Raw genomic sequence first — 536,752 nt, 5'->3', positions numbered from 1 at the left:
TCCTCTCCCCGGACAAGGACCTGTGGACCAGGGGTCTGCTCAGCTGTCACCTCTTCTTGTGTGGCGCCTGTAACAGTCCACCAGCACCTTCTCTTCTGTCTGAAGGACTGGATTTGTCCTCAGCGGCCTGCTCTCCTGAGGCCTGTGTCCTCGACCCTGGCGAGGCCATGAGCTCTGCCCAGCGCCCTTTCCTCAGCCGCGAGCGGCCTTCCTGGCCTGAGGGGTCAGTTGGTGAGCGTGTCTGCAGTACCGTGACGGGCCAGTGAACATCTCTGCAGCTGAAATGCCTTTACGACCAACCTCATTATAAACCTTTACGGATGTCTTCACGTCGCGCTCAGAGCAGGAAGGGGAGGTCTGAGTCCCTTCCGTCTCCTTCAACACCCTCCCAGGCTCCCCTAGCCTCCCTGGCCTTAACCCCAAACCCAGGCCCCCCACTGACACCTGGGATGAATGTAGGCAAACGACCCGCGCAGGCCCGCTGTCTCCATCTCTAAAGTGGGTAGAAAAACTGCCCCCGTCCCTGTTGGGAGGGTTAAATGCTTGAGGCAGAGATCGAGCCCTGAGCGCCCTGCCCATGCTGCAGAGGCAGCCAGCGGATCTGTGTCAGTCGTGAGCTCTGCCTCCCCGCGACCCCTCCGCACCCTGCCATCCGCAGGCTCCTACCGAGGCCTGGTCCTCCTGACCCTGCACACCTCGTGGGGACCTCGTGGGGCCCCTCAGGCCTGGCCTTTGGAGGCCACCCCTGCTGGCGAGGCAGACGCTGCGGGGGACAGTCCCCCTCACCCTAGCGCACCCCTGAGCGCGCAGACCACCAGGCACCTAAGTGGGGGACAGGAGACGCGATGCCCCAGGTTCACCCCAGTGCAGCTCTCAGAGGTCTGTGGGCACCCTGGTTCTCAAACCTACACCAGCCCCCAAATGAGAATCACCCGGATCACTGAGAAACCACCGGTCAGGTGTCCATCGCTGGTGTGGGGCGGGCCGAGAATCTGCCTTTCCTAACAAGTTCCTGCGGTCGCTGACCCCGTGGTTCAGGGACCACCATCTGAGAACCGCGGCCCTGTTAGTGTCTACCTCTGAGGATGGTGCTGGGGACAAAAGGTGTCTGTCACAGGAGAGCATCTTTGCTAAACAACCTTCTCAGGCACCCCTGATTCAGCTTTCACCCGACTGAGAAAAACACCTGTCGCCCGGGCACTCACCCCCCGAGGTCCACCCTGCGTCTCCCCGCCTCTCATCACCACTGATTCACTTCCCAGGCAGGACCTTGACTCTTGTCCAGGCAGCTGGCGTGGGATGGGCACCTCCACTCCCTGCTCCCGGGGGACACAGACCCCCCCCCAGACGCAAGGGACTCGTTCAGAAATGGGTAGTGGGCCCCTGGACCTGACTGACCCTTCTCAGTCCCCAAGCTGTTTCCCAGGGAGGGAGACAAGGTCACAGTAATGTCAGCCTGACCCGAGTCCTTCCCCCAGACCTGGGAGAACAGCCTGGAAGGGGTAGCAGGTGCTGCAAATTGGGTGAGGAGGACCCAGGAAGGCGGACTTGGAGAAGGCCTGGCTGAGAGGGAAGTGAGTCTGCTTATAAAAGGCCTTGGCTAACCCCTGAGAAGCTGGGATACCACCTCTAAGCAATGGGATGTCCATGGGGTTTTCGGAGTTTGGGACGTTCTGAAACCGGCATTTCCTTTCAATCATTCGTTTATGTGAAGCACAATCATTAAGTGCCTGGTAGGTGCTGGGGGATGCGGCAGTGATTAAAGAGCCCCGCCTTTGAGCACTGCCAATTTACTTGGGGGGGGGGGCAGAGGAGGAGATGGCTCTTTCGACTGTGGAGGACGGATGGAGGGAGAGACTGTGGCCTGACTCAGGGCGGCTCCTGCTCCCCGCCCCACCTCGCACCGCCAGGGCCTTGCTTGCAAATGCATGTGGACAACCAGACGACACCTGGCACCCTACTAGCCCCAGGGGCATGAATACATGTGGGGCAGGCTTCTCTGGAGAGGACAGACCCAGGGAAAGGCCAGGACCAGGTAGGCCCCCCTCCAAGCCAGGCCCTCCTGGAGCTGAGCACTGAAGTCGCCCTCTGCCCTCAGGCTGCAGAGGTCCTTGTTGCTGTCACCAAATGAACACAGTACTGGGGATGGTCTTGTGTCCCTTCGAGAACTAATACACCGACTGCAACTTTATTTTCTCCACTCAGACAATGAAACTTCTGCCAGGCTGTGTGTTTCCATCTTTGCTTTAGCTGCCAGGATGCTCGGCACTAAGTTTAACCTTGAGTCATAGCAGTGTTATCACCTTCTTCCTCCTGCACGAGTTTCCAGCTTTCTATTTCCATCTTAGCAACCTTATTGTACTTCCATGTCTTTTATTGGAAGCAGCCTCAAACCCTTTTCAGAAGCTGACAGGGTGTAAGTTATAAAAATTAATACTGCTGAAATCTTCCCATTGTTGCTTTCTTATTTCTGGACTATCTGAAGGCCTGAGTTGGAGTTTGTGATAAATTCAACACAAGATGTCTTGTGGACTGACAAGTTCTAAAATTTTTATTTCTGTGAAAGACCCTGGGCTGCTATAATCCTGGGCTCACAACTGGGAACTTTTCAAGGGAAACTGGTTTGTAAGCATCATTACTTCCTGTAGTGACTGCTTGCAGTACCTCACCCAAATCTGAAATCAGGGGATTATTCTTAGTTAGCTGGAAATATTCCCTGTCTTCTCTAGGCCCTTTGCACTTGAAGTATTAATATCACGCCCTCCCTCAGCCACAGGTTCCTTCTGGCAGTGGCTCTCCTTATCCGTCCTGGTTGGGTCTCCTCCTCTCTGTGGCCTCCCCCCATGCCCACCTAGGCTCCCCTGGTGAGGTGGGACCTTCCTCATCTGGGGCACATAAGCAATCACTTGCCACTTGCAGGGGCAACAGTGATCCCAACTGTGGGTCAAACTCTGAGCTGAGAATAGCCTTCTTAAAAAGAATCTATAAAATAAAATTTATAAAGTCCTGGCAAAAGTCACAGCTGCACAAAAGTTGGCTACATGGCATGATTCTCACCATGAACAACGTCATCACAACTATTTACACACAAACATACTCATCTATTTATATGCAGTTCTTACTGGGTGCTGAGGTTCTTGTGATTTTGAAAATCTTTTTTACCCTCTCCAGCACTGTCTGATTTTTTCTTCCCAGTGACCGTGGATTACTCTTCTAACTAGCTAAAAAGTTGAGCTTTAAAAAAAGGTATTGAGAATAAAAAAACGTTGCCTGTGAACCTGTTCACAGGGCAGCAATGGAGACGCAGACCCAGAGAACAGACTTCATGGACCAGGGTGGGGGAGAGGAAGGAGACGGTGAGATGAATGGAGAAGGAGCATGGAAGCATATACACTACCATACGGAAAATAGACAGCCAGTAGGAACTTTCTGTATGACTCTGGGAACTTAAACCAGGGCTCTGCAACAACCTAGAGGCGTGGGAATGGGCGGGAGGTGGGAGGGAGGGGACATATATACACCTGTGGCTAATTCATGTTGATGTCTGGCAGAAATCAATATTGTAAAGCAATCATCAATTAAAAATAAATAGGTTGATCAAAACCCCCCGAAAGTCCTCTAGTCCAGTTCCCAGAAGGGGAAGCAGAAATGCCCTGATGCCCTTTCTAGAATCAGAGCCTCCACCTCACGCAGCCTGTCTTCAGGCCTGGCTCCTGCCTGCGCGGCACCTTTCAGATTAGATCAGATCATCAGATCTCCCCACATCCTCTCTGCCTCTGCAGTGCAGCCCAGGCTCCCTCCTGCCCGCCCCGATATGACCCATGTGGATGAATCACGTACAACGCCGGCTCCCAACGTATATCGAAGTCTTAACCCCAGTAGGCGTGAAGGTGACTTTGTTTGGAAACAGCAACTTTGTAGATAACTTTGTAGATAAAATCAAATATGTCCTTATAAGACGAGGAGAAGGAACACAGACATGTGGGGGAGACGGCCATGTGACCCGATTTTGGGGGGAGGGGCAGAGACTGGAGCCATGCCTCTACAAGTCAAGACGCCAAAGATTTCAGGGAACCCAGAGGCTACGAGACAGATTCTCCCCCGAAACCTTCAGAGGGGGCCTAGTGACCCTCCGGACACCTGGATTTTGAACTTCTGGCCTCCAGAATAAATTTCCTTTGCGAGAATAAATTTCCTTTGCGAGAATAAATTTCCTTTGTTTGAAGCTGACGCCGGAAACCGATACAAGGCCTGTATGCTCCGCACTGACACGCGTCCCATAGCCTGAAGCCCCATGAGCTACCGGCCCCGTCCCACCCGGCTGCTCCCGCCTCAGGCTTGCTGCCTGCCTGGCCGCATCTCAGGATGCGCCGGCTCCTCGGGGAGCCGGGCCCATGTCTGCTCCTCTGCCTCCCACGCCCTCCCTGCACCCAGCACGCTGCACATGTTGGACCAAACGTCCCCGTCTCAGGACATCTCAGCCTCTTCCGCTCTCCCCGAGGCACCACGAGGGCCATTCCTCCGAAGACCCGCCTACACCCCGTTTCCCAGTCTTGCCGCGTTTGTGTTCTCAGCGACTCCGCCGTAGATTGCAGGCTGGATGGGACCGTGGGGAGGGGGCCCGACCTGAGGCTGCACTTCACGCTTCTCCCAGCAGAGGGCGGCCGAGCCCCGGCCCCGCCGCCGCCGCCGCCGCGCGTCGAGGTCCGCTGGCGCGGGGACCGCCCGGCGCCGTCGGGGGCCCGGCCCGCGCGGGATGGGGCGGCGGACCTGAGACCCTCATCTCGGGACACGGTGACCAGGGCTCGGGTTTGTTCTACCTCGGGGGCGGGCACCAGCCCAGCTCGTGTCCCCCGGGCCTCCCTCACTTGCTCGGTCCCCGATCGCTGCTGCCTCCTCCCCTTCTGCCTCCACTCCCCGACCCTGGGCCATCGGGGCTCCGGGACTCAGGCGGCCCGGCTCAGACCCGCGCCCTAGACGCCTGGCTAGAGCCACGTGGTCACACGTGCCCCGCCCCCCATCCCCATTCCAGGCGGCTGCCAGTCCCTGAAGGCATTTCCTCAAAGTCGTGTAGGGTATGCGTCCCCAGGAACAGGCCTCCAACTGCACCCAAACCTGTGCACCCCTGCGCGCTCCCATTCCTATTTGCAGGCTGCCTCTGTACCGCCGCCCTACCCCCAAGCCTCCTTCTACCCTCTCTCCTCAAAAAAAGTCTTCATGACCTGGATAACCAGGATGCTGTGATCACTCTCCTAGAACCAGACATCCTGGGGTGTGAAGTCAAGTGGGCTTTAGGAAGCATTACTACGAACAAAGCTAGTAGAGGTGATGGAATTCCAGCTAAGCTATTTCAAATCCTAAAAGATGATGCTGTGAAAGCGCTGTACGCAGTACGCCAGCAAATTTGGAAAACTCAGCAGTGGCCACAGGACTGGAAAAGGTCAGTTTTCATTCCAATCACAAAGAAGGGCAATGCCACAGAATGTTCAAACTACTGTACAATTGAGCTCATTTCATATGCTAGTAAGGTAATGCTCAAAATCCTTCAAGCTAGGCTTCAACAGCACATGAACCAAGAAATTCCAGTGGTACAAGTTGGATTTAGAAAAGGCAGAGGAACTAGGGATCAAATTGCCAACATCTGTTGGATCACAGAAAAAGCAAGGGAATGCCAGAAAAACATCTACTTCTGCTTCACTGACTACACTAAAGCATTTGATTGTGTGGGTCACAACAAACTGTGGAAAATTCTTAAAGAGATGGGAATACCCGACCATCTTACCTGCCTCCTGTGAAAGCTGTATGCAGGTCAAGAAGCAACAGTTAGAATCTGATGTGGAACAAAACTGGGAAAGGAGTACATAAGGCTGTCTATTGTCACCCTGTTTATTTAACTTATATGCAGAGGACATGATGCGAAATGCCAGGCTGGATGAAGCACAAGCTGAAATCAAGATTGCTGGGAGAAATATCAGTAACCTCAGATATGCAGTGACATCACTCCTATGGCAGAAAGTGAAGAGGAACTAAATAGCCTCTTGATGAAAGTGAAAGAGGAGAGTGGAAAAGTCAGTTTAAAACTCAGCATTCAAAAATGAAGATCATGGCATCTGGTCCCATCACTTCATGGCAAATAGATGGGAAAAAATGGAAAAAGTGACAGATTTTATTTTCTTGGGCTCCAAAACTACTGTGGATGGTGACTGCAGCCATGAAATTAAGACATTTGCTCCTTGAAAAAAAAGCTATGACAAACCTAGACGGCGTATTAAAAAGCAGAGACATCACTTTACCGACAAAGGTCCATCTAGTCAAAGCTATGGTTTTTCCAGTAGCCGTGTATGGATGTGAGAGCTGGACCGTAAAGAAGGCTGAGCACTGAAGAACTGATGCTTTATAACTGTGGTGCTCGAGAAGACTCTTGAGAGTCCCTTGGACAGCAAGGAGATCAAACCAGTCAATTCTAAAGGATTGAAAGGACTATTCCTAAATATTCATTGGAAGTACTGATGCTGAAACTGAAACTCCAATACTTTGGCCACCTGATGCAAAGAGCTGACTCACTGGAAAAGACCCTGATGCTTGGAAAGATTGAGGGCAGTAGAAGGGGGCAACAGAGGACTAGATGGTTGGATGGCATCATCGACTGAATGAATGTGAGTTAGAGCAAACTCTGGGAGACAGTGAAGGACAGGGAAGCTTGGTGTGTTGCAATCCATGGGGTCGCAAAGAGTCAGACACAACTGAGTGAACAACAACTACGCTCCCCACCCCCATCATCGGAGTCACAGCTGGAGGTTGGCACATCTGCCCAGTCACTGCCTCTTTGAGATCCCAGCAGTGTGTCTGGCAGTTTGGGTTTAATGTAACTTTGCCCAAGTGTTTGCCTTTTCTCTACTTTTTTGAGTGACTTTTTTTCCCTTGCTTCCAGTAACTACAAGGTTCAAGGCAGAAAAGAGAGAAGCAAAGAAGTGAACGCCTGAAATCCCAACCTCTGTCAGTAACCATGTTAACATCTTGGTGGAGGTACTGCCACCATGTCATCTGTGTGTAGATACGTGTTCTTTTTCCCAAACAGGGATCACGCACTCATGGGACCTCTGTAACCTGCTCTTCCACTCAACGACCTTCAGAGCATCTTACTACCAAGGCTGCAGCTGAAAATGCAGCCGGGAGCCCCCAGGCCAGTGAGGGCTCCTTCTGGCAACCTCCGGGGAGCAGGAGTGGCCCAGGGCACCTGTCCCCCAGGCTGACACTGCCCATGCCCTGGGTGGATAAGGTTTCTACTAGGCTGCAGCTGCCTGGGGTCTGGTTCCACCTTTTGAAGGGCCTCCCATGCTTGCCCCCTTTTCTTCGGCCCTGCCTACCTCTGAGTAGAAACACTTCTGCCCTTCTCTCTCCTGTGACTAAGTTTGAGAAACAAAGTGAATCTGTATCCACACATGAAAAAACACCAGTCTCCTTTCTGCATCCAGGCTGGAAGGATGGGCCTCTAGAACAGTGGTTCTCCACGTGGGGAGGGGTGGTTGGAGGCGATTCTGACCCCAGGGACATTTGGCAACATCTGGAGACACCTCTGTCCTGACTTGGGGGGCTGCTACTGGCACCCAGTGGACAGAGGCCAGAGATGCTGAACAGCCCACAGCACAGGGCAGACCCAGATGTGAAGGGTTGGCCACCCCAGAGGCCGACAGGACCGAGCCCCGGACTCCTGCTCCTGCTCCTCAACACCCTCCTCGGGGCCCAAGAGCCTGGCGGCCTTGATTGGCCTGCAGTCCCACCCGAGGGGCCACAGCCGTGACTGGTCACTGCTAGGCCTATCCATTCAGCCAGGACATGAAAGGGCTGGTGACAAAGGTTGAACAGCAACTCAGCTGAGTGAGAGGATGGGGCAGACAGTGGTAGGCTGGGGGGGTTAACTTGGTAGCTGGCAGGCCCTGCTTTTCTCACCGTCAGGGATTCAGATGTTTCCTGAGCTGATGGGAAGAAATCATTTTCAAGGTGATTGGAGACCACCTGCAATCCACCCCTTTTGACTGCAGACTCCCAGGGTGTTAGAGCTCAAGGGAACCTGTTATTGTTCAGTTACTAAGTTGCGTCCGACTCTTTGCAACCCTATGGATGGCAGCACGCCAGGCCTCCCTGTCCCTCACTATCTCCTGGAGTTTGCCCAAGTTCATGTCCATTGAATCCGTGATGCCATCCCACCACCTCATCCTCTGTTGCCCCCTTCTCCTCCTGCCTTCAATCTTTCAGCATCAGGGTCTTTTCCAGTGAGTCGGCTTTTTGCATCAGGTGGCCAAAGGATTGGAGCTTCAGCTTCAGCATCAGTCCTTCTGATGAATATTCAGGGTTGATTTCCTTTAGGATTGACTGGTTGGATCTCCTTGCAGTCCAAGGGACTCTCAAGAGTCTTCTCCAACACGACCGTTCAAAAGCATCAAGTCTTCGGCGCTCAGCCTTCTTTATGGTCCAACTCTCATATCTGTACATGACTGCTAGATGAAGCATCGTTTTGACTAGACTTTGTCGTCAAAGTGATGTCTAATCTGACCGCCTCATTTTCCAGGTGGGACACGGCCCCCTCTAAGCTGCGCTGAAAGCCTGGTGCCTTGGTTTCTGAACTTACAGAGAGCAGCTTCTCCCCGCCAGGCCCCACCTGTCTCGGGCTCTTTCACTGCATCACTCTCGAGCCAGGGACAGAGGAGTTACCCCCTCGCAGGTGAGGACACGGAGGCTCTGACTCCAGGTGACTCACCTGAAGCCACACGGCAGGAGGGAAGGAGGACTTTGACCCAGGTTTCTCTCGGCCTAAAGCAGACCAGGCCGTGGGCTCTCAGACTTGACTGCTCATGGAATCACCGGGGCATCTGATCATGCTGTTGCCCAGGTCACCCCCCAGATCCCGATTTAGTTGGTCTGGGGGCCGTGTGGGCACCGAGACATTCAAACGCTCCCCAGGAGCATCCCCCACAGCGGTTAAGACAGCCCTTGGGGCCACATCCCCAGACCTGCACCCAGCCGCCCAGGTTAATGTCGGGGTGTGATGGCGTGGGGCAGGGGAGGAGGTGATTCAAGAAATCGTGAGCTCTTGGAATGTCTTCTTGGGAAAAGCCCATTTTTGGCGTCTGGAACCCTCAGGGTTGGCTTCAAATGGGCTCACTGGCCACTTGAACGCTGAGGTCGAGGTCAATTTTTGGTCAGATTTTGGCCTGTATTTTCTGGCTGCTTCTTTCTCCCTGGATGTTTGGAGAATCGAAAGAACAGCTAATCTGTACCTGCGGTCCACAGGGCGAGGTTCGCCAGCCAGCCCAGATCTGTGAGGGCACCAGGCGGGAGTAGGCCGAGGAGATGCCACCTGGGGTTTAAGGGCTTCAAGGGGGCCACTCCCAGGGATAGTTGCATTAGCAGAGACTCTGGAAAACGGAAAATCCTTTCGACTAACATGTCAGAAGGCAGCATTCTGGACACCAAGAGGCCGGAGGGGAGATGAGGGATGAGGGCAGTAGCTGCTGCTTCACTTCTGACCCTAGTCCTCCCCAGACTTCATCCAAACTTATCTGTTCACTTCTTTTTAAAAAACAAGTCTCAGGTCTGAGACGAGGAACAAACATATCATCAAGCTGTAAGCAGTCCCTTCTTCCCTGGAGCTGGACACAGGATCTGCACCTCTGTTACAGAGAACATGGGCATATAGACTCCCACAAAATCCTCCCAGCGATCCTGCCAAGCAGGTGTGATGACTGGCATCTTGTAGACGAGGCTGCTAGGACCACGGGGGCCTCAGCCAGAGCTGGTGGGCAGCAAGCAAGCTGCTGACTCGGGTCCTCGCCTCTCATGGCCCCAGCGGGCAGCCTCCTTCCCGGGGGTCTTCGTTGTGTCTGGAGACAGGCGCAGGCTGTACCACCGTGCCCCGGCTGCCACTGGAACTCCTTGGCCCCCTTATGGCCCCCTTTCCTGGAGCCAGGGCGCCTCTCTGTCCCTGGGCCTCTCTGCCCTGCTCCAAGGTCGTCTCAGTCACCTTTGACCTCCCTGTTTCAGCTGTTCCTGAATTGCTGGGCCGGCACCCCTCCCGCCCCCCACCTAGGGCAGGCGATGTTTCTTTTACCTTGAAACTTCGTATTTTCTACGTGAGTGCCCCCCATCCATATCTCTGGGCTGATCGCCTCACAACAATACTTTTCTCAGCTGGTCAAATGACCCTGGTGTGTCTTCAGCTCTCCATCGTATTTTAGTTTTATTGACGTTCTTCAAGCCCTACACAGGGCAGGAATTTCCACACAGAAAGGGCTGATGCATTCCGCAAGTGTTTGTGTGTGCAGATGTGTGTTTTCATCTACTGGACGGAGTCTCAAGGGTGGTTCCTGAACCGCAGCGGACGTGGCATCACTGGGAACTGGTGAGAACTGCAGATCACGGAGCCGCACCCCAGCGGCTGACTGGGAGACTCAGAGTCTATATATGAACAAACCTTCTGGGTGGTTCTCTTGCTTGATAAATTCTGAGAACCACTTATCTTCACAATCAATCAGTTTTTAAAAATCTGCTCCCTAAGAAACTTATGATTTTCTCTGTTAAGATGGAAACATGAATAAAAGCTTCGACACTGTCGCAGAGGGGTCAGTAGGCTTTCTTTTTTCAAATTTAACTGATAAGACATGTGTATGCATGTGCATGCATGCATACACACATGCCCCCACACACTCGTTTTCCAACCTTATCGTGCTGACCGAACCTCGGGTTTGGAAAAACCCGAACAAACCTCTTGGGCAGCTGATATTTTTAGAGCACTCCCCTTGCATCTGGCTCTTACTCCTGGGGACGTTCAGTCACTGAGAAAAGCAGGGCTGGGTCTCATTATTTCACACTAACATAATTCAAAGAGAATGGCTGAAGAAAGCAAATGATTAAGCCACAGGAATAAAGCTGTGATGGTGGAATTTTAGGCCTCTGGGTGAGGGGGTGGTAGTAATGGTGGAGGTGATGATGGTGACAGTAGTGGCAATGGAGGTGAAGGTGGTACTGGTTTTGATGGTGGAGGTGATGGAAGTGGAGGTGATGGTGACGATGGTGACGGTAACAGTGATGGAAGTGAAGGTGGCACTGGTTTTGATGGTGGAGGTGATGGTGACGATGGTGATAGAGGTGATGATGTTAGTGTTCTTGGGTTGGAGGGATGGCTGCTGCTCTTACTTCCAGTCTCTCAGATCATATTACCTGCCTCCCCTACTCCTCACCCAAGTCTCCCCTGCGTGTGCCGTGGTGTGCACCACGGTGTGTGTGTGCTTAGACTCGTGTGAGCACGTGTCTGGCCACTCTGGCTTTAGTGCCTCCAAAGTTTACAAGACCCCCTGAAGCTTTTAAAATAAAAAACAAGGGTTAAACCACTTGCATCCTCCAAATTAGAAAGAGTAAATGAACCACCCAGCTGCAGTTACAGGCAATTAATGGGACTCGGAGAGGGCTTCGCTGCAAGATAATGGAAAAGCTGACTATAAACGAGCCAGGAGGAGTGAGGGAGGTCAGAGCGGTCCCTGAGCTCTGGAGGAGCGCCGGCGCTCAGCTCGCCTCAGGCCTCCTTCCACACCTGCCTCCACGCCCGGCTGCCCCGCCCGGGGCCCCCCTGGGGCGGCTGGGGTAGAGGTCGCGGAGGGATGGGGCCTGGCCTATTTGCACAGCCCCGTCAGCCTCAGAAAGTGAAGGCGACTGTAAATAAACGCGGAGAAGGGCAAGGAATCGAGGGCAGGGAGGTGAGACAGCAGGAGGAAGGCTCCCCAGGAGAGCAGCCTGGAAGCAGGACTCCTGACCTAGAAAGACGGCAGCAGCGGAAGCAGGGAGTCTACACAGCACGTGCAGTCAGGAGGCGGCAAAGGGCCCCTTCCCGCTCCGCCCCGAGGAATCTCAGCACCCCATCTGCAGATCGCCCGTGGCCCCAAAGCCGGCTCACCCCTCAATCCCTTGCAACTTCACATTCTTGTCTTGATTTTAAAAAAATCATTATTCTGGGTCTTTTCCATATCTAGACGAAATGCTGTTTGCTTTCTTATATCCTGCCGCAATTCTTTTCTAAAAACAAGTTGGAGTGTGAAAGTACGGATGCACACAAGCCTGCCACACGTTACACCCTGAGCTCCTGTTGGGAGGTGACCAAGTTCACCAGGCAAGCGGGGCTTCCGGCTGTGAGCTGGCACAGTCTTCAAGCACAGGCTTTCTTCTTCAGAACCTGCAGCTGTGGTCGTGCCCTCTCTCAGGAGACCTGCCCTATGGTCAAAGGGAACTTTCAGTTTCTGTGTCCAGCCTGTGGACCTCCAGCTGTTGGGTCGGCCTGGAGGCAGCTCCCTGTCCACACGGGTTCTGCAGACACGTGAGGGATTCACCCTGTTTGTTCTTCAGACAGTTGGGCTACAGGAGCCCCCCTCCCTCCAAAGCCTGGGGGAGGCCTTCTGGGCTCCCTGAGTGAGTGAGTGAAAGTCACTCAGTCATGTCTGACTCTTTGCAACCCCATGGACTTTACAGTCCGTGGAATTCTCCAGGCCAGAATACTGGAGTGGGTAGCCTTTCCCTTCTCCAGCGGATCTTCCCAAACCAGGGATCGAACCCAGGTCTCCCGCATTGCAGGCAGATTCTTTATCAGCTGAGCCACAAGGGAAGCCCAAGAATACTGGAGTGGGTAGCCTATCCCCTCTCCAGGGGATCTTCCTGACCCAGGAATCGAACCAGGGTCTCCTGCATTGCAGGTGGATTCTTTACCAACTGAGCTATCAGGGAAGCCCCCTGGGCTCCCTAGTAGCCCCCCATCCTCCGGGGGACAGCTATGTCCTCTACAGACCTAGTCTCGTCACGCTGGACTTCAATGAGTCACTGGCCGCTGCCGTCTTTGGTAGCGTATGCGGCTGAGTGGGGAGTGAGTCTATGGGAACTCGCGTCCACAACTGTCAAGTGACAGCCGGGTGTGAGAGCAAATCCGGGCTCCTCCTCCCTGGCTGTGTGCCCGACTTGGCCTCTCTGCCTCTGTCCTCACCTGCGGGAATGGTAATAAGCCTCCCTCACCAGATGAGTGTATTTAGAGATCAGAGATTTCAGTGTATGGTTCAGCACCAGGCACAACCCAGATTACCACATGACCATTTATTATTATTTCCCCTGGGCAGCAGTCAGGCACTTGCCTAACAGTCTACGGGGAAGTTGCACCACTGGTATTTAGAGCGACATTCGAAGTGGTGCTGTTGTTGTCGTTCAGTCGCTAAGTCGTGTCTGACTCTTTGCGACCCCATGGACTGCAGCATGCCAGGCTTCCTTGTCCTTCACTATCTCCTGGAGCTTGCTCAAACTCATGTCCATTGAATCGATGATGCCATCCAACCATCTCATCCTCTGTTGCACCCCTTTCTCCTGGACCTGCCCTCAATCTTTCCCAGCATCAGAGTCTTTTCCAATGAACTGGCTCTTGGCATCAGGTGGCCAAAGTACTGGAGAGCTTCAGTTTCAAGCATCAGTCCTTCCAATGAATAGTCAGGGTTGATTTCCTTTAGGATTGACTAGTTGGATCTCCTTGCTGTCCAAGGGACTCTTGAGAGACTTCTCCAACACCCCAGTTTGAAAGCACTCAGCTCTCTTTATAGTCCGACTCTCACATCCATACATGACCACTGGAAAAACCATAGCTTTGACTATATGAACCTTTGTCGGCAGTGATGTCTCTGCTTAATATACTGTCTAGGTTTGTCAAAGCTTTCCTTCCAAGGAGCAAGTGTCTTTTAATTTCATGGCTACAGTCACCATCTGCAGTGATCTTGGAGCCCGAGAAAATTAAGTCTGTCACTGTTTCCACTGTCTCCCCATCTATTTGCCATGAAATGATGGGACTGGATGCCATGATCTTAGTTTTTTGAATGTTGAATTTTAAGCCAGCTTTTCACTTACCTCTTTCACCTTCATCAGGAGGCTCTTTAGTTTCTCTTTGCTTTCTGCCATTAGGGTGGAGTCCTCTGCATATCTGAGGCAAAGCCTGATTCAGGATGTCTGTCCTCTATGACCCCACCTCTGACCTCCAGGTCCCCAGAGGCTCTCTGCCTGCAGCTGTGCCTGCTTTCTGACACACCCCATAACCTGTCCCCCAGGCCCGCTACTCTCACCCCCGGCGGGGGGAACCATGCTACCACTGTCACAAAGACCAATGCCAAATGGGCCTGAGACAGAGAAACCAAGGCCTTGGCTTCCATTAGGAACTTTTCGAAGCCTCCGTTTATTTATTTACTCATTCATTCATTCCTATGCCAAGGTTCCCTGCAGCATACAGATGTCCCAGCCAAAGCCACCCGTCACCTTTCCAAGAACCTCCTGTCCTGAGGAAACCCCATGCTGGCAGTCCTGACTGCTCCACGCAGAAGCCGAGACGAGTTCCCAGCTCCCCCCTGCATCTGGATGCAGGCTCCAACCATCAGCAGGACCGGGCAGGGCCTCGGCTCAGAGCTGAGTGACATATGGCAGCTGGCTCAGTAGGGTGGGTGGGGGGCTTCCATTTTGCGGGCGCCTGAGAGGCAAATGCACCTGGTTTCAGGTGATGACTGCGAGGCGGGGGACAGGGGCCATCACGGAGCCGGGCTCCCCACAGCAGGGCGCGATGGGATGTGAGGCGCTGATCCTGGAAGACCAGCCTGCGTCCGTTTCTCCAGCCTTTCCCTGTTTCTGTGTGTTCACACCTCAGCCCACCCTCCTGGCCTAAACTAGCTGCGCACGTTCTGTGTTCACAACCGGCGTGGCTGCCCGGCGGCCACTGCCCACCTTGTACTTCCACGGAGCGCCTGCCTCGTGCAGGACTGCACTTTCCTGCCCGCTGAGCACGCACCGAATCCCCGCAGGAGGACAGGTGATGGCTGAGGACCGCGCTGCCTTGGGTCACTCTCAGGTCAGAGTGTCTGGGGCCAGGGACAGGCCTCCTCAGAGGAGACGGAGATTTTTCATAGTCTCAAATCGAGAATCTCTTCCAGACCTTTTCTAGAAGAGACAGAACATGGAGATGGGCGCTGCAGCTCACCCAGGACCCCAAGGTGTCTCTCAGGCCACCTGGGGCGAGCAGGCAGCCCCGGGCCAGCTGTATTCACTGCCTCCCTCTGAGCCTGGAGACTGTAGTTCTGGGGAGGAGGGCGCACCCACCCAGGCATGCCTACCACTGCCCTGGGAGCCCCTCAGAGTCGGGGGCTGAACCCCTCTCCCAGCTGCCCGCAGAACCTCGCAGCTGCTTTGAAGAGATGAACACTGCCTTATACTCCGTGTGTGTGTATATATGTATGGATACAGGTTATGTGTGTGCGTCTGTGTGTGTACATGTGTGGGTGTATATGAGGGTATGTGTGTATGTGTATGGGTGTGTTGTATATGCGTATATGGATACATGTGTCTGTGTACGGTCTGCATGTGTTGATGTGTGTGTCTCTGTATACATATGTATATGTGTATATACATATGATACATGTTGCATGTATGTATGTACATGTGTGAGTGTGTATATATGCATGGATACAGGTTATGTGTGTCTGTATGTGTATATATGTGTAGGTGTGTGTGTGTGTATAAGGATATGTGTGTATATGTATGGATGTGTGTATGCATATGCATATATGGGTATGTGTGTATATGTACAGGTCTGTATGTGTAAATACGTGTGTATCTCTCTACATATGTATGTGTGTGTATGTGTAGGTATGGGTGTGTATGGGTGTCTGTACATGTGTACGTGTAGGTGTGTGTGTGTGTAGGGATGTATGTGTGTAGGTATGTGACACTGTGTGTGTGCAGGTGTGTGTTTAAGGTGTTCTTCTAGGCACAGTCCCTTATTTCAGTTCCTAATTTTATTAAATCATCAGAGCCCTTCACTGACTGCAGAATATTCAATTAATTGCATCTCCGCAGAAGCCAGTGCTGGTCCCACCAAGGGGATGGCTGCACCCGCCTGCTCTCCTTCAGATGATCCCCAGTCCAAATCAAAGCCACCGAGCAGTTAACTCTTTCTGTGAGCAGCACTTACTAACTCCCGCGACCACCACTGTCAGGCCGCCAACAGAATCTAAGTTCTGGAACCGACAGCTTCTTTATGCTCTTCACTCCCTGGCTCAGCACGCGTGCACTGAGTGCTCACTCTGTGCCAGGCGCCATCTGAACCCTGTGGACCCTGGTGTGACGGGGCACGGTGACCCTGGAGTGCATCGGGGGTGGGGACAGGCGGTGGTGGAAAATGAGCAGGCGGGTGGGATGTCGGGGGAGGGGTCCCCTCTGAGAAGGCAGGGGCCCGGCCAAGAGCTGGGGAAACAGCCACGGCCCCCAGGGAAGAAAGAGGCAGCTCGGGTGTTGCCGGGACCAAGAGGGCTGGAGAGCGGCAGGAGGAAGTGAGGACTGGACATGATTTGCAGGAGCCAGTGCAGAATGAAGATGTGGGCCTCGTTCACAAAGTATTCAGAATTTCCAGATGGCGACCACAGGGGAAGACGCAAGGGGGACTCCGACGTGGTGCCCGTGAAGCCAGCCCCACGGGGGCCGCACCTGCGGGAGCCACCCAGCATCAGAAGAGATGGTCCCGCACACCCCAGGCCCCTGGGGAGAGATCCAAACTCAAAATTCAAAGTGTGGTCTCTACTGAGCGTGCATCACCTTCACACTATCATAAACTTGAAAAATCCTCAGTTCAACCACCCTAAGTCGGGGACCGTCTGTACCTGCAATGGAGGCTGCAAGAGGGACCAGGGTCCTGGGGGGGGTCTGCAGGAGGGACCCAGGAGGCCGGGCGGGCCTGGGGATGTAGAAGGGGAGATGTGGGGAGCGGGTGAGCCTTAGAGAGCTGATGGGCTGGCCTGCGGGCAGTGAGGGAACAGAAGTGCTGGAGTTCTGCCTGATGTTTGTGTTTGGAGAGGCCGTGAGTGACCCTGCGGGAGTGTGGACGGCGGGGCGGCTGTGCCTCTCCGAGCAGATGCCCTTCTCTCCCCTCACGCCAGTCTGAGCCCAGCTCACGGCCAGCGACAGCGCTTGCTCGAGACACCGCACAGTCGGAGGCCGTGCTGCCAGATGCTAAATCTGCCCCCTAAGAAATCCGAAGACAAAATGTGCAGCAGCCAACTGTCCAAAACCAATATGTACAAAACAGCACAGGGCCCGTCTGAGCAGCAGGTGTCACAGCGGTAAACACGGAGCCAAATGTGTTGGCCTTGGCAAGCGCTCATGTGCGTCTTGTCTTGGAAATGGAGTTTCTGGAAATTGGAACCCAGGAACCAACAGCTCGTCCAAGCTGCCCTCGCTGGCTGTCGTCCAGAGCACTGCTAGGAAGGCCAAGGTGACCGCTGCCCAAGTGCTGGCACGTGCAGGGGATGTTCAAATGTCCTGGGGCCGTTCCCGCGTGGCCTGACTCATGCTTCCCACAGTATGTGGAGTCAGTGGGGTTATCTGTGATTTTCAGGTGCTGACAAGGGGGCTCAGAGGAGCTGAGTAATTTGTTCAGGATCACACAATTAAATGAAGCCCAAATTTAAAACCAGGGGGGACAGACTCTGTGAGTGGCCAGCCCCCTTTTTTGTGCCAACGGTACCTGATTTTTATGGCAACTGGCCAGTCCAGGAGATGCGCTCTTGATGGGTCTTGGCCGGTCCCAGGAATCCTGTTCCCCTTTGCCACTGCTGGGACAGGGTGCGCACGGGACCTATTGTGGCCAGTGAGATGGGAAAGAAAGTGGTGGGAGCAGGAACTTCCGGCCAAGACGTTTCTTTCCTGATAGAAAGGAGAGAACAGTAAAAGGGCAGGTCCCCTTGGCATCCTCCTCCTCTCCTGCCTGCCTGTGGACATGTTGTGAGAGGGTAAGGTGTCTGCCTGGGGCAGCCTTTTTGGATGCAAGAGGTGATAAGGATAAAGCCAACTAGCTGAAGATGCACTGGAAGCTGGCACATGCCCAGGGCCAGGATGATACGGCTGGGCCGTCCAACCACTCTGAGGATCTCCTGCCTCCAGACTTCTTGTTGAGTGAGCAGCAAATGTCCAGATGATGGAAACCACTGTCAGTCGGGAATTTATTAGTTATCCTCAGTCGAACATCTCCTAATGTAAACCCTGGATTGGTCAAACTTCAAAGTCTGTGATCCTTTTCCTGTTACACTCTGATACTTACATGGGGTCCAGCTGCACCCAAGGTCCAGTGTCAGCCTAGTGCACCATAATTACAGAACTGATCAGACTTAGAAACTGTAAAGAAAGCGGCCAGCTTAAAGAAGGAGAGGGGGTCAGTTCAGCGAGATCAGAAATCTGGCTTCTGGCCTTGGCTGTTCTTGGCGTGGATCCTAGCATCATGGGACTTCCAAGCGGAACAGACCAAAACAATCACCTGGTCCCACCCTGTGTTCCAGAGGATGAAGCTGAGGCAGTGAGAGGCTAAGTGACTGAGGCCCCAGGGCAGCAATGGCTCTGAGATGGGAAATCAGTGCCCCGCTAGCCCCTCCCGCATGACAGCGCCTAGCTCCCGACCCAGGCTCTTCACTGACTTTGCCCCAAACTCCCATCGCCCAATCACCTTGGATTACATTCTGGTGGTGGGATAAACTCTGGTTTCTTTCATACATTTTTCCTGTTGGGTCAAGTTACCAGCCTGTTTCAACAAGCTCAGCAGCGCACCCCGCCCAGAACATAGAATCCGGAGACACTGGCGGGCAGGGGGGCCAAGTTCTCGGTTTTTCAGATTAAAATCGATTCTCAAATCCCATCACAGGGACAATCATCTTGAAAGCAAGTGCCGGGTGTTCAGCAGTCAAGAGGCTAAGCTTTGAAGGGATCTAGTCAGAAGCATTGCCCTAAAGATCACACTGGGGCTTCCCTGGTGGTCTGGTGGTAAAGAATCTGCCTGCCAACGCAGGAGACACAGGTTTGATCCCCGGTCCGGGAAGATCCTACATGATGTGGGGCAATGAAGGCCGCGAACCATGACTGAGCCTGTGCTCTAGAGCCTGGGGGCCACAACTACTGAAGCCCGCACGCCCTAGAGCCCGTGGTCTACCACAAGAGACGCCAGCGCGCCACAACTGGAGAGTAGCCCCTGCTCTCTACAACTAGAGAAAGCCCTCTGGCAGCAGCGAAGACCCAGCACAGTCAAAATTAAATTAATTTTTAAAAAACTTTAAAAATAAAAAAATAAACACCACACTGGGAGTCAGAGGACCACACCCCCCCTGAAGATGGCCCAGCCTGGGTGGAGGGGGCTTAGGTGTGGGAACGCCCTAGAAGGGGACTGGTGTCCAGGGAGAAGGGGCAGGGAGGACCACAGGGACACCAGACAGGATTGAGGAAGAGACGCCGATACTTCTCGAGGGAAATGAAGGGCCGGGACCAGATCACTAAGGCAGGATTTTGGAATCGGAGGACAGAGGGCCATCCCAGTGCACAGACAGAACGCCGGCCGCCGAGGACTGGGCAAGGAGAGGCAAGGTGCTTTCTGGGGGCAGCAGAAGAGAGGCTGGTTGACATCCTGAGTCTCTTCCAGCCCAGGGAGGTGGTGGAGGGGGGTCGTCCGCCTGGTGCCTCAGAAGGCAAGGCCACGGGCATCCCAGGGACCCCTGCAAGCCCGAGGCCATGCGGAACTGTGGCTACCCTGGTGGACCCCAATAGTGGATGGTTCTGGTCAGGGGATCTCATTAGGAAAGGACATCAACAGTGAAACACAACAGGAAGATGTCATATCTCTGCAAATGCCACTGCAAGTGGGGTGGATGCTTCCTCTAAATACCATCTCATATGACCATTCATGGCCACTAAAATGCAACATAACAAACAACACAAGCCTGAGTGGTGTACGGCTCAGGAGCGCGTGGTGTTCAGCTCACCTGAATCAGCCCTCTCGCGTGCCTGCAGTAGCTGTGGACGGGCTCGATCTCATTTCTGGGGCTGCTGGATCTAGGACAGCCTGGACCATGGCGGGATGAGCCAGGTCTGCTCCACGCGTCTCTCATCCATCTCTGAGGTCTGCAGACTAGGGTGGCCTCTCCTAGTGGCAGAGGGAAAGATCGAGAGTCTAATCATGCAAGTGCTTTTGTAGCCTCTAATTGCTTCTCATTTGCAACATCTCATTGGTGAAAGGAAGTCACACATTCAAGGTTGAAGTCAGAGTGCGAGGGCACTCCTGATACAGGGAGAGGGAAAACTGGGTCAGTCTTGTAACCCACCACACTCTGTAAGCCCCCAAGGGCCCAGTAGCGCCCCAAATGAGATGCTATCAAGAGAAAGGGGAAAACACTGATTCTAAAAAACCTATAGACAGCATATTAAAAACCAGAGACACCACTTTGCCAACAAAGGTCCATATAGTCATGTATGGATGTGAGAGCTAGCCATAAAGAAGGCTGAACACCAAAAAATTGATGCTTTCGAATTGTGGTGCTGGAGAAGATTCTTGCGAGTACCTTGGACAGCAAGGAGACCACTCCAGTCCATCCTAAAGGAAATCAACCCTGAATATCCTATTGGAAGGACTGATGTTGAAGCTCCAATATTCCAGCTGCTTGATGTGAAGAGCTGACTCACTGGAAAAGACCCTGATGCTAGGCAAGATTGAGGGCAGGAGAAGGGGGTGACAGAGGATGAGATGGTTGGATGGCACCACTGACTCAATGGACATAGTTTGAGCAAACTCTGGGAGATGGTGATGGACAGGGAAGCTTGGCGTGCTACAGTCCATGGGGTCACAAAGAGTCGGATACGACTTGGCAACTGAACAACAACAAGCACAAAATGGCTGCTGGATCATGAAACTGTCCATGTTTAACCTGTAATTTACCTAACTTAGGCTTTCTGCCATTTGAGGGAAACAGAACAGTGAAAGTGAAAGTCACTCAGTTGTGTCTGACTCTTTGTGCCCCCATGGACTATACAGTCCACGGAATTCTCCAGGCCAGAATACTGGAGTAAGGGAAATAGGATAAAAAATAAGCTTAATCGTAGAAAAATAAAGTTACAATTTTTGTTCCTGTGATTTGTGACTGTGATTTTTCCCATTACATTTTCTAAGCCAAAGATTCAAAATCACCAAAACGATCAGTGAGTCAGCCTTCAACACTATAGAAACCTGCTTTCTGAATGTCCTAACCAAACCAGGAAAAGATGGTCAAAGACAGTATGATTTTAACTTCCAAAATGCAAATAGAAAGGTGAGGGGATGTGTTAAAAATTCCAATCTGGCTTACAACTGTGGGTTCTGGGACAAAGTGTCCAGGAGCCTCTGACACTCTTCCTGGAGTATCACCTTCCTAATTCCAGCCAGTCCTGTGATCACAGCAATAATCGCTTCAAATGTAAAATACCACTTGACCCTTTCCGGGGCAAGGTAGAAAATACTATTCAATTGCTTGTTGTCAAATGAATAATGTTATCATCATTAAACCAGTTCTGGGATACAATCTGCTGAGTGACGGGGGGCTCAATTTAGGACCGACTGGAACACCAAACCCTAAAGACAACGTTTCCTGTTACTCCTCATACCAGAAGTTCTTTCTCAGTATTCACGGAGCTTGACAGAGTAAAAGAAGGGCCAGGCCCTCAGGGGACTGGGAGTAAAATCAGAAGGGACTCAAGTGCCACAGGACGGAGAAAGAGATTCCACGTGTGGGCTGTGCGCTCAGGTGTGTCCGACTCTTTTGGGGTCCCGTGGACTGTAGCCCGCCAGGCTCCTCTGTCCATGGGATTCTCCAGGGAAGAATACTGGAGTGGGGTTGTCATTTCCTTCTCCAGGGGATCTTCCCAACCCAGGGTCTGAACCCAAGTCTCCTGCATTGGCAGACAGATTCTTTACCACTGCGACACCCGGGAAGCCCAGGATTCCATAGGTCCGAGCAATTTACCTCTGAACAAGTATTTTACAAGGTTCTCTCTGATGGGATGGGGGTCTTCTCCCTTTTCACGACATAAGTTGCTACATTTGTCCGTGTCTCTGCCATGCCCTGTCAGTGTCCTGTGTGTATACGTGTGCTCTCCTACTCCGGGGCTTCAAAAGAGCTTTCAGAAATAAAATGTCTGGGTCTGTTTTAATTCAAAGAACTTTACTTTTTATGTAAGTTTCATGTGTATGTTATATTTGTACTCCTTACACCCTGCAGCGCGCTTGCCACCAAACATTTAGCTTCCACCCATGACCATACTCTTTACCCACTGTGCCCTTGGCATATTTCCCCTCTGGTAACCACCACTCTGTTCTCTGTATCAACGTATTGGTTTGGTTTGTTCATTTATTTTGTTTTTTATACTCCAACGTATGAGTGAAGTCACATGGTATCTATCTTTTCCATCTGACTTATTTCACTTAGCATAATATCCTCAAGATCCGTCCATGTTGTTATACGTAGCAAGATTTCATCTTTTTATGACTAAATAATATTCCATATACATATTTATATATATAGAGAGATCTTTATCCAGTCATTGGTGGGCATGTTGGTTGCTTCTATGTCTTGCCTCTTGTAAGAAATGCTGCTATGAACACTGGGTATGTACATTTTCATATTCTTTGGATAAACATCCAGAAATGGGATAACTGGATCATACAGTAGCGCTAGTGCTAATTTTTTGAGGGACTTCTGTACTGTTTTCCATGCTGGCTACACCAATCTACTTTCCACCAATCGTGTATGAGGGTTCCCTCTTCTCCACATTCCTTGTCAACATTTACTATTTGGTACCCTTTTGATGATGGCCATTCTAACCAGGGTGAAGTGGTCACTCACTGTTGTTTTAACTTGCATTTCCCTAATGATTAGTGATGTTGAACATTCTTCCATGTGCCTGCTGGCCATCTGTACATCTTCCTCTGAAAAATGCCTATACAACTCCTCTACCCAGCTTTAAATTGGATTGCCTGCTGTGTCCTTTTTATAAACCAGGGGTGCACGGCAGAGGAGAGAGGAGACAACTTGCTCAGGTCTTTCTGTCCTGTTATTTCCCGGTGACTTGAGGTCACAGGGATCCTGTGGGCCTGGTGGTCAGGGGTTTCACCAAAGCGGGATTCTTTGAAGGGCAAGGACTGCCCACACCATCCCATCAGAAGAAATGAAGTCAAAAGAGGGCCTAAAATGAGTTGTACACATACCATGGATGAATTGTATGGTATATAAATTAGATTTCAATTAAAAAAAATTTTAAAAGAGGGTCTGGAGTAATCGGGCTGGAGGTCTCTGGGGGCCTTGGAGAGTCTTTCATAGTGTCCTGAAAACCCCAGCCTAAGCCTCAGGGCCTGCCTTCTGCTAAAAAGACCCCAGTGCTCACCCCCATCAAGGGCTACTGGAAATGGTGTGGAAAGTCACCAGTGTCTGAGTGCACCTACTGATTCCAGCATTTCTGGGGGAATGTGTGTCCACGGGGGCTTCCCTGGTGGCTCAGCTGGTAAAGAATCTGCCTGTAACACGGGAGGCATAAGAAACGCCAAGTTTGATACCTGGGTCAGGAAGATCCCCTGGAGGAGGACATGGCAACCCACCTCCAGTCTTCTTGCCTAGAGAAGCCCATGGACAGGGGATCCTAGCAGGCTACAGTCTTATAAAGTTGCAACGAGTCGGACATGACTGAAGTGACTCAGCATGCTTTCCACGGTTGGTCAGTGGCACAGACCGGGTTTGTCCTTACCAGCTTACACGTGAACATAAGCACCAGGATTTCAGGCCCAGCTGAGCCGCTGGAGCCATGGGGTCTGAGGTCTGCCTTTCTCGGGCCCACCTCTGACGCCCAACCTCTCCAGTACCACACCCCCATCCCCCGACAGAAAGAACACCCCCTGGGGACAGAGGACCACAGCTCTGGGTTCAGGGCATTTAAGCCCTCGGTCTCCCTCCAGATTTCTGCCTTCATATCCTGGAAGCTCTCCCCCACGCCCGGAGCTGGAAATCCAATTGCACTAGCGACCCCGGGGGGCTTGGACTTGAACCCATGGGTAGGGAGCAGCCCATTCAGAATTTCCCCTCCCCCTCTGGCCCCAGGAAGATGGTGCCAAGGAAACCCAGCTCTCCCGGGGGGCCTCCTTCCTAAAGACTGGAAGAAGTGGTGGTGGAGGGGCAAGGCACCCGAGTTCTCAGGGATGCACAGTGGACGTCCCCCGCCGGTACAGCCATGCTGGTCCCAGGACCACCCTCCCCAGATGCCGGCCCCCACCAGGGAGTTGGCTGCCTGAACCCTCCTCCCCGCTTTTCCTATCCACTCCCCTCCCCCTGGGCCCACCGCCTACTCTTACCTGAGAGCCTGGTGCTAGGCCGCACGCGGAGGCATCTTCGCTTTTGGATCTTTTTGAGCGGCTTGTGTTGGGCCTCTAGTCCCTGCCTGCCTGGGACATCCTGTCGGCCGCCAACACAACCTCCAGGCTTTAGGCCTACACACTCACCGCATCAGGGTTCCCAGACCACACTCCAAGGTTCCTTCCTAAAAGACCTCTCCAGGGCCAGGGCTGAACCCTGATTGGTCCAAGGTCAACGGCATGCTAACATCCCCGGCAGTGATTGGTTAGGAGTGGGCACGTGACCCAGGTTTCCTGGCTTCTAATACAGAGACGCTGGGAGAGAGCCCCCTATCTCCAGAGACTGTGACTGGACGTGCAACCTGCGGGGTGCAGAGCCCCAACAGGACAAACCTGGTGCCACCCCACCTTCAAATACCCGGCGTGAAGTAACACAACGGCCCATCATCTCCTCCAGTTTCTGTTCGGCTTTTCTGGAAGGGGCCGGATTCCCCACATTAATGCCAAACACCTGTGCCTTTTCCAGGAATCAAGTCCTATTTGGGCTTTGCCTCTTCTCACCTGGGCGTTTCCTGCTCTTCCTCACTGACAAGCCCTTTGCTTGACCTTGTGTAGAGACCAGCTCTTAGGAAGACTCACAGCTGTTTACTCTTCCACCCCAGTCCCCCGCACTGCTCAAGAGAGCCAGAGTGTGAAGAGACAGCCATTTCCTGAGCCTCTGCCCTGTGTTAGGCCAGGGCTCACACATCCACGTGTGAGCTGGCATCCTCTTCTCCAGAACGGTTATTATCCTGATTTTACATACTTGGCACTGAAGCTGGGAGAGGTTAAGTGGCTTGCCAAAGATCACGGAGCTGGCAGTTGACAGAAACAGAAATTGGGCCTTTAGTAGACGAGTTCTTAGACAAGGGCCTCTCCACGTGGCTGCCTGTCTCCCTGCCCACCCTCAGCCCTCTCACTGACCTGGCTTCTCAGCAGAGGAGGGGAGCTTGGGGGCCCCCACCATGTGGAAGGAGAGGGTGTGCCCTGTTAGGTGGCTTCAGTCGTGTCCAATTCTTTGCACTCCACAGACTGTAGCCCGCCAGGCCCCTCTGTCCACAGGATTCTCCAGGCAAGAATACTGGAGTGGGTTGCCCTGCCCTCCTCCAGGGGGTCTTCCCGACCCAGGGACGGCCGCGTCTCTTACATCTCCTGCCCTGGCAGGCAGGTTCTTTATCACTAGCACCACCTGGGAAGGAAACGGAGGGCGTGTCAAGTATCATTAACACACTCAGTGTGTCACCAGCCACCACGTGTCCTCAGTGACGTTACAGTGACTCGCTTCAGTCAGTAGGCACCTGAGTGACGTGATGGTTCTTTGGAGACCCTGTCTGTTCCCATTTGATTACTCGCACTTTTGCCATTCCCGTGCGGGGAGGGTCATATGCGTTGTGTTTTCACCTATGCCTTCATAACTTGTGCTGGTTTGCTGCATCTGTGATCAAAGTGTTTTGGCCTCAGAGTGCTACTTCTGGACAAGCTTGTGGGTAAGGCACCTACTAGACGACCTGGTGGGTGTCCCAGGTGGCTTAGCTGGTAAAGAATCCACCTGCCAATGCAGGAGACCAGGGTCCGATCCCTGGGTCAGGAAGATCCCCTGGAGCAGGAAATGGCAACCCACTCCAGCATTCTTGCCTGGAGAATCCCCATGGACAGAGGAGTTTGGCGGGCTACAGTCCATGAGGTCACAAAGAGTCAGACACTTAGCGACTAACAACAACAAGAGGACCTGGTATACAGCAGACACTTGGTAAATGCAGAGATGATGACAGTGGTGCGGGTGGTGATGGTTTTAGGGGTGACGGTAGTTCTGTGAGGCACTAGGTAGAACCTTGGCTGCTCAGGGCCAACCCTAAGCTCCCTAGTCCTGTCCACAGAAGGTGAACTTCTTTCCAGAAAGAGCAGGGTGCTACCAAGAGCCTCAGGGTTTCAACCCACATAGCACCTCCTTATCTCAGTCCAGTTACACAGCACCTGGCCTAGGCCAGGGTGGCCCTCCCCAATGGTATGGACCTGCTCCTGGCATTTTGGCTGATAAACACAGAAGAAAATTCTTCAAAAAAAAATTTTAATGAGCTAATTGTAGAAAATAAATGATCGTCAATTAAGAAATCACAGAGAAATGAGGACTGAGAGAAGCTGAAATGGTGGACTTTTTCATCTTGTTATTTCCAGCAGGAGGCCACGACCTGACAAATAATGACACCAGGGCAAAAGAAAGCTGTCATCCTCTTTGACCCCCAGGCTTTCTGGGGGTGGGTTCAGGCCTCTCCCTTCTGTGGCCATGGGGTTTCCTGGTGTTTTAGGCCTGGGTTGGGGGTGCCGCTGCTGTCCCTAAAAGGGGGAGTGGGCCGCCAAGAGGAACAGGTGAGAACCAGATATACTCACTCACTTCACCAAGTGCCATGCCCCCAGGGGAGAGGGTGTCCGTTCTCACGAAGGTTACATTCAAGATGGAAAGACAGACCCCGCACAAATAAATGAAATGACCGCAGGTACAAACAAATGTGGGCACAGTGTTCCGAAGTGGGGGTCAGCCCGCCTCCAGCAGTGAAGCCGAAAGAGCATGGGGGCTGGCAGTGGGAAGTGTGGAAGCGGCCACAGGCCTTCGGCTGACATTCTAGAAGTCCTATGGCCGCACCTACCTGCCAGAGAGCCTGGCAAGTGCAGTCTGGTTGTTAGGCCAGGAGAGACTCACTCTGTGATCGGCCAGTGGCCTCTGTCATTCAGTGCAACGCGAGGAAGGTCCGCGAACCTGGGAGGATCCAAGATGCGCTTTGTTCTGACTCCAGGGGGTAGAAGCAGGGCTGTGGGTGAGTGGAAGCTCTCAGGGAGGCGGCAAGGGTGAGCAGCCATCTGGGACTGCCTGGTTGCAGTGCTGAAAGCCAGCCCACCTCACCTCCAGGGCCCTGGCCCCAACCCCCAGCTGACACAGGTGTGTCTGTCCTGTGACTTCTCTCCGGCAACCCTCTCTCCCCCAGCCCCCTGCTCTTTCAGATTTGAGTTATTGTGCTGTTGGCCATGAGCTCAATTTAATGAGTCAATAATACATATCAAATAAGATGCTTTTAAACAGAAATACCATAAAACAAGGTGATGTATTGACTATTTGACAAGACTGTGGTGGCCAGAGGCTCACAGAAACCCAACCCCGTATTTGCCCACCAGCAACGGTGCAGTTCTTTGGTAGTTCAGTGTTCATGGTGACTTTACAGAACACAACTACCAAAAACAACAAGAACTGGCTGGAGAGCTACACAATGGAGTACTTTCTCGGCCATAAAAAGAAATGAGTGCTGGAACAGCATGGATGAACTTTGAAAACATTATGCTAAATGAAAGGAGCTAGTCACAAAAGACCACCTATTATATGATTCAATTTTATGAAATGTCTAGAACAGGGAAATCTATAGGGATGGAACAATTCGACTTGAGACTGGGGGAGGCAGGGGAGGTGTTGAGTAGAGGAGTGAAACTTAAAGGTACAAGGTTTCTCTTTGGGTGTTGAAAATTATACAAAATTGATTCTGCTGATGACTGTATGTGTCTGTGAAAACACTAAAAAGACACAGGCTTGTACACTTTACATGGGTGAATTGTTACAGTGTATATGAATTATATTTCAATAAAAGTTTAAAGAATAACCCTCCAGAGTAACTCACAGGAGGGAGAAGCTGGGGGCAGGGCTCACCTCAGTGGCTGCCCCTTGGGCACCTCCTCCCTGCAGCCTTGCTCTGTGTTCCCTGCCCTTCACAGGCGGGCTCAGCCCCCACACCCCGCGTCTTGTTGGGGGAGCGGCCCGTGTGCTGGTCTGGCCTCTCCAACCTGTCTGCCTCTGAACTCTGGCAAACTGAATTCTCCCATCACGTCAGGAAGACTTTGCAGCAGAAGGGCTCAGGTGTAGCCTGGGAGATCTAGAAGGAAGCTGTTCCTCCTTTTCCTCATCTGATCATTCAAGCGCAGTTTGGAAGATCACTTCATGGAAATGACAGAGCGGGGGTCGGGGCCGCCCAGACGACGAAGACTGTAAGGTCTTTTCCAACCCAGACAGCCTTGTGTCTGTCAGAAACACTTTTTACCACAGATAACAAAACACCTGACACGCAGCAGCTAAGAATGAAGTAATGGTCTCCCGTGGCTGGAGGTCTGGAGGCCAGCAGGTCCGGGATGGGTGCGGGGGCTGGATGGCTTCCTAGGTCCCCTTCCCCCAACCTCAGCACCAGGCTGTCCATCCTAGTCCTGCCGCTCGCGGTCACAGGAAAGCCACAAGTATCCAAGAGCACACAAAATCGCTGCTTGCCCTGTGCCTCACTGGCCACCATGGGGTTGCGTGCCCAGTCCCAGAGCAGTCGTGGGGCTGCGTGATCCGCTGCGATCCACACAGTGTCTCTTGGGAGGCTGATGTCACTAGATCCCCAATCCCTCCCTCCACCAAACCCAGCTGCTCCTGAGGAGCAAAATAGGGAAAGAAAGAAGAGCTTCTGGGTGGGCCATGACAAGCCCGGGGTGAATATAATGGAAGGTGGAAGGAAGACCGACCGCATTCTCTTGCAGGAATACTATTGTGACATGTCGAGAACCACCAGAAGAAAAGGCTTCGATGCTTGCGATTATGAGTTCGAAATCTAACCAAGTTCCACCAGTCGGCTTACAGCAGTAGCACTACAAATCCCTAGGGCTTAAGAAAATGGGCCCTTGCCTGGATGGTAACCAGAAGGACAGCCTGTCTGTGCTGCCCTCCACGGGGCATTTCCTCGACCGTAGCAAGAGAAATTTCATAGTGCTACCAGGGGATCTTCCTGACCCAGGGATCGAACCCAGGTCTCCTGCATTGCAGGTGGACTTTTTTTCTTTTTTTAACTACTAGCGCCACCTGGGAAGCCCTGCAACTGGATATACAAGAGGGCTATCGCCTCTGCTTGTGATGCTTTGGGTGTGGAAAGCACTTTGAAAGTGATCGGCTTGTGTGGACACGGCCGAGTGATGGCTCATATCTGGAGCTGTGACGCATCTGTGACGGACAGCATCTTCCACGTGTGTGCGTCCACAGACACCCTACATGTGCCCAGCGTGTCTTGTGAATACAGAAGAACAGCTGCAACCTTCTAAAAATTAATGAGTTTCTGGATCATTTGCATTTTTTATGGTTTGCCAACAAAAGATAGGGAGAGGGGAGGGAATTTATTAATGTTTGAAGAAATTCTCCAAAAGGAGAAGAAGCGAGCTTTCTCAGCGCGAGACGGCGGCGGTCCGCGTCTCTCCCGGGCCGGGCCGCCCCCTCGGAGGGGAGAATCGATGCGCAGCTCGAACAGGAGACAGCTGCTGCGCCGCCAGGGAACCGCCCGGGGCTGACATCATTTTATTCGGGGCCTGCGTGACGGTTTGGTAACGGCCATTTTCAGAAAACAACCCGGGCAATTTCAGGATCTGCTGTCACAATAGGCACACTAAAAATAAAGTCAGCATAAATAGATTAAGAAATGGACAGCATAACAAGGCATAAAGAATTAGAATGAGCGCGCCGAGCTCCAGATGACAGCGCTGTGCGCGAGAGACGGGCGGAGAGGTGGGTGGCCCCGAGCTGAGGACGCGGGGGTTTGGGGACAGCTCGGTACCCGGCCTGGCAGTGCTGAATCGCATTGCACTTCAGTGGCAGCGGAGGCGCTAAACTAAGGCAGGAGCCGCGTTCCTGTAGCGATGCCATTTTTTTCGTGGCTGACACCTTCTAAAAGACAGAAGGGAAGTGTTCCACGGCTGACCCCCTCCTTCCCAAACTCGAGTTTCGAGAAGGATAGAGATGCAGTGCTGGAGAAAGTGAACTGGAAAAACGTTTTTAATTCAGTCATGACATTTGGGGAGGGGGGGCAGGAAATGAATTTCTTTGGAAAACTGGCATGAGAGGAAAGAAAAAAAGGCATGTGCTAAAAACTTGCTGTGCGAAGTCGGGGAGATGGGCTTCTGACCTAGGGGCCCCGGAGCAGTCTTAGTTAATGACCTGGCTGACTGCCAGGCTCTGCGGGGGCTTCTCCCCCAACCCCTATCCCATGTGGCTGGAAGACCTCTTTGTTTCCCTCTGCATCCCAAGCTGGGAATGCCAGAGCTCCCCAATTCCGCATCCTCTCACCCTTCACTGATTCTAAGAAGTGGGTTAAACAGAACAGAGCAACAGACACTGCTTTCATGGAAATATCTTACGCAATTTTCTTGGAACATCATTTCCCAACTGAGTTCCCTGGTGTTAATAAATACTATGTTTAAAACACAGAAGTGTTCTTAGCTTAAGTAAGTTTGGGAAATTTGCAGGTAAATTTAGTGCAGCAAGTGAATTTGCTGTGTCAGAACCTTCCAGAGTCTTACTATGATAAAGTGTGCTATGAATCTTACAGGAGGAATAAAGTAGACAGGTTTCTCAAATGAATTTTACCATCAAACCCCCCCCCCCCGCTTAAAAAATATTTTTTTGCAGAACGCCATGGTAGAACTCTCTGGGCATGTGTTTTATCCTAGCTGCAGACCACCTGCTTTTCAGTCAGTTGAATGTCCTAAAGCTGGTGGCATCCCATCCTTAAGACAGAGCTGGGGACGTTGAGGAAGGAACACAGCCCCCCCGCATTGCTTCCGAGCCAAGACAAGTTTGGTTTGAAAAAGGAAACATTTGGACTTCCCTGGTGGCACATTAGATAGGAATCTACCTGCCAGTGCAGATGCAATGGGTTCAATCCCTGGTCCAGGAAGATCCCACATGCCGAGAAGCAACTATGCCTGCACGCAGCAACTACTGAACCAGTGACCTGCAGCTCCTGAGGCCCGCGCCCTAGAGCCTGTGCTCCGCAACGAGAGAAGCCACCGCAGTGAGAAGCCCGAGCGCCTGCTTGCCTCAACTGGAGAAAGCCCTCTCGCAGTAAGGAGGAGAAAGCCCTCTCGCAGTAAGGAAAACCCAGCTAGCCAAAAATAAATAAATTAATTTTAAAAAGTGAAAGTTGCTCAGTCGTGTCTGACTCTTTGCGACCCCATAGACTATACAGTCCATGGAATTCTCCAGGCCAGAATACTGGAGTGGGTAGCCTTTTCCTTCTCCAGGGGATCTTCCCAATCCAGGGATCGAACCAAGGTCTCCCGCACTGGAGGCGGGTTCTTTACCACCTGAGTCACAAGGGAAGCCCAGTTTTAAAAAAGAACATCTTGAAAAAAGGAAGTGTTTTTATTGTTAGTTTTGCAGGTCAGTACCAATTCAGTGACCTACTGGGGACGTGGCTTGAAGAGTGGGGATGGCGGCTCTGGGCTCTCCAGCTTGGGGAAGAAGAAGGAAAGCACAAGGTCAGGTTAAACCTTGCCTGGTGGCAGACACTTTGCTTATGCCTTTCCGTGCTGTGCTAGTATTTTGGCAGACATTCATTAGAGGTCAATAAAAGTTAAATAAATGCACTGGGGCTCCGCTGTGGAGACATTTAATCATTTCATTAGCATACTATTGTGTCCAGGTGCTTTGCCAACTGTAGAGCCGGTTCTGGCTTCATCTGCTTCCTAACTGCTGGGGAAATGGGCGAGATTCTTCTGATATTCCCAATATTCCCTCCTCTCTGTGCAGCCTTCCCCAGGAGGATGGAGGTGGAGACGCGGCCGAGATGAGGCTGCCCGAGGGGTTAGCTTTCCGTGTTTCCAAACAACAGGTGGGATCCTTTAATTGACCTTTCTCTTGAGGGTTCTCCAGCCTGACTGGAGTTAAGGGGAGGTGGGGTACTGAGGCGGGTGGAAGTGAGGGGGCTCTGGGTTCCCCAGCTTGGTCAGGGTTGCAGAGTCCCTTGGGCATCTGGGTCTATGGGCCAGGGTGGGGAGTGTGCTTGTGTATACTACGCCTCCCAGAAAACACGGTTTGGGGGACCAGCCACCTCTGGGAGATTTGTGGGTTCATTTGCAGCCTTGCCCACGAGGGCAGGCTCCAGGACCTGAACGATGTAGAAGAGCAGTCCATGCAGGCTTTCCTGGGGACTCCACAGCGAGCAGTCTGAGATGTGTGTGGGGGGACAGGAGTCTGTCTGGAAATCAAGGGGAGGAGTTTCAAAGGGCTGAAGGCCAGAAGCAGAGAATTTCAGCACCGGATTGTGCAATGAAAATCAAGACTCTCTCCAGAAGAGACCCACACATAGATGGGTCAATTAATTTTCAACAAAGATGCAAAGGCAATTCAGTGGGGAAAAGATAATCTTTTCAACTGATGATGCTGGAACAAACATTCATTCATAATAAAAAAAAAATGAAGCTCCATCCAAATCTCACACCATATACAAAAATTAACTCCAAATGGATCATGAACCTCAATTCAAAGCTAAATTTATAACAATTCCAGAACAAAACACAGGAAAAAATTTTGTGACCTAGGTTTAGGCAAAGATATTTTAGCTACAATACCATACGCATGACTCATAAGAGAAAAAAAAAGTGACAAACTGGATTTTATCAAGATTATTTTTAGGTCATGGTTGATTTTTATTATTTATTATTTTAATTGTTATTGGAACATAGTTGATTTATAATGTAGACTTTATCAAGATTACAAATTTCAGCTCTTTAAAAGATGATGCTAAGAGAATGAAAAGACATGCAATAGACTTGGGGGAAATATTTGCAAAATACTTATTGATAAAGGACATGTACCAACAAAATGTTTTGAAAACTCTCAGAACTCAATAAAAAAGAAAATAACACAAAACCTAGATAGAAGATTTGAACAATTTGCCAGATTGTTAGATAATGCCGAAAAATATATGTTGCTGTTGTTGTTTGGTTGCTAAGCCGTGTCTGAGTCTTTGTGATGCCATAGACTTTAGCCTGCCAGGCTCCTCTGTCCATGAGGTTTCCCAGGCAAGAATCCTGGAGTGGGTTGCCATTTCCTACTCCAGGGGATCTGCCCAGCCCAGGGATCGAACCCACGTCTCCTGCATTGGTAGGCAGATTCTTTACTACTGAGCCACTTGGGAAGCCCAAAGAAGATACACATATGGCAAACAATCACATGAAGATGCTCAAAAACTTCATCACTAGAGAAATGCAAATTAAAACCACGGTGAGACACAGTTACATCCCTGTTAGAATGGCTAAGTTAAAAAGACTGATCTTGCCACATTCTGGCAAGGAGGCAGGCAATGGGATCTCAAATCTGAGTCAGAAATAATTTGGTTACTTCCTACAAAAAGTTATTTCAGGAGAGTGCAATATTGCAAAATAATGGTTAATTTGTTGCCAGGAACCTAAAGCTCAGTCGTCCTGGGTCAACAGTCCCAGGAAAGGGGGGCCCTTCTTGTCATCTCCATTTAATAGACAAGTACACTGAGACCTGGAGAGCCTGGATCACAAAACAAGTTAATGTTAAAGGTTCCATAGGAACTTCCCTGGCAGTCCAGTGGTTAAGAATCCGCCTTCCAATGCAGGGGATGGGGGTTCAATCCCTGGTCCGGGAACTAAGAGCCCACATACCTTGGAGCAAACTAACCCTAAGTGCTACAACTACAGAGCCCCACGCTCAGAGCCCCTGGGCCACAACTAGAGAGAAGCCGGGACTCTGCAACAAAGATGCTGCAGCTAAGCACATAACCAAATAACATAACCAGCCAAACATAAAATAAATAAATATATTTAAAAGTGTCAAAGGTTCCAGGCAGGCGGGTCAATTCCCCAGCCCATGGCTTAATGCCTGCATCACATCCGGCTCACACATGCTTCGTGGCAACATCATGAAGACCACAACAGCAAACATCGTGAGGGAGACATCCCCCCCCACCACGGACAGCTGTGTTGTTGTATCACTGGGTCCCTGCACAGAAATTTGGTGTAAAAGGAAACCTTGAGAAGTGTGGAGACATAAAGAGTATCTCTAAGAAGAAAAGTAGGGTTTGGCAGTGAATCTTTTTCTGTGCATAATTTAACTTCTTTCTTTGCTACGAACCAGAAGGGAATAAAGTTAAATATAGACCTTGAGATACTGCCAGACTTGTGCAAATAGACATTAGGAAGCGTGTTGAAAGTTGCAGAAAACTACAGAGTACAATTAAATTTTTGTCCATCAATCACTATTTGCTAGGTACTCTTACAGAAGTTTTGTGTGAGAAGGCTGTTTTATCTCTAAAGGAAGGTATTATTCACCAGCTTTTAGAGATGATGGCCTTCAGAGGGAGTAACTTGCCGGAAGTCACACAGCTGGAAAGAGGGTTGAAACCCAGGTTTGTCTGAGTTATCAGTGCCTGTCTTTTCCAACGTATTCATTGCCTCCACCAGGGGACTCACCTTTCGGAGAGACACATCCCAGGCTTCCTGGTGCACGTATGTGTCCAGCTACTAACCCATTTGTCTTTCATGCTTCATGTTTATGTGATGCTAAGAAGCACGTGTTTCTGGTTTGCTCTGAAAATTCAAATGGCTACCCTGTCTCTCCCTCCTCCCCGTCCACCTGGTAGTTAATAAGCACTACTTTCCAGGCAGGAATTACTCCTGCAGAATCATCCTTTCTCCCTCTGCCCTCTTCAGCAGCTTGGCCAGTGTCACTAAGCCCAGACAGAACTTCAAACATAGTCAGAGGGACTTCCCTGGTGGCCCAGAGGTTAAGAATCCATCTGCCAATGCAGGAGTGTGGGAACATAGGTTCGATCCCTGGTCCGGGAAGATCCCATGTGCTGCAGGGCAACGAAGTCCTTGTGCCGTACCTACTGGGGCCGTGTTCTAGAGCCCTGGAGCCACAACACCGAGGACTGTGTGCGCTGGAGTCCCTGCTCCACAACAAGAGAAGCAACCGCAATGAGAAGCATGTGCACTGCAGCTTGAAAGCAGCCCCCACTTGCTGCAACTTCAGAAAGCCCGGGTGCAGCAGCAAGGTCCCCGTGCAGCCAAAAAGAAAATAAATAGTTAAAAAAAAAAAAAGAGTGGCAACTCCAGCTCCAAAGGAGGAAACAGGTCCTGGCCCCACCCGCCTCTAGGCTCAAGGGTCCGTTAATATCACCTGGGAGAATCTCAAGACTTTTCAGTATCAGGAGGTGCTTCCAAACTCTGACCAGTGGAGGAAATGAGGCCACGTTGAACCAACAGCACTGTTTTCTGTCAACTGCAAACACACTTGGCAAGAAGGAAGACTTGGAACACGCGGGTGATGCTTTTTAATTGGATGGGCCTCTCGGCTGTAACAAAAAGCAATATATGGCTGGGGCAGCTGCGCACGCGTTGACGCGTCTGGGCCCCGTGCCTTGTGCCTGAGCCTGTGTTGGAGGCGCCCCCCGGGGCGGTGGGGGTCTGGGGGATCCGCAGGGGCCCCCCCTTACTGGGTCAGATGAGGGGGGGGCGGGTAAGGATGAGTGGGGGTGGGTGCGGGTGGGTGCGGGGCGCGGGGGCTGCGTGGAGGGGCCAGCCCACGGCCTCTGCTCCGAGGGTCTGACGTTTCGGGGCCAGAACAGACCCTGCCGCGCGGGCCCGCCGCTACATAGAGGGTGGCGAGCATCCCACGCAGGACAGGGCTGCAGCGGCGGTGGTGAGACGGGGAGCCTTCCAGTGCTTTTGTTCTTGCAGTCACCACCGTGCGATATAAAACGGAAAACAAGACAGCCTCCTGGATGTGTGTGAAAGCGCATCTCTTCTCCCGGCAGCTGTCTAGGGTCTTGGGGAGCTGGCACTGTTGGCTGCTCTTTGCTTGTTTTTGTGTTTTTGTTTTTCGCAGGAAGGGAGGGGGCATTGGCTCTGAGCAGAGAGGATGAGACAAGGATTCTGTGGAGCCATCAAATTTGTTTTTCCTTCCAAATGAGGCATTGAGGGAAGAGAAGAGTCACTGGGTACTCAGGCCATGAGGGAACCTTTGACCTGGTCTGGAGGTTTTTCTCAGGAACCCTTGAACGTGGCACGGCCTCTCTTGGTGTCCCTCCTGGGTGGGGGGCCTGGAGGGGACCCGGGCTTGAGAGCAGGTCTGGGAGCCTGGCGAGGCACCCCTGTCAGGAGCTGGGGACAGACAGCAGGAAACCACCGCGACGGTCAGAAAAGCGCTCACAGCTCCAAGCGCTGGGCACCCAGGGGCCCAGGGCGGGAGCAGCCACCACAGCCTGCGACGCGTCTTCTGAGGACTTCTGGAGCTGCTTCTAGATGTCTCCATGGCATGGAGGGGTGGGCACTGCCTGTGAACGGTACCAAGAGTCCATTCCACTCTTCCTAACTGAAAAAGTCCTCCTGTCATATTTGATAACGTCAAATATAATTTAAAATATGTTATGGCCAGCCTAGTTACAGTTTCTTTGTCCTGAGTGTTTAACACACACACACACACACGTGCACACACATCTGAAGAAGAAAGCTCAGCCTTGGGACTCCCCAGCCCCACCTGAGCCTGACTCTCTGGAAAACACCCTTGACCTACACGTGACAAGCCCGTGGAAGCCTTGCAGGCTGGCTGGGCTGCATTGTTTTCAACACCTCAGGTTTTCCCAGTCATATAAGCTATTCTCTCTCAAGGCATGACTTTTGTGTAGAAATTTATCATATTTTCTCATCAGTCCAGAAGTGAATTTTTTTTTTTTGAAATTGAAGAAAATCCTTTAAGCTGTCCTGGACTCACTCAAGCATGTAAAAAGGGTATTTTTCAACCATAGTTCAGATGCTGAGTATGTTCTCAGCCTGAATCATCTGAATTTAAAACTCTGCATTGGGCCTCTTAGCCCAATCGCTGAGCATCTTAAAAAGGGGCCATTTATGAAGAAAAATACGGTCGTGAAATAAAGGATATGGGGAGTTAGAGATCCTGCTGGTTACATTAATAGATTGAAAGTCATAAATCTTAGTTTCTATTCTTGGCTCCAGAAAGAATTTATGTGTTCACTGCATTTGGCACATGGAGGCAACAGGGAGAGAGACTCGAGAACTTGGATATGGAGGAAATAAAGTCTTCTTGTAAAAGTTAAATTATGAAACCTACATGCAAGACCAGAGCAAACATGTGCAAAGCCACCTTAAAGAAACACAACAGTTTACAAGTCAGATGCAGGTCAGCCAGGATTGCACGAGGCGGTCACAGAAGCAGCTCCTGGCAGCTCATATCTGAGCAAAGGGGAAGTGGGGGGGAGGTGTGAGGGCAGAGGGGAGTGGGGAGGGGGCACCGTACGTCTCGGTCTAGCCCTGGGGGACGCTGCTGGGTGGGAAGCAGTAGAGAGTACATGGCGACCGGGGTTTCAAATGCTTCTTGGCCATTTACTAGCTGTGTGATCTTGGGCTAGTTACTTAACCTCTCTGAGCCACCATAGCTTTACTTGGGGGAATGGAGATAACTGGGTGTATCCCCATGAGTTGAAGAGGGATGAAAAGATGAAATGCACGTAAATCACTTAGCAGAGGGGTGGTGGGGACTGTGGGGGTGATGGTGGACGTGATTATGCTGGGTATGGTGATGATGACTGTGGAGCAGCAAGCCGACCCTCAGCACAGTTGCCAGGTTGGGCTGGCAGGGCCTGATGCTGTTGGCAATGCCCAGTAGTCAAACAGACCAGGAACACACGGGCAGTTGATCAAAGCTGGGTTTCTTGATATTGGCCACCAGGGAGATGCTATCTTGTGGGGAACCTTGGAGAATCTGAGTAAGGGGACTGGAGGTGGTGGGGGGCTTCCTTTAGGATTTGGGCTTATTTGGGGCAATCGTTCTGGACTGGAACCCAGAACATTGAAACTGGGCATGACTGGGCACCACATTTTATGTGCGATTGTGAGTGGTAGAGAAATGGCTGTCATGCCAGGTGGGAAGGAGGGACGTGTGGTCACTTGGTGGCTTAAACAAGCCATGCTTATTTGTTTTTTGTCTGTGTTCAATCATGACTATAGAGTGGCCTTGTTTTCTCTCCATCCTGGTCACAGAGTGACCTTGTTCGATGTTGGTGTTCAGTGAAATTGTGTTTGTTCAACAAAAGAACACCACGGCTGAGCTGTGAGGGCCAGGCCAACTCCCAGCTGACAGCTGTCACGGCCTGCTTTTTTGTGTCTCATCGCCCCGCCCCACCTAGAAATCTCACTCCTGCTCATCATTCACCAAGTACCTCTTTGATTATAATTGGGCTTCCCACGTATGGGAGCTGCAGGGGACAACCGTGGCCACACGGGTCTGAGCATTCCAGATCCTCGAGCTGAGGTTACTGTTAAGCCTTATGATATTGCCACTCTTCTAGGTAGAAAGCATTTGAATACTGGCAACTTCACACAGTTGAGCCTAACTATTTCTCATTGTAGTTTGATAAACTGTCATTCTGGAGCCCTTCACTGTCTCCTGGGAGCCCATTGTGAGAGGAAGGACTCTGTCTCCAGGTATGAACGATTTGAGGAATCTGATCCTTTAAGGTTGAGAGCTCGATCTTAAACCACACTCAAAATGTGGAAGGACTGATGCAGAAGCTGAAGCTCCAACACTTTGGCCACCTGATGTGAAGAGCAGACTCACTGGAAAAGACTCTGATGCTGGGACAGATAGAGGGCAGGAGGAGAAGGGGCTGACAGAGGATGAGATGGTTGGGTGGTAACACTGACTCAGTGGACATGAGTTTGAGCAAGCTCCGGGAGACTGCGAAGGACTGGGAAGCCTGGCGTGCTGCAGTCCATGGGGTTGCAAGAGTTGGACACGACTGAGCGGCTGAACAGCAACAAGGCTGAGGTGCTGCCCGCTCTTCAGGGAAGGGGGTGGGTGCTTACAGGAAACAAGGGAGAAACCTCAGCAGACACTAGCTGGGCAGGAGCTGAGCGTCTACGCAGAGTTTGAGATGGTGGGGGTCTAGGCCAGGTGGCACCAGCTGCCAGATGCCAACCCACATGCCTGTATCACAGGTTCCTGTTACATGTCCCCAGGCCCACGTGTGACTTCTGTGAAATTCCAGTGGCAATTGAGGCTTTAATTGATGCTTTTCCCTGGCAGGAGCCGTGGAGCAGGTTAACAAACTAAGGCGTACAAAGCCACCTGCGCTTTGAACGGTTCTACTATAAGGGCGCTCGCTGGGGCCAAGAAAGGAGGGCAGGGGGGCTAGGTTTCTCCTGTGTTCTGCCACACTGGGCTGTCCCCACCAGTTTGGGCACTTCCAGCCAGAACCCAGAATGTAGAGGCGGCTACTGGAAGACCCAATGGCACGCACTTGATTTTCTGAGCCCGAGTTTGGGGAAGAGAAGTGCTTTAGTCTCTGTGGTTGCTGTTACTAATGACCACAACCCTGGTGGTTAAGACAACAGGAGTGTATTCTCTTGTGGTGTGCAGGCCAGAAGTCTGGAGTCAAGGCTGGGGGCAGCCAGTGGGGTGGGGGTCCTCTGGCCCACACCTCTCAGGTGGCGCCTGCAGCCCTGGGTGCCGCTTGGCTTGGAGTCACAACGCTCCACTCTCTGCCTCTGTGGCCACAGGGCCTCCAGGTCTCCTCTGAGCCCTGCACCTTCGGTCTCACCTCCCTCTGCCTCTCTCCTCTAAGGGCACGTGTCAGCATTTAGGGCCCACCCAGATAATTCAAGATGATCTCATGTCAAGATTTTCTTTCTCCAGGGACTTCTCTGGTGGTCCAGTGGTTAGGAAATCCGCCTGCCAAATGCAGGAGACACGGGTTCAATCCCTGGTCTGGGAAGATCTCACACACCGAGGGACAACCGAGCCTGTGACCTGGAGCCAGTGCTCCGCAGTAAGAGAAGCCCGATCATTGCAACAAAGACTCAGTGCAGCCAAAATATGAGTAACATTTTTTAAAAAAGATTCTTCTTCCAAATAAAGTCAGGTTCACAGGACATCAGGGCATGGGCATAGCTCCTGGGGCCCTCCACCGCAGAATCCACCCCCAGAAACACTGGCATGACCACCTTCGACACCTGGCTGCCTGGCCTCCGTGCCTCCAGCTCTTATACCCTGAATGGGCCTGATACGAGGGCTGGGGGTCCGAAGCAGAGGGACCCAGGCCACCCTCCGGGACCCACAGTCTATAGCAGCCAAAGGACAGACAGACCCCCACTGGCCCCCTCCACACCCTGGTGGCTCCCAGGTGCTCTGGCCCGGCATCCTGCCACAGACACATGCTCGGGATGCTGCCCGTCCTCCAGACGGGCTCCTGACTCCCCGGGGTGGTGACCAAGCGCCTTTTAGTCGCCGCTGCAGCCATTCATTTCGGTGCCGGCGCGGCCTGGGTGTCCTGTCCTCCTCGAGCGCCAAGGCTGTCCGCGAGGCCATTGATTTAAGAGACAATATCACTTGCTTTCAAAGTTTATGAGGCCATAAACAGCCCCCGCATATTAATGACGGCCGAGGTGTTTGCTCAGCACATTCGCTGTGCTGTGCATGCTTATTACGAGGGCCGTGCTTTAAAGCAAATGAAACTGCAACTGTTTTCATTTCCTTTGGAGGGGCTGTGTCCTTCCCCCAACAGCTGTCTTCATCTATTGGACCCCTGGTCCCTCTTCCTGACCCCGGGTTGCAGTCCTTACATGGACCATCTGAGACGCTCAAGCTGGGTAAACTCCCATCCCCATCCCTTTGGGTCTCAGGGAGCCTTGCAGGGCTAGCACTGCTAGGAGGGTCTTAGAACAGGAAGGGAAGCGAGGAGGCTCATTTTTCTGAGGGCCCCGTCCTTGAGGCCGTCTCTTGGGCCTTGTCTCTCCTCTCTGGGGAAGAGCACACGCGGTAATAAGAGAACCGAGCAAGCCGGCAGCATCCGCTCCTCTCGCAGCCTAACACACCAAATAAAATTCCTTTTCATCTTGAGAAGCTGAGATGCTGCAAGGCTGGGCCGCTAGTCCATAAAGATGAATCTTCAGAGCATTTACTGGCTAGAATGCCCCGGGAATCCAAACTGGTTTCTGTATAAAATATGACGAAGGTTCAGAGGAGGTGGCGAGGGTGGGTGGGGAGCGCATAGGAGAGATTGATTACAAACTTTGTGCCAACAGAGCAGTTCCGTGTGTGCCAAGCGGCGAGAACAACACTTGAAAAATGTATTAGATTATCCAGAATACAACGCTGATTTATAGGTGCAGTAATCCCCATCTTGCCATCCATTTTCGTAATAGAGAGAGATTAGGGCGATGGTGGAGCTTTGTTGGGATTGCCAGCTCCGTCCCCACCCCCGGCCACCCCCCAGTCCACCATGAATCACAGGGTAAAATGCAGAGTTAGCGCTTTTAACAAGATGTTCTGATGTAGAGGGTTTCGAGATTTGAAGCATTTCTGAATTTGGAATGAAAACTGACCGCATGAGGAATTAGTTTTTTTAAAAAAATCTAGTAATATTGATTGCTTATCGCAAGGGGCTTCCTTGTGAGCGAGATGAGGCAAGGAGTCCTCCAGGAGCTCTCAGGCTGGGTTCAAAACATGAGGTGCGTGTTGGGAGAGGCCATGTGACTCACCTCCAGGGGCACCTCACAGGGTAGCTATCAGCAGTCCCACCTGAACATAACTATGGCCTGGAGCACATGGCGTCTGAAGCCACCTGAGTTGGGAAGGAGCCTGCCCGGAGAAAATGACACGCACCCTCACCTTGGTCAACGAGCATTTGTCTATTCAGTACACAGTGAGCCAGCGCCTAGGATGGGCAAAGCACGGTGCTGGATTCATGCAAGATACCAAATACGGGGGTCCCCTCTGCTGTCTGCTAAGGGCTTTGTGAGACATCTGATGAAGCAAGTCTGGGGTCCTGCCCTCCGAATCCTTCCAATCCCTACTGACCTGGGGCTGAGCAAGCAGGAACCATATGAACGAGCAAATGTACAGAGCGAGTTCCCAAAGGGAGCACATAAGAACTAGCACATTGTCAAGTCAGGGGTGGGTGAGAGGGACCAAGGACTCCTGGGGCGGAGGGTGAAGTGTGCTCAAGGGGACTTTCCTTTCTGGGTAGCGGCTCCAGGGAAGCCCTGGAAACCGGAAGTGGTCTGGGTGGATTTGGTCCATCCCCAGGGCCTGCTCATCAATGTTTTCTGCCGCTCTGGAAGAACCACGACCCCTAAATCTGTCTTCCCAAACCCCTCTTCTAGGGAAATCTCATTCCCATATGTATTGTCCTAAGAAATAGTTCATCATTTTATCTCCTGCAAAGTCCCCTGTGACCAGGCAGGGCGGGAGAGCCCGCCTGCCTGTCCACACACCCACTGCATCAGCAGATGAATCTCTTAGGCCCCAGGAGGGGATGCTCTCAGGGTTGGAGGGATGGGGGCTATCCCACCACTCTGCAAGACTACAGAGCTGGGTGGGTGGTGGTTGATTCCTGCCCACTGGACTGGCCACGAGAGAGGAACAGGATGCCTGCCCTGGGAAACCATCATCAGTACAGCATGATGGGAGGAGACGGCCTGGGCACCAAAGCTCACAGCACAGGTCACAGGCACAGTCACCAGAAGGGCTGGGTGAGGAAACTGAGACCTGATGATCAAAGAGCTCGAGGGGTGTCTGCCCTCAGCGCCATCAGCACCATCATTATCCCTGCACATTCCATCACTAGCATCACTACTATCACTCAGTTCAGTTCAGTTCAGTCACTCAGTCGTGTCTGACTCTTTGAGACCCCATGGACTGCAGCAAGCCAGGCCTCCCTGTCCGTCGTCAACTCCTGGAGTTTACCCAAACCCATGTCCATTGTGTCGGTGATGCCATCCAACCATCTCATCCTGTCATCCCCTTCTCCTCCTGCCCTCAATCTTTCCCAGCATCAGGGTCTTTTCCAATGAGTCAGCTCTTCGCATCAGGTGGCCAAAGTACTGGAGTTTCAGCTTCAACATCAGTCCTTCCAATGAACACCCAGGACTGATCTCCTTTAGGATGGACTGGTTGGATCTCCTTGCAGTCCAAGGGACTCTCAAGAGTCTTCTCCAACACCACTGTTCAAAAGCATCAATTCTTCGGTGCTCAGCTTTCTTTATAGTCCAACTCTCATATCCATACATGACCACTGAAAAAACCATAGCCTTGACTATCACTAGAAGTACCATTTATTCCTTTCCTGGGGCCAGCTTGGAGGGTCTTAGCTCCCTGGCCAGGGATCGAACCTGCACTCTTGGCAGTGAAAGCACCGAGTCCTAGCCACTGGGCCACCAGAGAATTCCCACCGTTTATTCCTAAAGATGCCTGTGGGCCTGGCCTTTGCTAAGTGCTTCACACGTATCTGGATTAACCCTCACAACTACCAGTGATTAAGGGACCACCATGATCCTGCTTCATAGAGGGCCCTGAAGACTTACAGAGGTCACCCGGAGAAGAAGTAGCAGAGCAGGAATTCAAGCCCAGGTGGCCTGACTCTGAAGCCTGAGTTCACCGCATGGGGGAGGTGGGGGGAGGGGATGATGGGGTGGGGGTGATGGGGGGTTGGGGGGAGGGGGGTAGCCAGGGTAGCCTGCACCTGATGCCTCCTCTCCTCTTTCCATCATCCACCTGAATACACGTTACACATGCTTAAAACACGCACACAAGACAAAAACGCCAATCCATCCTGCCAAAGGCATTTTTCCCTTACATTTAAAACCCTGTGTAATATAAGGGATATGTAATTCATGCATCTGCATTGAAATCATCAAAGTGCTTTCAAAAGAGCTATTTGAAATCTTTGGAGCTTGATGAATCTTTCCAGTTCTTTCTTTGAAACATGGGAACCACATACTGCCAGGGATAGAGACAGTCTAATAGCAAAGGCTGGGGAGGGTTCCAAACTCTAAACCCGTGACGTTTCACTTCACAAAACTGAACTGCTCATCTCTAATAGCCACTTCCAAACAGGACCGCGCACCCACAAGGACCACTCACACCTGTGCTCGCCTGGCTAGCGCTTCCCCTCACTCCCCGCCGCCCGCACCGCGGGGAGGCTGCGCCCGGCTCGGCCATCCCCGCGCGGTCCGGCCACCCGGTGGGGCGGGATGTGCCGCCACAATGCACACCTGAGGCGGGTTTAAAGCGTGTGTCCCGGCCACTTGCCCAGAGTCGCTGAAAGACTGGACCGAATCTGCGTGTGAGCAGCGGCTCCCTCGCCGCGACCCCGCACACGTGTTGGCTGGGCCCGCTCGGGCCGGGGACCCCAACAGGCTCCGCGCCCTCCTTCCCCTGCGGCGTGGCCGGGTACCCAGCTGACCGCGCGGATGGAGGAGAGGCAGGCGCGGGGGAGCCCAGACTTCGACCTTGACGGAGGTGCGGGCAATCACCCTGCTGCGCTGTGTCCGGGGGTTGCGCTCCGAAGGCCCCCAGGCCTGCGGGGACCCCTCTCCCGTCCCTCCCCACCTACCTCCGGACCCGACCCCCGCCGAGGTCACCCCCGCCCCCGCCAGCGGGGCCCTCTGCCCCGCTGGCACTGGCCTGTAACCCCCGCCCAGGCGCTCAGGACGCTGGGGTTAAGGGTGACCCAGGAAGCCGTGCTGTCCGCAGTGTGGACTAGGCCTGAGACGTGGAGGGCAGCCGCCCAGGGACACACCCCTCGTCTTCCGTCCACCTCAGTCCTCGGCAGAACCTGATTTTCTTCTGGTTACTGAAGGCAGCTGGATGAGCGCCATCACCCCAGCTGCTCTACGGGCACGGCTCTGGACATCCCAGCTCTGCTCCAGGGCTCCTCCGCAAACCATCAGCTAGCGAATTGCAAGTGCTGAAGAATGCTGTTTTGGTTTGTTGTTTTAGTTGTTACAGTTGAGCAGTGGCATATGATTTTAAATCCTGGGGCTTCGGGTTCCCTTCCAGAGCAGTGAAGGAAGCTGGGGTTGATGTGTATTGTCTTGTATTGTGCTTAGTCCCCAGGTCATGTTCAACTGTTTGCAACCCCACCGACTATAGCCCACCAGACTCTTCTGTCCGTGGGGATTCTCCAGGCAGGAATACTGGAGTCGGTTGCCATGCCCTCCTCCAGGGGATCTTCCCCACCCAGGGACTGAACCCAGATCTTTTGCATTGCAGGTGGATTCCTTACCACCTGAGCCACCAGGGAAGCCCACGGTTGATGTGACCAGGTTAAAATTGCCAGGGGAGAGGGGCCTGACCCACGCCCACTTCCTGCTGGCCTCCCTTGCCCACTTGGCCTGCTTTTGCCACTCACCCCCACCCTCAACCTGACTTCCCCACCCTGTCTGTTTCCCCCTCTCTCCCAGGTCTGGCCACCAGCAACCTGAGTTACTTCCAGGTTCCCCACCCAGGCCTGGGTCTTCACGGAGTCCTCTCTGGGCGGCCCCAGGTGGTCTCCCATGAGTGTATCACTCACAGGGAAATTCACCTTGAAAGGAGGGCGATCATCTCCCCCTTCACCGACCCCCCCACACTTCCAATTTCCCCACAATCCGCAACCCCCAAGTCTCGGCCCCCAAGTACGCCAACATCAAACACACAAGACCTAGGTTGATATCTTTCTCTCTTGCTCTTTTCAATGCAAATCCAATCTGGCCCCAGTCCTGCCAAGTGTCTCCTTGAAATGTCGCTCAGATCCACAATAATGTTCAGTGAAGGTTGAGTCCTGAAGGTCAAGAGTGAGAGGAAGGGTGCTCCAGACAGGTAACAGCCTATACAAAGGCCAGGACGGTTGCAGCACCCCAGGGTGGGAGGCGACCAGCGGTCTGGAGGCCCTGCTGGACGGCTCACCAGGCCGCCTGACCTCTGCCTCCGTGGTGTGGGAACCAACACTGCCCTTCAAACACCTCCTCTCTCCCTGGTGCTCAGGTCTGCCCAAGAGCTCTTGGAGTCCAGCTCCATCTCCTGTCTCCAGCACTTCTTGGGGAGCAGCGAGCTTCAGAAGTGCCCTCCCCAGGTGTGAGCAGGACTTCCTGTGTGCACGCCAGAACACACTCTAGTTCCCCTCATTCGACACATGCCCGTGTCCCCTTTGCCTTTGAAGGCTGGGATCAGGCCGATGCCTCTCATGATGCAAGAGACCCAATCAACCTCTTCCACCTCGACCCCTCCTCAAACAGGCAGGTTTCCCGCCCCCTCCACAATCACCCCCACGTGACCCTGTTGTGGGACCAGACTCCTCGGAGATGGTGCTCCTGGAGTAGCAGGGTGTGACTCAGTTACTGGACAGGACGTGGGGAGGATCATCAGTGGACAGGAAAGCTCCCTCGGCCTGTTCGTGGAGAACGTTTGAGTTAGTGTCACGACCAGGAGCCAGTGGTCACGACCCACCCAGTACACGAACACCTCCCACCAGACGCAACTAAGCCTCTTCCTAGAGCCAGGCTGGGGGAAAGTCCTGGCCGGCGGGGTGTTTTCACCTCGGTTTGTGTTCGTGGGAAAGGGCGGCATCTTCCAATGCAAAAGGCTGCATATGGCCAACTTGAGACTGAACGACTCCCACAGCCCAGAACTTGTCACTATGTGCCCGTTCGTACACTTCCAGTTAAATGCAGAGGTTCTGGTAGCAGCCACCAGCCTCCCGACAAACTGCCCAGACAGGGAGAGATTGGGCCTGGGGCTTGGGTCCTCCCATCACCATGGAGACCGGTCATCACTGGGCAGGAGCAGAGATGGTCGTTGTCCGAGTGTTTGAAGGGGACGGTCCTGGTCAGGCTCACCCTGCCTGGCTCACTTTCTCCTTCCCCAGCCTGGAAGCTTCTGTCAGTTCTGCAGCGCTTTCTGAGGCTCCCTATGCGAGCTCCTCCCCCCAGCCCTGGGGTGGAGGGCCAAAGGGCTCAGAGGTCGACCCGCAGATGGGAACTTTCCTCCCACCCTTCGGTGGCTGTGTGATGTGGGACGAGTCCACCCTCTGAGCCTGTTCCTCACTGAAGCGAGGAACAACATCCAGGCCAACATCATCACAGGAGATAAGGCCCCTGAAAGTGATGGGTGAGTTACAGAGCGCTGTTAAATATCAATTATTATTGTGGTGCTTCACTGCCCAGCGGCCCCCAGAGACTGGAATAGGAACCCGTAACTCAGAGAATAACGGGAATAATGAACCATCATGAAGCGCTTACTGCTCTGAGGAACACCACTTCATGTGAAGTGCTTAATTCAACCCTCTCACGCATCCTGCGAGGAGCAGCGTCTCCACGGACAGGTGAGGAATGGAGGGGTCAGCGCTTGCCCTCATGGGAGCGTTAGGTCATTGGTCAGCCAGCATAGGCACGGTCACTGTTTACAGACTCTCCATCTTTCCAAGGCTTGCTCACACTAACACCTAGCATGTGTGTATGCGTGCGCACACACACACACACACACACAGTCACTGTTTACAGACTCCCCATCTTTCCAAGGCTTGCTCACACTAACACCTAGCATGTGTGCATGCACGCACACACGCGCGCGCACACACACACACACGGTCACTGTTTACAGACTCCCCATCTTTCCAAGGCTTGCTCACACTAACACTTAACATGTGTGCATGCGCGTGCGCGTGCACACACACACACACTTCACCTCCCACTGGGGCTCGCACTGGGCCAGGAGGTACTTCCCCAAAGTGTAGAGGCCCATCCTCTCCCAGAGCGCCGTGCTTGGAAGTCCTGCTCCATAACCTGGAGGCAAGGCCCGTCCCAGATGGCAGAGGGGACCCCTGGATGTCTCTCCATCAGGTGGCCTTTTGCCATTGACACAAATCGTCACCAGGGAGTCACTCTCCTCCCCACTTTCCTGCCCCGGCCTTGGAGTGCAGACTCTTGGGGTCCCACCCTGGCCAGAGCCGCCCCCCCACCCCCGCTGGGTTCCCAGTGCACCCCGGAGTTGACTGCTATCAAAGAGTGGGAGTGAGGGTTGTGGCAAATGGCGCGCCCACCCCCCGCCCTCCATCCAGTGGGGCGCTTGTCCGCACCGGCCAGCGGCTTACCCCAGGCTCCCGCGTCCTCCACCATCTCCTTGTCCTCTCCACGCTGCCCTCGGGTTCCTGTTCCAGATGCCAGCGTGGATGGTCCCCGCCCCTCTAGTCCGCACTCCTCTCCATTTAGAGGCAGCCCACCAATTTCTGGCACCAGTCACCGATTCCTCCTAGGCGGACCCCACAGACACTGCGCCAAGAACATTCTCCGTCAGAGGACATCCCAGCTCCGGGCTACGTTCCGAGGTAGAAAACTCTGACCAGAAGGTAGCCCCGGGAGGCACTTGTGTAGAGGGAGACATTTTTAAAAGAGAACTCACCTGACCCCTCCTGCAGCTGCTGAATCAGGCACAGGCCTGACATCCCCCGGGAGGAGGAGGGGCTGGGTTCCTGATGGCCACGCACTCACAGTGCGCTTTCCCAGCTGCATTCATTTTGGGAGCTAATTCTGGCTGCTGAATGTCTTCATTTAAAATACACACATACATGTATTTTGTTCAGTGTTTTAATTAGGCCCAAAGGAATGTACTTTCAAATTTTGGTGCACTTCATTTGTTATATTAATGAAAAGCCGCTTTAAATCAAGTTTCCTGTTGATATTTCATTATGTACGCTGTTCTTACACATCTCTAAAGGAGATTTACATTACAGGTAGTAACCACAAATACCGGCAGTGGACATGCTGTTAATTTAAAATGTAAAGTTTTCTTTTGAGGCACTGCAGAAATATAGGGTTGCTCTCTTCTCCAGGGCAGCTCACTTCCCTATGAGATGACCCACAGCTGTCGCCCCATCCAGAGGCCCAACCTACACACAGGGATCTGAAACTCACACCCAGGTTCACGGAAGACAGAACCCAGCACGGGGTCAGAGCACAAACGGGAGGGACGGGCAAGGACACAGCCCGCCAGGCGTCAGCAAAGGGGAGGGAAAGGACTCGGGGACTTTTGGGCCCGGCCTGGCTGTGTGTGGCCTGGATATGCTCCCTTGGTTGTGGCTTAGGCGATCTGCACACACGTGCCCACACGCGCGCACACGTCATGCTCGGCGATGGTGATGTTATGTGTGGCCCCTCAACCAACAACATGGGCAGCCTTGAAGGTGGCGCTGGCTTTGCCCTTGGCTGTTGCTGAATGTTTCCAGGTTCCGGCACTGCATCAAGCATGTCAGCCGTATGCCACCAGACTGAACCCAGCCCACCTTGCCGTGATGTAGACGGTCCACCCCGACCTCGTATGGCGGAGGAGAACGCCTACACATGGGGCTAATGGACTGTGGAGTTAAGATCTGAAGCCAGGCCCAGGGTCCCTGACCACTGAGTCCCACTGAGAGAGGCTCTGCTGGAGCCAGGCCTCCAGCCTCTAAGTTCTTGGGGTGCTGTGAGGTAAACCTGGCTTAGTAGCTAAAGACGACGGTGATCAGCATGGTCCTGTGCAAGGAGGGTCAGCACTGTCCACTGACTTTGGGCCGGCAGAAGTTAAGCTCCAGTCTAGACACGTGTAGCTGCACTAAACCTTACTTCAGCGCCCACACGGGTTGTTCAGTCCTATCTCCCCACCCCAGCAGGCCGAGAGCCCCCTGCACAGGAGCATGAAGGGGGAAGATGACTTCTCTGGACTACTCAGAATCCTTGGCCGTGTGATGTGACTCTGACTCTTTTCTCGCCTTTCAGGTGAGGGAGGCAACAGCTGGGATGACTGAGGCGCAACCAGTGGTCCGGCCACGCTTCCCCTGGTGGGCTTCAGGGCCTTACAAACACTGCCAGACGTTACTTCCGGGACCCTCACGAGGACCCTCTGCGTCAAGCTGTTATCATTACTCCTGTTTTACAGGTGAGCGAACTGGTTCTCAGAGAGGTCAAGTGACAAGCCCCACGTCACACAGCAGATGCGGGGTGTCAGGGGAGCATGAAGGGCCCAGCAGAAGCCCCAGGTCGCTAATGACTGACGCCCGTGTTTTATAATTTCTTAGTGTCACCGAGGTAGAGGGCGGGGAGTGTTATGGTTGACTCTTTTCCTGGTTGACTTTTTAACATCTTATGATGGAGAAAGGAATTTCAGACGGTATTCTGCAGCTTAATTTTTTTTTTAAAGAGAACTTTTAAGTGTAAGGCAAATATGTTGTTATGCCAGGTTGGATGGTACCATATGCATTGAAACTGCCTCTTTAGAGAAAGTTAAGATAAATATGGCAGTTAGGTGACTGAAAGACTGGTCCACCCCATATTTAGAATTCATATTTGACTGAATTTAAAAACCATAATGATTAATAAACACATAATAGCTACAATTCGTTGAGCACCTACTCTTTGTGGCCAGGTGTTGGTTGTGCAGTCGTGTCCAGCTCTTTGTGACCCCATGGACTGTAGCCCAGCAGGCTCCTCTGTCCATGGAATTCTTCAGGCAGGAATACTGGAGTGGGTTGTCATTTCCTCCTCCCGGGGATCTTCCTGACCCAGGGATTGAACCCAGGTCTCCTGCACTGCAAGCAGATTCTTTACTATCTGAGCCACTAGGGAAGCCCGTGGCCAGGTAGATCACATCATCGATTCAGTTGTACATACCCACCTGCCGGCCCCTCCATCCAGTCACGCTGGGTGTTGACTAAGGATCAGGTCAAACTCTTCCCCACTTCATGGCCTTTGCACTGGCTAGTTCATCTGCCTGGAATGCTCACCCCTGGGCTTTGCAACTAGAGGCTCCTTCCCAGGCTGCCAGACGCTGCCCATCTCTCACCATACCGTTGGTCCCTGAGATGCTCTCACAGAGCACTGGCTTCTCCTTCGCAGTACCCACCAGAATCCTGGGATTATGTTGTCTCTGTATTTACTTATTTGTCTTCTTTCTACCCCACTCAGGGTTGTCGGGCTTCCCAGGTGGCGCTAGTGGTAAAGAGCCTGCCTGCCAACGCAGGAGACTTAAGTGTTGCAGGTTCAATCCCTGGGTGGGGAAGATCCCCTAGAGGAGGGCATGGCAACCCACTCCAGTATTCTTGCCTGGAGAATCCCACGGACAGAGGAGCCTGGCGGGCTACGGCCCATAGAGTCGCAAAGAGTCGGGCATAATTGAAGTGGCTCAGCACACATGCCCGGGGTTGTCAGGTAAAATATGGGCTGGCCGGTTAAATTTGAATTTCAGATGAACAACAAATGCTGATATTTACACTAAAGAGAAATCACTTACCTGAAACTCAAATTTAACTGGACATTTTGTATATCTGTTTGCTAAACGTGGTGACCCTATTCCCACCAGCTCAAAGTCTACAAGAAGACAGAGACTATACAGTCCAAGGATGTGTTCCCAGGACCTGGACTGTGCCAGGTGCTCAGGAATTATTTACAGGACACACCTAACAAGCGGCTGCTTGGTGATTCCAACCCAACGACGCGCGCCCTTCCTGATGGTGCACAGAGCGGCATGAACCTTGCATCAGGTCGTAGCATTCACATCCTCCCCACGACATAGCAAGAGCCCTGGCCGTCTCCAACCCCTAGTCCCCACTGTCAAGAGATCAGGGTCCAGAGCAGATCGGCAAAGGTTCCGGTAAACCATCTCAGAGATACTTTACAACTGGGCAGAAAAGTAGAGATAGGAGGGAAGGGAGTTTTAGGAGATGAAACTCAACCAATGGTGTACCTGGATGATCTGGGGGAAGAGGAGGCTGCCAGTGAGATGGGGGTGTGTGCAGGCAGGCAGGTGACAAGAGGCAGGGGTATGACTTCGTAGGAACTGTGCATCCATTAGAGGTGCCCATAACCATGGAGACCAGACAAATGGGTGAGTTGGCCCAGGGAAGTGGGCAGAGAGGGCTGCCGTGGACGGATGTTCAAAGAGAGCCAGAGAATCGATTATGCCTAATGTTATCGAATGAAGACTCAGGGGTTGCAGATAACTGCCCACGCATCCAGAGGAGATGTGCTCGGGGGGAAGAAGGGGGGCTGTGACGTGGAAGGGTTGGGGGAGGGAAGGGAAGGACAAGGAGGAGGTCCTTGTCAGGTGGCATCTGAGCTGCACCTTCCTGAGGCAGGACCTCCTGGTAAACAGAACACTCTCTGGGGGCAAACGCCTGTTCCTCAGTTTGGGGGCAAAGCTCCAATCCTTTGGCCACCTGATATGAAGAGTCGACTCACTGGAAAAGACCCTGATGCTGGGAAAGATTGAAGGCAGGAGGAAAAGGGGATGACAGAGGATGAGAGAGTTGGATGGCATCACCAACTCAACAGACATGAGTTTGAGCAAACTCTGGGAGATAGTGGAGGACAGGGAGGCCTGGCGTGCTGCAGTCCCTGCGGTTGCAAAGAGTCAGACACGACCGAGCGACTGGACAACAACAACACAGAGACCCAGGCTATCAGTGCTGGCAGTGGGGACAGTCCCCAACATCACAGTCCTTGCAGCACCTCCTATTTCTAGTTCCCCCCTTGGGGAGTGTGATGAGAGAAGGACTTGTTAGAAAACGCTGGCAAACATCAAAGCACCTGCTCTTGGTCTTGGTGCACCCCGAGTCCCTGGGAGGAGAGACGCAGCCTTGTGTCGATGGAGGGGTGCAGGGTGGGGAGGTGCCCCCAGTCTCAGCACCAGTCTTTCAATCCTCGGTCCCCCGCTTGATGACAACCTCAGGGCCACCTTCCTCCTCTTCCAGGCTGGTCAAGTCCCACAGCCCCCATGCCCTCAGCCCCACCGCCAGCAGAGGCAGAAAGGGCCAGACACTCACTTTCCCAGAGGCGAAACCCACGGTGTGAAGGAAGCCTGCTGGAGACTCCTGGGAAAGCAAGTCTTCCCTGATCAGAGCAGAGATGTGCCCGGGGTGCCCTCCCCTGCAGCTCCTTGCGGCTTTGGGTCTCACCAGGCGCCCAGCTTGCAGCCCGAGGGTGGGGGGGTGGGAGGATGGAGGGGTCCAGCCCCCCTGAGTCGAGACCCTGCCCGGGGCCACGTCTCCAAGGGGACATAGCCTGTGAGGAGCCAGCCTGAGCCCTGGCAGGAACGTCTTGGGTTACCGGTGCCCACAGAGTGCCCCCTGCCCCCCGCATGCCCCTGCAGCTGGGGCAGCAGGAAGCCCCCAGGAGAGGAGCTCAGGCAGAGGGGGTTGGGGGTGAGAGTGAAGTGGGTACAAGGGTGCGTGGAGCTCAGGCCGGGCGGGCGGGAGCTGGGAAGGGCTTTCCTCTTGTCCTTACCCAGGCTTTCTCTGCAGACTCAGACAAAGCAAGCGGATTTGGAGCTGAAAGCCGGCAGGGCGGTGACTAGGGGCTCTTCCAGGCCACATGGCCTGGGCACAGGCCCTCACCTGGCAGCCCGGGACACTCTGGCTCCAGAGGGTGTGGGGACACGGCACCAATCCCCACCCACCCCGCCCCGCCCGCCCCCAGTGGTGGCGTGGGGCAAACACGGTGCCCTGCAGACGCTCTTGTAGTGGCCCTGGATGAAAGATCAGCTCCAAATAAAAACGGCAGACAAGCTGTGAAATGGAATTATTTCCTGCCATATCAGTAAATAGTGATGTCACAGTCATCAGCGATTGCAGCCACCAAGGATGGCGAGCCGGTGAGCCGGAGGAAGCTCAGGAAGGACAGCATACCTGTCATCAAGCAGCCGTCAGCCTGCAGCCACTCCCGATGGTGAGCCCCGAGGAAGCTCAGGGTGTGACCACGAGACACTGGCCCCGGATCGCTGAGGTGCCTGTCAGAGGAATGACTTCCATGAGCCCAGACATCTCCCCATACATACAAAAGCACTAAATTCCTTAACCTGAGACATTAAAGAAAACTTCTGAAGTTCAGACTACCTGCCCTCTGTTGCAAAACTTCTATACAACCTGACTCTTCCCCTCGCCTCCTCAGACCAGTTCTCTCAACAGTACTTGAGGTGCTGCCTTCTGGGCTCACGTCCCAAAACATTCCGCCAAATCAAACATAGCTCTCAGTTTTTCGGTTCGAGTATTTTCTGAGTCAACAAAGTGAATGTTCTCTGGTGCAGACCTCTGACTTCTTTGCCCTGAGACCTTGGTCTGGCTCCCCCCACGGCTGGCAGGTGCCTGAGAACAATGATGCTCTTCTCTGGGAGGCCAACGGCCTGTCCAGCCTCATTCTGGGCCCTTGGTCAGCTCTTACTTGTGGTCTCTGACTGCTGAACCCTGGCCCACACCCCCAGGGCTGCCTCACGTCTTGTCCTTGGACACCGTCCCCAACGCCCCGTCCTGGGAAAGGCTCCTCCTTGATGCCCCCACCTCCAGCCCCATCTTCCTCCACCTTCTTCAGCTCTCTCCTCAGGGCACTGTGATTCCTCCAAAGCCAGGGGGCCCCCTTTGTCCCCCTGTCCCTCACGTGTCCCATGGTGGTATCCTTTGGGCTTGACTTTATGTCACCTCCTCAGGGAGGCCCTCTCTGATACACCGACATGGGAACCTCCTTTCTCTTCCGTGTGTCACCTCAGTATCTTCTCTTCGTCGTATGCGCTCCCATCTGTGACTTTTTTTTTTTTTCACTTGTCTTCTTGTCCATTGTCTCCCCCCGCTTCACTGAGATGCCCTGAGGGCAGCATCCAAGTTGGTCTGTTCACACTATGAACACAGCTCCTGGTTCACAACAGACATCTTTCATCTGTCTGTCTGTCGTCTATCAAGTGTGTGTGTGCTCAGCTGCTCAGCCGTGTGTGACCCTTTGTGACCCCATGGGCTGTAGCCCGCCAGGCTCCTCTGCCCATGGGATTTTTCAGGCAAGAATGCTGGAGTGGGGTGCCATTTCTTACTCCAGGGGATCTTCCCAACCCAGGGATTGAATCAGCATCTTGTGCATCTCCTGCACTGGCAGGCGGATTCTTTACCACTAGCGCCACCTGGGAAGCACATCATCTATCATATTTCAGGCATATATGTATAATACGTAACAAATATAATATCAATACTTAGGTCATAAGTTTATTACTGATAACTGACTGACTCTCCTTCCTTGGACTCCCAGATCACTTTGCCTGTTAGTCTCTAATTTTGTCGTGATTATCATTATTTGACTATTTCTCATGGAACACACTCCTGCTAGACCAGGGGCTCATCTCCACTCCGTGTCACTGCCCGGGGCCACCATAGCAGGCACTCAGTCCTGCCCTGTTCACTGAACCTTGACTCTGGGTCCACTTAGGTTTTCCCTGGTTCTGATTTACGGGCATCAGGAGAAAGAGAGAGTGACGGCTTACCGAGCTCCTGCCATTCCGGGCACAAGAGCAAAGGACCCCGTGAACATCGCCCCATTTAATCTGAGATTCATATTCGAGTTCCCATTCACAAACATGCACGCTGGTTGTGAAAGTTTAATTTGCTGAGATCTTTCTGACTCCCCCACCTCCAATTATTGACATGTAAAACTGGAAAACTAGGACTTCTTAAATTTAAAGAATTATCAAAAAGGCCTCTCTCTGAGCCATCACATGAGTCCCAGGTGTTGACAGTTCTGAACCTTGATAGTGACACGTTTGTGAAACTACCTGTCACTGAAAAGACTCCAGACCTGGAGCCCCGGGCTCTCCCTGCTCCCCCAACCTGGCCTGCAGCTCTCTTCCCCAACTCTGGAGTTTGGGGGGCTGTCTCTTGGGGCCTGGAAGGGGCATTTTGTCTGCTATGACCCTGAGATGGACCCAAGGCATCCCCCCCAGGTCCTGCATGAAGGAGGCTTGTCTGGGGACCGAGGCCACAGGGCAGTGGCCTCCAGCCTGCGGGGGCTGGCCCTGAGCAGACCCGCACTTGTGAGCCCTGACTGGCTTACTTGTGTGTGTGCATGCTCAGTCGTGTCTGACTCTTTGCAACCCCGTGGTCTGTAGCTTGCCAGGCTCCTCTGTCCATGGAATCCTCCAGACAAAAATACTGGAGTGGGTTGCCATTTCCTTCTCCAGGGACTTCTTACTTACAAAGGTGCTTGATCCCCATGTCTTCAGCTGAAGGCAACCTGAAGCTAATGAAAGCTTACCAGTCTACTCCTGCACTTCTGGGCATGCAGGACAACAGGCAGCATTGCAGGAATGCCTAAATATTTTTTTCACTAGCGCCCCTCTCCTACTGGGCTGCAGCCTTGACTTTAGTTGTCACAACAATACAGCTGTTTTAGGTCCTTGGAAAACCAGCTTTGGAGAGGCAGAGAGAGACCCCAGGCCTGAGAGGTCGCCTTTGTCTGCCTCGAGAAGCATGCATATGCACACGTGTGCGTGAGGGTGGGGCGATTGTGCCAGGCAGGTAAATGGTGAATTCCTGGACCAGGTTTTCCTGTTGGCCTGGGAGCGTAATTTGAAAAGTAGAGCATTGAATTCTGTCCCCTGAGAATCCCTATTTCAGGAGGCTGTGGCACCGGGCCCAGAGACCCACAAAATACCAGTGGGAGAACGTTCTTTCTGAAGAAACCCCCTTCCATGTACAGGAGCCAGGCCTCTAAGTGCCAGCAAGGCCTGACAAGACTTGGCAGACAACGTAACAAGGTTCCACCCAGAGCAACCTGAAGCTGGTGACACATGGCCCCGGGGACGTGAGTTCAGCAGGCAGCTGCCCCGGGGTCCACGCATGGGCATTCAGTTCAGTTCAGTCACTCAGTTGTGTCTGACTCTGCGACCCCATGAACTGCAGCATTCCAGGCCTCCCTGTCCATCACTAACTCCCGGAGTTCACCCAAACTCATGTCCATTGAGTCGGTGATGCCATCCAGCCATCTCATCCTCTGTCATCCCCTTCTCTTCCTGCCTTCAACCTTTCCCAGCATCAGAGTCTTTTCAAATGAGTCAGCTCTCCGCATCGGGTGGCCGAAGTATTGGAGTTTCAGCTTCAACATAGGTCCTTCCAATGAACACCCAGGACTGATCTCCTTTAGGATGGACTGGCTGGATCTCCTTGCAGTCCAAGGGACTCTCAAGAGTCTTCTCCAACACCACAGTTCAAAAGCATCAAGTCTTCGGTGCTCAGCTTTCTTTATAGTCCAACTCTCACATCCATACATGACTACTGGAAAAACCATAGCCTTGACTAGACGGACCTTTGTTGGCAAAGTATGTCTCTGCTTTTTAATATGCTCTATAGGTTGGTCATAATTTTCCTTCCAAGGAGTAAGCGTCTTTTAATTTCATGGCTGCAATCACCATCTACAGTGATTTTGGAGCTCCCCAAAATAAAGTCAGCCACTGGTGTGGGCATTACCTTAAAGCAAAAGGGAAAGGAGCAGCCCTGCTCACTGATCAATATTCACATTCGTGTGGAAAAGCACAAATTATACGAACCAAGTGAAAACTGGTAACCCCACTTCCTAGTGATGGAAATTGTTAATACATTGCAGAATATGCTTCCAGGTGCCATTCTCTGAGTGCGCACGGAAGCACGTGTGCAAGGGCTTCCATTCTCCTGGAATCTGCTTTTCTTACCTAAAAATAAGTTCTTCCATGTCACAAGGTTTAAGTTTTTATGGATGTATCATCATTTCCCCACCTGATAAGGGGCGGAGGCTGGCACCCATTAGGCATTTCTGCAGCAGATAGAACTGCCCACACCCAGTGGAACTCAGAGACCTCAGCCTGGACCCTTTCCTTGGGGACAGACTGGCTTCCACTCAGAGCTGTGAGTCTGATCACCCACCTAACTTAAGAGTGAAACTCAACCCAGGCAGACATTTGAAATTCAAGTTTTCCTGGAGCTACATTGATAGGTTTAGAGACCCAGGCAGGCTGCTGTTGAGGGGAGGGTAACAGCAGAGAGGTAAGATCTGAGATCTTTGAAATGACCTTGGCGTCAAGAGGTCATTTGGTCCAAGCGATTCTTTTTGCGGATAAGGAGACTGAGGTCAGGAACAGTTTTATCAAAGAGTAATAATCTGGTGGAGAAATCAACAAAGGATACAGAGAGAAATTTTCAAAAGACAAAACATGAGTTAAGAATGTGTTTTAAAATATTCAATTGTGTTCACAAAGAAATGAAAACCAAACAATAAAAGGTCTTTTTTTGTCTATCAAATTAAGGGGGAAAAAGACAGAGCTGGCTGGGTTCAAGGAGCTGGACCCTTTGTATACCTGGGATTTTCAAAGATGTGATTTCCTCTGCATGTACCATGATAATGTGTCCAAATAGCTTTAAATATAGTCATCCCACTTGATACATTGTTTTTACAGGAATTTATACCAGGAATTTATCTTAATGAATTAATTAGAGATAGTCACAAAGATTTATCTTCTAGGATGTTCACTGCAGCATTTTTTATGGTGGTGAAAATTTGGAAACGACATAAATGTCCAACAATAGGGGATTGGTGAAATAAATGGAGCCCTAGGCAGCCACTAAGATTCAAATTTTAGAAAAATTAATGACACGAAAAGGCTCATGATATAATAAATTTTAAAATTTGCTTATAAAATTGAACACTTTTTTTCAAGTGCATATCTCTGAGTGCCAGAGTTACAGGTAATTTTTTTTCCAAAATTTTATCTCTATGCTCCCATGTTTTTCAAATTTCTACAATGGATGCGTTTGTTAACCTCCTAAGAAAAGGGCACCAGAGGAAGGTCAGATTATGGCGGGGAGGCTGCAGGAAGTGAGGAAGTGTTGTGAGATTACCTGCTAACTATGGCTTCTCGTTAGCCAGTAGCTTCGGGGTCAGGGGCAAGGTCAAGGCTGTCCTTCATGGCCTCTGGCACCCACGTGGTGGCTCCCGGCCCTGCACCCAGGAGTTCAGCCTGCCGGTAGACCCTGTAAAACAAGATGCTGCTGCTGAAGGCCAAGGGTAGCCTGCAGGTCTCAGTTGGCACCTGGTTTGTTAATAATCAGAACCTAGATGGATTCTGGTATGTGTGGGTGGTTTCTGGCACGCAGTACCCCTTCCACACTTACACAGGCTCTTATTCCTGGGACTACCTAAAGCTTTACTTTTCTGACATCCCAATTCCTGTCCCCGATTCAGACCAAGGAGAAGTGGGTGGGAAGTACTTTCTACCCGGCTTTCCTCCTCCCATTGCTGGGTGAGACTCACCCTCCCTTTCTGACACTGACCTGCCAGCTCCCAGTTTCCAGGGCCGCCCCACCAGGCTGCTTGGAAAAACCGACCAGGAGCTCTGAGCAAGGGCGGAGGACAGGGCTCACGGGGGGCAGTAGACGGGGACCCAGGACAAGGGCAGCAAGGAGGACCCGGGACAGAGGACCACAGAGCCCTGCATTGGTGTCACACACTCCCAGACCAACTGGGGCCACCCTCCTCTGAGCAGTGGGACAGGCGGCACCTGGCCGAGGGCAGGTGCAGACACAGCACCTTTGGGGTAAGGAAGTGACAGGGGCTGGCGTGTCCATGAGATTCCACCTGGCTGGCCGACCTGGGCGGTGGAGGAAGACCACACGGAGAAGGGCTAGAGAGGGAACCTTCAGGGGTCAGATTCTTCCTAAACCATCTGATGCTAAAAACAGGAGGCGGCAAGCTCCTCTGCTCTGTCAGAAGCGTGTCCCTCCAACCGACTTCTCCGGGGTAGTTCAGTAGGGACACCCTGTGGCAGGCGCCGCTGGGGCTCTGGACCAGGCGCCCGGCAGGCCCGTGCCCACCCTGGTGCAGCTCTGGAGCCAGTGAGTGACACAAATGCACACCTGGACCACGTGGGGAAGCTTCAGGGGCGAGTGCTGCGAGGAGTGTGGTCAGAGAGACAGAGGAGGGCTGTAAAGGGGCGGAAAGCCGTCAGGAGGAGGAGGCGGCGGTGGCCTGCAGCCCCGAGGGGAACCACTGCCTCTCTGGCTTTTGCTCGGGTCCAGGGGCGCCCACAGGAGGCCGTCTGAGGGCTCGGATCCCAACCAGGTTCCAGCACAGGGCCCCTGATGGCCCTCCAGAAGGCTCATTAGTTCCCGAATTGGCGCATTCACGTGGGGCTGCCTTCTGATGGCTTCTGGAAGGCTGCTCCACGCTTGATTGACAAAGGCTGTCTGTTCCCAGTGCGCGGGGTGCTGGCCTCTCCTCTGAGGTCTGTCTGTCCTTCACCTCTAAAACAGGCTCCTTATTGCTGTGGTCGCACATGTGAGGTTCTATCAGTCTCTGTTCTGAAATGGGAGGAAGCGCCAGTTTTAACACCTCAGGCCGTGGGCACCACCTGCCCGCTTGCCGAGCGAGCCCCTGCCCCGCAAAGATGCTGCACCCACTCCCTGGTGGGGGCGCCCTAAGCTGAAGGGACCGGAGACCTTGTAACCACTGGGCTGTGCACCGGGAGTCCCAAGGGCATCCCAGATGTCCCAGTTCAGTTCAGTCGCTCAGTTGTGTCTGACTCTTTGCGACCCCATGAACTGCAGCATGCCAGGCCTCCCTGTCCATCACCAATTTCCTGAGTCCACCCAAATCCAGGTCCATCGAGTTGGTGATGCCATCCAGCCATCTCATCCTCTGTTGTCCCCTTCTCCTCCTGCTCTCAATCTTTCCCAGCATCAGGGTCTTTTCCAATGAGTCAGCTCTTTGCATCAGGTGGCCAAAGGATTGGAGTTTCAGCTTCAACATCAGTCCTTCCAATGAACACCTAGGACTGATCTCCTTTAGGATGGACTGGTTGGATCTTCTTGCAGTCCAAGGGACTCTCAAGAGTCTTCTCCAACACCACAGTTCAAAAGCATCAATTCTTCAGTGCTCAGCTTTCTTCACCATCCAACTCGCACATCCATACATGACCACTGGAAAAACCATAGCCTTGACTAGACGGACCTTTGTTGGCAAAGTAATGTCTCTGCTTTTTAATATGCTCTCTAGGTTGGTCATAACTTTCCTTGCAAGGAGTAAGCGTCTTTTAATTTCATGGCTGCAGTCACCATCTGCAGTGATTTTGGAGCCCCAAAAAATAAAGTCAGCCACTGTTTCCACTGTTTCCCCATCTATCTGCCATGAAGTGATGGGACCAGATGCCATGATCTTAGTTTTCTAAATGTTGAGCTTTAAGCCAACTTTTTCACTCTCCTCCTTCACTTCCGTCAAGAGGCTCTTTAGTTCTTCTTCACTTTCTGCCATAAGGGTGGTGTCATCTGCATATCTGAGGTTATTGATATTTCTCCCAGCAATCTTGATTCCAGCTTGTGCTTCCTTCAGCCCAGCGTTTCTCATGATGTACTCTGCATATAAGTTAAATAAGCAGGGTGACAATATACAGCCTTGATGTACTCCTTTTTCTATTTGGAAATGTCCTAGATGTCCCAAGGGCTCTCCAGATATCCCAAGGGCTCCCCAGACTCATGGCAGTGGAAGGCCCAGATGGATCGCCACGACTCTGGCCTTGAACTTGAACTTAACAGCCAAACCACCTAGGCAGTGCACTGGCTGCGGGCCCAAGAGACCACCGGGGTCTCCACCAGATCCTGAGGGGGCCCCCCAGGACACCGGTGGGAGGGGCTTTTCCCGGTCTCCCGCATCCTTGCGGCCGGGGCCCCCGTCCTGGATTCCTCATCCCTCACAACCCCCACAGCCTGCACCCTCAGCACCTCCTCTGTCCTCCTCCTCTCCGGACTGGCCTTCTCCAGGCCATTCGGGAAAGTTCTAACTGCTTCGATGAGTCTTAGAGGCCCGCTGAAGAGCATAGCTCTCGTTTCTCAGTCTGTGGGCAGGGAAGGCCCACTGCAGGACCAGCTTGCTCTGAGGGGTAACAGTGGCAACGGACGACTGCCGGCTGGCAAAGCTGCAGGGAACTCAAGAGACGGGCCGGCACTGGGCTCTAACGACTGCCTGCTTGCTTTACTTTGTCAGCATCCTCGGCCGCACGACGCTGCCACACCTGTCTGTCCTACGTGTTCTTCAGAGCACGTCTTCACCTGCGGTCAGAGTTCTATTCTTCAGGAGTCCCACCCCGGGTCTTCCCTGAATCACTTGCTTTTCCCCTCTTACTGGGGGACCCTGTTTTTTCTGTCATCTCTGCACTCTGTGCTTCCCTGGTGGCTCAGATGATAAAGAATCAGCCTGCAATGCAGGAGACTCGGGTTCAATCTCTGGGTTGGGAAGATGCCCCAGAGAAGGGCATGGCAACCCACTCCAGTGTTCTTGCCTGGGGAATCCCATGGACAGGGGAGCCTGGCGAGCTACAGTCCACGGGATAGCAAAGAGTCGGACACGACTAAGCGACTGACACTTTCATTTTCATGCACTCTGTACCTACCTTGAGTCCTGAGCCCCATCCAGGGGCATCCTGAGCCCCCATTACAACCCACACCACCCTGCCAGGGAAGCACCAGTGCCCTTCGAAGCCTTGTCAGCCCGAGGCACTGTCTGGAGCATCAGCAGAGGAAGAATTCCTCGCACAATGTGTTCTCAAACCATCCACTGTCCTCCTGACCACGGGAGCCCTGCGGACAGGACAGCCACAGGATGTCAGAGGGTGTCACAGGGTGTCACAGGTGTCAGAGGAGGGCCACACGGAGGGGCGCACGGCGTTCACAGCCCACTCTGCCACGACGCAGCCTGTCCCCTGCCAGTGTCCCCTGACCGCCGAAGCCTTGGCACGAAGCTCTCTGGGTGGGGCCTGGCCCCCGCGCATGGCTGGTGTGTTCTCAGCTGCCACCTCCCTGTGGTCCCCGCCCTTCTGCTGAGCCTGGTTGTCTTTCTGTGGATTCTATGAGCCACTTGATATCCAGTATTCCCTGTTTCTGCTTGAATGAGTCCCTGGTTTCTGCCATTGGCAAGCAAGGATCCTGGTGGGCCACAGCTCCCTCCCAGGGCTGCTGGAAGCACTTCTGGCTGGAGGGGGGCGCTTGGGGCAGAGGACCCAAGGGTTTGGTTCGTTCGGTTTACTGCAGACTCACGAGTCACGGACACTGGGGAGACTCTACTGCACAGAGCTACACTGTCACCGCCCTCCGGAGTCAGAGAGGGCTGTTCACAGGCGCCTCCTCAGGAGGCCCGAGGCTGTTCAGCACCTGCAGTCACTCCAGACCGCCCCCCTCAAAAGGCGCCTCAACGCGTCAGCATCGCCCTCCATGGTCCTCCCCTGGTGGCCCCCGCCCTCCTCTGAGCAGGGCCGGGCAGGCAGACCCTGCTCGCTTCCAGGAGCTAAAGGGAGGCGTCTCTGTTCCGGGGGAAGCCAGGGAAAAGCCCAGCTCGCCAATGGCCATGTGACGCCTTTGAAGAAAGAGGGAAGGTTGCTTTTTTCCTCTGTAGCAGTAAGCTCAGTAAAGGAACGATAAGCTCATGAGACGGCATCCAGCTATGAGCGCGGGTCTCCCCCATCTCTTGTGCAAGGTCTCCCTGCAGGACCTTCCCGCTTCCTCCGAGGTACCGTTGATCCCCCAGGGACCAGACCCTGTGCGGGATGACTCCCAGCTCCCACCCTGGGGACTCAGGCCTGGGGATGGGTGCCAACATGGGCACCCTCGGGATACGGCATCCGCCGAGGCGAGGATGAGACGGGGGGACCCGGGGCTCCGGAGAGGCCTGCGTGACCCGGAGGAAGGCCAGGACCCAGCCCCTCTCAGTTTCCTGTTACTAAAGCCCTCGAACGGCCCGAGGGCATTTGTGAGGGAGGACCACAGGGGGAGGGAGCACCGTGAGGGAGCTCCAGGAGCTGGAGCCCTGGGGGCCCCGGCCCCCAAGCCTGGTCCCAGAGGGCGAGCGTGTGTGACGTGGAGGCTAAGAGCGAGCACAGGGAGCCGGCTCCGCTGACCAGCTGGTCACCCAGAGATCCAGGAGGCCTCCTCGCGCCCCTGCAGGGATGGAGGTTGGACACCGGCAGGGACCGAGGACCCTGGGGGCTAAGGGGGAAGGACCTAGGGGGAAATGGCCATTTTCATTACCTTTGAATATTTAGAAGTATGGCGTGAACACACACACACTGCACCAATGTCAGGGTCCTGGTTTTGATACTGAATATAGTTACTGAATATATATAGATACTGAATATAGTTAGCTAAGATGTCACCACTGGAGAAACCAAAGAAGGGGACACCTGTGGACCTCTGTGTATTATTTGTGTAACTTCCTGTAAGTCTATAGCTATTTAAAAATAAAAAGTTATTTTAAAAGATACAGGATACAATGTTTTCATAATGAAAACCTGGCCATGTCAGATCACAGAAGGAAGCTCCCCCAAATTCCAAAAGGAAAACCTAAGAGCTGGGACATAATTTTCTACCCCAGGCTGCTGGAGTAGAACCTGTGGTTTCCCGTGCCCTGTGCAGGGCTGGGAAAGACCTAGGAAACGTTGGCAGAGAGCCCCGACTTGGCCTCCATCCCCGGGCCTGACCTGCAAAGGACACTGAGATTAGTCAAATGGGGTATTTCCGTAAAGGCCTCTCATGGAGGTGGCGGCAGCAGTTAGAGAAGGCCTGTAAGGAACGCACACGGATACACTTACAGACACACCCCCCCACACCCCCCACACACTCACACCTACCTCCAGGGAGCTCCCTTCCTATTTCTTGTGACCCCTGCACCCCACCCACCCACCCACCCCAGTGTCGGGTGGGCAGAACAAGCCCACTACAGGACTTCCTTGGTGGTCGCGTGGTTAAGACTCTGCCTGCCAATGCAGGGGACACAAGTTCGATCCCTGGTCCGGGCAGATCCCACATGACGAGGGACAACTAAGCCCGAGCGTCACAACTACTGAAGCGCACGTGCCCCAGAGCTCGTGCTCCGCGACAAGAGAAGCCACCACAAGCAGAAACCCATGCGTCACAACTGGAGAGCAGCCCCCACTTGCCGCGACTAGAGAAAATTCCAGGCAGCAACGAAGACCCAGCACAGCCAAAAAGAAATAAATCAAATTTTTTAAAAGAGCAAATGTCCACAATCGGCCTCCAGAAGGCACCTAAGCACCACACTCAGAACATAGCGGACTTTGGTTGCTGTGCTCTTTCCAGTGTAACGTCAACCCTCTCCTTTGTGGCTCAGAGAACCTCTAGCGAAACAAAATTAAAACATAGAAACAGAAAACATAGTTTTCTCTTTACTCCTTTGTGTGAGACTGAAGTCTTTTAATACAGTTTCCAACAAAACTCATCTCAAATCCAATAAACTATGGAGAAAAATAGTTGAACATACAGAAAGATTCAGAAACCTACAAAGGGAGCTTACATGAACAAGTATTTTCCTGTGAAATTGATTTTCTCCAAGAAAGAAGAAAACTTTATATTCTCGAAGAGACTGGGAGGAAATTGCATCGATGAAAAGAGAACCATCTCAAATGTTTAACATATTGTTTTTAGAAGTAAAACATTAATTACGCATTGTTTCTTAGGTCCGCAGAAGCAGTGAACTATGTATTGAAGGTTGCAAAAAAACCAGCTTCCCAGGTGGCTCAGATGGCAAAGAATCTGCCTGCAATGCAGGAAACCTGGGTTCGATCCCTGGGTCAGGAAGATCCCCTGGAGAAGGGAATGGCAACCCACTTCTGTATTCTTGCCTGGAGAATTCCATGGACAAAGAAGGCTGACTGGCAATTCCATGGGATCGCAAAGAGTTGGACATGACCGAGTGACTAACACTGCACTGCAAACTAATTACCTGGAGAAATTCTCTGACTGCTTAGAAGAAGATGTAGGTGTGAAAAGAGTAAATAACACGAAAGATAAAAAGAGGAAGATCACAGAGTATCTGTTGGGGGAGATTTGCATAACAGGGCTTCCAAGAGGAAGTAAAGGAGCAGAGAAGAAGAAATAATAGAAGAAAAATGCTCAGATATAGAAATCATTAGAGATCATTAGAGACCATTAGCAAAGGGACGAAAGGGGGAAGGGTTGGGTAAAGGAGGGCCCGCCCGCCCCCCTAAAAAACCAACATCCACAGGGGAGGGAGGAAAAGAAAGAATCCTGATCCCGCAGCCACCAGAGCTGAGGACCTGTTCCAAGAAAATGGATAACCTGAATGCTTTACAAAATCAAACAGAAATGAAGTTACATATTCCAGTGAGCAAGTAAGAAAATGAACAAAATAACCCAGAAGGAAGAAAGGACTGAGATTTACGACGGAGCATTCAGCACAGGAGCCGCTCAGAGCCTGGCAGAGCAGCAAGGGGAGGTGGGCCTGGCGGCGCCCACGCGGTCAGGGAAGGGCAGGGGCAGCGGGGTCCTGAGGCCGCGAGGGGGAGGAGGTCAGACCTGGGAGGAGGCCACGCGGGGGAGGAGGCCACGCGGAGGGGAGGCCGGCCGGGGAAGGGGGAGGCTCTCGCGGGCCGGGAGCAGACAGAGGGGAGAGAGAAGGGCGGCCCCGCGGGTGGAGGGGCGCGCGGCCCCGGACCCTGCCGTCGGGAGCCGCCGTCCTCCACGCGGAGGCCGGCGGGCGGGCGGGCGGCGCGCGGCTGTCTGGAGCCCCGGGGTCGCCGGGCCGCGCTCGAGCGCCCTCCCGCGGTGGCGGGCGGCGCGCGGGAAGCGGGGCCGCGGGCCTCGGCGCTCCCTTGGGGCCGTCCCGGTAGCTTCGCAGGGCGGCCGGGAGGTGCCGAGGCCCGTGGCGGGGCCTGGAGAGGGCCGGGCCGGCAGGGAGCGCGACGCCTCCTCGCGCGCCTCGGATCCCGGCCGCGGTCGGGGCCGCCCGAGGTGCCTGCGGACCCCGCGGCCCGGGGGCGGGCGGCGCAGGGTCCCAGGTGCCCCAGCTTCCAGGGCCGTCCTCCGCCTCGAGACCGACGCCGGGCCGCTGGCCTCCACCCTGCGGGGCAGGCGGGTCTCCCTGCCCCGGGACGCGGACGCCGGCGCGGCTGGAGGACACGGCTTATCGGCCAGTGCGTCTCCTCGGTCCCGCCGTTTTCGAGGAGCGAGTAGAATTACCGTTGCCTGCTCGTAAGAGGCCGGGCTGCAGGTCAGGCAGGACTCCCCGCCTCGCCGACGGCCGCAAGCTGGGCCTCTCGAAGCTTCCGAGGAGCGTCTTAAAGGGGGCCCGACCCGGCCCTGGGGGCTCTCTTGGGGGTCTGGAGTGGGGCAGGACACGCCCTTGGCCGGCGGGAAACGACCGCCCCGTCGCCGGAGCCTGGACGCAGCATCTGCCGCTGATGCGCGGCCCGCACCGCACCGCCCGTGGCTCGCACGGCGCCCCTCCCCGTGTCCTCCGCCTCGGGGTCCTTCTCCTCCCGGGTTCTCCTCTCCCCGCCGCAGCTTCTCCCCTCCCCCAGCTCCCCCCCCCAGCTTCTCCTCTCCCCTCCCCCTCAGCTTCTCCCCTCCCCCCAGCTTCTCCTCCCCCCAGCTTCTCTCTCTCCCCCAGCTCCTCCTCCCCTCCGCAGCTTCTTCTCTCCCCTCCCCCCCAGCTTCTCCCCTCCCCCCAGCTTCTCCTCCCCCCAAGCTTCTCTCTCTCCTCCAGCTTCTTTCTCCCTCCAGCTCCTCCTCTCCCCTCCGCAGCTTCTCCTCTCCCCTCCCCCCAGCTTCTCCCCTCCCCCCAGCTTCTCCTCCCCCCTAGCTTCTCCCCCCCCCAGCTTCTCTCTCTCCCCCAGCTCCTCCTCTCCCCCCCCAGCTTCTCCTCTCCCCTCCCCCTCAGCTTCTCCCCTCCCCCCAGCTTCTCCCCCCCCAGCTTCTCCTCTTCCTCCCCAGCTTCTCCTCTCCCCTCCCCCCCAGCTTCTCTCCCCTCCCCCCAGCTTCTCCTCCCCCCCAGCTTCTCTCTCTCCCCCAGCTCCTCCTCTCCCCTCCGCAGCTTCTCCTCTCCCCTCCCCCCCAGCTTCTCCCCTCCCCCCAGCTTCTCCTCCCCCCAAGCTTCTCTCTCTCCTCCAGCTTCTTTCTCCCCCCAGCTCCTCCTCTCCCCCCCCAGCTTCTCCTCTCCCCTCCCCCCAGCTTCTCCCCTCCGCAGCTTCTCCTCTCCCCTCCCCCCAGCTTCTCCTCCCCCCCAGCTTCTCTCTCTCCCCCAGCTCCTCCTCTCCCCTCCGCAGCTTCTCCTCTCCCCTCCCCCCAGCTTCTCCTCCCCCCCAGCTTCTCTCTCTCCCCCAGCTCCTCCTCTCCCCTCCGCAGCTTCTCCTCTCCCCTCCCCCCAGCTTCTCCTCCCCCCCAGCTTCTCTCTCTCCCCCAGCTCCTCCTCTCCCCTCCGCAGCTTCTCCTCTCCCCTCCCCCCAGCTTCTCCTCCCCCCCAGCTTCTCTCTCTCCCCCAGCTCCTCCTCTCCCCTCCGCAGCTTCTCCTCTCCCCTCCCCCCAGCTTCTCCTCCCCCCCAGCTTCTCTCTCTCCCCCAGCTCCTCCTCTCCCCTCCGCAGCTTCTCCTCTCCCCTCCCCCCAGCTTCTCCTCCCCCCCAGCTTCTCTCTCTCCCCCAGCTCCTCCTCTCCCCTCCGCAGCTTCTCCTCTCCCCTCCCCCCAGCTTCTCCCCTCCCCCCAGCTTCTCCCCTTCCCCCAGCTTCTCCTCCCCCCAAGCTTCTCTTTCTCCTCCAGCTCCTCCTCTCCCCTCCGCAGCTTCTCCTCTCCCCTCCCCCCTAGCTTCTCCTCCCCCTCCAGCTCCTCCTCTCCCCTCCGCAGCTTCCCCTCTCCCCTCCCCCCAGCTTCTCCCCTTCCCCCAGCTTCTCCTCCCCCCTAGCTTCTCCTCCCCCTCCAGCTCCTCCTCTCCCCTCCGCAGCTTCCCCTCTCCCCTCCCCCCAGCTTCTCCCCTTCCCCCAGCTTCTCCTCCCCCCTAGCTTCTCCTCCCCCCCCAGCTTCTCCTCTCCCCTTCCCCCAGCTTCTCCTCCCCCCTAGCTTCTCCCCTTCCCCCAGCTTCTCCTCCCCCCAAGCTTCTCTTTCTCCTCCAGCTTCTTTCTCCCCCCAGCTTCTCCCCCCCCCCAGCTTCTCCTCTTCCTCCCCAGCTTCTCCCTTCAGTGCTCTCCTTCTGAGTCCCAAGCCAGGCCCTCACGTCTTCCCAGTGAGGACACTCCCCCAGGATCCACGCAGACCCCCTCTATGCACAGGACACCTAGATCTTCATCCCAGCCTCTACGCAGGCTCTGGATTCCATGCGCAATTGCCCAGTAACAACTAGCTACCCCAGGACATCCCGTAAGCACCACAAGGTCAAGAAGCCCCTGCGTTCGTTTCCTGTAGCTGCTCTCACCAGCCCTCAGCACTGCTCGCTGGAATACTATAAAACTGCTACGCTGAGCTCTAATTTCCCTAAGTCCTTCATACCCAGCTTTCTCAGGGGGATGCAGGGCTCTTGAAGTCCTGTACTCACCTCTCTAGTCCCATCCTTGGCATCCCCACCCCGTCCTCCTTCATGTCTCTTCAAAACCTGCCACTGAACAATTTTGGATTTCTTTTAGATCCCAGAATGCCCAGGCATCTTTCCTAACTTTATGATACGTCGAGCCATTTACCTGGGAAAGAACAAAATTTCTCCTTTTCTTAGCCCTACTCCAACTCAGGCAGCCTCCTACAGGAAGCCTTCTCAGGTTGCTCCCGCCAAGAGAGCTGGGTTCCTCCCCTGTATTCTCTGTTTATGAATGCAACACACATCACGCTGAATGGTTCTTACTTGCTGACTTGTGGCCCCCTTTAGGCATGTGATGGGATGAGAAAATGCTGTGATTAATAAATGCCTACTGTATGCAAGGGGCTTCCCTGGTGGCTCGTGGTTAAGAATCTGCCTGCCAATGCGGGAGACATAGGTTTGATCCATGGGTTGAGAAGATGCCCCGGAGTAGGAAATGGCCACCCACTCCAGTATTCTTGCCTGGGAAATCCCATGGACAGAGGAGCCTGGCGGGCTGCAGTCCATGGGGCGCACAGGGTGGGACGTGAGTGAGCGACTACACAACAACATCAGTGCATGCAAGATGGCAGGTTCAGGCTCTGCCACTACGTTACGCTGAAGGGATCGGCCGAGGCATGGAAGCAGGCGGGCTGAGGCCTTATGGGACTGGCTGGCTCCCCCGTGGCAGGTACTGGGGTTGGGTCATGCCCACCTCTGTGCCCTTGTAGGGTGGAAGGGTCAAAAGCCCTCTGTCCTGGAGGTGAGGAGGGCCAGAGGGCATGGGGGGCTCATTGGCAGGCAAGCTGGGAAGGCAGGCCTCTCCCAGGGATGGGGGAGCCATGGGAAATGCCACCAAAGCACCCTTTCCTGTGTGTTTTTGAGAGCAGTTCTCACCTCCACCTCCATACAGGAAGGCAGGTGGGAGGCTTTGAGGAGAGTGTTCTCCAAAAACCTAAGTTCAGTTCCCTGAGTGAGTGTGAGAACTGAAACACAATTTCCAGGCACTGAGGAATCTCACCATTTAACATCGGCCCCTACATAACTATTCTGGGTGGGAGATGCCGGTTTGTATCTGGACGTGATTGCCCAGCACTCTGAGCTCACAAACTAATACGAATTTAATTTCTGAAAACAAGGTCCACCAAGATGAAATTCCACTAACTAGAAAAACCCTTTTTTCCAGATGCATTCCAATCTATTACCCATGAAAGCAGACATTAGACATAAATGTGGGGAGAGGGGATTGCATGTCAAGAGTTGGCTGAGAGAGGCCTTCACTCCAGGCTCCCCTTTGGAATTGAAACTCATCTCGATAAATCACCGTGGCTCTTCGCCATCAGGAGTCTTCTCCCTTCAGATCTTATGGCCAAGAGAAGTACGGGCCATATGTTCACACCATTTGGTGAAAAATACACTGAACCAACAAAACAAGCATTGCACTTATGGGGAAATTTTTTATCAAGCTAAAAGTGTATTCATCCTAAATGTGTGGAAGATGTCATGTCATTTTTCCTCCCCATGGGAACAAATAAGTGCTCGTATTAGACCAGCATTTTTAAAGCAATGATCTAAATATAAGCAATGATCTAAATATAAGCAACTGGTGTCCTCCTCACATGTCCCTTTTTATCCCTCTTTTGGATCACAATGGGTGACTGAAAAGTGAAACTGGAAAGGAAAAAATATTACGGAATTAAACCCCTCAATGTTATTTGGCTGGGGCAACAAAAAAGTTGTTAATTGGTGGAAAACTCCAATAGCCCCCAAGTCAACCTAAGACTTGCCAGTTCCTTCTGGACAGGCCCATTCCCTAGATGATTTCAATTTAAAGGCTACCTGGGGTTTAGTTAATCCTAATTTCTCATCAAGTATCATTTATGAAAGCCCATGGGTCCAACAATACTTTTTTAGAAAGTTTACTTTCCATTCCAAGTCTTAGGGTGTATTGAAAACCTGACTTGGGATCTGGAGCATCTTGTGTCCAGTAGGGATGTAATAATGATTTTCTCACAGGTGTTCACACAACCCTTGGATGTAGAAGGGAGACCCCAGGCAGGTGTGGGGGGCTGAGACTTGTAACTTGGGCTGCTTATACCACTGAGTGGGTGATAATTTTATTTGTATCTCAACACAAAACATGCAGATGAAGCTCTTAAGGACTGTGAAGATGACAACAGTAAAGTGAGACTGTTGGAAGGACCTGTCATACAAGGACAGAACATTGCCCAGACTTGCCTGATTTTGGTTTAGTTTGGACTGTGTTCCCTTTAACAGAGGCACAGCTGCTAAGTGAGCATATGACATTATGTCTTGTCCTGAGACTTTGCAACACACTCCTACCTTGCCCCCCTCCCTCCTTCAGTCTGTGGCTAATATCCTTCATGGCTTCTGTTTTAAAAGTCCCTTCTCCTCTAGATTTTGCATAAAGCTGAAGACATTTCTAAGACAAATATACATTCTTGGAAAGGGGTGGTCTCAGTTTGTTTCCAGCTACTTTGCATGTCAGCCTATGATTCTGTTTTTGGAGAATGGATGTTATAATGTTCTATACTAAGGCTTGTATAAAGAACAACTAATAGCTGTGAAATTCTTTCAAGTGTAAAAAACATCCAAACGTGAAGTAATCACCACTTACCAGGAAGCAGTGTTATACCTGCTGCTGGTTCTGGCCTGGAGGAATTGCTTTCATTTGGGCAAGGATATCTTCAAGGGGCTGAATCCAAGTTTAGGTTCCGTGAGTCTTTTGGAAAATCTAGTTTGTCCAATGTACAGATCCAGGCCCAGCTAAATACCAAATTTCCGCAGAAGATCAAAGCGCAGGCTTTATTTATTTACCTGACCTTAAGCTTACACGGAAATGAAGAACATCCTGAATTCCACTTCTATAGCCCACAGAAGTATGGCCCATCTCCAGCTAAGTTTGAAGACTGCAGTCCTTTTTCTCTAGGGAAGCTCTCTGCTGTGTGCACCAGATGAAAGGAATAGCAAAGAAAACACTGTGATCAGCCCCCCTGCAGTCTTTGACCCCTGAAATGTTATAAGCCACTTTCCCTCCTCCCCAGAAGGACAGGACAGGGCAAGTTTACTGCACGACTGCACTGTGCTCCAGAGATATACACGTCTCTCCCCAGGCCTGTAGAATGAAAGGCGAGGACTCCTACCACCTCTGGATGTCCAACAGCCAAAACGAACACTCAGTAGAGAAGTTATGCCATCACCCTTGGCACTAAACAGCCAATCAACAGACTAAGTCTTTATGGCTTTTACAAGAAATCCCCAAACAACAATAAAAGTCACACAAAGTACGTGACTATGAAAATGGGAAGATTCTCTCTTAGACCAGATTTTTAAATTGTGTGAGGTACACTTTAGGGCACTCACCAAAGGGAAAGTGTATGCAATTAATACACAGTGATCACTTAGGTTATAAGACTTTTATACAGTTATCTAATTTAATCCTCACCAATCCTCGGGTAGGTGTTACACTGAATTACAGGTGACGAATTGAGGTTCAAAGAATTTAAGCAGCTCGTTCACTGAAGGTTGTGGAGACAGCAAGAGAGGATTCTGTGACATGTCCTTCAAGGACATCTCAATTTCAGTGGAAGAAATAAGAATACACTGAGGATAAGCAAGGCACATGGGTGTTTAGAAGTTAGGCACGATCCTCAGCTAATGCCATTATTTCCCCAAGCTTTGCCAGCATGTTTATATGGATTTTAAAAAACTTCCAAGGTTGATTAAGTCAGGAAATGCTTGGGATAAACAGGTTTCTTTTTTTGTAGGATTTCTCAAACTTTTTAAAGTGATATTGTGGATTATAGATGCCCAAGAGGAGAATATGTAAAGAGTGGGTTTTGTTTTGAGATCACTTCTGTTCCTTAGAATAAACTTTAGAAAAAGCTGGGGTAAAACTTTTAAGTCCTTGGAATCAGATTCAGGAAGAAAGAGGAGTCTCATACTTTGGGACACATTAGATGGTCTTCCCCCAACTTCCCCTCAGGGTTTCATATATTTAAACCCCGAAGTAAATTAACTTGACTTTGGCATTTGAGGGGATTGCATGACTCGGATTATCTTAAAACAAAAGTAGGACTGCAAATCCGCGGATAGAAGCATGAATCACGGTGACTGGAGATGGGCACGGGGACATGTGGAGGTCTGTGGGACTTAAGAACAAAAAAGCCTTAAATAAGGTCTCTTGTATAGCTTCAGTCAATTCCTGAACTTCCAAGGGTTGATCGTGTAAACTGGGATCACCAGGTGCCAGGCTACGACTCTGGGTTTTCCCCCTGCACTTGGGAACGCACAAGCACCCTCGTGTGCAGAGAAGCAGGAAGGGCACCAGGTGCCTTAGTCACACTCAGAGCTGGAAGGGGCCACAGACCAGCTGCCCAGTGCACGTTCTAGGCTCACAGCATGTGGGTCAGGCCACCTGGTGACGTGGCTGAGTTCTTTCAGTCCAGACCCCTTCTTACCAGACCCTGGTTCCCACAGCTAGAGCCTCACTTCATTTCTTAGTCAACAAAATATACATACTCACTGTTCTCAATGCATAAACACTGGATTTGGAAGATGAGTTTATTTCTATAATTATCTGACAAGAACGACCAGAACATAACTGAAGCAGGGTCTTTGCTCATGAATGACCCTTCAGCACCTGAACAGAGCTTGGCACACAGCACGTGCTCAATGCATTTCTGCTGAATTAATGAATAGTGAGACATCTTAGCAGGTTGTTTACTATCCCCGAAAATATGTATTGGCAGTTTTAAAAGCTCGTTTGACTCTGAGGGTCTCTGAGGGAGGTGATGGGGGTGGTGGAGCGCAGACCGATCAGGCAGCTACGCTCGGCGTCCCAGGTAAGAAAGTGAAACAAAACTCAGTGAGAAGAAAATGGACTATTTGATTGGTCACTTTGGCTCATTTATAATACTTTCTTTGCTTCCTTGCAGGTGAACAGATAATGGTAATTTGTACATGGTGTTTGATAAAAAATGAAGTATTTCCAACAGTTGGTAAATGAATGATTTCAGGGCAAAAGCCATCTTCTTTTCATAAAAGAGGTAGTTAATAGCTTACATTCTGCATCATCAAACTGTTCATAACCCCTTTAAAAAATCATTCTCTATTATAATTTTTAAAAAATCACCTAACTAGTTTTTGAATAGGCCACATTCACCAACAAAAACTGATTCTGTATCATTCGTGATCTTAAATAAAACAGTTGAGTAATTATTTCTGCACACATGCCACCCAGTAATATCCTCCGTGACATTAAAAAATTCAAATACCAACACATTCAACTTTATAGCACCATTCCAAAATACTAAACTTTCTTTGCACCTTTATTTTAATCTTTTTTTTTTTTTGTACACATTTAAAGTATGGGCATCCTGTAAATTTCTGAAAAGCCTCATAGGAAAAAAAACAACTGATTTTTAGGACAAAGCAATAACTCAGTTTGTAGGCAAGATGACGTCAGGCAGGCTGTAAGTTCTTCATGGGCTTCTGTAGTCTTCATTCTGGGGTGAGAATGTAGAAAGGATGCTAAAATCTTCCTGGATTATTCTAGAGATTACATCACGTATCAGTATGTAAAATCTTGTTGCTCGGTGGTCAGACTCTATATATTGATTACAACTCAAACCATGACAACAACAGTCTCTTGTAATATTTCACTCTTTTGATTGACAAACTTCAAAGTTTGTATACACCTTTTATTCATACTCTGTAAGAGAGGAATTAGAATAATATTGAATTCCCTCTTACAAATCTCCAAATTTGAAGCTTGGAGCACTAGAATCTGTTCTTAGCAAGCAGATAAATTTAAAGTAGAATTATAAATTGGTTTTAAATTCAACATAAATTTGGCTGCATTATTATATAAGAAGACTGACTAATGTGGGAGTTGACAGATGATGAGAATGCTTGCAGAAAAAAACCCTTTTCTTGTGACACGAGAGTCCCATTCCACCCTCTCACTGTAACCGAGTGCTCTCGTCTAACTCCTCCATGTATTACCGTGAGTAATGTGCGCCCAGACAACAGGTCTGGCGAATAAACTTGGAAGCTTTGAGTCTGCTGAGATTGGTAGGGTGGTGTGAAGAGGTAGAGTCAGAAGGGTGTCCGCTAACGGTTTAACTCGGCAGCAGTTTCAAAGAAATCGATTGTTACACAAGAACAGTCAATGACCCAGGAAGAAATTAAGTTTAAACTAGAAGTGACTAGTAATCAAAAGCTACTGTGCACCCGGATAGGAAGGAATATGAGAATATTAATATGCCCTGAAATAGAAATAATCACTTTGCACTATGTACACCACATACAATATAACATATTCTTTTTAACATTGCACAATATAAATATTATACAAGGTGGAGTAAACTAAATGCAAAATAACTTTGAGGCACACAGGAAAAACACGGAATAGATTGAACTCCGATCGAAATTAGGATGGGGTTAGAAAAAGGCAGGGTGTTACACTGTCAGGCCAGTGCTCTCACCCCACGGGCTGGCAGCCACCGCCCCGACACTGGAAATTCTCATACCGCCAGGTTGTTAAGAGTTGACTGCTTCAAACAAAGGCCAGTTATTTCAATCCTTTGAGAAAATCAAACTGTTGCTCCCCACTCTAAAGTAGGTAACCCTTAAAGGTCCCTCCCGACCTCAGGGTTTCATAACGAGGGGCTATGTTAGTACACGGTTATTTCCCCCCTTTTTCTTGTTACTTGGTTACTATGAAACCATTTTAAGGAAACTAGAACAGTATTCAAGAACACCCATCACAGTGCTTAACAAGATTTAATGTACATTTATTCTTAACATGTGGAACATATAAAGATTTTATACTGAATAAATGATATTCATTAAGCCAGAGGAAAAGGAGGAATTTACATCAAGTTTGTTTTTTTTTTAAACTACATTATCTTGAAATACAAATGTGGATTCTCGTCACTGAAAAATTTTTGAAGTTGTGTTTCTTCCTTTTAGTTGTATTTTTTTTTGTCTGTACTAGTAACCATTGTGTAAATCAATCCATATGCAACCATTTCCACACCTTGATTCATGAAGCAAATTGTGATCAGCTGCTCTCCCGAAATAGAGCATGACTTTATACATACAGAAACTTGTACATTACCCTCTTTTTTTTGTTTTTTTTTCTTGTTTGTTTTTGTTTTTTGTATTTTTTCTTTTTTTTGGAGATATGGCCCTAATGAAAAAATATATAAAATAAAAATAAAAAATTATTTAAATCTACCATCACTTCGTAGTTACCACATCATGAAAAAGAAACTAAAAACTTTTTACTAAAAAAAAAAAAAAGAAAAAAGAAAAAAATGAGGGTATGTTTAATGTACAACTTCTATATACATCACAGCCCAAAGGCAGTAAAAAAAATATTTAAAAAATGATTAAAGGAATTGTGAAGAACTGTCATGTGGAAGGTCAAACGACAGACAGCAGACATGACGGTAGTGGTGAGGAAGCAATTTCCGTTGATCGTTGTCAGGTATGTTTTCAATCTTAACTTAAAAAAACATTTTGCTCCTAGCCTAATGTAACCATCTTCCTGTGGAGAAACCAGTATCATTTCCTATTTCAACCACTGACTGACACACCTTCGTGAGCCCCTATACCTACATCTCTAGAAATTTCTATTGCACAGAGCTTTGGACGATGGGATACAGTTGCAATTTTTTCATTATTTGAAGAATAACACCGCTAGGAAATCGATAAGTTTTCGCCTTTTTGTCTCAGTGTGGTGAAATTTTCCCATCTTATAGTATCTTTTGCCGTTAACTTTTTTCTTTAAAGTCAATTTGCTTCCCAAAAAAATGCAATACGACATGGAAAAGAACATTAAAAAGAAAATCTGAAAAACAAAAAGTGACCTTTGAATGCACTAGACAGCAACTTTGGTTGGAAAAAAAAAAAACAAAATAAAAAAACCCCGAAAGGATGTACTTGTACACACAGACAGCAAATATTAATTTTATAACTGTTCGAATTAATTATCTCTTTAATTCCCAATTGGTAAATAGTGGATGGGGCAGAGGAGCAAAGATTTTCTTTCCTTCGTCCTACGCTGGAGAAACAAGAACAGAACACAGCCAGTTACACGGGAGCCTCTATAGTCTTCACTCACACAGGCTGCCTTCTCACTGATGTCATAACTGCCCGATCTGAAACAGTACATCGCAGATGACAGACGCCACCAGAGAGTTCAGAACGGCTGATATTGAGATATCCAGCAATCGGCCCTCGTGCAGAAGGAACTCGGAGCGGTTCTCGTCCACTCTGGCCATGGCCAGCAGAGCCTTGGCTGCCCTGCACATCATGTCCACACTAGGGGGCTCTAGGGGCGGGGGCTGCATGTGCATGAGGTTGTGCTGGCTCTGCTGATACTGGGCCATCGTGACCCCATCCTCCAAGAAGCTTATCAAGTTTCCGATGCTCCCTTTCTGCACAGCTATGGCCCTTGCAGCCAGCGCGTCCCCTTGGGCAAGGTTCGATAAAAGCGCCATGGACATTTCTCGACAGACTGGGTTTTTGCGATCCCCAACGTACCTAACTAACGTGGCATAGAATTTCTCCTGACGACTAAACGGAGGCGTGGCCAAGATCAGGTCCACATTGTTGTCCTGGATGCTGAGTTTACAGAGCGTCTCCAGCACGAGTCTCTGAGGCGACAGGACAGAGTTGGGTCCCACCGTGGGAAACGGGTCTTGTGCCTCCGCTGATGGGCACACCATCCAGTGCAGCAAGCCATCCAAAATTGGCAAGCAGATGCTTTCTGTGTAAGCGGACAAGTCTAGCTGCCCAGAAATGTTGGCCAAGGTGACCAACGTGTTATCCCTTAAGACCTCGAGGCAGTCCCACCACCACTCATCTTTGCTGCAGGCCACCCCTTTGTCCTCGTCTTCCTCCTTCTCGTAGGTCTGCGGCGCTCGTTTTCTCTCGGGATGCTCGTGGTGAAGAAGAATCAGCTTCCCCAGGATCAGCACCAAGCCTGGGTGTTTGGACATTTCCGCGTCATTCCCAGGCACAAAAGACAAGCTCCGGACGATATTGGACACGCAGATGCAGCGCTTGGCTAGCGAGTCCTGCCAGTGCGCGATGGTGCAGAGCGGGGCCTCGTCCCGGCTCCTCGGCTCGTCCTCCAGCAGCTTGATGTTGCGGTGACTTTTGGCTTGATGGATTCCGAAGGGAAACTTGCTGCTTTCGGTCTGGGTACCAGGGTTTGCGTCTTCGGGCAGCGCCCCTGGCCGCGCAGACAGGACATCATCGATGGTTGCGATGATGCTTTTCTCTTGGTGCTCGTCAGAATCCCCTTTGCCTCCCTGGTCTTTCTTTCTGCCTGTGGAGCTCAAAGTGGGCGGTGGCCGCCTGCGAGGAGGAATCTCCATCTTGCTCTCGAAGTGAGTCTGGATATGCTCGGTGGTGTCCCCTCCACCGAGCTGCCAGTGCAGAAGTCCACTGCTGAACTCCTGAACACGACCCAGCTTGTCAGAGCGGTCGACGACAAACAGGTTGTTCTTTTTGACTATCTTGATTGGCAGCTTGTCAAATTTACTGGCTTGCCTGGGCTTCTCCTTTGGGTCTGCGGTGGCGTCAGGGGAGGCCACAGCCATGCTGCTCCTGTCCTCTGTCTCCGCCCTCCCGCTGTCTTCCTCCTCCTCGTCCTCCTCGTCCTCCTCCTCCTCAATACATTCAGCATCTTCTTCCTCTCTCCCGGAATCGTCGGCCAAGGACTGGCTGTCATCTCTCTTAGCCGCATTGTGATCAAGTGCTTTTTGGCTGGGGTCTCCCACTTCATATTCCGTAAGAATTCCAAAAATGTCAATCAGGCATTTCCTGAAGTACTCTACTAAAAGTTCCAGAAATCCGGACAACTGGAGAGGATGAGAAAGAGAAGAGGTACAAGGTCATAACCTCTCCGGCGTGACTGAGAGGGTGAAAATCCTGCTAGGAGCCACGCATCTCTATGATTATTTTCACATTTGAATGTTTTTTTTTGGCTAGGCCAAGAAAAAGAAACCATGTATAAGAAAAAGAAACCATGTATAAATTAGAAGTATCTTCCTGAATTTTTCATTAATCAACACTTACTATCTTTCTTACTTTCTTACACCATCAACATGAAAACTTACTTGTTACTTTCCCATTTCTGATACTATCCCCGAGGGAGTGCTCTGCTGTTCCTTACCTTTGTTTCTGGTTCAGACACAGTACCATTCTTACTAGAAGAGTGGGAATGTGGATTTTATAGACTCATTCACCCAAAGTGAGTCTGTTTTCCTCTCTTATTTATCTGAAACTCTGCTTGCCTAGATTTTTATGGTTATTATTCTTAGGATTTTATGGTTATTTTTGTCTTAGGTGCCATAGGTTATTCTAATTTACATTCTCCATATATTTTGGGGAGAAGATAATTTCAGCAACGTAGTAGCTCATAAACACAGAAAATTAGAAACAAATCAATTTAGTCCCTGAGATAAATGAATGAGAATGTTTCACAGAATGCACTTTTACATTTCAGCTATTCCCAACTCCAGCCGAAAGACAAAAGCAACTCTGAGAACCAGCTTTGTTTCTTTTAAGCGGATGTCTATACCAAGAGAACCAACATACTCCCCTCCCTCAACACCACTGCTGCTGCATTTAGGGAGGATGAAGGATAAGTAAGTAAACAAGGATTTCTTAATGACAGGTGTTATGGAAATTGACTATAATTTCATTATCTGGCTGTAAGTTTCCTGCAAGGGGGTTTAAAACAATTATAAAGAAGTAAGGGGACACCCAAGTACCAACCAGGTAGAGCTTGCTTTTAGGGTATGAAGGCACAATTTTTTAAGTGGAGGTCTGGATGTCACCCCCTCCCACCTTCCCCCCAACGTAAAGCTTAGTTTTTTCCCAGGACAAGGGAAGAGGGAAAATTGATGAAGCAATGCTGGTTATGAAAAATTGTGCTCAATAGCAGCTCAGCTAGCATAAGGATGGAAATTTATTACTCTAGCAAAGGTAGTATATGTTCTTCTAATACTTATTTTCTATTAAAATGGACTTCATGCAATGTTTATGATCTTATTAATATACTTGGTATCAACTGAAAAACTGCCTTTCAGGGCTAAAATGAGTTAAAGGAGAGAGGAAAGAGGAAGATTCTGGTCCTAGTTCAACAGAAGGGAGGGAATTAGATGTTTTGGCTTTTTTCAACAAAAGCAGAGTTGTTCACACACAGTAGGGAAAATAACCTTTTCTGATTTTTGTTTCTAAATATTTCTTAAAAAAATCTGTAGTCCAGCTGGCTCTTGGGCCTTTTTCCTAATCCTTAGCTCCTTCTCTCTTCCAGCTATTATGCTAGAAGCTACTTCAAGCTTAGCGCAGATCAAAGCAGGGTTTTTAAAGGTAGGAGGCTTTTAAATAACTGCTTCAAAATAAACTAGAGGGGGGCAGAAATGGGAGGGAACACATCAAGAAACAAGTTTAACCATGACTTCATTACTACTGCAGTTGAACGATGGTACACAGGGGTTCATTAAACTGTTTTACTTCTTTCTATATATATTTTCTGTAATATAAACACTCTCTTTTAATTTTATACTTTTTTAATTAAAAGAAAGATGTTAGGTCCCCCTGAAAAACAGGGTAAGGTCTCACTGCAACTTACTGCATGGTGATGTCTCATCCAACAATGACTATAGCTGTAACTTTGTGTTACATTCAGATTAATTCTCACTGGCCTGCTGATGCTCATCCTAAACAACAGTTTGATTTTGCCACTATTGTCTATTCCATGCACACACATGCATGTGCACACAAGGTCACTGTTTTCTTATGAGAAATATACATGTGTATTTATACTAAAGACTGAAATAAATTATTGTTCCAGACAAAATTCTCAGACACTGATTGATGTTGGTTTATAGTTAACTGTAATGATAAAAAATTTTAGCTGGTGAGTCCTTACTGCTTTAGGCATTAGCTTAAGCATTATACATTACTTCGTTTTCTTATTCTAATTTGGTTCTCAGTTGGACTGGTGCTGGCTTACCTGGGAGAGATTGAAAGTAGCAACAGTGCTGTCGTCATATAGAAGAATATTAATAGTGTCCAAAGCCCAAGTACTTTCAGCCAAAAGACCTGACTTAAGGGACATCATCACACGCCAGGCCTCTGGAGTAACTAAAAATGGGTGGAAGAATAAGGACATGATTAATATTAACTTTACGCATGAGAGAATAGAAAATAACAAAAGAAGAAGAAAAAGCAGAATGTTAAGTTAAATACTGATTTAAACAAAGGTTCTGAGGGACAGTTAAACATGGTCATTTCAGGTGGAGGTTGACAACTGACTAAGAAACTTCTGTAGGTGAAGAGCTTTCTGCTTTGCAGGTTAAATAGAAGTGGGAATGATCCTTTCTGAATTTGTCTTCTTTGATTCTATTCACAAATGTCTTAGGTAGCATCTTCAGAAGGCTGGTGAGTATGCAAAATATAAGCAAAATTTAATTCCCAAACAGCATGCTCTCTGATAGAAAGCTTTCATTCTTCCATGCCGTCTTCTGTCTGAGCTCTGGACCGCAGAGCATGCTGTTGACAAGTACTAGCATTTTGACAGTTCTGGTTTTTTAGGAGCTTGGCCTGAGATGGAGGTCAAGAGGAACGATGAGAGGAAAGGTTTCTAAGATTTGTCACAAGACGGGGCTGGAGGGGAGGCCCATCGTGTGTCTGAAATTTTAAGGGAAGCTGTCTCAGAAAAGTGGTGGAAGCACATGGTGTGAGCAGCTGGAACTCCCCACAGCAGCAGCCATGCCAGATGCCAACTCCTGTGAGGGAGGGGCCGTGGGTGTCCCCCTTTATTTTAATTTCATCTAATTTTCAAATTTTCTAAGACAGGCACATAATACTTGTGTAATAGAAAGGCAAATTTTCATTTTAAAATAAGGAACATAAGTTTCTCTAGGCTGGTATAACATGCGCTAAGAATTTTTTTCAAATTTAAATGTATTTATTTACTTAAATTGGAGAAGGAGATGGCAGCTCACTCCAATATTCTTACCTGAAAAATCCCATGGACAGAGGAGCCTGTAGGCTATAGTCCATGGGGTCACAAAGAGTCAGACATGACTGAGTGACTAACACACACACACACACACACGTTTACTTAAATATCTATACACATACACAAATACATGCATATATTTTTACATATATATTACCATATGTAACACGGTGCCCAGGGTCTGTTTCTCTTTTGCTTCCAGCACGTCCTCTACGTAGAACTCCTTACTTCCCCCTACCCCCACCTCCTTAATGTCCAATGATTAAAAACATTGGTCATATCTTTAAAATACTTAATTTTCTAATCACTGCGAAGAACTTCAAGTCACGTGCTTTTGAGATTTTTTGGGGGAAAAGTTTGGATAAAACTGAACTCTGTTATTTCCTTAGCTGTGTTAAAAGTACTTCAAAAATAATGCAGAAGAAATGTGTGTACTCCCAGATTTTCCAAATCTCTAATCAGGATTCAGAAGATTCCACCCGGATGAATGCGTGACATCAGTGTTCACCTGAAAGAGTTCCCTGGTCCCATCAGCAGTGCTGCAGGGATCACCTAATTCTATCCACATGTGAAGGTCCATACAGCATATTATGTATCTGTCTACGCAGCAGTCAGTTTTCTGGTTTTGTTCCTGGGGGAACTCATTGTCTGTATGTCCTTACCACAATTATAGAGTGGCTTGCTGTCAAAGTTTCTCAGGCCACCCTCGTGTTCCATCAGCCTCGCAGCTGTTGTCTTAAGCACACATGGCAGAGATTATGTGTTTGGTAAAGATCAAATCTTTAAGTCCAAAATATAGTCCACAGTCACTGAGGAGTCCCTGTCTCTCACCTGGGGCTCTGCCCTCCCACACAAGTAACACTCACATGTAAGAAATCCATTTTAATTCTCCCTCTCTTCTGGAGCTTAATTCAGAGGCGTGCCTTCCAACTATTGTGCCTGCACAAAAACACGTCCTAATAGTCTGCAGTCACAGAATTTCATCCCTTTGAGGTTATCCAACTACATCTAACCCCAAATTAAAATTCTAGATGGCAAGAGGAAATCATGTCAGGAGCAGAGCCTTGGCAACGCTTACCGATATCTTTTGAGGTAATCTTCCGCCTTTGTTTCAGGACTGGCTGTGAGGCTTCCACGGAGCCAGGAGGGAAGGTGATCTCCCTTCTGATGGGGGGCGGCTGGGGAGGTGGCCCGGTGACCTGGGATGTGGGGACGGTGGGCATGACCTTCTGCATCTTCATGGAGGGGAGGAAGGGGGACTTGCTGGGAGACATGCGGCTCTCCAGGGAGCGCTGGAAGGAGGCGGGGCTGGGCGCCCTGGAGATGTGGTTTGGCAGTGAGGGCGGCGTCTGGTAGGACGACTGAGGCGGGCGCGTGATGGGCTGCATGGAGGCTGACGAGGACATGTAAGGCTGACGCTGGCTGACGTGGGAAGGCCACTGGCTCTCGTGGTTTATCCTCTGATCAGGGACCATCATGTCATCGGTGCGGTTCATGCCGGGGTAAGGCGGGGCCTGCGCAGGGCCGCCCGGGCCTTGCCTGTTCTGGTAGGGGTAAGGCATATCGTTGCGGGTCGCCCACATGCTCTGCTGAGGCCCTTCGCTGGAGGACGATTGCATCGGGCCCCCCATCATCTGCGGCGGGATGGCGTGCGGCTGTATCTGCCCTGGGCCCTGCATCCTCTCTCGGTTGTAGGGGTACGGATATTGTCCCTGCAGGGGCCTCCGGTCAGGGCCGGAGTAGGAGCTCCCATACTGGCTGTACATCTCCTGCTGCTGGCTGCCGTACTGCATGCTGTACATGTCTCCCTCGTGGCGTTTGGCTGGAGGCCCGTACATGCCATCCATATGGCGCTTGTAGTTCTGAAAATTCACAGAGACAGATCACACTGACGTGCTTTTACAGGTATAATCACGCACTTAAATTAGGTAAAATAGTTATTACCTGGTGGAACGTTCATTTCAAAGTGAATATGAGAAGCTCCCATGTCCACGGACTAACAATTTTTGTGTGATATTCAGTACTACACAAACCACTGCACTACTCTGAAGGAGCTTCCACAGTTTGTTTTCATGTGCTTCAAAACTTCCGTGGGAAAAAACCAACCTCCTCTCCTGGTATTCTCCAGGTGGATTTGGGAGAGCAAGGCGAGGGTGATCACCACACAGGCCGCAGGGAACTGGGGCTTGGAGATTACGGGGATGGCTTGGGGAGGCAGACGGAGTCCTCACCACAAATGACGGAGCACTCTGAGGGCCAGCCCGAAGGGCTCCGGGGCTAAACAGACTCCTTGGGCCTAACTTTACAGAAAAGCCTCCACACAGAGCTTGGCTCCTCGCACTGCCCTGTGCCCGACACCTGACGTTTCATGACGTTTCCAGCCTCCAGCCGGTCTGGGTCTCCTTCTCCAGGAGAACCTCTGAGGACAGGGCTAGTACAGCCTCACTGAGCTCCCCTCCCAGGAGGCCGGGGCTTCCACCACTGGATGGGGTGGGAAGCTCTTGATGAGAGCGCGGGACGGAAGCACACATATGGTGGAACACTGTTTAAGGTCAGCTGATTTGATGATACAATTCACTATACAAACATGCTCTGGTAAAATTAATGTTCAAAACCCCTTTTATTTTACAAGAGGTCTTAGACCTGAAACACTGTTTAGTGACAGCAAATTCCTGTGTCTGACAGGCGCTCCTCTGTGTTAGTTGTGGTAACCGCAAGGTTCTCTCACACACCTCGTGATCGCCGAGCTGCAGTGTGGTGTAAACAGCACGCACCAACACACCTCTCCTACACAGTCTAAATATGTGGGCATTAATACCTTATTCTTACAAATAGATCAGCTTTCACTGTTAGCATATAATATTTTAAGCTGTTCACCCTACATATTCCCTAAAATATACTGACAAATTTCTGTGCTAAAATGTCAATTGACGTGATAGTACATAGAACAGACATACGTCTAAAATATACTTGAATTTGGGCTTATTATTTACAAGGATGAATGTCCTTAACTTCCAATAACATATTTTCAAGAGCTACTTCTAACTTGCTGATTTCAAAATCCTAAGAATACTTCTTAGCATAAGCAAATATAACCTGATTGTTACATGTCATTTTGGTTATACTTCCTAAAACTCTTCAGAAGTATGTGAGCCTGAATTTTAAACAGAAAGCACAGAGATGCACGCCGCTTGCCAACTCACCGTCTGCTGTGGGTACAGGCTGGGCTGGTGTCCTCCATATGACGGCTGTCCTGAGGGAGGGCCTTGGCCTGGGTACTGCTGCCCATAAGGTTCATGCCTAGAATGAGGCATTCAAAGGAAACTTCACTGACCGTGGACCTCGGGCCAAGGGAGGGAGGAAGAGTCCAGTTCTGGACATTCCATGCTGTCTTTCCTCCACGGCACCCTCCCGACAGGCACTGTGAGCAGCGGCAGCAGCACTTCCACTCCCAGTGGAAGGAGGGCAGCACCCACTCTGGGAGCACTGCCAAGCTCTGGCTGGTGGGGCGAGGAGTCCCACTGGACAGGCTGGCACCCTCTGCCTTTGAGGAGGGGCCCCGCCCATCCACTGAGGGACCAGGGAGGGCATGACACACCCTGAAGTGAGGCATTAATGAGCGTAAGAAACAACAGAAGAACCTAAGAGTCAAAGCAGTATTTCTAGGAGCACCAGAATATTGACATATAAACATGGAGAATGTTTCTAACTTCCTCATCATGAGTATAAAATGTGCAAGTTTTTAAAGGAATCCTTCAAAATTAGTCCAAATGATACTAAGTTGGTATAGACATAACTACTCAAAATTTCAAAGTTCTATGACCCTAAAAGGCTACCAAAAAAAAAAAAGGATAACAGGGATGATTTAAATGTACTTCTATTAAATCTCAAAATGGGAATAAACATACATTTATTTCATATTGAAAAATTATAAGTACCATAAAAATACATGTTTAAAAGAACAACAGGATTTAAACTTTAGAAATTAAGCTGGTATAGTTAGTATACTGAATTTTGTAAGAAAGAATACTGGTCAAAGAATGAGAATAAGAAAGAAAATAAATGAAAATTTAGAACATCACATGTAAAACAGACAAGGGAAGTTTCTGCTAATGACACTGAAATCTGGAGGCAAGCTTAAAGTTAGGAAAAAAGAAATATAATTGATGTGGATGAAATTTAAGCTGAAGTAACATTTTTCAGAAGAGAAAACTTAATGAAGGAAATTCTAATGTTTGGTCGCTCAATTGTGTCCGACTCTTGTGTGACCCCATGGACTGTAGCCCGCCAGGCTCCTTTGTCCATAGAGATTCTCCAGGCAAGAATACTGGAGTGGGTAGCCATTTCCTTCTCCAGGGGATCGTCCCGACCTAGGGATTGAACTCATATCTCCTGCATTAGCAGGCAGATTCTTTACCACTGAGCTACCCGGGAAGCTCAAATCCTAATGTGATAAGGCCAAAATAACTTCTACACTTGGGCCATGCCACATTCCAGAAAGCATTCGAGAAGAAATAGAAAAAGTATATTTGCTCAGGTTCCCTTAAGAATATATGTCCCAGGACGACTGTTCTCCTTCTGATCTCATCAGCCTATCCCTTGCCTCTTCCCCCTCCAAAAGCTTTTCTGGACTCTCAGAAACAAACCAAATCTTAGTAAAAATCCTTGATCCGGTACATCAGACCTCACACAGCGGTTAAGTGACTAAGGCGGATTTCACAACTAAACCTTCACTAGGTCAGAATGAGAAGTCGAGATTCCCCAGTCACTGTTAGAAAGTGCAATGTAGCTCTGAGCATGCGATGCTGTGTAACTAAAAAACCAGGCTTGCAGGGAATGCTACAAAGAAACCTGATTTGGTAAAACAGTGATTTTTTCAAACCAAAATTTTCCTCTGTATTAAACCAGGGACACCTGACTGCTTAGCCAGACCTACAAAACCTAGCATGTGGACTGAGAGGGAGCAGTGTGGACCGAGGCCCCACCAAGGAAATGATGAAAACCACACCTGTCCTGAGGCCTGCCTAAGAGCAACAGTTAGAAAAAGAGCTCTACTTTACCTCCATTGGTTTTCTTTAAAAATGAAATATTCAGTTGAAGGCTTGGTTTCTAAGCAAGTTTCCATTAGGGAGGTAATGAACATGACAAACAAGGGATAGGTCGTCCATGGTAAGGACCAGGGTCAGGGGCCTTCTTCACAAAAGGAAGTCCACCCTAAGCCACTATTCGAGGAACAGCTTCCTCTCTCAGACATTTCAATGGCTTTCATTCTATCTTATTAAAATAATATGGGCCAGTAATGCACCCTTACTTGCCATTTTAATATCAAGGGGATGTCCTAGGAAAAGAAAAGCTGCCCTGGCTTTTATCAGAGATGTTTATTAAGGAGCAAATCATTCCCTCTCAGTTTAAAATGTTCGCAGGGCACAGTGGGAGCACCTGAAGAAACAACGCCTGGAAGACATTACCAAGAACCCACTGCTGCCCGAGCCTGCTGACAGCCCAGTGTCGCATCACTGCCCAGACCTCGGCCTGTGGGGAGGAAGGCAGGCACTGAGGTCACGGGAGGAGCCACACAGGGACGCTGGAGTGGCAGTCTCACTGTGGAGAGAGTGGCTGGGACAACCTTGGCTCTTGTGTTCTTAGGGAAAAGACTCGTACCCTGGCCAGCCCAGCCCTGGCATGTTTCCAATTTGTGCTTTTGGGCATTCGCTAATAAAAACACAGCTGTATTGGTGGCCTGGGGACAAGGTCCTTCTCCCCAGTTCCTGTTACAGTCATTGACTGAAGGCAGCCATCTGACACGTCCGGTCCTATTGAATTTCAGCAGGAAGCAGACATCGGCTACTAGGGCTCAGAGATGTGTGTGTGGAAAGCACAGTTTCAAATAAGTCATCTCTTCTTAGGAAATACTCACCTTCGGTCGTAACTGGCTCCGTAGGGAAACTGCTGCCGCGGCCCCATGCCCAGACTAGACATGGCTCCAGACGGACTCTGGTTGTACATATCCTGCATGCTGCTGGTGGGCATCTGTCCTTGCGTCATGAAAGGCTCGCTGCTTCCAGGCACTATTGTCAGTAACAGACAAAAAATTAAGCACTTTCAAATGCCAAAGGGCCCAAACATCCCTTTCTAGTCAGTGCTGTTATCCTTAATATGACAGATAACAATACCAATCAAAGAGCATAAGGTGTGAAGTTAAGATGGGCCCTGTTGAGGTAGGATTCTAAGTTGACCTCCCTTCATGTACACATCTTGTATGAGTCTCCCTGAGTGTGGGGAGAACCCATGGATGGGACAGGATGTCACTCCCAGGATTATCTACATTGCAGGGCAAAAGGGATTTCAGAGATGTAATTAAAGTCACCAATCAGCTCGCTGAGCTAACCAAAAGGGAGAACACCCACGTGGGCCCTTGACGTTGGCATGTAGAGGTAAGAGACACAGCAGGTCAGAGACACTCTCCTGCTGGCCTTGAAAAGCAGTGCCACGCAGTGCAGAGGCCCACGTGTTAGGAAGGATGGCAACCGCTAGAAGCAGAGAAGCCCCAGATGACAGTCAGCAAGAAAACAGGACTTCAGTCCAACAAGTGTGAGGAACCAAGTTCCACCAACAACTCCAACAAGCTCAGAGAAATGGAATCCAGGTCTCCAGCTTGACTTGTACTGTGACCCTGAGCTGAGAACCCACAAAAACTGGAGGGCATACCTGTATGTTGTGTTTTAAGCCATTTGTGGTAATTTGTTATGCAGTAATATAAGAAACAAACACAGGCCCAGATCCATACTTATTTGGGTTAAGTTGCTAAATCTCTAAGTTTAATTCCTTATCTATAAAATGAGGTTGGTAATATCATCTCATGAAGTGGTTTGACGGGAAGAGATATGTATACAGTTAGTTCCTTTCCCTTTTAGGAAAAAAAAAAAAAGTGAAAACCTTAACCACCCATGCCCTGACTTACTCTAAAATCAGGATGAAGAAAATCATGAGGGAGTAAGGACAGCTCAAGAAGGGATGAGATATTTCTAACAAGGGGTAGAGTGTCAATTAGGTCAAATATGCAAATTAGCATTCGCTCACAGCCTGAAGGAAATTGGGTCAAGCCCAGAAACTAGCCTGTAGGCAAATTAAACATTTTAATACAAATCTTAATTGATATACACTATTACCACCACCTGCCTTTATCCTATGAAGCTTTTATGTTCCATGAGATAAAAGCTGATTACAATTTTGTGAGCTGATAAAATTTGTCTGGTTGGTTGAGAGGTGCAAATAAAGAAGTCTGACACTGGTAGAATATATTTTGCTTTATAAGGTATACTTTCAAATACTTCATATCTTACATGCTCTTACATCAACCTCCAGTAGAACCAGTTTTGAAGTTACTTTCCATTTTGAAATTACTTTCCAGTTTCGAAGTTATTTTCCATTTATTGAAGAAAGTAGGGAAAACCACTAGGCCATTCAGGTTTGACCTAAATCAAATCCCTTACAATTATACAGTAGAAGTGACATAGATTCAAGGGATTAGATCTGATAGACAGAGTGCCTGATGAACTATGGACGGAGATTTGTGACACTGTACAGGAGACAGGGATCAAGACCATCCCCGAAAAAAAGAAACGCAAAAAGGCAAAATGGTTGTCTGAGGAGGCCTTACAAATAGCTGAGAAAAGAAGAGACGCGAAAGGCAAAGGAGAAAAGGGAAGATATACCCATTTGAAAGCAGAGTTTCAAAGAATAGCAAGGAGAGATAAGAAAGCCTTTCTCAGTGATCAATGCAAAGAAATAGAGGAAAACAATAGAATGGGAAAGACTAGAGATCTCTTCAAGAAAATTAGAGATACCAAGGGAACATTTCATGCAAAGATGGGCTCAATAAAGGACAGAAATGGTATGGACCTAACAGAAGCAGAAGATATTAAGAAGAGGTGGCAAGAATACACAGAAGAACTGTACAAAAAAGATCTTCACGACCCAGATAACCACGATGGTGTGATCACTCACCTAGAGCCAGACATCCTGGAATGTGAAGTCAAGTGGGCCTTAGGAAGCATCACTATGAACAAAGCTAGTGGAGGTGATGGAATTCCAGTTGAGCCATTTTGAATCCTAAAAGATGATGCTGTGAAAGTGCTGCACTCAATATGTCAGCAAATTTGGAAAACTCAGCAGTGGCCACAGGACTGGAAAAGGTCAGTTTTCATTCCAATCCCAAAGAAAGGCAATGCCAAAGAATGTTCAAACTACCGTACAATTGCACTCATCTCACACGCTAGTAAAGTAATGCTCAAAATTCCCCAAGCGAGGCTTCAACGGTACATGAACTGGGAACTTCCAGATGTTCAAGCTGGATTTAGAAAAAGCAGAGGAATGAGATCAAATTGCCAATATCCGTTGGATCATCGAAAAAGCAAGAGAGTACCAGAAAAACATCTACTTCTGCATTATTGACTATGCCAAAACCTTTGTGTGGATCACAACACACTGTGGAAAACTCTTAAAGAAATGGGGATTCCAGACCACCTGAACCTGCCTCTTGAGAAATCTGTATGCAGGTCAGGAAGCAACAGTTAGAACCGGACATGGAACAACAGACTGGTTCCAAATAGGGAAAGGAGTACATTAAGGCTGTATATTGTCACCGTGCTTATTTAACTTATATGCAGAGTACATCATGAGAAACGCTGGGCTGGATGAAGCACAAGCTGGAATCAAGATTGCCAGGAGAATAACCTGGCATAATCAATAATCTGAATAATCAATAACCTCAGATATGCAGATGACACCACACTATGGCAGAAAGCGAAGAAGAACTAAAGAGCCTCTTGATGACAATGAAAGAGGAGAGTAAAAAAGTTGGCTTAAAACTCAACATTCAGAAAATGAAGATCATGGCATCTGGTCCCATCACTTAATGGCAAATAGATGGGGAAACAGTGGAAACAGTGGCAGACTTTATTTTTTGGGCTCCAAAATCACTGCAGATGGTGATGGCAGCCATGAAATTAAAAGACACTTGCTCCTTGGAAGAAAAGTTATGACCAACCTAGACAGCATACTAAAAAGCAGACACTAGTTTGCCAACTAAGGTCCATCTAGTCAAAGCTATGGTTTTTCCAGTAGTCATGTGTGAATGTGAGAGTTGGACTATAAAGAAAGCTGAGCCCCGAAGAATTGATGCTTTTGAACTGTGGTGTTGGAGAAGACTCTTGAGAGTCCCGTGGACTACAAGAAGATCAAACCAGTCAATCCTAAAGAAAATCAGTCGTGAATATTCATTGGAAGGACTGATGCTGAAGCTGAAACTCCAATACTTTGGCCACCTGATGTAAAGAACTGACTCACTGGAAAAGACCCTGGTGCTGGGAAAAACTGAAGGCAGGAGGAGAAGGGGACGACAGAGGATGAAATAGTTGGATGGCATCACCGACTTGATGGACATGAGTTTGAGCAAGCTCCAGGAGTTGGTGACGGACAGGGAGGCCTGGCGCGCCGCAGTCCAAGGGGTCGCAAAGAGTCTGACACGACTGCACGACTGAACTGATATAAAAAGATGCATGACCTCAATCATAATTAATGAAATCCAAGTTGAGGCTTTCCCCCTCCTCTCCCCATCTAATTGGCAAAGATTAACATGATAATAATCATTCTTAGTCGGAGGGTCCACATGATCATGTTAAGAGTGTTAAATTGGTATAACTTTCACCAATACCTGCTATGGTAGGCTATATTTTGGTGACGCCCCCCCACCCCCTGCAAAGAAGGATATCTCTGGGTGCTCACAACCTGTGGAATCCCCATACACTGGGAGGCTGGGCTTGGTCACATGACCAGCTCTGACCACTGGGGCACTGGCAAATGTTACGCGGCAGAGGGCTATAAGCAACTACACGTGAGGCTGTGTTCCTTGAGTGCTCCTTCCTGGAGGCCATCTCTCATGGCACCAGGCACCCAAGAAGCTCCATGGAAAGGCCCCAGGAGGAGGCCCCTGCCAACAGCTCCAGCTCAGCTCCCAGCCAGCCTCCGGGTGACAGCGGCCATTCAGGTGACACCTGAGCTCAGCAGAGCTCTACATCAGGCTTCGGGTGACAGTCACCACCTCAGAGTCCCAGCTGAGGACACATGGAGTCAAGAGCCACCCCACCCACCACAGGGCTGTGAGATATAACTGATTGCTGTTGTTAAAGCTACTAAGTTTTGGGGTAGTCTGTTACAGTAGTACAAAGTAAACCGGAAAAAAAGTTTGTTACAAATAGTACTCAGTAAACAATAAAAGAATTCTTATTCTTTGATTCAGTTATTCTACTTCCAGGAATCTATTTCACAGAAACACTCTACAAGTGTGAAAAACAGCTAGCTGTACTTCAATAATCACTGCATCATTATTTATAATAACAAAATATTATGAAACAAACCATGAATTACTAGAGCATTAAAAAGAGTAAGTAGGATTGTATCTGCGGATACTAATAAATATTCAAAATATACACCGTTAAGTTAAACAGTATAAATACTCCCTTACTGTTTACTTAAAAGCAATGAATCCATCAATTCCTCAATCAGTGATGAATGAGTGAGTAGGTGGGGAAGGCAGGCAGGAGGACAGGCAGGGCCAAGGCTACTCAGGGCTTCTGGGTCTTAGAGGAGGCTCTTTTATCTACCATGCCACCACACTCCAGGTCAACCACAGGAGCAGCAGCACCAACAAGGTGCATGATATCCACTGATGCTGGTCATTAAATAAAAAATCAAAGCCCTACCAAGTTCACTGACAGAATATGGTGAACTGAGGAATGGAAAACTTGACTGTAACAGGGGTAGGGCTGTAAGAAAATCTGTTTCCTGTGGGCTTTCTGTTTACCTGCTTTAACTTGGTACTAAATATACCAGTATTGGAAGGTAGCAGGTAAGCTGAAATACATGGGGGAAATGTGAGACAGGGCTTCCCGCTGAGCCACTGTATCATTCACACAGTGGATGAAAACACACCATAGAGCTACCCGGTACCTAGAATGAGGTAATCCAGTCATCCCCTCTTTACCCCCATGCTTATTTTCATTAAAAATATAGGCATAAGGAGACAAAAGAAATAGAACTCTTGCTGTCAAATATAGCATAATAGATAGGATATTGGAATAGTTGTCAATAACTTTGAAACCGGGTTCCAAAACATAATTATTTTTCCATGTTATTGTCATATTTTCAGAGTCTAAAGGTATTATACAACCATCAACAGCACTAACAACACATTCTTTTTAGCATCTCATACCACTAAGGAAAACAGTTAACTCCAACATTCACAAAGCTCTTGAATTTCTGAGCTTATGGATTTATTGCATGTTTTGCAAAATCTTTACCTGAAATAAGCAGCTCAAAGTTTTTGAAAGGACAAACTATAGATTATCTTGTTTTGTATAACAGGTATATGAAATACATATGAAATATAATTTCACTTAATTAAATGGTAATGTGCCCAACATTTAAAATTTTGAGATTCTTTATTAATTTTTCATTGCTCCATAATACTTGTGAAAACCAACGCTTTAGGGCTTTATGCTTCTCTCTACTTACAACAATGTTATCAAGAAATCCATGCAAAAGCACTATTATTTAAGGGATCCCAGAATAAATACTTCCATAAAAATGTCATTCATTACTTTTTTGTATGTTTTTCAGAAATAGTCATCCCATGCCTCAATTTCACAGGACTCCGCTGCATTAGGAAGAGTGTCAACAGCACGCAGAGCTTGTGCGCCAGTGGAGAAGCTAGGGAGGGCAGTGGCTGAGATGGCTACGGTCTCAGGGCTGAGTGACCGCTGGGGACTGGTACACACAAGGGAAAAACCCAGCCTGGGTGATTGTTCATGTCAGTGAGAACTCGCGGGGATCTTGTCCATCCTACAGTTGTTGATACCATTTCTCTGCTTGGTTCTCCACGATTATCCCCAATAACAATGCTCTGCCAGCTCCAGACACACTGTCTACCCCTCACTGCTTTGACATCTACAGTGAACTCTGGTTTCCTTTTCTGTCTTGTTCATTCCCAGGTGTCCACACCACAGGCAGAAACAGCCACCCTCACTTCCCTCTCTTTCCCAACTGCCCACCTCTCAGTCACCATCGCTTGGTTCTTCTCCCTTAACCCCCACATTCAACATTCAATCCATCAGCACGTCCTGTTGCTTCTACCTGTCCCCTCCACACATATACTGAGTGGTTCCATTCTCTCTCCCTGCTGGGTCTCACCCTGACTCCTCACCTCTCTGAGGGCTCTGACAGTGGTCTCTCCAACCCTGCCCTCACTTCTCTCAAATACATTTTCCATAAATGTCCAGATAGTTACTCATTCATTTTTAACAACAACAACAAAACCCCAGTCACCTCACTTCCTGCATAAAAACCCCAAACTCGTCAGCACACGCAGAAGTGGAAAGGCTCTGGACCTGGAGGCCTGGACGTTTTCAGCATGGCCCTTGGCTCTTTGTGCCCAGGAGCCTCCCACCCCCTACACACACCAGCCTCACTCCAGCCTCAGCCTCCCCTCGCCTGCCCCTCGCCGCCTCGCTCCCGTCCCCCAGAGCCCCCCGCCTGCCCTCCCTCCCAAGGAGAGGCCCCTCCTCCCATGACTGCCCCCAGCCCCAACCATTGCTCTTTGTGTCCTTTCTTCCTGGTTGTTTCTTTTCTTCCGTCAAAAACCATCTTTAGTCACATATACATGGTTTACCTTACTTTTTATCTGTTGTTTGTAGCCCGTCAGCTCCACAAGGGCCTATCTGGTTTACCAACCTAGCACCCAGCCCATGCCCAGCACACGCCTTAAGACAAGCCTGATGCCAACTCGGGGCAGCACCAAGAGTACCTCTGCTGATGATACGTACCAGTCACTCTTCTAAGGCCTGTACTTATGTGCATTAACTCAGCTCCTCTTCATGACCCCATATTATCCTAACTTCCAGATGAAGAAACCGAGGCACAGAGATGCTAAGTACTTTCCTTAAGGCGGAAATTTAGTAGGCTGTGGAGCTGGGGCTCCAGTAAGTCTCAAATGGATCAGTGAATCAATCACAGGATGGCAGAAGAATGCCCTCTGTACCAACCCTGCACAGAGGGCCCTTGGCATTTACCTTTCCTCATCCCTCCAAAGGGGTCCTTGTTGGGCTCGTAGGGCATCCTGCCCATCACGTCTGGCATGCTCATGCCCTGCTGGTACGGTGTGCTCGGAGTCATGGAGTTGCGTTTGGGGAACGATGACTCACTCGCGTCTGAGAATGGGTCGTGCACACTGACGGTGCTGCTTCTGATGAGATGAGAGACATGAAAGCTTAACCACAGAGCATTAGTCACCTGCAAACGCTGATCCAGAAAATAAGCCAACCTTGAAATCTGTGTACATGGGAAAACCACCCAAAGTAAATTATATGACTGAAACTAGTGGTAGTCAATATTTAAAAACTCACTAGAGAACACCATTTTCTCTCTCTCTAAAGTCTGTTCCAGAAAACTAAAAGATAGACAAATCTAACTTTGTGTGGCTCATAGAGATCTTTTAACATACCTTCCACCTTGCATCGGGGTCATCTGTCCATGAGGGGTGGAGGCTGGAGTAGGTGGCTTCAGGTCACCTGGAACCTCTGCCATCGAATTACTGCCAGTTGACTGGGGGGTCTGTGGACCTTGCAAGGATCCTGAGTTAGCTGATAGTAGTGATAACCAAGAAAAAATGGGGGGAAAGCTAGAGGTTATCAAGTGAGCTCATCCTTGCTAGTTATTTTTTTAAAAAGGGAAAGAAAAATAGGACACCATCTCATGTAGAAAGATAACAATATCCATTGCTGGTAATGATGTAGTAAAATTAACTGCTCTTACATTGTTTATGGTGAAAATCAGTAAAAGCTTTTTTTTTCTAAACTATTTGGAAACGCACTTCAGATATGAGCTGTAAAATATATTTACACCTTTTGACTGGGTAAATGCTTTCCAGGGTATTTATCCCAAGAAAATCATCTAATATAAAGAAGGTTTTAGACAGAAGGCTTATTTTAGTGTTGTTTATAATGGAGATAATCTGAATGTCTAAGAATAAGGGAAAATGGGACAAAAAGTTTGTTTTATCAATTTGATGGGCTATTGTGATGTTTTAGAAAAACATTATAAAAATTATCGAGGTCTTAGGCAATGAGAAATGTTTACGTTGTAAAGAAATGGTACAAATTAATAATGAGCTTTGTATCATTTTTTCACATCTGGATGTGTCTATGCTGTCATTAACAGTAGTTTTTGGAGCTATGAAGTCATATTTGTTATTTACAAACACAAGTCATATTGGTTTAGAATTCTTTAATGTCATTATCAGAGTGACAAGACTTGGCTTTAACTATAATTACACTACAATAACAGAGCCCAGAATTGAACAGATCTTTTTAAAACTTAGGTGGGATTCATGAAAAAAATTAATCCCACCTTAAAACATAATATTTTAAGGGCTCTTGCTTTATCATTAATCATAGTCCTTAGCATGTTAGGTGTTGGATAGATATTGGTTTCACTTATTAATTAAACAAATACTAATTGAATGAATATTGTGTGCTGTTTCCTACCATTGGAATTTATCAAATTGACAGAAAAAGATAAAAATTCCTGCCCACATACATACAAACAATACTTTCAGAATTCTAACTGTAACAAATAGGATTGCTGATTGCTTATAAACAATAATCTGCATATATTATTATCTACAGTTAATGAACTGTACAATTACCAAACTTTACTTCAGGGGAAACTAAGTTACACAAGCCCTGGAGATCACAGAGTGCGCTATGAGGGAGTAAGAAATGGGGTCTATCACTTCTCCTCAGAGAGCCTCAGCTGAACCAACATTTCTGTGCCGTCGGGGCCTGGTTGGGAGTGAATACTGAGGACTGGCCAACAGACGGTGCTTTCCATAACACCTCCCCTGGGTGCCTAGGACTAGAGTGAATAAGGGAAGACTAGCTTTAACTATAGATACCTTCTTAGATGTAGATACCTTAAAATAAAAACTTATCAATTCATGCTTCTAAACCAAACCAGAGTTTTACCAAACTCAGTTTATTATATTTGCATACCAAGTATGCATTTCCAGAGTTTTACCAAAAAATGCATATTTAAAAAGTAGATATAATGAAAGAAATAAGTAGAGTCTTTTACAAATATATAAGGATAACCCTACCGACATGACTGCCCCACAGAACTGGCAGGGGAAATAACTGATTTCTTAAATTCAAGAAGCAGATTGTGCAAAGCCAGCACAGCTTCCTTGGAACAAGGCTCACAAGGCCGTTGAGTTCAGAATGGCCCTTATTTACAAGTATTCACATTTACAGCTAATAAAAAAAAAAAAAGGAAACATTCTTCCCTCTTGCCAGTGAGTTTTCCTTTCCTTTCAGGAAAAAAAAAAAATGAATGCAACCTCTGGAAGCTGCTAACAGAGGAGGCTGGCTCTCTAGGATATCCCTACCTTTTGCCAGAAGCTACAAATGTATACTGGAAAGTAAACAATGGAAAGGTTACTGAAGGTTAAGTACATTCACACACTTCAGACTGAATGGCCAGACTTCTAGCTGGGAAGATAATTTACACAGCATGGACCCGGTGCCCTAGTTCTGGCTGGGGTTGCAGGAAGGAAGGTGGGGAGATGAGGCACAGCTGATATGACCCGGGTCTAAGGCAACCAGAGGTCACCCAGAGGGCACCTCTGTTTATAACCCGAGCCCTTTCTCATTTATCTTCCACTGAGGATTCCCTAGTTGGATCCATGACAGGCTCTGTGACATCACCTGTCAGCTAATAATAGAAATTCAGTCAGCCACCTGCCAGCAAAGATGGATGGGTTTTTGGTTACAGACTTACTAATTGAAAATGGAGCTTCCTCCCACCCACCCCCATTCCTCCCGGCAGGGTCCCCTCCCCACCCTGACCCTACCCCACTCTAGCTTACGGGCAGCCCAGGCCCAGGATTCCTGTGGCTGTTCATTAGATCTTCACAAACTTTTACAGTCAGTTATAAGAGCCCTGCCAGCACCTCAGAGATGCAACTGCACCCCCAGGCCCTGCTCAGGTTTCATTCAGGAGGCTTCCTTTGGTCGACTTGCTCTGGACCCTGAAGACACAACCTGGATCTCTGGGGTGAGAAGCCACACAGCCACTTGACAGTGAAGATTGGGGTGAAGGCTCCAGGGCTAAGGGGCAACACCTTTCAGAGGCTGACAGGACTGAATTTCAAATCTTATCAGCCGCGTCACATCCGAACTGGAATACAGGGGGATGACCTTAAGTCATTAGCATTTAGGATTTAAGTTGGTTCAGAATGAACACTCGAAAAAAGAATCTAGAATGTTTCTGAGGAATCTTTTAGTTGTTTGCCTGAATATATCGGTAAGGAATAAGCTACAGTTAGGTTCTTATGGGAAAAAACCTGACTTAAAGAACACAAATTTTGGCTGAAAATTAGTTAAAAAATTTTTGTAGTATATGAGGCCCTGACATGCCAAAGGTTTGGGAATAATTTGTTTCCCTTCTCTGACAATAAAAATGTTTCAGAAACATTTTCCTTAATCATAGGTCTGGAATCAAAGAGGCCACTGATTCACGGATGCTGGAGGAAATGCCTGGCTTTTGGTTGAGAGGCTGACGTTCCTCGCTGCCCCACTGCCTGGTCCATGTTTCTGTCCTCTTGCTGAGTGGTGTGCAGAACACGTGAGCCACGCAGACTGGCCCAGTGTACCCTGCACTATACCCTCCAGGCTGTGCACTGGCTGAACGGCTAAATTCAGGAAGCTTTCCTCCCGTTTCCTGTTTCGCAGACTTGGGCTCCATTTGGACTACTGAGAAGAATGTATTATCAGAGGTGTGCCTGCAATCCGAGCTCTTTTGTGCAGTTAAAGCGATAATGTTGCCATAAAAATGGTAGTTTAAAATCAAGAGGGGGGAGAGCAAAGAGCTGCCTGTTCAGAGCACAGGCCCCATACTTTCTGAGGTGTCTATACCTCAGCAGGATTTCTTGTACTGAAGCTGATGCACACTGGGAGAGCTATTCTCCATACAGAAGTACAGACCATTCAGTGACATGAGTTCTTTCCTGGCAAATAAAATATACCTTTAGATCTTTGCAGACATCGCCACTTTGGTCCCTACACCCTACTGGGTTTTTATTTTGGAAAAATAGTTTCAGAGCTGTTCAGAGGCAGCTTGTTTTACTCTGTGAACTGAATGTAATGTTGTGAGATTTTCAAAATTAGATTTCACAGTTTTTAAAGTCCACCATAACTGGCAAAGGCTGTGGATCTTTAAGGACGCGGTGAGAGAGGAGAACTTCTCTACTTGTATTTAGAACCAACAGATCTATATTGAGGTGTGCTCATTACACTTGTACCCTGGGCCTTAAAAGTATTAATTTGAAATCTCTTGATTAGTGGCCTTAGATATTAGCATTGCCCTTCAGATATTAGCTAGAGGAAGTAATTAAAAGAGAAACAACTCCTTTCTTTGGGTCACAGGTACCACTTTCTGGTGTAAACACTTTACCTATTATAGCGCTGCTTTAAGCACAAAGTGTGGTAGGTACATCTGGCTCTCTAATGCTAGAGCCAGATGTCTGGGATTAAAGCCTGGTTCTCCCCCTCACTAGCAACAATAGGCCAGTTTGCTGAGATTTTATGTGCCTTGGTTTTCTCAGGGGTTTTAGAACAGTATCTGTATCACAGGGCTCATATGAAGATTAAATGGGAAAGCCCTGGCACACTGTAAGTGCTCAAGAAATACTGGCTATGATCATTTGAGTGCATAAGAAGCCTGTGTTGGGGGACATGGCAGGTACCATCAGCCCCACCTCATATGCAGGACAGTGTGAGCAAGTGTGACCAACACAGGGCTTGGACATGGCCAGAAACAGACCACAGAATGATCAAACTTAACTTCAGTGAGGTCACCCAGAACTAAGGATGCTGCAAATCTCTTCTCATCTTCAATACTGGATTTATCAGAATACAGTGATTCAGTAATCTCAAATCTGAAATGCTAACAGTAGAAGAGAAGCCAGCAGGAGAGCTGAAAGGACGGCAGGGTGTCCAACAGCTGAGTGGAGAGACAGCAGAGAAGGCAGGTGCCATTTGTATGATTTTGCTTCTGCGAATTCAAGTGAATCGCCATTATTCCCAAGCAGTATTTGCTTAGATTCCTGACCTCTAGCTCAAAGCTAATTTGGACTCCACTTTCGCAGAAACAGGGCTATACAGACCTTTATCATGAAAGTTTGTTGAATTCCCTACAAGCAAAAACTTGCTTGGCAGGGAACATTAAATACGAAGTCCAAATTTCATTTTGCTGTGTACAAATCTGACAGAGGCAGAGCTGGTGGAAGCTGGTTGTTAAATCTGCAGGGTGGCATTTCCGGTATGAGCCCAGGTTAATGGGGTGACATTTTGATAGTTAGATGGGATATTTAAAAATAACTGTATAAGGAATTAAGGTATATAACTCAGAACCTGAAGTCTACTTTGACTAGAAAAGGTAAAGCAAAAGATCGGCACCTTCAAAGTGCAGAGCAGAAACACAACATCCCCAGTTCATTCTTCCTTCCCTTAGGCACTGCTCACGGGGTCCAGTTAAACGAACAAAAGAAGACAGGATGCCCCTTCCTCTCTCTCGGACCCGTGTGTCCTCAGTTTGCTCTGCTCTGAGTGGCTGTCTCAGAGCCCGGGAGGGGCTCCCGGCTGCAGCGCCCCCACTTACCAGGAGATGGCGGCTGGAGCTTGGGCTGCTTCTTGGTGTCGCCCGTGCTGAAGACTTCCGGCGGGGGCTCCTCCCCGCGCTCGATCTTGCACTCAAAGGCAAACAGGTACTGAATATACTGCTTTTTCAGGGAGCTCGCTGCACTGCTCGAAGTGCCAACATTTAGGTTGGTTGCCAGCTCACGCCACTTCTTGTTTTTATTAACCTAGCCAAAAAAAAAAAAAAGCAGGATCACTGGTTTGCAGCAAAGTGGCTTGTTTAAAGCCAGGAAACAAAAAAAAGCACTTAATATCTTGGTTTACTTTTTTTTCTCATTTGCCTCTTTTAACTAATGCTCATTACTCCCACTCAGTAGTGCACAGACAGCATTTACAGTTATAAAACCATTAAGGAACCTGCTGATAGCTACATAAAAAGCATTGCTCGTGGAGATTCTTCTGCCTGGTGCATCTTCTAATGCCTCCGAGTCTGCCAGAGCGGGTGCTGCTCCGAGCCGGCGATTTATCTCTGAGCAAAGGTGCTCTCGCTCACCCCCATCCCACTCTTTTAAAAAGGGGTGTCTAAAAACTAGTTTAAAAAGCAATAACAGAATTATTTTGCAATTTAAGTATTTGAGCCTTAAGAAAAACAATGTCTCCTTCCAACAGCCACAAGCTCCCAGAAAGATGAGCCTGTAATTCCTGTCCATGCCCAGCCTTTCACATGAGGCTTTCTTGTGGTGTTGGGTGAAGGAGGCCCCAACCAAATGAACCCAACCTAATAGCTCAGCGGAAGTCATCAACCCTGTCTGAGCTGCGGAGCCACCAGCTAGCTGACATAGCAGCACCAGTGGGCTTGGGAAGGGGCACACACAGGACCATCCACTGTTCCCACTTACACTCAGGCTGGAAGGAATACAACTGCAAAAAGAGAAGAGAAGAAAGGAAGGGAATCCTTAAACGTTATATAAGATTTGAGGAATTGGTGTAACTTTTTGATTCCCGATGGGAACAGGTCACACAAGGCTGACACATGAAGGAAACATGAAGGCCTGCAAATACTTGGGGAATATTTTGCCTTTAGATGTGTCCTGTGTTAAGTAGCATGGGTTAAAGGGACAGTGAGTTTGAATGAAATGTTCAATTTTTGGATTCAAACTTCCTCACAAAGCTCTTTATGTCCATTTACTTAGTACTAAATGGTGCATGAGAAACCAGAGAATACTCTCGGGAACGCTTAGTGCCATTTTTGGTGCTGAATGCCAGGCTGCAATGGGGAGGCCTATGACTGCTTCTGAAACTGTAGGCAGAGTGCTGCCTAGGACACCCTGAAAAGCAAGGCTTTTAGCTGATCTCTCTGGGGCTGCAGCACCTGTTCCAACCACATCTGATGGCGTGTGAGTGACAATGTGGTCAAGGCCTCACCACTGGGAATCACTACTACATTCAAGCCACTTCATCAGCTAAGCCAGCAGCACCTTGCTCACAGACCCAACCTGGGAATCCACTTGGCTGAGTGAGGTGTCCTGATGGTTCCTTGCTTCTGTGAGCTGGGTGACACCCTTCACTGGCCACCCCTCACAGCTGGTCACACCTGGTCTGCGTCCTGTGATCCCATCTGATTACGCAGTCTGGAGTCAAGCTCTAATTGCTTCACTTGGAGGTCTCAGTCTCGGGTGGGAGGAGGCTCCTCAGGGAGGGCTGAGAACAAAAGCCTCTCCTGCACGCCCCCAGAGCTGTGCAGCTCGGAGACCAGGGTGGGTCCTCAGTGATATCTGTGCATCAGTTGACCTGCCTTTGGATAGTGAGGCCCGGACCACCTGAGGCCCGGAGCAGCTCCTTTCACTGGTCTGGGAGGGAGCCCAGGTACTGACAGGTTTTAAATGCTCCCAGGTGCTGCTAATGAACAGGTAGGTCTGAGGATAAAGGCCATGTGTTTTGCAATCAAACAAACCTGGCCCCACCACCTACCCTGAGAGTCCCTGGGCCACAACATTCTTGTACAGTCGGCCTTCCCTGTTTCTTGGTTCTGCATTTGTGAATTCAACCAATTGTGAATTGAAAGTATTGAAGGAAAAAAAAAAAGCCCCCCTCCCAAAAGAAAGTTCCAAACAGCAAAACTTGAACTTGTACCAGCAACTATTTACATAGCACTATACTGTATTGGGTATTATAAGTAACTGAGAGATGATCTGAAGTATATGGGAGGTGGTGTGTAGGTTCCAGAAATAAAGAGACTCGAGCTCACAGGGTTTAGTATTTGTGGGGATCCTGGAACCAGTGCTCCGTGGACCCCAGGGGATAACTGTACTTCAATCTGTTACATCTCTTCTTCAGGGCTGACGACTCTGCATTTCATGGGTGTTAAGAGAGAAGTGACAACAAAAAGGACGGTGCCCAGGATGCAGCAGGCACTTACCCCTGAGGGCCCTTGTCTCCATTCTACCTTGGGATATGGACACACAAACCCGCCCCAGTGCTAAACGCAGAGCTGAGACGAGGGAAAGGAGTGTGGCCCCTAGGGTACAGAATGAAGGGGGCAAGTGCAAGGGAGGCATCTGCACAACCCCAAAAGGAGTGCCTCTGGGCATTCTGCACCTGGGTGCCCCAGCCATGTGAAAGGGCAGCACTGCCCCTCCTGTCACTCAGGTACAGCGGACATGGTTGTAGAAGGATGACTTAGTTTTCTTGTTAACTTGCTCTGGATAAAGGGAAACAGTGAATTTGATTTATATCTGATCCAGACAATTTAGTCATTTGCAAAACATTTCTGTTATTCTAACACAGATTCCACAGAATTCTAGAGCTATTAGGGACCCTAAAGCAAAACCTAGCTCAAATGTCTCATATTTACAGTTGAGGATTGAGTCCATATAAATGACCCACTGAGGTCACTCTGCGAGTGGGTGGCAGATTGGGGTCCCTGACCCCAGTGCACCCCCCGCCCCCCACCTGCCACATATGAACATGGATCCAGTAAAGTGACCTTCCCAGAGGCTTAGCTTTTTCTTTGTGAGAAAAATTCAAGTTTGCATATTCAAAGCTCATCCATAACATCTCCTCATTCAGTTGTTCTCACCTGTGCCAAACCTCCGATCTCTTTGACGCAGACATAGAGTCGAAACAGGTCCAAGGGCTTCTTGCCCACTGCAGGCAGACTTGAGACCGGGGAGCCCCTCTCCTCCATGAAGGTGAGGTAGCGATCCACCCACAGCTTCCTCTCTGGCTCACTCCCCAGCTCATACACCTTTGTGATCTTTTCCCCAGTGGTAGTGGATGAGCTGGACTTCTAGAGCCCAGGGCAGCATTTGGAGATGGGGCATAAGCAGGCAGAGGGAAAGGGAAGAAGGTGAGAAAAAAGTAATGAGCTACCAAATACAAGAAGAGAAGAAATTTAAAAACTACTGCTATCACACAACAATCAGGAATGAAGGCTACTAGTTCAGGCACAAAGTATACATTTTCTTAATTAAGAATTTACTTTGACTTTAAATAAAGGGCCCAAACTCCCCCTTTTATATACTTGAAAAACAAAAACAGAAGAACAAAAATCTTTTTTACTTTATCAATATAAGCGTTGAATCCCAGAAGGCAAGGCTCCAATGACCTCTCACGTCGTTTTTTTTTTTTTAAAAAGGGTGCAAGTTCATTGGATGGTCACAATGAGTTTAAAATTTCAACTGTAACATTTTAGAGCCCCCTCCTCATTACATAGACTCCTACATTTCCTTGTCAAAATATGAATGACCAATGTATAGCTTTATCAAAACTAAATCATATGGAGGTAGAGCACATACATGATGTGTTGAAAAATATAAGGTAGGTCACATGTCATCGGACCCAGTGGTGTGTGCGCTTTACATTTGAGAGCATTCTAAATTAATGGCCAGTTACAGAGCTAGCATTCTCTCAGAATGACCCGCTTTCCTGACTTAAGATTTCTTGAACTTCTCTGTCAGGGTAAGGGACTATTTAGATAATTATTTTAATATATTTCTTAAGCAACCATGTGTTCACCACAAATTCATGTGCTATTTCATACTCCCAGCATATTTATGAATGTTTACTTTTACACACCCATTTGGTTTATACTGATGTTCTAATTCTTGATCTTTCATTCTTCTAATTATATATTTGATACTAAAATGTCAGAAGTGGCTGTTTCTGCACACCTGAAGCTCACCCTCTGGATATGTGATCTGGGAAGGTAATACTTTTTGCCCTGAACAGCCCAGCTGTATATTCTCCCTTTCTTTTATGTCTCTGTACTTGTAACAATATTTGTGTACTTGTAATATCTGCCACTCTGGGATTCTTGTGCAAAATCACTTGTAAATTCTCAAATAAATATTTCCTTGGAATAATAATATATTTCGTTTAGTCATGTTTATTTACTAGGTTATCATTTGCAATGTATAGCTATTATGTTAGATAAAGTTTTTTTAACTTTTTCGTTATATTTAGCTCAACATAATTTTAAACATGTGACCTGAAATGTGGATGGTGAGTTCAATAACATAACTGTCATTAAGGTTGGATGATATCTTGTTTGGCAAAGTGATTCCCAATAAACTAGGGCCTGAGAAAGGATGCTTGAGAATGAAACTAATCAAGCTGATGGGTGGCAGAAGTCCTTCCAATTAACATGTAATTTCCCAAGCTATTTTTGCTAAAATTTTAAGCCTTCAGCTTTAGAATTATTGAAACACAAAATCTTTACATAAAACATATAAAAATGGGTGATACTGCTGATGTAAATAAAAAATGTAGAGTGGCAGGATTGAAAAAAAACTGTGACCTTTGAGAATTTAAATTGATGAAGCCAAAGAGCAAGTCACTTAACAGTTACTTTAGATAAGAACTTAAAATGTATATACATATTCCTATATATGTCTTATAAATTCATGTATATACCAGAATATGGAACATATTCCATATCCAAGGAGTATCTGACTAGGGAAAGAAACTGTTCTAACACATCTTATACCACATTCTCATCCTGGGAACATTTCAGAAGCTTTGTCATCATTAATGAGGTAGTTATTAACAGGAGGTTTCTAAATCCTAGTGCTGAAAATGTTTTTATCTTTATTGGGAGGCACATTGAAAAAATGGACCCAATCTTTTAAAAAAATAAAAATCTGAAATAAGAATCAGAGGAAAAAAGCACTATCACCTAAAATCAATTAACATAACAACAAACCACCACCACCATGAACCTCCCCCTTGTATCTCATCTGTGAAAAATTGAGACGTAAAAATTTGAGATTCAATTTAAAAATAAGAGATATAAAATCAATCATTTCAATTTACAATTACTCTAAGTGCTCCACCAACATCCTGAATATAAAAACCAACTGCTATTTCTGGCCTGGTCCTCTCTAAACCCAAAATGTGGAAGGGCTCCAGGAGAACAGTTCGTCATGACCCAAGCAATGAGACTGTGTAGTGTTTGTTCCTATTTATGAAAGGACTGCATTCTCATAAACTGAAATGGGTCTAAAGGAATGATTTCACTTAGTTTGACTATCCATAGTTTAACTTTTCTTACCATTCTTTGTTAAATGAACTTAAGTTTAATTAACTTTTAATATCTCAATTTGTTCTCATAAAATGAGAAAACCTTAATGAAGATAATCGCTTTTAATAGTTTTATTTTTCATAGTTTTTAGATCTTTAAAAATGCACTTTATGGTGCCATAATGTAGGAAAAGGCATCTATATGAAAAGAAAGTGGTCAGGCCTCAGTTATGTGTTAGGTCCTAGAAGAGGCCTCCCCTGAGGCCAGCTCCCTGGTCTGAATGATCGCAAGTTTTATTCGTCCTTAGTGGCACCTGGCCTCACAGGGCATCGAGGTGTGTGTCCTGCGTGGGATCAGCTGTCTGCCCTCCACTCTTCTGACCAGACCTTAAGTTTCACAGGGCAGGACCTGTGTTGATTTTGAATCACTGACAGTGATAGCACACTGAAGGTACTCAGAAGGGATTTATTCTATGAGTGAATACTCAAATGAATGAGAAAGGTCTGAAAAGTCTGGCACCATCCAAGTAAGAATTAACGGCTGATTAAAACAGTCTATAAACAGGCTTTCAGTAAACGAGGTGCTAAGTGAACGTGGACACAGTCTAATAAGACTGAAAGCTGAGAAGGGATTGGTGGACAAGTAACATCTCCATTCCCAGTCTCCAGGGTGACACACCAACCCATTCCCAAAGTTAGTACCTGGGCATCCAAACAGAGAAAAATGACATTAAGAAAAACAAAAGCCCTAGGAAGTAAAGACTATACACTTTATCACTGATTAGGCTCAACATGCACTTTTTTTGTTGTCAGACATTAGTTTTGATGTGACCTTTGGATAAATGTCATTTACATTCTACTCATCAACAATGGGCAAAAAACCCCCCAAAAAAACCTAGCCCTGCAGGAAGATAGTTAACTTTTCCAGGCCACTAGAACACCTCATTTTGCTTTGATACTATAAAAACTGTATCTTACTGCATGAAACACTGTCATGGAGGCAAGAAAAAGAAACGAAGATTACTGAAAAATTACAGCAAGACATTATTATGGTGCCACAAAAGTTTTCCTTGCATAGAACTTAATTAAGTCTATAAGTAGACTTTTCCTCAAATCTTTGAGGCAGATTTACATTTCAGCAGTCTTTACCATATGCCTGGTAATATGTGTATATGCATGTGTATGTGCAAATGTTTATTTTTATTGTAGAATGTTTTGTAACAAAACTGTCGGTCCAAGGCATACTGTCAAAGCATAGAACATCTTTGTTATTTAGTCTATTTCAGGTCTGTTATTAGACAAGCTTTATTAGGAACACTGTGAGGGGCAATTTTAAGTACAATTTAAAGTTGTATCCCAGAAACAGAAGTTAAATACTCTTCAACATGTATCTGCAGTGATTTGACAGCAGAGATAATCTGAGGTCCTTCATAACCATCTCCTTTCGTTCCCTTCTTGAATGAGCATTTCATTTGAGGGTGGAGTTGTTTTCTCAATACAAAGCAATACCTAACACCTTCCACTACCTCAAATCACATCCTCTCTTGTTCTCTTTTTCTATGACTGGAGCCAGAAGTATGATCGTAAATTTTTAAGTAAAAAGTGGTTATTTACAGGGAGCAATAATGTATGTAGAACTATTTAGAAAAAAAGAGGACAGTAATATGTGATTTTAAGTATGATTATGTTATAGTTAGAAAATGAAATCAATAATTCAGTTTTTTTTTTTCCTCATATTTAAGTAGAAGGAAGGGTTTTGATAATAGTTTCCTACAGGACTTACTGGATACAGATAACATGACAATAACTTAAATATAATAAATATCTCAATCATTCTTTATTATCCAGAAATCAGCAAGATAGAAATTTCAAACATATAGTATGGGTCTATTAGAAGTCTTTAAGAAAAATTTTTTTTTTCTCCACTCATGTTTTATTGGTCATCTCTTATTTTCTAACATCAGTTCCCTACCCTACTTGAAATCCCTTCCTCTTCCTCTGAATTTCTCCCCTCTTCCCAACAGCAGACTTAATGCTAAATTCCTGTCCATTGTATCTTAAGGTTTTAAAGATATTCTCAACCTCGGAAAATTTCCCCTCTGAGCCAATAAAGAAATGTTTTTGAAAAGTTATACCTGGGGTTCTATTTGTTGACTTGAGAATATCACTGATTCAAAATGCTTTTTCTTTAATGAAAAGAAAAACCAGAGTAGATTATGGGACAACCCCCCACCCCATGTTGGCTGCCTTCTGAGACTCAAAGCAAATAACACAAAGATATCAGAATTAAGGAGCTGCACTCCCTCTTTCATTAGTTCTGCATAACCCATACTAGAAGCATTTTTTCATTTCATCTTGGTTGTTGAAAAAGCGAAACACATATCTAGAGAGGAGGTAACAGTGAATATTGCCCTTTCTTCCTCTGAAAAGGAAAATGCTGGTTATAGTAGAGCTCCACATGAATTTTACAAACATTTACTGGAACTACCAAATCTTCAAACCTTCAGCTCTATCTGTTTAAACCAGTGAATGGATAATTAATAGCAGCCTCCTTGTGGGGTTTTGACTAGATTGCCAGATTCTGCAGTTAGAGTCTTCTTCGCTCCAACTTGCTTTTCCTGAGCTGTGCTCTTCAATACATTGTCTTACAAAAATTAGCGTATTAATTAAGCCTTCTTGGCAAGTAATTGCATGTTCAGTTTTTTTTAAAGAGCTTTTGATTCCCTATATGAATGTAAAATAAAGGTTACTACAGCGCCATTCTTCTTCTTCTTTAATGGCACAGAATTAATTTCTTTAGTAGGAAAATAAAAGCCTAGTTCTACAGACAGAAGAATATTAAGGCAAAAAAAAATTCCCTTATATATACATTTCCATTTTTTAAAAATATCATATAAAATCAACAATTTTAAGATTCTCAGCATGCTTGCACAGGATGTAATTTTTCCATCTCAAATGATTCTAATGTAGGCACACATTAATCTATGAGTAGCATTCCAAATATTCCCATATGCTAACATTTCTACAAATTTTCTGTTATTTTCTGACAGCTAGATTGAAACAAAGTAGGGCTATAACATGCTGAACTGTGCCCAGAGTGTAGTATTTATATTTTCAAGATATAGGTAGTTTTGACATAAGATGTTTTAGACACAATAGCCCATGAAAGATTTAGTTCAAAGGCCAAACTTATCATTTACTCCATGGCTGCTATTAGTTACCATGTAAATGGACAGTTAATTCATTTTAAAGATCTTCCAGAAGCGCACAATGGATTAGACATTTAAACAAAGTCACTGTGTGAAGGAGTTTGGGCCCAGTAGCACAATCACATGCTTCTTATAGACGCTTCTTTATATCAGTGGTTTCATTACCAGCAATTAACTTACGTTATGATGCATACAAACTTTACTCATTTTGTTACTAGTATAATTATGAAGAAAATCCTTTCATGGATAAATTATGAAGAAAAATTCTTATAAAACAAATTAATAAGCAAGCATTAAAGTAGAATTAATTACCAAAAAAACCCCCAAAAACCAAAAAAACAAAACAAAGAAAAAACCAAAAAACAAAAAACCAGAGCCACTTACAGGGCTTGATGGAGTCTTTGGCCAGCCTGGGCTGCTAATGCTATCACTTTCATCTCCATGAAAGGAGGAGATGCTAGCAGAGCTGGGGGACATTGGGGAAGGGACTGGCAGGTTGCCGGGGGTTGGGGGCTGAGAAATACCCTGAGAGCTGTAGCTATCCTGTGGTAGAGGAATAAAAAAAAAAAAAAAATGACAAAAGTAGGGCAAACTTTATTTAAAATAACAAAAAGCACATCCAGTTTAACAGACTAATTTTTATATATAATAGATATATATATAAAGACATGTACAAACAAACACACAAAACCACACACATATAAAGGTATTAAAACAACATTCTTAATTAGTATAACTTGGTAAGTTTGCTGGATGCTGGATAAGACCACTAAGCCACCATGCTTATTCAAGCTTACATGGAATGCTAAGCATGGGTTACCCCTTATGAAAGAAAGAAAGGAAAAAAAAAAAAAGCTGTTCACCTTATTTATCAAATAAGGCAGGAAAGCAAAATATTAAGTATGCTGTTGTTGCTGAGGCGGCCAAAACAGGAAGCTATAAACTGAAGGCAGAGAAAATGGCTGCAAGTATCAAAACCAGGCAAGATCCCTTCCTTCTCCCCACCCCCGAGGCACTTCTCTGAGTGGGTCCTGCCCCTCCTCCCCCTCCCATGCCCACGAGTTAAATGCCATAAGAACTAGTAACTTTCAGATCCACACCATGAAGGGGGTGGGGAAAGAAGACTGCAAACGTGTTACACAAGATGGAGGCATGCAGAAGAGAAGAAACCAAATGAAAAAAAGGAGAGCACACGGCAGCTTCAGCGAGCAGGCCCCACACCACGTGCAGAGGAGAGAGGAGTACCTTCGACTTGCCCTCCGGCTGTGCACTGCCTTCTTCTTTACCATCAGCTTTGAGAGGCAGGGGCAGTTTGGATTCATTAGGAGACATCATATCTGCAAGACCCATAGATGCTAATCGAAAACAGGAGAGAGAGTTTAGGATTATACGTGTGACTTGTCAGGCTGTGCTCACTAACACAAGCTACCGAGTGATGGGGCACCTGAATTTCCCTCCCAGGAAGGAAAGAAAAAAAGGAGAAAGAAACTGTAACTCAGACAATGCTAATTTCTGCAATCTAAGTAGCAAGGGATTCTTGCAATCCTTTTTTATCTTGAGGGGGAGAAAAGCAATCATTTAACTCCAGACCTAATCCACCGAAAGTCAACTATTATCAATATTATGTTTTCAAAATTATTATGGTTTTAATCATGGAGGTGCAAATAGAAATATGCTCAACGACCAAATTGCTAATTAGGTGTTGGAAGCAAAAGCTGGGTGTGTGTATTTTCACTGGTTGAGTGGAAGACTTAACTGCTTTCTTAACTTCCTAAATTCACACAATCCATAGTTTGTAAAATCACTTACCACTTAATATTATTTCACTCAAAAGTCACATCTATTACATATGGCCTAGGCTACAAGGATGGAAGATGGCTGTAACAGATGATTTCAAAAGCAATCATCAAAAATCATTTGTGAAGGAGAGGATTTCTAATTACTTTGCAATGGGGCTGGTTTCCTTTCATTCTAGGGCAGGATGTACACAGATCAGTCCTCAGCTGCAGCTCAAAAGCCCAGGTTAGACACCCACACCAGCTCAAGTCAACCCTGTGATCCCAGGTAAGACTCTTCTTCTAGCTCCCGGCTCAGAAATTCAGTCAGGTTCATTTAGGCTACAGGATGAAAGGTTCCCAAAGGTCAACTGATTTACCTGCAATACTAGTAGACATTTTCAAGTTAAAAATACGGGTTTAGCTTTCTTTTTAAAGGAAGAACAAGGCTAGAGTAGGGAATCAGTGTAGCTATCCAGGGCATAACTGCTGAATTTCTATAGAACCCCACTGTGCAAACCATCTGCACGGCACTGGGCTGTGAGTGCCACACCACCCAGCTGTGTGAAGAGGCAGGGTGAGGAGAGGTGGAAGGAGAAAGTGAGAGGGGAGAGAATTACAAGCCTTATAAATGAGTGAAAACCAGAAAACATTCCCATTTCAAAAGAAAATAAAACTCGAGGTTTTATGAACAGGACCCACTTCACATTCTGCGAATCAAAGTGCTGGCTCAACCACTGCCATGCACATGCAGCATAATGTGCCAAAAAAAGAAAAAAAGCTTAAAAAAAAAAAAAAAGGCTCCACAGATTGCCCACTACAAAATGATTATTGCACATATTCATGTATTACTATGTTTTAGAAAATAATTAGTTTTAATTACAGCAGTGAGAGAGTGAGCAGGGCTCTGGCGAATTAGCTGGCAAGCTTGGTGGTGTTAATTTGCTAATATCGTTAGCATCACTGCAGGTTGAGATCGGAGGTCCTGCCAAAAAAGCCTACCCGGCCACGTGCCCGTGAGTTTACATCAGCACACTCAATGATGCACTCTGAAATGCCTGTATTTTCCATGGGCACATTGGCTTGTTTTTCAAAGCCCATTTGCAGCCCAGTCAGCCCTTGAAGTCATCACCACACACACAAATCATAATTGGGATGTTTTTCTTTCTTTTTTTCAAATTACTTTCAATACTTAGACTTTAAGAACTGAAACAAAAAGCTTTTTCAAGTGATGCAGCTGCAGAGAAAAATCTATTGGGATCAGCTAAAAATGTGGTTATTTTTGTGAATGTGTGAAACCTCAAAAAAGCAGCTGAGATATTACACCAAGACAGCCTTGTGCAAAGTAGCGGATGGCTTTCCTGCAGCTTTACCTCTTGGGTCTACCAGGATAGGAAATTGGGAACATCTTTACATGAAGAAACCCCCTTTTAAGGAGAAGAGAAGAGGAAAAAAAAGCAGGGCAAATGTGGAAAGCAGGGCTTCTTTACCAAAGTCCACATGTCCTTGGCTAGCTATTCCCAGAGTGGGCTCAAAGGAATGATAATCACACAATTCCAGGGAAAAGTGGCAAATCCACGGGCATGGGGTTTCTGTTAAGTCCTGCTCCTTCTAAGGTTATAATAGTTTGTCAGTATTAATAATAAATTACACCTGAATATGACTTTTCAAAAATAGGATTTAGTAATTTCTTAGTAGTTCCTTCTTCATGCATTAAATGTGTTAATGTACACAAAAGTAATTTTTTTTTAACATAGAGCATTAGGCCAATATTGAATTATGATAATTAATGACAATTTAGAGTGATTTAAAAATCACACTGAGATGAATATATAAGCATGTATATGGGTTTGAAATTCCCCAAATTTCTTCATTTTCTATTATATATTTTAAAATGGGCATTCAGGGTATGCAAACGTAAGTATTTTTAAAAAATTATTTTGAGAGAAACATAAGTACAAAATATAGAGCAACAGTTTTACTTTGTACTCCTGCCTTGAGTGAGTGTCATGTACTCAATTGTGTCTGACTCTTTACGACTCCTCTGTCCATGGAATTTTCAGGCAATAATACTGGACTGGGTTGCCATTTCCTCATCCAGGGGATCTTTCCTGGCCTGGGGATCAAACCTGCGTCTCCTGTGTTTTATTTTACCAAATGGATCATAAGGTCTTTCCCTACTGTGGCTTTTATTGTTCTTTTTGTTAAAAAGTTTATTTTTGACTTCTTACCAGAATTCTCAGTGAATCATTGCAAACAGCCATATGTCTCCCAGGGCACTATTTTTTTTCTCCTTTTCCAGAACAGAAAGACCCCCAGTATTATAAGGATGTGTTAAATCAAAGCACTGTTTCTCCTACTGACATCAGTAATCCCATATGCAAAGTTCAGACATGAAAAGGGGTAGTAAAGAACCTGTGACTGTAGAGAGAGCTGTGTGGGTACTGCATATACATCTCAAGTACTAGCTTCTGGCTTTACCATTGAAATTTAAGAGAAGAATGAGCTCTTAAAGTAAGTGTGGGTCAAGGTCCTAAGGCAGCTATCCCACCCTGGATTTAATATATTCAACAAGAACATAAAAAACATATGGTGTGAGTAAAAGTGAACTTAAACATTCATTCCTACCCTTCCAGCTTCCTTGACTTAGTCTCCCTTCACAGCTACAAAATTATTCCCAGAAGATGGTAAAACAGGACCAGAAATACACTAACAGTTCTTTTTCTTTTCATGGCAAATAAAATACTCTGTAAAATGTTTAACTTCTTGTTTTTGAAAACACAAAAGGGTCTATCCAAGTGCATACACTTGCAGATATTCACTATTTTTATATGTAGCAAATATATAGAGAATACAGTTAACACATACAAAGGGTATGAGAAAAGCTCAGGAGAAACACTTCTCTATGGCTGGGTCAGCAGAGCTTTGAAATAATCCCCTGAAACTTCCCTATGCTGACCTGCCTCCAAGGGGGCGGTGCCCGGCCACAGTGCCACAAGGCTGCTCATTTACTCTCCTAGGTTATTAGGATGGAAATGCTCTGAGACTTTGTGCAGTGACTTCTGCTGAGGTGAACTCAGAATCACAGATGGTAGATATATTTTCTAGAATTTAGATATCTTCTTTAAGGTGATGGTTTACATGTAGATAATTACATGACTAATGATATTATAAAATGAAACACGAATAAGTACAATGTAACTAACAGCACCAGTATTATATAAGGGTATATTTAACAAGGTTAAACTCGATTTGCAGTTTTTCCCATAGTAATACATAATTCTAATCTTTTAGTCCAAATATATATTTTAAAACAGCTTCTCTAGAGGGAAGCAAGCCCACTGCTCATCATCCCACTTCTCCCCACATCTGATGGAAGGAGAGAACTGCCACATTCACAGTCACACTGACTCTATTTAAATAATCACTTGCTCACTGATGCTTGTAACAATTTGTCACTACACAGGAGAACTTGTTTTTTGGCCTAGCACACTGTCTACAGCACAACTGTCAGAACTCAGCAAAGAACATGCTGGAATGCTGGTTGCATGAGCTGCTAACCGAGGTTCCTAAAACACCACTGGCCATCATTTGTATTATCAGTACTTTATCCAAAAGTGTCCATGGTTGGAGAAAATGTTTTGCTGTTATTACTGGTAACTTATCTCCATTGGCCCAAACCAGAAGACTGAGGTGGTGATGATCCAAGCCATTTCTGGCCCACCTCTCAGTTCAGTCGCTCAGTCGTGTCCGACTCTTGGCGACCCCATGGACAAGTCTAGACAAGCACAAATCTAGACAAGTCAAGCGTACACCTTCAGACCACAACTCCTGTCAGGAGCTGCACTGTAATTGTGGGCTCCTCTGTCATTCCCATGTCCCTCAGAGACTGTAAGGCAGTTAAGCAGATTCACCTGTATCCATCAATAGACACACAGTAAATGCTATATCATCAATATTCCTTGGATATGCTGGATGATTACTTTCTATCAGGTAGCACTTGACTTAATAAAGCCGAAATCAAATCATATAAATGGGTAGAGGAAAATTTGATAAATGCTTAAATTATTAAAAATTCAATATTTCAAAATGCACAATGCAATAAAAAATATACTACTGGCCCATACAAAAGACCATGAGGATAAATGGCCTTTCATTGAACATTTCCTCTGTACGAAATAACAAATAGCTGAATTATCTGAATAATAATAATAATAAAAAGAAATCCTCTCTGTGAATCTCCATTAAATTGGTTACCACTCAGGAATACATAAATTTTCTTAGGCAGGGCATCTATTTGTTGTTGGTTATTTTTGTGGCTCTAGGTCCAAAGGAAAAAAAGGGAAAAATGAGTGCTGCTAATAGTGGGGAAAATTTATTGTGCAGTTTCAATGCCCTAAAGTAATTTTATTTCAGCAAGCCAGACAAAACACACAATGTCATAACCCAAATACACCATTACCTCGGTTGGTGCTGGGAAGGAAAGGGAAAGCTTCTAGCTAACAGTTCAAGCTTTTCACCTTTCATCTTAAATGTAAAAACATCCACCTCGCCGGATGAATGACTGCTTAACATGAGGAAGGGCTATTTTATTTATTTATTTGAAAAGCTTCATTTTCACCAATAGTTTCCATTTTTTTCTCTTCCATAAACTTGTAAGGAGAAGTGATCAGGAATGGCACTATTAAATTAGGCCCTAGAAACTAACAACGCTAGACACTCAGTGGGATGCAAGCCCAGTCTCTAGCTGTCTGTCCTTCCTGATCAAGAGACAACAGCTCCTGGGGCGGCCTTTCAAAGATAGAGAGGTCAGAAAGGTGGCGGAAGGCAGAGGAAATGAAAAGAGGTTAACAAGTGGGAGCCCAGCCTCTGACTCCACGAGGTTTTCCTAACACATCATAAAGCACTGCAGGACACACAGCTGGCTATGCAAAGCTCCAGATTAACTACAGGAGGGAATCCTACCCAAAACGTAGGTGTCAGAAAAAGTTAACAGGTCAGGTGAAATACGTCAGCGTTTTCTCATTTAAAGAGCAGTGCTCATCATCTCTAGATACTTAGGTGGATTTTAAGGAGGTGGTTCAGGACCTGAGGGGTCTAAGAATGTGGAACATGTGCACAGTTTTAGACATTCCTGTTACTTCCACAAACTGCCAGAACACTCTTAGTCCACTAATCAGATGAGATTCGCTAAGAATGCAATTATTGAGATCATGGAGTATTCTGAAAAAATTAAGTATCATGAAAAATTTAAAACAAATTGTTAAAAAATGCATGATTTCTCAACAGAGTCTATAAATAGCACTTTAAAAACAACTATTTTCATATATACATTTAAAGGTGAGCTTCCCTAAATGCAAAAAAAAAAACCAAAAACAAAACCCTCTTTCAAATACCACCTTGTCCTACCCTTCAATCATTTCCTTTGAGATATGAATTTTAATGCTTATCTCCATCACCAGCAAACGGAGACGAGAGACTGTGGTGGGATCTTCCAATAATGCCCAAAGATAGAGCTTAGTGTATGTAAATGCTTTGCAAGCAATCTCCAACGACACTTGAAATACGTCCACGTATCATACAAACACAGAATGAATAAAATAATTTACATAAAATGTAATGTCCCTAAGACTTAATAGATGGAGCAAGTAATCAAGAGAAGTAGTATTTCCCCCATTTTCACCAAATGATCTGACTGCTCAGGTTGCTTCTACACTCTCAGTGGTGCAAACCAAAGAGGAGAAGAGGGGGGGGGGCAGCCCTCGGAAGCAGGGAGCTGCCAAGGTTACCTGTTGAGCTGTTCACCATATTGGGCGTCATGCTGTAGGGGGGCGCCTGGGTGTTCATTAGCCCAGAGCTGTTGTTCATGGGCTGGCTGTAGGGTGAGCTGGAAGCCATGAGTCCACTCTGATTCATGCCGGGAAAGCCGCCTTGCCTACATGAAGAGAAAGCACATGCATCCGTATACTGACCACGCACAGGAACCGCAGTTTACCCGGCAGTCATTTCTCACTGTGGCAGTCATTATGTAAGGGGTGGGGCCGTTATTCTTCTTCTTCCCTTAAAATAATTTATTTCCTGAAGCAAAAGGCTGAACTCTACTGCTAAGTAATTATTTAATGCACTATGTAAAAATTCCAAATAATGTAAGTTCCACAAATAATCATGTCAGGTATTCCAGGTTATAATTTATAGATAGGAATATGAACAGGAAAGGGGGAACTTGAAATAAGAACAGGAATTACAAAAGCAAGCAAAATTAATTTCTAACATTTAAAAAGATTTTACTCTTCATTAACATGACTGAAAACCCTTGCATCAAAAACCAAAAGTCAAGAAACAAAAAAGCAGATGGGCAGTGTGAAAATGCTGTTCAAAAACTTTTTTCTTTGACCTAAATTTTCTGACATAATGAATACTGGAGAAAGAAATTCCAAAACTCCCTTTAACACTGTGCAATTAGGTACTATTAAAAACACATCAATTTTCCTATATTAAAATTACACAGTAAACATCAGACTTACACTTCTTTTTATAGAACTTCAAGATTGCCAGGAGAAATATCAACAACCTCAGATATGCAGACGATATCACTCTAATGCAGAAAGTAAAGAGGAACTAAAGAGCCTCTTGATGAGGGTGAAAGAGGAGAGGCAAAAAGCTGGCTTAAAACTCAACATTCAAAAAACTAAGATCATGGCATCTGGTCCTATAATGGGTTTGAAAAAGTGGAAGCAGTGACAGCTTTTATTTTCGTGGACTTCAGAATCACTGCAGACGGTGACTGCAGCCATAATATTAAAAGACCCTTGCTCCTTGCAAGGAAAGTTATGACTAACCTAGACAGAGTATTAAAAAGCAGAGACATCACTTTGCCAACAAAGGTCTGTCTGTATAGTCAAAGCTATAGTTTTTCCAGTAGTCATGTATGGATGTAAGAGTTGAACCATAAAGAAGGCTGAGTGCTGAAGAACTGATGCTATTGAATTGTGGTGCTGGAGAAGACCCTTGAGAGTCCCTTGGACTGCAGGGAGATCAAACCAGTCAATCCTAAAGGAAATCAGTCCTGAATATTCATTGGAAGGACTGAAGCTGAAGCTCCAATACTCCGGTCACCTGAGGCAAAGAGCCAACTCACTGGAAAAGACCCTGATGCTGGGAAAGATTGAAGGCAGGAGGAGGAGGCAGCGACTGAGGATGAGACAGTTGGATGGCATCAATGACTTAATGGACATGGGTTTGAGCAAACTCTGGGAGATAGTGAAGGACAGGGAAGCCTGTCGTGCTGCAGAGTCCATGGGGTTGCAAAGAGTTAAACATGACATGTTGTGACTGAATAGCAACAAAGGAGAGTTTTTATACTGGAGATAAGTGACCCAACAGGCTCCCAGTCAACCCTCTCCCCACTGCTGTGCAGACTCATTTTTATAGTGACTTAGTTTTGTGCCTGGAGAAGGCAATGGCAACCCACTCCAGTACTCTTGCCTGGAAAATCCCATGGATGGAGGAGCCTGGTAGGCTGCAGTCCATGGGGTCGCAAAGAGTTGGACACGACTGAGTGACTTCACTTTCATGCACTGGAGAAGGAAATGGCAACCCACTCCAGTGTTCCTGCCCGGAGAATCCCAGGGACAGCGGAGCCTGGTGGGCTGCTGTCTATGGGTTCGCACAGAGTTGGACATGACTGAGGTGACTTAGCAGCAGCAGTTTTGTGCTTATGCTCTGAGAAAGACAAACTTCTCTTAAATCCTGCAAAGAGGAAAAGGGTATTCTTTGAACTGAAGGAGACAACCGTCACACAATGTCATTCCTCTAACTGCTGGTAATGAGACAGGGAAAGGTAGGGGGAGAGGTTTGAATAGCACGGTGGTTTAATTTTCCCAGGAAAATTATGATATAGAAAGAGAGATAACGGCAATACTGCAAAACCTTGCAAAGACTCCACTGTTGGTAGTCAAGCTTTTCTTATGTAAATAGTACACTTTAAGAAAAAAACTTATCAAAGTTTTGGCTACTAGCATTTACTCTTAGGAGTAAAGCTGATAGGAGGGCTAAAAATGCTGAGAATGAAAAAGCTGGCTTAAAACTCAACATTCAAAAAAACGAAGATCATGGCATCTGGTCCCATCACTTCATGGCAAAAGATGGGGAAACAATGGAAACAGTGACAGATTTTATTTTCTTGGGCTCTAAAATCACTGCAGATGGTGACTACAGCCATGAAATTAAAAGACGCTTGCTCCTTGGAAGAAAAGTTATGACCAACCTAGAAAGCATATTAAAAAGCAGAGGCATTACTTTGCCGACAAAGGCCCATATAGTCAAAGCTATGGTTTTTCCAGTAGTCATGCATGGATGTGGGAGTTGGACCATAAATAAAGTTGAGCACCAAAGAATTGATGCTTCTGAACCATAGTGTTGGAGAAGACTCTTGAAAATCCCTTGGACTGCAAGGAGATCCAACCAGTCCATCCTAAAGGAAATCAGTTCTGAATATTCATTGGAAGGAATGATGCTGAAGCTCCAACACTTCGGCCACCTGATGTGAAGAACTGACTCACTGGAAAAGACCCTGATGCTGGGAAAGATTGAAGGAAGGAGGAGAAGGGGACCATAGAGGATGAGATGGTTGGATGGCATCACCAACTCAATAGACATGAGTTTGAGCAAGCTCTGGGAGTTGGTGATGTACAGGGAGGCCTGGTGTGCTGCAGTCTATGGTGTCGCAGAGTCAGACATAACTGAGCGACTGAACTGAAGTGAAAAATGCAGACACCTGGCTTATCTGTTCCAAACTAAGTATGATTATAACCCCCTCCACCTCCACTAAACTGTCATTTGGTGGTTCTTAATGCGTAACAGTAAAAAAAATTTTTAAGAGATTACTTAAGAATTTAACATAGGTCATTAAAAAATACTATTCTTTAAGTGTAGCTATTTTCAGTGGATTCAACTTTCTGCTTGGTAGAAGTTCAAACTTGGTCTAGCTGAATATTCAAAGTATCAAGTGTTTGAGTGGTTTTTTCTTTATTTTAAATATTATACCAACCATTCAGAGAAATTCTACACAAACTAACACTTATGATGGCTTGGAAAGAATATTCTATAGGGCTGAAAGGCTAATGTGGGTGTGGCTCTGGGAGGAAGGAGTGTTATTTCTGCCTTGAATTCTCAGCTCACCTAAGCCCCCTCTGAATAACTGAAGATGGTAGGGATTAGACTGCAGGTCATTAGAATGTGTCTAAGACAACCTGATGGTTTCCAATTCATCTCTAAGTCGTCAGATACTTATAAATACACTGCTCAGAAGCTATGAACATACCCCTATACAGTTAGGGTTTTAAACATCAACGATGTAGACTACTGGTATTAACTTTAGTATCTTAGGTTCTCTTATGAGGTTTTTTCTTTCAGCATGACAATTTAGCATTTATATAACTGTTTTACAAGAAAACAAGTAGCACCTGTTGGGATCATTCTCTCTTAGCTGATAAACCACATGAAGAGCATCCTTGACTTATGAACAGGCTGTGTTTTCTAGAGACTACTTCCAAGTCAGTGACTGCTTTCAAGTTTCAGCCAACTTTCACCTGTCCTTCAAAATCTAGGTTTAGGCGTCACTTCCTCTACGAAGGCCCTCCTTATTCCCTGACCTGGAAGCTCTGCCTTCTTCAGACTCTGTGCCTTTTATAGCTTGATAGCTTCTGCACTTTCCTTTGTATATTAACATAATTTAGGTTCATGTCTTGGCTCTTCTAGTGTATGCCTCTTGAGAAGTACAAATAAGCACATCACAGCTACTAAAAAGTATTTGTTAAATAACTGAATTGATAGAAAACATTTTTTATCATTGTGTGAATGGGCATTTGGATAGACGACCACCTTTTCAAGCTTCCACCAAATTCAGTTTCACATTTGGTGAAACTAACATGTGTATGAAACTCACAGTTCGTAGGCACACTTGTTTACAACTGAGGTGGAAAAAAAGAATCAGAGTATAAAATCCACCAGGCAGATGGTTAAATTAAATAACCAAAAGACCCAATTCTAATCTATTATTTCTCCCCCAAGTCTGCATCTTTAATCACCATAAGATGATGAAAGTACACATAACAGGTTTTAAAAATAACAGAAAGTTCAAGATTTAAAGGTCCGTGCAGTGGATGTCAGCTGCTGGTTACAACGGCCCTCGATGAAACTATGCCTCTGGCTTTAAAAGCCAGACTGAAAAGCCAGGGCTCTTGACTCTGTCACTAGTGACACCATCCACTGTCGCTGGGATCCAGGAGGAAAGCTCTCAGCCCAGTTGTTACATATGAACATGGAGGAACTGATAATGATGATAAATAATAGTAATTTAATAAGTACTGACAAATATGCCCAGTATGATTTCTAGGTACTTTATACCTGTAATTTTTTAAGTTCCTGGAGGAAAGGAGGTAGCATTATGGTCACATACAGAGCAACAAAAGAAGGATCAGAGAGATTAAACAACTTGCCTGAAGACACACAGCTAGTAAGTGGCAGAAGGAGAAGTCCCTAAGCCTACTTGCAGACCAGTATACTATATATCCTCTCTCAGGGCCCCCTAGCATGGCAGACTCTCCATGGGACAAGGTAGCCTGCTGTGTACCTTCCTTGTGTCTACCACACTTCTCTTTTGTTGTATTGCTGCTGTTGTTATTCAGTCGCTCAGTAGTGTCCAATTCTTTGCGGCCCCATGGACTTGCAGGACCCCAGGCTTCCTTGTCCTTCCTTCACTATCTCCTGGAGTTTGCTTAAACTCATGTCCATTGAGTTGGTGATGCCATTTAACCATCTCATCCTCTGCCACCCTCTTTTGTTGTAGGAAGGGACAAACCAGAGCAGTGCTTTTCTCTGGGTTCCTGGAGGGCTCACTCGGTGAGGTGAACACAGTGAGAGGTGGTGGAAGTGGACAGATCAACCCCTGGACACTGACCTTAAGGAAGGCACTTATCCTGGGGGCTACAGGCCTCCTGGGTGGTATCCAAGCAGGAAGGAGCTGAGAGGGAAACGAGCCCTCCCAGGAGAGCAGGGCATTCGTGCTCACGAGCGCACACTTGGCCACCTGTCTAAGTGGGGGAGAGAGCCAGTCTGTCATCATCACAGAAGAAACCCTATTCATGACTGCTCTGGAAGCCATTGCCAAGACTACTGGTAATTTTGAACAAGCAAAATGGGCTTTATACTAAAAAAAAAAAGCTTTCAATGGCCTCTGTTGAATTTTGGAAATGGAGACAATTTGTTTTTTGGAAGGAAACAGAAGATGGTGGCCTCTCTGATTAGGCTGAGTGCTCCAACTACTGTGGAGCCGCCGACAAGAGCATTTCCAGGGCTCACGACAGAAAGCCGACGCGGCTGGGCTGACGACCGCTCCCAGGACCAGAGGCAGTGCTCACGGATTTCCAGCTCTTTCCGACACTGCAACATCTGGAGTGCTCCGAACAGAATTAGGAGCGCAAAGTAGTCACCAGACAGTTCCTTTTTTTCAAAAGGAAACAAGAGCAACAAAACAAAAACAGCGGAAAATACAAACTCACACAAGGGAAACATTTTCAACATAAAATGCTGCCAAAATGGAAGAGCAAAGGGCCCCACCTTGATCTTCAGGTCTGTGAACTGCTAGGCTGCGCCTTCTAGCGGGTCTACGGGCTCAAATGGTTTTTATCATGAACGACGCTCTCCCAATGCCACAGATCCCTTACCCACAATGGCTGTGGCAATGGAGGCCCAATAACATCTGAGGGGGGTGGGCTGATAAACACTTGAAAATAACTTTTTGTTGCTGTTATGCTGCTGAGGTGGCTACTGGACTGCGTCCTGTGAAAGTGACTGTTGGTGGCTCCACAAACCGCAAGGCACTTACTACACGGCCCTGTGCTAGTGGGGCCAGGGTACAGCCCGGCATGACCCCCCAGTCTGGAAGTGTCAAGATGTGATGTGTGGGGCTGTCACTTAGAAGTGTGGACTTGCAGAATGAACCAAAGGAACTTTAATCAGTCTTTAGCTGGGACTAGACCTAGATGTCTAAGATCTGTCATTTCATGACAAGAAGGAGGTCATCACAACGAGAATAATTCAGACACGGAGCCTGCCCATTTGCACTTCCATCCAGCACCGTTCCTCCCTGCTCCTCAGTCTACACACACACCAGCAGGTTTTCACAGATCCTCCTTTTATTCACGTGGGAGATTTCTCAGACATGACACATAAATCTGCCAATAATGGGCTGGCTCTGTGGGAAAAAACCCAGAAGCAAACACAGATTTTTAAAGTGACCATTTTCAATGGCTGACTGTGAAAACAGAAAGGAGAACACAGCTTCTCACCACTGTCTGAATTTACCAGGTGAAATATAAGTATGAAATCCAATAAAGAGTAACCACACATTTCTAAATATATTGTTTTAAAGTCAACTACAATAAAATGTAAAGTAAAATAAAGTCTGTAGATGATTCTGGTGTTTTAAAAGAATATTTAGGTCATATTGTTTTAGCATTCACTACTATTCTTTTAACAGGGATAGATTGGAACGTTTAAAATGTTCATTTTGAGAATGAAGTGATTTCTGATACAGCTCTTTGGAGAAGGGTAGGGGGAGACAGAGGGCTTCCTTTGTAGCTCAGTTGGTAAAGAATCTGCCTGTAATGCAGGAGACCTGGGTTCGATTCCTGGGTCACGAAGATTCCCCTGGAGAAGAGAATGGCAACCCACTCCAGTATTCTTGCCTGGAGAATCCCATGGATGGAGGAGCCCGGTGGGCTACAGTCCGTGGGGTCACAAAGAGTTGCACACGACTTAGTGACTAAAACACCAGAGGCAGACAGAAGTATGTTGGAAACAGACACCACATGAGTGAAGTCACTTTATAAAGCCCCAGTGGCAAAGACACATGGAGGGCGGCTCCACTCTGAAGGGTTCCAGCACTGGAGACATCATTCCTGAGTTACGCTCAAAAAGAGCATGCTTTACTGGAGAACGGCATGACCACCAAACACAGGTATTTTTCTCTATATGAACTGTCACCATGGAGATAGTTTAAGTTATGAAGCCAGAAACATAGTTTAACTTATAAAGCCAGAAAAGATTGCTTACTGACAAAATAAATGAGACTAACGCTGAAATTTAGGGCACTTTCTCACTTAAAACCCAAAGCTATCAGAACCAGGAACCTGAAACTCTGAAAAGCCCAATTTCAGCAGTTTATCCTTGGAGAGCTCCCACTACATACACAACATCACACAGGATGCCCTATTTCAATTGTTTTATAAACAAAAATTTTGCACGTATGTCTCTAGATCACTGGTGAAACAGACTTGCAACCTAAGTTACACAGCAGCTCTTCCAAAGCAATACCAAGAGGGACACACTGACTCAAGATTAGAGTAAGTCCTCTACATACGAACCTTTGAGTTACAAACTTTCAAAGATGTGAACGTGTATGCCATCAACATAAGGCATGAGTGAAACCACAGCTTGGACTTACAAACTTACTTTGTTGGATTTCTGAACCAACTGGACTTATGAACACCCTCTTGGAATGGAACTTGTTCATATGTAGTGGACTTACTGTATTCTAACTCTAATATCTGAAGAGTGAAAATCACTAGCTCTGCCCCCAAAGCAACAAAATCAGAAGGAAAGCAAAAGCTGTGTGAGCTGCAGCCCACTTTTGGTGTGGCTAATCCATGAATACACCTGTCATAACATACACAACTACAGTTCTAGGGGTGAAATCATGTTATAATCTCAACAAGCCAGTTGCTCTGGCTAGAAATCAACCCCGTGAAGGTTAAGTGGCACTGACACCATTAAACTTGAGACAAAGAACAAACCCGAGTGCCAATGACTTAAAAAACTGTAGGCTCCGGGGAAGATGCACAGCCACATGCTACTTTTAATAAAACTATCGCACCCTTTTCACTCAGGAAGACATGCTATTCATACAATAACAAAATGAATCAGAAATGCCCTCTGCATAGTTGACAGTTACAGTCATGTGTTCACGATGGTGTGGGAGGGGAAGGGAGGAAGACGTACACGGGGGGCCAGGACGAAGGCAAACGGAAGTCAGGCCACCAGAGCCGGGAGCGGCCAACGGTGAGCACAGCGGGTGGATCACGGGGGAGTGTGAACACTGGGGTGCTTACGCGGCTGCAGACAGTTTCACCGAGAGGTGAAGGTGAAAGGCGGGGAAGGCAGGAGGAGCGCCTTAGGCATCGACAGGCCCACCTGAGGAGGTCAGGGCACGTTCCCTGAGGAAGGGATACTGGGCCGAGCTGCTCCTCAGGTGAGATCTGAGGGATAGAATGGGACTTTATCAGGTGACGGGAGGACAGGAGAGGAGAGAAGAAAAGACAGATGAGGAGGAGGGAAGGGCCAGGTCACACGAGGCTTCGGTTCTGTGAGGTTTTGCCTGTACCCTAAGAGCAGCTGACAGAAGTTAGGGGTTTTAAGTGGGAGAAATGGCAGAAAAGGATGTGAATTTCAAAGGCACGGTCCTCTGAGGGCACACCTGAGGCAGGAGGAGTGAACACAGGGCAACAGGTGTGAGGCTCTCGTGAGAGTCCAGGTAAGAGAAGGCGGTGTGTGGAGCTGGCTGAGTAGGGAGCAACAGGAGGCTGAGCGCTAACTTAGAGGTAATCTGGCAGTACCTGGTGATGAGTCAGACACTGGGGGGAAATAAACGGTGGCTGGGATGTCTCCTGGCTGCACGAGGGGCAGGTGCAGGGCAGCTGCTGTGAGGGAAGATGTCAGGGGACAGGAGCCGGGCCCTGGACACATGGGGTCTGAGCTGCCCTGAGCCGCCTGAGGCAATGGCTAAGAGGCAGCTGGAGACACAAGTCTGGAAAGCTAAGGGTGAGTGCCTTCATGATTCATCCTTCCTCCCTAGGCAGGGACACCCTTTACAAGGCTTCTTGATCTGTTTTCTAAGGTCTTCCCTTGTTGTGAAAATTTTTCTCTTTCCAAGGCAGCCTGTTCCCTTAGAGACAACTGAAATGGGTATGATGCCAGCAACAAACTGGTTAGAGCAACAGTTGTTAGTCATTTCCCAGCTATGAATTAATAACCCCCCAAACCCTTTGGTAATTGATACATATAAGTTCTTTTCCTTTAAGGGTGGGCAAAGAGGAATGTAATAACATTCGACATCTCTATGAAGATGGCCCTTTCAGTAGAGGGGGTGATGACTGTTAGCCTGTTCTCCAGAACCGTCTTTTGTGAGTGCATGTTTGCAGATAACTCTTCCGAGCGGAACTTCTCCTACGCAGGTCTCTGCCATGGGCTTGTGTAACACTGCAGTGCCCACAGGGCCTGCCTGTGCCTGAAGCGTTCCTCCTGCTTGTCTCCACCTGTCTCCTTCACCCCGCATCTCAGTGAAGTTGTTACGACCAAGCACGGAGGGATTCCGCATATGCCATCCTGAACTTCCTAAAAGCCCACATCAGAAAGCTTGTTTCCCTCTTTGTTAACTACTCCATGCAGACTTCTCAGAGGGCTCCAACCTGTTATCAGTCCTGCTCCTGGCACTCACTCCACCAGTCGTGCAATTTCGAGATTTAGTACTTCCTTTTTGCCTCAGTGCAGGTAACTGGTTTCAGTTGTTCCTAAAGCCGCTGACTGGTCTTCACCTTGTTCTGCAAAGCATCCAGGAAAACAAATAGAGCTCCAGGCTTCTGAAGCGAGAGACTTCCTTGTCGGGGTGTGAAGAAATTGCAAAAACTCTCTGGCTGCCTGAAGTTTGGTAATTGATAATTAAGAATGTTCTCTTCATCTCAAAGTTGATTTTGGTTTGTTCAGCCCATTGTTCTGTTATTATGAAATGTTTACTGTCAATCATACAAAAATGACTAAAGGTCTCTCTTTTGAAGATGCTACATTCAGCGATTTTGACATCAATGCTTCTCTCAAGTGCAAGTGTGAGAGTTGGACTATAAAGAAAGCTGAACACCGAAGAATTGATGCTTTTGCCCTGTGGTGTTGGAGAAGACTCGAGAGTCCCTTAGACAGCAAGGAGATCCAACCAGCCCATTCTAAAGGAAATCAGTCCTGAATATTCATTGGAAGGACTGATGCTGAAGCTGAAACTCCAATACTTTTGCTACCTGATGTGAAGAACTAACTCATTTGAAAAGGCCCTGATGCTGGGAAAAATTGAAGGCGGGAGAAGAAGGGGATGACAGAGGATGAGATGGTTGGATGGCATCACCAACTCAATGGATGTGAGTTTGAGTAAGCTCCAGGAGTTGGTGATGGACAGGGAGGCCTGGCGTGTTGCAGTCCATGGGGTCGCAAAGAGTCTGACATGACTGAGCGACTGACCTGAATTGAACTGAAATGCAGGGTATGAAGAAAGCCACAGGGGGCAGCAATGGGCCCCAAACCTGTCCTTCCTGGAGCAAGAGGTGACCCTGGACCTTTGTGGATGCTGGCACCTGTGGCTTCCGACCAGCCTCTAACAAGCCGTAACTGGTGCACAGTTCCCTTGTCTGGTAAAAATGGGATCTGTTGAACCTTGTGAAAGAAAAAATAGAGTTGCCTCTGATGTCCCCCATAGAAAGAAAAAAGTGTCCTGTTCTAACTGCATGATATTCAAGACCTTTGTTTTAAGAAAGTTTATCTTGAGATCATAATACCATTTAAGATCTCCAATGACTTATAAAGGGGACTATTCTTTTTCAGTGACAGGAGTTCCCACCCTCATAGCAAGACACTCCCTGCATGTGTACAAGCCATAACAGAGAGAACTGACACAGGAATGGGTCTCCTTGGAGGTATAGGCACCTCGTACACAGGGAGCAAACCAGCATGACAGGCAATGAGGAGCCAATTAGTAGCTGGAAATGAGCTGACCTGTGTACTGTTTTGGGAGGGAACAACCAACAGGGCACAAATCTCATGCATATTCAGACTTTTTAGACCCCAATAGACCATTCTTAGACTTCTTACACTCTAGTGGACCATTCTTAGACTTCTTAGACTCTAGTGGACCAGTATGTTGGCTAAAAAATAAACAATTTGAGTCCTGAGATTTGCATTTCATATGCTTTATCACAGCAACACTCTAAAATTCTCTAATGAGGAATGCACTTGTACAGGGCTACAGTGTCAGGAAACATATCAATACTATACAGTTACTTAATCTGTTTTGGTGAAACACTATTCAAAATTAGGGTAAAAAATGTGGCAGGAAAGGCCTGACAGCTGAGCCAAACTATAGTTCTTTATGCCTGTCCCAGCTGCTCAGAGAAGCAAGAGGGGCAGGATCCAGCAAGTTCTTCCTGGTGGGTTTTTAACAGTCAAAACCATTCCAGTAAGAGTTAGCAAGGGACAAAATCTTATATGTGTGCTCAGTCATGTCTGACTCTTTGCGACTCCATGGACTGTAATCTGCTAGGCTCCTCTTGCCCATGGAATTTTTCAGGCAAGAATACTGGAGTGGGCTGCCATTTATATTCCAGGAGATCTTCCCAATCCAGGGACTGAACCCATGTCTCTTGCATCTACTGCATTGGGAGGCAGATTCTTTACCAATGGCACCACCTTATGGTTGGGTATTTTAATCTATGCAATAGAAATGGAGCTCAAAGTAAGAATGAAGGTCAAGATCAGGACAGCAGCAGGGAGTTGCTCCCACAGCCTCACTGCTACCACCTGAGAAGTGCTCTGAGCAGTCAGAGAATCCAGCGTCTTCTCCACCTGTGATCTTCTCACAGTCACCCGCGCCAACTCCCCTGCCCCAGACTGGATCACATCTTCTTCACCACTTATAAACTCTTCCTGTTGCTTTCAGGCTGGGAAGCACTTGACACTTCCGGGTTTCAGCCTGAGAGCTCTGCAGGTTGGGGCTGAGGCCAGCAGTACTACCTGACACATTCGTGATTGCTCAACAGCCGCACTTGAACAACTCTAAATAGCTGGGACTGACTGGGCTGCATTGCTGATTTTTTCACGGGTGGACTGCAATGCTGATTCCAGATATGCTAATCTGTTTGTCTGGTGTAAGTATGTGGTATGTGGAGGCAGAGATGTCACGAGGCCCATGAGGTGAGACATGAAGACAAGTGGCCTGGACGAGTGAAGAGGGGCATGCACTCCAGTGATGGGAGACCCATCTGGTTAATAAGAGCCCCAACCCAATACACATGTCACTGTGAACTCTCTTAGGCAGTAAGGATGGCACCCTGTAAGAGGCCCTGTAAGAGGTTCAGACTGGGACACGAATGGGAGACCTTTTGAGAAAGCAGGTCTAGGTATGGAGGGGAGCTTGGAATATCACAGAGTATCAGGAAGGTACTGTTATCTAAGAGGATACTCAGAGGTAGAAAATGAGACAAAAGATCACCTAAGCCTGAGTTAAGGTATCAGGTCTGCAGCAGCAGCAGCAGCTCTCCTAATTCTACTCAGTGTCCCCAGCTCTGGTAAAGTGTTGTCTTCAGCCAGTGTCTACCAGGTACAAAGTACAGGTCACCTGAGCTTGGGCTTGTCCTGCCTCCTCACTCTGTTTTTCATTAGGGCTCTTCAGCTGTAGGAATCCTTAACGCAGGCTGGGGTGAGGGTGTGTGTGTTTATTTAAAAATCTCTCTAGATAATATCCAGTCATTTAAGGAACTTCATAGACTCTAGTCTATTAAAAGGTTTGCTGTACATTTCATACTTTGATTCCTTGGATCTCATTAAACTTTTTTTTATTTTTTAAATAAATTTATTTATTTTAGTTGGGGGCTAATTACTTTACAATATCGTAGTAGTTTTTGCCATACACTGACATGAATCAGCCATGGGTTTACATGTGTTCCCCTTCCTGGACCCCCCTCCCACCTCCCTCCCCTCATTAAACTTTAAAAAACAATTTCTCCTAGTCTTTTAAAACCGCTGAAACTTGTGTTTTACTAATTTTCTTAAAAATTTTAAGACTAATAAATGTGGTTTATGGCTGCCATAGTAATTCTGAAACTGAAAGATTTGTTTGAAATCATAATCTTAAAATACCAACATAGTAATATTCATTCAAACTCTGAATTTTGAAAGAAAAAAGGAGCTAAAAATGAAAGCATAATGTTTAGATGTTAAAGTAAAGGCTTATATTTAATTGCAAAAATTAAAACTCTATTTAAGTCTTTGAAATCTTTTTGCTTTGTCTTTCAATAACATGGCTTTTCAGATCATAGCTATTATTTTAAAACCTAATTGGCCAAAATCCAAAGGGCTAAACTCTTAGTTAACACAAATCACTCAGAGTTCTTCAAGCCCAATACAGCTGAGGCCTGACACACATACGTTTCTTCCCCTTCTCTTTGACACATTAATGCACTATCTCCATTACTATGTTTCTACATCAGTGGCTCCTTGCCCATCAGCAGAACTGCGTCATAATGGCTTCAAGGAAATAATAGAGAAAAAGTGCCTTGCTGGCAAGCAGCAACAGGGAAAATGAATTATAAATACACCTCACTAAAGAATAGTTGCTGGAAGGTGTGTGCACGTGTGTGTGTGCACCCGCACATAAGACAGGCATAAGCGCCTATGGAGGCCCACGAGGACACACCAACCGGCCTGGATGTGTGCATGCCATTTCCAAGCAGAGAAACCACTGCTGAGATTCTCACAGAACAGTCAGCTGTGTCAACACCAATAGTTAGGTTGCTACTGATTCAGCTACCAAGACTTCATGAAATTTATTCACCTTGTTAAAGAGTGGCTAAGACTGAAAAACAGTATTAATTAAAATCTCTAATCTCCTACTTTACTAAAACAAAAACATTTAAATTTCAGTTATCTGATCTTTCAGTATGACATAAGAAAGAATTTAAATGTAGGTCTCCAGACTCAGGATTGTGATATTCAGAATAACAATTCCTTCTAGATAGGAGAAATGAGACTTTTCAAACTGACTCATTTTTGCTCCTTTTTTTTTTTTTTTAAACTAAGCAGTCTGAGAGTTTTCCTCCATCTGATATTCAGTTAGTCCACTGGGGAATTTCTCAGGGACAGAAAAGGATGACAGATATGGCCTGTAACAGCATCACGAAAATGTATGCATTTGTAAAAATGCCAACTTCTGTTTCTATTCTTGCACGGCTCAGAATTCTTACTTCAACAGCTACACTCCAGTCTCAAGAATAAATGCAAAATGTTAAAGCATAATTGGCAGGCAATCAAAGGGTGAAAAGGATAGAAATTCAAGCCCAACTGTGTGCCACCAAGTAAACTGTCACTACGTCTCATGAGGTGTGTGGCTCCAGAAACAAACTTCCTGTGATGCGCAGGGAGTCTGCGTTGGGAGCAACACAGCACCGCTTTCCTTCCAGGTGCAACAGAGCCTCCAATGAAGACAAGTAGTCCAGACCTTGACACATAAAGTTGGGTCACAAGTAAGACACTGATGAATATTTGCCTTCTAATAGTAGATCTGCCTTTGGATATGACAGAGAACTAAAATTAAGAGAGTTTTTTTTTAAAAAAGAAAATCTAAAGAGACAGCACTAAGCAGCTGGAAGAGCATTAGGCCCAGGAGACTGGCCCTGGGGTCTGCTTTGCCCCTCCTGTAACTAAATAACCAAGGGCAGTAACATTGTAGGTCTTGGTTTCCTTCATCATAAAACTGAGGGATAGGGATGGGATGACATCTAAAGTCCTTCCAGCTCTAAAATTCTATTACTGTACAAGTGGAACTCTACATCCTCTTGGAACTGATTCTGATGAAAATATTACTACTCTAAAGTTCTGTGCCAGGACTTTGACACAAACCATCTCAAGCCACTAGAGACTTGATTAAGGTTGAGCTACAGGAGGTGCTCGGGCTGGCTGACTTCAAGAAATCCAAATCTACCATGGCCTAAAGATCTAGGACATGCCAGGCCTTCTGTAAATTCACTGAAGTCATGCATATTCCTTGGAGCTCATTTCTAAGAAAAAAAAAATCTGGATAATGTTGAAATATCCAAATCCACACATAAGCTGTACTGAGCAAAAATATCAGTTGTTGGACAATACCAGGTGGGTGGCACCTAGAATGAATGAATGAAAGCAAAACACACTAAATGACTAAGGAAAATTGATTTCACATGTGTGTATATGTGTGTTAAGCACAGAGGTCAATCATTCAACAAATATGAAGGACTATGTTACAGCTTGGGATTCATGGAAATGCTCCTTTAGAAGCAGTAAGTCAACATCTTTCCGAAACTGCTGGCCAACTTTGGCTCGCCTGCGCTTCGACAATGTCTCAGAATTCTTCCAAAGTGATGCTACACACTGCCGTCAGAATTGGACTGAATATGAACGTCATCTGCCAACTCTGACTAGGCTTTTAGTATGACAACTCGTATTTCCCACTCTCTGCTTCCCACTTCTCATGGCTTCAAAAGAACAGAACATTATCTAGAAATGTTTTAAAACTGAATACGGCAAGGCATCTTCTGAGTAAAGAGTATATCAAGTGTGTATGGGGGGTGGGTAGCCTGGACAGGTATTACATACAAACTGTTCATTTCAATTTACTGGCTAGTATTATGCAGCTAATCTAGTAACTGAACAGTAAGATTCAAAACATCCTATTGTAAATTGTCTGAAAATCAAAATGAGGGAGTCCTTCACTCAAAAGGTGACAAAAATCGATTTACCCATATGTTCCTTAACTTATTCAAGGAAGTAGTTCTATGCTCAGCGTCACTCTTAAAAAAGGAATTAGTAAAACTAGTTAAATGTTTTTTTCCTCTAAACTATCTTACATCCAACTAGTTGAGAAACTTTGAAGCATAATTGCCATAATCCTTCATTTTTGCAGTTAGCTTTCTGTCTCTAAATGCAGGCGCGCACACACACACACTCTCTCTCTCTCACGCTCACTCCCTCCCTTCATCTCTAACCTTTCTCCGATTCCCTCACAGGCTCTAGCCCCTTCATGATTCTGACTTGAGGAAGAAGTCATTATAACAAATTCCGAATACTGTGTTTTTGAAACGTTTGAGCTACTTCTTCCCTAAAAACTGCTATTTAGTGAACTGCCTTTTCAAGTTGCCAACCTAACTTTAACCTCACAGAGCTATCCATGAAGAAAGAAAACAAAAGCAAAAACACAATTTGCTGTGAGGAGCTGTTAGGTAAAGCAAAAACGATGCTGAAAATCAAATTTCCTAACCACCAGCACTGAAACATGTACTACACATGTTTTCTCACATTCAAGCTTCTGCTTTTAAAAAAAAGGGGGGCACAACAGGTTATATATATTGCAAAGGAAGGAAGATTTAAAACAGAAATAAAACTTTCTTTCTTTTTCAGAAAGAATAGTGTAAACACAAACAGCAAAATTCAGAGCTAACAGGAATGGGGCTGCAAAGATGAGCCTTTGCCAAGTGGGTTTCATACAATTTACGGACTCATGCCAACATCTTTCTTTTCCTTATTTTTAATTAAGGAGGAGGTGTTGTATTCTGAGGAAGCTATCTGGATGCTGCTGGCTGAAATGTAGATCTGATCTTCTCGTGCTGGTTGGCGAACATTGATTTTCTGCCCCAGTGGAAGAGATTTTACTCTGATGCATGCCATTTAAATTCATTTTACACAGCTGCTTAATGTGGCTTGGCAAGGCCCAGCCAAACTAGCTTTGTGGGTCTAAATAGGACTCCTGAGTTGGTAAAGGACAGAGCCTATGGATTAGCAGCTGATGATAAATGCTTTTCTCCCCTCTTATCTTCCTACCAACTCAGGAAGTGACCTTGAACGTAGCCCAAGAAAGGAAAAAGACGAAAGGTAATTTCTCCAAAATAAGTATGTTTACCTCATTCCATACTTATTTCAATTTTAGGATTATGTTTATAGAATTATTTGTTGGGACAATTAGGACCGTGTTTACAGGAACTAGAACTCTCAATGGCAAAATTATCATTTGCACTTGTTGCCTAACTACGTGTATAGAATATAAAGCTATTAAAAAGCTGTGTCATACATTCATAACGAGTAGTGAAAACACAATTCTGTAAGTTCAGTCTTTAAACAAAGTTAGCTGATCGTTCCCTGTTTCTTATTTTACAAAACTGTTGTATCTTTCTACTGAAACCAGCTCCTGAACACAATTCAATCTACAGGAGATAATCTCATCATTACTATATGCTAAATAAGATCACTAACAATATTTTTGCTTAAACACTCAATAATAATATACTTTAAGATTATTTACTAACTGAAAGGCAGTGATAGCCTGATATTACAGTTTTGTAGTAGGAAAGAAGAGAGATACATTTTGTTGCTGTATGTAATTCCTGTGTTGAAACTGATAATAATATGGCAACACTGTGTTTGGGAAAAAAATTCCTGTGTTGGATTATTTGGTTGTATTTTCCCAGTGACTTCGATATTCTAATCCTCCTTGGAAGAAGGAAAGAATAGAAATCTTTGATACAGATGTTTGCTCAGTGTTTGCTCCCAAGTCCTATGAATAACCTCAGCCCTGCCTCCTGCGTGGGGCTCTCGTCAATGAGCCCGCTGTTCTCTGAATTCAGGGGGCGTGTGGGAGCAGGTCGCTGTTGTGGCAGGAATGACAGTAACACGGTCATGATAACGGTGCTGCACAACACAAGTCCTAGACAACACAACAACAACAGTGGGGGACATGACGCCGGAGTAGGTGACTTCATTACTTTTACGTGGATAAAAGTTTTCGTTTCCCTCTCAGGCACGAAGGAAAGAAGCCATGCCGAAGCCATGCAGAGACAGAATCTGGGGGGGCGACATGCAGGTCTCTACCAAACTACCACACTACTGCCAGGGAGGATGAAAAAATGAAACAGAACAAAACAAACAAAAACCCAAAACAAACAAAAATAAACAAAAGACAACCCCCTCTGAGATGGATTTTCTCTTAGGTCTTTCACGCTCCTGCTTTGGGTGTTCCTTTTGCAGCCAGATGGCATGTTCATTAACAGTTTAAACAAATGCCCAGGTCCCGCAGCAAGTCAGGGTATGTGGCTACCTACCCGTACTGGTCAGGCTGGTGCATCATGGGAGCCTGAGAGTTGCCATAGTTGGGGTGCTGGGAAGAAAACATGGGGCGTCCGCCAGCCCCAGACTGGCTGGGATAAGCAGGCGACCTAATGTATGGTGGCCTAAAGTAGAACAGAAGAACAGCTTCTTTGGATTTGTTCTGTAGACAAGTATGAATCCCCCTGTTCATTATGTTATCTCCACACCAAGGTGTGGTGGCTATAGAGGGTGGCCTGATACTCCGTATAAAAGCTCTGATGGGTGGAACGTGAAGGCAAGACTTTGGAATGGTCTATTGATTAGAAAAAGAAACTGAAAATGCTTGAATGTATACTTATACATTAATTTATATAAAATTATATATAAACTGATTCAGAAAGGGAACACAGCAAAGCTTTTTCATCAAACAACTATGCCTTAATCTCTACAGTTATCATTTTCCCAGCTCACTACTCAAGGCTTCATGTCAAATGCAATCAAATATTTTCTCCTTAAAAAGGAAATAACTTGTGTTTTTTTTTTTGAGTTGTGACAATGGACAATTCATTTAAACCTAAATTAGAACTTCAACTGGACGGGCCCAACCAGTCCTCACAGACAGGTATATTAAAACATTCTCTCTGCAGCCTGCGTAGGTTCAGTTCAGAGGTATAGTGCCAGGGTTCAGAAGATTCTAAGTCACTAACATGGATAAGAGCAAGAAAGGTGGGGGGAGGGGGTAAGAGAGAGAATCTGACTTTCATTTTGTTTCCTCAAAGGAAGTTTATTATTTTGTAGAGCAAATAGTGAGACTGGAAGGGTCCCTAACATTCTCAAATAGCAGCTTCAGAGGAAAAGTAACAAAAGGATACATTTACACATGCACACACACACATACACATACACACAAGCTCTTATTCCCCCTTGACAAAATCAAAATCTTCTATTTTTCCTCCTGAAGATATCGTATTGTTCAGTCGCTCAGTCATGTCTGACTCTTTGCGACCCCATGGACTGCATATCTTTCAGTGTCCTTTGTTTTAAACATCTTAACATATGTTAAATAAAATTCAAACATTTTTTCATGTGAGTCTTTTAAAACATAGTCACTTTGCCTCATGAATTTTTAATTCAATTATTTTAAAACAGGTCGAGTACAGGAGTAAAAACAAGTAAATAATTGAGGCTAAAGCCTTCCTCTATTAATTTAAACATTCAGAAATACAATTCTTGTTTTGCTAACTGCCTTTTGGTTTGGACAGAGACAGGCATATGCCTAGGAAGATAAAAATACAACATAAGAACATGAAGTAATAAATCTCACATGTATACATTTAGACAAACACACACAATACACATATGTGCACATACAAAGTTTCTATTTCATAAGGATTTCTATGGTGAGGTTAAAAACAAAAAAGGGAGGAGTTCATTTTGAATGTTTAGATTTGGGCCAATTCCTAGGCTTTACAGTCTCCTGCCTAAGCCTCGCTGTGTTTAATGGAGCCATAGATGTGCCCTGCACCGCTGGCTCTGGGTAGCTAGGGGCAGTGACTTTCTCAGCCGTTACAAATAACCTCGCATAACTGACTGATTCCTTCCTCCGTGTCTCGTAGAACACGGTCTATCCTTTACTTCTCTGGCCTTTCTGATAGAGAACAGATAACACAGAAGGGGTGGCCAAGCACAGTGGCCCTCTGCTGCTCTCCACCCCCATGTGACGGGATGATCGATGCTGGCTCCGCGCATGCGCACATGTCTGCGCAGACTGCCCGCCCGACGGCATACCTGCTTTGCGCCGAGTTGGCAGCGGCCTGCATCACTGCGGCAGCTGCCTCCTGTGCCTTACGGTTCACGGTTGGCATTGGTGGCCCCATTCCTGGCCCCCCCTGCTGAGACATGCCAGGAGAACTGGGGGTCATGCTGCTCATGTTTCCAGGAAATGGTCTGTTCTGCATGCCTGCGGATGGCACTCGTCCCAGGGGCATGGCGCCACACGTCTGGCTTGGCCCTTGTCCATGCATCTGGCTGTTGGCATTGACGCCCATGCCGGGCCCTGGGCCACTGTAGCTTGCACTGGGCACCCCACTGTATGTTGGGGGTCTGGAGTAGTTACCTAAACAAAAATCAAACACAAATTAGAGCCTTGTACTTAATATCTGAACTTGTGAAAACATTCACTGAAGTACTTTTGGTCCAACAATGTGATCAACACAGAATATTAGTCATTATCGTCATTAACCCTTCCCCATTGGTGCTGATGAGGTTGGCAGCCTCAAAACACACAATCTCTGTACATTCCAAGGCAAAGAGCCACACAGGACACTGAAACACGGAGGGAAACCCAGCCTGACCTCGGAAACCATCTCTGCACGGACACGGATGGAGTGCTGAGTGGTGCTTCAGCTCATTCGACACCTCATGTTCTTACCAAAATTCAACCAAAATATTTATTTTAGCCCTCAGTCCCTAGATGCACTCCAATCTGAGATTGCACCAGTACATCACTACCACGTGATAATAAAGTGTTCAGAAGGTGTAAGAAAACATGTACATATGGTCAAAATTACCCTTCAAAACCCCACAGAAGGGGTCATGTGTAAACCTGCAATTAGTCTAACCCAGTCGGCTTTTCGCTGGTGTCTAGAGACATTTTTTTTTTTTTTTTTTGCTTGAGCACCAGATAAAGTGGCTGGGCTATACCTGGCATCATGTCTTATGAAGTGAGTTTTAAGCACAAGCATGGCACTCAGCAAAGCAGGATGCTGGCACTACAGGAAGCAGGCAGGGTCTGAGACTGAGATAAGCAGCTGCAATCTCTCCCCACATCCCTGCTCACATGGGGCACACGCTTCTGAGTAGATGGCCTGGACTAGTTCAATAGTTTTGTTTTCTCTCTCCTTCCACACTTCTTATTTTGGTTGACGGTACATAAATTACAGTCAAGTAAATTGAAGGCATGTATAATGCCACTTCGATAACAGTAACTGCTGAACCACAAACACTATGTGTGAGATATCAGGTTAAGTGTTTTGCATCTATGATTTCATTCATTCCTCCAATAATTCTACGAAATATAGATACGACCATGACTGCATTGACAAATGAAGAAAATCAAGAGCTACTAGGTTAGGATTCAAGCTCAAGCAAAATGATTATGGAACCAATGTAATTAACCAATAAAATATGCTGCCTCTCAATAAGTGACTGTGGAAATGAAATATCTGTAAAAGGAGAAGGGTTTGGAGAGTATGGATTAGTGTTTCTCCATCAGTCCTTACCACTTCCTGGAAGAATCTCCTCATCTACATAATGTAACTGTTCTAGGCACAGGGGATGTAAGGTTAAATACAATGCAATTCCTATACTCAAGAAGTATAGGAATAGTATAGTACACACATTCACAACATGAGTGTGAATGTGTGTGTGTGTATATACAAGGTGAAGTAGCAGGCGAAAGACAAGAAAAAATACAAAAGCAAAAACAGAAAAGATAATGCACTGTAAAAAGTGTAAGAGAAAGAAGAGTTAAGTCCTTGTGGGGTAGGGATACAGGGGGTCATCCATGGTGGGGAAGCTGAGCGAAGGTCTTTGAAAAACCACCTTGGGTCTCGACCCAGGAATCTGTGTGGGGCAGGCTCTGGGATCTGGGAGAACTGGGGCTGAGTGAAAACTCTGTGAATATACCAACCATGTGACCTTATGTAAGTTGTTTTAATTTTTATTGGTTTCATTCTCTTCCCTTTGAAACAGAGAGGATCCTTTGTTCAAGTAGATCCTTTGGTCTACTTGAAGAGCTGCTGTTAGGATTAAATGATGTAATATGTTTAAAGTGTCTCAAATATGGGTGCAGAAATGGCCGGGGGTTACTGGTGGGATGAGCGTAACGCAGAAGAGGACAGAGGGCCCCTGTGGGTGGGGCCGTGAACAACAGCACTGACAGTGAGAGCCAACTTGAGAGCAAGGCACTGCTGAGCTGGTGTGGCTGTGAGAAGGGTGCAGAGGGAAGGGGCCCTTGCTCACCAGGCTTCCCAGCCTGGGGCGTATTCTGAAGGTGAGGAGGGGCTTCTCTAGGTCTTTCCAGCAGAAACTGGATTAGATCAGCAACAACAATAAAAGCCAGCAATTCATGTTTCCTGTGTGCTAACCTCAGCTCCAAGTTCTTTGCATTACCTCCTTTCATCCTTAGGTCAAGCTTAAGAGATCCCAGTCACTTGCGTCCTCACTTTAGGGAGGAAGAGCCTGAGGCGGTATGCAGAGTGACCTGACCCAAGGTCACGTGGCTAACAGGCCTCGGAGCTGTGGTTTGTACACCGTATTCCGCTAGCTGCACCCCTGACTGGCCTCTCAAATACTTAACGGAAAACCGCACTAACTTAACAGCATCGTCACAATCATGAAAGCAGGTTTTCTTAAGGGTACCTACAAATCTGTAAGAAGATCCGAGTTTTCAATAGTGACTGATGTCAACTTTTTGTTAGGTGCCGCTCGTGAACTCTCTCACATGGCTGTCCATGAAGTATATTACTCGCTGAAGAGTAAATATTTTAGGCTTTGTGGGCTAGATGATCTCTGTCAAAACTAAACCAGCACTGCTGCCTTGATGTGGCCAGAGGTGACACACACATAAATCGGAGCATCTGTGTTCCAATAAAACTTTATTTACAAACACAGTGGCCGGCCAGGGTTGGCCACAAGCCGCTGAGCCCTTTGACAGACCAGTCTTGGGACAAGCTCCTTAAGAAAGTGCTCCATCAGCACAGAAAGTGACCTGTTAAAGGCGGCAGCTACTTTCACCTGAGTATTCCTGCAAGTCCAAGGGCTGGAGAGGAACAACAGAGCAAGGCACTGGCCATCTGAGGAGCTGGAATGGACAGGAAAATGAAAGGGAAGAGAAGGGACAGCAGAAGTTCAATACAAATCACCTCAGGTGCCCATGAGTTGCATGCGAGTCAGTGTTTCATGCCAGCACCTCAACTATAAACCATGTTTTCAAGAAGATACCCTGCTATTGCAGAAATAATCAACCTGATATTGTTTGTAAGTAAACACTGGTGATTCAGATGGTAAAGAATCTGTCTGCAATGCTGGAGACCTGGGTTAGATCCCTGGGCTGGGAAAATCCCCTAGAGAACAGAATGGCAACCCACTCCAGTATTCTTGCCTGGAGAATTCCATGGAGAGAGGAGCCTGGTGGGTCCACGGGGTCGCAAAGAATCGGACATGACTGAGTGACTTACACAACACAACACAAAAGGTAAACATTCACTGTTTATCAATTTTGAAGTTCTTTATAAAAAGTTCTGAGGCTGCTCTGAATCTGCTAACCCATGGGACCACATAGAAGGTCCCTGTCTACTTTCCCATCGCACCATCTCAGAGGAAAGGACGCCTTATGCTCACACTGGATAGAGGGCGTCGCAGAGCAGTGGACAAGATGCTGTGTTCCCCTCTTCCTGTGCTTTCCCGGAGCACAGTCATCAGAACTCTGCTCTGTGGCAGGATGAAGGCTCACCCCTCCCCACCCCGTCTGCCTCTCAGCCCTTCCCTCCAGATTGTCAGATAACATCAGTGAGATACAGTGCTCCTCCTTGGCTCTTGCTTTTATTAAAAATAAACTCATTTGTAGCTTGAATGCAAATGAAATTAATCCACATATTCTTCCTGTTCCTCTGTAGCTAGTTTCCACTCTCCCTCCCTCAACACTTGGTAAGTGACTCATTTGGTAAGAAACTTTATTCAGTGAAAACATATGTACCCTTTGCTTTCGAAGGAAATGAAATGACACTTTAATCTTGTTTTAGAAAACAAGCATTTACATGGTTATTGCAGACTAAGCCCATAATGCACTTGATGTGAAAGGAAGGTCCTTGATTTTGCTAAATCTTGCTTATAGTTGAAGTAGAATGCTGCTCATATTTGGAACAGAGAAATATTGTCACTCTGGGTTCCTGCACCTTGGGTTTAACTGGCAGTCAGGGGCTGTATTTTAGTAACCACAAAGGAAAACAACTGAGATGTTCAGTACCCCTGTCCCCATCTTCTATCTTTCTCATTCATCTTATGTGATAAGAAGAGAAGAGCTCTGTTTCAATAGCGTTGCTCAGTTCCACAGCTGGTCTTCATTGCACAGCAGGAAGTGTTCTGAAATCGGGGAGAATATGCATCAGAGCACAACCACCATGCACACCCACACGCATGCGTGCACTCGTGCTTAGAAAGGCCCATTGAATGCTGGGCTCCCAGTCTTATTTTCCCTCAATCAGTTGGGCTGATTTCACAAACTGGCACTCAAAAGCACATGTCAAGGGAATATGTTCTAATTATAGAGGCCTCTATTTGGTGGACGAAATACAAAGCTCCCTTTTCTTCTCCTTGAAACTTTAAAAGACTTTCCTCATTAAACTCACATGGCAGGATAAAAATGGTTTCTAAAGGCTTTAAACGGCTTAAGAGGCAGCAACAGATAAAGCACAGGCTGTAGAAACTGGATTTGAATACTGGTTCTGACACTTTCTAGGGGCAGGACCTTGGACAACTTATTTAACCTCTTGGAACATGAGTTTTGACAGATAAAGTAACAATATTAATGGGCAATAGGCAGAAAGTGACTAGTACAGTGCCAAGCATAGAATTACCTAATAAATTATAGCTATCACCACGATCATCAACAATAATATTATCAATAATCACTAATACAATCTTTTTTCCATAATCTTTTAAAAATGTGTAGGAGTAAAAAATGATTCACACTCTCCTCACTTTGCCTACTCGATAACGTATCTTTCTCCCCAAAATAAATAAAAACCAAATATGTAAGCCAAGCAAAATATGAGAGGAAAAGCCAGGAATGAGGAGTGCAATCTTATTTCCATGTTTCTCTAATAGATTAGTAATTTGTTGGCACTGTCTCTGACAGAAAACAGATGGATCCAGCATTAAGCACAATGAAGGCAGCAGATGCTAGGCCAGCCCACCTCAGCTGGACGGGCCTTGCAGCCAAGTCCGAGAGCCCACAGTTTTCAAGTGGGTTCATCTTGGCACACCAGCTTTGGAAAATTGGTCACCAAATGAATTCAGATTTTAACTCACCGGGAGCTGTATTCAAGCACCAGATAGCGGAAGCAGGAGCTACACTCTATTCACATCACCAGCATTATTTTAGGAGGATCACAAATAATTCTGTACCTGACTCCGCAATTTTAAAATTTGCTAGTTAATATTAATATTCCAAGGTTACAGCTTCTATGGAATTATTCAATGTTTCCACTTATTTTGCTTCTCAGTTTCAACCATCCAACAATGACTTAGGAACAACTACTGCATGCAAGGTCCTATACTATTTTCCTTTGTTGTGGAGGGTAAAATGGTGCACAAATCATAGAATAGACACTTGAAAAAAAATGAACAATTAGCTATATATTATGACAAACACATATGTGAATTAGGTTTAAATCAGCACTTTTTATGGTCGTCTACTACACACATCTACTACTACATGTCATGTTTATTGAGGTAGAGTTTCTATGCATTAGCAAGCATACACGCCCATGACCACCAGCACAGTTAAGACATGGGGAGGGTATTTTTATTAGGACAAAGAGTTGCCATCTGGTGGTCAATCTCATCCCCAGCCCTGATAGCTGCTGGTCTGATTTCTGTTCCTACAGTGTTGCCTTCCCCAGGATGTCATGTAAAGTGACTCATACAGTACTGGGTCTGGCTCCTTTCACTCAGCATCATGCTTCTGAAATCCAACCATAATGCTGTGCATATCAGGAGTTTGCTCCCTTCTGCTGCCGAGCAGTATTCCATTTTCTGTGGACATATGGGCTGTCCCTGTTTCTGGAAATCATGACTAAAGCTGCTGACACTTGTACACAGGTCTCCCAGTAGATATGCTTCATCTCTCTTGGTAAACTCTAGGGATGACTGCTACGTTGTACATTAAGTGCATTTTTAACTTTGTAAGAAAATCTACTACAATACATATGAGAGTTCCAAGTGCTCTACTGCACATCCTTGATATTGCAAATTTTTAAAAAATATCAGCCATTCCAGTAGCTGTGTTGTGGATACTGTTGTGGCTTTAATTTTCATTTTCCTAATGACAAATGATTTTGAGAGCATTTTTCATGTAAATAAGATCCTTGCTGTGTAAAAAGTTGTATTTCAAAAACCTTCTTCCAATGCTACTTTTCTAATCGAATGATCACATAGTGCTATGCTTTCAGGCATAGATTTAGGAGAGAAACTGATTGAGTAGTTAAGAAGACCACAGATTCAAAATGAAAGCACACTTACCTCAAGCTGCAGTAAACCTTACTATTTGTGGAAATTGAGATAATTTATCTTTTGAACTGATACATGAGGCACCACATTTTTCCTAGGTCAACATGCATTTTAAAAAGTATTCAAAATGCAAAGCAATAATAATATTATATAAAGCTTGTAAAATAAATGGAAAGATTCATACCTTACAGTATGACTTTAATGTTTCACTTTTGGTAGCTTTTTCCCATTATGTTATAAAAATTAACTCCTTTAAAATGTAATTATACAGTTATGCAAGCTCAATACAGAAAATATAGAAGCACAGAGAGAAATAGACAACAATGATCCTTAGTGCCATCTCCCAAAGATAATTCTTAAGCATTGAGTAGTCAACCTAATAAGCATCAAGCATCAAAGCAGCATCAAGAAGGAGCACAAGTATCTCTGGAATACTCTGACTCCGTCCATTCAGGAAATAGTTTCTAAGAGCCTCTTTTGTGCCCGCTCTGTGCTCATTGCTGATGATACAGCAGTGAGCAAAGGCAGAGAGCTTCTGCCTCTTCCTTCCTGGTGGCAGGAGATAGGTCAATAGATTAACCTAGACCATGCCATGCAGTGCCAAGTGCTCTGATGGAAAACGGAGCAGGGAGAGCTTGGACAGAGTGGAGAGGGCAGGCACCCCTGAGAGGGTGACTGAGGAAAGCTGCCGCGGGGAGGGAGCTGTGTGCGTATGTCGGCGCCTCTCCACCACTGCCATCAAGGCTGACATACACACAGGCCTGGGAACATATGGGCAAGTCTGATGCTGGTTCTGACTTCAAAGCAAGGAGAGAAGAGAGGAGCACAGGATCTCAAGGAGCAGGGGCACAAATGTTTGCATGTGTGTGACCTTCACAAAGACACTGGTCACCACAATGTTCAGTTTCCTCATCTGGACAAAGGGTATAATATAAGACTATCTCCTGTGGTTGCTGTGGGGAAAAAATATTCACAGTAACTATTGTTGGATGGTAACAATGATTAGAATCTGTCAAGGAACAGACAGAAGCTGCTTCAATGTTAGTAAGATAACTTTCAATCAGCAAAATTCTTTTTACTGTATATTGTATCATAAGCCTCCTTTTACTTTCAACATGCACAGATATTCAAATCTATTTCAGAGTAAAGCATAAGAAAAGTAACTACTGCCCTAAAAAATTATAAAATTACATTATCTTAATTCAGTAGCCAAATTTGGCATAAAACAGTAAAATCCCTATGGTAAGGAAGGAAGGATTCTCAGAGTCACTGTTGTCACAGGAGCCTGAGCACCTGTGCCCTCCCTGGGCTCAAAGCTGCTGTGCCCTGCGCACACCCACGGATGGCGTGGGGACAGCGCCCCTTGCAGGGAGGGCTCTGATCTGCTTCATCTGATGGCAGGTGCAGGAAGCCTTCTGAAAGGACCAGTGGTGCCAATGCTTACAGAATTGAACACTAGTCATTTCTTTTAAAACAAGCAATTTAAAAAATGGCAGAGCTGTGAGCCTCAGGAAAAGGCAGCTTGCTAAGACATCAGTCAAGCAGCCTGTCCACATCCTGCATTTCTACACCGCCATCGACAACCGTCCTGATCCAGGCTGGCGGTACAAGTTCACAGGATGACCACGCCCCACGGGGTGCCGAGAGGGGAGGGGACATTGGCACCCCAGGTGCTGTTGATTTTAATGAGCAATGTGAAATAATTATCTTCACACTAGTAAAAATTCATGTTGCTGTTTGTTTTTTCTTTCTTACTGTGAAGTTGATTTGTACTTTAAATTTTCCTTACTTCTTTCCTAATTCCCAGGTTTTGACAAAGTCAGGATGATTATCAGTCTGCTAAGAAAAATTCAAGCTTAAACCTTATAACTTGAAGGCTAAATTTGAGCATCAAAAGATGATGCCATTAATCACCTTTGGCTATAATATGATCTGCTACAATTTGCTTTTTCCTACTATGAGCAATGTCACGAACCTCTGTCCATAGTTCATCAGGCACTCTGTCTATCAGATCTAGTCCCTTAAATCTATTTGTCACTTCCACTGTATAATCATAAGGGATTTGATTTAGGTCATACCTGAATGGTCTAGTGGTTTTCCCTACTTTCTTCAATTTAAGTCTGAATTTGGCAATAAGGAGTTCATGATCTGAGCCACAGTCACTGAACAAAGCCTTACAGACTATGGAATTAATACTTTTCCCTAGCACTGTCCATTTAACAAAAAAATCAAGTTAACCTAACAGGAAGAAGTAAACAGATCAAGAGCATTGCAACCTGTTTCAGGAGAGAAATGAGTGAAACTGAAGCAGGAGTGACCTGCACACAAACCAGCCTCTGGAAAGCCAGAGAACAAGATTTCCAATTAGCAGCACTGTCCACAGGGGAGGAGGTGGGGGTGGATGGGTGGATGGGTGGGTGTGGAATGAATCCATGTGGCAGACACACCTCACTTCTGTAGAAGAGAGGCTGAATTCAGCTTAATTTAAGAGCAAGAGTGGGGACTGAAATTGTGGGTCATGGTGACCCCAAGGCTGCCATGGCCTAGAAGGCTCTCTGGAGTAGCTTGTGGGCTGCCAACTGGTGACATTTATATGTTGTTCCTCTTGAACTGAAACACTTGTAAGATTATTAATGTGCAATTCACTATTTTGGAGCTGCATTCATTTCAACTAGGTATCATTTATTTAAAGTTTGCCATTGCTGACTTTTAATGAATGAAGGAGAAGGAAGAGTTCTGCTGGCATCTGATTTATTTTAGAGGGAAGCACTCTAAACCCTTCTGAAAAGCACCTCTGACCAAGTACTTCAGGAATAAAGGCTCATCAACTTTAGGAATAAAGGCTCATCAGACTCATCTCCTTATAAGCTCCCTGCTTCCTAAGACGACTATACAAATTAAGGCACAAAACCAAGGCTGAGTCCATGTGCAATGTCTATAGCTGTACATGGTGGCCCCAGACACTCACACAGGGAGTGACACCTGAAGGGGGGGAATTGCGGCTCAGAACTCCTATCAGTTGCCCAAGAAAATACTCCTAATTCCTTGCAAAACTAAGGCTAGGCCCTCACTTTTTGCAATTAGTGACAAATATGCAAAAAATATTTGTGGACAGTCTGTGACAGACACTGTTCTAGAGAACATACGAACAAGACAGTATCTGTCCTTAGGAAATAGAAAGGCTATGAAGATGAAATGGATTTCAGCTCCCTTTTCCACATACAAATTCATTTATTAATAATTAACATGGCAATTAAAGAATTCCTTTTTATTTATTAGTGCCAGGTCTCTCTGGCCCTCTCTACTTGCAAACACTTTGTAAAGGGAGTTATTTTATATGTGCTTGCTTGAAGGTAGAAAAGCACTATTTCATAAAATACACTGCAATTAAACACTTTTACACATTTAGACTGGCTTCATCCAATCTGTATATTTAATAATTCAGACTTTATAGTATTAATATACATTTTAAACATTTCCTCTTAATAGGAATCTTTTTCTTAATCTCTAGTATTTTTGGTGTATCTCAAGCCTATACTCCCCAAAGCTCCTTTAAGGCTCATAGTCTGTCTTCTGTCGCTCCAGCGGCTCACTGAAGGCACCAGCAGGGAGGAGAGTATCTAAGTCACGGGAAATGGCGCAGCAGGCACTCTGTGAGTGGCCTCTGAAGTCTTTCTCAGTTTGAACCCTGGCTCTGCACTGACCAGCTGTGGCATTGTGGGTAAATTACTTCACCTACTCATTTGCAAAATGGGATGACATTACAGGTTTCCTGTTAATGAAGAAAAATGGGAAAGTATACCTGAATTTGAATCCCAGCATGGCCACTGTGTACCCTGGGCAAAGGTGCTTATGAGGTGCATGCCTCAGTTTCTTCCTCTATCAAGTGGAGTAATAGTGGTACCTATAACATGGCATGTTGTGAGGATTAAATGAGTTAATATATGAAAAACACTAAGACCAGGACTCAGTAATAAATGTTGGCTGCTGTTACCAGTAATTTTGAAGAAGTGATTCCTGACAACAAAAAGGTTTAGCAAAAAGAGACTGCAAAGTATCTTCCCCCGAGATCTCTTAAAAACATTAACCCAGAAGAAAGCCATCTGGCTAGAAACAGAGAATATATGACAAACAACTCTGTGGATCTCTGCACAACTGATTCTGTCCAGACATCAAGACCTGTAACATAAAGATGGAAGCTGAACATTCTACTAATAATTTGAGTAGTTAATCAAGAGAAAGAAAAAAAATACTTCATTTGGGTCTCTGTTTAAAAGGATCAATCAAGAGAGAAAGGTAAAGGTAAGAATATTTCTTGATGTGAGTAATACAAGTCATAACTGTCATTTCCTGTCATTTGTTCGGTGAGGACAGGGGGATACAAGGAGGAAAGCAAACAATTCTGATGTGAACCGAGAGCACCAGAAATCGGATTTTCAGTCCACGCATCGGGAGCCAGTCAAGAAACCTGAGGGGGTGGAGGGGAGCACAGAATATGCCGGAGATGCCACACGGAAGGAGAACACTGCTGAGGGCACAAAGTTAAAACGTGCTATGTATGAAAACTGTCAGCCTTATTTTAAATTGTCCAACCTAAACTTAGTATTTATACCTTAAAAAAAAACCAAAACAACAACCTTCTTGACTATATATCCAAACTGTTATGCAGTGGATCCAGTGGGCCACATTAATGTAAAAAGGTGCTGGAGTCGAAGCAAAATTTAGACTCAGAACACTAGAATTAGAAGCAACTTCCAAGGTAACACAATCTAATTTTCTCATTTTCTATAGGAAAAGTAAACCCCAGAGAGTAAGCAATTTTCCAAAGGTATACAAGGTTGGGTGAGAACTCTCACAGGAGCAGTGCTATTAAATCAAGAATCTTAACATTCAAGATTCCAGAAAACTGAGGGTTTTTTCCAGAGGATAAACCCATTTTATGGAAATTACCTTTTGTGTTATTAGCTAACTCCTGAAGTATGAGCGCTTTATTAGCCATTCACACAAGACTCATCAGATAGTCCAAGGCTCTGCCTTCCCACATTCCCTTATTGGAGAGCAGCAGAGGGTGAGACTGCAAGAGTATTTCAGAGTAGAGTGGCCAGTTTTCAAGATTACATACATGAAACCCTTGGAGTGGCAGTAGATAAGTCCCAGGCTCTAGCCACCCCTAACTCTGAGAATAAGGCCCTGGCCTTGTCTCCAATTACATTCTGAGTAAAAGTCCACATTTTCTGTGCATGTCACAACTTATAAACTGCTTTCCCAATTTTCGTCAGACAGCCAAAGTCCCCCCCGTTTTGAAGACACTCACTGGGTGGCTCAGAGGGCAAGCAGGCACTCTTACAGCTGAGGGACACGTCCTGCCTTAGCTCAGCAACAAACTGCCACACGTCACAACTACCTTGGCTGATGGGGAACTAGGCAGACCCTGGCTGTCAACTGGGACCTTAAATTCCCAGAGCTTTTACAGGAATTAATAACACAGAAATCTACTGATGACACGCCATGAAGGGAATCAAGTCAAACCTACGTTTATACCACTCTGACTACATGCTCATGGACAGAGGCAGAAGGGGCCATGGGAAACATTTGTTTTGGGTGTTCTAATACAGTTTCCCAACAACGCAAATAGTTGGAATACAAAATAACAGAGGAACATAAGGTGAGGTGATGGTGCAACACTGATAGTACTGAGGGTGCTTAAAATCCTTCAGAAAGAGATCTTCAGAAAACAAGAGAATTTTCAAACTGTGAGGTAAGGAAAGCTTTCCTGAGAAATACCAGGTAAAAAGCTGAGAAGGCACCTGGCCTCCTCGAAGAATTGTCTGGCCTTGCAGGTACTTCTATGGCTGGGGAGGCTTGAAGGGCATCAGCACAGCACATTTTCCAGATGGACACTCTCAGAAATATTAAGGCTTGTCTATGGCCATACCACCCTGAACACATCTGATCTGGGAAGCTAAGCAGGGTCGGGCCTGGCTAGTACTTGGATGGGAGAAACACTACGGCTTTAGTAAGTCAGGGGATCTGGTTTGGCTGTGGAGGCAGGGTGAACATTGTACTAGTTTCCTAGAGGGCATTGTCTTCAGTTGGAACATTCCTGGTATTTTCAGAAGTGAGGAAACTCTGGGAATTGTGCCAGATTAGCTCATTCTCTCTAAATTATCCATTAATGTCTAATTTAAACAAACAAAATATAAAGAAGGTGCTAAATTCAAATGCCTATTGCTAGAAGTGACTTAGAAAAAAATATGTATCAGGTTAAAAACCTTGATGAAAGGATTCTGCACTTGTAAGACAAAACAGACATCAATGTCCAGGAAGGCAGAATGTAAATGGGGCATTTTGGGCATGGTTCCACTTATTTTTCTACTCATGTCTTATCTTCCTTTTTGAGTCCATTTCAGGCTTTGTCCTGTCTTCTAAGAGTAAAACTGGCAATGACTGTGAAAATCAGAACTACTATTTACCTGAGAGAGCACTTTGGGGACAGATTAGCAGGAAAAGTAATGGGATGCAATCCTTCTGAGTAGTGAGCACACTGTTACAAAGGTTAATTACAGAGAGGGAGGGGCAGAATCAGGACTCAACAGAATAATCTAAGTTTTGAATCAGACTTTTTGAGGTCAAGGCCTGTGTTGCTTTCTCAACAAGCATTCAGAGCTACATCACAGAAACAAGGGTTCACTCCTTCATTATTAATAACACATGTATGAAGAGCACTTACCAGAGTGTCTGATGCATGAATGCTTAATGAATAGTTGTTATAATTATTCTTCCCATCACTATGGGAAACTGAAGGGCTGTGGGTTTGCATTAACCTCACAGATCTGTCAGGTAACAACAGGATCTTAAGAGATGTTTATAACATTGAGGTCTTGAAAGGACTCGCAAATTAACAAAATTTCTACAACCTACTGAGTGCATTCTGGAGAAACTTTTCTTTACCTTGTGGTCCATACTGGCTCATCTGTGGACCGTAAGTCCCACTTGAGTTACTCTGCTGAAAGCTACTGATTCCAGGGTGCATCTGGCCTCCAGGAGAAGGATGAGGCGACATGGATGGTCCTGTCTGCTGAGGTCCATATTGAGACATCTGAGGGTTTCTTTGTGTGCCTGCCATAAAACCTAAGTGAGAAATAAATGGAAATACATAAATGCAGGTGACAAAAGAGGACATGAAATTGTGTGCAAGGTGTATGGGAGAAGATTGGGGTTGTAGGATTCCCCTATATAACATCAAAAGACATCTCAACCCAGTGTGGAAGATGCGAGAGGGCCCAGGGGGCTACCCGAGTCTCTCATTAGGGTTCCTAGGAACCCTAAAGATTTTATACTTAAACTGGGGAAAGGAGAAGAGGGATAACAGGCAAGTAATCTTAACCTCTCCTAACATCCATTCTTGCCAGGGTGGACATGCTATGTTCATCCCTCAGAGCCTTGGCTCAATTCTGTATCTCAGGGCTGCATGTGGCCATTCAAACACCCTAGCCCTCTCTCAAGCCCAGAAGAGCATCCAGCTCTCCCCTGCGTAGAACTCTTTCTCCTTTCTGACCTCCTGGAGCCACAACTGCTCACCTTGACTCCTGGAGTGATGAGACTTATCACCTGATTCACACTGTCCCCTAGGGGGTACTGCATACAGGTGGAGGGTCTGAAATGTACTCTGCTACTCCAAATACTCTTGCCTGGAAAATCCCACGGACGGAGGAGCCTGGTAGGCTACAGTCCATGGAGTCGCTAAGAGTCGGACACGACTGAGCGACTTCACTTTCACTTTTCCCTTTCATGCACTGGAGAAGGAAATGGCAACCCACTCCAGTGTTCTTGCCTGGAGAATCCCAGGGACAGCGGAGCCTGGTGGGCTGCCGTCTATGGGGTCACACAGAGTCGGACACAACTGAAGTGACTTAGCGACTCCAAATACACTCTGACTTCCTCCCGCAAAGTTCTGCCTATGGTGTCCCCATCGCCACTCACCCCAGCACAACACCCGTGACCCTTCCTCCCACCCCATGTCCTATGGTGCGATGGAGCCATCAGCACATTTGTTGCCTCTACTTCTGAAATGCATCTCGGGTCACTTCTCTTCTCCATTTCCGCATCTATAAAAGCTCCTGTCTTTCCCCCCACACCTTGTCTGGCTCACCCCTTCCAGTCCTATCCCATGTTTTGTGCCTTTTGGTTCACTTTCACAAAGCTGCCAGGTTTTCATGAATAAAAAAGGAAATTAGAGCATATCTTCTCTGCGTAACACCCCTGCCCCCAGGATTACTGGATCTGAAGTAAAATGACAGCATATGACTATGGTCTCTGGGACCTTGTATGGTCTGGGGTTGCTTTTCTCACTCTACCCCCACTTCCTATAGTTTTCTCTCCTCCTCACTACCCTGAAATCCACGGCCTTCTCATGCTTCCCAGAAGATAATGTCAAGCTCTTTCCCATGACAGAGCCTCTCTCTCTGGTCCCCTCTCTCAAGAACCTTCTACTACTGCTGGTTCCTTCCCATCCTCCAGGTCTGCCCTCCCTGATGATGCCTCCTTTTCTCACGGCAATTTTCCTAAACTGTAATCAGCTTACTCTATTTCTGACTCACTTAACCTCTCTCTTCCCCATGAGAACATAAGCCCCAGGAAGGCAGGGATCATGTTATGTGACCCCTGCTGCACCCTCAGGGCCCAGCTGGGTGTTTGTACATAGTAGGTGCAAAAACTATGTATTGAATGAATGAGTTTTAAATTCCTCTTGCACCCAGAGTGCTGAGCATGACATGGTAGGTGCTGAGCAGACAGCTGGCCAATGGATAACGAAAATCCATCTTTCAACTGAGAAAGACTAAAAAGTCAAGTTATGTCCCCATCCATCAGTAGTTCGGCCAAACATAAGCAAGTATTATACATAGAATGAACTGTGAATACACATTTAGACGAAGACTACCCCATGTCAAGATGTGTATCTAAGAAAAAGATAAATTATCAAACCAGCAAACTAACAAAGGGCAGTTTGCAAAACAACTCCCAGAACCTAGGGGTTAGAGCTGGTGAGAGTCCCCGCTTGTCAGCTGAAGGCTCCAGAACAGTGGCAAGTGCGGAGTGGGGTGGGTTCCATCTGCCCTGGAGGAGAACCAAGGGTAATAGCTTCCAGAGAGTCTCCTGAGGCAGCTGGAGGGAAAGATGGTGCCTGCATCCAAGACCAGCTTACATTTAGGAGGTTAAAGAGTAAGGCATTTACAAAGGCCACGGTTTACATTTCACTAAGAAAAAAAAAAATCTTCTAACACTGCTTCTGTCTAAAGAGACATAAAATACAAGGAAGTAGAGCTGTTCCTTATTATCCTATTTCATTTATTTATAAAGATAAGGCTTGTTAAATTGGGCTCAATTGGCAGCTCCCAGATATAAATCATCATAGAAAATGTTTGCTTTTTCAAATCTGAAAACAAACAGAAATCAGAGTGCTAAAATTACTATAAATGATTACATCTTCAGATGTAACATGAAATATTTATCTAAGCCTTACTACAAAATTCTCAAGAGTTTCATACAGAGTCCTGTTTAATAAAAAAACGTGTCTGAATTCCATATAGATTGTATAAGTTTTTCTTCCTTTCTCTCTTTGGAGAATGACTGTTTTCTTCTTCATTAGTTAAGGAAAATAATATGTGTCCTTTTTTTAGCATTAAATTTTACTTCACCCAAGAAGTGTCCATGCTGAAGGTTTCAGAACATGTGTAATACAGCACCTCCTTAAGTTATTGCTGCCTCTCAGATGCTTACTATAAGCTTAAGATTTGTTCAAGCAACTTCTAAGAATTCTTATCTGGCAAGTTATTTCATAATTTCTGACTCTTAATTCAGTCCTTAAAAATATGTACATATATGATGCCATGATCCAGTTGAGTCATCTCACTCATCACTGGAATTTTGCATAAAATAAGTTTGTGAAAATGGTCCTAAAGAGGTGAAATGTTCAAGTTAATCCAAATGGAATATGTGACAACATCAAATTCTACAACTTGGAGACAAGGTTCTATGGCGTATGGAATCCACCTCCTTCCATAGAAATTAAAATGAAAATAAAGAGAGAAAAAAAATTCCATTCTTTTCTCTGTATGCTTTTACAATGGCACTACTTACAAGAGGTTTCTAAAATTTTGTTTTATTTTTGGTGAGACTCATCCCTTTCCATGTAATTCCCAAGACAATGAAAGGAGGTGACATAATTTCCCTGACTCTTTTCTGAATTATAATCATCAAATGGCAGCTAACTGGGAACAGAAGGCCTAGATTATAGTTTTGCTTGTGTCGATAGCTCAGAATCTAGTAGGGTAGACAGATATTTATGTAAATAGGCTGCAGTGTGTGAACTGATCAAAACTAGCAGCGTGACCTTAGGTGAATCATAATTTACCTGAGGCTCAGTTTCCTCATCTTAAAATGTAGATGAGGTTGCTGTAAGATAACTGAAATGGCACATGAAAATGTTCTGTAATCTGAAATGTGATACACAAAAGTAAGAGATGATGATGATAATTTTCTGGTTTATAAATTGCTATGAGTATATTTTAACTTCTGAACACCCCACATATTCAGGTGCAGTTTCCAACCAGCATGAAGAAGCTAGTTTTTATTTCTTAGTTTTTTAAGTGTGTGGGATCCACATTACTCTAATACTTGTGTAACTGTCTACAAATTCCAAAAGGTTAAAAAAATACATACTCCTGTCTCCTACCACTTAGTCTCCCTGGCCAAAGGCAAGTGTTTTTTTAATGTATCCTTTCAGGGATACTTTATAATTTGTTTGTGTTAGACTGTGCATTTCCTTTATCATGAGTAAAGTTGAACATTTTGTTTTACAGCAGTTTCAACTCCTTTTCTAGAATTATTTATATCATTTGCCCATTTTCTGTTGGCCACTCTATGTCATGACTAGGAAGTATTTCATCTTGCAGATTCAGCTGTTATTACCAAATAGCTACATGGTTTACCAAAACTCTTGCATCTGCAATCCTATGAAAATTTGGCCCTTCAGTCTGGTTAACACTGGCAAAGGCCGTACACAGTCTTGGCAGGAAAACAGTGTGGTCTGACTTGCATTTTCAAAAGCTAATTCCACCATAATATGCAGCATGAAGAAAGGACTGAGGGAAAGTAAGGCTATAGGTTAGAAGACTAGTTAGGAGGTAGGGAAAGTGATACATAATATATCATTACGATTAAATGCCAGCACAAATCCTAATCCTACTAAAAAAGACTTCCACTATGGATTGCTGTTGTTTAGTTGCCACATGGGATCCAACCCATTGTGACCCTATGGACTGTAGTCTGCCATACTCCTTGGCCCATGGGATCTCCCAGGCAAGAATACTGGAATGGGTTACCATTTCCTTCTCCAGGGGATTTTCCCAACCCAGGGATGGAACCTCATCTCCTGCATTGGCAGACGGGTGGATTCTTTACTGGTGAACCACCAAGGAAGCCTCCATTATGGATATAGCCATATTTTTAAAAGGTTATTGAATGTAGTCATAATCTAAACAAACTAATAAAAAATTAGAAGGCAGAAGTTAACAAAAAAAGAAGTATTTCTACTTTTAATCCTGAATACAGAGACCTGCATGTCCATTATTTGTTTCCTCATCTATAAAATAGGGACAATTGTTATCTCTCTCATAAGGTTTAATCTCATTGGGATTAAATGAGATGATACATGCAAAAAATGTATAACAGTGCCTGGCACACACACACAGTGAGCTTTCAATAATCACTACCTGTTACTATTATTATATGCTCAAAAAAGGAAAGCAAGAGAGGTGGCTTGGTGTGACAGCAAGAACTAGGACATCAGTCGTGGGCCTACCATGTTCGCTGTGCAGAATACAGCAATTAACCTAGCCTTTCTGCCTCAGTTTCCCCACCTGTTAAATGCAGAGAGGGAAGACATACAGTATTTGTAGAGACACTTCTAGTTCTCCATGATTATGGCTTAAACATTTTAAAAAAATCTAATTCAGGTCTGTAATTTGTATGCATATTTACTTGGGGGACAGTCTTCATTTTGTTTTATTTTAACCTTTATTTTGAATGAAATAAATGTTAAAATGTTTCCAAAAACTAAATTTCAACCTAGAATTTTCTATTTATGGTGACACATTTGATTGTATTTTGCCTCCTTTAGAAAGTTATTATAAAATGGCAGGTTGTAGCACAGTTTATGAATAGAAAAACCGACGGTTGAAAGAATGAAGCCTTTTTTTTTTTTAAGTTGTATAATTTTTCTAGTTATTAACCATCTGAGTTTAGAAAACCAAACTAACTAGTAAGGAAAATTTAGGAAGTATAAAGTGAATTTCCTATATAGTATAATAGTTTGTTGAACTACTAGGTGTATTATAGAATTGGCAAATAATCAAACATGGAAAAATCAAACTTTGGAGAAAAGTACTAATTTAGATAACTACTAGTCATATTATATAAAAGAACTTATTGGGAAATCTTAGAAACTTTATATGAAAATATGGTTTACACATTTCATCCATAAAGTATATGCATAGAAGGTTTATATAAATGGATTTACTATTTTTGAGTCCTTCATTACATGTATATGTGACCACAAACATGTGTACGATCAAACTTGAAGAAGTGGAAGCTCTATTCTGAGAGGAAAGGTACTGCAGTAATAGGAAACACACATAAACACACACATGCATGTATGCCATCTGTTTGGAATCAGATGTGGGTTAAAGAAGCTGCCTCAACTATCCACTGTGTGGACCACAGGTTCTCTTGTATAAAACAGTGAATGCATTTCCTATCCTGGCTTACAAGACCATTCTGAGAATCAAATAAGAAAAACATATGTGGCTGTTCTTTTCTAAACCGAAAAACACCGTGAGAATGCCATACAAAGGCATTACTGTTGCCTTTTTAGTGATGCTACAAGCCATTCACTGCGTGAGTTCTGATCTAAGCTATCACACTGGTAACTCAGCCCACAATAACGACATAGAAATCTTCTACCAGCATGTCCCAATTTTACTCCGGCATTCATGGAACTGCAGTTAAGAAAAAAGAGGATTTTTTTTTTCAAGTAAAAGATGTGATCCTTGTCTTTGAAGAATTACAATTTAGTTGCTGCTACTGCTGCTGCTAAGTTGCTTCAGTCGTGTCCAACTCTGTGCGATCCCATAGATGGCAACCCACCAGGCTCCGCCGTCCCGGGGATTCTCCAGGCAAGAATACTGGAGTGGGTTGCCATTTCCTTCTCCAGGGCATGAAAGGGAAAAGTGAAAGTGAAGTTGCTCAGTCGTGTCCGACTCTTAGCGACCCCATGGACTGTAGCCTACCAGGCTCCTCCGTCCATGGGATTTTCCAGGCAGGAGTACTGGAGTGGGGTGCCATTGCCTTCTCCACAATTTAGTTGAGTAGACAATAAAACTTACCAACAGGGAAAAATGATAAAATCACAAAGTAACTGAGACAGATTCTGGGCAGTATGCTAGGTGTTGGGGATGTAAACAGTGAGCACTCAGGCTCTGCCCTGTGGACTTCACATTCTAATGACAGAGACAGCCACCAACAAACAACTAAGAGTAAGTATGAGCAAAAGAAAACAGAAGTACAGGTACTCTGAAGGTATAGGAGAAAGATCCAATTTGGACTGGGGACAAAGGAGGTTTCCCTGAAGAAGTCCTGTTTAAGTTGAGCCCTTAGCTGAAGGTAGCTGCTACTGCTGCTGCTAAGTCGCTTCAGTCGTGTCCGACTCTGTGCGACCCCATAGACGGCAGCTCACCAGGCTCCGCAGTCCCTAGGATTCTCCAGGCAAGAACACTGGAGTGGGTTGCCATTTCCTTCTCCAGTGCATGAAAGGGAAAAGTGAAAGTGAAGTCGCTCAGTCGTGTCCGACTCTTAGCGACCCCATGGACTATAGCATATCAGGCTCCTCCGTCCAGTAGGATGCAGGTAAATCTAACTAGATCTGAATAAGACTAAAAATAGGTCTGACTAGCGAAGTGGATGCCGCAATGTGTATTCCTGGAAGCCAAAGTTCGTGCATTCAGCTGAATCCCAGCGGTCAATGGGCACCCTTCTATTTGCTCTGGTCTTGTCTATGGGCTTCCCTCGTGGCTCAGATGGTAAAGTGTCTGCCTACAATGCAGGAGACCCGGGTTCGATCCGTGGGTTGGGAAGATCCCCTGGAGAAGGAAATGGCAACCCACTCCAGTACTCTTGCTTGGAAAATTCCATGGATGGAGGGGCCTGGTGGGATACAGTCCATGGGGTCGCAAAGGGTCGGACACGACTGAGAGACTTCACTTCACTTTGTCTATGGTTAGGTTAACATTTCCAATCCTTTTCTTGAAGCCTTCTGCTAGCCCTGCTGCTAAATGTAAAGAGACCACAGGAAAAGGCAGAGCCACCCCTAAGACAGCCTGCTCTCACCTATGTACCTCAACATCCCCCCGCCATGTCCTACCTTTATGGATTTTCCTCCTTTCAGAAGGAAATCTCTTCCTAGCATCCAAGGCAGGACCTCCACTTTATGCTATGAATTTTATCCTTTCTCATCTCTCCAGGGATATTCAAGTGTTTGTTCAAAAACTAGCCAATGACTCGACTGTTTAACGGATGAAGCCGAACAGTCCAGCAGTCAAGTCTCTTCAAATGTGACCTGACTATTTCTCCAGCCCCATCATGTCTACATGGTCATCATGGCACGCCCACTCTGATTTGATCACTCACTTTTACTTCCCTTGCCTTCTTCGTACATTGATCCACTTAACAAATATTTATGGACCATCTCTCATGTTCCTGGCAATGGACTATTCACTAGCCTAATAACAGTTGACATTTAATGAGCAGATATTATGTGCTAATGGCTTTGTTCATTATTCTTTGAAACTTCAAAACAGCTATGAAGACATTGAGGCTCACAGAGGTTAATTCACTGAAACCCCTTTCATGTATTTTTTTTTGTTTTACCACAATCCATACTTAAGAAATATATCTTCTACCAAGATTCAATGTGCATATGTGATACGTTTATATATTCACATTCAGTATTCACACATACACTGTATGCTTCATAAAAAAAGTTTCTACCCTGATTATGTGCAATGACCTCTGATATTTTATATATATTTTTTCAATGAAAAAACCCATGCTTGAGAGGCACAGTTCAAAAACAGACTGCTAGATTGTGTCCTCTGTTGAATACTGAGTGCCTAGAGGGTCATTCCGGAGAAGGCAATGGCACCCCACTCCAATACTCTTGCCTGGAAAATCCCATGGACGGAGGAGCCTGGTAGGCTACAGTCCATGGGGTTGCTAAGAGTCGGACACGACTGAGCGACTTCACTTTCACTTTTCCCTTTCATGCACTGGAGAAGGAAATGGCAACCCACTCCAGTGTTCTTGCCTGGAGAATCCCAGGGATGGGGGAGCCTGGTGGGCTGCCGTCTATGGGGTCGCACAGAGTCGGACACGACTGAAGCGACTTAGCAGCAGCAGCAGCAGAGGGTCATTCATCACCACGAGACTGACATGCTCCTGTCCTTCCTGGCTCCTCCTCCTGCTGCTTCCATGGCATTCCCTGGACTTCCAGAAAAAAAGACACTTTCCTATGCTGTATGTTAGCTGACAGAGAGCGGCTGTCACAATTTTATCATTATTTGTAGGGGTGACTCTCTTCCCCCAGACTGTGAGCACTGAGGCTTTAAACAAACACATTCTCTTTGCATCTGTCTCCTCTGGACCAAGCCAGGTGACTGGCACAGAACTGGAACCAAATAGTACAGGTTTTTTAATGAATAAGAAAACATCTTCATTCAGAATCCATTTACTTTTACTTTGGGAAAACAGTTTAATAAATGTGATGGTTTGGCTGCTCGTTCAGAGTATGTTCAAGTAATCATTTGTGGCAAAAAGAGGACAGCTATTCAAGGCAAGAACAATTGAAGGCTGATAGCCTAATGGGCCAGAAAGCACCATTATTTCTATCACCTAAATATCTGCCAAATGCATCCGCTCTGTCCATCTCCACTGTCACTGCAGATTCAAATTCTGGCCTTACCACTTATGGTTAGGACACTTCAGCAAGTTAATAGTCAAGCCTTAATTTTCTGCTCTGAGAAAGGTGGATGACTACTGAGTCTACCTCATAAGAGTAAATGTGAACATGCTTTGTAAAGCATATAGCTTAGTGCCTGTACACAGCAGAGGCTCAGTAAGTGACAGGTATTATTATTCATATTATTTTTAAATACAACCCACCATTTATTACCCATCTGAGTGACCCCAAGTTTTCAAACTAGCTTCCCTTGCCAGGCTCCCCTTCAAACCATGCACCATGGCAACGTTGGAAAGTGCTTCAAATCCCTGGATGGTGGTTAATTCTCCCAGTGGCCACACCCTGTGGTCCCCTGGCAAATGGTTTGATGCCCTTGCCCAAATGCACGCAGCTCTGTGTCACTGTGCTGGGCTGGCCGGCTCCATCCTCCACCAGAGCCAGTTATAGCTGCTGGGCAGCCTTCCTCACTCAGCTGACTATCCAGAAACCAGTGCCCTTTTCCTGATAGCTAGTTCCAGAAATAATTGGCTGGCCATGTTACTTGGCTCAGAAAAAAGAAGCCTGTCAGTTTCAGGCCACTCAATCAATAGCTACAGTAGTGATTAGCTCTGAGCGGTGTTAAGACTCAGTGTACATCCTTTCCAATCTTGCAGGGTCCCTAGAGTTTGCCTATTAAGACAGCGAGTGGGGGAGTGGAAAGAGAAGAGGGGGAGGAAGAGGAAGAGAAGAAAGCTAGATGGCGAGACAGATGTCAAGAGTCCTGTTAAGTGCCTGAACAAACTCTCAATGCAAAGAGGAAGGATCTTGATTTTTGTTTATTACTGGGTCACAAGCACCTATGTGAATCACTAGCTTGATAAACACTTATGTAATGGATAAATCAATCTATTAGGTTTTTTTTGAAAGGAGACTGGAGTCTGAAACAAGACTACTCTATTTCTAGTTATAAAGAAAACCCTCTAGACCTTGCCCCAGATAAGGGCATACCAGTCTTCAGCTGAGGGCTTGTTGAGGAACCTTGAACTTGTGTGATAAAGGCCCAATTTTGGCCTGACTTGTTCCTACCACCTAGTAAGGGGCTAACAACTTGTTCTAAAATTTATTCCAAAGGAACATGGGTTCATTTAGATATTTCAGTATAATCTGACAATTCTCTGAACACCATTTCCCATTTACCCAATAGCTGAAAGCAGGATTGGTGGTGGGGCTGCAGGACCCTATCTGGAGTCATTCAGTCTGCAGGTTTAGAATGATTCTCAACAGGGTCATCCTCCTATGGATATTCGTATCAGTGGAAAATTCCTAGACAATCTATTCTATTACATGGCAGTAGAAGTCATGTTAAGTCTAGGAAAATGTTATTAATACTTCAATCTTTATACAGAGGCCAGTATTAAAGACTAAGCTGAAGAGGCTTCTGTTTTCCTTAATGTGTTTTTAAGAAAACATATTACTATCTTGGAATCTTAGAAAACAGGCCTAACAGAGAATTAGCATTTCTAAAATGTCTATCCACATCATTATTAGATAAGTGAGTTTTCAAGACTTTTCAAATATTTTCTTCAACATGGTAGTATTTGTGGTTTATTAAGTGGGTATTTTTCCTGATTTTAGAAAAAAATGCTATATGATGCTCTTACTTGCAAAAAAGAAAATTCTTATAGAAAAGAAAAATCCACAGTGACTGTCTAAACCTTGGCAGATCAAAAAACAATTTTTTAAGGAACTGATTTATGTAGTCATTATAAACAAATCACATTTTCCACATAAGAGATGAAATGAATACAGAATATTTTTATGTGGTATGAATGAGGAAAAATCTTTCACTGGACAAGACAGAGATACAGCTTATCTTTAAGAATATTTAAAACAATTCTCAAGAATAGATGAAATTATACTTAGGCCTTAAAGCCTAAGGAGGAGTATCTGGAGGAGATACTCCATGGAAAAACAGAGAGGAAAGCTCCATGAATTCAACAGGCAGCGACAGGCTGTCACAACTCCAAAACAGTCACTGATGGGTTAAAGGCCTATCCACGGAAAATGCATCTCTAAGTTGAAGGGTGTTAGAAAACTGACTCAGAAAGAAAGTCAAATAAGTAATGGAGCAAATACAAGGAATTTCAGAAAGTTAAACTGGAAGGCATTTAAGTGTGGACCTAAGCCTCCAACTGTATATCCTTTCCTTCTTCAGGCAAGACAACAAATTCTGCAATGTAAGTAATGGAGACCTTAAATCCTGATGGAAAACACAGCGTTAAGCACAAGACCCAGATCACGGTTCACCCCATCCATGAAAGAGAACAGCAAACAGAGGGCACGAGTGCTCGGGCTCCTGCAGGGGAGCGGGCGAGCCCAGCACCAAGTCCACATGAGCATGGCGCCTTGTCAGGGGCCTCTTGAGCACGGTCAGGACACCCACAAAACACCCAAGGCTCCACAAGCCACCAAAAGGCAAGGCACCTTTTTCCTTTGGCACATGGATGGTTTATTTTCATGTTGGCATCTGTTAAATATTCACAGAAGAACTGCCTTGTTTCTTCAGGGCAGTTCAATAAAAGATGTTTCCCCACATGTGTGAAATCACGGTCAGACGCTGCACCACCTTAGCAGAGGCTCCGACTGTAAACACAGAACCATTTCTCATTGCAAATAGGTGTCAGATACCCATTTGGAGAGAAAAATAGATTTTAAAGAATATTCTTGTTACATTTTAATATCTTCAATGTTTAGTTGCCTGCCTGCTTCTCCTCACAACATGAACTGCTCCAAGGAAGACAGAAACTAATGACCCGTTCAAGGCTGTAACCCAGGCCCCCCAGTGTTCTCCCAGCTGTGCTTTCAGGTTAACTGGCACAATAACTCCCTCTCCCTTTCCTGTCACCACCGCACCCTCTATTCAGAGGCACAGACGACAGCATCTAAGTTCTCCCCACCCACCCGCACGAAGCCCTCTCAGCTATTGCCATCATCTATCATCAGGAAAATCAGAGTCAGGGGAGGGACCGGACTGACTACTCAGATGGCAGATGGGAGCAAAATATTTGGCCTTTCCTTATATAATTCTTTGGAGTTTAGCTGCAAAAGTCAACTTCAGTGCCGAGGGTGAAGCCAATTTTATGTGTCCCTACGTGCTGGAAGAAGCAAAGAAATCACTTTTTCAGGCTTTCAGCCCAGTCTCACCTCAGTCATCTATGCCTGATGCTTATGATTACTAGTATTTGCACAGTGCTTTGCAATAGATAACTTTTAGATACAAGGTTGCATTGGATCCATGCAACAAATCCATGGGACACTCTGATCCCCATTTTACAAATGAGGAAGAAGAAATTCAATTACTTGTCCAAGGTCACAAAACCAGTTAGTGGTAAATTTGCACCTAAACCCAGATTTTTGGTTCCAAATTCCCTGAAGATTAAGATGAGGAAAAGAATGTCTCTAAGACACTGGCCAAGGCCCCAAGGTCCTGGTCCTCACAGAGCTCTCCCTGGGGAGAAAGCTCCAGTGGTAACCCCTCCAGGGGTCCTGGGCACTGCCTGCCTGTGTGGGATGGTGCTGGCCTATCAGGTGATGCTTCCTTTTTTGTTCTGGCAGGAAACTCGGACTGGACTCAAAGACCTACTAGGTGTCAGGCTGTTTGGAGGATATGAAAGATTAGTAAAGATGGGCCAGGGGAGCCACAGGTCGGGGAGGGAGGGGGGTTGAGGAGTGCGTGGCAAAAGGGTTGGAAAGCAGCGCACACGAAGACCCCAGAAGACCATGGCTGGAGACCATGAGGCAGGAGAGTGATGAGAGCAAGACCAGAAAGGGAGGCTGGGTGGGTGAGATGGCGCCCTGTAACCAAGCACAGGAAGGCCTTTCTCCAAAGGCAGAGGCAAGTTCTCAAAGGTTTTTATGAAGGGAATGACATGGTGTTACCAGTCCTCTGGAGAGACCATTCTGGATGCAGCCTGGAAAGCGGAGTGGAGGGAGCAAAGCTGACAGAAAGAATGGCTGGGAGGTGTTGATGGAGCCTCTGTGGCCTGGGCTGGGATCGTGCCATTGAAAGCCAAGAAAAGGAGGATGTGAGAAACCACTGAGGGGTGGAGTCTGCAGAACAGGGTGACTAGTGTAGAGCTGATGGGAGAGAAAAAGACATCAAGGATGCCTTCTAGCTTTCTGGTTTGGGGAACAAAGCAGATGGCAGTCTTTCACTGAGGTACAGACCCATAAAGCACAGGAGAAAACATGTTGTTATAAATAAGTGCACACAATACACAATGTTGAATTTACCTAAGATCCAGATGTTCTCAAATACTTTCACGGAAGAATAATGAGCCAATTACAAATGAGTGTTAACTATTAAAAACAAGCTTTAATTGGCAATTCAAAAAAATTACTGCACATACAAAAGTAACAGAACTATGCTTCTTTTAAAATATTCTAAAATTCAGACTGATGATTCTACAACGAACACAAACTGATTTTTATTGTAGTGGTATTTATTTCCCCGAGCTCTTTGGTGAACTGATCTCTAGATAGCAGACTTAATAGGAATTCAACGCTAACCCTCATACTATTCCTATACTGCTATTCCCTTCATTACTGACTAGCTTTGGCTTGGTCCACAATCCAGCCCAGAGGCAGAGTTCTGGGGCTGAAGAAATTAGAAACAACTTCTTAGATAGTCTCTCTTGTACGGTACCTCCCATTTGAGTTTATTTTCATCTGCCACCGATTATAAAAACGGGATCCTCAATTAAGAGTAGAGGCTAAATTAATTGCATCTGGGGGTGAGGGTAGACTGTCATGAATGCCTTAACACGCTGATCTACTGTATTTACACAACAAGGCTTGAGGAAAGGAATCTAATTTCTCTTTTTGACGATACCCTTGTCCTGAAAGGCAGCATCATTTTACAGTTAGTATGCTCACAATGTAAGTGATAAGAACCTTTACATGCAAGAACAATTAGACAGGTCGACTGGGAGATCCTTCTCTGACAACCAGGGAGCCTATGAACCATCTCAGCATCTGCAGATTGACCATCACACTGAAAACTGAGAACCTCAGAGAAAGAGCAAAAAAATAATTTCTGTAGTTTGTACACACACACACACACACAAAATCCCATCTCCAACTCCTTAACCATTATCTCGGTGGTCTCTTCCATTTCTGTACTTATTGGTTAATCTGTTCTTGACAACCGAGTTAGGTCAATTAAGATGTACAAAAATAATTTTAAAAATTTCAAAACTGATTTTTGGTGTGGCTATCACTAGGAAATAAGCCAGCACCATTAATAACTTTTCCAAAGTTTTACTTATTTCCCTCTAAATATTCTGGGGTTGTAAAGAGCATGGTTGGCCTCTGGACAACGCACTTTACTGTGAGGCTCCAGGTGTGAGCATCTCATCTCAGACTGACACTGTGTCTGTATGATTGTAGAAATATTTCTGGAAGAATGGAAGACGGAAGTGGTAGCTTTAATCTGGTGCAAAAGAGAGAAACACTATGCTACAGCAAATGACTTACAATGGTAAAACTGAAGGAAGACATATCAATATGGTAAGCTTTCTTAATTTCAGAGCAAGAAACATTTTGTTCTTTGGTTGTTCTGTGCTCTGAATAGATCTGAAACTTCTGAATGGTTGTGAAGGCTGAATTATTTCCTGTCGTTCAACTCAATCTTTGTTGAGCACCTATTATATAGAAGGTGCTGCTGTAGCATAAGGATGCAGGGCATAAATAAGATTTGGTTCTGGCCCTCAAGAGTTCAGTCTAATCTACAGAAAGACATTGGATTTATTTTAAGAGATCTCTTTTCTGTCCTGTCCTTCCCATTAAAAAGGAAGAGAAAGATTTACCCTGTGCAAATAGAATGTGCTTAGAAATTTGATGAGGAATTCTATTCATATGCTGAAAAGAAGCTAACATACACCATTAAAGAGTGGGGATAAAACCATATCAAGGCAGTTAACATTTGGGATTAATAACAGAACAAAGACATATTCTATTCCTTCTACTTAAAATATGTAAGTTTGAAACCTTATATTTTGAGGTACACAGATTCTGAGTCACCTTCTTATGATAGCACACAAAAAGGACATCTAAATGCCTGCGCTCACCCCTCTGCTACACACTTTTTCTGGAAAATGGCACTATTTGTGTTTATAAAAATGGAGCTACTGATAAATATCACTGTGAATATCAGATTCCAAAGATGAGAATTTTGTGATTCATCTGACAGCCGTCAAGAACTGTTTGGCTGGATTAAATACTCAAGATATGTAAAACTGCAATATTTTGTTATTTTTTTCCTTGTCCTGAAACTACAGAGTAACTGCACAACTTGTCTAGCCTGTCTAATTTTGGCACCACTGACACAGTAAAAGACAATTCTCAATTAGGTACAGAAATACTGTAGACTTTAACTACAAACCTATTTAAACAGTTGAAAGAGGAAGAAAGGTTGTCCTGTAGCTGGACAAGAATGAAGGCTGGAGGTGGGGGAACCCGATAATTCTGGAAAATCTCACCCAGGACGCCCTCCATACGGTCACGGAATGGTGCCTACGTATTGCCTCCAGCAACAGAATATATTTTCTAGCACATCACAGTCCGGGAGCAGCATCAATTCTGCTTGCAAGCCATATCCAAAAGGGAAGGTTCTTAGTGGTTCTGCTTTCAGCATATCTCAAGGACTAATTAAATCCTCATTACTACCTTCTAATTATTCAAATACTATGGGATTACACTCAGGAAGTCCCTGCTGGCATACTAGATGAAAAGGGTTAAATAACCTATGTTGATTTTGAGAATCCAGATCTAGTTCAGACCTTCAGAAAACCACTAGCACTAACATGAATATTTAACTAGACACCACTGTGAAAATTAAAAGGGAATTCAATTAAAAGGTTTTCAAAAAATTAATTCTGAACCTCTCTACATCTGTCCAAATAAATAAGCCTTCTCAAAACGTTTTCACCTAATTGCTAATCCAATAAACTAGAAGGGCATTTGCTAGTTTCATTAAGCTTAACATTTTACAGAGGTTAAAAATGTGATGATTTTGATATTAATAATAATTATACTTATTTATCTAGTTAGATGGCTATCCTATATTCCCTGCTAGAAAACAGGACAATCTACTAGTAAGCCATTTCTTACTGCCTTTTTCAAATTTTAAGATATATATGTTAAAGATTAACAAATAAGGATAAAGCTAATCTAAACACGTTGGCTACAATTTTCTTGTAAAATATATTTCAGTATTTTAGGGTTATCTTAACTATTCTTCCAACTATTGTTCGTATAATTCATAGTATTTGATTTTTTGGGTGAGGGCATGTGGTTATATGAGGTCTAGAAAGAAAAGATTTGGTTTAAATAAAAACCAATGGCAATACTAAGCTGAAGTTTTGACATTTAAAAAAAACAAACATATCAGTAATGAAAAAGTTAATACCAAAGAATCTGAACTAATTTTTTTTTATTCATTTAGTAAGAAGCACCACATAATATGCAAACAGGAGAGTATAAATCAAGTATTATACTGGGAAGTACATAAAATGTAGAGGAGACAATACTAAATAAGGATAAAGAAGTCAATAGATCTCCAAAGTATCTTTCTCCTTTCTGTAAATTCTGATGGCCATATGCACATACACCTTTGTAGATGGAAAATAGAAAACTACAGAAACACTTATTTTTGCCTACACACAATGTGGGGAAATGAATTTGTGACTGCTGCCTTTTGATACACTCGACACCAGGACCACCAAGTAAAGAGGGGGTGGGCACTGCAGAGCTCCAGGTCTAGATGGAGCACGGACTCTGTGCTCAGTCTCGGGACAAGGAGATGGCCTTGCTGCTGCCATGATGGTTTGGACCCTAGGACAGACTCAGACTTGCAAAATTCTCAACAGGGTATGTAATTTATTAATGAATGTTCTTCCTGAATGGGAATACAAAGATCAAACCCCAGAAATGACAGCAGAGCAAGACAGCAGCTTCTTGAGCCTGAAGGGACTGAGAGCCAGGGTTGTAGGTCAACCCGGCTGACCCCCACAAGGAGAGAGGGAGGACCCAGAATATCGCACTCCGTGGGAAAGCAGGCTGCAGAGGCTCTTGTTTTGTGCAAGTGTCTCTGGACAAGTGTGTTTCTGGTTTCTCCGCCATTAAGGTAAATCTATTTCCTATGGGTATATAAAGAAAACGTGTGAAATTGTGGAATTTTACTCTTTTATAATCTTACTTGTTAAAACAAATAAGTGTAAAAGGAAGAGTTTAGCTTGGTTATTTTAGCACTCAGCAGTACAGAAGCTGTGTCTTATCTTGTCTCTCAGGGTCCATGGTTTCTGAGAAAGTACACATTTTTAAAAATAAGATGCTAACTCAGCAATATATTTTTTTTCCTCTTCTTTCATTACTTCCTTAAATAAGGGGAGAGGGTATATAAATTACAAAAGGATAAAGTAAGTTAAATTACATGGGGATCAATACTGGAGAATTTTACAGCAAGCGTTTTCTTAGATTTACTTTGCATTATATATATTGTTGGTACATACCAAATGATGGTAAAACAAACAAAAAATGCTTTTCATTATTGGATCAAATCATCAAAATGATTACATCATCTGCCATTAAAACACATTATCAAGTGTTATCAGGTAGGAGCTAACATATCTTCCTAGATTTTAACAAATCATTAAAAAAAAAAGTACTTGCTACCCAATTTTAGAGGAAATTTAACTCATACATGGCAAAGCACCAGCCAACGGATGCACGTGGTGCCTCCAGCACAGTCTCAGGGAAGTTAGAAGAACACATTCATAAAAATCAATTCAGATTTAGCAAATTATAAAAGTCATCTTTTACTATTTGACGGAAGTAGTCATTAAAACTAGCCAGGTTGTCAGTTATGTATCCACTACTAGTTACCGAAATCACACTATACATAAGAGGGGGGAAAACCCAAACATATCAACAAGTGGTTTCTATGCAGTGACACCAGAGGAACACCCTGGATTTTGTCTTGCAAATGTATTCATTTAGGTTAAAAGTTTGATTTAACTACATTTCCTGTTTCCAAGGCAAACCATTGAATATCATGGTAATCCAAGTCTACGCCCCAGCCAGTAATGCTGAAGAAGCTGAAGTTGATCCGTTCTATGAAGACCTACAAGACCTTTTAGAACTAACACCCAAAACAGATGTCCTTTTCATTATAGGGGACTGGAATGCAAAAGTAGGAAGTCAAGAAATACCTGGAGTAACAGGCAAATTTGGCCTTGGAGTACAGAATGAAGCAGGGCAAAGGCTAATAGAGTTTTGCCAAGAGAACACACTGGTCATAGTAAACACCCTCTTCCAACAACACAAGAGAAGACTCTACACATGGACATCACCAGATGGTCAACACTGAAATCAGACTGATTATATTCTTTGCAGCCAAAGATGGAAAAGCTCTATACAGGCAGCAAAAACAAGACCTGGAGCTGCCTGTGGCTCAGATCATGAACTCCTTATTGCCAAATTCAGACTTAAATTGAAGAAAGTGAGGAAAACCACTAGACCATTCAGGTATGACATAAATCAAATCCCTTACGATTATACAGTAGAAGTGAGAAATAGATTCAAGGGACTAGATCTGATAGACAGACTGCCTGATGAACTATGGTTAGAGGCCCGTGACATTGTACAGGAGACAGGGATCAAGACCATCCCCATGGAAACGAAATGCAAAAAAGCAAAATGGCTGTCTGAGGAGGCCTTACAGATAGCTGGGAAAAGAAGAGAAGCAAAAAGCAAAGGAGAAAAGGAAAGATAAACCCATTTGAAGGCAGAGTTCCAAAGAATAGCAAGAAGAGAAAAGAAAGCCTTTCTCAGCAATCAATGCAAAGAAATAGAGGAAAACAATAGAATAGGAAAGAACAGAGATCTGTTTAAGAAAATTAGAGATACCAAGGGAACATTTCATGCAAAGATGGGCTCAATAAGGAAAGAAATGGTATGGACCTAACAGAAGCAGAAGATATTAAGAAGAGGTGGCAAGAACACACAGAAGAACTATACAAAAAAGATCTTCACGACCCAGATAATCACGATGGTGTGATCACTCACCTAGAGCCAGACATCCTGGAATGTGAAGTCAAGTGGGCCTTAGGAAGCATCACTATGAACAAAGCTAGTGGAGGTGATGGAATTCCAGTTGAGCTATTTTGAATCCTAAAAGATGATGCTGTGAAAGCGCTGTACTCAATATGTCAGCAAATTTGGAAAACTCAGCAGCGGCCACAGGACTGGAAAAGGTCAGTTTTCATCCCAATCCCAAAGAAAGGCAATGCCAAAGAATGCTCAAACTACCACACAATTGCACTCATCTCACACGCTAGTAAAGTAATGCTCAAAATTCTCCAAGCCAGGCTTCAGCAATACGTGAACCGTGAACTTCTAGATGTTCAAGCTGGTTTTAGAAAAGGCAGAGGAACCAGAGATCAAATTGCCAACATCCGCTGGATCATTGAAAAAGCAAGATTTCCAAAAAACATCTATTTCTCATTCATTGACTATGCCAAAGCCTTTGACTGTGTGGATCACAATAAACTGTGGAAAATTCTGAAAGAGATGGGAATACTAGACCATCTGACCTGCCTCTTGAGAAACCTGTATGCAGGTGAGGAAGCAACAGTTAGAAGTGGATATGGAACAGACTGGTTCCAAATAGGGAAAGGAATACATCAAGGCTGTATATTGTCACCCTGCTTATTTAACGTATATGCAGAGTACATCATGAGAAATGCTGGGCTGGATGAAGCACAAGCTGGAATCAAGATTGCCAGGAAAAATATCAATAACCTCAGATAGGCAGATGACACTACCCTTAGGGCAGAAAGTGAAGAAGAACTAAAGAGCCTCTTGATGAAAGTAAAAGAGGAGAGTGGAAAAGTTGGCTTAAAGTTCAACATTCAGAAAACTAAGGTCATGGCATCTGTTCCCATCACTTCATGGCAAATAGATGGGGAAACAGTGGAAACTATTAATTTTTTTGGGCTCCAAAATCACTGTAGATAGTGATTGCAGCCATGAAATTAAAAGACGCTTACTCCTTGCAAGGAAAGTTATGACTAACCTAGAGAGCATATTAAAAAGCAGAGACATTACTTTGCCAACAAAGGTCTGTCTAGTCAAGGCTATGGTTTTTCCAGTGGTCATGTATGGATGTGAGAGTTGGACTATAAAGAAAGCTGAGTGCCAAAGAATTGATGCTTTTGCCCTGTATTGTTGGAGAAGACTCTTGAGAGTCCCTTGGACTGCAAAGAGATCTAGCTAGTTCATCCTAAAGGAGATCAGTTCTGGGTGTTCATTGGAAGGACTGATGTTGAAGCTGAAACTCCAATACTTTGGCCACCTGATGCGACGAGCTGACTCATTTGAAAAGACCCTGATGCTGGGAAATATTGAGGGCAGGAGGAGAAGGGGACGACAGAGGATGAGATGGATGGATGGCATCACCGACTCAATGGACATGGGTTTGGGTGGACTCTGGGAGTTGGTGATGGACAGGGAGGCCTGGTGTGCTACGGTTCATGGGGTCACAAAGAGTCAGACATGACTGAGAGACTGAACTGAACTGAACCTGTCATCTTGTCCTTCACATTTGGCATTCTACATTTTTAAACTTCTTAAATGTTCATCAGGTGGAAGGGGCTGAAAAGACACTGGAGAATGCAGAAGAGGGGTTCTTTTTCAGTTTGTAGCAATAAAGGTTTATTGTAGGATTTCCAAATAAAAGTACCTCTTATCTTCTGATGCTTACAAAATAAGCAGAATTCTCCCAGTAGTATGATGTTACAGGGTTATGGTGAAAATGAAACAACAAATATCTTCATTTTAGCTCTGGGTCTGGCCTGAGTGGGCTTTCAGTGCAGGATAATTTCCTCTATTCGTTTTTAATTCACTTCCTTGATCCGGTACCACAAGGTAGGTACAACACATAGCCACGAAAAGGGAGTCTGGGGAAACTCCCACTGGCTTGGCTCCAGTGCTCCTTCCAGAAGCGCCTGTCATGTCTCCCAGACAACAGAGCCAGAGGGGAGTTAACACAGAACAAGCGATTTATAGAGAGGATGTGACATACAAGACCAATTTATAGGAGGCCACAGTGAAAAGTTTAGAGAAACAAATATACACATCACACAATTATTAAAACACATTATAGTTCCTTATAAAGCAGTGGTTCTCAAGTATGGCCCTTACATCAGCAGCACTGAGGAACTGGTCAGAGATGCAGGTTTTCTGATGCAGAATAAGAAACCTGCAGTGTGGCCTAGCAATCCAGCTTAACAAGTTCTCCAGATGGTTCTCATGCACTCTAAAGCTTAAAAACCATTACTACTCCATTATTAAAACATATCGTAGTATTTTGATAAGGGAATTAAAGTATTAACTGCACATTAAATGATAATAAAAAGTTAAATATGTAAAGGTATTAGAAATTAAAATTTCATTTTATTCCTACTAAACATTCATTTTAACACAAATGATGTATAGATAAGGGTAATCCATCTTTTCACTGGTATTACTTTCTAAATAACACGTTACTGAGTTTTTAATACGTAAAATAACTGAAACTTCATCTAATTAGAAACAAATTGTCATCTTTACAACTCATACAGAAATAATTATAAACACTAGGGGTCAGGAGCCTTTAGATATTACCTACCAAGCCAGCAACTTTTGTCTTCCGCGCAGGTGAGAGAGGAAGGGGAGTGAAGGAAAGTGGCATCTCCACTGGCCAGGAGGTGGGGGGGTGGGGGCAGGCAGGCAACTCACGGGACAGTGGGAGGCGGTGATCAGGTACAGCGCTAGATGGTACAGCACACTTGTAAATCCTATCTACACGCATCTGGACTAAAATCACCATCTCCATCATCAGTGAGAGTCACTTTTCCTCCAAAAGGGGGAAATAAGACAGAAGCAAACAGATGAAGGCCTAAGGCCTCAGTCAAGGCAATAATATATGCGGGTCAACTTGTAGAACTGAGTAAAAGGTCCGAGTCTGCAGATGAGGAACAACCTGAATGCTCAGGAAAAGCTCACATTGCTTTTTCTGGCTCTGACACTAACTAGTCTCTGAGAATGAGAAGGTCATATAGAACTTCTATGGTCCTCAATTTCTTTATTCATAAATTGAGATGAATGGACTTAACAGTCTTCCAGGTCAGCTCCATTTCTAAGATCCTATAATTCCACAATATAAGGTTTTACTATGCGTTTAAAAATTTACTGTTAAATATCATGGGATAAATAATTGATCAAAACAGCTAAACAGATGCACTTTACCTCATTAGGACTAATATCAAAATTGAATCATTAATAGTCATTTTTCACAGCTAGATCAAACATCAGACTGTAGTCATGTTTAAACTATACTTCCTGGTTCAATGTGGACATGCAGATTCTCTGGAGCTTGAACTGGGATTTGGTAAAACCACCCAATCTACCAGAAACCATCCTTCTTTTCAGCATTTATTGTTACATGTAGGTTCTTAGGTATTTCTCTCATCTGATGAGAAAATATAATAGCATTTTAATAAATGTGTATAAGGAGGTACATAGGTAAGCAAACTCATTTAAACCTTATATACTCAAAACACAAAGGTATATAAGATATGAACTGCAGACCAACCTCTTTCCTGTGGCATTGGTGACTGGCTCAAGGCAGGATGAGAACTGGATTCTGACTGGCTCCCAGGTGGCTGAGGGGGCATCTGACTTCCTGTAAAAACACAGGAGAGGAAGTGGGGATAGGGAACCTTCTGCATTAATGTTGCAATTGCGCAAAACCAAGACACAGTTAAATGTATTTAATCTTCATGATCACAAAGGTATCGCTCCACAAAGAAAAACATACAGCTCAAAGAGAGTGATATTTTATACTTTTTTTTGTAAAACAAAGAGGAAACATGCATAAACATATTTATCAAATCACCTCCTGAAAAGTTCAATTTTCTACTGTATGAGTTCCCACATTCACAAATCAATCTACAAGCTCAAATCTCTTGACACACACTTCTACAATACATTTAACAAAATTCCAGACTGATGAAGTCAACTCAGACTCCCAAGTTTAAACTAGCTTCTAAGTGGGCAGTCAGCATAGTGGCCAACAATCTTTTATGAGTAATATTTACTTAATATAGCAATAACAACTGATTTCTAAAAAACTTCTAAGTCAATCAGAGATTCAACAAAAACTTAGAAGGAAAGCTCAATTAAAAGACACACAACTATAAAATATAGTGTACATTATCACTAAAGAAGAAACACTATTCTGCATCTTTTAATCTTTATTGCTAATAGAGCAATAGCATCTATTTACCAACTATTTGATTTCCATTTAATTTTTGCTTTTTGTCTTTTCAAGCTATAAGGTAAACGCCATGAGACAGGAATCAAGTCGTTTACTCCTTTAGTCCCTCCATCAGCATAACAAATAGTTAATAAATCTTTGTTATTTCATGGTCCTTAATCTGAGAATAGGAATTAAAGTAAAACACTTTAAACTTTATTAAAATAAAACAGAAAATTTTATTTTATTAACTAAAGGCAGTGAATTATATGAGATCTAGAGACAAGATTTTTAAATTTAAGAACAATCAGCTCACTTTCTGCCTCAGAAGTATAGATACATTTCTGAGAGTAAAAGTATTATAGAGTAACAAAGGCAGTTGAATTTAGCATAATCCTCAAAGCACTGTTTAACCATTCATTTACTCTTAAACATCTGCAGTAAATTAGTATTAGTACCAAATAAATAAAGCAAAAAAACTTACATTTTGGGTAAAAACAACTTCTGGGGTAAACACTGCCATCAACTCGGCTACAGATACACAAAAGTTGCTGTGTGTCGACTCAGGGTCATGTGCTTCCTATGAAATATCCTACGGCCCCTAAGCTCCAGTCCATTTAGAAATTTAAAGCAGCCAAATACTGACTTTTTAAAATGTCACTGGGGAATCATTTGCAGTAAGATAGTAAGTGCTTACATTATAATGATTGTTTCTACATGACAGACTGAATTCATAGACTCATGACAGTTAAAACACACACACACACACACACACACACACACACACAACAGTAATTCTATGTTAATACAGGACACCACTGCTTACACTATACATGTCCCAGGCACTGCTCTTATATACCATATTTCAAGTAAACATAAAAAAGGCTGTAAGAATGCTCATGAATTTATAAAATACTGCCATATCCAAGCAACAATAGTGGTTGTCTGGTGCATTTCTAAGAGATCTCTCTTTAAAGCGATGAGTTATCTACTCATTTACTAAATCTGTCCTTTAAAGAAACAAAGAGTCTTTTCATGGTAACGATAGACTTGCCCAAACTGTTTTAAATTCTCCATTTGCTTTCAATCCCTGTTTTTCCATCGGTAGTTTCATAGTTACTAAGAAATAACTTCATCTCCCATTAGCACAGCTATAAGCATAGTCACAGCATATGACTGTGACATGATCAGAAAACATGTTTGAGAAACATAATACAGATGATCCATTTCTGTCCACTCTCCATATAAAGAAGACAATTCAGAGGTTTTTGAACCAACTGAAATGACTAAACACCTCTTGAACCATAGATTTCTATATGTCAAATGTATGATCTTAAGTAAAACCTTTTAAACAAAGTGTGGTAACTATTTTAAAAGAGAATGTTTTCATATGTAGTAAATAAACCAAATTCATGAGAAGGCTTTAACAGTAAAACTCAGTGTTTAAAGAAAGTCTCAATTTCCCCCTAGTCTGTGTCTATGATGATGTAAGCACAATGTGGTGATGTAAGCACTATCTGTGAGGTAGAACAAATTTCACCATTTCACATAGGAGGTATTACTCTTAAATGGCTATGTACACAATACTGTCCAAAATTTTTGGTGCAACAAACTAAAAAATGAAACATCAGTAAGTGACTTTAATGTCTGCTTTTACCAACTTAAAATTCTAAGCACAAGTTTATATTAAAATTTTTTACAGAAGAGCTCTTATGTGTAATTAATTGAAGACTCAGAGTAAAGCTATAAAGCTAGTACAAGAGTGCTGTGCTCAGTCATGTCCGACTCTTTGCCAGACTCCTCTGTCCATGGGATTCTCCAGGCAAGATTACTGGAGTGGGTTCTTAGTTCCTGCCCCAGGGGATCTTCCCAACCCAGGGATTGAACCTGCATCTTTTACATTTCTTGCATTGGCAAGTGGATTCTTTATCACTAGCACCACCTGTATAAGGGGCTGTCATATATCCTTAGCCCACCTCTTCTAGTGATCACATCTTATAGAACCTTTATATAATTGTCAAGAGGAACTTAAAATGGTAAGAAATTACTAAAGATATTTGAATTTTACCAATTTTTCCAGTCAGGGTGCTTCTTTTTCCATTCTAGGGTCTCATATTGCATTTAGTTGTTATTTCTCCTTGGTCTCCTTCAGTCTAAATCTGTCTTTCCTTATATTTATGACCTTGATGCTCCTGAAGAGTTCAGATCAGTCGTTTCGTAGAATGTTCCTCAATTTGGCTTAGTCTGTTATTTTGTCAGGATTGAAACAAGGCAATGCATGTTGGGACATGTACAACAAAATTGTTGTGCCCTTTTCAGTTCATTCTACCAAGAGGTTAATGACAATGATGTTTCATTTGTGGTGACTTTTGCCTTGATTACTTGGCAAAGCTGTTGTCTACCAAGCTCCAATAAAAAGTTACTGCATTTTGCTCTTTGTAGTTGATGAATATCTTAGGGGAGGTATTTGAGACTCTGCAAATCCTGTGTCTCCTCAATCTTGCACCCACTAATTTTAGCATCCATTAGAGAATCCTGTCTGCAGCATTTATTATAGTTGTGCTTGCTAATGGTAATTCTTTATTTTCTTCTTTCCTTCCACATTTGTGAATGGGAATCTATTATGAGGAAGAATTAGCTCTTCTTCTCCACTTGTTTATGTATTTATTAGACTGCTTCTATCCATATGGACTTGATGTGGCAGACACATCACAGAATGACTTCCGCTGAGTCAAATTCTTATGTAATCTCCACCTTTTCATTGAGGGCAGAACCTGTGACTTGGCTTCTAATCCAAGAATATAACAGAAGTGATGGGATATCATTTCTAAAATTATTTTATATGGCAAAGTTAAAGGGATTTTATAGACGTAATTCAAGTCCATAATTGGTTGACTTTGAAATAATCAAAAGGGAAGTAACCCTGTGAGGGCCTGATGCCAAGAGAGGGCTTAGGCCTTCTTTGAGCTCAAGGATGCTCCCGATGGCCTTGACAAAGTAAGCTTCTATGATGGGAACTGAGCTGCATGGCAAGGAAAGGCAGCCTCTGGAACTTGAGGGCCTCACTTCTACAACCACTGGAAACAAATTCTTCCGAACATGGTGAATGAGACTGGAAGCAAAGTATCCCCAAGTTGAGCCTCCAGATGAATATGAGACAACCCAACACTTGGACCAGAGCCTTTTGACCCTGAGAAGAGGACCTAGTGAGGCTGTGACTAGACTCGTGACCAGGGAAAATGTGAGATTAATAAATGTGTGTTGTTTTATGCTGCTAAATTATGATAATTTGTCATACTGAACAGAAAACTCACACACTCATGGATTAAAATCCAATTGTGCCATTACTTTGTTGCTCAAATTGTTCAAGCTCAAATTGACCATTAGCTGCTGCTGCTGCTGCTAAGTCGCTTCAGTCGTGTCCAACTCTGTGTGACCCCATAGATGGCAGCCCACCAGGCTCCCCCGTCCCTGGGATTATCCAGGCAAGAATACTGGAGTGGGTTGCCATTTCCTTCTCCAATGCATGAAAGTGAAAAGTGAAAGTGAAGTTGCTCAGTCGTGTCCGACTCTTAGCGACCCCATGGACTGCAGCCTACCAGGCTCCTCCATCCATGGGATTTTCCAGGCAACAGTACTGGAGTGGGGTGCCATTGCCTTCTCTGTTGACCATTAGAAGCTCCTTCAAATCTTTATTTTTTAGAAGTCACAAGGTATTCCAGGCTCATCTTTTATATTCCTTGCCCCAGTCCTATAATCAATCACTTCTCAGAGCTCTGGTTTTTTTATTGGAGAATGGTGTTAAGAGACTAAAATCAGGGCATTGGGGCTGCTCATTATTTCTGGGGAGTTACTGCTTCTAGCCTCTCTCAGTGCAGAGAGTATGTACACCACTGTGTACATATATACTCTATACCTCAGTATTTGTGTGTATGTAAAATTATGAGGTTGGGGCTTCCCTAGCGGCTCACTGGTAAAGCAACCGCCTGCCAATGAAGGAGATGCAAGAGACCTTGGTTCAATCCCTGAGTTGGGAAGATCTCCTGGAAAAGGAAATGGCAATCCACTCCAGGGTTCTTGCCTGGAAAATTCCATGGACTGAGGAGCCTGGTGGGCTACGGTTCATGGGGTTGCAAAGAGTTGGACATGACTGACCAACTGAACACACATACACACACTATCGTATTTGGTTAGCTAGTATTTTCCTTAGAATTTTAACACTAGGAGAGGCTTTGAGGGAATTTTTCTAATTAAAAATAGCTTTTAAGAACTAAATCAAAATAATAATCCATTAAACGTTTGAAAGAACAAAACATTAGGATTTTAGTTTATAATAAAACTGAGAGAGACAGGCTAATAAGTATACTTTTGGTTAATTAGCACACATCTAGTAATGTATAACTTACAGTGGATGGCCTGAGACATGAATATATTACAGCCTGGTATACTTCATAGACCAAGATGGTGGGGCAGTCAGTACTCACAAGTTTAAGTTCTGTTCACTAGCCATAGTTCTTATCTTACTTCTCTGTATCATTTGTCCTATTCTCATCGGAACATAAATTCTATGAGTACTGAGAACTCTTTCCCTACTATATCCTTTGAACCAGGCATATAAGTAGGCATTCAATAAATATTTGTTAATTAAATAAATGTGTGGCTGATTACTCCAGAAACCAAGTGCAGACTAATAGTTAATTAGATCTTTATAAGTTATCAGTAATCATGTAGTTTTATCTTATTATTCCACAGTAGGAATAGGCAACCTTTTTCCTATAAACTGCCGGATAGTATATATTTTAGGTTTTGCAGGCCATATGTTCTCTGTCTCAACTATTCAACTCAGCTGTTGTAGTGCAAAAGAAGACACAGACAACATGTAAACAGAGCAGCATAAATAAAACTTTATTTACAAAAACAGGTGGTAAGCTAGATTTGGCCCAAAGGTGGTAGTTGCTGATCCCTATTCTAAACTACAATATCATTAAAGAAACATTCAGGAACACTTGCTCCGAAAGTCAGTAAATATCAAATGGCATTTATTAACAACAGTGATGACTTAGAAAGCCAGTACACTCTCCAAACTTAGTAAAGAGGCCTACATAAATAAATGCCAGTAAGAATTTTGTTTGTGAACTCTTCCAAATCAGATCTCGTACAGGGTGCCCTGGATTTCCCAGCACTTAATTCGAGTGCAGTTCTAAGACTTAAATGGCAAGTGCATTTAGCAGATATATTTTTAGAGAAGCAATTCCTTGCAGTTTTATGTTCCCAACTTTTTTTGGCCAGACTGAAACAAATAAATCAGAACTATTGATCAGATGCAATCATATTTAAGTTACACTCTACCACTGTTGTGTTGGGGCAGCAGAGAATAAACATGAGATAAATAGGATTTCTACATTAATCATTTATTGAGGCCAAAATTTCCCTGGGTTAATTCCTTTCTAAATTACTATAGCATACAACTATAGGAACTCAGTAAGAACAAGCACACTAACTCTAAACTACAACAGCCTCTGGCAAGCAAATCATTCACCCTTTTAAAAGTAATACCATGCTATCTCTAAATAAAACTAATAGACAAAGAAATACCCAGAAATCTCATTTTTCAAAAGTTGTAGTGGCCAGGAGAAAAGCATTTCTTCCCTTCACACTGTTGTCGCTTAAAAAAAAAAAAAAAAAAAAAATCAACCTAAGATGGATTTGGGCTTCCCTTGTGGCTCAGCTGGTAAAGAATCCACCTGCAATGTGGGAGACCTGGGTTTGATCCCTGGGTTGGGAAGATCCCCTGGAAAAGGGAAAGGCTACCGACTCCAGTATTCTGGCCTGGAGAATTCCATGGACTGTATAATCCATGGGATCACAAAGAGTTGGACACGACTGAGAGACTTCACTTTCACAAGATGGATTTAGTTAACCAAGATGGAATAATGATATAATTAATCAACAGGGTAAATCTGGAGTTTTAATGACAGATACTACCTGATCTCAACTTTCCTGCCTGGAATCCATTCTCCCTCTCCAATTTTACTACATTAACTGACACTTGGAAAAAGTGGATAAAGACAGAGTAACATCTGGAAAGCATATTTATTTGTCTTAATAATTTCTTATATAAATGGAGATAGTTTTACTTGAATGTAAAAAAATGACGTTAAAAAAAAACCACTCCGTACTTACTATATACAAGGCATTGTACTAAATGATATTTCACCATTAGTATTTCAAGAGGATTGGTTTCTTAAAATTAACATGAAATGACACATTGACTCATAGAGACCTTAACAATTTTGTTAGCCCATCTTGCTCAATAAGGATCTTTAGGGTGTGTGGGGATCATGAGGTGTTTAGTGACAAAAACTTGGATCCTATTCATAATTTATTTTTTGAAATTAATAAGGGTAAGACAGGCTTGTTAGGAAACATACGGTCTGCAAATTATGTGAATTAAATTGCCAGCTGTGGCTGTCGTTGAATATTGAGAAGAAATGAGGAATATTTCCATTTTGTGAATAATTCTACTATGACCACATTCTTACCCTGGAATGCTGTTACAAAAATCAATATATATTTTATAGTTTTGAGCAATTAGCAACTGAATTATTCTTCCACTTTTCAAGAAATCTTGGTAGTCAATAACTTCAGTGAGGAGTTGCTTTTTTTTTTTTTTTTAAAGCACACATTGTAGAAATTACTGCTACCAATTACCAGTACAACACAGTCATGATCAACTTTCATTTTGCACTGCCATTCATTATTCAATTCTGTGCATCCCAAACTAAGACACTAGGTTGCATTTTTCTAATACATCCTCATACTTCATGTTATGGAAATCAGCTCTGTCAAGCAGAACATGAGACTCCTCTGCCACAGTCTGACTTTATAGATTTTCTGGAGGATATAATTTCTTATATTTTGCAGCTACTTCCTTTCATTTCTAAAACACAAAGTACTTGTCGTTATTGTTCAGTCACTCAGTCGTGTCCAACTCTTTGTGACCCTGTGGACTGCAGTACATCAGGCTTCCCTGTCCTTCACCATCTCCCAGAGTTGCCCAAACTCATGTCCATTGAGTCAGTGATGCCATCCGACCGTCTCATCCCGTCATCCCCTTTTCCTCCCGCAGTCAATCTTTCCCAGCATCAGGGTCTTTTCCAATGAGTCAGCACTTCACATCAGTTCGCCAAAGCACTGGCGCTTTAGCTTCATCATCAGCCCTTCCAATGAATATTCAGGACTGATTTCCTTTAGGATTGACTGGTTTGATCTCCTTGTAGTCCAAGCAACTCTCAAGAGTCTTCTCCAACACCACAGTTCAAGAGCATCAGTTCACTGGCGCTCAGCATTCTTTAAGGTCCAACTCTCACATTCATACATGACTACTAGAAAATCATAGCTTTGATTAAACGGACCTTTGTTGGCAAAGTAATGTCTCTGCTTTTTAATATGCTGTCTAAGTTTGCCATAGGTTTTCTTCCAAGAAGCAAAGGTCTTTTAATTTCATGGCAGCAGTCACAGTCCACAGTGGTTTTAGAGCCCAAGAAAATAAAGTCTGTCACTATTTTTATTGTTTCCCCATCTATTTGCCATGAAGTGATGGGACCAGATGCCATGATATTAGATTTCTGAATGTTGAGTTTTAAGCCAGATTTTTCATTCATCTCTTTCACCTTCAAGAGGTTCTTTAGTTCCTCTTCGCTTTCTGCTATAGGGTGGTGTCATATGCATATCTGAGGTTATTGATATTTCTCCTGGCAATCTTGATTCCAGCTTGTGCTTCATCCAGCCCAGGATTTCGCATGATGTATTCTGCATATAAGCTAAGTAAGCATGGTGACAATATACAACCTTGATGTACCCCTTTTACAATTTGGAACCAGTCCGTTGTTCCATGTCTGTTTCTAACTGTTGCTTCTTGACTTTCACACTGGTTTCTCAGGAGGCAGGTAAGGTGGTCTGGTATTCCCATCTCTTTCAGAATTTTCCACAGTTTGTTGTGATCGACAAAGCCAAAGACTTTAGTGTAGTCAATGAAGCAGAAGTAGATGTTTTTCTGGAACTCTCTTGCTTTTTCTATGATCCAACGGATGTTGGAAACTTGATCTCTGGTGCCTTTTCTAAATCCAGCTTGAACATCTGGAAGATCTCAGTTCATGTACTGTTGAAGCCTAGCCTGGAGGATTTTGAGCATTACTTTGCTAGCATGTGAAGTGAGTGCAATTATGTGGTAGTTTGAACATTCTTTGGCATTGCCCTTCTTTGGGGCTGAAATGAAAACTGACCTTTTCTAGTCCTCTGGCCACTGCTGAGTTTTCCAAAATTGCTGGCATACTGAATGCAGCACTTTAACAGCATCATCTTTTAGGATTTGAAATAGCTCAGCAAGAATTCCATCACGTCTACTACCTCGTTCATAGTGATGCTTCCTAAGACCCACTTGACTTCGCATTCCAGGATGTCTGGTTCTAGGTGAGTGATCACATCATCGTGGTTATCTGGGTCATTAAGATCTTTTTTGTATAATTCTTCTGTGTATTCTTGACACCTCCTCTTAATATCTTCTGCTTCTGTTAGGTTCATACCATTTCTGTCCTTTATTATGCCCGTATTTGCATGAGATATTCCCTTGGTATCTCTAATTTTCTTGAAGAGATCTCTAGTCTTTCCCACTCTATTGTTTTCCTCTATTTCTTTGCAATGCTCACTTACAAAGGCTTTCCTATTTCTTCTTGCTATTTTTTGGAACTCTGCATTCAGATGGGTATATCTTTCCTTTTCTCCTTTGCCTTTTGTTGCTCTTCTTTTCTCAGCTATTTGTAAGGCCTCTTTACAAATAGCTGATCCTAACACAAAGTATTGGTTAGGATCTTTTCTTTGTTGTGATAAAGGACAAACATGATTTTATTTATAGACGGCAATGGTGGATAGCATGGTGGGCTCCATATCTACGGAGATCACCGAACATCTTATCTACAGTCATATCCAAATCAATGTGATTAGACAGTGCAGTTCTGTAATGCAAGCAGCAAAGACTTCCCTGGTCATCTGTATAGTACACTGAAATACCTGCATAACACCTAAGAGCAATGGTGTGAGTGAAAAACGAGCTTTCAATAATCCATAAATTCAATAAATGTCCTAGTCTTAGGCATTTATTTAGATGTTTTAGAAAATCCACAAATTATTTTGAGTACAGCATCTCTCTGTAGGTGTCTTCTGTTTAATCTGCTTCAATAAAGGGAAAATTTTTTTTCTTATTCAGATTCATGAAGCCAGCTACCCCAGTGTGCTCCAAAGCAGACATTTAAAATCTGGAGTCTGCTCAGGGTGCAGCTTAGTGCTTACAGTGAACAGTTTACTAAAGGACTTGACTATGGACTCCCAGTACTTCCTGATGTTTGGTGTGTTTTAAATAGTATCTCACTCTTACCAGGAGGTGCTATGTCAGGGTAAGGAAGGTGGAAAGGCAGCTGTGAACAGGCTGTCAACACAATACCTTAGTGTGAACCAACTCTATCTCAAACTAGAGTAGTATAAAATAGAAAGTAACACTTTACTCTACCTGTACCCTCCAAATGGGAACACAGAGCCATAGCAACCTGCTCCCCCAACTTCAAACAGGGAATATGAACCTCGGATGACAAACCTTTCTATGTCTTATGGTTCAAAAGTTCATTCAAAATAGGGTAAGATTTTCCCAAGTCCTTACCCAAGAAATTGCAAACTGTTGATGTGTCACTGGTTCCTGAAAATAAAAATTAGTACTGCAGAGGCATAACTTGTGTACTTCTAAGGCATGAAGGTAATGAAGAAATCCCCAAGAACATGACAAAACCCTTACAAGAACCATGTATCTTCACTCCAAACACGAAGTCAAATACTTGCTGTATTATGTTTCCAACTACTCCCTTCACTGTAGTCTCAGGGTTATGAGTCTCACTATTAACGTCACTGCTGAAGTCCAACACAGAGTAGCTGCAAAGGCCTATCAGGCATTCTACATAAAAATTATGCCCTCAAAGGGCTCTACTATAAACTCTCTGGGTTTTGTTTTTTGTAAGCTTGCATTATTATTTCACTCGGCCCACTGGATTCAAACCAGAAGTTTTCTAATTGCCCTCTGGTATTAAGTACTAAAGTTACCTAACGCCTTTCATGAGGAAGCCCACTGGATAAGCTCACTACCTGACACCCACTACAGTCCTTCTGAGCAGACGCTTTCTCACAGAGACCAGAGGTGAGAGACCGAAGGCCCTCTCACCAGGTGCGTGGTTGAGTCAGGTCAGGGAACGCGAGGGAAAACACACCCTTCAGTTCAGTTCAGCCGCTCAGTCGTGTTCGACTCTTTCTGACCCCATGGACTGCAGCACGCCAGGCCTCCCTGTCCATCACCAACTCCCGGAATTTACTCAAACTCACGTCCATTGAGTCGATGATGCCATCCAACCATCTCATCCTCTGTCGTCCCCTTCTCCTCCTGCCTTCAATCTTTCCCAGCATCGGGATCTTTTCAAATGAGTCAGTTCTTCGTATCAGGTGGCCAAAGTATTGGAGTTTCAGCTTTAACGTCAGTCCTTCCAATGAACACCCAGGACTGATCTCCTTTAGGATGGACTGGTTGGATCTCCTTGCAGTCCAAGGGACTCTCAAGAGTCTTCTCCAGCACCACAGGGCAAAACCATCAATTTTTCAGCACTCAGCCTTCTTTACAGTCCAACTCTCACATCCATACATGACCACTGGAAAAACCACAGCCTTGACTAGACGGACCTTTGTTGGCAAAGTAATGTCTCTGCTTTTTAATATGCTGTCTAGGTTGGTCATAACTTTCCTTCCAAGGAGTAAATGTCTTTTAATTTCATGGCTGCAGTCACCATCTGCAGTGATTTTGGAGCCCCCCAAAATAAAGCCTGTCACTGTTTCCACTGTTTCCCCATCTATTTGCCAGGAAGTGACGGGACCAGATGCCATGATCTTAGTTTTCTGAATGTTGAGCTTTAAGCCAACTTTTTCACTCTCCTCTTTCACTTTCATCAAGAGGCTCTTTAGTTCTTCTTCGCTTTCTGCCATAAGGGGGTGTCATCTGCATATCTGAGGTTATTGATATTTCTCCTGGCAATCTTGATTCCAGCTTGTGCTTCATCCAGCCCAGCGTTTCTCATGATGTACTCTGCATATAAGTTAAATAAGCAGGGTGACAATATACAGCCTTGATGTACTCCTTTCCCTATTTGGAACCAGCCTCTTGAGAAATCTGTATGCAGGTCAGGAAGCAACAGTTAGAACTGGACATGCAACAACAGACTGGTTCCAAAGCAGACTATTAGACTTTACTATTTCAATCTCTAAAATCTTTAACTCAAGATAAACCAGAGCCCTAAACACATACAGGAAATTCTTAGCACTAAAATGTAACATTCTTAGTCTGGACTATTCCTAAAAGACCTACAAGGTGTGAGAGAGGGGCAGTGTCTGATTTTACTGAGGCATGATTTTCAGTCCTGCGCTACAGCTGTTGAGGGACCTGAGCAATGTGGCTTAACCTGGGTGCTCACTTTGCTCCCAGTGCCATTCGGTTCAGATCTTTACTCCCCCAACAACTCTGGTCAAGTGATTAAAAACTGTTTCTTTGTGAGAAATGCCACTAAATAAAAGACAAAACCTTGAAAGTTTATCAACTTTAAGTGTGAAGATATGTTATGACCAAAGACTTAATTTGGTTGAAAGCAGGAGCCACTTCCATCTTTGTGATATTTGAGGATCTCAGGAGGTATCCCTTATGAACATCAGAGACACACTGAAATATACAAACTACCATGCTGAAAATCTGCTCAATGCTGTAATCAGCATCCTCATAAACATACATCCTTTCCAACAGCTTTAAAGCTCAGGTATACAAATACAATTTAAAAGTCTTTAAGGTGCAGAAAAATCTTTGAGGAAAGAGAAGATTTGTTTGGATATAACACAGCTGGCCTGTCCTCCACCTGGAAGTCTAGATCCATAGTACTCTGTCATCTATAAGAAAGAGGTACGTTCTGAACTTTACTCCTACAGAACACCAGACACAAAATGCAGAATAGCTACCAGCTAAATCTGTTCTAATCCTTGTTTTGATGTAAGGTAAGAGGCAGGGGAGGGGAAATCATAAAGCAGGCAAGTTTCTATTTCTCTCGAGAGGACAAATTAATAAAAATAAAACTTAATTTCCCCCTTCTCTTACCCATTCTTATTCCTCCCTCAATATTTTTCCTCTTTCTAGGATTCCTTTTTTCTTTGAGAAGCTTAATATTTGGCTGCCTTCTGAAGAAATGGGTATAGTGACAGATGAAAGACTTGTATTCATCGTATAATTCAGAATAAGGGAAAAAATCGACTGCTGTGCATTTAAGATTCTAACAACCTTGCAATTTTGTATAGTCGTTTCCCCCACCCGTTCTTTTGAAGAAATCTGCTTTTATTCTGTTAATAACTAACCACAGTTGCAGCAGCATGGATCCGATTAGCAGTTCTTATGGTACAAAGGGGAGAGGGAAAAAAAGCTGTGAACAGGGTTGCCAATTTGTCCACCTGGGCCCCCAGGAGAAAGATTAGATGAGGCGCCTGCCTGCTCCCTTTTTTCCACTTGATCTCTGCTCTATACTGCCTGATAGAGACAGGCCTTTTGAAAGCCAAGGAACTTTCTTTCTTTTAATAACAGTTTCACTTGCTTCCATCCCCTCTTGTCACAAATTTCTCATTCTGGGTCCCAATACCTCAGGACAACTCTCGAGTGTAAACGTAAGTAGCTATGGAAAGTACCCACACACTGATGCTCACCTGTGTCAAGATGTTTGGCATCTACCATAGAGATCCACAGAGGAGTCTACACACAGAGACCCTGCAGGGAGGGGGCCCACGCTTTCCAGACAGCAAGGTGGGACACATGGTCAGTCCACAGGCATTTTTGTGCTACTTCTGGATGAAAGATAAGGTAGGAAAAGATATACAGTCTGGGAGTTTACTGGGATTTGAGGAAAATGGCATAGTATATATAAATTTGGGACCGACAGTAAAAATACTGGCATTGCAGGTGACATGGTTTCTACGTATTTTCTATATAGATGTGTAATTAAGCGTTAATGCATGTACTAAAATACTATTTTCTCAAAGCGTTTAAAAATTCATTGCATTTATAATTACACTTAATAATGAGAGCTTACTGTCATGATAAAACTTCCTTAGTATAAAATAACGTTTAACAGCAAAAGTGAAAGCACTGTTGTATGCTGAAAAAGTTTAAAAAGAAACCCAAGGCTTCTGACTGAAATCTCTATGTTCTAAGCGGCACATTATTATTAATTAATATTATTATTAATTAGCTTATTAATAATAATAATCTATTATTTTTACTTAAAGGTACTGGGGTAGCGGGGGGGGGGCTGGATGGGCAGTGGTGATGTGCTCAGGGGTATGCCTCTTAGGAACAAAGGATGACTAGGCTGTGGGCAAAGCACCACTCTAGGGGCACCTGCAGAGGGGCCTGGTGGGCGAGCCCAGGTCAGCAGAGCCTCTGATACAGGGGCCGCTCCAAGAGTGCAGGATATTAACTGCTGCAGCACAAACAGGAAGGAGGACATTCTGGATCACATCCTCATGTGTTTTTTATCTACTCTTTTATTTCAGATTTTAAATAAACGTTCAGCAAGTATCCTTCTTTTTCATGAATACGTGTTTCTTACCTACCTCTGCTTGTCACTTTCACATATCTGGAGCCCGTTATTCATGTGTTGCTGAAACCTAAATTCCAGCCCTTAGCTAACATTTCGTGTTTACCTAGCCAGTGCTGACCATGGATACTTAGAAACGGGAATACTATCTGGGTAACGACAAAACCCTCCCCAGAGCCAATCTGTTTCTAATTGGCCATTTTCTTTGAAGATATGGTTAGTTACTAACAACAGATATTTATTAAAAAAAAGATGAGATAATGAAAAAAACTGGACGTTAGACAAGCCCAGAATTTTGCTACAGTACTTATGTGACACAATTTCTGTATATGATAGATTAGAAGCAGGCAGGGTCTACATATATAGAGGTCTGGTTTAAATTGACAGATTCTGGGACCACTATTTCAGGTTCTGTTTTTGAGAGGAAGAAAATAGAATAATCTTATCACAGTGGAATCTCTTTCCAGAGGGAAGGCAAATAGAATGATCCCATAAACTGTGAATTGTGGGCTTCCCAGGTGGCACTTGTAAAGAATTTGCCTCCCAAATCAGGAGACATAAGGTATGCAGCTTCAATCCCTGGGTCAGAAATATCCCCTGGAGGAGGGCATGGCAACCCGCTCCAGTATTCTTGCCTGGAAAATCCCATGGACAGAGAAGACTGGTAGGCTACAGTCCACAGGGTTGCAAAGAGTCAGATATGACTTAAAAGACTTAGCACATAAACACAGATACAGAAAGATGGCTTCCAGCCATAGGATGAAAGGTTATGTAAGTTATAAATTTTAGAACTTTCTTTTCTTGAATACATCTTTATTCTAAGAGAACTGAACTTTTTAATTGGGCCAACGTTTCTGGAGTGCCTTTTAGTTGTCAGGCACTGTTCTTGGCACCGAGGATAAAAAGGAAGCAATGATCACTGCCTTCAAGAGGCTTCTGGGCTAGGTAGACAACCCTGAACATCAGGATAGACAGTAGGACTCTCTTTGGTATGGAGGGATCGATATGACCTTGCAAAAGAAAAGACAATGGAGTTGGGTCTTGAAGGATAAGTAGGAGTTTGCCAGTTGGTAACGGGCAGGATGGATATTCCAAGCAAAAGGAATTCATTTCTGAAGAAGGAAAGATCTGACCCAAAGCCACTCTTAGTAGACCTGAAACAGGGAATACTAAACTAGTTTCCTCTGTCCACTTACAGTAAAAAGCAACATGTAACATAAACAAACAAAAAACTATGCGTCAGGGTTCAACTCTCTTAAAAATACATGTTTTTGCCTTTTTTGCAAGTAGAATTTAAATGACGTGATTCTTGGATTTTGTGTTAAACAGACTTAAAGGAACAACTGTGAAAATAAGGGATTCTATTACTAACTGAATTAGGCCTGAGACTATAACAATTATTTTATCATAAAGATTTTTTCCCATGACATTACAATTTCAACTCAATTAGAACCTAGCTATAGAAAGTCTTTTTTTTTTAAAGGTAATATGCTGCCCTAAAAAAATGAGCTATTTATCTCTAAGCTTTTCTATAACCCATACATACAAGATCATAACTGGGAGTACTAGCTTCCTTTTAAAACATGCCCTTGGAATATGTCAAGGGAAGTGTTAGGCTGAAATGGATACAGGTGGTCTCTTTCATATTCCACACAATCTCTCTCTGCACTGCTTCTAGAGCACCAGACTCTCCCTATTTTCCATTTCTGTCACTGGCTATTCTTTTTCCTCTTCATGGTCTGTTACATTTGGGAGTGCCCTAGGGTTCAGTCCTCAGAATTCTTCTCTCAATACCTCCAACCCTGGCTACATGTAATAATCACCTGGAGAGCATACCACAGAGTATTCCACTCAGACCCATTAAACTGGCATCTCTGGGGTCTGGCCTAGGATGTTTCATGTAACCAGAGTTGAGAACCACTAACCTCCACTCATTCCCCAGATCAGGAGCTCCCAGACGGCAACTTCAGCTTCAGCTAGGAACTTGCTGGAAATGCAAATTCTCCAGCTTCACCCAAACCTACTGAGTCAGAAACTAGGTGTGGGGTCTAGTCATCTGTGCTCTCACTGGCCCTCCAAGTGACTGTGGTGCAGGCCAGGTGTCTTAGGTGACAGCATCTAGATCCCTAATGACTCATAGGCTTTCTTCTCCAGCCTAGATCTCTACTAGGAATCCAGGGTCTTTGTATAACCAGCTGCCTATTCAAAAGTCGCCCTCTGGATGCCAAACAGGCTTCTCAAATGTTACATCTTCAAAACCAAACTCCAGATTCCTCTTTCAAAAATTTACTCCTTCCTTTGTCTTCCACTGGACAGAACCACTATTTACCACCAATCTCTCGGGCCAAAAACATCCTGTGCCCACTACTGCTACCCACACATCTAGCCATGACCAAGGCCCCCAGCCTCCCCCTGGCTACTGCAACAGCCCCCTAATGGGTCTCGCTGCTTCTGCCCTGCCCCCTCTATAGTCCACTCAGCAACCACAATGGCCCTGTTACAGTCTGCCCTGGATCATGCCCTTCTCTTGCCTTCTCCACCATCACACTTAAATTCCTCAATTCCAATCATAAGCTACAAAATCCTATAGAAGCTGATCTTGGGTTGCCCTCTAATCTAACTACCTATCTTGCTGTTCCATCTCCCCTTCCCCACTATGCTTCAGCTTCAAAGACTTCCTTCTGTGTCCCCTGCTCAGCACTCAAACACACCCCTGGTTCAGGGCCTTCATACTCGCTCTTTGCTCTGCCTGGATACCTCACTCCTAGACTTGCTTTTGACCCTCATTCACTGAGCCTCTTGTTTGAATATTAATTTCTTAGAGACACAGTCCCTAATTATTGCCATCTAAAGAAGCAATCTGATTCCCTTCCCCCAACAATAAGCTGTTTATTATTTGCATATTTCTTGTCTTTCTTATTGGAGAAGGCAATGGCACCCCACTCCAGTACTCTTGCCTGGAAAATCCCATGGATGGAGGAGCCTGGTAGGCTACAGTCTTTCTTATTAGAATTTAAGTTTCATGAGGACAGGTCCCTTTGCCATTTATATTCAGTGTATTTTCTTCAATTCTAGAAACATGCCCACAGCATAAGATGCATTGAGCACTTTGCTGAATTAATGACTGAAAGAAGAAAATGAGCAGTTGGGCTAGTGGGCTTTCCTCAGAACATCATCTGATTTTCCCAACAGCAAAAGTGCAACATGCTACTTAAAAAAAAAAAATTCAGTGAATTAATCCATTGGCATCCTCAGCAAGGTCACATTCTTGGCATTCAGCTATACACATTTAACGTAGTTTGCAAGTACAAACTCCTATGTCACTTTCTGTTTGGGAAAGAGAGTATCAACATTAACAATCTCTGGTTATATCATTTATAAACATGCAGATGTGGATTATTAAAGATTAATGCATTTTAGGACTGGTGTCGGCATTTGGTTTGTCTCTTGCCGAAACCAATTCTGTTCTTCATTAGTCAATGACAACCCATATCACCCTGTTATGGAAGAGAAATCAAAGGTGTAAGTGTGAATTGAGAGTCAGTGATGAAACTGATTAGTAAGAGACTTAACGGCTATAATCAATCAACACATCATAATAATCTTGGCTCCAGGGTTATCAGAAGATAGAGAAATAAACATGACACTCCATGTAAAACAGTTTTGTTCCTTCCATAACTACCATTTTTTTCCCTTTAGAAAGTAGAGTAACACATCAAAAGTTAGTGGAAATCAACTTCAGGAACATCTTGACTGGAAGAACTATTCACTTTATCACCATTTTCCAAAATATAGTTAAGTGACTTTTGAAACTTGTACTTTTAGGCTAAAATTAGCTCCTAAAAGCTTTTGTGCCCCTCCCTTCCAATTCCTCATTCCCAGTGAGGAAGAAAGTACAACAGGTCAATGCCAATAGCTTTAACACTGGCAGCGCACTGCTGGTTCAAGAAGCAACAGCAGTCAGTCAGCTAAGCACAAGATGAGAGCAGTGCCAGTCTACTCAGCTCAAGAAATGAGAACAAATGGCAAACAAGGCTCTGAAGTGCTTCTTCAGTGAACAATGTAAAAAAAAAAATAGGGGAGAAGTGGGAGTGGACTGCTGGATCTAGCACGTCAGCACTTTCGTCATCGCTGAGCTTACAGAGCTGGATGAGGCACAAAACAGCACCCTGGTGACATGGGCTTTCCTGTCTTTTCATATGTGGAAGATCAAAGAAAGGAAACGGAAAATGAGCGGAGAGTTTAAACTGAACTGCATGACTTAATTTTAACTAAGAACGGGGAGCAAAACCAAGTGGGACTGTGTATTTTGAGAAAATCCCACTGTTCTCATTTCTGAATGTGAGAGGAGGATAAAAGGCTTACTTTGAAATTTGTTGGGATGGAAGAACTGGAACGATTTCTGCTTTTGGAAAGGAGGAGAAAAAACTCATTACCCAATGATCAGAACACCTGACTTGGGTCAGGAGAGACCTCTAAAGGGCAGAGTAGCTAAGAACACTAGAGCAGCTGCTTCCAATGCAAGGGCCTGGCTGCAGGTCAGCAACAGGGAATCTGCCCTTTAGAAACAGCAGGAGACCTAGGTACAGCCAGGATTCTGGCTGCATTCTAAATTAGTACCTTAAAGGGGGAGGCTCTAATAACCAGTAACCATGCCACTGCAGCTCTCTAAAAGACAAAATACATTGTTGCTTTCTTAAGCATTGCTAAACATAATTTGGAAAGGATCTGAAATTACTGTTTTGTATAACACAAATATTTTACTTTGTAAGGGAAAAAAAATACTGGCTGAAGTTCTCTTTGGTTTGTAGAACTGCTGAATCGATGTTTTCTGGGCTGCCACAGATTAAAAACACGGATATATCAATGGCATTTTGTATTTAAGAATTTTTTTTCTCTGCACAGCTTGCCAATAAGCAGCATGCATCTTCCCTCAACAAGCTGTTGCAGGATTTCCACTTCACGAGAAGCCAAAAAAGAACACTTGATGGATGTTTCAAAATAAGATTACCAGGTAGGGTGACTGTGCAGACTTTCAATAAAAAATTCTAGCGATTCTAATGTTATCATGAAAGGAAACTGGTTTAGAAGCATTTATAGAAATTAACTCATAACTTTACCCTGAGTTTTATTAAACAAGGATAAATTAAAAAGTAGAAAAATTACTTATTTAGAATGGGTTGGGCTTGAGCCCTAAGAGTTCTAAAAATCCAAGGGGAGTGGATTAAAAAAGAGAGAGACTGATTTGCATCCTCCGGTGTTCATTTCATAGGTACTAATCTTGACAAATTAGACCAGAACTATCATTTCCTCTCACTAAAATCCTTCCTGTTCACTCCAGCCTATGACTAACTCCTAACTGCAATTCATTTTTCTCTTTCCCATTATAGCGTCCTTCCAGAATCTGGTTGTCTGAATGTCAAATTAAGCAAGAAAATTAGTTTTTTTTGACCAGAATATCATTTTGTTTGTATTTGCAACTATATGGGCTCCTACAGAGATCTACTTAGCTCTCATTTTTGAAGCAGAGGGTAAAGTGGGTGAACACTTATACAGAAGAACTCTAAATATACCTTAACGCTGCCCAAAGAGTTACCTTCCATATTTAATCTACTATGTGCCACCTTCTTCGGAATTCATTCTTTCAGCGTCTGAGATTTTCCTGAGGGGCACAAATTCATTATTGTTAGCTGGTACATGGATGCATCGCTCACGATCCGAGAACTGACATGATAAAGCTTCAAAGAATCAGGCTTAACCATAAAGTAACTGGTGCTTTATGGGAGCAGAAGGGCGATCTCTGGCAAAGCCATTTCTGCAGGCTCTTAAAACCCATGATCCTTTTCAAAGGACAGCCACTTATTTGGCAGGTATGAGTCTCTGTAAGGCAAGAGGGACAGAGCAGCTCCGCCCAGGGAGGCGCCTGTGCAGAGAAGCTCAGGAGGGAAAGGCTCCAGCTGGTTGCAGAGGAAACCAGGCAGGGGGTGGGAGGTGGGGTGGTGCACCACGAATGGAAAAAAGATCAGAGCAAGCTTGAGAGACTGATGAAAGATGACTCTCCCCTTGCCCTCCTTCCTCCTTTACAGCCTCTCAGCACTGAGGATGCCCTGACCCGGCCTCATGCTCTCTCCGGGCCAGTAGTCAATCTGGGGAAGGACAAGGTGGGAGGTGAGACACGGCAAAGAGCAAAAGCACATACGACTTAATGGAAGGGAGTTTTACGTTCATATTTCATGAAATTTTATTTTGTTTCTGTCTATGACAGCTAGGAAAATGTTGACTTTGATTGGTCTTCTCATAACAAACACCTAATACTATGCCAGAAAAAGAATGGTTTGAAATAAATGTCTCTTCATCATGACATTAATGAGAATACCTACTTTTCTATCTTTGGTCCTAGTCTATTATCGCCAACAGCCCTCTGTTGTCAGAAGAAAGTGATTAACCCTACCTAAAACTGGATTTGGTATAAATGCTTAAAAAAAAAAAAAAAAAGTGGTGAGGGGGCAGGAAATCTGTTCAGGAATTTACAGTTTTTATCCTTAGATCTTTAATAATAAAACCAATGAACTGTCCTCAACAGTCTGAACATTTAAAGTTTCTATAAACAAAAATGTCTATCAGGCTATGACAGTTAATATCTGCCTGCCTATCACCGTCCCCTACTGACGTTCACCCTTCTTAATATTTAAACACTGTTGCTGCTTACAGCACATGGAGAAAGAAGCTGACAAAAGCCTTTGTCCAATAAAATAAAAATTAAAAAGTTCGGCTTATTTACATTTTTGCTTTGTTAGTAAACTGTAATGGTTGGCTCTGGAGGCAAGACAAGTGAAATTAACATCCACTAAATCTTTTGGCAGCAGCAATGCATTCTGATGTTGTGCTGTGTCAGCTTCCACTATGCGTTAGGACGAATTAGGCCCAGTGTAAGACCTACACAATACATTCAAGACCCAATAGTTTATTCTCCTTAAATCAAGGTACATAACTTGATTCCTGGCTGTAACCCAGGAAGCAATGCAATGGGATCATTTATTAGAAGGAAAACAAAATGTTTACTACCATACATTTCAGAATCAACTGCACCTTACATTAGATTTGCTTTATTTAAATGTGTACATACACGCATACTAACAATTAGAAAGATGGGGAGATTTCTGTTTCTAAATATAAAAACATCAACCAGAAGAGGAATGAGAAATGAAACATTAAGTAAAAACCTAGAAAATGTATAATAGCACTGAGGGAACATATAACATATACATTTCTGTTTTCAAATGCTTGTTTGGATTAGACCACCAGGCTGAATCCTTTACCCTAACCACAGACAGCTGTGATGCTGGAGCCCAGTAATGTGCAGACAAAGGGAGAGAATCCATGTGGCTACTCAGCACAGAAAATCTCCATCCTGCTTTTCAAAAGAACGCAGGAAGGAAAAGCCCCACTGAGTTAGGGATGTGCCAGGGCTAATGTCGTGCCAGCGCATCACAGTACTTGTTCCCATGACACTCACAATGTTCGCGAGGCAGCATGACAGGAGGGCGAATTTGCAGTGGGTGGAGAAACGGTTTAACAGGCAAGAAACAGAGTCAGCCATTCGGGGTGCTTTCCTGGGCTTTTGTTTATCCACCTCTGTGATACTTATCATTAGCTGTCGATTTCATTTACCAGAGCAGAGATGGAGAAAAATGACTGCTCTTCTTCAACAAACCCAGGGAGAGCCATGCTAGGAAGACTCTCCCATAACATTCTGGCTTTACCTCACCCCAGCTATCAGCTACACAACAGCTGTGCATTTTAACAATGACTTGCTGGAGAGACAATGATTGAAAGAGCCAATCTGTGACACATGGAGAGGAGGCAGCAAGATATAGCAGAAGTTAATGAGAGAGAAGTAGGGTCAGGGAAAACCAGTCAGTGCTGGGAATGGGAGGAAGGGTGAGGGAGAAAAGAAAGCAAAAGGCTACAGACAGAAAAATACAGGGAAATTCCAAACAGATGTTTTCAAAAAGCAATCTGAGGATCATGCCCAGGGTGAGAAACCATGTCATCTCTGTCAGACATTTTTGTTTCATTGGTTCAGACTCAGAAGCAAATGTAGACAGACTAGAAATTATCTTAGAATCTAATGTGTATGTGTGTGTGTGCTCAGTCTCTCAGTTGTGTCCGGCTCTTCGCGACCCCAAGGACTGTAGCCCTCCAGGCTTCTCAGTGCATGGAATTTTCCAAGCAAGAATACTGGAGTGGGTTGCCATTTCCCACTCCAGGAGATTTTTCTGACCCAGGGATTGAGCCCAGATCTCTTGCATCTCCTGCACTGGCAGGTGGATTCTTCACTATCAGCCCCACCTGAGAAGCCTTAGAAGCTAACGTACAGGCCAACAAAACTTAACATGAGGGCTAGAGATGGGAAAAGGAAGCGAGACTACTAAATCAGCTCTTAAGGGCTCATTTATTCTCTAAGGAAGCATGCCTGCATTTAGTTAAATATAAACCCCAAATAATCAACTTTATGATCATCTCTAAAGTGTGGTTTTATTATTTATGACACAGTTCACAAAAGGATATTTTTAAAAAAAATTTAAGAAGGGCATATAGGCTAAAGGGACGGGAAGACCACATTTTTTTTTTCCCCAATGAAATATGGCATGATTTTTAAATGTCCCTGGGCGTGGCTAAGGAACAGAGTAGAGAAACAGGTGACATGTGGACTTCGGCCATGAGAATGACTACCAAGAGGCCCAGGACAAGAGTGCCGACAGCTCTGTGGCTCCTGTGTGTGAATCGTAAAAGGGCACCCTTTCCCCCTGGAGAGCTGCCGTAGTTCACTGCCACTTACTCCTCTGGCCCGCAACCCTGATCCAGCGAGCAACTTGCTCAAATGAGTGTGGCAGCCCTGGCTAGGAACAGGGAGAGGGTGGGACTGATGTTGTCTAAATATATGCAAAAAGTGTGAGAAATAACCCAGGATTCTGATCTGCATCTATTGGTAAATTTTATGCTAGACTGCCTGCCCATCACATCACATAGAAATCGATTTGCCAATGATCTGAGTGAAGCAAGAGTTTTAAAAAAAAATGCTTGCCTTCTGTCTCCTCTTAACCTTTTCAGACTCAAATTCCAGAAGAGCAACTACTGAGATACCTGTTTTTTTTTTCAAGTTAGGAGAAAAATGGATTCAACTTTGTGAAAATGCATTATGCTTTCATGGCTAGTTCTAGCAGTCCTACTGAATAATCTCAGTAAACTCAGCAAATCATCACTGGGAACTTTATATACATGTCCTCTGAATGGTACAAGAAAACCACTGGTGTAAGATTCAGACTTGTAGCCAAAATCCCCGGTGCTACTCTGGACAGTAATGATCATGGACAAGTCTCTACATCTCATTTTGAATAACAACAATAACCATAATCACATAACAATTAACATGCACTGAATGCTTACTGCAAGTTTGCTTTATATACATTAACACGTTTCATCTTTATAGTAACCCTATGAGATGTGGTTATTATCTTTATAGACACAGAAACTGAGGCACAAGGAGGCTTAGCAGCTTGGCAATAAAATGAGGAGGTACGATGAGATGATTAAGAAAGTTTCTACAGCTCAAATGTTACTTGTAATTCCATCTGAGAGAAAGGTAAATAGATGCCAAAACTGCTCGCCAGATTTTGTAAGCGGCTATTCCTTAGAATGACACTAATATTAAAGAAATGTTCTATTTTCCATGTTTTACATGATTCTATTACTATACAGCTTCACACTCAGCAAAGATAATTCTGGATTTACCTGGATATCATGCCTCTGAAAACAAGTGGAGCTTTTGCTGTGTAATTTCATCTGTGTACTAAATTTCGCTGAATAGTGTTATCGAGCATCATGTAGAGTAATACAGGCTGCACTATGATGAAATGAAATAAAGGCCCTGGCCTTGGGCAGTTAGAATTTCTGGCATAAGTTTACAAAACAAATAGCCTTAAACATAGTTTCCAAGAAAGCTGAAAATTTTCCATTGAAAACCCACTTTCCAAGAAGTTAACAGAGAAAAATCATATTCAGCTCCTCCCCTGAAGGTTCTGTGAAGGACAGGGCTCATAAGGCAAAAGGAGAAGAGGGCGGCAGAGGATGAGGTGGTTGGATGGCATCACCGACTCAATGGATATGAATTTGAGCAAACTCCTGGAGATGGTGGAGGACAGGGAAGCCTGGCATGCTGCAGTCCATGGGGTCGGAAAAAGTCAGACATGACTTAGCAACTGAACAATATATAATAGGTCATCAGAACCATAATTCACTGAACAACTTCATCCTATGCAAAAGACAACTGAGTACCAGACTCTTAGACCAACTACATCTACCTCCACTATAACATGTGATATCATGCCCTCCAAACCGAGTTCTTCTGTTGGGTTGTGTGTGTTTCATAGAGCATCAAAATCCAAACAGTGAAATAAAACTTTCAAAATCCCCATCTAGAATGCTAAATATATGTATGAAAAACATCAGATTGTGAACTACCCATATTAGGGATCTTAAATGAAAAACTAAAATATTTTTATATCTCAGAAAAGTTTTCATTTAGGTTATTAAGAAAAGTCTTTTTGATGCAATTCAGAAAAATGGAGTCAGTTCATTGACAAATATAGTATTTTACATATAACTTTCCAATGTTTAGGTAGGTAAGACCTCAAAAACCATCTCAATACCAAAGATTGTCTAAGGAATTCTGGAATACAGAGTATTCATGGCTTTAAAGACATTAAAAGCAGGTAAATCCAGGTTTTATTATTAAAACAACCATTATAAGCACAAGCAAATATTTTTGAAAGAAAATCAAGATGCCTTCAATAAAATATATTAAAATTATATGTAATTCAAAATATGGATCTTGGGAACATAACATTTAGTCAAAAAAGCTAAGTGGAAAAGAACTACATATAGTATTACATATGTGACTATACTTCATGATTTTCCCAGAATCTTCCTGGTTTATATGTCTTCTACTGCAATTATTATCAGCAACCCTTATAGGCTCAAGTCTCTCAACCTGGCTGATAAATTATATAGTCATTTTTAATATAATACATTTCTATAAAACTCAAAACTAAGTAAAAGTAACAATATATACTTCATTTATACTCTTTTAGAACCCAAAATAATCCAGAAAGAATGATTTAAAATACATTCAGAGGATATCTGAGGCAGAAGAGAGGTATAGAGCTGAAGACAGGAAGGAACACACAGGTAAAAACAACTCCAGCTCTTAAATTGGATGGTGAGCCATGAGCACTCATTTGATAGTTCTTTAATAATTAGCATTTTTCAAATGTTCTTGTATGTTTTTATATATATATATAAAACATTTATTTAAAATATAAAAAAAGCAAAATAATAAGATGGGGTAAAAACTACTATCCATGTTTTTAAGATAATAGAATAAACTATCAGAAAATTTATCAGCAATTTAATAGTAATTCTGACAGATGAGTAAAAAGTATCTTCTTGTAGCCACCTGCATCATGCTAGCAAAAGTTACACAGAAAGAAAATTACATCTATTTGATGGATAAAAGAAAGCTGGTTGCTTGGTGGGTTTGAATGAAAGATGGTTGATATAAGAAAGAAAGCTGGAATAGGATGAGGCAACTGACAAATAAATAAACAAATTAATAACCCCAAGTACATGACAAAGGAAGCAAAAGATACCAGAGCACGAGTACGGAAAGAGCTAATGCAAGAGGTTAATTGAACATGAACTTCTTATATCAAAACTAAAACGTAAGAGTTTGTATAAATAACAAGGCCGTGAATGTATGCTGGCAAATTAAGACAGTGATAAGCATGAACATTAAAAATATTGTAGAAAATAACTTCCACAGTAATCTCACCATAGTGTCACTTATCAATAGAGGATCTTATTTAACAAAATCACTACAAAACATATGCTAAGAGAATAAGTAATTTTTTGGTGCAAGTTAAGGTAAATGTGCAAACTGAAAGTAACTGGTGATTTTACTAATTTAGTGTTTATATTCACTAGTTGAGTATACTTAGGAACTAGGATGCTTGTATGCTTTGGTGATAATTCACAGTTATACTCCTAACTCCTAATGATGGTCCCATCGTTAGGTTTTTAAACAGTAAAAAAAAAATAATAATGGTGTGTACGGTTTTATTGATGAAAACTAGGTCTGTATTTATTACAGAGTAAAACAGTAATTATTAAGAAATGAATACCTGGAATACTTGCAGGAGAAATTGGGCCAGATCGTGACTGGTTGCTTCCTACAGGAGAGCCGACAGGAGAAGGTGATGGGCCCCCAGGGATGCTGGAGAGATGGGGAGATGCGTGCGGAGAGAAAGGCGACTGAGCTGGGTTGCTCTGATCTCCTTGGCTGCTCGTGGACCCAGATGCACTGACTGCTGAGCTCAAAGTTGCTTCCGTTCCCGTGGGGAGGTCATCAATGGAGCCAGACAGATCCTAAGAAGGAAAGAAATAGCATGCATTGATGGAGTAACACATATTTGGACCAATACCTATTCAAAACACTATTTGAAAATCTTAACCCTAACCTTTCAGAGTTTTTCTAGAGAACATCCCAAATTCAGAGCATGGCCACTTGTTATTAGAAGACTTTAATGGGGTCTTTTATAAGTTAAATCCATAGGATCTAGTCTATCGCTAAAAAGTAAGTTTGTACCTCTTTCATTAAGCTGTCCTACAGCTTTCTGTTAAGCTGTCAGCACCTAGTCCAACAAACCTGCCAAAGACTCAAAGGAAAAGCATGCTAGGTGGTGATGTACCATCTGAATGGAATGCCTGACTCATACACGATCACTTCAGTAAACTAAAAACTAAAGGCTTTGGATCCTCCTACTTAAAGATCAATATTGGAGGACTGTCTGAATTTCAAAATACGATCTTCTAATGTAATAGCAATCCGAACTGTAACCAAACCTTGTGGGGAGAAATTCTGATATTTTAGGTAATTAAAAAGTTCTCTTATAAATAGAAGAGTGATGTGTATTTTTATCTGATATGATGAAAATAAATCCCTTTGAAGTTACATTGGCAGAAATGAGTCCCAATGTTATAACTTACTATCTTTTTTTGAAACAGTCATTGTTTATTAACTCTAGAAAAACAAGAGGTACCATACCAGAAGGAAGTGCAACCAAAGTATATTATTTGGCCTAGCAGTGAATACTGAGTATTGGTATAGTATATGTTTGTATTTGTTGTTCTTTAGTTGCTAAGTCGTGTCCGACTCTTTTGCGACCCCATGGACTGTAGCTTGCCATGCTCCTCAGTCCATGGGATTTCCCAGGCAAGAATACTGGAGTGGGACGCCATTTCCTTCTCCAATAACTCACTTTTTATAACAGTTTTAAGCTAAACAATCTTTAAGGTCCTGTAATTTTACCATGATATCCTCTAAGGCAGGTATTACAATTCCCATTTGATACACATAGAAACCAAAGGTCAGAGAGTCAAGGTTACTGTTACCAGTTACACCACTGAGGACAGACAGCACCTGCCAAAGATTATGACAGGAGGACGAAAGAAGAGAACTGAGAAAACTGTCTTTTGAGACCTTATCAGAGTGAGAGGACAGAACCTTTACTCCAGTCTTCCTCACGGCTGGGCACAAAGATCCCAAATGGGGTTCCCACCAACAGGAGCTCTGTACACTAATGCAGGCCTGTGGCAATGGCGAGGCACCCACATCACTGACTCTGCAAACTCAGATGAGACCTGGAACTAGGTGCTGAATGAGCCCAAAAGGCTGAGAGGCAGGATAAAAGATATTTGTCTTGATAACTTAGGACTGAACACTGCAGAATGGGATCAGAAATACTAGGTTATGGTATTGTCTGTAAAGCAGATTCAACCCTAATTGACATCTTCCACTCACGCAATTTTATTGTTTAATTTTACCTCACTGCTTACTACTGGGACTGATAAAACTAGGGCTCTGGAAACTGATGGAGGAAGATGCTTAGGATCTGAAGAATGAATGTAGACCAGGAAGTACAAAGGCGGCCACTAAAGCAGAGCTGGTTAGAGCTCTTCAGGGTACCCCAAAATGTCACAACACAAACTCAGGATGAGGATCCAAGACTCCTGGAAAATTTATCTTTTCACCATCTGCTATACAATTAACTTCTCTCTTTTTAACAGCAAAATTGCCAATGATTAAAAACATTCTAAAGAATAGCTGATGAGATGAGAACCTCACAAAAAGATGCATATTATAGAAAAACAAAAATTTCGTATGCTAAGAAGAATAACATCTAAGTAAAACACCGTAATCTTCAATGACATATAATTGAGCGTATGAGTAAGAAACCTAATAGCAGCAAGTGACTGAAAATATCACCCCTAGAAAAAGTATCGTCAAAGCTCCAAAATAAAATGGGACAAACTGAATCACGTTTTCAGAATTCAGAGAAAAAAATATATTAATATAAATATCTCTACTTGGGGCACATGAGATGCATGATTTTGCATATATTCAGCAGATAAAACATTGTATTCAACTTGATGACTGGGTTCAACAACAGTTTAATTCAGACTTTCAGAACTTTTTCTGAAGCCAAGTAGAAACAGAGGAAGAATATTATGCAAGTAAGATGCTACATACAATGTAGAAAGTATTCACACTTCAGCATTAAGGCAATTATCTGAGTTCCTTCAAACAAAACTTAAGTACACACATGCAGAGGTGTGAGCTGCAGGCTGACAGGGACCACAGGACAGGATTCCACCCATTCCTCCTGCCCCAGGCTGAATACTGGCCTCTCTCCGGGTGTGGAAGATAGTTGGGTCCTGAATAATTCTTTAAGTACCTATCCCCAATGTATTCCCTTCCTAACCTGATATAGCCAGTTCACAAAAGTGCAAAGGGGCACACCTGTGGGCTCCACAAAGCAGGGCATGGCAAGCTATGTGGGGACTAAAACTAAATCCTACCTATTCTGGCTCCATCCATAAGCCACACATTTTTAAATGACTGAAAAAAAAAATCAGAAGAGTACTACTTTGTGATAGATGAAAAATATTTGAAATTCACATTTCAGGGTCCCATAACATCTTACTGGGACATCTTATAGTGACAGCCATTCCTCTGAAGTGCTGCCTATGGCTGCTTTGGGGCCACAATGGAGACCTGCATAGAGACTATGGCCCTCAAAGCCTATAATATTTACTATCTGGCCCTTAAAGAAAACGGTGCTGACCTGTGGTATCTAGTCTGGCCTCTCATGCCTTTACCTCTTCCATGGGGAAAACAGGAGGACAGGCAGGTCTCAGCTGAAATGTATGGCGACCTATGTGCATAAGGAATCATATAGGCTTCACCAAGAACAGGACTGACTCCATATTCATACCTGCCTGGAAAACACTGATTGGGCGCCAGATAGAATTTTCCTCTTTAATGGTATCATACTAACTCAGGGAGCCCCCACTTAAGAATGGGTGGCAGACTCTGTGTACAGATACCTATTACCTAACAAATGTGCATTATTCATAAACAAGGGCTCATCATGTAAAAATCATTTGGGAGGAAATATGCCTTTCATGATTTCTTTAAAGAAAAAAAAAACTGGTAGGTGACTAGATATAAAATCATTATTTTCTAATATATTACAATATGGAATTCAACAGAAAAGATGACACAGACTCAATTTTTAAAAAAAATCATTATTTGAAGTTAAATAATTTTATGCAAATCCTTTTTCATAAAAAACAAACTGTTACTTGGAAAATTTAAAAATCCTCTGCACGATCTATAAATTCCTTCCCTGTTCTCCCTTAAAATTCTGTTATGGTTGAAAAAGTGACATGGATGGGTGTTAAGAGAGCTTCATTCAAGCTGCAAAGGCATGAAAAACATTTCTGTTATTCAACAAGCTGATCAAAGAAATATCAAGAGAAAAATATAAAAACGGTGGCTTTCTTAGTGTTCACAAGTCATCAGAATTTCAGTGCTGACTACACCTCAGTGTAACAGAAGAGTAATAAAAAGATATAATTTCTATATTACTGTTATACACACACGTAACTTTTATATGTAAATTATAGGGAAATATTCCCGCCCTGCAGATACTTAGGGTACCATACGTATAGCTATCTTAAAACACGTTAATAAAAGAAGTTCAACAGTGGTTTAAACATTCAGCCTAGTTAACAAAGAAGCTCTGTAACAAATACCCCTCTAGAGGACAATTCAGTCAGCAGGGCACCAACTCTATTCTTCTTTTATAAGTACCATCAGATCTATGATGCCTGTAAAGAACAGAGAGACCTTACTGCATCTCATTCTAACCAAGGCACCTTCAAGCTACAGTGCTTCCATTTATCTTGCTGGAAAACTGGCAGGTAAGGTAATTGCAGGGAGGACTCTTTTAAGGGGTTGGAGTTCCCCCTGCCCCAGAGCATTCCTTACATCCTCCCTCTCTATTGATGGAGTGAAGGCTAAGGCATTGGCTTCATGGGCTCATGCATAGTAAATTCAGTATTTTGCCATGACTATCTGATTTGGTAAAGTCTTGCTATCAAGTTGGGTTTTCAATATCTGACATCACTCAGAATACCGAATACTTTCCAGTACACCCAAAATAATACAGTCCCTACTATCAATGGCTAGTTTATATTTAGAAAGTCAATGCTTTTTTGGGGAAAAGCTTGTTTTACTTTAAAATTTAATTTACATGAAAGTTCCCCACAAAGACTTGCCCCTCTGTAACCATCATCCTTCCACCTTCTGCCCACGTAAAATTTTCATTCTAACCTAAGTGACAAGTACAAGAGATTTCACCGTGCTTATAATGAAATGGCATCTGAGAGCAGTAACAATCCTATCAGACTCCGACAATAGAAACACTGATGAATTAACATAGAGCACAGATATGTTCTCATTCAACATGATGGGCCAGGGTGGGGCAGGGCAGTGACAGCGGAATGTATAGAACAAGGTGCCAGGAAGGAGCACAGGAGGAATTTTTAGAAATCTATAAATATATAAAATAGGTATACAACAGTAAGTATAAATATAAATACAAAGTGTACATGATCCTTCCTAGGAATATTTTACATTCATATATCATGACTTCACTACATCTAGAGACATCTTTGGTTTTGATGGTATTCAGTTTATGTAATAAGTCAGCTTGCTAAAGGATAAATTCAGTCAATGCTGGCGATGTCTTACTGTCCTGAAGTGGGAATAAGTTAGAAAATTTTACTCCCTTGTTTAATTAAATAAGTGGGTTTTTTAAAAAAAGCAGATCAACTCTAAAATACTCTCAGCTATGGTTCTCAATACAATTAGTTGACAGTATTATATCAGCCACTGGTAGAAAACTGTTAAGCCTCACATGAATTGGGCATCTCTTGCTCAGAAGAGCCCCAAGAGAGCATGAGGATAAACACTGAATTAGAAACAGAGAAGATATTTCAATCAATGAGACAAGTTCAGGTCTCTTGTTTAAGGATTTTAATAGGGTACAGTTAATGATTTCTCACTGTGACTTCCCATGGGTTTGAAGCACAGGTTAAAATGCCAGCTCAATGGTCTTTAAAAAGTCAGTTATCTTCAAAAGCAGAAATATTGTCTCTTCTCCTTTTTAGAATATTGAGTATGAAATCCTGGCATGTAGTTTTTCCTTCTCTCTCTCCAACTAGACCCTAACTTTCTTAAGGGCAATGCTGAAGAGAGGAGGATTTCACCGGTCACTGATGAATGTCACTGAATTTATAAGCTTTACAGTAAAGTACAGCTGCAAACACTATACAAAGTAAGCCAGCACATGCAAACATTTCTAAATATTTACCAAAAATGCTCTACTGAAAACGACTGAGATTGCCCTTAAAATTTAGCAATGAATTCTTGGCCCTCTGTTTCCAATTACCATCCCAGAGGCCAAGCATCCAGGCTCATTAGATGCTTAGCTCCTTGGAAACACATTGTAAAATCACTTCATATCCTCCAACCTTATTTCGTAACTATCATTTTGGACATGTGATACAAATACACCTTGAGGTTGATATTAGAATTGAGCCAATAATTTGACTGACATATATACACAAAAAGAATAACCTCACAGTGACTCTGTGTAATTTCCATGATATTTGTAAGCTTCTTTTCAGCACAAACCTACATAACAATGTACTTCAAGACACCCACCAAAGTCCCTGCTGCTTTCATTTGTCTAGACAGCAAATGAGTTAAAAGCTCAGACTTCCGGTCTAAAGGAATTAAAAATGGAAAGGCACAGAAAGAATCCATGAACAAAATCCTACCAAGCACTAGTTTTTAGACCTGCAAAGCATCTTCTTACAAAGTTATATAAATATGTATCTTACTTTCTACTTAAACATATCCAAATAACAAGTATTTATCTTTTCATTGTATGTGATGGTGGTTTAGTTGCTAAGGTATGTCTGACTCGTGCAATCCCATGGACTGTAGCCTGCCAGGCTCCTCTGGTCCATGGTATATACAATTCTTAGCCTTAATATGTATGATGTCAACTGGAAAAAAATATTTGATCCTAATTTAAAAATAGTCACAAGCTCAACAAATGACAAACTCATATCCAAAGCCAGGGATAACACAAGGAAAATTAATGCATCAGAATTCATTTTTAGAGAGGTAGCCAACAACCAGTTTTTGGGGAAATGACTTTCACCTGATTCATTTGCACCCTCCCTCAAGCAAAGATTCCTTTACGGGTAACTCTCATTTTAAAGGGATATTTACAGGATAAATAGTTGAACTGATACTTTGCAGAAACAGGATTTGGAATTAAGCATGCTATCATAAGCAAAAAGTTTTATAATGATTATATCTCCTTTGATTTTTAAAAACTTTGCACCTAAAATAAAAGCCATCCACAAAGTTCCTTCGGCTAAAACCCCTGATATCAAATTGCCACTCTAAATTTAGAAGCGGTAAACAATATAAGTATGAAATATGCATCATGTAAGGGAATTTTTTCCACTGCACAGGCCTCAAAGGGACACTAAATTATTCTCAGTTTTTGAAGTCGGCCCAGGGAGAGTCTCTGCTCTTCTGCTATTAATAGCAGACATTATGTAGAGTAGGAATAATGACAAATAGACCAAACAGTGTTTACCATATTGTGCAAACACAGTATAGACAGTCTTGAACTTAAAAATAACTTGGTAGGAAAATTTATTTTATAGTTATCTTTTAGTTGTATAGAATTTGGGAATAATTTTCATCTGTAAATAGCATTGCCCTTTGTGGTTACAATCCTGGGACTACTCTTTCAGGTGATGATCCTGATGACTTGACGCTCAAGATCATGATCTGATGATTTTCAGAGGTGACAACTATAACCACAATTCTCTATAGCAGAGATACTATGTGCATTTTCTTTCATGAGGAGCCTACAACATCTCGTTAGCTCTAGCCCATTGTTCCTACCAGTCAAAATGTTTTTTTAACTGATTTCACTGCTTAAAATAGCCAGGACCCTTCCTGCTGCTGCTGCTGCTGCTGCTACTGAGTCGCGGACCCTTCCTGACCTCAAGTCAAAGCCCCAAACAGTACTGAAAACACTAAAAAAGATTCACATGTGAATAACTGCTGGCCCTCTGTTATTTTAAGAACAATGGCATCTTAAAGAATATACTTACTACAAATGGAAGACTACTAGTGAAACTAAAGCTATATAATAAACTGAGAATACTAAATAATTTGAGGAGAGATATTTGTACTGTCTTAGGCACAGCCTTAGGCAGGCAGGCCTGCTCTAAGGTTTGCATAAGGTTTGGATGGGTAGGTGGGAGGAAGTAGGGGAAAAGGTAGACTGTTTTTTCATGTGGATGACATTTTACAATTAAACTGGCCTGCACAGGTGATCTTGAACACTTAGGCGTCCTTCTTTCATGGAGTCTCAATGGAGAGAAGAATAGCTAAGCAGGTTTAAGTCCTTAGACAAAGCAGAAATTCTGTGATGGACGGGGGACTTAACAGGTGTTGTGGAATCAAGAATGGTAGGTCTTCAGCCAGCTGACATCAGGCCAGGGGCTGCTGTCTGTCATGGGTCCAGGCGAGGGGTGATAAGTGGAGAACCATGGGTGCAGGCAAAAACTATGGGAGACCATGCCATGAGAGAAGGCGGAGGCTGGAAAAGCAGAATGAGAGAGGATGCAGCTGAAGAGGCCGCCCAGGGATAGTTGTGAATGACTTCACAGGCTCAGGCCAAGGAATATGGACTTACAATTTTAGGAATTAGGGAGCCAACAGAGGTCTAAGAGGTGAGTTCCAATATTAGCAAACAAGAAAAAAAAAATACAGTGTAGTGCCAAATGAGAAATGTTAAACATTTTAAAGCAAAAAAACAAAACAAAACAAAACCCTCATGTTTTCAAATGTTTATGAACATAGATTGCTTTAAACATGACTAAAATTGCAGGTACCATTCAAAAATAAATTTGTAAAATATTTTTTAAATATCTATTTTATAAAACTTAATATATAAATGAACAAAACCAAAAGTGCTTAAATAACTATAGTCCAGGTTAAATATTAGTGTGCTTTCTAATTGGAATAATTTCATGAGCCTACAGTCATCTTACTCCTTTCATTTATACTTAAGAATCACTGGCTAAAACGATTTTAAGGATACAGACTTTACCCTTAAAATGGCACAACAGTGTCTAAAGACTAATTATGAGTAACAATTTAACAGATTATATTCTTTAACTGCATATTCTATCCCAAAACCAAAATTCTGAAGACATCTAGTCTCAGTTCAGTTCAGTCACTCAGTCGTGTCTGACTCTTTGTGACGCCATGGACTGCAGCACACCAGGTTTCCCTGTCCATCACCAACTCCTGGAGCTTGCTTAAACTCATATCCATCGAGTTGGTGATGCCATCCAACCATCTCATCCTCTGTCATCCCCTTCTCCTCCTGCCTTCAATCTTTCCCAGCATCAGGGTCTTTTCTAAGGAGTCAGTTCTTCGCATCAGATGGCCAAAGTATTGGAGATTCAGCTTCAGCATCAGTCCTTCCAATGAATATGCAGGACTGATATCCTTTAGGACTGACTTATTTGATGTCCTTGCAGTCCAAGGGACCCTCAAGAGTCTTCTCCAACACCACAGTTCAAAAGCATCAATTCTTCGGCACTCAGCTTTCTTTATGAGAACCCCGTGAACAGTATGAAAAGACATCTTAGTTACACAGGAGGAAAATGAGCTCTTGCCACACAGGGGCAGGGATGTGGGTATGCGGGCTTATGGGTTGGTGCTTTACAAATATCAACACCAGGTATGAAACTGTAAGTATGAATGACCCATGTGCTTTGAAAGCAAACTGACAAACTAACAAGATCTGTAAATATGTAAGATTTAGAGTTTGTCTACTGATATGAGGTTTTATTACTGAAAGTATATCATAAATCTTTATAGCAGAAAAGCAATCAACATCATCTTTTGCATCTCTCATGGTAAAAAACAACTATTGTATATCTTAGAAGTACAATGCTTAGCACATAGAAATTCTGAAAATAAAAGTTAAAAACAAAACAGCATGAACCCTCAAGAGACCTCTATTTCTTCAGTATACAGCAATGAAATACTTCAATAAGACATATAGGAACTGCAAATAAATTAGCAGCTTGAAAAACAAAAACAGAAAAAAACACAGCTCACAAACTGTACCAGGTCTACATGGAATAAATGGAAGTTTTGTTGTAGAATTAATACTAAAACTTCATTTTTTGACATTTTCCCCAGTCACATGAGGCATATGAACATACATACTTATTCTACATCCTTCACTGAATTTTTAAAACCTTTTGTTTGAAATGACTTTAAACTTACCTGAAAGTGGCAAAGACAGTACTGAGTGTTCCTTCACTCAGTTTCCCTTAAGGTTGACATTTTACATAGTAACCAGGGCATGTTTATTAAAACTATGAACTTGAAATTGGTGTAATACTATTTATGAAACTACAGACTTCATTCAAATTTGCAGGCTTTATAGTAAAGTCTTCCTCCTATTCCAGGACCCAATCCAGGACACATATCACATTTATTCACCTTGTCTCCTTAGTCTCCTCTGATCAGTGACAATTTCTCAAATCCTTCCCTGTTTTCCACAACCATTTGAAGAGCACTCCTGAGGTATTTTGTAGAATGTTCTTCAATTTGTGTCTAGTGTTTTCTCATGGTTAGGCTGAGGTTACGGATTTGGGGGAAGAATACCACATAAGTGATTAGGTGATACTCCTGTCAACACTAAATGGCAGTTGTTGTTGTTGTTCAGTTGCTAAGTTGTGTTGATCTTTGTGACCCCATGGACTGCAGCATGCCAGGCTTCCCTGTCCTTCATTATCTCCTCAAATTTGCTCAAACTCATGTCCATTGAGTCGGCGATGTCATCCAACTATCTCATCCTCTGTCATCCCCTTCTCCTCCCGCCTTCAATCTTTCCCAGCATCAGGGTCTTTTCAAATGAGTCAGTTCTTCGTATTAGGTGGCCAAAGTATTGGAGCTTCAACTTCAGCATCAGTCCTTCCAATGAATATTCAGGACTGATTTCCTTTAGGATTGACTGGCTTGATCTTCCTGCAGTGCAAGGGACTCTCAAGAGTCCTCTCCAGCACCACAATTCAAAAGCATCAATTCTTCTTCCAATTGAGATTTCATGATCATAAAACATTGGAGAGAGAAAAATACACACGCTATGCTCTTCCAGACATAGCTAGAGGAATGTAACTTAGAATAACCACTTTGGACAAAAATTTATAAGCATTTTGTAAAGCTGAAGATGCATTTACCTTATGATCCAGGATGTCCACTCCTAGGTTTACACACTGGCACACACACATATGGAGACATACATAAGCATAGCAGCACTGCTTCAGTATTGTAATTGTTAAAAAAAAAAAAAAAGGAGACAATCTAATTTTCCAGTGATATAAAATCAAGAGATCTATTCAGAAAATGGGCTACTATACAGCAATGAAATTGAATGACCTAGAACTAAAAATGTTAATATAAATCTCACAAACAATACTGATAGAAAACTAACCAAAAATCTGAATGTAGCAGTATGTATCTAATACAGAAGAGAAGGTACAAAAGAAAGAAGTGGACTGTAAACCTGGTAGTGGAAATTCAGTCTAGAGCAGCAGCAGGAAGCCAAGATCAGAAGAGGTAATAAGAGAGGGAGCAGCACTGTCTGTGGATTAGAGGGGAGAAGCTGCTCTAACCCAAAAGGAGCCTTTGCACACAGTTCATTTGATTAAGCCCTACTTCCCTCTGAGAGTCTTCCCTTACCACTTGGTAAGGCCTCCCCGGACATTTACACCACCAGAATGAGCTGCACAGCCCCTTCCTCTATGAACCTACATCATACATATCTACTACAGAATTGCTTAGGCTGAGTTTTAATGAACTGTTAGCATTCGTTACAATTGCAAACTCTGAAGTAGGACCACTTACTTCCAGACTTCGGCTTTGACCACTTTGACATCAACCATGGGCAACATAATTAACCTTTTTGTGCTCATACTCCCCTCATCTATAAGATGGGGGAAATGCTAGTATCTGCCAACAAGAGTTGTTGTGAGAATTCAATGAGAAGTTATACGTAAAAGAATTAGTGTTGCAGCATCTCCGTAAGTGTGAGCTCTTATCACTGGTAACCATAGAGGAGAGGCAGTGGGTTAGAGAGCCTAAACGACTGAGTCACTGGGGATACAGGGCAAGACTGCAGCGTCACCAGAAGGAAATGGCTGCAGAGTGAAGAGGAGGCAGGGAAATGCACCCTCCTCCAGTTTCCTGATCCCAGTGGGCATTGACCCAGCTGTATCCAACATTCATAAGCTCTTTAATGAGTAAGATAGACTGCCTGCACTGTGTTTATGAAGACAGGTTTTCAACACTAATTCTATCAATGAAGTTATAACAAATAAAGTACTGGAAAGTGGTTAAGGAAAACACCCATAATGACTCACTATTTAAGATGAAGTTTTCACATTTCCATAGGAATCATTTTTAAGAATTCTGAGAGTTTTAGAAAAAAGTAGAGAATTCCAAAAAAATTTTTTAGCATAGTCAGCCTGACTAGATTACAGATGGAAATGTTGTGTAAAGGCTATTGGTGTCCTCTGACCACCTGTCGCGAAGAGCCAACTCATTGGAAAAGACCCTGATGCTGGGAAAGACTGAGGGTGGGAGGAGAAGGGGGCGACAGAGGATAAGATGGTTGGATGGCATCATCAACTCAATGGAAATGAGTTTGACCAAACTCCGGGGGATAGTGAAGGACAGGGAAGCCTGGCGTGCTGCAGTCCATAGGGTTGCAGAGACGGACATGACTGAGTAGCTGAACAACAACAATGAAATTCAGTACATGCAACACTCCCCTCAAACTTAAAAATATGAATGTTTCCTCATTTTCAGTTATGATTTACCGACTCAGTCAGATGAAAGGTTGTTTTCAACTTTGTACAGGGGCAGCTGATCACTCAATACCTCAAGTGCTAGCACTAAGGGGCATTTTACATAACAAATCTTCCTAAGAACATATAACCATTTTATAATGTATTACTTCAAAACTACTTCTCCAAAGGAGGTGGTTATAATCCTACTCAGAGTTTCAGACAGAAACTTCTAATATCAATAATAATAATGATGGTGATGGTGATGATGATGATCAATCGATAAGGGCCTGAGTTAGGTCTTGAATTCTAGCACGTTTCACATTTACCCACACTACCTCCCGACAGAGCCATCTGTATGCCAGGCAATGGTATTACTGTACCTCACACTTACAGGTAATTATCCTGTTGCTTGGAGCATATTCTCAGGTCACCAAGAAGAATAAAGAGTTTTCTCTGATGACCACTTTAGTCCACCTTAAGTGGTCTCAAAGACAGTGTAAACAAATTAAGAGACAGGATTCTGAAAGGCAGAATGGTAGAATTCACATTTCCTTTGCCTTCTAAACCCTTTGAACAAGGGAGAGACCTTAATAGCCTGACTCGCAAGACCATCACATTGCTGAATTCCTCTTTATCTCAGTAAATCATAAGTTTTGATATAAAATTGGACTTTAATGCTTCACCAACCTAAAGATCCCTGGAAAGTGCCATGACGCATCCTTCTGAATCTCTGCATCTTATTCCCCCCCTAATGACTGGCTTTTAAAACACATTTGTTAGATGTTAGTTTTGTTTTGAATATTTTTATTGTATTGGGGGTAGGAAGTTATGGGGAAGCTGGGCTCTGGGACCACACCCTCGCTGGACCCCAATCCCAGCTCCTCTCTCACTAACTCAGAGAACTTGGGCAAATGACTGAGCGCCATCAGCCACAACCTCTCATCTGTATGGAGCACAGGCACAACAGAAGTAATGACCTCCCGGTGTCTCAGGGCGAGTTCAGTGAGGTAAACGGTGTACATAAAGCACTAAGCATGAAACCTGGTGCCAGGTAACTGCTCGTTAAATATTTATTGTAATGTAGGTATATAGGAATAGTGTAGCAGTTAAAAGCATACATTCTGGAGTAAGAGCATTTTGAAATCAAGTCCCGGCTCCACCAACTTCCCCCAATCTTGGGCAAGTTGCTTAACTTCACTGAGCCTCAGGCTCACCATCTAAAATAGGGGAGAAATAATAATGCCATGGTGAGGACTCAATATAATTATGAAAACTAAGCATACAGTAAAAGTTCAATAAATAGCTACTATGTATATAAGTGCATACATACAAATGTCACCATACACACATTTTAAATACTTACACTTTTTTAAAAACTCTGTTTATAATGTAAAAATACATTTCCAATAAAGAATAAAGAATTTACAAGTGACTTCTAGAAAAATATCTCACTTATAAGCTTTCTGAGTATAACCAAATCTCATAAATAGTGAAAATATTAGTATTTTCAGAATAGATGTTAAAACTTAATACAAAAGTATATGGTAATGAAATAACAAGACAAAGTTGGACAAATAAAAATTATGCTCCTGTGCACAGTTTTCACATTTTATCAGGGTAAGATATTTTAACAAAAATTTCCTCATGGTCTTCATTAGCAAGTCTGCTTGTACATAGTCAGATGACCAAAAAAACTTTAAAAAATCAAATAGAACAAAGCAAAAATATAAATACTGATTTTAACAGTATGGCCTTATGATACAGCAGTCCCAGACCGATACTGCAACCCCTAAAACTGAACACTCAACACACACAGGCATGGGTGCTTTTAGTTAAATGGGTCTTGCAGAGCTGGTTCCCCAGGGAATCTCAGAGGAAACAGAAGTCACGTGCCTATCAGTATTTCAGAGAATCTAATACGACTATAAATCTGTCATTGTTGGCAACACTGAAGAAACAGGACCGGTAAATAAGAAACAACTAAATACCACCCTGCTTCAGGTTTCTCTGCCACCTATGGTCTAAGTAACTCCATACTGCCGTCAAGAGTCTTGTTGTAAGAGTTATGTGTTCAAAATTATTGATTTCCTTTTACTTCCAAAGAAAACTACAATTTTAAACACAATTCTCTTTGTGAATTGATGCTTTTAAATCTCCCTTTTCATTTGGAAATTATAAAAGAAAGCAAGCAAGCTAAACAGGATCTTAAAAGTACCAAAATAGAGTTTAAATAATAACTTGAGTATCATAAAATTATAACCAGAGGTAAATTTGTTATGCTAAGCTCACTTTAACTTGAGAATGAGTAACCACACGGGGCTGTTGAGGACTGACACTATGGTCCACCAGTTTGCAGAATGTGATATGACTTTCTATGATCTATCCTTGTGCTAACTACACCTGTCTCTTGTCTTTCTGTATTCCATTCTCTTCTGAATTATCCTCAACACTGCTACGTAGGTAAGACATCATGTTAAGGAAAAAATGGATTTTGGCTCTGAGAATAAAAGCAGTATATTTTTTAAAGCATGCATATAAAGATTAGTGAAAGCTACTTATGAATTAAGTAAAAGAGGAGTTAAGGAAAAATGTAAAACTACAACAAGCATAGCAATCTGTTATGAGCTGAATGAGTGCCAGTTTGTGGGCCCCGGGGCTCGGTAGGATTTCTCTGTACAGTGCCAAACTCCAACAATATTGTTATGGTTAGAAAGGAATTTCTCACAAGAGCTAACAAAGGCAGAAGGTCATAAATAAACCCAGCAGGACTGCCTTGTCAGTTCTCATTATTAGCGCTGCAGGCACTTGCTTTTCTATGGGCTTCTTACAGGTTCATTTAAGTGTGAAAGTTCCTCCTCGAAAATTCAGATACTCATAAATAAAATGGTTCTTAATCTACCAAAGAAAAATACTTGAAAAGTAAGTAAGAAAACAAGTGAGCAAATGAATAAATATAAAAAGGACAGAAGCACGGCCAGAGGCAGAGCTCAGCCAGGCGTTTCTGAGAACTGGAGCACCTCCACTCCTGGCCTTCGCAGCCCAGCAGTGAGTGACCAACAGGACGCTCTGCTTTCTCACCACAATAATAGTCTGCAGAATTCTATCTGGGCAGGAAATGAAGCTGAGCTCCTAAACTGATGCTGACATGTGTTATAAACTGAGGAAAGCACAGCTGTGTGATCATTATTGCAATTATGAAGTGACATCTACTGTTAACTTTATTTTACTGAGGACTTTTAACTAGTAACAAAAAAGGGGGTACAAATCTACTAATGATAGAGATGTTAATTTTTAGCAAGTAAAAATTAGGAACGTATTATTGGGTCTTTAAAGCTAAACATTACCTTTTGCGAAAGGCAAATCTACATCTTAAGAGCTCTAATCAGTGCTTCTCAATGAAACAGAAGATTTAGTTTTGTAATATTTAAAAAATGAGATGAATATCTCAATTCTCCCTTAATCCTATGTCCTTGTATTCTAAGAAGAGCTGAGAACATCAAACCTCCAATTATCTCAATACACATATTAATTCAAACGAGAAAAAAATCTGATAAACTTGATTTCATTTACTACTGACTCAAAACAAAAACAGACTTTACTTCAGTAACAGCAATAAAAATATACTATATAGTGTCATTTATTTTCTTTTAAAGGAAAAATAAGATGAATATCTTAAAAATAATATAAACAAATGAGAAATAAATCAGAAAACAAAAATCCTCAACAGTGCTGCTATTTAAGTTAACCAAATTATAACATTTTGCCATATTTCCTTCTAGTCTTTATTCTTAAGAATGGCAAAACAGTATACCTTTAAGCACAACATGTATGCAAAATTAAATAACACACCAACTGACCTACTTGTCACCCTCTATCAAGAAAATAAACGTTCCATTTCCCTGCTGATTTCCCCTTTTATAATTTGTGAATTTTTAATGCAGCTTTAAATTAAAAAAAAAATTCTAAGTATCCTACATCATCCCCTTTAAGAGAATTCAAGTTTCCAAGAAGAGAAAGTTGTTCTCAGAGGCTAGGGTGCTGGAAGACCATTGTGTGTAGTCAGTTAAGTTACAGAAACTGGGCTATTAGGCGCTGCTGCGTGTTACAAAGAAAGGTATGTTTGCAGAATTACTTTTCACTGGCTTGCAGCCTCTCATTACCTACTACTCATGATTATCAGTGTCAAGCTGATGTTGAATTCTTCACAGAGAAAATTCTCCATGTTTGCTTTAGATACTGGCAATTGGTCTATGTTCTCAGCATTCACGGAGGATTGCCCTTGACTCATAACATTACTGTTCCAAGGAACATGAATAAATGCTGAAAAGAGGGGAGTTTAAATGTCCAAGAGTGGTAAGAAACCGAGACAGGCCTTACTTTACACTGGTGGGGAAAAGTGGGCTTTTCTAGAGAATATTTCTGAAGGAGCTAAGTTACTGCATTAACTGTAGCCTATATAAGACATTTTGAGTTAAATTTGCAGTGGGCTGCAAACATCAGATTACATTTTTTGATTAGTAACTTTATAACCAAGTAGCCCATGGTTGACAATATTAGGCCATAAAGAGTCCTCAGGAACTTACAACTGAATATTCTATTAACAGTAATAACAAGATTCCCAAATCTGACCCCCTTAGGGCATGAGTAGTACATAAAAATTAAACGGACCTATTTCTAGACTTAAACAGCTAACACTTGCTAGTATTAACCAAACTAGACTTCATCAATTCTTAAGAGTTGTTGAGGCTCGTTATTTAATATTTCAGGTACAAATGTGTTAGGAGATAAGTAATAAAATGTGGGGATAGCAAAGTTTGACTCCTTTGGAAGAGAAACACTTAAGATGGACTGTCATGATCTGTACAGAATTTCCAGAAGTAAATGAAGCTTCAGTAAACATTTACTCCTATCTTGCATTTTTATTATACAATGTAAAACTGAGGTCCAGAGAGGCTAAATTAAATTATGCACAGGTTCTATAGACACAGACTACATTAGAATGCAGTTTTCGAGGTATATTCATTAAAACACAACTGCTGACATTGATACCTGAGGCTTCCCAGGTGGCTCAGGGTAAGGAATCCGCCTGCCAATGCAGGTAGACACAAGAGACACAGGTTCGATCCCTGGGGGGGAGAAGATTCCCTGGAGAAGGAAATGGCAACCCACTCCAGTATTCTTGCCTGGAAAATCCCATGTGTAGAGGAGTCTGGCGGGCTCCAGTCCATGAGTCGCAGAGAGTCAGAAAGGACAGAGTATGCACAATACTGATAACCTCATTTAAGATTTCAAAAGACAGAGTGTGTGTGTGTGTGTATGTGCGCGTGAGTGCATTACTCTTTATGAGACCACACATATATCTACTTGAGCACATTTTTTAATAGTTACTATTTCACATTATGTATCTAGGTACATGCCTCTATCTCAAAATCTCCTGTTTCACTGAGCAATAAAGATACGACTTTGTAAGTGATAAAAAGAACAACAGCATGCAAAACCATGTAGCAGAGATGTCCCAGGATGCACAAGAGTAGGACAGTTTAATAGGTTCTTTGGTGATTTAAAACAAATCTTTTATTTTCTAACTTCTATCTTTTGCTGAGCCTCACAGAATGTTTTCTCTAGTTCTCCAATTTTTTGTTTACTCAATCTCCTTGTGGGTGAATGACAATAGCTGACACACCCAAGTCCATAAACCAAGAGACCATAAAGTGGCAGCTCAGAGGGCAACCACCTCCCATGGCCACAGACAGAAAGCATAGACATGTCCTCTTACCTTGTGACCTAACCTGGGCAGGATGTCTGCCTCCAACACAGCAAAGGAATGCAGGACTACATTCAGAGGGAATCCAAGCAGTAATAAAACAAATGTTTGGGGCTTCCCTGGTGGTTCAGTGGTAAAGAATCTGCCTGCCAATGCAGGAGACTCAGGTTCGATCTCTGGATCAGGAAGATCCCCTGGAAGGAAATGGCAACCCACTTCATTTTGCCTGGGAAATCTAATGGACAGAGGTGCCTGGCGGGCTACAGTCCATGGGGTCACAGAGAGTCGGGAATGACTGAGCGAATAAACAACAACATTTTATCACACAAACTGATAAAGCATCTGATTTTTTTTCACTCTGGCTACTGATTACCCATAGGATTCACGAGCGTGAAATAGGAGAGGAGCAAATTGTGAAGACAGACTGTTTTGTGAAATCATAATCCATGAAGTATACCATCTGTGATCTAGCACAGTTCTCAACCTGCAATGGATCCCCAGTGCAATCTGATACGGTAAACAGTTTATTTTATAGAGTTCTGAGTTCTGAAGTATCTATAATTGTTTTAGGTCTTAAACATATGGGATACAGTACAAACTGAATTTAAATTCCTGAGAACAGTGAAATTAACTGAATTTATGGAAAAGCTGGCCACATATTACATCTAGTAGATGTAGAATTACATCTAGTAGAACAGAAAGACAGGAAGAAAAGGGGGAAGGTGAGAGCAAAAGACAATGAGAGAAAGTAATAAAGGACAGGAAAATAGAAAACACAGTGTAATATGAATACTAAGTGTTTAAGCAGTTTCTGGATGAACAAAATGCGTAGACCCATGACTGTATGTGCAAAATAGAGCAAACAAAGGAGAGAACCTTCGGGCAGACCTGGTAAATAATAAACACCATTTAAGATTTTAACCTTACGTTGGTAAGCTAAACATCCGGGAAAACCTGACATATACATTTGGACAGGAAGCATCTTTGTGAGAAGAAAAAAAAAATACCCTTCTGCACAGATGCAGCCCCTAGTCCACGGTGCCTCTGTGGAAGAAAACTGAGCCTCCTTCTCAGGACTTGGGAGGTGGGGTGGGGGGACTCTGTCTTAGCAGAGTGCATCAGCCTGATTCAACCTAATTATTTTAAAAGTACTTTTATCATTTAAAAAAGTATTTTTTACTTTTAAAAGTAGTTGCTGGGAAAAACCAGTAGTTAGAAGCTTGGGTTTTGTGGGCTGACCCTGGTTCACTTCTTATTTCATGCAAACAGGATGGTGTTCTGGTCATTAGAATTAAGACTTTCTTCATTTAGATATTTAGTGTTACATATTTTGAAATTAATATCTATTACTTAATGTCAGGAGACAATTTAAAACTCTTAGATCACATATAGTCCTCAGAAAATGTATATGTACAAGAAAATATAACATATATACATATATATATAAGAAAATACATACAGAGGAATAGTTAAAACAAAATTGAAAAGAACAACTATAATTTCCCTTTTTTCTGATATTCTTAGAGGGTAACTGGTGAACTACTGCTTTTCAATGCAAAGGAAAGAATACTCTCTCACATGACACCCATCATTTCTAAAATTTCTTTTAATAGTTACATGAAAAAGTAAAAACTGATGTTGATATAAACTCCTTGAATGAGGTATGTGTTCTCTTTGCACAAAACTTTTAACATTTTTAAGATTGTTTTCCGTAGTGAAACTAAATAAAGAATGGATTGCCCTTGGTGCCCACGGACTCTGAAATATCACTGATGTTCATTCAGGACAATGGTAATCCTGGGTGGGGACTGAGAGGTAAATGGAATGATGATGCAAAAGGGACAAAGAGTATTTCCAGTGCTCTGGTGGGGTTTTATGTACTGATTAATTGCATATTGATTACGTGTGTGTTCACTTTAGGACACACATTGAGCTGCAAACTTAAAATTTTTGCACTTTTTTGTACTTCTGCTATACTTTCACAATATTTACATTAAAAAAACGGACTTCGAGATAACAACTAGTCATTTGTTGTGACACTGGGGATAATAGCACCACCACCCACCACAAATCACCCATCTCTGGACTCAGGCCTGTCCTCTCTCTTCCTGATAGGTTAGCACTGACATGTGCCAAGCTCTTTTTTCAGCATTCTCCCTGAATATAGGACCTGCTTTCAGAAAAGCAAGAGTCCAATTTAAATGGAAGTTCCTATGGGTAGGTAATGGTTTGACCCTTGACCCTACCACCACAATTGTTTCACTTCTCTAATGATTTCCCTGCAGGGTTCATTTACCAGTTCTGGGTCAAAGACCAACATGCCCCATGAAGTCAAAGACTGACACAAGTGGTGCTTGATGTATCAGGAAATAACTACAACATAAAGGCACATTTCATCATTAAAGATGGCTTTCGAATTTAAATAAAAGGAAGTATAAACCCCAAATCAACCCTATTTACACTAGCCAATTCACAGGTATACAAGTAGTGAATGATACATCCCAATTAAGGTACAGAATCGGTAACACCCAAAGTCAAAGTAGTTCTAGCTTAAAAGAACTTTTTTTCCCCTTTATTACCTTTAGTATTATTGTATTTGAGAGCATTTTCCATTTGTCTCATATTTTGCTTTAATTTTCATTAATCTGAATTTCTTTTAACTTGATACACCACATGACTTTAACTAGCATGGTTACAATGGATTAGATAGCAACTTAGAGATACAAATTTCCCCAAATATGATAAAAGCTGCTTCATAATCTTTTTGCTTAAATACAACTTTATGTATTTCAGATATGAAAATAGAACTACTGGCAAATAACAATTTCTTTGTTAGTTTAAACAAACTACTTCAGTAGAGAATGTGTTAAAGTTGGTGCAAAAGCTATTGTTGGACTTGATGACACAGTAATTATTCAGAAGTGAATTCAGTTCTCAATAAAAAAAACAAAAGACATGTAATTCCTTCTAATGTTTATTTGTACAGAAAAGGAAAGAAAGGGAGAAGACACCAAAAAGGAGGGGTGGGTGAGAAAGAGGAGAGAGACCTCAAGGTCAAAGAGGAAGAAGAGAGGGAAAAAGAGAAAGACAAGGTTCTAGTGAAAGACTGGGGATTACACCGAAAAGGCAGAGACTTGACGAGAAATATCCCTTAAGTATGTTTCATTGGGATGAGTCAGGTGAGGATGTGGGGACAACGGGACATGACACTCTTCAGGCTAATGGTAGCTAAGGAAGCATTTGGAAGACTCTTCTATGAATCCAGCCAGCACTGAACATTTGCCACTTGACTAACTTTGAACTGGATTATAAGGACTCATGAAAGAGGAGGTCTGGAAGGGCAAAAATTAAAACAAAAGTCTGCACTGTGAACAACAATATATTCCAAACACAGAAGAAATGCTACAAAGAAGGTTTATACATAATTAGAAAAACAATATAGACTCTAAATGTTATCTTTTGCTCTTTAGTATTACAAGTGGACACTGCTAAACAAGCTTTCTTAAGAAATGGGCTTTAGATTCACAATGTTATAAATAGAAGAAAAACAGTTAATGCTGTTGAGCATATGTATGTAAAGTTACCTTAAAGAGCAAAGTAAATGCCCAGGCTTAGAGACACCTTCCTTTAATCACACAAGTTAAAGTGATCTACCTCAAGAAAAACTTTACTGATCAAATGAGGGGCTGACAAGCAGTAGAAGCACAGAAGAAGAAAAATCACAGAGGTTCTACAAAAAAAAGCTGACAATGGGAGAAGGAATCCAGGCCAACAGATACAGAAGATTATTGTATAATAATGGAGCATGGAGAACAACATGAAATACTTTTGTGGAAGTGGATGTGTCTGGCTATCTGATACTACAGAACCTTCACATTATTCAACCATCCCATACTGTGAGGCCATACTCACAAAGTGACCTCCTCCTGTGTAATCTGTAACCAGGAAGACCACTGCCTTGCCAACTAGTGTGGTCAGTGAGTCTTCTTCAGAGAGACAGTTCAACCATCTCTTGGTATCCTTCTGATAAAGTTGTTTTCTGCACCTTACAGAATAGAGAATCAGACCCTGGACTTAAGCACATTTGCTAAAATAGTGTCACCTTGTGATGAATCATGAAGAATTATAATTCTCTGGTAACACCCCGGTCATTTGAAAGTTCTACAAGGAAGCGGCTGTTAGGTCTGCCCACCACCATTAATCTCACACGTGTGTGCAGGTGAAGTTGCTTCAATCATGTCTGACGCTTTGTGACCCTATCGACCTTAGCCCGCCAGGCTCTCTGTCCATGGGATTCTCCAGGCAAGAATACTGGAGTGGGTTGCCATACCCTCCTCCAGGGGATCTTCCTGACCCAGGGATCAAACCCTCTTTTATCTCCTGCATTTACCACCAATGCAACCTGGGAAGTCCATACATAAACCACCATTATAATTAGGAAATTTGACTTAGAAGTACATTTAATGAGAGTTTCACATTTTATACACATTTTATTGTAACTCACGTTTAACTCACGAACACCTGGTAAGTTAATATATTGTTCTTCCACAGAATCACCTCTCACAGTAGTTAATACCGAATTCAATCCAGTTTGCATTAGGCCAATCACCAATAGCATACTCAACAAAAAAATCTCTGACAGAGAGCAAAATGGCCCTTAAAATAAGCATCTTGGTGGCACGGGAAAAGTAGTGGCTTTTTATTACTAACTACCTGTCCTCTGGTATCAGCTACCTAATCTCTGAGCTTATTTCTTCATTTGTAAAAGTGGCATTATACCACCTGCCTCTTATGTGCTGTAAAGTACTTTTCAAAGTATCTTGTATTTACTTGTTGTTAGTAAATGGTAGATACTCTGTCCTGAAGCATTTGAGTATAATCTGTTAAGATGGAAAACAGGGAGAGCTGCTATATGGCATATTCTCTATATCCTTCAAACCCTAGCGCAAGGATGATCTATTTGGTCCCATCCACTCTTGTTCTGAAATAAGACTTCTTTAAAAATATTTTTTAAAACACTATCAGAAATACAGAAGGAACAGGAAGACAAAGTCCTGACTAGACCACTGTTACAAATTTCCCTTGGTACCCCAACTTTACATACTTTCTATGAGAAGTTTTAAAAGCTCTGTAACCAAACTCACATCAACAGTAATTTACAACAATTCACAGAAGGAAAAACAGAAATGGAGGTAAGCACAATAGCAACAGAAAGTAAAAGCAATCACCCAATGCTGTAGTGCTGTACTTGGAAAAGGAGAGCCAGCTTATCACGACTGCTTTGTCAAACCTTTGGCTATCTCCAGAGAGTGGCAGTAAACAGGGCCTATTTTTAGCTCCTTCCATACTTACTGTCTTTCTCTTCTCACTGCAAACTCAGTGTTTATTAGCTGCTGGAAAAATTTACTATGATGTCTTTCTCATAAAAATATTTTTCTACCTACAACATGTTGCTGACTTGGCAAGACTATAGCATAGACACTTCAATTTAATTCTCCTTAATTGAGTGGTATGAAAAACAAATACAAATTTTCTATGTTATGAAAAAGTACAGAAAGGGTTTAGTCACCTATCTGTTAAATTTCTGGACCATCATTTAAGGACTGGGACAGAGATGACACTCTGAATAGATGAATTAGGGTCACCAGATAAGATACAGGAACCGAGTTAAATTCGTATTTCAGATAAAAAACAAATAATTTGTTAGTATTAAGTACATGCCATGGAATATTTGGGACATATTTATATGAAATACTAAAAGTTTATGCATTTAACTGGTGATCTATACTTATTTTTTAAATCTGGAAACCCTCAATAGATAGATGGAAAAAGTCGTAATTCATAAGCCCAGTGCCCAGCTCCACTATCAGCTGTCTGATGTTGAGCAGGTGACTTAGACCCTTGGCGCTTTTGTCTTACTCACTATGAAACAGACATACCCACCACAGCTCCCTTACAGAGAGCAGCAGCAGCAACAACAAACAGTGCTTCTATCTGCCAGGTACTACTGAAAGTGCCTTTCAAAACAAATTCACTCAATTTTCACAACTTTTGAGGTATATACTATTATAATTCCCATTTAACATTTTACTGCTATATATTTTATTACTCAAAGAGCTAACAATGTAAATTCAAATGCAGCCAGGCTCCAGAGTCTTGGCTCTTAATTTACCACTATAAAAATGAAAATGATAAAATGTATGCAAAAAGATACAAAACAGAAGATGTTCTTAATACTGTTAAATAATTAGAAGGAATTAAGCTGCGGTAGAAATAAATATGATCTATGCTGAGGAACAGCCTGAGTAAAGAGCTCTAGGAGGAGAGACGCAGCCCACCACCCTCTGCTGTCCAGAGGCTTGCCACGGCACAGAAGGCGGGGTTGCTCCCCTCTGTACCATTTTTCAAGAAGGCTAAAAATGAAAAAGACCAGCAGCTCCATGGGGAAGAAGCTGTAAAAGATCATTTATGAGTTAACTAACCATAGATGGACAAAATTAACCTTGGTGTGGACAAGGGATTTGTTGAGATGGAAAGGAAGGACATAGCTCAGAGAAGCCAAGAAGAGCAAATTAGCAGGGGGTTAAGGACTGAATCAAAAATGTGTAAAATAAGCCGTAATTAGATATTTATTACCATCTCAAGATTGTGACTCTGCTAAGGCAGCATGTGAGGACTCTTGAAAGTGATGAGAGAAATGGAAAAATACTTCAGATTTTGCTTTAAAGATAATAAAATGCTTTAAAAATAAATTTAAAATTGTATTTGTAATCAAGTTGAAACTTTCATTTGTGTGAATTTGTTTTTAATGAAAAGTGTTATTTAAGAAAAATTACTATTGAAGTCACTGAGTATTGGAAAATGACTTTTTTTCCTTTCAGTGACTATAGATCTTACGATTTTACATTTATTAATCAAAGTATGTAATATCTGAGTTCATATAGAGAGAGTATTCAATAAATAATTCACTTACTCTTGATACTTACCCACTCTTAAAAGATATACATATGCATACTATACATTAGTATAAAGCAAAAATTGAATCTTCTCTGCTTTAATGTTACATTTGTTTATGAATACAAAGCTGAGATGTACTATACATACTATACTTTAAGAACTGTTTTCATCATCTGATGGGCTGTCTTTACAGATGTGAACTTATCAGTGTTCTGTTTAGTGTTAGTATCTAGACAAGGAGTTGGCAGCAAAGTTCCTGTTTCTCTAATTACATTCCTTTCCAAAAGTTCACCCTGCCTGGGTGTCCAGGTAATTGCAATTAAGTCAGGAATCTGGTAATTAGAAATTCAAGTGCCCTGCCAGGAACAATACACATCCTCTTGACGTGCTGCCCACAAGACCTAATTCACTTGGAAAGGACAGACACTGATGTGAAGTGGCAGTGTAGATGTTGATTAAGCAACAAGCACTGAAATAAATTTCTCCTTTCACCACTCTCCCTCAAACCAAATGCATTATATCTCATTTAAACCCCTGCAAAGCATTTTGTGAATTTGGAAATATGTAGTCAGAATCACTAATACTCAAAAAAGTTCTCTCACAAAATCTGCCCAAGATAGGAAGCAGATTTCCAGGCTACCATTGCAGCCAGGCAGCAGTCAGGGAGACAAGAGTCACTTGCATTGCTCTTCAGTACACCCCAGGCTTTGCACAGAGCCCAGCCCACTGAGAACAATTCACAAATGTTGAGTGAATGAGTCTCCGAGCTCGCCAACACTCTAATCCCAACAAACTTTTTGTAAAATTCAAGAATAAAGATTTCTTTAACTTACCAACTGACTAATTTCCATTAATCGGACTCTATCTACAACAAATCTCATATTTTATAGTATACTCTTGAGCATTTGCAAACAAATTCACTACACAATGAAAGTTTCAGGCAATAAAGCAAAGAACAAATATGTAACTCAAACTATTTAAGAAGCAATGAACTGACTGAGCTGATTATTTTGTCAAACTATTTTCTAGCTAATGGAGTCATTTCACCAGTTTCTTTTATTTCTGACATGACGTAAATCTATTATATAACAAGCTGCTATAAATAATAATGTAAAACTTTCATTTATATATTAATTTACTCTTGTCCAAGCATTTTCATATTTTCTTATTTAATTCTAAAAAGTTGAAGCTATCCAACCAATCCATATATCTTCTCCAAATCCAGTCTTTCTTATGTCAAGAGATCCTGTTGACAAACGAATCTTTTTTTTTAAACCCGTTTCCAAGCTGTAGCGCCTCTGGTTACATCTCATCTTGCTATGAGTGACTAAGTACAGTATAGTACAGTACATCATGCTAAAACATGACGCAACATCGAGGCAAGTAAAGCCCTCCAACCTCTCACCTACAAAAGTCATTCACCCCAGCTAAATCTGTCTATTCATTCCTGTCTGTCTGTGATGCTTCGCCAATGGCCCCAAGTCAAATGTCCTTCAAGGCCATAGCATCCTCACCACATGGCACTTCCCTGCTCATGGTGCCCTGGTGTGTCATAACCAGTCAACACTTGTCATGGGCTTTACCGCCTCATTTCTCCAACTGCTTGGGGGAGTCAATGATGGCTAGAACAAGGTCTCACATCCTTAATGCCCAGCAATGAGTGAATGAAACAAGAACCCATGTGTAACAGCTGTCTCCTCTCTGATCATGAGGCGGGCTCTTATTAAATATGCCATCGAAAAAGGTGGCCTTCAGAGTGGTGGGAAATGAAAGCCAAGTCTAGCACAGAGAAAGCAGTGCAAAGAACAGATGCTGACAATACTTTAGAGAAAAGCCTGGTGTCATCCAAGGAGGCATCTGAATCTGTCTGAACTCCCTACTGGAAGGGTTGGTGTACAGGGAGCCCTGGCAGTAGCTGGAACAATCTTTGCCACTTTAGCTTGTCTGTAAGTAGTATTTGTCTTGTTATACTAGGCCCACTGCTTTTCTTAAGTGCTGTACAGCTCATCTTGTGGCTACACATATTTGCAAAAAGGTATGAATTTGTAAAATACTCCACTGAAACTCAAAAAGTTCTGCAAAAGGAGCAAAATCAATTAGCAAGTTTTATGCCAACATTAGTAATTCCTCTGTAATGTTAGAAAGTCATCCTATTCTAGTTATGATGGATGTTGTTGCCATCATCAACCCTATCTAAATATAACCCTCCTAACTTTTATTTGATTCTAGAAATAAGTGCAGTAAATATTTATTACTTTTTAATATTTATTGTTGGCTGCGCTGTGTCCTCATTGGTGCATGAAGGCCTTCTCTAGCTGTGGCAAGCAGAGGCTACTCTTCAGTTACAAGGTGTGGGCTTCTCACTGCGGTGGCTTATGCTGTGGAGCAGAGCTCTAGGGCATACAGGCTTAGCTGCCCTGTGGGCATGTGAGATCTCCCCAGACCAGTGATGGAACCCATGTCCCCTGCGTTGGCAAAGTAAAAGTGAAAAGTGAAACTGAAAGTCGCTCAGTCGCGTCCAACTCTTTGTGACCCCATGGACTATACAGTCCATGGAATTCTCCAGGCCAGAATACTGGAGTGGGTAGCCTTTCCCTTCTTCAGGGGATCTTCCCAACCCAGAGATCAAACTCGGGTCTCCTACATAGCAGGCAAATTCTTACCAACTGAGCCACCAAGGGAAGCCCAAGAGTACTGGAGTGGGCAGCCTATCCCTTCTCCAGGGGATCTTCCTGACCCAGGAATCGAACCGGGGTCTCTAGCACTGCAGACAGATTCTTTACCAGCTGAGCTACCAGGGTTGGTAGGTAGATTCTTAATCACTGGACCACCAGGGAAGTCCAATATTTATTGCTTTTTAAAACTAAAGTTTTTTGTCACATTTCCAAAGTAACTTTAAAACATCATTATATTTGCTTCATATATACCAGTTTAAATTTTTGGCTCAAGAGAATTCCTCTATCAAAAGGACTCAAATCAAGTGAATAGAAACCCTATTTAAAATATATTATTTTTTTCTAAAGGAATTTTGAAAGGAAGCAGGTATGGTCAAAGATAAATTCAAAATATCTTTATGTGGGTACACAATGTTAGTAGGATAAGTTAAGATTGATTTACAAAAAAGAAAAAAGGTAGTTTGTATTTTTTATGCATCATATCTGGGCCTGATCCATAGAATTCATAGGAGAAAATGCAATAATTTTTTAAAAATTAAAACTTGATCTTCATAAGCCAAAGTTTCTTATTTACTCTAAAAATGACTAGTCAAATTTGAATGTCAAAACATTTTTATTTAATAGTGAATAATTTTTTTTTCCTTCTTTAGTAGAGTTAGTGGTGCAAGTCTATAAAACTAACCAGAATCACCACACTTGGTTTTCTAAATCAGCACGCCTGTGGAAATCCTTGAGGTCATAACCAAGCATATCCACTGGAAGAAGAAATTGAAGTAATCAAAACCTTGCAACAGAAGCACTAGAAACAGCCATGCAGAGCATTCTCCACCTGCCTCAGAAGTACATCAACTGCACAGTAGGAGTCCACAGGAAGAAACTACTCCTGCTCTAGAGCAAAGCCTCAGGAGCTAATAATATGAGAAATAAAACTGCTGTTATGATGGATCACTCTGTTAAAGGTGCTCATCGTTTATTTTCAACATTGTCAGTCAAACATGTTCTATTATACCCCACTTTCCTTAGAACTGCATTTTTAAAAAAATTCACATTAAAGATACTTTGAGTACATGCAGACAAAACCTTCTCATCCCTAAATTCTGACAGCAAATGTGAATCCGTACCTGTGGTAGGCAGAATTCTAGGATGGCCCCTAAGATTCTTAATGCTTAGTGTAGGTACTCTGCATAACTCCCTCCCCTGGAGAGAGACTGTGAATGTGACCAATAACATTCCAGGCTATGCTACTTTACAGGGCAGAAGGGATTCTGCGGATGTAACTAAGGTCCCTAAGCAGTTGGCTCTGAATTATTAAAGATTATCTTCAGTGGGCCTGACTTAATCAGGCAACCCTTTAAGAGATGTGGGAAAGATCTGAAGCAACTCTCCTGGCAGCAAAATGTTGTGCAGAGGGCCATGTGATGGGGGAATGGTTCATGATTGACGTCCAGCAAGACAATGGGGACTTCAGATCCAGAGCCACAAGGAAGTGACTTCTGTCAACAATCAGTGAACCTGGAGGAAGACCTGTACCTTAGATGAGACCTCAGCCCCAGTAATACCTCAGGCTCAACCCTGTGAGATGCTGAGCAGAGCACCCCAGAATTGGATGGCTGGTCCATGGAAACTATGAGATAGTTAATGTGTGATCTTAAGCTGCTAAATCTATGGTAAGTTGTTAACTTGGCTGTAGAAAACTAACACATTACCAATTTTTCTTTCCTTTCAAATCTAACCAGAGGGTACCTGTAAGAATTTTTAAATTTTACTTTTTTAAAAAGTTTGTTTCCTATCCTCATCAAGAGTGTTATAATAAGTTTAAGAAAGACAAAAGATTACAAGGAGATATTACACTGGCACTAAAGCCTTGAAACTTAAGGTAATTATTTACATTAACGTTTCTGTCTCAAAGCAAAAATTTTTAACAATTATTTTCAAGGGTACTTTGTCTAAGTTCTACAGGTGAATTTACATGACAGAGACAAGGAAAAAAACAAACATTATCTTACTGGCAAGAAAAAAAAAATCAAGACCATAATATAAGATATGTAAACAAGCGAACTAACAATTATTCTCTAGTAAACTGATTAATGACCTCTTATCTTTTTAGTGGTGCATTATTGAGGACCTGGCTGGATGCAGAAGGAAAAGTAATTCTGTTCTTTCTCAAGGAAATGAACTAGTAGTTGTAAAAGAGACCTCAAAGGGAAAGCAGCGTCTGTCCTCAGGTCCACAGAGTAGAAACTCGAGGAGCTCACTGGATATACTAACAAAGCTTTCATTACCTCCTGACATCAGTGCAAAGTTGTAGAGGAGGAGGCTGCCCTCCAGCCTTTCTACCTATGCCTGTCGAGGTGCCTGCTTCCTAACAGTCGCTGTGTCTCCCCTAAGTGTGCTTATGCTACATGCTTCTCCAGTTGTCAAACTTAATGGAATATGGAACCAATTAATGCATGCAAGTGAAAAGAGGGGAGGCAGAAAAAACTCTACTAAAACTGAATAAATTGCTAAAAAATCACTGTAGAACTAGGTACGGCTGAGACAACTGTAAGATGTAAGATGGATGGAGAGAGAGGTCCATATAAATACATCTTGTGTTAAAATGAAATGTATTTTTCAATGATTTGTTTTAACCAACTTGAGCACTCACACCTGTACTAGTTACCTCTAGAAAGCAGGCATATGCGACGGTTCTTTACCCCTTCATGGATAACGTACACAACTCTTTTCCATATATCGTACTCATTATGCAGAAATTATCTCCACAGGCATAAAAGAAAAAGCCCCAGATTAGGAGCAAGGAGATACTAGGGCTAGTGGGTCTGATGTCCTCACATGAGTCTCATTTGCTACCTTTATAACACAAGAGAAATGAATTATATAATAATGTCCCCTGTGGCAATAATTCTATAATATTCTAAATTTTATAAAATAACACAATCACATTATTTAAAAAACATTATAATTCACCATCATTAAAAAAAAAAAAACACTTGAACTGGATGGTAAGAATATTAAAGGATGTTAAGGAAATTTAAGAAAGTTTATGTTCTCTCATGTTACAATTCTCAGTTAAGATAGAGCATTTCCATGGGGAAAAACTTAAATCTAAGGTAAAGAATGGTGACACGACAACTGTGTAAAAAAGAACAATTTCAAATTTACAGTGAGACACATTACATCAAATGAACAACAACAACAAAAGCCACAAACATGATTTTTTTCTCTGACCACATTAAACAAAGCAAAACCTTTCAAATGGAGAACTTTAAAGAATCACTTTCACATTCAAGTGATGATAATTATAGCCAAGATTCAAGCACAGGATTGAATAACTGCCTACCAGGAAGGAAAAACAATAAACTGCTAGTAATTTTTTTAAAAGAAGTACAAAATTAAATCAGTTTGTATACTACTCTTTTTATACTACTGACAAGAAAAAAAGTCAAGATACCACATCTCCAAAGTGCTGTTGCCATAATCCATTATTGAGTGAGATGAAGGTGATATTAAGTCAAACATGAAAATTTAAATTAGTGTACCTAAAGCTTGTAAACACTGCCCTTCAGTGCTGTTGTTTGTTCATAAGTTGCTGTGTTTGTTCCCACCTCTGTCCATTTAATTGCATCTTTTCCTTTGTAACTTCCACTAAGCCTTACAAGATGTTCTTAATCTTCAAAGCAATCCTTAATATTTTATCTGTCTCAAGAGTTAGATAGTTACAAGTCTACTTGGGAACTCCAATAAAGAGACTGAATAAAAACATCCATGAGGAAACTTCACTTTGTTTGGGAAGGAATGTGCAAAAGAGGTGTCAATTACATTGGGCAAAAGTGATCAGCTTCAACAAAACTTGAGTAACAGAGTGTAGCAACTGTCTGCAGTTGACATCCATTCCAATAGGTTGCTTTGTTCTAGACAGATCCATTACCATTCAATAACCTGGCTGAAAGCTGTTCCCTGATAAATTCTGCTCTACTAGCTGAGTCACACAGGCTCTGAGAAGCTGGACAGTCTGGAGATAATTCAACAGTATATAAGGTCATTTTTCTTTGTTTTACAAAAAGTACAACTTCAGCTATTAAACCTGTATTCTTGGTGCTTCATCTACAAGACAAAATAGCACAGTTGAGGACAACACTCTCTCACATCATGATCTGGTAAAGTAGAATATGTCTGAAAGCCTACAATGTGGGGAAGGCCTCAGACTTCAGCTTCCAACAGTTTTCACAAACTGCTGGTCTGCCTGCATTCTCAAAATAATTACCTACTTATTAAATGCACAAAGCTAAAATGAAGTATAACACTAAAAACAAATCATATAAATAACCATGCAGATTACAACGGAGCATTTTTAAATATTTTTGTGAAATAGAGATACAAGATTAGACATGGGTGTGACAAAAGGAAACGATACGAAAGGGAAAACACCGCTCTTTCATAAATTCTTTTTCCATAAAAATACCAATAACTAAGTGTACAGCAAGTAAAAAAATGTATCACTGGCTGCCTTCAATCCTGCCACTCAAGAAGTAGTCATACACTCTCTCTCATCAATTATATTACTACATTTTGCTAGTATTACAAACATTCTTTTTTGTTTGTTTGTTTTCTGTTCTTGCCTTCCTCCACTTGCATTTACTGAAAGATATGCAGAAACAAGAAATCTAGATACTTCTAAGCTAACATTCAAAAGATACAAAGCATGCAATTCAGAATAGCTGCATACTGCATTTTGGTATAATCTAAAATACAGTATGAATTTACAAGGTTACAAATCACAAATACTATCATCTCAAACAAAAACAATTTCTTTAACAAATGTTTTTGCTTAATATGAGCATCTATTGTAATATCTCCTTCCAATTATTATTTACTGAACTCTAAACTGCACCTTTCATTAATATTTAAATTGATAAAGCAAGCTGCCTGGATCTAGTTTCGTTGTGCTCATTTCTATCTGCTGCTTTAGTTTAAGGCACATTTTCCTTTATTTCACTTTTCCACAAGCCATAAAAAAACTCATTTCTAATTCATCCGTTCGTTCAGCTTAACCTCTCTTCTCAGCAATTAAAGCACTCTGCGCATCCCTCATCTATCACACAGCCAGCTAAATAATGCATTGCGTCCCCCGCTCATCTTTTATCATCCCAAATGACAGGTATTAGCATATCTCCCCAGTCAATTACAGTGCAGCAGAATAATCACAGCATAATTGGGCGAAAGCCACTCTAATCACCAGCCCTGCAAACTCGCAGAATAAAAACTGAGTGGCAGTTCAGACAGGCCTTGCTCTTGTCCATGACTCTAGCCAACAAGCCTGGCAGATCTCCATTTCCTTCCTTTTCAAACTTATCCTTTAGGGAGGTCAACTTCTCCACACATTCTGTGTTTGAAAAAAAAAAGAACGTACAAATACATGTGCATAAGCAGGAACTATTCACAAAACGCACATACACATCTTTATTAATACTTGTGATTCCACATGTTTGCACATACTGTTAAATAGCATATAATGAAAAGTTCCACTGTCATTCAAAAAACAGTCATTTTATGGATGATATCACTATTTGACTTCATGACTAACATAAGGTAAAACAAAATATTAAATTTTTTCTAAAGATACTTATTTACCATCAAAATTGAAACCCTTCCCATGTCTACATGGTGAAGATCTCTTCTGTACCCTAAAAAAATCAGGATTTTCCAAATTCTTTCCAAATTACTCATTTGTCACAGGAAATACTTTTAAATTGAGTATCTGTTATTATTCTTATATTGTAGTAATATATAATATTTTTAAAAATTATGACATTAAATACAGGTTAACACAGTATGATGAATAAAGAAAATACACTTACATCTCAATAAGGGAATTAAAAATCAAATAAGTAAAAAATAGGAATGTGAGAAACTGAGAAGAAAATTACAAATTTAAGATGCAATAAATAAACACACATATTTTTAAATTCTGACAAATGTTCAGGAAATTTGTTTGAATACTTTCTACAAGCTTATTGATTTTACCATGATATTTAATGTGTAATAGCCAATCTAGGCCTATATTTAGTTCTCATTCCATTCTTCACCTCTTCTCCCCCTCAATAAGTCACAAGAAAGTCATCCTGAAATGAAAATTTAATTTGAGAAGAGTAGAGGGAGTTTAAGAGGAATTTCTTTGAAAAATGTACGTGGTACCTTAGTAGGCAGCCAAATAAGGGCCTTAAGTTGTAATGTGTAGATAGAAATAAAAGAAATTTTCCGTGACTTGATTTGATCACACAGAGCATGAGACCTACAATTCCCTGTACATCTTTCGCTTCCTCACCTGAATCATTCCTTTTCACATTTCCACCTAAGACCAAAGGAGAGCCACACCTGAGGTATGCTCTGGCCTGGAGAGAAGGCTTCCCTGCTCAGCTGGAGGCCAGTGCCCACTCGCAGGCAAAGTGGGCAACAAGTCACAGCAGCAAGTCCTGTGACTTGGCATGTGGGGCCACACAATCACTGCACATTGCAAGGACACTTTGGCTGTGTGCAAATGAATAAATTATACATGGCAAAACCCTCTGCTTATTGATTCAGTGGTAGCCATGACACTAGCAGAATTCAGGAAAGTATTAAAATAGACCATTATTGCAATGAGGCAAATAAGATGTATTTTTGACTTTTATTATTTAGAATTTGTGAGATTTTCAACCACAATTCTGCCAGACAATTCGGCCCTTCAACGCACACAAAGACACTCAGGCAATAATACAATATCAAAAAGCCAACTGCAGAAAAACCAGAATAAAAGCAGAATTTAGACACAACAGCCTCCCAGACTTTTTCTTGTTTCCTAATCCTGTTATTTTAAAATTATAATATGAAATGTTTTATTTGCATTATTACTTCAAGAACTCTGCATGTATTTTCATTGGCGTATCTTTGTAAATGTACCCACAGGATAGATTACTTCAGTTGTAAAATGGTAATTTTATTGCTTATTGGGGAATATCTGTTACAAGTATTTATCAGTGATACATCTGGTATGCAAGTATTAATTCAACAGGTTTTTTTTTTTTCAAATCTGATTTTTAAAAATCATCTAACATATTCCTTAATTCATATAAATGTTCTACTTGGCTTTAAGCATCTTCCAACATATTGGCTCTTTCAACACCAGTCACTTTGACATTCTCAACTGACTTGCAAAAATTGACATGATTTGGGTAAAAGCCAGATTTAAGGGAAGAGGAGGGCTTTCACCATCTGAAGAAACAAAACTGGCTTTAAAATTTGGCATAGGAGAGAACGTAAAACACATGCAATCAAAATCACCCTCTATCTCCCCTGGAATAATTTCTTTGCTTCTTCCGAACAAAATCTTAAGCAGCTTGATGTTATTAATATGGTCACAGTAACTCTATGCTAAGGAATTTTCTAGGCAAGCCCAGAAACATGTCTCTAATCATTTGTACACATCCCAATGAACAGGTGTTTGAGGGTGGGGATAAGGAGAATATATGCACATTTTTATTATTACTAGAAAATTAAGTCCTCAAGAAATAGTGCCAAAGTAATGTCCCAGCAGAAAAACAGTCAATCAATGCCAGAATATGCAAGTAAATAAGCTTTCTTTCAAGCGTTAATTCCTCCCTCCCTTAAAAAGATCACTTTTGAGATCCACAGCATTTGAGGCCATGCTTAATTCCTAATATCTTTTCTTAAAAACCAATGCAAGCCTGACAAAAGCAGACATGAATTTTGCTTGCTTCCACTCAGTTTCTCATATTCACCACCTTTAGGGCAAACATCTTTGTACAAATACACTTAGTAGATCTAGTGACCCATGCCATACAGTCAGGAAGTCCATCCAAAGAGTCTGCCCGCTACCATCACCTGACAGAGCATTTGGTCTAGAAGAAATGGAACTCCTGTCACACTAAGAACCCCCTTGGCCATGATAAATATTTCTGATTTTGTATACAATATCAGAGTGTATTCTCCATAGGGCTATGTGGCTTAGCAAGTCCTATCATGACAATTAAACTCCACAAACACCTTGTGATCATGTGATATTTCAAACAGAGCGCATGGAAACATTCCAAATGGGATATCAACTTTTAAACAAAAATAGTGTTTTCACTACTAAAATGTAGATCTAAAATGTATAGGAGAACCCTAATACATTGGACTGAGCCACATGAAACTGCCAACACTGGACCATTTTTGAGCTGTAAAAATGTCAATTCTGTAAGATTCAATCTAATCTATAGTTCCAGTACTGGGAAGACTAAAAATAAGCATTGCTGTAATTTTGTATAAAGGGCACTGGCCTGGGAGGCAGAAGCTTGAATTTTTTCCTCTTTGCCACTAAAAAGGGCCTAAATACAGTCATGTTATCTCCCTCAGCCTTATTCAGTTTGAAAAGAAACAGATTAATATTTTGGATTACTTTTCCTCTTTGAGAAAACAAAGAACAAATAACTGACCCATGAATTTAAGGCTCTATAATTAGTTAAGGTGGCTTGAAAGGAAGTTAGGACAGAAGATTAACGATGGCAGAAAATCAAATCCCTATACTTTGTTTCTCTTTTAAAAATTTGGCCTGGCTGTATTTCATTGGTAAAATATGTTCTTGGACAAAATGTCTCATTTTCCCAAGACGATGACAAGAGCTTCAACTAGCAGACACAGGGAGAAATCAGAAGAATAAAAAATAAGGATAGAATTGAAGATTCGACCTAATGAATACAGAAGACCTGTAGCATTTTAGGGCTGAAAAGAACTTCGGTGATATCAAGAAATCAATTTTCCAATCTTACGCTATGACTTAAAAGTAAACTATAGGTGTCCTCACTTTAGATCAAGCAGTCTTAATTACAAAAGAGTCGGGCAAAGTTGCTGTTTCATAATTAATCCAAATTCAGAATTTAGAGAAGACACCGCCCACCAACAAATGTCAAGTAACTCCTCTTTGTGGCCCTCGAAATCTTTCACCAGTGAGTCTGTCTGTATCTCTTAGTAGTATAAGCTTTCGCCTTCAAAATGTTCTGTTTTTTTCTAAGTTTTATATTCACGTAAACCTCTAAAGATAGAGTTGAAAAAGAAGCTAAAATAGCTTTTAAAAAGATAATTAAACAAGTAAAATTACACCAAAATATTACAGATGAGTATAAAGAGAACATTTCCCCCAAATCTTTTCTAAATAAGAAAAAAGGACATTTATTTTAAAATCAAACATGTAAGTGTTTAAACCACCAGCAGATGGCAGAAGGAGAGGCTGGGAAATTCTCTAACAAAAGAAGGGAAGGAGTCAACATGGATTCCCAAATCCGGACTTGAGAACTGCTATGGAGTTGTTTTTCTTTTCTCCTCCTCCAGTCTTTTTTTTACGGAGAAACAGAAATTCTTTTGCTTTACCAATACATCTTCTCTCATTTTAAACTCAATAATTGAAACAGTAAAGAATAAGCTTGGTTTTTTATTCCTCTAAGGATTTCCATTCATAAAAAATTTTAAACGCAAAAATAAATTCTTCATATTATGAAAAGTAATATGAGTTGATAAGATTATGAACTTCAAAAGAAAATGTTTGCTGGTTTCATTTCACTGACATTGTTACCTGAAATATACTTTTTCACCTAAGCTTTATTCACACCCATCTTACAGAGTTAACCAAGTAAATTCACTAGAAAACTCACCCTGGTAAGAAGGTGGAAAGAGTTTAGAAGAACCAAAGTCAAATGGTTTCACAATTAAAAAAAAAATGTGTTTTTAAACAGAAGATTTATGTATGCTTTCATGTGGCTACATTAATAAAGAAAAGATATTTGAACAGGTAGAATCTCTTACCATGTAAAGTGAAATATTCTAAATCTGAAATACTAACTCATAGCCTGCCAGACATGACCCCAGGTAAACAAATGAATTAATGACCCACTTAAAAGAGTCACAACCAGAAGGATGCCTAATTTCATGACCCAGTTTAAAATCTTTCTGCTCTCAAAATCCAATGGGAAATGCCAACCTTACTGCATTTTTTACATATATTTTTTACCAAATAGAACATCCCCTCTGGTTTATGTTACTCTACTAGAACAGCAAATTCCTTCTGTTCTCTACTAATCTGCTTTAATCCTCAGGACATTTCTTTTTTAATCAATTAAAACATTTCTAATTGCAAAATGTGTTAACGTTACAATGTCTTACGTCGTGTGAATACTTGAAACTTTTTTTTCTAGATCAGTTCTGGCCAACAGAACTTTCTTTCAAGTTGGAAATGTTCTGTATATGCTTTCCACCAATATTGTAGCTACTAATGACACGTAGCTACTGAAATGTATCTATGTAGTGCAACTAAAGGAATAAATTTTAAATTTAATTTTAATTAATTTAAATAGCCACACATGGCTAGTAACTACTGTATTAGACAGCACAGTTCTAGATGACAGAATATGCAGTGAGAACTGATTAGGCAGAGTCCTGTAAGTTGGACTGATCAGAAAAGGAAAAATAGCAAGTGAACCTCCTCCCACTTTTCCCCAAGGTCACTTTTTTGGTTCTTTAGTAAAGGGAGCCTATTCATAGATGGGCTACAAAGGTTGTGTTCTGTTTCCCTCTTAGACCTTATAACAAGCAGTTAGATAGATAAAAATTGCATCATAACTTATACTTTTATATGAAGGAGGAAAACAGAGGATTTTCATAATGGTTAGATGTCAAAATAAAGGAATAAGTCTAAAGGTAACTGAAGTCACTGCCAAATATGACCCTCCACCTAGACAATATTCCATAATTAAAAGTAACTTCTTTTTAAAAAGATGAAATACGTTTCACTTTTATTTTGAAATTTTGTTTACAGATGACTATTGCCTTTGTCATTTGTAAGTTTTGAAGTTAAATTAGAATCCTATACCATTTTGTAGAATACAACAGACTCAATTAAAACAATTATACCATAGAGTAGCAGAACATTAAATACAAAAGGAGAATATAAATTTGTATCTCTTCTGGAATTTCTGCCTGGAATAAAATCATTCCAAAAGTTGTGTCAAGAATGTAAGGTCCATGGAAGCAAGGATTTATTATTCTTACCACTGCATTCCCAGCACATAACATGTATTTTCCACAAGTATTTGTTAAAATGAAAAGCATTAGAATGATAGAATGAATTCAATGAATTCATTAATATCTTTATTAACTTAAATATATTTAAATTAATAGTGAAATAAATTGCAACCAACAAGTTATCAGTGTCAACCAGAATCATTCAACAGGCATTAACAAAGAGTGTGTTTTTCTTCAGCTGAGCTCTATAGAGTTTCAATATAAAATGCCAAGCAAGGATATTAACCCAAATAATGGAAGAATCAGTGAAAAAAATTACAAAATGGGGGGGAAAGGCACAGTAATATGCTAATATCAGGTTTTTTTGCTCTTAATCATCACGATCGTTAAGCAAGCAACATAATGATACCTAGTCAGCAACACTTATTCACTGTGAACCAAATGCAAGTCACATGGAGAAAAAAGGATGAACAAAATGGAGTCTCCAAGCTTACAATCTTGCTGGGGCAAAAGGCCACGTAATGGAGCTGGGCCAGGTCAGACCATGCTGTCTCCGACATACAAAAGAAAAAAAAAAGAAAACCAAGTTGGCAGAAGAGAAATTCCAAATAAGCTGCAAAGGCAGTAAGTGCTGTATAGGCTCACAGGATGAGAACTCAGAAGTCTGTGATACCGAAGGAAGAAGTCACAGGCGAGGAAGGGTATAAGCTGAGTCTAGAAGGGAGAATACATGTGAAATACAACAAAGATGGAAAAGCGTTTGAGGGGAAGATGAGGCATGAGGTTAGGCTCTGCTGCTACTGCTAAGTCGCGGCAGTCGTGTCCGACTCTGTGCGACCCCACAGACGGCAGCCCACCAGGCTCCACCGTCCCTGGGATTCTCCAGGCAAGAATACTGGAGTGGGTTGCCATTTCCTCCTCCAGTGCATGAAAGTGATAAGTGAAAGTGAAGTCACTCAGTCGTGTCCGACTCTTCGCGATCCCATGGGCTGCAGCCTACCAGGCTCCTCCGTCCATGGGGTTTCCCAGGCAAGAGTACTGGAGTGGGGTGCCATTGCCTTCTCCAGAGGTTAGGCTCAGAGGGAGGTTAAGGATTCAGTACATCTGAGGCTTTGTTAGTTAGAGGTTAGAAGACTTGTTTCAACTTTGATGTCATGTTTTCCTAAGATACATAATCAACCAAGATGTAGATAAAAAGTAACATATAAGAGTAACGAATTTAGTATTAACACAATAAATTTTAAGTGTCTAAAATAAATACTAAAATATATTTTCAAGTGCTTGCATGCAACACCTAAAATATCCTGCATGCTGCAAGGAATATAGAAGATCCTGCATGCTGCAACTAAGATCCGGCGCAGCCAAATAAATGAAAATATTTTTTAAAAAGAAAACAATTAAAAATTATTGCCAGCCAAGAGAATAAAAAGGCAAGTAATATTAAATATTAAAATCTTGCTTCTTTATAATTCTTAACTTAATAATATCTACAACAAATGAGATAAAAGATTTATGGTCATGAAATGTTTAAGTTTAGATTTATTTAGATTTCTATAAATAACTTAAGAAATTTATGGAAAAGTCATATTTTTATTTTTCAATGACCCAGAGATATTTCACTCATTCTTCTTTTTCACTTCTCTATGATAAATTTCTTTGTAGAACCCATAAGCAACAAAGTGAAATTTTTAGCCTTTTTCTATGTTTAACAATTTTATATATATTTGCTTAGCTGATTTATCATCTCCCTGGTGGCTCAGATGGTAAAGTTTCTGCCTGCAAAGAGGGAGACCCGGGTTCAATCCCTGGGTTGGGAGGATCCCCTGGAGAAGGAAATGGCAACCCACTCCAGTACTCTTGCCTGGAAAATTCCATGGACTGAGGAGCCTGGTAGGCTACAGTCCATGGGGTCACAAAGAGTTGGACACGACTGAGCGACTTCACTAGGCACTAGACTAGGCATCTCATTATCACTACCAGCTTTACCTAGTATATTAATGACACAGAAGGCATACTTATCTTGTAAAAAGAACCAACCAATCTTGACTCTCCTTTAGATTCCTGATTTATTATTCTATAGAATTTAAAACTTTTTAATATATTCAGGTCTTAACCAGAGTTAAAGTCAAAATCAGCAGTCTACAGTTTGTAGAAATTTCCTTTCCACATATCTCTGCTCACTTTTTAATTCCGAAACATTTCTTCTGTTTACTGAAATTCTTGTTTGTATAAGTACACATAATTTTAAATTAACTAGGCATCTCACTAGACCTAGAAACAACCTCAAGGAAATCAGTTACCAAATTCAGAGAAAAAAAATCAGAACCACTAGGAACAGCTGAAGTGTTTAATATACTGTGAAACAGTAACCACTTCAAATTCTAAGTTACCATTGACCGAGATAAGCCTAACAAAACACTGAGTCAGGATTTGTGTGAAATTAAGAATTGTGAAGAAGAAGAAAGAGCACAGACATTTCCCATTAGATTAACTTTTAAAAAATTCATCTTAAAAGAGCCACAACAGGCACGACAGTTTTGAACGACTGCAAAACTGTTTCCCTGGCTTACAGTCTCCCCACATTCATAAGCAGAAATAGGTTCTTTGGGTCCCAATACGCTTAAGTCTTTTCTAGTGAGACCAACAAATTCATGCTTGCAGATATTAAGTTTTAGATTTTAGTTTGACTTGAGAAAAAGAGAAGCAAACAAGAAGCAAGTAATTAGATAGGGGCCATAAAAAGATAAAGAGATGAATGCCATGTTAAAGATCACTAAATGAATCAGGCACATGCATGGGACAGGCAGACACTCCTGAGGTCTACTCATCCACCAAGACGATGCCATTAACGTGTTACTAGTAAGTCAGATACTGGAGTTATTTTTCCCAGTGTCTATAAAGATAGGAAAAAAGGTCAGTTGAAAATAAGTGATCAATACTGAATATCTAGATCTTTTAAGAAACAAGATAAAAATATATTGCTGACTAACAGATAATGAAACAATAAAAATGTTCACATCTGTCATTTTTAGTTCTGTGTTTAAACACTTTGGAGTAGATACGCAACAGTGAAAAGAACCCAATTCTTTAAAAATCATTCAATTACTGGAAAAAACTTTCAAATTGTGTTCCTACAAATGGATTGAAGGCTACAAAAGCAATCTGCTAGTTTAGCTACAGAACAAATGCAAAGTCATTACGCAGTAGGGTAGGCCATGGGAGTTGCTGGGTATAATCATCTTCCACAAGCCTGCTGCACACTCAGTAAGTATGAGGGATTATGGAGATGAGTCCACAGGAACTGACCCTACATGCTTATTAAACATGCAATGAATATTCTGCATGCATGCTGGGTATTAAGCAAAAACAATGAAAAATTCAGAAGATGGCCATATGTTAAATACTGCAAATCATACCGAATAAGCTCTATTTATAGTTTAAGTTTTCTTTTAGTAGTTTTAGATATAGAGGCATAAAAAGCATTTTAAGGATATAAAACTTGTTACTTTACTAAATATTTATAAAGTGTTAATGTCTTTTACTTTTAGATTGTATTTATTCATAATGTAATAATACCTTGCACTAAGCTTATAACCCTGTAAACAGTTGTGATTTTGGTAGCATTACAATGTCATCCACCGGTACTTGCAGCTTAACTTGTACAACTTGTACAACTACTCAACTGCACTAACAAAACGTCAAGCATCTAGAACGGAAAGTGGAGGTCAAGTAAGAGTTGTCAAACCTTGTGCTCTCAAACTGCCATCAACTATCCTCTGAAACTTTGACTTTCAAAGTAACTGATGGCAACTATGTGGTCCTTCTATATAAAGTCTGGCTCCCTTAGTAAAAAGTCCTCACTAGTTTAGTTATCTGGTTTAAGAATTACTAGCAAATATGTACAAAAGGTAAGTAAATCTAATAAAAAGCTACAGATCTGGAAGACTGTAATTATAAAACTCTGTGACTTCTCCCTTCATGCTCTGTATTTCAGTGCAGCCAATCTACTCCTTATCCCACCCTCAGCTCCTCTGCCTTCCTCATCCTGCACATCTGTGATCATCAGGTCCCGCAGGCTTCCTGCTTCAGGATCTCTCTCCTCTTCCACCATGGCAGGTCAGGCCCAAATCATCTTTCACTTGACTCAGTCAATTGCCCGTCACTGGTCTCTGGCAAATCCATCCTCCGCAAAGCAGCCAAAATCATCTAAGTTGCAAATCTAACCCCTTCTTGACTTTAAAATTTTCAATAGCTTCACATTTTCTATAGGATAAAATTCAAATTTTCAACCTGAGATCTTGCCACAGGGGTGGAACTTAACTACTTTTAGTTCCCTCTGATTTTTTTTCACAGTCCTCCTCTGACCTGAAAACAGCTCTCCTTTGTCCCATCCTCTCTTGCCTAAATACAATCCAAGCCCTCAAGCTCTGCCCAGAGATCCAACCTCCCAGAATGTCTTCCTGCTCAGCTCACCCCACTCCCACAATCCTTGGTGTAATTCTAGCATGGGGACGATCGCCCACAGGATAATTTATCTGTTTACAGGTCAAAACCTACGAAGTGACTATGAGCAACTCAAGGGCAGGAGCTGAGATTTAATTTAGTTATGACTGGAACATAAGGGCTCAATAAATAGTAGGGATAGTGAATAAATGAATGGATGAAGCTCGAGTTATGAACCAAAAACAGCATTCTGATACCATTCAGTGGTTGAATTTCACGGCCCCCAAACTGGAGGGAATTTCAGTAAATTCTATTCCAGGGCTAATTCAAATTTAAAAGTCAGTTGCTACTAAATAAAACCCTAAGCTCCCTGTACTACTTCTCATATTCTCTACAACAAAGAAGAAAAAGGAAACACTGCCATAATCTAATTTAATCCCAATAAAAAAGAAATCTTAAATTTCGGGAAGATTTTAGGACCTCCCCATTTGATTAAAAAAAAGAAGTCCTCTCTGTTGAGCCTTCCAATCCCTTAGGGGAGCTGATGAAACCTATACAATAAGCTATATCAGACTACACACCTTGAGTCCAAAGGCAGTATCCTCCGAGGTCAAGACTTCAACCTGAAATCATAAGGAAAAAATAATTTAGGCACTATCAAACACCTTCTTTGAGTCTAGCCACAGACACCAGAGCACAGCCATGGCCTGGAACTAAGAGTTTTGAGAAAGCTGGTATTCGATTTACACCAGGTGTCAAGAGAGTGAGATCTGTGAGTCTCTTCAAGAGTAGGGTATAAATCCAGGTCACTGCCCTGGGTTCCAGTTTTATAACAGGCTGAGCACCTATCAAATTAATATATTCACCATCATGTTGAAGTGGTGGTATAAGTTCCTCAAAATGATTTTGGAGGTAGGAGAAATCATCCTTCTTACTTAAATCACGAGATGTTGCATACACTTTTTGATCTTTCACTGACAGTGATGGGAAAGTTATGCTCCGTAAAGCAATTCCATCATGCTTTGAAGCTGCTAGTCATTTCTTGTCTTGCTCACATCAGAGTGGGTAGTCCTGAATCTCGGGAATGCTGCAGAGCGAGAGTTCCTGAAAGCAACACTCAGGATAAGGCAGGCAGTGTCTAAGCAACAAGTTGTGAAATGATGGCAAAACTTCAAAACTGCCTATCAGTCTCACACACTAGAAGACAGAGCTCATTAACATGAATTTTAAGAGCTGCGTCTAAAATGTGTATTGATAATTACAGTTTTTTAAACATAATTATTCAGTCTGGTCTATAAAGCATTTGATGATTACAAAGTGCCAGTATATGGTGGAAAAGGGCAAGAAAAGAAAGCAACAGAACAAAGAAGAATATTTTCTTAAGTGTCTGGGGAAGACAGTGGGGGTGGAGCAATAATATTAGACTAGCTTGGCTTCACTGTTTTTTATTATTTTATTTATTTTTAACTGGAGGATAATTGCTTTACAATTGTGTCCTGGTTTCTGCCATACATCAACATGAATCAGCCATGGTTAGTTTTAAACATCTCAAAATTAGGCATTTTTGGTAGGCACTTAAGTAGAAGACATACAGGCCATCCAATATATCTTGCAATTAAAAAAAAATTTATGGTTTGTTCCAAAGCACTATGGTTTAAATACATGTGCACTTTAGTTCAGTATCCTTTATATTATGTTTCTATAAGTTCTCAATTGTAATACCTACAGAAAACAGCTGATTTTTAAAACACGAGATTAACCTTAATAAAAAAGAAAGATTAAATTTAAATAGATTTAATTTAATAATAATAATAATAATAAACCAAAGGTTTTCATGCTGTATCTAAAAGTATTTTTTACCTAAGTTGGAAGGAATCCCCCTCTAGTGGGAGTAAGGGAGTATTTCAGCCTTCACACGATTTTCAGGTGGCAGTAATTAAATTTCACTCTCAACAGAAATCAGCTAAGCTTTCTGGTTCTTTTATAATAAATTCCAATCGTGTAAAAACAAAAATAAGATAAGTATTTTCTGTTGCACAAGCCTAACACCTATAATTCCTATAAAAAGCCAGTAGTAGATTTGTGCTTGTATGATGGGAGTTAAGTTATTATACAACCATCATCAGCAAATCTATATTGGCTATAAAGTAGTCTCAGTTTTAAGTTAAAACAAGAATGTACAACTGAAAAAATCAGTACATTCTCAGTGTAAAGATTTAAGAATGTCGTGGGAGGACAGAGTGCTGACTGTCTGCATTTACCTTCCTCATTAACAAAGACTTTCTGGATATTTACTGCATGTTAGGCATGTACTCAGTACTGTATGAGATAAAAAGTGAGTTTCACTAAGATATTATTACCTGGATGAAATGTATTTAAACATTCACTTTAAAAATAAATTCAAATTCAGAAATGACTAGATGAGATCGCTCATGGTGTCATTTTTCTTTTTAATCTTCAGTTTAGGGAGACTTCTCTTGTGGCTCAGCTGGTTCAGAATCCACCTGCAATGCGGGAGACCTGGGTTCGATTCCCGGGTTGGGAAGGTTCCCCTGGAGAAGTGAAAGGTTACCCACTCCAGTATTCTGACCTGGAGAATTCCATGGACTGTATAGTCCATGGGGTCACAAAGAGTCGGACACGACTGAGCGACTTTCACTTAGGGAGACTTAAAACTGGCAGTATTATAAAATCATCAAGAAAAAAGGTCACAGGTTTATCTAAATTAAAATTAGGACGTGATACCCAATGTTCTCCCTCTCCACACAGATGCTGTAACAGGTGCAAAGATGACTCAATACCGTAACGAGAAGCATACGTGACATCACTGGGAGAGAGAACTTGTCAAGGGGGTCCTGAGGTATAAGGAATGAAGGGATCTGTGTGGGCTTCCCAGGTGGCACTAGTGGTAAAGAATCGGCCTGCCAATGCAGGAGACGTAAAAGACGAGGGTTCCATCCCTGGGTCTGGAAGATCCCCTGGAGAAGGAAATGGTAACCCATTCCAGTATTCTTGCCTGGAGAATCTCATGGACAGAGGAGCCTGGCGGGCTACAGTCCATGGGATCACAAAGAGTTGGACACGACTGAAGCGACTGAGCACGCACGTGTGGGCTGACAAAGCAGAGACTTCCTAAGTACAGGATGAGGCCCTTTCCATTAAACTATGCTTCTTTCAGATGATGCCACAATCAACACTTTATTACATGAGTGCCTAAAAGGATTCCATTTGTAGAGAATTCCTAAAATCACTGTGGAAATTCAATCTGCAAAGTTCAGAAGCAGCTACACCATTCACAGTTCTTTCATTCTAATCAAGCAAAAAGACTTCAATTGGCTTTTCTCTCTCCCAATTATTCTAACAAGTCCTCCCTCTGCCAAAATTAAAATAAAACACTTTAATTTCCAATCATTCTATTAAGAAAATTGGGAAAATGTGAATTCATGAATTTGGAAGTAGTAGTTGTATCTTACCCTTTCTTAATCACTTTCAAAGCCCTTTCTACACCTCTAAAGCAGAAAACACAAATATCTAGCAGCATTTTCATGTATACACTGCTATATTTAAGACAGATAACCAACAAGGACCTACTATACAGCACAAGGAAGTCTGTGCAGTATTCTGTAATAACCTAAATGGGAAAATAATTTGAAAAAGATACATATATATGTAAAAAAATAAAACTGCCCAAAACTATGTTCTGTTTTAAAAAAAAAAGAAAAGATTTTAAAATCAGGATCACACTATCACCAAAAGAAAGAGAACAAATGATGATGATTTATGGTCACACACAAAGATTCTTACTCATAATTAAAGGAATGCAAATTAAAACGTACATTATTCTATTTTCTCACCACAGATTACCGAAGATTAAAAACTTGGATGTTAGTAGTATTGACAATGATGTGAGAAATCACTCAGATCATGGTCTTGTGCTGATAATAACATATACTAAAATAAAGCTCAATTTAGCAACATCCATCAAAATGTGTATGCATGTGATTAGGTGTTAGCCCAACAATTCCAGGATATCCAAGCACAAAAATAAAGATACACAAAGTTGCTTACCAAAGTTATCTGTAACAGGAAAAAGCTGAATACAACCATCCACAAAATGTTTACCAATAAGGGGATTTAATAACTTCTCATGCAGCTAAGCCTAGAATATTATACTGCTGTTAAAAAGAGGTGAATCTATCTGTGTAGATAAGGAAAAATTTCCATGATGTCACATGAAGTGAAAAGAATCAGAACAGTGTACATTCTAAGATAACATCTGTGTTAAAAATAAAGTGAGATTCAGCTATATGCGTGATAGACTATTTTGAAAAGATATGCAAGAAATACTTTAGTGACTGCCTTAAGGAAGAGACTTTTTTTCCACTGTATATCATCTCACAATATAATAAGAATTTTTTTCACCAATACATGTGTTTTTCTCATTCAATTTAAAGGAATTAGTTAATAAAATATGCAAATGATAACATTAAAAAGCATTCAATAAATTATTCAATGTCAGTAATAACCGTAGAAATGTAAGTAAAAGTCTTATTCAATGCCTGTGTGTACAACCAGACCCCTCAACATCTGTGTGTGTGTGCTTGTGTGCTCAGTTGCTTCAGTCGTGTCCAACTCTTAGTGATTCTATGGACTGTAGCTCACCAGGCTCCTCTGTCCATGGGGATTCTCCAGGCAGGAATACTGGAGTGGGTTGTCGTGCCTTTCTCTAGGGGATCTTCCCAACCCAGGGATCGAACCCATGTCTTCTGCATTGCAGGCAGATTCTTTACCACTGAACCACTGGGAAGCCCCAACACCTGTGATGGGTAGGTAAATAAGACTAGCCTTCCCAGAATACAGTTTTCCATTATATATCAAAAGCCTCAAACATATTCACACCCATTTACCCAGCAATCTATCTGCTAGAGAAATCTTTGTGATCTGATTTATGATCAAGTGTTTATATATTAAGTATGTATAGTACATCTTTATTTAAAATAATGACAAATTAGAAAAAAGCACAAACAAAGGGAATGGTTAAAGTATGATATATTCATATGATAGACCATTATATAATCATGAATAATGCAGCTTTCAAGAAAGTTTATAAATGCTTTTAACATGCTAAAAATTAAAAATAGGATTAAAAACAGAAACTTAATATTATAAATATTCAAATCTATTCATCTGTTCCCTCCATGCCTTCTAGAATATGTGCCATGCTGGGAAATGTCCTGCCCATTCCAGACTTTATAATATTTCTTCATGCTTTCTTTTAATACATTCCACTTTATATTTTTTACATTTAAATATTTGATCTATCTATAATTTATTATGAAATAACAAGGGGAAGAGATGACTCAGCTTTAATTCTCCTTTAAATAACTGTGATGCAGAATAATCCATTATTTTCTCCAGTAATCATACATACCATAGCTTCGCCATAATTAAACATTAGTATAAATTTTGCCTGTAATTCCAGGTAGGGACGGGAAAAATAAAATTATCCACGACGTATTCAACCCAAAGGCAGGTGGAAGTGAAGAGGAGGGGAAGAATCTGATGCAATCTGCAATCACAGTATTTGTCCACAGGTAAATTACTAAGAATTCAGGTGCTTTAAAAAATAATTTTTGCCTAGATCGATGTTTAAAGGGTAAAAATACTACTGTAAAGAGTGCTGTGTCTCCTTTGATTTATTCAAAAAGACCAATATGCCAACTAGAACAATTACACACAGTTTTACCCAAAAGGAGGAGAAGCAGACATTAATAAACAAATTGATCTCCAAAACCATGCTGCAGGATTTATGACCATTTAGACTATAGGACTAGCCCTCTGTCCCCCACCTCTCCTTCTCCCTCTCACATAAGCACACAGACAGCTCACACTGTGTTGCAAAGGTTTAATTTTAGCAAGCAAAGAGTTTGTTTTGTCTTTTTAAATACTGTTATTATTATTACCACTATTATCATTATTATTTATTTTTTGTAGTCTATTTAAAAAATGAACACTTAAGACATGTAAAACCCTGGTAGCATTCTTCTCTTATTATTCTCCTCATTCTCCTTATTAGCATGTACAAGCCACATGACAGCTCAAGGACACAGCTTGCAGAAACTGTTGGGTGTTTGGTTAGCTGGTAATAGAACTCACAATGATGCCTTCTACTGTTAAGTGCTCTGAGTAGAACATCCATTCTCTGAATGCGTTTAAAATTAACTAAAAACTTATACCTGTATAGGAAACCAATAAATATTAATAACAATGATAAATTTCATCTATGCAACCAAAAATCATTTCTGTTCTACTTAATACAGTGTACTACAATTTCAAGGCAAATGATAGATATGTTATAATTATACTTTTCACTGCAAGTGTTCTGTTCACAGTGTCTTCTGTACTAGAATGTTAGCTGTATCTTCATATCCAGGCTGTTCAATTTAAAACAAAGATTGTGAACACTGTGGTCACACTCTCCTTTCTAGCTATGTTCTCTAACTGGGTGAGGATACCCTCACTTGAGTTCTCAAAGCAGTCACAAACTCATGATGTGGCTCAGAGAAAACAGACCTTGAGTACAGAACAGCGTGCAAAAATAGCCATCACTATGCAGGTGGAGTCAGTTTCTCAAATCCTTTAGTCTGGGCTGGATATGTGATTTGCCTGGATCAACAGAATACAGCAACAGAAAGCACAGTGTACCACTGCCAAGTCTAAGATTCAAGAGGCAATGCCTACTTTTAACCAACCTCTTGAAAGTCAACCAGCGCATGCTAGTTAGTCGGAGGATAAGAGACATATGGTTCTGTTACCACGTCACCCTAGCCATGAGCCAGTCAACTTCAAGAAGCAGAGAGAGCCATTTAGCAGATCAGTATAGCTAACAGAAGAGAGGAGAATGAGACCAGCAGAAACCAGGAGAACTACCCAGGCCAGACTGGCAAACTGAAGGATCACGAGCTAAAGAAGTGTTGGTTGCTCTGAGCACGAAGCTACCGGTTGGTCTGTTCCATAGCACAATTAACTAAGGCTCTCATGTGTCATATACCTTCTGGCTGAGTTCCAGGCTAGAACATTACAATATAACAGGCAGTTCTGAAGGTGCTTACAGTATCTACACACTCAAGTCCTTCCTCCATCTCCACTCTGTATTTGAAACTTCTCAAGACCATAAAACACTCAGTTCCTGACGGTGGTCCACAAGAAGCTCAAGAATGGTTCCTGCCTGCCTCTCTGATCCCCAGTCCCGACACTCTCCCTCTACACACAATGTTGCAGCTAAGCTGGCTTCCTTTCTGTTCTTCAAAATGGCCCTCTCTTACCTCAGAGCCTGTGCACTCGCTGTTCCTGCCTCCTGGAACACTGTGCTATCAGATCTTTCTATCCCTGTTCCCTTCACATCCTCACACCTCAGTTTAAAGATTCTCTCCTAAAAGAGCTCTTCTTCCTCTCTAGTGTCACCATCTGAAATTTGCTTGTTTATCCCTTTGCTGAAATGTAAACTGCACAAGAGTAGGGACCTTGCACATGTCATTCACTGTTGTAAGTTTTTTATTCAGAAAAAATGTCTGACATGGAGAAGCCGCCCCCGAAATAATTGTTGAGCAAATGAGTAGGTATGAATGAATGCATTGAGGATTGTAACACAATGAAAATATGAATACAGGTTTATATACCACAATTTGATATAGCTCCATGTCACAAGTGTAAGATCTATCAAGATTGAAAACATCCTCCGCCTTACATAAATACGGAAGTTGAAGTCTTATGTACCATCTAGGTGACAATATACATACTTGCATTACACACTAGTGTTATTAAAAATAAAAAGTCAAAATCCAGTTTTACTATATATACTAATGGTATGTAAGCATTTGATGCATTTGTCTCTCTGTATGTGAAGAGAAAGTGAAGGTTGCTTAGCTGTGTCTGACTCTCTGTGACCCCATGGATTATACAGTTCATGGAATTCTTCAGGCCAGAATACTGGAGTAGGTAGTCTTTCCCTTCTCCAGGGGAATCTTTCCAACCCAGGGATCGAACCCACGTCTTCCACACTGCAAGCGGATCCTTTACCAGCTGAGCCACAAGGGAAGCCCAAGAATACTGGAGTGGGTAGCCTATTCCTTCTCCAGATGATCTTCCTAACCCAGGAATTGAACTGGGGACTCCTGCATTGCAGGCGGATTCTTTACCAAATGAGCTCTCAGGGAAGCCCCTTGTCTCTCTGGTCAAGAGTAAATTTTAATCTCCTTTAAAAGGATTAACTTTTTAAAACTGATGGCAATAAAGGAATAACACTGCTCAAAGACAGATATTTTATCCCTATTTTTGAATTAAAATGTAATCATTCTTTTAGAATTGTATTGTACTGAGAAATGACTATGTAAATATTTCATAAAGAACACAGTTTACAATATTTTCAAATTTAATTTTTAAAAGTATAAGTTTCCGTAAAATTTGAGCTCTGCACTTAAGTGGGTTGACCACAACATAGCACATGGTAGGAATGCCCTACCTCATGTTGCAGGTCATCACTTGAAGGATACTGACACACATGTGTTCTATAGAAGAATAAGGTTTAAATGGTCCCAGGACCATGCTTATTCCATAGGGGGTCTCCTTGAGATCAAAGAGTACAATAGGTGCCCAAGTGTAACCCTACCAGTTACATGACAGATAGATTTGTAGATCTGGGGCTATACCAGGAGAAATCACATGATATAAAAGTTAATCATTTTTATACTCAGTGTTTATCAAGAAATATGGACTATGGAACTATAAAAGAATAGACCTATATATATATTCATGATTTCATTTGGCTTTTTATAATACAATAAGTGTATATAAATAATGTAAATTTGTAAACAAAACTTCTGGAAACAGATCATACTTTCAATAAAAGCAATGCTTTAATATTTACCTTTAGATCTTTCTGCAAAGTGTATTTTATTAATGTAGAAAATACAGCTACAGTAAAACACTATTCACATTATCATTTCTTTGTGATTGCTTTTCCTATATTCTTAAAGTTAACATCTTATCTTTGTTAAATAAGATTTTCTACACAATTGTCCTTAAGTTCTAGGAGATGTGATGAAGAAAAATACAAAACCTACAGGTATCCAGGCAGTTCAAGTGTTAGTTTATCTAGACTTTATAAAAATTGAAATAATACTACAATCTCATCTTACATTGCGTCATATTCCTTTTGCATTCTGTTACAATTCAATGCAGTTTTAAGCAATACTTCCCTGTTTAAATAAGTATCTACTCATTCATACATAAATTGATATAAAAAGTTTATCAGATTTACTACAGTCTGAGAATTTTAAATGCTCTAAAAACATAAGCCAAAAATATAAACTCTTTTCTTCATTTTGATTTCATAAAGAGGAAAATTAATTTTTAAAAAATGACTGAATAAATCTACTAAAATAAAAGTTAAAAATTTAGCAAAAGTACTGTTTGACCATACTTAACCCTCTCTCCCAGTCCTGCCCACCATTAATATCAAACTCAGAAAAGAAAGTTGAAAACTGTTATACAATCATTATGAAAAAGAGGTGCTGTAGACACATAGGCTGTGAGGACCCACAGATAAAGCATTTGTAAAAGTTAACCACTTTGCCTGGGATAACAGATGCAACAAAGATGATTTTAACTGATTAGATGAGAACGGAAAGGTATTTTCAAAACAAAAATATCTGAAGGTCAACAAATTAAACTTTTATTACTGCTTCCATACGGCTGCTTGTACATTATTAATTTGACTGCCAGCCACCAGCTTCTTTTTCTGCTGCCCTCTTTCCTGTCTGCATGTTACTAGCCCCCTAACTCCCTCACCAGGATCTGCATGTGCAAAAAATGAAATATGAAAACAAATCTGTTTACCCTAAAATACTTCTAAAAAGTAGACTGGTCTAAAAAATATTGGAATAGTGATTACAATCAGATTTCTATCACAGTGTATCTTTAAGGTCTTTCAAAATATGAACTGTTTAAGACTATCTTGATTATCAAATTGAAAGATAATTCAACCAAAGAGAGAAAAGAATATAAGGTTCATTATACTTAAATTGAGACACAAACCTCAACTTTTTACCTTAAAACTAATTCTTGTTTAGATGGGACTTACTTGAAAGAATCTACCTACTTAATTCGGTAAAACTAGTAACTGCATAACTAAGAAAGACGTCTTTAGAAAAGACATCACTTTTTAATTCTTTTCACCATTATCTAAAGTGCTATTAGTCCAAGATGAATTTGTCCACATCAGTCATGTCACCTCAATTGTTCTCTCACATAAACTGTTTAAGATATTCTTATGTGCAAAGGGCAACAATAGTAAAAAAAAAAATTAAGCAAAGAGTATAAGTATGTGAAGGAAACTGAGGTTAGTACAGGAAGTTCTGACAGAGGCAAATTGAGGGGGGTAAAAAAAAAAAAAGAGTTGAAGTTTTCAAGGCAAGCAACTAACAGCGTACCACTATTCCTGTCTGCCTGGTCTTTCTCTCTCCGAAACAAGAATATTGTCTAGAAAAACACTGCACAAGAAGAGGAAGTCTTCAAAGACAGGTATTAGTTGTGTGAAGAAACTTTGCTACCAAGTTTACTTTCATGCCTTTTTGAGTTCAAAACTGTTTAATATTAATCTTCTATAATAAAGGGCCATAAAGGCCTTGTCTCTAAAGAATCTTAGAGATTCTTTAATCTTAAAAAATGCTGGTAACTCAATACATGGGCATTTCAGTGCAGAAAAATGTCAGGGAGGAGATAATTACAAACCTTCATCTGCTCACTGAAGAGCTGAATGCCTAAGGACACAAGCTCAGGTTAGACTGGAAACAACCAACAGAAACATGAAAAGACACAGCTTCGATACAGACTGACCCAGAGGGGAAGGAAGATACCACACTTAGTGACACTCTCGTCGCTACTTCATGTCAGGGACACATCTTGATATAAATAATAAAGTCACTTTCTAAAATACTGGTGGCATATGATTACAGTACTCTCTGGAAGAATAAATTTGTTGTTTGCTGTTTTAGGCACTAAGTCATGTCCGACTCTTTCACGATCCCATGGACTATAGCCCACCAGGCTCCTCTGTCTATGGGATTTTCCAGACAAGAATACAGGAGTGGGTGGCCATTTCCTTCTCCAGGGGATCTTCCTGACCCAGGGGTTGAACTCGCGTATCCTGCATTGGCACGTGGATTCTTTACCACTGCCACACCAGGCAAGAATCAATTACCAAGGAGGAATCCTCTGGTTCTACCATAAACAGCAGTATCATATGGCAAAATATGAGCAATTTCTTTAAAATCATGGGATTCAACCATGAGAACTGATTTTTGAAAAGTAATCTACTGCAGCAAAATAATAAGGTAGTCTTACAACACGATCCAGAAATCCCACTTCTATGCATTTATTCGAGAGGTGAAAACATGTTCCCCTGAAGACCTGTATGAGAATATTCAGAGAAGCTTTACTCAAAACTGTCAAAAGCTGCAAACAATCCAAATATCTATCAACTGGTGGATGGATAAACGAAATTTCAGACTACATCCATACAATGGAAAACTACTCACCAATAAAAAGGAACTGATTACTGATATAAACAACAACACGGATGCGTCACAAATGTATTGGGCTAATACATAAAAGAAGCTAAAGCCAAACTCAAAAGGCTACCTACTGTATGCTTCCAATTCTATGACATTCTGGAAAAGGCGAAACTTGCAAGAAAGAAAACAGGTCAGTGATTGCCAGGAGCTGGGTGACCTGGGAGGAGCACAGCGGAACTTTTGGGGTGATGGAAAAGTTCCATTAAAAATGTTCTAAGGTTTTACTAGAGCACTATTCTTCACATATCATCATAGTAGTTAATGGTACTCAGAAAATGTTACCATTTCCAAATATGCAGATAAGAACTAAAATAATATTCCAGTAAGCCATCCTCAAAACACCTGTGATTTTCATTGTAGAGTGTGCCTTTTTTCTTTTTTGATAAAGTGTTCCAGATCATAAGACTGAAATTTTCAGGTGATAATTTCTAGAGATTTTTGCATGATCTGGAGTTAGCTAGATCTTCTTGTGGTAGGGGAAATCTGAGGTTTTTGAAATGTTCTGGTCAGGAAGAAATAACTTTAGGTTAGTTTTTTCAAACGAAAAAGGGATTGCGTTTCTAATGGAAATTTTTGATGTTTAATACAATTGCATATAAGTTTGAATTTCAACATGACAAGCAGCAAATCAACTTAAAATCAAAAGTACAACCAACACTGAAGTTAAAGTAGTATGTACAAGTTCAGGCAAGAACAGTATATAACTTCAGATATGAAGTATAATACTTAACCTCTTCATAACAGTACCTATAGCTCAGAAATTCTGAATTCAGCTTCTAAAATTCAGATCTTAAAAAAAACTAAAAACCTCTTAAAGGGCCACATGTTAATGCTTATTTTGTAATCCAGCTCCAGTAACTCTAGGAGATGTGTTGAGAAAATTCAGTGTTACTGAGCTTACACCATGAAACTACTTTCTACTTATAAAGTAGCCAAAAGCTTGAAATACAGTTCCAAGGGTGAAAAGCCTGATTTTTAATGTATGAAATGTTACTCTTGGTAGGCCCTTTCAACACCGTTAAATTAAGCAAGCTCAGTTTTATTCATACAAATTCTTCAGCTTTTTAAACAAAAATGAAATCTCTGAAATAAAAAATGTACAACCAAACTTAAAATTAATCAGTCAAACAAACAAATAGCTACTTGGCAACCAGGAAAAACTTTGCCCCCCTCCCTCCTAGTAAGTCCGGGGATATTTGACCATGTCTAGCAACATTTTTGGTCATCACAGTGGGGGTTAGGACGGGGTCTGCTCCTAGTAGCTGATGGTACTGCAATGAACAGGATAGTCCTTTTACACCAGTGAATTATCAGCCTGAAAATGCCAGTGGTACCAAGGTTAGAATTCCTGGTCTAGATGGGAAATCCCAGCTACTGATATTAAGGAGCATAAGCACAGGAGGAAACACCTTGATTCAAATCTTGATTTTATTAACAGGGATACAAACAGTGTTTGGAATGAAAGCCACTTCAATTGCTGAAACAGTTAAATTGCATTATTATCATCTTCATGACAGAGAGCTATAGAGCCAAGGTTTCCACAGAGCAGTGGTTTTAGTACTGCTGAAGTAAAACGCTGTAAAACAAATTTCTTCCAGAAAGAAGAACGCAAGCTCAGTGACAACTCTGCACAGGCGGAGAAACTTACTCATACAATATGTGAGTTCAATACCATGTTTCATTTAAAAAAAAAAAAAAAATGGAGAGTTGTTACCAATTAATACAAATTCACTTATTCTATAAAATGGGGAAATGGGTAAAAGTCAAAAGCAAAAATAAACTGAGATAGCTAAGGCCTGTTAACATATGTACATGCAGGTGTGTATACATTTACGTGTGTGTATATATCTTAGATCTAAAATCTAAATGCAAGATTTGTCAAATCAGACATTTGCTTGAACTCTCACTTAAATCTATTATTTGCTTTAAGACTCCCTTTGAAAAACCTGGAGGAGTGTAAGAATCTCATACTTATACTAGGAATGCAAAGTATAATTTCACAGTTTGCTATAAACCGGGCAAATGCTCAGAGCAAACAGAAACAAACTTGGAGAGAGTGGGCATGAATGATTATCCAAATAGGTATGTCTTTTGTGCTGATACTTAACTGTGTTAGGATTTTTGAAACCAAGACTTTATGATTAACAACAGAATGGTGACTTCTAAATAAAAGTTTGATGTATCTATAATTTGAGATGTATTTTTACTGATGGGATTAGGGGGTAATCCACCAAGGGATGCCTTTCTGTTGGGGCTTCCCTGATGGCTCAGATGGTAGACCCAGGTTGGATCCCTGGGTGGGAAGATCCCCTGGAGAAGGGAATGGCAACCCATTCCAGTATTCTTGCCTGGAGAATCCCATTGACAGAGGATACAGTCCATGGGGTCGCAAAGAATCAAGACAGGATTGAGCAACTAACACTTTCACTTTCATGTAACCATGGAATATGCTGCTGGGAGGATGTGAAAGAAGCAAAATTGTTTTTTATTCAATTTGTGTTATATCATTTTTAAATGCCATCAACTTATATGAAAGGGTTCATTTTGCTGTCTTTTGCAATTATGGATATCAGTTTTGAGATATATAGAAATTAAGCCTATCCATTAACTCAATATCCACAAAGTCAGAGAGTTAAAAAGCTTGTCAACTCAAAATTCATTTACCAGAACCAGTTTCACCACTATTACACAAGACTGTAGCTCAAAATCTAAAAAGAGCTGCTATCATGACCCACTGATGATCACCAATGAAGGCTTACCCTAACACTATAATGTGAGGAGGTGTTCAACAGCATACTCTAGTGTATTACTCATTCCTGTTAACAAAATACTTGAAAAATATTTGATCTTACTTAATTTAAAAGGGAACTGGAAAGTGTCATATGCAGGCAACTATGATCAAAGTTAGAAACATCTCTGCTAGGATTCTAACAGTTTTTACAAAATCTCGTTTGTATACACATTGCAAGGGAAAATATTATGCATATTCATCTGCCACAATAAACATAACAGTATAAGGCATAAAAGCAAATGGAAGGTTAATATTCAGAACTCCTATTCAAGGCCATTTCTCTTAAATTCTTCAAGACACATTTCTTTGATTTCACCTCTACATCAATAGTGATAAATTAACTCAAAACTACATTCCCATTATAGATCATCAAATTAAATTTCCAGAATTCCAAGATTAAGTTGACTTGCATATGACAGAGAGCAGACATACCAAATAGTAAACTATTTATTGTAAACAGCATCAATGAGTAAACAAGCTTTACAAATGACATATCCATAGTGTAGAATAAAAAAATTTAAAAACCAACTGGCCATAGTTGATTGCTATTGGTTGGATTAAAAGTATATTTTAATTAACCTACTATGCTGCTGCTGCTAAGTCGCGTCAGTCGTGTCCGACTCTGTGCGACCCCACAGACGGCAGCCCACCAGGCTCCTCCATCCCTGGGATTCTCCAAGCAAGAATACTGGAGTGGGTTGCCATTTCCTCCTCCAGTGCATGAAAGTGAAAAGTGAAAGTGAAGTCGCTCGGTCGTGTCCGCCTCTTCGCGACCCCATGGGCTGCAGCCTACCAGGCTCCTCCGTCCATGGGGTTTCCCAGGCAAGAGTACTGGAGTGGGGTGCCATTGCCTTCTCCGACTACTATAGTCTTACCTATAATGACATTTAGCTTACTTGAAAATGTCCAAGATCTCGAAATTGCAACATTCTACTTAAAACTCCTAGAGAAAGTGAGCAATAAGAACACTCAACCTAAGTCTTCACGAAAGAGAAAGGCTAAACAGCAGAAAGAGTATTTCAATAAACCTCTAGCACTTAATTATGAGCAGGAAAACACGTGCAGTAGCTAAAACTTCACAAGCTTAGACCTTTCACGGCTTTTAAATTTTTTTTTAATTGAAGCACAGCTGATTTACAATGTTAATTTTTGCTGTACAGCAAAGTGACTCAGTTACACACATATATACATTATTTTTTATATTCTTTTCCATCATGGTTTATCTCAGGATATTGAATATAGTTCCCTGTGCTGTACAGTACGATTCTATTGTTTACCCATTCTGTATGTAATAGTTTGCATCTACTAACCCCAAATTCCCAGTCCATCCCTCCTTCACCCCTCTCCCAGCTTTTAAAATGAGTTGGTTTTCCTGCCAAGGAAGGTGGATGAGCATGTACTTGGCTCCAAACAGCAGTTATGACACAAATGGAAACCAAGTGCCTGTCTAAGCAGCCCTAGCCTGGGTCAGCCTGACTCCTGGCAGCACTGAAGCAGCCAATGGTGGTGGTCACCCCGCCCCTCACCCGCCGGTCCAGCTGAGTTCTCATAGGCCTGGGCTTCAGGCTCCACCCGCCCTGTCCACAGGCACGGCCCCGCCCAATGTTTGGCAGCTCTACCCTCTGACCCCGCCCCTCGCCTGCCACCCCGCCCCTCGCCTGCCGCCCCGCCCTGTTTTTGTCAAGTGGGTTCTGAGTGCCGGCCCCGCCCTGTGTTTAGAGGCCTGGGCAGTGGCTCTGACCTTCCTTAGCTCCTTCAGTGCTTTTCCACTATCAGGCACTCAGTCTTAATCATGCAAAACGAGTTTCAACTTATCCAGCCCAAGAAGTTGGGTGGTGATGTTCCTTTTGGAGCGGAGGAGGAAGAGGGGTGAAAAGGGACGCACCAAAGGAAACGGAAAAAATTAAAGCACACAGCTTTTGGCAAGCCAAACTGGTGGAGGAGGAGGAGGAGGTTAGGGGGCAAATGAAGCAATTCTGAGTGGAACTGGGGCCCGAAGTGGCACAGGAAAAACGCTCTCTGCCTTCACCAATCCAGCTGGTGTGTTTCGTTTAAATGTTAAGCTGTGTCAGCAGAAACTTTACAGAACCACGTTCGACAAGGCACTTGCCACCTCCTGCCTAGATTGCCAATTTTCCGGCTCGCAGAAAGCTCCAAAGGAGGAACCGAGGGTTCCACCCCACCCCACCCCAAGGAAGGACCCAGGGTCCTGCCAGTCGCGGGGAAAATGGCCACGGAGGCAGTAGCCCAGGCTAGTCAGGCGGGAAGACACCCCCCTCCCCACTCCGCCCCCGCCCCGGCAGACGGCTCCCAGGCGGCGCGGGGAGGGGAGGGGAGGGGAGGCGGCGAGGGCGGGGCGGAGGCTGCCTGCCGGGAAACCTGGAGCGGTGGGCGGGGCGCGGGGCCTGCTGGGAGCTCCCTCCCCGAGCTTTGTTGCACAATCTCGCCCCAGCTGCCTTGCCCGCCCCCCCAGGCTCCTCCGCTGAGGCTCTGCCACCGCACCTCTGAGCACACACTCAGGATTCCTGGGGCTCCGCGCGGGCACCAAGGGAATTTCTGAACTTGCTTAAATCTTTCCTGTCCCCCGCCCCACCCCCACCCCCTTTCAGGTTTCCTTGTATCTTTTTCCTAAACATCGTCTGTTTTGTCCTGAGTGCCAAATCGAACCACTGGGTGTATTAATTGCTCAACATATCTTGGTTATGAAAACGAAAAGAACAAACGCAGAGTTGTTTTTAATGTATAGAAAAACGAAAATACTCCTATCAGGGCTAGTGGCAGGAAAGAGGTTCTCTTTCCTTCAAATATTCCATACTCTCCAAAGCCAGACTTTGGCAATGAATAAAAATAGATAAACTATTAGAGTGATGAATGATTAACTCCGAAGCTGACAGGCAAGTAAAAAGGAGAAGCAGGAGGCACCCTGGAGCCAAAGCCCGGGAGAGCCTCCGAGAAGGACCGGCGCTAGCGAGAAGGACTAGGGAGGGCCGCACAGGAAGCGACTCCAGCTGAGCACTTGCTAGCATCGCTGCATCTGAAAAATCACCCGTAATACGTTGTTTAGAGCAAATGTTTAAAGTTTTAGTTTTCCAAATGTATATTTAATTTAACTACCAAATTCTACAAACAAGCAGCATTCTGTCACTCATTGATGTTATACATAATTTATAACCTAGAATGCCGTATTATTTCTTTTTGGAAGAAAACGAAGAGATTACGAAAACAAAATATATACAGCATAAACTCACATATCATTAATGGGAAAAAATTACGGAGCTATAAACAAGAGTTATGTGGAGGGAGGTAACAATGGCTTGAGGAAACAAAAATTAGAGAGACAAGATTAGTTTTGAGGCAACTGTTTAAATAGAGTTTTAAATCATTAATGTGTAAGATTATGAATTTCAGTTTGAGTGAGAGAAATGGCTAAAATTAGGTTTCATAGTTGTTTATATGAAACCATTTCTCATTTAACCCTACCTAGGAACAGTAACAGAAAAACATTCATGGTGGCCTATAGCTAAGATCAAACACAAGCCCTTATTCAAATTTTAAAGTTTAGGGTAATAAAAAAAGATGATGCTCATTAAATTTATTTTGGATTTCATACCTATTTTTTGTCTCAATTTATAATTATATGATTATAACAACATTTTACCAACACAAAAGATTTGCCCACAAAGCTTTTATTTTTTAACTTCAAATTATATCCCTTATGAAGTGCTGAACTTTCATAAAGGTGTAAAAGAGTAACATATAAGTAGCATAAATGCTGCTATCTACAAAGAAGAAATACAAGAATTCAGAGAAGTACTGAAATCCATTTTAAGTAGATTCTTCATCAGAGAAGAAATGTTCAAAACAATTATACTCATTCTATTTATTTCTGAATGTCAATAATTTTCCTAAAACATACTTTGCACAAAATGGTTTTCAATTTTACTTTAAAGTTTTTTGAAACCATAAGTCACTGGCATTTCCTTAGTTACACATGCACTATTCCCTCCTTGCTGAAATTAGTCTCTCCCTCCTCCTGTTCCTCTCACAGCTACTTTTTGGTCTACAGTTTCTTTTCAGTTTTCCAAATTATGTCAGCTGGTTGGTAGGTAGGTACTTATGTATATATGTATTTCTGTTTCCATGCACACACATTAGAAGAAAAAGGAAGGGGGGAAAAAGTGCTTAAAGGGACCTAATGAGATTTTCAGAAAGTTCTAATGAGATAATGACTACTATGTGACAGTAGTCAAGATGACTTCCCAGTTTTCAGTTTGCTGGGCTGAATGATAGTAAGGTTATGTCATTAACTAGCAACTAATGAGTTTGGTTTGGGGCTGTTTACTTCCACATGCTTGTGGTACACCCCAAGGAGAAGACAGCCAGCCAGCTGGCAGCAGGAAGTACAGGTCAGGGTACCTTTTACTAAAGAATGTGAAGTCATGGGCAATTAGATGGTAGTTGAGTTCATGGGAATGGATGACTGAGCTTATTATATATAGAAAAGCATGTAGAATCAGAGAACAGAGCAGCCCAAAACAGAACCTTCCCGGGCATCCATCTGTAAAAGACAAGGTCCTCCCACTGCTGATGGAAGCAAAAGCCACGAGGCTAGGAATGTTAGAACCTGAGAACTGTTTTTTTCTTCCTATCGGAGGGATAAACAGAAATTGAGAGCTTGGGCTCAGGCAAGACTATCAGGGACTGACTGTAATTCCTCCAAGCACTGGCTTACATGTTTCTCAGCATCTCTGCCCCAGCTTCCTCATGTATAAAGTACAATGACAGGAAGTAGCACCTGCCTAAAAGTTAACTTTGCTCATCATCCAACCACTCCCCACATCCGGATTTGTTTTCAGATCCATCCTAGCCGCTAATTCCCGTTACCTGTGCCTTAAGTGAGTGCTGCATCTCCCCTTTAAAACCTAAAATACTGAAACAGGCTTCCTTGACTCCAGGCTTTTTCCCAACCATCATCTTGCACAGCGCCCCACTGCTGTCTTCAGCAAACACAGGTTTGAACATGTCACTCTGCTAAAAATCTTTCCTAATATCAAGAGAATTGGGTTCGAACTCCTCACTTTGGGGTAAGAACCCTGGGGAATCTGTTTCTAATCTGCCATTCAGTTTCATCTCCCTGTACTCACTCCTTTGGTGACTTGTATGCTGAACCTACTGTATTTTTTGGGGGGGGGGGTGGTGGCTGTATTCCTACAAAGCACTTCACTTTTCCTATAATTTTGCCCTTTTGAAATCTCCATGTTTTCTTCCAAGACGACCTTCTTGATCCCCTTCATTAGAATTATTGGACTTTGTACAGTACTGGATTGGATTGATATAATTTTATATGTAATCATACACATCTATTTTTCTCTTAGATCTCTGAAGGCAAGGTCCATCCACTGTGTATTTATGTATGTCCTCCTACCCATAAAACCCCTAGAAAGTGTGCTACATATAGTAGGTACTAAATTAAGCAAAAATTTTTAAAAAAGAGATAAATGCTAGGAATCAGACATTCTCGTAACTCGCGATACAACTCCTCAGATTAGTAAACAGGAGTAAGGTTGAGACCTGAGGGTTCTCTCTCTCATATGCAGACAGGCAATCATTAAATAACTGTAGTGGGGTAAGTATGTCCAGGAAGTAGGCAGTTTTCTTTATCTTCATAAAAGAGGTAATTTTTTAAATTTACAACTTACTTTTGAACATTTTGTTCCCTACTAATAAACCAAGTTTTCACTTTAGATATTTAGGCTACAGACATCAGCACCAAACAGATGGAGCTGGAGCTATGTTTACTTTCAGTTTCAAAGCATTATCTGAGAAGGTGAGACATTCCTAAATATGTGATCCTCTTCACCTATGGATTGTCCTCTGTAACAGAGTTCTGTTTCTAAGTGAATGACATCTGGTCTCAGGAGACAGACCATAAGAGGGATAAGCAGCCATCACCTAGAGGAACATGATTTTTTTTTTTTAATGGGGATCATTTTTAAAGTCTTTATTGAATTTGTTACAATATTGTTTCTGTTAATGTTTTATTTTTTTGGTTGCAAGGCATGTAGGATCTTAACTCCCTGACCAGGGATCAGACCTGCACTCCATCCACTGGAAGGCGAAGTCTTAAGCACTGGGCAGCCAGCGAAGTCCCATGAATTTTTATCTCACTGGAATTTCAGCTAGCATGAGAAATTCCTAAAGTAACAAATACTACTCTTGGATTCCTAATACAGTGTCAATCAATTACTTACATTATAAAATTGACTACTTAAAATCCCTTTTTGGAACAAAAAAGTAAAAAACGTGTTTTATAAAATCCAATAGTTATTCTCATAGAAATTACAGCCCATACAAACAAAAACAACTTCCTGTGGTCCTCAATAGACAGTTTCACTGATTGCAAGTATTACTTTTCAGTAGCTCAATACATTTAAATTATTTCCCCAATTTGCCCTTTGCAAAATTCTCTGTAATCAACAAAGGTGGTTTTAAAAATCATCAGAACTGTTGCTAGATTACCAAAGGCTTCCACTCTGGGCAGTGACATCAGAAACAAGAGCAATCAGTCACTAACAAGTCAACAAGCAGGAGCAATTCATTTGGGGTAAGTGCAGGGGAGTGAGGGTGTATTTGGTGTAGATTAGAGTCACGCTGTCCAATAGAAATATGTTGCAACCACATATGTAATTTAAAATTTTCGTGGAGACACATTAAGAAAAAAGGTGAAAGTAATTTAATAATATGTGTTATCTCACTCGATAAATCTGAAATATTGCCATTTCAATGTGTACTCAGTATAACAATAAATGAGATAGTTTACCTTTTGTATGCTGTCTTCAAAACCTGATGTATAATATATAGTTACAGCACATATTTTAGACTAGCCACAGTTCAAACGCTCAACAGCCATACTGGATAGGAATAGATATCTTGGAAAAATAACAAAACTATGTGGAACTGGATGACAGAGTTTAAATTTATAAAGTAATACTTGAGGTGTACGTCTTTTTAAAGCCATCACTGCATAAAGTGTATCAGCGATTCCTTTACTGATATGGAAATAAAGTACAAAACATTAAAGGAGGATCTATAAAGATTAACATCAAAATGTTTGTAATAATGTAAAAATAACAGCCAAGTGCTCAAGTATATAAATTAGTCAAATGTCTTCTGAGAGACAGAAATGAAGAAACCATTTCTCCTGACCCTTCCCTAAACCAAACTAGAAACATGTTTCCATCTGTGAGATGCTGTCCCCAGAGAGGCTCTGATCAGTCTGAAAGCATTTTTGCTGACTTAAGGACAATGAAGACGCAGGAATCCGGTCATAATCTGCCTCTCATTCTGAGGGGTAGGAAGAATGTGTGGTAGGACAGAGCTAATGCTATGACCGGCACAGTAAGGACAGTAGAGCATTTCCTACAATTTTACTATCATGCTAGGGATGAAAGTAGTGAAGGCAAGACAAAATGACAGCAAATGCAATGTCAGACAGGCAGCACTTGCTAAATTCTAAATCAAGAGGACCAAATGCTTCCAATAGAAACAGGCCATTGAGTGCCGGGTTCTAGCAAGGGTGGATGCCTTTTAAATAAATCTAACCAGCTCCAAAAATGTCAGTTTGAAAATCCTCTCTTCCTTACAGATCTATCATGGACATTCTTATCACTTATTCACCACCATGGCTTCTGACATCAAACATTTTGATGAATCTTAAATCATTATCTTTATTTCCTCTAGTTGAGGTCCAGGACTGACCAGAACTGCACTCTGAACAGTCTCATGAGAATGTCTCTCAAAATCCTTGAATTTAGCAAGTCAAAAACTAAACTAATTTTCTCTTATCATTCCACTGATCTCAAACCAACTTCTGTATTCTCTTTTTTCAGTTAATGATTAACTACCAGTTTGCCCGAGCTCAAAACTTTGTAATTTATCCATATCTCCTGATATGGCTCCAATCAGAAATCATACTGCCCTCTTTCACTTTAATTCAGGCTCTCATCGACTCTTTACTCTTCAGGGCATGTTTCAAACTTAATTCCACAAACACTGGGCCACATACGTAGAAAGTATTGTGTGAAATATTCTTTATATAAAAGATGCACATGACATCAAATATCATCTCTTCTTTCCCAATCTTATATCTCAGTCAGGTTAGCCAACTCCCTCTCAAAATACTGAACTATAATGATCTGATTACTTGTTTTCTACTTCAGCCTGCGAAAGTTCCTAGAAGATACAGAACAACAAATTTTACTCTTCATCTTTTTATTCCTGGCATAATAGAGAGACAGCAAAGTCTCTGTATTGACAGAAGGCAATCAATACATTTTGTTGAATAACAAATACATATTTGGTTTATCGCCCTTTAGTTTACAAAGGAGACTTAACTGTTCCATTTGTCATACCATCTATAGGTTCACACTGAACTAAAAGCTAGATAGATGATCACCCTTTTATCAAAAACTTGTTTAATGGAGCTGATAACATCATCCCACACTATATTGTATAAAGTAACTCGTCAGAAATCTAGAAGCTCTCATGTGAAGTTTTACATCTATAAAGCCTAGTAGCAGTAACTGGTAAGACAAAAAAATGCTAATATCCCATAACAATGTAATTACAAATAAGTTTTAATTAATGTAAGTATAGAAAGACCACCTCATCACTTATCTAGCAGAGCTCAAGTTACTAGTGATTCACAGCATACTTTCCCTTAGTTCAAAACTTCTATGGTAACTTGTATACAAACTATACTAATCAGAGTTCTTAAAAAGAAATGAAACTGAGTTTATCTAATTTATCCTATGAGGGAATTTCACAAAATAATATTAGGTTAGTTCACAAACTGGTTGTAGAGGACCAGGATTAGAAAAAAAGTTAAGAAACCAGGGAGATGGGTCAACAGAAATTAGTTGCCCAGAACATCACCACCAGCATTTACAATAATGGACACACAATGCTTCCAATATCGCTAGACTCTCAACTTCTGTATGGTTAAACCAAGCAAGGGCTTACAATTGGCCCAGCCTTAGTCACATGCTCTCTCAACAGTTGCTAAGCTCTGGTCTCCTCTGGATTCAGTAGTGAAAAATACAATGTTGCTTTTTACCAACTCTCATCCTTGGAGGACTAACCCTGCCAAAAGCCTTCAAAAACAAACAAAAACATACAGCAAATATTCAGTAACAGCATCAAACGTATCATGATGCCCAAAGGCTTTTTGTATGCGTATTAGCAATGCACAAAGTCAAAGCACTGATCTCAAGCAAGGTTTTGAGTATAAGATTCCTACAGTGCTGGCAGAGTTACTGAATATACCCATGTGGCTGGCTCCTTAATTGATTTTCACTTGTCACTTCTATTCTGTCCAGGTATGCCTCTGAGCTGCCTTTGTGCTGACATCTAATTTTGCTACAGTGCAATCAGTTTCTAGTAAACACAGAAAAAAATAAGTTCATGAAACTGTATGCAAGTACCTCTCAATCTCCAATTCATACTCACCCAAAAACTTCACATGGTATTTAATATGAGTGTTGGATATCAGGCTCACTTTGGGCAAAAAACACACGGAAATTCTTGCCTCATGACAGATCCTGTCTTCAGTGATCATTACATAATCTGGTAAATACCTTTTGCCCAACCAAATGAAGTAGATGTAAAGCAATCATAGTACTCCTAGAATTTATTTTTTATCGTTAGGTTCAACTGAGACCTATATTCAGGCTTCAGAAGTTTTGATACTGAATTCTTTCTTGGCTGCCACACAAAATGAATAACGCTGAGTTAACATACTTCAGAAAGTAAGGTATCTAAACGGTAGGGACTAGAGTTGCTAGTTCCTGGGTCATCTCAGAAGACAAGCATCTCAAGCTGAGATCGAGCTTGGGAGGCACCGACTACCTCTACAAGGTGCCGCAGGCAGTGTCAGACCCACGAGATGCCTAGCTCACAACCTTCACGTCCTATCTGAAAACACAATCTTTCTATCACACATGTTATTTGAGCACATTCATTGCTTTCCTTGGTAATTTCAGGGGTATTCATAGATATGAAAGAAATACTAGACACTGAGTACTTCTTACTTCATAGATGAGGCAGAGAAAGCGAAAGCCCAACAGGTTAAATGACTTGTCTAAGGCCACAAACATAGTTGTTTGAAAAAATCAAGACTAAACTGTACCATTCCGATAATGTCTTGTATAATATCTGTATTTGGTGTGACCCAGCTACAAACTGAAGAATCTTTAGGTTAGAGGCAACCAATGATTACCAAGGCCAGTTGTGTGTCAGCAGCATGACCATGCTGGTTGCCCTTAGCCTCCAAAATACCTTTCTATCTACCAAAATGTAGATTGTATTCCTATCACGTATTCTTCATCTAAGTGACTTTGTTCATGGTTTCTACTTCACTGTCTGCTGAGAATGGAGCCCTCCTAGTCTACCAGGAGGTGCCACTCTAGTATTCCCACAACTACCTGGTTAGGGTTCTTCAACCTGGATCAGCTCCCTCTGGGAATCAAGATATGACCACAAACTTCTGACAAGGAAAACCCCTGTCAATGGTCCTTGTACACACCACTACCTACCATGGAATCCCTCACATTCTTAAAAACTTACTTCCTGACACTTTTTTAGAGGCCAACTCTAAAGTAACTTAACTAGCCTCTTTCCAGTCCTTTCCTCTAGAACCTGCTTTATACAGAGTAATCTGAAACTCTACATCTTTCACAGCTTTTGCTTCTTAGAATTAAACATTCTCTCTTTCAAATATATTAATCCATACTCTATAGGATAGACAAGCAAGAAGAAATAAAGTTAAATTATAACACAAGGAACATAAGTTAAATATGAGAAAAACAGTAAGGATTGTTCAATTAATGAATATAACTAAAAGAGTCAAAAATTGATAAAAATTATTGAAAAAAAAGAAAGAAAATGGGGAGAAGGGTTCGTGGATTTATAGGAGCCTTTAAAAATCAGATGTTATGCTTTACTTATGATATCTGAGTTTTTCAGATATCATATTTTCAGAGATTCCACTGTTAAATGACTGGAGTGTGACCCAGGTTTGACGAGTTTTTAAAGCTTCCAGGTCATTCTAATTTTCAACTAAGGTGTGACAATCACGGCCAAAGATAAAGATATTGAGTTTGAAAATGTTATAGACCTGCACTATCCAATAGAAATATGAATAGCAACAAATATGATCCACATACACAATTTTTCTGGTAGCCATATTAAGAAGTTTTTTCTTAATTTGTAATCAATATAACAATATATTAACTGGATATTTTATATTCTTTTTTTCATACCAATGTGGTATCACCAGACCTGGGAGCTTTTACAAAATTAAACCTTTGCACATGCATGCAAAGCAGTGAAGAGAAACAAGTGGGCACAGAAAGTAGTTCATTCTGAGCAGAGGGTCTGGTTCCCTGGGCAACCACACGTCTCCAAAGGCTGTGGGGATAGTACACTGTGGTGTCCTCAGAATTAGCAAATTGGGATTATAGGAAGTTTTGATGTTTCAGATGTCACTGCGTTCCCTTCACCCCACATTCCAGCTCTTTGAGAATCAGGATTCTGATGAACAGTCTCCTCCTTCAAACAAAGCAACAGAATAGCTATACAGTCCCAACAGTTTTGTCCCCTAGATGGAAAACAAATCAGGGACATCTCATGTGGGCACTGATGGTACAGCTTAAAGGATGCAGAAGTAAAAGTGCATATCACAAATGCTTCAGGTCTGAACACAAGTGATGGTGACTCAAAGACACCCTGGGTCACATTTCTCTATGGCAAGGAAATATAACTGCTACCGGTTCTACTGGCCAGGGCTTTCAAGTCTCTGGAGTAGAGCTCTCTGGTTATTCTGCCATAAATACAGGATTGAAGAAATGGCTCTCCCGGAGCATACGTGAAGGTGTTCTAAGCATCTCTCCATACAGTCTCCCCTATTGCTCTTTTTAACAAAACAACTGCCTCTCAGAAAGAGAGACAATTTACAGGCTAACAAAAATAACAAAAAGAAAGCACTACCGGCATTTATTTCTTTAAAAACACTTGAAGATTTAGGGGAATCTGCTGTAGAAAGAGTATCAAGAGTATCAAGGCTTTAAAGTGAAGCCAACTTGGGTTTGGACTCTCCCTTGCCACTGGTCAGCTATGGAGCCCTGATCAGGGTAACCTCTTGCAACAACTAATTTCTAAAGTGTGAAATGGACAAAATGATACCTGTGTTTGCAGAGCTGTTGAAGAACTACAGATAATAAATAAGTAAAACAAGTAGCAAAGTGCCCAGACCAAAGTGGTGCTCAATAAATGAGAGCAATTATTAGATTCTGAAAGTAGGAGACAGAGATTAAACAAACAGAAAAACATGTGACAATTACTCAACACTAACATAATATATAAGCTACCTGCACTCCTATTTTCATCTAAGATACTCACTTCATAAGCTAAGCACCTAGCAATCCCATGAATGTCAACAATCTTTTTAGGACTCGTAATCACATCTCACACACAATAGTAAAGCCTCAGTAACTTCAGTTTCCATTACAGTAAACAAATTTAAGCTATTTAAGATTAAAAACATGACTTCACTGTTCACAGATTTTCATAATCAGGAACAGGGCTAATGATCTCAAAAGCCCTGAGATGCTCTAGTTGAGAATAGTTTATTTTGTTTTTGTAAGATTACCACCAGACTAGTAGAACTCCATCTTATTGTCTCCTCATCCCCTAGTTCACTGATATGAAATATTTTTCACTCTTTTTATTCTTTCAGTGGTTTCCCTTGACATTTTAAAACATATTTAACTAAACAAAGTCTCTTTACTTTCTGAACAGTAAAAGGACTTTAGTTGCAATCTCCCTCATCCCAGCGTACATTCTCTTGTTGAAAAACATACCAATTCTTGTACTTATAATTCCACAAATTAGATCACTATTGTTTTATATCATGCTTGTTTGCTTTATAATTGTGCCTTCTATCAGTTTATTATTCCATCTTACATTTCAGGCATTCCTCCTAGGATAATTTTTCTTTCTTTTGAATTACATCCTACGGAAGTTTCTTAGAGGAACTGTAGAGGTCTTTCAGTGATAAACTCCCTCAGTTGTTGTCTATCTCTAAATATTTTCATTACAATTCTTGAATGTCAGTTAAGATAATTTTTCTAAATTCACACTTTGCAGACATTTTCCTACTTCTGGATTCCACAGCACTACAGAAATTTGTTACCATTCTGTTTCTTTATAGGTGACCTGCTCTTTTTTTTCCAGTTGCTTTCAAGACATTTTCTTTGTCTTTGATGCTCTACTGTTCAGACAGGCATACAGTTCTTATTTAAACTTGGAAATAAACTGTTTTACGTAAATTCCTAATTTTCATAAATTCTGAGAAATAACTATGCCTTTTGAAATATGCAACACAGGTATCAACTGAGACAGAGTGATAGAGAAAGACAATAAATTTTTCAGTACTGATGTATTTAAATTCATTTGTAATAAAAGACAAATTCTTTGATAAGATCCACATTAACATCATTTACCATTCTGAAATAAAACCACTGTCTAGAAACTGCAGCTGTGTGCTAAAATCTTCTTCATGGAAGAGATAACAGCACGGGCTCCTCTTTAATCTATTACAAATATTATGCTGCTCTGAGAATTTTGAACAAATTAAAATATTTTTCATTCTGATTACAGATTTCTTATCAATACCTTTCAATGATAAAAAACTTGAAGATGTTTCTTAACAATTAATAACTGAAATAAATAAAAACTGTATTTGCTGGTAACTAGCTTATTTTCTAAGAATGCTGAGGCATATCCAAAGGACAGCTTAATCAGAACTGAAATTGATACTCCTTTCCAATGACACACTATCTCTGCACTACAGCAGTAATTTTATATAATAATATAAATTTGACCTTATGCTACAATTCCTTAAATATATTTTTTTCTGTTCAGAATGGTAACGTTACTTAATGCTGGGAGTGGGTATGGGGGCTAGGTGGAGAAGAGAGTATTAGACAGTAATCCACATCAGGCACATTACTTCGAGCTACTTTCCCGACCAGCATTTGTTTTAATAAAAGGGCCTGCAATACACGGAGATTCTGACATAACATTAATGAAATGATGATGTAAAACTGCACATCAATGGTAGAGTGGAGAGATGGTTCCAAATGGTCTTTAAATCAGGTCTCTGAGGTAAGAAACTTTCTTGAGGTAATGTGTGCTATGGATTTCTATAATGGTAACACAAGGCATCTGTGAACTTTTTAAGCCCAGGGGCAGATGACTCTCTTTTGTTTGGACTGGGGTGTGGGGGGTTGGTTGAGGCACAAGGGGAAGGGAGAGTGGAAGGAAAAGGAAGGTGGGGAAGACAAAGGACCAAAGAAGAGAAACTGTGAGTAAGCCTCTTAAAGCAACAGTGCAGCTACAGCGCTTACTTCCATGGCCTGAGAAACAAGGCTAGTGACCCAAAACAAGCCCAGAGCGCAATTCTTGGAATTAGGAGATAGCATAGAGACAATTTGGGAAGAGGTTGAAATGCTGGCCACACTTCGAAAAGCAATTAAAAAGATCGAAATTATGGCGACTCAGACAGTAAAGAATCTGCCTACGGTGTGGGAGATCTGGGCTTGATCCCTGGGTTGGGAAGATCCCCTGGAGAATGGAATGGCAACCCACTTCAGTATTCTTGCCTGGACAATCCCACAGACAGAGGAGCCTGGTGGGCTACAGTCCATGGGGTCCACAAAGACTAACACAACTCAGCGACTAACACTTTCACATGAACACAATACACAATACACACTGTGTTAAATTCATCTGCTCACAAAGTGTGGGTTGTAGGGATTTCATCTTTAGTTTAACTAATTATTGATTCTTCTGCAATTGGTGAAGTGGACTTTCTTAGAATCAACACCTTAAAATGCCGTTTTGGTGAAAACGAATCTTGTGTCAAAAATGCCCCTGAATTTTTAAAATATACAGGAAAATAGGTAAGGACAGATATTACTCTTCTATAGATAACTTCTCTCCTATTTTGAGAAACAATTACATTCTTTTTACATTCACTGATGAAGATTAACAAAATTAGTAAGCAATATACTACAAAAAGAACTGTACTACAAAAATCATTTTCCTTTGGGTTTACAGAAGAGACCATTTTTAACTTTTAAATTACAACTTATGTTTAAAAATTTAAAAATTCTTACTTGGTCTCAGTGTTCCATTGAGCCTTTATTTCAAGAAATTACACTTCACAAAGTCAAGCAAAATTACGGTATTTTATTAGTTAGATCTGTTTCTAATATTTAGTCACGAGAGAAACAAAAGGGCTTCACTTAACATTTTAGGAGTTGTAAAATGATTACACTTACTAAACACTTAGTAAACATATAATTTACAAAACAATATAAAGCTGAAGCTCTTTTTGGAGGGGTGGTATATATTTAGTTTTCCAACTTTGAGACATTTCAGTAAAAACCACCATGGTCATGCCCTTAGTTGAATGTGTACTAGAAAAGGCAGAGTGGAAGAAGAAGTTGCAAGGTTACTTAACAAAGCTGCCCTTGTCGCTCTGCACAGGAGGGGCAATTTCTTTTTGAAAAGGGGTAGAAACTATAAATAGGCCTTTACAAACTGTAAAAGTGCTCCTTTTCCTGCGTTGCCTTATCTGCTCAGATAAGCCAAGTCTGAAAACTGGGTGTCTTCCTCATTTGTCCCTCCTTCGCCTTCATAAGCAATTCATTCTAAGACGTGTGGCTCTTTTCCCTCAAGAACTCCTCATTCTGCTTTTCTTCAACTCTAAGGTCGCTGCCTAAACCCAGATCACCACAGTCTCAACTCCCAACGTCAACAACTTCTCCAGAGCTGTTGTGTTAACATTGCCGAGTTCTGCACTAAAAACAGAGGTTGAACAGTAACATCATGCTTCCTAAAAGTCAACGCTGTGTAACCTGTGAGGTCATGACGGCCATACACAGACAGTCCCTCTAATTCATGCTCTACACTGCGGTCAGAAGGATCTTTCTGAAATTCAAGTGTACTCAGTTTATGTCCTAGCTTAAGATATAATCTCCTGTCCATAGTTTCCCATGTTCTCTGGATCAAGGCTAAACTAATGTGAATTTAAAAGGCCCTTGTGGAGTTGCGCTAGTCGTACACTTCCTAGCTTCTTTCTCTAGTGGACACTGTATTACTTTAAATTCCTAGATTATTTCCTGCTTCCACTTACCTGATCTTAGCTGTTCCCTCTTCCTAGAGTTCCCTTCTCATTCTGGTGGCTCACTACTTATCCTTCAGTCCTGAGCTTACACACATGCCTTCCCTGATTTAATAACAGATTAACACCTTGTTTCTGTGTAATTCCACGTTTCTTCTTGATGCAACATTTTATCAGTTTGCATTTTACCTGCAAATTGTTCTGTCCCAGTAAAGTAACATGTAGGAAGTTCTGCTTCTTGTTCGTTACTCTAGTTTCTCTACTTAAAACAGGTGCAACAAAAATGGACTAGATGATCAAATGAATGTTTTCATGAAGACCAAATTGAAATACTTCAAACACTATTTCACAATTCTATCAAATGAGTTATTATATCTTAAAAGTATTTCCAAAAGACAAATTTAACACAACCATAAAAAGTATCAAGAATGAGGAGACCTCAGGAACCAGCAAATGCTTCTGGTGAGACAGCAATATGGTAGATTAATAGACTACATCTGTATCCTTCCTATAAATGCAAAAATTTGTTTGTTACAAGTGCCACCTTTGCATAATAAATTTAGCATATGAATATTTTTTAGCCCTTCTAGAGAGTAGGAGGTTTTAGAATCTAAGGTTAATGGAGAAGATTCTAAATAACTTCTTTTTAAGTAGCAGGAAGAAAGACTATAAAGATGCCTTTGGCTGAAGTTTCCTTCAAAATTAGACATATAGAAATCTTAAAAAGGAAACATAAAATACTAAAATTTCATAAAAAGTTACACATTTAACTTCTCAAAGTTAAACATTTGCCTCAAGGTATTAAGTGTGCTACAATTATGAAATCTATTTCTCATTTTGACTTGGCAATCTTAGAATAAAAGTGCAAAAGTAACTGTGAGTCAGCTGATGAAGGACAGTGGAATGGCCTGTTCACAGCTGGCATTTAGGTGCTCATAAACCTAGGTACATAATTACTTCTACATTCTCGGTTTGTTTGGGGGGTTTTTTGGTTAATCTAAATAAAATCTTAGTTTAGATATAGTACTGCATAAAATATCAAACAAAGCTTCCTGGCTTTGTTTACTACTCAAGATTATTAAATTGTTTTATACTCAAGAACACAAATTTCAATAACCTTCCTGGGCCTTCAAAAACTTAAAATAGGGACCATAAGTTACCTGGTTTTTATGGTCAGTCTCTTAGGCTACTCAAACCCAGAAAGAAGACCTCTTCTGTCTAGAGAAGCAGAAGCTACCTCAGATAAAATGAAATTTTAATGTGCAAAATAATCCAGAAACTCATAGCCATCTGTAGCTGGTTAAAAAATAATTCACACAAAATCTGCAGTACCTCTCAGTTATCCATGACAACTGGGAGGAACCCTGAACGCTGATTTCAAGTCCTGGCTCTGCTATCACGAAATGTATGAACAGGGCCCTAGGCCTCTAAGCAAGCAGTGGTTTCTTCACCTAAGAAGAGGAGACAATTTCAACCTGCTTTGCTGGGCTGCTGCAATGAGATCTTTTAAAAAATAATCTGGAATATAGTATGCTCAGCCAAGTTTTTAACCCCTACCCTCTGCTTCCTTGTTAGATGGCATTAAGAGAATACCCTTAGAAATTAAATGTGTACAAAGTTCTGAAGGACCATAAAGAAAGCTATAAAAATGTATTCTTCCCAATTTACAATGCCCTGGAATGGTGCTGTAACACTCATACCTAACCTGGCCATGCCTTATTAACAGTAGGTGTCTGGAAAGAGTGTAAATCCAACATAATTACTGGAGAAATCACCCTTCCCCTAATATGTTTACAGTGGTGGGAAATTTTTAAGACCATCATTCCACACCTATATAGAGCACTAAATACAAGCAAATAATCACATACAAAGGCAAAATTAGAAAAAAAAATTCTAAAATTATTTTACTATTCTATATTTTCAATGTGTATCTGGGTCCACAGTAATACTCATATGCCCATCACAAAGAGATAGAAAACATCTCCATTTGATAACTAAGTAAAATTTTCAGAGGCAAAGCTGCCCAATATTCTGGTTCACAGTGATTTTCCTGGAGTTCAATTATTTAGCAACATAACACAGAAAACCTCAAACGTGGACTCACTCTGTAAAAACCAGTTAAAGCACCTGACTCTGACCCTCTCTCCATCCCCTGTGACCTAAGTTCAGTTATGCCCCGCCCATTCCAGTGCCACAGCCTTTTCTTTAACTGCTTACTCCCTTTTCCTGGAATGCTGTCACTTCGGATCTTTGCAGAGCTGGCTCCTTGTCCTTCGGGTTTCTAGCTTGAAAGTTTATCTCCTCTGAGAGGTCTTCCCTGACCGTACGACATAAATTAGCCACCTGCTCACCCACTTTCACATGGTCACATCTAATTGTATGCACAGCAGTCATCATTCTCTGCCATTTTCTGTACATCTATTTGTTTACCAATCACCTTCTTCCACTAAAACAGGCTCCCTGAGAGCAACCGTGCTGGTCACTGCATGACTGTTCCTAGTATGGCACTGAAAAGCAGGTCCTAAACATCTGCTGAAAAGACAGGCCTCTGATGTGGCTCAGAGGCTTCTGTACGTGCACAACCTTGGACATCACAGCACCCAACACGTGAACATCGCCACCAAATGTCCTGCTGCCTGTTTGTTCCTTCAGTTTTTTGCTGCCAGCATCAGTGTGTGAAACCAATGGCAGAAACGAAAGACAGCAACAGCGTTCTGAATCCTCACAAGGGAGCAACTCTGTAGTATTTGTGATTGAGCCCACAGGGAAGATGATGCCAGTGATGAGAATGACAGTGTAACAAAACCTGACTGGGGTTCTCAGTTGCCAGCCTCAGATGCAGGATTCTCTGACACAAAAACTATGGTATGATTACCTTTATTCTACAGATGAGGAAATTATAACTTAGAGAGAGTGAGAGTCCTCTCCAACGTCACACGGCTCATTGGTTGCATGGTTTGGCTTTACCCGATTAAATGTCCCAAGGATACATGGATAAAATGAAGCCTTTGATGGCAACCCAAATGTACTGATCATGGCAGCAGCTTCCTACATTCAAAGAGCACACAGTACATGTAAACACAGAGTTCATCATGCATTCGGTCTCCGTACAACTACATACATTTTGGCTCCCCTGCACTGTCTCTATGGCCTCCTGGGTTAGAAGTTACTGGCCAGGAACACTGAATAGCCCACACAAGGTTGAGAGCATCACCGAAGACAGGACATACAAACATTCTTCCTTCTCCTACCCCAAATTCCTTCCAACTACTCTGTTGAAACACATGGAACATAATCTCACACCACTCAAACCTGCTGAGAGTGCATAGAAATATTTCCTGAAGAGCCCCATACAATCACAGTTGGGGGAAGAGAACGTCTCCTTTTCCTCTTTTTCAAGCAGACTGGCTTGGACTTAACAATTTTATCACAGCACCAGGGAAAACCCAGTGATTAATTTTTACCTTACTGTTACACAAACCAAGCTCTGAGGTGCACTGTTGCTTCTACTATGCTTCCTGACTGAGTAACAGAACTAGAAAGCAACCCCGTCTTCAGGATGAGGGATAACTGGGTATTAAAATACTGACTGTGGGGTTGGACAGCTCTGCACCCCTATCATTCCATACTCCTACAACCTCTTTGAACTTTTCCCACCTTCTTTCAAAAGAGAAAACAATTGGGAGAGTCAAAAGAGAAAAGCCAGGTCCAGCTAAATGACTTGTTCACATCACAAGCACATTCCAGGCTGCTTTCCGCCTACACCCAGAAGCAGAGTGCTAAGAATCACACCCCACTCCTCAGCACCCATAATCCATACTCTGTATTCTGAGAACAGCAGACTACCAAAGTGATAACCTAAAAGACGATACGGCTGCTTTAAGCATTAGAAAAAAGTAGGAACGTACCCCTAAATGTTTTCCCATATATGAATTTATTCATACCATCATACTAAAATTATGACCTTATGAGTACTCATTTTCAGACAAATGATTTCCTGGGATAATGTTGTTTTAGGCCAATAGTTTATTTTATATATTTCAGTTTTTTAAAACTTTTAGAATCAATATGTTTAAAATCAAATAACTTCAAATCAATTTTCAATAAGAGTCTTTAAAAATTAAAATTCATTTCTTTATGTTAAAGTAAACTTAAATGTACAGTTCTAAAAAAAATGGGGGGAGGGTCTTGTGGGAACAGTTGTTACCTTGGAAATAACAATAAAAAAAAAGTTACAATACTTGTGTTTAAATCTCAGCTCTTCCACTTACCATTTGAACTTTGTAATAAAATATTTTCTACACCTGTTACCTCTTATCTGGAATAAAGATAAAAATGCTTGCCATATTTACCTCTTCGTAACTGTAAATATTTAATAAGATAACAAAGAAAAACCTATAAATGCTATCCAAAGGTAAGAGTTAGTGACAATGACAACAATAAAGAATTGTATCATGTTGATGTATGGCAGAAACCAACACAGTATTGTAAAGCAATTATCCTCCAATTAGAAATAAATTTAAAAATAAAAATACACTACAAAAGTAAAGAAAAAAAATCTATCTTCATAACAAAGTTAAAGCCATGCCAAATGTATAATAACAATCCCCAACTGTATACAAAACAGGAAATAAGACTACAGTGTTGTAAGACAGATTGTAGGGCTCTTAAGACAGAATACCAGAGGAAACTGTAATACAAACATAAACCTCTATGCTTTTGAGATGTGTGTTAAACTCAACCCCTAAATTTTTTCAAAAAGGGAAAAAAAGTGTTTATATAAATGAATGGTGTAATATACATAGTCAATCACAACTTTTAAGAACATTAATTTTATACCTATTTTGGTGTTTTCTAAAGCACACATCAATTCATATGTGCTTGTGAAAACAACAGATTCAGAAATGATTCCTTGAAGATTTTGTTCAAAGTATCTTTAATATTAATTTCTCATTTTAATACTAATTTCTCATTTAAATTCTTTCTTCTCTGCAATCACCTGTGTTTTTTTCAGTCTAACTTTACTGAGGCTTTCGAAGGCTAAGTCAAAAATTTTTCTTGGTAAATGTCACACTGAACTTGAATATATGTGGGTTGTTTTCAAGTATCTTTTGATACGGATTTCTAACACAATTCTACAGTGATAACAGAACAAACTCTGTATGACTTCAGTAAATTTAGACCATGAAATTTTTGCACTTTGTTTTATGTCCCTGGATATATTCTAGTGTCTCCTAGTTTACAGTCTATGGAAACTTGAATAGAATTTGTATCCTACTGTTGTGTGAAAACAGCATAAATCTTAATTATGTTGAGTTGGTTCATAGTGTTTTTCAGGTCTACTATATCCTTCTACTTTTCTATTTGTTCTATTAATTTTTGAGAGTTTGATATTGAAACTCCAACTAAAAATCTTAATTTATCTACTGAAAAAATAATTGCAATATATATGGAACTATATGTAACCCTGTGCTGTATTTTCCAAGTCTTCTGTAATTGTGTTATCATACTTTCATAATCAACTCTACACATGGACATCACCAGATGGCCAACACCGAAATCAGATTGATTATATTCTCTTTACAGCCAAAGATGCGAAGCTCTATACAGTCAGCAACAACAAGACCGGGAGCTGACTGTGGCTCAGATCATGAACTCCTTATTGCCAAATTCAGACTTACATGGAAGAAAGTGGGGAAAACCACTAAACCATTCAGGTATGACCTAAATCAAATCCCTTATGATTATACCGCATAAGTGAGAAATAGATTTAAGGGACTAGATCTGACAGACAGAGTGCCTGATGAACTACAGACGGAGGTTCATGACATTGTACAGAAGACAGGGATCAAGACCATCCCCAAGAAAAAGAAATGCAAAAAAGCAAAATGGCTGTCTGAGGAGGCCTTACAAATAGCTGTGAAAAGAAGAGACGCAAAAAGCAAAGGAGAAAAGGAAAGATATAACCATTTGAATGCAGAGTTCCAAAGAATAGCAAGGAGAGATAAGAAAGCCTTCCTCAATCATCAGTGCAAAAAAATAGAGGAAAACAACAGAATGGGAAAGACTAGAGACTTCTTCGAGAAAATCAGAGATACCAAGGGAACATTTCATGCAAAGATGGGCTCAGTAAGGAAAGAAATGGTATGGACCTAATAGAAGCAGAAGATATTAAGAAGAGGTGGCAAGAATACACAGAAGAACTATACAAAAAAGATCTTCACGACCCAGATAATCACGATGGTGTGATCACTCACCTAGAGCCAGACATCCTGGAATGTGAAGTCAAGTGGGCCTTAGAAAGCATCACTACGAACAAAGCTAGTGGAGGTGATGGAATTCCAGTTGAGCTATTTCAAATCCTCAAAGATGATGCTGTGAAAGCGCTGCACTCAATATGCCAGCCAATTTGGAAAACTCAGCAGTGGCCACAGGACTGGAAAAGTCAGTTTTCATTCCAATCCCAAAGGAAGGCAATGCCAAAAAAAGCTCAAACTACCACACAATTGCACTCATCTCACACGCTAGTAAAGTAATGCTCAAGATTCTCCAAGCCAGGCTTCAGCAATACGTGAACCGTGAACTTCCAGATGTTCAAGCTGGTTTTAGAAAAGGCAGAGGAACCAGAGATCAAATTGCCAACATCCGCTGGATTGTCGAAAATGCAAGAGAGTTCCAGAAAAACATCTATTTTTGCTTTATTGACTATGCCAAAGCCTTTGACTGTGTGGATCACAATAAACTGGAAAATTCTGAAAGAGAAGGGAATACCAGACCACCTGACCTGTCTCTTGAGAAATTTGTATGCAGGTCAGGAAGCAACAGTTAGAACTGGACATGGAACAACAGACTGGTTCCAAATAGAAAAAGGAGTACGTCAGGCTGTATATCGTCACCCTGCTTATTTAACTTATATGCAGAGTACAACATGAGAAATGCTGGGCTGGAAGAAGCACAAGCTGGAATCAAGATTGTCAGGAGAAATATCAATAACCTCAGATATGCAGCTGACACCATGCGTATGGGCAGAAAGTGAAGAAGAACTAAAGAGCCTCTTGATGAAAGTGAAAGAGGAGAGTGAAAAAGTTGGCTTAAAGCTCAACATTCAGAAAACTAAGATCATGGCATCCAGTCCTATCACTTCATGGCAAATAGATAGAGAAACAGTGGCTGATCTTATTTTTTTGGGCTCCAAAATCACTGCAGATGGTGACTGCAGCCATGAAATTAAAAGACGCTTACTCCTTGGAAGGAAGTTATGATCAACAGCATATTAAAAAGCAGAGACATCACTTTGCCAACAAAGGTCTGTCGAGTCAAGGCTATGGTTTTTCCAGTAGTCATGTATGGATGCGCGAGTTGGACTATACAGAAAGCTGAGTGCCGAAGAATTGATGCTTTTGAACTGTGGTGTTGGAGAAGACTCTTGAGAGTCCCTTGGACTGTAAGAAGATCCAACCAGTTCATCCTAAAGGAGATCAGTCCTGGGTGTTCACTGGAAGGACTGATGGTGAAGGTGAAACTCCAATACTTTGGCCACCTGATGGGAAGAGTTGACTCATTGGAAAAGACCCTAATGCTGGGTAGGATTGGGGGCAGGAGGAGAAGGGGATGACAGAGGATGACATGGTTGGATGGCATCACCGACTCGATGGACATGAGTTTGGGTAAACTCCGGGAGTTGGTGATGGACAGGGAGGCCTGGCATGCTGCGGTCCATGGGGTCGCAAAGAGTCAGACACAACTGAGCAACTGAACTGAACAATTTTCATAATTTAAAAAATTAAAATATATAAAAAACCAAACTGTTCTTATTTTTAAAAAAGCCAACCTCTACAAAATCTATTAGCTTTAAACAAATATTATATAAAAACAAAAGATATTAGAGAAATTTTTTAAAAGATAATTCCCTAGAGACTGAGATTATTGAAAATTTATCTGTCATACATAATGCTAATGACCACGTCTGCTGGTCCAACTTCATCATATTGCATGCTCTCTATTAATGACACAATTCTTTCTGATGCCAACATCATATGTCATCATATTTTTACTGTGAAGCTGAAGTCCTTATAATACATAATCAGGATTAAATATTAACATGGCCACTTCAAGCAAAAGTGTAGATTTTTAAAAAACACACAGACATAAATCAGGAAGCCATTATGAAACCAACTCCAATTCACAAAATTTATTAACAATTATGCAGGAAAAAATCTAATTCAATACAAAGCATTGCTGAGGCTTAAAGCTCAGTTGGTAAAGAATCCACCTGCAATGTGGGAGACCTGGGTTCAATCCCTGGGTTGGGAAGATCTCCTCGAGAAGGGAACGACTACCCACTCCAGTATTCTGGCCTGGAGAATTCCATGGACGGTATAGTCCATGGGGTCACAAAGAGTCAGACACAACTGAGTGACTTTCACTTTCACCAGGAGCCTGGTGGTTACTTTGATTCCCCAAACAATCCTTTGAAGGCAGATACTATCCTCATTTTACAGTGGACAAGCTGAGGACCAGAGAAATAAAAAATTAAGTCCAGCTCTCAAAGTGAAGCCTTGAGCATTGGATCCAGAAGTTCATTCCTCTTTCATTCTGCCATCCTGTCTCTAACCAGGTACCAAGAAAGTGTCGGAGATCGGTTTATAAGATCCCCTTTTGGAGGCTTTGGGGAAATCTTAGAACACTCAGCCCCATTTGGTTGTCCCAGAATCTCATCAAGATACTCCTCACTGCAGGAAAAGAAATCTGCATCTGGGTTAGCGCTCGGCCATGCACATGTTCCTCATGGGTTTTGTACCACTAGTAAGAACAGTAAGGGCGTCCAGATGCTGGTCAGACTACTTCATCATCATCCAATCTTCAGGACAAAATTAATGAACATTAAAATTTCTGTCAATAAAAGATATTTCTATTATTTACATGATACTTGAATTTGACGCAGGGTTAAAGGATTTAACTGACCTTTGAAGAGCTTAAATATGCGGAGGAGCTAAAAATGAAGAATTCCAAAGATGTAGGGTCCCAAGGTTTCTGGCAGCTTATCTCATGGAAGAGAGGTCTCTTCTCATTGCCAAAGTGAATTCTTCTTCTACATGGGACTGTCAGACTTAACAGTATGTTCTGTGCAAAGTGTCCCATGCAATATATGGGACCTACTTACACTAAACAAATTATTCATTCATCGCTTGTCTGAAATCAAATTTGTCCTGTGTTTCATCTGGCAACTCCACTTCCACATCAACGACACAATAACACATTACTAGCAGGTTGTCCAGTTAACCTGGTGACAGCTTAATAGCAGCTAGTACAGCATTAACTACAATTTAATCCCCCAGCACACTGTCACTGAACACATCCTTCACAAGAACTATGCACTAGCCACATATATGAAAACTGAGTCTCCAAAAGGTTATAGAGCGCAGGTTTGAGGACCTAGTTCCAAGCTGTCTGTCTTAGAACAGCGCCCAGCATCGCCGGCTCAGCATAGAGCAGACACAGCACAGTACAGTACCATATATGACTTGCCAACAAATACCTCATCTTTGTAATGCCACCAGTGTGAAGAGATACCAAACCTCTGCTACTCATTTAAGACCCTCTCTGGTCCATAAAGCACCTCATCAGCAGGTTGCTCAATCCAGCTGTAAGATAGGGTCCAGATGAGCTACTGACACTCTCCTCTTGGCCCTTTTTGTACCTTTGCTGCAACAAGAGTTCTTTGTGGTAAGAAAAAAATCAAGGGAGAAAAAAGAATGAAATTAATTTTTTAGGAACTTGTGTGCAAAACATCTCAGCCTATCCTGGGAGGCACTGGCTTCCTATCCCCTCAGCAGACACCTGGTGCACCTGGAAGCCCAGGAGCACAGGGCACAGCCACGTCCTCCGGCACCGCTCGGCTTCTCTCTGCAGAGGGACTCCACTGAGAAGTTCAGCGACCTCCTGTTCACAAGCCTGCACAGAAGAGGGCAGTCCAGGGAGAACTCACTAAAGAGTCCTCGTGCCCCAACTTCTCTGCCCCTTGTTTCACCCATGCATGGCTGGGCAGGTGGGGGCTTGGAACTCAGGGTAAAGAACCTCTCCAAAGAGAGACAGAAACAGGGAGAGAGAAACCCAGAGCACAGAGAGGAGAGGGCAGCAGTGTCTTCCACCAAGAGGAGGTAGTAGACGACAAATCCTGGAAGCTGTCTTCGTACGTCAACAGCTACGTGGTGGGTCCTGGGTAGGTCAACTAAGTTCACTGAAGTCTGAGAGACTGGTGCAAGGGCTAGGGATAGAACAGGTAAGGTGACACGAAATAGCTGACAATGGTAATAGTTCTTGGAAAGACCAGGGCTTCCTGGGGGGTGCAGTGGTACAGGATCCGCCTGCCAGCACAGGAGACGCAGGTTCGATACCTGGGTTGGGAATATCCCCTGCAGGAGGCAATGACAACCCACTCCAGTACTCTTGCCTGAAATATTCCATGGACAGAGGAACCTGGTGGGCTGCAGCCAATGAGGTAACAAAGAGTTGGACACAGTTGACTGAGCGTGCGCGCGCACAGACACACATACACATTCATCCTTCTTAACGACTAAAAAATTTAAAAGGACAACAACAAAAGCTGCTTCTGACTATCCAAGTTTAAGAAGTGAGCTTTTACTAGGGAAAAGCATTTTATGAATATATTTTTGTTTGTATGTTTAAGTATTGTTCTCTCCTTTGTAAGGAGTAAATCAATAAATGTACCCCATAAACTCGTCTGCAGATATGTAAGCAACAAAAGGCATTCTTTGGAGTCAAACTGCTATTATCATACGTTTAAAGCCCACTGGTGCATTCTGCATTAAGACCACCTATCACTTACATGTAAGTCAACCTGTTATTAAAAGAGAAAGTGGACCAACATACATGATGAGCAGAGTTCCTGTCTTTACATTACTTTGAACAAAAGTAAAGGAGTGAGTCATTCAATTCCTTAAGTCAAATGAGTCATAAAGGGAAAAAAAAAATTAAAATAAGTCTCTACTTCCACTGTCACTGTGGCGAATATTCTCAAATAATAGTTTTAGAAAAAGCAAATACAGAAATCCATGAACGAAAGTTTCCTAACAGTGGAAATACAGAACTCTATTTCTACACACCAAACTTCATTCCTTTGTAATCAGTAGCCTTTTGTCAACCTAGGACATTTAATAAATATTGATTTTATAATTTGAATAAGTGTCATTCAATGATAATATTAGCTATTCAGTAAATAATTGGTACAGGAAACACAGAGAGATAATTTTTGAAATTTGAGCTTGATTTTTACAAATTTTAGAGTGTATTGTCTGTATGTTTATCAACAGAAATTCAAAAGCTAATCGTCACAAGTCAATAGATTGTTTTTAAAAAAACACACACTTTCTGTTTCTACTATTTATGAAACAGCAATGGTTCCAATCAAAGCTTGTCAGCAGAATAAATATTATTTCTATTGCACTCAGAAAATTTTTCAATGTTGGAAGAGTTGTACTGATACAAAAGCTGCCTTGGTACTGTCATTAGGTATACATAACTTCATTACAGCCACAAGGAAGAATCAATATTTTAGAGAAAAATTTAAAAATAGTAAGACCTTAAAGGTCTAAAATATTTTTATATCCAAACAACATATCTGTCTACAAACTAATATAAAATGAAGTAACACAAATGTCTCATAAAACAGGAAATGTTTGTGTTCCACATCACCATATTGTGTGTCTAAAATAATACTTCTGATAAAAGTCTGAGGATAGAAAGAAATCTCCCCCACCCTTTGTCACAATTAGAACACCCACCCCTGAGTAAATCTTAATTCTCTACAGGAGGCATTTGAATTTTAGACCTATTAATAAGGTGTCTTTTAGTTCACTGAGTCCTGTTTTCTCAATCATGGTTATTTTCTCTTTTTTTCTAATCTCATACATAAACTTGACCACCAGAAAAATAACTCTGAGTTGCGGTTCCCCATCATCCTTTCTGCAGTTGGTGGCTCATTCAAGACCTCTGCTGCTGCTGCTGCTACTGCTAAGTCGCTTCAGCTGTGTCCGACTCTGTGCGGCCCCACAGACGGCAGCCCACCAGGATCCCCCGTCCCTGGGATTCCCCAGGCAAGAATACTGGAGTGGGCTGCCATTTCCTTCTCCAATGCATGAAAGTGAAAAGGGAAAGTGAAGTTGCTCAGTCTGGTTTTAACCTTTGTACCACCACATCACTGTGGTGCCTAGCAGCCTAATGGGGCTTCTCTACAGCTAAGCCAACTCTCCAAAGCCAGTGGCCTCTCAGCAGAAACAGGCCATGTCTGGGGGGCCAAGACAGCTCCTGCAAGTTTTTATCAGTGAACAAGCCCAACAGATGGGAGCCCATGCTGAAAACCTCCCGCTCCAGAAGGCAAGGCCCTGGTGCTGGCCTTCTGTCCTTCTGTTCACTCGGCTCATTTTCTGATTAGGAAAACAAACAGAGGATGCACAAAGAGGCACACTAAAGTGGAAAACGTATTTAGAAGAAAGCTGGAGAATTGCTGAAAATAAACTAACCAGATTCTACATACTATGGTTGTGAAAATAAAACAAAAGTAATTGGCTTTTCATTTTTTAATTATGATCATAATTTTTAAATGATTTTGAACAAGTTGGAAGGAACATTTAAAACATGATATTAATACATAACATTTTTGTTCAGTCAGCTGTTTTTTTCTCTTGAATCTGCATACTTAAAAAGGAGAAAGAGAAACTGCCATGGGACCAAATGGCTTTCCCAAATGAAGGGTTACACAAACACAAGTACGCTTGGGTCTACATCTGTAATAACTGTTTACAGCTGAAAAATCATAAACCCAAAGCAAAAAGGTAAGCTTAGTGCAATTAACATTTATATATTATCTTGTATAGTTATTATATGTTAAAATATTACATATTATACTACCTAACAATATGAAATATTTCTATTTTGCAGAAAAATTAAGAAACTATGTTTTGGTTGTTGTTCATAACCAAAGGTATCTTTCTAACTTTGTTGATGACTCTTAAAATAATGCTTTGTTACTAAATTAGGATAACAACTTTGTTACAGATTTTTGGACAATTTTCAATATTAAGAACTTAAACATCTATACTTAAAAACATATCCATAAGGAGCAAATTAAGGTAAAAATAAAGAGCAGTTTACAATTACTGCATCCAATGTCAACAGAAGTTTTGAAGTACCAAAAATGTTTGTGGGAGGGGGAATCAGGACATTTAGAATAATTACTTTTTATGTTTATGAAAACATTAAGTTTCAATTATTCTTGATTAAGTTGAAAGCCAATATTCTGACACTGTATTCATGAAAGTTTCCTTTAAATTTTTGAAACTAAAGATGGATATAAGAAATATAGATGTCTCTAATTCTAAATTGCTGCAATATTGTCAACAATCCTAGATTAATATACAGGTGGACTCTCATTTTCTCATGAATATCACTACAGGCCAGCATAGTAGGTTCTGTGGGCCTACACTGCCAGGGTTCAAATGCTGACCCTGCCATTTATGTCTTGATGTGATGTGAAAGTGAAAGTCTCTCAGTCATGTCCGACTCTTCGTGACCTCACAGACTGCAGCCTGCCAGGCTTCTCTGTCCACGGAATTCTCCAGGCAAGAACACTGGAGTGGGTAGCTGTTCCTTTCTCCAGGGGATCCTGCCAACCCAGGGATCGAACCCAGGTCTCCCGCATTGCAGGTGGATTCTTTACTGTCTGAGCTGGAGTGGGTTAGCCTATCCCTCCTCCTCCTTACTGCTACTCAGAGCCTGAAAATAAAATAGGACTAATAACAGTCCTCACAGGAATGTCATGAAAATTAGAGTGAGCCAATACATGTAAAATGCTTGCAAAAGTGCCTGGCTCATAAGGAAACCTTCAATCACTGTTAGCTGTTGTTACCACTATTGGTGTAATTATTTATCATCTTGGCTGTAAAATATGATTAGACTAATTATGGTCAATAAGTTCAAAAGAGCAAAAACATAAAATAAATCAAAAAGTTAAGAAAATCTGCCTTGGCTCTCTATTCAGTTCACTGATTCTACAATTCACTAGACTAACTTCTCGAAGGGCCAAAGCCACATCCTGTTTGTGTTTGCACTCCAGAACGGTAAGCCCATTGCCTGGCAAGACAGCACATGCTCCTTAAGTGCTCACTGATTCAAAGTTAAAGAAATACTTTTTGTGTAAGAAATGTTACACTACTCACTGTAAAGTTAAAAAAAAAAAAAACAACAAATTAACTGTCAAGAATCATACCAATGGGATAAACTACAAGCTTAGATGTCTCTGATTACATATTAGATCGCTGTTTCTTAGTACTATACCCCACATGGCAGCAAGAGAAGGTTCTCAACATAATGCGAAATGACAAGAAATACTATTACGTCTACAGCTGTGACCACCACCTCTCTTGACTGAGCATCTTTTCTGTGTGCATACTAGTAAGAGAACGGCAGACATTATCTCACCACCTCCTCAGAGCAGCAGTGACATGGGCTATCATCTCCATTTTACAGCCAAAGTAGGTTTAGAGATGTTTAGAGATACTAAGTAAATTGGCCATAGTCACACAGCTGCTAAATGGGTGACCTGGGATTAAAACCCAAATGTGTGTGACTCAAGAGTTCTTACTAAATGACAATCCACCAGGAGAGTAAAACTTTAGAATTTCTTCAGTTTATGCACTGGCTCAGTGTAGTACAGCTATGACAACTTCCAACAACTTGTAGTCCCTGAAGATTAACATTCAGGAAATAGATAAATTTCTTAGCTGTTTCAACTATGTCTCTAGAATGGAAGAAAGCCAAGTATCCACCACCCCTTTTATATTTTCTAGTGTTTTTAAAATTACTTCCAGTGAGTAAACAGTTTGTGTGTGGGGAGGGGAGGGATGTTTGGTTTTGTTTTTTGGGTTTTTAAGGCTTGTGGAATCTTAAATTTCCCCAACCAGGGCTCGAACCCGGATCCTCAGTGGTGAAAGCGTAGTCTTAACTACAGAATTGCAAGGCAATTCACAACAGTTTGTGCTTTAATCTTGTTTAATCATTTTTACTACTGTTATGCTAACAGAAACCCTTCAAAAATGGTAGCTCCAGCTTTAAAAAAATAAAGTTGACTGCAGTCAGTGTAAAAGGATCCACGAGTCTTTAATAATAATAATAGTAACAGCAACAGCTAGTTAATTACTGAGTAACTGCTGTGTTGAGCAGTGCCTTACATGCTAATCTTAAACTAACATAAAGGTATTATTGTCCCATTTGACAGGCAACGAAACTGAAGCACAAAGAAATTAGACAATTTGCACAAGTGAGTGGCAGAGTCACATTAAAACCAAAGAGTCTAAACCTCCAGTCCTGGCTCACTCGTCTGTAGATAATGTTAGTTGGCAGAAGGTTTACACTTTGAATAATGCTTAGAAATAGTCAACCAAACTTGGAAATGTAAAAATCTTTTCATTAAACACAAATTAGAACTGAAACAAAAGTTTGTGTTTGATCAAATTCAGTCATAAACTTGTTTGAGAGAGAAAGGGAGTGTCTCCTAGTGAGTAGAAATGCAATGCCATCCCACACAGGTGTTGCTCACTTGACTAGTTGAAGGAGATGAGAGAAAGGTGAGGGTGGCTAACAAAATCCAGCCCTGAAACCATGACACCTGAGGGTAGAGGAGTAATTCAAGTTAACTTTGAAAGGAAGGGCTAGACAGCCTTCAGAGCTCTCCTCCCCGACCAGTGTGAATCTTGACACATCAAAGACAAAAGCCTCTCAAGCAAAGGAAATTTGGTAGAAGCTGATAAAAATTGAAAGAAAAATAGCAGGAGATAAGAATACTAGTACTGAAATTACCTTGTACAATGGGACATCTCCTCTCAAAATGAAAGCTGCAAAGGTTCTGTTTTGGCTTCGCTTTAGTGAGCAAATCAGTTTCTGGGGGCTGACCCAAGGTGAAAGGCAGGACACAAATTTCTCAGGATGATTGGGACAGTATCAGGACACTTTGGTGGGAGTTCTATTACACAATTAAGTTCTGCAGCATTGTGCAGATGTGTAAGTTTTATTATCAATATGGTTCATGTTCTCAGACTATATAAAAAGCATATGCAAAAGTTTTGATAATAAACAGAGCAAGATTCAAGACACAGTAGTTGTTTACATCTATAAAAAGAAAAACTTTTATGTCTATAGGAAGCTGAATACTAAAGTAAATTAACACAAAATAAACATGCAATGTAATATAAAAACAGGAGTTAACTGAGATCGTTAATGCTAGTTAAATGGTAAATGATCCATTACAAACCATGTTTAAACATGTGTCAATTAAATATGAGCAGACAGCCTTGCAATTCAGATTTAAAGATTTACTTCTTTCAGATTCATGTATTGTCTTTTGAACAGGAACATTCACTCTGAATTTAAAACCTTTCTTTACACTCTATATACAAACACTCTATATACACTCTATATACAAACACTAAATAAGATTTTGCCAGTTAAGCTTTATTACATTGATTTTAGAAAAGGACAATCCAAAAACTACTATCAATTTTGAATAATTTAAGCAATTTTTACAGAACCACACCACAATATTCTCACTCCTCTTTGCTCTTCTTTCCTTCAAAGACTGCTATCTATAAAATATGTTATGGGGTGCTCTTAACAGCAACAGCCTGAATCTCAAAATGTTTAAAAGACACTGACGCTTTCTTTCCATAAGAACTTTTTAAAAAAATAAAGCAGTGTTTAATAATAATCTACTGTGTTCATTTGGAAATGAAAGTCTTTCCTTGCAAAAAGGGTCAGTCTCTGAAATACACTCTCTTTATAAGCTAAATTTTCTGACTTCTTTTCAGATCTGTGCTGAAGCTTCACGCACAAGAGCTTCTCCCGAACACCTGCACCGCCTGCTGCTTCGCCTCCTGGAACTTTCTCCAAAGAATTCAGGGAGAGCTGCTTTTCCTCACTTTACTCTCCAGTAACATCCAATCATTATGACACACCCTAGAGAATTCCTAAAATGCCAGCAGACACCAAACAGGTCCAAAGAGATCCAAATCCCAATCTGGAAAATCATTGTTTTGAGCATTTTTCATTTATCCAGCACTCCCTTTCTTCCACAGTCCTGTTCAGGTACCTTTAAAAGTGCAGAGTAAGAGCCCTGTGGGACAAAAATAAGAATCTGAAAATTGTATTTTGAGAAAAGATTTAAGGGGAAATTTGAAAAGATACAAGAGAAGGTTGAGAAGAGACTGAGTTTCAGGATGATTAAGCTAAGGGGCCCATCTCCCATGGCTTCCTCCTAGTTCTGGAGCTAGGCTGCACTAATCCTGTAGCACAACCAGGCTACATGCTACACGTTTTCCTGTCTCTAAGCTTTTGCTCTGACACATCACAAAGAGACAGCCAGCCAACCGGCAGCTGCTCTCTGCTCTCCTCCCAAATCCAACCAATACCTTGTCTGAACCATATGAGAGATGCCTGGCCAAAACCTCTCACCCTTTCTGAATTCCTGACCCAAAGAAACAGTGAGAGATAATAAAACAACTGCTTTAATAAAATGAGGTTTTGGGGTGATCTGTTAATTGAAAGAATATTATATTACCAACAATACATGCCGATATGAAAGCAAAAGGACAAATGAGAAACAATTTAGAGAGAAAAGGAAGGCTGATCCTAAACGTCTGAGGGGCACAAGAAGTAGGCTATTAATAAAGAACAAGCCAGGATAGCCTGTACAACCTGGAAAAGTTGAGAACTGGGATCACCAGGCTAAAATCAAAGCAATTAACTGAAAGTCCATAAAACCAAAGCATCAAACCATTACACAGCATCCCCATTAGATAAGGGAGAGTGTCTGTAGACATGGAACCAGAAATGTTCAGGGCTCCCAGGAAGGAGACAGCCTAGGAGATGGCAACATGCCGGAATGAGATAAGTACTGAACACTGAGACCTGAACCCTTTCCCTAATCCAGCTCCAGAATGTCAGCATCCAAGTGTAAACATCACTCACCATCTCTCCAAGCAGAAGACTATAGGTACCTCCCCAGAAAAAATCAACTATGAACTATCAACTATGAACTCCAGGGAAAAAGACTTCCACACATGAACCTGAGAAGTCCCCAGTAAGAAAGTTGGCTGACAACAAGGTGGCCCAAAGCAACACCTGTCAGTCCACAAGTCCAGCTCACATGAGAGCTTCCCATTAGCAGTTCAAATATGAACACTATTGAGCAAAGCCTCTGGCATGAGACATTATAAAAAAATTAAAAGAATAATTCAGAAGAAACAGAGACAATACAAGGAATAGAAGAAACTTTTTTTTAAAAAAATAGCATTCTGTTTCAAAGAGGAAATTAAAAGATATTGCATCCATGAAATAAAGGATGCTATAAAAAGATACAAAGTATAAACACCTTGAAATATAAATATAAAAAGAAAAAATAATAATCAGGTTGTAAGTAAAGTCAGTTATCACTTAAAAAACAATAAAGAAATGGAAAAATCAGTAGAAGAAAGAAAAGATCAATCTAGTTTCCAAATCCAATGAATAGGAGTTTCAGAAACAGCTAAAGGGAGAGAAAGAAATCATCAAATAAATCTCATAATTGCCCAGAAATGAAGACTAGTAGAAACTCAGTGTCCAGCACAGTGAAGAAAAATAAAAATCCAAAGAAACACACTTTATTTTAGAACATGGGTGACAATCTTAATAGCGCCTAAAAGGTAAGGGGGAGTAGGTACACATTAAGAAAGGACCACTCATCAAAACAGCATCTAATTTCTCAATAGCAACACAAAACGTGTGAAGGCAAGAATATCAAAAGTTAGGTTTTATTTTTTTTTTATTCTTACAGAAAATTATTTCCATTCCTCGATTATTTTTGTCTAGCCTAGTCAAACAATTTAAATGTGAGGGTATACCAAAGGTAACTTAAAAAAACAAAGTCTAAAAGTTCTACCTCCCAGGCACACTTTCTCATGAAGCTACTGAAGACTGTGAACAATCAAATAAGTGATTCATGAAACAGAAGATCCATATATAAGAGGCTAAGAGAAGAGTCAAAAAAATAAAGAAGGGAAATCCCAGGAAACAGCTGTGTACATCTAAAAGTAACAACCACTCCAAACTGGGATAGGAGACTGAAAATTCTACGTCTCTTGGAAGGAAAACAAACGGCACTGCAAAAAAAGTATCTGGGACTATCTTGGTGGCACAGTGGATAAGAACTCACTTGCCAATGCAGGGGACACCGGTTTGATCCCTGGTTCAGGAAGATTCCACATGCCTCAGAGCAACTAAGCCTGTGGGCCACAACTATTGAAATCTGCTCACCCTAGAGCCTGTGCTCCACAGCAAGAGAAGCCACCACAATGAGAAGCCCATGCACCACCAAACAGTAGCCCCTGCTCACCACAACTAGAGAAAGCCTGTGCAAAAGCAACTAAGACCCAGTGCAATCAGAAATTTAAAAATAAATAAATAAATATTTTTTTAAAAAAGTATCTGACAGGTAAGACAGTATGGAAAACTGTCTTAGGGCTGAGCTGTTGGGAGTATGAGGAAAGATCTAGTTGAATGTTCAAAGAAAACAAACCATGAGGAAAAAATGAGGCAAATTTTAACTCCAGGCAAAACTAAAAGTTATCCAAGAAAGTGTAATTATAGTATAGAATACTACTTACCTTAATATGGGCAGTACTTTAAAAGATACAATAATGAAAACAGTAACATTAGCTTAACCAAAAGTCAAGATATAATTACATTGGGAGATGTGATGAAGAGTGCAAACAGAGGGTGTAAAGCAAGCTATAATCGTCATCTACTCAAAGGTCATTAAAAGATACCAAATTGAAGAATTTGAAAAATAACATATATTAACAATTGTATGAATATGCATTTAAGGATATACAGACATATATAAATTTTCTATAAAAAAGATAGTTTTGTTTGACTTCTTAATGTCATCCATGAGTTATACTTTTCTAAACTTTGTCTATTTTTGAAAACTGAAAAAGGAACAGATATGCGCCTTTAACTCAGTTTTCTCATTTTTTATTCTATACACTAGACCAAAAGCAGAGACATTACTTTGCCAACAAAGGTCTGTCTAGTCAAGGCTATGGTTTTCCCAGTGGTCATGTATGGATGTGAGCGTTGGATGGTGAAGAAAGCTGAGGGCCGCAGAATTGATGCTTTTGAACTGTGGTGTTGGAGAAGACTCTTGAGAGTCCCTTGGACCGCAAGGAGATCCAACCAGTCCATTCTAAAGGAGATCAGTCCTGGGTGTTCATTGGAAGGACTGATGTTGAAGCTGAAACTCCAATACTTTGGCCACCTCATGAGAAGAGTTGACTCATTGGAAAAGACCGTGATGCTAGGAAGAATTGGGGGCAGGAGAAGAAGGGGACGACAGAGGATGAGATGGTTGGATGGCATCTCTGACTCAATGGACATGGGTTTGGGTAAACTCCGGGAGTTGGTGATGGACAGGGAGGCCTGGCGTGCTGCGATTCATGGGGTCGCAAAGAGTCGGACACGACTGAGCGACTGAACTGAACTGAACTGAGACCTGAAGAAAGGCAGACACTGTCCATTTCCTAATTTCACTTAACTAGGCCATTAACTACCTCCCCTTCTCTACTTCTGTTTTTGTTCAGTCCCCCAGTCGTGTCTGACTCTTTGCGATCCACGGACTGCAACACGCAAGGCCTCCCTGTCCCTCACCATCTCCTGAAGTTTGCTCAAGCTCATGTCCATGGAGTTCCTGCTTTTACCACCCCTCAATAAAACCAAACTCAACCAAGACAAAATTCGCCTGCTCTGCACATTCATAGGTAAAGTGGGTGTCAGGATGATCTTAAAGAAAGAACCATATGGGTCCTTATCACAGTCCGGACAGCACAGGCGTCATACACAGGGTTACACAGGAGAGGATGCTTGCTAGAAGTCTCAAGATACCAGACACTTTTGATTTTTCTGCTGAATCATGAATTAAAAACAAGCACAGTGGCTTCACTCAACTGCCAGGATGACAGAGATCTATACCAAAATGCAAATATCAAGATAAATACTGAGTAGATTTACCATGAAATTGTTTCTTCCAGTGAATGAAAATGATTTAAATTCTGAGATCCTGCCTTAAAACATGAAAGGAATTTTCTCCAAAAACGTCAACCAAGATCTATGCACTACTTTACAAGTTGAAGGCTCTTCAGTGCTTCAAGCTAAAATCTTAGCTACTGGCATATGGAAAACGACTGCCTCCTCTGCCATGTGCGAGCTCCACACTGTGCGAGCTCCTGCACAGGGCAGGCCCTCTCCACCGTCTGAAAGGCCTTCCCTCAGCTGCACAGGAGCCTCAGACAACAGCACAGAGTTCATTCCACAGCACCACTGCAGGGAGTGCCTCTGCCACTCAGCTGGACGCCCCCTCAAGGGAAGGCACCATGAATTTCACCCCAATAATCAGTATTGTGCCTGGCACATAAAAAGGAGCTCAATTCTTTCCCAGATATACTAGTCAGATTACAACACTATAATTATGGATCTAAGTATTTTAAGACATTTTGATGAATGTTTAAAGAGAAATACAAAACTTTTACAGATAGTTTCTTTAGAGTCTTTTAACTTGGATGGTAAAAAAAAAAAAAAAAAGAAGAAGAAGAAAGAGAAGCCACATTGCATTCAGCATTTAAAAGGAAGAGCCAACTGACTAAAAATAATCCATGTGTGTATTTCATGCAAATTTCTAAAGTTCCTGGACCATTACCAAACTCAAATTCAGGTACAACAAGTAGCAATTTCTAATACCCTCAGCGGCAAAGCACACGGGGCAGCAGTGTCCTGTCCTCCCGGCCTCCCACACCTATCAGTGGGCTGGGTAGTTTCTCCCCGTGGCAGGACATGGAGAGTATACAGCTGAGTCAGTTAGTCTAACAGCATATTCTGCATAAGGGAAACAGGATTCATGGGAACTTGACCTAGAAAGGATGAAAGTTTTCCACTAGGCATTTCAGAGGGCTTCCCTTGTGGCTCAGCTAGGTAAAGAATCTGCCTGCAATGTGGGAGATCTGGGTTCGATCCCGGGTTTGGCAAGATCCCCTGGAGAAGAGAAAGGCTACCCACTACAGTATTCTGGCCTGGAAAATTCCATGGACTGCACAGTCCATGGGGTTGCAAAAAGTCAGACACAACTGAGCGACTTTCACTAATAGGCATTTCAGCAGTTACTTTAGATGGGCGTTTTATTATAACATGATACAATATATTATTATCTCTGATAAGTTGTGATCTCTTAATCAAGAATTTTCAAATGATACTCTAAGCAGATAAATATGGAAATAGTATTGACAGAGCTACAAAAGTAAAATTCTAAAATCACAATCAGGTAATATTATCAACACTACTAGCTTTCAGGATTATTCATTTTACAAACTGAGACATAAGCACTGAAGGCATTTAAATCTTCTTTCATTCATTAAGCAATTCAACAGCAAAAAAAAAAAGGTTTACTTTTAACTTAAAAATGTAAATGTACTATCATGTACATTTGAGTCAGCTGCCATCTGCATAAAAAATGGAGAGAGATTTGGAGAAAATAGAATAACAGTTTGATTCTGCTATTTTAAGAAAGTCTGAAAAAAATGTGTAGCTGGAAAAAATAATATATCACATTTAAATATATCCTACTGGAGGGTAGAACTTATGATTCTTCAAAGGAAATGGTTCTTTTCTAAACTAACAAAAGTCTCAAATTCTTTTTTGAATTATATTAATGAAGATACTCCTACCAAGGAACTAAATAGGATGTTAAGTAAAGATCCATCTAATAAAGTAGCACAGTGAAAATAACTTTTTACATAATGACACACAACAACCTTTAATATTTGTACTGCAGAAGAATGAAGATTTTTCATGGTGAAAAACTGGGTTCTATGCTATATAGTGGGACGTCAGTGTTTCTTTAAAAACAACACTAAAATGATGTCTAGCACAACTTTATTCAGTAAAACTCAAAGACAATAGCAAAATTTATGGAAGAAATAATATTCTCTCAGTATTAGTTTTGAGGGAGAAAATGGCTGAAAAGTTTCCAAATTTGATGAACTGTAAACACACAGATCCAAAACAGTCAATGAACTCCAAGCAAAAGACAAGTAAAACTACAGCCACACATACATATGACCACAGCCATACCGTGATCAAATCGCCTAAACCCAGCTGATGATCCTAAGGGGGTTGGTGGGTGGGGAAAAGACAGGGGACACCCTCCCCCCCCCACCCCCAAATGTTATGTAAACAACAAGACAGAAAGAAAACCAGAAGACAACAGAGGAACATCTTCAAAGTACTCAAAGAAAAATACTGTCAAACCAGAATTCTATATTCAGTGAAAATATCTATCAAAAATGAATCAATCATACACTTCACACATAAACTACAAGTGATTTTAAAAATGATAAACTGAACTTCAGTAAAATTAAAGACCTTGGGGGAGGGAGTCTTCAAAAGACACCTTTAAGAAAGTGAAAAGATAAACCAGACTGTCAGAAAATATCTGCTAGTTATATCTGATACAGATTATATATCTGATAGCCAGGATATATAAAGAATTAAAAAACTCAATAAGACAAAATAAATTCAATTTAAAAATGACAAAAGATTTGAATAGACACTTCCCTTAAAGAAGGTATACAAATGGTCAATGCCACATAAAAAGAGGTCCAATATCATTAGCAATTAGGGAAACACAAATTAAAACCTGTCACACCCACAAGAACAGCTACAAAGAAGAGAAAGCAAACACTTGTTGGTGACGATGTGAAGAAGAATGCTGCTGGCAGAAATGTAAAATGGTATATAGCTACTTTGGAAACCAGCTTAGCACTTTCTTAAATTGTTAAAACAGAAATTTACCACACGTCCTAGCAAAATTCCACTAGTAGGTAACTACCCAAGAGAAATGGATACATTATGTCTACAGAAAGACTCACACTGACTGTTCCTTGCAGAAGTATTCATAATAACCAAAAAGTGCTCCTCTGTCCATGGGGATTCTCCAGGCAAGAATACTGGAGTGGGTTGCCATGCCCTCCCTCCAGGGATCTTCCCAACCCAGGGATTGAACCCAGGTCTCCTGCATTGCAGGTGAATTCTTTACCATCTGAGCCACCAGGGAAGCCCAAATATCCACCACATGGAGGGTAAATAAAATGTTTAAGTAGGTAATTAAACCTATGACAATAGCACAAAGGCCTAAGGCGAGAAAACAGTACACTACTGCAAGGTTCTTACACTACCTGTGAAGTGGTATAATAAAAGTTGAAGATAGGCTGTGATAAGTAAAAATGTATATTTGAAACCCTGAGGCTGCAACTAAAACAACACAACAAATCACAGCCAATAAATTCTATGTTCCAGGTGAAGCTACCCACTGAGTTATAACAAACCTGCCAATATCTAACAAAAGGTAAACTAAAAGATAGAGGAGATTTTTATACATGCTTTCATTTGGCTTTTTAGTTATCTGAATTTCACTGACATAATATGTCTTGTGTGAAGATGGCAGAGAATAATATTGGAGGTCATTTTCTATTCTGTCTCTTTATGTTTTCAAGGAACAATTTAACCTTTGCCCTCTCCAATCTTAGACAAAATTGCAACACTTTGCACTCTACTGCCACATAATTAGCCTTCCATGCACATTAACCAAACAAGATTATTTGCTATAACACTATTTGATAACCATAATTCAACAAGGTTTAAAATAAGGTATGCTGCAGAAAGAAGAGTCAATAAAGCTTTCCTTGTGAGGAAATAAGAAAGTATAAGTAATGACTGTAGCACTCTTATGGCTTCGTTATTACAAGGTTTACAAAGCTAAAGCTCCTCGAAGTTTTACATGCTTTAAATCCCTGAACTGTAGTCAATCTGAACTTGTTTAGACTGCACATCTTAATTCAGAGTATTAAAAGTAAAACGTACATAGATACCTTCGAAATATACCCACAGTGAAAACTAAAAATTCAAAATTACATTACAGTTTTTACTTCACCACTCCCCATCCTCTCTGGGGTTTTTTGGTTCTCCTAAAATCTGGACATTGTCAGACCCTGAATGAATAAAATATTTTTTTCGAGTCAGGTGTCCTTTGGGAAATCACATCTAACTTAGTCAAACGAAATGTTGTAGAAAGATGTTCCAAAAGGAAAACTTTTGAGATAAAACAAAAATCTGTTTAAGCCATATAAAAACTAACCGGAATAGCCAAGAAGTTTGGGAGTTGGAAATAAAACAAAAGCACATAGACCATAGCAAATTTTCATCACAACCACAAATACATATCTCAATATTTTATTTTCTATTCATAATCACAGTAAAAAATTGTCACTAAATGGTCATGCAAGAATTTTAAAATAAATTTGATGTTATTTAACTATTGAGATAAATTAGTAAATCAAGCCAAACCAAAAATAAATGTGTTCACGGGGACAGCAGGCACATTCATTCAAGGAATGGTTTTGGAGAGTTAAAAATATAAATGGAATATTCTTTATTAATTTCATGTGCCTCTAACTTTTTTAGTTTAATAGTGGAATTCTGTGATGCTTAAAAAAAAACTTAAGTTCCTTTTAAATCAACAATAAAAACTGGTTTCAGTGCATAAAAGTAAAAATACATATTCAGGAAGATGAGCAACTTAAGACACTCATTAATAAAATAAGCCTACATATCCTATTAAAATGCATTTAAAGTAATTTATAGGAAACAATTAAAGCACAGAATTTGAGAACCAGAACGGATATTAAAACTCATTTAGTTGGCTCTTTATTACATGAACTTATAAACCACATTCACTTTCACCAGCACTGCTCAAAAGAACTTGCTGTGACAAGAGAAATGTTCTATACTCTGTGCTGTCCAATATGACAACCACTAACCACATGTACTTACTTAACTTTAAATTCATTAAATAAAGATTCAAATTCAGCTCCTCAGTTGTACTAGTCACACTTCAACTGCTCAACAGCCACACGTGCCCAAAGGCTACTTGCAGCACAGCACACCTGAGACTAACACTTCTCACTTATACAGTATATAATGCGAGACTACAATAACACGGTTTGAATAGGTGCCAACCAATAAACAATGACTTATTTCTACGATTTTTCCATTTATTTCCTTCAAAAGAATCAAAATACAAAAAAATTCCTGAATTTAAAGTGTCCTCTTAACAGATTTTTTTTTAACCAGAATTCCTAGGATAACCTTTTTTGGTGATTCTGTTAGAAGACCGTTTACTTCGAAGAGAAGTATCTCTGAACCACAGTCAATTCCATGTCTGAGTTCCATAGGTTCCTTTGGCAAGATCCAGTCCCATTATGAACATGAAGAGACTGCTGTAATTCAACTGCTCACCTGAGTCCTAAATGATTGCTAAAGAGAGAGCAAGGGTCTCCCTGAAAAGATGTGACAGACAGCCTCCTATGTTAACAAACAGTGGGTAAGCATCTCAGCCTAGGGGACTGATTTCAAACTACGGTACTCAAGTTTAGTCTCACCTGCTTACTAAATGTTCATCCTCCACTGTTACTAAGGAAACTAAGTTACTAAGATTACTAAGGAAAAATTCTTAATAATGTAGATCTGTACTCAGAGAGACAAAGGTGAGGGCAGCAGGTGAAATACACAGCTCACTGCCACCCCTCACTCACTGGGATGACACTGAGAAAACCACCAGGCTCCCAGGGGCCTTCAGTTGCCCCCATCCTGTGACCCCCATCTATGAAATAAAGTTATTTACCAGCCTAGGCCATTTACATCTTACTTTTGGTTGTCAGTCCCTCAGAGGTGCTAAGTGCTCAAGAAAATTTGAACTGCTATATTGACTACGTAGATATGAGCTAAAATTCCTTCTAGAATTTCCAATCTTATAATTTTCACTTAGGAGTTCTAAAGGAACTCACCTGTCAAGCAAATTTTTTAAAAAAAAAATTATCTTGGGCTTTTGAACTGTTACTCTTCAAAAATTGTTAAAACTTCAGAACTCTACAAACTAAGGACTGTACATCATTCCCAATCCACTCCTTTGCTGTGGTAGGTCCCCAAGATGCCCAGCCCCTGATGTATGTACCTTCAATAATCCTCTCTCCATCAGCACAGAAGGGGCCTGTGAATATGTTGGGATATTAAACCCATGAGTGTGGATCACAATAAACTGTGGAAAATTCTGAAAGACATGGGAATACCAGACCACCTGACCGGCCTCTTGAGAAATCTATATGCAGGTCAGGAAGCAACAGTTAGAACTGGACATGGAACAACAGACTGGTTCCAAATAGGAAAAGGAGTACGTCAAGGCTCTATATTGTCACCCTTCTTATTTAACTTATATGCAGAGTACATCATGAGAAACACTGGGCTGGAGGAAGCACAAACTGGAATCAAGATTGCTGGGAGAAATAGCAATAACCTCAGATAAGCAGATGACACTACCCTTATGGCAGAAAGTGAAGAAGAACTAAAGAGCATCTTGATGAAAGTGAAAGAGGAGAGTGAAAAAGTTGGCTTAAAGCTCAACATTCAGAAAACTAAGATCATGGCATCCGGTCCCATCACTTCATGGCAAATAGATGGGGGAACAGTGGAAACAGTGACAGGCTTTATTTTTGGGGGCTCCAAAATCACTGCAGATGGTGATTGCAGCCATGAAATTAAAAGATGCTTATTCCTTGGAAGGAAAGTTATGACCAACCTAGGGAGCATATTAAAAAGCAGAGACATTACTTTGCCAACAAAGGTCTGTCTAGTCAAGGCTATGGTTTTTCCAGTGGTCATGTATGGATGTTGAGAGTTGGACTGTGAAGAAAGCTGAGCGCAAAAGAATTGATGCTTTTGAACTGTGGTGTTGGAGAAGACTCTTGAGAGTCCCTTGGACTGCAAGGAGACCCAACCAGTCCATCCTAAAGGAGATCAGTCCTGGGTGTTCATTGGAAGGACTGATGTTGAAGCTGAAACTCCAATACTTTGGCCACCTGATGCGAAGAGCTGGCTCATTTGAAAAGACCCTGATGCTGGGAAAGATTGAAGGTAGGAGGGGAAGGGGACGACAGAGGATGAGATGGTTGGATGGCATCACCGACTCAACGGACATGGGTTTGGGTGGACTCTGGGAGTTGGTGATGGACAGGGAGGCCTGGCATGCTGCGGTTGATGGGGTCGCAGAGAGTCAGACACGACTGAGTGACTGAACTGAACTGACTCACATTATATAGCAAGGTCAGAAACTTTGCAGATGAAATTAAGGTTTCTATTCAACTGACTTTGAATTAATCAAAAGGGAGGTTATCTTGGGTGGGCCTGATTTAATCAGGGGAGCCCTTTTAACAGGGTCAGGTAGACTCCCTCCAGCTGGCCTTGAAAAATCTAGCTGCCATAAGTTTTACAGCTGTAAGGAAGATAAATTCTGCCAATAACCACAGGAGCTTAAAGGAGAACCCCATGCCTTAGATGATACCCTGGCCCTAACTGATGCCCTGAGCAGAGGACTCAGAGGTTTTCTCTGAATACACACTCACACTTTGCTCAGTAACTTTGTTACATGATGCTACATGTTACCATCCCCATTTTAAAGATGAGGAGCTTGAGGCTAAACGACATGGGAATAAAGTCCTAAAGTAAGAAGGACTCTGTTAGCTCTTTGCATTAAGTAGCTCATATAATCTTCTATCAATAAGTACAGGAGATTCATTTTACTGAAGATATGGCAGTTTCAAAGAAATTATAATTTTTTCAAGATCACAAGCAAGTAAAAGCAATCAAGAATGTCTGAATTCAATCTCTTTGAATCCGAAGCCCAAGGCCACCTCAAATTTGTTTTTACTCTATGATAATTATTCTTATTAATAATTAGAAATAAATTTCCAGGAATGTCATCTACAGTGAATTTTAGGACGCATGAGGGTGAATGAGAACACAGTAGTCTGTCGTTTGTATGTATGCCCGCATCAAAGCTTCCCTGGCTAAGGAAACCAGTAGCAAGAGAGGAAGATCAGCACCCAGAGAAAATTAGCCATTCACACTTCGACACAAGACACACACTAGGGCAAAATTATGTTTCTCCACTAGAGATTCAGGAATAGGCAGGACGGTCAATACAAGGCTGAGAGAGAACCAGGCCCAGCAACTGGCAGGCAGGCAGTATTGAGCAAGACACAAACACACTTCATAACACTCAGAGAACCAAAGCAAAATCTGAGGCAGCTGAAGGTAAAAGGTACCCAAATTGTTCTATCATGTCAGTGAGAACAGAGAGAAAATGAGAGAGCAGTACACAATACAGGAGGACTACAGGACATTAAATAATGTTTCCCCATTAGCTACAAGCAGTTGTTCTGTAACTAAGGATCTCTCTTTTCAATGTTGTTTACTAATCACAAAACTTTGGCAGTATTAATGAAATGGGATTAAAATAGTTTAGAACAAATTGCTAATATTTTAAAATTTAAAACATCACAGCAGACTTACTAAGCAATCTTGATTAAAATTGTAAAGTACATTTTGAATGTTAAAGAATGAAATGTCACACGTTTTTTAAAATGTAAAACCAAAAGTAATGTTCTAAAAATTCAGAGCCTTTATTCATAGTAATTAAATACGAAATTCTACATAATGTCTACAATCTATAGTTCACTAATTGACACTGAAAAGGTAAACATTAATTTTCCTTACAAAATCTGAATTGCTTTAACCTAGAATTGGTTTGTCTTGTACCAGCCAACTCACAAAACCATTATAGGATAAAAAGTAAGCAGGACAGAAAAAAACTAAATTGAGGTTATTGAGGCTTCTAAATTTTTAGACATTGTTTTCCTTAGAAAATCAGGATATAATAATGATGTATGCTTTTAGCTTCTATTTCAATAAATGTTCTAGTGTTCAAGTTGCTCTAGCCACATAAAGCTCACATATATTAATTCATATTTCTATACTTAAGAGATTAATAGCTATAAAACTAGTACCACTGGAGTAAGGTTGAATAATTCAGTTCCCTCGACTGGAGAATCTCATAGAGGAGACTGGCAGGCTACAGTTCATAGAGTCACAAAAAGTCGGACACAACTGAAGCAACTTAGTACGGCAGGTAGGCTGCAGTCCATGGGGTCGCTAAGGGTCGGACACGATTGAGCGACTTCACTTTCACTTTTCAGTTTCATGCACTGGAGAAGGAAATGGCAACCCACTCCAGTGTTCTTGCCTGGAGAATCCCAGGGACGGGGGAGCCTGGTAGGCTGCCGTCTATGGGGTCGCACAGAGTCAGACACGACTGAAGTGACTTAGCAGTACGGCAAGACACAAGGTTAATTAACTTGGCTTTTAGGTAACTATTGTCTTTTGGGTAACTATTATACATAAAGTAATTGTTGTACTATTAAGGGTCCTTAAATTTATTTACTGACATTCCTTTGCAATAAACGCAGAAAACTCTGGCTCACTGACTACCATGAAGTTCAATGGCTTAAACAAAATTAATTCAAACTACACTCCTTTCTCTAGCTGGTAAGTCTTAAAACATATACCAGCACTCGGAGTGAATGTACAGCACAATTCCAACCAGTCCAACAGTACAACTCTAACCATTATCCACTCTTGGGCTGGAATGGGATATAATTCTAGCCTAGACCAAGAAACTTATTCTGAATAGAGATTTGCATTCATATTGAATATTTTCCGGAAAATTTTGTTCCACACAAGCACAAATAAAATCAACTGAGATACTAATAGCAGGGCATGTTTTTACTTAGTGTCTGTTCTTGAAATAATTTACAAAAAAGTTACACTTTTCAAGTTCATCTCTAAGTCAAGTTCTTTGGAACCTAGAATGCATTTTCCAGAAACACACTAAATTGAAGTTAAATTTCTCAGCCCAAGAACAATTTTAACCAGTACCAATGTCACCAGAAGCTAACCATCCTTCACAACAGGGCTTCCCTCTGGAGCAAAAGTCATCCAACTGCAGCCTGAGGGCCCAGCCTTCATGTGTCTGGGTTCCATTCACAAGCTGTGAGAGATCTGTTCCTATTTCTTCACACAAAGCAGCCAGCACAGAACTTTAAGCCAGAATAACCATTAACAACAAAAATTAGCTACCATTAACTGAGGTGCTGTACATACGTGATCTAAAGTAATCCAGACAATAATCTTGTGAAAAAAGAATTTTATTCCCCTTTTCAGCAAAACAAACAGGTGAGAAGTCAAATAAATTGCTCAGGTCACAGGGCTAGAACTAGCGGTACTGAGGTTCAAATGCAGATCCAACTAACCTCAGCAGACTCCATTCCTATAACCACTGGTTATTCTTATAACCACTCAGCGACTCCATTCTTATAAACACTTTTGAGATTAGACATTATCCTACACTCACACTAGAGATTTCTAAAAACACATACAAAACCCAAGAGCAAAGGTAATCCCGATGGGGCTTCTACGCCAGATACAGTGATGGTGATGATGAAGAAGATGAGCATGAAAATGATGCAGGAAGATAAGAATGGCTTAAATTTACACTTTTCCTTCTAAAACATTATCTCCAAGGAAGAGTAACTTTCTTGCGAAGGGGCAATGAATCTTCTGCAAATGTTTCACGTCTTTGTATATTTTTCAGATTTCTCATCACTAATATTATCATCCTCAATTTCCCATTTTACCTTCATCTTTGTAAAACATTTGTAATGTAAGGGCGAAATGAGCAAAAACACTCAAATATTTGTTTCAATTCACAATACTTAGTAACTAAAATTAAAACACTGGATACCAAGCAGCATGACCAATAACAATGGTTTAACAGAGTCATTTCCAGGTGATGGACAACACCCAGGTGTGGTGTTCAAGGGTGTCTAGCTAATCACACAGGAGAGAGGGGCTCTGTGCACACCGGCAGTGCTGCACGCCAGCCCAGTGGGCACAGGCAGGAACACAGGGACTGGGAAAGGTCACTAGTGACCTAACGTGAAAGAAAGGACAATCCTTGCTTCTAGGACATAATGAACAGGAAACAAATTCAGTGCCCAAAAACCTACACACATCTAAATTCTGCATATTATCTACTACAAAGATTTGGGCTTCCCTGGTAGCTCAGCTGGTAAAGAATCCGCCTGCAATGCAGGAGACCCCGGTTTGATTTCTGAGTTGGGAAGATCCCCTGGAGAAAGGATAGGCTACCCACTCCAGGATTCTTGAATCCACCTGCAATTTGGGAGACCTGGGTCCAGTCCCTGCATTGGGAAGATCCCCTGAGTGGGGAGCATGGCATCCCACTCCAGTATTCTTGCCTGGACAATCTCCATAAACAGAGGCGCCTCATGTGGTTGTAAAGAGTTGGACATAGCACAGCACAGCACAGCACAGCACTACAAAGATTTACCTAACTGAAAGAAAAGATAAATTTTGTACCTAAGTTCCCTACTGAATGAATCAAAGTTGTTTGTGAATCTTATTTTCACCACATCAAAATAACCGCAAGTCCCCCAAAGGAGGTTCACACAATATTGATGTTTCAAATACAACTGTAAGTTGATCTTCTAAGAAAAGATAATTTCAACTCACTGATCAATTCAAACAATATTAAATACATTCAGAAAAGTCTAAAGCTTAAATTTTCACTATGATAATAACAAATATAACATATGCTTTAACCTATAACAGCAGATTAGAAATTTTTATCTCAAATGAAATATATAAGGTAAATTAATATTACTATATTTTAAAACACTGAAGTAAATTTTATGCACCATTTGTACAAATATACACCCATTCCTTCCCTCTTTCTCTCTCTCTTTTATTCATCATTCAGAGAGCAGTGAAAATCAGTCAAAAAAGGGAAGCATTAGGAGGGAAAAAAAAATTCCATTTCCAAATTAATCATTAATGTCATTGATGACAGCTGATAAATCTTCATGACTTTTTCATACCTATTTAATGATATCTCCTATGGTGATTCTTGTCTTAATACTATGACTATTCTTATCGAAAAAGTGTGTGTGTGTATACATGTACATATGCATGTATGAAACTAATTTGTATCCAGTAATGCTTATCTTCAAATGTTCAAATGAAAGGTATATTTCGAAAAACAGCAAGCATATTATGACTCTTTTAAAGTCCCAAAAAGAATAGGCTTATGTATCTCTAATGATGGTTGAGATAAAATCTTTAATCAAGGTAATTTAAAAGCAAAACAACATTATTATCATTAACAAAGAGCAAATACAGTGAAAAAGGAAATGGACTAAGTTATCAAAAGAGCTAGAAAAAGAGGCTATTAAAAGTTACCTGTGTTTGTACTATAATAACTTATTCCACAAATTGAAATTACTCCTTCAAAGCATTCACACTCTCAAAATAAGAAGACTAACAAGACTTTAAAGTCGTGGTGTACTGTGAACAGCAGTACACCAAGAAGTAATAAAATACACCACGCTCGTCGTGCTCAGTCATTAAGTTGTGTCTGACTCTGCGACTACCAGGCTCCTCTGTCCATGGGACTTTCCAGGCAAAAATGCTGGAGTGGGTTGCCATTTCCTCCTCCAGGGGATTTTTCAAAGCCAGGGATAGAACCAGCGTCTTCTGCATTTCCTGGCAGGTGGATTCTTTACCACTGAGCCACCTGGGAAGCCCAATAAAATATATACCAATAAATAATAAGATATTTGCCCACTCTAAAGTCTTAATATGAATTTCCAGTTAAGCAAGAAATCGTTAACTACAATTTGTTTGGCTGTAGGTCTACCTGTCTGAATGGTATGTTAACAGTATATACAAATGGAGACTCATCCCATTCACTGGAAAGAAAATGGGTAGCATATCCTAAGTATCTTAGATACTATGAGAAGCTGTAGTCTCTCTGCTGAGGCCAGAGATACCATCCAGTTCTGCTAGTACTGTATCAGCAAGCAGTAAATAAAAGCAAAGCACGTAAATATACAGAGAGTATAGCTCAGTAATTAGTACACAAAAAGTATATACTACCTACATCTTAAAGACAAAATTAAGTAAGTTTAATATGAAAATTCTCAGACCGTAGAAGATTATTAAATTTTCAAATAATCAACAATAAACTCCAAAGTACATTTAAATATAACTTCTGGATAATCAAGCTAACAACAAAAAAAGTTTTATTGTTCACAAATTCCCCCCAAAGATAATTAGCAAGCTATAAAGTTATTTATATTTGTACAACAAAGCTTTTCCCCTATATTGAAATTACTAAGATTTTAAACTTAATATAGGTATTCTAAGCTTTCTACAACTATAAATATATACTCATGAACAGAAGTGCAAATTTTGTTTATTCCTAGAAAAACAGTCAGGGAATAATCCACAGTAATTTTTCTTAAATTTGCATGCTGTTAAGATGAAGTAGAAGGGAGAGTGGCTAAGAAAGATAGCTGCTTCAGAGAAACAGGCCTCATCCAGATAACAGAAGTGTTTGTGTGAAGGTGGAAAACACCAGTGTCATATTCTTAATAGGGACAAGCCTAGATAAAATTTACTGTGCCGTCACATTAAACCTATGAAAGCACTGCTAAATTTTATTACTTTGAACCATATTTTTTTTTTAAATAAGAAACTCAATCATAGCTGCTCTAAGTAAAAAAAAAAGGTGGGGGCGGTGGTGGATAACTGAATTTCAAACTGCTGCTAACCAATGTCTAACCACATGGGGAACAGAATACATATGTAGATGCATATTCAATGAAAAAATAACTATTATGAAATATTCACTTGGAAAGTAAGTACAGCAATTTAAAAGCTAACCTTTCACAACACAAAAATCCTCATGCAGCTTTGAGAGTAACATATCCTTATGTCCTCTGGTGCTCATTACACTTTATTTAGCACCTCATCCATGTTAATATTTTGATTGTTCGTATATTTTTCAATTCCTACAAGCTAAAATAAAAAAGAACCAAAGAATGACTCTCCCCAAATATCTGAAACAAAACCTTTATAGACCACATAAACTTCAGTAAGTTTTCCTAAAATATGAAAAATAAACCTTTTCAAATAAGAGAATCCACACTTCAACCAAGGTTAAGCTGTTTAAAAGAGATGGTTTAAAAACATATCCTCTTCCTTGCAAAACCAGTAACTCCAAATTTACAATTTTTACAAGCACAGAAGCACATAAACACATACACACAACCTTCTATGACTGAGTATACACATATAATTATACTATCGAAAAAGAATTTAAAACCATAAAGCTCACAAATAATCCTATCCTAATTTTCCCTACACAAAGTATCAAATTAGTCAGTCAGTAGTCTTGGCATATAAACATGAAGAGATTTTTTTTTTGGTCAGGGGAAGAAATTAGTAGGATTTTTGGCTTCACTGGCCCAAAGACTATTAGCTTCCATTTGGCCATTAGTCAAACAAGCAGAGTGGTCTCTGAAGTGTCCCCAACAAATAGCAATAAATTTTCAAAATGAGAGTTAGTGCCTGCTTTTCTCATTGGGAAGGGACCCAAAAAAAGCTGATTCAGCGTATATAGTACATCTGTGCAAGTCTCATACTACTGATGTCACAAGGAGTCTTGACAGCTCCTACTCCTGAGGAGCCAGAGGTTGCAAGATGAGTTAATAAGGCATGCATCTGAGTCCAAGACAAGGCTAGGCCTGGAGAGGAGAGAACGGGACACAGCAAGCCAGAATGCAGAATCTCTATGATTCTCTCCAACACAGAAAAGATTCTGAAATAGAAACAAAAGCATGGTATGCAGGAAGTTCTCATTCAAGCGTTATCCATGAGAGTGTCTTCCCACACTTGGCAAGCACGTGTTTATTCTGAAGACAGAGAGAACAGAAAACTGTCTCAGAACCCAGACTGACACCATGCCTAGTTCATGCTATAGATTATCTATCACTCCCCTCAGATTGCTACCCTTATAAGCACATTAAAATTTTTTCTTTTCAAAATAAACATGATACAGTTTCTGTAAACAAGAGGAATCTCAAATAAACACATCAAGAGAAAAAGTTTGTTTTGAGGAGTTGTTTGTTTATACAACAAACTCTTCCATGGTCTTGGTTTAACATAGCATCTGATCATTCTTAATAAATACCATTCAGAATTTTTAAAAAAGCATCTAAATATCATTTTGAACACTAAAGATCAATATAAAAAAAGAAGACAGCTCAAAACTGCGATGCTTAATTATACAGTATATTTAGGTTTCACATTTTCTTAAATGTGATCATTCATCATTCCATACAGATACTATGCAATCATTTAAAATGATGGCATACAACTATATTTGATAAGAAATTATGTTCAGTTTTCTAAACAGGTTATAAGATAGCACACAGATGATAGGGACCCTGTTTTGCTAAAAGAAATTAATTATCTATGAGTGTACACAGATAAAAAAATCTAAGATGCAAAACATGGTAATCTCCACTTTATAATGAATATATTATTACTAACATCACTAAAATAACCAGTAAAGCTATTTTTAAACAAAGAAAACCTCCATCACTGAACTGTAGCCTTCTTAATTTCCTAAATTAACTCCACATTCCTTATTCGATGCAAGAATTTAACACAGTTAAAGTATAAGTAAAGCAAAGAGTGATTTTTAAACATACTAAAATAAACTGAACCTATCAAATTAAGTTATGTCAACTATAAGCTAAAGAAATTGACACAGGCACAAATTTCTGAAACACTATCTTCTAAAACTAGAAACAAAATTAAGAAACACTGAGCAGCATTTTACCCTGGTTTTATTTTGAAATTTTAGAAAGAACTGTTTAAAGATAACTAAGGAGGGAAAAAGGAAATTTGAATTTACTGCTGAATTGCCATTTACCCTTTTGTAGTATTTTTAAAAGAGTATATATGAATATATATACATAGAATTACTCTAGGAAGGAAATAAATCAGTATATTCATTCTTTCTAGTAAAAATAGTTGATTTATTTTTGTAAGAAAAAATACTGGCCAGCTACCTCTCCCCACCCCCACATGATGTTTCTTATTTTATTTTGGAATACACAGAAATAAATTTTCTTCTTTAAAAATGTATTCTTCGGTAAACAAAACCTCAACCGTACAAGATCAGACTGAGAGCTATCCTTTAGCCTGGTGTGGCCATTTATTTCTAGTTCAAGAAACAACTAGCAAATACTAGCTGAGTATGGATTTCACATTCAACAGGAGATAAAAGCTATGCATACAGTGATCTTGCCCTTCACGCCTAATTTCAAGTTTCTATCAGGAGGTGACTCAACGGGTGACCCCGAGAGAGGGAGCGAGCGTCAGCAAAGGGCCTGACACACGTGCTCCTGGAAGAGCTCCAAGTCTGTCACCCCAGATGAGGACACAGGCTTGGAGGGGCGATACTTGCCAAAGGGCAACAGCCAGCAAGCAGCTGAAGGGGTGGACCTGATGCTGTGCAAGGGAAGTGACCTCGGCTTCACATGGAAGAGCCAAAGTCACAATTTTCTAAGTCAGCATTCACCGCCTCCCAAAGGTCCTTACTGGTTACTTCCTTCATTTCACTCTCCAAAATACACACCTCAGTTGTATGGAACAGAATCACATTTTTAAAATGTGGTTTGGCTTGAAATCTGACAGTGAAAGAAAGTTGAATATGGCTAAAAACTAGCTTAGTTCTAGGTTTTGATGAAGCTCCCCGAGGCCAGGGAGCTCAGCCCCGGAGGGAGCGCCGACCCCAGGCCTCCCGCACTGGGCAATGCTCTAAGTGAGCAACACTTCTCCACAAGAGCTGAGGGCCGTGTGGCTTCTTTCTCTGATTTCTAGGAGGCTGATTTCTTACCTTTCCTGTGTGAACTCAGAAACTTCAAATTTAGAAATCAATGTTCCATTTTACAACTATTTGTTACTCTTTAACAAGTAAAAAGGTAGCCCATTTTGCAATGGTTTTGCAGAGTGGCACCCCAAACTGTATACAAGAAAACACAGTAGGCTCTCTAGACTCCCCAGTGCTCTTTTTCATAAGATGCTCAGGGAATTATCCTGCTTTTTCACTGAACAAAATCACCTAAGTTCAAGCCTTAAAAAACACAGGAAAGTGCTGTGTGCCTATAATTCTAAAATCCTGTAACTTGGCTAAATCCAAACCTTCTCCTAGTTTACCAGGCTCCTTTCCCCCCACCCCGAGAGTAATTTGGGGTTCTCTCCCATTTAACAGCTGGCCTAGCAGTACATAAAAATAAATGCAAAGGCTAGAAGTGAAATTATTGCTTTAATTTTTAAGGCTTTAGCCAATAGCTGCCCTATGGAAACCGACTCAAAGGAATGTATGCCAAACCCACACAAACTAAATACAACTGCTCATAAACAAAAATAGTGCTTTTAAGGGCAACATTTTGTCAATAAAACAAAGTTTATGCATATTACTTCTTGCTGATTGAATATAATTACCAAATGAAAATATAACTTTTGCTTACTATAAATTTAGATAAATTATTTTTAAAACAATAATTCCATTATATCAATGCACAAGGGAACTTATTTACAATGAGTCAATAAAGGACATCTGTCATACAAACAGATGCCACATCACACATGTAGAAGGCCTAATTCCTCATCAGAAAACAAAAATTACTGCTCTATTCTTAATCAAAGAAATTTAGGAACTGTAAAGTTAAGTGAAATACAGCTTTTAAAAAAATCACAACAGTAGTTTAGGGTGAACATAATGTTCTTGGGTAATCAAGAAATGGATGATCTTCAAAGACAATTCTGAATGAAAATTTAACCAGGAAACATGCGCAGCCACAGAGCAAACCAGAGAAAGAGGCCTGGCGTGCAGACTTCTCATGCACCAGTAACAATTAAAGAAGGGCCCGGGGTGGGGGCAAGAAAGTCAATACAACTCAACTCATTCAAAAAGTAGACAGTTTCCATCCTGATTTGAGAAAATGAAATGCTCTTCTAACAACCAGACTGACTGAGTGCTCTTTAAATATCCTTTAGATCAACAAAGAGTGACCACAAGAAGAAATCATTATTCACTCTCCCTCCACCCCTATTTTAAGTTCATACCTTGGTGCTTTCTCAGCAGAAACAAAGTTTTAATAGCCAAATGCCTCGTCTGTATCTGCTGAATCACTTCTCACTCTGAACAGTCCTCTTACAGATTTCATCCAACTCAACTACATACGAAGAAAACTGCAGTGGGAGAAATCTAAAGCTGTAAATATTATTTCTTTATTGAGGGAATGTGAGGAAGGATCCATATTTTTAAAACTGACACTATATTTAAAACGACTGACTGAAGATAATGTAGTCAACAGCTCAACTCTACCACTGTTACACTCTTTTGAAAGACTTCTTATAAAATATCAGTAAACTACTAAAATTTTATTTAAAATAATAAATAAGACAGTACATCCACCCTTTGAAGAGGTTTTAAGAATGAAACCCTACACACGATAACGAACAACTCAAATGAGGCAAGACCTGTGTCCAACAAAGTGAAGAAATGGTCATTTTCTTGCTTTTTCCTCCTTCACAGACTAAACAAAGAAACAGAATATTATATTCAACTATTAAAAAAGAACACAAGCCAAGTATTCTTATTAATAGAAGAATTCCACTTTTGCAGATCATCTTTCCTATGCAAGTCTCACCAACTCATTTAATAACTTTCCCATAATCTTATTAACAAAAGTATGATAATTAAACTGTCTTTGAGGTTTTGTGTTCAGTTTGAGGCATATATAAGTAGTTAATGATTCTATCTAACTAAAAGTTCCAGGTAACGACCAGGCTGGAAGAAAGCGAAGAGGGCTTCTTTATTTTTCCTTACGTTTCAAAGTACTTTGCTTCATTAGTGAACTAACTCCCTACCGCTCCTGTCCTCATCTTCTTTTGTGCTTTGCTTCATTAGCTGGACTACAATCACTCCTTGGTTTTAATAGAGGTTTCTTAATAGAAATTACCCAGATTACTGACTTTTCCAAAAGGCAAGGGGTGAGGGGAGAGAGAACTACTATTTCTCATAAGAGGAAAGAGAAATCTGAACTGTAATTAAAATAATGACTATTTAAAAGAAATACTGAAGACATCTGGAGAACACTTAAAAACCTCACAACGTGATGGGTAAATGCATACATACCACAACAGAACACACTTGCCGAAAAGCGCTTCATAATTTCGGGGACTCTGGATTTCTTCATTTTTCTTCAAAACAGGAATGTATCTGTCATAATGGCATACTACAAAGACTCAAGAATTGCTTAGTAAAATGAATTCATAAATTCTCATTCTCCCATCATAAATAAAGCAAATTAGGTTTATAGACTGAATGAGTAAGAACAACTAGCAATAATAACCCATCCATCTACTTTTGATGCTGAAGTGTACAGTATGCCACCAAATCGAACAAATATTGAGAAATTATTATTACTTATTCCTAATGTTTTCCTCTTGATGGTAGGTGGGGAGAGGTAAACAGTTTAAAAATAAAAAGATGTTCCCAGGTGTGGGATAACAACTAAGGCAGGGGAAAAAACCCCGAACAGTCAATATTTAACCCTTTGCTATCAGAAAACAGATGCATCACACTGACTGTGCCACTGTTAGAATATAGTATTTAGTGAAATGAACGTAGACAACAAACAAAAGTTGAATTCTGAAGGCAGTGACGAGTGAATCGGAAATCCTGGAACATACTATTCTAACTACATTGTTCTGAATGTAAAATATAGTTCTTATAAAAATTCTAAACATGTAGAGCACTTAAAAAGTGAACGAAGCAGCTGCTTTTAAATCTAAGAAGAAGGCACTATTTACATACAAATTCTCTAACAGGTACAATATTCCAGTTGTCTGGGTGACCGGGAAGTGGCTGTGATATGGACTGAGTGAAACATTCAGGTTTCACTGGCATCATCCTCTTTATCATCACCTGGCAAATGAGGAAATCAGCTTGAAAAAGTCAAGAGTCCAAAAATTTCCTATCCTGCCTTGAAACTGTCACCTGTTCTCATGATCTACATATAAAATTATCTGAGACTCATGGAAGAAAACTCCTTATTGCACTTTACAATCAAACAGAAGGAAAACAATCCTAAGTATCAGTAAACTCTGTCCACATTCAAGGAAATTATTGACAGCACCACAAGCTCAACCCTAACCTATTTCTCAAACATGATAATTGAAAGTCCAGAGAAACAGGCAAGTAGAGAGACATGTAGGCATGTCAGCTTTCTAACTTCTACAACAGCACTCAAATGCACAGCATTCATTCACTGGGTGTACAGTTATCCTTACTGCTGCAATTTTGATTTTCAACTTGTATGCCAAAGCTGTACAACAGAAAAGTTCTACATCTAAAATATCTTGGTACCTATGCTCTCCTGTACACGTGTATGAATGAGTTACATTTAAATGCCAGTTTAGAAGGCACTGCAAATCAATGATTTATATGCCAAGAACTTGAAAGCCTTAATGTAAATAAGCACATTATTATTTTCACCAAATCCACTTTGGAGTAAAAACATGACTACACAGGATCCATAATCTAGAACTGCACTGCCTAATAATGGTGGCTATTAGCCACATGTGGTTATTTAAATTTAATTAAAATTTAAAATTCAATTGCTCACACTAGCTGTATTCAAGTGCTATATAACAACACATGGTTATCAGAGAACACAGAGTATTTCCAACACTGCAGAATGTTCTATTGGACAGTGCTGATCTAGAATATCCAAAAGTTCCTATAACATAAATTTTTGCTACAAATGCTATAAACAGGGAAATATTCAGAACCAAAACCAAAACTCACCCATACTTTCCCTTTGGGGGCGATTCATTTAATGAAACTCTCATTTGGACTTTCAGTGGAGTAAGAATCTGCCCTTCCCTCATCTCAAATTCAAGCCAAAGCTGCTGGTCAGTTAGAGAAGCTTAAGGGTCACCAGTCACACAGTGCCTACTAAAGGACGAAGGAGGGAACAATGTCCCTAGAGACCACCTCTAGAGGCCTACTTTCCACCTGCCTTCTGTGAAGCAGCAATGGACTGAAGCAATTTTTGTTTTCCAGTGTACAAAACTTAAGTGTCAGATTTTTCATTTGTGAGTGTTCTGCCTCCCAGGTACCTCTCTCTAGAACTGGAACCCTGGCTACTGCAGAGAAAGAAGGTGTGCATATGGGTATGGGGAGGGAGAGATGGCTTATTATTTAAAACAAGCCTAAACAGAAATTGTGTACCTACCCTCCACCAATACATGAAAGGGCCTGGGACCCATTCACAAAATGTCTTTTTTATTAATGACCCACTAGGCTCACCCTTCCCCTTCCCTGGCACAGGCAGTGCGGAGCAAGGAGGTAAAGCCCCCTATACTAAGAAGCAGGTACTCTGGTCTCTGTCCCAGTAGCAGGCACCCAGCGCACGTCTTCTCCAAGGTTTGGATGCTCGGAAGACACTACACCCATTTTAACTTCCCTGATACCCAGAACCTCCACAGTTCCAGAGAGCTGCTAATGAAAAGCAAAGCCTGAGGCTTGTGTCAGATACACAGATAAATACAAACAAATGTGGAAGTAGTAGAGGAGGCACGTGCATCCACTACCTGCTATCTCCAGTGACCATCTTGACAGAAAAGGCCATGGCTTCTGGGTCTCATTACCTGAAATCTTAAGCTGCTCAAATGGGTTGACTTCATTTCTAATACTCCCAACAACCAGGGGAACTACTCTCTTCTGTCTTGGACCTATGACAGTCAGGGTTCTGTTTCTAGGGCCCTTCTGGGAATGAACACAAGTTGTTCTACCTTTTCTTCATATTTATCTTGAATATTCCTCGTGGATATAGAGAAAAAGCCAATGCATATAATCGGATGCAGCAATATTAACTGGTTTACAAAGTAGATTCTCTTGTCTCACAGAGAAGTTAGGTTTGATAAAACTAAAATTATCTCAGTAGCAAATTATGTATAACTTTCAATATTATAAAGCTTTTATATGTATTATTTCATTGCAAAACTCATGTATAACCCACAGTGAATAATTCTGAAAAGTAGTACTATAGCATACACAACAGGAATATGGTTCTACTTGTTCTGGATACCCAACCTAGCCACTGACCAAGTGTCTTAGGATTGTGCTGTGGTTAACACGTTGGGTATGACCTAGAATATATTTATTATACTTGGATGAATGGCAAAACCAGAATGTTAAAAAGTTTGCATTTGGTCCATTTAATTTTTTATATCAAGAGCTATTATGAGATAAAAGTGACAGATGACACAAAAGTAGGAATTATACTAAATAGCTGTATATTGTCACTTTGCTTATTTAACTTATATGCAGAGCACATCATGAGAAACGCTGGGCTGGATGAAGCACAAGCTGGAATCAAGACTGCTGGGAAAAATATCAATAACCTCAGATATGCGGATGACACCATGCTTATGGGCAGAAAGTGAAGAAGAACTAAAGAGCCGCTTGATGAAAGTGAAAGAGGAGAGTGAAAAAGTTGGCTTAAAGCTCAACACTCAGAAAACTAAGATCATGGCATCCAGTCCCATCACTTCATGGCAAACAGATGGAGAAACAGTGGAAACAGTGAGAGACTTTATTTTCTTGGGCCCTAAAATCACTGCAGATGGTGACTGTAGCCATGAAATTAAAAGACGCTTGCTTCTTGGAAGAAAAGCTGTGACCAACCTAGACAGCATATTAAAAAGCAGAGACATTACTTTGCCGACAAAGGTCCAAGCTATGGTTTTTCCAGTAGTCACGTATGAATGTGAGAGTTGGACTATAAAGAAAGCTGAGCACCCAAGAATTGATGCTTTTGAAGTGTGGTGTTGGAGAAGACTCTTGAGAGTTCCTTGGACTGCAAGGAGATCACACCAGTCCATCCAAAAGGAAATCAGTCGTGAATATTCATTGGAAGGACTGATGCTGAAGCTGAAACTCCAATACTTTGGTCACCGGATGCAAAGAACTGATTCACTGGAAAAGACCCTGATACTGGCAAAGATTGAAGGCAGGAGGAGAAGGGGATGACAGAGGATGAGATGGTTGGATGGCATCACCGATTCAATTGCCAAGAGTTTGAGCAAGCTCCGGGAGTTGGTGATGGACAGGGAAGCCTGGCATGCTGCAGTCCATGGGGTCACAAAGAGTTGGACACGACTGAGTGACTGAACTGACTGACAATGGATGACACCGGATCCAACTACACATGAGCAGGCTTGAACTATGGCCTCAGACAAGACCACATTCAGAAAGGGTAAATATGAAAACTACACTTGGATTCAGGTGCAGGATGCATGAGACCTATGCCTTAGAAGTATGAATAGTCCCCACTAGAGTGCCAGTGTGGGATGCAACTGTTATAGAACTTGGCCCCCTCGCATCATAACAGTCCAGAAAAAGTGGGTGTCAGGCTGGCTCTATACTAGCCATAACTTTGAAGTTTTTAGTTTTGTTTTGGATTCATATTTCAAGGTGCTTACACAAAAATGAAGTTTATCAGAGTTAAGAACATGGTAGTAGAGGTACGTGAACCCACATAATTGGTAAAATACTTAAAGGAACAAATTAGTTAGCCTAGTGAAAATTCAGTTAAAAACTATCTTCAAATATTTGAATAAGCATGATATAGAAGACAGATATAGATTCATCTTGTGTGGTTTAAAAGCACAGAAGTAGAATACAAATCCAAGGGAACATTTCAAGTTAGTATGAGGAAGAATTCCCTAACAATTTAAATTATCAGAAATAAAATACTTTATGAAGTAGTAATTTCCACTGCAAAAGGCCTTCAAAATTATATTTTAGAAGCAATTTACATATCAGGTAGGGATGGACATGTATATATTTTATGAACTTTTAAGATTCACCATGACTGTAATGACAAAACAATCAAGAATCAACAAATCACATGTAAATATAAGCAGCTGTCTTCAGATCAGATTTAATAAGTGAGAGAATATAACATATTAAAACTTGAAAAGTTATATGCACTAAAACCTTTATAAGATGTCCCACAGTTCCCCACAACTGTAAAGAGTCTCTCCTTCAATATCCCATGTGAGGGTATAGTATAAGAGAAGGATTAAACAGAAACCTGAAACAAAAGAAACATTGAAAAATAAGGTTACTGCTGCAATTCACAGGAAAAGACTGATCAATTATCACTGTTTTATTCAGAGCTTTAAAAAATATACATCATTCATTTTTAATATTTTAAAAGCTTAGTTCCTCCTCAGAACTTTGTCTCCTCTGAAATCTTCCAAGATCAGGCCCACAATGAGTTAAGTCCAAAAATAAAGGAGCAACAGAGCAAATCTGACTGCATGTTTGAAAAAGCCTATAAAATGTTACAAGCAAAACAGGAAAGCCTGTGTTAATAATGCATAAACCAAAAGAGAAAAAAAAACCTACCCATTTAATGGAATAATGCTTTTACCCTTGCAGTTAAAATGAAATAAACCATGACTATTAATCTAGTAAGACCATGTAAAAATGTAATTTTTAAACATTTACTAAAAGGGGATAGTTCAGTAACCACTCTAAAAATCAAGGCCTTGTGTACTGCAGCATTTAAACGCTAAATACCAATCTCCTGTCTGTGGACGCCATTACCCACCCTGTCGCCATAGCAACGCTAACAGTATGCCTGACTTCAAAGACAAAGATGTAATTTCAGACTTCCAGCAGCCAGAGGGAGTGGTAAGAATATTCTACCCAGGCGGTGTCAGCTGATGATAAATTATAAAAATATCCAGGAAGGTTATGAGGCGGACTGTACCATATATTCTCATATTCCTGGGGGAAGACTTACATTAGTCAAACACACTGGGAGACAGAAAGAGTAAAACAAAAAGTAAACAAGAAAGAATCTCAATGGAATTTGATTTTTTCTTTTTTTAAAATTATACGGTACAGACTTCTGCCTTCCTTTTCTCTTGTTCCCAGGAGAAAATAAAAATAGCTTCCACCATCCCGTTTCTCATTCAAATTAAGAGTGACTGAAGATGTGCATGGATGTTCCAAAGGACTTGCAAAACCACCTCCGTAACTGCTACTCCTACGTTTGTGAACTCCAGCATTTGTCAAACATTGTTTTAAGCTCAAGCAGCCAGCTAAGGGAGCAAAATTGATTTGTGCACTTCAGCTACTGGAGAACACCTACCCAACTCTTGGAGCTGTTTTCCAACCACCCAATATTCCCAACATACTCAAGATATTTTTCTAAGCCCTTTGAAGGGAAAAATCCTTAGAAAACATTTTTTGCCAATTTATAGATTTTTGTGTCTTAAAAGGAAAAAAAGAAAACATAAATAAAGCTGACACAATGTTATTTCATGATTTTGCAGCTGAACAATTTTTAAAAGCACAAACCCTTATAAGCTTAGAAAGCCACAAAATCCTGAGCAAGTCATTTTCCTACAGGCAATGAAATCCTGACAAAGCTATGACAAACTCAGACAGCGTATTAAAAAGCAGAGACATAACTTTGCCAACAAAGGTCCATCTAGTCAAAGCTATGGTTTTTCCAGTAGTGATGTACAGATGTGACAGTTGGCCCATAAAGAAGGCTGAGCGCTAAAAGAATTGATGCTTTTGAACTGTGGTGCTGGAGAAGATTCTTAAGTCCCTCGGACAGCAAGGAGATCAAACCAGTCACTCTTATAGGAAATCAACCCTGAATATTCACTGGGGGGACTGATGCTAAAGCTGAAGCTCCAATACTTGGCCACCTGATGTGAAGAGCTGACTCAGTGGAAAAGAGCCTGATGCTGGGAAAGATTGAAGGCAGGAGGAGAAGCGTGCAACGGAGGATGAGATGGTTTGATGGCATCACCAACTCATTGGAGATAAGCTCGAGCAAACTCTGGGAGATAGTGAAAGACAGGGAAGCCTGGCCTGCTGCAGTCCATGGGGTTGCAAAGAGTCGGACATGACTTAGTGACTGAACAACAACAACAAATGAAATACAAAACTTGGAGTTAAAGTCTTTTTGAAGATTCATTCTCTATAAGGAGGAACTACCAAAATACTAGAATTTGTTTCTACTTGAAGGAGGTTGTAAATGACTCGACAGGCCAGCAAATGAACAGAGGTTATTGTTTGATAATGCTATTGCTGTTAAGTTCTCTTCTTCTCAAATTCGGTTTATTGGTTTATATGTGTGTGCTCAGTTGTATCTGACTCTTTACAATCCCAAGGACTGTAGCCCTCCAGGGTCCTCTGTCCATGGAATTTTCCAGACAAGAATACTGGAGTGGGTAGCCATTTACTAAAAGTCCCATTTCTTTACAGCAAGAGGAGCATAATACAGCTGTCCCTTCTCAACAGATCTAAAGGGCCCACTTGGTTGGCCAGCCCTGCAAAGGCTGCTGAATGGCCAAAAAGGAAAGATAAGTTGTAGACTGAAAACCAGGCTGCTGTCAAGATACTTTTCTGCTACTGGGTCACTGGCCTGCTACCCATACCCACTCTCTATAAAGCACAAGCCACAACCACCAAAATAGAGCTGTTCTCTCATGGCCAGTCCTGAGGGCTGGGGGTAGGGGTGAGGGTATACAGATACATCACACCTGTTTTAACATTCCCCCCCACTATAACTCTGAAGGAACTAGACACATTATGGATTTATTCTGTTTCTCCTGAAAAACACATCTCCAACTTTATAGTGAACTCAAGCCAAGAAGGCCAAGAAAAATAAATCGCATAAATTTTGCCATGAGATATAAACCGGAGTAATGATAATTAAGCCATTTAGTGTAATGTTGCATTGTAAAATTTAGGACATCATCAGCCTCATCAATCAAACTTAAGTCCAAATGTCTCTTATAACCCAAAGATTATCAATATTCTCCCATAAAAACAACAGGAAAATGCCAAAGTACAAAACAAAATACCATTTATCCTTCAAAAAATTGATAAAATATATTCGTTACAACTGAACTATTTCCTCACTAAATGACTTTCATTCTATAATATACAATATACTTACAAAATAATTATTTTTAAAAACGACTGTGAGATGAAAATGGTTCAATAAGCTACTCACTTGGACAAGTCTGCTGAATTTATAATTTTGACACTTGAGCAAGTTATAGAAAAAAAGAGCCAATCATTCATTCGTGTGGCAGGATGCCTAATGCAGGCCCTGAATAATCATCGCAAGTAAAGAAGAAAACACGTCTTTAATATTATAAAAACCAAGAAAACCCATATTTTGGCATTATTCATTATTTTAACAGGAGAATTTTATATGTTCCTTTACAGCATATTCCTTTTAAAAAGTAATAGGTGAAAAGTGATATTCCTTCCTTTAAAAATGTTTTTTCATTGTTTATAAATTACATAACCTCATTTCCCCCTTCTACCTTGGTAGTAAGGAATGCAGCCTTAAATTTAAGTTATTTCTGGTACTGCATTATCATGGTTTGTTTGTGTCTACCTTTTTAAAACATTTTTTAAAAATTTGTATTCCACTTTCAGTAGTTTCAGTTTATACAAATACTTTCCTGTAGGTCAACTGAAACCTTTTTTAGAAGCACCCACGTTGTAAATTCTATATAAAAACATCCTTGGAAATGAAAACCTCTCTCACAACAGGACTCTTTTGAGTTAAAAGGGGCCATTGGTATATTTAAAAATAAACAAGTTTATTTATAATTCATAGGAACACATGCTGAAAGACATCCAAGCTGTTTTTTAAACACTTTTGTACGTGAAAAAAAAATCTATATTCTTAAATGTGGTCACTAAGTTATACAATATCTGGGTCACACTTTATATTGGAATGCCATAATATAAAAAAATTCAGTCACAGAGGCCAAAAAATGTATTAATTACATTAAACTTTATATATTTTAATAAGAAACTAGGTTTGTAATAGTTATAGGTAAATTCAGAAGTAAAACTGGTCATGGTCAGTATAATGAAAAAAGAGGAGCTTCCCAAGTGGTGCTAGAGGTAAAGAATCCGCTTGCCAATTCAGGAGACATAAGAGACATGGGTTTGATACCTGGGTTAGGAAGATCCCCAGGAGGAGGGCATGGCAACCCACCCCAGTACTCTTGCATGGAGAATCCCATGGATAGAGGAGCCTGGCAGGCTATGATCCATAGGGTTGCAAAGAGTCGGACACAACTTACGCGACAGCACGCGCACATAACAAGATAGTAATGTTGAAAAAAGTACAATATCTAAATCTATTTATAATTGTAAAGTCATATTCATTCCCTCTATCATTTGTCCTATCAATAGCTTCCACTGCTGGCTAAACAGAGTTGACTTATGAATTTGCAAAAGTGCCTTATTTAGGATGCATACTTTAAACATCAATAAATACAACTCTCTGAAAGAGCAATACTGAAAAACCAGGTGTTTCTCCCATGCGAAATGCCACCTGATTCACAACATATTTATTTAACCTCACTGAAAAATCAGTTGAGATTAAAAAATCAGAATTCAAAAGGTATATTATTTTCTACATCAATATAATTAGGCATGTCACTTAGATAGACCGACACACAGAGAGACAGATAATATGTTATGTATTTGACTTAAAAGGATATCTTGTTATTTCACATGTGTGCATGGCATGCTCAATTGCTAAGTCATGTCCAACTCTTTGAGACCCCACAGACTTGTAACCTGCCAGGCTCCTCTGTCCATGGGATTCTTCAGGCAAGAATACTAGAGTTGGTTGCCATTTCCTTCTCCGGGGATCTTCCTGACCCAGGGATCAAACTCGCGTCTCCTGCATTGGCAGGCAGATTCTTTACCATTGTGCCACCTGGGAAGCCCCTAAATTGTTACAGGAAAGAAAAAACACTAATAAGTTAGTGAAATAATTAAAAATTTAATTTAATTTTATTACATCTAATATAAAATGTTAAACAAAGGAGGCAGTCAATAAATGATTGTTAAATGTAGTTGAATTTTTCCATGTAAAGTGACATCTTGTGCCTTAATAGAGGATGTCAACATTTAGGCATGCTAGTTCAGGAAAAGCATAAATACAGTAACTGTGAAAAGTAAAAACCTAGGGAAATTTGAACAGATACATATTCATTCAAGGATGCTCATGAATTTAATCAAATTGATAAAACCGTTTTATTTTTTAAAAAAGAAGGACTTTTAGGTTTAACAACCAAAATTTATAAGGATGCTGAGGAGTGTGCATGTAGGCAGCTGCTATAATGGAATAAGTTACAGACTCAATGTAACTCCGCTGCTGTAGAACTGTGAGGCAAGTTTCCGGCCATTTTTGAGTCTCTATTTTCACATTTGGGAAACAGAATTTTTAAAAACCTGAATCAAATTAAATATGTAAAAATACACACATTTTAAGAACTCGTTTATATTAAACCTTTGCTCTGTATGTAGGAAGTGAAATGACAGCACTTTAAAAAGTAAAGAGAAACGGGGTGGGGAGGGGGGCTTGACAAAAAACAGAGTATCCCTTTAGAGTTCAAGGTAATATCCCTGAGATCCCACTCAGCTGGGATTCCAATGTATCACAGAAACTCATGGTGCTCAAAGGGTTAACGATTTCTAAAATAAAAGAGAACATCTTTCAAAAACAGCATGTTAAAACTAGGTTCCCTGCCCTCTCGTACAGTTACCATTAAGGAAGAAAACACACACTGCCCCCCACCTGCCACCACAAGACATATATTTGTATACTAGGCTCACAAACACACATACTCAAAACAAGTTATGGAAAAAAGAAATTATAATGAGATAACTAAGGAATGTTCCTCCAAAATGAATTGGTACAGCAAGAAAAAAAAGTCTAAATCATTCAAAAGTAAACCAAACACAGCAATATAAAACAACCTGGCCCTATCTAAGGAAAGTAACATATTAGGATATAACTTACTACACTATCCTAAAAGCAAAGAAAATGAGACCAATCATGAATGTCAACTGAAGAAAAAAAAATAATAAAGTTTCACCTATTTCTTGAGATTGTCTTATTCAAATTAGAGGTGGAAACTCTCTGGAATGATCCGCTGAGTTATTTATACAAACTCTGATATTAGTCTTCAAATCATCTCCAAGAATTTAAATGAAATGTAAAGTTAAAGCCTATGCAACCATTCTTATAACATCAATTCCTATTTATGACAATATTTTAACTCATATAAAGAACTATACAAAAAATAAGGCTGTGGGAGCAAAGCTGACTTGCTTTCTTATAGGAGCTTTAGAATTGCAGCACAGTTATTCAGTTATTATGCTTTTTAATCTCAAAAATCTCTAGGTATTCTTTTCTCCCCAAATCAACTCCCCACCACCATTTCTGTGTTTGTCACCAACACTATCATACCTCCTGGTCACTAAGCTTAAAAACCTTAAAAGTATCCACCATTCACCCCTCCTTTTATTTCCACAACAGTCTCCCTTTGCATTCTCACTGCTATCACTTTTTAAAAATTTATTTAATTGGAGGCTAATTACTTTACAATATTGTGGTGGGTGCCATACATCGACATGAATCAGCCACGGGTATACATGTGTCTCCCCATCTTGAACCCCCCTCCCCCCTCCCTCCCCACCCCACCCCTCTGGGTTGTTCCAAAGCACCAGCTTTGAGTGCCCTGCTTCATGTATCTAACTTGCACTGGTCATCTACTTTACCTATGGTAATATAATAATCTGACTCACCTCATTACTGACATAATACAAGAGCTCTAAAGTTGTCTGTCTCTGGCAGTAATAAGTGCATTTTGAAAATGAAGGCTTTTCATAACTAAAAAGCCTGGTATAATTCACTTGTCTTGGTAACCTGAAAGTCCCAGACATTCAAAAATAGAAGAATGGGGTGGGATGTGGCTTTGAGAAGGCACAACAGATGTCAGGAAGTCCTGTCTTTAAAGTTCATGTACTTTATCTAGAATATTCACTAAAAATCTACTCTGGGCATATTTATTTTTCTGTTACTAGCAGTTTCCAGGGTCAATTAATTGAAAATTTTACTTATATAAAATATTATAAATGATACCAAATAAATTATTACATATAATTAATGTATTATTATTTTGAAGCCAAATTTTCTCTAGATACAGATACTTACCAAAGACCAACCACATATTTTTAGTGGCAGAAGGTATTAAGTGGTTCACTGCACTCAACCACCCAAACCCATGGAAAAAATAGACCAGTGAAAATCCCTACTTACATGAGAAAATTCTGACAAAGGAGACGAGCACCAGTATCGGGGCGGGTTTCAGATGGGGGCAGGAAGCCACTGTTGTACTGTCCTGTTACTCAGTGGTCTCCAGGTTCACTCACTCTAGCCTACTTTGAGAGAAGGCATTTACCTGTGGATCAGGTGGTGTCTATGCTAACCACCTCAAGGTATACCATTATGTTCTTTGATAGAAAGAGAAGTAAAGTGACAAGTAAAAGTAAGACTTGTATTAATAGCCTAGCATTCTACCCAGATCAAGCCAACAAGCTCCAAAGCCTTAAAAAACACACAGACACATAATGTAGAAATGCAGGGGGGCATTAAAACTGGTTTGGGTTCGTTAAAAAGAAATGGTGGCTTTTATATTCCTGGGTCACTAATATTTCCACTGGTGGTAAATCTCAGCTGAGAAAGCAGAGTTATTATTAAATTACTTTATGATATATAAATGTAAACCTGGAGTGTCAGAAGTAAATAGCACTCTCAGATATAGACTAGTACGGCCTTTCTTTCACCAGCATGAAATTAAAATCCATTCATGCCTTATCATCTTAGTTCAGAAAACTGTCTCTGCTGAGTTTCCATTGGTCCAGGACAAAAAGGCATTAGACTTTGTATTACACAGTGACAAGATTTCATTGTCCTGTAGCTTCTTTTGTCATTTTTACCTGCCTCCCACCTCCACAACCCACTTTAGCAGGAGTTCATAAAGAATCTGGAATATATACTTCTCAATTTCTCTGTGAAATTTTCTCCTCCCTAGATGCCCCTGACTCAAATACTTCAGACTCTCAGACATCACATGGGGAGAGAGCGAACCTCTGCAATTCCTGAGAAGTTAGAGACAGAGTCCACAAAAAGGCCCATGGCCCCCCAGTGACCTAAAGAGTAAGGCTAGGCCCTCAATTAGGGATGACCTGTCTCTTGAGAAACCTTTATGCAGGTCAGGAAGCAACAGTTAGAACTGGACATGGAACAACAGACTGGTTCCAAATAGGAAAAGGAGTATGTCAAGGCTGTATATTGTCACCCTGCTTATTTAACTTATATGCAGAGTACATCATGAGAAACGCTGGGCTGGAAGAAACACAAGCTGGAATCAAGATTGCTGGAAGAAATATCAATAACCTCAGATATGCGGATGACACCACCCTTATGGCAGAGAGTGAAGAAGAACTAAAGAGCCTCTTGATGAAGGTGAAGGAGGAGAGTGAAAAAGTTGGCTTAAAGCTCAACGTTCAGAAAACTAAGATCATGGCATCTGGTCCCATCACTCCATGGGAAATAGATGGGGAAACAGTGGAAACAGTGTCAGACTTTATTTTTTTGGGGTCCAGAATCACTGCTGATGGTGACTGCAGCCATGAAATTAAAAGACGCTTACTCCTTGGAAGGAAGGTTATGACCAACCTAGATAGCATATTTAAAAGCAGAGACATTACTTTGCCAACAAAAGTCCGTCTAGTCAAGGCTATGGTTTTTCCAGTGGTCATGTATGGATGTGAGAGTTGGACGGTGAAGAAAGCTGAGCGCCGCAGAATTGATGCTTTTGAACTGTGGTGTTGGAGAAGACTCTAGAGAGTCCCTTGGACTGCAAGGAGATCCAATCAAACCATCCTAAAAGAGATCAATCCTGGGTGTTCATTGGAAGGTCTGATGTTGAAGCTGAAACTCCAATACTTTGGCCACCTCATGCGAAGGGTTGACTCATTGGAAAAGACCCTAATGCTGGGTAGGATTGGGGGCGGGAGGAGAAGGGGACGACAGAGGATGAGATGGTTGGATGGCATCACCGACTTGATGAACATGGGTTTGGGTAGACTCCGGGAGTTGGTGGTGGACAGAGAGGCCTGGCGTGCTGCAGTTCATGGGGTCGCAAAGAGTCAGACACGACTGAGTGACTGAACTGAACTGAACTGAAATCCCTAAATCCCTAAGGGTTTCCCTAGTAGCTCAGCTGGTAAAGAATCCGCCTGCAATGCAGGAGACCCTGGTTCAATTCCTGGGTCAGGAAAATCCGTTAAAGAAGGGATAGGCTACGCACTCAAGTATTCTTGGGCTTCCCTGGTGGCTCAGGTGGTAAAGAATCTGCCCACAATGCGGGAGACCTGGGTTCAATCCCTGTGTTGGGAAGATACCCTGGAGAAGAGAATGGCTACCTACTCCAGTATTCTGGCCTGGAGAATTCCATGGAGTATACAGTCCATGGGGTCACAAAGAGTTGCACATGACTGAGTGACTTTCACTTTCAAATCCCTAAATATGTTCAAAAGCAAATGGCTCCTAAGAATGGGAGAGAAACGACCAAGGGCATACACAGGCCATTACTGACAATTACTAGATGGCTGCCCTTCTCTCATTCAATTTCTTCCTGAAAGCAAAGAGTTCTTTTTTATCAGTGCCTTTCCTATATCCTAACAAAGAAAGCCTTTAATGTAAAATCTAGAAGTTGGAACATGCTCTAACATTCACTTTTCAGACACACACATCCTGAGCAGTGACATGATCTACTCAAGATCAGAACCTTGGCTGAGACTCAGCTCTGTTTCCCATTCAGCATTATCATTACAACAAGTTTCCAGTTCAAAATATACTATTTTATTAAAACAAAGTCATCATTCCTTCCATACAAGTCATTATAAGCTGTTCACTTTCATTTCTGTGAGAAGGGAGGCAAGTAATATAAAATGCTTCTTTCCAATGAATTATTTTTATAATGATCTGATAGTGAAAAATAATTACAGCTAAACATTTATATCAGTCTAGTCTACTAATCTGGAGAAGAGAATGGCAACCCACTCCAATATTCTTGCCTGGAGAATTACATGGACACAGTCCACAGGGCTGCAAAAAGTCAGACACGACTGAGCGACTAACACTTTCACTTTTAGTCTAATAATCAGGTACTACTTAAAACAAGAGAACTCTAGAAACTTAGCTATCAATAAGTCAATACTAAAGACTATGTGTTCAGTTTTAGAATGTCTTCTCACACACACTGTATGTGGACAACATGCACAGATGCACACAGCACACATATTCCAGTGCAAATGAACACTACTCTGAACACTTTAAACAGTGAATGACAGCCCGATAATGAAATAAAGGGAAAAAAACGCAAACACCACAGTCTAACAGTGGATAAAATGCAGGTCATAAGGAAAGAGAAAACATCAGTACCTGGAAGCTTTTTTTTTTTTTTCATAAAATGTATTATGAAGAAAAGTGGTTGTGAAAGCTTAGTCACTTTTTTGTGGCTTAAAGCTTTTTTCCCCCTCTTTTATTCAAGGCTTAAACAAAGTTCAGTGGGGCATCAAACTGCCTGTTTTAAATTACAGTCTGTATTTTAAAATAGAATGCATGCACGGCATGTTCCTGAAGCTAGGGGGTGGGAGTGTTATTCACGGAAAATTGAAGGCTTGTTGAGTCAATAATCTTCTTTCACACAGTAACAATTTTCAGCTAAAATTTCTTGACCCAAACAAAGGAAAACAAGACCATTCAGTTATTTTACAACAATTTTGCGAAGGCAGAGAAAAAAGATGAGAGAGAGACAACTCTAAAATCTTACATTGTGAAGGAAGAATAGGAATTTTTGCTCTCAGGTAAGAACCTTCTCTATATATATTTATTTCCTAAACCGACAGTTATTATTAAAAATAGTTACCTCCACTTCACAAGACAAATAAGAGCAATTAACTAGTCCACAAATGTTACTATGAGTTCCTGCTGGTTATATATCTCTTATTACATAAAACAGACCTGTGCCTTCAGTTACATACAAAGTAAAAATCTGCAAATTAAAATTTACTTTCCAGCTAACTTGGCTAATATAAAGTTCAGTGCATTCAAAGTCTTAACAATGGCTATGCCTGGATAATCTGGAGGAAGCCCACTACCCCTTTATCGGGGTAGAACAGGAGAAGCACTAGGAAGAAAAAGGGGAGGCTTTTCAGCTCAACATGCCAAGAACTACCATTTGTAGAAACAGAAATGGTAGGTTAAAATAAGAAAGGGTACTTCTGAACATCACTCATTTTTTTGTTCTAACATAAAAAATCAAAATTGAAACTCGAACAAGCTACACTGCCAATGACCTATGTATCTAAAACTTCTTACATAAATTCTATTAGGAAAATACTTACTGAAAACATAATAAATACTATGAAAAGATTCTAGTCTGTTGGGGTGAGAGGGAGAGGCAAGACAACTATAAAATAATAAGAGGATGACTAGTAAATGCCATAAGGGATAAAAAAAGTTCAAAAGACTCAACAAAAATGGATTAAATCATATTTTGAGGCCCCATACCCACATATGAGAATCCCTCACATACAATGCTTTTTGTGGTTTGTACAAAAGTCCAACACTGCTGCCTGCCCCCTTCTGTTCAGAGACCATCCCTTTGGTTAGACAGGCTTATGTCCAGGTATGATTCTGTGGCTGTTTGCAGACAGACTTTCGAGTTACATGCATCCTAGCCTGTGAGGCCAGAGAAGGCTCCATGGTCTCACACAGGCCACCTGAAGAGCCAAAAGCTGGTCAAAATCTCCCAGTCTCCCATTTGTTACAGCAAAATATGTATGCCGACTTTTCTATTAGCCAGGAATATCTGCATTTATCATCTCTTACTTAATGAGCCTCATTTATCAACTATAGATCATAGTTATCCTTCTAGTATCAAAACCAATATCCTGAAAATCAGTTATGTTTCAGTCTCTCTTCATCTCCAATTTTATCTACTGTGTATTTTTTATGGGAATTCATTTTTTTTTGAATTGACAGTTCCATAAAATGGGTTAAAATTCATTTCCCCCATATTTTAAATGGAAAGCCTCAGAATATTATGTGAAAAGGTCTGCAGGAGGATATGCTTAGTTAAAATGTGCTTTTAAAAATGAGATGAATTTTAAAAAATAACACTTTGCCACTAAGCAAATATCTCAGCTATAATGAATTTAGAATTATCCATGTATTTCAAAAGGACTGAAAGATCTCAATTTAGAAACACTTTGCACACAACCATTTGAGTTATTTAAAACCAAACTATAGTTCTTTTTAAATATTTATTTATTCAGACTTTGCATATATTTAGCCTGCTGTAACCTGGAAGAAATCCAAACTGGTGAGGTTTTATTGAACATTCATTTACAGAACAAACATTTAAGTGGAAGATCATTTTGAAAGAGGGAGAAACATACCTTCCCACTTCCTATGACTTCTTACCTTGCTCAAGTTCAACTATTTCCTCTATTTTCAAACTATCACAAAAAGACTCTGGGGGATAAAATTACAGATGATCACATCTTAAATAAATAATCCATGTTAGAAAATAAACATCTGTCAAAGTCACTATCATTTTTCTTAAATTAGGACTTTCAAGCAAGGTCATTTCATATTTCTCTCAAATTTAATCTGAAAAAAAATTGACATCTCCATATACCATAGATCAGAGGCTAAAATTACATTTGTAAATATGGTAAATCCTAGTTAAGAAACAGAGTGTGCTGTGCTCCATTTAACACTTCTCCAAGGTATTAAAATGTGTCTGTACCTTCAGTTTCAAAACTGTGCCAAATGGTTGACCGTGTCTACAGACACTCGCACGGACAAGACACATCCTAAGAGAACCTCCTGCTCCCTTCACCAGGCACCCCCTTTCTACGACTCTTCCATGACACCAAGACTCAACACAGTCTTATGGCACTTAGGAAACAGTGATAACAAACACCTGATGTCTTCAGCTGCACATGGGGATAATCAATGCTGAACAATGAGATAAGGGAACAATAGATTAAATTTCTCTTTTATTAACTTGGAATTTTTTAAATGTTCAGGATGATTTGAGAACAATCAATCAACAAACAACAGTTACGCTCTTAACCTTTTAATGATAACCTTTAAATCAAGCTCAAGATACAAATAAAAAAATTTTTTTTCAAACCATTCATTCAGTAGCCATACATCTAATTCTTACTTGACAGATTTTAAGTTTTGCAAAACCTGCCAACTAACAGGTTAAGATCATCTTAATAATCTGTATTCTTAGATGGGTTGAAAACTTGGTAAAATGCAAAACCGAGTTTAAAAAAAAAGCTCCATTTACTCAAGCTTTTTCCAATAGTTCCTAATCATTCATAGAAACTATATTATCAAATCCACACACTTCAAATGTTCTTACTAGCATACTACTTTTCTTGCATGCTTCCAAAGTACATGACAATTCACCCCTAACCCCACATATGTCATTAAAGATTAATAAACAAACACACACGTAGAGTACTCTTTTTCAGTAAAGGCAAATGATTACATGCTCTGTTGCTAATGCCTAACCCCAAAGAATATTCCTGGTAATAACAGCTTTCCAACCATTCTTTTTCAGGCTTCCAACATCCTGTTTAACACTATTTCAAAGAACAACCAGCATTTACTACCTCCTTCCTTTCACAAAGTGGAAAAACAAATGTTTTATGTAATCCTCAGTACTTCCTTCTAATTGCAAACTCAACAGAAGTGTCATAAGCACTATTCCACAGGACATTTAGAGTTTCTACTAAACTTGGAAAGATCAAACCCTTTTCATGTCAACCTCTTTAACTGTTTCCTATTTAAGGAAGAAAAGGTCAGAAAGAGGTTTTTAAAGACCTGATGGGCCTTCAAAGGCGTTTGAATGTGACTGACATTAGTCTGTATGTTAGGTAAACAGAATAATGGACCTGCTATCAGAAATACAAACCGGTGGCAGGTCACTCTAAAGAAAACACAAATTAAGTTATTTCTAAAATGAGGAGTATCAGCAACTCTTCAGATCCCTAGAGGAGAGAGCACTATTTGCTTAAAACAAGGAAGATAAAAATTCAAAACCTGTTTTTTAAATTTTTTATATATATTTATAAATAATTCATTAGCAACATATTTTCTGTACTGTATTACTGAAATTATGATTACCATTTGTCAATTTATTTTCACAATTAAAAATATATATTACCAAGAAAATAATCTTTTCGCACTATTTTTAGATTAATAGTACAAAACTGCCCACTTTTTCTTGGAGCTTAAGGTTATCAAAGTAAACTCAAATGTCATTTTACAATAAAAGAAAATAGTTTTAAGAATAAAACCATCCTGTCAATACAGATATCACATGCATATAATCTTTTAGAATAAGTAGCATATGGAGAATATACGCTCCTTGGATGTCAATTTGATACCTTGGAAAAGATTCTATAAGCAATTAAAAGGAAAATTCTGAACCTGGGGGAAGGATGTATTTAAAAATTCTTACATAAATTCTATTAGAAAACACTTCCTGAATAAAACATAATAATTAGGTATGAACCTAACAGAAGCAGAAGATATTCAAAAGAGGTGGCAAGAATACACAGAAGAACTATACAAAAAAGATCTTCATGACCCAGATAATCACGATGGGGTGATCACTCACCTAGAGCCAGACATCCTGGAATGTGAAGTCAAGTGGGCCTTAGGAAGTATCACTACGAACAAAGCTAGTGGAACTGATGGAATCCCAGCTATTTCAAATCCTAAAAGATGATGCTGTGAAAGTGCTGCACTCAATATGTCAGCAAACTTGGAAAACTCGGCAGTGGCCACAAGACTGGAAAAGGTCAGTTTTCATTTCAATACCAAAGAAAGGCAATGCCAAAGAATGTTCAAACTACCGTACAACTGCACTCATTTTACATGTTAGCAAAGTAATGCTCAAAATTCTTCAAGCCAGGCTTCAACAGTACGTGAACCGACAAATTCCAGATGTTCAAGCTGGATTTAGAAAAGGCAGAAGAACCAGAGCTCAAGTTGCCAACATCCGTTAGATCACAGAAAAATCAAGAGAATTCTAGAAAAACATCTATTTCTGCTTCATTGACTATGCTAAAGCCTTTGTGTGGATCACAACAAACTGGAAAATTCTTCAAGAGAAGAGAATGACCAGACCACTTGATCTGCCTCCTGAGAAACTTGTATGCAGGTCAAGAAGCAACAGTTAGAACTGGACATGGAACAACGGCCTGGCTCCAAATTGGGAAAGGGGTGTGTCAAGGCTGTATACTGTCACCTTGCTTATTTAACTTATATGCTGACTACATCATGCAAAATGCAGGGCTGGATGAAGCACAAGCTAGAATCAAGAATGCCGGGAGAAATATCAATAACCTCAGATATGCAGATGACACCACTCTTATGGCACAAAGTGAAGAGGAACTAAGAGCCTTTTGATGAAAGTAAAAGAGAAGAGTGAAAAAGTTGGGTTAAAACTCAATATTCAGAAAACTAAGATCATGGCATCCAGTCCCATCACTTTATGGCAAATAGATGGGGGAAACAATGGAAACAGTCGAAGCCTTTATTTTCTTGGGCTCCAAAATGACTGCAGATGGTGAACTGCAGCCATGAAACTAAAAGACGCTTGCTCCTTGGAAGAAAAGCTATGACCAACCTAGACAGCATATTAAAAAGCAGAGACATTACTTTGCTGACAAAGATCCATCTACTCAAAGCCATGGTTTTTCCAGTTCAGTTCAGTTGCTCAGTCGTGCCCGACTCTTTACGACCCCATGGACTGCAGCACGCCAGGCCTCCCTGTCCATCACCAACTCCTGGAGTTTACTCAAACTCATGTCCGTTGTGGAGAAGGAAATGGCAACCCACTCCAGTAGTCTCACCTGGAAAATCCCATGGACGGAGGAGCCTAGAAGGCTACAGTCCATGGGGGCGCAAAGAGTCGGACACGACTGAGCGACTTCACTTTCACTTCTCACTTTCATGCATTGGAGAAGGAAATGGCAACCCACTCCAGTGTTCTTGCCTGGAGAATCCCAGGGACGGGGGAACCTGGTGGGCTGCCATCTATGGGGTCACACAGAGTCAGACACGACTGAAGTGACTTAGCAGCAGCATGTCCATTGAGTCGGTGATGCCATCCAACCATCTCATCCTCCTCTCCTCCCGCCTTCAATCTTTCCAAGCATCAGGGTCTTTTCAGATGAATCAGTTCTTCGCATCAGGTGGCCAAAGTATTGGAGTTTCAGCTTCAACATCAGTCCTTCCGGTAGTCACATATAGATGTGAGAGTTGGACAATAAAGGAAGCTGAGCGCCAAGGAATTGATGCTTTTGAACTGTGGTGTTGGAGAAGACTCTTGTAGAGTCCCTTGGATTGGAATATGATCCAACCAGTCAATCTTAAAAGACATCATTCCTGAATGATTTCTTTTAGGACTGAGGCTGAAGCCCCAATACTTTGGCCGCCTGATGCAATGAACTGACTCATTGGAAAAGACCCTTATCCTGGGAAAGACTGAAAGCAGGAGGAAAGGGGGATGACAGAGGATTTGATGGTTGGATGGTATCACCGACTCGATGGACATGAGTTTGAGCAAGCTCCAGGAGTTGGTGATGGACAAGGAAGCCTGATGTGCTGCAGTCCACGGGGTCACAAAGAATCAGACATGACTGAGTGATTGAACTGAACTGAAAACATAATAAATACTATAAAAAAGATCCTTGTCTCTTAGGGATGAGAGGGTCAGGCAAGACAACTATGAAAGCAATAAGAGGATTAGTAGCAAATGCCATAAGTGATGAAAAAGTTAAAAAGACTCAACAGAAATGTATTAAAATTGCATTTTGGGAGTTATCTTCAAGTGCAAATTAAGATATATTCAATGTTTACAAAATAAAAGTGTCGATAAGGTACAGCAGGTTTTTTTTAGCATTCCACTGTAGATTTTGCTTAATGATGGCTTCATTTCATATCAATATTAGAGGTAGAAAACAACTCTAGAATGTGCTAAAATTTTAAGTGGTAATATCCCAAGGAGAAAGAATTCTTCAAGCTAATTTTCATATCATATGTTATATACTAAGATTTCTTAATAATGGTAACATCAAGGATATGTAAGCTACTGAACTTCAACAGGAAAAAGGTTATATGATTAAGAGGTAGAGAAATCAGTATAGAAATCTTATTAAGGAAGACTTGTTCTGAGCTTAGGTCTGAGTGCATTAAGTGAAAAGTAAACATTACTAGTCATGGCCCCAAGACAGCAAGACAACAAATATTAATTTATCTGTCACTGGCTTTATGTGGATGATCTAAAGAGCCTTGTCAGCCAGAAAACAAAACTGCATTAGCTACTGAAGATCATCAAGAATTTATTGACATGCAAATATAGACAAATATCAATTTAAACAATGGTGAGAGGACAGCTTGCTGAGGGAATCAAATTCTAGATCAAGTATAAGGAAATGCCTTGATTTCTTGTAATGGAGAGTTAACTGTATTACAAAAATACACTAAAGAAAATACCAAACATGCAGAGCTATAAGAAAACACTACAAACTCTATCAATCTAACTCAATTTAAGCAAAAAAATTAAGGAACAATTACTTGAAAAGCTTCCTTCTTACACTCACATATACAATGGTTATAGACTTGATTATACATTAGAATAATTTTTACCACATATTCTTAAATGAACAGGTAAGACCCACAATTTCTTTGACTCAAAATTACAAAACTAGAGATTAAAAATATGATGGATTGCCTTTAATCTTCAGTAAAAAGACAAAATTTTACCACTGACACTTGAAAAGGAAAAAACGCAGCCTTAACCCACAAAAGATCTAATAACCAATTCAGATACAATAACAAATATATATAGTTTCATGGTACTTATACAGTCAATTTACCCAAGTTAGGGAACTAAAATATTTAGTAAGAGTAAAAATACATGATATTAGAGCCATACAGAATAACAACAAATCTCTCCCTCAAACTGTAATTACCTTAGTTTTATATAACATATTGATATAGTATTTACATAAATAAAAATATATTTGTAAACCCTACATAGAAAACTTTTCTACACAAACAAAGCCTGTTGAAAGAAAAGCAGAGCACTAAAATTCACTTAAATAAAACCAACTTTTATCTTAAGAGATTGAGGGCAGGGGGTTTAGGTAGGTATAACCAACTGCTCTACCATTTTTCCTTAATTCAGTAACTGATGCTTTTATGTACTCACCATAAAACCTGGAAACTTTCATCTCTAAAAAAAGATTACTGAAATTTTATTGAGTCAATCAACATCCTATTTATCTGTGAGTTACAAAAACCAAAAAGAAAATACCAATCAGGGCATTTCTTTTAATAGGTTCATAAGAATATTTATATTATGAGCAACCTTAAATCCTCTAGGGGAGGAGGCAAGATAAACATTAAGGAAGAAGGTAAGTCATTATACATATACAAATAGAATAATCCAAAAGACTTAACTTGTTGAAGAATATACTGGTTCACTTCCTAAAATACTTTGTGTCTCTTCTCTAATAATTGACTTACAAAGCAGCACCCCAAAGCAGAACTCTTCAGTTTTCTGGGACTACCACACTTCTTGCCACCCCAACCCTCCCCTAATTATGCTATAGAGTTAGCTGAACATCAACAATTCATTCCAAAGCAGAGCAATGAAAAGAAGCATAGCCTAGTAAGTGACCCAAAAGTTCAAATGGATATTAAGAAAGCAGTACACTGCAAACTACTCTTAGACCTATGCAGAAAACCGGCATCAATTTATAACAAACTTTCCAACCAGCAAAATAGTACACATCACCAGCCAATGACAAACCTATAAGGATGGGCTTATCTAAAACACTAAAAATCTGAGTGGAAAAAAGTAGAATTCACTGCCCACCTTTCCACGAGTCAATTTACATTTCCTAAAACCACAAGCCAATTTCCAAATATTCAGCAAATGTTGCATTTATCATCAGCATTCACGTGCATTTGCATGCACACACACAGAGACACACACACACACTTCACCAAACTGCAGATTATCTGCTGAAGAAAAAAGTTTACAGCATAAAACAGACTCCATTACTTTTTTCATCCCTTTAAAAATCAAATAACTAGACAATCAATATTTCAATGTCACTAAAAAAATGACCACAGTAAATTTTGCTTACCTCCCACCATAGAAATAAAATCTGTAAAAATTAGAGTTTCAAGTACATGTGCATCAGATGCAAAGATATTACATATCACGTAACCTTTACTTACCTTCTACTCTAAGGCTACATGTAACTTAGAAACGGGTATGTTACATATGACATTCTTCACAAATGCTGGTTCTCAAATGTTTAGCAACAATATGATAAATCTTATTTAATGTAAACATAGTTGAAATTCAAATTACAATCATGGCTTGTTTGAACTCCTACCTTAAACACTATCTCTTAATAGAGATTAAAAAATAACAATAATTCTTTAAATCAAAATATTTTAACAAGAAAATAAATATAAAAATTTGTTTGCACACATATATTCTTTTAATTTATAAGGAAAACCTCATTTAAATGAGGTTGCCTATGGGAGGACAAAGGAAAATTAAGCACAGATGAACTATTAAAGGAAATTAACATGTAACCTGTAACTCAGCTACTACTGTAGTCAACAGACCCAATACAGTGATTTGCTAATGGAAATACTTATAAGCTGTATTTTCCAATTTTAAATTAAAATATTTTCTTTTGAGTAAAAAAAAGATTAAGTCATTTCTCATGACATAAAGTCTCTGAAGAAATTCAAACTACCACTGGACACTTTATCTCATCATTTATATTATTTGCCAAATGGGAATTTCCTTTCCATTTAACTCTTATATAGATACCTCTGTTCTGAATCACTACCAGAAAGCAACATGTTAGGCAAAGCACAACTGTACAACAGCAACATCTTTCTGCCACAAAACCTACCAGCCAAATAAAGGCTTCCAACTGGATTCAGAGATACCTACAACACTGGACTCGGAGAGACCTACTAATGAAATAGACTTATTCAGAACTACAGAGCCCCTTTACGAAGGAAATGCACAAAAATTAATAAGTCACAAATACATCTGAAATCTAGAAACTTCTCCCCCAAGTCTTAACATAAAGTACAATAAACAAAAGCAAATGCTTGTTTCAGAAATCCGTAACTCATTGCATTTCCAAATCAATTAACTGTCTTACTGGTAAACTTGATGGTCTTTCTTGTTGTATTAAGTTCAAGTCTTCATGGTTAGGTTTTCCAGAAGCCAGAGGAGGTTGAGACCTAGTTCCATAGCCTTCCTGAGACATATCCTAAACAAACACAAAAATAAAGAAATTATCTCAATGAATTATAAGCTTCTTTGGTAATTAAGATGAAGCAAAGACTTATCACAAAGTATCAACTTATGTTACTTTAAGCAGACATATAATTATCACTTCTGTAACACTTTCTCAGAAGCAAAAATAAAATACAAAAAGGCAGCGTATCATCAAGAGCAAAAACATGCATAATTAACAATTAAATTTATTATGCGACCATACAAACTAAAGACTGTATTTGAGTTTTGCAGGAAGGTGATAGTCAGTAAAAATGGGAAAGAAAGCTAGCAATAACTAAACTCTCTTAAAACAGAGCAAACCAAAAGTTCATCAGTTCAGTTCAGTCGCTCAGTCGCGCCCGACTCTTTGCGACCCCATGAACTGCAGCACGCCAGGCCTCCCTGTCCATCACCACCTCCCAGAGTCCACCCAAACCCATGTCCATCAGGTCAGTGATGCCATTCAACCATCTCATCCTCTGTCGTCCCCTTCTCCTCCTGCCCCCAATCCTTTCCAGCATTAGGGTCTTTTCCAATGAGTCAACTCTTCGCATGAGGTGCCCAAAGTATTGGAGTTTCAGCTTCAACATCAGTCCTTCCAATGAACACCCAGGACTGATCTCCTTTAGGATGGACTGGTTGGATCTCCTTGCAGTCCAAGGGACTCTCAAGAGTCTTCTCCAACACCACAGTTCAAAACCATCAATTCTGCGGCGTTCAGCTTTCTTCACCGTCCAACTCACATCCATACATGACCACTGGAAAAACCATAGCCTCGACTAGACGGACTTTTGTTGGCAAAGTAATGTCTCTGCTTTTAAATATGCTATCTAGGTTGGCCATAACCTTCCTTCCAAGGAGTAAGCATCTGCTAATTTCATGGCTGCAATCACCATCAGCAGTGATTTTGGAGACCCCAAAAATAAAGTCTGACACTGTTTCCACTGTTTCCCCATCTATTTCCCATGAAGTGATAGGACCAGATGCCATGATCTTAGTTTTCTGAACATTGAGCTTTAAGCCAACTTTTTCACTCTCCTCTTTCACTTTCATCAAGAGGCTCTTTAGTTCTTCTTCACTTTCTGCCATAAGGGTGGTGTCCTCTGCATATCTGAGGTTATTGCTATTTCTCCCGGCAATCTTGATTCCAGCTTGTGTTTCTTCCAGCCCAGCGTTTCTCATGATGTACTCTGCATATAAGTTAAATAAGCGGGGTGACAATATAGAGCCTTGACGTATTCCTTTTCCTATTTGGAACCAGTCTGTTGTTCCATGTCCAGTTCTAACTGTTGCTTCCTGACCTGCATAAAGGTTTCTCAAGAGACAGGTCAGATGGTCTGGTATTCCCATCTCTTTCAGAATTTTGTTTAATTTTGATTTTGGTTGAATTGCCTTTAATATTACCTTGAAAATGTTAAAATAATTAATGAAAACTTTATTATCAACTGACTTTTAAGATGTCTTCTCAATAACCCATAAAACAACACAGTTATTAAGCTGACAGTATCCTGAGGTTTCTACAAAACCAATAAACACTCATATATAGAATGCCATATGTTCACATAGCACAGTTATCAAAGAACCATAATAAAATATAAAACAGTAGTGTCTCGGGAAGAAAACGCACTCAAAATCTACTTAAGTAGAGAAACATATTATTAACATGGCCTTTCTGGCATCCTCTTGAATACTTTTCCAGAAGGAATTCTGCATGGTTTTAGTATTATTCTGAAATAATATTATACAAACCAAATATCACACCAAACTTACTGGATGTCAGCTCTCTAGTTGTTTAACTATGTACACTTAGTTACTAAACATTCTAGGCCCATTTACACCTGAAGTCAAATAGCAGGACAGAATGTAAAATGCTTATTATAGCATTTCTTAATTGGCACTGAAAGTTGAAGAACCAGTTTCTGATAGGGAAGAAAAAAAAGAATGAAAAATATCACTTGAAAATAAAATTCTCTTCTTTTCCCTGTCAGTTTAAATATGTGTTAGAATTAAAGAGACATTACATACAAGTTTTACTTCCCCTGTTAAATTCTCAAAATACTACTTTAGAAATTAATGGTAATGAGCTGAAACCCTATAAAAAGCTTCTGTTGCCCCACCCCTTTCTCATACAGTATACACTTGAACTTACACAGCTTCTGAAGCCAAGAAACTTTGGACCAACAGCTGGTACTAAAAGTACACAAGCTGTACAAACTAGACTTAACTAGCAAAGTTTTGGTGCAGACTGCCTTTAAAGAGGCTCTGAGGTAAAGAGCATGCCAACAATATAGCATTTCCCAAGTAACTCCTCTTCCCTATACATAAACCCACACAAACAACAGGTCAAGACATCTAACCTCTAACAGTAGTGCAGAATGCCCTACACTTTGGGAAGAGAATTACACCCAGCTGTCCAGGTTTTTATCTGATAACATTTAGGTAAGGTCTCGAGCACACGCAATTGGAGAATATTTAAAGCAGTAGCTCTTCAATCAGGCTGCTGGTAGAGGGTAACACCTGGGCTGTGGGGGACAAAAGTCAAGGCTGAGAGACGATTACCACCCATACACACACACACGCTCCACTTGCTTCCGGATCCCAGACTCTGATTTCTTACACAGACTTCCAGCCTCATGTCCTGCAGGTTCCTTTAGATGAAGAGCAAAGATTTCAAAACCAAGCAGGGCACAAGGCCTCCATTCAGGGACCTTCACCCTGTTACAAAAACCCCAAGAAGGCACAAGACAGCCTCACAATGGGCAAACAAATGAGCAGATCCCCACCTGCGCCTCAAACACACACGTGTGCACATGATTTATGGGTAGTGGTTAGACACTCCTTTTAGTAAACTGTTAATAAAGAGGAACGGGCAAGCTTACATGCTCTATGCTAATAAGTCTTTTAAATTTCTTTTTGTTTTCTCTTTGTTGCTAAATGAACTGATTTCTAAACAACTTGGAAATGATCACTGCAACTATAGTAAATACACATTTTAAATTGGGTACTATCCCCTCTAAAATAAGCAATGCTGAACAGACTATGAAAGCCATCAGAAAATTTCACTATGCTTTACATTTCACTTATTAAGGCTTAAAAGTTTAAAATAATTAGATTCCACAAAAGTCTCAAACATTATTCCTAACCACAAGAGGCTCTCAATTATTAAATATAGATGGAAAAACAAAATTTAGTGAGAATCACTGAAAATGGAACATGTTCTGCTTCAATTTATGTTTGAACATAAGGATTAATTTAATTGAGAGAACATCCAGATAAGGTACCAAGTTTTACCCTAAAACAATCATCTATATATAACTTACACTGGGACTATAAAGTCTACATTTGGCAGCTTTAATAAAGACACAAAAGTTACATCTCTTAACAAACCTGAGCTTTTTCCTCTTCAGAGCTATAATTATTTTCTGGTAGGTACTTATTTTCATCTCAGGAAGAGTAAGTAGGAATAAGTAATTCAATAGACAACAAGAGGGCAATGTCAGTCATCAGAAAATAAGAAATACATCCAGCACTATATTTTATAAACTAGCAACAACAAAGAACAGCCCGCATGCTTAACACATCACTACAATCTCGGTTATTCACACATTTAAACCACTGCACACAAGCTTACACATTAGTTCACACATAGACTGTGACTGTGACAATACACAACTGTGACTATTTAAGAGAATACCGCACTGTGATAATACTAGAGCACAAAGGAGCCACACAGGGAAGTGTGGTCTACCCTCCCAGAGTCATTTATCAGTATTATTTTTCTTCATCTCACCTCAAGCTTTTCGCTATTGACAGATTTCTGGCTTTAACCTCCTTCATGTTATACATGAAAGGTGAAACAGAGACTCACAAAACAGCAAAAGTGTGAAAGGAGCTTGGGACAGCAGCATGTACACGTGTTTCAAAAGTTTTCATGTTAGGTGTTACTTTCACCACGTGTCTAAACATTGATTGAGTATCTTGTATCACAATAAATGGTGGAAAATTCTTAAAAGAGATGGGGATACCAGATCACTTGATCTTGCTTCTGAGAAACCTGTATGTAGGTCAAGGAGCAACAGTTAGAAACAGACATGGAACAAAAGACAGGTTCCAAACTGGGAAAGGAGTGTGTCAAGTCTGTGTATCGTCATTCTGTTTATTTAACTTGTATGCAGAGTACATCATGCAAAATGCAGGGCTGGATGAATAACAAGCTGGAATCAAGAATGCCAGGAGAAATATCAATAACTTCAGATACGCAGATGACACCACTCTCACAGCAGAAAGCGAAGAGGAACTAGAGAACCTCTTGATGAAAGTGAAAGAGGAGAGTGAAAGAGTTGGGTTAAAACTCAACATTCAGAAAACTAAGATCTTGGCATCCGGTCCCATCATGGCAAATACATGGAGAAACAATGGAAACAGTGAGAGACTTTATTTTCTTGGGCTCCAAAATGACTGCAGATTGTGACTGCACCCATGAAAGTAAAAGACGTATGCTCGTTGGAAGAAAAGCTATGACCAATCTAGCACAGCTCAGTTCAGTCGCTCAGTCGTGTCCGACTCTTTGCGACCCTATGAATCGCAGCACGCCAGGCCTCTCTGTCCATCACCAACTCCCGGAGTCTACCCAAACCCATGTCCATCAGGTCAGTGATGCCATCCAACCATCTCATCCTCTGTCGTCCCCTTCTCCTCCCGCCCCCAATCCTACCCAGCATTAAGGTCTTTTCCAATGAGTCAACTCTTCGCATGAGGTGCCCAAAGTATTGGAGTTTCAGCTTCAACATCAGTCCTTCCAATGAACACCCAGGACTGATCTCCTTTAGGATGGACTGGTTGGATCTCCTTGCAGTCCAAGGGACTCTCAAGAGTCTTCTCCAACACCACAGTTCAAAACCATCAATTCTGCTGCACTCAGCTTTCTTCACTGTCCAAATCTCACATCCATACATGACTACTGGAAAAACCATAGCCTTGACTAGACAGACTTTTGTTGGCAAAGTAATGTCTCTGCTTTTAAATATGCTATCTAGGTTGGTCATAACCTTCCTTCCAAGGAGTAAGCATCTTCTAATTTCATGGCTGCAATCACCATCAGCAGTGATTTTGGAGCCCCCAAAAATAAAGTCTGACACTGTTTCCACTGTTTCCCCATCTATTTCCCATGAAGTGATGGGACCAGATGCCATGATCTTAGTTTTCTGAACGTTGAGCTTTAAGCCAACTTTTTCACTCTCCTCTTTCACTTTCATCAAGAGGCTCTTTAGTTCTTCTTCACTTTCTGCCATAAGGGTGGTGTCCTCTGCATATCTGAGGTTATTGCTATTTCTCCCGGCAATCTTGATTCCAGCTTGTGTTTCTTCCAGCCCAGCGTTTCTCATGATGTACTCTGCATATAAGTTAAATAAGCAATCTAGACAGTATATTAAAAAGCAGAGACATTACTTTGCTGACAAAGGTCCAGACAGTCAAAGCCACGGTTTTTCCAGTAGTCATGTATGGATGTGAGAGTTGAACCATAAAGAAGCTGAGCACCAAAGAACTGATGCTTTTGAACTGTGGGGTTGGAGAAGACTCTTGGGGAGTCCCTTGGACTGCAAGGAAAGCAAACCAATCAATCCTAAAGGAAATCAGTCCTGAATATTCATTGAAAGGACTGATGCTGAAGCTGAGCTCCAATACTTTGGCCACCTGACAGGAAGAACTGACTCATTGGAAAAGACCCTGATGCTGGGAAAGATTGAGGGCAAGAGGAGAAGAGGACAACAGAGGATGAGATGGTTGGATGGCATCACCGACTCAATGGACACGAGTTTGAGCAAGCTCTGGGAGATGGTGAAGGACAGGGAAGTGCATGCTGCAGTCCATGGTGTGGCAAAAAGTCAGAAATCACTGAGCGACTGAACAACGACAAAATATTTAGTAAACATCTTACAGGGACTACTCCCCTTCCTGGGTGCCTAACATCTCAAAGTGTGAAGCGTGACCAGGAAGGAAACAGCAGTTATACTATGTTATTGTGAGGAGGGAAGAGACCAACCTAGCTCTGGTATAACGGCCAAAAGCAGGAGTACTTCTGTTTCCTTCTATAATGAAAGGAATTAAGTACCAATGGCAATACGAGACTGTGAAGAAAATGCAGAATAAAATGTAAAGGACACTTTAAAAAATTCAGAATAAAATGTAAAGGACATTTTAAAAAATTCAAAACAGAAAAATATTCCCATGGTATGTATGACCTCAAAAGATACAAAGATACAAACAAAGCAAAGAAAGTTGTCCTCCTACTTTCCAGGAGTCCCTCAAAAAGGTCCCTGTTAATAAGCTATTATTTATTGTTCCAAATTGTTCAAGGCACAACCAAGTATAAAGTGAATTTAAAACCCTTTTTCTTTCAAAACAACTGGGCAGATTTGTTCTGTACAGTCTATGCTGTGGTCCTGTAACAACAGATGTGTGTGTGTGTGTGTTTGTGTGTGTGTGTGTGTGTGTATATATATATATATATATATATAATGTATATATATCTCTTTCTATATCTGCACCTAAATATCTTTTTCTTTTGGTACACAGTATTGTTGACTCTTGGAAAAGACCCTAATGCTGGGAAGGATTGGGGGCAGGAGGAGAAGGAGACTATAAAGGATGAGATGGCTGGATGGCATCACTGACTCGATGGACATGGGTTGGGTAGACTCCAGGAGTTGGTGATGGACAGGGAGGCCTGGCGTGCTGCAATTCATGGGGTCGCAAAGAGTCGGACACGACTGAGTGAATGAACTGAACTGATTGTATTAATTCTGTGATTTATTTAACCAGTCCCCTACTGATGGATATTTAGGCTGTCCCCAGTCTTTCTCTACTTACTACAGCATTATAATAAACATCCTTGTGCACACAACTTCAGGTGAAATACTTCTGCGGCATAAATCTCCATCGGTTTCCCTGGAGGCTCAGTGGTAAAGAAGCCACCTGCCAATGCAGAAAACTCAGAGGAGATACTGATTTAATCCCTGGGTCAGGAACATTCCCTGCAGGAGGATATGACAAGCCACTCCAGTATTCCTGCCTGGGAAACCCCATGGACAAAGGAGCCTGGCAGACTGCAGTCCATGGGGTCACAAGAGAGATGGACACGACTTAGCCACTAAATAACAGCAACAACATTAAGTCTCCACAAAGGGAATATCTGCCAAAAGGTTGGCACATTCAAAATTTTGATGGAGGCCAGCAAAGCACTTTCAGCAAAAGAAGTGTCAAATTAGAGTCACAGTCCATCATTTTACTACACATGTTTACCTTAGCATCACAATATGCCTAACCTCAGTACAGAAAGCAGCAAACTCACACCAGGAGAGAGGTGGGAGGACTGGTCATTGGCATGCATTTGCTCAGAAGTGTCCCATTCTTCGTGAACCAATGAACTGTAGCACTACAGGCTTTTCTGTCCTTAACCATCTCTCAGAGCTTGCTCAAACCATGTCCATTGAGTCAGTGATGCCATCCAACCATCTCATCCTCTGGCATCCCCTTTTCCTCCTTCCTTCAATCATTCCCAGCATCAGGGTCTTTTTTAATGAGTCAGCTCGTTGCATCAGGTAGCCAAAAGTATTGGAGCTTCAGCTTCAACATCAGTCCTTCCAATGAACAGTCAGGGTCGATTTCCTTTAGGAGTGACTGGTGTGATTTCCTTGCAATCCAAGGGACGCTCTAGAGTCTTCTCCAACACCATAGTTCGAAGCATCAGTTCTTCAGCCCTCAGCCTTCTTTATGGTCCAACTCTCACATCCGTACATGACTACTAGAAAAACTATAGCTTTGACTATACAGACCATCATTGGCAAGGTGATGTGTCTGCTTTGTGATATGCTGTCTAGGTTTGTCATAGCTTTTCTTCCAAGGATCAAATGTCTTTTAATTTCATGGCTGCAGTCATCATGGGTTTTCCAGGTGGCACTAGTGTTTAAGGAACCTGCCTGCCAATGCAGGAGACAAAGAGACATGGGTTTGATCCCCGGGTATGGAAGATTCCCTGGAGGAGGGGCATGGCAACCCACTCCAATATTCTTGCCTGGAGAATCCCGTGGACAGAAGAACTTGGTGGGTGACAGTTAAGAGGGTCACAGACAGTCAGACACCACTGAAGTGACTTGGCACACACACATGCAGTCACTGTCCACAGTGATTTTAGAGCTGAAGAATATAAAATCTATTACTGCTTCCACTTTTTCTCCCTTTATTTGCCAGGAAGTTATAGGACTCGATGCCATGATCTTAAGTTTTCTGAATGTTGAGTTTTAAGCCAGCTTTTTCACTCTTCACTTTCACCCTCATCAAGAGGCCCTTTAGCTCCTCTTAACTTCTGCCATCAGAGTGGTATCATCTGCAAATCTGAGGTTGTTGACATTTCTCCTGGCAATCTTGATCATATCTTGTGATTGATCAGCCCAGCATTTCCATGATACACTCTGCACAGAAGTTAAATAAGCAGGGTGACAATATACAGCCTTTGCAGTACGCCTTTCCCAATTTTGAACTGTCCATTGTTACATGGCCAGTTCTAACAACTTCTTCTTGACCTGTATACAGGTTTCTCAGGAGACATGTAAGGTGGTCTGGTATTCCCAGCTCTTTAAGAATTTTCTACAGTTTGTTGTGATAAACACAGTCAAAGGCTGTTGAGTAGTCAATGAAGTATAAGTAGATATTTTTCTGGAATTCTCTTGCTTTCTCTATGATCCAACAAATGCTGGCAATTTGATCTCTGGTTCCTCTGCCTTTGCTAAATTCAGCTTGAACATCTGGAAGTTCTTGGTTTGTGTCCTGCTGAAGCTTAGTTCGAAGCATTTTTAGTATTACTGTGCTAGCATGTGAAATGAGCACAATCACATGCTAGTTACAACATTCTTTGACATTGCCCTTCTTTGGGACTAGAATGAGAACTGACCTTTTCTAGTCCTATGGCCACTGCTGAGTTTTCCAAATTTGCTGGCATATTGAGTGCAGCACTTTCACAGCATCATCTTTTAGGATTTTGAATAACTCAGCTGGAACTCCATCACCTCCACTAGCTTTGTTTGTTCAAGTGCTTCCTAAGGCCCACTTGACTTCACCCTCCAGGGTGTCTGGCTCCAGATGAGTGACCACACCATGATGATGATCTGGGTCTTTAATATAGTCCTTCTGTGTATTCTTGCCATCTCATCTTAATTTCTTTTGCTTCTGTTAGGTCCTTGTAGTTTCTGTCCTTTATCATGCCCATCTTTGCACAAAATGTTCCCTTGGTATCTCCAATTTTCTTGCAGATACCTCTAGTCTTTCTCATTCTATCTTTTCCTCTATTTCTTTGCATTGTTCATTTAAGAAGGCCTTCTGATCTCTCCTTGCTACTCTCTGGAACTTTGCTTTCAGTTGGATATATCTTTCCCTTTCTATCTTGCTGATGCTGCTGAGTCGCTTCAGTCGTGCCCGACTCTGTGCGACCCCATAAACGGCAGCCCGTCAGGCTCTGCTGTCCCTGGGATTCTCTAGGCAAGAATACTGGAGTGGGTTGCCATTTCCTTCTCCAATGCATGAAAGTGAAAGTGAAAGTGAAGTCGCTCAGTCGTGTCCGACTCTTCGCGACCCCATGGACTGCAGCCTACCAGGCTCCTCCATCCATGGGATTTTCCAGGCAAGAGTACTGGAGTGGGGTGCCATTGCCTTCTCCTTCTACCTTGCAGTTGCATAAATTTAAAATATCCTTTCCAAAAAGAAAGCAATGTAAACCTATAAAGTATCCACTTCGAGAATGGTGCCATCAATCACCACCTTGCCTCCTCAGGAATGCTCTAATGGAAATATTATTAACTAGGACAGATGACATTTCAGGCAAGGCTCTATGACAGGTACTGTGCCCAGTCCACCTTTACAATAACCCAGGAGAGAGGCCCTATTAACTATCATCTTGTTTTTCACCATGAGGAAACAAAACCTTAAGCAATTTGCACAGCTAGTATCTGAGCACACTGCTAGTATCTCAACATGATGGACTAATCTTCCTTTCTCCCCTAACTGCACTCTACAAACAACTGGAAGCTTCAAGTACTATCCTAAGGATTGGGTGTAATCTTAACTTTTTAAAGGTATTATTCTAGGCTTCCACTTATTCTCCTACATTACCTTTTCAAAAATTATTAATCTTAAGCATTTTATATGTGGAATACTTCCAAAATATTAAATTATATTATGAAAAGAAATGTTAAAATTTCAAACTCCCCAAAAATCTGAATACAGAGCCACTCAATGTATGACTCATTATCATCAAGTAGTTGTTTAAGGTCCACAGGCCGATGGAAAGCAAGGTAAAAGACCCATCTGCCTCCTCAGGTTATGTTTGTTTAAGGGTCTTCTGCTGCTTACTCTCTTTCACCCGAAGACTCTATGTTGACCCCTGGATGGTGATGATTCTTGAATCTCTACTTCAAGTCCCCTGTATTTTTACTGTATTTTGAAGGAGTCCCTTGTGCTCACATCAAGAAATGACTCTCCTAACTGTCCTCCTCAACTCTGATCCCCTTCCTTCAGGTTATCACCTGGTCAAGGGTGTTCCCATCCACATGGGACTTCTCAGAGCCATCCCACGTTCCTTACCCCCTTCATGACCGAAACACCTGTGACAGATGAACAATCCTAAAATCACTGTCAGGTCCATGCCCTTCATCCTCCGTCCAGCTGCCAGCCCCTTTGCACTACAGCTTCTTGTTCGCTACACCACGAGAGCCGATTTGCTAAAATGCAAATGGCCACGGTGTGCTGCTGCGTGGAGAGGCCTCCTCCATGATGCCTACAGAATGAGGCCCACAGTCCTTAGTCTAGTAGAGAAAAGCCTGTCAGTCTCCAGCTGCCACTGCAGCGTCATCTCCGCCTTCCCTGGGGCCCATGGCAAGTCCTCAGCTTCACCCACTGGCTGGCTCAGAGGCTCCCATGGGGCCATCTGTCTGCACATACAACACTCTTGGTCCGGATGGACGCTCTTCCAGCTGTGTCTGCAAAGCATCGCTGTCTTCAAGATCCTGTCAGAAGTTAATTCTTCCATTCCCCCAAACAACCACCTCACACCAACTTCTGATGTACTCTTAAAATACAGCATTATAAATTAATTATCTGTTTGCATATCTCCTGACCTGGACACTTACTTCCTCTTGGGTTCCCAGCACTGACCACTGACATGTACTCAAAAGCCTGGTGAATTACTGACTTAATGCCTTCTAAGAGGTTACATTTAGAATTAGACACAGCAATACAAAAATAAATGTATGAGGACAAACATAAAACTGAACAAAACTTGGGCTCATGTCCAAGAATATTTATCATGTTAACAGCTACACTGCCTGGTAGCAGTGTGCTATATAAAACACACTTTGCTATTTGTCACTGGCAGTCTTAAGGCAAAAAGATGACTACAAAAAAATGTAGTAAAAATACTGGAAATGAAGAGGGAGGAAGGGACAAGACTATCATGAGTATCAGTGGTGCCATCAAAAAAGGAAAAAATCAAGACATCCTATACCTCCTAATGAACAAAACAGCAATGAAATATTCTTGCAGGAAATAAAAAAAAAAACCTGATAATGAGCTCAGTAAGAGGTTTCCAGGTGGCACAGTGGTAAAGAAACTGCTTGCCAATGCAAGAGGCACAAGAGACATGGGTTTGATCCCTGGGTTGGGAAGATCCCCTAGAGAAGGAAACGGCAACCAGCTCCAATATTCTTGAAAATTCCATGGACAGAGGAGCCTGGTAGGCTTACAGTCCATGGGGTCACAAAGAGTTGGGCACACTAAGTGTCTGGGTGTGCACACAGGTGCTTGATAAAGCCTTGTATGTCTAACTATTGATTTATAGGAAATTAAAAAGGACCACAAGATACATTAAACCATAGCTAATCAATCAGCAAATCTCAAACTGTAGAAACTTCTACTAGAAAAACAACCTAGTTTCTTCAACAAATAAATTGTAACACTAAAAAGGAAAGGAGAGAGGGAGAGAGAAAAGGAGAGATTAAGAGGAAAACAATAAATATGAAAAGGTATTAAAATCAAGATTTTATTTCGATCTTGATTCAAACTACCCCATAATGCAAATAAAACAAAAACATTTAATCTATTTATGTTCAGTTCAGTCGCTCAGTCATGTCTGACTCTTTCTGACCCCATGGACTGCAGCACACCAGGCCTCCCTGTCCATCACCAACTCCCAGAGCTTGTCCCAAACTCATGTCCATGAGCCGGTGATGCCATCCAACCATCTCATCCTCTTTAGTCCCCTTCTCCTCCTGTCTTCAATCTTTCCCAGCATCAGGGTCTTTTTCAATGAGTCACTTCTGCGAATCCGGTAGCCAAAGTATTGGAGCTTCAGCTACAGCATCAGTCCTTCCAATGAATATTCAGGACTAATTTCCTTTAGGATGGACTGGTTTGACCTCCTTGCAGTACAAGGGACTCTCCAAGAGTCTTCTCCCAACACCACAGTTCAAAAGCATCAATTCTTCAGTCCTTAGCTTTCTTTATGGTCCAACTCTCACATCCATACGTGACTACTGGAAAAACCATAGATTTGACTATTTATGAAACTACTGGAAATTTGAATATTGGATAATTGGTATGAAAAAATATTTTTTAAATGTGATAACTGTATTATGTTTGTTTCTTTTTTAAGCCTTTTTTTTTTTAGATAAAACTATATGCTGAAATATTGACAGATTAACTGATACAATATCTGGGATTTACTTCAAAATAATATTGAGGGTAGGGATTTGGGGGTAAAGGAAGAAACAGTTTACATACAACAAAACTAGTCATATAATTATTGAAATCTGAGTGACGGGTTCATGGGGCCCATTATACTTTCATCTACTTCTGTTCATTGTTTGAAAACGTCCATTTAAAGGAAAATGGAGATAATGGTATGAAAGACAAATTCAGGAATCCAGCATTGGGGTGAGACTGTGGTGCTGACACTGGGTTTCATCTGAAAGACTTTCTGACTATAACTTCTGAGTTGGTCCCTTGCCTTCAGCCCTCAGTCTCCCAGAAAAGCCCAGAAAAGTTTTTTTTTTTTAATTTTTTATTATTAAACAATATTGTAATAGTTTCAGTAAACAGAGAAGGGACTCAGCCATACATATACATGTATCCATTCTCTCCCAAACTTCCCTCCCATCCAAGCTGCCATATAATATCGAGCAGAGTTCCACATGCTATACAGTAGGTCCCTTGCTGGTGATCCATTCTAAATATAGCTATGTGTACATGTCCACCCCAAACTCCCTAACTATCCCTTCCATCCCTTCCACACCTCCGTCCTTCCCCAGGACAACCATAGCTTGTTCTGTAAGTTGGAGAGTCTGTTTCTGTTTTGTAAGTCAAGGTCACTTGTATCATTTCTGTTTAGACTACACAATATAAGCGATGTCATTGGATATTTCTCCTTCTCGGACATCCCTCAGTTTCTTAACCCATTTTATCTTTAATATGTTTGCTGTACTATTTAATCCTAACACTTAAGTGTCTTAAAAAAAAAAAAATCTCTCCATAATCTTAACCAAATTAACCCTGCCAGTTTCATCTTCCCCTACTTTTACCTTCCCCATGTTAAAACCTGGGGAAGGTAAAACCCTCCTTACCCCTGACTTAGTGACCCTTTCTGGACCTCATCTACTATCAAGCTGTTCTCCTTGCCTAAGTCTGATGCTCTCCACTAACTTTGGCCCAGCCTCTTAAAGGCCCAGTTTCCAATTTCACTGACTCCAAGATGCCTTTTCCAGCCAAAAATCTCGCCAAAGACCATGAGCACTTGAGTCAAACCCACCCAAGCTCAAATTCCCATCTGGACTCCTCACTAGCTATGCAACCTGAAAAAATTCCTGAGTTCAGTTTCCTACCCTGGAAATTGTACTGGACTGAGTGAAGCTGAAGAGGCTCAGGGTAAAGTGTATAGTGTACAGCTTATATAGTTTAGGCACACAATACTTCAGGAATAGGAACTGAATGGGTTTTGTTTTTTTTTAAACATACCATGACTGGCATGTTTTAGGATAATGGTAAGTGACTTTAATTCTAAGTCCACATAAATATTTTCCCCTGCATCTTCCTTTATCCTTGCTCCAAAAATCTTTTATATTAGATTAAAAAAATGATAGGTCCAAAGTTCAAATGGTTTTTCACTGCTACTGATTTCATAGGCTTATAAGACTCTAAGCTTATATTAAAACCTTATTATATGTAATATACTATATACACTGATGAGTCCAAAGGCTTGATTCAGAATATCATTTATTTTCTATTAATTTAAATGAATAATTATTTCCATATTTTTAAAAACTTTTTGAAAAGGAACAGCATTGTCCAAACTGCTTTACAATATTTTACAATGATGAGTCTCATTCAGTTCAGTCGCTCAGTCGTGTCTGACTCTTTGCGACCCCATGGACTGCAACACGCCAGGCCTCCCTGTCCATCATCAACTCCCGGAGTCCACTCAAACCCATGTTCATTGAGTTGGTTATGCCATCCAATCATCTCATCCTCTGTCGTACCCTTCTCCTCCTGCCCTCAATCTTTCCCAGCATCAGGATCTTTTCAAATGAGTCAGTTCTTCGCATCAGGTGGCCAAAGCATTGGAGTTTCAGCTTCAGCATCAGTCCTTCCAATGAATATTCAGGACTGATTTCCTTTAGGATGGACTGGTTTGATCTCCTTGCAGTCCAAGGGACTCTCAAGAGTCTTATCCAAAACCACAGTTCAAAAGCATCAATTCTTCTGCACTCAGCTTGCTTTATAGTCCAACTCTCACATCCATACATGACCACTGGAAAAACCACAGCCTTGACTAGATGGACCTTTGTTGGCAAAGTAATGTCTCTGCTTCCTAACATGTTGTCTAAGTTGGTCATAACTTTTCTCCCAAGGAGTAAGCATCTTTTAATTTCATGGCTGCAATCACCATCTGCAGTGATTTTTGAGCCCCCCAAAATAAAGTCAGCCACTATTTCCACTGTTTCCCCATCTATTTGCTGTGAAGTGATGGAACCAGATGCCATGATCTTAGTTTTCTGAATGTTGAGTTTTAAGCCAACTTTTTCACTCTCCTCTTTCACTTTCATCAAGAGGCTCTTTAGTTCTTCACTTTCTGTTATAAGGGTTGTGTCATATGCATATCTGAGGTTATTGATATTTCTCCTGGCAATCTTGATTCCAGCTTGTGCTTCATCCACCCCAGCGTTTCTCAAGATGTACTCTGCATATAAATTAAATAAGCAGGGTGACAGTATACAGCCTTGATGTACTCCTTTTTCTATTTGGAACCAGTCTGTTGTTCCATGTCCAGTTCTAAGTGTTGACTCCTGACTTGCATACAAATTTCTCAAGAGGCAGGTCAGATGGTCTGGTATTCCCTTCTCTTTCAGAATTTTCCACAGTTTGTGGTGATCCACACAGTCAAAGGCTCTGGCATATTCAATAAAGCAGAAGTAGATGTTTTTCTGGAACTCTCTTGCTTTTTCGATGATCCAGCTGATGTTGACAATTTGATCTCTGGTTCCTCTGCCTTTTCTAAATTCAGCTTGAACATCTGGAAGTTCATAGTTCACATAATGTTGAAGCCTGGCTTGGAGAATTTTGAGCATTACTTTACTAGCCCCTGTGAGATGAGTGCAATTGTGCAGTAGTTTGAGCATTCTTTGGCATTGCCTTTCTTTGGGATTGAAATGAAAACTGACCTTTTCCAGTCCTGTGGTCACTGCTGAGTTTTCCAAATTTGCTGGCATATTGAGTGAAGCACTTTCACAGCATCATCTTTCAGGATTTGAAATAACTCAACTGAAATTCCATCAGTTCCACTAGCTTTGTTAGTAGTGATGCTTCCTAAGGCCCACTTGACTTCACATTCCAGGATGTCTGGCTCTAGGTGAGTCATCACCCCATCGTGGTTATCTGGGTCGTGAAGATCTTTTTTGTACAGTTCTTCTGTGTATTGTTGCCATCTCTTCCTAATATCTTCTGCTTCTGTTAGGTCCATACCATTTCTGTCCTTATTGAGCCCATCTTTGCATGAAATGTTCCCTTGGTAGCTCTAATTTTCTTGAAGAGATCTCTAGTCTTTCCCATTCTATTATTTTCCTCTATTTCTTTGCACTGATCACTTTCTTATGTCTCCTTGCTCTTCCTTGGAAATCCACATTCAAATGGGTATATCTTTCCTTTTCTCCTCTGCTTTTCTCAGCTATTTGTTAAGGCCTCCTCAGACAACCATTTTGCTTTTTTGCATTTCTTTTTCTTGGGGATGGTCTTGATCCTTGTCTCCTGTACAATGTCACAAACCTCCGTCCATAGTTCTTCAGCATTCTGTCTATCAGATCTAGTCCCCTGAATCTATTTCTCATTTCCACTATATAATCGTAAAGGATTTGATTTATAGATAATAGATCCTCACTACAATTGTGGCCTGCCATCAACAAGAACGTTACTACGACACAGGACCTACCAGTGTTCCTGAGGCGGCAGCTGCCCCTACGACTGCAGGAAGAGGACCCTGAGAGGACTGGAGATTAGAAAGAGGACTGCCAGTGAGAGCAGCTGCCTCCCTTACGTTAATCAAGTTAGGACCCTGGAGGCCACTCCTCTGGCATTTAAGACTTAAGAAAATCTTTTCTTTTCTTCTATTTTTTGCAAGAACTTCTTCCTAAACTAACAAGGCATCCAGAGGGAAAAGGGAAGCCACATGGTTGCCTATATTTTACTTCTCCTAAAATACTGAAGAGAAATATGAAGATACTCAAGAGCTAAGGACTAAAGTAACTAAGATTTTTAATAGATCCACTTACTTTATTAAACTCACAAAGCAAATGAGCCACAGTAAATATTTGGGTGTGCTTTTTACAGAGAATAACACTATATGTAATAATAATAATAATACACACAGCAAAATACACATATATAAAAAATATAATTTTATTATATAATAATAATACATAACTTACCACTTGAAGAATTCCCTTATCCATAAAACCAAGATATAGGAACTGTCTTCAAAAGTCATACTAATAATTAAAGGAGAGACTAACTTTAAGCATCAGCACTGTGCTTGTCACATTTAAATGTTCAATAAATGTCAGCTATTGTTATTTACATTATCTAAAACCACATTTAAGAATAAGAATCAAAAATTTCACTGAACCCACTAGGAGTTTATCCGGTGGTGACCATGGGCCGCTGAGAGCAGCAGCTAATAATCAGTAATAGTTTACTATTCACCAGGCAGTCTTCAGAGTGCTTTACTCACTGAGCAAATGCTTATGGTCTTGACATCAACTCCACGAAGTTAAGTACTATTCTCAGATGAAGAAACTGAGGCACGGAGGTTGAGTAACTTACCCAAGGTCCAAACTACAGAGTCAGAAACTCTGAGTATAGAGTTCAACAGTTTGTGTTTTAACAGGCCTTCTGGGAGATTCTAATACTTACTAAAATCTGAAAAACCCTGGGTTAACAAATGCAAAAGCCCATACCAGTGATTTTAAAGGCTTGAATACCAGCCTATCTCTAGAACAAAATGTATCTCTACTGTAAACAGCAATAATGATAGCAGTAAATATAGATTAAAATAGAATCAGGATCAAAACCAAGCCCACAACATTCAGGCATCACTTGCTATATGACCTGAGGGTTATTATTAACATGATATATGAGGTAATATCCACCCACCACGCTAGAGTAAAAGACATTGGAAAGGACTGGTCAGAGGTTCTGCTCTCCAATGGCTCTCAAACCTGGGAATGCATCAGAATTGCCTGTCAGAGTTAAATGCAGACTCCCAGGTTCCCTCCTCATCACCCTCCACGCCCCAGAAACGTTTTGGTGTAAGAGAACTTACTTGAGTCTAGGGCCATACCACCTTGAACACACCTGATAGTGTCTCATCTCGGAAGCTAAGCAGGGTTGGGCCTGGTTACTACTTGGATGGGAGAACTTACTTGAGGAAACACTCCAAGTGATTCTGACACAGACAATCCCTCCATTTTTCTTTTCTTTTTAGAAAACCACAGCTGTATACTTATCCAACAGATCCCCTTTACTTCAACTTCCATCCTTTCTTCACCTCCCCAAGGCTAATGCAAAGAGACATGAACACATTCCTCTCCCCTAAAGTTCAGCACTCTTGAGAAAAATCAGTCAGTGAGCCAAACCTGGTTCTGCTATTTTCACAGAAAAAAAGGTGGTCATTGCCCACACTAGGAATACAATTCTGAAAGTAATCTGATGTTTCAAACATCTACAGATAATCATTTTCCAGAATACAAATACGTGGAGCTTGTTACTCTAAGAATTTTTAAAATCAAAGACATTAATGAAAGAAGAATTTTAATGCTATACATGTAAGTTATGTTTTGCTTTATTTTCTGTACTTCAATAAACTGAAATGAGCATTAAAAGACAAACGAAGACAGCTGACAGCAGCAAAAAGCAATCTAGGAAAAACAAAAATCCTTCCCTCTCTCTAGTGTCGGAATTTAAATATCAAGGGAAAAGAATTGTATGGATAAACATAATGAGCCTCAATGATGCTTTTAACTGCACAACCTAATCCTCAACTGCATCCCTCAGTATCAGTGGGGGAAAGTGGGGGTCGGGGGGGTGGGGCCCTCAGAGAGAAGAAGAAATTGAAGGGGCACCTAGAGACTCACATCAGGTGTGTCAGCTCCATGCAGAGTACCCACCTACCGAGGACAGTCTTCCTCCTCCCCGCGCTGGCCAAGTCTGGGCAATCAGGATAAAGAGTTAGAGAACAAGTCCCCAGTGCACCTAAGGTCAGGGCATCCAGTCCAACCCCACAGCGCCATCTCTACTGGGGATTGAGACAGAGACAGGGGAAGAGGGAGGGAGAAAAAAGTGAGGGGAAGAACCTAGAAAGCTCACCCCCTATTACAGCTACATTAGAAACGGGGAATGGTGTGGAGCTTAAATGATTTTTAGACCAAATCCTCCCCTTGGGATTGATATTTTTCTTCAGCTTTTAATAAAACATATCTTAATGTAAGATCTTCCTCTTTTATCACCATAGCAGACACTCACAGACAGCGGATCTGATCTTCTGCCCACTTCTAGACAAGCCTGATATTCTGATGAGCAGCTGCTGGACAGCATGGAGCAGAGCCTAAACCAGAACCAGGCTGCACACAGGCTCCAGGTCTGTCTGTGGCTTTCAGGTTGCTCTTTTCAGGAGGAAGCCTCCAATCACCTTTCTCAAAGTAAATTAAGTACTGAAAATATTGCTATTACCATATAATTCCTCACTGGCTTTATTTTCATTTAATTCTGGTATTTGAAAGGAAAAAAAAAACTCTTTTCTTAACTATTTTAAACATGACCATGAATAGAATTATCAAATTATAATCCAACACAGAGTCGCAGTTATAATCCAAAGCATAAAAAAAAATAATAATTATTCAAAGTTTTCCATCAAAGAGCCAAAAATGCTTTATTACTGGAAATAATCTGTATAAAATGTAAGAATTTTTCTCTTCCTTTTCTCCACTTCTAATAAAATAAAATGCAAAGACCCAGGCAGGCATAGCTGTATAGGCTAACCCTGATTTTTATAGCAAAACATTCATATCAAATTCTAATATTATCAAAATGCTCTTCTTCATTCTCCAGTAGTTTTTTCTATTTGTTTATTTAAGAAGCTTTCAGGAATAACAAGAACCAAAACAAAACACAAACACAAATATACACATGGAACTAACCATTCTATATGAATTGAAACTTCAACGGCAGCAAATTATATATATAGTATATTCAAAATTAGTGCTGAATTTTTAATACACTGCTCTGTTTCCTAAGGGAGAAAAAAGTAGGATAGAGAGGAAAAGTCATGTTCTCATTCCCATCTTCCTAAGCTCTGACCACCCCACCAAGAGAGAGCCAAGCAGGCTGCTGGTTCCAGCAACCTGAGCTCCACCTGAGCCCTCGAGTGGCTCCAACCTGAGTGCAGAAGCAGGTACATGGCTGGCTACCCAAGCCAACAAGGAGAAATCCAGTCTAGGAGTGGGCGTCGCTCAGACCTGAAAGTAACTTAGAAGTTTTCTCCTCAGATGCTCACAAGCTCTTCAAAGATAAAAGGAAATACCCAGCCCTGGTTCAACGCCTGACAACTACAAGCAAGGTCAGCAAGAGGGAGAGTCGGATGCAACGGAAACTCCAGGCTTCACCAGCGATCTCCTTTAAAGCAGAGTGTCTTCATCAATCGACATTCCGAAAGTTTTTATTATCAAGTTAATTAAAAGACTCCTGTGTTAATATCTAACTGCTAGGCAATTAATGGCAGCAAACTAAATGTCCTCATCTTTGCTCTGACAACAAAATCTTATAAAGCCAATGATACAAGCACTTCTGTAACTTAATACAGGCCTTCTATGCTTTTCTCCAAAAGCTGCAGAACAGAAGTGGCTTATAAATGAACAATCTGTTTTATAAATAATAAGAACCAAAGATTAGAATGAGTAATAAGCAATAATAATAAAGAAATGTTTATGCCACGATGGATCAATGTCAACATGCTAATTAGTGTCTGAGCTCCATCAGAGACTTCAATGGCGAGTTATTAACTCTGAAGTATGTTACCCTCATGCCCAATACTATCACCTTTTCCCAAAACGATGCCCATTTGCAACTTTGTTTACTGCATCACCTTTTGAAAAATTCTGTCCACAAAAATGTCCAAACAAGGCAATATTTTAGAAAATATAAACACTTGTTTCTACCTATGCACATACAGACTTCAGACTTCCACTTAACTATTTATTGAGCAATCCACTATTACAAGTGAATTGCTGAGCTAGAACTATTTTGTTTTAAAAAGTTATTGAACAGTAACTTTTTATTTCATTCTTAATCACTGAGAAAAAAACAATGAAAGGCACCAGTTCCGAGCATAATTAATATGTTCCTTCTAAATGACCTTGATACTGAAACCAACCTCAGAGTCTAGTTCAGTATCACTTCAGGGTTGGGCATTATCTCTGTTGTCACTAACAAAGAATTAGTCCTACCCTAAAATCATTTCTTCTCTCACCAGCAAACTCTTATTCATTCTTCCAGACCTCCTCTGAGACACGTAGTATCACGTCACACTTTGAAAACACACCTGCCCATGTTCCCTTTCATTCAACTGGGAGTTCGTTCCTTCACTTCAAACACAATGTCTTATTAATCACTGGATTCCCAGCATACGGAACATTCCCAAGCAAAAAGGGATTCAATACATAGTTTATGTTTTTCTTTTTCTATCTTCTGCAACTTTTCCAGTAAGCCTGAGGTTTAAAAAAATATTAAAAAGATAAAAGCTGTACCTTGAGAAGTACACATTCATAATAACCAGTATTTCTCTCAAGAATCTGAGATAATTCTATCAGTTGGAAAAAAACTATACCTAAAAAGGTAAAGTTTGAAATTCTCTCACTGCTTTAACCTAGTCTTTTTTTATTTTTTTAAAGATCCTGACACATCCTCTTTAAGTAAACTGAAACTTAATTTGAATGGAGTTACCTCCTACAAACCTTCTCTAAGGAAAGAAAGATTTTTTTCTAGCTATGGAAACAACAGTGTAGTTTAAAGCCATGAAAACAGTGTTCTGCAAGACTGCCAACTGTCACAGTCCTGGAACCTGAGCTGAGTCAGCACAAGACCACTGTCAGAGGAAAGGGTATTGACAGACAGTCTAGTTTCCATACCAGGCGACTCCTTTCACATTACAGATCCTGGAACACTGCCTTCAACACCTAGCAGCTGCTTCCATTAAGAGCAGTGGCTAGAAGGTCCGGGAGAAACTTGTGCCACAATAAAAACATGACCTCTTCTTCAGCACCTCACAAGAGTAGATCTAAAGTAGAACTCGAGTTAGAGGTAGAAGGGAAAAGATGAGTCTATAGGTACAAGGAGGAGACAGGAAGGTAATGCAAGTTTGCCAAGAAGGGACAGAGAACCAGGAAACAAACCTACACATAAACTTTGTAGTTGCTGTTTAGTCGCTAACTTGTGTCCAACTCTTTGCAACCCCATGAACTGTAGCCTGCCTGGCTCCTCTGTTCTGGCATTTTATTATGAACCCAAAATGATAAAATGGAAACTTAAAAACAACAACAAAAAAAGTTAAAATTTATGGCACTATAGTTTTGTCTACTATACCAAATTATTAAATCTTGGGTAAAGCAGTTTGAGGAAGTAAGCTAGGATACAAAAATGCTTCCAAAAGCATGAAACGTCTTCAAATAGCTATTCTTTTCTTAAAGACTCAAAAATTAACGCCTTTTGAAAGAAAGAAATATCATCATGTTGAGTAAATAAAATGTTTGATGGTGAATGGACAGTGCATTTATTAGTTAATCTCTTGGTCGACAACAGGAAGAATAAACCAGGCCTATTCTTACTTATTGATTTTTTACTGTGGTATGTATTTTATTTACAAACTTAGAGCCCTCCACACTTTGGGGTAACGCACTTCTTCTGTTCAACAACTCTGCTGAGCACGTTATTTTTAAATGTTCAATATTTTAATTTTACATAATCACTGTTGTAATAAATCCCATCAATTGAAACTTTGTTCACAATTTTGGGTTGTTTGTGCAGTATAACTATATCACTGTCACTTGTATCTGTGAAGTTCATGGTTATTATATAGATGCAAGCCTCTGACTATTTTACAAGTCTTCTAATGTAGACACATCTGAGCATTTACTTAGGAAAAACAATATTTTATTATAAACTTTCTGACCTTTCTATTACATGAATGGCATTATCCTGATGTCTACTGAAATTTTGTATATAGGAAACTCATATTATGTATAAATTTTATTTCAGAAAAAAATGAGGGAGCCCAAGTTATCTGTCGTGATAAGATTTCAAGGGGGGCAGTTAGTTGTCATAAGGATAAGGAAATGAAATGAAATTTATGGGTGTAAGGTAAAAATGCTAGATTGTCTCATGATGTATAAGAGAGACTGATCCAACAGATTATTGCACCGCATCCCACTTTCATTTCCAAAGTCCCAGCATTCATTTAGATTTAAAACAACACAAAAAGCTACTTGTCTAAGACTAGAACCCAACTCCATTCTGCATATGAGAACCAAGTTTTGTTAAAACAACTTTATACTGAATTTTCCAGGAATAAAACTATCCTCATGTATATCGAGAAAAGATTATATTTTGTATCAGTTGGACTTTGACCAAGAGCTGCTTTCCATCTTAGAAGACGATATCTCCATTGACAACCCTAGCCAAGACATCTAAGAGGCAGATACCACACTCCTCTATCAGTCTCATGGTGTAGCTGTCAGGTTCACACTGATACCACGTATACGAGCAAGCATTAATTTCACAAGCCTTCAATGTAGTCATACACAAGCATTTAGTTAAATATATAATATTTTATTATACAGTATGTATTTATTTAGTTACTATTACATACTACTTTCACTTTTCCATATGCAGTTAGTGCATTTTTCTGACCTGTTTAAAATTTTGTGTAGTAATAGAGTATCTATGAATTTTATGTAGGTAACATATTCTTTATTTTTTATAACATATTCTTTATATTTTGAAAGAAAAAGAAGGCAGTAGCAAAGTTTCATTATGGTGAAGGACAGGGAAGCCTGGTATGCTGCAGTCCAAGGGGTCACAAAGAGTTGGACACAACTGAGCAAATGAACAACAACAACAAATTAATATGTTCTAAATTACTTATTAAATTGCATATTTATATAGTTTTAAATTGTATAAAAGACATCAAATAAACAACTAGAAAACAGAAGAGAGTACCAGTTCCAGCAGTGTAGCAGACTGGATACTGCAAATGTCTATAATTGAAATATTGAAAACACTGGGAAACATGCCTTTTTAAATGGATCACAAACCGGGAATGAAGTGAGTGAAACCAAGAACACATAAAGTAAACCAAGAACATGGAAAGTAAGAGAGCAATAGAAGCTGAATTCTGTTACAGACTTTAACTTTCCATCTGATGACTATACAGGGAACAGAAGAAAGGAGGAATCTAGGGCCACCAAAAAAGAGCAAAATATGAGACGATACCTCTCAAATAAACAAGGGACTAAGAAGGGCTATATCCATCATGTAAGAGCATTCACTAAAGAGAAAAGAAAAATACCTGTCTTGAACTTGATACTAAGAAGTAGGAAGAATTTTTAAATGACTCCTTTGAGAATTAGCAACCACAGGCTAACCATGATCAGGGTTTCTGGTCAAAATTAACACTTAATGGTGCATTCTATAAAACCTCAAAAAGAGAATTCCATTTAAAATGGTCCCAGAGGCCATACCACCTGAACCCACCAATCAATCTTAACACCATTTGTTGTAGGACAACAAAATATTAGGATGTTTATCTCCTGATGTAATACTCTCACAGCATCACCTATGAAGTATTCAAACCACATCAGTCAGTAACGATATATAACATGCCACCCCAAATTTAGTGGCCTAAAGACAGCAGCATGGATTAGTCTCACAGATTCTGTGGGTGAGTAATCTGGACAGAGTCCAAAAGGGAAGGTCTGTCTTCATCATAATGGCTCTGCGCCTCAGCTGGAAGACAGCTGATGGTCACCAGACAGCCTAGGGCTGGAACCACTGGAGGCTCCTTCTCTCAAAGGGAGGGTCATGGACCCTTCCACTAAACAGAAGCAGTGACCTAAATGCTGAGGACATGATTTACAATAATCACAAATAAAGATTTACAATAATCACAAATAAAAATGTTTAACCTCAAGCCTGTGGATCTAACTTGCAATTTACAGGAAATAGAGGGGCTGGATGAACAAATTAAGCCACATTAAGGGAAAACATCCAGACAAAGCCATTTCATAGGAAAACCGACTCAAGTTTTTTTCAACACGCCAAGGGGATGAGCGGGAGTGGGGTAAGACAGAACTGATCCAGATAAAACAATCTAAGGACCAAATCAATTTAGTAACTGTTGTTTGAATCTGGCTTGAAACGAATGAACTATAAATGCATTCTGATGACAACCGGGGCTATCTGAACATGGTTAGGCTAGTACATGAAGGAACTTATGCTGGCATGTGAGTGTTCGTTCTATCATTCTGTTTATCAGTCTACTAAGATCTCTTTATATAATAAAACCTTAGAAAACAAACTATGAAATATGAGTCCTAATGACTAGTGCCCACAAGCAACTGGCAAAAGCATACACCAATCCTTCTGAGGGAATAAAACAGAAACCCAGGTCTCAGTAAAACCGTCTTTAAAAAATGAATGAAGGGAAGTAAGAAAATTCTTAGAACTAAAAGAGAATAAAAATAATGCATATCAAAATTTGAGAGACTTAGCCAAAGGAATACTTAAGAGGAAATTTTTTAGTCTTCTATTTGGCTTCATCAGACAAAAAGTAAGACACAGTCAAAGTAAAGCGCAGAATTTAATTTAACTTATAAAAAAGAGAATATGTAAAAATCCAGAAAATTCTTAAAATCATGCTCCTGGGACATGTGTAGGTAGTCTCATACATCAATGGTTGGAGTATAAATTGGTACAACCCCTGAGAGGAATAATCTAGCAAAATTACAATCGCATGTACCCACTGACACAGCCAGGAATTTATCTGACAGATATACTTGAACATTTATGAAATGACACAAACACAAAGCATCATAACAGAGTTGTCTGAACTGCAAGTAACTAAAAATAACCTAAATGCCCACTGAAAGAGAACTGGTTAAATATATTATGCTATGTCCATAAATGGAATGAAGCTATAAAAAGGAATGGAGGATGGTTTTACTGCTCCTTTGTAAAGATCATAGAAAATATATTTAAGTGGGTGTGGAAGGGGGGGTGATAAAGAACAGAAGAATATTTATAGTATATTATGGTGTACCAACATTTGTGTGAAAATAGAGCTAACAATTAAAAATGGTACTTTGCTTCTTTGTAAGAAACTAAAGAAACATAATAAAGTGGTTGTCTAGTAAAGGGTGAGCTTGCCGGTGAGCTAGGCAAGAGGAACTGTGGTGGGAGACTCGGATCTGTATCATTTCCTTGTACTTTTAAATTTTTGACACATAGGAATGTATTGATTATTCAAAACATTACACATTAAAAAATGTTAAAGAAACAAAGGTAGGTATCTTAACGGAACTCTAAAATTAACTTTTGCATCATTCACATTAACAAAAGACACAAAGTAATACTTTCTGATGATCTCCTAGTTCAAAAATCAACAGATTATGGATGCAATGTCTAGAAAGAAAAGGAAAGTCTACAGGAAGGAAAGCTCTGCCTGTCATGAAACACTGGCTTCTTAAATCAAAATAGTTGAGTTTCTTCGTTTTTTAAATGTGAACTCAGTATTACAAATTCTTATTAAAAGTTAGATTGATTTTGAAGATATTCTAGTGGCTATTTTTACATTGTTTTGGGATAGATTTGGGGGGGTTGTTATTCTAGTTTTGGAGGTACTAACTATATGGATTGCCGGGAGAAATATCAATAACCTCAGATATGCAGAGGACACCACCCTTATGGCAGAAAGTGAAGAAGAACTAAAGAGCCTCTTGATGAAAGTGAAAGAGGAGAGTGAAAAAGTTGGCTTAAAGCTCAACATTCAGAAAACTAAGATCATGGCATCTGGTCCCATCACTTCATGGGAAATAGATGGGGAAACAGTGTCAGACTTTATTTTTTTGGGCTCCAAAATCACTGCTGATGGTGATTGCAGCCATGAAATTAAAAAACGCTTACTCCTTGGAAGGAAGGTTATGACCAACCTAGATAGCATATTTAAAAGCAGAGACATTACTTTGCCAACAAAGGTCCGTCTAGTCAAGGCTTTGGTTTTTCCAGTGGTCATGCATGGATGTGAGAGTTGGACGGTGAAGAAAGGTGAGTGCAGCAGAATTGATGCTTTTGAACTGTGGTGTTGGAGAAGACTCTTGAGAGTCCCTTGGACTGCAAGGAGATCCAACCAGTCCATCCTAAAGGAGATCAGTCCTGGGTGTTCATTGGAAGGACTGATGTTGAAGCTGAAACTCCAATACTTTGGCCACCTCATGCGAAGAACTGACTCATTGGAAAAGATCCTAATGCTGGAAGGACTGGGGGCAAGAGGAGAAGGGGATGACAGAGGATGAGATGGTTGGATGGCATCACTGACTCAATGGACATGGGTTTGGGTAAACTCCGGGAGGTGGTGATGGACAGGGAGGCCTGGCGTGCTGCAATTCATGGGGTCGCAAAGAGTCGGACACAACTGAGCGACTGAACTGAACTGAACTATATGGAAAATGCTAGATGTCATTTCCGAGATAAAACTTCCCAAATGTATATAAATATCTAGTTCCCTAAAAATGAAAACTGTTCCTGTAAAACCAGACCCTCTGATTAGGGTCCCTAAATATCTCTGATTTCCACTTCTTTGTCCCAAAAGAGTTTATAGAAACTTAAAAAATATTTAGATATTCTATAGTGAAAACAAGAAAAGAAATTCCAATATACTTTGGGAAATAATTGACTTTCCCCAGAATATACAGAAAAAAAAAAAAAGACAGTATTTATATCGAATCATTTTTATACAGCACTTCCTGACATATAGTTTATTGTATTCACGTCAATAAAACAATGGTAGTATCGCTCAAAGCATATAATAGACCTAAAGTAAGCACATTTGAATAGTACGCATTAAAATAAGATTTTACCTGTAGTATGCTTTAAATACTTACATATAAAGGATATTAAATAACTAACTGCCATGTGGAAGAAGTCATCAGTGAATGCTTCATAAAGGAAGTAAATTTTGAACTTGGTCTTGAAGGAAATGACAGGCACTCAGAATCCTGAACCAAACTGGTTTTACAATCAGATTCATTTTAGCACACTGAAGTAAAATGAGTAATGTAATATCTCTGTTGAATCCTTCTTAAACTTTGATAACATGACAAAACATTTTGTCTACAGAGAAGTTCAATAAGGCTCTGAAAGCCCATGAAAAAGTCTTTAACTTTATATATTATAAACCCAGATACCAGTCTCTCACTTAAAAAGAAATGGTATTAAAAGGTTATTTCATTTTCCTGATTTTAATAAAAGAACAGACTAAATAACTTTGAAATAATGTACATTCTTACATCTATAAATTGCTTTAAATTTTGCAAAAACACATGCAAAACACAAGATTCTATAGCATCTTCAATCTCAGCTGTTGGCACTGTTTTGTTTAAAGCTATAAACTCTTTTTGGAACTCTTAAATAAAAGTCACATGGGAAAAGCCCACAAAGAATCCAATAAAATACTTAAGAAACTGGCTGAATTTGTTAAAATTAAGCTTCATATATTTATACATTTTGCCTAGCATCAGCAATCACTCCACGCTGTCTAGGAATCATTTTGAAGACTGAACAGTCAATGTCACTGTCTTCCCCTGTCTTCACCACCCTCACCCGCAAAAAAGAAAGAAGAGAGGAAAATACAAAATGCAAAGTTACAATTTGATGCTTATGACTGAAAGTGCTATGAAAGTTCTATTTGAATTCAGAGTACAGGTCCTGAGTTCATGATGTCTTTTAATATCTTCGGTGACAATCTCTAAAACAAGATGAAACTGAATCACTGTACCCAGTGCATATGTACTATTTTTCAACAAATCATGTAAGCTGAAATATGCAGCCCAGTAACCTCAAAGAGTATTTAATGAGGCTAATTTAAACTAAAAACTGTTTAACATACTCAAAGTACATGATTCCCTTTAGTATTTTAATATATTGTAATTGAAGTGATTATCTGTTTATAAGCTAGTTTAGGAAGAATAATACTGCCAAAGGCAACAATGTTTTGATCCACTAGCACTTACCATTAAAACAAATCAAAAGAAAGCTCAAGATAAAAACACCATGTATGTGCCAACTAGCAAGATTAAATGATCGATAAAACCATTTTCCTGAATAAGCCTCAACAAAGTGACAGAGCACTTTCCTGCAAGATTCAGAATACACATCACAAAGAACATGAAATGACTGACATTTTCTGCTGTCACTAACTGGTATTGTAAGAAGCTATTAAGCTAGTCCTTCTTCCCACCCTTCAATCTCAAACATCCATTCATAAACAAACAGTTTAGGATATTGTTCCGCATTTTCTCAAAAGTTCATTTTTTCCCACTGAGAACAGAAATTCTCTAAATGGGACAGGAAGATGTCTCAGAACCCGATGTGGCCTTTGAACATAGGACAGAGGCCTGGGGACCAGGAATGCGCTCACCTGCTGCGGCTGGTACCTCTGCTGGGACTGGGAGGGCAGATAAGGCGCCTGCGGGGGAAGGTGCGGAGGCTGCGGCTGCTGGTTGTAGTAAGGCTGCTGGCCCTGCTGGCAGTAACCACTCACACCCTGCTGTCCGTACTGAGGTGGCATCTGTCAAGAGTCAAGCAGGGCAAGTGAGAGAAAGTCTAAACATGCAATTCAATGAAATCAAATACGGTTTCGATTCAGCAACATGAAGTGGGTTCTTTGCTAAGCAACTGAATTCAGTATTTTTAATATTCTCTCCATTAGATAAATCGGCCTACTGCCTTCTCCTCACATACTATCAATGAAGACAAAAGTTAATTTAACTCTACTTTAAAAAATACTTTATCAGGTATCAAATACTGATAATTTCACAAAAATCCAGAGGGGGTAAAAAGCTCTGAATACTGACATCAAAAAAATTGTTTCTGCCAAGAAAGTCAGAAAAAGATTATACTAATCCATTCTCATGCAATACTCAAATGAAAATGAACTCCAGTTCAAGATCCCTTACTAACATTTTGTAGGATGCTTGTGATTTGGGTACATGTTTGTTTCAACTAAGGTCAGAATGCCTCAATTACATTTTAGCAAATACCAGTTACATTAGCAACTCCATTTACTATTTTTGCTAAAAAGAAGGAACACTGCTTTACAATAAAATGAAACCCATTTAGAAAACAATACTATGTATATCAAACTACGTAACTATCAATATGAGCAAGATATTCATAGCTATATACAAGGATAGTATTTTCCTAGTTGATAAACAGTCAATGATGTAAACCAAAGTGTCAAAGTCAAAGTGTTAGTTACTCAGTTGTATCTGACTCTTTGTGACCCCATGGTCTATAGACCTCCAGGCTCCTCTGTCCATGGAGTTTTCCAGGCAAGAATACTGGAGTGGGTTGCAATTCTCTTCTCCAGGGGATCTTCCCTACCCAGGGATGGAGCAATTCTTTACCACCTGAGCTACCAGGGAAGCCCTTTGCTGCAAATACCCGAGATACACACAGAATGACCTAAAATGGGTCTTCTCCATTTCTAGTTACATGAACCTAAAAATATTGAAATTGTTCAAAGAAAAGTTCTTCCTCATGCAATAAATACACCATCGATGATATTTTCTGATGTTCTTTCAAATCAGATATCTATTGACACATTTTTTTTCCTAATTGAGAGAAAGAATAGGAGAGGAAAAGAAAAACAAGTTATCAGAATGGCAAAAAGCACTCCTGGGACGAGAATGGTGAAGTCCCTGTTAATACCACAATATAGTTCATTTGAGAAGTCCAAGAACTTCATCCCCATGAGCCTATACACTTCTAAGAATTAAGTCATCAGTTCCAGATATACACTTAAAAAACAAATTGACTACAGAATATTGAATGAGAGGGAAAAAGAGTAAGGAATATATTAAACACTTTGCCTCTAAGACCAATTAGCACAGTAATTTGTAACATGTACTATGAAGTAAAAAGAAAAAATTGCAAAATGCTAAAGTTCATACTCCTTTTGACCCAATCTAGATTATTTTCAAACTTCTAGCAATGATGACAAAACATTTGGCCACAATGACTTACAAATGCTTCTCATCACACAGATCCTAAGTTACTAGAACAGACAAGTTTGTATTGAAAACCATTCAACAGCACAGTTGAATTCTTTGCTTTTATTTATTTTACAGCTTGATGTCTCATAATGAATGTATGTCCCCGCCATAAGCCAAGCCAAAGAATTTCCATAAAATACAACTCCACATGCTAGAATACCATATACTACCACAACACAAATCCTTTCGTTCAACTCCCATATGTTTGATTTGATATCTAATACTATATTTCACACGAGCATCTTTGCAGTTTGATTTGAAGCAGTTAGGGTAACACTTTGCCAGTGTTAAAATGACTGTAAAGCTCAGTCAACACAGCCAGCAACTCCCCTATGAATTGCACTTTAATATGTTGACTTTCTGGTTTACAGAAACCCTTACACACAATATGGAAGTGTTGTTTCAGGGCAGGGGGTGGGGGGCCTCTGTTTTCTAAGCAAGACAACGAGAGGACATATTGCAGGAGTCTCCTAACACTAGAGCAGCCATGAGCCTACTACATTCTTTAACTACCTATCCCAACTCTGAAAAGTGTGGAAGCAAGGCAGGTGCAGGTGAGGCAGGTAGAATGGGTGGGGATGTAAGCAATTCCACAATGGATCCGTAGCAACAATCTGCTGACCCCAGTAAAAGTCAGGGGGAAAACCATCAAAAGCACCTGCTTGGGAGATTTTGTTGCTGTTTTTCTCAATTAAAAATCTACTTGTTATCCTTTTAGATACACAGTCTCATTATTTGGTTCTAACTAACTGGCATCTAACCCTCTGAGAGCCTGGGACAACTTATAACATGGTACAGGTGGGCTATAAGACCTGGGGCCTAGAGCCAAGCAATTGCATGTGGCCCACTGTCCTTACATGGGAGCCACAACCGAATAGAGATGACTAAATGCTCGTCTACCTAAAGAATTTCTGTATTAGAAATGTATGAAATCTAAATCCAAGTCCTCCTATACCTTAGTTGAGGGGCTTCCCTGGTGGCTCAGAGGTTAAAGCATCTGCCTGCACTGCGAGAGACCTGGGTTCAATTCCAGGGTTGGGAAGATCCCCTGGAGAAGGAAATGGCAACCCATTCCACTATTCTTGCCTGGAGGGAGGAGCCTGGTAGGCTACAGTCCACAGGGTAGGACATGACTGAGCTACTTCACTTCACTTCATACCTAAGTTGTATGAATATGATCAATCACATAATGATATCTGTCTTACACCTCCATTTGCAATATGGGGCTACCTCTTCTGTTAATTCATATTATTATAACCAGCAATATTATAATTCTATCTGGAATTCTACACATATTCTATTATTATTAAACTACAAGTTGTAGCTGCTGCTGCTAAGTCGCTTCAGTCGTGTCCGACTCTGTGCGACCCCACAGACAGCAGCCCACCAAGCCCCGTCCCCCCCAGGATTCTCCAGGCAAGAATACTGGAGTGGGTTGCCATTTCCTTCTCCAGTGCATGAAAGGGAAAAATGAAAGTGAAGTCACTCAGTCGTGTCCGACCCTTAGCGACCCCATGGGCTGCAGCCTACCAGGCTCCTCCGTCCATGGGATTTTTCCAGGCAAGAGTACTGGAGTGGGGTGCCACTGCCTTCTCCGACAAGTTGTAGAGCTATCCCTAAAATATTAATTATTAACCGCTACCTTTAAAAACCAATTTCTAAATATAATACTGCAATTGTTAGGAACTAATGTCTTAATTTTTTAATGATCAATAATGTTTTTGCTTTAAATCAATTTAGATGTAGGGCTTTCAAAAATCTATTAGATGCTTTTCTGACATTTTAAACCAAACAACCATTATTAAGAAATGTGAACTGAAGAACGGAGCCGTAAGACAAGAAATGCCCCAGAGCCGAGTCCAAAAGTTGTCTGACCAAAGCTCAGAATAACTGGCCCCGCACTGCCGGCTTCTCACATGCCATCGAGGCACTCACCTACTGTTTGTCACTCTGACCTCCATCTTTAACAGACTCTGCTGAGGACAGAGAAACCTACTGCACCGTCATGAAGGCCTGAAGGATCAGTCCATGAGGGAAGTACATTTTACTGTCTCAAGTTTTGTGAAATCAATTTTGGCTACTGGGAGTCTTTATTTATCTCTTAGTTCATGAAAAAGCTGGCTTAAAGCTCAACATTCAAAAACCTAAGATCATGGTGTCCAGTCCCATGACTTCATTGCAAATAGATGGGAAAAAATGGAAGCAGTGACAAATTTTATTTTCTTGGGCTCCAAAATCACTGTGGACAGCGACTGCAGCCATGAAATTAAAACATGCTTGCTCCTTGGAAGGAAAGCTCTGACAAACCTGGACAGTGTATTAAAAAGCAAAGACATTACTTTGGCAACAAAGGTCTGTCTAGTCAGAGCTATGGTTTTTCCAGTAGTCATGTATGGATGCAAGAGCTGAACCATAAAGAAGGCCGAGTGCCAAAGAATTGATGCTTTCAAACTGTGGTGCTGGAAAAGACGCTTGAGAGTCCCCTGGACTGTATGGAGATCAAACCAGCCAATCCTAAAGGAAATCAACCCTGAATATTCATTGACTTATCAACTTAACAACAACAAAGATTACTGAACTGTTGGATTCAAGTGAAATCTAACCAAGAGTTACTGAGTTTCAGGAACTGAGTACTGTAAATTGAGGATACAAAGCACTCCTGTCTCAGATGCCATTCCTTCCCTGACCGCCTAAACCACCATCATTCTCATGTCATTTCTGATTCTATTTTACCACAAGGGAGATTATTAGATTTTGTCAGTTGACCTTTGATGTGTTTCTGTGTCTACTGTTTGTCCTCATCACTCGGCTACACACTCCTATACCTGTGGTATGCTTCCTGGAAGAAGGTCTGCCACTCAGTAAATGGTTGCTGGATGAATAAATGAATGCCGTTCAATGGATTATTAAATCAAGTTAATATTATATAAAATTTTAAACTAAGAATGGAAAACATTATAAAACTGAAATCACTCGTACCATCCAAGTCTTTGATATACATATGCTCAACCTAATCTAACAGACATACAGCCCAAACCTCATACTGACAGCAGCGGAGTAGCCTTGACCATTACCAGCTAACTCTCTAGGGCATTACCACCCAGCAAATGTACTGGATATTTATCACTAAACTAAACCAAAAGGAAATCTCCAGAAAATGCCTAAGATCAGAGCTTTTCTGTTTGCTATTTAAAGATAAGAAAAACAAAAATTTCTCTCATTTCTAAATAAAGAGGATTTTGAAGTGGAACATGAGTATGTGAGCATGCATGTTCAATCGTGCCCGACTCTTTGCAATCCTGTGGACTGCAGCCCGCCAGGCTCCTCTGTCTATGGGATTTTCCAGGCAAGAATATTGGAGAGGATTGCCATTTCCTTTTCCAGCAACATGTGCATATACAGTAACAAAAAAAGTTATCCTAATTTTCAAACAAATGTGAATGCTTCCAAACAGTATTAAGAGGGAAAGTATAGCTAAAAATCATTCATTTACTATAAGTATTTATTTTAGGAAACTACTCAGATAAAGGATATGATTATTAACTTTCAAATCTCTGTATCACCTTAAATATGCAGAATTCCAGGCTCCATTTTTCATTTTACTCTTTACCCTGAACTCTGCTCATCCTTCAAAACTGAACAAATAATAAGGTTTATATTCTCTTCCTCTTCCTTCCTAAAGAAGTTTGAGAAAAGGGTCTCCCCACTAAGTTTCAAGGTGCACTTCCCTAAGACCCAGCAATTCACCTTGTAAATACATCCCCATGAAACACTTCCATGTGTCCCAATAAGGATATTACATTGGACACTATTTACAAGAGCCAGAAAGAAGACACAATCTAATTCCAGCACAGTAGGTAAATGGGAAAAACAGATTTTGCTATAGTCATACATGGAATTCTAACCATAAAGTGCACAGTTTAGAGGCATCAGGTAGATTTACACTGTTGTGCAACCATCACAACTATCCATCTCCAGAACTTCGCTACCTCAAAATGAAATTCTATTTCCATTAAACAATAACTCCACTTGGGCTTCCCTGGTGGTTCAACCAGTAAAGAATCTGCCTGCAATGCAGAAGACCTGGGTTTGATCCCTGGGTCAGGAAATGCCCCAGAGGAGATAATGGCTACCCACTCCAATATTCTTACTTGGAGAATCCCATGAACAGAGAAGCTTGGCAGGCTACAGTCCATGGGGGTCACAGAGTTGGACACTACTGAGTGACTAACACTTTCACTTTCAAGGTTTACCTATAGCATGTATCAGAATTTCATTCCTTTTTAAGGTTAAAAAATATTCCATTTTTAAGTGCAAACAGTATTTTGTTTATCAAGTCATCCATCATGGACACTAGGGTTGTTCCTACCTTTTGATTACTGTGAATAGTTCAGTTCAGCTCAGTTCAGTCGCTCAGCTGTGTCTGACTCTTTGTGACCCCATGGACTGCAGCACGCTAGGCTTCCCTGTTTATCACCAACTCCCGGGGCTTACTCAAACTCATGTCCATCAAGTCACTGATGCCATCCAACCATCTCATCCTCTGTCATCCCCTTCTCCTCCCACCTTCAATCTTCCCCAGCATCAGGGTCTTTTCTAGTGAGTCAGTTCTTCAAATCAGGTGGCCAAAGTATTGGAGTTTCAGCTTCAGTATCAGCCCTTCCAATGAATATTCAGGACTGATTTCCTTTAGGATAGACTGGCTGGATCTCCCTGCAGTCCAAGAGATTCTCAAGAGTCTTCTCCAACACTGCAGTTCAAAAGCATCAATTCTTCGGTGCTCAGCTTTCTTTATAGTCCAACTCTCACATCCATACATGACTACTGGAAAAACCATAGCTTTGACTAGACAGACCTTTGTTGGCAAAGTAATGTCTTTGCTTTTTAATATGCTGTCTAGGTTGTATTGCATATAGTACTATTAGTACTATAAGTATAAACAATATAAGTACTGCTTATAGTACTAATAGTATTGTGAATAGTACTGCTATGAAAATAGGCATACATACAATTTATCTGTTCAAGCTTTTACTTTCACTTCTTTTACCCAGCCCAGAAGTAGAATTGCTAGATTGGTATTGTAATACTGGAAAAGACTCTTGAGAGCCTCTACTTCAAAGAGATCAAACTAGTCAATCCTAAAAGGAAATCAACCCTCAAATACTCATTGGAAGGACTGCTGCTGAAGCTAAAGCTCAATACTTTGGCCACCTGATGTGAAGAGCCAACTCAATGCAAAGACCCTGAGGCTGGGAAATATTGAGGGCAGAAGAAAAGGGGGCAACAGAGAACAAAATAGTTGGACAGGATCACCAACTCAATGGGCTGGAGTTTGAACAAACTTTAAGAGATGGTGAAGGACAGGGAAGCCTGGTGTGCTGCAATCCATGGGGTCCCAAAGAGTCGGACACAACTTAGTAACAACAACAACAATAGTAGTTCTATGTTTTAATTTTTTGAGAAATTACCGTACTGTTTTGCATAGCAGAATACCATTTTTTAATTCCTGCCAGCAGTGCACAAGGGTTCTAAGTGCCCCACATCCATGACAACACCTGCTGTTTTGTTTGTTCTGTAATAGCCACCCTAAGTGGTGTGAAGCGGCATCACACTCGTTACAGGTTTGCTTTTCATTTCCCTAACGATTAGTGATGCTGAGCATTCTTCTCAAGCTTATCAGTTATTTATTTTCTTGGAAAACTACATTCAAGTCTTTCACCCATTTTTTAATTGGGTTGTTTAGGCTTTTTTGTTGTTGTGTGGTAGGAGTACTTTATATATTCTGGATATTAATCCCATAAATGATACATGATTTCCAGATAGTCTCGCCTCTTCTGAGTGTTGCCTTTTTGTTGTCATGATAGTGTCCTTTCACGCACAGAAGTTTTTAATTTTGATGTACTTCAACTTATCTTTTCTTTTGTTTCCTGCACATTTGGTTTCATGTCCAATAAATCACTGCCAAATTTAAAGTCATAAAGCTTTTCCTGATGCTTTCTTCTAAAAATTTTACAGCTTTAGCTCTTATGATTTTAGGTCTGACCCATTCTGAGTTAATTTCTATACATAGTGTAAAGTAAGGGTCCAACTTCATTCTTTTGAAAGACCTCTTGTTCTTACTCCAGTATGTAATTTTCATATCTGCTTCAAATCCTTTTGTCCTAAGAAAAACAGTTTGGCTTGGCATCTATATTTTCCTCTAGAACTATATTAAATGTACATAATCAACACACTGTATGATATGTTTGTATGAAATTCAAAAACAGGGAAAACTTATTTATAGTGTTAGTAGTCACAACAGTGGTTGTGGGATAAAGGGACTAGCTAGAAAGATGGATGAGCAAACTCCTGGGAGGAAAAAAAATATTATGTATCTGAACTGGTTTGGTAGATGTACATTATTTGTCAAAACCCATCAAATCATACACTTAAGAGCTGAGCATTTCATTGTATGCATATCTTTAAAATATGTACATACACTTACTAACAAAGAAGGTATCCAAACTTGGTCAAACTTTTGACTTCACATTTTTTATAATGTATTTATGTCAAACCACTTCTGCCTTACCTACGCCTAGATGTAAGTTTCCTATTTGATAATAAAATAGTAACTGTTCCGAGATGCTTAACAGGGAGTTTTCATATTTTCAGTTTACATAATTCTAACCAACTCGATGAACATGAGTTTGAGCAAGCTCCAGGAGTTAGTGACAGACAGGGAAGCCTGGCGTGCTGCAGTCCATGGGGTCGCAAAGAGTCAAACACAACTGAGCAACTAAACTGAAAATATTACATAGCAATTAATACTGAAATAATCGCAATGAGTATGTAAATTCAAATATTTAATAAAAGTCACAATATATATGGGCTTCCCAGGTGGCTCAGTGTTAAGAATCCTCCTGCTAATGCAGGAGATGAAGGAGATGGGAACACGATCCCTGGGTCAGGAAGATCCCCTGGAGGAGGAAATGGCAATCTGCTCCAGTTTTGTTGCCAGGATAACCCCATGGACAGAGGAGCCTGGCGGGCTAAAGTCCACGGAGTCACAAAGACTTGGAATCAACTGAACGTGTACTGCATGCACAATGCACAATATATAGAAACAGTATCTCTTTAACTCAGAATTCTGCTTTTGAGAATTTTACCTTAAGGGAAAAATATAAAACAAGTATGCAAAGATATCTGCAGCAAGAAGGTCACCACAGCCCCATGACAGCGCCCCTACTCAAGAGCGAAACAGCCTAAATGGTTAAATGTACATCAAGAGAGGCTGGTTTAAAGGAAGAGGGTAATGATATTTTATTCAATGAAATACAGAACCATTAAAATGAATGAATCTAATTGTACATAATATGTACTGAATAGGAAGAAAGCATGTCCATGGATTACTGAGGTGGGACTTTAGGGGTAGCAGGTTACAAAACCATATACATGCATGTGTGCGTGATTGAGTCGTGTCTCATTCTGGGATCCCATGGACTGTAGCCCTCCAGGCTCCTCTGTCCATGGCTTTTTCAAGGAAGAATACTGGAGTGAGTTGCCATTTCCTACTCCATACATACATTTTTTTAAATATGAAAATCTGTGTATGAGTGGTGAGTATAGCGTTAATAGCCCAGAAGTACATACATCAAATGTTATGTATCATTTCCTAGGCCAACTCTGAGTTTTTCATGAATCTACAACTACATGCAATTTCTTTTGGATTAATTATTGCTGTCTTTCTAAGAATTATCAGAAAAGTATATTATTACAATAATTTATACTTAATAGCAGATAGCCTCTTAATTTTTGTTTTTGACCATAAATTTGAATTCTTCCAGGCAAATTCTACAAAAAAGGAAAGCGAAAAGCACAGGAAAAATCATGAGCTCAGAGCAGCTAAATTTTAGTCATTACTGTGGCAAATTCTACTGGCTTCCGATTTCACAGAAAAGAGTAAATGCTATTTTTTCATGCAAAAAAGACAGACTGAAAAGTCCCTACAGCAAAGAATTTAGATGCTGAGTCGATGTGTGTGTGAACAAATTGCAAGAGAAAATTTTATTATGTCGACATGTCCAGTGAAAAATAATGTGTTAGAAGGTAATGAAGTTTACAAGGTCAAATCCTACAAATGCTCCACTACATACAGTCCTTTAAGCTAAGTTCCCAATTGGGACTTTTAAACAATTTAGGTGCTTTTAAAATTCACTTTCTTATTTTAAAAAAAAAACTAAATCTTGTCCTTAAGTTTGCTTGGTGGGGGCAGGGGCGGCGGGGGGTGAGGGGAACGCCACGATTCCTGAAATTACTCCTTCATGCTTGAAAACGGAGAAACAATCAACAAATGTACACAGAATATTTACTGTACGCACTGTATACTAAAGCTGTAAATTCCTTCAAATTTCATCCAGTTTCCCTTGAGTAACAGAGAAAAGACAACGTGGGGTTGGAAGAGTGGGCAGTGCAGTCCAGGGTCAAACAGTGTCTAAACTCCAGCAGAACAGGCTTAATGACCAATCACACAAAGGAGCTGGTTACACAGCTCTCGTTGCTATGGAGCCCACTTCCATTTCTGTCCAAGCCCTTGTTCCTAACAGATAACTTTCGGACCATAAACACTGCTGCTGTTTAACAGACTGAAAAATAACCAACGTATCTGGGCTGCTTTAGCCCACTCCTTTAGTGTAAAAATTTTTTTTCTACTTCATATCAGAAAATAAATTTACTTTTTGGTTTGTGAAACTAAATTGAAAAGTTCTCATTTGTTATCAGCAATAATTCTTTTCTCATGATAAATTCTGTTTTCTAAAGCTTCCTTATCAGGTACACACAATATAAGATTATAAACAGTGAGAATAATATACATGTAATCTCTCTTGGATTTTCTTTATAATTATTAATTACCTACAAAATTTCACTGCTTATTGTAAGTCCAACCGCTCTATACTTAGCCAGTGGCAGCTTATGTGAATACTAGGTCAGAGCAGCGTTTTGCAGAGTGAATACCCTGCGTGGCTGTGGGAACTGGTGGTAGTGCCTTTCATGACCTCAATTTCCAGAAGTCAGAGACATGTCCTCAACAGCCTTTATTTCCTCTCCATAATCACTATTCTATTATCCACAAATTTATTTATACTCTTCTTAAATTAATTTATATTTCTAGTCCAGGCTACCTCTTGAGGGTAACAAGTTCTGGAACATTATTATCCATTTTGTAAAGTGCTACATCCTTCAGTTTTCATAAAATGAACTCCAAGTTTCAAGGAATGTCCGCTAATGCTAGTACCTGGAACTTGATTAACAAATGTATGGTCAGTCAATGCCAGCCAAAGCCTTCAATCTCCTCCATCAGAGATTCCTTGTCAACTGCTTTCTGCCCTCAAGTCCCTTGATCATTTCCACTGCCTCATCTAAACTGCTTTAACTGTTAGTCTTCACTGTGGAATAGCAGCTAAAATAGCGTAAATGATTCCAAAGGCACAGCAAGCACGGCTGTACACAAAAGTAAAATCACTTTTGTATTTACTTTTAAAAAGAAACCTCTACTTCAAATTTTGTATTCTCTTCTACCTCCTAACTACAGATGTTTTCACCTTTCTTTCCAGGTCAGCCAATTCGAGGAGATTTTGTTTAAGTATTCATAAAATGCAGGCATTCACTGGCAGAAATGCTTCCTCTCATTTACAACCAGTGTTGAAATAAAGTCTTACTGTACACAAAATTAACACACAAGTGTATAATTGTAGTTTTATGCTCAAGTGCCTTAATTATGCACTTTAAAACACTTTCTTCCCAAGGATTCATCGAGGGCATTTGATATCACAGATTTATGAGGTCTACTGTGCGCTTCTCTGACAAAACAGAAGCATAACAAAATAATTTGCAGCCTCAGAGAGAAAGTAGTATGCAAAGTACAAGATGATAAATCTCATTCTAAACATTTTAGCTTAAAATATTTCCAATGCATATGAATGGGTGAGGGGTCAACCTAAGAGTAAATGATTAATTCAGACTCCCTATTCTTGAAGCAAACAAAACCGGCATACCAAAAGAAGTGGTCTCAAATCTTTCATAAATCATCTTGGGGATAAAAATTCACCTATGAGTCTATATGCCTTACTAATACAAATAGTAATATTGGCAGGAAGAAAATTTAATAGTAAAAGGAGCCTTGCTCATTTCTAATGCAGAAGCTCTGACACCTAGCTCATCAGTATTTACATTTAAAACAAAATAAAAAGTAAGTATTTTCCATACCAAACACATGTAGTCATTTTTAAATCAGAGAATCAGAACTATGGAAATTCATCAACATGGTTTGCATGAAGCCCAACTTCTGCAGAGCTCACAGTATGTACAGAAAGAAAAGAAGGGCTCTGAAAGCCATCTGTAGTAATAAATAGGTTAACTCTGTTAACAGAAGCAACATTTTCCTAGAAAACGCTACTTAAAAATAATTTTAAGGAAAAGAAGGAAGGAAAGAGAGAGGGCGAAAGAAAAGGCCTGAGCTGTCTCCCAGGACCTCAGATGTCTCCATTCAGGAAAGCACTTAACCAAGAAAACAGACATGTGATGTTGTTTCTTTAGTAATGAAGACATCTCACTGAAAAGCAATCTGGAGTTTCCATCTTTCTTGTCATAATGCTGCCCAAACTGCAACAGGTAGTTCTGAATTGGTGAACATAATCTTTGAGTGGTTTCAATTCTTTAAAAAATATATAAAGAGGTTACAAAATCAAAAGTCAAAACAGTACAGCAGGACCTCACACACATGTTCCAATGGCAGGGTTTTCTAATAAGACTTTAAGTGTGAGGTTACAGTATGTTCATGTTTTTAAAAACCACCACCTGGTCCACACGGACACGGTAAGAATACTATGTACTGCAGGTAAAAACGGAAAAACTCGGCAGTGCAACTGATGGGAACTATCTATAGCTTCTTGCCTTGCTGCCCTTCTGGCCAGAGATTTCTATTTTCATAAAGCAGAAAAGAGGAGCCAAGAGCTTTGCCACTTTCCCATATAAACCCAGCTGCCAAAATGGATGTGCCAAAGGGGAATTTCAGAGAATTTTAAAGAGATAACCTTTGCTGAGGCTGCAATGTCAACTCTGTAACCGCATGACTGGAACATGTGCAGTGAATGCTAGATTGAAAGGACTGTTCTATTGGACATAACTATGGAGCAGGGGAAACAGAGAAAACAAGGATTTACCAGAATCAGACTAGAATTTTAAAACAGCCAATGGCGAGACAAGCAACTGGTATCTTCTGTGGACGGGAACATGATGATGGGGGAACATGAGGAGAGAAAGGATTCACAGCAGGCCATTTCTACCTTGAGGATTTTATGCCACCCATTTAAATTCTGCGCGTGTGTGTGTGTGTGCGCGCGCGCACGCACATGCATTTAAATCCCGTGTATGTGTGTGTGTGTGTGCGCACATGCATTTAAATCCCGTGTATGTGTGCCTTTTTGCAAGAGTCAATGTGACTGTATTTTTCCAAGAGCCTAAGGTTCATCTTTTGAGAGTGAGGGGGTTAGTTGTTTTATATATCCTTTCTATATTTTTTCCTCTCCTGCTCCCCTCCAAAAACGAGAGAGGGAGAGAGAAAGGAATGATTTTAGTAACCGAGTTCATAAAAATGTGAGTACAAAGCCACCAAGCCCCTCAAAAATGGACATCTAAAAAACAATATTACGTTAAAATGTGATCCTTTAAAAACATACAGTGTTCTATATCTTTTAAAGGAGAAACTTGTACTCATTAATCTATCCACTCTCAAATGTAAATGACGTATATGGTAAAAAATGTATAAATGGAGAAAAATAATACTAATGGTAACGCAAAACAGTAAGACAGACTTCTCTACATAACACGGCCAAAACCCAAACCTGGCTTCCTCTGAGACTCTGAGACTTCAGTAGACTGAAGGATCTAAGAATAGACAGTCCCAGGGGAGGAGCCTGTATGGGGACCTTGACCGGCATTCTCCCTGAGTAGAGGCGCTGACACTGACTAGGAGAGGAGACAGCTGCAGGCTTTGTCCAGTGCTACCCAGAGACAGAACAGGCTTCAGATAACCATAACTAGTTGGCCACTTTTTGCCCTGACTTTCAGAATGAACTCATAACAAATAATGAGGACTGCAAATAAAGGAGTCCTTTTACATTGGGAGATGTTTCTACTACTAATTCGTCCTCTCTCAAAAATCAGTGATAGCTTTCCTGAACCTCATGTGCAAAGGTAAGACTAGAGGAAATGTATATGCATATTAGTGGTTGAAAAACTGACTCCTTGCATCATAGTCTGAGATGGTTTGGGTGAAGAGGGCCGGAAGAAATGCTCAGAAACACAGGCAACACACACAGTCACATATTTGGATCATTAAGCTACTGTTTTAAGCTGAAAATATACATCCATTCCCCCATCCTCAGAAGGCTAAGCCTAATTACACTTTATTGTAAATTACTTTATCATGCACTATTAGAACTGGTAGAGATTTCAGAGATCACTGGTTCAACCCTCTCCTTATTAAGATCAAGAAGCTAGGGTCAAGGGTTAGGAAAAGTGCACAATTTCACCCAGCTAGAGTCACAAATAAAAACTAAGCTCTCTGCATACACCCCTCCCCAACCAGGGCTCATTCCACTCTCCCAGGACGCCCAGTCAATGCATGGAAACAGTGGGGAGCAGTATGTAAGGGAAGCATGGAGAATGCTCAGGCTGGGACAGGAAGAGCAAAGGACACTCTGAAGATCTTCTCTGTTTCAGCAAAGAGAAGTGTAAGAACAGACAAAGATACTGGGGAGCCCAAAGAACATCGGACAAGCAGCTGGAGTGGAAAGGGGTCGAAAAAAGGAAGACAGGTGAGCAAAAACACAATGGTTACAAATGGGAAATGTACACAAATTTTTTTTTAAGTTTTAACTGCTCAAATCAGAAAGGATTAAGACATAAAACTTCTACCAACACAGATATATACTCAAGGCAAAAGGGAGGAAGGGGGAGGCTCTTCGTGCTGAGTCATTAGGCACATAAATTTAACCCATACGATAAACTTGTGATATTGGATATTAATAATTTAAAGAGAAGTTTCATTATGAGGCTGAGACAGCATGGGAAAATGATGCTTTAGATAAAAATATCAAAGCCCTTCAAATATAAATATATCTCAAAGCAAATGTTTATATAAGAGGAGAAAAATCATTTAATTATTTCCCTTGAGGTCTGCAATTTTTTTAATTTCATCAGATGGAACACATGTGCCAAATATTCCCAAAAGATTGGTCAGGAAAAAATATAGGATGTTGACATTTTAAAATCATTAACAGAAAGACACTTGGGGATGGATAGAGGAAGATTTATTTAATGTAGAATTTTCAAAAAATTAAATGTTTGACTTCTTTCTCTACCATCTCCTCTATATATTTAATGATTTATTTTAAATCATTAAAGTAGACATTCTAACCTATTCAATTCTGAAACACAACAAATAATCAAAATTATAATTATCCCCCAACAAAACTATACTTGAACACGGATGTGGTCTCGGACTATCCATTCCAAGTACCTTTGCAGGGAAGTCAGAAGACTCTGGGGTAACACAAAAGTTGTTTAATTATTTTGCTAAAACATGAAGGGTTACAAAATAATCATACCAAAATACAGCCCTTCAGTTCAATGGCAAATAAAGATACGTGGGCTAAAACAGTTCTCATTAGGCAGTACGCTAATTCTACTTTAACTATTAAAAAAATCAATTTATTATATTATCTTTAAAAAGAAAAAGCCAGAATTCAAACATTATACCACAATAATTTTCACTTTAATAAATCCTTTAAATTTAAAGGATACATTATACATATTATGGGGTGGGGGACGATTTTCAGCTATTCCTGTGACATACCTAAGTTTTCTTTCAAGAATGTTGTTTACAAGACTAGTGGAAGGCCATCAGAGTAGCAAGGAAACACTGAGGTCAGGAAGTCTCCCCGAAATCAAGATCAGGAATGAGGAATTAGTGAAAAATGGTCATTTTCTAACCAGAGATGTTAATCACATTCGATAATTATAACAATCACTTAAAACCTCTAGCTATTTCTTACTGCCAGAGAAAACAAGTAACAACACTAGTATCTGGTCATTTGGTGTCTCCTAAAACCTCTTTCCACTGTCCTCCACTCCCCACACTGGTGGGACTGTGATTACCCCGTACGTCCAGGACAAACCCAGTGTGAGGGCCTGGGTGCTGAAAAAGTCCTAATCCTCCTGAGTGAAACCTGCAGAGGAGCCTCCAGGTGGTGCCTTCACTGCAGGCTCCTTTGGGGCTTTGTGGGGACACGGGCTGCTGCCCTGACCACACCCTGTCCTGGATCCATGTGCCGGGCAAGTGACCTGCCCTGCAATCGGTAATCAGTTAACTGTGCTTTTGATTTTCCATCAAGCTGTCCTGTGAATAGGCCATATTCTAATTCTACTTTGTCTCAACTACCAAAAAAAAAAAAAAACTTAAAAATTTCCATTAGAAAGAAAAGGAGGTGAGGAATCAAAGGAGCTAAAAATACTGAAGGTTATCAGACCAATGGCTTTCAAATGTTTTGATTTCAAATCAAAAGAAGAATTATGTTTTAGATCACAACCTTGAACACACATGACATCCTTACTACACTGTGATGCATTCATATTCTTCTCATATTCAAATCTCTTAAAAATTTTTTCTGGCTGCAGCTTAATATACATTGCTTTCATAGCCATACTAATAGATCACAATGAATAGTTTTTAAAAACACTGCATTCAAGGATGATTTTTTCAGAGCATCTCAGAGCAAGCTGTTCCAAGTATCAGAATAAATCAGTGTCCATGGATATTGGTTTCTCAAGCTCCTTTTCCCTGACCTGCAGCTACCATTGATACACAATGCACTGCCAGAGAAACAGAACCACTGCTGATTTGAGCAAGCTGAACAGTTCAACAGGAGATAACCAGCAAACAGAGAGAAGGCAAACTACAACAGAGCAGGGTAACAACTCACCAACAGTGTCTACTGCTCAGAGAGAAGGAGACAGCAACTCCTGGAAGGAATTAGGAGTCACAGCAAGAATGGGTGAAGAAGAGACAGGAAGCATGAGCAGGTTAAGTGTCCTGAGCAGAGACTTGGGAGAAGGAGAGCATGCAATGGTGAGCAAGAGGCAAGTGCCAGAGATGGTACACAGCTCTCTTATAGCTGAAGGGAAGAAATGAGATTAAAAGTACAGGATGAACTGAATTCCAGAGGAGGCAAAGCAAGGAAAATGAGATAGGAGTAAAATTTTAAATATAAAGAGTATAGAGAAAGAGCTATGACTTCTTTTTTTTAATATTTATTTCTTTACTTTATTTGGCCGCTCTGGGTCTTAGGTGCATCACGCAGGATCTCGCGGCATGTGAACTCTTACTTGCAGCATGTGGGATCTACTTCCCTGATCAAGGGTTGAACCTGAGCCCCCTGCACTGGGAGCGCAGTCTTAGTCACTGGACCACCACGGAGTCCCAGCTATGACTTCTTTTGATTCCCACATAGATCCCAAAAGAAGAAAAGTAAAACCTCACAGGGACAAGGCAATATATCTATCTGGGGGGTAGGGGAAGCAGGGAAGACCTTCACTGTGGAAATCCTGACCACCACGTCCCTGGGGCAATTCTGAGGCTCCCTAGCAGTGAGTTCTTCATCAGATTCATATGAATATTTGCACAAATAATCTCTCTGGGGGAAACACTTGGAAAAAAGTTATAACTATGACTGCCTAAAATTTGCAATGATGCTACTAAGAAGAATAGGGACAATTAACATGTAATTTAAAAAGCAAATGCTCACAAGAAAGACTATCTCATTACAGGTAGAGAGGCAGTGGGCAAGAACGCTCTAAGAACAGGGAGCCTGACGGTGTCTCACAAATGTTCCCTGACCAACTGACACTGGGAAGCAAAAGAAGCTGAAGGCAGTTGTACTCATTGAGTTTGTAACTTTAGAAAATACAGAAATTAAGCTATGAAACTCTCTCTCTCTTCACACTTTCCTTGTACTCTTTTATCATAACCTTACTTTGTTCTCTACCCAAGGCCTCCATGTGAAATTCCCTATACCACAAATTATAGCATACGGTTTATCAGCTTCTTTTCTCCAAAACAATTTACTACAGTAACTACCTGAAAGATGTCATTGTAAAAACTGTTCATTGTTATCAGCTAGTTCAGTTCAGTCACTCAGTCGTGTCTGACTCTTTGCAACCCCACAGGCAGCAGCACGCCAGGCTTCCCTGTCCGTCACCAGCTCCCGGAGCTCACTCAAACTCATGTCCATCGAGTCAGAGTTAGTTGGTTATCAGCTAACCTCTCCCCAAATTCATGACAGTATCAATACTTCATATGTACACACAGAGTGCTTTCAAACTTCTTTCACACTGATGGTCTCATTCAGCTCTGTGATAATTCTATGAAAAAGGGCAGAGTTACTCTTCTTTCACAGAGAGCCTTCTCTATGAAGGTTCTAAGAGTAGACGGTCAATTGGTGACAGAATCAGTGATTGCTGTCTGGTCTCCTGATTCAAACAGACTGCAGCACTGAAAGAGAAAGCTACGGCAAGGCATGCTGAAGAGTCGGTACCTGTATCTATGCTTTGTTTTCTCAAATGGATCTCTAACTTTTCTATACATTCCATTATATCACATGTATTGATTCAACATTTTATTGAGCAATAATAAAGTGTCAAAGAATCACCTGAGGCACTATAGAAGATAGAAATATGAATATTACAAAATCTCTGCATGTAGCAGCTTACAAACAGAAGGGAGAGAGAACATATGTTTACAGTTCAGAATAAAAAAGAAGATTTTGAGCAATAACAGAAGGACAGCAGAGAAGGAAGCAGGTAGTTTTCATTGGAAGAGCTGGGGAGACAAGTCCCAGAGCATCAGGAAATGCTGTTCAGATCAGAAGTATTGGACCCAGGCCTGGACAGAGGACTTGACTCTCAATTGGCAAGAGAAGAGAAAAAAGAGGATTCTCTGTTGAGTAACAGAAACCCAGTTGGCAAAGAAGGGAAACATTAAGGGAATGAAGCATAAACAGTTCAGTGCAGTGTGAGGTAATGATAGAGAGGAATTCTGATTAATTCCCAGGCCACACTATGTACACAGCAGATGCTTAAACAAACAAACAACTCCCCACCCCCACCCCCAAAAAGCACTGGCTGTATGAATGGTTGACTCTGTAATAAATGAGTACATTTCATTTTAAAACATAAACATAAGTTACCACCCAAGATAATGAGTTATAGTTAACTCTTAAGTATCAACTGCAACTTGCCCTTGGGAACATTTTCAGTGCATTAAGGCTTTCCCCCTTACCACACACACCTTCAGGATGCTTCCTCACATACTGGCCAAGAACACATCTTTTTCACAGTAACCCAAATAAGCCACTGGTAAGGAGGTAAACTTTCTGCTCTCTGAAATCAAATACTGCATTCCAAAACCATGCAGTAATTTTTAAAGAATACCTACCATTTAGAAATTATTTCTATAACTGCTCCCCTTTAATCAACATAAACAAACACTCAGCATGCCCCAGTGGGTACCACTTAGACTAAAATTTCAATAATGGGTGATGAAAGGAGTAAATACTGAGATACAGGAACCCATGCACTCCTCAGACTCCCTGTGACTGACACAAAATCGAAGACAATACATCACCCGTGAACACACTCAGAGAAAGACCATGAATATGGTATAGGTGATACTATATACATACGTATTTGTTTATTTGAAAAATAAGATTACTAAAAATTACCTAACTTCTTCTAGTTTCTTTTGACATATCATGAATTTCAAATCTGATATCCAAAATTTCAAGCACCACATGTCAAACCTTAATCTGGGTCCAGATAAGCAACTTGAGGATTACTCTGATACTCAGTAACTAAAATCAGCTTGCTGAGGTTAGGAAGGCCCACAGACAGGCTGTTCCAGACCTCTCAGCCAAGGTGAGGGTTGTGGGGGAGGAGGAAGGGGAGTGGCTGGTGGTTAGGGGTGGCTCGATTGGGCGCAGTGACAAGTCAGTCACCTGGCAGAGCTGTGGAAATTCCAACAGGCCCAGGGCAGCACACAGCAACAGTGCAGCTGCACAGACACACAACCTCCTGTATTTCAAAGCCCTTCTAACCTCAATCAAGCCTACAACACTTTCTCTACCAAGGTTCCAAATCCTTCTCTTTGGCCTTTTTCTCTACATTAGAAGCAATGAGAAAACAACTAGACAAACTGTTGTCAAAGTAAAATGTTTCCTATACAAAATTAACACCACCTACCAAAAGCTATCAGTATTTTTCTTATGCAAATTTTATACAACATATTTATTAAATAATTATAAAATTTTCTTATTCAATATGAACCATTATGTTTGGCAACTTAAACACTACACCAACTTATCAACTTCCCTGTGAAGGCTTCGGATGGGCTTCTGTCTAACACAGCCACACGACACACAATCGCATAACAGGCTCCCTGGGTTTCTCTTTCTCCTTCATGATTAGGAGTCCAGTCCGTCTTCCCCTCTGACTCTCCCAACTGATAAGAGTGATTCTTCACTTTATGATGCCCCGCTCCCCTGAAAATATATTTCCTCTAACTCCTAGATTCATGCTCTCAGCTCCCTCGCCCCTCGGCAACAGGAACCTGGCACTCTCTCATCACCCAGCCCCAACCTCACACCTCAATTACACCAGGGAGGGCGAGGGGAGGATGTGGGCTCCCAGAAGAACAGACGTCTAAAACCTTCCCACGTTTGGAAGAGTTCTTCTACTGTGGCAATACTCAGCCATCCACCAATGCAGAGGGGATTTGAGATTTTTGTTGCTTGTTTTTGTTTTGTTTTCCTTCCATCATTATGAAAGAGTTTACTCTCAATTTTCCCTACAAGATATGAGAGATCCCTACTCTAAAACAAAGGAATACTAAACTTAGCACATACACCTATGCCCCAGCATGTGTATATATGCATGTATCAAGCTTATATCTTAATTCACAGCAAAAACTGATGTTATACTTTATAAAAAACAGTAAGATACAAACCCGCTGTCCCTCTTACATAAAAATTATCTAATATCCTTCTTAAAATTCAGTTCAGTTCAGTCGCTCAGTCGTGTCCAATTCTTTGCGACACCGTGAATTGCAGCACGCCAGGCCTCTCTGTCCATCACCACCTCCCGGAGTTTACCCAAACCCATGTCCATCGAGTCGGTGATGCCATCCAACCATCTCATCCTCTGTCGTCCCCTTCTCCTCCCGCCCCCAATCCTACCCAGCATTAGGGTCTTTTCCAATGAGTCAACCCTTTGCATGAGGTGGCCAAAGTATTGGAGTTTCAGCTTCAACATCAGACCTTCTAATGAACACCCAGGATTGATCTCTTTTAGGATGTATTGATTGGATCTCCTTGCAGTCCAAGGGACTCTCAAGAGTCTTCTCCAACACCACAGTTCAAAAGCATCAATTCTTCGGTGCTCAGCTTTCTTCACCGTCCAACTCTCACATCCATACATGACCACTGGAAAAACCATAGCCTTGACTAGACGGACTTTTGTTGGCAAAGTAATGTCTCTGCTTTTAAATATGCTATCTAGGTTGGCCATAACCTTCCTTCCAAGGAGTAAGCGTCTTTTAAGAATTTAATAAGTGTTCTTCAATAAAAGCAGAAGTGTTTAATATGATATGGGGAAAAAAATCAACATAAACACTTCCCATACTACTTGTTTTGAGGTAGTTTATTTCCAAAACATATTTCCCAGTATTATAATCCTTTAAAGTGCTAATCTACTTGGCTTCTACAGTAATCTACAAATGTGAAACAAATACACAATTCACAGAAAGGAAAAAAGTACGAGGGCTTAACCAACTGTACTCTCATTTTCCAAAGGGTAGAGGTGTGGGGCTCAGTCACAAAAGGCTTGTAAATTCCACTGGTTTAATGAACAGATAGTATCCCTAATTGTTACTGCTGTACTCCACAGCCTAGTGATTGCCAGGCCAATGCCAAAGTCCAGGTTCCACTTGAATGACATATGGCTTCAGTCGACCAGACAGATGTTACAACACTGAACAATACAAGTAGACAGAACAAGAATACCTGGCGCCAAACTGGCCTTTGCAGAATCAGATTTGCTCGTGCACATCGCTGTCCTTGGAAGAGGTTGCATGTTGAGTGTGCATGTTGTGAAGACACTTTCCTGAGCCCCAATAAGCACCACACCAGGGCTCTGGGTCTTGTAGGCTGGTGCAGTGCAAACAGGCTGCATGGACTCTGGAGTGGCAGGCACAAGGTCAAGCTCCAGTTCCGCCTGAACAGCTACAAATTCTTTGTCAGACTGCATTACTTCTTCGCCCGCCAGGTTCCTCATAAAACAGTATTATTAAAATACTCCCTCCACCTCACTGAACGGCATGCTGACATGAAAACTTCCTAAATGGTCAACCACTATGTAAACAATCACATGATAATAACATATATCCCACCAATAAAAACTTCCAGAAGTACATCTAGTCCAAGTGGTAGAACAGCAGTGTGGTAGACACTGGTCCATCTATTTGGCTACCCAGGCTATGAACACTTCTAGTATCTGAATAATTCCTCATTGAATGTGATAGGATGTGGTGATTTCAAGTAAGAAATACATATTTGGTCTTTGTCCTCATTTCTGGCACTGAGCTCCAAAAACCCTTGAAACCTCCTAAGTGTTGAGAACCTACATGGGTACTCAGTTGTTAAGTCACGTCCAATTCTTTTGCAACCCTATGAGCTATAGCCCAGCAGGTTCTTCTGTCCATGGAATTTTCCAAGCAAGAATACCAGAGTGGGTTGCCATTTCGTCCTCCAGGGTATCTTCCCAACCCAGGGATGGAACCTATGTCTCCTTCATTGGCAGATGGATTCTTTACCACTGCACCACCTGGGAAGCTAATTGAGAGCCTAGGAGGTGTCTTTTGTTAGGGTTTTAAAAACTCACCTAAGGCTGGGGAATGGCTGCCAAGAGAACCAACCAAGCAATTGTAGGGTTGAACCTTTCAGTCCTACCCCTTGATTCCTAAGGAGGGGGACAGTGGATGGAAGTTGCATCAGTCGCCAAGGATAAATGATTGAATCAATCATGCTTATGTAATGAAGCCTCCATAAAACTTGAAAGGACAGATTCGGAGAGCTCCCAGGTGGTTGAACATGCAGAGGTGATGGGAGAATGGAGCACTCAAGACTGTGGGCGGCCCACCCCTTCCCGCTCACCTACTCACCTCTTCCATCTGGCTGTTGCTGAATTACATCTTTTACAACAAACCAGTAATCTAGTAACTAAAATGCTTCTCTGATTTCTGTGAGCCACTCTAGCAAATTAGCGGAACCCAAGGAAAGGGCTGCTGAAACTTCTGGATCTGTAATTTGGATCTGTGACTGTCATCTGAAGTAGGGGATGGGGGCTATACTGTTCCCGGGGAGTGGTAAAGAATCTGCCTGCCAATGCAGGGGCTGCAGGAGATGCAGGTTCAAACCCTGGGTCGGGAAGATCTCCTAAGGAGGAAATGGCAACCCACTCCAGTATTCTTGCCTGGGAAATTCCATGGGCAGAGGAGCCTGGTGGGCTACAGTCCATGGGGCTGCAAAGAGTCGGACTCAACTGAGCAACTGAGTGTGTACGCACATCACATGTGCATGTTACCAAGCGACCAACATGGGTGATGGTGGAGGACAAGCTGTGGTGCCATTTACTGAGGGACTGTGAATGCTGTCTGTTCTCATGATCCAGGCTTGTCATCATCCTCACAGTGTGGTGGGGACTCATGCGCCTTCCCTTCTTGTGAGCCCAGTTTTTCAACTTTCCTGGCTATTCTGCGGCTTCCCACTAGCCTGACAATATTTCCTTTTCTGGTTGGAATAGGCCAAACTGAGTTTTATTGCTTACAATCAAGAATTCTGGCTGACAGAAGCAATTTCTGAAACGGGAGAAAAGATAAGTAGCAAAACTAAAGAACTTCAAAATGTGTAGCATAGCACAGCAAAAAGAGAAGATGTTAACATGATATACAGCCATCATGATACACATGATGATGGGTAGTCTCTTGATCAAGTCAAAAGCAGGAGAAGAACCAAGTCTTTCATAAGATTTTAGGCAACTAATCAAAAGTCAAGAATAAATGCAGTGATGTGAGAAGTTCCACATGTAATGAGATTTCAGAGGCAGGCCTAATGTACTTGAAGATCACAGGTTCAGAAGTAGACACGTTCAATATAAATCAATAATTTTAACATAGGGAAAGAAGTTTTAATTAACACAGAAATTGCCTAAATGTAGTTGGGGGCCAGTGAGCAAGGAAGACTTTACTTGCAGAGAAAGTGACAACTAAAGCAAACAGGGAAGGGGGACTCAGAATGGGTAATTTCAAACACAAAGAATAGTGGGAAACAAGCATGGTATATACTCAAACTACAAAACTTCAGTGGACTGATGTGTAGACACAAGGAGAGAGGGAGCTGGGAGAAGATAAGGTAGGAAAGTTCATAAGAGCCATGCCATCAGGCTGCTGTTGCTGCTGCTAAGTCGCTTCAGTTTTGTCCGACTCTGTGTGATCCCATAGATGGCAGCCCACCAGGCTCCCCCGTCCCTGGGATTCTCCAGGCAAGAACACTGGAGTGGGTTGCCATTTCCTTCGCCAATGCATGAACGTGAAAAGTGAAAGTGAAGTCACTCAGTCGTGTCCGACTCTTCACGACCCCATGGACTGCAGCCTACCAAGCTCCTCCATCCATGGGATTTTCCAGGCAAGAGTACTGGAATGGGTTACCAATGCTTTCTCCTATGCCATCAGACTACCAAGTTTATATTTTATATAAGACAGGACTTCACTAAAGAACTGTAAATAGGAGAGCAATAGGTCAGATTTACATTTTATTATAGCAAGATTACTGTGAAGACTTGTGAAGATTACGTGTGAAGAAATAAATACACAAAAATTGGTTCTTAACCATTCTGGGTTCATAGATACGTTGAGAATATCGTTGTTATTCAGTCACTAAGTCGTGACCAACTCGTTGCGACCCCATGAACTGCAGTACTTCAGGCTTCTCTGTCCACTATCTCCTGGAGTTTGCTATAATGACCAGAAAAATACACCTACACACATATATAAAAGTCTTAATACTTGATTCCAAAGAATCCACAAGCTTCCGAAGTCCATCTGTGAACATTCAGGGGTCCATGGACCTCAAAGTGAGGATGACTTGAAAGCAGGAGAAAGACAATTGGCTGAGAGGCAACAGCAACTGCCCACACCAGTGACGGCAAAGAACTCAACTCATGAAAAGAAAGAACAGAAGAGATCTGAGTAATTTGCAGGAATTAGTGATCAGCTGGATGTGGGTTGTGAGGGAGGAATACCAAGCGTGACTTTCAGACGGATGACCTACATGAGTGAGCTGCACTGTGATTTTACAGCACAAATGATGGAATGGGGAAAAGACAGCTCAGTGGGGTACTCAGAACTGAGTTCTGAGAAACACATCCAGGTGGAGATGGCCGGCTGGCCATCAGAAACCAGTGTCTCAAACTGAGCCGGCCACAGTCCAGGGTAGAGTCATGGGACCAACACGGAACAGCAGAAGCTACAGGAGACATCTAGATGCGGCAGGGTCTGGAGGACACGAGGCAGGCCAGACTCCACAAGGGAAGCCAGAACTCAGCATGAGGTCCACAGAAGGGCTGAGGCTAGCAGCGTCAGACCACCATAATTATGCCACTTCATAAACAGAAACACATTAGTTTGTGCAAGTAATCTGTCTACATGGTCACATCAGTGCTATTGACTCCAAAAAATATATAAAAACCTTTAAATAACTCCATTTAGAGGCTTGTAGATACAATAAGAAAATAACATCATCCAGAGATACAATTCTCAATCTCTGCAGAGCCCTGACCTCAAAAAGGATAGTGTGTGCAAACAAGAAACTTTAAGGATGATTTTTAAATATCCATATAATTTGGAATACTCAATAATACACTTCAGAAACACTGAAAATCTAGAAAGGAGTTTGCAACCTCCTTTCAGGAAAGCAATTCTTTCAACAGAAGTATTTAGCATGTTATATAAACATGTTATTCAGAGAAACATACAACATAGGGGATTTTCATCACATTTACTGTATTTGTTAGCCAAAATGTAGCACGCTTGTAATCACCAACAGAGCTGCAGTAAAACCTCTATAACATTAAACAACAACAAAACGTGGCAGTAAGCCATCCTTCTATTAAGAAAAAGAAAACAAAGAGAACATTCTCAATAAGTACAGCTTTCTTTGTGACTTTTTTCCCCTAAGGAACTCATTTTAAACAATAGCTTACTGGCAAAAGCATGATATCATCTAAATTTGGACAAAGTCTGGCATCTCCACTTTGTGAGAAGAATTTGGCAGAAGAAAAACTATAGTAATTTTAGGGTTTTCATTATTCTCACAGTAAAATGCAGAGTATGAATAGAAATAACAAAAACATTAATCCAGAATATAGTTCTGAATGGTCTTGTGTCTCTATTACTTGACTCAGCTTTTATCACTGAGAATTATAAAGGTTATTAATTTTGAATAAATGGCAAATGGTTCTATACTTTCCTAGGGAATAAAGTCACCAACAGGAAAGATGGGCACACATATGAAGAAAGTTTATAGCACTTAATTAATAATTTCTAACATTCTGAAATCTGATCATGTAGTACCATCATTTCCTAAAAAACTAAAGAATTTTTTCCTTCTACATAATGGATTTTCTGCTACATAACATACTGAAGTGCAATGGTACTTAAGTCAATGTAAAGAAGGAAAGACGGAACAATGAATAAATGCTTATCAGTCTCAAATATTAATCTAGATACCACTAGATCCATATATTCAAAGAAGTAATTTAAAGATAGTCTTTTAAAGTACTTGGTAAATTTTAGCAGCTATTAATAAGATAAGATATCATATGTCAACTATTCAACTGATTATTAACTGCTGCTGCTGCTGCTGCTGCTAAGTCGCTTCAGTCGTGTCCGACTCTGTGCGACCCCACAGACGGCAGCCCACCAGGCTCCCTAGGATTCTCCAGGCAAGAATACTGGAGTGGGTTGCCATTTCCTTCTCCAGATTATTAACTACATGCAGGCTATTCTACTTTATGCCACAGCGATTAAGTCAAGGTATGGCTCCTTCTGCTCTTAAAGATCCCAAGGAGAAAAGACCAGTACTCAAAGTATCCTACGTCAAGATGCACCTATGACCATGATGAAACACACTTAAGACACATTCTGGAAGTGAAGACATGCTCCACAAAGGAGAAAGGAACTGACTTAGAGGAATGGTCCACATCTCAGCAGACAGAGGTAAAGAGGTAAAGATAACAAAACTTCCATATAAAAAAATAATGGCAAAATAAAAAGCATGAGGCATATTTAAGAAGGCAGAGTCTGTGTGAGAAGGAGAACGAAAGACAAAGACAGAAGGAGATGGAGGGGATGGGCTAGTACAGAGGTCATGTCCATGGAATAATTCTCAAAGGATAATCTAACAAGTGACAGGAGTGGAAGATGGAATTCCAATCTGAAGGTCTACTATATACTATGTGCTGGACCTATATGCTAGACCTTAGGCCATGTCACTTCACTCTCTCAATAACCTGATGAGGTAGAGAGCATTATCCTCACTTTATAGATGAGGAGACCAAGGCTACCCAGGTGAGTGATTTCCACATCACATACCTAAAAAGTGAACAAGCCAGACTAGGAATCTAGAATACCTAGGGCCAAGGCCCCTCTTTTAACACATAGTTAACCGATACAGGAAATCAGGGCAAAATTAAATATGTCTCTGGCACTGCCCCGGGGACTGAGGATACCATGGTTTTGTTAAGAGAAATAGAGAAACCAATGGAGGAATAGCAATTTCTGAGGCAGCTTGATAAACTCGTTAGCAGGCAGCTGAAAAGGCAAGCCTGGGGCTGGGAGCAGGTTAGGGATAGGAGTCATGGCCTCAAGAAGAAGACAGACGAAGCTAAGTGGGGCCTGAGACTATCAAGAGAGGGGCTATAAAGAGACGAGAGGATGGATGACCAAGCTTATCCTTCAGGATACAATCAGGCAAAACATGTAAATTAGGAAAAATTCTTAAAGTGCTTAAGATAGTGAAACAGTGTCCAAGACTCCACTGCATCTACTACATAATTTGCATTGTATATCATAGCTGTAATCTACAAACTAACTGTGAGGAAACAGACTCTACTCGCACATGGTTTATAGATTTCCAGTATATGATTATAGATCTTCAATGACATGTATTCATATTTTCACCTAACCTGGGAAATGCTGTTCTCCCTTTCAAAAACCAGTGTCTAAACTTTACAGCAAAGTTCACAAAAATATGCATGTCTAAATTTAAGTTTAAAGCAATAAAAATAGACTCACATTAGTTGCCTTCCCTCGAAGTGTAATTTCTTCACAAGAAGGATGTTTTCTAAGAGAAAAGAAACTACTTACCTTGAACTTATATATCAGTATCATGAGTTGAACTATTATACAAGTGGCCTAACCCAGAACTGACTAATCATTAACCTACTAATGACTAACCTAACTAACTAATCATTAAGTTAGTTTTACACAAATACCAAAATCTGTGCCCCAGTCCCATTTATTCAACACACTTTCCCCAAAGACCTATTTGTAAGGCACTGTATGAGGTGACAGGAACAAAAACAAGAAAAGTCACGCTCCCTGGTTTCTGATAGAGTCAGAGAGAAAGAAAATTTCAATAGCATTTTTCACAGAAATAGAAAAAAACTACCCTAAACTTTATATGCAACAACAAAACACCCTCAAACAGCCAAAGCAAACTTCAGAAAGAAGAACAAAGCTGGTAGCACCATACTTCCTGGTTTCAAACTATAATACAAAGCTATAACAACAAAGCTACAGTAAACAAGACAGCATGATATTGGCATAAAAACAGGCACATAACAGGGGAACAGAATATAAAACCCAGAAATAAGATCATGTTCATAGTCAGTTAATTTTTGACATCAATGTCATGAACACACAATGGAGAAAAGATAGCTTCTTCAGCAATGGTGTTGGGCAAACTGGATACCCATGTGTAAAAAATGAAAGTGGTTCTGTATCTTACATCAAACACATGAAAACTAGAAGAAAACAAAGGGGGGGAAGCTCCCTAACACTGGTTTTGACAATGATTTCTTGGATGAGACACCAAAAGCAAAGCCAACAAAGTGGGTCACATCAAACTAAAGGACTTCTGCAGAGCAAAGAAAACAAACTGGAAAGACAGAATGAGAGAAAATATTTGCAAACCATGTATTTGATAAGGGGTTTATACAAAAGATGCAAAGACCTCATTCAACTCAAAAGCAAAAAAGCAAATAATCCAATTTTTTTTAAATGCAAAGTACCTAATCAACATTTTCCCAAAGAAGACATACAAATGGCCAATATGTAGATGAAAAAGTGCTCAACATCACCAATCCCTGAAGGTACAATGGATAAGAATCCGCCTGCCAATGCAGGCGACAGGGGTTCAATCCCTGGTCTGAAAAGATACCACATGGCACACAGCAAGTAAGCCCATGTGCCACAACTACTGAGTCTGTATGCTGCAACTACTGAAGTTCTCTTGCCTAGAATCTGTGCTACGCGATAAGTGAAGCCACCACAATCAGACACCCATGCACTGCAAGGAAGAGTAGCCCCTGCTTGCTGCAACTAAGAAAGCCCAGTGCAGCAATGAAGACTAAGAACCAAAAAAAAAAAACTTACTGAGATTAAGTACTTAAATCCTTTCAAACATGATTGGACATCCAAAGGTCCTAGGTATCACAGTATCACAAACAAGAATGAAGATCACAAACATAAAACAGGTTCAGACTTATTCTGGTTGTTTGTAAGATGTTATTAGGGAATTTTTGAATAGATAATCATCCCTAAAGATTGTTGGAAGAAAGTGATGTTTAGTAAAATATTCTAACTCTGATTGGGTCTAGAGTCCAAAGTGACATAATTTTCTAAACTATTTCAACATATGTAAAATGTCCAAATGTAATACACTTAGTAGCTCTTCTCTAATTTATGACGATATACACTACCATTGTTAAGTACTGCTTAAAAAGTATTTGCTTTTCCTGGCAAAACTGAGAACCCAGTTTGCCATCATAACATTTAAGTTACCACACACAGTCTTTGACAAGATTTCGTTCAAAGCAAGCTCTTCAACACAGAGCCACTAAAGCACAATAAACCCTTTAAACAACACATAGATAAAAAGACAATGAATAAAATTTAACCTAGATAATTGGTTGGACAGCAAATATGTTTGCTCCATGTTATATCCTAAGCCCTGAAGTTAGGACATTTCCAGATGTCCTTGGCCTCTGGCACCAGCTGGATGCACTGCATCCAGGGTCAGGCAGGGTCTAGCTATAAACAGCCATCAGAATGCCAGCTTGGAAGTCCCTGCCAGAGCCCTGTCTCTTAACACAAGCCAGGAGTGGGGCTCAGAACAGGGACTTGCTATCGCATAATGTAGCTGGGAGAAAGAAAGGAGGCTTACTGAAATTTCCAGTGAAACAGGGAGCTCTGTCCAGCCTCTCCCATTATCACCCATCAGAATGCAGGATGCCCATCTCCACTTACAAGCCAGGACCAGGAGGAGGCATTTCAGTCACTAGCTTTTCAGCTTCTTCAGACACTGTAATCCAGGGCGTTACAGAGCTAGGACTGTCTGGAATGAAGAAGGTAAGTAGGAGTGACAGGAGAAGCAGAGTCCAGACCCAACCAGACCGGCTGGATGATGGAAAAAACAGACAACAACCTGACTGGCTGCCCTCCTGCAGTCCCACTCCCACTGGTCTCTGGTGTGTAGTGAACATTCGCCAGGGAAATCAGTAATATCTGTAATTGTCCACTGCACTTTGTTGCAATGAATATTGGAAAAGATATTTAAACATGCATTTTCAACAGATGTCTAAAGTTAAGTATGATTTTACTACTGGTTCTCAGAACTAATTTTCCCCCATAGGAATGTACCACTCTTTTTTTAAATTTTTTTAAAGAATCTCAGTGGGCACATAAAAGTTGATATAAAGAAATCCACTTTATAGTTCACTCTAGACAAATCTATCTCTTTACATATTATCTGACTCTTGGTAGCTGGCTTCCTCTTGCATGCCTGCAAGTCTACTAAACTAGTGTGAAGAAAAATAGCATAAAATTACATCTTTATATGCCCCAATCCCTTAGATAGAGTAGTTAATATACATTACTTCCCTTCTTTAATTCCCTATTTTCAGATAAATCAAATTCATACAGAGTAACAGCTTAAAATTAATTTGAGTATAAAATTTCATTAATATTTATAGGACAGTTGTGTTCCTCAATGTTTATCTTCTAATAACAGAGATTTTTTTCACCCAAAAATGGAGATACAAATTTCAAATAAATACTATTATTCATTTTTTATAGCCAGATGCTGAGGCAATGGAAGATGAATGAACTGTACCAAAGAAAGAAGGTGACTCTAAGACACAAAAGGTATTCTTTTAGTCTTGTCTTTATAAGAATTATCATCCAGGAAAAAAGCTAAAATTATCATACCCAAGAATGCAGTCACTCTGAAACAAATTTGAATATGAATTTCCAAATCTTCAAATCCTTCTTGAAAAACAGTATATACACTACATCAATTAAAATGAAATTGAAAATCTCAATTGGTAAATTGATAATTTAATACAAAGAGAAAAGACTAAATTTATTGTTTAAATCAGAAGTTTTATAAACCATCATGTCTCTCCCTCAATCAGTTAAAATTAGATACCTCAAGTAAAATTTGCTATCTCAAAAATCACTAATCTTCACTAGTCTCTCATCTCTTTTATGATTCTGCTAAAGTCCTCTTTAAAAATCTTTCAATTTCACATCAATAAAACAGAAAATACCATATTTAATAACTGAAATTAAAAGTTGTCTCTAAATTCTATTTCTAAAGAGACATCAATTTACTGCCCCGAATGGTTTGGTGTGGGAATATTTATTATTTTGTTTTGTCTTGAAGCTTTTCAGCATTTACGTTTTCTAAAGTCATTTCTTCATCATATTAGGTTTAGCACCTTAATATTTATCCTAACATTATAAGGATACAAGAGTAGCACCCAGCTATATCAGTGATAAACACTAAAACTCAATTTCCTCCACAGAAGGAGGAGAGTGGTTGAGTAGGCTTTTTTTTTAACGTTACAATTTACCCATATAGCCCAACAAATTAAATAAAGCCCATGAGGAAAACGGACCCAAAGTGATAAATCAGGCATTCATTCACGGCCTGGTACCCGCACATCCGTGCACTTGGGACACAGCCGCTTCTCCCGCGTGGGGACAGAGCACTGAAAGGCCCGTCATCCCCACACCGCCGCGGGGACGCGACTGGACCGAGGGCGCCTCAGCGGAGCCTCACGAGAGCCTCAGAGGAGCCTCGGCGGCCACGCTCCAAGAGAAAGCCAGCACGCGGGTAGGACATTAGGTTCTGAAACCAACATTTGGGGTTTTCCTCTTTGTCCTTTCCCCAAAGCTCTCGTGCGCTACAGAGGAGCTGTACTTGGCCTGAAATGCCCAGAGCGAGGTGGGGAGGTGGGGGCCCCAAGCTTGGAGCCGCGCGGCTTCGGAGAGGAAATGTCCCCCTATTAGTGGAGCCTCTGGTTCTCACTCAAAGGCCAGGCCTGAGACGCCCGAAGACAGCCTAAAGGAAAATTAGGAAGTACCCTGGAGCAGTGTTCTCAACCTTCACCACAACATACATTCAGTCACTTTCCACACAGAACCGAACTGACTGAAAACGTTACTTCTGATACAGCGTCTGGTAACTCTTCAGCACATTCGGTCACAGAATCCAATATTCCACCGAAAAAGCTGACGGGCCTTCCTCGAGGAGCTGAGTTCCCGCCTCTTGCTCCATGCGGGGAGGAGAGGGGGACACCGGGGTCCCGGCGGCCGCGCTCCAACGCCGGGTCCACACGCGGCCGGGTGAGGCGGCCCCCAGGCCGGGCCGGCTGGTCAGCACCGGCCTCCCAGCCCCTGACAGCGCACTGAGCGCTCCACGACCTCCCAGGACAGCACCTCGGACAGCCCGAACACCTGCATTTTAATAACCCGCGAGAAAACCTCCTCTGTTACTCTGTAGTAGGTCCACAAGGGTCCCCTGCACACCTTCTGCTGGTCGTCAAGGATGGACGCTGGCCACGGGAGGGCGCAGAAAGAGAGACCCCAGGACAGTCTACACCTGGAGCTACAGGCAGCGCGGCTGTCAGGCGCCAGGGAGCATGCGCAAGACGCCGGCCACGCCCCTTCTCGGGCCGGCTATACCTCGAAGCCAGGAGACATGGCAACAGTGCCAGGATGGATTATTTGTACGTGCACACACCCCTGCTTAGTGTGTCCACACGTGCTTTTAAAGGAAAATATTTCTGAAACAAGTATCACGACAGCAAGTGAGCTCTGTGGCAAGCCATGTTGAGGGGGGAATTCGTGTACACAGAAAGACCATGGTCACAAGTCATTTTCAGATGTCTGCATAGAAAATAAAATGCACGAAATCACATTTAAATGAAGTGACTTCCATGATGCTTGCAAAATCGACTGCATTTAACTTGCAAATAATATAAACCACTCAAAAGAGATCACAGAGTGTAGACAGTTCTTGTAGCTGTTAATTACATTTTAATGTCTGTGACAATTCTGTTTATGTATTGGACAGCCTGTAACCCACAGTTATGTACATATTCACATAAATTACAAAGATATTTATAAGGTAGCACACTTGGGTCAGACCTACAAATTAAATGTACATATTTATAACCTAAAGAGAGATTCTGGGTAAACATGGCAGATTCAACACACATCTACTATCATCCTCTCCTAAAAACAAAACCGACAGTACAGTTTGCTTTTCATTTGTTTGTTTTTATAAAACAAACTCACAAGAATAGGAACAAAAACAGCAACAAAATTGTGAATGCAAAAACAGATGGACAAGTACACACTGACTAATTTAGCTAACACAGTTTGACAATGTAGAGTCTTCACAAGACTTAGAAATTGGTGGTATCAGATATCTTGGAGAGCAAAGAGGTGGTGTGCTGGGGGATAGGGGTGGGGGTGGGGAAGGTTAGTGAGCTGGTGCCTAAAACCAGGAGCAAGAATTAAAAGTTGATTAAGACCTCTCCCAATAAGCACAGCACCTCTCTCAACCTAGCAGAAGTTCCGAGAACTCCCAGAAGAGGAGAAAGAGCGGTTCCAGACCATTGTGAGAGCAGTACTACAAGAATATCTACTGAATGTTGAGATACCCTCATACAACCTTGCCAAACAGTACTCTCCCCTTGGTGAATGAGACCAGCCCAATAGGAAAGATCTAACTATGTTCTGGAGTAGGGGTATACTAAATTCTCTTCAACAGCCCACCCAGGTACCCCACAGTAGAACCTACCATCAGCCAAGGCACTCAGACAACCAAGGATTACTGACAGCTGAGGAAAGTCTTCAACATGAAATCGAGGACAAAACAAAGAAAGAAAAAAAAAGACAAGCCAGAAGACAATGAAATGATGTAAAACAGAATACAGTCATTAATATTTCAAAGAAATAAAAGAAAATAATCTACCCTGAAACAAGAACAGGACTCTAATAAAACAACAAAGAATTTTAAAAAATGACAGGAAAAAAATAGGAAAGAGGAGGAAAAGGGGAGAAAGGAAGGGAGGGATTTTGAGAGGACTAGAGAGAGCTTTGGAAATTAAAAACATAAAGGAATGAAGAACTCTTCTAGAAATGGAAACAAAATGACATAAAAAATAGTAGAAAAGATAAGAAAGTAACAAATCCAATAAGTCCAATATCAGATGAAAAAAGTTATAGAAAGGGAGAAGAGTAAAAATGAGGGCAAGGGAGATCAAAGAAATTAATTCGATTTTCCATGATTGAAGGCATGCACAGGGCAGTGGATAAAAAGGGACCCGGATGAAACTGAAGGACACTGGAGGGGAAAAGGCCTCAGTGACGCTAGGCAGTAGAGAGTTATCTAGAGGTCAGGAAGCAGGAAGAATGGCCTGAGACTTCAGAACCACAGCACTGGGAGCTAAATGACAGGTAAGCAACTGTGTCAAAATTCTGAAGGAAAATGATTTCCAGAATTCTATTCCCAGTCAATCTTTAAGTCATTAGTTCAGTTCAGTCCAGTCACTCAGTCGTGTCCAACTCTTTGCAACCCCACAGACTGTAGCATGCTAGGCTTCCCTTCCATCACCAACTCCCGGAGCTTACTCAAACTCATGTCCATTGAGTCAGTGATGCCATCCAACCATCTCATCCTCTGTCGTCCCCTTCTCCCACCTTCAATCTTTCCAAGCATCAGGGTCTTTTCTAGTGAGTCAGTTCTTCCCATCAGATGGCCAAAGTATTGGAGTTTCAGCTTCAGCATCAGTCCTTCCAATGAATATTCAGGACTGATTTCCTTTAGGATGGACTGGTTGTATCTCCCTGCAGTCCAAGGGACTCTCAAGAGTCTTCTCCAACACCACAGTTCAAAAGCATCAATTCTTTGGCACTCGGCTTTCTTTATAGTCCAACTCTCACATCCATACATGACTACTGGAAAAACCTTAGCTTTGACTAGACGGATCTTTTCGGCAAAGTTATGTCTCTGCTTTTTAATATATTTAATATGTTTTTAACATGTAGTCTAATATGTTTTTAATATGTTGTCTTTAAGTCATGTATGAGGGTAAAATAAAGACATTTTTCATAATTCAAGATCTTAACATTTTACTTCCCTGCACCATTCTTGAGAAAGCTACTAGAGGATGGGCTTCATCAGAACAAGAAACATGCAGGATCTAGGAAGCCAAAGATCCAGAGGGGTGAAGGGAAACTCCAAGATGAAAGTAAAGGGACACCCTGGATTACAGGTGTACATGAGACACAGACGGGACCTGAGAGACTGGAGTAAGGTAGAGGTTCTAGAAGAGATATCTCTAGAAGAGAAAATGGATAATGTACCTGTTGGATCTGAATATCTTACAACAAAAGATGGACAGTTATAACTGATAAAAAATTTTAAATGGAGTTATAAGTATATGCAGATAATTCGAGAAAAATAAATTATTAACTCCAAGAAAAAGAACTGTGTAGAAAAGGATAACAGTAGTTTACTACATGGCTCTTCGCTGCACAGTTCCCCAATCTCAGTAACATAAACAGAACAGTGATCAAATCAAAATCATAACACAGCTATTTTGGGAGGATGAGCTGATATGAAGGACTCACGCTTGTGGTGAGGACAGGGTAAGAAAACGAGAATGAAATTGTCATCTTCCAGAAGAAATCAACAGATAAATCTTAAAACTGAAAGTAGCAATTCAAGTATGTTATTCAAAAATATGGAGGCATCCTGGAAGAATCATCTAGCAGAGTTCAAAGTGGCTGCCTCTGGGGAAGGCAAGTGGGGGAAAGGAGGCAGTGACTACTGTTTTTGATGGCCAGTCTGGTAGAACCACTGACTTTGTAAACCATTTACATCTATAACCTTGATACGAATAAAAACTTTTTAAAAACTAGGCTAAAAGAAAAAAGACACAAGCGGAAAAGATGTACAGTATCATACACCAAACAAATTTAAAAGCCATCCTTTCTATATTACCATCACTTAGAAGCAAGCTAAAAGCCCAGGGGAGGCGTTGAGGGTATACTCAGTGCTCAAAGCACACTTCTGAAAGACAAGATAACAATTTGTCAGAGAGTGCCCTCTCCTTATCTCCCTCAGAGGGCTGCAAGATTATTAATCTTCAGGACACAAAGAAGTGGAAAACTACAATTCCCAGTATACCCTGCAGCCCATTCAATTACTGTAAGTACATGAAGCTTTGCTATGAGGGAGAAGATTAATTTTAAGAAAATATAGAACTAGTTCTCACAGGCCATTTCTAGCCGATTGTGTTCTACAGACATAATTTTTCCATTCTCTACTTGAAGAAAAAAAGGATAGAAAATAAATCATCTGTTGGGGTCGAACATTATTTTTTAGTTATTTCAAAGAAAAATTCAAGATGATGGCACTGAAAGTCTAGAAACACAGAATGTTCGAGCAGAAAGAAACTAAGAGGTCGCAGAATCTCTTCTCCTCTCTTCAAGCTCCGTGTATCCAGTTGTTCAGTTGAAGAGTTCAGGGCTCAGAGAGGTTCAGTGCCCAACCAACATGCTTGGAAAATGCAGAATCATGAGATCAAAATGATTCACTTATCCATTCAACAATTTAAAATATATTTTTGGTAATTACTATATGTAATTCAATCACAGAACGGGGATAATCACAAACCCAGGTTCCACTTCCTGTTTTATATTTTTGTTAAGTCACTTAATATTTTAATTTGTTCAACTTTCCCATCTGTAAAATAAACATACTGTATTTCACAGGAAAGTTTATGAAAATAGAGTGAATATGTTTAAGATTCTAAAAGGAAAAAAGATACAAAACACTCTACTACCCTCACTTATACACAACTAACACAATCATCTCAAACTCATTATATCCAAAATCAAACTCCTCCTTCTCCTCAAAACCTGTCTCTCCTTCTGTATTAAGGCTCTGGGTTAACGGTCCCCAGATCTTCTCTTCCACTCAAACCAGGGAATCTGGAATCATCTAACACCCTCCTCTCCCATCCCGCACCTTCATACCACAATATAATCAATCTTCACGCCATACCTAGCTTACCTTCCATATAGATTTTGTCTCAGTCTCTTCAAGCCACAACAGTAATACCATAAACCAGGGGGCTTATAAACAACAGAAAGTTATTACTTAGTTCTGCAGGTGGGGAAATACAAGGCACCGGCAGATTTGATATCTGGTGAGAGCCCACTTTCTGATTTATAGAGAGTTGTCTTCTCACTGTGTCCTCATTGACAGAAGAACATACTAGAGAACACTCTGGGATCTTTTTTATAAGGGCACTAACCCCAATTCATGAGGGCTCTACCCTCATGACCAAATTACCTCCCAAAGCTGCCACCTCTTAAAATCATCACAGTGATTTCAAGATATGAATTATGGGGAGACAAAAATACTCAGTCTCACCCCCTTCCTTTTTATCCTCACATCAACTAGGGCCTCAGTTTATTGTGATCTTTTGTGTAGCTAAACTCAGAACAGATCATTCCCTATCTCCAGGTTTTTTCCCTTTAAATCCTTCTTCCCCACCAAGCAGCAGACAGAAAATGACCTACCTGAAATGCTAATTTCAAAGAGCCACCCCCTCCTCCTCCTTAGAACTAGAAAGGCTCCACACTGCTTTACAGGATCAAGTAAAGCTCCCCAACTTGGCATTAAGAGTTCTCCATGACTAGCCCACCTCCAGTATCATCCAAAGCAAGGGACCAGCAAGCAGCTACGCAGAGGTCCCGGTAACAAGCAAGAGTGGCTGGCACCGCACAGCACTCCCCACCGCACCTGTACGCTATTCTTTCTGTCAGAGACACAAGTCCTACATTTTTTTTTAAATGGCTCTTATTCATCTTACAAAACTTGGCTCATCATCTGATCAGAATCACCACCTTCCAAGATTACAGGCTCATCGAGGTTGGAAAGTAATTTAGTCACCACTTTCCACTGCCAGGGTCCAGCACCCAGGTGGACACACAGGAGGCCAGCAACAGCATGCCAACTCAAGGAACAGTCTACATTCACTGCCCCCTTCTTCATTCACTCCTCAAACAACTGCAATTTAGTTTTCCTAAAAATCACAGAGGAAAAAATTTCTAGCCACTTCGTAATCCCTGTTTCTTCTTGACCCTTCTCAGCATGGGGCATTGCTGGCCACTCCGTTCTCCTTTTTACGGGACACCCGTCTCTTTCACAACCCTGACACTCCTCTCGCCGCCCTGTCTTCTTTGCTGTACTTTGTCTCCTCTTAGCCACTCACCCCTTAAGTGCTAGGGTTCCCCTGGTTTGTCCCCAGTCCCCTTTCCTTTTATTCCTTCGGCAAGGCAGCTCCTTTCCTATGGCTTCTACAATGGACCTACAATAGAGATTCTCAAGATTCTCAAGCAATTACACAGGGTCTAGGACCCACTCTAGATAAATTAAAACAAACTCTCTGGGGGAAGGATTCACCGTAGACACTTGTTAAAAGCCCCCACTTGATTCTAAAAGGATGCCAGGGCTCTGAAGCACTGAGCCACACACTGACTTAAAAATAGAACCTCAAATTTTCTCAACATCCACAATCCCCAGACCCATATTTGCAACTGCCCACAGAACACTCCAGTTTCCTGCAGACTCCTTGCATAAAACTAAAGTCGATACCTCCCCTCAGATCAGCTCCTTCTCCTAGATTTCTTTATTTTTATACTGACATCTACACAGGTGCCCAAGTTACAAGACTTGGAGAACCATCTTAAAACCTTTCCCTTGCCTCACCTGATACTCAGTTACTAAGATCCATGAGTTCAACTATTAAAATACACCTTAGGCAGCCACTACCCCTCAAGGCCTAAGTAGGGTAACTTCCTTGTTATTCACCCTTCTTCCAGGTTCCCAGTCCAGTCTACTCTCCACACCACCACCAATCATCTTTCTAGACACAGACTTCATACTTACTCCCCAGGTAAAACTTCCTACAAAAAGAGAAAGCTCTCCTATTTAGATATGGTAATGCTCAAATTCCTTGGAGCGGTGTATAAGACCACTCACATTCATAGCCTTTCTGTAATCTACTTTCCCAATCCAGACTTCCTGACATATTCTCCAGCATCTTTAGCCCTGAGAGAATCAGATTACTCTCCATCAACATACCAGTCAAGTTTAGGATTTAAAACATTTCCACTGTCAAGAATATAAAACACATACATACACACACACCTGTTGTTCTCACTAAGTCTAGTTCAAATGCTACCTTCCTTTCCTGTAAAGACTTCATACTCTAGCTTTCATAGAATCAATATCTCCCTCACCTGTGATCCCCACAGCTCTTTTTATAAACCTCTATTATACTAATTACCACACTACGTGAGGTTGTTGACAGACCTGCTCAAAGGCTCTTCAACTGTTCTATAAGGGCCTAGAATGTATATCTTTTTCAAAACCAAGTTTTTGTTATATTAGAGAAAGTATACAATGCTGGTTGCACAAAAGGCAAATACCTTGGCACAAAAGGGGTGCTTAAATAGACCAAAGGCTTTTTCCTAAAGAGACTCAGGTTATCATAGTCTAGAAACAAAATAGCAGGGAAAAAAAGATTTCTGTTTTAAGTTCTCTGTTCTCACTATGAGAAATATAGAATGCTGTCCCTCAAAAATCAATTATTGACATCTTAACTAAATATCTTTTGTGGGAGTTACTGAAGGCTCCATTAAACGGAAGTTAAAACTATCATTTAGCCAACTGAAGACTGAAATTCTTTTTTTCCCATGCAATAATTCCCAAGAAAATGAAAGGGTAAAACTATTGTCTTCATCTTGGTATAGATGTTAGATAATTAACTTACAGGAAGAACAAAATTTACAGCTCTGGACTACAGTAATCCTATCATTTTTTCTTACTACTTTTTTATTGGCATAAATCCCACTTTTTTTTAATGGTCCTCTTGTTCCTGACTATTAGAAATTATTGGCAGTTTACACTAACAGGCTTCCGTCTTATTTCACTTCCAAATCCTATTGTGGCTGTTCATTCCAATCAAAACCAAAATCAATCAATTTTTAAAAGATTAAAAAAAGGGACATTAAAAAATAAATTATGCAAGCAATCTAAAATCCTTCCAATATTATCTATAACAAGATTATAAAGTTAAATCATTAAATCTATTCTATACTAACTTTAGAAAATGAAATTTGAGAATACAGCATTAAAAATTGTTAAGAAAGTAAAGTCTGCCTAAGAAAATGCATCCATAAATAGAAATGTTTCTATTCATATTCATGTCACTTATACAATGGACTTAGTCACTAACTTACGGAGCAGAGAGGTTAAATTCTGAATCCTTTTATGGTTTATCAGATTCTCAGATTAGCGTCAGCACCATGTTAAAAACAGTCTTTCCTGGTGCCCCCGCCCTTTAAAAACTAGAATAAGACCACATGGCTAAAACAACTCCTGCTGCATGCAATTATATAACTAGACAAGAAGGGTGCGAAAGTTTGAATGAAAATATTAGAAGTGACAGCTTTCCACCTTCGTCTTTCTGTGCCCTCTCCAAACTGCAGGGAGCAGATGGTAATTTTCAAGCACATTTAGACCAGGCTTGGAAGGACGACTCTGTGATAAAGAAATAACTGCACATGCAAAAAAACCACATGTTTTGCAACCTACAGTTTTTTAATCTAGAAAAACTTTAGTCCCGGTTAACACAAACGGAAAAGCTGCCATACACATGGTTCCATATAAAACACTGGTGTATAAATTATAAAAAATAAAGTTCCAACAGTTTCTTTTTCACATTTGCACTACAACATGCCAGTTAAACACTGGAATGTTTAAGAAAAAACAATCGAAAAACTAAAATCTAAATATTATTTAAGTTACCAAAGAATACTACCTCTGAATCCACTTGCGGCCAGTGGGTGGCAATGCCAATGGCATCAACACAGGTGCTGCTCTCCAGCACATCCTCACATCAGGTTTAAGGCCAAAGGTTTAAAAGGATAACAGAGAAGGAATAAAGTAGACATTGCTGATTCATTTATATTTCAAATGGAAAACTGACTACTGTGTTGATAAGAACAGAAAGGAATAGAAAGCTATTTGCCTCTTTTTCTCTTCAAACCAAAGTAAAAAAAGAAAAATGAAAATGAAAGCCCTTTCGGAACAGGTGACCAGCACCTTGATCATGAGTCCTCAGCCCCTCTCTCACTTTCAGGTCCACCTCCAATTTCCATTTCAACTAGAAATTTCAGGAAAAAAAGCCGTCCCTCACACTGAGCCCAGGGAAGCAAACAAGTCACAGAGCTGGCGAGCAGGAGAGCTTGGAGGGCCCCACGCCGGAAGTCTGGGCCCAGGCCACGGCCGCACCAGGGCCTCTCCTTCCATCCACTGGGCCACCTGTCCTTTAATTTCAAGTGGCTTATGCCTGGCGTTTCAGCTTCAAAGGGGCTACAAACTGCCTCTGTGTGGGGAGGATAGGGTTCAGACATTCCCCTCAATGTGAGTAGCAGGAACAGAACACACTTTTGTCATCAGAAAACCTAGGTTCACCTTTTGACACTTCAAAATTGTATAATCCTGGGAATGTTACTTATCCTAAACTTGAATTTCCTCATCTGAGAATGGTAATACTCGAGATGCTATTTAACAGAGCCATGATGAAGTTCACGTGAGATTACTGGTTTAAAAGCAGTTAACAAACTGTACAAATCTTACTAAGTTGATGTTCTAGTTATTGTGATTCTTTTCCATGGTGGGAAAGAGTTTTCCTCAATCACAGCTGTCACTGCAGGACACCCATAAGTTTAACATAGGCCTTTCTCAGCCATTACAACCAGAGAATAAACTAGCGAAGTCAGAGGCCCCATCCCAACCTTACATCACCAGCGCTTCAGCGTCAATCTCTCAACTGCTCAGTGTAGGTAACACATCAATCATTTTTCTGGTTTCCCCCCACAGTGTCTTCCCTTTACATTTTATGCCCCAGTTTCAACAAAATGATTGATACGCAAAGCCATGTATTTTTAAACACTGTGGTTTACTAGACCAAAGCATTTTAAAAGTTGACATTTATTTTCACACGTGTGACAATACACCTACAAAGAGAAACACATATATACATACAACGCAACAAACGGGCTATGATGTGTGTGCATACACATACGTACATGTGTTATGTGTACATATATGTACATGTGTGTGTTTGTGTGCACATATATAAGTATATATGTGTACATACCAGAGTCCCTTATAGCCATACATGTTTGAGTGTATGTAAATGTGTGTATGTGTCTATATACATACATATGTGCTATGATATATGTGTGTTCATATAACATACACACATGTATGGCTATAAGAGGCTGAGTCACTTATGATTATCCAGTCTACAAACAAAAGCTGGTTTGTGATGCTGAGGAAGCTGCATGGCTTAGTGGTCAAGAGTCTAGAGCAGCACTGACCGGAATGAATTCCAGCTTCTTCACTATAGGTACTGGGGAAAGTTACTTATTAATCTCTCCAGGCCTCAGTTTCATCATCTATAAAATGAGACAGTATATACCTCACAGAATTGCTATGAAGCTGAATGAGTTATGTTAAATGCTAAGTACAGCATATGGCACACACTGGGGGATTTTAAGTGTTTATATTAACATTATTCAATGTGTCCTAAAAAGTGTAGTTACACAATCATCATATACACATGTACATATGGTTCTATGCATTCAGGCGACCTTTAAACAACATGAGGTTGGGGCACTAAAAATCCATGTATATAACTTTACAGTCAGCCTCTGACCCTGCAGTTCTGCATCCAAAGATGCAAGCAACTATGAAGCATGTAGCACTCTAGTGCATATTTAGTAAAAAAAAAAAAAAAAAAATCTGCATATAAATAGACCTGGGATTTCATATCCGTGCTGTTCAAGGGTCAACTATATTGCATGTATTTGTTGAAGCATACACACCTTTCCATACAGTATCTGCAATAAGTTCATTTCAGTTAACATTAGGTTAATGCATACTGAATGTTTATCCTATACTGAACACTGTTTTAAAAACGCGATAATATGTTTAAACTCGAACATGTTTAAACCTCATAACAGCCCTACAAAGAAACTGAGGTGCAGAATGACTCCACAACCCACTGTCTTATCAACTACTGGCCACCAGTTTACAGGAACACATTTATAATTTCAGTGTATGAAAACAGTAGATTATATACTCGAAATTTTTCCTTATGAATTTGATAACAGAAAAATCACTATAGTCTATACTGTCATAGTGGTATTTTCAACAGTTCTTTTTCACAAGAGTACTACAACATCTCTAAACATCCCAAGAATAAGAGAGCAATCAGCTAGTTCCTATATTCTAGAGCTAATTTCAATTTCTCTAATATAAATCAACAGATTCTATATTCCCATCCCTAATTGTGGTATTTTAAACAATAAATACACACACACATACACACACATGGACACACACCTCAGATTTAGGACTCCATTCAAAATAATGAACTGTTTTGGTAAACTTAAAGCTTCATTGCTTTAATCAGTTTTCATACGGCTAACTTATTGTTTGGCTTGATTATTAATATTTCATCTTAATATAATTATAAAAGATTATTTTACAACTTTTATCAGAAACACTGCTTAAAAATATGATATTCTATCAAAACAGAGAAGCTAAAAATAAAAGTAAACTTGTAGTTTGATCAAATTGTTATTCATTTATGAAATATACACCAGTTAAACTAGGGCATATGAAACACACAGAAGTAAAGATACAGGTCTGTGTGTTGCAATCAAGATGCTCTAGTTTAACATACACCTTCCACAAAAGAAATACTCTATATTTTACAGAACATAAACTTGTACCCACTTGTATACAGCAATGCTTTTATAGCTAAAGTTCACTCAGCGTCAATTCTGGTTAAATCCCCAGCTTTGGAAAATCAAAGAGCAATTTGCTCACTAACTTGCTTTTAAAGTATCATGAATACCCTTTGAAAATCATTGCTAATTCTTAATAATAACTTAGATAATGTTACAAACTTGTTCTTCCAAAATTGGACAGTATTCCTAGTCTTTTTGACCTATATTCAGTCATCCCTTCGTGTTAAATTAAGTTGACACCAGTAGTGTTATTACAGAGTGGATTTTAACTTTAACACATACTTTCATCCCATATGAGAAGCATCCACCCCACTCACTCCTGCCCTGGGCTAGCAGTTTATCACAAAAGCCTTATCAAAGTGGCCCAAGTGGACAAAAACCGTCTAGCGGTTAACTGGAAGTTAACAGGACAAAGCAATGAAACAAACAGAAGCCCATGTTACCAGCTAACATATTCTGTTCATTTAGTCTGATGCTCATGTTTTTGCTTTAATTATTTATGGTAATTATAGCAGTTAATGTGCTGTAACACTTTCACAAAAGAAATGAACTCAATATAATAAAACCTTCCGAAATCTTTCAATATTTCATCCACGCCCAACACACTCAAACACAATAACCAGACTGCAATGCATTAGCTCATTTCCAGAGTCTGAAACTATTAGCCATTTACCAGATCCAGGGGAGGAGGTGGCGTGCGTCCTCAATCATTTGATCAGCAAGATCTAAAGCAGTATCGGGGATAGAATGGTCTAGATGCTCCCAATCCTGAGACAGTTTGATCAATTTTGAGATCTCTCTCAACATCTGCATTGGGTCTGAAGAAGCTATTTAATAAGCCTGGACAAATGAACCAGACACTCAAATCTTCAGCACGTTCTGATACTCCATCATCACCTAACTCCTGCCTTCCATCCTCTCAAAGGTCCTTAAACTGCATTGGATATGGGTGGTAGGGTCCTTAATTTTCTGAATTTCATGGAAAAATCTCCAAATAAAAATCAATAATCACTCAAACCCAAAGAAAACAGCTGTTTCAAGTTCATTTGAGCTCCCTTTGGGAACTATGTTCGATCCTTAGCCAAATAAATAGAAAAGGAAAGGAAAGAAAACAGAGGGAAGATAGGGTACTACTTATAAGGTAGCTTTGGTTCATAAAAGACACTTGTTAACGTCACAATTCAAAAGTCACTCAAGAACCATGATTTTGAAAACATAACGTTTTTCATACACACACAAAAACATGTTTTTCAGTTAGTTCTACCAGTGAATTCTTCTTTACAAGTATCATCTCATTTAACCCTAATAAAAATCATACTATGGAGGCAGATTAATACTAACACACCTAACTTACAGATGCAGAAAACATCTCCCAGAAGTTAACGGTGAGCTTGAGAGCTCAAAAGCAAACAGCAGAGAGTACGTGTGTCACAAAAGTGACATGATATAAAACAAGAACAACTGTGTTGGCAACTCAGAAGAAACAGGAGTCAAGAAACTTGGGCATTTTCCACCACAGAATGCCCAAATGGAAGGAGAAAGAAGCATACTTCTAGCAGGTTCCAGCCATACGCTACCTCAACCTCAACCCACAGGGTGATCTGGAGGTAAAGCCTCCCTGGAAAGGAAGCTTGGGCCCCAAACTGACCATCTTAACGATCTACCATTATGGTCCATTTTCATGCCCAGGGCAGAAATAAAGCCCATTCTCAGACACTCTGAATTATAAAATGACAAGACTGTCTCAGAGAATATATCTAAGTATTTCAAGTCACTTTCACACAGGCTTTTATCTATAGTCTCACAACACAGTACAATACAGTCTGATTTAAGGACTATAATTCCAGTGGGCTAATTAGGACTTAACACACAGAGCTAAGCCTGGAATTCTGAAGTTCTAATTCTTAATCCAGTCCTTAAACTCTATAAGATTATAAAGTACCACTCTATACCATGGTCCTGGTAATTCCACCCGTCAAATAGATTACCTATTGTGCAAATGATGTGTATGGTACATTCCTCAAGGTAACACTAAAAGTTTCTGGGCACTCTCCCTCCTATCAGCATTGTAACAGGATCCCCTGCATTTTACAGTAAGCTCACGAAGGCCTAAGCAGATTTGGGTTTTCAAACCTAAATTTGTTTGGTAAACTTCCCCTGCTCCCCCAAAATGGGAAGGAAAGACATTAAGTATAAAACTAAACCATAAATGAAAAGAAAGAATCTTGTCTCTGGGAACGCTAATTGACTATATCAGAAAGCTCTATAACACAATAAAACATAGCTCACAGGCACAGGAAAATATAAGTCATTAGCTATTAATAGAGCCAGAGAGTCGATTGTCGTAATTAAATCATAGTTTAATCTTCTGTATAATCCTATGAGTTAGTCTTGACAAGTTTCCTTGTGGTCAGTTTTGGAAAAACATCTGCTAATGGTAAAATTTTTGGTTCTGAGAGGGAAAAATTACATCCTTCTGGCTGGAAAAGAGTCATAGGCTAAGTAGACTAATTCTTATGAAAACATTATATTAATGAAGTGCAATAACTCACTCTCAATTTTTTTTAAGTTAAAAGAGGTGTTAAACACAGACACAAGTTTATGAAAGCTACTACAAATTGAACAAACAAAATATCCTGATTCAAAGACGCTATATGCTTATTCCAGAGACAAAAGAACAGAAATATAACTTTCTCCAATCAGAAAGGAAATATATAAATAACAAGTATACATAAATAACAATACATAAATAAATAACATGTACAACTGAAAATGTCCCTTTTCTAGACCAACTTAACACTAAGAGATAACAATAAATCTATACTACCCTTAAACAATAAGAGGCTAATCCCAGACCAGAGGAATCCATTTACTGCCAATTTTGCTAAAGAGCATTTAAATAGCTATATTCCAAACCAGACATTTAAAAAAAAAAAAAAAAAGCCAAATCAGCTCTGAACGTGTGCTGGTGTTTTTTCATTAGTTTAGTATTCTATACGAAGCACTCCATCAGTAAATATCCAAATAAATTAACTGTGTAAGTTTACTGTACTTAGTCATCCGAGTGCTGAAGTAGTAATTTTAGCAATCTTTGCAAAATTCCATGTTACATTGTGCAGGCCCAATTCAAACCCACTCCTGACACCCTGCAGCTATAAATTATCTCTGGAGCTTGAAAGTGAAAGATAGGCCAGGTCTGAAATAGCATAACAGTTGGACAGTTCCAGCTTAGAGAAGGCAAACCCTGCAATAACCTAGATCCAGAGCCTCAGAAGGAGTCTAATTTACTGTTGGAAGAAGAAAAAATCCCTTCCAAAATATATTCCTCCTTAAAATATAGACTCTTTACTGTTATTTCTTACATAGAATATTAAAATGTGGGAGCACTAAAAGCAAATCAGAAAACAGAAGCTGTAAAATAAGAAGCAGTAAGCTGAACACTTAATAATTTTATGGTGTATGGGATGTTTCCTCCTCAGTCTCAAAAGTTCTGTGTCCCCTTTCCAGGGTCTGAAGACTTGGGAACAGTCCCTACTGCTGGGGGCAGGGCTCTGGCAAACACAGAGAGCCCAAGGTAACCAATTCTTTCCATGGGTAATAGGAGAATTCAAACACCAGAGCCTGTCCATTCTAACACAGTAATAAACTATATGACCACACAGAATGTGTATAAAATAGTGCTCAATACTGTTAGTAAATATTTGTTATATATGCAAGGTTCTGGAGATTCATACAGCACCTTGTTAGGAATCTCTGAGTGGAAGGACTACAGTGGAATTTGTACGTCTTTATACTTTTTACATTATCTGAACATTTTACAGAAAACACCTAACATCTCTCGTCAGAAAAAAAAAAAGCCACTGTCCTTTTTGATTTTTAATTCAATATGGCTTCAAAGAAAGAATGATAAGCAAGTTTAACATCTTCAACCTGGTCAGGCAGTACCTTTCAAACATGTCTATTGAGTCCCACATCATTTGGGCCAAAAAAAAAAAAAGAACAGTTGCAACGACTGAAGCAAAACTACTTATCTGTCATGTGCCTAAAGGGATGATTTACACAATTCTTTCTACACAGAACGAATTCTGAAATACTAGGTCTAACTTCAATTTTCAGAGAGAAAAAAATCACTTAAACTTCTAGGACATTAAATATTTATCTCTGGAATTCTGCTAATTACAATGAGGAGCCACGTGGTGATTACTAAAAATGACTATACATTTAGTCTAAGAACATATTATAGTGTTTCCATCTATCCCATTCTACCTCACGTTATTTTTCATCCTTGAAGGCATTTATGTCTTGTAACTCCAATCAAACCCCCACCTGGATGAGGACAGAAATTTTCTCACACTTTGCTGAGCACTGCACACAGAAGAGTGTTCAATAAATTTCTGACCAGTAAACATTATCCACTTTCCAGATTTCCACTATCATTTGACTATAAAATCGAAAAGAACTCAAAGGCGGTGAATAAGTTCAAAACAGTTTCCCTCGTATTACAGAATTCGGAGTGGATCATAAAACAGGAGGAAATAATGCTCACACCAAATAGACAGTATTTATCATTTTACTTCTTCCCAGCCCAGGAACTGAATCAGGGTCTTCTACATTGCAGGCGGATTCTTTACCGACTGAGCTATCAGGGAAGCCCATCATTTTACTAATCATCTGTTATAAAATGAAAGCAAAATTTAAATATTCTAGACCTCATTTCCTGTAAAGAAAGGCTGTTCAATTGCAGATCAAAGACTATCTGAGAAAGTTACGTGACAAAAATTCCCATTTCCAAACAGAACTTAATCCTGGGAGATTTTTCCCTTCAAAATGCAATTTACCTAGAGTCCTATAATCTTGATGATATAGTCAAAGAATACTTCTTTAAAAAGCAGATGACAGGCCAAAGTTGAATTCCTGGGTTTTGATAGTTTTCCTCTGATTACAGGAAAAGTAGCCTCAATTCTCTGACCCTCCAATTTTACTGTCTAGGAATTTACCTTAAAGAAGTAATCTCATAAGGTCACAACTGTAAGAAAGCATCCTTTGCAAAATCATTCATCATAGTTAAATACTGAAATTAACTCAAATTCCTCATTCATAAATTTGGTTAAATAAAATGAACATATACCTATTCTAAGGAATACTGTGCAACATTATCTACATATGGATAATGGAAACAGATAGAAAATGTCTAAGATCTATTAAGCAAGGTAAGCAAGTGGTGTAGAAGAATATGTATATTCTACCATTTTAAAACTTTTACATATATCAGACTTATCTCTAAGAAGTGAGATTTCAGAGGATTTTTAGTATTTTATTTTCTATAATAAGCATTTCAAAAAATGTTTTAATGTTTTACGAAAGTAGTACTTTATAATCAGGAAAATTAAAGGAAAATAGGACTAGTGTCCCATTCGCCCCAAACTTGAAGTTTGTCATTTCCCTGGAAAGAAAGCATATCCACTTGTAGTTATATGTACCTCGTTTACTGAAAACTAATACCATGTGCTGCAACAAGACTTGGAAACGGTCTTAATTCATTAAGCCGACTAACCCTCCTGAAATTATGAATATAAAGGACATGAAAAACAGGATTACTTTTATGGATTTCCCATCCTATAAAATTAAGAATTCACAATATTAATTTACAAGAGCCACTGTACTTTAGAAACAGTTCATCCAAAAGAAAAATATGTATTCAGCTTCTTGTGAAGAATCAGTTCTGAATGAGAACACTGGAGTTCAAAATCACCAGAACTGTCATAATCAAAACACCTAAATTCACACTGACCAGAAAAAACAACAAAAAAAGGGCTCTCCAATCTAATCATAATCACTCCTACACTCTGAAGATTTTCCACCTCTGTGTCCCATCTTTTCTGTTTTCAGAAAAAGAAGTGACGGTTCCAAATGAGAAGGTGGCAATTATATACAGTGTAGTATGTAAACTGGCGCAGTTCTTTGCCCGTCAACTCAGAGACATGTAAGCAAGACATTCTCTCCCAGTGACAGGCAGCCCTGTGTCGAATAACTATGTAGGTGCTAAAACTTGTCCAGAGCTACCTGTTCAAAGACAGCTCTGCAAGGATACTTCAAGCTCTGACAGACATCACTTCGTGCAAAAACATCCACAGGAGAATTACAAAAAAAGACAGCAGTGATGTTTCAGCAAACTCAGTGTCAAAAAGGTATTCTCATGCATTTTTAATCCGCAGGAGAGAGTGAACAATTGTCCTTCAATCATCAGTGTCAGGGCCAATGACACGGTTTCCCTTCCTCCAGGTCCACACAAACTGTTACAATCGGCTTACCAATCACGCTCCTTAAGAGCTTTAAAAAGACAAAACAAGACAAAAAACTTCTCCCCTCCCTAAAACCCAAACAAATATTGGTCTTTCTTCTTCTTTTTCCCTTTCCATCAAGTGGTAAGAGAGGAGGGAGAAAATGAATGGACTGTCTGCTCTTCAGGACAGAACATACAAAGGCCGAAAGAGACTACACGAAGAGGTGTTTCAATTTGGCTCTTCTAAACCATGTAAATGCAGAAGCTTCTATGAATTAAAAATATTAAATAGCAGAATGTTACTTAAATCTTAGCACTGGGTCACAGGTCACAACTAACTGAAGTATATGGCTTGAAAATTACTTCTAATGAAAATTCTGTATCATCAGACCTCACTCCACCAAATTTAATAACAAAACTAAATAAAGCGTGACTGGCATTTTTTAAATTTTAATCCTATGGTTTCAGTGTGTGAAAAAGGACCCAGGAAAGATGGCAGGGAGAAAAGAAGATAAAAATGACTTTCTAGGTATTGCTGGGAGGAAGGGGAAGAATTATGGAAACAAATGAAAACTTCAGAAGAAACCAAGCAACAAATCAGAATAAAAAGCAACATGCACAGTTCCAAGGAAATTCTGGACATAATTTAGGAAAAATGCCACTGGACACGGAAGATCAAAACTGAATATTAAATGTCCCCAAGTTGTTGACATTTAATAAACATGTTTCACTAGGAACCTGGTGCTCAATTAATTAGTAAAAGTATATGTACTTAGGCAGCAAAGTCTCTCCCTAGCAGATGGTACAACAGGCTTGAAAAATAATGGGAAAATTTACTTCAAGTTGTCTCCTTGGTTAGTTTAACAAACATCTTACCAGAAGATATGGGGGAGGGGATTACTCTTGCATTTTTTCATTTAGGATGACAGAGCTAAGACAAGATGGCAGCAGGGCCCCCCCAAGCCAGAGAAGACCCTACCCACGGGGCCACGCCAACATCTCCCCTTGGAGCGAAGCTCCATTCCCAGGCCAGACGAGGCTATAAAAAGCCTGGCCTTTGGCCAGCTGGCAGGACCACACACCAGGTATTTTTAACTCGAGGGGGCCTGAAGATGAGGCCAACACCAGGGCGCCAAAATGTTCAGAGAAGAATAACAACCACCTCCAGCCCGGATGGTGGTCGATATGGAAGACTTTTCCCAAAAGTATCCTTATTATCAAACAGGGTTTCAATAGTGATGGAGACATAAAAAGATTACATTTGTGAGAGCTGATAAAAGTGGGCAGAGACTTCATTGTGAAAAAGCACAATCACTTTGAAAGACCGTATGTACAGTTAAATAAACGGCCATGTGAACATCAGGCACTGGCCAAATAAACTGGACTCTTTCTATTTTTTATTCCTGACACGTAAGGCCACCAACTTGACTTTTGTTATAATTACCCTAACAGTTTGCTGTTGGTGCTCTCAGTTTCACACTGGCCTTGGCACCGGCCCACACATACAGATACTATGAAGCTGTTCCCTCAGACGGAACTCCAGGGCAGCAAGATCACAGCTGAATGCCCGAGTGCTCAGGGATCACACCACTATGGACAATGTCATTTTCTAGATAAGTAAGTATTAATCAGAAAGTTCTCTTGGTTTCATCCTTTATTGTTAACAATTACATAGGAAACATCAGCAATAGTAAGATTTTCAATCGTTTCATTTTTCTTTGAGAACTGAAGTCTGTCAGAAGTCTTGGTCATGATTCTCACTCTCCGTTTTGAAAAGAGTTGTGCTGTGATGCGATGAGGTGAGGGCAGGTAAGTGGGGCCCAAACCACGGCCACCTCTCTTTAACTGCTGCACTGATGGGCTTCTCTGGAGGCTCCCAGGGTGTGCATGGGGATGGGGGCGCTGCTCACAGACAGCACCCAGAATGTGGATGGGCCCGGAACTACAGCCAAGAGTTTATTTCTAAATATAAGCTTTACAAAATTATACTTAAGTTGCCCTTTTTTTCCCCATCTTAAAAGCACAAGGCAACCAGAAGAATGTTCCCTACTTGTAAATTGGCATTCATAATTTTATTACCGAATGTATCCACGTTCAATATATCCTTTTAAAACAGAAAACACTGGTATCATCTTTGACCCAAGTGTCATTAAAATGTCTGCTCTCACATGCAATTAATCTCCAATTTTTTTTTTTTTCCCTTTTGTATCACCTTTCTCAACTAGACTCTCCCTCTCGGTTCCTCTTCATTCGGAGCTTATATCCGGACGGGGCACGATCACTCTGCTGGCTGGTAGGAAAGAGAGCCTTACTGGCCTTCCTACTTCCGACCTCCCCTTCACTCCATCCTCAACACAGCTGGGGAGATCATTCCCCGCCCCCCCCAGCAGCACTTCCTGAATTCCAGGAGGCTTTTCCGGGCTAATCTAAACAAAGGCCACCCCCGCCTCACACAGTCTCCTCAAGCCAGGCGCCATGCCAGCCAGAGGACACTCAGGTTGTGCTGTTCAATTCATTTATTCATAGGTTTACTCTCAGTCTACAGACTCCCTGAGCCACTAAAGTCTACTGTATTACCAGGCAGCACACTGTGAAAACCTCTTAAGTTCACAACAGATCGTAAGAAAGAAAACTGCTTTATTAAAGATGTCTTCCTAGCGATTTCCAGTAAACACATCAGATTAAATAATCTTGTTTATCTCTACTCCCTTCATAGAACCCCATTAAAATAAGAGTAAAGGAATTGTTTTAAACTATAAACCCACAAGGACAAAGAAAACCTAAGATCAGATGATAGCAGATAGGAGAGGTCAAAAAATTTCTGGAAAGGAGTAAAGCAGACAGACAAGTGATAATTAAAGTTTTAATTTGTTCTAGGTGAGAGGATAAGAAGCAAACTAATTAAAGCTCAGAACCCCAAAGACTCAGAATCAGAGGGTGGCAGGGGGCTGGGTGAGGTATCTGCAAGGAGTCTTCAGAGCCCCCCTTCCTAATCCCCACCCCAGTCCTGTCAGAAGTCAAGAGGATTACCATCTGGAGGGGTTGGCAGTAGAGAGGAGTCACTGGAAAAGAGAGGATTAAATGGAAAACATGCACGCGCGCACGCACGCACACGCACACACACACACACACACACACACACACACACATTCAGCCTCCACATGCCTTGACTTCCTCTATGGGTGAGTTACTGCAGGGAGGGGTGAATACAGATGACAACATCGGAGGGGATGATTCCCTCCCCATCAACAAGGCCCCGCAGTGGACAAGGCTGTGTGAGCACACAGAACTTTCCATCAGTTCTCAGTTTTCTGTCCATGCCACCAAACTGTTAACAACAGATGACTCAAGAAAACCTCCAACGGGCAAGACAGTAAAGTGTAAGGACAGTAAGGACTCAAAGGAACAGACAAAGAACACTATGGAGCAAATCTTCAGAAACAAAGATCCTAAAATGATTTCCACTGAGATAAACTGCTGCATCCAGGAAAACTAGAATAAGGCAGTATTTTTAAAAAGGCAGTTTAGACAAAAATAAGTTTGTGGAAAGTGAAACTATGAAAACAGAAATAAAAAAAACACACACCAGAAGGGCTGGAAAACAAACTATCTACCAGGAAATAGAACAACAACAACAAAAAATACAAAGAGACGAAAAAGGATAGAAGGGGAAGTTTAAAATATAAAGAATTAAATAATAAACAAACAAATCCAGGATTTCTAACATTCGACTAAGAGCAGTTCCAGGACAGAGCAGAGAAAATCAAGATGAGGAAATTGTCAAAGAAATGGCAGCCCTCCCTCCCAAAACTCCCCAGAATGGAGTTTTACACTGGATTGGTTTAGCAAAATGAACAGAAAAATCTCAACTCCAGGGTTCATCAAGATTTTAGAATCAGAGAGATAAAAAGCTTTTAAAGTCACCAGAGAGGAAAAAATAGGTGACATAAACAGGATGAGGCACAGATTTCTCAACAGAAAATTAGAGAACAATCAAACAATAACTTATGAATAAAAATTATTTCCAACCTAGAGTTCTATTCTCAACCAAACAACCAATCACATATAGTGATAGAAAATGCATCTTTCTGACATGCAGGGAAACTTTCCTCTCCTGCACCCTTCTTAAGGAGCTACTGGAGAATGTGCTGTGCTTTGCGCTTGGTTGCTCAGCTGTGTCCGATTCTTTGTGACCTCATGGACTGTAGCATGCCAGCCTCCTCTTTCCATGGGGAATCTCCAGGCAAGAATACTGGAGCAGGTTGCCATGCCCTCCTCCAGGTACCAGAGAATATAAGCCACTAAAATGAGGAAATACATGAAGACATGGATTCAGGCCAAAGTCATTCTAAGAATGATGGTTAAGGGAAATTTTACTACACATATGCAGCAAGATGTGAGAATAATGGAGTTCAGAATGGAAAATGAGGCACAGGGATTCCCATTCTGACTGGGGACACAACCACTGCTTCCCAAAGCCACAGAAATCTGGAATTATGAAACATGCTTCATTCCAGATCAAAATCTGCCATGGTCAGTCTAACTGAAAGAATTTAAGTCATCTGAATGCATCCTAGCTGCAAGGGAGGCTGTGAATTTGAGTTCTGAACTGCAGAAGCTGAGTTTTTCAATGTAAGGCATTTCTCCAAATATAAAACAGCTATTCAAAAGAGGGTGGGCATCCAAGAACATGAAAAACATTGAACAGAGTTGATTAATTCATGTGGTCCACCTTACTAAGAGGACCTGTCCAGTTCTAACAGCGGATGATCATTTGGTGATATATATAAATATACTTTTCAAAAATAAAACAGTGAGGCAATTATCAACTCCAGGATAACAAAAAGCTGTATATTAAGGAATTATATCCATAGTTCATGTCTCAACTAAAGACAGTCATTTTATAGAGTCTTACTAATGTAAACAATGAATGTTGATTCAGCCTTAATGGTATCAGAAATGGAATTTTAAGGCAAGACAGTTTAAAAGAGTTAATTTTACATAGTAAAATTAATAGATACAGTCTAAATTTGAAAAAAAGAAAATACCAACATAATCAAGTCATTTGGAAATGGATTTAAGGACCAGAATAAATCATTACAGGTTAAAAACGGATGCCTCCAGATAATGAAACTCATGAGCAAAGAGAGAATGGTATTTTTCTCAAGAAGCCTTATAATACTCTTCTTTAAACTGTGTACACATATTGAGGAAACTTTTCAACTCTTCATTTAGATGTCTCCTCTACCAGACTGTGAGCCCCTCAAGGGCAAGTCCTTTCTATTGAAGGAGAAGCCACTGCAGACCCTCTTCAGTACTCCTCATTTGTACCCAGACGGTCAACCAACGTTAAATATCTGTGAGATTATTTTTTAAAGCACACTGCATTTTTTTTAAATACAAAGAAGAAAGATCCTTCAGAATGAATATGGTAATTCATTAAGAAGAGATTGTCGGGCTCAGCTGCGTTGCCCAGTCAATCAGACTGACCCAGTGTTCCATGCACCAGGCCAAACTAAAGTAAAACTGCAATGGGAACAAGGGGAAATTTACAAAAACTGACACTGACACTGATTTCCTTCTTAACATAATCTTTATAAATAATTTGCTGGATATTACTTCCATATGCTATCTGCAGGAGTGTTTGACGTGTACCTATCTGGCAAAGCAGCCAAAACCTAAGTTCCCATTCAGGTTTCCAAATGGCAGATGAGCCACTAGGATTCACTAGGATTTTCAACCTTCCATAATCATATTAGAATTATAAGGATACGGTAATCAACTTAAAACAAGGTAAGTCATCCCTTCCATCTTTACCTTGAAAAGAAATCATCTGATTTAATTCATATGTTGCTCTGGATTTCCATGTAACTAACTTTTAATAATCATAAAAGGCCAGTCTTAGTTCTTGTCATTAATATAAAAACAATGCAATGAATATTAATAAAAACAGTAATAAAAAACAGAAAAATATATGCTATCTATTCATATGTTATCAGGGAAATGTGTTAGTCACTCAGTCATGTCCAATAATAATAGATAAAATTGACAATAATCAGAAAAATTGATGACAGATGCAATTTTTTACACTCCTATTTATAAAGCAGAGGTCAGAGACGAACATGAAAGTCAACTAGTAAACTCATTTAAGGAGGAAAATAAACAATATTTAAGTTTTTATTCAAAACTTAGCTTCTTTATATATTTCCATATCATCATTTACCTAGTTAAACAAACCAGAATTAAAGTTCAGAGTACTGATTATATTATCTGAATATTACTTGAGATTTTTGGCAGGTTCCTATTCTAACAGCAAAATTCATCAGCAATGCAGACTGCACAGGTGAATATTCACTATTTTGAGTATAAACTGCCACAGAGGCGTAACTGTATGATGCAGACACAGTTCTCCATAATCTCTCAGGCATAAGAAAATAACGTCAATAGAAATCATAGACCATTTTTAAAAGGTCTACTTATTAAAACTATTCTATGTTTCCATCCCTTCTTGAGACATTTATTTTAGTAATCTTCTCCATTCTGGAAGCCTAACCATGGAGAGACAGTTTCTCCCCTTAAAAATCAAACAAGATCCAGCCAGCATGCATGCAGGAACCCTGGTACTTTCTGAACTGATCCATCAAGGCATGAAGATGTGCAAAGATGAAAGGAAAATTTGGGAGAGAAAAGTTAGAATCTATGCTTGTACTTAAACTTAAAATGTGGAAAAAAAATCTGTAAATTTCACTGAAAGATCGTTTAAAGCCTAACTGAACTGAGAAGCACCCCTGCTTTTATATTCCAGACCCAGCGAACTCCTACTCCAATGTCCAGGTCTAATACACCTGCTCCAGGAAGCCGTCTCCCCTCCCCCATGCAGCTTTAGCGTTCCTGGAGCACGTTACCCAAATCTACTACACACACTCAGCGCACATTTGTCTAAGTACTTACACATGGCTTCCCTTGAGCGTCTTCAGTTTCCCTACAGTTACCAATAAATGTCTAATGACAATAAGTGAACAAACCATTAAGGACCTTGATAATATTCTCTTAATTCAATAAATCAAAAAAAAAAAAAAAAAACAACTAATGGGCATGTATATGCTGCTGCTGCTACTGCTAAGTCACTTCAGTCGTGTCCGACTCTGTGCGACCCCATAGATGGCAGCCCACCAGGCTCCCCCGTCCCTGGGATTCTCCAGGCAAGAACACCGGAGTGGGTTGCCATTTCCTTCTCCAATGCATGAAAGTGAAAAGTGAAAGTGAAGTCGCTCAGTCGTGTCCCACTCTTAGCGACCCTATGGACTGCAGCCTACCAGGCTCCTCTGTCCATGGGATTTTCCAGGCAAGAGTACTGGAGTGGGGTGCTATTGCCTTCTCCAGGGCATGTATTTGAGATAATGGTATTTATCTGAATCCAAAAGACCAATTTTTAAAATCTAGTGGGGACCTCTTATGGGTTTCCCAGGTGGCACAGTGGTAAAGAATCCGCCTGCCAATGCAGCCGACACAGGCAACTAGGGTTCAATCCATGAGTCAGGAAGATCCCCTGTAGAAGGAAATAGCACCCCACTCCAGTATTCTTGCCTGGAAACTCCCATGGACAGAGGAGCCTGGTGGGCTGCAGTCCATGGGGTCGCAAAGGGTCAGGAATGACGGAGCACACACGCAGGGTCCTGTTATAATCAGAACCAGCCTGTATTCACGCCTAGAGTCTAACACTGGGCCCACTTCCCCCTTCCTGTCCCCACCCAGTGATACCCCAATGTGTTCCCCTTGTTGCCATAGTGCCGGGGTTAAACATCAGTACCTGCACTCACTACACACTGCTCAACTTAGCTCTCTGCAGAGCGTCTGGGGAACAAAGACTTGGATACGGTCATCTATATATTCCCCAGTGCCTAGAACACATGGTAGACACTCAATGTGTGTGTGCTGAGCTAACCTGGAAGTGTGTAAACTCAACTTACAGCATGAGCTGAGTTTTTTCAGTCATCACTTTAATTCAAATTATTTTAAAAGAAAACTTTGTGTTTACTACCATAAATAGAAAACCAGTATTACTTATCATAAACAGGAGATCACAAAACTAAGTATTATAAAGACAATACACTTTGATTACTTTCTAACTGGATACTGATGCCTGCCCAAGGCTTTTAGACTGAGACCTATTCTTGAGAAAATGAAGAAAGGGAAGGGGGGGCCATGAAGTTTGGGAACAGTGTTACAACACATCTCAGTTCAAAAGAAGGACAAACTGGACAAGAGAATTCTTACTATACAACCCAGTGTTACTGAATGCTGTATATACATGCCACCCAAAATGATCTTGCCTAACACTAGTGGAACACAGAGACACCCTGGGCTAGGTAGGTGGTCTTTAAGGTCATCTATCTAAAGGAAAAGCAGAATTCTCAACTAATGCTTGTATGACCTCAGGCAAGCTACCTAACCACTTCTGTCTCCCCATAGGCAAAGTAAGTAGTATTACCTCCCTCACAGATTTGATGAGAACTGTGTGATATAAAATTCTCCAAGCCAGGCTTCAGCAATACGTGAACCGTGAACTTTCAGATATTCAAGCTGGTTTTAGAAAAGGCAGAGGAACCAGAGATCAAATTGCCAACATTCGATGGATCATCGAAAAAGCAAGAGAGTTCCAGAAAAACATCTATTTCTGCTTCCTTGACTATGCCAAAGCCTTTGACTGTGTGGATCACAATAAACTGTGGAAAATTCTGAGAGATGGGAATACCAGACCATCTGACCTGCCTCTTGAGAAACCTGTATGCAGGTCAGGAAGCAACAGTTAGAACAGGACATGAAACAACAGACTGGTTCCAAATAGGAAAAGGAGTACGTCAAGGCTGTATATTGTCACCCTGCTTATTTAACTTATATGCAGAGGACATCGTGAGAAACGCTGGGCTGGAAGAAGCACAAGCTGGAATCAAGATTGCCAGGAGAAATATCAATAACCTCAGATATGCAGATGATACCACCCTTATGGCAGAAAGTGAAGAAGAACTAAAGAGCCTCTTGATGAAAGTGAAAGTGGAGAGTGAAAAAGTTGGCTTAAAGCTCAACATTCAGAAAACTAAGATCATGGCATCCGGTCCCATCACTTCATGGCAGATAGATGGGGAAACAGTGGCTGACTTTAGTTTTCTGGGCTCCAAAATCACTGCAGATGGTGATTGCAGCCATGAAATTAAAAGATGCTTACTCCTTGGAAGGAAACTTATGACCAACCTAGACAGCATATTAAAAAGCAGAGACATTACTTTGACAACAAAGGTCCGTCTAGTCAAGGCTATGGTTTTTCCAGTGGTCATGTATGGATGTGAGAGTTGGACTATAAAGAAAGCTGAGTGCAGAAGAATTGATGCTTTTGAACTGTGGTGTTGGAGAAGACTCTTGAGAGTCCCATGGACTGCAAGGAGATCCAACCAGTCCATCCTAAAGGAGATCAGTCCTGGGTGTTCATTGGAAGGACTGATGTTGAAGCTGAAACTCCAATACTTTGGCCACCTGATGCGAAGAGCTGACTCATTGGAAACGACCCTGATGCTGGGAAAGATTGAGGGCAGGAGGAGAAAGGGACGACAGAGGATGAGATGGCGGGATGGCATCACTGACTCGATGGACATAGGTTTGGGTGGACTCAGGGAGTTAGTGAAGGACAGGAAGGCCTGGTGTGCTGTGGTTCATGGGGTTGCAAAGAGTTGGACATGACTGAGTGACTGAACAGAACTGAACTGAACTGGGTAAGATGCTCTGGCCTCAGTAAATAACAGATCAGGGCTAAAATCCTGCGATTCTAATGTAAAATGGTACAACTGCTGTGGAAACAGTTTGGCAGCTCCTTAAAAGAGTTTAACATACAATTACCATATAGCTTAGCAATTCCCCTGGGTATATACCCAAAAGAATTGAAAAGAGGCATTCAAATAAATATTGTATACAAATGTTGATAATAGCACTATACACAATAGCTAAAAAGTGGAAATGACCCAATGTCCATCAACAGATGAATGGATAAATAAAATGTGGTATTATCCACATAGTGGAGTAACATTCAGACAGAAAAAGGAATGAAGCACCAATACATGCTACCACTGGGACGATCCCTGAAAGCACTCAGACACAAAAGGACTCATATTGTATGCCTCCATTTATATGAAATATTCAGAATAGATAAATCCACAGAGACAGAAAGCAAGCTAGTGGTTGTCACAGGGAGGACAGCGAGGAAGAGGAGGAACTAGGAAGTGACACTTTATGGGTACAGGGGGTCTCATGGCAATGACAAAGATGTTTTGAAACTAGAGAAAGATGATGGTGTGAATGTACTGACTGTCACTGAATGGTACACTTTAAAACTGTTTATTTTATGTTATGTGAATTTGACTTCAATTAAAAAAAAAAATTTCTAAGTGTGATAGACATGGTAGGTAACATTCAGTTTTCAACTTGATAAAACTCACAAAGGACCTTCAATGAAACTAACATGCAATGTCAAAATGAAGCTACCTTAACTATAATGTCTTATTATTCAAGAACTCAAATGAACCCTGGTCTCAGTGATGAGAACCATTCCAGTTTCACCAGTATCATAAAATGCAGTGCCAGCACGGGCCCAGAGTTCAAGAGCCAAGAATCTTGAAGTCCGTGCTGTGCCACTCAGTAAGCACCTCAATTTGAACCTGATGAATGAACCTCTCTCTCACCTCAGTTTCCTCATCTATAAACTGAGGATCCTAACACCTACCTTGAAAGGCCATCACGAAGACTGAGTTAATCTATGTGAAGCAAGAAAACTAGTGCCTGACAGAGAACCAGCCCTAACAAACATTGCATGCTAAGTTGCTTCAGTCGTGTCCAACTCTTTGCGACCCTATGGACTGCAGCCCGCCAGGCTCCTCTGTTCGTGGGATTCTCCAGGCAAGAAAACTGAAGTGGGTAGCCATGTCCTCCTCCAGGCGATCTTCCCAACCCAAGGATCAAACCCACATCTCTTATCTCACCTGCAATGGCAGGTAGGTTCTTTACCACTAGTGCCACCTGAGAAACCCAAGCTATTGTTATTAACAGCAATTTTTAAATGGAGATAAATAGAAGCATGGCCAAGAATTAAACCAAATCAAAGGACATGAGTTTGAGCAAGCTCCAGGAGATGGTAAAGGACAGGGAAGCCTGACATGCTGCAGTCCATGGGGTCACAAAGAGTCAGACATTACTGAGAGAATGAACAACAACAATGCAAAGGTATTTAGTATAATAACTGCACCACGATCGTTATTTGTCACCTTGTGACCATCTCCCATGATGATAATAGCAAAATGGGCCCAGGAAGATGATGATGCTAATTGGGGGTGGGGGGAGACCAGTAATTCCTGACCTTCCTTAAAAGTGAAAATGTTCTTACCTAGTATACATCCTCAACTAGAATAAACCGCATGGCAATGATTTTTTTTTTTTAATTCCGTCTAAATCACCTTTCTTTACTCCAAGGTGTACTTGCATTCTATGGGCAGCCATGACCTCTGCTTCCCAGAACAAGCCACAGGCAGGGTGGGTGTACAGACTGCAGTTCCAGATCTCTGTGGACAAGACAGCCTTTCTGAAAGCTATGCTTCTGAGAAAACTGCTCTGGCCCTTTAAAGCATGTCTACTAAGAATAGTGAGTTCAACTTTTATCAATTCCACTTAGGGAGAACTAAAATGTCACAGTTAAGGCTTTTTTTCCACGAATAAACACTGACTTTTACACAAATCCCGTCTAAGCGTGGATGTAAAATGTTCCCCCCACCACTTCGCCTCCCCCGTACTTCCACCATCCAGGGCAGAGTTCTGCCTCCACTGGGAAGGAATTCTCTTCCCTCTGGCGGTGCAGTAAATCCCTACCGGAAACCGTCTGTTTTCTATAAACGGCATCCTAACTATTTGGGGGTGGGGTGAGGTGGGGTATATCCTTCAATAAGCTCTGTCAGATGAGCAGGGTTAGGGGAAGAGCTGAGCTCGCATCACACCTGCACCAGTCTGGCTCTGAGCTGCTCTCTGCTCGTCTGCCCGGAGCACACTCAGCTCCCCGAATCCAGAGGCGGCACCCCGCCGGCAGTCAGGGAGCAGCTGTCTCCACCCCAGTCCACGGGGTGCGCACCAGCCAGAGGAGAGCAGACCCTGCACTACATACAGTGCAGCAGTAAGCAACAGCAGGAAACCAGCCTCTGGAACCTCCTCTGAAGTCTAAAAACGGGGTTTAAAAGGACAGCTCCAAGGCTGGCAGCGGGCTTCCGACCGGGTCAGCAGAGGACCTAGGCCCCGAGCTCAGGCAGACACGAGGGAGGCGGCGCTGAGCGCCCCCTCGGCCCGGCTCAGGTGGCAGGTGCGCTGCTAACCTTGCTTGCTCCTCTCGGCATTTGGGTCCACAGCCCTCACTGGCCAGAGGCTACCACAATTCTACAAATTCTTCCCTCCAGGGGTTTGGAAATGTTTGTGAAGTGCCATGAACAGCTCTAGACGATGGGCTGGCTGTTGTGTAGTCACTCAGTTGTGTCCGGCTCTTTGTGACCCCGTGGACTGCAGTGCACCTCTGTCCGTGGGATTTCCTCGGCAAGAATACTGGCGTGGGTTGCCATTTCCTTCTCCAGGGGAATCTTCCTGACCCGAGGATCGAACCCCTGTCTTCTGCATTGACAGGCAGAGCTTTTCTTATCACTGAGTCACTGGGGAAGACGATGGCTACAGCCAGGCAAAACTCAGTCCCTGCCATCCGGAGATTCTGTCCTAACGAGAGCAGCCACACTCGGGTGGTGAGTACCACCGAGGCGGAGGAGCACCACCGAGGCGGAGGAGCACCACGGAGGCGGAGGAGCACCACCGAGGCGGAGGAGCACCACCGAGGCGGCGGAGCACCACCGAGGCGGAGGCGCACCACGGGGGCGGAGGCGCACCACGGGGGGTGGGGGGAGTGCCCCAGTGCTGTGAGCACCATGGAGGGGGAGGAGAGCCTCGGAGGGGGAGGAGCACTACAGAGGGGGAGGAGAGCCCCGGCGCGGTGAGCACCACCAAGGGGGTGGAGCACCACCGAGGGGGAGGAGAACCACAGAGGAGGAGCGCCCCAGTGCTGGGAGCACCAAGGAGCTGGAGGAGTGCCTCGGCATGGTGAGCACCACAGAGGAGGAGAAGTGCCACATAGACGGAGGAGCACCACAGAAGGGGAGGAGTGCCCCAGCACAGTGAGCAGCGCCAAGGGGGAGGAGCTGCCCGATGCAGTGAGCACCACGGAGGGGGAGGAGCACCACAGAGGGGAAAGAGCACTGACAGGTAGCAGAACCTCATGCAGTGAGCATCACCAAGGGGGAGGAATGCCCTGGAGCGGTAAGCACCACCGAGGGCACGGTGAGCACCACAGAGGAAGAGGAGCAGCCCGATGGAAGGAGTGGTGTGTGCTTTCACTGGAGTAGTCAGAGAGGGCATCTCAAATTAACATGCCTTTGAACAGAAAGCAAGAAATAGTGTGATTTACAAAAAAGACCTGGCTGAAGAAAGAATCAACACAAAAGACATATTGGAAGGACAGGGTTTGGAGTTTTGAGGGGTGGCGGGTAGGAGTGCAGCCTTGGGCACCTTGAGGGAAGAGGGGAGTCACAAAGGCAAGGCCAAGCGCACCCTCTAAATGGACCATTCTGGAGTCCACTGTGATAATCCCAATGGGAGATGGGAGCTTGGCCAGGATGGTAGCCCTCAAGGTTTTGACTGGGAGAAGTACTCAGTTCCTGGATCTATTTTAAAAGAAGGGGCAATGGGATTATTTAACAGATTGAAAGGCTGAGGAAGAGAGGATGACTGTGAAGTTTTGGTCTGGGCAAGCAAAGCAGAAGCACGAAGCTGCCGTTTATTGAGTCAGGAAGACTGCAGGAGGAGGGGAGCAGGTATTTTTTCACAGGAGAAACTTTGGAACTGTCAAGTGTTCTCTACAAAGATTTCACCACCAAAAGTTCTGCCCCCAAGTTTTGAATTCAGAACTCAAACGCACAGCCTCCCTTGCAGCTAGGATGCCTCCAGAGGACTTAAACTAGTCCAGATGGACTGACCACAGCCGGTTTGACTTGGATGCTGCTGGCTGCCCCACTTCTGCAGCTCTGGGCAGCAGTGGTCAGAACTGGACGCCCCCCAGATCCCTCTGCTTCATTGCTCTCATTCTGTACTTTATCAATCTGTGACCTGCTGCACACATGAGTAAAACATCCTCTGCATGACATTCTCAGACTTTCTCTACATGTGCTGAGATACACCTGATGTCATGAAGACGGGGCCAGTGATGTCACATGTTACCCTCCTTCCTCCCTTTATTTCTGAAGCCAGCAAGGAAGAGGAATGGGGGAGAGCTCAGTCAGAGCCAACAGCGCACAAGGAAGGGAGCTCTCTGGCAGCCCAGTGCACGTGGAAGGGAACTCTGGTCTTTCCTCTCCTCCCCAACCACCAAAATCTGGCCACCTACCAGGGGATGAGATCGTCTCATCTCCAAGATGCTGACCAGTGGCAAGGGACATACAGGTGGGAAGCAGAGAAGGGAAGTCACGTTTCTTTATGAAGGCGAGAATGCAGGGAAGAACCTCCAAAGATGCAAATATCCAGATTATTGGGATATCTCAAAATCTTATTGGAAATTTCAAAGTAGCACAGTAATGAAAGGAAAGGGAAGTTTCCCTCCTGGCTAACTGTTTTATGAAAGTATTCCGAAACCCACAGACCAACAGTTGTTCTGACCCTTACTTCTTCTTCAGTTCTCCCTGGCAGCAATGATGGTGATGAAATACAGCAGAAAGGAACTTTTTGCTTTTAGTGCTGGGAACTCTCTCTGCTTGGCTGTCTCTTCTGTGGTGCATCTCAAATTGATGTTCCCTTCCCAGCAGACATCTCCCCAGCCCTCCTTGGGACCAGGTCCTACAACCATCCAGGCAGAACTAGACTTTTTTTCAGTCTCAGGGCCATTAAATAAACCTTAATTACCTCAGCAATAATAGATTTTTTTGCATTTTAATTCCAATAATTTTTTTTTTTTTGCTATTGATATTCATCTTACTTTGAGGTTCTGAATGTTTGATGTTTTTTACAACAAAGGCGGTGCCTTTGACTAACCGTGAAGAGCCAATTCTACTGATGTGTTTGGTAGTTGTTTTTAAGTGTTCTTTTAATGATTTAATACCAATAAAGGGAGACCAATTTGGCTAAATCTTTGGAGCAATCTGTTTTCTAGAATTTTTTTTTCCCCTACAAAAAAAAGTATCTTGGAAACGGGAAGCTGGGTAATGCCTGCTACTGTAGACTGTTATGGAGTTTGAGTTTGGGGCTTTATTAGTAGGCAAGAGATGTTCATGTTATATGTACACATTACCACACTCAAATCCCAGCTCCAGAGTGTCGAGGAACTTTCTAACACCTGGCTCCTGCAGAGAGTTCCTCTTGAGGTCAGAGAAACCTGGACCGAGCAACGTCCCCCACGCTAGTGAGGCATCCATGGCCTCCCTGAGAGAAACAAGACTCCTGTAGCTTCCTGCTCCTCCTCTTGGTCCCCTCTTCCCTCCACGCCCCCAGCCATCCTTCTTCTCTTCTCTTTCTCTACTAACGCCTCTTTCCAACTACAGTTTTAACTTTTACAGATGTTTTCAAAACTCTAAGGGCAAATGGCCTTAATAAATGTGCGGCATATAAAAATAATCACACTGCCATAAACAACTCTTTTACCAGGAAGAACTTCACTTTCTTCCCGAAGCAAAAAAGACTTCTTTTACCCTTATGAAAAAAACCTGCTTTAAAAAAAACAAAGCCGTCCAACTCTTCTTCCTGGAGGTTAAAGAGGAGTTAAAGGAATGGCAGAGAACAAATCTTTTAACACATTATTTCTATTTAGAATTCACTGCATACAGCTTATCCCAATGTTGTACAGTATATACTCTTTTCAGACCTACTTAGAAAGTTATAATGTGTAAAATGTGTAAGTAATTACTGGCTCTCTGTTTCTTTTAATGGTTCCAAGTAAGGCAAGTATCTCAATCTTAATATTTTCTACATATTAAAATTTTTTTTTACATATCTAACACACATCAGGTATTCAGAAGAAAGACATTCACTGAGAAAATTTTCATTTTAAAAATAGTTAGAAAATAATTTATTGTACTGATTACAACAATTTGTTAATCTTTGAAGATGATATAGCTTTCCCCTTTAGAAAGAATTTGAAAGAATTTACATAAGTAGTTGTATTAATACAACCTGTAAAGCACCAACCCATAAATTTCAGAAGACTATTTGAAATGACAAGACTCCAAAATCCAAAACTAAAACAAAAAGACACCAACTTACGATTATTTTAAAAGGAAAATCCAAGCTGGAAGATCTTATAGTCAGAACCACTTAGCGGATGAGCAGAATGAGATAGAGCTTTTTGCAATATTACAAACAGATAGTGCATTTAATCGACAAAGACTCAACTGTCCCAACTCCTGGTTCTTTATGCCTTTCAGCAGTGGTGTCTCTGACTCACTGGAGGAGGACTAGAAGGGGAGCGCCCAGCGAATACAGCTGCAGGTCAGGAAGCTGCTTTGGGGTCTCTGTCTGATACCCAGTTGTTTGCCTCAGCTGCACAGGGGAGTCACCTGTGGAGCTCAGAAAACCAGGAAAGCAGGAAGCGCTTATATTCAGATGCAATTGATATGGGCATATATCCTGCGAGGTTTTTAATGGGGGGGGATGGGGGTGTGTGTGTGCACACGCACTCACTCAGTTGTGTATAATTCTTGCACTGTAGGACAGTGGTTGAGAACCAATGGCCTAAGCTATGCCACATAGTTTAACTTTCAATTTATCTTCTGGTGTTTCTGTTGCTGCTGTTTGTTTTTCAGGGAGTGGTGAAGGAATGTGGTTGGCTGATTTTACTGATATCAGATGTTAGTGCTAACTGAATTGTTTAAATTTTCACATAAATATCATACTTGTTTCTTTGAGGAAAGCAAATAAACCAAATTTATGAAGAATATATTCAAGTAATTATAATGCTACCTAAAACATATACTTGAGATTTGCAACTAAAACTGGAAGTATAATAGAGAAGCTTAGCAGATATTTTAGGTTTAAAGTCTATATATGTAACAATAACTCACATGTAAATGACAAAATGGTATAAGCTACCAGCAGAGACTAGGCACTATACACCTATAGAAGCTTTAGCATCTCTAGAACAATGTAAATGTCTGCTTAAAATATATATATATATATATATATATATATATATATATACACACACACACAGACACACACACACATATATGTCAATATAAACTTCCTAATAAAAAAGTAGCTTTCCAAACTACAAGAGAAATCATTTCATATTTTCTCATTAAACTTTCAAGCATAAAACCATGTCTTTCCTCATTTTTAAGGAAAAAAGCTAAAGATTTAAAACTTTATATTTATCCAAAGCATGCTGCAGTCCATGGGGTTGCAAAGAGTCAGACACGACTTAGCGAATGAACAACAAAATGTGATCTCTTTTACACACTTCTGTTAAAAACGTCACATTGAACGCTTTAGAAGATGTTGAAATTCAACTACAATGTAAGTAACCAAAACCATATAGTTCAGGCATTTAAATTTTAAAGCACAAATAAAAATTACCATACCTACAGATCTTTTCAAAAATATTTTCTTGGTACAAAACTCCATCTACAGGGAACTTTGGCATCAGACAGTAGCATCTGCTATCTCCTTGGAAGCAGAAATGTGAGGTGTAAATGTATTTGCTAGTAAACTTTGAATACCTTCATATTCACTGATGAAGAACAAGTGAGGAAATCAAGACAAAATGTAGCCAACAAAAGGCCATTATTTATATAAATCTGCAATCCACTGAAAGAGTTCCAAACATTTCAGGTGTACAAGCAAAACAGCTTGGCTCCAAGTCTCTTAGTACAGAATATGCATATATAAAAATGCTGTGAGTAATAGAGCAAAAGAAATCTCAAAGCATTCACTATTTTACTAGCCCAAAAGTTTACCTTCTTTATTGATGTTATGTTTATATGTACATATATCTATACATGTAAAATACATGTTTAATATATGCAATTCTATCTTCTTTATACTTTCTAAAAATGATGTAGCTTCCCGTGTCCATTTTTCCTTTGGTTTTCTGTATAAATTTTATCATGTGCTTGTCTATATTTGAAAAACATCTTGTGGGATTTTTATAGAAATTACATTAATCTGTGGATTACTTGGGGCTTCTCTGATGGCCAGCAGTAAAGAATCCACCTGCCAATGCAGGAGACACAGGTTCTATCTCTGGGTAGAGAACATCCCCTGGAGAAGGAAATGGCAACACACTCCAGTATTCTTGCCTGGGAAACCTCATGGACAGAGGAGCCTGACAGGCTATAGTCCATGGGGTCGCAAAGAGTTGGACAGGACTCAGCAACTAAACTATAGTATATTTAGTCCAGGTGGGTGTCTCTGAGTGAATATAAACTATCAAAAAAATTAAGACTCTGAATGTAAAACAGACACTAGGCACCCATTCCTCTTCATTATGATAAGCCTTCATTTACTTCACTGTCAAGCCTTCCTTTCTCATCCTATCACACCCTGTTACGCTCCTTATATAGGAGGTCCAAGCTCTTTAGAGAGAAAAACAAACGAAGCCCTGACTAGAATCCACAGGGTCGCAAAGAGTCGGGTATGACTGAAGGGACTGAGCGCACTGAATTCATGCGTAGGATTCAGAGACCAAGGATAAATGAACATTTCACGTCAAAAAACTCAGGAATTTTTAAGAATTTTACCAGTCCTCATCACTCCATTCTTCCTGACTTCTCAGAAACATTGTTTAAACTACATCAAACTATATTTTTTAAAAATATAGTTAAAATTATGTTTTGATTTTAACTATATTTTAAAAAGCAATTTTTTTCCCCAGAATAGGGTGACAATACAAAGTAACACAGGTGGGAATCCTAGAACTCACTTGGCTCCTTAATAACCCCAAAGAAAACATTTATTTTAGCCAAACAATTGTAATGTTTGTCTCCTTTGAGAAACATCTGCTGCCAAAATAAACATTTGCACTGGAAGAAGTGTTTTGGCTGTTAGGATGGTACCAAATAAAATGCTTATGTTCTGAAATAAATATTTCACTCCAAAAGCACATAGCAAAATACATATCCAGAGGGTGTAGAAGATAAAGACACAAATTAAAACATCTATTCATTTTTAAAGTCTTTTTCAAAACAACCTCAGTTTTAAATTCAGTTGTTATTTAGATTGAAAGTGGTAAGTACAGATAGGTCACCTTAACAAAAATAACAAATTCTATTTAATTTTGCCATGGTATCTTTCAAAGCAATAATTATGCTCCATATTCTTGCTGTTGTAAAGGTCTTCACAATACACGTTTTTAAAAACTGAAAAGTCATGTTTTCCCATGTGTACAAAAGCACTCATGAACTGAAAATCCTTCACTCTGCCCTCTTTCTCTTTCCCTGTTTTATAATTCCAGGGTTGGTTTTATAATTCCAACAGGTATCAGGTTATACAAACATCTGCAACAAGATATAGAGAGTTAAAATATCAATTCAATAACCCTTGATAACTCGGGAAAAATCTCAGACAACATCATTGAAATCTGCTTGACACAAATAAATATAACTTTGCTTCTGCAACCTATTTCTTCTTGGTGCTATTTCTATGAAAAATCTTTTTTAGAGCAAGTCAGCATAGGCCTATGTATACATTTACAATCACAAAGGACAAGAAAAACAAAATAAAATATTTGCTTACCCACATCCCTGATCCCGCAAAGGACACATTGGTGTCTACGTTTAAAAAAACAGAAGCAGATTCCAGCAACCTTACAGATTATATATCCTCTATGTAGCTCTGTATTAGATGAAATCAACCAGTGTACTTCTGTTAACCATCCCCAGGTTTGAATTCCAGGAGCCTAGAGGCAGAACATTCTTCACAGAGGCATAGAAAATTCATTTCCCCTCTCAGCTCAATAAAAACCCAAGTAGACTAGTTTCCAGGGCACCGTGCAAAACTAATCTGTTTAGCCATGTATTTGCCTGATGATGTGAGAGAATCAGCAAGTGAAAGACCACAAGTCTAGTTCCAGTTAATAAATACCAAAATGATGTACTATTATCACGTCATGCTTCAAAGACCAAGTCATGAGTATATTTCAAAAATAAAATTATCACCATACAAATCAAGAATCACTAGGTTAATACTAAAATCCAACAGTCAGTGGCCAGTTCCCCCTGACTCTCAGAGATAAAAAGTAAGCAGTGATACTCAGCTGTTAAATTTCATATACACACTGTGGTTCTTTCGAACACATACTCATTTAAAATTCCTATCACAGGAATAGAATGCCAGCCAGGAATCAAAACTGTGACCCCTGAGCCAAAGACAACTTACCACTCAGCTGGTAAGTGGGCAACTCAATTTACAAACTTGAATTCCTGCATTTTAATCCTTTGCAGACATATATGGGCAATATTAAATGAACTGGATTCAGCTCATTAGAGGTTCACAAACCAAGCACAGAAAGCTTTGGAGGTCGTCCAAAGTAAAGTCATGCCTAGGTGGTGATGTCCACTCAATAAAAACTCAATGTCATCATTATCTTCCAACTTTTTCCCAGAAGAACACCAGCAGTCATGACCACAACAATCCTTGGCCAATTGCCTTACCCTAAGAGAAGATGGATAGGACCAGCAGCCAATCACTGTGCCAGGACCTTGTTTGCAGACCAAATTTATAACTATCCAAAATTCGCAAATAAAGCAGCTCACTGAAAATTCCTCACCAAACACAGACTAAAGCTAACAAAATAAATGTGCTCTAATAACCTTCACCAAAACCTGCACATTTTTTTTTCCTTTCCAAAGCTATTAATTAGCCTACACCTACCTGATCCCATGAACTTGGTATTATGCTGTATGACTCCCCTTTAAAATGTTACACACACTCAAAAATGCATTAGCAATTCTTTTTAGCCTTTTAGATTTCAAAACAAGATATGTCATTTCAAGGTTATATTATAACTAAATGAAAAAGTAAAAGAGAGATACAGATTATTTAGAACTTTCAATTATGATTAACTCCCAAATATGGCAATTTGATAGCCAGGGCATTCAATTTCTTACCAGATACCCTCTTTTCCTTTCATTATCAGAAAGAGCTGTGCTTAAACAGAATTAGCCTTTTTATTTTGGTTAGCGGTAAAATACTTAATCTAAAATCTTAATTAAAAATTTGCTAAAACACTGGTGAGTAATCTTTATCAATTTGTCCCTTCAAATAAGTCCAAGAGTTACTGGATTTCAAAAGTATATAAGATCCACCGGGATTAAATAAAACAAAAAAGCAAAGAAAACTGCGGTTATTCTACATAACTGTGTATGTCCTCCACTTTTAGCCTTACGTATGTGGGAAGAAAACAATGAAAAAAATATTCCCAGGTAATCTTTCTTCACACTTATGAAGAATGTTAGACTCCCACTCTGGGATTGCAAAATAAGCCAACGTCTTAAACTTCTAACAAGACTTGTAACTCACTCAAGAAAGAGAAAGACAAATATCGTGTATTAATACATATATATGGAATCTAGAAAGATGGTACCGACGCGCCTACATGCAGGGCAGCAAAGGAGACACAGACATACAGAACAGACTTTTGGACTGAGTGGAAGAAGGAGAGGGTGGGATGACTGGAGAGAGTAGCACTGAAACATACACATCACCATATGTAAAAGAGCCACTGCGAGTCTGATGTATGATGCAGGGCACCCAAAGCCAGTGCTCTGACAACCTGGAGGGCAAGGTGGGGAGGGAGGAGGCAGGGCTCACATGCATATCTGTGGCGGATTCATGTTGATATATGGCAAAAACGACTGCAGTACTGTAAAGTAATTATCCTCCAATTCAAATTAACTAATCAATTAATTAATTAAAAAAAAAAGATTTTAACTCATTCAGAGGAAAAGTTTCATCCAGTACTTGCTGTGAAGAGCTCCTTTTCAAATGATTCTCCAAATTTCCCTTCGGGGAAACATGGCAGAAAGGAAGGTGCAGGGAGAGGGAGGGGCGGCCTCCACCGGCCCCGCTGCCCTGCTCTCTGCTTGCTTCCTGCGGCCAGAGTCCCACACAGAACTGTCAGCCCCAAAACAAACCAGCTGGTGATCAGGACCTGAGCAGCTGCCTGCCTGGGCTTTCTTCCCCTCATCTATGGGGAAATTAGCTTTAAAACTTAAAAAAAAAAAAAAAAAATGGAGGGGATCACAGCTCTCACCTGACTTTTCAATCATTTACAAATTATCTCCTCATAATTAGCAGTCTCAACTAAAGAGTTTTACTCTAGGTGGCAAAATATTACTAGAAAAAAAGGAGTAATGTTCAAAAAAAAAAAAATTACAAGTACAATTAAGTATGCCACTGCTAGAATTCTGAGTAGCCAATCTCTGGTGGCTCAGACGGTAAAGAATCCGCCTGTGGTGCAGGAGACCCAGGTTCAATCCCTGGTTCAGGAAGATCCCCTGGTGAAGGGAATGGCTACCCACTCCAGTGTTCTTGCCTGGAGAACTCCATGGACAGAGGAGCCTGGTGGGCTACAGTCCATGGGGTCGCAAAGAGTTGGACACGACTGAGTGACTCACACATCATCTTTAATAAACAAGGGGTGAGAACTTCTAACAAGAACGAAGACCACTTAAAGAACCTACAGCTGGGATTCAAAGGCTGAACTGCTTCTATCTTCCCCTACAACCACCTTAAAATAAAAGTATCACCGAAGGACAAACTAAGAGGAAAGACAATTTTCAGTCTCTAAAAGGATGACACATTCGTGCATCTTTAGACACAGCTATGGAGCATATAAGGTATGATACAGCATACACCCACTGCAGAGAACCAAAGTTCCATGTTTTTTTTCCACAGTGATTTTTGGTCAAACGTCGAGAACTTCCTGAGAGAAAAGCAACTGTGAGACTCTGGAGCAGGATGCTGGCAGCACTCTGGAATAACCTATCTGGAACAGGAAAACACCCAGCTGGGCCATCAGACAGGTATGCTATTGGATTAAAGGCCTGGTATGGGAATTTACAAATCAGCCTTTCTGATGTTTCTAGTAACTAAACCACCTGAAACAAGTCTGAGTCTCCTCAGGCCAACATTACAAGAATACACTCTACAGGGTCCAAGAGACTGAGGGCTTACTACTGCCAAAAGGTAAATGGTCATTTAAGGTAACTCCAACTATTTGATTCTAGAGAAAAAGGAGAATATTTTTTTTAAGAGCAGAAAGTCTTTTTTGCTTGTTTTATGTAAAAACACAAAACTCATCAAATCTAAGAGAAGTGATACATGTGAAATTCTCTTACAAGAAACACAGAAATCTGTTTCAAAAGATACAGAAGAAATACGTGAAGAAATAAAAGCAAAATAACTTTTGGGCAGACTAAAGAAAACTTAAGCTGATGCCATCTTTATGAGAAAAACCTTTAAATAACTTAAAACTTCACCTTAAGAAGTTTATTCACAGCTCAAAATCTGACACTGTCTGCCATCAGAAATATTAGAAAGCTAAGTTCACTTTGGGGCTCCGATCTATATAATTTGCTGCACAATGATGACACAGTCAATCTTTCAAATAGAACAGGAATTGTGTCCACTTTGTTCTAAGCAGCTCACTTTTCCTACTTTAAAAGAGATGGGGAAACAGTTGTACCTGTGATCATTTCAAGAAACTGAAAATTTTTAAAAAGCAGAAAATCCATGATATGCTTCCCAACTGTCTCAAAACTAACCTTCAGTAGACAGGAAAAGACAAAGACAACACTAGGAGCAAGTGTGGGAGGAAGTGGCGTAAAAACTAGCACACACCTGCTGCTGGGGGTACTGCATGCCTCCCATGGCCCCCGGGGGCCGACTTTGAATGCCGATTGGATACCGCTGTGGGCCTGGGGGGCCGTAGGAAGCTCCAGGGTAAGGGCTGCTCTGCTGTGGCTGAGAATGAGGGTTACTGCCCATGCCATACAGCTGGGGTCTCTTCATCACCATGGGATCCATTGGGCTGCCCTGTGAAGAAGTAAAAGAAGACACAGGTTTATTACCTCATTATTGCAGAGACAGAAATGTCTATTATGCTAACATACATATTAAAAATGCAACTCTCCTTACTTCTGAAAATATGAAAAACAATGACCTGACAAAACCCAGAAAAACATTAAAGAAAAAAAATCTACGTGGATATAAGACATTTAATTTTTTAACTTTTAGCAAGGCTTTAATAATTAAAAGGGATCTGGAGCAAACAATATATGGAAAGATTTTGCATTCATCTAAAATTCTACCATGCACACAGGAAACGGGCATGATAGTTAACCTCACCCAGCTCTTTCAGCTTCCCAGTAACAAAAGCAAAGTATAGTGAGTGGTTAGGAACCCTTCCTGACTTCAAAGTATTCTTAGAACAATTACCTTATTTTAGACCTGAGTCTGCAAGTCTTGATCAAACATTAATGTGTCTGAGTGCTCATTAGAAAGTGAAAGGATAGATTTCAGATAACACAGAATGTCTAGGGCAAAACTTTGAAAAGATCACTAGTGACATGAATAAGCACCCAGACTGTGAGTCACAAGCCACCTTCTCAATGCAAGTAAGGCTCTTACCAAACATAACCAGTTCAAAACTGGACTTTTGAGTTTTATTTTTGGCTTGGTGAGTCAGCCCAGGGGCCTCAGTGCCAGGGCCATTCAGGAGGGCCGAACTGGAGACTCAGCCTGGGCTTTCATGCCCTGGGTGCTTCAAAGGAGTGAAGTGGTGGTGGGGGAAGTCCCTCACCGCGGTGCTACAAAGACCCACAGATATTTCCTTCCTTCCAGAACCACATGCTGATGCCAACTGTTGGCCAGACCCTGAGGCCCAACTGTGGGCCACACGGAGGACACGGGGTCCCTCAGGAAGGTTCGAAGATTAGCAGGGTTGACGGAAGCAGCCATATTCAAGGTGGGGAGGGCCAGGGCACAGAGTACCCTCAAGCAGGAGAAACATCAGGCATCAAGCACAGGCTCCATAAATGATGGAACTGCCTGGCACGTGCAAGGAAACAGAAGTTTAGACCCCAGCAAAACGCAGCAGCAGCTGGAGTGGGTCAAAGCCAGTAGGTGGGTGAGCCTCACACGTCACTTGAACGGCTTCCGATTGCATCTTAGGGGAAACCACTGGGTGCTTTTAACAGCGAGTTACGGTCACATCCACCTTTCGGAAGGACGGCGCCCCCAGCAGCAGCCTGGAGCCAGGCTGGACTGCCCCAGCAGGCCACTGAGCTGAGGTCCTGGGCCTGTAGCGGTGGTGGGAGAAAGCACGCTCCAATTCAAGGAACAGGATGGAATCGCAGCTTGACCTGGGAGTGATGGAAGACAGGTGGCAAGGGTGGCTTAACAGGTGGTAAGACACTGGTTGAGCCAGCATCGTGCCGGGGTGGAAGCAGATCCACCCTCCCTGGGGGGCGGGAGCCTTCGCTCTTCTGCATGTTAAAACTGCGGTTCTGATAGCAAGTCCAGGTGACAATATCAGAAGCGCCACGATGCGTTCCAGCCTGGGGAGTCAGGTCTGCCCTCGAGTCCTAAGTAGGGAAGTGGGCGACCGAGGACAGGTGCTCCTGGAGGGCAGCGACTTCTGTTCTGCTCACTCACAGTGCACCTGCAGGACACAAGTCACACCTGGCACAGGGCACACCCTCAATAAATCCTGGATGACTTCAGCAATATGAAGCACGTAAAACCCAAGGAACTACCCAGAGAGAATATGTAAAAAGAGCACAAATGGGTAGAAGACAAAATTCGAGAGGCTGACATCACTTAAGGAAAAAGGGAAAAGGAGGCCACAGCAAGGCCAGAGGAATGGTCAGAAAATGGAGTTGGAGAGTGTGGTGCCTCGGAGAAGGGAGCAAGTGGAGACACACACCGACTGCAGCCCAGGTGTCCAACAGGTGAGTGCTAACATGTGGGCTGCACCTGATGCTCCACCAATGATGGGGCAGTAACTGCTGCCCTGCGCAAGGGCAGGCTCATGGCAGAGACGAGGGCAGCGCCAGAAGACCAGGAGCTGCACGCAAATAGCAGGTGAGGGGGAACCAGGGGTGCAGACCCTACCCTCCAAGCATGGAAAGCTACACGAACCACCTGACCTCCTTCCCCCCATGCTCCTACCCCATACACAAGGCAGCCCACCACGTCTGCCCTCCCGCCTTCTCAGGGGTAGGTACCCTGGTGCTCACTGCAATGCCTTGAGTAATCCACTCATTACACATTTACTAAGGGTCTACCGTGTGCACGATGCAAGGCACTGGAGGCAGACTGGACACGTGTCGGCGGCTGTCTGAGAGGCGAACCAGGTCACTGAAGGAGAACACGCTGGACAAAGATTACAGTGCAACCCAGCGGACATCCTAAAGGCATTGTGAGGAGGGAGCATCCAGGTAGGTCTCAGTTTTAACTAAGCCTTCCTATAGAAACAGCTGACTCCGTCCTGAGGGCGTCATAGCAATTTGCCAGGAGGAACTAAAGAGCCTCTTGATGAAGGTGAAAGAGGAGAGTGAAAAAGTTGGCTTAAAGCTCAACGTTCAGAAAACTAAGATCATGGCATCTGGTCCCATCACTCCATGGGAAATAGATGGGGAAACAGTGGAAACAGTGTCAGATTTTATTTTTTTGGGCTCCAAAATCACTGCTGATGGTGACTGCAGCCATGAAATTAAAAGACGCTTACTCCTTGGAAGGAAGGTTATGGCCAACCTAGATAGCATATTTAAAAGCAGAGACATTACTTTGCCAACAAAAGTCCATCTAGTCAAGGCTATGGTTTTTCCAGTGGTCATGTATGGATGTGAGAGTTGGACGGTGAAGAAAGCTGAGCACCGCAGAATTGATGCTTTTGAACTGTGGTGTTGGAGAAGACTCTTGAGAGTCCCTTGGACTGCAAGGAGATCCAATCAATCCATCCTAAAGGAGATCAATCCTGGGTGTTAATTGGAAGGTCTGATGTTGAAGATGAAACTCCAATACATTGGGCACCTCATGCCAAGGGTTGACTCATTGGAAAAGACCCTAATGCTGGGTAGCATTGGGGGTGGGAGGAGAAGGGGACGACAGAGGATGAGATGGTTGGATGGCATCACCGACTCGATGGACATGGGTTTGGGTAGACTCCGGGAGTTGGTGATGGACAGAGAGGCCTGGCGTGCTGCAATTCATGGGGTCGCAAAGAGTCGGACACGACTGAGCGACTGAACTGATCTCACCAGAATGAAAATATGTGTAGGCCAAATGATTTTGCTCAAAACTCACAATTTCATGGAATTTTAACTGTGTTACTTTCATCAGTCAAGAAAAAATGTTTACTTAGAACGACAGAAATTGCTCAAACAATATACTGATGTCACAAACGGTGCTGACTTCACAATTCAACACACATATACATATGATGACCTCATATAATGAAACTAAAATTGCAAAGTAAGAATTAAGTTTCCTCAGGATGCTTCAAGTTAGAATTTATGCCTAAGAACAACAAAATGTAATGATTTTCCACACTTACTTTCAAAAGGTAAAATAAAACTTTCTATGGAAGTGTGAAAATCGAGGCTGAGCTGGTGATGCTAGAATCTACAGAGTGAATGAATGGCCCACAGAGAGACTGAGTAAATCAGATTTCAGGCTAAATTTCCAATATGGGGCCCAAGGCAGCCCTATCTTCACATTCAATCTGAATTAGCCAGGGCATAGGAAAGGTCTGCTTACTTGACTTTCAACAGTGCACGACCCAAACAGGCTTAATTAAAGCAAAAATTTTAAATGGGAAAATGATTGGAATGTCTATATTTTAATGCTATAGATAACAGTGCAGCAAATTCATCTTATCAGTGACTGAAATTGTTTTGTAATATCTTTCTCATCAGTGCCATAAACTCTCACAGCCCTACTTAAAATTCAGTTAATTTGCACCCATGTCAAAATGTTAGCTTAACCCTGAGATTTCTGAAAATCGAAAGCATGAAATACACAGATTATCTCTACCTCTCAAAATGCATCAGATGCCTTTCAGTGAGACTTCAGATCTGAAAACAGATACTTACACAGTGCAAATTATTTAATTTTAACCTTCTTTCCTTATGGCCTATTATTAAATATTCATCCACAATCTAAATGCCTCCTGTTGTGTACTTTTGCTATTTTTAACACTAAATATGTACCACTGCAGGATCTTAACCTCTGCTTCGTATTACTCTCTCCTTAAAGAAACCAAAACCCAAATCAAATCGAAGGCTTTTCCAAAAAAACAATTCACTGCTTGTAGTCACATCTAATGCAAAACCATTTTGTATTCTCATTATCTATCCTTCTATTGATAGAAGTATTTCAGAGTACCACCATTTTCAATTCTCACATATAATTTATGTTATACTAGAGACACCCACATAAAGAACAGTCCTCGACTATTTCTCTAAATATGTTATCCCAAGCACATTTTTCTCTTCTAGGTACCATTCCACAACTGCAGTGTGGACTTCAATTCCCTGAAATAAGTGCTTTTAAAGTCACAGTGTATACAGCCCATTTTCAAAGAGGTCTTAAAATAACTAGTTTAGTTACTCGGTTTAGTTACTCAGCTTCTGATGAATTTTATTACCTGACTAGAGTTTCTAGTAACTCCTCCTTATTCAAATAAGCTTTCAGATATGTATGTATTTAGATATGTAGCTATGTAGCTATGAGTTATACATCTCTCTCTCTCTCACACACACACACACACACACACACTCTTTCCTAGATCCTCTGGGAAGCTGCCATTGTTGCCTACATCCTCCAAAGCCTCAGAAAGTTTCCTATCCCCAGAAATACTAAATAAGGAGGAGTACAATATATATCATTTACATATATATTTGAATATTGATTTTGGACATATTAGGTAGCATAGTTAGGCTGTACTATAGGTTAAATAGGTTTTCAGAGGCTGGTCTGGAAATTCAACTACCCTTTAAAGATTATCCAAGTTAAAGAACAAGTCCCTATATATATTTTAGTAGCCTTTAGAGAAGTTTGATGTTTTATACTTAGATACTCCCTCATTATCACTCTTTCAGAGAATGCCTACCCACCCAAGTATTTATAATAAAGATATCTATGTTAACAGTGTTCACTCCTAAATACCAAGTTAAGGGGATAGCTTATTAGTAGTTTCTTTATGACTATACCATTTCACAATTTTTTCAGCCAAATTCCTTAAACCACAAATTGAAGAAAGGCATTTAAAAACCCACAGAAAGAAAGTATCTTCTTGATCTATAATCACATCTATACATCAGGATTAAACATGAGCTCAACAAAAGAAAAACTCTCCCCCTTTAGAATCATTATTTGGAAAAATGTTCTGTCTTACCATCAACTAAAGAAAATTTTTGAAGAAATATTCCATTACGTATGAAATGGCGAAAATAATAAAACCCAATGTGAGTAAATGATTATTCGAACTAGTATGTATAAAGCAGGGGTAAACTCTTTCTGAAGGGTAATGCGACAGGAAGCTTTAAAGCAAAGCTTTAAAAGATACATCTTGTTCCAACCATGACACTTTCAAATGGGGAAGTGGTGCTATTTATCTGCATTTGTCTGCAGCTACATGACTTTCAATATTGAAGGGGGAAAGCATGGGCTGTGGGCACAGAGAGGGTCCACACCATTATCCACCACTTACTACCACTGTGTAACTCTCAATCTGGTGCTCGTTTCTTAAGTTTTTTCACTCACCAAATGCAAGAAAGTATACCTGCCTCATGATTATAATGAAAATGGAATAGGGACTGAAAGGATCTAAAGGAACGGGCCATAATATATCGGCATAGTGGAACGGACAGAGACGTGGAAAAGTACATATAAAACAATGTCAACTGTTTAAGAGTGATGTGCATGAATTACAGCTGTGTGAAAACTCAGCTGATAGCGATCAGGGCCGGCCAGCATGACCTGTAAGTAGAGGCTGTCACATCATGAAGCAATCTATGTTGACTTTTCTGTGATGATGTCTAAATATAACTATAAAATGCCTCTGTTTTTTCCCAGGCATCCTGCAAACACTACCATGGCCTGCTGTTGGGGGGTGGGGTGGGGGTGGAAGGGACACAGCTGTCCCACACTGGGCCTCCTCCATCACCGCACCCACACCCTCATTTTCAGCACAAAGCAGCAGGAGGATGCTCCCTCCTCTCCCCTTCGCCTGTCTAACTCTAACCCCGAGCTCACAGGAGCCCCGGCTCAAGGACAAGAGAGCTGCCCCGTCACCACACCCAGTAACACTATCTTTGGGACCTGTTGGGATCTTTGCTACACAGGTTGCAACCGACTTCTGGGCTGCCTTATATTGATATTTAACTCATGCACCGTGTTGTGGTTTTTTTTTTTCCATTTTTCCTATGTTAGCTAACTCCCACAGAGACTAAAATGACAATGTCCATGTTTTGCACCTTTTGTGTCTCACTCAGCATACAGCACGCGTACTTAGTCGTGTCCGACTCTGTGACCCTGTTGACTGTAGCCGACCAAGGCTCCTCTCTCCATGGAGTTCTCCAGGCAAGAATACTGGAGTGGGTTGCCATTCCCTTCTTCAGGGGATCTTCCCCACCCAGGGATCAAACCTGGGTCACCCACATCGCAGGCAAATTCTTCACTGTCTGAGCTGACTGAGCACATACACTCAGCAAACACCACAGATGACTTAGGATGGTCACGGTGCCTCATGACTCCTGGGGATGAGAACTGGCCACATAAAGTGCTCTCGAAAATACAAAGACTGACTAACCAGTATCTACAACAATTCTGTACACACATGCATGTATCCCAAATCTGAAATATCACTGGGTTCTTACTTTTCAGAATCATTAAGATTAGAAATGAAATAGTAACATATCATTCAGTTCAGTTCAGTCGCTCAGTCGTGTCCGACTCTTTGCGACCCCATGAATTGCAGCACGCCAGGCCTCTCTGTCCATCACCAACTCCCGGAGTCTACCCAAACCCATGTTCATCGAGTCGGTGATGCCATCCAACCATCTCATTCTCTGTCGTCCCCTTCTCCTCCCGCCCCCAATGCTACCCAGCATTAGGGTCTTTTCCAATGAGTCAACCCTTCGCATGAGGTGCCCAATGTATTGGAGTTTCAGCTTCAACATCAGACCTTCCAATGAACACCCAGGATTGATCTCCTTTAGGATGGATTGATTGGATCTCCTTGCAGTCCAAGGGACTCTCAAGAGTCTTCTCCAACACCACAGTTCAAAAGCATCAATTCTGCGGCGCTCAGCTTTCTTCACCGTCCAACTCTCACATCCATACATGACCACTGGAAAAACCATAGCCTTGACTAGATGGACCTTTGTTGGCAAAGTAATGTCTCTGCTTTTAAATATGCTATCTAGGTTGGCCATAACCTTCCTTCCAAGGAGTAAGCGTCTTTTAATTTCATGGCTGCAATCACCATCAGCAGTGATTCTGGACCCCAAAAAAATAAAGTCTGACACTGTTTCCACTGTTTCCCCATCTATTTCCCATGGAGTGATGGGACCAGATGCCATGATCTTAGTTTTCTGAACGTTGAGCTTTAAGTCAACTTTTTCACTCTCCTCCCTCACCTTCATCAAGAGGCTCTTTAGTTCTTCTTCACTTTCTGCCATAAGGGTGGTGTCATCCGCATATCTGAGGTTATTGATATTTCTCCCAGCAATCTTGATTCCAGCTTGTGTTTCTTCCAGCCCAGCGTTTCTCATGATGTACTCTGCATATAAGTTAAAGAAGCAGGGTGACAATATACAGTCTTGACGTATTCCTTTTCCTATTTGGAACCAGTCTGTTGTTCCATGTCCAGTTCTAACTGTTGCTTCCTGACCTGCATACAGGTTTCTCAAGAGACAGGTCAGATGGCCTGGTATTCTCATCTCTTTCAGAATTTTCCACAGTTTATTGTGATCCACACAGTCAAAGGCTTTGGCATAGTCAATAAAGCAGAAATAGATGTTTTTCTGGAACTCTCTTGCTTTTTCGATGATCCAGTGGATATTGGCAATTTGATCTCTGGTTCCTCTGCCTTTTCTAAATTCAGCTTGAACATCTGGAAGTTCACGGTTCACATATTGCTGAAGCCTGGCTTGGAGAATTTTGAGCATTACTTTACTAGCATGTGAGATGAGTGCAATTGTGCGGTAGTTTGAGCATTCTTTGGCATTGCCTTTCTTTGGGATTGGAACGAAAACTGACCTTTTCCAGTCCTGTGGCCACTGCTGAGTTTTCCAAATTTGCTGGCATAATTAGTGCAGCACTTTCACAGCATCACCTTTGAGGATTTGAAACAGCTCAACTGGAATTCCATCACCTCCACTAGCTTTGTTCGTAGTGATGCTTTCCAAGGCCCACTTGACTTCACATTCCAGGATGTCTGGCTCTAGGTGAGTGATTACACCATTGTGATTATCTGGGTCGTGAAGATCTTTTTTGTATAGTTCTTCTGTGTATTCTTGCCATCTCTTCTTAATATCTTCTGCTTCTGTTAGGTCCATACCATTTCTGTCCTTTATCGAGCCTATCTTTGCATGAAATGTTCCTTTGGTATCTCTAATTTTCTTGAAGAGATCTCTAGTCTTTCCCAATCTGTTGTTTTCCTCTATTTCTTTGCACTGATTGCTGAGGAAGGCTTTCTTATCTCTCCTTGCTATTCTTTGGAACTCTGCATTCAGATGGGAATATCTTTCCTTTTCTCCTTTGCTTTTTGCTTCTCTTCTCTTCCCAGCTATCTGTAAGGCCTCCTCAGACAGCCATTTTGCTTTTTTGCATTTCTTTTCCATGGGGATTTTCTTGATCCCTGTCTCCTGTACAATGTCACGAACCTCTGTCCATAGTTCGTCAGGCACTCTATCAGGTCTAGTCCCTTAAATCTATTTGTCACTTCCACTGTATATGCCTATACATAAAGTAACTTCCATAAACTACCAATAAAAAGTGACAATTATCAGCAATGGTTCTTAATTCTTAGAGATACTTAAAAAAAAAAAAAAAAATCCAGGATGTATATACCTCCCATATTAGCATATGGTGTCAGAGGTTCATGCAACATCCCCTAGAAACCCATCGAAAGCCCGTCCTGACCGGCATAATCATATGATGACAAACATCTACCTTGCATTTCCAAAGCACTTCATACATTGTCATTAGATCACAGTTCTTAAGGCACCCTGATAAAAGATTCGTCAGTGAAACACAGAATCACAGAATTGAAAATAGCCCCATTGATCCATACATGATGTATGTATGAATCCCCTAAAAGTGTCTGCAACCATGAATGTTATGAATTTCTTCCTTTATATAATAAAAATCTGTTCCTTATAATTTACACCCACTGCTTTTTTTTTTTTTAACTTTGAGCCTTTTGTAGAATATTTGAAGATAGCTATATCTATTTCCCTTTTCTGAGCAAAATACACCAATTCTGAACCCCCTTAACATGAAACATATTATGGGAAGGAACTTGCTTCTCTTCCAGATCCTACATGAGTACAAACCTGGCCTCAGACCCGTCATCGTTTGACAGCCCCATCACACCCTTGATCCATCTCATCAGCTGAGATTAAACCCTACCTCCCCCCTCTCCTCTTACACAGTTGGTTAGGCTGACCCTAGTGGCAGAAGTTTTTATCTCTGCTTATTTTCATTTTGCATGTATCTGGTCACTATTCTAGCCTGACATCTAACATACTAACTGCATTTCCTATCTTGACGTCAACCACCAATTAAATCAGCACACCATTTCATTCATGCCTTCCTCCACGGCACTGACAAAAATACTGAAGAGGTCAAAGGAGAGGACAGAGGCTTGGCTAACTGCTACTGCCATTCATAAAGACTGACATAAATCCAGGCACCAGCATTCTTGGAGGAAGGTCTTCTTTAGAAACCTTAGTAAAGTCCTTCCCACTCATCCACAGCACTCTTCCAACTTACTCACTACACTTGTTAAGCAAGCACAAGTCCCTATCTGCCCTTGGGTGACAACCTCTTGCCCACTTCAAATTCCTCCATCTTTCCTAACGTACAATATAGTCCAAAGTTTAGAAAAATGCTTAGAATGAGACAAAAAGGTATAAGGGAAAGGGAAGTGGCTTAAGTCAGACAAACCCGGGTGTGAATCCTACAGATAAACTTATTAGCTCCGTAGACTCAAGCTCACACTTAATACAGTACAGTTGTGTTCACCTCTGGTGTTGCTGGGGGACTGATTAAATGAAGTACCACATGATTTATCACATAGTGAGAATTTCCTAAATCTTTTTGCTTTTCCTCTTAACAAATTAGCAAATTGATGTCAGAGCAAAAATCACTCAATAATTTAATCTATTTATTTTCTTGTCTCTGCAGCATACTGTTAATCAAAGGTGGACATTCTGCCTATTTATCTTTGCATACCTAGCACTCAGTACAGTGCCTGGCATGAGGAACTTCTGTTGAACAGAGAAAGCAGCAACCTCCTCAACACCGCATTGCCAGTTAAACAGTAAGGGCTCTGAGCAGCCTGAAAGCCTCGGACGGTCAATAGTGCAAGAGGCCAAGAAGGACACACCATCGCAAACTTTTCCCAAGTTCACATAAGCCACAGCTTCCATTGCTGCCTCATGTCTGTGCCCCTCAAATGCGTCACCCTTGGCTGATTTCTCTCAGCCTCAGAGTTCTATATCCAATTGCCATGCAACATCCCTGCTTGGATAGCTAGGATCTCTTCTGTTCCTGTTCACAGTGAAACACACCCACATCCAGATGCACAGTTGATGCTCTTGACTCCCTGCTTCCCTTCCACCCCAGCCAACCCCTCACTGAGTCTGGTCAGCCGGACACATCACTGCGGCCAACAGGGAATCTCCCCCTCCGACCACACCGGCTTCTGTGGGCCTCTATAGAAACCACAAATTTGCCCACCACCAGGCCTTCAGCCGAGCGGTTCCTTCCACCAAGAAGGAGCCCCACTCTTCTGCAGGACTCAGCGCTACAGCCCTGTCCTCAGAGAACCCTCCCTGAGCGCCAGACTGGGGCGCGACCCTCTCCAAAACCACTGTGCTTCTCCTCACAGCACTTGTCAAAGTCTGCACGGGTGTTTTCATGATGACTTCATGTGTCAGAGTCACTCAGTCATGTCCGATTCTTTGAGACCCCATGGACTGTACAGCCCATGGAATTCTCCAGGTCAGAATACTGGAGAGGGTAGCTGTTCCCTTCTCCAGGGGATCTTCTCCAACCCAGGGATCGATGCCAGGTCTCCCACATTGCGGGCAGATTCTTTACCAACTGAGCCACCAGGGAAGCCCAAGGATACTGCGGGGTAGCCTATCCCTTCTCCAGCGGATCTTCCCGACCCAGGATTCGAACTGGGGTCTCCTGCATTGCAGGTGGATTCTTTACCAACTGAGCCATCAGGGAAGCCCTAATAAATGTTCCCAACTGGACTGCCTCACAGGAAAAGGAATAGGGAAGTGAGGACAACAAATATTAAACCCATTGGTAGCTATCATCTGGGCACAACAGAATATATGTCCAGAAAATAAGGCTGTTTTGGTTCCCTGGTTTTTACCTGATTTTTATAAATTGACAAAACCTATCATTCGCCTAATACCCTCAAGTTCAGCAACTTGTAAGTCAATTCAATGAGTAAATCACTGTCTCACTCAACTATACTTCTGAATATAATTTAGCAAACAATGATTTTATGAACAAATCAAAATGTGTATTTTATTTCAAGAGTAAATTAGATCTAAAAGGAATGTCAAAATAGTAATGGAATATATTGATATTTTTCCTCAGATTTCTTATTCTCACCATCCAAAACAACTGTAGAACTATTACTATGGTGTTAACAACTTCTAAAATTTACATCTCAAAGTACGCAATATTGTTCATATCCTTGTACTACTACTGACAACTGAGTAGCAGGCTCTTATTTAAGAAAGGGAAATAATATGGTGTATTACCCATATAAATACAGATTTAAATCAAGAAAGGAAGCTTTTGTGAGAATAAGTCGAACATAAACCCTACCACTTTTAAAGCTGTGTGATGCTAAAAAAAAAGTTCACCTCTTAACTAAACTTCATCTCAGTTATCTCAGCTATACCAAGAGCACTACCACTTCACTATAGAGTTGTTCGAGAATTAGAAATAATATAGTCAGGTTTCAGCACATGACAGGCTTTTAATAGTGATAGATTTTATCAACATCATTATTACATGGAGATGTAACTCTAGATTATCAATCTGAGGCATGGATACCCTTCACTCCTCTATTGATGTATGTAAGACAGGCACTGCTTATCAACCCCAGCATTCATTTCCCCAACGTCCAGTAAGCCTCAGAATCTTTCACCCTGTGGAATTGCTGGCAGCCACTACAAATTATCAGTTTGCTAACATTCATCATATTTTAATGGCAAACAGGATCCTGTTGAGAACAAATACGATCCAATTTACTCTTCCCAGTAAAGTGGAACTACATAAAGTCTGACACTGATTCAGGAATAGCTGAGCTTATATCCCTCTCCTGCTTCTGACTAGCTGCGAAACATGATGGGCAAATTATTCCAGTGCTCAAAGCCTTAGTTTTCCCATCTTTCAAGTGAATGTAACACCACCCTCAAGAAGACAATCAGTCTAAAGATACTCGCTGTGTGGTTTACGTGGATAGACAATTTCAGACCTATCAGAGCCGTACCTAAGGACAAATCAGAAAAGTTACTGATTTCTCCAGCAAGCTCCATGGATGACATAGTGCCTCTTTCAAAGCATTTTATCAACTTTTTAAAAATTAACAACTTTAAACTGGCATTAAAGAAAATGCCATTATAATATGATGAATGTTAGCAACTGACTCACCTGTCTCTGGACAAAGAACGCCTGCTGTGTGATACACAAGCTACAGCTCCACCTACCTGCCTCCCCCACCCCACTCTGTGCAAATGATCTCTTCAGAGACAGGGCCCTATTTAAGATCTACTTTATCAGAGCCACAACGCAGTGAAAGCATATATTGACTCTTATTGTAATGTGATTATTCAAAGAGAAAAGTTGACATGACTCATACACAGTCAAATCTTAGACTGAAAAAGAATTTCAAGGTAGCTACAAGCAATGTGAAAGTTCCAGATGGGATACTGCCACAAAGGAAAGAAGATTACTATACAGATGCTATTAGGACAGTAGACAAAATTAAAACATGGGACTGTAGGTAAAAGTACTGTTTCCAAGTTAAGCATCCTGATAGTGATGACTGCACTGGGTATATCAAAGAAAAACCTTGTTCCCAGGAAATACACATGATACTAAGGACTTGGAGATACTGAGGACTAAAGGGGCAGGATGTATGCAGCCTAATCTCAAATGATTCAGGGAAAATATGTTGTAGACAGACAGGTAGGTGGGTAGACTCATATATAAATTCAATAGTAAAATGTTAAAAACTGAGAAGAGTAAAAGGAATACGGGATTTCTTTGTATTAGTCTTGTAACTTACTTCATGTGACTTACTTCAAATGTGACTTACTTCAAAATAAAGAGCTTCCCTGGTGGCTCCAAAGGTAAAACCATCTGTGTGCAATGCTGCAGCCCAGGGTTCAATCCCTGGGTCGGGAAGATCCCCTGGAGAAGGAAATGGCAACCCACTCCAGTACCCTTGCCTGGAAAATTCCATGGATGGAAGAACCTCATAGGCTACAGTCCATGGGGTCGCAAAGAGTCGGACACGAATGAGCGACTTTGCTTTTGCTTTTTGCTTTTCAAAATAAAAGCTAAAAAAGGTAAGGGGGGCAAAAAGGAAAGACAGGGGTAACTGAAAACCAAAAGAATCACTACCCCTCATAAGGGGTCTTCAAGCAAGTCTGCAGGTGCTCAGAACTAAGAGCCACCAGTGACGGTGCAACGTCAGGGGGCCTCTGGCAGGTTGGGGGGCACTGAGGCGTGGGAGGACCACAAGGTGAAGGAACCTTCAAAAAACGAGGAGACAGAGCAGGACAGACAGAAAAGAGAAGTGGGCGTGATAAGCTGGAACTAACTGGGAAGGGGTGGAGGTTGCTGTGCTTTGATTTAAAGTACTCAAGTTGGCCTCTTAATGAAAGAGGCCAGAAAACTAAGATCATGGCATCTGGTCCCATCACTTCATGGCAAACAGATGGGGAAGCAAAGGAAACAGTGAGAGACTTTATTTTGGGGGGCTCCAAAATCACTGCAGATGGTGATTGCAGCCATGAAATTAAAAGACCCTTACTCCTTGGAAGGAAGGTTATGACCAACCTAGACAGCATAGTAAAAAGCAGAGACATTACTTTGCCGACAAAGGTCCGTCTAGTCAAGGCTATGGTTTTTCCAGTAGTCATGTATGGATGTGAGAGTTGGACTATAAAGAAAGCTGAGCACCGAAGAAATGATGCTTTTGAACTGTGGTGTTGGAGAAGACTCTAGAGAGTCCCTTGGACTGCAAGGAGATCCAACCAGTCCATCCTAAAGGAGATCAGTCCTGGGTGTTCATTGGAAAGACTGACATTGAAGCTGAAACTCCAATACTTTGGCCACCTGATGCGAAGGTCTGACTCATGTGAAAAGACCCTGATGCTGGGAAAGACCAAGGGCAGGAGGAGAAGGGGACGACAGAGAATGAGATGGTTGGATGGCATCACTGACTCAATGGACATGAGTTTGGGTGGGCTCCAGGAGTTGTTGTTGGACAGGGAGGCCTGGCATGTTGCAGCTCATGAGGTCGCAAAGAGTCGGACACAACTGAGCAACTGAACTGAACTGAACTCAAGTTGGCAAAACACATAATGTACACAAACTTTTAGGTACATTTTTCTACAAATTCTTAGGAAGCTTCCATTACACACACACACACACACACACACACACACACACACACACAAATTACTCTCAAAAAAAAAGGGGGGGATCCCCCTTCCCTGGTAGAGACATTGTCTTACAAATCATGGCTGCAGGTTATCGCACCCAGTCAAGACTTAATGAGGCTCTGCCCCCTTGGCTTTCTTAAGGATGCTTTAAAAAGATCTTAGCCCAGCCCTGAAAGACGTGACACGTGCCATCTTTTAACCCAGAGCTCTTTTGTGTCATTTTTTTAAGTTTCAGAAAGTAGTTTTATAACCAGTTTCACATGTCACCCTGCTCCCACCTCTTCCCTTGGACCTGCTGGTCCAAGCAGACCAGCTCGCCTAGTCACACCCCCATCAAGTTCTCAGGTTTAAAGAAGGAAAGCAACGACCCAAACGAAAACACGTCTGGGATTTTTAAATCTTAGAATAAACAAAAAAGAGGACTATCCCAAAACTGTCCCTGACAAAGGCTTCAGTTGCAGGAAACCAAGGGTTTCAAGACCACCAACTAATTATCAGTTCAAGTGCTCGCTATGCAGAAGGAGCCTAACTCTCTAGAGATTCAGCCTGAGGACCGGAAGAAGCTTCCAGACAGTGGAGCGAGGCCCAGGATAGACTGGAGTTAAGGCCACTGGCCTACACCCTGCTCACCACTTACTGTGCGAGCCTAGGCAGATCTCTTCAACTTTCTGACCATCAGCTTCCTCCTCTGAGAAAGTACGGATGGTAACAGGACCCGCTTCCCGGCATGGTTGTTAAGTCTCCCACAACACAGCAGACACAAAACACTCAGAACAGGGCCTGGCACATAGGGAGTGCCCGGTTACTGATACAACTTTAGATTACTCCTGGCCCGGCTCACTCCTCTGGGCCCCACGTGGCGAGGGAGAGACTGAGAAATGAACCCTTACAACAGGTCTCTTCCCGCACTAGCATTCTGGAATTCTAGTGTCATCATCCACCTCCTTGCCGGAACTTTCAGCTGTCATGGTAAAGGCTCAGAAGGAATGTGGACCGTTAGGGGTATTTCTCCTTTCTGTTCCAGAAATCTTGCCAATTATCTGCCCTGAAGGTCAACAGGAAGAGAAAAAGGCTCTAAAGGGGTCTACGGAATTCAAAATGGAGAAGTTCAACATGTAAACAATCAGGGCTTGCCTACAGGTGACGCGTCTGCCGCCTGGCAGGTCTTCACCCACACTAAACCTGCCCAGCTCTACTGTTGCACGCCGCAGGGCCCATGCACTCAGGAACATCCCCTTCTAGAAAGCCCTTGCACCCCACATACTTCTGGTCACCTGTAAACTAGAGAAAGGTTTCTTTTTCACAAAGTAACACTAGATAAAGGATTCCATCATCTACAGAGAAGAGACGCTAAACATGTCTACAACCAACTGCAACTCTCTAAACAGCATCTCCCTCCTCCTAATTCTCCTTATAGACTCAACTTCTCATCACAATGAGCAGATTATTGTTGCTATTATTGAATTAATAAAACACTAAAATAAAAGAATTCAAGTGCACCTTGACCCTTACCTCTGCAAGCCACCCTCTCCTAAATAACATTATACTGCCTTCCTAGATGTGTGAATTACAAGTAATAAAAACTATGAAACCTGAGCCGGAGTCTGGCTTATAATAGGCACATAATAAACGTTTGATATATGAATGTGAGAAAGACATCCAACTGTGGCTCCGATTCCACGTGAGACTTCTCCTGGACTCGAATTGTAATGCTTGGAACACAGGCATTTTTCATTTCCAGGCTACAGTGTCACCATACCTAACATTCTTAAGACGTCACTTTCCAAACTATGTTTATAGCTGCTACTGTAATGAAGACGGGAAGAGGTCTATAAAGCAATACTACTCTTTAAGATACATAATATATGTCAGCATGAGAAAAGTCTAAAACCTTCTACACAGAGAAAAAGACCTATTTAACTTGGTCAGACCTAAAGCTGTCAGGGCAAGTTTTCAGTTGTTTTTTTTTTTTTTAAGTAAAACACTTGGTAAACATAAACTAGGATGATACAAAAAATGCAATGATGCATTCCGTTTTCATTGTGAGCTAGCTCTGTGTAGGTGGACAAGCAACCAAACAGCGTGCGCGAGAACATGTGTGTGCACGCACACGCCTTCCACCGCAGAGTGTGAGAGGACAACACAGCGCATGGCTTGCCCGCGGGTATTTACATAGAGTCGGGCAGTCGGAGCAACAGGATATTTTTACATGTAGCTCCATAGTGAGAGTAACGACAAGGTATGCTGGTCATATATCTTAAGCATTTATGGAAAATTATTAATCAAGTCCCACCTGAAACAATTTGTTAAATTGATTTTAATCACTGGGCCTCTCATGTGAAGCTTTGTATAATCAGCATTTCATTTACAAAATTAATTGCCTGATTGATTCTCAGGAGGCAGTTGCTGTCATTACCCTGCTGTCATACTTCTGAGTAGGGTGTCACAACATGAAATTCTGACAGTATGAAGAGCACTGCTATTTTAAAAATGGGTGAGGGGTGAAAGGGAGGAAAGAGGAAAACCAAAGAAGTTACATGACCCCCTTCAGCCTTAGAAAAAGCTGAAAGTGTTTCATGCTAATTACATTGTATATCAATACCCTTCTGCTAAATTAATTAACATACAAATCTAGGGTTCAGGGCATGAAGGATTTTTCCTATATTAAAATAGTAACTAGAATGTAAAAGCACAGATTCCCCACTTGAGTTAAATCTTAATCTATGTTATAAAATATTTAGATCTTGATAAAGAGCAGTCCTACATTCGTCTGGTAGACTACTTGTCCACTGCTAACCATCTCCATTTCCCAGACTCTGCCTTTCTCACTTTTCTAATAAAAAAGGCATGATCAGAAATTTTAGGAGTTTACGACTAATACCAAAATATATCTATTTTAAGCATATGCAAAAATACACATTAGCACATGTTCATTTGGTCTTTTGAAGACAGTGTCTAGTATTGTTAGATACACACTTTTTAGATTTCCTTTATTGCTCACTATTTAATATTTAGTAGTCTACTAGTAATTGATGGATCTTCGCCTAGAAATGTCAGAAATTAACAAAAATTAGGCTAAAAAGTACTTTTCCTGTAAAAGGATAAGAAGACTATAGAACAAGGGAGAAAAGAGGAATTTTTAAGCTATTATCATTAAAAGTGAGACCAGGTTACCTTTGTCATCGTATTTTCAAATGGACCCCTGTGTGCATGAGACCTGCCAAAGATTCTCTTTTTTCTTTACCATTAATTTTCCTTTTCAGAAAGAATGTACCCTACATCCTGCTCCCTCCCAGCTCATGGGTGCATCTCCCACATTCTCTACCTCCATAAGGGCAAGGTGGACCACAACACCAAGTTGTTTTCAAAGGCAGAAAATTATTTCTCTAGTTTAGATGGGGACTCATTTAAAACAATCCCCATTCAATGCAATCCAATTCCAAAGAAGGCCTCTTTTAAATGGGTCACTCTGAATTTAAAAGAGGCCTCCTCGGGAGACCAGAGGTAATTTACTTTCCTTTCAGTACAGTGAATTTTGATTCCTCTGTACAGCCACAGATTTCCTCTTACAAGGAAGATCACCTCATAAATTTGCTCTATTATCTTGTAACCGAACGTGTTTTGTTTGCTGGCTTGGTAAAGAGAGCTAATTGGCACACTGTACCCACTACAGCCCGCTAAGAGCACAAGTTCACAGCTGGAGAACTTGAGGCAAAGTCTTTCCGGCACAGCACCGGGGATGGGGCGGGGCCTTGGAAGGGCAGGCCCCTTCTTACCTCCAGGTCACATTCACTGCCCTGCAGAGGAAGAGCAAGAGTCCTCAGTTTTTACTTGGCTCACAAGGGTGCCCTCCCTTTTGATTAGGCAATGACTACAAAAAGTGCTTCAACTCTGGAAAGGCATTATGAGAGCATAAGGGATCCCTAGGATCACTCCTTAAGCTGCACACAATGTAACTGTTTTGGAAAACAGGGTTCACATATTCAAACCCTTATAGATCCAATACCTTTCCTTACAAAAGAACTGAAAAAGGGGGAAAACCGAATTCTCTCAAGCCTGTGCAAAGAGGGTGGAGACTCACCTACACATTTCATGCCAGCATCACTACTACCTAGGGCAGGGCTCTACAGTATGTCAGAAATGGTTTAGAGCAGTAACTCAGAAGATAAAATGGATAAATGCTATATAAACAGGAATGAAACTGGCAGGAGGATGCAGTTGAAAATGCATGTTCAGGATTATAATTGTCCATTTGGAAAAAGGAGGGAAGTATTATATATGTAACATATTATGTAAAAGTAGAGCTTGATTTAAAAAAAGAATCTTAATTGTTGAGGATGTGCAGGAAAAAATCTAGCTATCTTTTCAAAGGAGTTGGGGAATAGGGACCTGGTTTTTTGATAGGATGTATCTGAACGATCGAAGAGGTTTGACAAAATTTATGTTTATCAAAAGAGGCGTGAATTACAAAAGGTTAACAAGGATTTAGATAAGCAAGAGGCAACATGTTAGAGACCATATCCATTTTTTCAACTTTATTTAAACTGAACAGATATTAACGTGTAAGTTGCCATAAAAGATAAGTAGATGTGTAAGATGGTCCTTGACTTTACGAAACATACATCATAACAGAGGAGATAAGAGATATATATAAACAATGCAAGGTAGAAATACACTTGTAAATGCCACAGGTCAGAGGAAAAAAAGGCCTATGAGAGTTCAGGTAAAGGTAGTAATTCCAGCTGCAAGAAATGGAAAGATTCATGGGAAATTTATCATTTAACATGGATAATAAAAGATGAAAAAGATATACAGAAAGATCAAGGCACAAATATGATAATATCAGCTACTACTTAATGAGCGCCTACTGTGAGCTGAGCACTGTGCAATGTGCTTTACAATCAACAGGACCAATCCGAACAAAAAACCCTGTGAAGCAGTCAATACTACAAACCAGTGTTTGGTTGAAGGAAGCCATCTCCCAGATTAGGCAGCTTGCCCAAGATTATCCTGCAATATCAATGATGGAGTCAGGATCTTCCAGGTCTGACTGGAGTCCTTCAGGGAAGGAGTCTCTACCAGCCATCAGATTTCCCCTCCAAGCTACTCCAGTTAATGCTCCTTGATAAGAAAAAACTGTGAAAAGAAAACTCTTCTAACCTGAACTGTATCCCCAAACTATGTTAAAGCTCTAACCTCAAGTGTTTGGAGTGTTCCCATAAACACGGAAGGCAATGGCAACCCACTCCAGTACTGTTGCCTGGAAAATCCCATGGACGGAGGAGCCTGGTAGGCTGCAGTCCACGGGGTCGCGAAGAGTCGGTCACGACTGAGCGGCTTCACTTTCACTTTTCACTTTCATGCTTTGGAGAAGGAAATGGCAACCCACTCCAGTGTTCTTGCCTGGAGAATCCCAGGGACGGGGGAGACTGGTGGGCTGCCGTCTATGGGATCACACAGAGTTGGACACGACTGAAGCAACTTAGCAGCAGCAGCATAAACAGGGAACAACGGTTAAAATGAACTCACAAGGGAAGGTCCCAATCTGATAGACCTGGCATCCTTGTAACAAGATGAAAGGCCAGGGCATTCTCTCTCTCCCCCCAGGCATACACAAGAGGAGTGAGAGCACAGGGCAAGGTGTGCAAGCCAAGAGGAAAGGCCTCAGAATGGGACCTATCTTGCTGGCACCAAGATCTTAGACGTCAGAACTCCAGAACCATGAGAAATAAATTTCTGTTGCTTAAGCCACTCTACACTAGTCTATTACAGAAGACTAAAACACACCACTGCTACTTTTACTGACTTTCAGTACACAAACTGATTTCTGAGAAGGCTCCATGGGATTCCTGCCCCCCACCCCCAGGGTCCAAAGCCCTGTGCAATGCTATCCTCCGCAGTACGGCAACACCTGTGACCTGCATCTAACCCAGAGATTATCAAAAAGGTGAAGGGATTTTTGCAGAGGTAACTAAAATTCCCTAATATAGCTGACTTTCAGTTCATCAAAACCAAGAATATCCTCATGGGCCTGATATGATCAGGTGGTCCCTTTAAAAGAAGGTCCAGGCCTCCCAAGAAGTGAGAGACCCCCAGCGCCACAGACCCTCTCTGAGAAGCAAACTGCTATGACTTCCACAGCCACGAGGACAGGAGCTCTGCCAGCAGGCCAAGGGCGCCTTCCCCAGTCAAGCCTCTGGATGAGAATGCAGCCCAGCCGCTTCCTTGACTACAGCCTTTGACACCCTGAACAGAGGACCAGGGAGGCATGCCTGGACTCCCTACCACAGAAACCCTGAGACGATAAATGTGCAGTTTTAAGACATTCAATATGTTACGTAGCAAAAGAAAGCTAATCCACAACTTAGTGAAAAGAATGCTCTCCACATGGCTCACCATCACTTCCACATGCAAGCAGACCACTGCTCCTAACCTCCTTCCAGGCAGAAATGGCTGCTGCCCTGGTGTCGGTGCTCTGCATTTTCACTGACAGGAAGCCCTAAAGCATACAGTCCCAGAAGTCACTGGCGGCTCTTTACACTTTCCATTTCTGGGCAAACTCCTACACATCCTTCAAACCTGGACTCAAGGATCACCTTCCCTGTCAAGTTTGTCTTGAAATCATCAGACAGAAGAAAGACCGTGTCTTCTGTGATCTAAGAGAACTTTGAGGAAACCTCTATCGCAGTATTTATAAGTTTTCATTGCAATTTTCTGTTTACTTGTGTCCTCAACAGCAGAGGCCAGGTTAAACAGCAAGATAGTTTACAAAGATAAAAGGAAACACCCCTCACACTGTAATCAAGATACAACTGGAGCAGGAATCAAATTCTCGTTCACCATCTAAGATGGTGAGGCAAGTGCCTCATCTGAGATGAAGCAAGTCACTCAATTTCTCTAGGCTTCAATTTCCTAATCTACAAAACAGAATAGTTTGTCAAGCAGGTATTAAATTTTTATACCCCAGACCCCAGCACAATGTATACCTGTAAATTGAATAAGTCAATTATAATATGCTTGAAAGGTCAGTGTAAAGTCTAACTCAAAAAATAGAAGTACTAAGCAGTGATACTAGTGTAAGAAAATGTGAGCAAAACTGTGAATTAAAAATAAATAGTTAAAACTAATGGCAACCATTAATAGTGTGTGTATATATATATACATATATATGCGCACTGATAATGGATGTAAGTGATTTAAAAAGGGAGTTGCTTACTTCTCACTGCCTGTACCTTATGTGAAGGGTACCCAAAGGTTAGAACCTGTGTCAGCTGCCAGTCTTTACCTCATTTCTAAATCCTGTTCCTGGGCTTTCAGCCACAGAGGTTTCCCAGTTGATTGCTTAAATCCTCACATTTAGGGCTGTATCTCTTTACCTTTTTCCTGTTACCTTACTGCATAACACATCCTGCCCATCTCCCAAGAACAAGCCTTGTCCAGCATGCTGAAGCTAATTTGAGAGACCATGTCACAGCTGTAGCCAGATTTATTGTCTGGTTGGCCTCAGACCAAGTGACTTGACGTGGTTATTTCTGAACCATTTTTGAATGAACCAATAAATTTAGGGGAAAAGAGAGTTCTCCTTCTCTCTCTTCTTTTAAGTAAAAAAGGCAAATTTTTAAATGCTCTTGACAATGGTGGTACAGAAGCCTCAGATTTGCCCAAGCTTATCTAAAAGCCACATCTAACCTAGTCATTCTGTGTAACGCAATTGATTTGCTAGTATCATTTTACAATTCTGATTAGGTTTCTCAGAAATCCTGTTTATTAAATTGCTTCCTTTAAGCATGCGTAGTTACTAATTTGTTTCCAACTAAATCAGGTATTATATGAAAAGATTATACTGCAACAGTGAAAGAGCACTCCGGGGATTATGTTTAATCTAGATTTCAAAATTAAAATAGTGCTACAATTTTACAACTGTAAAACTTCTTTTTAAAAAGAAAGGCAGCTGAATTTATACACAGGTTTCTGGGTTAATAAAATGTCAACACCCCATTGTAATTGCTTTGTGTATGAAACGACCGCATCTTTCACGAAGCCTGTGAAGCAAAGACTGGAAGGCTCACTGTGGGTCCCATGTGATTTCTCCACAGTCAGGAGGGTCCTTCATGACACGACGCTCTTCAGCAGTCCAGAGCCAACACACGAGCCTTTATGCACCGGCCTGGTGCACAGAGCAAACAGCATACAGGAGCCCAAAAATAATATGGCCAGTGCTTTCTTACATTAGGTTACTGGTGTTTTAAAAGAATAACAGCAAATCAACTGAGTAAATGATAGACAATGAATAAAAATCTCCAACAAGTAATCGTTACCGTTCAGAGATCTGCTCAGCCATGTGACTTTGATTAACTTTAATAAGAGTCACACAAATAAAACAAACTTCTATGTACAAATTTTAAAATATTCTCCCCACAGTCCAATGAAATTAAAATCCTTCACACTGTTTTTTTGAAACAGAGATTTTAACTGTTTATTAAAACAGTTAAACATTTAAACAGTTAACCCTAAATGTTTATTTTTTCTTTTCTTTCATCAAGTAAAAACAAGAGGATATTCATTTATATTTTAAAACCAGATCAACAAATAATCTGTGAAACTAATGAATAAAATCCTTATTAACAAACAACACAGATGTTTTTCATTTTCAATTTTCATTAACTGTGGAGATTTAGTGTACTTGAAATTTTAAATTTCAGCTAAACTGAAAAAAATCAAGTATGAAAGAATGAAAGGGGAAAAGGTATGACTCCATGGCAATCTGCAGTACGGGGTCGACAGAGAATTACAAATACTTCAACACAAGGGCTGCTCCGGGTCACAGTCAGTTTTGGCCAGAGCCCACACTCACAAGAACACCACGTGATAGAGTGCCAAGAACACAAAGGCGGCTCCCTTTTTTTTTTTCTAGAGATTTTAATGACAAAGTTATGGCCTACATCTGCCTGGGCTATCTATTCAGCATGTACCTGAAAGGAATGAGAACTTAGGGGTATCCAATCGTGGTACCCACGCCACCACGTTCTCCTGGTTCTCGTTTCTGAGGTTAACTAGATACAAGGAAAATAACTTAAGGGAAAAAAAACCCGAGCAGATGCCTTCCAAATAGGAAATGCTCCCATCTCCTCTCAATTACTTTTGAAATTTCAATTACTGAATTCAATTACTTTGAAAGGTCTCCCTTCACTTCAGCTTTGGACTACACTAGGGTTAAAGCATCAGGGGTAGCACAGCAATGAAAAGGCTGCGTTTGTGTAAGACGCTCCTTGTAAGAGACCTTGTCATGCAGCGTACAGTGAGGTGGAGGGGAGGGTGTCAGGAAAGAGAGTAAAGCGGAGCTGGTGCCCGAAGACCCTTCGTGGTCCTTCCAGGCAAACCCTCTTGGCCAACTGCCTCAGCAGACAATGACACTCCAAAACGGCCCAGTGGCCCACGGTAGAAATAATACTGTTTTGTTTTGTTTTTTCTGGTGACTGTTTAAACAATAAAAAGAGAACCTCTACACACACCACACACACAAAATTACCCAGAGGAAAAAAGTAAAACCACTGTGATGTGTTTGAAAGAGGCTTCAATGGGGTAAAAGGCCAGCCCAAGAATACGTACAGTATGATTGATACCTAGATGTTTATGTTCATACAACTGCGCATGTACATATGCAGTATTTTTAAAGAAAAAACTAGATTCAAAAAAACACATTTAAGACTGCATACTTTTGAGAAGTGGAAGCAGTACAAGGAAATTTAAACACCCAACGTACATACTGCCAGAGTCTGAACCTTTTATATAAGAGTGTCTTCATGTACTACACTTCAATAATTAAAAAAAAAAATCTTCAGAATAAAACTCAAAACATTGCGGGGGAAATTAAGGAATTGATAGAGCACCTAGAACATGAAGAAACACAGTTAAATCATAGTCAGTAAAAAATAAATCATTGTACGGAGAAGCAAGAACCCTGGTTTAATAAGTGCAGGCTCTATTGCTAACGGGATTTCCAAGCCTGGGTGATCCCTTCACTCCCTCTGGACCTCAGTTTCATCTGAAGGACTTAAAATCTTACAGCTCCATGCCAGCTAAGCATTGCTACTGGAGCCGAAATCCCAGAGAATAGAGAGTCGTGTAAATAAAGGCGGCTAACGGGGGTGGGGTGGGGTGGTGAAAGATCTGCATGGAACCTGAAATGGAAAAGTGTGTCCTGTCTACATGTGATCTAAACCGGAGGTTGGCAAGCTACAGCCCACGGGCCAAGTCTGGTCCACCACCTGTTTCTGCAGGACCAGTGTGCTAAGAATGCTTTTTACATTTTTAACAGTTGGGGAAAAAAAACAAAAGAAGAAGTATATTTTACAACATGTAAAATCACGTGAAATTCAAATGGCTGTGTCCATCCGTACTGTAATGGACACACAACCTCGGCCTTCGTTCACAGACTGTCTGTGACTGTTTTAGGGGGCCATCAGCAGGAAGTCAAAGACCACACCCAGAAAACTAGAAACAGTTACTACCTGGCCCTTAACAGGAAAAGTCTGTCCAGCCCAGATCTAAATGCTAAGGGTGACAGTCACTCAAACAGATACCATCCACACCACAGAGATAGTGTGCGGTGCCAAAGCTCAGATCTGGGGCACAAAATCTAGTTGAGATCCAAGTTGTGTCCTTAACCCAGTCACTGTGCTCCAGCTTCCACATATATAAAACAGGGACATTAAACCAACCCTCACAAGATCACTGTGAGAACTAGGTCATGAAAACACGTTGGAAATTAAGTGATCCGCAAAGTTATTATCACTAAGCAAAATCAAGCAACCCACACTTAAATTTTGGTTGAAAATGTGATGCAGAAAAGCTTCGGGAAACCTGTTTTTCTGTGATATGTGTTTCTAGAGGAAAGGACGCGTGGAGGGAGGAACATCTCTAAGCCAGCTCCAGTGAAATCAGGAAAGCCTCAGACAGAACCTGTTCTTCAGCTGAGCGCATACCAAGGCACAGCAACTTTAGTAACTGAAAGCACTTTCTGAAGGCCATAATCTATTTCTTTAACGCTTTACAAGTTTATTTAGATATGTTTAGTACATGAGTTTCTCCTTTACAGAAGACCTCGTGGCACTTCACAAAAGCCCCATTTTACTAATAAGGGCACAGAGGTTTATGGTTAAGATTCTAAGGTGCAGCATTCAACCTAATTCAGTGACTGTGATAGAGGCAAAGCAGCCATTATATCAATTAGGAATGATCTTTCTAACTGGAAAACAATCACATCACAAGGTTTCAAAATGGCAAATGTATGGAACTCTTTCCTACTTTTTTCTCCCATCCAGGTATGGAAAAGAAAAAAAAAAAAAAATTAAAACCAAAGGCGGCCTTTGCATAGAAAAAAAATTTTTTCTATGCAAAGGCAGCCACTGGATAGGAAAAAAAATTAAAAGTTTTCTGGTAAGAGCCCTAAGAGCAGAGAGTATTCAGTCAAACCAACACCCAGTCCTGCATCAAGTGTAGAGCTGCTGCCTCCATAATGGCAATGGTGACAGGTAGCAGTCAGCACTTAAAAACACTTTCTATATGCTTTCTGTGGACTACCTCATTTCACCCTCAAAACAACCCGGCACTTGATCACCTCTTTACATACAATAAGTGGCAGAGCTCAAGCTGAATGCCTAACATGCTGGACTATTCTATGCATTCCCTCCCCTGCTAAACCTACTGCCCAGCAAGAAGCAGGAGAACGGCAAGCGTTTAAGCTACATGTGCCTTCAGGTCTTTAATACACATCAGCAAAAAGTAACAACAGACACAGGAAAAACTTTACATGAATGTCCACTCAGGACAGGATATGGAATTTGAAGCTTATAATGTGAGCAGCTTAGGAGGGACAGGAAGAACTGGATTAAGAAAAGGAAAAGGAAAAAAAAAAGAAAAAGACAAAACGAAAACACAAAAGAGCAGGCTGTGAAAGCAACCGAAAAATTCACTTGATGTGGGAGGCAGGAGGGTCGTAAACAAATGCAAAAACAAAAGCAAACATGAGTCTATGCGAGACAGATATGCACACAGAGGGATGAAGATGACAGTAGACAGACACACAGACAGACAAGACAGCTAGTTAGCTTGAAGATGAGAATCATCAAAGGGAAGAAAAGGAAAATGTTTGGGTTCCCTCTTAAAAAGGCAAGCAGCATCTGCTACCATCTTTGAAGACCTGTTACTTCATTATATGTGAAAACTCACAGGAAATTTAGATGTATTTCTATTACATAAACTTATAAATGTGGATTGCATTCCATAAATAAAAGTGCTGGCTCTTGCATCTTCATTGAAAGACTTTTTAATAAATATACAAAATCACATGCCGAAACAACTCCATCATCTCTGCATACTGAAGTTGGTCTGATAAAAAGGAAACATGGGTGCTTGGATGCTGTATAATCAATTTATAACACCCCTTACATACATGTATCACTACAGTAGTAAGTAGAAAAGAAGATGAAAAAAGTGGCCATACACATACACCCATCAGAAGTAACAAGCAGAGGGAAAGACGCAAAGTACTAACAGCTCTATCAGTGTGATAGGATTATACTCTTCACTATTGTTTGTACATGAAGTTATATTAAATACATATACATATACATAAATACCATAAGATAACATACTCATAAATGTATATGTACACATATACTCATATACCCCTTTGCATATAAGATGCTAAAAATACTTAAAATATAAAAACAACTTATACTTAGCCACAGAAAAACAAAACCAATGCATAATCTTTCTCTTTATTAATACTTCTCCCCTCACACTTAGTGTGAAATATCTATTTTAGCCATTCTAAGCTCCATGTTTGAAATTAAAAGCCCCAGGAGGCTAGGAGAGCTGTAACCCTCTATTTGCTCTCTCTTAATGAATTCTAAGAACTTAAAGAGGAGCTTCAAAATGAAAAGTGACGGAGGAGTAGCCAAAAATATGAAGTGCCCCCTATTAAACTAAACCTCCAGCCATTCCTTAAATTAACATTTGATATTCCAAAAGTAAGAAGTCCATGATTTAAACACTTGACTATCTTTCAGTTCAAGTACTATTATTCAAACTAAATCTTAAATCCTAAAAAGGGTATTATTCTGAGTACAACAATGCACAGTGAATGAATAGAGAACATAGGCATTGAGAACCACTGACATACTTCACTCATCATCAAGCTTTCAGAGACACGAAAAATTTATTTTTGCTTCCTCTCATGACGATGCGAAGCAAAATGTTTGCAAACAGGAAGTTTATTCCTTCTAATCCATAGCCTACAGGACTTCTTAACGATTCCTCCTAGCAACAGTATAATCTAACACTCTCAGAAGGGCCATGACTTTTCTGACACAGATTTAGGTCCTCTAGTGAAGACAAGCTGCAAGAAATTGGGTAGGAGAAAAGGAGAAAGGTGCCATTTACACATTTATCTGCCCGGCTCACACCTTCAGTGGAGCATCACCAGCCAGTTAAACATTCGGTACTGCGATAATTCTGTCTCCATCCTTTTGACAATTTGCTTCACGCCTCATTTGCTATGAAGAGTTAAAACATTTCAGTCAACCTTGAGAAAGCAATTCGATTTTTTTCCACAGCAAAACGCACAACCTATTTCAACTACCCGGCCACTGGTTAAAGTTCAAAACTGTGACAGAGACAGAAATCAAGTACTTCCCTTCAAATGCCGCAGAAGACAAAAACAAAAAAAAAACAAAAAAACTAACCAGTCTTACATTCATTTGCAGAGGATATAGAACAAAATCAAATCAAAATGCCCCTCACAGAGAGAATGGAGACATACATATGTATGGCTGAGTCCCCAGTGCTGTCCTCCTGAAACTATTACCCTGTTAATTGGCTATATGCCAACATAAAATTAAAAGTTTTTCTCAAAAAGCCCCCCACATGCTTGGGTCCAAACAGCAACAACACCCTTCCTGTTAAACACAGTGGACGACACAGAAGTCCTCCCCGTCCCTCTCTTCCTCAGGCAACTTGGCAGGAGCCTGGGCAGAACACTCCAAAACAGACAAAGAAATTCTTTCTTATAATATTGTTCTACTGGATTTTTTCATTATTTTTTTAATTGTGGATCATCACAATACATCTGTACTGCTGATAACGAAGACAGTTTCGAAAGTGATTATTCAGGATCCTATTTATAGCCATCCAAAAATTCAAGAGGCTCACATTTTGTGCTTACTAACAGCAGTGCACACAATCACGTGTTTAAATTGTCTGAGAAGGCGATTGTACGAGAGGCAACCAGAGTTTCTGGAGCAGCACCATCCAATACAACTTCCTGCAACAATGGCTAAGTTCTAGTCTATGCTGTGTTTGTGCTTTTAAGCATTTAAACTGTCACTAGTCCAACTGCAGAACTGAATTTTTAATTTTATTTAATTTAAATAGCCACATATGGCTACTGGCTACCAAACTGGACAGAGCTGTTCTATAGAGTATTTTTAATGATAAAAAGGCTGTCTGCTGGAAAAAAGATGCTTCAGTCATGCTATGTACCTTGATGCTGAGTTTTCTCTTTTGGAAAGGGGAATGGTAAAGAAAACTCAACCAAGTATAAAGATCCATCTAGTCAAAGCTACGGTTTTTCCAGTAGTCATGTATGGATGTGAGAGTTAGACCATAAAGAAAGCTGAGCACCAAAAAGAATTGATGCTTTTCAACTGTGGTGCTAGAGAAGACTCTTGAGAGTCCCTTGGACCGCAAGGAGATCCAGCCAGTCCATCCTAATGGAGATCAGTCCTGAGTGTTCATTGGAAGGACTGTTAAAGCTGAAACTCCAATACTTTGGCCACCTGATGCAAAGAGCTGATTCATCAGAAAAGACCCTGATGCTGGGAAAGATTGAAGGCAGGAGGAGAAGGGGACGACAGAGGATGAGATGGTTGGATGGCATCCCCAACTCGATGGACATAAACTTGAGCAAGCTCTGGGAGTTGGTGAGGGACAGGGAAGCCTGGCGTGCTTCAGTCCATGGGGTGGCAAAGAGTCAGATGTGACTGAGCGACTGAACAACAAAGATCCCCTTCACATTCTCATCAAAAAAGAAATACACTTTAGTTCAAATCTGCTTCCTAACAGGGAGACATGTGTGCCACAGGGAAAGGGGGGAGTCCCAGTCGAGGACACCAAGAAGAGGAACATAAGACCTCCTGTTTCACCTACTCACTCTGTGACTTCTTGGAAGATTCTATTTTCTCTCTCTCTCTAACCAAATGATACCCGATCTGTGGAAAGGAGCTATCTTTCTTCATCAACTTTTCAATATCCTCATAGAATATCAAATGATGTGATTACAACAAGCAAGAAAAAAAAAATGCAACTATAATGACAGCTTCCACAATATAAATTCAGGCCACTCACTGAAATCTACTCATGCTAATAACTGCTGAGTGTAAATACAGACAGCACAGGATCTGAGAGGGTAGAGGAGACAGATGCCTGGGTTCATGCTGTGCCTGTGCCGTCTCTAGTTATGTGCCATTTCTAGACTGTGCTTTTGTTTACTCATCTGTAAAATGGGTACGATACAATAGTACTGAATTCATAGATAATTCACATATGGTTCTTAGCACAGTGCTTGACATCTCGTAACTGTTCAACAAACTATATATTACTAATTATTCAATACCTAATATTTCAGTAAAACAGAAAAGCAAATGAGGTTCCCTTTGAGGTTTTTATCTCAGGAGGGACTCTGACCTATATAGTCTGTAATAGTCAAGAGGGGATGGGTATGTGATCTATAATTTAAAGAATGGTGTCACTGTAAGTATATGGCAGAGGACACATACCTGTCTTTCATCAACAATTTCGATATCAAGAGATAAACTTACACACACAGAGCAAACTGTTTCAGAATTTTTACTGGCCAACCCTAAACACCAGCTCTCAAACGCCACGATTTCAGAAGAAATAATGAGAAAACGTTTAACAACTGACACTCCTACTGACCACTGCCTTTGCCTAAGATTATCGTTGAAGCCAGAGCTAGTTTTCCCGATGAAATCACCTGCGTTTTAAGTCTCTCCTCTCATTAAAGACACCTCCATCAGACCAGCTGACCTACTACCTCGTGTTCATAAGCCAGCTTACCAAGGGTCTCAGGAGATCTCAAGGATTAAATCTCAGATCTCACCCAACAACGTGCGGCCCTCAAGAGGCAAACACTGAGTCCCGCCAACGGGGCCGCATCGGGGACTGGGGACGCAGGAAGTGGCTGAGCCCTCCTGCGCCCAGCAGAGCCGTGCCCAGTGTCCTGGGAGGAGGAGAAGAGCAAGGGACATTAGGGAGGAGCAGCCAGCACCGGCCTGGGCACAAAGATGGCAGCACAGCAGCGTGACTTCTCTACCCTGCTTTCAAGTCAGGTTTTGGGGAGTTTGTTTTTTTTTCTTTAAACAAACACAATAACACAATAACCCCACTGCTCCTCCAACCATCCCAAAGCCTCGTTCCCCTTTCCTATTTGTTCCTTGGCCTCCCGCCTGCTCTCCCGCAGGTCACCAAGGACCAAACGACCTGGATGCCAGCTGCCTTTCTTCCCTGCCCATCCCACGGTGCTTGCCACAGCTGTGTCCGCCTCTCTCCGGGAAGCCTGTGTCCTCCGCAGCCTCTATGGAGCCTGCTCCACCGCTTCCATCTCCCTGCACAGCTCTGAGGTTGCCTCCCCCTGACTCCTCAATACTAGTGCTCCCCCAAAGCCCTTCAGCACCCTCTCATCACATCCGTGCTCCCGACAGCAGTCACGAACCCCACTCTCGGCCGACACCCCTCGCTGAGAACCCGCATTTATATTCCGGGCCCTATCACCCTCCTCTACTCCAGATCCCTGTTTTCTCTCTGCCTACGACCATCTCCATTTAGCTGTTTGGAACACATCTCAAACCCAACATGTCTAAAACCACAGCCTGTTACTAAATATACAGGATGATTCAAAAGCAACTGAACACCTTCAAAAAGTTACCAGACCATGTGATTTCTCCCTGTGGAGTCAGACCCAGAACGCTGGGTTTGTACCGCCTCTTCCTCCCAGCTTGGAGGAAATGAAGAGAGCGCTGGGCCTGCCCCGGGCCACTTCATCTACTGATGGTGAAAACGCTGTGTGATCACTGTCCTGGGACACAGGGGTGCGTACTGAGTATTTGTAAGAGACTACAGAGGTAGCCATGATGGCTCCTTTACAAACTGATGTACAGATATTCTTACACAGCCTCATTACCACGAAAATGCTCAATTTTTCTGCCCTCCCCTGGGCTGCTCTTCATCCTACTCTAAAGAGTTACCACTCCGCTGTAGGTGGTTCTGCTATCTCTGGGATTACATTTCACTGGAGGACAGACCCTGTGGAAGCAGGGCTTGGGTTTTATTCGCTGCTTATCCCTAGCACCTAGCTCATCTGTCACACAGCAAGTACAGGTGCGCGACAGGTATCAGTATGCAGAGAGAAGACCCTGATGCTGGGAAAGACCGAGGGCAGGAGGAGAAGGGGACGACAGAGGGCGAGACGGTTGGATGGCATCACTGACTCAATGGGCACGAGTTTGAGTAAGCCCCAGGAGTTGGTGATGGACGGAGAAGCCTGGCGTGCTGCAGCCCACGGGGTCGCAACGAGTCGGACACGACCAAGCGACTGAACAACAACAATCTGCTGATGAGTCGAGCGAGCACCTAAAGCAGCACAGTAGCTGCCACTCATGTCAAGCCTTCCGCCTGCTCCAGCCCTGGATGCCCACTCTTTCCGCAGGGTCTTCGGGGTTTGGAGAGTATCCCTCGCAATGTCCCCACCTCACGGACTCACTGCCTCTCCTACAGACTAGGGTTCAAGGCTCTCAGAGACACCAAGGCCTGTAAGGTTTGACTCGCTTCTCCCTTGAGTCCCTCAGAAGGTCACAAGGGACCAGCCAGCACCGCCGGTTTCCCCCCTGTGTCCTGGCAAAACGTGTGGCAGCTCACCTGTCGGCCTCCACGGGTGCTCACTTCACATCACGCCCCACGCTGCATGACTAGCTCCTCCACTGTGTCCTTTTACCGTGGCCAAAGGAAAGTTATACAGGGAACCCAGTAACTATCATCTGTGCCTGAAAACAAGGCGGTATTAGCCTTACTCTTCTCTGACAGAGTCAAGTTCACGAGCATTCTGACAGTTATTTTCTTAGGGCTTTCTCAGCTGTTATAGAATGTTAACTGCATGCTGAAAACCCCAGAACTAGATGAATGACACATTCCTACAGAAATTCTCTGAAAGGATGAGCACAGACAGACAGGTGTCTGCTTTCTGGGCAAAAGACACCTCAGTATTGTCATAATGAGCAAGATGAAAATGTCGATGTGCCCACCCCTTGAGAAGCATGAAGAACCAAACAAAATTAAAGGTCCAGTCTTAGAGAAAAGGACGTGCCTGTGACATATGGCAACAAGGCTAAAAAACCAGATTGCAGATTTTGTTTTGGTCTTTTCTTTCTGTTTTAGTTTTTTCTCTCTGTGGGTTCCTACAAATAGGCTGTTAATTCATTTGCTTGAGATGGGTTAGGTACAGTCAGCAGCATTAACTTCAAAAACTATAAATCCATGATTATTGTAGTAGTGATATATTATTACAAATGATAAAGTCAAATATCATTAGAAAATAGGAAACAAGAGACAGGAAACCCTTCATTTAATTCTAAGCTAAAAACAGCATTATGGAGGTACGTCATTTGGAAATATTCTCAGCCCCAAGTTTAGGAGCAAGCGAGAGGTGAGGAAAACACAAGCTGAAAACCCAGGAAACAGACATGCACAGCCAGGACTGTGATCTTTCTTAATCTTCAAACACTCTGCAGCCACTGGTTAAGTGAAGTTCAACTTACATGAGTTGTCTAAAAGAACGTCTGAGCCAAACCGATTTTTTTCCAAAGCTGTGAGATTGGCTTTATTGACAAATTTTAAAAGAGAGGAATATGTGGTGACATGAAAGGGAAATTCCCCAGTACCGTACCTCACCATTAGACGTAGCTAGCAAGATAAAGACTAAAAGGTCCAACATCCTTTGGCCTGGCTGGCCTAGAAGTTCCTCGATGGAGTACATAACAAACCAAAATGAGGAACCTGACTGGGTCCAGTGATGGAGTGCTCTTTACAGCTTCCCAGCATCACGGACTCCAACTCCAGAATGGCTACGTGGCAAGAGCAAGAACAGAAATAATCATGACTCTGTGTCACGATACAACCTCACCAAAGAATTAGAGGATTTTTCTGCCGTGTATTTATTCTTTTAACTATACATCAACACCCTGATGAATTTATGATATGCTCATTTGGGAGTTTGTCTTACAACTTTCATCACCACAGGAGTTCCCTCTGGGCACATAATGCCATTCAGTTTTAATGATTTTTTTCACTCTAGAATTCTCTCCTCCACCTGCCTCTACTGTCCCTTTTCTCCAATCTCCTGGTCCCTGTTTGTCACCTGTCCTCTCCTCAACATTTTTGGACTTAGAGATTTCTGGACTCCTAACACCATGGGACCCTGAGATGCTCTCCAGTACATTCATCTATTCTCTTATCCAAAACTATTTATTAAGCACATATTAGTACACTGTTCTATACTTGGGTCCATCACCTCCCAGCCCCATCCTTCAGTTACAGCTACGTGTGAACAACCCCAGACAGAAAAGAATCTGTGCTCCACTTTAAATGTCAACAGACCATTTCACAGCCTCCCTCAATAACTCAACTTAAAGCAGTGACCCAGATCATGGGACAGAGCTTCCCCCAACAGGCGGATGTAAATTAATGTTCAGTGACACCATCAGAAAAATCCAATAGCCATCACATGTCCTTGGACAAGACTCCTTCCTCTCCTTTGGCTGGTATGACTCTGGGGCCAAAAATCACTAAAAGCTCCTCAATTCCAAGAAGGAAATTCTACACATCTTAATAATGACACTGTCTATTTAAACTTTACCTCTAGCTTGTTGATGACCTGTGGGTGGCAGAAACGTGGGTGTACAGGCCATTCCGCAGACTAAGAGCCTGTGAATCCCAGGAGAGAGGCCTGGGAACCTTGTCCACTTCCCTGGGCGAAATCTGACTGAAAACTAGGTTTGAGAACCTCTCCTTCACTTGAGAGAACGTAGGCTCTAGCATCAGACAAAACTTGGGTATTGAAGAAACTTCTTAATTCTACCAGTTTACTTGTCTATGAAACAGGAAGACTGGGATGATTGCAATTACTCTACGCAACGTGCCTGGCACACAGAGGAGGTGTTCAAACACAGCAGTCATCTTATTAGCTCACTATTACTTAACTCTTTGAAAAGTCTTTTTCTGAATCTGCATGTCTCCATTTGGGAGGCCGAGAGTGGAAAGCAGAGCGTTTGTAAGAGCTTTACCAATCATGCCTGACCAGAATTGAGAGGCTGATTTCATATGTCCCCACGATACAGTCTTACACAAGCCACCCTTTTATTAAAAAAAAAGGAGAAATCACTCAAGATTTGGCTGCTGACTCACTACCACCTTGCCATTTTTCCTGCTTCGCGGGCACCCATCGGGCCACTCCCCAGGAAGGCCACTCGCTCTGGTCCACGCTGACCTCAGTCACGTGCTGCCCTGCTCCTCCTCACCTCCACCCTTGCATCAGTCTGATTCTGTGGGCACACGTGCTGCTCCATCTTCCCAACTGCATGTCAAGATGCGGGTCAGACACGAGTCCTGCCATCATCCACGGACCATCCCTCCTGATGTCTGCCAGGTTAACAAACATCCATGAAAGGTCCCACATCCTGCATGATCATGACCAGGCACTTTTCCCAATGTTTTTGTTTAGTCCTCATTTGGAAAAGCAGCAAGACTTCCTCAAGTTACAGGATAATTTTCCTTCCCTTAGTCTACTGTGTCCATTAAGCGTATTCCCCACAATGTCCTCTTCTGCACCCCATGGAGAGAGCTAGGTATCAACAGTGCCTCCCACGGAGCCCATAACGGATGCTCTGACCCGTAACATTTCACAGGCTCTAATGTACACAGGAAAGGCTGAGCTCTGAAAGTCACACAAAAGCACTCATACATTTCAGACTGCCCTCATCATCCCCTCCTTCTCCTAAGAAACTTGCTGGAGTATCACTTCAGATGCAGGATTCTTCTAAGAGCTTTCCTTCTCAATACCCTATCACATCAACCCAATTGAGTATCATGACTATTATTTACACTGAATCTGACTTTAATGTCAAGTATGCTTACTAACCGGAGAAGGCAATGGCAACCCACTCCAGTGTTCTTGCCTGGAGAATCCCAGGGACGGGGGAGCCTGATGGGCTGCCGTCTATGGGGTCATACCGAGTCGGACACGACTGAAGTGACTTAGCAGCAGCACGCTTACTAACAGAGCAAAGGTAAACATTCTTTAAATCTAGGTTTGTCTAATAAAAATCCCCAAATTCACTGTTTGTTACTTTTATTCATTATAAAACTAAGGAAGGACTCACGTGAGTAAAGCTATGTCTATGACTATCGATTCATTTCAAACTTCTGTAATGCAAAGAAACACGCTGATTCCTCCAGACATGGGCGATACGTTCCAGTGACTTCTACTTTTGAAAGACTCAGCTAAATTAAATACATTTAAGCCCCTGCACGTCTACAAAATTAAAATTATTTAATTCTCGACTAGTATTAAAGAATACACAAAAATTCAAGAAAAGGTTTCAAAAATTTAGGTTGGAAGAGAAAGAGTCAAGTCAACACTAATTAGAAAGGCCCATAATGACCATTTCCTTTTTTAAAAGGACGTTGTTCCAAAACTCCCACGTTTATTTCCCTCTCTCTGTGTATGTACTGCTTTTCAGATCCTTCACATCAGCACATTATCCACACCACAGACAGTTCCATCCTTGACAAGGAGGTAAGCTTGCCTGCCTCCCTGTGTTATCTGTCCACGTTCCATTTGAATCCAATTTCCTTGCATTACCTCTGCCCAGGTCAGGGATGAATGGCTGTCAAATTCCCAGTGGAATAAAAAGAAAAACCCTTTCTTCCTGAGGCAGCAAGTTTCAATTCACAGAGCACATGGCTAATCTACATATGTGAAGGTCAAGGCACTTCAGTCAAAGAGGTTAAGAATGGAACAGCTCACGTAAGGGGTTGTCTTAAACATCTTGGCATGATGCCCAACAAGTAAGAATGTTGAAAAGCAATAGATAGCTTCTGGCAGCGGCGAGGGGAAAAATATTTTGATCATGTGACGCGGTACACACTACCTAGTTTACTGCATGTGTGAAACTTCGAAGTCTCTAAAAAATACCACACATGCAAATCAAATCCAGATTTCAACTTTACCGGGTGAGCCAGGCTAGTACATCTCCCTCTTCACAAGACGCATTTATGTGGAATTTCTAGACACACGGACAGTAAAACTCACCACACTGGACGACCAGTTGGCTCAAATAGCTGATTACAACTTTTTTTTGCGTTAGTTTTCAAAGAACCATAAAACATCAAGAAAAGGTATTTACACTGAGAAAGCACATTCCTTCAAGTTATCTGAATATAACCGTCTTAAATAAAACCCATCTTCTCCCTCCATTCTTCTCTCTCTCTTCACTAATAATAGAGCAGCATGGAAAATTACAGGATCTTCATACCCAGTAAAAGACAAAACACAAAATTGCTCTTCACGTTCTATTTTCACTAATGAATCATTGAATACAAGTGAAACACTTTTATTCAAAATGCTCACACGTCTGACAAATATCTCAGGGGAGGAAGAAGGACAAAGTCCTGCCACACACAATGGGGACCAGGTGAGAAACCAAGGGGAACAGCCAAGCGGTCCGCGAAGCGCACCTCTACCCGCCAGCAGGCAGGCTGGTTGGCACAGCCTCCTGGAGCTGCTGCGTCTATCCAGCCTCAGGAAGTGGAAGGGAGTTGGCGCCAAGAGTAGGGGAAGGGAAGGATTTCACACCTCACAACCTCGTAACAAACATGACAACATTTTTTTTTAACTTTTCAACAGTTAAATTACTTCTCTAAAACCCAGAGAAAATTAATCGGAAGCAAAAGATCCATTTCACCAACTTGCAAATTGTCTGCCTACCACCAATTACCTTCAACTCAAAATTTAGACTGCTTATGAGGCCAGTCTATAAACAGTCTAATTCAATCCATATTTCTAGTCAAATGGAATAGTAAAATAAAAATATCCCACAAGCTATCTTTATTTACTTTACTTGCCGATGTTCATTTAGCAATCTAAGAATACTCCTCTATGCTAAACAATGGACACCATGATGTTTAACTATTTTCCCATATTCTCTGGATATCTTTTTAACTAATACAGTGTCCCTACACCAATGTCATTAAATGTTTGTTGATAGTGGTGAAATTAAATGTTCTAATTATTGATCTTCAGAATTTATTTTTCCTTACCAGGAAATATATGACTGCAAAATACAGGGGAAACTACAGGAGACATTTTAGAAATGTGATCAGGCTTCATAACCTTTCCTAAACTCCTGGCAAGGTAATGACATACTGGGCAATAAAAAACTGACACTGGCTGGGTTAGAAATAAGCTTCAAATATTAACCTATTTGTTCTGAGAGGAAAGACTAATAGGCTGTTAAACTGACTAATACAGAATCACACCTAGCTCATTTCAGTTCCTTATGCATCCCAACCCTTGCCAGGTAGCACACCAGTACATGGTCAAATCGACTTCTCCCAAGAATTCCATGACTAAGAATTCTTTCCCGTCTCTTTGAAATGAAGAAGCCTCAAACCTTAGAGAGGTGAAGTGACTTGCTTAGGGTCACACAGATAGTAAATGCCCAGCCTTCAGGTTCTCCAACCTGCACTCCTTTGGTTCTGACCTTTGCTTTCATCCCCACACCTCTTCACGTGGTCAACTTCTGATCCTCAACCAGATCTTAGCCTATGAGACCTGCTGTACAGCAGAGCCTTCCTGCTCTGACCCCACGCCAACCTGGTCTGCGAGGTACCCCTCTAACATCTCAACTCGCCCCACCTAAGCCGTGTACACTGTACTGTGTAGCATGCCTACCTGTCTTTGGTCTCCACTAAAAACCAGGACTAGCTAAAGGCCAAGACTTCTCCTCAAAGGATCCAATACACGGCCAAGTACCCAGTAGGCCCTGCAAAAACAGTAGCCCGGCACTCCAGCTCTCACTACAGTGACATAAATCGATAGTCCCAAAGCCCCGACATTTTGAAGGCTGTTCGGGGAAGGTCAATGAACTGAATTTTAAATCCTTCACGGTATTGATATTATAAAGTCGTTTCTTTAGCAGAAAAAATCACTGTACGATACCCAAAATAACATCTTAACTAAGATCACTTTCTCATCAGTGTTGCAGCATCTAAGAACCACCTCCAAGTGTACTGACCTTCCACATCAAATAGTAAAATGTATAATAACACACTCAACAGAAAATTTCCATTTGGATACATTATCATCTACTCTTCAAATAGATGATGCACTCTGACAGATACAGTCTTTCTGCAGAGAACTGCAGAAGAATAATGTAGCCATTCATTTTAATTTCCACTTTGTAAGACACCAGGGGTTTCTGATAATTCACCAGGGAAAATTATAGATCATATGTTATATTTACTCTTTGTATCTTAAGCACCAAGTGGTGCTTCTTAAGTATTTGTTCATAATAGAATTAAATTTTGTCCCTAGTACTTTTAAAAATCTCAGCATAAAAAAGAAAAATTGCTCTCCTCTGCATATTTGAGGCAGTCCCTCGGCATTCTCAGATTTTACATTCTCGGTTTTGACTCTTTGAGGGCAGTCCTTAACTTCCGTGATATGTAAATTCTAATCTGGCTAAGGACCAAATTTGAACCGTACAGAAGTGAAGCTGAAGCAGATACAGAAGCAAGTTACTTAACTAATGAGAGACCAAAGCTTACCACTCAGAATGTCAGAGAAGCTAATTTTAAATTTTTGAAACATTGTTCCTTTGCAAAAAAGTACTTCCCCTAGAGAGACAGTCTTTTCTGCAGACGATGAAAGTGGAAAGGCCTAAGAGGCAGAAGAAAAAGGAGTAACTCTTGGCCAGAGAACAGAATTTCCTAATACATAGGATGAATATTGAAGGGGTCAGTGGCTTGGCTCTAATAGTATCGGTCTCCCATGGGTTCTATTGGTAAACCAAAACCAGTTTCATATAACTGTTTACAAGAGTCTAATCAGTACATAACTACATTTTGTGAGGGAAATTACTCTGGAATTCACAAAATCTGTATATTTGCACTGAGCTCAGTTGATATTCTCTGAACATGTCTGGGATCTAGTATAGTTTAATAAGATATTCAGTGGTGCATAACTGATTAGGCAGTATATTCTTTTTAAAACATTTCAAAGTGTCATAGGGTTTTACAGCTGGAAGGGACTAGAGGTCATTAACTGATGGAGGCAGAGGCTTGTCCTCAACCGCACCCTGAAGTGCAGCAGGGCCTGGCAGAGAACAAGATCCCGGGTCCCCTTTTCTACAGCGGTGGGTAGACAAGCGCGGTGCCATGTGAAGATGCTACAGGACTGACAGCGATGCTCTCGGTGGTCACCCCGCCCAGCAGGCCCCAGTGCAGGAAAGAGAACCGAGTCCGGTCAGACCTCCGAGAAAACAGGTGCTGAAGCCTCCAGAAGAATCCAAAGTCTGACCAACTCCAAGCCCATGACCCTTCCCTTACATCGGGACAGCTTGCATTACATTTATATTCTCATAAATCCTCATCGTCACAAGAAACAAACTAATATTCAAACATACCAGTTCCCTCAGAAATTGGCCCATAAGAAAGATACTTGCTCAGCAGTGGCCATGTTTTCCCTTTCTATTTCCAACGTCAGTTATAATTCACTGGGTGAAGCGAATTTATTATTAAAAAAAAAAAATACGATCAGTAAGTTAAAGGATAGTAAAATGGGTTCCATAACTTGCATGCATAAACATATGGTCCCTGAATCTTAAAATCTGCTCTTAAAATTTCAGAAATTTTATGCCAAATTCTAGACAAATTTCAGAATTACCAACAATTTCAAAAAATTAGACTCTGAAGTATTATGAGTGGTTTCACTTCTGAGATGCTCATCACAAAAAGAAACAGGAGATACTAAGAATTCTGGAACATCCTCCACTAACCATCAATGCTTTGCTTTCTGAAAGGTTTATTTCAGGACCCAGAAGCAGTAGCTGAATTTACTCCTCAGCCAGCATACATTATCTAAACAGTTACCAAAAATACTCTAGCAATCTAAGTATCTTCCTAAATCTGAGCAGACTGTTTTAACTTTTTTCCCCAAGAGCCCATATAATGTAGAAAGCTGAGAAAAAGAAGAACCTCTCTATGTAAATTTCAAAGTGATCCTTTTTTCCTTCTTCTAGTTATTATTCTCTATAGTGGATCGCTGTTTTGTTCTGGCCCCAAGCCAACAATTGATTGGTAGAAATGGAAGAGTCACTAGCCCACATAGACTCTATCACAACAATCTACAATTTTTTGCCAAAATCCACTCTCCTGCCCAAAAACGGCAGGCCGACAGACTGCTGACCCACATGGTTGCTCTTTGCACACTGTTTAAATGAGCCGGTGCTAAGTCAACGAGATGCCAAAACTACCAAGGCCAGGTACAGTGGGAGCAGGCTCTGGCAGGATGTCTCTGGCCTGAACTGTGCACAAGAGCAGGAGTGAGCCCCACGGTCTGGCTACCCCCTGCGGCTGGCACACAGCTGATTGAGAAAGTGAGTGAAATAAATATTTCCCAGTTGATAGTATAGAGTAGGTATTTACCTGACGTACACCACACAGCATACACAAATGCTAAATGTTTACACCTTGAGAAGTAATTGTTGCTGCCCGGTATGAGCTCTTAAACCACAGTTCATTTTCTCTGTGCCCTCTGTAGAATCTGGGGTTAAAGTTCATCACTGATCGTATAAAGATGTGACCACTATCAGCATCAACAGTAACTGAAACACAATGCCAATATTTTACACACACAGAGCCCGTTCATGAGAAAGACTGACAAGGGCCCAAGAAATATCCCTTTGCAGCTGCCTCAAACATCTCATCAAAAGGCCAATCGTCTTAATTTAGGGATTTTTCCACCTACAAAGACTTTCTGCAGTTTTGCAGAGGATAATAAAAACATGAGGAGGGATGCACAAACCTGGGGCACAGAACACTGTGAAAACAGGCACAGCATCACATGGTTTGGTTGCTTGCTCTGGGTTAGGGGTGAGCTGCTTTAAAACATAAAATACACTTTTTACAAAAATTATCATTGTAAGTGATCTCCACTAATAACAGAAAGATAAAACCAATAATTTTTAAAAGAGGCTAAAAATGCAAAAGATGAAGAGAAATAAGGGGAAAACGATCATGCTAACAGTTCATTTCCATATCCTATTATCTAACAAAGTTCCAGATTTCTTCCAACAAAGTACCTCAAACCTTTAAACAGAAAGTCTTCGAAAAGTTGCTTTTCAGCTTTTAACGCCATAACTGACAATGAAACAACTAACCTACACAATGCACATTTCCAAACTGACAAAAACTGGGACAATTACACTGAAGTTAGAATTAGAAGCAACGGACTAAAAACAAACCAAAAACACCATTACTGTTCCTTGGAGGGAGGATTTACTCATGAACTATGAAGCAGCAAGATTAACAGTTATAAAAATAGCTTATTTTATTTACATGTTAATAGCTAACAATTTTAAATTTTAACAAGAAAGGGAAGAAAAATATTTATTCATTTTGATGTGGGAGGATGAAAATATCCTGGAAATAGATGGAGCGATGGTTGCACAGCAATGTGAATGTACTTAGTGCCACTGTACCCTAAAGTGGTAAGTTTTATGTAATGTATATTCTGCCACAAACAAAAAATACACGCATAGATAACTTTTTTAGCATCCCATATTTAGAAAAAAACATGGTCTAGAATTTTCTCCTGGATTTCATCAAATATAGCTTCCCTTCCAGAGTCACTTAATAAGGAATAACTTCTACTCTGATTCTCAAATTTCATCTTTTATCAAGGCCCAAGGAGACAGGGAAGTGCATCTTACGGAATGGAGGTAACAGAGGCCAAACCTACTTCATACTTCAGTTCAAAAGGACTGCCTTGCCTGCAATAGATCTACTCCAGATTTTGCTGCCATCCTACCAAAAATAAGAGAATCTATGGATAGATGAGATATGCTTAAGATTTTATGGCTTTAGTCTCTTTCCTTGGAGAAGGCAATGGCAACCCACTCCACTACTCTTGCCTGGAAAATCCCATGGACAGAGGAGCCTGGTAGGCTGCAGTCCATAGGGTCGCTAAGAGTCGGACACGACTGAGCGACTTCACTTTCACTTTTCACTTTCATGCATTGGAGAAGGAAATGGCAACCCACTCCAGTGTTCTTGCCTGGAGAATCCCAGGGACAGGGGAGCCTGATGGGCTGCCGTCTATGGGGTCATACCGAGTCGGACACGACTGAAGCAACTTAGCAGCAGCAGCAGCAGTCTCTTTCCTAGCAATAAATATCAATCAAGAAACAGATCGATTTCATCATTAGTTCACCTATTGAACTCCATAGCCTTCTAATATCCTTGTTGTTGTTGTTCAGTCGCCCAGTCATGTCCTACTCTTTGCAACCCCATAGACTGCAGCACGACAGGCCTCCCTATCCCTCAACATCTCCCAAAGTTTGCCCAAGTTCATGTCCATTGCATCAGTGATGCCATCCAGCCAGTTCATCCTCTGACGCCCCCTTCTCCTTCTGCCCTCAATCTTTCCCAGCATCAGGGACTCTTCCAATGAACCAGCTGTTTGCATCAGATGACCAAAACACTGGAGTTTCAGCTTCAGCATCAGTCCTTTCAACCAGTATTCAGGGTTGATTTCCCTTAAGATTGACTAATTTGATCTCCTTGCTGTCCAAGGGACTCTCAGGAGTCTTCTCCAACACCACAGTTTGAAGGCATCAATTTTTTGGCACTCTGCCTTCCTTACCGTCCAGCACTCACAACTGTACGTGACCACTAGGAAGGCCACAGCCTTGACTATACGGACCTTTTTACCTTGGCATTGATCTATTCAGAAGTAGGTTTAAAAAACTGATTACTGGATCCTATTCAACTAAGTAAATATAAGGAAACAGTTTCCTTAGAATTACTCAGAGTTAAAGACTTTGAAAATAGAACATATTTGTTGAAAACTTACTGTGAAAACACATATTTTACTTTGATAAACTCACTCACTCAATTAGTGAGTTTAATTAGGGGTTTCCCTGGTGGCTCAGTTGGTAAAGAATCCACCTACAATGCGGGAGACTAGGGTTTGATCCCTGGGTTGGGAGGATCCCCTGAAGAAGGGAACGGCTACCCACTCCAGTATTCTGGCCTGGAGAATTCCATGGACTATATAGCTCATGAGGTCTCAAAAAGTCAGACACGACTGAGCAACTTTCACTTCACTTCATCCAATTAACATGAATCGTTAAAACTACAGTATACCTATATCAACAATTTCATTCATTCCAGTGGCATACAGCGAAATAAGTGGACACTTAATAATATTTAGGTAATTATACCTAAGTCATTTTCAGCAAATTTCTAACAGAAAAAGTCACCAACATATAAAAAACATTTTAGGTCAAAATTAATTCACCCAACCACTCAATTAAACCAAAAAAGGCTGCTCAAGTCTTATATAAACAGCCTCCAAACTGGAAAAAGCAATACTGTGTAACAGATCTACACCTACATAAATATGCCCCTGGTGGATGAGCACTTTTGCCTGGCTGCTCCCCCACTCCACACCCCGGGGAACCAGGACCTGGGACTCCTCAGCCTCAAGCATGCACACAGAGCAAGAGCACAGCTCTCCTTTACACACCCACAGTGATCTCCCGATAAAGAAGGACCCCTGTAAAAAGGCACGTGATCAAAAACTACCCAATTCCCAAAAGGCCAAGGACAGGGACATGGCCCTCAAGTAAAAAGAGGATTGTAAAATGTCGTTAAGTTTTTGTAATATCCATTTTGAAAATCTATATATTACCCCCCAAATGAACAGAACTTGAGTTTTATTAATACTCATTCTGAGCTTCCATGAATCTGTTGTTTTAAGAAACACACAAAGTTCTCTCAAACACAAATATTTAAGACTCAAATTTACACATCTACACAGAGCCCAAAATGAAAGCGACACAAGTGAAATACTAGTTCCCTTTCCTCAAATATGGATCAAAGTACACAGATCCATTAAGTGAGCAATGTCAAGCTCCTGCAGAGAAGGAAGAAAAACCTCTCCACTCAGGACATGAGGCAAAAAGCTAATACAGTTTCCTATGCCAACACGCCCAAAATTTATATCTCCAAGTCAGTCTTCAAAATAAGTTGCAAAATTTTATAGAAACTACCCCCCCCCAAATTTTTTTTTTTTAATGAAACTACTTTCTTGCTAGGAGAGAACAGGGTTAAATAAATGAAATGATCATCTTTTTGGTTTGCCTGTCACATTGGTATATATCTTAGGGAAATAAGTAAGTTCCTACTACATCAGAATTCATTTTTTTCAGATACACCCTGCTCCAAATTATAAAGTAATAAAGTCCATTCATATAGAACTGAAAATTCAACCACCCTCTGTTATATCTGTTTTCTTTAAAATGTGTCTATGTCCAATAAAACTACCAAATGAGCTGTATATTACGAGACTGCCTCTACACTGTCTTACATTTTTTAAATCGGTTCTCAAGCCAAAATTAATATATTTTTATGCCAGAGTGAAGATGTTATTCTCACATTTTAATGAAAGAAAATGGTAGTTAGAGGGTAGTTGATTAGTACAAGTGTCCAGGTGTGATTTGGAATATTTCCATATCCACAACACAATTCAGATGCTTCTGATACAACATGACATGGGAAAAATGGAACGAGTATAAAAAGCTTTGCCAAAAATTCATTCCTAAATATAGATAAAAAAAACCAAAGAAAAACGAGGGATAAGGGTTTCTTATTACACATGCAAGGTAAGAATATGTTGTTCCCTGGAATATACCTATTGATTTTGTGTTAATATAAACATAAATTTAAGTGACAGCTGTCTTACAGAGTAGTGGCCTTAAAAAAAAAAAAACTGCCAAAAGTAAGTACACAGAAATCAGGAACCCCAATGAAAACAATTTTAAGCCATGAACAATTTCATTTCAGATAACCCAGAAAAACAGAAAACAGTTGACATTTTTCATTATATTTCGTTTTTTAAATGAACCACAGTTGCCAATTCCACCTCCTCTTAACGATGGGGCAACTGGCCAGTCACAGCTCAGCAAATATATAAATTTAGCCCACAAATATTTCTTTACAAGATTTAATATATCATATAGGATAAAACTGCATTGAGCGGGAAAGTGGGAGAGTGTTATAATGTATCTTATACAAATTTTAAGGTAATCAGGAACCAGCCTGTAAGTCTGGTTACTTAAAAACCTTACTGCTTTGAAATCAGCTAATCAGTTTTCTTTTAATGGTAAATAAGGCTTTTTAAAAATTATATTGTATTATATTCTATAAAATTAAAGTTAAAATAGCATTAATGAAATTCAGCACAAATACTGACATCACAAAATCTTAGTTATGTGAGCAGACCTCAGTATTCCTTTTGAGATTGCTTTATCTGAATACTTTATCTCACAAAAACCCCCTAAGTATATTGTAAAATGCCTTATTTCACTTTTTAAAAAGACCCTCCCATTACAATATACACACGTTTTGTTCTCAATTACAAAAACATTTGCCACCCAGTGTAAACCATTTCTCAAATCAAAAATGAAACTAAACGTGTTAAAAGCCATGAGAAAATTTAATAGTATTTCATGACCTATAGTTATATAGTAATTTAACGTTTTGCACAAACAACTAGTCCTTAGAATATAACTATCATAACAAATACTAAAGAATAGCAGCCTTCCAAAAAGAAAAAATACCAAAAAAAGACACATTCCACATGTTATACGGTAAAGTACCTAAAATAAATCAGTGAATCTAGGTCATATGCCCGGCATTTTTCTTCCCCCCTTAAAAACAAAAAAGCTATTCCTAAGAGTCATACTGAGGACATAAAGGATTCACTGTCATCCCAAGAAAACAAAATACTTAAAATGATTGGTACCACTATGAAAAAATAGCGTAAAGTAACACCGACCTACATCTGCCTCTTTCATCCTCGTTTCTGGTTTACAGAGATGTGAATTCTAAACTGTCCCTTTAAAAGGAAGCTGACAAAGCAAATCTCTTCCAAATTAATTACATGGGTTTATTTACACAAAGTTTTCCTATGTTTTTACCTATCAGAATCAAAAAAATCAGAATCCCAAGTTTTCTATGAAGAATAGGAAAATGTATTATCATTAACAGTAAAACTCTACCAACTGAAGATTAGAAAGGAGTGGAATCCCAATGTCCTCAGCCTGGGATTCACATGATTATCTGTTAAATTCAGTAATGCATACATTCTGACAAGTCTCTCATCTAAAATACGGTTATTATTAAAATACACCTTCCTAAAGTAAATGAGCTAAGTAAAAACAGATATTACAGCCACCATTATTCCTTTTGAACATACTTTAACCTTAAAAAAGTTGTAAAAATTCTAATGTCCGTGAAAGAAAAACTATTTGGAAGAAACCCAGCACAATTTGCATGTAATATAGTTTCCCTAAAACATTGTGTAAGCAGTTCAAATACAGCTCACATAACCTGATCTAGCAAAATTATCAAGGGGGGGAAAGATTTCTGAGGCATTTGCTTCCAAATCAGAAGCAAATATAAAATAATTTCTAAAATTTCACAAGAAGGTCCATTTCTTCCCTTTTAACTGTTGCCTGCAAAAATTATTATAGTTTCCTCACTTCATGTTTTCTTAAACATCACATCCATTCTAACTGAAACTCCTCATCCACTAACATCTAAAAGCAATCAGAACTGTTAAAGCACAACTTACCAGAAATACAGTTTTAATCTTGTTATAAAGCTAATTAAATATTACTAAATTATACCGCTGGCTATCAGAATCGTGACATTTTTAATGTTACAAGTTTTAATTTTACATTAAACTACACATGATGACATAATCGCAAATTTTTTCAAGGTTTAATCCATAAAGGGTAATTTTATAAAAGCTTTCCAAATCCAGAAATTGGTAAAATTCTTGGTTTAATTCTTTTTCAATTGCCATAACCTCACCCTACAATTACAGTGAATGAGATATGCAATGGCCATGCTGAGACTGTCAAACAGCTGAATTTTCTAAGTGCCAAATACTGGACACCAGTGTGATGTTTTTAGGTATTTAATCCTCTTATTAGTAACTGTGATTCATAATAATTTAAGCTTTAAATAATATTCCACCTTACATCTGCATGTAATAGAGCTCAGTTATTATTTGTGGCAAAAATTTTTGTGACTGTACTGCTCAGCACTTCTATTTACATCAGCAGTGCTAAATGCCCAATGGTGAGAGGGGAGCCAATCAGATGGCAGATTAGATGTCAACTCAGAGGCAGCTGTCTGGAGACTATTACAGCCAGTTTACCTCCACAATTCAAATTCCAAACCTTGCAAAGGAGATCAAGTCAGTCTTTAGGCTCAGCCTCCGAGCGAGAAACAGCAAGAGTGCAGGACTCTTGCTAATAACGCTGCAGGACTTGGGGGGGGACAGGAAATTAAAAATCCAAATAAATCTGATCCAAAAAGATCCATTTTCACTGGTGTGCTCCCTCCCTGGGTTCGCTGACTAAAAACGTACGCCTAACCCACGATCCAAATAAGTTCAGTTTAACCGGAATGTGTTCCTTTAACGCAGCCTATCCGTTGAAGGTGACTCCTTTCAAGCAGCCTGCAAGCCAAATAATGGATTTCCCCGGCTTATTCTTGGGAATGAATCGATATATTTTACAGTCGTTTTCCTTCCCATCGTTGTAAAACGTGGGTACTCTTTTTGGCTACTAAACGCTCAAAACTCGAAGCCCGCGTCGAATATCGCCGAATGCCTGGGCACAACTACGAAACACACGCTCGGCTGCCACAAAGCTAACCTATTTTTTTTTTTCCCCTCCTGCCTTCACCTTGTGAGCTATAAGAGGGAAAAACGCGGTGTGGCCTGAGGTAGGACAAAGTTCCTCATTCTTTCCTCAGTTCGAGCTCATGGTGGGCGCTACCCGAGAAGCGGGGGGCAGTAATTCCTCCTCAGACCCTACCGGCCCGGAGCGCCTATTTCTGTGGTAAAAAAAAAAAAAAAAAAAAGCTGCCCGAACTGTCCCCGGCGCCCACACGGCTTCCCGGTGGCGCGGTCCCGGCCGCTCGGCGACCGGCCACCGCGGCGCCCGTTCCGGGCCTCGGCAAGGGGACCCCCTTTCCGCCCCCCGGGGCCCCGGGCCGCGCACTCCGATCCTGCGTGCCGCCGGGCCTCCGAGCGAGGCAGCCGCGAGTTAAAATGGCTTTGGGCGCCTCGGCTCCTCACCACCGCACCTCCGCCTCTCACACACACACACACCACCACCACCCCCCCACCAGGGCCGAAGACGCAGAAAAAGTAACGCGGAAAGAAAAGAAACTACAGGGCTCGCGGCGCGCGGCGAGGCCGCCGCGGCGGAAGCAGGCCCGGCCGGCGCGGGGGTTACCTGGGATCTGCCCATGGTCGGGCCGGGGGTGCCGGGGCTCATCGCCGGGTGACTCCTTTGTTGCGCGGCCGCCCAGGCCGGGCTGGCAGCGGCGTACTGGGCGCCCATGTCCTTGCCCAAGCCCATGCCCGCGGCCGCCTGCTGGCCGCCCGCCGCCGCCCCCGCCGCCGCCGCCGCCGCCTGGGACTGGGGCTGCGACGGCGGCGGCGGCGGCGGCGGCGCGCTGGGGCTGCTGTAGTCCGGGTAGCTGCCGCCGTAGCTCCTCATCATGGGGCTGGGCGAGGTGAGCAGCTGGTTGAGGGTCGGGGTGGCCCCCGACGGGTGCTGGTTCTGCCCGGCGAAGCGCTGGAAGCCCCCCGTCGCCGCCGCCGCCGCTGCCGCCGCCGCCGCGCCGGCGGCCGCCTTGCTGAGGCTCGCGGCCCCGCCGCCCCCGGGGCCCATCATCATGCCGCCGCCCTGCTGCCGGGGGGAGCTCAGCACCCCGTACCCCGAGGACGAGCCCCCATAGCCGCCGCCGCCGCCGCCGCCGCCTCCTGCTGCTGCTGCTGCCGCCGCCGCCGCGGCCGCCGCCGCCACAGCTCCCGCTCCTCCTGCTCCTCCTCCTCCTCCTCCGCTGCCTCCTCCTCCTCCTCCTCCTCCACCGCCGCCGCCGCTGCCGCCGCCGCCGCCGCCCGCGCTGGGCCGGCTGTAGCCCGGATAATGGTTGTACTGGCTGTTGGGGTACCCTTCGTGGGAGTTCTGCAGGGGGTCCATGCTGTTGGGGGCTCCGGCGGCAGCTGAGGCGGAGTGCATCAGCCCCATCCCGGGGCTTTGTTGTCCGCCATGTTGATCAAAGCAAGGCCCAGCGCGGCCGCCGGGGCCGCCGCTAGCTGGGGCAGCGCTGCCATAGTAATTATTAAACTCCGAGACGGCCGCCGGGCCGCCGCCGCCGCTCCCGGGCACGGCGACCGGCGGCAGCTGCTGCTGCTGCTGCTGCTGCTGCGCGCCCAGGGCGCCCAGGCCCGGCTGCTCGAACCGGCCGCCCGCCGGCTCCCCCATCTTGGGCGGCGCGTCGTCCTCGTCGCCCGGCTGGCTCAGCAGCGGCTGGCCCGGGGGCTCGGCCTGGCTGCCCGCGGCGGCACCGTCCTTGGTGCCTCCATGTTGCGGCTGCTCCATGTCGGCCCCGGGCTGAGACGTGCCGCCGCCCGCGCCGCCGAGGCTGTTGTTGGAAATGGGATGTTGGTGCTGCTGCTGCTGCTGTGGTTGCTGCTGCTGGAACTGGTTTAGCTGCTGCTGTAGTGCGTGATGGTGGAGGTGGTGGAGGTGGTGGTGGGCATGGTGGTGGTGGTGGTGTTGGAGGTGGTGGGCATGGTGGTGGTGATGGTGGTGCTGCTGCTGGTGGGGCGCTGCGGCGGGGGCTTCGCCAACGGTTTTCAGTTTGTGGTTGGGGAGCAGCCCCGTCTCCATGGCCGAGCCCGGGCCCGACGAGGAGGAAGAGGAGGACGCCGCCGCCGCCGCCGCGGCGGAGGAGGAGGAGGAGGAGGAGGACAGCGCGGCGGCGCTTCCACCCTCCGCCTCGGAGCCGCCGCTCTTGGCGCTGTTAGTGCTGGCGGCGGCGGCCGCGGCGCTCGCGTTATGGGCCATGTTCAGTTCGTGACGGGGGTGCAGGGGGTGGTGGTGCACATTATTCAGGCCGCTGCCGTCGCCGCCCCCCAGCATGGGTCCCGGTGCCGCCGCGCCGCGCGCCCCCGCCTCCAGGTCCCGGGCCCCGGGCGCCGGCCGCGGCCCGGGGGGCGCCCGCCGCTCGCCGCTGCCCGCCCGCGCTGCTGCTGCTGCCCGCGCGGCCATGATCGCCGCGGCGTGGCGAGGCCGGGCGGGGGGACGCGGGGGGAGACAATAAAACCCACTTTTTAGTCCGCGGCCCCTCCTGTGCGCATCCACACGCCCCGACGGGAATCGAGCGAGCCCCCTCCCCACTTCCCTCCCTCCACGGGCCCCGCCGGAGCCGAACCGGGAGTCTACGCCTTACTGTCTGGGCCTGTTCCCGCTGTGTGATTTCAGGGTGAAAGTTTTTAGTGCAGGTTTAAATGAAACTTTTTCTCTTTTTCCTCTCTACCCCGGATATGGGTAAAAATACACGACTGACTTGAGCCGCTCGGGCCCAGCATGGCTTGAGAGGGAGCCGGGCGAGCCCGAGCAACTATTATCCACTTCTCGCTGATTGCTCGGGCGCACTCGCAAAACGCGGACTGGACTCAGCCCTGGGCCGCCGCGGCCCGCGGGGCCCTGCGCCCGCCCGTCCGCCCGGCCCGGGTGCAGCCTCGCGGGCACCGGCGGCCCCGGGCCTGGGCGCTCGGCTCGAGTCGGGCCGCGCCGCTGGCGTCCGGAGCGCGGCGGGCGTGGGGCGACCGGAGGCTGCACTTTCCCCTCGTGCCTCCGTCGCCTTGCCAACCGGGCGTTCGCGTGTTTGTTTTCACGTCTAAAAGGCACGATACAAAGGTGGAAAACGAGTCTGACGAGCAGACAAAAGAGGGAGAGAAGGGCCGGGGAACAAAGTTGTCGGCCTCAAAGGTTACGAGGAGCCGACGGAGAAAAAATATTTGGGCAATCTGTGCAAAAGCACTGCCTCTCCCAAGAGTTATGTAATTTTTCAGCATGTTAGCCTCTCTCCCTTGATTTCGGGCCATCAGTGGGATTCCCACAACTTCTTCAAACTGCAAAATTAGGAAAGAGTTTTAACTGAAGGTTAGCCGCATTCCAGGAGCTCTGTGCCCTGTACACAGCAGGTACTCAATTCATGCTTATTACTGACTGCACCTGCCCCAAAGAAATGCCGATGTAACTTTTTTTTTTTAAGGCACTGTGTGTGTGCCTGGGCGCTTAGTCCCTCAGTTCTGTCTGAGACTCGGCGACTCCATGGACCATAGCCCACCTGGCTCCTCTGTCCATGGGATTCTTCAGGCAAGAACACTGAAGTGGATAGCCATTCCTTTCTCCAGGGGATCTTCCTGACTCAGGGATCGAACTCTGGTCTGCTGCGTTGCAGGAGCATTCTTTACCATCTGAGCCACCAGGGAGGCCCACGTAGGCTTTATTAACGAAAACACAAAAGTATTCCAAAAGGAGCATTTTTCTCACAATGCACTTGCCTGTCTTCTCTCCAAAGGGAAAGCCTTCAAATATGTAGAGTGGTGTGTTATGCTCCCAACAACTTGCACGTGGAAATTTAACTATTGGTGCCATAATAGCAAGAGCTAAGGTTTATCTCCTGTCTTCATAAATCTGTATGACGTTTTTCATCCTATTTTAGAGGTTATGTGCACAATTAACCCTCACAGTTCATTTCTAAGTAATGCGAAAACTAAAAGAAATACATGTTATATTTCATAAACATAAGATCAGCGATGATGTAAATCCATCAAATCTAATCCTACAGCAAAAACGTTTCACACTTTTTCTTCAAATACTATCCATTGTTTTATCTGTTTTTGATGTTTTAAATGTTTTTATTATTGTGAATCTGTCACCTAGTAACATCTTGAATATCTTCCAAAGCAGGACTTCTTTACCTAAACAATAGCTAAGTTGTACTAGTGTGGACTCAGTTTTCACGGAGAGAAAGCATCTGAAACCAGAGCTTTCCAGAAGTGCTGCTAGCTGAAATGATATATATGATTTTGGTAGAATGTAGCTTCCTAAAATCATCTCATTCTTCAGCTTTTCATAAAGGCTACTTCAGTTTATTTCAACTGCTGTGGTTATTTTTGTTTGCTTGACCAAGTGTAAATATGTTCCTTGACTAAATAGAAAAGGATAGATGTGAAAAACTGGTGACTGATGGTGGAGGAGGGGAATCAGGTGCACACCCAAGAGTCATAGAATGTAGAAACAACAAATTGCAAATCTATGCAAACAACTGGAAAACAGGAGTTATATTGTCATGTGGAATTGAATAAGAGAAATGTAAGGTGAATTCGTGCCAAATCATTCATCAGTTTTTGCCAAGAGAATACTATATCTTTGTTAGTGTGCCTCTTTGACATTTTCTCCTGGATTTTCTCCCTTTATATATTCAAATACATACTAATTACATGATGATACTACATAAGTTGAATTTTTTAAGTTTTCATATTTAAATATAAATATATGCCTGTTTTGTGTATGTGTTTATACATATATTCTAAACTCAATTACATATTTATGCTTTTAGACATTTATAGTCCAACTAAATACACATATAGTCATAAAACTACATTTTTTCCAACTGATAACATGTATCAACATCAGTTCATACAAGTGCAGCCATCTTTTGTGGCTTATTTTCACAACTAATCCTAAAAAGGGAAAATGAGTCACCAAGTTCACCTCTGGCCCTTTTCTTAACACTTTTTTTCTATATAGAAAAATCATGAAACTCAAAAAAAATAATTAGGTATATAGGTCGAAATCTCTTTTAATTCCTTTTGCTTCAGCAAGTCAACTAGGAGATTGGAACCAAGAGGCTATGAAATCGAGGCCCCCAGCACAATGAAGTCAGTATGCTATAAAAGGCGACACATGCCAGCTTCTCCTCCCCAATGGCAGATGCCACACCCTAAAGCAGACAGAAGGCACTGCAGTCTGTAAGAGAAGCACAACACAAAGCCGGCAGGACTTGGTTTTGTCTCCTAAACCACAGAGAATGCTAACGTACCTTTTCAAAAGAGTCTTGCTGAAGGTAGTAGCGGGCTCCTCTTTATTCAACTTAGGCTTCTCAAACACACCTTCTTGAGAAAACAAAATAAAAGCCTCTTAACAGTTTCATGTAAAAATCCAGGACTTAATAAACAAAATCGCAGTTGTCGAGTCTGTTAGAAAGTCATGAAATAGGTTCACATTTCTCAAAAGTAACGTCATGAAATAGGTTCACATCTCCCCCAAAAGCACAATTCGAACTCTAGATTACAGTTTCTGTTGTCTCAGTTGCCTCGATTATCCTATATGGAGATTCTACAGTAGTTTTCAAATGGAAAATAAAGTACTAGAAATGACCGCATTCATTTTTCCGAATGAATTCTTTATTTTTACACCTCTAACCTAAATTTCAAACCATAATGACAACTTTAATAAGTTACTCTAGCCACGAAGGCGCCAAGGAGGTGAAGGCCCAAAAGCTGCAGAGTGGGCTCACCCTGCCTGCAGCCGACCTGCCACCCACCGAATGCCCCACACCCTCACGGTTAGCCAGAGGATTACCCAGTACTTTGTTTGACATTAATTCTTGGTTGGGTTTGGTGTTTTTCTAACATTGCGAAAAACTGATATTCAAATACAATTCCCTCTGAATAAGTTTTAGGGCACTGAATAAAAGGCTCTTCAAACCTGCCCACTTAAAGAGGATTGAGCCAGATGGTAGTTTAAGAATGCCACAGTTCTGTTCTCTTTGCCTCATCATAGCCCATCACACTGTTTGCTTTAAGATTAGTCCCCTTTTACTGTTCTGGTTATTTATTCAATAACTGAAACTATCACGATTCACTACCCATCATATTTCTCAGTGTTCTTTACATAATTTGGAACCAATTTAGAATAAAGCCCTGTCAAAAGTTTTACAAATAAGAACTATTAAAGACTAAGGCTTTGGATACTTGCTTTCCTTTTAGATTTATGAGAAATGCTATGAATGGAGCTAATGGGATTTCCCTACTTATCTTGGTCAGGGACTTTAAAAAGCACTAAACAATTGTCCTTTTCACGTCTCTGATTTAGCTGTTAGCAGTGAATAACTGAGTAAATGCAAGATATGGGATACAGCATTTGATTTGAAACAACTATGTAAATGTAATAGTGCCCCATAAGTTAGGATGCAAAACAACTAGGATCTGGAAAAAAAAAAAAATCTAGGCAAGAAATAATTTAAATAAATGTGGGGGCTCTGACTAACAGAAGCACTATTACATTTACTAAGAATATTATAGTGGGGATAATAAACCTGGATGGGGAGAAGGATAAACTACACATTTTTTTTCAACAAACTTGTCTAGAATCTACCTTGTGACATTCCCTGAGAATAAAAAGAAAAATACTACCTTTGTTCTGTCCTCGACAGGGGAGATAAACTGTTACCTAAAACATACTTATTGTTGTTCAGTCGCTAAGTCTTGTGCCTCTCTGCGACCTCACAGACTGCACCACACCAGGCTCCTCTGTCCACTTTCTCAGAGTTTGGTCAAATTCATGTTCATTGAGTCCGTGATGCTATCTAACCATCTCCCAGGTGGTACAGTGGTAAAGAATCCACCTGCCAGTGCAGGAGACATGGGTTCAATCCCTGGGTCAGGAAGATCCCCTGGAGAAGGAAATGGCAACCCACTCCAGTATTCTTACCTGGAGAATTCCATAGACAGAGGAGCCTAGCTAGCTATAGTCCCTGGGGTCGCAAAGAGTCGAACACGACTGAGCACATACACAAACGCATTAGACATACTTAGGGCTGCCGTGAAACGTCATGGAGGATCTGGCCAGGAAAGAAGAGAATTCAGACTTCCCCACCTAACAGCATTCCCTGCAGCTCTGCCTTGTTGGCTGCCATCAGCCGGGCACCGCACCCTAATCCTCAGTCTAGTTTGAAGTGATGCTGGAACCCACCAATGCTGAAGCTAGACTTCTAGAACCCTAAGTCAGGTTCACCAGAGAGTGAGTGAGTGAGTGAGTGAGTGAGTGAGTGAGTGTGTGTGTGTGTGTGTGTGTGTGTGTTAGTTCCTCAGTCGTGTCCAACTCTCTGTGACCCCATGGAGTGCAGCCTGCCAGGCTCCTCTGTCCATGGAATTCTCCAGGCAAGAATACTGGAGTGGGTTGCCATTTCCTTCTCCAAGGTTCACCAGTGACTACTCCAATTTCTCTCCAAAGTCCCTGGAAACATAGTTAACAGCAACGAAATAAATTACATTTATTTACTACATTTTGGAACACTGTACTATGTATCTTATACTAGACTGTCCACATTTTAAATGTGTAATAATTTTATTACAGCCTAGTTTAGAAATGTTCTATAACTTTTAGACAAATGTGTGTTCAATGGCATTTCAGTTTATTCCCAGGATTGTCCTCGTTTTGCCATTGTCAGAATCACTTATTGAGCACCTGCTAGTGTATTTTAATATTCTCTCCAATGATTACATCATGTCATATACTCATCTGTATGGCTTCTGTCACTGATAACCTACTGCTTAAATAAAAGCACTTTATTGATAACATCACTCTAGTTCCCCATAATACCCAAGAAGTAAACATATTTGAGATCATTTTGTATTAGTCAAGAATATAAAGGAAATCATTTAGAGAGTTAATCTCAATTTTCTGGAAAGATTTTAGCAACTTATCTGAAGGCCTGAATCCTTGTCATTGATGATTAATTGCTTCTTAGTACATATAAATTTCTACAATAAAACTACTTATCAAGCACAATAAACTCCAAATAATAAATAACTCATGTGCATTAACATAACACATTTGTGATATTTATTTCACCCTCCTTATCTTCATTTTGTCCCTAATTCATTAAGGGAATCAGTTGGCACTCTTGAGGGTAAATTACTGACAGTCATCTGATTGTTCTCCTAAGGGCCAAAGGATTTGGTTATATGCTGTCCTTACACCAAATGACATAATTTCACTGGGGAATTTGCCTATCAGTGCATTCCTCTAAAAATGCCCAAGTGGTTAAGCATAAATATTTTTTTGTCTCCCTAACTTAAAGGATATTTCCACATTGTAGCATGTTACTATGACTTAAAATTCAGTGGCCTCCCTGGCGTCTGTCTGACCCTCAGACGTCTCCTCCCAGGCTGTTCTTCTGTCTGTGGTGCTGGTGACCTGCTTTTCTCAGGGACCATGTGGGGTAAAGGTTTCCCTCCCAAAGGATAATCCACAGGAGCAGCTGGGCAGGCGGCTTCTTGATTCAATCCCATTCATTCGGCAGATAATTGCCCAGGATCTGCCGAGGCCTGCCTACTCCGCACCGGCCCTGTGCTCGACTCTGCGGCCATCACACTGATAATTTTTTTAAAAAAGGAACTTCCAGCACTGTCCACCAGCTCGCCACTAATCAAGTGACCCCACTCAAAAGTGTCTAGTTGCGCAGAGACAACGCGCTGGGAAGGAAACGCGCAGGGCTCTACGAGGGAAGTGAACGAGGGTGCTGACGCAGGCCGGGGCCCCAGGGAAGGCTTCCCGGAGGAAACGTAGCTAAAACCCGAAGAGCGAGGAGAAATAACCCGGGAAGGAAGGGAAAGGGCGTTCCGGACGGCAAGAGGCGCGGGGCCGGCCCGCAGCCCAGCTGCACCCGCGCTCGTCCCCCGAGCGCCGCGCGAAGGGACCGCGGCCTCCGCGCCCAAGGAGCTGACCCAGGGGCCCGGGTGGTCACGCAGCCCTCAGGCTGCTGGGAAGGGAGGCGGGGCCGGAGCGAGTGGGCGTGGGCCGGGGGGCGGACCCTGGGCGTCCAGGCCCGCCTCCTTCAAGTGCGGAGCCTCCCAGTGCATAAGGAGACTCAGGAATAATAAAAGAGCATCCTAACGTGAGTCTGTTTTAATGGTTACATTTTTAAAAACATACTCAGCCTAGAAAATAGAAGGCGATAAAAGTGTGCTTTTCACAGAATTAACTCTGAGATTCACGTAGTTTTAATTAATTCACAGAGCCCCACAGGCTGTGTGGTCTGTTAATGGATCACAAATCTAAAAACAGATAGCAGGATCAGCACCTTTTCTTTCCGTCTACTCATTGTATCTCTAGGACTAAAGGGATAACCGTAACTGGCGACCACGCCGAAGCCTAAATTTGAGAGCCTTTGTGCCTCCTCCCCCAGTTCTCTGTCTTGACGGAACATCCTCCATGTGAGAGATGAGAGATGGTGGAGGTGGAAGGAGGCAGGAGGGACCGTGGGGATGGAGATAAGTGAAGTGATTCCGAAGAGTCCACAACTTAAGAATATGTGGATTTTTCACCGACCAAGGGCTTCCAGCCAAGGATGTGAGTGGGGTCTTCAGTTCAGCCAGAGCCTTACTTGCCACCCATTGAGTCCTGCTTGAGGATGGGGTGTCTAATTTGCACAAAGACTCGTGCATGCTTGCAGCAGCCCTCCATGGCAGAGAGGGCAAGAAGATAACATATTGATAGACTTTGGTAATCAATTAGATATAGGGGTGAGGAAATGCAAAGATCAAGTTCCCACCTCTCCCTTCTTTTACCATCTCCCCACCCCCGCCCCTTCCTGGTCCAAACCAATGATGAAGCAGCTGGAAACTCCAGCTTTTATCCCTACCATCTCGTCCACTTCACCCTATCCATCTATCCTACCCCTCCAACCGCTCTGATAAACCAACTCTGTCCATAATAGAATCTTAGGCCTAAAAACACCTTAGAAGTTTTAAGAAGCTGCGAAAAACTCGTCATATCCATACACGGTAGATGTTTTGTGATGTCAGAGCCTTCTCTGTTACCTAGGAATTTGTAAAGTTGAGATGACCCATGGGAAACTCTTTGAAACAAACCAAATGAGTTGACACTCAACCCGTAAGTTACAGTTTGCCCCCTTCCCAGAGCCTCCTGTTTGCACAGCGCCAAGGACTGTTATACTTATCGTCACTGATCTAAAGGACAACTGTGTCCAGTGTAGTTGCTTATCCCCTGGAGTTATGACTGCCCGGCTCCTCCATTTGCGAGAGGCCAGAGCTATCATCTGCAGTCCCTGAAAGGGGGCATGGGAAGAAAGGAGGAGCCCAGGCTGGAAAATACCCAGGCCTGCGCAGCATCCTTGTTTTGTGTCATGACCTGGCTTTCTGCTACCTCTCCACAGGTGCAAAGCTTGGGGCAAACCACCTCGCCTGTCTGGAGGAGAAAAAGGAGAGGCCAGCCCTGGGAGCTGGTGCTCCCAGAAGGCAGCATTCGGAGCACCCAACACACATTCCCTTCTTCTCGGTCATCCCTATTTAAGGATAGGGCATGAGTCTAGAAAAGGGAAAACTTCAGGCAGAAATAGATGTACTTAATAAACCAAGCCACTTCTGGGCTGCTTTGAGTTTCATAATGATTATTACTTAGCATTTATTGTGTTTATCCAGTGCCCAGCACTTTGCATACATGTGACAGACATGCAAGTTGCCTAATCTAACATCTGTTCTCACCTTTGGTCAGAGAAACCCCAATTTTTAACTGGGCACATGACCACCTGTAAAAAACAAAACCATCTACACATTTCCCAGATCCCTTGGAGGTAGGTATGCCCATGTGTTTAAGGACAGCTGTGGTGCTGGCTTGGTTACTTTCTACCTCCAAACTTGGTTTATGAGAGAGAGAAGTAAACTTCTGTTTAAGCTACTGATTATTTATTTATTTATTTATTTATTTTGGCTTTGTTTTGTTTGGATTTTTTCTTTTTCTTTTTAGTAGAAAACAAAATCTACACTTGACTGATATACTGTGTTATGGTGTCTTACATAATTCTCAAACAACCCTTTGAGAGTTTAGTTAACCTCTCAAGCCTTGATTTCCTCCTGTGGAAAATAATAGTACCTACTTCTCTGGGCTTCTAAGGATTAGACGAAATAATTCCTGCAAAGCTCTGAGCACAGTGCCTGGCACAGGGAAGTGTTTAATGCTATTCTTTATTTTATTAAGGGCCTTACATCTCTCTAGTGGGATCACCAATTCCATGAAGTCCCTGTCTTTAATCTCTTCCATCTTCCACAGAACAATCCTGGACCCACAATGGGCTCTGCACTTAATTGTTGAGAGAATCTTGTGGCTGAACACAAATGTGTACATAAAATTATTTACATGCATTCTCAAATTACTTGTTTCTTTCAGTGCTGAGAACTGAGGTAGCTCAAGCAACCATAAATTTTCATACGGTTATACTTTTAAAATAAAGACAGGGTTCCTAACTTCATTTTTTTTATTTGCTTCAGGGTGTGGGAGGTTTTTCTTAAAGGGTCAGGTCTACCTATTTCTCTGATTTCCCATCTTCTCCACTATGAAAGAACACTGGTAGTAAAGCCAGAGGGAAGGTAAGACTTCACTGGTTTTGTTGACTAAAGGAGCATCGTGTGAGCGTGAGACCTGTAACTGGAGACAGTGTGGAGTGCTGCTTTGAGCGTGTTTAATGCTGCGGCACATCACAGTAGTCTTGGTTTGTACTAGTTTAGCACTTATTTACAAACAACATGATTATTAGTGCCGATTCTAGAAGACTGGTTTCCCACTGACCCCAAAAGAAACAATGCAAATATTCATCCTTTTCTAAAGCATAGTAAAACTCCTGTGGTTTTTGAAACCAGACCAAGAACACATGTAGAAAAGCCCATGGATTATTTTAAGAGAACTTATTTTTTTTTAATCTCATTAACTTTTCACCATATGCTGTTTATTTTTTATATCCTGCACAGGCTGAGAAATGAAAATAGACCAGGCCACTGTGTTTTTTGTTCAGGGCACATCATTACGAGGATGACATAGACAAACTGGGGAGTTCTGAGAAAAAACAAAGATGATTAGGGGCACTTTTTAAGATGACTTATTGAAAAAGATTTTTAAAGCTCTATATGTTCGTTAACCCAGCAACTTAGGAGGAAAGCAGGAAAACTGCTTCCCACCACATGAAAAGCGTTACCTCGGGGGGTTCCTGAATGCAGAAAGAAGCTGGACTCATGTCCCAGTTCCACATTTATGGGCTGTGGCTGTTTTGCCATTTACTTAACCTTGTTGTGCAGCAGAATGTTTGTGAGACACTAAATGTCTACTTGGCGGGGTTTGGGGGGTAAGAATTAAATGAGAGACTATATGTAAAGCATTTAACATATTGCCTGGAAGGAAACCGGTTAAGTGGGTCAGGAAGATCCCCTGGAGGAGGAAATGGCAACCCACTCCAGTATTCTGGCCTGGCAAATCCCATGGACAGAGGGGCCCAGCGGGCTACAGTCCATGGGGTCGCAAAGAGTCAGAAATGACTGAGTACACACACACAAAATAGGTCAGTAGGGTGTGTCTGCGCATGTGTATTTTAATTTCTAAATAGAACGGGTGTCTGGCATGTGATTTCAGAAGAATCAGCTACACTCCACTCTACGCCAAACATTTCTCCTGTTCATCGGCGTTTAAGTTGCTTCAGTTCTGGGACAAATTCTGTTTCCTGGAGAATCCTGTTACCCTCAGAAACAGTGTAACATATGAATGGGCGGACAGCATATCTAAATATTGAAGAAGTTTTGCTTTCCATCTGAAAAGCTCAGGCTTGCAGAGCTGCAAGCATTTCCTAAAGGCTGGAATCCCAGGATTTGTCACGGCTGTGTTACGTTGACCCTTGGAATAGCAAGGTAGGTACTGATGGGGAGAGGGGGGCGGGGGAGACAGCATGGGGGTGTGTTTCCAGGCTGAAGATCATTCAGTGATTCTGTGGCTACAGAGGAGAGTGGATGATGTGGAACACCTTTGCTTTGGAGGCAATAATGAAGCACAGTGACCTGGCTCCACTCTACAAGAATGCTGGCATTAAAGCCAGAGGGAAGGACTCAGGGAACCCCTGCCCTGCTGTCCAGGGCCATGTGGTTCTGGCTGCAATGCAAGGATGGGTGAGGGCATGGAGTTGAGAATTTGCCTCCTCCTGGGTGGGTGCTGTGGAAAAGAAGACACAGAAAAAAAGAAACTGGAAGAGCACACAAAGGGGGAAGAAAAAAAAGAGAGGGAGGGAGAAAAAAACCACAGATAGAGATTTCCAGAGATATCTAGACACACTGTTACTAGAAATTTCACTAGATCTGAAAAGATAGTGTTGCGAGTTGCAAGGTATCCTTTGATACATTTATCCTTCACTGGGTTAGACCTTCTTACTAATGTGAGATAATGCATAAAGATTTTAGGTTCAAGGTTGCGCTTTAGAGTAACTTTTCCTGCTGACCTTCCATGGATACATTCCCTTGGACAGTTGTCCACCAGCCTCTGTTTTATTTCATAATCCCTTCCAGGGGTTATTATGTAAGATTATTTCTAATCTTACCTGGCCACTGGGAAAGTTTCGTCTCCAATTTCTAATCTCTTCCAGGAAAATCCACTTGCCTTTTCTTGGCTTTCCTTGGTTTCAATCTTCTGGAAATACATATATTGAAACCTGAAGCACAGTGTTCTGTGATTTTCATTCTATTCCTATTTTATTAAAGTTTGTTGTTGTTTAGTTGCTCTGTCAGGTCTGACTCTTTTGCAACCCCATGGACTGTAGCCCGCCAGGCTCCTCTGTCCATGGCATTTCCCAGGCAAGAAAACTGGAGTGGGTTGCCATTTCCTCCTCCAGGGCATCTTCCCCATGCAGGGATCGACCTGCATCTCCTGCATTGGCAGGCAGATTCTTTACCACTGAGCCACCAGGGAAGTCCATTTTAAAAAAGCTTATTAAAGTTGGAGGAGGTCTATTCAGATCATCTAAGCTCTTCTAAGTGACAAGTAGGGATGACACGACTGGAGGGTGTGGATGGGATGGAAGTTTCAAGGGCATAAGACAGACTGGTAGAGACTCCAACTTTCTGATGTGCAAAAGGAGACGAATGAGCTAGCTGGTGCCTACTCTTTAAGTCTCAGAACTGTTTTTCTCTTCCTCTGACTTCCCGAGGCCACTCTGGCCCAAAGCTTCTGTGCTTTCTCTTCTCCCTTCACCAACTTTTCCTCTGATCCACCAGCCCCTGACCCCTTTTCTTTCAGGGCCGCTTCCCTAAGGCCAGCCAGCTCACCATGGTGACTCTGGGGACAGCCCTAGCCTGGATGAGATGGCACCCTCTCTGCCCTGATACACGCTGGCTGGTTCCTCCTTCCTTCCACTTCGTTCTGCTGCATGTCCAGCTACTTTCTCCAGGGTCTGGCTCACTGATCACCTGCTCTGAGATGTCGTCCCTGATGAATTACATTTCTGATTACTTGCCCCGCCAGACTCCCTCATACCTCCCTGCCTCTACATTTGCTGCTTTCTATTTTCTTTCCCATTGTTTGGTCAAGAGCTTTGGTCTTTTGAAGTTCAGCTCAAAAGACTTCCCTTTGTGAAGTCTTCCTGATCACAATTCCTGCATACCTAGGGGGAGAGTCCCTTGGACTGCAAGGAGATCTAACCAGTCCATCCTAAAGGAAATCAACCCAGAATGTTCATTGGAAGGACCGATGCTGAAGCTGAAGCTCCAATACTTTGGCCACCTGATGCGAAGAGCCGACCCATTAGAAAAGACCTTGATGCTGGGAAAGACTGAGGGCAGGAGGAGAAGGGGGCGACAGAGGATGAGATGGTTGGATGGCATCATCAATTCAATGGAGGTGAATTTGAGCACATTCCAGGAGATAGTGAAGGACAAAGAAGCCTGGCGTGCTGTAGTCCCTGGCGTCGAAAAGAGTCGGATGTGACTTAGTGACTGAAGAACAACGAGAGGAACAGACAGCTGTGAGCTATGAAACCAACTGTGGACATCACTGTTTGGGCCCTTATTTTATTATATTGTAAATTTTGTGAATTTTTATGCCTCCACCCCTAGACTGAGTGCTCCAGGAGGGCACCCCACATTTTTACAATATCCAGGGCCTGATGTAGGACCTCGTCCTCCATTAGTGTTTGTTGAGTGAATGAATGACCTCTGAACCTGTCAGAGTGACCATAGGGCAACAACCCCTCCCTGCCTCCAGCATGGTACCAATGTGACTGATATACTTGAGCTCCTCTGACAGTTTCTGAGATGTCAAAGAGTCCCTGCACATGAGACTGTATGCTTAGTAATCAATACGTTATTCTAAGGAAATTAAGCAGAGTCCTGCACATGGCAGGATGTAGGCGGTGATTTCAGAAGATCATTCAATGGAACCATATTATTGCTCATCTGAATGTACTTCGTGGTGTTTGGTGTGAGCACAAGAAAGTGAGCCAGCCTCCCTCCTGCAGCAAGACAGAGCATCAGCATTCTCTCGTGGAGCTGGAGAATGTCCCAGAGCACGACCTCCTTGGGGTCCCTAATGGGGAATTCACAAATGGGGAATTTTGCCTTGGCACAATATGAAAAAAAGTTCTCCGCTCCATGTAACAAGAGTCAAAGACAGAAGAACAGCTATCATGGATGTGTCAGTGATTTTCAGCTGGCAGTATCAGAGATGCCTAGGAACAACATGAAAATAAGATTTCTGTGGAGAGAACAAATACATAAAACCTCTAACTAGCAAAAAATACTTTTTGGCCACTTGATAGACTTAGGATTTTTTTTAAGGTGCTATAACTAAAATACACTGTTGCAAAACATTTCTCACTATAATTTCAGAGAGCTCTGGAGTAGGTCACCTTTCCCTTCTCCAGGAGATCTTCCTGACCCAGGGATTGAACCTGTGTCTCCTGCAGGGAGATTCCTTACTATCTCAGCCACCAGGGAAGCCCACTGTCCCAAGATAATTAAAATAAATAGATACAGATACTAAATATTCTTTGTACTACAAAGAATAAAATTATTAGTGTGATTGATCTAAAATTAGGCTAGTCATAGCTGAGTTAAGATGTAGTTTCCAGATACTTTGGTTTAACTTCTAATTTTTTTTCATCCCAGTTTAAGATGCTAGTATGATATGATGTGCCATCTTGGCTTTGTTTTAATCTGTCAGGATCTGATTTTATTTGTTTTGAAAATTTTTACATTTCAAAGTCTGGGGAAAATATATCAATTTCATAGTCTCAAAAAGTGTTAGTCTGGCTTCTGACAGTCTCCATATGAAAATTCCCCAGTGAAGGTGGTCACATGATCGGCAGCAGAGGCCTCGCACGAGTAGGAGCATCGTCTCCACGATGGAGAGGTGGGCGTGCCAGCATACTCAGGACTGTCTGTTGGCATCTGTTCTTCAGTCCTAAGCACCAGGAGCCTCCCCTTTGTCCATAAAAACCCTTAGGGCTGCTCCTGAAGTTTACTCAGAATCATGTTCAATGACTAGAGTCCAAATGAGAAAATTATAAGGTAGGAGATGTATCCTTCCAGACCCCATTCATTGAAAATCAAACTTATTAGAAATAACACGTGCTCTTCCACAAAACTGTCACCCTGGCTGGGGCCTCTGTGTGACAACTCTCAAGGTGATTTTGTTCTTAGTCTGCTAATTATTGTACTAACAGGCACATCTTCCAAAACTCTTCCCACCGCATCCCATGCGCCACAGGGGAGGCGGCATCCAGAGGGCTACCGGCGGCTAGAGAGTGCATGTGGGGATGTTGCTCAGACACGGGAGGTCAGCCCAGTGTCGAGGAGACTCAGCACGTATTGGTGCAGAGGCCAGAGGGTGGCCAGGAGCCAAGATGGCCCCAAGGGAGGAGAAGTCTAGGACCCAGCCATCAGTCAGGACTTTCAATTCTTCATATTTCTTACCTACACATGTCAGTCTAATTCACCATAGCCAGAACGCCTTAGGTTTTGGAATACATAACTAAACCCACATAACTAACCACAAAATAGTTGGGTCGACGGCATTTAAAGGAAGAAAGAAAAGAAAGAAAGAAGGACCACTCCAAATAATAAAACATTACTTAGTGTGGCTTTGATGAAAGTACAGTTCACCTTTCTTTAGACTCCAGAATTACAATCTTCCCACCAGCTTGGCAATAATTGAAAAGTTTGACCTGATGTGTTGGTGAGGCTGTGGAGGAACAGGAATGCTCATATACTGCTAGAATAAATGGAACAGTTCCTTTGGAAAGATTTGGTAATAATGAGCAGAATTTTCAATGAGCTTACCTCTGACCAGCCACTGCACTTCTAAGCATCTCTCCTATTGATACCTTCTAAAAGTACAAAATCATATCTAGCCAGGATGATGCTTTGTGACATTGTTTCTAACAGCAAAAGATGAGAAACAACCCAAGTGCTCAGCAATAATAGGAAATTTGTTCAAAATGACAGTGATGTGGGACTTCCCTGGTGGCTAAAGAGTCTGTGCTCTCAATGTAGGGGGCCCGGGTTCAATCCCTGATCAGGGAACTAGATCCCACATGCGGCAACTAAGAATTCGCATGCCGCTAACAATCTCACACGTCACAGTGAAGACTGAAGATCCCACGTGGAGCAACTAAGACCTGGGGCAGCCAAATAAATGAATAAATAATTTAAAACTGTGATGCATCCATACGGTGGAGTTCTGTGCAGCCATGAATAGAACAAAGATTTCCATCTTCCAATGAGAAGTCTACAAGGTGTTTTGCTAAGTAAAAAACCAAAGGTGTATATACTGTGCTACCTTTTGTAGAAGAGGCAAGGGGAGTGAGAATATGTACACATATATGTTTGTATTTATAAAAGGAAACACAGAAAGGGTGACTCTCTGTAGAGGGTGGTTATCTGTAGGAGGTGGAGGACAGGAAAGTGGAGAGGACACTGCAAGCGAGACTTCCCGTGTGTACCTTTCTGTATAGCTTTCACTTCTGAATCATACATGTATGTTCAAAAATAAATAAAACTAAAGCTGAAAAAAAAATCCATTGATCTTCTCCAGCAGGTACAGCCCTTTCTGGCTCAAGGACTAGTCATGAGCTAATTGGAGTGGGGTGAGGCGTATGGCAGATTTCAAAAGCTATGGCCAGAAATCTTAGACTGGACAGCCACTCCGCTTTACTGCTGGTGGCCCAGGGCTATGCTGTGGCTTGTAGCCGAGGTCAGTCTTCATTTTCACCATGAGGTTTGCCGGTTACACATCCTTGTCTTGTTTCCTGGGCTTGAGTCCCAGCCACTGAATCCTGCTTGTTATTCTATCCTGAGCTGGGAGCACTGCCTTGCTCCTGCACTACAGCAGCTTAACTTTCCATCCTCCCTTGGCACTGGAGTCTGGTCCCTCCACTCTTGGCTCATGGCTGTGGCCTTGGTACCTGTTGACAGCTGTATCTGATGCTGCCTTTATTTAACAAAAGCCCGATTCTGGAGCCTCCTCAAGTTAGTTTAGTCCTGGTTAGTCCAACCAGCCCATCCTAAAGGAAATCAGTCCTGAATATTCATTGGAAGAACTGATGCTGAAGCTGAAACTCCAATACTTTGGCCACCTGATGCGAAGAACTGACTCATTGGAAACGACCCTGATGCTGGGAAAGATTGAGGGCAAGAGGAGAAGAGGACAACAGAGGATGAGATGGTCGGATGGCATCACCGACTCAATGGACATGAGTTTGAGCAAGCTCTGGGAGACGGTGAAGGACAGGGAAGCCTGGCATGCTGCAGTCCATGGGGTCGCAGAGTTGGACACGACTGAGTGATTGAACAACAACAACAGGGAACTAGATCCCACAGGCCACAGCTAAGAGTTTGCAACTGCAACTGAAGGTCCCGCGCAGCAATCTCAAACGCCGCCATGGAGACGGAAGATCCCGCATGCTGCAGATAAGACTTGACACAGCCAAACAAATAAATACATATTTTTTAAGGTTATCTGTCCAACAGTCTCAAGGATGCTTGAACTTAATGGTAACGACTTGTAAATACAAGTACTGAGGAGCAGAAATGGAAGTGGGGAATATTTATCTATTTAGAAACATAAAACAACTAATTTTTTTATTGTAGAACATAGAACCTTAATGGGCTACATTGCTTGTTCCATTTATTGCATTTACTTGAAGAAATTTAAAAAACATTAAAAATGTTCAGACTTTAGACTAACTTAGGTTCATCTTCCTCATTTAGTCTGAATTGGTGACATTTGTAACCAATTGTAATGCATTTTAAAGCAAAATGTAAAATAATTTTAAAACTTTGTGAGATTTCTCTCCCTGATTCACACAGACAGTTGGGTAAAATAATTTCTGATCTATATGGTAATATGATACCCTAATCCAGTTTTCATTAAACTTTCTTTTCAAAATTGAAAAAAATTTAATAATATTTTCAACTAACGTGTTTCATAGTCACTGTATAAAGTGTGAACAATAAAATAAGTTTTAATAGAAAATCCAAAGCACCTGTAATCCCACTCAATGGAGACTATTTATTTAAATATGATGTAAATTTGGGTGTAAATCAAGACTTTTTTTTTTTTTACTACTGGTTCAGCAACATGAGGGACAGATACAGACACACTCTTGTAATAAACACATAGATTTGGGGGGTAAAATATAATCAATAAAGGGCTTCCCTCGTGTCTCAGCAGTAAAGAATCTGCCTGCAGTGCAGGAGACATGGGTCTGTGGGTTTGATCCGTGGGTAGGGAAGATCTCCTGGAGAAGGAAATGGCAACCCACTCCAGTATTCTTGCCTGGAAAATCCCATGGACAGGGTCTCAAGAGTCAGACACAACTTGGTGACTAAAGCACCATCACCATAATTAATAAAATAAATTACTGATAATTGTGTTTCTAAAAGCAGATAATTGAGCTAGAAAGGAAGAAACAGAAATCTTCTGGTAGCTCGAGCTGTAAGGCTAGACTGATAAAACCAGCACCTAGAGAATGGGGTCACGGTCATGCGTGCACGCTGACCCCCTTCAGTCGTGTCTGACTCTGTGTGACCCATGGACTGCAGCCCGCCGGGCTCCTCTGTCCATGGAATTCTCCAGGCAAGAATATTGGAATGGGTTTCCACGCCGTCCTCCATGTACTGGATCTTCCCAACCCAGGGATCGAACCTGTGTCTCTTTTGTCTCCTACATTTACCACTAGTGCCACCTGGAAAGCCCACAGAGAAATGGGGGTTGGAGTATAAACCTTACACAGAAACAAGAGACATGACTTTGGGTCCACTCAAGATGAATATCTGGAATTGAGAGGTTGAATTAAGAACAGGCTCTTGAAAAGTTGCTTAGTCCATAGGGGAAAAAAAAGTGAAAACTGAAAAAAGACAGGGGTGAATCCACATTTTCTGGGCTTTTTTAAGAAAAGAATTTCAAAGTATTAATAGAAACTTTGGTGCACAAGTTTATATTACCTTAGAATGAAAATATAAATCACAACAGATAAAAATTTAAACTGTAGCTAAATGCCACAAAACCTCACAATATCCAGGAATGTAATATAATTTTTAATTATTATCATCATAATTTTATTTCCTTTATGGAAGTGAAAATTGGCTTCTGTTTCTTGGCTACATACTCTTTTGTTGTTTAGCTGCTCAGTTGTGTTCAACTTTTTGTGACCCTATGGACTGGAGCCCCCCGGGTTCCTCGGTGCATGGGATTTTCCAGGCAAGAATACTCGAGTTGATTGCCATTTCCTTCTCCAGGAGATCTTCCCAACCCAGGGATCAAACCCAAGTCTTCTGAATTGGCAAGTGTATTCTTTACCACTGAGCCACCAAGCCCTGCATACTCTGCCCACCTCTTAATGTGATAATTACTTTTAAATATCACTTATATAAAGAAGCAGAAAGATAAACCATTCTTGTAACATAGTCAAAATGTGTTCTTTTTTTTTTTTTCATCAGTCATAGTTTAGGAAAATTTACTTTAGCCTCATTATTGGTGGGGAGTATCAGTTAAGTCCAGTCCTTTCATCCCAGGTCACAGCAGGCTGACCAAGGTCGGTTGGGTTTCACCACGCTCAGTATCTCTCCCACCCTCTACCTTGGCAGGGCAGTTCTCATCAGTGGGGTGTGCCAAGGTGACCACAAAGCCAAGTCACATGGCCCTCAAGCTGAGAGTGGAGCAGTGTGTCGGTCTGATTCTTCTCCTTGGGGAAGATGCTGATGCTTCACAGGGTCCATCGAGTGTAGACTGTCACTGGGGACTGGTGCCCATCGCCTGCCTCGTCTCCTGCAGTTCCAAGATCACCACCCAGGAAAGAAGAATGAGCGCCAGGCTAGCAGGACTTCATTCCGCCAATTTTCTTGGAGTTGCTGTTTCCTCCTGGTACCAGGGCCTCCAGAGGGCCTATCACATTAAGGGCCCTGAAGCACATCCACTAGCTTCATGGTAAATCAGCCTTAAGTGGGGACTACAGAAAACACTACTGACAAGAACAATTACTTCCCACTCATACACCTGTATTAAAGAGAGAAGTTCTACCCCAGTCTCCATAAGGAATAATATAAGAACACTCTCAACTTCTCTCTGCCCCCTTAACCATTTCTCTTGGAAGGCAGGGGGATTGGACGCTTGAGGAGGAAGATCCAAGTAAGACGCTTGGCTCAGCCCCCTGCTGTTCTCTCTCCTTCAGAACTGCCTGCCCCACTGAAGGAAAGCTCTAGTCCGCCTGTGTCCAGGTGGTGAGTGACGAGCCTTATTAGGGAAAGCTTCTGGTGTTTCACTGCGCCATCAGGGGCTCAGTCCATCTAATTCAGGAGTAAAGTATCAGCAAGCCCATCTGGCCACTGATCTAAAACCACTTTCTCCCATCAGCTTTCTCTGAAATAAAGCCAATATCGTATCTTGATTTTCCATCTCTTATTCCTGCCTCTCCCCTCCCTTCTTTCTCCAAATTGATTGTGAATTCCAGAGAAGTACAACGTACGGGATGGGCCTTCCCTGATGGCTCAGCAGTAAAGAATCTGCCTGCAATGCAGGAGACGCGGGAGAAAGCAGTTCCATTCCTGCATTAGGAAGATTCCCTAGAGAAGGAAATGGCAACCTGCTCCAATATTCTTGCTGAAAAATCCTACAGACAGAAGGAGCTGGGGGTTTACAGTCAACAGGGTTGCAAAGAGTAAGCCATAGCTGAGCACAGCACATGTATAGTATACCCTACAACCCTAATAATAATGGCTAATTTGGAGAGATTTTTTTAAAAACAGGTGAAACTAATAAGCTAAACAGCAATAATATAGGAGAAGAAAGATCAGAGCTATTGGTTAACTTTGGCCTTTAAGTCAAGTGCAGCATATTCAAAATTCAAGGGTAAGCTCTGAAAGAAATAGAATATATATCTTCCAAAACACTGGATGGGGGAAAAGGGAACAAACTCAATCAATTCAATAGGAAATAAGGAAAAAAAATCAAATAATAAAAAAATATGGTAAATAAAAAACACAAAATAAGATGGTATAAATAAATCCAACTATCAGCAACACTAATAAATGTAAACATTAAATTCATCTGTTAAAAAGCAGGAATTATCTGAATTGACTGAAGCTGAAACTCCAATACTTTGGCCACCTAATGGGAAAAGACCCTGATGCTGCGAAAGATTGAAAGCAGGAGGAGAAGGGGACGACAGAGGATGAGCTGGTTGAATGGCATCGTCGACTCAATGGAGATGAGTTTGAGCAACTCTGGGAGTTGGTGATGGACAGGGAAGCCTGGCGTGCTTCAGTTCATGGGGTCACAAAGAGTCGGACACAACTGAACAACTGAATTGAAATGATCCAAAGTGAAATACAAATACTATATGTATGTCCTTTGCAAGCATAAAAGACAATGACCCTCAAAATATGAAATAAAATTATGGGGAAAATATTCCATGTAAATAGTAAACAAATAAATGGAGGAAAATAATATTAATTAGATGAAACAGTATTTAAGGCAACAATATTAGGTGAAAAAAATCATAATCATAAAAAAGCAATTACCAATAGAATATAATCCTGAACCTGCATGCACCCCAAACCCTAACCTCAAAAATATGTAAAGACAAATAACATTACATATTAAAATAACTGTTAAATTCCACCATGATGGTGGGTATTTTTTAACACACATCTCAGAAACTGATATAGAGAGTCCACTAATAATTGGGAAGTATAAAATGTCTTGAATAACACAATATGCTTGTTATAATGGACACATATAGAATCCTGCTCCCAATAATTAAAGAAAGCAGGTAATTAGCAGAGTGACCACAGTCCAGTCACACAAATACCAAAGGATTCATTTCACACAGAGCACATTTCATATCAAAATGCAATATGGTCAGAAGCTAAGAAAACAATAAGGTAATTTAAATATTCTAATATTTTAGAAACCAAAAGCACTTTAACATTGAAAACATATATGACTAGATAGACAAGTACTATATAAATAGATAAATAATCCATTGTCTGAATGTACCATGCTTTATTTGTTGTTGAACCATTTGTGAGTCAACACTCTGGCTATGTGGCAGAGACCGCAGGTTATCTCCTAACATCTCTTCTTCTCTTCTTCCTTAGCAACAAAACTTCTAGTTTTTTAGCTGGAAGGTACTGTTTGGAATAAAGGCTTATTTCCCAGTTTCCTTTGCAATTCGTGGTGGCCTTGTGACCAAATGGAAGTGTCATGTTCAACTGCCAGGAAGTATCCTTGAAGAGGAGATCTGTGTCTTTTCTGCCCTTATTTTTTCCTAGTGTATCTTCAGATATGATTTCTGATGTGTATGGATGAGATGCATGGAGATCAAATAACTATCTTGTACCTCAAGGTAGAATCCTCATAGAGAAAAGACTGTAGACACAAGATAGATGGAAACTGGGTCACTGATGATTGTGGATTGCTTATCTCAGGACTTTATTTACAGGGCAGGGAAACGAATTTCTACCTTATTTAAGCTATTACTATTTGGAATTTTCCTGAACAACACGTTTTCCCATGTATTTTGCTGTAATGATCGGCTGCTATAAGCATTCTTTTATGCATGTATTTTCCCATTTCTTCTAATGGAATGTATAAGTCATGTGATATATTCTTTTAAAGGCTTCTGAGAAATATTGCCAAATTTCACTCCATAAGATTGTACAGCTTTACTCTTCGACTAACCATGTATAAAAGTGCTCTGTTACTCCATACCCATTCCAATATTAGTTATCATTCTTTCCAATCCTTGCCAATCAGATAGGCCAAGAATATGATTGTATTTTTTGATTTCTAGGATGGGATAGAGATTTTTAAAAATTTGTTTTCTATCTGTGTTTTTTCTTTTATATGTTACTTTTTTAAAGTTCCTTGATCTTTTTTCTATCAAGGCAGTCTTTTTTACATTGATTTTAAAAGACTATATATATATAATTTAACCCTTTGCTTTACATAGCTTTAATATTTTTTTTAGGCAGTTCATTATCAATAAACATTATTTATGGTGTTTTTATGCAGAATTTTAAAACTTTATCAGGATTTCTCTTTTGATTTTTCTCTTTGGTATCATTTTTCAGAAAGTTCTCTCTTCTTATAAGTTTTAGAAATATTTGCCTACAATATCCAGTAATACTTTTATGTGTTGTTTTGGTTTTCTTTGACTTACTTTGAAACTGTTAATCCATCTGGTATTTATTTTGTTCTAAGGAAGAGATCTAAATTTTTACTCTTCCAAGAGTTTAACCAGATATTTCAACATTTGTGGAATAAGTCATCCTTTATCCCCTGATACAAAATGTTATGTCCAGGAAAAACTAAATTTCCTGTATGTACATGGATCATCTTAAAATCTCAGTATGTTCTGTTTGATCTACGTATCTATTCATCTACCCGTGCCACAGCCTTAATTATTCTAGCTTTAAGGTATTTGCATAATAACTGATGTGCTGTATTCTTCCTAACAGTTTTTTAAAAAATTTTCTCATGGTGAATTGTGCTTTAAAGAATATATTCCAACAAAACAAAACAAAAAACCCATAGATCTACCACAGCTGGGACATAGTTGTAGCATATGGGATCTTCAGCCTTCATGGCGGCATGCAAGATCCTTTAGTTGTGGGATCTAGTTCCCTGCAGGAATCGAACCTCGGCCCCCTGCAGTGGGAGCATGGAGACATAGCCACTAGACCACTAGGGAAATCCCACAGTTGAGACTTAAATTGGAACTTCATTAGGGTTTTAGATGGATTTGTAAATACTTGACACTTTTTTACTATTGACTCATCAATACATTATTTCTTTTTATTTTCATATGAAGTCATTTTGTCCTTTTTCTGAGATGTTATCAGATCCTTGACATTGAGTTGGCTAACAGGCCTCTCGTATATGTTAAACATTTTGATAAGAGTTAAGAAAGTCATGAAAGCAGCGTCTGCCTCCGACGTGCTTATGCTCCACTAAAGATAATTAAGACTGCACTGAGTTGATATGAAGCTGTGTAAAACAGAAATAAAATGCTCCATAACTTTATTATTGTACATACGCTGCTTTGTACTTACACGCTGCAAATCTGGCTGCGATACAAGTGACAGTAAGAGGATTGGTCTGGAATGGTAAAGGGGAGGGTAAAAGGCATTGCAGGTGGTAAAAGCAGCATTTGGACTGGAGGAAGCGAATAATGAGGCACATTCACTTGTGTTCTAGGCTAGCAAAGATAACATAAATATACAATGATTTTTAAAAAGGGAAATTAGGGAGATGATAACCAATTGTCAAAAACCATTTCAACATGGACCAGCAGTATGGGTTTTATGAAAGCAAAAATTTGGACCTGTTAGTTTCTGAAAATGGGTCTGAAAGATCAAAATAGTGCTTAAGGAAGATAATTCTTGTTGCAATGAGCACACGTATTTGGAGTAAGAAAGTAATTAAGAATTTTTTTAGGAAATTGGTACAATAATTTATTTTATAGTTTTATGTATTAATTCAATGCTTTTTATAGAATATTACTCAGGATGTGCCTACAATTGTGTTAGCAATGAAATGACTTTGTTTGCATCCCCAAATCTATTTTCACAAGGCCTTCATGACAGATGTCTAATGACACCACTTACAAAGAGGGAGACATTCCCCAGGTACTTCTGTACTTTGTTCAACAGAAATTTAACTGCCCAAGCGGATGCTTGATTGATGTTATTCAATGATTAATGCAGCAAACTCCCTACTTTACCCTCTGCAGCAGAAATCTCCATTTAACCCCTTGGGATATGTAAGTGCCTCATTTCTTGAGAAACTACAGTGAGATTAGGGAGAAGGGAAGGCTTCACAAAGCAATTAGGAAGAGGACAGATTAATCCATCCTCTTCTTTATTGAAAAGCAGCTTCGACCAAGGTACTGTCTCCTGAAATAGACTTTTACCTACAAAGGCGTTTGCAAGAGAATTTGATAAAATAAGAAAATAAGAGAAATAAAAACAGCTATTAGAAAATAAGAACAATTTTTATTAGAAAATAAGAAAGAGCTATTAGAAAAAAAGAAAATAAGAAAAATAAAAACAACTATTAGGACTACCTGTTTATCTCCTTCATTTCTTCTCCCCAGTGCGTTGAGTCCAATGGCAGAGTATCTCACTGAAATAAGCATTTGTAAGTGAGTCACAGTTGCTTTTCAGTCTGCAAGAGTCACTTTCCTGCAGCACAAATATTTTATTTTTCTCTCCACACATAACTGATGTCTACATGATGTGAAGCAATTCTGGTTCTTGTTGGTGCTGCTATTTAGAATTGGAAGAGTTATTTGGAATTGAATCTATCCTATCAAAGATAGCTTCAAAATATTAGCTTCATTTCGTGCCTTTAATTCCTCTCCATTTTCCCTTACTCGTTTTTAGTAGCTGCTTCGTGAGACAGTATGAGAGGAGGCGAAAAGGGGCCATACATAAGTATACATTCTTTGCAAAAGCACTGTTTTCTCTGATTTTAAAGCCCACTTTCTCCTCTGACCTGGTATACACAAGTTCCTAAGCATCTTCTGGCCTCGGAGGCATCTTTTTCTCTATAGGCAACAATTAAAGAAGAGTCCACCAGGAATGTTATGAGGGTGACAAGAGAAATAGGAACTGACAATATTCCTAGTCTTGTTCCTGTTGTTGGAAGAAGTCCAGATGTTGTGGCTCCCAGCCAGCTTAGGGACATTGAAACAAAATAGTTACAATAGGTTAAAATGACTTTCACCATTAGCTATTATGTTTTTATAAAAATAAAAAATGCTCATTGCAACAAACAAGCAAACAAAGAAATAAACAGAACAACAAGAAAATGAGAGAGAGAGAAAATAAAAGACATGGTACAGGACAGAATAATGTACAAAGCAAAGGGGCTTCTAATCATCCCACTTGCCAATGTTTTTTTTCCAGAGAATATTCATAAAATATTTATTCAGACAAATGGGATTAGAATATATGTTCTCCAACGTGCTTTTCTTTACATGAAACGTTTTATCTTGGACTTCTTTCTAGTAGCATATATAGCTGTATGTCCTTCCTTTAAGCACAGATGTGCCATAATCTTTAAGAGAACCAGATCCTTATTCATGGATATTCTGGGTTCTTTTTTTTTTTTTATTTACAAATATATGGCAATGATTACTCTTGTTTATGTGTGTAAAAAATCTATAGGGAAAATTTCTAAATGGAATCGTAAGATCAAAGGATATGTCATTTAAATTTAAAAGTAAAATTCCTATGTTAAAATTTAACACATCCTGCCGAAATGAGCTCTGAAAAGGTTGTATCAGTTTACACTCCTACTGATGAATCTGAGACTGCAGGATTCCCACACCCACAACAAATATTTTCATCCCTGGCAACATGAAAGAAGAAAATTCACTTTCAATTTTAGAAATTGTCATTTCTTCAACTGTAACTGAACTTGAACTTTGTATATGCTTACCAGTTTTTTCCCTGCAAACAGGGAAAACTATTGTTTTAAAGTTGTTTATCTTTTTATTGATATGTAAGAATATTTGGATATTAAGGAAATTAACACCTTGTCATATGTATTAAAAATGTTTTTCCAAGAATGTGTAATAAACATTTTGCTTTAAAAGGATATTTCTAATCTTACCAGTAGATCCCTTATCCAGAGTGAATTTGATTTAAAATCATTTCTATTTTTATCTCTCACTAGGGAACCTTGATTTTAATCAATTACCCAAAGAAGATGCATTCCTCTATTTGATTTAATCTTAAGATAGTTGTTTGATGTAACTTTAATACACAGTCATTGTCTCAAGGATAGATTTATGTTTCAGAAAGAAGGAAAAAATGAGGAAAGGACAATGAGAAACCAAAGAAAAATGATGACCATCTTCATTCTTATGAAATCTTTAAGATAAAACAAATTAAGAGTATAAAGCATAGAACATTCATGAAGATTTCAAGCCTCACTCAGAACTTTCTCCTTAATTACTTTGCCAAACTTTTTCTTTATCACTTGTAATTCTCTCTTTAGGGGACATATTTCAGACTCCCTCTTTTTATCCATACTTTCCCAAATTATCTCACACATCTTCTGAAATTTTATATATTTTGAGGGAAATATAAAAGTTAATTTAAAAGTTGATTTAAAAGTTAATCACTATTAGATTTCATACACAATTTTATAGAGAGATCATTGTTTAAGGCTCAGATCACTGGGCATACGATTTATCACTAACAGTGTTTTAACCTACTTGATTTAACTAATACTCATCAAAGTGTTATTGCTGGAAAATTAGAACATTGATGCTGGATGAAGTAACCTAAATGCAAAATGTGGGTTTATGAAAAATGAAACTCTTTATTTAATTTTTCTAAATCTCTGAGAATCATATTATTCCATGCTGTAACCTCTAAAATTCTATGAACTTAACAATTCTAGAATTTTATGTGGAAGTAGCTGTTTACTTGTGTTTACAAAACATGGTTTCAGGTTCAGATTATTTCTGATGGTTTATTTTTTAAATCAATTGAATAATCTTAAGAAATGAATTATCCCTTGGACTACAGAGTCTATAGGGCTTCCCTGGTGTCTCAGCGGTAAAGAATCTGCTTGCGATGCCGGAGACATGGATTTGACCCCTGAGACAGGAAGATTCCCTGGAGAAGGAAATGGCAACCCACTCCAGTATTCTTGCCTGGGAAATCCCATGGGCAGAGGAGCCTGGCGGACCACAGTCCATGGGGTCGCAAGAGTCAGACATGACTTAGTGACGAAACCACCACCACAGAGTCTATATAAAATTGCAGGCATTGTAATGAAGTGACTAAATTAAAATCTGATCATTTAAATATGTTGGAAGGTAAGCATTTTTAGTTTACTTTTAAATATGAATGAAGTAAGGGTTATTTAACATATTATTTCATTTCCTATTTATTTTACCCTAGCTGGCTTCCCTGGTGGCTCAGATGGTAAAGAATCTGCCTGCAATGCGGCAGACCTAGGTTCGATCCCTGCATCGGGAAGATCCCCTGGAGAAGGGAATGGTAACCCACCCCAGTATTCTTGCCTGGAGAATCCCATGGGCAGAGATGCCTGGTGGGCTACAGTCCATGGGGTCGCAAAGAGTCAGACATGACCGAGTGACTAACACATACACACACACACACACACACACACTATCTGAAAATATTTGTTATAATATTCAATTTATTTTATTGTATTATATTTATTTTTCTTGTTTGTTTTTCTTTTTTGGTTTTGGCAAGGGAGACTAGTGTATTTTGTTTTTCTTTTTGACTAAGTAAATGAAAAACAGAAAAGATATATAAGAAGACAGGCAGACTTTTGACTCAAGGAATCTGGAAGTTGTAGCATTTACTGACCCTTCCATTCAATAAACTGATATTTACTGAGCACCTGTTGAGGTTAATTTGGATGAGAACTGAATTAAAGCATTTGAAGTCTGAGTCAGATGCTATCCAGACTTTGTGAAAGCCAGATCCATGGGGTTTTAATCCAGAAGTGTCTGTCTATCCCAAAATAAATTCAAATTTTAGTTATGGTATATTAGTAATAGTGTGGAAATATAACAAGCCTGTTGTCAGATGACTGTATTTCTTTAAAAAATTACTTTATATTGCATTTTAATTTATTCATAAGACAAACATAGTTTGGGGGCAAAATGCCCATCAGTTCAGTTCAGTTCAGTCACTCAGTCATGTCCGACTCTCTGCGACCCCATGAATTGCAGCACGCCAGACCTCCCTGTCTATCACCAACTCCCGGAGTCTACCCAAACCCATGTTCATCGAGTCGGTGATGCCATCCAACCATCTCATCCTCTGTCGTCCCCTTCTCCTCCCGCCCCCAATCCTACCCAGCATTAGGGTCTTTTCCAATGAGTCAACCCTTCGCATGAGGTGCCCAAAGTATTGGAGTTTCAGCCTCAACATCAGACCTTCCAATGAACACCCAGGATTGATCTCTTTTAGGATGGATTGATTGGATCTCCTTGCAGTCCAAGAGACTCTCATCTCCAACACCACAGTTCAAAAGCATCAATTCTTCGGCGCTCAGCTTTCTTCACCGTCCAACTCTCACATCCATACATGACCACTGGAAAAACCATAGCCTTGACTAGACAGACTTTTGTTGGCAAAGTAATGTCTCTACTTTTAAATATGCTATCTAGGTTGGCCATAACCTTCCTTCCAAGGAGTAAGCGTCTTTTAATTTCATGGCTGCAGTCACCATCAGCAGTGATTCTGGAGCCCAAAAAAATAAAGTCTGACACTGTTTCCACTGTTTCCCCATCTATTTCCCATGGAGTGATGGGACCAGATGCCATGATCTTAGTTTTCTGAACGTTGAGCTTTAACCCAACTTTTTCACTCTCCTCCTTCACCTTCATCAAGAGGTTCTTTAGTTCTTCTTCACTCTCTGCCATAATGGTGGTGTCATCCACATATCTGAGGTTATTGATATTTCTCCCGGCAATCTTGATTCCAGCTTGTGTTTCTTCCAGCCCAGCGTTTCTCATGATGTACTCTGCATGTAAGTTAAAGAAGCAGGGTGACAATATACAGCCTTGACGTACTCCTTTTCCTATTTGGAACCAGTCTGTTGTTCCATGTCCAGTTCTAACTGTTGCTTCCTGACCTGCATACAGGTTTCTCAAGAGACAGGTCAGATGGTCTGGTATTCCCATTTCTTTCAGAATTCCACAGTTTATTGTGATCCACACAGTCAAAGGCTTTGGCATAGTCAATAAAGCAGAAGTAGATGTTTTTTTGGAACTCTCTTGCTTTTTCGATGATCCAGCGGATATTGGCAATTTGATCTCTGGTTCCTCTGCCTTTTCTAAAACCAGCTTGAACATCTGGAAGGTCACGGTTCACGTATTGCTGAAGCCTGGTTTGGAGAATTTTGAGCATTACTTTACTAGCATGTGAGATGAGTGCAATTGTGCGGTAGTTTGAGCATTCTTTGGCATTGCCTTTCTTTGGGATTGGGATGAAAACTGACCTTTTCCAGTCCTGTGGCCTCTGCTGAGTTTTCCAAATTTGCTGGCATAATTAGTGCAGCACTTTCACAGCATCACCTTTGAGGATTTGAAACAGCTCAACTGGAATTCCATCACCGCCACTAGCTTTGTTCGTAGTGATGCTTTCCAAGGCCCACTTGACTTCACATTCCAGGATGTCTGGCTCTAGGTGAGTGATCACACCATCATGATTATCTGGGTCGTGAAGATCTTTTTTGTACAGTTCTTCTGTGTATTCTTGCCACCTCTTCTTAATATCTTCTGCTTCTGTTAGGTCCATACCATTTCTGTCCTTTATTGAGCCTATCTTTGCATGAAATGTTCCTTTGGTATCTCTAATTTTCTTGAAGAGATCTCTAGTCTTTCCCAATCTGTTGTTTTCCTCTATTTCTTTGCACTGATCGTTGAGGAAGGATTTCTTATCTCTCCTTGCTATTCTTTGGAACTCTACATTCAGATGGGAATATCTTTCCTTTTCTCCTTTGCTTTTCGCTTCTCTTCTCTTCCCAGCTATCTGTAAGGCCTCCTCAGACAGCCATTTTGCTTTTTTGCATTTCTTTTCCATGGGGATTGTCTTGATCCCTGTCTCCGTACAATGTCACGAACCTCTGTCCATAGTTCGTCAGGCACTCTGTCTATCAGGTCTAGTCCCTTAAATCTATTTGTCACTTCCACTGTATACTCATAAGGGATTTGATCTAGGTCATACCTGAATGGTCTAGTGGTTTTCCCTACTTTCTTCAATTTAAGTCTGAATTTGGCAATAAGCAGTTCATGATCTGAGCCACAGTCTGCTCCCGGTCTTGTTTTTGCTGACTGTATAGAGCTTCTCCATCTTTGGCTGCAAAGAATATAATCAATCTGATTTCGGTGTTGACCATCTGGTGATGTCCACGTGTAGAGTCTTCTCTTGTGTTGTTGGAATAGGGTGTTTGCTATTACCAGTGCGTTCTTGTGGCAAAATTCTATTAGCCTTTGCCCTGCTTCATTCTGTACTCCAAGGACAAACTTGCCTGTTACGCCAGGTGTTTCTTGACTTCCTACTTTTGCATTCCAGTCCCCTATAATGAAAAGGACATCTTTTTTGGGTGTTAGTTCTAGAAGGTCTTGTAGGTCTTCATAGAACCATTCAACTTCAGCTTCTTCGGCGTTACTGGACGGGGCATAGACTTGGATTACCGTGATATTGAATGGTTTGCCTTGGAAACGAACAGAGATCATTCTGTCGTTTTTGAGATTGCATCCAAGTACTGCATTTTGGACTCATTTTGTTAACCATGATGGCTACTCCATTTCTTCTAAGGGATTCTTGCCCACAGTAGTAGATATAATGGTCATCTGAGTTAAATTCACCCATTCCAGTCCATCTTAGTTCGCTGATTCCTAGCATGTCGACGTTCACTCTTGCCATCTCCTGTTTGACCACTTCCAGTTTGCCTTGATTCATGGACCTAACATTCCAGGTTCCTATGCAATATTGCTCTTCACAGCATCGGACTTTGCGTCTATCACCAGTCACATCCACAGTTGGGTATCGTTTTTGCTTTGGCTCCATCCCATCATTCTTTCTGGAGTTATTTCTCCACTGATCTCCATTAGCATATTGGGCACCTACTGACCTGGGGAGTTCATCTTTCAGTGTCCTATCTTTTTGCCTTTTCATACTGTTCATGGGGTTCTCAAGGCAAGAATACTGAAGTGGTTTGCCATGCCCTTCTCCAGTGGACCACATTCTGTCAGACCTCTCCACCATGACCCATCCGTCTTGGGTGGCCCCACACGGCATGGCTTAGTGTCATTGAGATAGACAAGGCTGTGGTCCGTGTGATCAGATTAGCTAGTTTTCTGTAATTTTAGTTTTAGTGTGTCTGCCCTCTGATGCCCTCTCGCAACACTTACCGTCTTACTTGGGTTTCTCTTACCTTGGACCTTGGATAATTCCTCTCGCCGCCGCCGCCACCGGCCCCAGCCCCCGGCCTGGCCTAGCCCCATATCTCTAGTTTAACAGAACATTTATACATAACCGAATTCTTGCTGGTTGTACCTCTCCTTGCTTTTTGAGGATAAATTCTTGTAGCTGGAGAGCTAGCAGTTTACTAGGTTCTGGATAGACTAGAGGACCTGGGCTTGCTGACTAAATTACCCTGCTTAATAGGCGGGAGTAGAGGGGAGTGGCAAATGGGTTTAAACTGCGAAAATCCTGGAGGAAAGAGCGAAGTTCCAGTGGAGGCTGGGCTGGTGAGTGTGTGAGGAGTCGGGACTCCTGATAGCTGGGGACCTGGGGTCAGGGAGGGGATAAGAGATGGCTGGGAACCTGGGGTCAGGGAGGGGGTAAGAACCGGGCAGTGGGGCTGTGGGGTGAAAGGGAGCGCAGTGTGGGATGTAACTCCTCACAGTGCCACCACAAATCTGTACTAAATCGTTAAGAATATTGGCCTGATTGGATTTCTAGTGGAAGCCTGCGAATGGAAAGAGTTCATATCAATGTGGCTCCGGGCGGAAACAGTCAGCACAACGTGGATGGAAAGGAGAGTGGGCGCCTTAGGAACACACCAGAAATAAATGAATAAGCGCTGAGAGGGTTTTATGTCAAACGCTCTGCCATTTGGTTGCATCTGGGGTTGGCGCGCTACTGGGCCTATGCGATGTTCCTCAAGACTCAGTGGCCTGCCCCTCTGGAACAGCAAGCAGAATTCACTAGAAACACGTTCAGAGACAAAAACCTCCCAAAGCAGACCTCTCTCGGTGATGTAGGAAAGAAATTACATGAACATAATCTTCAACAGAATTTTAGGTCTCAATGGAGCCTAAACTCAAAAGGATCATGTTTTAAAAGTCAGTTAAATATTTTTTTTCCCCCAAAATGGTACACATTCTAAGTCTATTTAATTTTCAGTCAGATATTAGGTGAAAAATAAGCTTTTCTATGTATGCTGTTTCTGCTCCATTATACCATATTTCAAGGCTATTCAGAATTAGGTCAATTAAACAACAAATTTATTATAACATGTATCTAATATTTACTGTTGGGGGGAAAAATACTGTCTTCAAGTCCATCCTTAAAGTCAGTAATTTTCCTCTGTGAAGCCCTACTCACTGGGCATACTTAATGAGGTCTCTGTATGCTATCAAAGAAAGTAAAATCACTTGGAAAGAAATTTCTGACTCCAGTAGCATTTGTGCATTCACATACTGGTAAGTGATTTGCATGCTACTTAAGGGCGTTGCAAATACATCTCTGAATTGTCTCACCAAGAGCAGAGACTAGATGCTGATAGGATGTATATGAAAGTACTTTTGTAAAGCTCCAATAAAATACAGTCCTCTAATTTCAAGGTCAGACAGAGACTAACAAAATAGTCTCAGGAATAGCCATGAGGCAAAGGAAAAGTACTTGCTCGTGAAACCAGAATTGTAAATAATCAATTACAAACAATCGTAAAAAATAATTTTTTGTACACCAAAAACCTTAAAAGTTTTATTTTCTTGTATGTATTGAGGTGATGAGATAGTTTAAAGATTCAGTTCATGTTTTAATATGGTTTGTGTTATCTGGACCCTTTTTACTGATACTATGGCAATTTTCATTTTCTTAGCAGCTATTGTTTTGTTACTAATTTCTAATTTTACTGCATTATGATCAGAGAATATGTTCCATATGAATCCAGTTTTTCTGTTATTTATTGAGATTCCCTTTGTGGGAAACATTGGAATTGTTGGATTTTTCTCCAGCTAGATATATACTGACTTTTGTTTTTGCTGCTTGAGAATCGGTGTATTTCCACTTTTGGACTCTGTCATTCCATCATAAAAATTTTAACTGACTTTCTTGACAGTTGCCTGTCTCCCATTTCTTACTCTGTATGTCTCCATGAGACGTATTCATTGCACCTTTTCATTTTATCTTCTACATTTCTGAACCACTCATCTCTTTCTTTCTATACCTCATTCTAAGTGATTTCCTCAAATGTATCTTTCAGTTTGTTAATTTTCTTTTTGGATGTGACTAATATTCTAAGGTGGTGCAGTGGTAGAGAATTTGCCTGCCAATGCAGGAGGTGCCAGAGATGAGAGTTTGATCTGTGGGTTGGAAAGATCCCCTGAAAGAGGGTATGGCAACCCACTCCAGTATTCTTGCCTGGAGAATCCCATGCACAGAGGAGCCTGGCGGACTACAGTCCACGGGGTTGCAAAGAGTCAGACAGGACTGAACATGCACACATATATAATATGCTATTTAGCTTACCTAGTGAGATTTTAATGACTACAATTTCCATTTCTAGATATTCTATTTCTTTAAAAATTTGCCTATTCATTTTCATGGTGTCCTATTGTTTCATGATGTTTTCAAGTCTTTTTTTAAAAATCTTTTTGCTCTTTCATTTAGAGTGTCTTTGATTTTGATCTGCAATCTATAGTTATTTTGGTTCTTCTCTTTATTTTTTCCTCTGATTGCTCTCCTTTAGGGTCGTATTCCTTTCTAACATTTTGTTGTTGTAACATGTACTTTCTAACATTTTGTTGTTGTTGTGAATCCATCTTCAGTGGGTTCAGTTGTTTTTCACGAGCTTTCTGTTATGAACCAGATTGTGTACTCTCTTTAAATTCATACATTATAGTCCTAACCCCCAGTGGAACTGTATTTGGACACAGGGCCTTTGAAGAGCTAATTAACATTAATTAAGCTCATAAGGATGGGGTCCTGATTCAATATGACTATTTTCCTTATAAGTGGAAGAGACATCAAGGCTGTCACACACAGAGTAAAGGCCATGAGAAAATGCAGCAAGAAGGCAGCTGTTTGCAAGCCAAGGTGAAAGGCCTCAGGAGAAACCAAACCTGCCAACACCTCAATCTTGTAATTCCAGCCTCCAGAACTGTGAGAAAATAAATTCTGTTAGTTAAACCACCCAGTCTGTGATATTTGTCATGGCAGCCTGAGCAGACTAAGACAGTTTCTGAACCCTAGGTTGTCAAAGTAACCTTCACAGAGTGTTTTTGCATTTGCTACAATCAGATTCCTAGGGATTCAAGGCTCTGGCCCTATTTTATGTTACTTTATTGACTTAGGGGTCCATTCCAAGAAAATTGACTTAGGGTTAGTGTACTAAGTAAATAGTATAAATTCAGACCTCTCCATATGTGACCAGGCTGGTGTTATTAATAGTTTCTCTCAGAAGATGTCTCTTCCCTGACCTGTGCTCACTCTAGGGATCAGTAACAGCAAACTTCCCTGCTCCTTCCACAGGCCAAGTGGTGTTTCTCTAACTCGCCTTCTGAAGCTCTAGACTTTCTGCAGGGGACTGGCTTCAGCTTCCCTACCTGATGTGTTTGAGGCCTTAATTCCCATTGCATCCTCATCTCCACAAATCTTTATCCAGGACTAAAACCCCCATGGGTCCTTGTAGCATCAGCTTATACTTATTTCTTTGGCTTTGGTTTCTTGTTTTATTTCTGACATTTAGGGAGTTTTGTTGCTTCATTCTATCCGTCACTTCCATGAATTTGTACTAGGAAGGCAGGCTTTCCATGTCCATTTGTTCACCATGCTCACTTTTTAGTTGTGTATACCAGAAAGTGCAAATATATTTTCTAACATACTACAGGTACATTTGTCTTCATAGAGTTGGACCAAATTTGTCCCTGTAGGGTAGGATTACATGAGTTAGTAGTCAGTAAATTTGTCACAACTATATTTTTAAAAGGTTCTATGTGAGTAGGAAGAATAAATTCATTTTAGAACAAATAAGTTTCAATAATATGATGAAACCATCAGAAGGAACTTTATTTCCAGACTTGATATCAGGATGATATACATATAGACTTAAGATTTAAAGACAGCAAATGTAAGGAATAAATATAAGTTGAAAAGCAGGAATAATACAAGCATCTTTGTGCTTGTATTATAATTGCAAAGTAACTGATATCTTCATCAACGTTCAATACACTGCTGTGGACTGAAATGGAAATGTGTCTTCTAAACTTACATGTTGAAGCTCTGTTCTAATGTGATGGTATTTGAAGATGGGGACTTCAGGAGATAATTGAGGTTAGATGAAGTGATGAGTCAGGACCCCTAGGAATCTAATAGAAGCGAATGCAAAAGCACTCTGTGAGGTTTCTCATAATGGGATTAGTAGCTGTCTGCACACTAGGAACTGAGTTAGTTGGCAGCACCTTCATCTTAGACTAAATGTCTGTTGTTTATGGTTTTTTGTTATAGCAGCCTGAGCAGATTAGTACATGCACATACTGTTCATGTATAATAGCTGTAATCAGCTTTCCTACCATCTGTTTTTAGGTTTATGCTGTCCCTACGTACTTACTAGATAAGTAATAAATGATAGCTTTTGATCACTCAAAATTTAGCATAATTAACATGTAGTCAAGTTTTCAAAACATATTTTCCCCATTTAAAGCTCTCCTGACTAAAATGCACTCTTAGCTATTCAAGTATTTCTATGTTCTCCCTCTTATTCAGCTATCTGGGGTTTGATTAAGATTAATGCATTCACTGGATAAAGAAGATGTGGTACTTGTATACAATGGAATACTACTTAGTCATCAAAAAGAAAACACAATGCCACTTGCGGCAACATGGATGCAATAGAGATTAACAAACTAAGTGAAGTAAGTCAGAAACACAAAGACAAATACCATATAATATCACTTATATGTGGAATCTAAAATATGACACAAATGAGCCTATCTGTGAAACAGAAACAAAATCCAGGACATAGAGAATAGACTGGTCATTGCCAAGGGGGAGGGAGGTGAAACAGGTAAGAGTGGCAGTTTGGGACTAGTCAATGCAAACTCGCATACAAAGAATGGATAAACAACAAGATCCTACTGTATAGCACAAGAGACTATATTCAATATCCTGTGATAAACCACAATGGAAAATAATATGAAAAAGAATGTATATATGTATAACTCAGTCACTTTTTTATAAAGCAGTAATTAACACATTGTAATTCAACTATATGTCAATAAAAACTTTTTTTTAAAGATTAATGTATTCAAGAGCCTATGACACTAGACTTCATGCTGGGGGTGTCAGATGATCTTACCAGTATGTAACCAGCAATAAACTGCATGTCCTGGGCACAGACAGCATGGGTGAAATGTGCATGCTTGAGACCACTGCGGAGTTCTCTTAACAACTTGGCTTGTAGGAGGATGAAGGAAGAGATGCATAATGCTCTTTCTTACTAAGGCCTCATGAATTCAAGTATGAAGTCTATCATATAGAGGGACTACTTCAGCACTTCTGTGGCCATCTAAAGACTATGGCCACAGGAAAGGAGGGACTGGAGGAGGTCACGAGTGAAGCTGCAATGGGAACCAGTAGACGTTCTGCCTTTCCACTGTTCCATTATAGCTTCAACTTTCCCAGCAATTCAAGGTGTCCTTAAAACAGTCCTTGATGCTTTGCGTTAGCTCATTCTCTCCATTTAACAAAGCTGGTGGTTTGGGATTTGTTATCCCAATGCCCTCAATTTCCTGAAATGATGATAAGGCAAGTCACACTGTACTTGCACAGATTTCTTTTTTAAATAATTGTCTGGAGCCTGACTTCTGCAAGAGTGGTCCTGATTGTGCTCCATGGCAGCCCCCTGGGAGTCTCTCCAATGCAGCATCTTGGGCCCTATCCCAGAGCTGCTGAGTCAGAATCTGCACTTGATTGAGATCCCAGATGACACAAATGAACATTGTGTCTGGAAAGCAAACTGATGTAGAGTATTGCTCTCTCCACATAATAGTTACCTCTTTTAACTCATTAATAATACCTAAGGAACAAGATGAAGGTTTCCCATAAATCTACCTAACATGGCATTTTGTCTTCTATTAACAATTTGGAATCACAGGGGGTCTCTTTTTCCACATATAAGGAAACTTAGTATTTAAGTCTATAAATGAATCAGAAAAATTGTTTCCATTTCGATTTAGTATGAATGTGGTCTGGCTCATGCCTGCTAAATTGAAAGCAAAGAACTGTTTCCACTCAGGTTAATGGGTTCCCCCTCATCAAGCTGTCCTTCTTTCATGTAATCTAGACTTGCCTCCCCTTATTTACTTTTTTGTAACTGTTCTTCTTTTTAATAGGATTATTCATCCTTCCAATATTAACAGCAATTAGACTCACCTCATGGTGAGTCATGCCAACTCAATCTCAGGCTGTCAGAGTGGGATGATCTTAGTCTTGTCTCAGTAACAAACTTTGACAACCAAAACAAAGCAGCAGGCAAAATACACAAAGAGAATTAACAACATTGGATCACAGATGACAAGAAGTTCTCGAATATGTTGGTTGCCTCTGCCTAGCGTGTCCTCATGGAAATAACGACTGCTCAGACTGATGACGCTGTGACACAGTCCTAAACTGGATTTTTCAGGAAAGTTTTAAAAGAAGACTCTTTTAAAGCCTTATAAACATTAATATTCGCTTTCCAAATCTGATCTATTTAATTTTATTGGAAAACATTTACAGAGCTCATCAGCAGACTCTCTAGTATTGAGTAATATTTAGCATGCAGTAATCATGGGAAGGAGAGATTTAGATTAAATGCTGCTTTTTATTACCATTCAATCATCATAAGTTGTTCCACTTTTTATCTTTTTAGTCAACATATTTCAAAGGTGGGAAAATATCTTCATTTGCAGTCATACCTATATTTATCTCGTATTATATTTTCCATTAGTGTCTACATGAGATTTATTCCTGGTGATTCCCAACAAAGTGAGTGTGACTCTCCAGATGCTAATAATAAAGACAAATGCACCCTATCTCTTAGAGATGTTATGAGAATAAATTAGATAATATTTACAGGGGGATTTGACCTCACTAGAGATAGCATATAAACAAAATGCAAAAAAAAAAAAAAAAAAACCTTTAAAGAAAAAAAATTCCATTCAGTTGTAGCTAGACTGACTTGACAGTACCAAATTATGTTCTGAGAAAAGAAAACAGGCCTACTAATAGTGGTTCCACTGATTGTGGATAAATACCAAATACTGACAATGAATTCCAGGTCTGGGCTGAAAGCTCAGGCATCAGTTTGAATAGGCACAAAATGAGCCCTTTGTCTTTTTTCTATGTATCTACATTTACTCTACTTGGGATACTGGTAAAATCTTGCATATACTGGGTTAAATTATCAAAGTTATTTTAAACCTCTTTAATAACACATAAAGATTGTTAATAAAGCAGTGATGTGAACAAATTTTAAGTATATATGTAACACATATGGGCTTCCCTGATGGCTTAAGTGGTAAAGAATCTGCCTACAATGCAGGAGACACAACAGACATGGGTTCACTCTCTGGGTTGGGAAGATTGGACGGGGAAACGGCAACCCATTCCAGTATTCTTGCCTGTAAAGTTCTATGGACAGAGGAGTCTGGAGGGCTACATTTCATAGGGTTGCAGAGTTGGACACGACTGAGTGCACACATGTAACACATATACCTCTAGAAACACTGTTTTGACATTTCCATTATCTGAAACCAAAAAGGAGCTTTCAACAGGACAATGGGCAAAGCGGGAATCATCGTTATTGCAGACTGAAAGGCAAAGTGGTCCTTACAGGTATGGGGAAGCCTTCAATTATACTCCTAGTATTATTTTGGGGAAACAGCAAAGCCTCTCCCCCAGTCCCCATGTTTTTCAAACATCCTGCCACCCTGCTCCAGGTTCTACCATTTAAAATTCTTTCGAATTAAGGGAAGTGGTTGCATATTCATGGGAAAATCAAGATTAAAAATTGCAGAATGATGAAGACATTCAACATCATAATAAACAAACACTTACTGCCTACCTACTATGTGCCGGGCACTATTTTCAGTGCTTTACCAGAGCTATCTCATTTAGTTCCACTTCAACTCCATGAAATAGATACTATTATTAACCCAGTGCCACAGGTGCAGAAACAGGCAAAGAGAGGTTCGGGAGCCTGCCCAAGATCACACAGGCTACGCACAGTGTATCTGTATGCACATCCTGGTTGTCTGACTCTAGGCTCCACGCTCTGAACCAGTAAGTGTTCCTACAAGGGAAGGAGTTAGCACCATACAATATATTCCTCTTAAAACATGAAACAAACAGTACATTGCCATCTTTGATACAAAGAAAGATGTGAAAGCTGAACAATTTTGGATTAAGAAACGGTTCATTTTCCCAGAAAAGCCAAGATTTTAATGGTAGGACAGCCTCCACTTTTCTGTTTTGAACAGAGGACTCAGGGTCAGTTAACACTCACTGTACTATCTTACAGCGTTGAAACTGTTTACTAAGAACAGAGCACTAGACAACCTGCCTAAAGGAGAAGCTGTCTTGTGGAGCCAACAGCAGATATTCAGGTAGAAATGAGAAATGTCACAAGCAAATGAATTTAGAGACGGAAACATCAGAGGAGATTAGCTAATATATACTCTGAGTAATTGCCATGTATGACATTATTTATTACTAACTTCTATAGTAAGAAGTTATTGTGAATCTTAGGATGCAGAAAAACTTCTTGATACACACAATACAAAAAGGCCCTTAAAATTGTTTTCCAAGGTCAGAAGTATGTGCTGTATACATTTTTGTTTTATTTTGTTTTATCCCATAAAAGGTATGGTTTTAAAAAGAGATGAACTGATACCCTGATCTCCCTGCTCCTAACAGAACACTGTAATATGGTTAAGCACAAACCTTTCCATAGCAACAGACACTGTATATCAGGCATGAACTCTATGTATCTCCCTTGAAGAAAGCTTTAAGGTTATAATAGACAAATTCAAAATAAAGCCTGTGATCCCACTACCGTGAAGCCTGATTCCCCCATGAGCTTAAGAAAGGATACATTGACAAACGACTCACCATGGCTTCCTTTAGCTCATTTCTTTGCCTTTCTTTTTCTTTAAATGGCACTTCAGCCTTAATAGTTACAAAGATTTCAAGAGAGGACTAGCGCCACCTGAAAAAGAAAGGCCAAAAATCCAATACAATCATGGTTTGCAGAAGTTCAGCACTGGACTTACTGAATAGCCTTGGGGGGGTGACGGCTTTTCTGCTTTGAGACCAAAGGCGTTCCTTCTTGTCACCCTTTGCTGCTTTATTTAGTGGTTTTCCACTCCATGAACACTATGTGAATGCTGGTTACCTGTTAGCTATAATTCTAGAATAGGTATTTTATATAGGGGAAAAGGCAGCTTTGGGGGCATCCTGAAATGTTTTCACAAGTACATATAAAATTACATATTTTTATGCTATTGGAAGTAGTGGCTGAAATGGGGCAAACTGGATATGCCGCTAATACATATAGTCGCATATGCAAATTGTAATTAGGTTCCCCAAACACTTGCCTGTGTAGAGTAGACGCTCCCCCTGCACCCCAGTTAGGCAGGAGGCATTGCCTAGGGCCCGAGAGTAATCTACTCACTATTGTCTTGGTGGAGGGAGATGTGAACCTCTGCTCGGCTAATGTTGTGCTTTGCTTTTCACACGGGGAACTAGGCTTGCAGACGCTATTGATTATACTTAGAGAGGAGGTTAATGACATGTTGGGAATTCAGGCACTATATTTCATCCCTATTCAGGTTTTAAACAGCATCCTCTTCCAAATATTCTACTCCAAAGGTTGTACGCTAAAGAGTGAAACAGATGGTCCAGTTGTATACTTCTCTTCCTTTAGAATTTCTTATGCAACTCAGGGACTTCGGTCTTCTGGGATCCTAAATGATATTTCAGCCCATTATACGTATTCAGTTTTGATACTAAGATGGTTTGTAAGAATTATTCAAAATCCACATGGCTGCAAACTTCGCTGGTTCTTAGTGTGCCATGTGCTGTTCATTTTAATTGAAAATATTCTAAAAGCAAGATTGATGTGTTTTCTATCCCCCTAAAATAGAAACAGGTTCTGGGCTCATAATTGAGCACTCATAAGCCCCCTCTCCTTATTAACATGCCCTCTCTAATTTGTGCCTCTGTTTGCACAATATAAATGGCCTTTAACAGCCCTTCATTCATACAATGGTCTCACTAACCCAAAGAAAATTAGTAGCAGGCAAAAGCCTATTTTTACTGACACAGAGACAAAAATGCTAATTACCTTAAAATATTCTCAAGTGTATATCTTTGGCATCCTTCCAGGCAAGGCTCAAAAGTTTTTTTTTTTTCCCTATTATTTACCAGTTATAGGGAAAGTTGTTTTTGTTTTACACTCAGGCTTATACATAAGTAAATCTATACCGATAATTTGAAATCTTTTATTTTAGGTCAAGAGTACTAATGATAGTTAGGTATTTGTTTGCTTTCTACTCACTTTCTACTCACTTGTAGGTACATTTGAACATTGACTATTTGTGATTAATTATGTTTTGTGTTTTGCTATTTTTGTTAAGGGACTTAGGGATATTTGCAGAAAAAATACCTAAATTTTAAATTTTATTTAAATGTATTAATTACCATAAAATATTAATATTTCCTCAGAATCTCTTTTAATTTTTCTTGATAATTAAATTTGTTTGTCCAGCTTTATACTCTGAAGTATGCCTTCCTCTCAAAAATGGTTTTAAAACTGAAAACTCTGACATACAAAATAAGTAATAAAGAAAAAAAATTCAATTCAATTTACCAAATTATGATACCAAGTGTGTTGAAAGTATTACCATAAAGATGATAAGCTTTTTATCATTTATGTGATAATTTCATATTGCGAGGCCTAGCTTATAAAAAATAAAGTTCAGAAGTGCAAGTGCTCATCTTCTTGAGATAATTTAAAAATCAAGTTTGGAGAAAGTGTCCATTGATGGATGCATAGATAAAGAAAATGTGGTATATGTTATGATACAATGGAGTATTATTCACCCATAAAAAGGAAATCTTGCCATT

General features: G+C 41.8%; 1 protein-coding gene and 5 long non-coding RNA genes across 21 annotated transcripts; 2 read left to right on the top strand and 4 right to left on the bottom strand.

Annotated features, from left to right (window-relative positions):
* The first annotated feature begins 8,569 nt into the window (after window positions 1-8,569).
* Window positions 8,570-10,611, top strand: LOC145521314 (uncharacterized). The gene is made up of 2 exons (XR_014065313.1): window positions 8,570-8,722; window positions 9,587-10,611. It is a non-coding gene; the product is annotated as an uncharacterized LOC145521314 (long non-coding RNA).
* A 3,605-nt stretch (window positions 10,612-14,216) lies between these two features.
* Window positions 14,217-24,432, bottom strand: LOC145521312 (uncharacterized). Its single transcript, XR_014065311.1, has 4 exons — window positions 24,236-24,432; window positions 19,851-20,011; window positions 17,576-17,754; window positions 14,217-14,997 (listed from the first exon to the last, which is right to left on the bottom strand). It is a non-coding gene; the product is annotated as an uncharacterized LOC145521312 (long non-coding RNA).
* Window positions 24,433-75,863: 51,431 nt separating this feature from the next.
* Window positions 75,864-494,600, bottom strand: ARID1B (AT-rich interaction domain 1B). Of its 16 annotated transcripts, XM_081529728.1 has the most exons (22): window positions 492,888-494,510; window positions 443,060-443,254; window positions 368,513-368,662; window positions 339,062-339,172; window positions 243,698-243,739; window positions 200,030-200,273; window positions 173,413-173,502; window positions 150,620-150,799; window positions 137,165-137,492; window positions 135,391-135,519; window positions 117,181-117,326; window positions 110,862-110,971; window positions 110,001-110,159; window positions 103,967-104,176; window positions 100,910-101,114; window positions 95,697-95,835; window positions 95,266-95,438; window positions 88,056-88,206; window positions 85,342-85,438; window positions 83,217-84,000; window positions 81,128-81,258; window positions 75,864-78,965 (listed from the first exon to the last, which is right to left on the bottom strand). In XM_081529728.1, the coding sequence occupies exons 1-22, from the start codon at window positions 494,508-494,510 to the stop codon at window positions 77,241-77,243; spliced, it is 7,122 nt and encodes a 2,373-aa protein (XP_081385854.1). In that variant the 3' UTR covers window positions 75,864-77,240. The 16 variants fall into 16 exon arrangements, with proteins under 16 accessions (XP_081385854.1, XP_081385856.1, XP_081385857.1 ...); XM_081529730.1 differs by lacking the exon at window positions 135,391-135,519; XM_081529731.1 differs by lacking the exon at window positions 135,391-135,519 and having other exon boundaries at window positions 110,862-110,953.
* Window positions 153,824-166,356, bottom strand: LOC145521308 (uncharacterized). The gene is made up of 2 exons (XR_014065309.1): window positions 165,404-166,356; window positions 153,824-156,846 (listed from the first exon to the last, which is right to left on the bottom strand). It is a non-coding gene; the product is annotated as an uncharacterized LOC145521308 (long non-coding RNA).
* LOC145521307 (uncharacterized) lies at window positions 178,958-184,099 on the bottom strand. Its single transcript, XR_014065308.1, has 2 exons — window positions 181,087-184,099; window positions 178,958-179,958 (listed from the first exon to the last, which is right to left on the bottom strand). It is a non-coding gene; the product is annotated as an uncharacterized LOC145521307 (long non-coding RNA).
* LOC145521309 (uncharacterized) lies at window positions 382,156-401,842 on the top strand. The gene is made up of 4 exons (XR_014065310.1): window positions 382,156-382,379; window positions 382,794-383,002; window positions 399,709-399,777; window positions 400,496-401,842. It is a non-coding gene; the product is annotated as an uncharacterized LOC145521309 (long non-coding RNA).
* Window positions 494,601-536,752: the final 42,152 nt, after the last annotated feature.

The sequence above is a fragment of the Giraffa tippelskirchi genome, chromosome 9, assembly GCF_054371585.1.
Source record: "Giraffa tippelskirchi isolate mGirTip1 chromosome 9, T2T-mGirTip1v1.2.pri, whole genome shotgun sequence".
In the NCBI taxonomy this organism is placed as follows: domain Eukaryota; kingdom Metazoa; phylum Chordata; class Mammalia; order Artiodactyla; family Giraffidae; genus Giraffa; species Giraffa tippelskirchi.
This window is presented reverse-complemented; position numbering and strand designations above follow the sequence as displayed.

Bases quoted from the DNA above. Each gene is read 5' to 3' on its own strand.
- ARID1B (XM_081529728.1), bottom strand. From the start codon at position 494,510: ATGGCCCATAACGCGAGCGCCGCGGCCGCCGCCGCCAGCACTAACAGC. The intron at 243,740-339,061 runs GTAAGACAGTTA...TTATGATTTCAG, and splicing joins AAAGACCATCAAGTTTACCA to GTTGAAGTCTTGACCTCGGA. The intron at 173,503-200,029 runs GTATTCATTTCT...GTGTTTTTACAG, and splicing joins TTCTCCTGCAAGTATTCCAG to GAAGTCAGATGCCCCCTCAG.